At 42.4% G+C, this 576716-nt stretch overlaps 13 protein-coding genes and 2 non-coding genes across 30 annotated transcripts in view; 6 read left to right on the forward strand and 9 right to left on the reverse strand.

Moving 5' to 3' along the window:
* Positions 1–242: 242 nt before the first annotated feature.
* On the reverse strand, positions 243–131621 carry Ttbk2 (tau tubulin kinase 2). Its single transcript, XM_075961899.1, has 15 exons — positions 131249–131621; positions 92558–92693; positions 83605–83752; positions 59455–59528; positions 52726–52866; positions 50460–50564; positions 47776–47841; positions 45229–45321; positions 43892–44017; positions 29620–29777; positions 26305–26521; positions 22833–23044; positions 20638–21223; positions 12842–14109; positions 243–7337 (listed from the first exon to the last, which is right to left on the reverse strand). Exons 2-15 carry the CDS (start codon positions 92624–92626, stop codon positions 6875–6877), a joined length of 3726 nt encoding a protein of 1241 aa, XP_075818014.1. The 5' UTR covers positions 92627–92693; positions 131249–131621; the 3' UTR covers positions 243–6874.
* Positions 43218–43322, forward strand: LOC142845255 (U6 spliceosomal RNA). The gene has a single exon (XR_012909826.1). It is a non-coding gene; the product is annotated as a U6 spliceosomal RNA (small nuclear RNA).
* Positions 111473–111614, reverse strand: LOC142845303 (small nucleolar RNA SNORA48). The gene has a single exon (XR_012909863.1). It is a non-coding gene; the product is annotated as a small nucleolar RNA SNORA48 (small nucleolar RNA).
* A 13325-nt stretch (positions 131622–144946) lies between the features above and the next one.
* Ubr1 (ubiquitin protein ligase E3 component n-recognin 1) lies at positions 144947–274454 on the reverse strand. Its single transcript, XM_075961904.1, has 47 exons — positions 274248–274454; positions 260198–260454; positions 256659–256737; positions 247531–247641; positions 236505–236635; positions 231660–231798; positions 230435–230497; positions 230082–230205; positions 229646–229753; positions 228721–228809; positions 226569–226667; positions 224771–224928; positions 220157–220256; positions 218992–219120; positions 214434–214614; positions 213538–213599; positions 213167–213277; positions 208812–208877; positions 208473–208574; positions 206334–206397; positions 202458–202582; positions 201426–201478; positions 200262–200364; positions 199091–199139; positions 198589–198743; positions 196079–196178; positions 194612–194721; positions 192758–192844; positions 190892–191073; positions 187427–187632; positions 185483–185576; positions 184157–184306; positions 179586–179683; positions 177977–178070; positions 177040–177188; positions 176011–176066; positions 174202–174298; positions 168999–169066; positions 167913–168063; positions 164455–164542; positions 162702–162835; positions 160154–160262; positions 157816–157872; positions 154899–154976; positions 151826–151996; positions 150255–150356; positions 144947–147486 (listed from the first exon to the last, which is right to left on the reverse strand). Exons 1-47 carry the CDS (start codon positions 274326–274328, stop codon positions 147345–147347), a joined length of 5262 nt encoding a protein of 1753 aa, XP_075818019.1. The 5' UTR covers positions 274329–274454; the 3' UTR covers positions 144947–147344.
* A 4884-nt stretch (positions 274455–279338) lies between these two features.
* Positions 279339–311446, forward strand: Tmem62 (transmembrane protein 62). The gene is made up of 14 exons (XM_075961905.1): positions 279339–279871; positions 280098–280209; positions 281210–281347; positions 283114–283159; positions 285066–285207; positions 287243–287367; positions 287502–287624; positions 289793–289948; positions 292443–292602; positions 296016–296129; positions 298979–299063; positions 302222–302326; positions 304443–304561; positions 310610–311446. Exons 1-14 carry the CDS (start codon positions 279692–279694, stop codon positions 310934–310936), a joined length of 1932 nt encoding a protein of 643 aa, XP_075818020.1. The 5' UTR covers positions 279339–279691; the 3' UTR covers positions 310937–311446.
* A 1667-nt stretch (positions 311447–313113) lies between these two features.
* On the forward strand, positions 313114–322270 carry Ccndbp1 (cyclin D1 binding protein 1). The gene is made up of 11 exons (XM_075961906.1): positions 313114–313455; positions 313574–313633; positions 313923–314002; positions 315371–315452; positions 317557–317650; positions 317832–317905; positions 318504–318580; positions 318854–319131; positions 320040–320100; positions 321401–321447; positions 321755–322270. The coding sequence occupies exons 1-11, from the start codon at positions 313356–313358 to the stop codon at positions 321867–321869; spliced, it is 1068 nt and encodes a 355-aa protein (XP_075818021.1). The 5' UTR covers positions 313114–313355; the 3' UTR covers positions 321870–322270.
* A 7284-nt stretch (positions 322271–329554) lies between these two features.
* Positions 329555–355432, reverse strand: Epb42 (erythrocyte membrane protein band 4.2). The gene is made up of 14 exons (XM_075961907.1): positions 355322–355432; positions 354862–354972; positions 346777–346962; positions 345634–345867; positions 344036–344154; positions 342818–342922; positions 340975–341152; positions 340371–340509; positions 339778–339881; positions 338829–339071; positions 337592–337891; positions 334661–334821; positions 333195–333328; positions 329555–330581 (listed from the first exon to the last, which is right to left on the reverse strand). Exons 2-14 carry the CDS (start codon positions 354869–354871, stop codon positions 330419–330421), a joined length of 2076 nt encoding a protein of 691 aa, XP_075818022.1. The 5' UTR covers positions 354872–354972; positions 355322–355432; the 3' UTR covers positions 329555–330418.
* Positions 355433–362223: 6791 nt separating this feature from the next.
* On the reverse strand, positions 362224–395517 carry Tgm5 (transglutaminase 5). Of its 3 annotated transcripts, XM_075963788.1 has the most exons (13): positions 395508–395517; positions 387175–387354; positions 386382–386627; positions 384830–384948; positions 381605–381733; positions 381021–381198; positions 369518–369656; positions 368779–368882; positions 368434–368673; positions 364993–365358; positions 364331–364491; positions 362510–362643; positions 362224–362377 (listed from the first exon to the last, which is right to left on the reverse strand). In XM_075963788.1, exons 1-13 carry the CDS (start codon positions 395515–395517, stop codon positions 362224–362226), a joined length of 2160 nt encoding a protein of 719 aa, XP_075819903.1. The 3 variants fall into 3 exon arrangements, with proteins under 3 accessions (XP_075819903.1, XP_075819905.1, XP_075819906.1); XM_075963790.1 differs by lacking the exon at positions 386382–386627; XM_075963791.1 differs by lacking the exons at positions 381605–381733; positions 384830–384948; positions 386382–386627; positions 387175–387354; positions 395508–395517 and adding an exon at positions 380199–380205 and having other exon boundaries at positions 381021–381188.
* A 7087-nt stretch (positions 395518–402604) lies between these two features.
* Tgm7 (transglutaminase 7) lies at positions 402605–423621 on the reverse strand. Its single transcript, XM_075963792.1, has 13 exons — positions 423612–423621; positions 417096–417278; positions 416181–416426; positions 413535–413653; positions 410846–410974; positions 410585–410762; positions 408290–408428; positions 407834–407937; positions 407215–407457; positions 405354–405680; positions 404955–405115; positions 403005–403138; positions 402605–402764 (listed from the first exon to the last, which is right to left on the reverse strand). Exons 1-13 carry the CDS (start codon positions 423619–423621, stop codon positions 402605–402607), a joined length of 2133 nt encoding a protein of 710 aa, XP_075819907.1.
* A 25645-nt stretch (positions 423622–449266) lies between these two features.
* Positions 449267–451862, reverse strand: Lcmt2 (leucine carboxyl methyltransferase 2). Its single transcript, XM_075961953.1, has one exon. It carries the CDS (start codon positions 451860–451862, stop codon positions 449805–449807), a length of 2058 nt encoding a protein of 685 aa, XP_075818068.1. The 3' UTR covers positions 449267–449804.
* Positions 451694–470902, forward strand: Mapda (N6-Methyl-AMP deaminase). 6 transcript variants are annotated; one of them, XM_075961956.1, is made up of 11 exons: positions 451694–452202; positions 453864–454086; positions 454298–454428; positions 455467–455527; positions 457513–457600; positions 460463–460544; positions 462389–462515; positions 464090–464170; positions 465758–465896; positions 468604–468704; positions 469521–470902. In XM_075961956.1, the coding sequence occupies exons 2-11, from the start codon at positions 453997–453999 to the stop codon at positions 469713–469715; spliced, it is 1095 nt and encodes a 364-aa protein (XP_075818071.1). In that variant the 5' UTR covers positions 451694–452202; positions 453864–453996; the 3' UTR covers positions 469716–470902. The 6 variants fall into 6 exon arrangements, with proteins under 6 accessions (XP_075818071.1, XP_075818076.1, XP_075818073.1 ...); XM_075961961.1 differs by lacking the exon at positions 457513–457600 and having other exon boundaries at positions 451910–452202; XM_075961958.1 differs by lacking the exon at positions 454298–454428 and having other exon boundaries at positions 451910–452202.
* Positions 470903–474996: 4094 nt separating this feature from the next.
* Positions 474997–486452, reverse strand: Zscan29 (zinc finger and SCAN domain containing 29). 3 transcript variants are annotated; one of them, XM_075961949.1, is made up of 5 exons: positions 485080–485531; positions 484096–484276; positions 481647–482333; positions 479069–479527; positions 474997–475999 (listed from the first exon to the last, which is right to left on the reverse strand). In XM_075961949.1, exons 1-5 carry the CDS (start codon positions 485386–485388, stop codon positions 475131–475133), a joined length of 2505 nt encoding a protein of 834 aa, XP_075818064.1. In that variant the 5' UTR covers positions 485389–485531; the 3' UTR covers positions 474997–475130. The 3 variants fall into 3 exon arrangements, with proteins under 3 accessions (XP_075818064.1, XP_075818066.1, XP_075818067.1); XM_075961951.1 differs by lacking the exon at positions 484096–484276 and having other exon boundaries at positions 485080–486452; XM_075961952.1 differs by lacking the exon at positions 479069–479527.
* A 96-nt stretch (positions 486453–486548) lies between these two features.
* Tubgcp4 (tubulin gamma complex component 4) lies at positions 486549–523669 on the forward strand. Of its 2 annotated transcripts, none has more exons than XM_075961954.1 (18): positions 486549–486801; positions 489364–489492; positions 491338–491460; positions 491792–491845; positions 492357–492413; positions 496186–496265; positions 504663–504864; positions 507781–507946; positions 508274–508398; positions 513822–513872; positions 514185–514290; positions 515716–515823; positions 516996–517137; positions 518393–518570; positions 520012–520146; positions 521463–521579; positions 522130–522269; positions 522776–523669. In XM_075961954.1, the coding sequence occupies exons 1-18, from the start codon at positions 486727–486729 to the stop codon at positions 522786–522788; spliced, it is 2001 nt and encodes a 666-aa protein (XP_075818069.1). In that variant the 5' UTR covers positions 486549–486726; the 3' UTR covers positions 522789–523669. The 2 variants fall into 2 exon arrangements, with proteins under 2 accessions (XP_075818069.1, XP_075818070.1); XM_075961955.1 differs by having other exon boundaries at positions 516999–517137.
* Positions 523670–524129: 460 nt separating this feature from the next.
* The window catches only part of Tp53bp1 (tumor protein p53 binding protein 1), a 90150-nt gene continuing 37563 nt past the window's right edge, over positions 524130–576716 (reverse strand). For 2 of the 6 annotated variants that reach the window (XM_075961922.1, XM_075961921.1), the window contains exons 10-29: positions 575121–575247; positions 574361–574455; positions 569140–569345; positions 562275–563571; positions 556462–556581; positions 555564–555767; positions 549831–549888; positions 547407–547499; positions 540809–541298; positions 538831–538983; positions 534657–534928; positions 533941–534090; positions 533278–533708; positions 530565–530756; positions 529991–530206; positions 528119–528334; positions 526276–526370; positions 525601–525800; positions 524968–525113; positions 524130–524606 (exon numbers count right to left, since the gene is read on the reverse strand). In XM_075961922.1, the coding sequence (XP_075818037.1) occupies positions 524419–524606; positions 524968–525113; positions 525601–525800; positions 526276–526370; positions 528119–528334; positions 529991–530206; positions 530565–530756; positions 533278–533708; positions 533941–534090; positions 534657–534928; positions 538831–538983; positions 540809–541298; positions 547407–547499; positions 549831–549888; positions 555564–555767; positions 556462–556581; positions 562275–563571; positions 569140–569345; positions 574361–574455; positions 575121–575247 (4949 nt within the window). In that variant the 3' untranslated portion in view covers positions 524130–524418. The remainder of the gene's footprint in view (positions 524607–524967; positions 525114–525600; positions 525801–526275; positions 526371–528118; positions 528335–529990; positions 530207–530564; positions 530757–533277; positions 533709–533940; positions 534091–534656; positions 534929–538830; positions 538984–540808; positions 541299–547406; positions 547500–549830; positions 549889–555563; positions 555768–556461; positions 556582–562274; positions 563572–569139; positions 569346–574360; positions 574456–575120; positions 575248–576716) is intronic. The other 4 variants (XM_075961926.1, XM_075961925.1, XM_075961924.1 and 1 more) reach the window with 2 other exon arrangements.
* Serf2 (small EDRK-rich factor 2) overlaps positions 548937–576716 on the forward strand; it is a 233729-nt gene continuing 205949 nt past the window's right edge. The window contains exon 1 of the mRNA XM_075961964.1: positions 548937–548940. The gene's annotated coding sequence lies outside the window, so the exon portion shown is untranslated. The remainder of the gene's footprint in view (positions 548941–576716) is intronic.

Below are 576716 nucleotides of genomic sequence, written 5' to 3' on the forward strand. Positions count from 1 at the left end.
AAGGCAGCTTTTAAGGCTTACTTGTGTGCTGGGTTTCGTGCTTTTGGCAGTAGGCAGGAGAGAATCTCAGTTTCAAAGCCAGTTTGAACACATCCACATCCCCATCCATACCAGGGAAGCCCTGGTTTCACCCAGCTTGTATGCACTTAGCCCCAGATGTCCTTGTCAATTCTGCTGTACTGAATCTGTGACACTCTAGTAGATTAGGAAATGTTTCCACTTTTTGGAACCCAAACCATCACACGAACAAAACTAAAGTTTGCATGCGTACTGAATGTTTTATTACTAGATTATAAAAATAAAATACAAAATAATTTTAAAACAGAACTTAAAACACTGTACAAAGCTTTAATATGGTACAAATGGGAAAATTAAATAAATAATTACACTTTTATGTACAGATGGCCTATACAAAAGCACTCCATGTTTTTCTTTCAATGCTCTATGCCCTTGGTTGCCTGAGCAAAAACACATAAAGGGAAGACGTGTGGAGGGGAAAGGAATGCAGCACAATACATTTAAAAGAACTTCAAAGAGCAATTTCTCATCTAAGATGAGGATAGTAAAGCGGATTAAAGTAATTTAACTCATTTGTCTTATCCAATAAGAGAATCCCGGTTGTGACTAAATCTGATAGCATCTGCCATAATAGCTTATAAACTTAACATTTATATCTAACACAAAATCAGACATGCCTCCTTTGCATGAATTTGTGAATAAATTGTCTGATGAAGTAGGTGCTATTTTAAGAAAGGTGTCAAAGGGAAATGAGAACTGTAAATCAGAACAGCAAGGTGGCACAAGCAAGGATCATCAGATCTGTTCTTTGTACTCGACCTATCTAATTCAATCTCATCTAAGGTATTTGCTCTGCTGGGATGATAAACACAGACCACCAAGTGTAGGTAATCCGATTTCAAAGTCCTGAGTGGCCCAGTGCTACATTTCCTTTGTCTTAAAAGATGTTTCCTTTATTTTCCTGTATTTTAATTTCTGAAGTCTTTAACTTAGAGAACTAATTACACTAATTGATGAAGAGTTCAATTAAACTATTTTAGCCAGGCGTGGTGGTAATGCACACCTTTAATCCCAGCACTCTGATAGGCAGAGGCAGGCAGATCTCTGAGTTCAATGCCAGCCTGCTCTACAAAGCTAGCTTTAGGACACCCAAGGTGAAACAGAGAAACCTTGTCTTAAAAAACCAAGCCAAAACAAAAAGAACTGTTTTGAATAAAGTCTCAAAGCTTTCTTTTCATCAAACTCCCTAAAATAAATCATAGCCAAACTCTGTAGCCTTGTTTACTGCTGTAGATGAGCAAAAACGCCTGGCAGAGTCTTAACTTTGCTTGTGATACAAGTGAATTTTTGAGGACTTAAATCATGTTTTATGAGAGTTTTAAAAAAGCAAGGATAGTCTACATAAGACCTAGGTTTACTAATATCTTTAGTTGAACAATCATGTGTACAATACAAAACAATTTTAAATTATAGAGATATAAATCTATCCACTGTTAGTGCAAAACTATGTTATCAGCAAATTCTGTAATTCTATAGTCTCAAAGATTTCATCCTGATGTTGGTCTAGAAACTCTGGCTGAAGGTACCAGAGAGGTCAGCATCACTAGTCTACAGTGTGGATACTATCCCCCCCACTTAGAGCAGGCAGAAGCTTGTTACATTGTAAGGGCAATGGAAGAAATGCCACTTTACTTTTGCTACACGGTTTCTTAAAACCACAGTTTGAGTGTAGTATAGAAAGATAATCCCATTACCTCAAACATGCCTTGAGCAGCCTAGCTATTAGTTGTTATGTGGGAGAGCAAATCCAGAAGTCATTACTGAGTAAATCTTTGCCATTTAGCATCTTGAGATTGTGTGAAACCATAAGACAATCTTGTCTCTAATATTCTGATGCAAATCCTCTCACAAGAAGAAGACCTTAACTGAAAGCCTACATATTTTACCCAGATTCCCCTCTAAGTGAATAGGGGTTCTTGTCCCACCGTTAGGAGTTCCCTAGAAACTTTAGGGGTCCTTTTCCTGCAGTTCTGGCAAGCAATGTTGGGTAACAAGATTCTAAAGGCTCCAAAACTGTGTTAAATTTCTGGAGAAATGGCCAAAGTATGGCAAATCCTCAACAACGAGGAGTTTCCACTTTACTTCAACATTCTACACACTAGAGCTTTGTAAGGGTTTGCTGAGGATGGGAAGTGGGGTGTACCGATAAGCACTTGGTAATACCAGGCACCACAATTCCCACACTGTCCAAGCTGTGGAACTGCGTAAGTTTCCTTCCATAGTAAGTAAAGGTCTAAACATGCGCCAATGTGATTGCTGGACTTGGGTATATTTTGGCATGTAAGCACTACCACAGTAGCATAGATTACATGCTGCAATCCTATAACACATTTGGATTGAATCCTAAGTAGCTATTCTGCAAATATATTGTCTATAAAACCAAATTCAAGAAAGTTAAACAATCCAGTTTAACTCACCTATTATCTCAGTGGAAGAAGTGCTCAATGACCCTCTCCCCAGAAACAATAGCCCAACACAAAACAAGAAATAGGCTCATATTTTAAAAGGGAATGTGAACAGATTAATCCTTACATGAACATGACAGAAGAAATATTTAAGATATGACAGATACAAAAGAATGAGCGGGAGTATGCTCAATGCACAATATATATATATATATATGAAAACTTAAAAAAATTAGAATGTATTTTTGTTGTTTTTGAGACAAGTTCTCACACTCTAGCCCAGATGAACTTGAAATCCCTATGAAAGTTGAGGTTGGCTTTAGAGTCCCATCTTCCCACCTCAGCCCCTCAAGAACTGGGTTAGAAACATAAGCCACCATGCCTAGCTAACAAGTTTTTAAAACATGAAAAACTTTGATCTCCAAGGCTAAATCTAGATTATCTACAAATATATTTTAAGATAGCATTTTCAAGATGCATTTTTCCTTAAGCCACTAAATTGTGGATCCTGTCACCAATTCCTAATGTTAAGAGTAGAAATGTAAAATTTTCTGCCCTTGAAGAAAGGCACCTGTTTGTCATCAAGATTATTGGGTGTAGAAAATCTCACTGTGACTTAGTTAGCTATCTGGTCTAAGTTTATAAAACATGCAGCAATATATACTTTGTACAATTGATGCAATCATAGAAACAGTAGCCTAGGAATCTGTGGCTGGGAAGAAATTTCCGGTGCCAGCTGAAGCCCCTCAGTTCTCACAATGGGCCAGGAGTGAAACAGACAGACATACTGCACATGTAGAAGACCACGTCAACATACAGTGGTTTAGTATGCAAGAGCAAATAATGTAAAGTGGGTAATGTTGATAATGGGCCCTTGACCATTTTGCTACTTGTTTGTTTTTTAGGCCTTGATTAACTTGTAAGGCAACTTTTACCAAAAACATTCATTGCAAATCATGCAACTAAAAACCTGTGTACCAGGGCTGGAGATAAGTGCCTGGCTGCAGACAGCTTCATTGGAAGGTGACTTAAAACCTGGATCTTAATGTTGAATTGGACATGATCCAATTTCCTCCTCTGTTCAATATCCATTGAAGTCAAATGCATTTAGGCTACGCAAAATTACTAGGTATGATTTTAATACTTCGCGCAATTCACAAAGCCTAAAAGTCAGTAGTAAAATTTGGGGGCAACATTAGGAACTAAGCTATTTTTAGGAACTAAGTCCTTTTTTTTTTTTTTTTTTTTGGCGCCACTGAAATAATCCCAGGCCAGGGCAGGTGTGAGTGAATGTGTGCAGATGGAAGCCAGGAGGTACTTGTTTTCCAAAAGGTAATTTAACTTCAGCCTCACACTGCTTTCATTATAGTTTTGCTCATATTTCTCACCCTAAGTAAAATAGCCCAAACTGTTCATATTTATTTGGATGATCTGTGGCTGAAATTTCTCAAAATAATGAACTGACAAAGCCAAAACAAAACAAAAGCTTGATTCTCTGGATTATACTCTTGATCCAAAAGTGTGGCTTAAGGTTGCCAACTTCTATTTCTAACCTGAAAGAACTGTAACATCTAAAAGCACAAACTATGCTTATTAATCTCTTTTGTGTGTATATGTTGCGGGGGTGGAAAAAGGGTTTCTCTGTGTAGCTCCGGCTGTCCTGGAACACACTCTGTAGACCAGGCTGGTCTCAAACTCAAGAGATTTGCCTGCCTCTGCCTCCGCCTCCCAATTGCTGGGATTAGAGGCGTGCACCACCACCACCACCTGGTTCAGTTTTTTAATCACCCTATCAGAACAGCACTTAATAAATGGACCTACTGATACATAAAATATAATTAGTCCATTTCCTTTTCTTCGGAGCAAAAACATCTTTGGTTGGCTGTTTTCCCTACATTCAAAATAAAATATTCTCACATAATGAGGCCATTTGTTCTCTGGATTTTGATGAGTTTGTTAATGACATGTAGAAAAGGAAGCAACACATTAGAAGGTTGAAGAAAACAAACCAAAACAGAAAACATCCTCTGTCATGCTGCCATCACCCTGTCAGCAGAAAAATTCAGAAAAAAGTCTGGGCAGTATTAGCTTTCCCAGTGGTAACTGTTAGCACATTTCTGACTAGAGAGGTCAATATTAAAGCTGACTACTTTTAGCATCCTTTAGCTAATGTAACAAAAGAGAGATAATTTCTTAATTCTCCTACATCCCATCCCCACTCCCATTCAAAAGAGTGACATGAAAGAGGCAACTTTCAGGAAATGTTTTTAAAATCAACTGCTGCCAGATCCATAGTTATAATGCCCATCGGTCCATTCTAACCATATGGACAGAATAATTATAATGCCAGAATGATATGGTCAACAGGAATAATCTTTGAGCCTGTATTACAAGCATAACCTGTTTAAAATTTCACCTATTAAAATACTTTCTAAATGAAAATTAAGTATCTTATACCTTGGCTTGTTAAGGACTGCCAACTGTTGCACTATGCACCTGGAAGGCAAGAGGAATCTTAGGTGTCACATACCCAGAACATACTTTCAGACAATGAAGATAGGCAATGCCAAAGTGTACACGAGGCACACAATAGGAAAGGAATTTCATCATCTAGGAATTTGAAATTACAAATGCAGAATGAGAAAGAATGGATTTATATAAGCATATGTCTCTATATTTATAATATTTATATAATTTACCATGAAAGACATGCAAGTAGTATTGCAGCAACTGTTCTACAATATAATATACAAGGGTCAGTCTCCAGTTGTAACAGACAAACAGTAAATGTGCCTTATCTGCTGCACTGCTCTGAAATACTTGAATCTGGAAAGAAACTAGATTACACACTATGCCACATATCTCAAGGGAGACCTTATGTCTCAGTGTAGTGTCCCAATTTTGAAAATGCTCAATACAGAAAACCAGTGCAGCATCAGGGCAGCTGGGATGCAGCATTGAACATGCTCACTTAGTGAAGAAATACACTTCCATCTCCATCCACCCTTACCTCAAATTTGTTTTAGGTTTGGCAGCAACACAAGGTCAAAGAGAAAGTATATGTTTGTTAGAAGGCAGATTTCAACAGCAGGCAGATCAAGTTCCCATACCTCAATAAGGTTTTATCATACTAAACACTCAGAGGGCATCAACTAGCCCACTTAAAAAGCCTGGTTCTCTTTAATTTGCCTTAGTTTGCTAGAAGAGAGTGAGAACAGAACAAATACAATCACCCTTACAACTTTCAATTGGGATTATGTGGAGGTCAGGCTAAGAAGCCCAAGCATAGAATACAAGAACCGATTTATAAAAACACTGAAAGAAAACTATTTAACCTAAATTTATTTCCCCAGATATTCATTCCTTATTGGCTAAGTGTATATAACTAAATGTGTAAAATGTAAAATATGAAGATTATAAGCCTCAATAACATACTTCTTTCTAAATCTCTAAAAGCATAAGCCACATTCCAAAGTGTTGTGCTTTCCTAGTGCCATTTTGAAGGCTGGCACTAGAGAAACCGCAGGGAGGACATAAAGGGAGCTGTCTCCTCTGGTCAGCCTCCTTCTACAGGAGGAGATGTAGTTAGGTACGAGGGGATGCTCCGACCTTTAAGGACATTGTCCCACTCTCTGTCCCTCTCCAAACACACCTGCCCAAAACAGCTCTAGCTGGACATTGCTTTTTTTTTTTTTAGATAAAAATATGAGTTAAAAACTGTGGCTCAAAGGAAAATAGCAAGGTTTGACTAAATAAGGGCAAATGGGTTTTAAAGTGTTAGTGTGTGCTGCTGAAACCTTTATTAGGGTGAACTGTTAAAATAAGAGGAAAGGAACATTAATTTTAAAAAGTGTAAAACCTGGAAAAGATACTAGGAATGAATGGAAAGAAAAGTGTGGATTCACTAAATAAGCACACAGACCAAATATACCCAAATACTAGTTTCCTGGCAACAGGCTTCTTATATATTTGGATGTCAGCAAAATGACTCTCCAAGGTTAGGAAGTTGTAAAGAAAAATATCAAACACTTTTGCTATACTCTTTGAGTAGAGGGCTAACAAATTAGGCAAAATCACTTAAAATCCCATTCTATTTCCTATCCTCAATTTTCTGTTTCGAGGGCGGCTGTAACAAGAGCTCATGTAACAAGTTTCTTCCCCTTGGATTTTGCTGGACTGAAGCATTTGACTCCTGATCTGCTTCCTACCTTCCCTAGGTAATTCCTTAGTATGTACTTATGTCTTCTTATCAAATAACTGATCATGTTACTTTCTTTTGTAAGAGAAGATCAACACTGATTGTTTGAAACAGACAGTACAGGGACACACATGCATCAGGTCTAGGAGGAAGATCTCACACCTTTCCCAGAGATGCAGCCCACTTTCCTTCCTTATCTGCTGAGTTTACTGGCTGGCTTACTCTTCCCTGGGGGAGTTTTAGAGCTGGCTGAGTGGTGGTGGAGGCTGCCAGATCCTTTTGGGCCATTCTTGCTGGGTTTGCAATGCTCTTGTTGACAGGACCTCCTGGAAGATGATGATCCTGAGTGGCTGGGGGGTGACTTGCTTCTCCCCAGATGTGGGGACGAACTCCTCTGGTCATGGTGGGGTCGTCCAGCCCTAGATGGTGAGGAACTAGATGTTCGAGGCAAGGATGAGCTTCGAGGAGAGGCACTGGGACTCCTGCGAGGTACAACTGGACTCTTGGGTGGTGTTTTTGGATTGTGAGGAGATCCTGGGCTCTTGGATTGAGGAGTACTCCGGGGTTTCTGAGATCCATTTTGAAGAATTTGGGCCAGGCGAGAGAAAAGGTCTGAGTCAGAGTTACTACTCCCTAGAACTTTGTATCTGCGTAGCCTTAAAAGAATAGAGAAGAATTAATTATTTTGAATATGGGACCTCAAAAATTCATTATAAGTATGCCTAAAAGCCACAGTATCCCAAATCATAATTTTATGATGTATGTCAAAACCAGGAAATACACTAAACAGATACTTAGTTTCTTTTTCACATGTATACTGTATGTGACATTAGACAGATAACATCTGCTATGTCTCTTTTTCCTTTTGATTAATATTGTTTCCTTTGACAAGGTCTTCCTATATAGCCTACATTGGTCAGGAGCTCAGTATGTAACACCCAGGCCAAGCTGGCCTTAGCGTGACATTTTTCTGCCTCAGCTTCCCAGGTAGTAGGATTCTAGATATTTACCATCTCTTAGCTTTCCATCATTCCTAACCAAACATACCTTAGTTTGTATGGTTTTTAAAATCCCAATAGGGGCCAGGGGAATGACTTGGTAGGTAAAGGCTCTTGCCATGAAAGCCTGGTGACTTGAGTTTGATCCCTGGAACCAACATAAAGGTGGGAAGAGAGAACCAATTCCACAAGGTTGCCCTTATCACACATGCACATCCCCACACTAATTTTAAGTAAAGACTTTAATCTTTAAAGGGTTCTGTTATATAGTCAGGTTAACTACCTATTCTCTTGCTTCAGAATTTCCCGAGTGTCATCATTGCCCGCATGTCTAGCAGTAATCAAAATTTTTTGTTTTTATAATGGTTTTCTAAGACAGGCTCTCAAGTGATTGGGCCGAAACTTATTGTGTATTGCCTTGAACTTGTTCTGCCTTAGTCTCTCAAGTGTTGGCATCCATGTGTGCTATCACAGCCATCTTTATAATCAATTCATACGGAAGTATGGGTTGTCTCTGTACCATCTTTATTAGTTTAATCCTTAAGGTCTTACGCTACTGTTAATAACGAAGTGGAATGTTAATCTGACTGGCATTTAGAGGTAGGGCCTTTGGGAAGTGATTAGATTCCATGAGAGTAAAGGGAGACTCACATATGTAGAAATACACAAGTGTTCATATGTTGTGACTAAGGGGGTGGGACACTATTTAGAATTCCAGTGAACTTCTTTAGAATCTCATTCTCCTAAGTTAGCCTGTCTCTTGTAAATGATTATAAGAACAATAAGCTGAGTAGTATGTCAGGTTTTAAGTAGAGAATATATATATATATATATATATATATATATATATATGTATGGACATTTTTTTTGATGCCAGGAACCTCTCCCACCTAGAAAACAAATGCAGAGAAGAGTCTGTTGAATGAAGTTATTTTAGAAATCTGAAGTGAATTAAAAGCTTGCAATACACAGAGGAAAACTTGGATCATAATCTTCAGTTAACTTTGTCAATTTCAGATTTTAGCAAAGGTAGTAGCTACCCATCCCACCTTCAGCCCTGTGGCAGTAATAGTATCTAAAGCAGTTGGCATACAACTTGAAGGAATCAGACTAAGCAAACAAAACAGACAAAAACTATCCTTTGGCTGTAGATATAGCTCAGAAGCTAAGAGTACAATGCTTCCAAAGGATCAGCACCCACATTGGGCAACTCATGACCGCTTTTAACTCTAGCTACAGGGGATCCTACACCCTTTTCTGGCCTCTGAGGGCACCTGCCACATGCACACATACCCTCTCCTCCATTAAATATAAAATCTTTGGGGAAAAAAAGTCTGTTTGGAGGCTCTGTGTTCTAGTTGCTCTGTCCCCACCCCCGATGCCAGCACAGCTATGAATGAGGCCAACAACAATGACACTGCCAATGGTTGATGATCACGGTGCACAGCACCAGCATGAGCTTCAAAGTTTTGAATAATAAATTCTCAGTAAAAATAATCAACAAGTTGTTATTACTTATATCAATGCAAACTAGGAAAGATAATTTTCTCAGATGCCTTGGGAGTATTCAACATTCATTATAGTTTTATGAGAAATAAGTATAGGCTAACCTGCATACAATGCTGAACAGGAAAACGATCCAATAACAAAAGCTACAAATTAATTTGCATTCTGCTTCAGTAGTACTACTCCTCTAATTTCCCATTTCTTCTAAGTACATGAATTAATGCGTAATTTTCTCATTCTGCAAGTTCCAATGGTAATAATACAAACATTTTCTTGTTAGCGCTGAGAATTCTACAAGATCCTAACCCTTGTGTTTACTAACCAGATCAACTATCAAGAAATTTCCTAATGAGAATATGAGCAAAGGGGTCAAGACCATGATGGTTCACCCACAGAAACAGTTTACCTGAGCTATGGGAGCTCACCAACTCCAGCTGGACTGGGAAGGAACAAGCATAGAACCAAACTAGTCCCTCTGAATGAGGTTGACAGTTGCATGGCTGGGGCAGACTGAGGGGCCACTGGCAGTGGCACCAGGATTTATCCCTATTGCATGCACTGGCTTTTTGGGAACACATTCTCTTTGGATGGATACCTTGCTCAGCCTAGATATAGTAGGAAGGGCCTTGGACCTTCCACAAAGCAATGTGCCTTATCTTCTCTGAGGAATGGATGGGGGTGAGGTGGGAGGGTATGTGGAGGGAATGGAAGGAGAGGAGGGAGTGGGAACTTGAATTGGTATATATAATGAAAACAGTTTGTTTTCTTTTTTAAAATAAAAATAAATAATAAAAAAAGAAAAAAGAAATTGCCTAATGATACAAATGACTTATGCTATATTATTCAAAGTGATAGGATGGGACATTTCAGAGGCTGGCATATTTTTATTTTGTTTAGTTTTAATTTTAGGAGTTCGATCATATGGTGGTAACTTCAAAGATAATTGTCCCATTAGGCGGTGGTGGCGCATGCCTTTAATCCCAGCACTCGGGAGGCAGAGGCAGGTGAATCCCTGTGAGTCTGAGGCCAGCCTGGTCTACAAGAGCTAGTTCCAGGACAGCTAGGACTGTTACACAGGAAAACCCTGTATCTAAAAACCAAAAAAAAAAAAAAAAAAGGATAATTGTCCCATTGGTTGAAAATTCCTTTTATTCTGCTGGCTTAAGTCTGAAAAAAAAAATGGCATTAAACTTTATTTTACTGTGCTCTATCTAGTTTTTCGTTGCTGTTCTCATGATATGTAAGAGCGGCCGCCCACTACCTCTGCTTGTATCTCTGTCCATCACTGTAAGCCCCCTTTTCTGTGACTGAAATGATTTTCAGGGACACAAAGAACTAGTATTTTCTTACTCTACCTCTACTTTTCTCTCTTTTCCCTCTAAGAAATTAAATATTAAAGATTAGGGCAGGCTGGAGAGTTGACTCAGTGGGGAAAGATGCTTTGCCTCCAAGTTTGGTGACCTAAGGTCAACCCCCAGAACCTACATGATGGAAGAAAAGAACCAACTCCCTCCAGCTCATCTCTGGCTGCCACACAAGTGCGATGGTGTGTAAGCACATTTGAACAGTGAGAAGAAGAAAACGGTAAGATAGAAAAACAGATATTCTGGATTGCAGAAAGATAAAAGATTAAAGAAGAGAGTTAAGACTCTAACAAGTGGACTGATGGAGGTACCATAGGAGTTGCAGAAGGAAAAGAGAGAAAGAAGAGACTGCCTGAAGAACAGCAGGAGACTCCCAAGATAGAACACCCCGGAAGCTCAATGAACTCTGAGCAGGATAACCCCAAAGTTACCGAATCACTTATCATCAAACCAAGACACAGTCAAATTGTCAAAAGTCTTGGGAACAGCAAGACATAAACAGCTTGTTACATATAAGGAGTCTGCAAAGACTTTTCTCACCAGAACTTCTGGAGGTCAAAGGGCAATAGTCTGAGGTTTTTTAAGATTTATTATGTATATAGTGTCTGCCTGCATGTATACCTTCAGGCCAGAAGAGGGCACCAGATCTCAGAGATGGTTTTGAGCCCACCATGTGGTTGCTGGGAATTGAACTCTGGAAGAACAGCAAGAGCCCTTAACATCTGAGCTACCTCTCCAGCCCTGAGGACTGAGATTTTTAAAGTTCTAAGAAAAGAACTGTCAATCAAGAATCCCGTGTTGAGAAAGTATCCCTCAAAGATAAGGGAGAAATGATGATACTGTGGGTAAGAGCCGAGGTAGTGTCTTGGCAGTATAGCTGAGAGGCAGAGTATGTCCTTAGCATGCGTGAGACCCCGGGTTCAATACCTGTACTACATAACCACCGACAGTACCATCAGACCTGCATCTAGCAATGCAAGCTGAATGAAGTTACTGCAGTTTGAAATGAGGGTATACTAGAGAGTAACTTGAAGCCTACAGAGGATCAGGAGTTCAAGGCCAGTTTGAGCTATAAAAGCTCTTATTGCAAAAGCAAAACTAAACAATTATAAGCTTATGTTTGGGGATATAAAATGAAGATGTACTTTTATATCTGAACAAGTACAAGGTCTGGGGATGGAAACTTAAAGGAGCATTACACGGCTAAAAACCCAATTAGAATGCTGGAACTTCGGGACAGTCTGTGTACTCCATGTTGACCACAGTGAAACAGGCACAACATACACAATAGGAAAAATAAAGGAGTTTAAAGTTTCACCACACACATACACACACCAGTAGGAAAGAAAACAGACACAATAAACAAAGAACAAAATGCTTTAAGGCAGGGCCAGCAAATGGTTCAGCAGCAAAGGTGCTTGTCAGCCTGACAGTCTGAGTTGGATCCTGAGACCCACAAGGTAGAAGGAAAGAACCAAGACCCACAAGCTGTCCTTGATCTGTGTCTACAAAGGCACACTCAGGCGTGCGCACACACACAAATGTAAATAAACAAAACATTGTACAGCCACTATAAAACGAACACCAAAATTACTGGGTGGTAGTGATGCACACCTTTAATCCCAGCACTCAAGGAGGCAGGGGCAGGCAGATCTCTGTGAGTTTGAGGCCAACTCGATCTACAGAGTGAGTTCCAGGTCAGAGATATATAGGGAACCTTGTCTCAAAAACCTAAACCAAAACAAACCAACCAAACAAACAAACAAACAAAAAAACACCACCCACCAAAATGATAGAAGTTCCTTTCCTCCCAACCATCTTTAGAAGAAAGGAAATTCTGCTAGACACTAACATGAATGACCTAAAGCCTTTCTGCTAAGAAAAATAGGTCAGCTACAGAACAAATACTATAGATTCTACACTTACCAGAAGTGTTTATAATAACAAAAAACATAAAAAAAACAAAAAAAGATGAGTGTTGCTGGGACTGAGTTTCAATTTTATATGATGAAGAGAACCCAAGAAGTGGATGGTTGCATGGCAAAATTAACACAGTTAATGCCACTGAAAAGAACACTTAAAATGAGTAAGATGGTAAATTTTATGTTTGTTTTATTTTGCCACGGTGGAAGCAAAATGTATAGTCTCAGGTCAATCTATACTGTGCCCTAAGGCTTGTGAAAGGGAGAGAAGAAAACATGCTCAAAAGAAGTACTACCACTGATGTCATACAGTAAAGCACACTTGAAAACACCAATACATGATACACACACGGAAAGCATTAAGCCTTACCTGGCTTCTACTCCAGGCCTGATTGGTGGCCTTCCTGGTGGCGGCCGAGGCAAGAACTGAGGTGAAGCTGAGCTGTTAACTTGATCCGTGCTGACCCAGGAAACTGGCCTTGGTATCTTGCTCTTTCTAGACTGGGAGAGGATGGGTGACAGAAAGCCATCTTCAGCTGATCTACTCATGTGGGAATCTATGGCCAGACGGGAAAAGGGAGTGAAGACTTCCTCCTCAGAAAAGGGAACAGGAGCAGCAGCTAATTTCTCCTCTAGCAGCTTCTCAGAGGCACTTGAAAGGTCCCCCAAGAAAGACTTGAACTGCCTTTTTTCCACCAGAAGTTTGACAAGTTCTGGCTGGTAGGCTTTCTTCTGTAGAAGCTTTTCTTTTGCAGAGACTGCAGAGGATGATTCAAAAGCTGAGTCTATTTCTTGTGCTAAAACAGGAATCCGGCTGTGCCTGGTTACAAAGGATGCCCGAAGCATGTCCTTGCGGGTGGGAGGACCATGACTCTCTGAGACACAATGATACAGCTCTCCATTTCTAGGGACAACTTTATCTCTCTTTCCCTCTTGGTGTAAAAAAGTAGAGAGGTCCCCCTGATGTTCGGGCACATCTTCACTCCTAATGTCAGCACCCTTAAATAGCTTATTGTTTTGCATTGCTGCCACCTGGCCCATCTGCCCTTCAGCATGTGGGTCAATGACTTGTTGAGAAATTTCTGAAGTTCCAACTGCCAAAAGCTTCATTATCTCATGGTTTTTGTCTTGATTTGGCACCACACTAAAATTCTGTGTCTTTGATACATCAAGAAGTTCTGTGGTAGCTGACTGATCCCTTTCTGCAGTCACAAAATCTCCTGGGAGAGAGATTTCAAGGCAATGCTGTCCTTTAACTAACTTCTCATCTTCATTATCTGAGCCCAGAAGAATGCTTTTTTCCTCTGTTTCTCCCGGGAGATTTTCAAATTCTTTCACAACTAGTCTATTATGGTCAGGAAGGTCTTTTGGTCCCAAGTCCTGAGATGTATCGCCGTCTCTCACATTGGGTAATAAGTCATGGTCAACATGATCTATCTGAAGTCCCAAATCCATTCTGCTTCCTCCACTAGGAAGTTCGCCTTCTGTTACAACCAAGCATGAGAAGTTTTCCCTTGGAGAATAAAGTTCCACAGTGGGTTCCAGGGGCTGAAGATCTTTCTTCTCTGGTTGTAGACCACAGTGAAAGCTTCCTGAAGTTGACTGTGTTGATGCCACAGAAGGTCTAGGAATTGTAATCTGGAGAAGTGGGGAAAAACGTAAAGCATCTAATTATGTGGGGTATCAGTCAGATGCATGATTTGAGATATAATATAATTTGTAAGAGTAGCAAAGATGTTTTTAGGCTTGGGAGCAAGCACCTTATTCACGAGACAATCTTGCCTGTCAGTCTGTGTGTGTGTGTGTGTGTGGTGTGTTTTGCCGGGGGTCCTTCCACCATGTAAGTCCTAGGAATTAAACTCTGGTCATATCTCCTCAGTCTTTGCTGGCCCTCTAGTATATTTTTAAAATAATATTAAAATCTAAAATTCATAGTACATCACTTTTTTAAAATTCCTTTTTAAGACCCTACTGTGGAAATAGAAAAGTAGATGTGAAATGACATTGGGAGGTAAACATCTACATTCACAATAAACCGAGAGCAGTCGCCTCAGTAGTGTATGTAATTCCAATACTGATCCAAAACAAATGGAGCAATGTTTACAAGGGCAATGCTTCACTGGCCTTTTGGGACTGATGCCAGAAATAACTCCTACAGATCTGAGATTGAATCCTTTGATCATCTTATGACCTGTGTGTGCGTGTGCATGCATGACTAACAATCTTAAAAGGAAAATGTGTATGAACGGCGAGACAGAATTTAAGGCAATTATAACAAACTGTACGTGACTTACTCTCATGTAACAGTCTCATAGCCTTTTAAATTTTATAAAATATTCAAACTCATTTCTATAAATTCTATAACACTGCTATTTTTGTTTCCCCCAAATTTAATTGAATTCCATTATTAATATGAGTTCATAAATGAAGAAAAACAAAGCAAAAAAAAAGTCACAGACAGGACATGAGGGTCTGGAAAGCCACGCACACCACAGTCTACTACTGACACAGCCTCTGCTCTCAGTCTATAAAAACCCTGATGAGAAGAAAAGAGAAAACCCAGGGCCAAGAGAAAACTGATTCAAAGTGTAGCTGCAAATACTTCCCTTAACCTTGAAGTTCAAAGACAAAACACAATTCCTATACTTACAACATGCTACCTATAGACTAAACAGTAACCTCCCTATAAGCTGTTTGCACCTTTCATACCATGAACTTCTGTATTTCATAACGGTTAGACGATAACTTTTTTCTTTTAAGCCCAGGCTGACTTTCGGTTTAAACAATCTTCGTGCGTTAGTCTCTGGGATTAGAGGCATGAGCCACCATGCCCAGCAAAGGCACACTATTTCTATCGCTCTATTCTTGTCCTTGACTTGTGTCACCCATGCCTTTCTGCAGACTTACGACATCACCTTCATAGTCTCCGCTTCCTTCATGTTTCCATAGTTTTATTAATGCCCAATATTAAAGCCTACATACTAGTGAGTATAGAAGTCTTATTATTTATTTATTACAATCAAAGAAATCATCAAATGGAATTACTTTAATAGTTCAGGAAGAATAGCACTAATTTTTTAGTAACATGTTAAGAATTGGCTACACAGCAGGAGACCATATGAATCAACTACCCTATCCATTTTAACTTATGAATCACACTTTGTTCTTTCTCTTGCTCAAGGATAATAAAAACCTTGGAAAATTAAACACTTGCACCAAATAGCCTGGTTTTTTGTTTTGCTTTGATATAACATGGAAGGTATAACATCTATATCTCATATTGACCCATGGACAAGGACAATTTAGAAGTACAAGATACAAGTATTAGAATAATGTATTACTTATGACATTGCCCAAAATAATTAAATTACAAATTCCTGTCCTATCAAAAATTTACATTTTGGCGGGTGGTAGTGGCACACACCTTTAATCCCAGCACAGAGACAGGCATTATCTCTGTGTCTGAAACCAGCCTGGTCTATAGAGCGAGTTCCAGGACAGTCAAGACAGTCAAGGCTACACAAAGAAATCCTGTCTCAAAAAAACAAAAGCAAAAAATTACATTTTGGGGGTTAAAGAAATGGCTCAAGGGTTAAAAGTGCTTATTGTTCTTAAAAAGAATCTAAATTCAGTTCCCAGCACCCACAGAGCAGCTCACAGCTGTAACTCCAGTCAAGGGGTCAGACACCCTGGCCTCTGTGGGTACCATGCATGCACATAAGGCACAGGCGTATATGCAGGCAAAACACCCATACACATAAATTTAAACAAAACAAAAAATAGTATAGTCTGGGGCAAAGGTAGGGGATGTAGCGCACACACCTTTAATCTGCCCGCACTTGGGAAGAGGTGGATCTCTGGGGGTTCAAGGTCGAGACCAAGCCTGGTCTACTTAGTAAATTCCTTTATAGCTCAGGCTGGCTTGGAACACACAGCAATGCTCCTTTCTTGGTTTCCTGAGTATGGGGATTACAGGCATGAGCTTAAAAGTCCTAAACCACTCACAGGGTGGGGAAAATCCTAAACAAAACACAACTCAGGTTGGACTAGAAGTTAGTCCTAACTTATATAACTCTTGGGCTAGGCTTCTCTATGCCACAAACAATCTATAAAATTGTACAGAGAAGTCCTGGAGGGGACAGGAGGGAAGATCAATTAACTAAACTCTGATAGGAAAAGAAGTAAGAAGACATTTATTTCTTTATTTTGGAGCATTGACAAATTCTTACAGAAGTGTTCATAAAGAAAAAATTTCATCAGTATCTTTTCCAAGTGTTTTAAACCTGGTACATCAAAATGTGTTTTAACAAAAAAAAAATTTCAATTTGGGAAATGATGCTGAGACTATTACGTTAGAAAGGGAGGCTGTCTAATGACCACAAAACTTAAGGAAGTCTGGCACAGGCTACCTATGTCAGAACAAGTGTGCTGTGTTGCAGTCCTTACCGTCTGAAGCTGGCTTTTCTGGATTCCTCCAGCTCACAAAGCTTCAAAAAAGCAACTGTTTTTAATAGTGGCATGCTCAGGGCTGAGAACTGGCAGTACTGTTCCTCCAAAAGATTTCTTCCCAGAAAACTTGGTCACAACTGCCTTCAAACACTTCAAAATGAAGTTTATTCTACCCCTGACTTAGAAACGTGGAAGTTCTGAAAGCCAGACTTGAGATTCTGCATCCTACATAGTGGGCATCTCACAAGTAAGGGAAATGTAAAACATGAAAAATTTCTGGGTAGGGGGCTGGAGAGATGGCTCAGAGGTTAAGAGCATTGACTGCTCTTCCAAAGGTCCTGAGTTCAATTCCCAGCAACCACATGGTGGCTCACAACCATCTGTAATGAGATCTTATGCCCTCTTCTGGCCTGCAGGCATACACACAGACAGAATATTGTATACATAATAAATAAATATTTTAAAAAAAAAGAAAAATTTCTGGGTAGAGATTTCAAAAAAAGGCTTAGACCTGTTAACAGTATAAATGAACAAACTACAAATGGTTAAATGCACGCCTAGATTAGCAGACATAGAATGAAATTCTTCAATATGATAATGAAGAGTCCAAGAATAAGAAAATAAAAATGTAGATTCCAAAAATAAGAATGTAAAAATAAAGCCGGGCGGTGGTGGCGCACGCCTTTAATCCCAGCACTCGGGAGGCAGAGGCAGGCAGATCTCTGTGAGTTCGAGGCCAGCCTGATCTACAAGAGCTAGTGCCAAGACAGGCTCCAAAGCTACAGAGAAACCCTGTCTCGAAAAACTAAAAAAAAAAAAAATGTAAAAATAAGAAATATAGAGTTATAAGTCTAGGAGAATGAGAACAGACTGTCAGCAGCTTTCTCAGCAGATCAAGGGTCAGTCATTCACAGTGAGCTATTTTCTCAGATGATTGGGAAGCCTCCATCAGTTTAGGTCATTTCATTTTACAACTGGCTGTTTTATTTACAAGGCCAGGGCTTCTCCCTACAAATTGAGAGTAGTATCCTGGCCATCCCTGATAAACGACAGATGTGAACTGAGTTAACCTTTAGGAGACAGAGATATGTGACCTCTGGGTTAGGCACTGTCTCTGTTATAGGAAACAGGCGCCATCAAATGAGAGGCATGGGGCTCCAGTATACACTGCCTGGAGGTACCTGGAGACAGTGGACAAGGTACAAACACAATTTCCTCTATCTTCTAAGTTCTCAGCCTAAGAACCAGTTAATCCTAACTTATTAACCTCTAGTATTACTAGCAGTCCCTTTCTAACTGCTAAAGACATCTATCTGTTTCTTGCAATTAGTGACTTTCGTTGTAATCTCCTCTGAAAAATATTTCATGATGGCTGCCTAGTTACCCATAAACATTAGAACTCACTCCCCTCTTTAGGGTCTCCGCTGACTAACCGAAAGGTTAGCGCAAGGTTGTAAAAATTACTTTGCCCAGACCTAATGCTTGGCTCCTACTATAAAAAGTGGTTTCAGAAACCCGCCTTTTGCCACAGCCTAACAAACACCATCTCTGGCTGTGGTCTCAGCTAGCTGGTAAGTTTCTGTGCCCCGTGGTGTTTTTTTTGGTTTTTGTTTATTTTTTAATTTTTAAGTTTGTTTCTGGTTTTCCTAGGATCTGGTTTCTGGCATAAAGTTTGCTTCTGGTTTATTAGACTTGGTGGTATTCTCATCTTTGTGCAACCCCCCTGAACCCAACAATAAAAATTTTTACAATAATTTGTATACATACACACATAAACAGGCAGACCTTGTAGTCTAATTATAAATGTTGCAAAATTAAGTTATAATGCTAGTTCATGTATTAAGTTTAATGTAACAAAGAAAAGCTCACTTAAATTATTATTTTCTTTCTTCTTTTTTCCCCAAGACAGGGTCTCATAATATAGCTCCAGCTATCCTGAAGCTCACTCTGTAGACCAGGCTGGCCTTAAACTCAAAGAGATCCGGCTGCATCTGCCTCCCGAGTGCTGGGATTAAAGGCATGCGCCGCCACCACCACCTGGCTTTATTTTTTCCTTATTGCAGGTTGACTACAGAATTTTGCATAAAAACTATGTTTACATGTACCCATTTGCTAAACTTAAGCCTCTAATTATTGTCCAATCTTAACTGATCTACTAACCTACCTTCTCTTTTCTGCTTTTGTTTATTCATTTATTTTGACGTAAGGGTTTGGGTCTGTAGCCCAGGTTGCCTGGGGCTATGTATCCCAGACTAGCTTGACTTTACAGTGGTTCTCTCTCCTCTCTCTCTCTCTCTCTCTCTCTCTCTCTCTCTCTCTCTCTCTCTCTCTCTCTCTCTCTTTTTACAAATTCACAAAAAGGACTTTTAATGAAAGCAGCTGACTCCCTCTATTCTGTGGTAGGACTCTGGCACAGAACACAGGAAAGATGCCTTTATTGTTACACAGGAAAACGACTAGTTATTTCAATTCTTATCAAGATAAACAAAAGAACTGAAATAAAATATAAACATTTAAAAAAGTCAAAGTTTATTTTAATAAAGCCATGAACTTAAACAGTTATTGTGAGCTCAAACCTGGATAAGGAATAGTTTGTTCTTCAAAAGCATCTCATCTGCTCTCAGTTAACTTAATGCTTTTTTGTTTGTTTGTTTTTTGTTTTTCGAGACAGGGTCCCCATAGTTTTTAGAGCCTATCCTGGAACTAGCTCTTGTAGACCAGGCTGGCCTCAAACTCACAGAGATCCGCCTGTCTCTGCCTCCTGAGTGCTGGGATTAAAGGCGTGCACCACTACCGCTAGGCTAACTTAATGCTTTCTGAACTAAATCCCAAATCTAGGAGAGATGTGTGACCTGGGACAGCACAGCGACACTGAGACCACTCAGGTTCTGAACAGCCTGAGGTGCTGCTTCCACCACAAATGAGGAGTGGTGCTTGGAAAAAAGAGGTCTGAAGGAAAGACGAGAAGAATTACTGCAAAGATAGGTAAGGCCACAGTGAGCTCTGCCCTTGACCATACAGTGGTCCTCTTTCTATAGCTTTCTAAATTCTGGGGTTATAGCTGTGAACCACCATGCCACCTAACCTTTCTTTTAATTCTCTCTCTGTCTCTGTCTCTCTGTCTCCTCTCCTCTCCTCTCCTGTCCTGTCCTGTCCTGTCCTGTCCTCTCCCTTCCTCCCTCTCTGTCTCTCTCTGTGCATGTATGCATGTGGTTGTGTAAGAACGTGCTTGTATGTGTGGGACACACCTTATTTTTTGAGACAGGATCTCACTAGATCTGGAACTCAGTGATTTGGCTAGTAAGCTCCAGGGTCCCCTTTGTCTTTGTCCCCGACCCCCAGACCCACACATACTCTAACTTAGTGCTGAAGTTACAGATGTGTACTGCCATGCCTGGGTTTCATGTGGGTGCTGAGTATCTGAAGTCAGGTCCTCATATATGCACAACAAATAATTTACTGATTGAGTCATTTCCCTAGCTCCAGTCTTCTTTTTTTGTTGTTGTTATTTTGAGAAAAGGTCTCACTGTGTATCCCTGGCTGTCCTGGAACTCACTACGTAAAAGAATCTAGCCTCAAACTCAGAGATCAACCTACCTCTACTTTCTGAGTCCTGGGATTGAAAATGTGTATAACTACACCCAGTTCAGGCTTTTTTTTTTTTAATTTAGCACATTGAGCAGACAACACAAAATAACAACAAAAGCAGTTTCTTACCGCAGTCAGGGGTCCTTCTGCTTGTGCCTCCATTGGACTTGTGGGAGTAACTGTGATGAACTGACTAGCAGCTCCAGCCTGGAGGTCTAGCCTATCTGTGTACTGTTCTGAAGCAGCAGTGGCAGGACATTCTGCAGAAAGTGCTAAGACCACACCTGAGCTTTCCTTTAAGTGATGGTTGTCAGTCCAAGGACCTACTTGGATCTTTTCATCTTGAGGCGACCCTTCAAGGACCTGAAGCACTTCAGGCTCCTCATCTGAAGGGCTTCCAGTTGTTTTATGGCCTAACACCTCATTTGTCCTAAAGTCCTGAAGGTCTTGCTCCTTGTCCACAATCACCCATTCTTTGGAATCAACCTCCTGCTTGCAAGAGCTTAAATTAACAGCTATAAATCCATTGCTGCCACCACCATCTGCTTGCTCTGGTGTGCTGGCAGAGGCAGGTTTGGAGGCATCAGGAAGGTATTCTTCATCATAGTGCCAGACGTGGTCAGTGCGGGACACAACAGGAACGCAAGGCTTCTGAGGCAGAGCAGGGAGAACAGACTCCTTTCCTGCACTAGATTCTTTCTGCATTTTCTCCATGCTTAAGGAGAGAGAAAAACGTTACTCAGTTGTCCTTAGAGAAGCAATCATTAGATACTGATAAATTCTATGTGTGATGAGTCCGTATGAAAACAACCAAAGGGGATTTCATAAGGCTGAAGTTCTCTACCTGCCACCCCTGCTCTTCCCCCAACACTGTCCACTCTCAAAGTCAGCTGAAGTCCTTGCCAAACTAAGTTTTTACTCCTATTGCTCTCTTACATCTATTTCTCACTTAACTGTAATTCAAAATGGTTAAAGCATTGTTCAAGTCTAATCCATCCATTTGATCATGTCTGGATATATAATAATGGATAATCTTGCATTTCTGACCCTTCTGCCTCTACTTTCCTAGAACTGAGATTACAGGCATATACTTTTTTTTTCCTTTTTTTTTTTGTGATTCAACTTTGGATGTTCTGGAACTCTCTGTTCTCAAAGACAGAGATCTGCCTGCCTCTGCCTTCCCAAGTGCTGGGATTAAAGGTACAGTGTGACATAACCACCTGGCTTAAACTATTTTTTGTTTTTTTGAGACAGGGTTTCTCTGTGGCTTTTGGAGCCTGTCCTGGAACTAGCTTTTGTAGACCAGGTGGCCTCGAACTCTCGGAGATCCGCCTGCCTCTGCCTCCAGAGTGCTGGGATTAAAGGAGTGCGCCACCACCGCCCGGCTACAGGCACATACTAACTACAACACAAAGTTTATGTCTTTCTGGGGACTGAACACAGGGCCTCATATATGGTAGGCAGGCACTCTACCAACTGAATTAGACCCCCAGGCTAAACCATAGCCTCTCTTAACCTAACATTTCATTGCCAACAGTTCCACCACATACATCTTAATCCTCTTGAAGCCTTTTATTAATTGTAAATATACCTCAAATCTTACATTTTTATCTCCATCTTGTTACCAAAATTTGTTATACTGATCAAAAACAACAATTGTTAGGGTATTTATACATAGATCTCTAAAGTTTAGCCTTTCTTCTTTCCTGGGAGGTGTGAGTGCTACAGGGCACGGTGACAAACTTACTACTACGTATTTTGCCACCGCTTCTTTTCTCTGTGTGTGCCCCACATTCCTGTCTAGTGTGGTCTTCACCGTGCCCTTTCAACCTCTACACTGCTGCCTCAAAGAGTTCACTTTCTAACAAGGCCACAGAAAGTATGTTCATCTTATTACTGTATCTGGCTTTAGGAAATTCATCAGCACTCTCAAAGACAAAGACTTTGCTATAAAATTTGTAATGATATTAGACAAGTCAAATTAAGAATGATGATGATATATAACTATAATATAAATAGCCGGACGGTGGTGGCGCACACCTTTAATCCCAGCACGGGGGAGGCAGAGGCAGGCGGATCTCTGTGAGTTCGAGATCAGCCTGGTCTACAAGAGCTAGTTCCAGGACAGGCTCCAAAGCTACACAGAGAAACCAACCCTGTCTCGAAAAACCAAAACCAAACAAACAAACAAAAAAAACCCCTATGATATAAACAAGTGGAAACGTAATGGAGTCAGTAATATAAAAACATAAGAATTTCTTATTTGAAAGAATTTTCACAATGGATATAAAATATAATAGGAAAATAAAAAATATATTACATACCAGGTCTCAAGAAACTTGTCAGTATCTGGCTTTGGCTCCAGTGTCAGACGCTTTTCTAGCTCAAAGCTGTGAATGGAACGTAGCTTTCTTACTAACGGAACATCCCTATCTGGCTGCGTAATCTCTGATCGGACACGAACTGGCGAGCCAAGGCTTGGAGCATTGAGAACACCATTTACTTGACCATGGCTATTTTCTTCTTCAGTAGCAGCCTAGGAAAAAAATATAAAATAGAATCATGAAAAATAGTCCAGATATTATACATGGGAGAAATCACTGAAGCCTTTGAAATAATATCAACAAATGATTACATATGTTTTCAGAAAATTATTATTATTAATGTATTTGTTTATTTTGGTTGTTTTGAGACAGGGTTTCTCTCTGTAACAGCCCTATCTGTCCTGGAACTTTGTAGATCAGGCTGGCCTTGAACTCACAAAGTTCCACCTGCCTCCGCCTCCCAAGTGCTGGGATTAAAGGTGTGCACCACCTGGCTCTAAATTTTTTTTTTAATTTTAACTTTGAAAATTGCATCTATGTATTTGCTTATTTACTTACTGTATATCTATGGATATGTGTTGCAGATTATTTGTTTACATTGTAAAGATGTGTCTTTGCCAAGATGCTTTCTGATTGGTTTCATAAAGAGCTGAATGACCCAGTAGCTAGGCAGGAGATATAGGCAGGATTTCCGGGGAGAGATAGAAAGAGATGATAAATCAAAGTATGAGAGAGACACCATGGAGATACAGGGAGAATAAAAGGTAAAAAGTTATATAAAAAGCAGGTTAATGCTGGGTGGTGGTGGCGCACGCCTTTAATCCCAGCACTTGGGAGGCAGAGGCAGGTGGATCTCTGTGAGTTCGAGGCCGGCCTAGTTCCAGGACAAGTCCCAAAGCTACGGAGAAACCCTATCTTGAAAAACCTAAAAGAAAACAAGGTTAATTTAAGTTATAAAAGTTAGTTAGAAACAAGCCTAAGCTAAGGCTGAGCTTTCTTTTTCTCTTTTCTTTTCTTTCTTTCTAGACCAGGCTGGCCTTGAACTCACAGGGATTCACCTGCCTCTGCCTCCCGAGTGCTGGGATTAAAGGCATGCCCCACCACCTCCCGGCAGGCAATGATAGTTTTATTTAATTAAATTTCTGTTTATTAATCCTTTGTACTAAGTTTATACTAGGTTTATACTCAGTTTTAGTATTAATTAACTTATTTTAAAAGTATTTTTGGAGCCGGGCGGTGGTGACGCACTCCTTTAATCCCAGCACTCAGGATGCAGAGGCAGGCGGATCTCTGGGAGTTAGAGGCCAGCCTGGTCTACAAGAGCTAGTTCCGGGACAGGCACCAAAGCTACAGAGAAACCCTGTCTCGAAGAAAAAAGAAAAAGTATTTTTGGAGCTGGGGTGTGATAATGCATGCCTTTAATCCCAGAACTCAGAAGGCAGAAACAGGTGGATCTCTGTGAGTATAGCCTGGCCTATAGAGTGAGTTCAACGATACGTTCCAAAGTTAGACAGAGAAACCCTGTCATGAAAAAAAAGTATTTTCGGTACAAGAATAGTCTAAAACTGCTAAAGACCTTCACTTCTTACATTATATCTATCTAGATGCTTACAGAACCCTATTCTACTATACTAAAACTAAATCCTGGAAAGGATGTTGTCTTGGAGAAGAGTTAGGAGAGACTACTAAAATTCTTATACACCTTTCTCATTCCCTCTCTTAAAAGCAAATAGACAACAAAACCAATACCTGGGGCTAGAACAAGAAGCTGCCAGGGCAGAGTGGAAGGCCAGGCATGGAGTAAATAACACAAAGGGCTGAGTTACTACAGACTACATAGAGTCTGTCTCCAACCAACCAATCAACCAACGCCAACAATCCAGATCTCTCAGGCTGGAGAGATGGTTCAGCGGTTACTAGCACTTGCTGCTCATGCAGGGACTTGGGTTCACTTCCCAGCACCCACATGGTGGCTCACATCTTCTCTTAACTCCAGTTCCAGGGGCTATGACACCCTCTTCTGACCTCTGTGGGCACTAGACACACAGATATTCATTTAGGCAAAATATCTACATGCATAAAATAAAAATTGAAGAAGAAAAAATAAAAACCAAATCAAAATTCAGTCTTCTGATGCCATAAGGACCACCACAGTTGACATTACAAAAATCAGATTCCTAGGACCTGAGGTGTAGTCCACAGTAGTGTACTCAGCGTGACTGAGCTGAGTTTGCAGCAGCACACCTAACACTGACCCAGCCTTTTACTGTGAGTGGAGACAGTGCTAGTCCATAGCCGGACCACATTTCTGTATTAATGCTTTTACAGATGACTGAAAGCATATGCCTTATAGGCTACAATCTCAACTTCTATATTATCATACTCCAGTTCATATACTTAACTCCTAATTCCAAACAATGGTCTAAGAGATGGACTATGTGGGACGGGATGTGCTCATGGAGGCAGAGTGCTCACAAAATTGATAGAGGGCCCTAGAGTGACCCCAAAATCTGCCTTGATCTTGGACTTTCCAGAACCCAGAATTACACAAATACAGTTCTGTTGTTTACAAGGGACCTATTTTATGAAATTTTTATTATAGAAGCTCAAACATACTAAGCATATATTCTTAAAGATCTTTTCTTTTTTCAAAAAGATAACATTTCATTTTTTAAAAAAGATTACTTTTATTTCAAATTGCATGCACATGTGTATGTGTGAGGTGTGTGTATTGGTATATGCACAATGAATGTAGATGCCCTTAGAGTCCAAAGGCATCAGATCTCCTGCAGTCAACAGACACGGATGTTACAAACTGAACTCAAGTCCTTTTCAACAGCAGTATATGCTCTTAACTGCTAAGGCACCCACCCAGCCTTTCCTTAAGATGATCTTTTGGTTAGCATATAAAGAACTCAGTTTGTGATATTCTCATACATATATATCATTATGATTTGTTCTCATTTTAAACCACCATGTCACCCTACCCTCTTACATTGCTAAAGTCATATAACTTAATAAAGGTGTAGAGATAGGACAGATTCCTCAGAATAGTGAAGGGACTCTAGCCAGCTCCATCCAGCATGGCAAAGATGGCTCTGGCAGGCCTTGCTCTTCTTCCCATTTCCTTGCTGACTATCAGAGTCCAGCTATCAAAGTACTGAAGTCCAGCAATCAAAATCCGCTTTTTAGCTACCCTAATTAACATGTATAATCATTACATATGTATGTATATATCTTACTAAGTACATAAACCAACCCGCTCAGTTCATATGATGTTACCTGTTTGAGAGCCTGGTATTGGATAACTAGTCTGGGGGCTCTTTCCTGGTGCAGATAGGGAATGTTGAGATGGAGATGACCAAGGTTTGATCACACGTACACGCACATGTACACACACACTCTAAACTCTGTAGCAATAAGAAAAGTAAGTACATAGAAAGATATCACTTCCTATGCAAGAAATACACACCTTACAAATTCCAAGCTTTATCTTGTTCTTGTTGATATCCATCTCTTCCCAGACGTCCCTTTCCTGAGGGCGAGTGTGCCCCAGAGACCCAGGCAGTTTATCTGGGGACCCAGCAGCAGGGACACCGTTCTCCCCATCACTAAGCTGTTCATCTGGAAACACCTCATCTGTATTTTCTCGGAGCAAGTCTCCGGGGATGGGGGTGGCATTTGCAATTCTGAAATGTGAGGGTGGAAAACAGAAAACTTTAAAAGACCAGAATAAAAGTTAATATCAGACAGACTACTCTTGATTTTGTCTCTGGATTTAAGTTTATACACAATTAAGAGGTAAACAAAAGCTAAAACTTTTTTGTTGTTGTTTTGAGACAGGGTTTCTCTGTAGCTTTGGAGTCTGTCCTGGAACTCACTCTGTAGACAAGGTTGGCCTCGAACTCAGAGTGATCCTCCTGCCTCTGCCTCCCAAGTGCTGAGATTAAAGGCGTGTGCCCCCCCACCTGACAATCACTTTGAAAGTCAGAAACATCTGTTCTACTTTCTACGAAGCCTTCATCAATAAAATAAAACTATCTATTCTTTAACACTTTTGTAAATAATAAAAACAATTATACATAGTGAAGTACAAAGGGATAAGAGGAATAGGGTTAGATTATTTTTTAGTATGAACTGTACACTACCGTTTCCTTAACTTTTAATTTTTACTAAAATAAGCCTTTTTTCATTCAATATATTTTGATCATGTTTTTCACTTCCTGGAATTCGTTCTTACCCACCCAATTGTATCTTCTTTCACTCTTTAAAACAAATCAAGAAACAACAAAAAGAAAACCCAAAACCAAACCAAACTAAAAAACCCCACGGAAACAAAAGTCAAAACCAACTGGCAAAGGAGCGGTAAGACTGAAAAAGAAAGAAAAACAAGCTGGGCGATGGTGGCGCACGCCTTTAATCCCAGCACTCGGGAGGAAGAGGCAGGCAGATCTCTGTGAGTTCGAGACCAGCCTGGTCTACAAGAGCTAGTTCCAGGACAGGCTCCAAAGCCACAGAGAAACCCTGTCTCGAAAAACCAAAAAAAAAAAAAAGAAAGAAAGAAAGAAAGAAAAACAAAGTGAGACAAACACTGCACACTGTGTTCCCATCACAAAGCTCACTAATAGATCTACATGAGAAGAATAGAAAACATTTGTAAGTATTTGTCTATACATTTCTTTCTTACTTTTATCCTACACTGGCATTGAAAACGATCTTGACAGGAGTACATCATCAAGCTTGGCTATATAGATTTCTTGTGAATGAATTCCAGGCCCTATTTTACATAGTTGTCATCACTCTAGGTCCATGCTAGGCTTTTAGCTTTTATCCATCACTAACTCAAAAGGCCTCTATGTTGCTGGGTGGTAGTGGAGCACGCCTTTTAATCCCAGCACTTGGGAGGCAGACACAGGGGAATCTCTGTGAATTTGATGCCAGTATGGTTTACAAAGGAGTTCCAGGACAGCCAGAGCTAAACAGTGAAACCCAGTGAAACTCTGTCTCAAAGAACAAATAAATAAATAAAATAAAAATTTTTAAAATGTCATCTGTGCTCCATAAATACTGGTGGTGTTTTTTTTAAATTTATTTTTATTTTCTCTGGATTTAATTTCTTTTCTTTCTTTGTTTCTCTTTTCTTTTCTCTTTTTTGCCTGCATAATATATATCTATGTGAGGGTATCAGATCCCCTGGAACTGAAGTTTCAGACAGTTGTGGGCTGCCATGTGGGTGCTAAGGATTGAATCTGAGTCCTCTGGAACAGCCAGTGCTCTTAACTTCTGAGATATCTCTACAGCCACAATACTAAGGTTTTAAAAAAATATTTCTGATTGAGCACAAAATACAAAGAGATTTCTAACAAGTAACAATATCTAAACATAGGAAAATAAAACCCTTAATGGACTGTGTTGACATACGTCATTACTGTGAGCAGCAAAATACCCTTCCCAGGCATGGTGGCTCATACCTTTAGACCCTGCACTTGGAAGGCAGAGGCAGGTAGAACTCTGGGAGTTCGAGGACAGCCTGGTCTATAGAGCAAGCTCCCGGACAGCCAGACCTACAGAAAGGGACCCTGTCCCGAAAAACAAACAAAAAACTAAAGGTCACACATGTACCCTGGCACTTCATTTCCTTCTGAGACCAACAATGGTTTCCTAAGGGCTTGGTCTGATTCTCTGCCCTTCGCTTCTACCTCTGCCTAAGTTGGTCAATTTTAAGTGATCTCTGTATCAGTCTTGTAGGTAAACAACCTAGAAAATTGATTCCTTCTCCTAAACTCTCCTAAATCAAGAGTTTGACAAAAGGAGAGAAAATTCCTCACCTAAAGAATTATGGCTCAGGGATATGAAGATGAAAGGGGAGGTGGGGATGAGCTCAGTGCCGGCATACACCAAGGCCCTGGGCTCACCCCCAACACCTGTGCAAAGAAAAAGGGAAGGGAAGGATGAAAAGAAAAAGAAAAGAGAGAAAGTAGGGCCTGGAGAGATGGCTCAAAGGTTAAGAGTACTGGCTGATCTTGCTGAAGACCCAGGTTTGGTTCCCAGCACCTGCATGTTGGCTCATATCCATCTGTAACTCCAGTTCCAGGGGAAGAAGGAAGGTAGTGACGAGGGTAAACTGACCAGTCAGTATGAGGTTAGCATTAGCACATGCTGTGTCCAAAAGTAAAAAAAAAAAAAAAGAGCAAGGAGGCAAACACTTAGAATCCCAAGCTTGAAAGGCAAAGGATCCATAAGTTCAAGGTCAGTCTAGGCTACACAGTGAACTCAAAGCCAGAGAGAATATACAGTGAAACCCTGCCTTAAAAAATAAACAACTCAGCAGGTGGTGGTGGTGCATGCTTTTAATCCCAGCACTGCGGAGGCAAAGACAGGTGTTTCTCTGAGGTTGAGGCTAGTGAGTTTCAGGACAGCTAGGGCTACACAGAGAAACCCTGTCTAGAAAATAAATTAATAAAAAAATAATTATGACTCATTCTTTCAGGTTCCCATCCGCATTGTTGAGAAATACCAATAATGCTTCCTCTACTTTGAGAAAACCCACGGTACCTGCAACATCAACAAGTCACATTAGCTTTACGCGCCCATTCAACAGAATGAACCATCAGTATTTTCTAAATTAATAAATTCCAGAAACCTAAATATGAAAAAGATAACTCAAAGAAATGCTCAAGGCTTTCCCACATGTCTGAGCACTTCACAATGTGAGGGGTTCAGTATGGACTAACGGGAACACCTGCATTCAGAAATGGCGCCACGCACTGAACTGTGTAGGACATACCCAATTGCAGCAGGGGTCAAGCGGGTGTGCAACTGAGGGGTGGCAGAGGTGGTGGTGGTAGTTAGGGAGCCATCAGTTCCACTCTTCTCCCAGTCAAAAGGGTCACTCTCAATTACTCCAAAGGTCTTGATGCTATTGTCAAACACGGAAGTAAGAAGCTAAACCACAAAGAAAAAAACTACAGTGAGCCAACAGTAATATACTTAACATTCTTCTATAGCAGAAAGCATACCAGACCCACAAAAAAGATTTATAATTCCTTCAAAATTTATGGTTTAAAGAAGGAAACAAACTGGGACTGTGTGGATGACAATAAGAAATTAATGATCATTAATTAACTAATTTTGATTTTGGTACCAGTATATAGTTGTATGAAACATTTTGTTTATAGAAGACATATAATACAGTCTTTTATTTATAACCTACTCTCAGATAGCCTGGTAAAAGGAAGTATGGAATGTGATTTTATATAGCCATATATATATTTAGGTTAACCACTTATTTGGTTATTTATCTATTTGTAAAAAGGACATTTTTCTTTTAATTTTACTAATATTTATTGAGCTCTACATTTTTCTCTGCTCCCTCCCTGCCTCTCCTTCCCCCTTCAACCCTCCCCCAAGGTCCCCATGCTCCCAATTTACTCAGGAGATCTTGTCTTTTTCTACTTTCCACTTTCCATGAGATGAGATCTATGCAAGTCTCTCTTAGAGTCTGCATTGTTGTCTAAGTTCTCTGGGATTGTGGTTTGTAGGCTGGCTTTCTTTTCTTTATGTTTAAAAACCACCTATGAGTGAGTACATGTGATAATTGTCTTTCTGTGTCTGGGTTACCTCACTCAAAATAATGTTTTCTAGCTCCATCCATTTTCCTGCAAAATTCAAGCTGTAGTTATTTTTTCTGCTGTGTAGTACTCCATAGTGTAAATATACCACATTTTCCTTATCCATTCTTTGGTTGAGGGGCATTTAGGTTGTTTCCAGGTTCTGGCTATGACAAACAAAGCTGCTATGAACATAGTTGAGCATATGTCCTTGTGAAACGATTGAGCATCCTTTGGATAGATACCCAAAAGTGGTATTACTGGGTTTTGAGGAAGGTTGTTTCCTAATTTTCTGAGAAATCGCCACACTGACATCCAAAGGGGTTGTACCAGCTTGCATTCCCACCAGCAATGCAGAAAAGTTCCCTTTCCCCCACATCCTCTCCAGCATAAGTTGTCATCAGTGTTTTTGATCTTGGCTATTCTTACAGGTGTAAGATGGAATCTCAGAGTTTCTTGATTGGCATTTCTCTGATGACTAAGGATGTTGAACATTTCCTTAAGTGTCTTTCAGCCATTTTAGATTCCTCTGTTGAGAGTGTTCTGTTTATGTCTGTTCTCCATTGTTTTTTATTGGATTATGTGATCTTTTGGTGTCCAATTTCTCGAGTTCTTTGTATATTTTGGATATCTGACCTCTGTCTGATGTGGGGTTAGTGAAGATCTTTTCCCATTCTGTAGGCTGTCGTTTTGTCGTGTTGCTTTACAGAAGCTTTTCAGTTTCAGGAGGTCCCATTTATTTATTGTTTCTCTCAGTGTCTATGGTGCTGGGGTTCTATTTAGGAAGTAGTTCCCTGTGCCAATGCGTTCAAGTGTACTTCCCACTTTCTCTTCTGTAAGGTTCAGTGTGGCTGGCTTTATGTTGAGGTCTTTGATCCATATGGACATGAGTTTTGTGCATGGAGATAGATATGGGTCTATTTTCATTCTTCTACATGTTGATATCCAGTTATGCCAGCACCACTTGTTAAGTATGCTTTCTTTTTTCCATTTGATTTTTTTTTTGCTTCTTTATCAAAGATTAGGTGTTTGAAGATGTGTGGATTGATATCTGGGTCTTCTATTCAGTTCCATTGGTCCTCCTGTCTGTTCTTATGCCAATACCAGGCTGTTTTCAGTACTGTAGCTCTGTAGTAGAGTTTGAAGTCAGGGATTGTGATGTCTCCAGAAGTTCTTCTATTGCCCAGGATTGTTGTGGCTATCCTGGGTTTTTTGCTTTTCCAAATGAACTTGAATACCGTTCTTTCGAAGTTTTTGAAGAATTTTGCTGGGATTTTGATGGGCATTGCACTGAATCTGTCTCTGTTACTTCTAAATGTTTACGTATGGTTTTCTTTGTTGTTGTTTTTGACAGGGTTATTTTTTTTTTTTTGGTGGTGGTGGTTTTTTTTTTTTTTTTGAGACAGGATTCTCTGTAGCTTTGGAGACTGGAACTCGCTGTGTAGCTTAGGCTGGCCTCAAAATCAAAGAGATCTACCTGCCTCTGCCTCCCGAGTGTTGGGACTAAAGGCGTATGCCACCACTGTCCGGCCTATTATTATTTTTTTTTTTTGGTTTTTCGAGGCAGGGTTTCTATGTGGTTTTGGAGCCTGTCCTGGAACTAGCTCTTGTAGACCAGGCTGGTCTCGAACTCACAGAGATCCGCCTGCCTCTGCCTCCCAAGTGCTGGGATTAAAGGTATGCGCCAGCACCACTAGGCAATTTCTGAATTCTAATTGAATAAATGCAAACTAGTGGCTCAATAAAGCACTTACCCCCCAGAGAATACAATAGTGACTTGACTGACTCAAAGATCATTCAAAGCAAAAAAAAGTGCCTCACTTCAGTGACACAAAAGTAGGTGAAATATGTAAAGAAATGCACATAATTTTTCCTTCTTTGATATTTGGGGTATTTTGGCTATATGGGAACAAAACCCAAAACTTGTATTGCACTCTGGTGAACAGATCCAGCAGGACAGAGGAAAGAATTAAAATTAAAAGGATACACAGCATCAGCTGTTTTCAAGGTTTTGTTTTTAATTTTTTAAGTTTTTCCTTATTTTAAATTTTATGTGTATTAGAAATTGCCTGAATTTGTGTATGTATACCATGTGTGCCGGTATCCAAGGAGGCCAGAGGAGAGCATAAGATGCCCTGAAACTGGAGTTAGAGATGGATGTACCTCACAAAGGTGCTGGAGCACCTTTGTCCTCACCAGAGGGCACAACATGCAGCTTGGATGTGGCCTTTATCATAGGGCACAGCACTAGCTTGGATGTGGCTCTCTTTTATTAAGTTGGTATTCCACAGCACTAGCCTCTAAGCCAGAGAGCTGGCATCTTAACAACACCAGCAATGTCTGCTTAGAAATGCTCATAGCTGGGCTTGTTGACTGTTAAAGATCCTTCACAGAAGAATATCTAATATAATTCTGGACAATATCCCAGAATTACTGTTATGTTGTTGCAACTCCCACCTAGTTGTTTTTTTAAAAAAATATTTATTTATTTATTATGTATACAATATTCTGTCTGTGTGTATGCCCACAGGCCTCAGACCCCATTACAGATGGTTGTGAGCCACCATGTGGTTGCTGGGAATTGAACTCAGGATGTTTGGAAGAGCAGGCAATGCTCTTAACCTCTGAGCCATCTCTCCAGCCCCCACTCCCAGCTAGCTGTATGCAAATCTGTCCTAGCTGTATGAGGTCTTGAGGGGAAGAGATTGGATATATACACTGAGAAAAACTAGGGACAAGGAGGAGGCATTGTCCATATAGACTGAAGACTTTCTTTCCAGTCTAGCTGCTCTCAGGCCACCCACACTTCTGTGAGTAACTCCTCATTCATGTGCTGTAAGTAAGCCCAACAAAATAAATTTACTGGTCCCTCAGGTTGAACTCTGGTGAAACTGAGTTCTGATTGTCAATAGCATTGCTTAGTCTTTTCCCATGGAGAAAATTCTCAAAACAGGTGGGAAATTTGTTAGTTTTTATGATTCACGGTATAAGAAAGAAAGTCAGTAAATAGCAGAAAATGTTAGAAGAATGAAAAAATGGGGCCAGGTGATGGTGGCGCACACCTTTAAATCTATGCACTCGTGAGGCAGAGGCAGGCAAATCTGTGAGTTTGAGGCCAGTCTGGTCTACAGAATGAGTTCCAGGACAGGCACCAAAGTTACAGAGAAACCCTGTCTTAAAAAACAAACAAACAGGGCTGGAGAGATGGCTCAGAGGTTAAGAGCACTGACTGCTCTTCCAGAGGTCCTGAGTTCAATTCCTAGCAATCACATGGTGGCTCACAACAATCTGTAATGAGATCTGTGCCCTCTTCTGGCCTGAAGGCATACATGCAGGAAGAACACTGTATACATAATTAATAAATAAGTCTTTAAAAAAGGTATATGCTACCACCAGGCAGAGAGCATTTTCTTAATTAGTGATTGATGTGAGACTAAAACAGGATGTGAGACCAAAGCAGGTTAAGGGTTCTGTTCGCGGTTAGGAGTAAATTCCTTTTTGTCCTATGCTAAGTCCTTGTACTTGTAAGTTAAGGTTTGTATTTGTAATTAAGAACACGTTCTGGTCTCGAAAAACTAAAAAAAAAAAAAAAGGAATGCACTCATGCCAGGCAGTAGCAGTGCACGCCTTTACTTCCAACACTTGGAAGGCAGAGGCAGGTGGATCTCTGTGAGTATGAGAGCGGCCCGGTCTACCGAGTGAGTTCTGGGACATACAGGGCTACACAATGAGACCCTGTCTCTCAAAAACAGAACAAAAAGAAAGGACTCACACAGAAGCTCAAGAATAATTCAAGCTTAGAAGAAAACACCAGGGACGGGAGGTGGTAGCACACACCGTTAATCCCAGCTCTCGGGAGGCAGAGGCAGGCAGATCTCTGTGAGTTCGAGGTCAACCTGGTCTACAAGAGCTAGTTCCAGGACAGGCTCCAAAACCCCAGAGAAACCCTGTCTTAGAAGAAGAAGGAGGAGGAAGGAGAAGGAGGAAGGAGGAGGAGGTCGGACACATGCCTGGGAGAGAAGCTTTAGAGGTCGTCAGGAAGCCCAGAGCAACAGGAAAAAGCATAATTAGGCTCTGGACAGTATATGAAAAAAAGACAGAAGAAAAAGAAAAAGCCATGTCTTTAAAAAAAATAAACAAAAAAAAAAGAAAGAAAGGAAACTGGCAGATTTTTAGTCTAGCAGGACTTATGCATGAAGATTAAGATGGAAAGAAAGCAGAAAGGAGAAGGCCCCCGCGGGGTCTTCCCAGCCCAGATGACAGTGTGACTGAGGCTAAATGACTGTCGTGTTTCCCCAACAGTCCCAGACACAAGGTGCAAACCACAAGAGATGCTATTTTGACAACTATATTTCATTAGTGATTTTCTCTTCGACAAAAAATTGTTGCTCAGATAGAAAACTTCAGACCCTGGCTCACTGCTGCACCTACTTACAGCCTAGAGAGACAAGACCACTTTTATTTTAATCAGAAAATTAAGACAATGGCTAGATTTCTTTTCCTTTTCTCTTTCTAGAAGCAGTCTGGAAGGGACTTCACAGTGATTCTAGCCACTCCAACAACTACCAAAATGGCTGAAAGCAGATCCTGGGTGCAATGCTCTACAGACTAGCCTTGGAGTCCCAAGGAAAAACAAGAGACATCAATCAAAAGATCATCTTGTAAGCCCATCAAGAGATTATAATGGACTTTGATTTGGAAGTTCAAAAATATCCTCTGTTCTGGCTTCTTGGTTGCCAAACCACTTCCACACCTCTCCCTCCTGGCCTCAGTCAAGGACTTCCTTCCCCTCACAGGGAACTGTTGTGTGAAGTGGGGACTACCGATGTGCTCTTGGGGTCCTTTAGACAGACCCAGTGGAGGAGTCCCTGACTGATATACCCAAACCCCCACACAGCTGGAAGAAGCCAGATCAGACACTGCTCCAATACTACAGTAGCAGCTAGGATTACTGTGGGGGGGGGGTGAAAATAAGAGATACAATTTTAATGGCAAAAAATTTTAAAAAACTAACCTGGTTTTCTCTTGGATAAAAAGCCAGAAATGTTCCTGCATTTCTTGGCAGTCTCATCTTTGCCAGAGACCAAGGACACAAAAAGGGACTCTGATCTTTGATCTGGTTTCTAAATGATTCTAGGAAAACCTTCTCAGAACAAGAGAATGTTGAAGTAGAAGCTTGTTAAGCAAAAATTTCTGATTAAGAGAATAAAGTCCTAGCCTGCGTGGAACCTAATATTCCATTTGGGCTAGGTCGACTGCCTGGCCAAGGGACTACTCCTAGGAAGGCAGCATCACCTTCAGAAGCGCATAGAGACCATATTCACCAAACACTCTCTTGGTCACTTTAGAGAGTCTTTACAAAGTCAGCATGTGCTGGCTGAGTTTTAAGGGAAAAAATGAAAATTATAATAAAAAGGAGGAATAATAAATTTTTTCCCTCCTATCAAAGGAGGCTAGGCTGCCAAGGACCAATATTCCACAATCTTTCCCCACCCTGTAAAACTTTAAAAGAAATTTAAAATTTTTGTTGTTGTTTTGCTTTTGTTTATTGAGACAGTTTCTCACTGCGCAGTCCTGGATTGCCCAGAACTTGATATGTAGGCAAGGCTGGTTCTCAATCTACAGAGATTCACCTGCCTCTGCTCTCAAGTGTTGGGATTAAAGGAATGAACTAATGCATCATGCTAAGAATTCAAATATTTTAATCTCCCCTACTGGTAAAACTTCTGCTTACCCAAAGACCCTGCTGGGTTCCCATAACATAATGGCCCGTTTCTCCTTTCCTCTATGTCTTATGGGCTGCTTTCCAAATTAGCCAATCAGGAGTAAATGGTGATGCCGAACCTCAACCAATGAAAAATAGTCAACCACCCCCTTACATTAGTTTCGAATTAAAGACAGAGGCTATCTTGCTAGCCTGGTTTGGGTCATGGCATACCCTGTTTGCAAAAAGAAACTATGGGTTACTTCCATTTGGTTCATATATTTCTTTGTTCAACACCAAGAATGTATTTTCCTATCATTACTGTTTTAACTTCTTGCATGAACTGAGAAACATGCCCATGGTTCTCCGGAGCATATCTGGTAAGGTAACAAAACAAAGTACTGCCTTTCAAAGTTGAGCTCAAGCTGGGCACGATGGCACATACCTTCAATACTAGCACTTGGGAGAGGCACAGGCAGAGGCAAGGGAATCTATGTGAGTTTCCAGCCAGCCTGGTTCACAAGAGCTAATGCTAGGACAGGCTCCAAAGCTACACAGAGAAATCCTGTCTTGAAAAAAATATATTACTCCTATAGTAGGAAATGGAAGAGACTGTAGTTAACATCTGGGCTGAGTGATCAATTGAACATGAGCAAGATAAGTAATGTCAGGACACACAGACATTCCAGGGAGGACATCCTGGGGTAATGGCTGGGAGCCCTATCTGACCGCATCGGGAAGACCAATAGAGCCCAATCCTACAAGAACAATGACAAGGAAAGGAGGAAAGAAGGTTAGAAGAGCAGAGACAGAAATGGTGCATTCCTCTCCACTACCCACTAAAGTCAAGGCCATCCCTATCTCTATCCTCCTGGCTACAAAGAAGACTATCCTTCCACTTCACTGGAGTAGAATCTGACCAGTGTGACCAGTGCAGTCCTGGCTAGTAAGCCAAAGTGTTACAGATCATTCTCAGACCTGGACAAACATGCACACCTGTTCTTCCAAACTGCAAAAAGCCTGTGTGCACAAGAAACCATTTGAGAGTTGCCTAGCAAAGCCACAACAAACAGACTAGTGTGTTACACAATCAAGAAATCTACATGGTGTTTAGACAACCCATTTTCCCACTTTCTTTCCAAGGCACTGCCTCAATAACTTCCCAACTCAACTTTAAGTCTCCTTTGCTTCCAGAATGCATGCAGCTAAAAAAATCTATTCTCTTAAAACACAAACAGGGAGCTGGTAAAATGACACTTGCTGCCAAACCCAACAAGACTCCACATGGTGAAAGGGCTGATCCCATCTTCCTTTGATCTACACAGCACCCTGGTATGTGCACCTCCTTACATACAAATCTGTAAATGTAAATTACAAAATAAACACAAATAGGCTCTGATGCAGGATACTTGTTCACACTGCATGAAGATGTATCTATGTTTTGTCTCATCTGCCTAGGGCACCTGACTGATTTAATAAAGAGCTGAGTGGCCTATAGCTAGGCAGGACTTCGATTCTCAGGGTTAGAATCTGGCACAGCAGGAGATGCCAGCTAGACAAGGAGAGAGTTGGACTTACAGAAGAGGTAAAGAACGTGGCAGAACGTAGGTTAATAGAAACAGGTTAATTTAAGTTACAAGAACTAGTTGGAAACACACCTAAGATAAGGCCAAACTTTAATAATTAATAAGTCTCCATATCATTATTTGGGGGCTGGCGGTACAAAGAAGTCCTACTACAAGAATACCATATCCGGGTGTTTTTTTTTTTGGTTTGTTTTTGTTGTTGTTTTGTTTGTTTTCAAGGCTTCCTGTTCACTTAGAATAAAATTCAAACCTCTTAAAAAGACTTACAAAGCACTGCAGTATCTAGTCTCCTGTTCTTCAACCTCATCTCAAACTGTTTACTCCTTTTGTGATATGAAGCTCCCTTGTTTTATTTCAATTTCTTTCTTACCTCAGGATGTAGACATAAGCTCTTGCATCTGCTTATAACATTCTTTCTCTTAATTTTCTTCTTCATATGGCCAACATAGTTCAACATTTGGAGGCTTAGCTTGAATTGAGGAGGGGGTAGTTGCCCTAAAACACCTATATTATTCTTGTTATTCTCTAAACATTGCTTGAGTCAAATAGCCCTGCAATACCTTCTATACCTCAATTCGCATGTCATCAGGAAGTGGATTTAGAGAAGTAGCAGAGTGCTTACTTAGGAAAAACAAAGCTCTGTTTTGGCCCCAGAATCAGGAAGGATTAAAAAAAAAAACACACACACACAACAGAAAAAGAAAAGGAAAAACCACCACCACCACCAAAACCAACCAAATCACATGGAATAGGTGTTGTCAGAGGTAAGGCTACAATATTTTAGTATGCCCTCTATTTAAATAGTTCTATTTTGTAGGTAGGGTAGTGTACTCCTGTATCCCCAGAATTTGAGAAAAAAGGACAGGCAGAACTCTGTGAGGTCACCCTGGTCTACATAGTGAGACCCTGTCGCAAAAAGTAAAGCAAAATAAAACCAATGACGTTTATCCATTTATTTATGTAGGGGTACCTCTTAGATTTTTTCCTTGTATTTCCTAGTTCAAAGAATAATAGCAATAAACCCAACATAAGACACAATTCACTCAACATCTATTGAAAATGTGTGTGCTAGTATCAGATTTAAAGAGAAAATGTATGCTTGCACATCTATACAACATTCCACCCAAACAGAAAAGAATGTACCTTCTTCTCTGCAGCTCATGGAACTGTCTCAAAAATTGATCACATAATTGGTAACAAAGCAAACATCCATAGATACAAAGAAACTGTAGTAACCACCTGTGTACTATCAGATCACCATGGAAGAAAGTTAGAATTCAACAACAATTTCTACCCCCAGAAAGCCTACAAACTCATGGAAACTGAACAGTCAACTACTGAACTACCCCTGGGTCAAGGAAGAAATAAAGAAAGAAATTAAAGTTTTCCTTGAATTCAATAAAAATAAAGACACAACATACTCAAACCTATGGGACACGCTGAAAGCAGTGCTAAGAGGAAAGTTCATAGCACTAAGTGCTCACATTAAAAAAAAGGGTGGAGGGGAAGAAAACTCACATTAGAGACTTGACAGCACAGCTGAAAGCTCTAGAAAAACAAAAAAAGCAGACGCGCCCAGGAGGAGTAGAGGACTGGAAATAATCAAACTGAGGGCGGAAATCAACAAAAAAGAAACACAGAAAACAATCCAAAGAATCAATGAAACAAAAAGCTGGTTCTTGGAGAAAATCAACAAGATTGATAAACCCCTATCCAAATTAATCAAACGGCAGAGAGAGAACACGCAAATTAATAAGATCAGAAATGAAAAGGGAACATAACCACAGACACAGAGGAAATTCAGAGAATCATTAGATCTTACTACAAAAGCCTGTATGCCACAAAATTGGAAAATATAAAAGAAATGGACATTTTTTTAGATAAGTACCATATACCAAAATTAAATCAAGACCAAGTGAACAATTTAAATAGACCTGTAAGTAGCGAAGAATTAGAAGCTGTCATTAAAAACCACCCTACCAAAAAAAGCCCAGGATCAGATGGTTTTAATGCAGAATTCTACCAGAACTTCCAAGAAGACCTAATACCTATATTCCTTAATGTATTTCACAAAATAGAAACAGAAGAATCATTGCCAAACTCGTTTTATGAAGCTACAGTTACCCTGATACCAAAACCACATAAAGACTCAATGAAGAAAAAGAATAACAGGCCAATCTCACTCATGAACATTGAAGCAAAAATTCTCAATAAAATACTGGCAAACCGAATCCAAGAACACATCAAAAAAATTATACATTATGATCAAGTAGGCTTCATCCCAGAGATGCAGGGCTGGTTCAACATACGAAAATCTATCAATGTAATCCACCATATAAATAAACTGAAAGAAAAAAACCATATGATCATTTCATTAGATGCTGAAAAAGCATTTGACAAAATTCAACACCCCTTTATGATAAAAGTCTTGGAGAGATTAGGGATACAAGGTTCTTACCTAAATATAATAAAAGCTATATACAGCAAGCCGACAGCTAACATCAAATTAAATGGAGAGAAACTCAAAGCCATTCCACTAAAATCAGGAACAAGACAAGGCTGTCCACTCTCTCTATACCTCTTCAATATAGTGCTTGAAGTTCTAGCAATAGCAATAAGACAACATAAGGAGATCAAGGGGATTCAAATTGGAAAGAAAGAAGTCAAACTTTCGTTATTTGCAAATGATATGATAGAGTACATAAGTGACCCCAAAAACTCTACCAAAGAACTCCTACAACTGATAAACACCTTTAGTAATGTGGCAGAATACAAGATCAATTCCAAAAAATCAATTGCCCTCCTACACACAAAGGATAAAGAAGCAGAGAGGAAAATCAGAGAAGCATCACCTTTCACAATAGCAACAAATAGCATAAAATATCTTGGGGTAACTCTAACCAAGGAAGTGAAAGACCTATTTGACAAGAGCTTTAAGTCTTTGAAGAAAGAAATTGAAGAGGATACCAGAAAATGGAAGGATCTCCCATGCTCTTGGATTGGGAGGATTAACATAGTAAAAATGGCAATTCTACCAAAAGCAATCTATAGATTCAATGCAATCCCCATCAAAATCCCAACAAAATTCTTCACAGACCTTGAGAGAACAATATTCAACTTTATATGGAAAAACAAAAAATCCAGGATAGCTAAAACAATCCTATACAATAAAAGTACTTCCGGAGGCATTACCATCCCTGACTTCAAATTCTATTACAGAGCTACAGTAATGAAAACAGCTTGGTATTGGCATAAAAACAGAGATGTTGACCAATGGAATTGAATCGAAAACCCGGATATTAACCCACAAACCTATGAACACCTGATTTTCGATAAAGGAGCTAAAATTATACAATGGAAGAAAGAAAGCATCTTTAACAAATGGTGCTGGCATAACTGGATATCAACCTGTAGAAGAATGAAAATAGATCCATACCTATCACCATGCACAAAACTCAAGTCCAAATGGATTAAAGACCTCAATATAAATCTGACCACACTGAACCTGATAGAAGAGAAAGTGGGAAGTAGTCTGCAACACATGGGCACAGGAGACCACTTCCTAAGTATAACCCCAGCAGCACAGACATTAAGGGCAACATTGAATAAATGGGACCTCCTGAAACTGAGAAGCTTCTGTAATGCAAAGGACACTGTCACTAAGACAAAAAGGCAACCTACTGAATGGGAGAAGATCTTTACCAACCCCGCATCAGACAAAGGTCTGATCTCCAAAATATATAAAGAACTCAAGAAACTAGACATTAAAACTCTAATTAACCCAATTAAAATTGGGGTACTGAATTGAACAGAGAATTCTCAACAGAAGAAGTTCAAATGGCCAAAAGACACTTAAGGTCATGTTCAACTTCCTTAGCAATCAGGGAAATGCAAATCAAAACAACTTTGAGATACCATCTTACACCTGTCAGAATGGCTAAAATCAAAAACATCAATGATAGCCTTTGCTGGAGAGGTTGTGGAGTAAGAGGAACACTCATCCATTGTTGGTGGGAATGCAAACTTGTGCAACCACTTTGGAAATCAGTGTGACGGTTTCTCAGGAAACCAGGAGTCAACCTACCTCAGGATCCAGCAATTCCACTCTTGGGAATATACCCAAGAGAAGCCCAATCATACTACAAAAGCATTTGTTCAACTATGTTCATAGCAGCACTATTTTGTAATAGCCAGAACCTGGAAACAACCTAGGTGCCCCTCAGTAGAAGAATGAATGAAGAAGGTGAGGCACATATACACTTTAGAGTTCTTCTCAGCGGTAAAAAACAATGACATCTTGAATTTTGCATGCAAATGGATGGAAATAGAAAACACTTTACTGAGTGAGATAACCCAGACCCAAAAAGAGGAATATGGTATGTACTCACTTATAAGTGGATTCTAGCCATAAACAAAGGACATTGAGCCTATAGTTTGTGATCCTACAGAAGCTAAATAAGAAGGTGAACCCAAAGACAGACATATAGTTATCCTCCTGGCTATTGTAAGTAGACAAGATCGCTGGGCAAAAGTTGGGAGCAGCCGGGCTGTGGTGGCGCACGCCTTTAATCCCAGCACTTGGGAGGCAGAGGCAGGCGGATCTCTGTGAGTTCGAGACCAGCCTGGTCTACAAGAGCTAGTTCCAGGACAGGCTCCAAAACCACAGAGAAACCCTGTCTCGAAAAACCAAAAAAAAAAAAAAAAAAAAAGTTGGGAGCAGGGGGTGAGGGTGGGTTGGGGGGAAGGGGAGATGGGGAGAGAGAAGGGAGAAGGGGAGGACTGGGGAGAGTTTGGGGGAATGGGATAATTGAGATGGAGGAAGGGTGTCTTAACTAAGGGAGCCATTTTAGGGTTGGCTAGAGTCTTGGCTCTAGAGGGGTACCCATGTGTCCAAGGGGATTTCCCCAACTAGGTCCGTGGGCAGCAGATGAGAGGGTGCCTGAACTGGCCTTTTCCCATAGACACACTGATGATTATCTTGCATATCACGATAGAACCTTCATCTGGCGAGGGATGGAGATAGAGACAGAGACCCACATTGGAGGACTGGACTGAGCTCCCAAAGCCCAGACAAAGAGCAGAAGGAGGGAGAACATGAGCAAGGAAGTCAGGACCGCGAGGGGTGCGTCCACCCATGGAGACAGTGGGACTGATCTAATGGGAGCTCACCAAGGCCAGCTGAACTGGGTCTGAACGAGCATGGGATCAAACCAGACTCTCTGAATGTGGCTGACAATGAGGGCGGACTGAGAAGCCAATGATAATGACACTGGATTTTGATTCCACTGCATGTACTGGCTTTTTGGGAGCCTAGTCTGTTTGGATGCTCACCTTCCTAGGATGGAGGGGGGGGCTTGGACTTCCCACAAGGCAGGGCACCCTAACTTCTCTTAGGACTGGAGAGCGAGGGGGAGGTGGAGTGGGGGGAGTGGGAGGGAAATGGGAGGATGGGAGGAGGTGAAAATTTTAAATAAAAAAAAAATGTGTGCTTGCTTTGGTAACACATGTACTAAAATTGGAACAAAACAGAAGATTAGCATGGTCCCTGCACAAATATGACATGCAAATTCGTAAAGAGTTCCATATTTAAAAAAAAAAGACTTAGAAGAAATTTATCCAAGGAGATGGGTCAGTGGTTAGAGGGCTTGCCATACAGGTGTGAGGACTAGGGAACTCAGATCCCACATGCAAATGGCCCTTCAGTGATTCCAGTGCTAGGGGGTGGGACAAACTGGCTTACTAAACTAGCTTTATCAGTTAGTTCAACTAAGGACCCCTGCCTCAAACAATATGGTAAAAAGCAACCATTTACACCTGTATGAGAGATAGAAAATCTAGTTTTTCTACGGTTTAAAAACTAATAGGTGGTGGTGCACGCTTTTAATCCCAGCACTCAAGGGAGGTGGATCTCTGAGTTCTAGATCAGCCTGGTCTACAGAGTGAGTGCTAGGACAGCCAGGGCTGTTAGAGAAACCCTGTCTTGAAAAAACAAACACAAACAAATAAAACTAATAGGAATATAGACCTGGAACTAGCTCTTGTAGACCAGGCTGGCCTTGAACTCACAGAGATAATTCTGACATTCTTAAATCTATAAAAGTAAATGTAAAGCCTAAAAGAAAGGAAAATCAACATACAAGAACTCACAAAGATGGTTACCTGGTAGTCCGGTTTTGTAAAATAATCCAAAGAGGAAATATGATCAAGAAAGGTGCTGAATTCGGGAGGGAGGTGCTTCAGCATGAGCCGATGGTCATACCTCTCCTTAATGGAACCTACTTGCTCCTGGAAGAGAAAGAGAACAGGAACCAAAGTCAACATCTCCTGAAAGCTATGACTACAAGCACACAGCCAGCAATCTCAAGAGAATGTACCAGCCTGTGGAATGAAAGTGGTTTAAAGTACAAACAAGAATAAGTGCTCTTTAATGTTTACACACAGTGCTTTCGAGTGGGAAGGGAAGACTGTATAATGCAGAGCAGACAGTGATGTGGAATCTGTACCAGGGAACTAAGTTCCTTTAATGGGTTACTTTCCTTTACCAGCATAGCATTTATTTTCCAAACAAAATAATCTGATACTTGAAAACTAAAAGGTAAACTTCACATCAGAGAAATGTTGTTCTTATAAAATGTATCTATTCTCAGCAGACCCAGAAAAAAATAATAATATTAATTATCTAATAACAGCCCACAGAGAGGAAAAGACATATTGTGATGCAGTAAAACTGCTTATAGATTTTAAGTTTCATATACAAGTGAAACTTGTGCTCTTAGTGCTCTTAACCTCTGAGCCACCTCTCCTGCCCGTGAATTTTCTTCTTTAAAAATTTGAAATAGAGGGCTGGAGAGATGGCTTAGAGGTTAAGAACACTGACTGCTCTTCCAGAGGTCCTGAGTTCAATTCCCAGCATCCACATGGTGGCTCACAGCCATCTATAATGAGATCTGGTGCCCTCTTCTGGCCTGCAAGCATACATGGATGGACTGTTGTATACATAATAAATAAATCTAAAAAAAAAAATCTGAAATAGAGTTTACAACTAAACTGATACTCAAATGCAAAAATTATACACTCATGAGAGGGATTATGGATTTTTTTCGTTTTGTTTTTTTTCCACTATTGTTTGTAGTGCTAGGAATTGAGTCCAGGGACTGACAAATGCTCGGGATGCACTGTGCCACTGAATGATGTGCACACCTATTCCACATGATAACTCAGCACACAGAGATCTTATACTAAGTATATTTTCAACAAAAATGATTACTGAGAATTTTTATTTTGTTTTGTTGTTTTTCAAGACTGAGTTTCTTTGTGTAGTCCTGACTGTCCTGGACTGAACTCACTCTGTAGACCAGGCTGGCCTAAAACTCAGAGAGATCCACCTGCTTCTGCCTCCCAAGTGCTGGGATTAAAGTGTGTGTCACCACCGCCCAGCTTGAAGAGAAATTTTTATTCTTTTCCCAACCAAAACAAACATTACAATTCCAGATTACCTTGTCCTTTATTTTTCTCCAAGGCAGCTGGCCAACCACAAACTCTACCAACATGTAGAATAGAGACCAAAGGTCGTCATGTCTTCCCATTTCCTTGAGAAATAAGAAAATTCGGTCATGTGACATTACCAATTCTTCTGAGAGCATTCATTACATTGTTTAAAGTCCGCCCATTAATTTCCCATCATCTGATAAACATCTACATATCAAGTTACTTATCAATCCATACAAAGAATATATACACTAAGAAATATTTTGATATAAATAATACACTATTTGGAGATGTAGTTCAACAGTAGAGTAATTCACTGCACATGTGAAAGACCCTGGGTTATGGGCTGGAGCGATGGCTTAGCAGTTAAGAGCACTGGTCCTGAGTTCAATTCCCAGCAACCACATAGATGGCTCACAACCATCTGTAATGAGGTCTGGTGCCCTCTTCTGACCTGCAGGCAGAACACTGTATACATAATAAATAAGTGTTTTTCTTTTTCTTTTTTGAGACTGGGTTTCTCTGTGTAGCTTTGGAACTTGTCCTGGCACTCACTCTGTAGACCAGGTTGGCTTTGAACACAGAGATCCGCCTGCCACTGCCTCCCAAGTGCTGGGATTAAAGGCGCTTGCCATCAATGCCTGGCTAAATAAATAAATCTTAAAAAAAAATGACCCTGAGTTATATTCTTAACACCACAAAAAACATCCAACACCAAAAAGCAGAAACAGCACAGGGCTGAGGATACAGCTCAGTTGGCAGAGTAATTGCCTAGCATGCACATGACCCTGGGTCTGATACCCAGTACCACGTAACACTGGGTGCGGCAGTGCACGCCTGTAATCCCAGGACTCGGGAGGGAGAAACTGAGGGACCAGAAGTCAAGGCCATCCTTGCTACTTAGTGAGGGTGAAGCCAGCCTGGGACATAAGAAATCCTATCTAAAAATGAACCAATAAATAAAATAAGCCTCTAAAATCCACAAATGTTGAAAATACAACTAACAATTTACTAACTAATAAAGGCTTTAAGAAGTAAGAGATAGCCAGGCGTGGTGGCGCATGCCTGTAATCCCAGCAGTCGGGAGGCAGAGGCAGGCGGATCTCTGTGAGTTCGAGACCAGCCTGGTCTACAAGAGCTAGATCTAGGACAGGCTCCAAAACCACAGAGAAACCCTGTCTCGACAAAACAAAACAAAACAAAAAAAGAAGTAAGGATAATTAATAAGATTGTAGCTTAATGGTAGTCTGCTTAACTACTAGGGGAAAAAAACCCTAGATTTTATTGCCAGCACTGAAAAAAAAATTTTCATACATATACATACACACTCTGTTTTTTGTTATTTGTTGGTTTTTATATAGGATATCTCTGTGTTACAGCCATGATTATCCTGAAACTCATTCTGGAGGCAGAGAGGCAGGTCAATCTCTGTGAGTTCGAGGCCAGCCTGGTCTATAGAGAGAGTTCCAGGTCAGGCTCCAAAGCAACACAGAGAAACCCTGTCTCAAAAAATAAATAAATCAAAATAGGAAAACAAAAAGTAATTAATTCTAAAAGTATTTTTTTCTTTTAGTTAGAAACAAGAAAATTGCCAGGGTGGTGGTGGTGCATGCCTTTAAACCCAGCACTCATGAGGCAGAGGCAGGTGGATCTCTGTGAAGTCGAGGGTAGCCTGCTCTACAAGAGCTAGTTCCAGGACAGGTTCCAAAGCTACAGAAAAACTCTGTCTCGAAAAACCAAACCAATCAATCAATCAATCAATCAATCAATCAATCAATCAAGAAAATTGCTGTTTTAGCTTACGCTATTTATTGCTTTTGTTGCAATGTAGGGTTTTAATCAGGTCTTCCCACGCTAGTCAAGAGCTTTACCACTGAGCTACATCTCCATGCTCCTTGTTACAAAAACAAACAGCTTGATGTATAGAAGTTATTACATATTATAAAAAGTCTCTATATTTTGTCAGATATTGTTTTTTCATTTGTTTGGCGTGTCTATGTGTGTGTACATGTTTGTGTCCTCATTTGCTATGGTAAACGTGTAGAGAACAGAAGACAACTTGCCAGAGTTAGTTCTCTTCTTCCACTATGTGGGTTCCAAGGACACTTAGATTGTCAGGCTAGCTGGTTAAGTACCTTTACCTGCTGAGCCATTATGCTGGACCCAACCCACAAATAATTTCTTAGAAAAGAATCCAGATATTTTATTTCTTCAAACATCTATATTTAATTTTCAACACTAATACATGATTAAATAGACGCATTCCCAACAGACATACTTAGCTTTTGCCTTTTCTGATAAATACAACTACATTTTTTTCTGTAGCTGCCCATATCTGTCATCCACTATACATCTTACCATAAATTAGTATCATGAATTCCTTTACCATCATCATTACACAAAACAGTAAATTAAAATGACTATTCAGGTAGCTATAAAAGGGACCCTCAGCTCCTAAGCACTTTTCATATCTCTGAACTAAAATATGAAGATATCAGCCTGATGCAAGCTAGGAACACACAGTTATGACAACCCTGAATCAGACAGATACATACCCTGTTCCGATGAGCATTGATTGATGCATAACGAACTGTCCCTCGGAAGCCTGCTACAGCACGAGGCTACAATAAACCACACAATCGTAAGAAAATAAATAGTAAAAAAACACTACTTATAGTAATTTTTATAAAGAGATTATGGAAAACTAGAGAATGAATATTTCTAAACCACAACTTAACACACTGATGTTTTAATTATCTTGGACTTGTTTTCTTCTATCTGTTATTTCTATGTATTTATTAATTTCTCTCTCTCTCTTCATGTGTGTGTGATGTCAGGGTAGGGGATGATGAACCTGACAATGTGCAAGTGGATGACAGAGGACAAACTTTGGGAATTGATTCTTTTCTTCAACCACATGAGTTCTGAGGACTGAACTCAAGTCATCAAGCTTGGTGACAAGTGCCTTATCTGCTGAGCCATCTCACAGGCTCATCTATGTTTTAAAGTATGATAGCATAATATGGTCATTGGGCTTGGGAGATGTAACTCAGTGGCAGCACAATTGCCTACTACGTATAAGGCTTTGGGTTTGATACCAAGGAACAAACACACACACACACACCCCAAATGTTTTTATGAAATATACACAGCTCTGTAAATTAGAAGAATCAAATGTTTTCACTGACCCAGAATCATGCCAAGTACCAAAGCATCATAGTACATACATTAATGCTTATACTTTGGTTACAAATAAATGTAAGAACACAGAGAACCACTATATCATTTAAGGTGCCAATCTCACCATATTTTGTCTATTTTATTCAAACTTAATTTGAAAGAGGTTAGAACTATACTTACATGCCGGGTGGTGGTGGCGCACACCTTTAATTCCAGCACTCGGGAGGCAGAGGCAAGCGAATCTCTGTGAGTTCGAAGTCAGCCTGGTCTACAAGAGCTAGTTCCAGGACAGCTAGTTCTCCAAAGCTACAGAGAAACCCTGTCTTAAAAAAATATGTATGTATGTATGTACACACACACACACACACTTACATGCATAAACAATTTATGTTAAAATTTAAGTTTTGGATACTTAGTTATTCTAGGTAACAGAGATGAAGCCAAACATGATCATAGCCTCAGACAATAGAACACCACACGCTACTTGGTTTAAAAGACTTTCTATACCTTGCCTTCTCATCGTGAATCTACTATAGCTTCTTCTATCACCTTTTTTTTTTTTATCTAGTTCAAAACCAAGACTGCTCTCTCCTCTTGCCCAGCTTGACTAAAGCGGCTCCATTCCAAACTGCTGAAGTCAAGAACACATGGCTAGCCTCCCCAGCAGGGTCCACCAAGGGCTCTCTTTCTAGAAGGAGCTGACTGGAGCATTCCCACCTCGCCTTAGCAGCCTGCTGATGAAGGAACAGAGATGTACATGGTGCACTGCCTCTGACAGACTTTCTCCTGACATGACTCTAGCCAGACTCCCTGAAGTTTCTTCTAAAGTTGGCCTTGATTAGGGAACATCTTTGTTTGTCTTTGCTAGTCCAGTTTTGACAAAAATCTCTGAGTGTCAAATCCCCTGGAAATGGAGTTACAGACAGTTGTGAGCTGTCATGTGGGTGCTGGGAATTAAACCCAGGACCTTGGAAGAGCATTGGGTGCTCTTAACCACTGAGCCATCTCTCCAACCTCGGCAAAAACCGTAAGAGGTAAGTTTAATAAAAATCTGCTACCATGCCGGGCGGTGGTGGCGCAGGCCTTTAATCCCAGTACTCGGGAGGCAGAGGCAGGCGGATCTCTGTGAGTTCGAGGCCAGCCTGGTCTACAGAGCTAGTTCCAGGACAGGCTCTAAAACTACAGAGAAACCCTGTCTTGAAAAACCAAAAAACAAAACAAAACAAAACCCTCTACTTGGACATTTGATCAAATTCCTTATACCCATATCTCCCTAGCTCACCACTGTGGTGTGCCTTAGCATGACTACCTTCATATACAAATTCACCAGAGAAGAACTTTCTATGTATCACAAAGTTAGAACTCATGTTGAAGGGACTCTAGCCAGTCCAAGCATGGCAAACATAGCTCTGGCAGGCCTTACTTTTCTCCCTCATTCCCTCTGCCTTGCTAGCCCCCAAGGTTGGCCACATCCTCCTCCTAAGGCTGACTACCAAGGTCAAGCTATCAAAGTATTGAAGTTCAGCAATCAAAAACCCCTTTTAGCTACCCTAATTAACATGTCTAATCAAATTAAACACCTCATCCTAACATGGGGTTTCTGCTTGTACTTTTATAAAATACCATGTTCCTATGTGCCACATCTGTCTCCTTTTATCCAGAGGCGGTCGGTCCCTTGTCATCATGCCCATCTGTCCTTTGTGCTCCCCACTCCCTTGTTTCCTTCCCCTTCTCCCTTGCCCTCTATCTCCTGTCTTTGCCTCTAACCACTTGCCCTTTGTCACTCTGTGTTGAGAACTTGGTCTTGGGGTGTCTTGAGCCAATACTAATCCCTTTAACAACCCCTACTGATTATATGTAGCTAACTCTAGACACTAGTTTCTTAATCTTGTCAACTACTGATCTGACTTCAATAAAACAAACATCCATTTTTTAATTCACTGAGCTTCATCCCCCTCCTCCTAACATTAATTCTGATACCTAATTAGCATTTCTTTAAAGCGATAATAGAAATAATAGTTTAATTATCAAGTATTAAACAGTAATGAAAAAAACTTACTGGTCTGACGTCACCACAGGAATTGGTAAATTGTCGGGCCAAGCCAAAATCAAGCATGAAACATTTCCTACATGTACTGGGAAAGCGTCCCATTGCGAAGTTTGACTAGAAAAAAAATAAAGACGGAAAATACATTTTCTTATAATAGTCCCACCTGCATTTTATGCTGCATGAATTCTTCTAGTCTATATAGCACATTGCAGATACAGTACTGTAAGTTTATAGTTTTTACTAAGCACTAATATATAGTATAATTTAGTGGCTGATTCTACCTCTCAAGGGAAAATTAAAGCTTTTCATAGTGGAGTGTTCTTATAAATACTATTAGTGACTTGAGAAAGAGCTGTTAATGTCTCTACCACCAGGAACACTAAGCAAAAATAAATTTAAATGTTTGTACAGTTATATATAATAACAACCAAATTAAATTCAGAACTAGAATTCTTTGAAATTCTAGTTTAAGCTACTGCTTAAATGACAACCCAAGCTCCTAATTGAGGAAAGCTAGGGATGGGGTAAATACATATAACATAAAAGAATTTTTATTACTTCTCAACTTTTTAGTTAAGTATAAGGGCTGGTCATGGTGGCGCACACCTTTAAATCCAGTATGAAAGGCAGAGGCAGGCTGATCTCTGTAAGTTCAAGGTCAGACTGGTCAGCAAGTTCCAAGTTAACACTGTCTTAATAAACAAATAAATAAAAGAATTTCCTATACGTATCATAAAGCTGAATCTCACTAAAATTAAAAATACAATCCAGGAAAAACATTCCAAAACAATCCTAATGAGAAAATGCTTTACATTTTTTCTCTTTAAAAAAGAGAAATCAGTGTAGCCAGATATGATGGCATAGACTTTTAACTCCAGCATTCAGGAAAAAGGGACAAGACAATCAGTTTAAGGCCACCTGAACTACACAGCAAGATCTGTCTTGATATGTGAGACTCTGCCTTAAAACAAAACATAAAAGCCTCAAGCCTAATACTGTGTAATGTGTTGTGTCAAGTGACTTGAAGTTTGGAAAGTTAGATATGCAAATAAAAGAACTGCAATGGTAAAGTTCAAGCTACTGTTCACTTTTTAAAAAGTATTATTTTACTTAGGGGCTTTCTGATGAAAGGGAAAGTCGAGTTTCTCCAATGATGATAGAGAAAGGCGCAGAACAACAACAGATTCTGCAGTTTCAGCTGACTCCACAGTGCCTACCTGTGAACCTTTATAAATTCACTCTCTCCGTGCAATAACTGAACTAAAACAAATCACTTAGTCACACTGCCTTATTTAAATGTACTAATAACGGAAAGCCAGTTTCCAGCTTCACAGTGGTCCTCACTCTGGAAGAACCCACTCTGAAGAAACTTAGTTGCCATTTTCATGTAAACTAATTTTAGAAATGATGTAATAGCAGATGGCTATACTTTCAAATGCACCAATATCAATAAATATATAAATATGAGCTCAGAAATGGGTCATCTTTCCTTATGACAAATAAAATATCAGATAGAAAAGAAAGCACATTTCAATAACGGAAACAATGACTTCTATGAAAAACAAAACAGAACAAAAAAAGGAAAAATAAATTTTATTTCCAAAGTAGTTCTTAGGAGATTAAGGTCTTTCATAGTTGATTATTCTAGTGAATGCATTTGGTGACTTGAGAAAATGAACAACTGGTATCAGGAGACACACAATTCAAACTAATGATTTTTAAGTAGGGTTGAATAATTACCAATGCTAAAGTATCTAAAAATTGGCAGACACAAACTTGTCTGTGAGGTGCTTGTGGGGACCAGAGCACAGCCTCAGGTGTTGTTCCTCAAGCAGGCTGGGGTTCGCTGGCAGCGAGCCCTAGAGATTCTTCTATCTCACCTGTCCAGCCCTGGGATTACAAGCGTGTACCACCATACCCATTTTTCTTTTAACATAGGCTCCAGGGACCAAACGCAACACTCAAGTCCTCAAGTACTTTACTGACTGAGTCATCTTTCAGCCCCATGCATAGAATTTTTATTTAGCTGGCAAACAATATTTTATGGTATGAAAAAAAAGCTAATGAAAATAAGAAGTTTTCAATTACCACTTTAAAAACAAAATTAAAATAAAGGGTAAAATATTTTTGTTCTTAAGGCATTACAGAAATATAGACACTTTTTGTATTTAATGACAACAAATACAAAAAACCCTACATTCATCAAACATTCTGTCTTTGACATTAGAAGTACCAAACAATAGCCTTCTGTGCTTAGAACAGACAAGGCCCCTACCGGTTTGATGTCTCTGTGGAGGAATCCCACAGAATGGATGCTTTCAATAGACTCCAGAATCTGTTTCCCAAGCCGAAGAGTAGTGCTGATGGTGAATGTGCCCCGGGACTGGCTACGTCGAAGATCTGCCAGATTCCGACCCTATGGAATAGGATAATCACTTTAAAATACAGTACTAATATTGTGATAAGACTTGAAACATCCACTATATTACCATACTATAAAATGCTGTGCCTGAAATAGTAAGGCTCTTGCCTAAGTTGTGATCTTCTAACTCAAAGAATTATATGTATGTATTCCTCTTTGTGTACATGACTGTGGGTGCCCTCAGAAACCAGAAGAGAACAACTGATCACCTAGAACTGGAGTTAAAGATGGCTGTGAGTTGCTCAACAGGGGTGCTGCAATCTTAACTCCAGCCCTCTGGAAAAGTAGCAAGAGCTCTTAGACACTGAGTCAAGTCTCTTGAGTCCTAAGAATAAGCATGCTGTTAGTAATCATATATCTAAGTCATCATGTTTTGATTTACCCTTGCTATTCTAAAACATATAGATTTGACTTTTTCTTTCTTTCCTTTTCTTTTCCTTCCTTCCTTTTCTTTTTTCTCTGGGGGGGGGGGTCTCATGTACCCTAGGCTAACCTCAAACTCCCTTTGCAACCAAGGATGACAACAAACTGATCTTGCCTTCAACTACAATTTCTGAGATTACCAGTGTGCACCACCATGCCAAGCTAATGCTATGATGGGAAGTGAGTCCAGAGCAAGAGCTTCATGCATGCTACATCATCAGCCCCTTAGATGTGAGTATTTTAAAAAATATGAAATACAGATATCTCTTCTAGTTCCATTTATGTTACTATGATAAACCCCTTAACGGAAAGCAATGTAAGGGAAGAAATGATTTATATGGCTTACAATTTCAAGTTACAGTCCATCATTTTTGGGGAAAGTCAAGACAGCAACTCAAGCAGTTAATCACATTACATCTACAGTCAAGAGCAATATAAATACATTCTTGCTTGTTTGCCCTCAGCTAGCATTCTTTTCTTTTCCAGTGTTCAGAAGCAAAAGTCGGGATCTTCCTGTATCAACTAAAAATCAAGGCATTACCCCATTGCTGTACCTACCAGCTAACCAGATCTGGACAATTCCTTATTGAGTCCCCTTTGCAGGCAGTTCTAGGTTGTGTCGAATTAGAACCAACCAGCACAAATATCCATAGCACCATTCCTCATTACTAACCAACACCCCTCCCCACAAGTTACTTAGTTTTCCTACACCAGTTTTTTTAAAATAAAAAAACTAATCATAATTCATATAATTTTATGAATACTAAATAAAATCCATATGAAGTTTCTGGAATGCTGTCTTGTACTCAACAAATCCTAAGGACTGTTATTATTAGGAAATCTTATAGGAAACAGAAGACCATAAGGGCCAACAAAAGTTTAAACAGCTAGGTGATGGTGGATACCTAGCATAAGTCAGCTAAAACATGAACTATACATCCGGGGAGGTAGCTGGTACAGGGTATCTGAGCAACACAGAGTAAGTAGTGATGTAACTCTTATATAACTATTTCTGGCAAAATGCCATCTTTTTGTCTGATTTTTTTTTCTATCAATATGACCTTTAGTTTAGAGACAAGCATCCTTGCCATTGCCTTTCCCTGTGCAACCTGTGTGCTACGCCCCTTGCCTGTCAGCATCGGCCTGCTTGTCAGTCTGTGTGCTAGTGAATAATGCATGTTATACATGCTTAAAACTTCTCAGATTCTTTCAACTTCCTAGCCTCCTTCCGAGCCTCCCTGTCATTGGCATCACAGCTCAGGCCTCACGAATGAGAAGCACCAAACATTCAGCTATCAAAACAGCCAGCCTGGTCCCCAAAGCCGGCTGCCCTGGAGCAGTAAACGAACAAAACTACATCCTAGATAATACCAAGCTTTAATTTAAAGCAACCACTACTTTCATAAGAACAACTCAATTGGAATCAATTACCTTGATTAATGACATCAGAAATTACTTAAATGTCATAAAATGTAATTTTAATGTATCAACTGGTGTTTGGGGCATAATGTTTCATGTCTATAATTCTAGTAGTTTTTGTTATTGTTATTATTTTGAGACAAGCCTTATGTAGCCCACGCTAGAATGGATCTTGTTATGTAGCAGAGGGCTAACTTTAAATTCTTTTGTTCTTTTTATTTATTTGTTTGAGACAGGGTCTATGTAGCCCTTGTCTGTCCTGGAACTTGCCATACTGACTTTGACCCTCCTGCTTCTACTTCTTGAGTTTGAGAACTGCAAGCGTACACCATCACACAAAGCTAATCTCAACATTAGGGAGAAAGAAGAAGTTAAGGCCAGCCTGTACTACTAAGTAGGCTCCATGACAGCTGGGACTACAGAATGAGATCCCAATTCATAACAACACACACACACCAGGAAAGAACAACACACACACAAAAAAAAAGATCTAACAAAATCGAGGAAGAGAAATACAAGGCTGACACAAGAATAGCATGTAGGAGGTATAAGGGCAGATATTTTCATATAGTAAAACTCAAGCCGGGCGGTGGTGGTGCACGCCTGTAATCCCAGCACTCGGGAGGCAGAGGCAGGTGGATCTCTGTGAGTTCGAGGCCAGCCTGGTCTACAAAGGGAGTTCCAGGACAGGCTCCAAAGCTACAGAGAAACCTTGTCTCGAAAAACCAAAAAAAAAAAAAATTGTTGAGAGCTTATTTCTCCCAAGTAATTCTACAAAGTTAACAAGATCAAACTCCATCTGAGTTTTCTGAGTGACAAAAGTGCGTAAGGCCAGGAATGGCAACACACACCTGTAGCTCTGGTACCCCAAAGACACAGATAATTGCCAAAATTGAGGCTAACCTAGGCTACAGAGGGACTTCTAGGCCACATAGGACTACATAGAAAGATCCTGTCACACACACAAAATTAAAAAAAGAAATAAAGAGAAAGACAGAGAGGCAGACAGAGATGGATGTTGGGGAGGAAGAGGATGAGATCTAAAGTAGGGGAAAGGGAAAGAGATTGGGTAGCATACCTAAATGGAGAAAGACAGTGAACTCCTGGGCATAGCAGCTAATAATGATAATAAGCCCAAATGTGCTTGCTCAAACCTGTGATCTCAGCACTTGAGAGGTGAAAATTAGCATACCAAGGCAATTCTAAGGTATATACTAAGTGCAAGACCAGCCTAGGCTACATGAAATCCTGTCTTAAAAACCAAAACCCACACACACACACACAAAAAAAAACAAAATAAATATAAAAACAGAAAAAGTAACTATCACATCACTTCCAATTTATTTTCATAGATAAGATGCCTTCTCAAACATAATTCTCTCCCATTCTAAACATACTAGATTATTTTCATGTCAATTCCCATGCTATCATTTTCATTTATATATTAAAAAGTACATATGACCAAAGAAATAAAAATATAGACAGAAGTAATCAGAATGTCTACTATTATAAATTTGACATAGAAAAATCAATATGAACCACAATGTACTCTCTCTCTTAAAATTGGATTTTTTGTTTGTTTGTTTGTTTTCAAGACAGGGTTTCTCTGTGTAGCTCTGGATGTTCTGGAACTCACGTTGTAGACCAGGTTGGTCTTGAACTCAAAGATGAACCTGTCTCCCAAGTGCTGGAATTAGATGTGTGAACCACCACACCCTACTAAAATTGGATTTTTAAAAAAGACTTATTTATTTTTATGTACACAACATTCTGCCTCCATGTATGCCCACATGCCAGAGGAGGGCGCCAGATCTCATTACAGATGAGCCACCATGTGGTTGCTGGGAATTGAACTCAGGACCTCTGGAGGAGCAGCCAGTGCTCTTAACCTCTGAGCCATCTCTCAGACCTAAAATTGGATTTTTTTTTAATCCATTTTCTTAAAAAAAAAATCGGAGACAATGGCCAATCCTATTGCAATAGGTGCACATGACAGCTGAATTGTCTCTAAAGAGTACTTCCCATTAAAAGGAACCAGGGCTGATTGGAGGAACAGCAGAAGCATGAAATAGAGAGAATGAACACAATATACAATATTGTATCAGAAAATAAGGATGCTTTAAAAATAATACCTAATCTGGTCAAAGTGCAGCCCACAGAAAGTCCCACTAGCTAAGGCTCGAATTTACTGAACATTCAAAGCTGCAGGTTTGGCTTGATGGCACACTCAGACAATCCTTGATTGAAAGGCTCAGGCAGAAAGTTTGGAAACAGCCTGGGATGCATGGTGAGTAACACCCTTGTCTCAAACAAAAATAAACGTTGCAATGTCAGTTCCACGAGTGTGTAATTGTATTGAGGAGGGGAGGGAAGGGAGAGACTATGCAAGCACAAAGGAAAACAGGCGTTCCTGTCTCCTACAGCAGAGTACTACTGAGCCCACAGTTCTGAAGACGGATTAAAGGAAAGGAGTCTAATATTAACTCTGACTTCCCTATGTGAAAGGTGTACTTCAGGGAAACCCAATATTGCTTGAAATACTTTTATTTTATCTCAGTGGAGAAGAAATGATGCAATTAGAATAGTGTATTTGTAAATCTCGCTATGATCACAAGCAATGCGTACTAACGAACTGAAAAAAAGGAAAATAAGATACACTGCGAAAAATCACTTAAAACTTCAAAACAGGTGGACTAGGCTGCAGGGAGGTCAGACATTGGCCCTCCGAACACAGCTGGGAGTGTGTGTCTGACACCTCTCAAATACCCTTGCCAAGGAAGTGGAAATTAGAATCTAACCATCAGTTTATAAGAAATGGGTGGGGAGTGGAGCAGCATGTTAAATATCAACAAAGAGAAACAATCAGCAAAATCCAGAATAAGAGCATTACTTAAAACAACAAAGAAGGAAATCTTCAAGTAAATAAGATAGACGAACCTGCAGGTCAAAAAAGGGCTTAAGAAGTAAACAATGTATGGACACTATTTATAACCAGATTCAAGTAAGCCAAATGAAAAATAAATAATAGGAGAATTAAGAAAATCTGAAATCAGCCAAGTATGGTGGCATATTCCTTTAAGCCCAGCACTTGAGAGGCAGATGCAGATGGATCTCTGTTAATTCCAGCAAAACCAGGGCTACATAGGAAGACCCCGCCGAAAGAAAGAAAGAAAGAAAGAAAGAAAGAAGAAAAGAAAGAAAAAAACGAAAAGAAAATCTGAAAATGAATGTTTGATGTCACTTTTTTTCCTCAGGCAAAACTATATACTTCATGTTGTGGTCGATCTGAGAGAAAACAGGGAGCACATTAATGAACTGAAAAATATAAAAGTAATCACTTCAATAAATTATGCTAACTTGAGATGGTGGATCATGTAAATCTGAAAGACTTTAGGGCAAAGGCACTTGCTGCCTAGTCTGACACCTAAGTTCAAACCTGGGGACTCACACAGTAGGACAGACACACACACATATACACACACACCATGGCACACACCTCTAACCCATAATTTATTAATTTTAAAGACTAAGTCTACCATGGTAGCACACTATTATAATCTTTTTTTGTTTTTGTTTTTCGAGACAGGGTTTCTCTGTAGCTTTGGAGCCTGTCCTGGAACTAGCTCTTGTAGACCAGGCTGGCCTCGAACTCACAGAGATCCGCCTGCCTCTGCCTCCTGAGTGCTGGGATTAAAGGTGTGTGCCACTGCCCAGTCACAGCTATAATTCTAAAAACCAGGGGGTAAGATAGGGGGATCCTGAGGTTAAAGCCAGGCTTAGCTACATCATGATCATCTTGTGAGACCACACTTTAAAAAGACAAATAACAACAACAGCTACAGTTTACAGAAAGGGTGACATCTTTAGGTCAAAGTCAAATATTGAAGGATACTTGAGGAAAAAAAAAGCCTTCTGAAAAGAAGAAAACATTTAGGTCAATAACATACAAGGAAATAAAGAAACCAAATGTCCAAAATAAAGTCTGCTACAGATGAAACTGTTGAGAAGTGAAAATTAGGCAGTGAACCATGGTTTTCAGCTTCAAGGTGACTGTACTGTGGTGTTCATCCAGGAAGTAGATGGTGTCCTGACTCTCCCTTCTGTAACAGTTACTTCTGCATTTTATCAATTGCTACCTGGTCAGCCCAACTCTACTCCCAACTAGAAGAGAAGGAACAGTATGCTGACAGAAAGGGAAGAGGACAAGCATTCATCTTTTACTCCAACTAATGATTACAATCTAAACGTAGTGGCTGGTACTTGAGAGCACGAGAGGAGATTTGAAATGCTTGAGGTAGCAAACATGTAAAAAGAAAGGCAAGGATCACATTATGTTATACAATCTATTGTAAGGTTAACGCTATGGGAAAAAATGATAACCAACAAAGGTACAGAAAAACTAAAATAGATGAACATTTCATTTTTTGGAAAATCTATACCAAGTCTAAATAAATCTCCATGTACACAGTGTATAGCCATTGAACATAATAACAAGAATGCTGTCATTTTTATGCAGATTCACTGTAATTGAGTATTTTGATCAAAACTAAAAGATTTTTGTTTTTAAGACAAGGTTTCTCTGTGTAACAGTCTTTTCTGAAACTCCCTCTGTAGACCAGGCTGGCCTCAAACTCAGAGATCTGTCTGCCTCTGCCTCCTGAGTGCTGGGTTAAAGGTGTGTACCACCACTGCCTGGCTAAAACTAAAAGATTTTAAGACACACTTTTCAAAGTAACATACCTGCAATTGCATGACCACATAGTTGAAACGATCATTTCTCCCACAGCCAATAAATCTACAAACATGGTCTTTCCCTGGATGAAAAGAGAAAGAAAACAGTGGGAAAAGATGTCCTATGGTTTCTATTTTAAAAAGTTAACAAACTGGATTTCTGTATAGTACTTTATGACAATATAAACTATACAAAATGCATCTTGAGACCATAAGGAACAGAACATTTATATTTTTTATTTTTATCCACCCATTGCTAGGTCCCGCTCTACTCCTGCGTACTCAAATAAATGCTAAATGAGTACAGAAATACACAAGAGAGTAACTAAAGGTGACTTAGAAGAAAATATTTAAAAAGTGACTTAAGATTAACCTGAGCAGATCCAGTAAGAACTATGTTAGACATACAAACACGGAACTGTACACATATTCTGACATATACTATTTATATTACTGCAGCAAGTTACATGATTGTTCTTGGTCTCACTGATTTGGATCAGCCTTGTGCTTTTCAACACAATTTTAACACATGAAATTCAAGACTAGCTGGGATATACAGAAGGAATGAGAAAAACAGAAATCTGAGACTATGTCCTGATTCCTAAAACTATTACTACTGTCCCCCTGCCGCCCCCCCAAAAAAACAACCAAGCTCAGGAAATTACAGAAAAGACATTTGGCTTAACACAGAAAATAAGAGGGGAGGGCAGACAAGAGATGGTGCTGGAGAGGCAGGCAGGGACGAGATCAAGAATTGTGTGCTCCACGGCAAAGAATCTGAACCATATGTTTAGGTCAGTGGTTTCCACCTGTGGCTATCATCACAACCACCTGAAAACTTACAAGATTACTAAAATATCACAATCTTTAAGAGAAAGATACAACTTTGAAAAATTCTATAAATGAGCTGGAGATTGAGATGTCAGAGGCAAGAAAGTTTAAGGCCACCCTTCACTATATGAATTCAAGGCCAATCTGGGCTAAATGGTGAGACTATCTCAGAAGACAAAAATTAAAAAGCCCTGTGAAAGAAAGAAGAAACTTTAAAATCTACAACCTAAAATATAAATCAGCATGACCAAAATTAAGAGTTCTTCAAAAAAGAAAATACAGAACGCCCTGGCAGGAAGAAAATGACAAATTCCATGGAGAAGCTGACCCATGAGCTCGGAAGCCCTCAGTGAGAAGAGTGCTTGCTGTGCAGGCACAAGGAGGCAGAGACAGGATGACTGCTCACACTACCTGGTGGGATTCTGCTGGATTCTGCACAGTGAGCACGGTAGGCATGCACACACACATGCGTGCACTCACACACACAGACACAAAGCAAAGGCTGCCGTGGAAACAATTAGGCACTCATTAGGGATTGGAAAGGACAGAAACCTTTACAGAGGGTAAATGAAGAATGAGACAATGAGGGTAGACAATCTTTGAAGCTAGCTCGTAAAAATAAAACAGCAGGGACACATAGGATGCTAGAAATTGGACTGAAGAAAAAGTTTGAAACAAGTTTCCAAAGTAATTTGTCCACTTAAAATAAAAATGCAGTCAGGCCCCACTTTGGCTAAAAATTTAACATCTTTGTTTGGTTTGGGGAAACAAGGTTTTGTTGGGCCAGGATGGCCTTAAAATCTTCATTCTCCTGCCTCAGATTCTTGAGTGTTGGGATTACAGGCCCGTAATTTTTTTGTTTGCTTGTTTTCAATTTGAGTTATCAGTGAGGGTTACCACATTGACAATCAAATAACAACCATTTCCTCACCTCAGTCACAGAAAAAGTACAAGGCTTTAATTAATCAGTTTGTTGTCAATACCTCAAAGACCCCATTTCCACAGCTGAAAATACACCAAAGTGAGCATGGAACTTGCTAGTATGCATGAAGCTCGTGATTATATCCCTAACACCGTAAAAGAACAAAATTAACACGAAAAAGACTCATTGCCTATCACATTTTAAAGACAAGCTATCAATCCTGCCTCAGTCTCTAAACTGTGGGACTGCAGGTATGGACTACTGTGCCCAGCTTCTTGTAACATTTACATCACATCAAAGACATTTCAATCATATATAAACAAAAGATACTACTAGAATGCGCCTCTAAAATATCTGTATTATACTAGAACACTTTGTCCTTGCTCCCGAACTCATAGAGATCCATCTGCCTCTGCCTTCTGAGTGCTGGGATTCAACAGCATGCACCACCTCTGCCCAGGTTCACCCAATATTTTTTGTTTGTGTGTTTGTTCAGCAGTACTGGGGACTGAACCAACTAATCCTATACATGCTAGTCAAGTACTTTAGCACTAAGATAAATCCTCTCCAGCCTTTTATTTCACTTTCCAGGGCTGGAGAGATGGCTCAGAGGTTAAGAGCACTTTCCAACTTGAGGTAGTCTCAATGAGTTGCCTAAACTAGCCCTGAACTTCTGCCGCCAGAATGCCAGAGTTATAGGCTTGCATCACCACTTAGCCTGAATTACCCGGCTTTAAAAAAGAAAAGCAAACACAGGTTTGAATAAAATGTTGATTCTTTACTGAGCAATCAAAACATGGCCAGTGGAAAATTTTCCAGGATTTGTCAATGCATTTCTATCACTGTAGGTGATAAGTGATTGAGCTCATTTCTCATACTCTAGAGCAGTGTACTGTCTCTCTTTTATACTTACACAATTAATCAAACTATTTAATAAAGTTAACACAATAAAAATGTATGGGTTTGGGGCAACTTTGACTTAATGACAACAGTAATTCTTCACCACCACTAGAGCAACTGCTCAGATGGCGTCTGTGTACCCAGTAAATGCCGGGACTAGCTGAGGACTACAGGGAACACGCACTGTCCTGGTACCTTATGCAATGCCTAATAAACAATGAGACAGTATTTGCCAGTGAACAAATTAAGAGAAATAATAGTTAGTAAAATAAGCAGAATATGCAAGCATTATTCTGTTTTATGCATTTTCATGCATCGATTCTCAAAATAATTAAGTATCAGCATTTCCTTTGTTTTTCAGATACAGAAGTAGAGAATTGGTGAGGTTACTTAGTTCAAAATTATACAGCTAGACAATGATGGCGCAATTTGATTCCAAAACTTTTATTCTCTTTAAAAAATATATATTTATTTATTTACTTATTTATTAGAGGGGTATGTATGAGTATGCTAGAAACTCCTGTGGAAGTCAGAAGACAACTATGGTAGTCAGTTCTCTCTCAATCTTCCAGGCCTTTCTTTTTTGTTTAAACAGAAAAGGGGGAAATGATGGAGGTGGGTCTTGGATCTTATCTGTTGCTTTCATTGGTTCAAGGCCAGCCTGGTCTACAGAATGAGTTCCAGTCAGAGCTGTTACACAGAGAAACCCTGTGTGTGTGTGGGGGGGTGGATAAGAAGAAAGAAAAAGAAAAAAAATCTTACTCAAGAAGCTCACATGTAAGTCAAATTAGTAGATTTTAAATTTATGATAGCCAGGCGGTGGTGGCACACACCTTTAATCGCAGCACTCAGGAGGCAGAGGCAGGCAGATCTCTTTGAGTTTGAGACCAGACTGGTCTACAAGAGCTAGTTCCAGGACAGGCTCTAAAACTACAGGGAAACACTGTCTCGAAAACCAAAAATTAATTAATTAATGAATGAAAACATTTTAAGATAAGATTACACATGTAAAGAGTTCAATCAGCAGTCAATCAGCAGGGGCTGGAGAGACGGTTAAGAGCGCTGGCTGCTCTTCCAGAGGTCATGAGTTCCCAGCAACCACGTGGTGACTGATATCTACAATGGAATCTGATGCCCCCTTCTGGTTTAAAAGTTGTACAGGCAAGGCTGGAGAGATGGCTCAGTGGTTAAGAGCACTGACTGCTCCTCCAGAGAACCTGGTTTCAATTCCCAGCAACCACATGGCGGCTCACAGCTGTCTGTAACTCCAGTTCCAGAGAATCTGACATCGTTATACCAATGCACATGAAATAAAATTAAAGTTTTTTTTAAAAAAAGGTTGTACATGCAGAAAGAGCACTCAAGTACATAAAATAAATCTTTTTTTAAAAGTTTCAATTAGCCATAAAAAAGAAAGAAATGTGTCAGTTGCTGAAGAATGGAGCTTGCTTTACCTTTTTATTTAGTTCAGAACCTAAGCGCACGGAACGGTGTCACTCTTGCTAACACTGAATCTTCTTACCTCCGTTCTCCCTTACAGAAACAGACCCAGACATCTGTTTGTTACTTGATTCTAGTCCTGTCGAGTTGACAATCAGTATTAGCCACACACACATTAACCATGCTTCCACATGCACCCCACCACCACCATAAACACAGACAAATAACGTATGGATAAAATAGAAGGTGGAAGGTGATTATTTCAGACGACAAAAGGACTAACTAGAGGGGAGAGGGAGGACAGGAGTTTATGTTCCCAAAGTACCTTTTATACTTGAATGAAAATGCCATTACTTAATATCAATTTCTTAAAAGAATACATAACTGACAGGTAGATTATGGCAGAAGGCATGAAAATACGTGAAAAGTGGCCTGAAAGCCTCGACCGCTGTGATAGTTTATCTTCATTGTTAATTTTACCAAATTTAGAATTGCCCTCTATGAGGGCATTTCCAAAAGAGTAACAGACACAAAAAGGCTGCTTTCTGTCTGGTGACACTATTCCATGCTGTGGTGTGTTGAGAGGCAGGTGGGCTGCTGTGAAGCTCTGATCCACCACAGCCTCATGACACAATGGACGCCTTTAAGATCATGAGTCCAAGTAAATTTTTCCACCCTATGTTGATTGTTAGGTATAAGGTCAAAGAGAAAGAAAAGTAATTAAAATACATGCCAGTGTACGATGATATAAACTACGGGAGGTCCTCCATTCCCATGGGTGGTAGCTCCAGACTCTCCCACAGACACCAAGGTTTGAGGACAAGCAAGTCTTATATAAAATAGAATTGTATCTGCATATAACTATAATTTACATTTATCTTCATTGATTTTTATATTACTTAATTCAATGTAAAGTTAGATATATGGTTGTGATGTTGTTTGGGGATTAAAACAATAAAAATGTATATATATACATATATACATACATACACACACACATGCTTAGTTCTGATCTTTTTCTTATAATCTTTTTCTTTTCCTTCCCCCTCTTTTTTAAAGACAAGGTCTCATCATGCGATTCCAGAAGAGGTCCATCTGACTCTGCCTGAGTACCGGGATTAAAGATGTGCACACTTCGTTCTTTTTTATTCTTTTTTATAAAAGGTAGCCCAGGCTAGCCTTGAGCTAAAGAGCTGGAAGATGAGCTGGTTTACATAGTGCTGAGATCAAACTCAGCTCAGACTCTTGGTGAGCATTCTACCAACTAACTCAGTTATAGCTACAACTTCCAAGAATCTTTTCTGTTTGTTTGTTTTTGAGGTAGGGTCTTTCTTTGTAGTCCTGGCTATCCTGGAATTCACTGTGTAGAACAGACAGATCTCAAACTCACAGAGAACTGCCCACCAGGCCTCCTGAATGCTAGGATTAAAGGTATGGGCCATTAGCCCTGCAGCTTTCAAGAATGTTTAATCTCCAGTTGGTTGAATCCATACACGTAGAACTAACGGATAAGAAGGACAGATGATAATTTATTTTTGCCCTTATCTCAGTCACTTAATTCCTAAAACCTTTAGGATTTTCTAAGTGACTGAGGCTGTCTTTTGTTTAATAAAGGCCCCTAAAGACTTCAGAATGGCCCCAGTCATTGTAAAAATGAATTTATCAAAATATTTAGAATACAACTTTCAGCCCCATTGCTAACTTCCAGAGAAGTAGGCTAAGGGACAGGGATTAAGCTCTATAAACTCTTGAACAACACTTGAGGCCTTCTAGGATGCTGAACAAGTAGAGGTGTTGACCCTGTGTAAACTCAAAGAAGTCATGAGAGCTGTGCCCTCCGTTACCTAGCCCTAGTCACCTCTTAACTTACTTTTGCGTTTTTAACAATGCCCTTCTAATAAACCTGTAATGTTAAGTGCTCCTCCAAGTTCTACAAGTCAGCCTAGCAAATTAGTTGAACTCAAAGAAGGGGTAATGACAGCTCTAGTTTGTAGTCAGTCCATACAAAATATGACCTATTACTTGCAAAACTGTGTGCGCAGTAGAGCAACCTTGCAGAGCTCAGTCCTCAACTGTGGGAACTGACGCTATCTAACAAAACTGAGGGACAGTACAGTTTGGATCTATTAGAGAATTATTTGGTATATAGGGAAAATCTCCACAAACATGCGGACTGAGTGCCTTACGCTAAAGGTTAGAGTATAGCCAGGTAATGGTGGAACATGCCTTTAATCCCAGCACTCGGGAGGCAGAGGCAGGCAGATCTCTGTGAGTTTGAGGCCAGCCTGGTCTACAAGAGCTAGTTCCAGGACAGGCTCCAAAGCTACAGAGAAACCCTGTCTCAAAAAACCAAAAAAAAAAAAAAAAAAAAACAAAAACAAAAACAAAACAAAACCAAAAACAGAGACCAAAAACTGGTCAACATGCAGAGAATAAAATACTATAGAGTACTCAGTTCTAAATGGGATAACTGTAACACACACACACACACACACACGACTCAGGGATTATCTCAGGAAGAGGATTATAAGAGCCAGAGGGAGTGGATCTATAGAAAATTAGTATTTGCTACACATGACAGCCAGTTGCACACATGAATTTACAATGGCTAGGACTGCATGTGTAAGATTTGTACAACATCAAGCCAGCCAAATTCTCAGCATGGATGGGGGAGGAGCTTAAGAAGTCCCATCCCTATCTGAAGAGCTATTGGCAGCTGATGGCGACTAGGAATGGGAGAGTCACTTTGTCTTAGGGTACGGGCTTACAGAGGCTAACTATGCTCCAACTGACGGACGTATCCATATAGTATGTATATATGTGCAGCTCCAAATGGGTCCATGGGTATTACATTTTTGGGTTTTTTGTTTGTATTGAAAATAGATTTTTTTCAGACAATGCATTCTGATTAGTTTCCCCTCCCCAGCCTCTTCTAGATGCTCCCCACTTCACTATCCTTAATTTTTCGTTTGTTTTTGTTCTTTGAGACGGTGTTTCTCTATGTAACAGAGGCCTAGCTGTCCTGGAACTATCTGTAACTCCACTCCGAAGGGAATTCTCTGACCTTTTCTGGCTTCTGCAGGCACTCCTCACATACGGTACACAGACCTACACAAAGGCAAAATACAGAGAAAATAAAAATAAATCTGAAAAGAGAGAAAGAGAGTACATGAAGTTGTAGGGAAAAGTGCAGGGATAGGAGAGGAAGTAGAGAGGAGGGAATTGTGGGCTGATGGAATCTAAACACACCATGGTGTTTTTTCATGGCAACAAAAAATGAACTAAGACTGGATGTATGGATATTAAATAACAGTATTTATTTATACAGTGAAAATGTTCTGTTTTAGTCAACTCATCTTTGTCAAGGGTGTCAAAACATTTAGTGGTGAAAGCAGTGTTTTCTCCTAATTGGTGCCAGAAAAATTGGACTAGATAAACCCATGAAAAAGAATGAATCTGGACTCTGCTCACATAAAATAAAAATGTACTGAAATGGATTAGTACAAAATATAAGTGCCAACGTTATAAGTGCATAAAAGGCATGCAATTTTTTTTTTTTGGTCTTCAGTTAGGCAATGGTTCTGACATCACTGCCAACAAATTTTTTAAAATGATAAATAGGACCTCATCAGAATTTTAAAAAAACATTTTGTTATATTTGTCTTATGACGTTGGTCTGGCTAACCCAGGACTCACTATGTAGAGTTTCATGCTGTCCAAACTAGCTCCAACTCACTATGTGGCCAAGGTTGATCTTTAATCCTCAATCCTCCTGCTTACATCTCTTCAGTGCTGAGATTACTAGCATGTACTTGGCTGTAATTTTTTTTGACAATGCCTTGTACTTGTCATATTACAAGTCTTTTTAAAAATTTTGTTTGTGACAGGCTGGAGAGATGGCTTAGAGGTTAAGAACACTGACTGCTCTTCCAGAGGTCCTGAGTTCAATTCCCAGCAACCACACGGTGGCTCACAGCCATCTGTAATGAGATCTGGCGCCCTCTTCTGGCCTGCATGCATGGAAGGAATGTTGAAAAAAATTGTGTTTGTTTGTATATGTGTGTGGGTATTGAAGGTCAAAGGACAATTTGCAAGAGTTGATTCTTTCCTTGTACCATGTGGTCCCAGGGATGGAATGCAATCATCAGGCTTGGCAGTAGGTGCCTTTACACATTGCGCCATCTCACTGGTCCAATAGTACAAATTTGTAGACTTTCTGTTTGTTAGGTCTCAAACCAGGGACAAACTGCTAATGTACCTATTTAACATATTAAAGTGGACCTTGCTGCCAGGTTGTCCCTGCATCCCTCAGTCCCTACATTTTACAGGGTATGGCTGGCATACCCTACTCCCTACTCTAAACTTCTCTGGCACAGAGGCTGGGTTGCTCTTACCCCAGCTGCCTGCCCTTCCCTATATAACCCAGTCATTTTGATTAAATGCTCCTTTTTTATCTACCCTTAACCTCCTGGTCTCTTGGTCTGGCTGGCCCCCTTCCCTCCCCACTCTCCTCACATGGGCCAGTGCGGTCTGGTCATGTTCACTTTGGACTTCCCAGATGCCCCTGTCTCTAATTATGCTCCCACTTTTATACACAATAAACTTTCTCCTCTAACACACCTACGAGCACTCCTTTCCTTTTTCTTTTTTTCTTATTCACTGTTAAAATCAGATACCAAGCCTAAAGTCAACATTTTAGCTTTCCATCACACTAACACAATGGGGAATATTTGAGAGAAATGATCACCGATATGTCAAACAAAATAAGCACCTTTAATTCAGGCAGCTACAATACAGACTTTAGATAGGACAGCAGCATCCAATTATGATACAGATTTCAGTTGTGATAAGAAAAGCAATGCCCAAACTATATCATTGAAATAAGTGTAAGTAATAGTAATAAAATAAAAGTCTCTGGCTTTTTTTGTTGTTATTGTTTTAATTTTTAAAAATGTATTTATTTGGCGCTGGAGAGATGGCTCAGTGGTTAAGAGCACTGGCTGCTCTTCCAGAGGTCATGAGTTCAATTCCCAGCAACCACATGGTGGCTCACAACCATCTGTAATGAGGTCTGGCGCCCTCTTCTGGCATGTGGGCATACATGGAGGCAGAATATTGTATACATAATAAACAAATCTTTAAGAAATAGTATGTATTTATTTTTCATTTTATGAGTTTGGAGGCCAGAAGAGTGCTTGGATTCCCTGGGACCAGAGTCACAAATAGTTGTCTCTCCAGCCCCTCTCTGCATTTTTTATCTTTAAGACAGATTCACAAATACAGGTTGGCCTTGAGTTAATGATCCTCTTGTTTCCATCTCTCAAGTGATGAAGGAACTGACTCCTGGAAACTGTCCTCAGACCTCCACATACATGCTATGGCACATGCACATGTGCCCTTCCCACATATCTACAAAATAAGTAATAACTCTAATTGTTTTTGTTTAGTTTGTTTGTTTTTCAAGAAAGGGTTTCTCTATGTAGCCTTGGCTGTTCTGGAACTCACTCTGTAGACCAGGCTGGTCTGGAACCACTTGCCTCTGTGCTGGATTTAAAGGTATGTGCCACCATGTAGTTCCCAATGTTTTTTTTTTTGTTGTTTAAAGAAAGAGGGTGTTATCGATGGCTTACTGGGTGAAAGTGCTTGCTCTGCAAGCGGTAAGGGCCTAACACTCATATAGAAAAATCCAGGCACTAGGGAGCAGAGAGAGTAAATGAAGAGAGTGAAAGAGGAAGACATCCAGTGCCGGCCTTAATCCTTCACATGGGCTGACATAGGCATGAGCACTCAAAACACACATCTGCACACATATATTACCCCACACAAACACAATGAAGAAAAAATTCTGAAATCCAGTATTGGGAAAGCTCTGAGACTTAAGCAATAAATTCCAGGTCAACTAAAAGTCAGCAGAATCTGTAATTCTGTAAAACTGTTCTGCTGGAATGCCACATAAATAGCAAAAACAACACTATTTTTCCTGTCAATCTGGCATTTGCTCCCAACAAAAGAAACCAAACGAAAGACCTGCCATCCTAGTAAAAGTCCTTCAAGTATCTCTGCCACAGGAGAGAGAGGCATGGGTCCTATGGTCAAAGACTTTTGTTAATTTAAGCTATTCTAATGGTGTGCACCAGTATTCCACTGTGTTTCTTCTGTTTAGTCACATTAAACATCTTTTCCTACTCTAGATCGTTAAACTTACCTACTAATATCTATTAAATTTCTTAAGATATTTTCTTACTGTTGCATTTTCAGAACACTATATATTCAATCAGTCCTTTACAAATACATGATTTTCAAACACCTGTTCCCAGCCCATAACCTCTCTTTTCTTTCTCTTTTCAATTGAGACAGTGTCAGGGTCTCACTGTGCATGCATCTCAGGCTGGAATCCTCAAATGTATTACATAGCCCCAGCTTGCCTTGAAGGTTTGTTCCTCTTGCCTCAGCAACCAAAGTGCAGCGATTACAGGCATTTGCCAACATGCCACACTGCGGCTTCATCCTTAATGGTATCTTGCAAGCAAACTTAACAAAGTATAATTCATCATATTTTTCTCCTTTTATGAGTCATAATTTTGGTGTCATCCAACAAACTTCTTGGCAAAATCAGATCATAAAGTGTTTCTTCTGTTTTCTACAAAATGTTGTATAGCTTTTTTAAAAAAAAAAAAATTGATGACTCATCTTATTCTTATATAATGTGTGGGGGGTTAGGTTGAAGTTGTTATTTTGTACTTGATTGACTACAGTGCTGGACTGATCTCCGGGCTTTGCAATTCCTAGACAAGCTCTCTAGCCCTAAGTCCTACCACAGCTCCTGTGTGGGGTCTACCTCTAAAACCCCTTTTATTCTCCACTCATGTGGAATGTCTATCCTTTGCCAATACAATCTTGATTATGCTTCATACTGTTTTAAAAGTTTCTTCCTTTTTATGCTTACATATATTTTTTTGGTTTTTTGTTTGTTTGGTTGGTTCGTTTTGTTTTGTTTTTATTATGTATACAATATTCTGTCTCGATGTATGCCCGCACGCCAGAGGAGGGCGCCAGATCTCAGTACAGATGGTTGTGAGCCACCATGTGGTTGCTGGGAATTGAACTCAGGACCTCTGGAAGTGCAGCCAGTGCTCTTAACCTCTGAGCCATCTCTCCAGCCCTTGTTTGTTTTGTATTTTTTGAGACAGAGTTTTTCTGTAACAGTTCTGGCCATCCTAGAACTCGCTTCGTAGACCAAGCTGGTCTCAAACTCAAAAGTGATCTGACTTTCTCTGCTTCCTGAGTGCTGGGTTTAAAGGTATGTAGTACTGCCATGTCCAATTGGTTTTCTCCCCCATGGTTTTGTTACTCCAAACTCATTATATTCTTATCCTGAGTGTCTGGTGATACAAATACTAGACTTTTTAGTACTGTCATTTAGGTCAAAGAGGCTTATTTTATTTATTTTTTTATGTTTTTGGTTTTTGAGATAGGGTTTCTCTATGAAGCCCCAGCTGTCCTAGAACTCCAGAGAGCAGGCTGGCCTTGAACTCAAGAGATCTGCCTTCCTCTCTCCCAAGTGCTGGAGTAAAGATGTGTGCCACTACTTCCTGGCAAGGCTGTTCTTTTTTTGTTTGATTGTTTTTGTTTTTATTTTTCGAGACGGTTTCTCTGTAGCTTTGGAGCCTGTCCCGGCACTAGCTCTGTAGACCAGGCTGGCCTCAAACTGACAGAGATCCGCCTGCCTTTTCCTCCTGAGTGCTGGGATTAAAGGCATGCGCCACCAGCTCCCGGCTCAGGCTGTTCATTTTTTAAACCTCTTTTTCCTCTTGTTAATTTCTACAGATACATTTTCAAATTTGCAGACTCTCTCACTTGTCAAGTCCAATCTGTTACTGATTCCATCCACTGAGATTCTCATTTCCACAGTGCATTTCTCAATGTTACATATCTTACTTTACTCTTCTCTAGGTCTTCTGTCTCTTTGTAAACTTTCTACCAAGACCGTTGAGCAAGCAAGGCGAGCATTCTACTGAGATACAACCCAGCCCTACCAATAAATGGTTCTTGAATTTCTATTGTGAACATGATATATTCAGTCCAACATGTAAAAGAGGGTGTTGATTTTATGATACTAACCAATTTTGAGTCTGCTTCACACTGAAAAGAAAATCAACTGGCTATATAAAAACACACAGTATGGGGCAGCACAATCAATCTGTCAGAAACTGCTTCCAAAGTTCTCAACATCCCAGCTCCCCTTCTTCTTTCACTTACTTATTCCTTCTCTAAAGAAACAAAAACTAAGTTCTCAAAATTCTGAAAGTCAGAGTTTGTCTGGAGCTGGATGAGAGTTGACATTGGATATTAAAAGGTCCTTTCAGCACAGATTCTTTGTTCCTTCTGGCCATGGTGAGGTAAAATGAAAGAATAAGATTCCCAAACCCATTCCTGGGTTATAAAATATCAGATGAACATGCATAATGTCACAGAGCTGCTTTCTGCCGGGCTGCTATGTGCTGCTGCTCACAGCATGTGCCTGGAAGACCTCATTAAGAGAGGGTCTGGACAGGCAGGGCAATGCTAGCTCCAGATGACCTGTTGAAGACTGGTCCTGCATAAATAATTTTCTTTTCTACTTGTCTAATTTGGCCAAGATTGAAATTCTGCTTTTATTTTGAAAATCCAGATGCCAGGGGCCCAGGCCCCAAGAAACCTCACTGTTACTTGGGTAGAAGGTAGAAAAGAACTGACTCCACAAAAACTGTCCTCAGGACATCGCACTAACTCCTCATGAGTGTGCAGGCATACACAGCTATAATACAATAACATTTACTAGACTGAACAAATAAAGATCTCAGAGATCTGCTAATACTCTTCGACAGAATGAAGGGAATCAACAAGAGCACGTAAAAATAACGTTAAGAGTACGTTAACAATGTACGTCAAAAGAGCATATTATATTTTCATGAAAGATAAAGGCTACAGTGAGGTATGAGGTCCCTTTGGAACTTTCCTAGGCAGTCTTCTGCACTTATTAGATCAAGGGATTAATCCAGCTAGTACATATTTTGAATTATTTTAAAATTTTTATTTTATTTTATGTGTAAAGGCATTCTGCCTGTATGTATGTATATGTGTCACACCCATGCAGTGCCCACAGGGATCAAAAAAGGGTCTTGAGTTTCCTGGAACTGAGTTACAGATGATTGAGCCACCATGTAGAAGCTCGGTCCTCTGGAAGAGCAACCAGTACTCCTAATCCAGTCATTTCTCTAGCTGTTTTTTTCTATTCCTTTTAATTTTTAATAATTTATTTTTAGTTTATGTGCATTGGTGTGCATATATGCCTATGTGAGTGTGTTAGATCTTGGTGTTGCAGACCATGTGGGTGCCGGGAATAGAATTTGGGTCCTCTAGGAGAACAGCCAGCTCTTAACCACTAAGCCATCTCTCCAGCCCTGTTTTTTGTATTCTTAGGAATGGGAAACAGGAGTAGTCATACTCTGCAGTAGCAGTGGAGCAATAATGCAGCTGTTCTGCAACAGCAGTGTTCCTCCTCAACTATGTCAGTTTACACTCTGTAAAAATCAAAACTGTCATATCCACAATATCAAAGTTAAAGAAGAAAATCTCCCAAATCAAAACACAGTCATGTTTGTCTTTAAGGAAAATGCAGCTTTTCCCCAGGCTTACATGGGTAAGATAATTTCCAGTTGTTGCACCAAAGATTACAATTAGCTAGCAAACAAATGTATTTAGTCTGATGTTTCTTGATAGTGAGAGGATTGTTTCACAGGTGTGGAAGCACTCAGAATACAGAGGCAGGAGAATCACTACAGGCCTGAAGACAGCTTGGTTTACATACAAGTTGTGGGCCTGTCAGGAAAGCAGCAAGACCTATCAAAAGAAAGAATGAGCACAGGAATAAAGGAGAAAAGGGAGAGAACATAAAGGAGAAACTTTTCAGTAGTTAGTTATGGCCTCTTCAAAGGGAAAATACAAACAGAACAACCTCAGTTGTACTTAGGCCATGCAGACAGCTGACAACAGGTCATAGAGGACAGAAAGGTCCATTCACTGGGTTAAGGCAGAGCTTTTTTTTTTACTTTTATTTTATTTTCACTGGTGTTTTGCCTGCATGCATGGATCCCTTGGCACTGGAGTTATAGACACGTGAGAGCTGCCATGTGGATGCTGGGAATTGAATCTGGATCCTCTAGAAGAACAGCCAGTGCTCTTAACCGCTGATCCATCTCCCCAGACCCTAAAGCAGTGGCTTTTTGGGGGCAGGGGGATTCTGACACAGGGTTTCTCTGTGTAACAGTCCTGGCTGTCCTAGAACTCGCTCTGTCCGCCAGGCCAGCCCCAATCACTAAGATCCACCTGACTCTGCCTCCCAAGTGCTGGGATTAAAGGCAAGCACCACCCGGCTGGCAGTGACTTTTAAATAAATAAAATTACTTTGAAATTTTTATGAAAACACACAGATGAATTAGAAAATTTAGCTATACATTATATGTTCTTCTAGCCAGGCGGACAAAAAGATGTATTATGTAATTTTACAACATTCTAAATTTCCCAAATATCAGACCCTTTTATATGCCAAAATAAAAAAAAACTCAAATTACCAAATAAATAAAAACTATTGACAGGTGGTGGCAATGCATGTTTATAATCCCAGCAGTCAGGAGACAGAGCAGGTGGATCTCTGAGTTCAAGGCAGCCTGGTTTGTATAGCAATTTCCAAGCCACTCCACTCAGGGCTACATAAAGAAACCCTGTCTGAAAAAAGGAAGGAAGGAAGGAAGGAAGGAAGGAAGGAAGGAAGGAAGGAAGGAACTTGCAATATAGAAGAGCATACAGATGTATTTTCAAACAATCCCAGTTGGGCGGTGATGGCGCACACCTTTAATCTCAGCACTTGGGAGGCAGAGGCAGGCAGATCTCTGTGAATTTGCGGCCAGCCTTGGTCTACAGATCGAGTTTCAGGACAAGATCAAAAAAAGCTTGAGAGAAACTCTGTTACGAAAAACCAAAAACCAAACCAAACAAAAACAAAACAAAAAAAACAAAACATTCCAGCACTGGGAGGAAGAGGCAGACAGATCTCTAAGTTCTAGTCCAGCCTGGTTTACAAGAAGAGCTCCTGGTCTACATGAGACCATTTCTCAAGGAAACAAAACAAAAGAACCCACAAATGGGAAAGTGCCGCTGTAACCATCAAGAGACAAGGTCTGTAAAAGAACCTAGTGAACGAGGGGAGAAGCAGGCAGGAAAGCTGAGCATTCTAGCGGTGTGCTCACTGCTGGCAGAATCAAGTTGCCTGGGAGAGCAGTAGAACAGCTCTAAGGAAGAGCTGCTCCTCAACACACCTGACCTAAGGATCAGAAGAGCCACAAGAGCACAGGGGTGGGAGGGGACTACTAGGAAGGGACCTGCCCTCCCCCCACTCAAGAACCCCAAGAACCCCAAGGCCACAGAGACTGACAGCTCCTACTTGCCCCCTCCAGCATACAACACAATGTGGAACCTGTTAGAGACAGAGAGACCAGAGAACTTCACCTTTCAACTCAGTACAGCCATGTAGGAATTCATTGAAGTATTTTTATTTCTTATGTTCTATTACTTAAGTTCCACTCTTGCATGATGTGGGATTCCCCTCTATGTGCTATGAATATGTTTTATTAACATTGGTTAATGAAGAAGCTGCTTTGGCCTATATCGCAGGGCAGAATATAGCTAGGTGGGAAAACTAAACTGAACGCAAGGAAAAAGAAGGCGCAGTTAGGAAGCCACCATGTAGCTGCTGAAGGAAAAAGATGCCAGCTCCTTACCGGTAAACCATGACCCTCATTATAAAATCTAAAATAATAGAAATGGGTTAATTCAAGACATAAGAGCTAGTTAGGAATACGGCTGAGTTGTTGGCTAAACAATGTTGTAATTAATATAATTTTTGCAGGATTATTCGGGCCTAGGCAGCCAGAAAATGAAAAAACAGTCTCCGCTTACACCTGCATATGTATGTGGTTGTATGTTGCTCTGTTAGGCTCTCAGACGGTTGTTTATTCACTCAGTCTAAGGCATTCTTTACTGTATTGTACTCTTCAGTCACATCTCATATACCCTCCATTCTTCTTTACACACCCCATTTTTTCCAAATCCATTTAAAACTTAATCCTTAACTTCACCCACCCTATTTCATTCCCACTTCTAATCTTATTAACTAAAATGTGAGTATAATTCATACTATCCTTGGCTGTTTATCAACAGCTATTGAAGTCAAAGGGGCCACTATTAGTAACTGGCAAGCATGACATCTATACTGCACTTCTATCTAACAGCTATGGTGCCTCTCCCAGTTAGTTACTCAGAGACTGAGATCCTGGACTGAGGAACTACTTCCTGAACTATACATTCAATTCTATCACATCCAAATCCTATATGAACATTGCAAATACTCCAACTAAAATAATATAACTGATTTAAAACATTAAACCAGACAAATGCAGAACCGGAACAGGAGTTACACTGTTGTTAAGGAACCACATTGTTATACATTGTTACTGAGTCTCCATGCTTTACAAGAACAAGTTTCCTAAGCCTAATGTATTCTGTAAGCCAAGTTTTTCAACCTACGCTGAACCTGTGACCCCATTATGTATGCCCACCCCTCTGCCTTGCTAAACTCCTGAACCTGTGATACACTATTGCCCTTTTGCCTTACAAAAATGTGTCTTCCAAGACACTTTGATGACTCCCCTTCTACATGATGTATTCTTGTACATATCTACCCCACAGGCAGCCTTGAGGCCTGAGTCTCCCATTGTCTGCCCAGGTGCTAACAGTCAATTATCTTTCTATCAACCCTAACCCTGCCCCATAAAATGGACCTCAAAAGCCAGTGAGGGACTGCTCTCTGAAATCCTGACTTAGTGGGAGGCAGTAGTCTGGCCAGTCCCTTGTACACATCTAAATACAGCTTGCTTTAATCAGACAGTAGTGGAAATGTTTTTTTTCCTCAGGTCTAAAACAAAGAAATAACTTTAGATGTATAAAGTCCAATGAAGCAACATGAGGAGCAAGAAAAATAAAAACCCTACAGTGGTGGCATTTAATGAAAGTGACTTTTTGTTTGTTTGTTTTCAAGACAGGGTTTCTCTGTAGCTTTGCTGGAACTGGCTCTGTAGACCAGGCTGGCCTGGAACTCAGAGAGATCTGCCTATCTCTACCTCCCAAGTGCTGGGATTAAAGGTGTACACTATCACTGCCCAGTGAAAGTGACTTTTAAAATGTAGTCCCAAACTGATAGCTCAAAAGAGTAAGTATATTCAAAGAAGAAAAGAAGCTCCTGATTGAGAACACACATTGCTGAATTAAGTAAGGAAGGCAATGTAAGATAAGAAAGAGGAAATTAACAAAGGAAATGCTGATTTAAAAAATCTGATATAGAGGGAGCTGGAGAGATGGCTCAGCGGTTAAGAGCATCGCCTGCTCTTCCAAAGGTCCTGAGTTCAATTCCCAGCAACCACATGGTGGCTCATAACCATCTGTAATGAGGTCTGGTGCCCTCTTCTGGCCTGCAGGCATGCATACAGACAGAATATTGTATACATAATAAATAAATAAGTTTATTAAAAAAATCTGATATAGACAAATAAAGAACAGAAGTCAAATAAGATGCTCTGTAGATGAAGGAGAGGCCAGAATATGAGCCTGAAGACAAGGCAGAAGAACAGGACCGATCAAACAAGAACAACAATAAAAGAATCCGAAGCTTCCCGTGAAATCCCAGGACATGTGTGACAAGTATGAAAAGACAAGATCTGTAGATAAAAATCATAGCAGAATAATCAAGTCATAAAGGCATAGGAAATATGTTTTAAAATTTATTTCTAAGTGTTTTGCCTGTATGTATGTATGTGCACCATATATGTGGCCGGCACCTATGGAGGTCAGAAGGCATGAGGTCCCCTGGAACTGGAGTTATAGACAGTTATGAGCTGCCATAAGGGTGCTAGGAACCAAACTAGGGTCCTGGATTAGTTTGTTTTTAATAGCTGAGCCATTTCAAAAAATATTTTTAAAAGAATCATTTTTTTTTTAAATCCAAATGGCTGGAGAGACAGTTTGTTGGCTAAGGGTGTTTGCTAGTTTTGCTGAGCAGCAGCATTGGTTCCCAGCACCCATGGTGGTTCACAACCATCTGAAATTCCAGCTCCAACACTATCTAGCCTCTGCCAGCCCCTTCACAAAAACACATACATAAATGACATCAATCTTTTTAAAAGAACAGGAACATTTCCAGAGTTAGGAAAGGATATGCCAATTCATATGTGAATATGTGAAACATTTAGGACATCAGACAAAACCAAAACCTTACCTGTCATATTAAATTATAACCAAGAAAATATACTGAACACAGCAAGAGAGAAAACCAAGTCGTATATAAAGGCAGGTGACTAAGAGTTGTTTAACTGCAACTTTTTAAAAGTCAGGAGAACTACACAGACAGTATGTTTCTAGTTATTATTTCATCTTTTAAAAATTACATTTGTTTATTTAATGTGTGTGGTGACGGTGTGAGCACCCAGGCAGGTGTGGTGGCCAGAGGACAACTTGAAGAAGTCAGCTCTCTCTTTCCATTATGTGGGACTCTGGGATTGAACTCAGGTCATCAAGCTAGTAAAAGCCTTTATCCACTGAGCTATCTATTTTATTGGCCTTATTTCAAGTTCTGAAAGACAATTAATTACTGACAATCTAGACTACAACACCCAATAAAGATAACTGTTGTAACTAAAGGAGAAATACAGCTTCTATGATAAAAGTAGACTAAAGGAATTTATGACCCTTAGCCAGATCTACAAAAAATACTTGAAAAATCTTTTAAACTTAAAAGAAAAAACCATCTATGAAATAAATGACACTAGAATATCGGTTACACAAGAAATCAACAAAATGACAGCAATCACTACACGTTTCAACCAATAACTCCGAGCATTAGTGGTCTCCATCCCCCAGTCAAGACAGACAAGTAAACTGGATCAAATGCAGAAACCATGGACTTGCTGCCTCCAAGAAATATACCTCACACAATAGACAGACACTACCTTAGGGTAAAGAATGAAAAAAGGCGCCAGGTGGTTGTGGCGCACATCTTTAACCCCAGCACTCGGGAGGCAGAGGCAGGAGGATCTACAAAGGCCAGACTGATCTACAAAGCAAGTTCCAGGACTGCTACACAGAGAAATCCTGTCTCAAAAAACCAAAAACAAACAAACAAACAAATAAATAAATATGAAAAAAAAGTATTTCAATCAAATGAACTTAGGAAACAAGCAAGTGTTACTCTTCTCATATCTAACAAAATGGACTTCAAATCTAACTTAGGAAAGATAAAGATGCTGATTAGGGAAAAATCCATTAAGAAGACATACAATCCCAACGTATATGCCCTGAACACAAGTGTATCCAATTTCACAAGACAAAGCAACAGATTAACCCTAGCACAGCAGCAGTGGGTGACCTGAATACCCCACGCTCATCAACTAACTTGTCTTCCCCACAGAGACTAACAGAGAAATACGTGAATTAAATGACATTAAAGATCAAGTGGATTAACAGACCTCTACAAAACACTCTATCCACATGCTCTTGTCTGCAGCCCACGAAACGTTCTCTAAAATAGATCACACACTGGGACAAAAAGCAAGTCTCAACAAATTCAAAAAAAAACTGAATTTTTTGTTTTGTTTTGTTTTTCAAGACAGGGTTTTTCTCTGTTGTAGCTTTGGTGCCTGTCCTGGAACTAGTTCTCGTAGACCAGGTTGACCTTGAACTCACAGAGATCCACCTGCCTCAGCCTCCGGAGTGCTGGGATTAAAGGCATGTGCCACCACTGCCCGGTCCTGAAATAATTATTTGTATTGTACATCATGGAGTAAGACTACATGTCAACAAGAAAATCCCTAAAACACAAACTCATAGAGATTAAACAACACACTATTGAATAATGAAAACTAGAAATTAAAAATTCCTAATATCAAATAAAAATGAAAACACAACACACCAAAACTGTGGGATACAATGAAAGTAATCCTAAAAGACATTATGAAATCAGAGAACTCTCAAATAAATAATGATACACCTAAGGGACCTGGAAATAGAAGAACAAGTCAAATCTCAAATAAGTAGACAGACATCAATATAATCAGAAAAGAAATTAATGAAATTGAAACAAACAAAATACAATGACTTAATGAAACAAAAAGTTGGTTAACTGAAAAATAAACAAGATTGTTAATTCTTAGTCAAAATAATCAAATAAAGGTGTAAATTAATACAACTGGAGATGAAAGGTGAGTCATTGCAACAGATACCAATGAAATTCAGAATATCACTACATTTTCCCTTGAAATCATAATGTCAATAAATTGGAAAGTCTAAGAAAATTAATTTCTAGATGCATACTGTAGAACTCTAAAATAACTCTAAAGCCATTTCTGACAACTCTGAGGCCAATTTTGAGGCCTCTCAGCAGTAATGTTCCCCCTCCCCTGGGAACCAAGGACTAACAGCTACACATGCACGTACTGAGATGTTGGGAACTTTCCATCTCCCTGAATAGGGGCAAGATAACCCTTAGGTGTTGACTCAGTTCCTGGTGTTTTGACTCAGTCCCTGTGAAAGGGGCAAAGTGGCCCTCAGATGTTCCCCCTTACCTCATCTGATCTGGCAACTGTTCTCCAGCCAATTATTGGTAATAGCCCTTTTAAATAAGCCAATCATAATAGTTAAAGAACAACCCCCAGACACTCCCCTTGTTCCTGTGACTTTTTCCTTTAAAAATAGCCTGTACCAGCCATTCCGGGTCTTTCTGGCTCCTAGAATGCTGAAAGACCCTGTCATGACAGAATTATTAAAGTCCTCATGCTTTTACAGCAGCTGTGGTGTGAGAGATGGTCTCTTGGGGCGACTCTTCCTCAGTGATTGGACTCTAGGGTCCAAAAATAAGACATGCCAAATTAAATCAAAATGAGACAATCTAAACAAATATATAACAAACAGTGAGACTGAAATGATATTTTAAAACTCCCAACTAAAAAGGAGAAAAGATTCAGATAGTTTTACTGGTAAATTTTATCAGACCTTCAAAGAATACCAATGCTTCTTTTCAGGCGGTGGTGGCACACTACGTTAATCCCAGCACTGAGGAGGCAGAGGCAGGTAGATCTCTGAGGTCAAGGCCAGCCTGTCTATAGAGTAAGTTCCAGGACAGCCTGGAAACTCTACACAGAAAAATTCTGTCTCGAAAAACAAAAACCACAACTTATATGAGGCTTATGATGGTTGAAAGCTTTCTGCTCTTGCATCAGATTAGAATTCAGTTCCCAGAGCCCACATAAAGAGGCTTACAACTACCTATAACTCCAGTTCTAGGGAATCCAATGCCCTCTCCTGTCCTCCCCCGCTCTCTCTGGGTCTCACACATGCACACTAATCTTTTGTAAAAGTTTAAGTAATGTCAATGGAATAACAACCTCTCCTGTTTTGAGGGGATAGAGATGTTCTCAGAAACCATGATTATTAAATAAAAGTTCCAGTGTCAGGGATAGGCTACCTCCTGAAAAGTTGTTCGTCAAGGAGGATCCTGAAACCCCCAAAATAGTACAACTTATTGCTAGTGGTAGCTGCCCACTAGAACTAGATGGCAAACCCTTATTGTCGAAGATGTCACTAGCTTTGGGGACAAGATACAGAAAAAATCAAGCCAGACTGGGCTGGAAAGCTTCATCCCTGCTAGGTAGCCTTCACACTACCAGAAGGAGCCAGGTAGGCTGCCAGGAGAGAACTGTCATCCTCAGTCTTACTCAGAGGTGGACCCTGGGTGCAATATTACCAACTGGCCAGGCAAACTGAGACCACCACTGCAACACTGGCAAGTCTGTTACGAGGCTTCCTTTTTATAATTATTTTCTCAAGAACTGTGTTATGTAACAAACTTTAGACTGGAGTTAATGCCACTTACATCTGGTACTTTAGGTCAAAGCCTGTGGCTGGCTATGAAGGTGATAAACCTTAATGGGGAAGATACTCTTGTAGTTTTGCTAAATGGATATGATATGCCAATCTACCCTCTAAACAACTATGTTTGTGCCTACAGTTTAGGGCTGCTGTCAGCTCTAGCCAGAGATGCTTCTTTTATTTTATTTTATTTTTTTTTTGCCATGGTCAGCCAGGTATAGTAGCATTCATCTGTAATCTCATCACTTAGGAGGTGGGAAACAGGAAGATCAGAAGCTCTAGGCCATCCTTAGCAACCATAAGTCAGTCGGTCTGGGATACAGGAGACTAATCTCATAAGAAGTCAGCCTCCAGTTTTCTTACATACTGGAGTCACTCCGTGCCACCTCATGCCACCAGCAAAGTAAGAATAGCTCAGCACCACAAAAATGTCCCCAATGGTCCAGATGCCGAGCATTATCAACAACAACAACAAGGTGCTAAACAAAGTATGCAGGAGGCTTACATTAAGAAGCCAAAACAAGCCGGGAAGTGGTGGCGCGCGCCTTTAATCCCAGCACTCGGGAGGCAGAGGCAGGCGGATCTCTGGGAGTTCGAGGCCAGCCTGGTCTACAAGAGCTAGTTCCAGGACAGGCTCCAAAGCTACAGAGAAACCCTGTCTCGAAAAACCAAAAAAAGAAGCCAAAACAAGAGGGTCAAGGACGACCTCATTGAAATATAGACCAGAAAACTAAAAACCTATTCATTTGTGGAAAGTAAGAAGTTCTGAGGAACAGGGTTCATATAGGTCTGAGCAGACAAGAAAGACATTTAGACAGTAACTTTTAAATGACAAACTGAAAAGAAGAGTACAATGTCTAACAGTTTTACCTATAAAAGGTATTAGACTTATCTTTAAACTTTATCACACGCATCCTAAGCAAATCAAGGCCAAAGTAGCTAGGAGAAGCCCTGAAAGAGCTGAAGCTCACAGGACACGCCCTGGCGCCAAGGACAGAGGATGGTGAAGTGACACTGACCAGGAAGAGCTCTGCCAGTATCTGTGCCCCTGTGGGTGCAGCCAGTATTAGAGGAGACCACAGGCTCTGTGCAGCCCTGGGGAGGCAATCCCAGCAGCACTTCCCTATGGCTTCTACAATGACTTGAGAAAAAACGGGGGGGGGGGGGGATGGGAGGGGAGGAATGAAAGAGCCATCCTTTTCTGTTTTTCCTTTTCTGATTCTTTGTTTTTTAGCAGTGACAATTAGGGCTGAGTGATCTACTATCTTCCTAATGTACTGTGCCATGGGAAAGCTAAATCTGAGCTAAAATCAACTTCGAAAATTTATTTTATTAGCATGACATCACAATCCAATTAAACAACTGGTAGAGAAACTTGCACAACTGAAAATCTTAGAACAAAGAACAAATTAGTCATCAACCTTATGTATCTTTGATATTAGTAATACCATATTAAAGACAGAGATAATGAGACATTATCAACACATTCAGGGGTTTGCATGACTATTTGAAGTCAGAAAAAAATGATTTTTCATTATAGAAAAAATATAGGTACTTGAATAGTAGTAAGATGAACTTCAAATATGATAAGCTATGCTCTGAAACTAAAGTTAATGAGAACACACAAAGCCTTACTTAGCATTTTTAATCCATCCTGCAGTATGATTTGAAGATAGCTTCCATGATAAGATTCAAGAATGTTTAACATACAAAGGCAAATGAAGAAATGTCTCAGAGGTATTTTATGATTGGTTCAAAGGAAGATTCAAATGTTACCATAGCAGATTTAGAATAACATTTTCTAAAGTAGTGGGGTGACTCTAATTATCTATCTCTCATCCTTACCATGAAGAGGAATTAGCCCCAAACCCCAATTACTCTTAACAATCGCATATTTCTATTACATAACAAAGCTTTCAACACAAACATACTCAGCATGTTTATACCTCACTGACACCAGAGCAGTCCATTAGTATAGAGAATTTAACAAGGGAAGATTAGAGCAATTAAGACCGTCATACAAAACTTCTCTGCATGTCATTTGACAAGCTTACCTTGCAGTTTCTTTAACACGGCAACCTCCATCTTCAGGACTTGCTTTGGCTGCTGAGCTGACTCCACCTTCAGTGCCACATTTTCCCTGGTGAGCATGTCCAAGGCATCGTAAATTTCTCCAAAGCCCCCACCCCCAATCTTTCTTAACTGCGCAGAAAACAAAACAAGAACACATTCAAAATTATGCAAAGATTCTAATTGGAAGCCAACTCACGTTTACACTTAGAAAACATGTAATTTTACTAGTCCTATTTTATAATAAATGATTTCAATATTGTTAAATTATTTATACAGCAAGAGGAAAACAATTGCCTGGAGATAATATCAACATTTCCTAGATTTGTCTACAGAAATGATTAAATTATTTCAGTTGTAAACAATTATTAAAGGTCTACACCTAGCATCGAAATTGTCAAAAAGAAAAACCCCAGTATCCAAAAGAATCAACTCCTATAAATACCATTCAATAGCCATATTAGTCAAATCTAATTTCATTTGCAGACTTTTTAATCAATGAAATCTTTTTGCCATTTAATATCTTATATAGAACCAATCTGGTCTATAGGTAAGGAGGAAGGCTGAAGAATGGGATGAGTAGCTAGCATCCAGTTCATTCTCCTCTCTGAGGCAGGACTAACAGGATCCACACAACAAGCAAAGAGCGGTTCTACACGATCTCAGACAGCAAACACTACTATACATCTACACTTCAAATAATAAGCTGTAATCAACTTAATTGCTTTCATCAAACACTTTAAATGCTAACTTAATTGGAGAACATCAGAATATTTGAGTATCATAAACAGGTTCTGAAAGCTAGTCACAATTAGACCTGTAAAGGGCTCTGAAAATCTGGGGTGGGTGATATACTTTATGCAAGATGCAGCAAGAAACCAGTTCTCCACTTCCTGAAGCCATTTCTTCTTATAATATAAGCAAACATTTGGAACCTAATGCAAGGTAATGTAGGGAGTCATTACTAAACACATGAGGCCCCAAATCCTAAACCTTCCAAGAAGCCCATGCTCTTGTCATGCCCTGCTTACTCTCCACTGGCATTCTCACTGATGCCCTTATCTATGCTCTAGTCCTCCTTCCCTTTCTTCTTGTGGTGCACATCAGGTGCATAGCCTGGTCTGAATTACACGCCCAGCCCCTTAGGCCAATTTATCATCTGAATTTCTATGAAAATTATTTGTTTACTTTTTCAATTAACAATTTTATCCGGCCATACCTTAGCTTATCACTGACTTTTAAGTTTGTGGAGTAACTTTCTATTGTTCAGAGACAAAGTCTCTATTCTGCAGCCCTGGCTGTTCTGGAACTCACTATGTAGACCAGACTAGCCAAAAAGGCATCCCACACGATGCTGGGTAAACTGGATTTTCATCCAGGTTGGCCTCCAATAGTGATCTTGAACTCTTGATATTCCTGCCTGCACCACCCATGTGCTAGGACTACAGAAGTGCACACCAAATCCAATTTCGTGTTGCTTAACTTCCCACAGCTGCTGTCCTGTCTCACTCGACAGAAGGAGGCTTCTTCAAGGAGAGGTCACTTAACCTTCTTCTTTACACAGTGCTAAACAAAGTCCAAACTATATAATTACAGCTTATTTACAAAGGTTGTTTTGTGTGTTTAAGCCACAGTCATTTTAAATTTGTTTGGTGATAAGAAGGAGTAAGTTAAGGAACTACAGGGTGAGCATGGGATAGAACCAGGTGCCAGATCTATGCAGTGAAGTGTGCTGCTCTTTGTAGGGCTCTAGCTGGTACTTGTGATTCTTTGTATGTTATCCACTAAATAAAACCTAATGTAAGTTTAAAAACTAAAACCAGGCAGTGGTGGTTCATGCCTCTAATCCCAGCACCCCAGAGGCAGAGGCAAGCAGATCTCTGCGAGTTCAAGGCCAGCCTGGTCTACAGAGAGAGAGAGTTCCAGGACAGCCAGGGATACACAGAGAAACCCTGTCTCAAAAAACAAAACAAAGGGGCTGGAGAGATGGCTCAGTGGTTGGGAGCATTGCCTGCTCTTCCAAAGGTCATGAGTTCAATTCCCGGCAACCACATGGTGGCTCACAACCGTCTGTGACGAGGTCTGCTGTCCTCTTCTGGTCTGCAAACACACACAGATTGAATATTGTATACATAATAAATAAATATTTAGAAAAAAAAAAAACAAAGCCGGGCGATGGTGGCGCACGCCTTTAATCCCAGCACTCAGGAGGCAGAGGCAGGCGGATCTCTGTGAGTTCGAGACCAGCCTGGTCTACAGAGCTAGTTCCAGGACAGGCTCCAAAGCCACAGAGAAACCCTGTCTCGAAAAACTAAAAAAAAAAAAAAAAAAAAAAAAACTTGGCTGCTCTGAAAGAGAAAGCTGGGAGGGTACCTTAGCCTAGGTATTCAGGGACAAGCAGAACAACATAAGACTCTGCTTCAAAGCAAACAAACAAACAAAACATAGTAAGTACTAAGGGTATGTCTTTATTATTTTGATTGATGGCTTATTATTTGTTTTTTTTAATATTTATTTATTTATTTAGTATGTATACAATATTATGTCTGTGTATATGCCTGAAGGCCAGAAGAGGGCGCCAGACCTCTTTACAGATGGTTGTGAGCCACCATGTGGTTGCTGGGAATTGAACTCAGGACCTTTGGTAGAGCAGGCAATGCTCTTAACCACTGAGCCATCTCTCCAGCCCCCGATGGCTTATTATTTGATACACAAAATAATTTCAAATAAATGACAGAATTTTTTTTAAATCTATATTGGGTCCTTAGTAGAACAGTAATTTGTTTAACTTTGACAAAACCTTATAATATCTTCTTTAGTTCTGAGGTAAAAACAAAGTCACAAGTAATATAGTATGCTAAAGGCACATACATTAAATATATCCACTACATTCTCTCTCATCCTTCTGTTTTTAAAAAAGATTTATTTACTTTTTTATTTATTATGTATATATACATTATGCCTGCATGTATGCTTCCATGCTGGAAGAGGGTACCAGATCTCATTACAGATGGTTGTGAGCTATCATGTGGTTGCTGGGAACTCAGGACCTCTGGAAGAGCAACCAGTGCTCTTAACCTCTGAGCCATCTGTTCAGCACCTATCCTCCTCTTCTTTAATGTTAGGTACAGAAGACTTTCATAGTGAACAAGGAATTGTGACCCTGACACTCCCCTGTGAAAAGTTAGGGTCTGGTAATATAATTCAGTGGTAGAGGGTTTCTTGTCTAGGCATATATACAAAGCACTGTGTTCAATCTCCAGCACTGGCAAAAATTAAAAATAAAATTAAAGCTATAGGGTCTGTTTTCCCACCTTCTTAAATATATGTAGCTCTTAAGACCGATTAACCAACAGAAAAGAACAATGACAATATGCCTGCTCTGAAGAGAAACCTTAAGCAGCCTGGTAGATTCTATATCTTGTCTCTAAAAAAGCAAACCAAATATAGAAAGTGTGGTTATCTTCAGAAGTCATAGGCACAGGAGATTCCAAACAAAATGAGCTACCAAAGTGGGAGAATGGGAGTGCTAACAAGCCCAAGGCGTCAGGTCAGGGAGTAAAGAAGCCACACAGAAATAGTCTCTGGCACAACCAATCTTGCCAGAGCTAATGGCCAAGCCACCCAGGTAAACTTGTCCCTAGTGTGTGTGTGTGTGTGTGTGTGTGTGTGTGTGTGTGTGTGTGTGTACACTCATGCAAGTGAAAGTGTATGCAGGTTAATAAGCTTGTGATTTTTGAGACAGGGTCTCTCACTGGGGACAGGGTTCACTGGTCAGGCTAAGTTGACAGGCCAGTGAGCCCCACGGTGGCCTCCTGCCTCTGCCTCCACCTCTCAAGCACCACAGCACCCAGCAGGTCCTCTTTTGTGAGACAAGTACTTTAACAGCTGTAAATCTTCCCGGTCCAGTTTTTTTGTATGGATGCTGAAGATCACTCAGGGCCCTCAATTGTGTGGCAAGCACTTTACTGAATGAGCTTTCTCTTAAACCCTCATTCCTAATTCCTAATCTATAAAACTATAGGCAAAATAAGATGATTAACCTATGGCTGTGGATATTAACACACCATGCGTGTGTGTGTGCACATAGATGCCATCCTTAACAATTACGAATTCTAGCAGGGCAGTCATTCCAGCACTCAGGAGGCAGAGGCCAGCTGATTTCTGAGTTTGAAGATAGCCTGGTCTACAGAACTGTTCTGAGTTCCAGGACAGTCAGAGCTACACAGTGAAACCCTGTTTTGAAAAAACAAAACAAACAAAACAAAACAAAATAAAAACAATTTAAGAATCCTTACAAAATGCCATCCTCCTCCCAAATGTGGGGGACAAGTTCCACAACCCATCTGCTGTAGTTGTCAGGACAAAGGAGCCACCGAAAGCAGATCTTGTTTGGTATCCTCACCACAGAAGGCAGATCCTGTTTAGTATTCCTCACTGCTTTCTTTAAAAATTTATTTTGTGGGGCTGGAGAGATGGCTCAGTGGTTAAGAGCATTGCCTGCTCTTCCAAAGGTCCTGAGTTCAATTCCCAGCAACCACAGGGTGACTCACAACCATCTGTAATGAGGTCTGGTGCCCTCTTCTGGCCTGTAGGCATACATACAGATAGAATATTGCATATATAATAAATAAATAAATATTTTGAAAAAATTTATTTTGTGTCTATGTGTGCATGCAGCAGCCATGAAATATTTAGAGGTCAGAGGACAACCTGGAGAAGTTATCTCTGTTCTGTTCTGTCTATTTTCTCCCCTTCACTGTCAGGGCATCAGGAATAGAACTCAGGATTTCAGGCTTGACAGCACATACCCTTAACCATTGAACTATCTGTCAGGCATCTGAGCTACATTTCTTTCTTTTTCTTTTTAAGTACCTGCAGGGACAGTCGTGGATGCTGGGAACCGAACTCCTATTTTTGGCTGTGAGCCTAGCCTTTAACGGCCCTGAGCTACATTTCTAATCGTGTGTTTAGTTTTTAAAGAAAGGATCTCACTATGTAGCTCAGTCTGGTCTTTTTGTTTGTTTTCTGGGACAGAGTCTCTCTACATAGCCCTGGCTGTCCCAGAGCTCCCTATATAAACCAGGCTGGCCTCTAACGCACTGAGATCCTCCTGCCTCTGCCTCCCCAATGCTGGGATTAAAGGCGTGCACCACTACACCTGGCTGAGGCTGGTCTTGAACTCACAATACTCCTTCCCCAGGCTCCTGAGTGCTGATACTACTTGCGTGTGTCACCTCACCATGCTGTAACCTTATTTTATTGAAGAATAATCAATACTTATTGTAGTACTCTTTTTTTTTTTGAGACAGGGTTTCTCTGTGTCTCTGTGTAACAGTCGTGGCTGTTCTGGAACTCATTCTGTAAAACTAGGCTGGCCTCAAACTCACAGAGATTGTCTGCAGTGGTGTGGGAGAATTGTCTGTATTCTGTCAATCATGTTTTAAATAAATGCTGATTGGCCAGACAGGAAGTACAGGTAGGTCAACCAGAAGGAAGTAGAGGCAGGGCGACGAGAACAGGAATTTTCTGGGAAGAAGGAAGCTCGTCCTCGCAGTCTAGCCCAGACCACGGAAGAAGCAAGATGTGACCTGTCCCGCTGAGATAGGTACCAAACCATGTGGCTAACATAGATAAGAATAATGGGTTAATATAAACTACAAGAGCTAATAAGTAGCCTGAGCTAATGGGCCAATGAGTTTATAATCTAATGTAGACTCTGTGTGATTTTCTCTGGGCAGACAAAAACCCGGGCAAGCCCGGCCCTCATGTTACAAAATGGTGCCCAAAGCAAGCCCTAATGTTATACCTCTGTCTTCTGAGTGCTGGGATTAAAGGTGTGCGCCACCATGCTTGACTGCAATAAAAACATTTAAAGCCACTGAAAAACTTTTTTTTTCGGGGGCTGGAGAGATGGCTCAGTGGTTAAGAGCATTGCCTGCTCTCCCAAAGGTTCTGAGTTCAATTCCCAGCAACCACATGGTGGCTCACAACCATCTGTAATGAGGTCTGGTGCTTCTTCTGGCCTGTAGGCATACACACAGACAGAATATTGTATACATAATAAATAAATAAATAAATTTAAAAAAAATTAAAACAAAAAAACTTTTTTTCCCTAAAGAGTCTCCTATTAGTAGATTTAGAGAAATGCTAAAACAATTAAACCTGTTAGTCTAAGAAAACTTTAGTTGACAAAACACTGATTAACATTAAAGATAATTATTTTTAAAAAGTCCTTAATTAAGTTGTCAGAGGATATATTCCAGTTCTAGGACAAGAAAGACATTAAAGGACTGTTGGGGAGAAGCAGGGTCTGTATCTCAGTGAACGAGGGCTTGCCTAGCCAGTGGGAGGCCTAGGGCCCCCCCAGCACCAGAGGACTGCAAGGAGCTAGCGCACACCTAGAACTCCAGTATTTGGAAGGCTGCTGCTGAGACAGCAGGACTCAGCTGAAAGCCAGCTGGGCTACACAGTGAGATCTTATTTCAAAACACCAAACATTGACATAAAACAAACTAAAGGCCTATTAGAACCTATGGTGGTCTGAATAAGAATGGCCCCCAAAGGTTCATATATTTAAATGCTTGATTTCTAGTTGGTGGGAGTGTCTGGGAAAGATTAGGAGATAAGGCCTTGTTGGAGGAGGGGTGCCACAGGCACAGGCTTCAAGGCTTCAAAAAGATCCCATCATTCCCAGTGTGCACTCTTTGTCTCCTGCTTGTCAGTCTTGAGTGCTTGGTTTTTGGAATGGTAATGTATATTCTGTGCCACTGCATTTTCTAAGTATGTAATTTGCTTTTTGATTTTTTAAGATGTTAAGAGATTGCCTTGAGTCTCAGAAGAGATTTGGACTTCAGACTTTAAAATGGTATTGAGACTTTAAGAGAGTATGGGGATTTTTGAATTTGCATTTAGTTCAAATTCAAATGTGATAGTCTGAATGAGAATACTCTCCATAGGTTCACACTTTTGAATATCTGGTCTCTCTCTAGTTGGTGGAACTGTTTGAGAAGGATTTAGAGGTTTGGCCTTATTGAAGGAGGTGGGGTATTTTAAGGTTTCAAAAGGCTCAATACACTCTCAGTGTGCTTCTCGCTGCCTGCCTGTGTATCACACCAAGATATGGGATCTCAGCTGTCCTTGACACCACATTCTGTTGTGTCATCATGATCTCTAACCTTCTGAAACAGTAAGCCCAATTAAACGATTTCTTTTATAAGTTGCTTTGGTCATGGTGATTTATTTATCATACCAATAGAAAAGCAACTAAGACAGAATTCTGGAGGCTTCTTAATGGGTATCCCCTTAATCAGATGAAGACAATCTAAAAATCTCTAAGGATAATAACTACAATGGACTAAAACATATCACAATTTTTTATTAGTATGTCTGTGTGTGTCCACACAGGCATGCACTGGCTATGTGCAGGCCAAGGTGCACATGTGTTAGTCAAAAGACAACTTCCAGGAGTCAATTCTCTCCTTCCACCATGTGGGAATCCTGGGACAGAGCTCAGGTCGTCAAGCTTGGAGGCAAGTGCTTTTATTGACTGACTCATTTTGCTTCATTTACGTTTAGATGTTTATATTTTATGTGTATGGTGTTTTGTCTGCATGAATGTATATGTACCATGTGAGCATCAGAAGATGGCAGATGGCATCAGATCCTCTGGAACTAGAGTTACAGACACTTGTTAGTCACTATGTGGGTGCTGGGAACTGAACCTGGGTCCTCTGCAAGAGCAGCAAGAGCTGTTGCCCACCCTCCAGCACCTGCTCCCTTCTGTGAGACGGTTTCACACTGTGACCCAGGCTGACCTGGGACCTACCAACAGTTCAGGATAGCTTCAAATTCAGTCTCCTCAGTACTGGGACTACAGGCATAAGATACTACTTTGGACTAAATTCACACTTCCTTCTCTTTTTCTTCACTCTCTCTTTCTCTGTCTCTTTTCTCCTTCACCAACCTTTCCTCTACCCTTTTCCTTTCCAAAAGGTGCCTAACCACCCTGGTCTCTAAGTCTATGTAACAGAATCAATCACCTTGAATCTGATCCTGCTACTATCATAAAAAAAAGTAAAAACTTTTATAAGTGAATAATTTTGAAAAATAAGTCCTTATCTTTCTTTATAGATACACACTGATGTAAGAACTATTCAAAATACTCTAGGAGAAGAAACAAGATTATATATCCTAACCAGAAACTAAGTGTAGGCTAAGCACACAGCAATTTATCATATGTCTGTTTTTGTGTGTACTTAGAGGTTTTCTCTTTTCTTCTTTTCTTCCTCCTTTCCTCCTTGTTTTCTTTCTTTTTAAAGACAGGGTTTCTCAGTGTAGTTCTGGTTGGCCTGGAACTCACTCTGTAGACCATGCTGGCCTGGAACCCACAGAGATCCATCTGTCTGAGATTAAAGGTACGTGCTACCACAACCAAACTAGAAATTTTCTTAATAGTGTTGTAGAAGAAAAAGTGCAGTTTACTGCACTTTCAAATTCTTTTTAATTTGTTCTTTGCTCAAGCACTTTTATTTATAATATTAGCTACAGAAAGTTAGAAAAATTTAGAACTTATGAAGCAAACTTAAGAATTACAGCATAACCAAAACTTACTCATATGAACAAAAGTCAAGCCGGGCGGTGGTGGTGCACACCTTTAATCCCAGCACTCAGGAGGCAGAGGCAGGCGGGTCTCTGAATTTGAGGCAAACCTGGTCTACAAAGTGAGTTCCAGGGCAGCCAGGATTGTTACACACAAGAGAAACCCTGTTTCAAAAAAACAAAAAAATGAATAAAAATTAAAATACCTGTTTTAGGTGAATAAAAAACATAGGTATTAGTCCTTTAGAAATGTTACTTCTATCAGCATACCAAAACATACCACCCCATATGATTGCCCCTCCACCCCCCACTTTCCTGTCTCCATTCTATACTCACCACTTTCCATCGTTCTTTGACCAAGATTCCAACACTGAGGATGTCTGGCTGCTCTCCTCCCCCACTCATTGCAAAACACTGACGTGGTATAACAGCTACACAGGCATCTAGCTCCCAAGGGTGGTTTCCATTTAATCTAAAACAAAAGAAAAAAAAAGCAGCAGCAGAGCTAATTAACACACAAATAACATTCTCATCTCAAGAAGTCTATTGATCCTATACACTAATTATGTTGCTTCCTCAGAAGGGCAGGGGATCCCTATATCTACATTCCAAAAACTGTGTAACATACATGATCTTTCCAGTACAGTGGACCAGCCATCACAAAGACACAGTGCACATGGTTACATAACTGAAGGAGCATGACGGTCAGTGCTCACTGACCCAGACAGACCAGTACCCTGAGTACACACACTGCCAGAGAAAAAGACAAGGTAGCCATTTACAACACTTTACAGTTTTAAACCTAGGGCCCCGTGCATGTTAAACAAGGCCTTACCACTAAGCTATATCCTTAGCCTTCTTTTTACTTTTTTGAGACAGGGTCTCAAATTGTTCAGACCTGTGTTGAACTCACTCTGTAACCCAAGAAGGCTTGGAACTTGTGGTTCTCCTGCTCAGCCTCAACTGTATCACAGGCATATGCTACCAGACTTGGCAATAGCTTGCAGTTTAACAGATTTAGAATACAATTTAATATCATCAGAGCTAATTAACATTTAATATTTATTACATTCATTCATTTTACACTCATGTGTCTGTGTGTATGTGTGTGTGTGTGTGTGTGTGTGTGTGTGTGTGTGTGTGTGTGTGTGTGTGTTGATACATGTTCAAGTGAAGTTGATAACTTGCAATAGTGACTTCTGTGCTTTTACCATGTGGGTTCTGGTGACTGAACTCAAGTTGTCAGGACTGGCAGTTAGCAACTTTACCTGCTAAGAAATCTCACCGAGATCTAAACTTGAAGATGCACTTCAAATGCATAGAGATTCATTATGTAGGCAAAAAGGCTGTGACAAAATGCTATCATGATACTGTTTTTTAAAAGAAAAACAGTAAAAGAATAGTATACCTGTAGAAAATAAAGAGCATACTTACTCCATGAATAAGAGAGAAAAATATTAGAGTGACTTTTTAATGTGTTGCAGGCGTGGAGGCCAGAAAACAACCTTGGATGTCATCCTCAGTGTGCTGGCTAGTTTTTTGTCAACCTGACACAAGATAGAGTCATCAAAAAGGAAGAAGCCTCAGTTGAGAAAATGCCTCCATAAGACCCAGTTAGTTGTAGGCAAGCTTATAGGCATTTTCTTATTAGGTGATTGATGGGGGAGGGCCCAGACCATTGTGGGTGGTGCTATCCCTTGGCTGGTGGTCCTGGCTAAGAAAGCAGGCTGAGCAAACAATGAGGAGCATGAGGTAAGCAACACTCCTCCATGTCCTCTGTATCAACCCCTAGCTCTAGATTCCTGCCCTGCTTGAGTTGCTGCCTGACTTCCTCTGGTAATGAACAGTGATGTGGAAGCATAAACTAAATAAGCCCTGTCCTCCCCACATGGCTGTGGTCATGGTGTTTCATCACAGCAACAGTGACCCTAACTAAGACACTCAGGAACATTACCTTTGAGACAGTCTTCCACTGGCCTGGAACTCACTGATTAGGCTAGACTAGCTTGCCAGCAAGCCCCATTCTTGTTTCTGACTCCCCAGTGGTGGGGACACAAGGAAAGAACCATACGCCCAGCATTTTTATGTGAGGTCTGGTTATCAAACAAAGGACCTGTGTTTAAGAGGCAGTACTTTACCAGTTGAAATGTCTTCCTAATTCAAATACTGTTAACAGAAAGATTAGATAAAGAAACAAGTTTATAGTGTGCTGCCTTCTGTGTAAAAGGGAGGCAAATGTTGAGTAGATTAAACTAATTAATTTTATTTAAAAGAGAAAAGAAAATGGAAGTTAAGTCCAAAAGCAATGAAATGATTCTTCATAACTGTAGGCAGACTTTCAGTAAAGGGCCAGAAAGCAGACATATACTGTCAGTCACTCAACTCTGCCCAGACAACACCAAAGACAACCCTCGGCTACATATCAAGTGCAAGGCTAATGGCTACATGAGGATCTATCCAGACTCTGAAAGACAGTTTCTCTCATATGTGGTTTGATTTTTATTTATTTGTTTGTTTAGTGTGTGTGCGTGTGTTTTCATTTCCTAGCACCCAAATGGCAGCTAATAATCATCTGTAATTCCAGCTCCGGAGAATCTGATGCCCTCTTCTGGCCTCCAAAAGAAAAGTAAAGCTGGGCAGTAGGGGCGCACACCTTTAATTCCAGTACTTGGGAGGCAGAGGCTGGCGGATCTCTGTGAGTTCAAGGCCAGCATGGTTTACAGAGCTAGTTCCAGGACAGGCTCAAAGCTACAGAGAAACCCTGTCTTGAAAAACAAACAAACAAGAAAAAGAAAGTAAAAAGAACTTGGAGGTAATGAAGACCTTACAGGTTTTCCAAAAGATATCTGGTCAAAAACAATAATCGACTTGATCTTTGGGCCAACAAGATGACTTTGTAGTTACAGCCAGGCCCAATGACTTGAGCTGGATTGCCAGGACCGACGTGGTAGAAGGAGAAAACCGACTCCTGCCAGTTGTCCTCCGACTACCACACACGGACAGCAGCACATGCGCACATCCCACTAATAAATCAATGTAACTGAAAAAAATGTAACATCTATTTCTAGCAATCCCCTCTCAGGATTCCTAAGTATAAGCAATACCAACCTATTTCCTACTTCTCTTCTTAGCCAAGAGTGAGTCTCTTTCAATAGGCACTTGATCTTACTGGTTTTACAATTCTGAGAGAGGGAAAAAGATCCAGTTTGAGGTAAAAAGTTAATTAACAAATATACTTAACATTGAATTGTTTACTTCAAAATGCTTAAGGCAAATATGTATACTTTACCATAACAAAAAGTAAAGTTTAACTAGAGAATGGTGGTACACACCCATAATCCCTGAACTTGGAAGGCAGAGGACAACCTCTATATATATAAAAAAAAAGTCCACAAATTTACATTTTAAATGAGATTATTAGATAATACTATAGAGAACAATTTCTATTATCTCATGAAATAAAATGGTATTGCCAGCAGAGTTCTTCAGAACTTGGAAATTACTAATTATTTAAATTAATCTAAGAATACTCACGTACAAAAAAGCAGAAAACCTGGAATCCTTAAATGATAACCAAACCAAATGAAGCAGCTTTTTTGCTTGGCTTTTTTTGTTGTTGTTGTTTTGTTTGTTTGGTGTTTTTTTTTTTTTTTTTTTTTTGGTTTTTCGAGACAGGGTTTCTCTGTGGCTTTGGAGTCTGTCCTGGAACTAGCTCTGTAGACCAGGCTGGTCTCGAACTCACAGAGATCCGCCTGCCTCTGCCTCCCAAGTGCTGGGATTAAAAGCGTGCGCCACCACAGCCCGGCAAATGTGTAGCCCAGGCTGGCCTCGAACTCGTGATCCTCCTGCCTCTGCCTCCTTCAGCAAATCCTACCGGCGTGCGCCACCACAACCGGCTGCTTGTTTTTTCAAGACAGGGTTTCACCATCTAGTCCCTCTTGTCCTGGAACTCACTCTGTAGATCAGGCTGTCCTCAAAAACACAGAGATCTGCCTGTCTCACCTCCATGTGCTGGGATTAAAGGTGTGTGCCACCACGATCTGGCTGTGAAGAGACTTCTAAAATAGCTCCCAATTATCTCTACCTCCTGACTTTGGTCACTTTCCTCCCTTGAGGGCTTGGCTGGATCTAGTTTCTAGCCTCTAATTAAAAGAACGTAGCCAAAGTGAGGAAAGAGAATTGCTCGCTATCTCTCCCTGTTTGCTTGCCGCCATGCAGCATCCGCCTATAACTCCATGGGAAGGACCACCTGGCAGAGAATGAAAGCAGCTTCTGTAAAAAGCAGGTATCACTACTAGCAAGGAACTGTCGTGAGTTTAACAACTCACAAGAAAGAACCTTCTATCAGCCATCAGAACAAATTTGGATCCTTCCCCTGCCTTATCCCAAGATGGTTGCAGCCTACCCTGACTACCTCACATAACACATTCTGAATGTGTTGCCATTTGGATTATACTCAAAATGGTGACCCACAGACACTGTGAGATAAATGTTTTATTTGGTTTTGGTTTTTCGAGATAAATGGGTTGGTGTTTTTGTTTGTTTGTTTTTGATTTTCTTTTTTTTTTTTTTTTGGTTTTTCGAGACAGGGTTTCTTTGTGGTTTTGGAGCCTGTCCTGGAACTAGCTCTTGTAGACCAGGCTGGTCTCGAACTCACAGAGATCCGCCTGCCTCTGCCTCCCGAGTGCTGGGATTAAAGGTGTGCGCCACCACCGCCCGGCCTGTTTTTGATTTTTTTTTAAGACAGGTTTTCTCTGTAGCTTTGAAACATGCCTTGAACTAGTTCTTGTAGACCAGGCTGGCCTCGAACTCACAGAGACCCACCAGTCTCTGCCTCCTGAGTGCTGGGATTAAAGGTGTGTGTCATCACTGCCTGGCTGAGATAAATGTTTTAAAACACCAAATCCTGAAATGAGCACTATAACACACATCCGATGGCTGAGACAGGAGGACCTTGAAGGCCAACTTGGAATACAAAGCCAGACTATCTCCAGCAATCGGTGACAATCTGCCAAACTTCAATTATATATTTCTCAGAATGCATGATTACAGGTTCCTTTTCAATTCTACATCACAAATAGCTGAAAAACTATATAGCATGGCTATAAAACCAATGGTCAATAACTATGTAAGACTAACACCATGAAGACAAGTCAGAGCAATAGCACTATTTTCAAGAGAATTATTGAATAAATTCCTTTCTGGAAAAGTCTCTTGTTTGGTTTTTTTTGAGACAAGGTCCTGGAACTACATAGTCCTGGAACTCACTATACAACCCAGGTCGTCCAGGTACTCACAGAGACCCACCAGTCTGCCTCCTGAGTGCTGGGGTCAAAGGCATGCACCACTACCTCCAGCTCTGGCAGTAGTCTTAATGACCTAAAATAGCGAGCAAATCTCATGGTAATAAATTCTGACAGTAACGCTAAATCTGGACATGTTGACATAACAGACCCAAAGAGGATCAAAATATGAACAGAACATGCTAAATGAAGATCAACTTGTAAAAGAAAATGTGGTTTAAAAATCTTTTGAAACATTTGCTAGATAGCAAATGATTAAGGGCAATAGCAAATTAATAAGTAAATACTGACATTATCCATCCTAGACTGCAAAGTTCTTTCAGATTAAGGTCACATCACAGACCTCTCATCTTCTCAATAACCAAATCATGAACCTGCAGGGAAATCATAGGCACTTGGAGCTCAAAGTAAGACCTGCATGTGATTCTAGTCACACAGGTTCACCTATGTTACCTAAGAACAAGTAAAACAAAGAGGTGCAAAGGGGAAACATTCAGAAAAAAAAAAAACTAAGAATGTAAACAATCACCTGTTAATCCCAGTGTTGGGAGGGACATACAGATAATACCTGGAGCTCACTGGCCAGTCAACCTGGTCCACCAATGAGCGTCTCAGAACAAAGTGGAAGCTGGTGAACATACAGAGTAAGAGATTTGAGTCTTCGGCGCTAAATGGCATGTTCATATTATACCTCTCCCCTCAAGATCTAAGGATCTTGGAAGGGGGGCAGAAACTGTAGGAGCCAGAGGCGGTGGCATCTTCAAGGAAACTTTTTCTAGGCAAAACAGGACAGTTGCACATATGAACTCAGAGATTTTGACAGCATGTGCAAGACCTGCGTAAGCTAACACCAGACAAAATTCAGTCTGGAGGGGTACAGGAAGTCCCATCCAAGTTGAGAAGCTGTTGAAATCTGATGGCTTCTGGGAGAGGGAGAGTCAGTCAGTTTTCTTTAATGGTAGGACCCCTGATAAATCAACCACCTCCAGAGCAGGCCCCAACACCAAGAGCAGTCAGCCAACACAAACTGAACTCTGCAGATTTGAGAGAGAGAAAATGGGAGCAGGGAGAGAAAGGAAGGGAGGGAGAGAAAGAGAGAACATGAAGTTGGGTGGGTAGGTAGGTGGGAGAAATTGGGTGATATGATTAATATGATCAAAATATATTAAATTCTCAAAACTTATTAAGAACGTTATTTTAAAATACTAAGGTTGGGCCAAGCAGTGGTGGCGTACACCTTTAATCCCAGCACTTGGGAAGCAGGGGCAGGAGAATTTCTGTGAGTTTGAGGCAAGCCTGATCTACAGAGCAAGTTCTACAAAAGGCTCCAAAGCTACACAAAGAAACCCTGTCTCAGAAACAAAAACAAAAACAAAAACGAAACAAAACAAAAACCCATACAAACCCAAAAATATTAAGGCAGGAAACAATGTAAGACAACACTCAATGATGGCTTCCATACCCACATACATATACACGTATGTATACATGCATACACCCAAACAGACACATACATACTACACATATACAATCAAAAGAAAGGAGGAGGAGGGAGGGAAGAGGAGAGGAGGAGGAAAGAGAAGAAACAAAGTATAAATCAAGGTTAGGGATACAGTTCAGTGATACAGCTCATTTTCCCAGAATGTATAAAGCCCTCAGAAACACAAACTAAACCAAATAAAATGATGAAGAGTATCGTGGTTTGAATGTGAAATGTCATCACAGGTTCATGTCTCTTGGTACCCAGACGGTGATATTTTGAGAGGTTGTAGAACCCAATGAGAATGGGGCTCACTCAGTTCCAGGCTCTCTTTGGGCATGGTCCTTGATGTTTATGGCCTGGGGAAGCTTCTTATTTTTTACGATGCTGAGATGTAGGAAAGCAGCTGTCCCATGATCCAGTCCCACAAAGCCACCCCTCCAGGCTTTCCCCACCCTGGTGGACTGTCCCTTCAAATCATAAACCAAAATAAACCCCTTCCTCAAATTGCTTCTCATCAGGTGGTCACAGAACAAAAGAATGACTGACTAATACAGTTTCATCTAAGACAAAAATTTATCAGGGCAGTGAATCTACTGTCTCCTAACTCCAGGCATGCTCCATAAAATAGAGGCAGGCTAAAGCCAAACTACCTAGATTGTTGGATCCGTCATTTCTCAGTGCCTCATTTTCTTCATCTACTGAAAAAAGTAGTAGGTTGTTTTCGCATTACTGCTTAGACCATTGTACCATTACATTGTATTCTACAAATTTCACATTAATAATGGTATCTAAGGATTTAAGTGTTAATAAATAACGTGTAAAATGTTTACCTCTCGCAGAATCCAACACATTCTTCCTAATAATGTTGCAGTGACATGTAATATGTCATTTTGCAAGTTTCTTAACTTACAGGAAGAGTCACAGTCCCATTCACAAACAGTATTGACAAAATAGTCTCTGTATTGCATGATCACTAATAAAAGGAACCAATTGGGTTTGCATGGTGGTCCAAAACCTGAAACCTATTATATAACTAGTACTTACCGATTCACCATGAAACATTTTTTTTTTTTTTGGTTTTTCGAGACAGGGTTTCTCTGTGGCTTTGGAGCCTGTCCTGGAACTAGCTCTTATAGACCAGGCTGGTCTCGAACTCACAGAGATCCGCCTGCCTCTGCCTCCCGAGTGCTGGGATTAAAGGCGTGCGCCACCACCGCCCGGCACCATGAAACATTTTTATCAGAAGAAAATTAATTTTTATAATATGCTTACAACCTGAATTATAGCAATTACAATGTTATGTTTCTGTTGTAAAAATTTGTAGAAAAGGGGCTGGAGAAATGGCTCAGCGGTTAAGAACATTGCCTGCTCTTCCAAAGGTCGTGAGTTCAATTCCCAGCAACCACATGGTGGCTCACAGCCATCTGTAATGGGGTCTGGTGCCCTCTTCTGGCCTGTGGGCATACACACAGACAGAACATTGTATACATAATAAATAAATAAATATAAAAAAATTTGTAGAAAATTTAGTTGATAAAAGAAAATAAAGTCAGGTGTGATGGCACATACCTTTAATCCCATCACTCAAGAGGCAGAAGCAGGTGGATCTCTGTGAGTTACAGCCAGCAAATACTACACATTGAGACCCTGTCAAAAAGCCAAACAACAAAAGAAAAACAAGAGAGAACAGAAACAAACCAATGCCATCTACTACAGAAAAAGTATAAATTACTTTCCAAGTGTGTTTTCACCTGAAAGAAATCTTGAGTACTCCTCATAAAATAAAAAACAAAAGCATTATTTCAGCTGGCACCGAAGATATTTTTTGGAAAATGTTTTCTTATATTAGCATATTTTAATTAAACAAAGCAACCAGTTTCATTATGATATTTTCAATCATATTTAATGCATTTTTCTCATATACCTACCTCCAAAGATTCCCCCTACTGAAGTCACCTCACTATATAGCTCAGGCTGGCCTTGAACTCAGTGACTCTCCTTCCTCAGTCTCCTAAGTGTTGGGATGATAGGTATGCACCACCATGCCCAGCCCGAAAGACACAACAGTAAAGTGTGGGCTCTTGTACACTGCTAAATGTAACACCAGCGTTACAGCAGATGTGCTCCTCTGTGACATCCTAATGCCTTGCTTAGGTATGTGCCCCAGAAAAACTTGTGGTCACTAGGATACGGAATTGCACACAGTCATGCCCAGCACAGGGAGAATGGATGAATTCTAGCATATCCATATGGTAAACAGTCTTACTAGTTTCCTATTGGTGCCCTAATGAAGCTCCAAAAATGACCCAAATTTGTAATCTTACAGTTCTGAATGTCAGAAATCCAGAATTCCACTGTGAAAGCAAGGCTATGGTCCCTCTGGAAGCTCTATGGGAAAATTTTTCCCTTTCCATCTTCGAGATAGTGCTTGAACTCTTTGGCTCATGATGTCAATTTCATCTTCAAAGCCAGTGATGAGGCAGCACCCTGATAACTCAATCTCTTATATTCTCAAACTCTCTCTCTCTCTCCCTCTCCAGTCCGTCCCTCCTTCTCTATTGTTTCTCTCTGACAAAATATACATCCTTTCCAATTATAAGGACCCCTTGATTACACTGGACTCATGAAGACAGTCAAGGCCAATCCTCCCTGTCAAAGGCTTTAAAGGTTTAAATTTAATCACAGGTACAAAATACCTTCTGTGACCTAAGGTAACTTATTTATAGGATTCATGGATCAGAATGTGAATTATCTCGGAGAGGGGCAATATTTTATTTGCCACAAAGTCTAAGCTAAAATATAAATTAAAAACAACACTACTATACTGAATAATATGAGTAAGTCTCATAAATGTTTGAAAACAAGGCAAAAAATTCACATGAATCCTTTAATATAAAGTTCAAGAAGAAATAAACCTAATCTATGTGATGGTCATTGGCTAATAAAGGAACTGCCTTGGCCCATTTTATTTGTTAGAACATAGGTAGGTGGAGTAAACAGAACAGAACGCTGGGAGGAAGAGGAAGTGAGCTCAGACTCCACAGCTCTCCTCTCGGGAGCAGACGCCTCAGGGAAAATGCACGCAATGAAGCTCTGACCCAGGATGGACTTAGGCTAGAATCTTCTGGGTAAGCGCACCTAGCTGTGCTACATAGAATATTAGAAATGGGCTAGTCCAGGTGCGAGAGTTAGCCTAGAAGAGGCTAAATAGAAATGGGCCAAGCAGTGATTAAAAGAATACAGTGTCCGTGTAATTATTTCGGGGCATAAGCTAGCCGAGCAGGCGGCCGGGGTGCTGGGAACGCAGTCCCACCGCTCATATTACTACATCTATGTTACACACTTCCTGTTAACTTAGGTAATATTATATCCTTCTGGAGTCTTTGATGAAATTGAAAAATAGATAGTTATAGTTTTCCTTAGTTATGATAAAAGATAAAGTATATATAAATATTGTAACTGTAATTCTTGCTTGATACCTTTTTATATGTAATTTTACTATGTTAAAGTTAAAATTTTCCTTTTTATTTAAACAGAAAAGGGGAAATGGGAAGTTCTCTGTACATGTGTTGCTTTTTATTGGTTAATGAATAAGAAACTGCCTTGGCCTGTGATAGGACAGAGTAGAGCTAGGTGGGGAAACTAAACAGAATGCTGGGAGAAAGAAGGCGAAGTCAAGAGACACCATGTAGCCACCAGAGGGGAAAGACGTGAGTTGCCAGGTGGAACCTTGCCTGTAGGCCATGAACCTCATGGTAAAATATAAAATAATAAAAATGGGTTAATTTAAGATATAAGAGTAAGCCAGAAATACGCTTAAGACATTAGCCAAACAGTACTGCAAATAACATAGTTTCTGTGTGATTATTTCAGTTCCGGGCAGCTGGAAATGAACAAGCGGCCTCTGCCAACAGATATCCACCTTCCTTTGCCTCCCAAGTGCTGGGATTAAAGGCGTGCGCCACTACCACCCAAATGAGTTCATACTCCTTGATCTGAAACTATGCTGAAGAGCCATAATCACAAAGATATTATGCACTACAAAGACATGTAGACAATGGAACAGAGACTCCAGGAATACAGCCACACAGCTATGTCCACCTAATTTTTGACAAAGGTATAAAAATTATACATTGGAAAAAAGACAGCTTGTTCAATAAATGATGCTGGCAAAACTGGATAACCCCCTGCAGAAGAATGGAATGAGACCAGTATCCTCTCTCTCTCTGCACAAAAGTTAATTAAAAGTGGATCAAAGACCTTAACTTAAAACCTGAAGCACTCAAACTCCTAGGAGAGTTCAGGATATAGATATAAGCAAGAACTTTCTGAACAAAAGTCCAACGGCACAACAAATAGCCACAAGAATTGACAAAAAGTATTACATAAAATCAAAAAAGCTTCTACCCAGCCAAAGAAATCATCAACAGGATGAAAAGTCTATGGAATAGAAGGAAATCCTTGCCAGTTCTATTTTAGACAAGGAATTACTAGCTAGACTATGTAAAGAACTGCAAAAATTAAATTTAAAAAGTGCTCAGCAATTAAAAGTGTTTGCTGCTCTTCTAGAGAACCAACACCAACATCCAGCAACCCACAGCTCCAAGGGATTCAACACCTTCTTCTGGCCTCCAGTAGGTAACCATGTAAATGTGGTTCTCTCTCTCTCTCTCTCTCTCTCTCTCTCTCTCTCTCTCTCTCTCTCTCTCTCTCTCTCACACACACACACACACACACACACACACACACACACCCCTACCTTTTTTAAAAACTGACAATACCCAGGTACAGTGGCACGTGCCTTTTATCCCAGCACTTGGGAGGCAGAAGCAAGCCTGATCTACAAAGTGAGTTTCAAGACAGGCTCCAAAGCTACACAGAGAAGCACTGTCTTGAAAAACCAATATAAATAAATAACTAGATCTCACAGAAAGACACACATATGGCTAATGTGTGTATTTTAAAGTGTTCAGCATCCTTAGACATTAGGAAAGGCAAATTAAACTCCTCTGAGATTCTATCTCACCCCAGTCAGAAAACTACCAAGCCAACAAATGACAATAGATGTCAGAGAGTTTGTGAGAACAGGGGACCTTCATTCCCTGCTGCCAGTGTGTAAATATAAACTGACTGAAATATAAACTATTGAAACCAGTGTGGAGGTTTTACAGAAATCTGAAAATAGAATTCACACACCACCCAGTTAAACTACTTCAGGGCATATACTCTACTTGCACATCCATGTTTACTGCTGCTCTATTTACAATAGTAAGGAAATGGAGTCAGCCTAGATACACATCAAGAGATGAATGAGTAATAAAACATGGTACATAGACACAATGGAATTCCATTCATTCATAAAGAAAATAAATCATTAAATTTGTAGGACAACAGATGGACCTAGGAAATATTATATCCTCTCTTACATGTGGATCCTGGCTTTTAATGTTTACATGCATGTTCACGTAGGACTGAGCGTGTGTACAGACCAGTAAACCAGAAGAGCCCATGAAGACAAAAAAACGGAAGCTTTAAGGCAGTGAGTGGGAAAGGCAACAGGACAGGTGATATGAAGGTAAAAGGAAGAATGGAGGAAGGCTGTAGAAATGGAAACGGGAGACACGGAGATGGGGAGTAAGCAAGCATATGTGTGGGGTAAATCAACTATACACAAAAATGCCATTTTAACAAAAGTATCATTTTAGAGACTTAAACAATAAAACTAAAACTGAGAATGATGATTTATGTCTGTAAACCACACTCCAGAGTCTAAGTCATAAGGCAAGAGGATTATATAGAGTGAGATCCTATCACAAAAAGTTCCCTCTCCCATCAAAAGAAAATGGGCTAATTACATAGATTTCACTCTGTTTTGAGAAGGCTAGGGAGTATCCATCCATCTGTGAATGACGTCAGAGCAAGAACTCGGTTAGGAGACTATTATTATTTATACAGACTGAAGTGATAAATTTCTATACACTAGAATAAAGCAAAATAATTCACTAATTATACAGCATGATTTTATAAGAGTCTTATGTAATTTATATAAGACTTTACTCTTTAGCAGAAAAATATCAAAAACTTATTTTTAACTAATTTTAATGTCAATGAATATAATGTTAAATGATTCATTAGGAAAAGTCTATGATGCATTTAAAGATGAGGAAACATACTTAAAGCTATATTTGGGCATATACATAATTTATTTATTTCTAGTGTGAGTGGGAACTATGACTCCTCTTTGTTTGAAATTTAAATACACCCACCTTACCACTTCTAATCCTGGCCACAACAAACTAGAAGGAACCAGATTTACCTTACTAACCAACTATAAAAGCATACAGAATATATAAAATGGAGGGTTTCAGAAATAAGACAACAGGCAGCACAACAGAGATGTGGGAGAAAAGATGAGTCAGGGAAGGAAGCTCTCCCACCCCAGATCATGCCTGGTGAGCATTCTGAGTGAGCACGGGGATGGAGAGCACAACAGCGGCAGAGCTGCACAGACAGCAAGCTCGGAAGCTCTAGAGTCCCTCCGTGAGGCTGTGGCTGAATCAGTGCAGGTTATAATGTGAGTCTAAGGACAAACCCACTGGAAAGAGGCAGGCGGAATATCTCCACATCTCACGCAGGACAATGAATGAAAACTATTTTCTTTTTCTTTTTTTGGTTTCTCTCCCCCCCTTTCTTTTTCTTTTTCTTCTTTCTTTCTTTCTTCCTTTTTTTCTTTCTTTTTTTTTTTTTGGAGACAAGGTCTCTCTGTGTAACTTTGGCGCCTGTCCTGGAACTCACTCTGTAGACCAGGCTGGCTTCAAACTCACAAAGATCTACCTGCCTCTGCCTTCCGAGTGCTGGGATTAAAGGCGTGTGCCACCAACGCCTAGAGATGAAATTATTTTCAAACAACTGCATCCCAAAGGCCAGCTGGACTGTGACTGAAAAAGCATGGGTTAAAATTGGACTCTCTGAACATGGCGAACAATGAGGGCTGATGAGAAGCCAAGGACAATGGCACGGGGTTTTGATCCTACACAATGTGCTGGCTTTGTGGGAGCCTAGGCAGTTTGGATGTTCACCTTCCTAGATATGGACAGAGGGGGGAGGACCTAGGACTTACCACAGGGCAGAGAACCCTGACTGCTCTTTGGACTGGAGACGGAGGGGGAGAGGAGTGGGAGGAGGGGGAGAAGGGTGGGAGGAGGGGGAGGGAAATGGGAGGCTGGGAGGAGGTGGAAACTTGGGTTTTTTTTCTTTCTTTTCTCAATGAAAAAATAAATAAATAAAAAGAAAAAAATTTTGGAGCAGAAGACAGAATATAGCAACATAAAATCACAATGTCTGGTATTCACTCAAAAACTGCCAGGGATATAAACAAAAAGAAATACCAACCAAACTGAACAAGTACACATAAAATTGGTGGATAACAATTTTAAAACAGCTATTATAGATACATTGACTGTTTTACAAAATAAAGAAAAGCACAGGTATAAAAGACATGTAAATGGATGTATGAATGAATGAATGAATGTCTAGGGATAAAAGGTATATATCTGATATAATAAGCGTATCAGAAAGGCACCATCCTCATGCTCCCAAGCCTAGCTCTGGTCTACAGTTTCTGTACTAGCCCAGCATAGCAGGCGGAAGAAGGGAAGCTCACATGTTGTGGTCATACTAAAAAAAAAAAAAAAAAAAAAAAAAAAAAAAAAGCCAGGACAGTATGCCTCCCCCCAAATCCACTAATCTATAAAATGTTCTCCAATGAGAATCATCTAGATGAACCCCAGAACACAAAATTAAAAAAAAAACAATCATAGACTTGAAAGTAAAGTAGAGCACGGAACAACTCATGCACAGAATATGAGATAGAGGAGAGACAGAGACTCTGAGACTGACCCACAATGAAAGGAACATAAGGAACTTTGAGACACCATGAAAAGATCAGATCTTCAAATTAGAGGCATAGAAAGAGAAGAACCTGTGTAGATGGCACAGACAACATCATCAACAGGATCACAGAAGAAAACAAGTTAAGGGAAGACATCTCCATGCAGATACAAGGAGCAGGACCAGAAAATAAACTCCCCACAGCATATTATAATTAAACACTAACTATGCAGAACAAAGAGAAGGCACTGAAATCTACAAAAAATAAAATAAAATGAAATAACACAAGTCATATATAAAGGGAAACTCACCAGAATAACAGTTGAATTCTCAATGGAAACTTTAAAAGCCAGTTGATTCTGGAGCAATGTACTTGAAGTTCTATAAAACAATAGGTGCCAACCTCAGCTACTATACACAGCAAAACTATCTGCTATTGTTGGAGGAGAAAGAAAAACTCTTCATGGTATCAACAGGCTACAATCATTCATGTCCACCAAATCAGTCCTACAGAGACTCCCAGAAGCAATACCTCAGACTGAGAAGAAAAGCAAGCATAGCCAAGACTGTAGAAAGGAAACAAATAAAGCTATAGTCACTGGAACACAAATAGGACTAAGACCACAAATAGAAAAAAAAAACCATAAATGCCCCTCGACCGAAGAATGGATAACAAAAACATGGTACATTTACACAATGGAATACTACACAGCAGATAAAAATAATGACATCTTGAATTTTGCAGGAAAATGGATGGAGTTAGGAAACATTATTTTGAGTGAGGTAACCCAGACACAGAAGACAATTACCACATGTACTCACTCATAGGTGGTTTTTAAACATAAAGCAAAGAAAACAAGCCTACAAGCCACAATCCCAGAGAATTTAGACGACAATGAGGACCCTAAGAGAGATTTACATAGATCTAATCTACATGGGAAGTAGAAAAAGACAAGATCTCCTGAGTAAATTGGGAGCATGGGGAACTTGGGGAAGGGTTGAAGTGGGGAGGGGAGAGGCAAGGAGGGGAGCAGAGAAAACTGTGGAGCTCAATAAAAGTCAATAAAAAAAGAAAACACACAAAAAAGAAAAAAATAACAATGCTGGGCAGTGGTGGTGCACGCCTTTAATCCCAGCACTCAGGAGGCAGAGGCAGGCTGATCTCTGTGAGTTTGAGGCCAGTCTGGTCTTCAGAGTGAGTTCCAGGACAGGCCCCAAAGCCACAGAGAAACCCTCTCTCGAAAAGTCAATAAATAAATATTAAAAAAGAAAAAACAACAAACCAACAGCACACAGATTTCATAATTCATTAGTGGCCTCAATTCCCCTGCCTGGTCAAAAGACACAGGTTAATATGTATTAAGAAACAAAATCCATCTTTGTGTTGTCAACAAGAAACTCATCCTACTTTAAAAGACAGGTACCACCTTAAAAAGAAAGGATGGAGTCTTGATGGTGGTGATGCACACCTTTAATCCCAGCACTCAGGAGGCAGAGGCAGGGGGATCTGTATGAGTTTGAGGTCAGCCTGGTCTACAAGAGCTAGCTCCAGGACAGTTAGGGCTGTTACATAGAGAAACCCTGTCTCAAAAAATCAGAGAGAGAGAGTGTAGTAATAAGGGCAGCGGGGCTGCGTCCCCAGCACCCCGGCTGCCTGGCTAGCTTATGCCCGAAATAACAACACACAAACTGTATTCATTTAATCACTGCTTGGCCCATTTCTATCTAGCCTCTTCTAGGCTAATTCTCACATATTAATTTAGCCCATTTCTAATCATCTGTGTAGCGCCCCTAGGTGCGCTTACCGGGAAGATTCTAGCCTATGTCCATCCTGGGTCGTGCGTCTGCCTGGGAGCTGGGAGCATGGCGTCTCTCTGAGGCGTCTGCTCCAGAGAGGAGAGCTGTGGAGTCTGAGCTCACTTCCTCTTCCTCCCAGCATTCTGTTCTGTTTACTCATCCCACCTATCTTCTAATCAATGAGGGCCAAGCAGTTTCTTTTTATTTAACCAATGACCTTCCTCCATCAAGAGAGAGAGAGAGAGAGAGAGAGAGAGAGAGAGAGGGGATAGAAAACACATTCCAATGGGAGCAAGAACCAAGCAAGCGTCATAACTAAAACTAATCAGAAGAAATAAAGGACACTTCATTCTAATCAAAGAAACCAAGAAAAGATCACACCCCAAACATATATGTATCAAAATCTACCGCACTCAATTCCAATGAAAGCATACTACTGGACTTCAAGACACAGACTCCAAATAAAATGATAACAGGCGATTGCAATGCCTCACTTTCTCCAAAAGACAGATCAAATGAAAAATAGAGAAGCATCAGAACTGAATGACATCACACACCAAATGTACCTAACAAATTTATAGAATATCCCACCCCAAACCCAAAGAATGTATATTCTATTCAGCAGCCCATGAAAGTATCTCTAAAATAGACCAGTAGTGGGACACAAAACAAATCTTAACTCAGAAAACGGAAAGGACTCCATATCATGACTATAATGTAATAAAGCTCAAATCAACAATAAACAAACACAGAAACTCATGGAAATTAAACAATACAATACCAAATGATGAATGAGTCAAAGAAGAAATCAAGAAACCAATCAAATTTCTAGAATTAACTGAAAATGAAACCATACCAAAGAAATACCCCTCTGGGACACACTAAAAACAGTTCTAAGAAGGAAATTTAGAACTCTAATCTCTTACAATAGAAAGAAATACCCCTCTGGGACACACTAAAAACAGTTCTAAGAAGGAAATTTGGAGCTCTAATCTCTTACAATAGAAAGAAAGACAATGCAAATAAACAACTTAATGACGCAACTCACGAATTTGCCAAAACAAGAACAAACCAAACCCAAATCCAGTAGATGGCAAGAAACAACCAAAATTAAAGACAAAAATTAATGAAACAGAAACAAAAAAAAACAATATCAAGAATCAAGAAATATCACACGCCTTTAATCCCAGCATTCGGAAGGCAGAGGCAGGTGGATCTCTGTGAGTTTGAGGCCAGTCTGGTCTACAAGGCTAGTTCCAGGACAGGTCTCAAAGCTACAGAGAAACCCTGTCTAAACCCCTTTTTAGAATCAACAAACAAATCTCAGTTAGTTACTATAGTTGGTTACTATAGTTGGTTTTAATGTCAACTTGTCAGGCATTAGAAACATCTGTGTATGGAGTCTCACCTGACGAATAGTGAGCTTTAAGGGAAATGAATGTAGAAGTGGGGGCAAATGAAAAACATAGAGGAAAAAAATCAAATGAACAAAGCCTTAGTATGCTGGGGGTAACACTGAAGGGCTAACAATCTAATCATAACCCAGGAAAAACACTGAAGATCATTTATCCTTTATTTATTTCTGCAATTCCGTCTATTCCGTTTTCAGTTACTGGAAACTTAAGTTTCTTTCTCTTTCTCTCACTCTCTCTCACACACACTCTTGCTGTAGAATAATCCTCTTGTACACTGTAAAGATTGTCACTCGAATTGATTTAATAAAACACTGATTGTTCAGTAGCCAGGCAGGAAGAATAGGTGGGGTGACCAAGCTAGGAATAATGGGAAGGAGAAGATCAGAGTCAGGAGTTGCCAGCAGACAGAGAGAAGATGAGAATGCTGTACTGTAAAAAGGTACCAAGCCAAGTGGTTAATTTAGGTGTAAGAGTTAGCTGGTAACAAGCCTGAGCTATCACTCAAGCATTTATTACTTATAGTAAGCCCCTGAGTCAATTATTTGGGAAGTGGCTGCTAGGTATTTGGGAACAGGTGGGCAGGAAAGAAACTTCAACTACATTTTTTGTTTTTGACAGTTTCTTTGTGTTGCCCTGGAACTCACTCTGTAGACCAGGCTGTCCTCAAACTCACAGAGATGGCCTGCCCTTGCCTCCTGAGTACTGGTATTAAAGGCATGCTCCAGGGGCTGGAGAGATGGCTCAGTGGTTAAGAGCACCGGCTGCTCTTCCAGAGGTTCTGAATTCAATTCCCAGCAACCACATGGTGGCTCACAACCATCTGTAATGAGATCTGGCACCCTCTGGCGTGTGGACATACATGGAGGTAGAATGTTGTATACATAATAAATAAATAAATCTTTAAAAAAAAAAGGCATGCTCCACCACCACCAGCAATTTCTTTCCATTTTTTAATCATTAATTTTACCTCAATTGGGTCCAAAGAAATGGGGAGAGAGGATGAGAAGCAGAAGCAAATGTCTGAAAAAATTTCCAAATTTGATAAGAACTAACTATACCACTCATCACCTATTTTTTTGTTTGTTTGTTTTTTATTTTTTCATTTTATTTATTTATTTTTTTGTGACAGGGCTTCTCTGTAGCTTTGGAGCCTATCCTAAAACTAGCTCTTATAGACCAGGCTGGTATCGAACTCAGACATCTGCCTGCCTCTGCCTCTCGAGAACTGGTATTAAAGGCGTGTACTACCACCACCCGGCTTACATCACCTTTATTTTGTTTTTTGTTTTTTGAGACAGGGTTTCTTTTTTTTTCTTCCCCCCTTTTTATTTATTTATTCATTCATTCATTCATGCATTCATTCTTATGTGCCCTAGGCATGAAACAGCTTTGGCCACAAAGACAGGCATCAAGCTAGGATGAACAAAGGACTCCATCTGCTCTGTCCCTGGCTGATATAAGACAACATCACCACCAAGGTGTCTCTTTGCCCATTGCCAGGGACTCTGAGACAGGGTTTCTCCGTGTAGCTCTAGCTATTCTGGAACTAGTTCTGTAGACCATGCTGGCCTCAAACTCACAAAGATCCACCTGCCTCTCCTCCTGAGTGCTGGGATTAAAGTTGGGAGCCACCACTGACGGGATCACATCACCTATTATTACAGTATAAGACCCCACACCTTCCAGTTAGTCATGATATGTTGTAGTGAGAGATTCCACAGAGCCACTGCATCTGGCTTGAATTCTGGAGTGATAACACCTAGGCTTTTAACTACCCTTTGTTTAAAGTCAGTGATTCTTAGCTGAGTTCTTCTGAAGGAATTTCAGAGCCTTTGCAAAACTTAGTCTTAAAGAGACAAACCAGGAGTTCTCATGGCTGAGAACTGCTTAGGCAGTTTCTTCAAACAGTTCCCAATAAGAGGTTTTGGTACTCAGAAATTGGTTTGCTAAAGGTTTTTATTTTGTTGTGTGTGTGTGTGTGTGTGTGTGTGTGTGTGTGTGTGTGTGTGTGTGTGTAATAATAAAAGAGGCTTTTGCAAAACCATAGCTTTCAGTCCATCAGAGGCTTAACCTCTTTGGTACAGTGTGTCTAAAATTCATCTTGCAATGAACCTTTGCCTTCAATAGACCCCTGCAAAACAGAACACTGAAAATATGTTACAAAAGTTGAAGATTGCTTTGTGTGCATTGTGTGTTCAGGTGCACGTGTGTGCTCAAACATACTGAAGCCAGAGAACAAACTTGTGTGTCTCATCAGATGTTATCCACTTTATTTTATATATTTTGTCATGTGAGCCAGGCAACCTGAAGTCAATCCCTAGGACCCACAAAAGATAGGACAGTCAACTCCACAAAGTTGTCTTCTGACATTCATACTCTGTTGCATGAGCACCCCACACATAAAACAACTAAAAAAATAATAATTTCTAAATTGCTATGTAAAATGGAGCCCATTAGAGGGGAAAAAGAGGGATCAAGGAAGAGGGGCATAGGAGATAATAGAACACACATGATATGAAAGTAGAAGAGGAAACAGTGGAGGTGGAAGGGTGTAAATGTTCTGAAGTCACTGAAAAGATATTTTTTTCTAAAGCTGTTTCAAGATGTGCTGGCTAATTTTGTCTATTTGGTTGGATTAAGAAGCACCTAGGCAGTTAGCAGAGCACAACCGAGTGTGACTGTGACGGCATTTCCCAGCAGGATGGCGGGGGAATGTAGAGAACATTAACCCACTGGGGAGAACGTGGATGAAATAAAAGGGGAACCAAGAGCAAGTTCTCCAAAGTACAGGCATTATCTCTCTACTTCCTGGCCACCAGGATGTGAGCTCAGCACTATCAAATCTCTCTGCCATAATAACCATGGGGCAAAACAAGTCATTACTCCCTTAAGTTGTTTCTGTCAATTATTCTGCCACAACAATGAAATGTGTAGCGCTGAGAGCTGATAGCAGGGTTGTTCTTACTGACCGTACAGTTTTGAATCCTTTGGAACTGTTCTGTGGGGGAATCTGGAAAACCAGGCTAGAGAAGGCCAATAATGAATGCTTTAAGTAGAGCTTGATAGGTGGTTTTGATAGGTCACACCAGCATTCTAACAGGAATGGAGACAAAATAGACTATGGCAAAGGTTCTCAACCTGTGGGTCACGACTGTTATGATTTTAGCCAACCAACATGGCTGGCACTTCTGGGTTAAAGGGCCAGGCATGCACAGACAAGCCCTCAGGCAAAAATACTTAGCCACCCTGGGGACCTTAAAAGGCCCTACATGACCCAGTGCAGCGTGGTTGTATCACCTATGTATGACGAGGCTATGTAAGCCTTTGTGCGCATTTGTGAGCTCCATCATCCCCTTGTGTGCATGAGCTAGGCAGCCTTTAAAAGCTGGACATGCCATCTTCAGCCCTGTCTTTCTGCACACTGACTTCACCAGGCCTGTACAAGTCTCCTCTAAAAAACTCCAAAGCAGGTTTGTTGTGGAAGGGGGAGGGGTGGGCGGGGCTTGTCTCTTAAAGGGACAGGACAGACCATTACTAGAATCCCTTCAGGTCACACATATCAGATTTTTTTGTTTGTTTTTTCAAGACAGGGTTTTTCTGTGTAGCCCTGGCTGTCCTGAACTTGCTCTGTAGACCAGGCTGGCCTTGAACTCAAAGATCCATTTGCCTCAGCCTCTTGAGTGCTGGGATTAAAGGCTTGTGCCACCACTGCCCAGCACATATCAGACACTTACTTACATTATGATTCACAACGGTACCAAAATTGCACTATGAAGTAGCAATGAAATGTGTCTTAGGGTTTCTATTGCTGCGACAAAACAAACACCATGACCAAAAAACAAGTTGGGAAGGAAAGGGTTTATTTGGCTTACACTTCAGCATTGCTGTTCATCACCGAAGGAAGTCATTGCAAGAACTCAACAGGGCAGGATCTTGGAGGCCATAGAGGGGGTGGTGCTTACTGAGTTGCTTACATTTTCAGATGTTCTGTCTATTATCACCATGATGGGGAGCATGACGGCATGAAGACACACACGGTGCTGGTAGCTGACAGCCTTACATCTTGCAGACAACACGAAGTTGACTGATACACTGGGCAGTGTCCTGAGCATAGGAAATCTCAAAGCTTACCCCAACAGTGACACACTTCCTCCAACAAGGCCATAACCACTCTAACAAAGCCACACCTCCTAATAGTGTCACTCCCATTGAGATTAAGGAGGTCAATTACATTCAAACTATCACAGTCCATTCCCTGGCCCCCATATGCTTGTAGCCATATCATAATGCAAAATGCATAGAGTCCAACTTCAAAAGTCCCCATAGTCTTATCACATTCTCAACAATGTTTAAAAGTACAAAGTTCAGACTGAAGAGATGGGTCAGTGGTTAAGAGCACTGGCTGCTCTTCCAGAGGACCCAGGTTCAATTTCCAGCGCCCACACAGCAGCTCACAATTGTCTGTAACTCCAGTTCCAGGAAATCTGACACCTTCACACCAATGCACATAAAGTTAAATAAATTTTTAAAAAGTCCAAAGTTCAAAGTCTCTTCTGAGATCCATAAAATCTCTTAACTGTAATTCCCTATAAAATCAAAATTGAAAAAAAAAGCAGATCACATACTTCCAACAAGTAATGTAACAGGACAGATATACATTGCCATCCCAAAACTTAGGGAAGGAGCCATAGTGAGGAAATACTGGACCAAAAAGATCAAAAACCAGCTGGGCAAACTCCAAACTCTACATCTTCATGTCTGATGTCAAAGCATTCTTCAGATCTCACACTCTGTTCAGCTTTGTTGACTGCAATACACTTCTTTCTCTTGGGCTGGTTCTATTCCGTTAGCAGCTCTCCTCGGCAGCTATCCCACAACTCTGGCATCTCTAACATCTTGGATTCTCCAAGGCAACCCAGGCTTCAACTTCACAGCTTCATGCAATGACTTCTCTACTAGGCCTCCATTCAGGGACACCTCTAACACATGCCTGGTTTCAGTGGCTTTTTTCAGGCGTGGAGGCAAATTCTATAACCCATTTCTTCAATCCTTACTCTAATGTGGCTGAAGCTACCAAGTTCTGCTGCTTGCTGGGGCTGGAACATGGCCCTTTTATTCAATTATATCATCACCAGCTTTCTGTCCTTAACCACCTAAACTTGGCTGATCTTGAACTTGTTCTGTAGACCAGGTTGGCCTCAAAGTCAAAAGATCTGCCAGTCTCTGCCTTTCCAGTGCTGGGATTAAAGGTGTGCCCCACCTTTAATTTAGTTTAGTTCCTTTTCATAAATTGGAAGCTTAGCTGAGTGAGATCGTGCCCTGGGGTCATTATTCCCTTTATTCTGTTTCTTAATCTGTATCTCTTTGAACACAAAATTTAGCTCTATTCCATTTCCTGGTGCTCTTTTTCTCCTCAAATTTTTATATTGTGATTTACTTTGATCAGCTTGCTCCTTTTCATTTTAAATCTTCATTAGAGTTACCACTAAAAACCACACAACAGTCTGCAGTTACAAAGAAAGAATAAACCACTTAATTATGAAAGGTAATATTTTTTTAATTTATTTATTTATTAAAGATTTCTATCTCTTCCCCGCCACCGCCTCCCATTTCCCTCCCCATGAAAGGTAATCTTATAAGGAATTTTAAGGGAGTCACAAACGTAAACTTTTATGTACATAAAAAGACAGTCAGCTAAACTTTTAGTACTGTACAGGGTGCACAGCCATTCATCAATAACAAAAAGTTGAGGTCAGGAATTAGTGCAAGAAATTAATCATCACCTTGATTATTAACCAGACCTAGCAAGGGGAGCTAGAAACAATCAGGGCGTTCTATATTCTTGACCCTAGCCTAACGAGTCAGACAGCTCAACTATGAGTCCTTGTGGACTTTAGCTTGTTTTCTGGGGTTATTTATCTTAGCAAGGCTTCTGGTCTAACTTGAAGTTACTTTAAAGCTTTGTTTTAGCTAATGGCGCATGAGAGATTAGAGCAGCCTGGCCCCTCGACTCAGAAGCTTTCATTAACCTGAGCTGCTCCTAAGGTGGAACTCATAGACTTTAGATGTATCCTTATTTTTAATTTTATTCATCAAAACTCTGTATAGGCTACCATTATTATCATCAAATTAGACAGTACAGCTTCAGGAAGGGCCATCTTCTTGACAATCCACAAGTAAAAATGCTCAGGAGAACGGGATGTTTCCGAGATAAACACACCATATTACAGGCAGTGGAGATCTCCCCACATCCACTGACACCATGCTAGATACCAGAGAAATAGAGCTGCAGCGAACATGTTAAGGAACAGCAAAAGCAAAAGACGTTCAGGGGTCTGCAGTCCAGTGGCCTTGCCAAAAGGAGACTGGCCCATCAGAGAATTTCCTTCTGGTGGGCTGACACCTGGAACTTCAATTGATACTCGCTGCTCCTCTGGCATGGCCAATGGCACCACAGTTGATCAAATCACACTCAGCACCACGGTCTTCTGTGCTCCTACTGGTATGGCCCATTAAGCAGCACTTAAAACATTCAAATGCTTTTTAATCCATAGTTCCAAAGTCCATATTACTCCAAACGAAGTCAGGCTTATCCCACAGCAATACCCCAGTCCCTGATACCAACCCTCTGTCTTAGTCAAGGTTTTTATTGCTGTGAAGAGACACTATGACTACGGCAACTCTTAAAAAGAAAACATTTAATAGGGAGGGCTTGCTTACAGTTTTAGAGGTTCAGTTCATTACCATGACAAGGAGCATGGTGTCATGCAGGCAAATGTGGTGCTGGTAGCTGACAGTCCTACATCTTTCAGACAACACGAGTAGACTGACACACTGGGCAGTGTCCTGTGACTTTAACAAAGCCACACCTCCCAGTAGTGCCACGCCCTATGAGATTATGGAGGCCAATTATAGTCAAACTACCACAGGTAATTTTATGTTTGGGGGTGGGTCACTACAATAGGAGGAACTGCACTAAAGGGTCGCAGCATTAGGAAGGTTGAGAATCACAAGAGTATGGTCATGAGGCTTCAGACAGGAACAGAACCATACTGCTGAGGCTCTGCATGTAGAGTGTTATGTGGTCTGAATCAGTGTTGGAAACGAAATCTTGACTCAGTAGTCAAGTATCTTGACTCAGCAGTGTGCCTGATGTTGACTAACAGACACTCCTGTTATAGACCAAGCAGAAATGGAAGGAGAAACTCCAGTCTTTTGGAGATGTGTTGTGGATGCCAATCTCAAGTGTTCTCAACTTGGTTATTATATATATATATATATATATATATATATATATATATATATATATATATATGAGGGAAGAATTTCTACCGTGCTGATAGATTACTGTGCCCTAAGGGCTGGGGACCAAAAGAGCTAGCAAAATCTGAAAATTTTTCAGTCTGTCTAAAGATGATGCCTTTAAACAAAAAGAAGCCCAGGACCAAAGTCCCCAAGATTCAGTGTCTAGTTATTCCATGTGTCCTGCAAAACAATTGCCAATGTACTGCTCTAAAAAAACAACACACCAAGAAAAATAAAGAGGAGGCTGTAGAATATGCTAAACTTTTGGTCAGGAGAGTAAAAGAAGTCAGAGAAATATGCCAGAAACAGTCTGCCAGGAGATGTACGCTGTCCTCACTGGAGGTTTCTACTTATGAGTTCAGCAAAATTCAAGATTATTTAAGAATAACTAGTATAAATAAGCAATCAGACCTTAGGGGTGGAAGAATTTCAGAGCATATGTCATCCATTGCGGGCTGAATTTGTGTAAGTTTTTTTAAAATATTTATTTCTTCATTATGTATACAATATTCTGTCTACATGTACGCCTGCAGGCCAGAAGAGGGCACCAGACCTCATTACAGATGGTTGTGAGCCACCATGTGGTTGCTGGGAATTGAACTCAGGACTTTTGGAAAAGCAGGCAACACTCTTAACCACTGAGCCATCTCTCCAGCCCCTTGTGTAAGTTTTAATTCTGAACAACCTTGTTTTGAGAAGATAGCTCCCGAGTGCCTTGCTAGTGCAAGGTTAGTTTGACAAGTGCTTCCTTACATGCAGCTATACAGGCCACTTAAGAGACCACTGTCTATGCAGACATACCTATCACTGGAAGCAGCAACAGACCTTGTACTGTTCATCATATGATATATATTTCACAGACTAAAGGGGCTACAAAGTGACGGAGGCTTTCACTCCAACTTAAAGCAAGGTCAGTCTTCCTGCAGACAGCCCCTAAAGAGCAATGTATAAAACCATGAGAATGAAGCCAAAGATGCAATGGAGACCTGGAAAGTTGGATGTGTCAGGAACTTGGAATGTGCAAAGCAAAAAGACACAAGCTGCTACCAAGTAAAAGTAACCAAAGAAAAAGGCTATGTGAGCTGCAACCAGTAAGGTCTTAGAGGCAATGCTCATCTGGAGAACACATCACAAGTTCAGGCATGGAACTATGGGATTGGTTTCCCCTTTGAGGTTTCTGTCTTGCTTTGGTCCTAACCCCACCTTGCTACTTTTCTATTTCTTCCTTTGGGAATGAAATTGCTTACTCTGTACCATACTTCCTAAGTATATAATTTTCCTTCTGATTTTACAAGGAATCACAACTAAGTTTGCTTCCATCTCAACTATTTTAATCCCGGATTTTTGAACAATGTCAGAACTGTAAAGCCTGTGAGAACTCTGGAGGTGAACTGTATAATTGTAATTTCAGGAGGACATAAGTCTTATGGAGACCAGGGATGGAATTTCAAGGTTTTTTATTTTAATCTCTCTCTGTGTAGTGAGTTGTGTGTGTGCGTATCTATAGGCTCACATGTCACAGCATACATGTGAAGGGTTGTTTTTTGCTGTTTTCCTGAATATATCATATGTTAGCTTCCCAGGTTTCTCATCTCCACCTACCACCTCAGTACTGGTACAGAGAAGCACTTCCACATCTGGCTTCACAAGGCTTTTGGGGATTTGAATTCAGCTTCTCAGACTTGTGTGACAAGCACTTTTACCCACTGAGCTATCTTCCCAGTCCAAATGTGTGGCTTAAAGAGATGTGTTTGGGTGTCAAGTTAACAAGAGGTGACTTGTAAGGGTTAATCTTGATTGTCAACTTGATGGTTAGTAAAGTGCACCTGAGTATATCCATGAGGGCACGAGCATGGGTATTTTCTGTGCTTCCTCAGTGCAGTGAACTCAGCTGACCTGTTCCACCATGCCCTCCATGCCACAGTGGATAAAAACCTCAAAACTGTCAAACAAAATGTTTACTTCTTTATTTTTCTCCTGTTTATTGCAGATACACTGTAGGGATAAGTCCCGCCCCTTAGGGGGCGTGTTCGCCTCGGGCTAATGTCTGCCTATAAATTTGGCGAGCGTGCTCAGAGCTTCCTCTTCTACTCTCCTGGTCTCCGCGGGAACGGTGGTTCTGTAAGTCTATTTCTACATTAAAACTATATATATTTTTACAAACTGCCTGCATTCGTTTACGTCGCTACATTTTGGCGTCCAACGTCGGGCTATTTTGCCCTCGACTCAAGCGGGTAGCCCGCTAGCTAACACAGCACCCTCCTGGGTGCTGTTTTTCAGTTCGTGACTCCGGCCCCAGTGCCGAGTCCGAGACATACTCGGCCACACAGGCCCATTCTGCCTGCCTTGGCTAAGTTTGCAGCGGAACCCCACTGCCTGAATTAGCAGAAGCTCAAGTACCTGCGGTTTTGCAACAAAAGCTGCCACAGCGGCAGATTTGGTCTGACACAAAGTGACTTGGCAGGGCAGTGGTGGCGCACGCTTTTGATACCAGCACTTGGGAGGCAAGGGCAGGCGGATCTCTGTGAGTTTGAGGCCGGCCAGGCAGGTAGCACACGCCTTTGATCCCAGCGCTTGAGAGGCAGAGGCAGACAGATCTCTGTGAGTTTGAGGCCTGCCAGGCAGTGGTAGCACACGCCTTTAATCCCAGCACTTGGGAAGCAGAGGCAGACGGATCTCTGTGAGTTTGAGGCCTGCCAGGCCGTGGTAGTGCACGCCTTTAATCCCAGCACTTGGGAGGCAGAGACAGGCGGATCTCTGTGAGTTCGAGGCCAGCCTGGTCTACAAGAGCTAGTTCTAGGACAGGCTCCAAAAACACAGAGACCAACAACTGGCAGGAACCGATCATTGCAGGTAAAAAATTTTTTTTTCTTTTATAAATAAAATGTCTGAACACATTACTGTTCAAGAATTTAACAGTTTTTTTAATTGTACCATGTGGGAGATTTTACAAGAGGTGTCTATCACGCCACCTCTATGGATCCTTCTGGGATTCGTAGTTTTCATTGGCACCAAATGGTTTGATAATAGAAATATGATAAAGTCTTTACGAGATGAATCCAGGATTCTTAAGGCAGAAATAGAACGCTTAAAAACAATTGAGAATGATAACAATCTTCTCAAGAATCGGTTTGAAGTTCTCCAGACTGATAACAATCTTCTCAAGAATCAGTTTGAAGTTCTCCAGACTGATAACAATCTTCTCAAAAATCAGTTTGAAGTTCTCCAGACTGATAACAATCTTCTCAAGAATCAGTTTGGAGTTCTCCAGACTGATAACAATCTTCTCGAGAATCGGTTTGAAGTTCTCCAGGCTGATAACAATCTTCTCAAGAATCAGTTTGAGGCTCTCCAGGCTGATGTTAAGGAGAAATTCATTACTATGGAAGAGGGAACAGCTGATCTGGATCGTAAGGTTCAGTCCCTCTCTGTAGGAACTGAAACATTAGTGGCTGATATTAAGGAGAAATTCATTACTATGGAAGAGGGAACAGCTGATTTGGACAATAAGATTCAGTCCCTTTCTGTAGGAAATGAAACATTAACTGAGAGAATCAAAACTGCTGAATGTGACAATCGGATTTTGTCTAAAGCTTATGACAAATTGATGGAAAGAGTGTCAATACAAGAAGGCACAGTTTATGCCATAAAAATTATGTCCAAAGATAAGATGTTATCTCTAACGGACAAACTTCATACTTTAGAATCCTCAATGAAGGCTTTGGAACATAATTCTGGACAGGAGATTCAGACATTGCAGAAGGCAATAGTGAATAGAATTGAAAAGATTGAGGAATTTCTGAATTCTGATGAAGAAGAGCAAAGGGTAGAAGGGCAAATTTTAACTACATCTGTGGGTAAATCTCTCCGGGACAATTTCCACAAAGCTCTACCGACAGCTCTACCTGCCTTTCCAGTAATAACAACAGAGAAGGTGGTTGGTTCCAGAAACCCTAGGGTCATCAAGGAGGATACATGGGAGCCTGTCCGTATGAATGACCTCAAGGAAATTAAACAGGCTGTCATGACTTTTGGGATGCAAGCCTCTTTTGTTAAAGAGATGCTAAGATCTTGGGCCACGACAAACAGAGCAACCCCCTTGGACTGGCTCCAGCTGAGCTCTGCAGTACTTGAGAGTGGACCGCAATTGAAATGGCAATGCTTATTCAGGCAAGAGGCTAGACTCTTAGAACAGCAGGAAAAAGCAAAGGGAATTGACATTTCCCTAGATAAATTTCTAGGTGAAGGGCTCTTTTCCGACCCTCAGGAACAAGCTAATTTGGATGAAAACACACTCTCCATGTGTACTACAGCAGCCTTAAGGGCTTGGGACAGGGTACAAGACCCAGGACAGAGAATAGAATCATTTGTCAGAGTTAAACAGGGTCAGAGAGAACCCTTTAGTGACTTTTTACAAAGATTAACTAAGGCTGTACAAATAGGGATATCTGACCCAGAAGCAAGACGTATAATGATTGAGTCTTTGGCTTATGAAAATGCAAATGTGGAATGCAAAAGGATTTTGGGGCCTTTAAAGCTCAGATCAGCGCCTTTGGAAGAATGGGTCTTGCATACACTCAATGTTGATACATTTGATTATGGCACTGAAGCATGGGTAGAAGAAGCAATTTCCAATGGTAAAAGGAGACACCAGAATACCAAATGTTTTAATTGTGGCAAAATGGGTCATATGAAAAGGAATTGTAGACAACGGATTTTCAGAAATAATAATAATAATAATGCATCTTTCAGAAATAATAATAATAATGCATCTTCTAGAAATAACAGAAATAGGAGGACTCGGCCTTCAGGTTTATGTAGAAGATGTGGAAAAGGCAGACATTGGACGAATGAATGCAGGTCTACAAGAGATAGACAAGGCAACCTGATACAGTCGGGAAACGTGAGAGGGGGGGCCTCACAGGCCCCCATGGCAAACATGGTTCAGTCATATCCAGTTTCTGCAGAGAACGTGCCTCATCAGGACAATTAGGAAGCCCCATGCCTACTGTTACAAGCAATAATGATCAGAAAGATAAGTTACGTGTGTTTTGGCAAACTTCTATAAATGATCAAAGACCTAAACTGAGAGTGTGTGTAAATGGCATTTTTATTACTGGCCTGCTGGACACAGGTGCTGATGTAAGTATCATTACCCCAGAATCTTGGCATCCGTATTGGCCTCTTCAGAATGTAAATGTTCAGCTCCTGGGAATTGGAACCCTATCTCGAGTAAGGCAGAGCACGAGATGGGTTGAATGTATAGGGCCAGAGGGACAAATAGGAAAATTAAAGCCATATGTAGCCAATATCGCAATGAATTTATGGGGTCGTGACCTATTACAACAATGGAATACCGAAATTAACATTCCTGCTACTTCTAGAGCCTATAGTTCTGAGAATAATATTAAAAGATATTACAAACGGAGAAAACCGGCCATTCGGGCTGTACAAGAACAAGCAATTAATGTCCCTTCAGAGATACCAACAGCCTTGCCTCTAAAATGGTTGACTGAGAAACCAATATGGACAAAGCAATGGCCTTTAGCTGAGGAAAAGTTACAGGCTTTAGAACAGCTGGTACAAGAGCAACTAGATGCTGGACATATAGAAGAATCTACCAGCCCTTGGAATTCTCCTGTATTTGTGGTTAAGAAAAAATCAGGTAAATGGAGAATGGTGACAGATCTCAGGGCCATCAACAAGGTTATTCAACCTATGGGCCCTCTGCAATCTGGAATTCCTTTGCCCTCTTTATTACCAAAAGGATGGCCTCTCATAGTTATTGATTTAAAGGATTGTTTTTTCACTATACCTTTGCAAAAAGAAGATAGAGAAAACTTTGCCTTCACAGTGCCTACTTATAACAATTCTCAACCTTCGAGGAGGTACCACTGGACCGTTCTCCCCCAGGGTATGTTAAATAGCCCCTCCCTGTGCCAATATTTTGTGAACCAACCATTGCAAATAATACGCAAGAAATTTCCCAAATCTATAGTATACCATTACATGGACGACATCTTGTTATCCGATTCAAACATGGATACCTTGAACAGACTGTTTGAAGAAATAAAGATACTTTTACCTAAATGGGGATTGCAAATCGCTCCTGAAAAGATTCAGAAGGGAGATTCTGTTAATTATTTAGGTTATAAAATAGGTTTGCAAAAAATTAAGACACAAAAAGCACAAATTAGGAGAGATCGCCTACGGACTCTTAATGACTTTCAAAGACTGTTAGGAGACATTTCCAGTCTACGACCAGCTATTGGAATAACACCTGATCTAATAATTCATTTGAACAAAACCTTGGATGGTGATAAAGATTTAAACAGTCCCAGAGAATTAACAGCTGAAGCAGAAAAGGAACTGACAATGATTGAGGAAAAATTACAACAGGCACATGTGGACAGGGTGAATCCAGAGCTCGATTGTATTCTTGTCATACTACCATCAAAAATTTCTCCTACAGGAATTTTAATGCAGAGAGATGATATTATTTTGGAATGGATCTTTTTACCACATAAACCAAGTAAGAAACTGAAAACTTATGTGGAAAAAGTCTCTGAGTTAATCATAAAAGGCAAGCTGAGACTTCGTCAACTAGCAGGCATAGACCCAGCAGAAATTATAGTGCCCTTCACTGCTGATGAACTAAAGAAATTATGGGAAGATAATGAACCATGGCAAAGAGCTTGTGCTAATTTTTTGGGAGACATTAATAACAACTATCCAAAAAGCAAGCGGCTTAACTTCATAAAGAGAACTTCTTGGATTCTTCCTCGAATCGTCCGTGATGCTCCAATAACTGGAGCCCGTACATTCTATACTGATGCCAATAAATCAGGGAAGGCAGGTTACAAATCAGAAGACTTGGATAAGGTGGAACAAAGTCCGTATAATTCTGTCCAGAAGGCAGAATTATATGCCATTCTTATGGTGCTAAGGGATTTTAAAGAACCTATTAATATAGTTACAGATTCACAATACGCAGAAAGAGTTATTTTACATATTGAAACTGCTGAATTTATACCTGATGATACTGAACTAACCTCATTGTTTCTCCAGGTTCAAGATTTGATCAGGAACAGGCTTTGCCCTATGTACATAACACACATCCGATCCCATACGGGTCTGCCAGGTCCTCTAGCACAAGGTAATGCAGAAATTGATCAATTACTGATTGGTAGTGTGCTACAAGCCTCTGAATTTCATAAAAAACATCATGTTAATAGCAAAGGTTTGAAGAAAGAGTTTTCAATTACATGGCAACAAGCTAAGGAGATTGTAAAGAAATGCCCTACTTGCTCTTTCTATAACCAAACGCCACTGCCTGCAGGGGCTAATCCAAAGGGCACCCAAAGGAATGAAATCTGGCAGATGGATGTGTTCCACTTTGCAGAATTTGGCAAATTAAAATATGTTCATCACACCATTGACACTTATTCAGGCTTTCAGTGGGCAACTGCTTTAAGTTCAGAAAAAGCTGATTCAGTAATCACTCATTTATTAGAAGTCATGGCTATCATGGGTATACCTACACAAATAAAAACGGACAATGGTCCTGCTTATGTTTCTAGGAAAATGAAACGGTTTTTTGATTATTACAATATCAAGCATGTTACAGGTATACCATACAATCCTACAGGTCAAGCAGTCATAGAAAGATCAAATCGAACTATAAAAGATATGTTGAACAAACAGAAAGGGGTGGAAAACACCCCTAGAAATAGGCTACATAATGCTTTGTTAACCTTGAATTTTCTCAACGCTAATGAGAAGGGAACAACGGCTGCAGAAAGACATTGGATAATGGAAAAGTCTACTGAACTAAATCAACCAGTTTATTTCAAGGATGTGCTGATCTCACAATGGAAGCCAGGATATGTGCTACGTTGGGGAAGGGGTTTTGCTCTTATCTCCACAGGTGAGGAAAAATTGTGGATACCATCAAAATTAATAAAGGTTCGGTTTGAAGAAGAGAAGCCACTTGGAAAAGATAAATAACAATTCTTTCATAAGGATGGCGAACATACTGATGGTAAGAAATACAGATAGGTTTGGAGGCGGGGTTCTTTTCTTATCTCCACAGGAAAACACTCATCTTCAAAGAAATTAAGGAACCCTGAATATTTAATTACTGATGGATGGACACATTTTGTAAGTATTAATTTTTATTTATATATCTTATTAAACATTTCTTTATAAATATATAGAGCTGGTTTTGAAGTTGGACTCTGGCTCAGTCCTTCTCCAATTCCAAGCCTGTTAGTAAGAGAAAAACCCAGAGTTTCTGGAGTTTCTGTCTCATGTCAAGAGCCATGATATGGGACAGAAAGAAATATGAGTTTAGAAAACATCCTTGCTTTTCTTCATATCTATCATACTTTTCATTGAATATATATATCATGCCTTTTATTGAATATATATATGTATGTATATATATGTCTATACGATTAATGTTTAAGTTTTTCACAATGAACAATGAGTTTTTCCCGAAGTGACATTTGAAGTTTCCAGGAAGAAGATGGGGCCCCACAACAACAACTCTACCTGGTTGAGATGACGTCATGATACTGATAGCGCTACTACAAGACCTGTTTTGGATACCAGCTGCACAAGACGATCCCAACTTGGTTAGCTGAAATGGTGCACATCTTGTACAACATTCTGGCCAGACCTCCACAAAATACTCAGAGACTATTTGCAATTTTAAAAGACATTGATCTTGAAATTTAACCATCATTTTACTTTCACAGGATCCCCCAGAAAGAACGTCGCCCCCATGACAGCTGGAAGTAATTCTAGAGGACGACGTCCCCTCTCCCAGTAAAGTTTACCCCTGGGTTTAGGGACATCATTTAGGGGTTGGGAGGTTGGGGGAGGAATTTTATAAGCTCAGGGATCATTTTGAAAAAAAAAAAAAAGAGAGGGAATGATGGGATTATAGATTTATAATTGTGAGTTACTGCTTTTAGACAAATATATTGGTATCAATTCTTGTATATTGAAACAAAGTTAAATTATATTGACTATTGTATGCATGCATGTTTCTATGTCTGTTTAAAACATTTTTATGTATTGACATATATTGTATTGATATATATATTGTATACATTTACCATATTGCAATGTACATTTCTACCTCTGATTAAGATACTTATATAATGTTTGTGCATTGATATATATTTACCATATTGCAATGTATATTTTTACAGTGTTTATATTTGGAGGTCATTATCCTCATTTGTTACACAGTTGTTTATTGTCTTAGTCTTTAAGTTAGATAGATATTGAGAATTATATAGATAAATAGTCATCTAAGTTTGTCATTTATAATCAGACTAATCAGGTTCTTTAGATATATAGAGATTATACTCAGTATAGATAGATAATCTTCAACCTCTTCAAAGAGCTGTAGAAAATGGCCTTTAATCTAACTCAGAGTTTCGTGATAGTGAGACACAATTGCTCCTGGCAACACCACTCCATTCCCGAGAGAATGTTGAGCACCAAAGACACTCCACCTGGAGCCTTTCTATTTGGCAGAACTGGCCTTTGGGCAAAGAAATGCCTATACCTCAACCACTGACACAGATACAGAGCGTGCATCAATGGATAAAACAGGACTGTCATATCCTGCCAAGACAGGGTAAGATAGTTTTGAAAAGTTCCTTGCCTTTAATAATGGTATGTCAGTTAGGTTAGGCCTTAGCCAAAATTGGTTGACTCAACATTGCAAACGAGACTTTGGGTGATTGCCCAGGTAGTCAGTTGTCTCTGTCAATTGTTGCACATTTTGGATATATCTCGTTTGTTGAGTAGTGTTTATTCCCTTCTCAGATCTTTGACAGAGTTGAAGATTATATAATTGTAGTTACTCTTTACATTATTTGGACTCCTTGAGATAGAATGTTTAGCAAAGCTTTTGTTCTCAATATTGTTTGTTATATTTATTATTTGTTGTTATTGTATGTAGTTGTATTTGGTTTAGTTCTGTCTTATTTAGACAAAAAGGGGAGATGTAGGGATAAGTCCCGCCCCTTAGGGGGCGTGTTCGCCTCGGGCTAATGTCTGCCTATAAATTTGGCGAGCGTGCTCAGAGCTTCCTCTTCTACTCTCCTGGTCTCCGCGGGAACGGTGGTTCTGTAAGTCTATTTCTACATTAAAACTATATATATTTTTACAAACTGCCTGCATTCGTTTACGTCGCTACAATACACAATGTCTGTATAACACACAGGGTAATATGCACATTAACTTTTATTACTTTTTTCATTTAGAATATTTATTTTTGTTCCAAAGCCACAGAGAAACCCTGTCTCGAAAAACCAAAAAAAAAGAGTATTTATTTTTAATTATTTAATTAGAGTGAAATATTTCCACTGACCTCTGAAGCTAATAGAGAACACAGAATTAGTTAGGGTTAATAAAACAGCAACTTCTCTTGAAACTACCTGCTCATGTTTATACGTTCTCTTCATAATACTTGAAACTTGCATAAGTATCTGTTTCTACAGGTTTCTGCTTCTACTACATGGTAAACTTAAAAGTGAAGAGATATTTCTCTTTTGTCTACTGCTGATTTTTTTTTTTAAGACACGGTTTCTTTGGGTAGCCTGGGCTGTCTTAGAACTAGCTCTGTAGACCAGGCTGGCCTTAGATCCAACTGTCTCTGCCTCCCAAGTGCTGGGGTTAAAGGTGTACAAGAACCACCACCCAGAGCTGCTACTGAATCTTTAACCCATGACAGTTTAACATGGGAAATGCTTAGCAAGTACTGAAAGAGCATATACAGCTGTTACAATAACTTACCATTCAAAGATTCCAAGAGATTGTTTTGAATAATTTATTACATGTATGATTGGTTTGCCAGCATTTATGAGTCTAGTGTCCTTGGAGGTCAGAAGGCGGCACTGGGTCCCCTGGAACTGCAGTCACGAATGGTAGTGAGCCGCCATGTGGGTGCTGAGAACTAAACTTTAGGTCTTCAGCAAGTGCTCTTAAACACCGAGCCATTTCTCCACTTCAACAGCCCTAAATATGTTGAGTTTATTAAATGTCATGGAAGTTCAAAAGAAAGGAAGTCCTAATCCAGTTTACCATGTAATTCTGCACCCAGGTGATTTTTGAATCAAACATCATTATCAGTATGTATCACACTTTTCTCTTCGGCTTTTCGTTTTCTTACTTTTCTTCCCTCATCTCTGCCTTACTAGTCATTGAAAAATGTTAATAAAACCATTTTTAGATATTATATAAGCTAAAATCTTAGTGGACCAAGAAAAAAGAAAATTTATAAACGTACTCTATAACATAAAACACAAGCAGAAAGCTGCAAAGATTAACAAAAATAGAGTATTGAGATGATCATATGATTAGATAAGGGAAACAATGCAACCTCATCTTTTAAAGCAAGTGTTTTGAAATGGGAGAAAGTAAAATAAAAGGAAGTGTAAGGAGGTAAATGAGGGCTCTAGATGGGTCAGTGGTTACAGCACTGTCTGCTCTTCCAAAGGACCCAGGTTCAGTTCCCGTCACCCACGTGGCAGCTCACACTATTAGTAACTCAAGTTCCAAGGGATCTAGCACCTTCTTCTGATTTCCATGGGCACCAGACACGTAGACAGTCAGTAAACTATATACATGAAGACAAAACAAACATACACACAAAATTTAATTTTTTTAACAGACTAATGAACTGGATGTGGTTGTACATGCTTGCAAACCTAGTTATTCTGTTGACAAACACAGGCAGATCATAAGACCCAGGCCAGCCTGAGCAATCTAGGAAAACCCTCTTTCAAAATAAAATAAAAAATTGGGGATGTAGCTCAGTTGGTAGGGTGCTTGCCTAGAATACATGAAGCCCTGGATTTGAACCCTAGTATGGTATAAAAATGGTGGTTGACACCTGTAATTCTAGCACCTTGGAGGCTGAGGAAGAAGGATTACTGGGACTTCAAGAGCAGCCTGAATTACAGAGTAAGTCTGCCTCTGGACAACAAAGCAATGTCATCCATATGTATTCTTTATAAAGCTGTGTAGTTCACAAAAAAGGTCCTGCTCAGCACCTAAATGAAACTTAAAACTCCATGATCAGAACTAACTCAGCCGTGCAACACCTACATACTTTGAAAAACCAATAGTTTATCACGGCACACACATTTAGGCAAAATACACACAAAAATAAGTATACTTAAAAATGTTTAAACAACCCATGACTGTCACATTTTAATGCAGCTTTATGTATAAACTGCTCCCTAAAATTGTCTAAATTATACAACTTTCACTACTAGCATGACATTTAAAGATATATAAAGTCCTACATAATTGAGCTCAATTTGCTCAGCTTTCCTGAGGTATTAAAATAGCCACTACTTAACAATAAAAATCTAAAGTCATAAACAATACAGAATTCACTCAATGATATATATATATGAATATACGTTCTCTAAGCTAGCTCCCTACTCATGATCAATCTGTTTCAATTCCAAATTACAAAATTAATAAAGTTATGTATGAGCCTCAATGTCTTCTATGTGTCCAAAACTGAAAGAGAGAAGTCAGTTTCTATCATTCCATTATAAAGTTAAACTATTAGAGAAATTTCCTCTGCAATCATGCTTCAACCATCCCTTTTGGTGTCTTCCTAAAAATTCATCATACAGGAAATACTAACTTCTGTACTAAAGATTTTTTTCATTATGCTTTAATGTTTAATAGACCACAATCCAAATCGGGATAGATTCTCCAAGACGTCATATTGTTATATCTGTCACTATCACAGCTTCCTTAAAGAGGCAAGACACAAAGTATTCAACCCACTCAATACTTTTAAAATCCTCATTTTGTTAATCCCTTAATGAATGTTATTCTAGTCCACTTAGTTAAAAGAAAATAGATACCTCTTTGCAGTCTATCCTCAAGTCCATGTTTAATGTCAAGGCAACTGTTAATGGCTCAAAACCAAACACTGTTAACAAAACACAGCCGGAATCCTCCTTGTATTTGAGAGTCTGAGTACAAACATATGCCCATTCATAATATACTCTCTCACGCAATTCAATTCTACTAAATAACCATTTCCCATCATACGTAGGTTAAGATAAGATTCTCCTCTTTAATGGTCAAAGGACAGCTTCCAAAGCCTGAGCAGAGAAGCCTATCAACTTTAATCTAAAGCAAAGTACAACTCAATGTCATTTTTACCTCTAAGGCAGCGCCACAACGGAAACAAAATGAACTTCACTGGAAGATCAAGTATCCTAGCACCCCCATGATTATTTACTTCTCTGACTCGACAGTACGTATACGTAGGCTCTTTTGTCCCTCTTTCGGCATCCCAGCGTATCAACAGCATCATCTTTGTCAAAGCCAATCCCTCCAGTCATTACTTCAGTACTACAAAGTCCTGGCCTTCCTTATTACCCCAGAGAGAGACTCCGTAGCTCCGTCCCTCTTCCATTACAGCGAGGAAAAAATAAAGGTAAAACGAAACGCTCATAATTTTAAAGCATCCTCTCTGTTCGATCCTGGTAACCAGAAGAGTCATGAGTACAAGTGATATATGGGTCATCCACAGAACAGATGAAGCAGCTTCGTGACCCTCCAAGTTCAGGGAAGGCACCCAAAGCCTCCGGGGAAATGGGGCAGAACCAGAACGGTCTCGGGGATGAGGACCAATTTGGGTCTGGCACCAGCCCAGGGTATGGGCAGAGACCCAAGGGTCTCGGGGAGCCTCTCCTCCAAGCCTCGGTAGGGCTGGGCTAGGGGTCCGGCGGGCGCAGAGCGGCTACTTGGAGACGCCCCGGGGCTCGGGGGTGTGTCCTACCTGGGCCGCGGCGGACGCAGGATCTCCGGCGGAGGACTGGGGACCAGCTCAGGGCTCGCACCGGCAGAAGTCACCGCTCAGCAGGCTGGCCCGCCGCCGCCTGCCCATCCCCCGCCGCCCACTGCGGCGGGACCCGAGCGCGGCTTAGACGGCCGGCGGTCCCCTCCGGTGCCGTCCGCGTCTAAAGGCGGCGGCGGCGGCTGCGGGTGTTGCTGCGGGCCTCCCCGGGCCGCTGCTCTCGTGCCAGCCCCTGCACCTCCTCCTGCCGCCGCCGCCGCCGCCTCGTCCCCACCGCTCCCATAGCCGCTGCGGCGACTACTGCAGCGCCCGCTGACCCGGCCCGACGTTACTCTCCCCCCGCAAGCCGCACAGCCTAGCCCACCTGCCCTGCCAGCGCGCACCGCCCACCTTTCCGCCGCGGGTGCTGATTGGAGAGCACGTTCCCAGCCCGTGGCGTCGGTTGGCTAGTCCCATTGCCTATCAGGGAGGGGGCGGAGAATTGGGCCGAGAGCGTCTCCGCCCCCCACCGGAGAATTGCCGCTATCTTCAGGTTTGCCTGAGAGGGCGAGTTACCGGGAAAGAAGCATCACAATGACAGTGCGCGTGCGTGTGTGCGCGGGGATTCTGGGACTTGTAGTTCCAGTGTCCGCCGCAACGGCCGGCCTGTCCTGAGTAGAGAGATGTAGGGCACAGAGCTTCTGAGAGCAGACTTGAGTAGGTATTCTAGTTCAGCGTTCTTGTGGCCACAGAGTTGAGCCCTTTGGAAGAAAAAATACTTTGTCACTGAGGCAGTCGCGACGAGAATCGCAAGGCCGGGTGGTGGCTTAAGGTCTACTCGCCTGCTCAGACCTAAAGCCGCCAGGATCTGAGGAATGGGCGCTGTCCCCACAATCTTAACCTAAGCTCCTGGCCAGGGCCAGGAAACCCGAAGGTGTGAGGAGCAAAAGAAGGCATTACAGAGATGTCAGCCTGGAGAAGGGAGTGCCCCCTCGCAACCTACGGAAAAAGATTGCACTGCTGTTTTGATAAAGACAATGAACAACCTTCGTGTGGACCAATCTGGGACTCTAAGCTGGAGTTTGCATGAGTGGCTGACTAGGAAGGGTGGAGCATTAAGGCTGTGTGGGAGACATTTATATTTCGTGTTGAATGGGTGCCAAACTCTTTGGTGAAAAACAAAACAAAAAACTACGAGTAAGTCTCCCTCCCATCTTTACTGACCATTATATAGACATTAAAAACTGAGTTAACTTTACCAAGATCACGCTAGTGTCAAAACCAAACCTCGGGTCTGTTTAAATATCGCATGTCCAATGCTCTTTCTCCTTCACAGTTCCAATGACTGCCGCGTGTTTGCCATGGACAGAAAGGATGAATTTTAACTCTTCGTTTTTAATTGTTTTCTTAAGGGAGGGGAATATTCTTCCTGTTGAGGAAATACCAGTCAGTTTCTTTATGTTCTTTTATGGACAGGAGACAGCTTCCTGCCTATCATTTTCAGATTCTTGGACAAAAGGCAGAACAAAATGTACATTCAAAGACAACTGATGATGAAGTCATCTTGCTCTGTTCAACATAAAAAAGTTGCCAAATTGTTTTGTTTTTGATGAAAGCAGAAGAGTGTTTTTTTCCATTATTTAGTATAAATGTGCCATCACACCAGGTAGAATTTAAAAAAAAGGTTAATTTAAAAATGGGTTTCACTGTGGGATCTTCTTGGGGGGGGGGGGCTTGAGACAGGGTTTTTCTGTAGCTTTGGAGCCTGTCCTGGAACTAGCTCTTGTAGACCAGGCTGGCTTTGAACTCACAGAGATCTGCCTGCCTCTGCCTCCCAAGTGCTGGGATTAAAGGCGTGGTCACCACCACCAGGTGTGGGATCTTCATTGTTTTGTTTTTAAGATAGAATGTAGCCCCTGTGTACCCAGGATAACCTCAAACTTCTGATCTTCCTGCCTCAGCCTTGGGCATGCTGGAATTACAGCTTCCAGCTAGCATCTTGACAACCAACTTATAAAATAAGCAAGCCAGAATCAGCTGAGAGCCACTCCCCAAATTCAGCCCCACAAAACCAATGTGATATAATAAATCCCCAACATCAAAAATAAATGTTTACTATTGCCTTAAACACTGATTGAGTGTGTGGTGACAGATAACTAATAAGTAATATTTGGGAAAATAAAGATGACTGGCTCAAGTCTTGGGTTATGCAAAGGAATGAAACTTGGATTTATAAAGAATCTTACATACTATTCTAGGATAGTAAAATTCCGTTTTAAACTGGGAAGTCTCCATACAAGACATAATGCTCCTTACAATTTTTTTTTAATTTTGTTCTAGTAAGAAATAACACATTGAATAATCTTTTCTTTCCCTGTGCCACTCTACCACATTTGGTACCATTTTGTAACCTCCCCTGATCTCAACAGGAAATGACCTACATGGCTCTTTTATAGCATATGGTTACCAGGACAACATCACAATGTTTTGTTTGTTTGTTGTGCCCCCCAGGGCACACTACTCCAGAACTACTCCAGAACCACATCCCCAGCCCCAACGCCACAGTATGAATCAGGGTGAAGACCAAGATGCTTGCCATTCATTCTTTCCTCCCTTTTCTTTAAAAAATTCTGCTGGGCTAGAGGTGAGGAATGTATTGAATTCAGTCCCCTGTGCTATGATGGTTGATATCACTTGTCAACTTGACAGGGTCTAGAATCACCAGAGAGAAGTTCTTTGCCTCATCTCTGAGGGATTATCTAGGTTAGTTGAGGTGGGGAAACCCACCCTGAATTCAGGCAGCACTGTAGGGAACAGTGGAAGCCCCATCGAAGCCTCGAGCGAATGTGTACCGCCAACACAAACATGGCCTTGGTCCATGGGAAGGGCAAGGCACCCCTACCCTGATCTGAGTGCAAGCAATGACCGTGAGTGCAGAAAATCAAGGTAAGGCCGGGTGGTGGTGGCGCACGCCTTTAATCCCAGCACTCAGGAGGCAGAGGCAGGTGGATCTCTGTGAGTTCGAGACCAGCCTGGTCTACAAGAGCTAGTTCCAGGACAGGCTCCAAAACCACAGAGAAACCCTGTCTCGAAAAACCACAAAAAAGAAAGAAAGAAAGAAAGAAAGAAAGAAAGAAAGAAAGAAAGAAAGAAAGAAAGAAAGAAAGAAAATCAAGGTAAGAAAGCAATTCAACAGCATTTCGTCTGTCTCTGCTTCCCTGACTACCGACGCAGGCTGACCAGAAACCTCAGCTCCAAGCCTGCCCCTCCACGATGGACTGGACCTTTGAACTATGAACCAAACAAACCCTTAAGCTGTTTTCGTCAGGTGGTTGTCAACAGGCAAGAGAAGTAACTAAGACAGCACCAGAAAAGCAAAAACGGAATCTCCAGGAGCTAAGAATGAAACGCTCTGGTAGAGAACAGGTTGATCATGTGCAATGTTTTGAGTCCATTCTCTGGGGTCAAAGAAGAGCAAAAACAAAACCTCTTGGGCCTCAGAATTACACACTAATAATTATGCTTTAATTATATCTCATTACAACTGTCAAGCTGTTTCTCAAACTGAGTACACAGTGCTTTGAAACATGAAACGCGATGGTGGTGCGGACAAACGCTTCTGCAAAGCACCAAACAGTCTCTGCCTTGAAATTCTTCATCAAACTAGTTTCTATTTAAACATTACTCAGCCCATAAGATCTCTGTAAACAATTTTTTCATAGGGCGGACTACTTTGCTAGGTACTGGAAATACAAAACTTAGTTCAGAGTTTTGCAATGTACTTAGCAAATCTGCAAATCCCACAGAACAGTGTAGTAACTGCTCCTTTGGAGGTTTGTAGCTTAGACTCTAGAACAGGAGTCGCTGAACAATACAGGGCGCCAGATGCCTGGGATCATCTGAGAGCGTCTGCTGCATTGCTCTTAACAGAATAGCTTTCACATCAATTCTATGAACCACCCGAAATATTGGTGCTCTGGTTTCGTTTCTGTGAATTTTTGGAACTTAATCGCTTAGTGGTGGTAAGTTTATTTCAAACTTTAAAAATCCAAAGAAAACAAGATGAGAGGAAAATGTTGGACAGCTAGGCAAGGTAACCATAATTTGGGGGATTCAAATATATGAGTATTAACTCGGGTTTGACAGCGATTAAAATCAACTATACTATAAGGGAGTATTGGGACGACAAAAACAGTAAAGCTAGGGCTGGAGAGATGGCTCAGTGGTTAAGAGCACTGCCTGCTCTTCCAGAGGTCCTGAGTTCAATTCCCAGCAACCACATGGTGGCCCACAACCATCTGTAATGAGATCTGATGCCCTCTTCTAGCCTGCAGGCATACATGCAGACAGAATATTGTGTACATAATAAATAAATAAATATTTTAAAAAAAACAAAAAAAAACAGTAAAGCTAAAAGAGAGTGTACATTCATGAAGTAATTCTAGGGTGTGCTCAATGATGGACCATTTAACTCACATGCCTGCGGGCCCTGGCTGTGATCCCAAGTACTGCAAAAGGAAAGGAAGGAAAGACTATTCTGATTCAAGTTATTTCTCTTTTTTTAACATTTATTTATTTATTTCTATTATGTTCTGCCTTTATATATTCCTGCATGTCAGAAGAGGGGCACCAGATCTCATTACAGATGGCTGTGAGCCCATCATGTGGGTGCTGGGAACTGAACTCAGAACCTTTGGAAGAGCAGTCAGTGCTCTTAACCTCTGAGCTGTCTCTCCAGCCAGCCCCTGAAGTTATTTCTTAATCGGGTTGCCATTTTTCCTTAACTTCTGTGAAACTCAGATTAATGATATCATTAAAGCTTTTTCTTTTTTCTGGTTAAGTCCTAGGTATTGAACCTAGAGCTACACAGGCAAGCACTTTCTCACTGAGCTGTAGCCTCAGGGCAGCAGTTAAGTCTTTACAATAACGATTCTACATTTGCTCGGTTTTGTTGTTTATGTGGGTACTGGGAAGTGACTGCTCAGGGTTTGGTTTTGGTTTTGGTTTTTTTTTTGAGACAAAGTCCCACCACTACCACAGGTTAACCTCAAACATCCCCGTCGTGCACGTCCATTTCCAGGTGCTGGGATGTGGCTCGTGCCCACTGTGCCAGGCTGTGTACTCCCAGTTTTAAAGTGAGAATGGTGAGGTGGTGCTGTGATTGCTGACGATGGGTGCCTCTCAGAGGTCAAGAAGAGGTTCTGGGCCTTCTCGGGTGGTTTGGAGTTAGCTCTTCACTCCACATGGTGAACACTGCGGTGACCTTTAGACGCGACTGTCTGGCTGGCAGCGCTAATAGCATCCCACGGAGATCAGAGTCTACCATTGCGAGCAGCACTCAATTTCCTCCTAATTAGAGGTTTTTAGTTTTTAAATTTGTTTTTAAAATAACTTTTTGAGATAGGATGATTAATCATCTTGATAATTTTTTTTTCAAGACAGGGTTTCTCTGTAGCTTTGGATTCTGTCCTGGAACAAGTTCTTGAAGACCAGGCCGGCCTTTAATTCAAAGAGATCCGCCTGCCTCTGCCTCCCCAGTGCTGGGATTAAAGGTGTGCACCACCACCATCTTGCCTTATAAATATTATTGTAACATATTTTCATTTTCTAGTAGTGTTATTTGGGTATAGCATATGCTTTATTTTAAGATTTATTTATTTAAGCTGGGCGGTGGTGGCGCACGCCTTTAATCCCAGCACTTGGGAGGCAGAGGCAGGCAGATCTCTGTGAGTTCGAGGCTAGCCTGGTCTACAAGAGCTAGTTCCAGGACAGGAACCAAAAGCTACGGAGAAACCCTGTCTCGAAAAATCAAAAAAAAATTATTTATTTATTATGTATACAGTGTTTTATCTACATGTCTGCCTGCACGCCAGAAAAGGGTGCCAGATCACATTACAGATGGTTGTGAGCCACCATGTGATTGCTGGGAATTGAACTCAGGACCTCAGAAGAGCAAGCAGTCAGTGTTCTTAACCTCTGAGCCATCTCTCCAGCCCATGGGCATAGTATATTCTACATGATAAAAATATTTGTAAACGACAGATAAAATTTCCAGAAATTTTACTGTAATATACTTACATCAAGGTTGCTGTATAACATCAACCAATATGAAGAATTAAGTGAATATAAAATGTGGATCCCATATTTTTCTATTGTTCTATTTTAAATTTAAGTTTTGTACACATATCTACTATTATGAGCTATGTGTAATCCTTCATACTTCCTACTCCCTTTTAATATTTAAACACTCAATTGTTAAACCAAAACAACAAAACAAAACAAAAAACAAACAAAAAAAAACCAGTTGGTCCGAGAGTAGTGATTACAGCCTTAAAAAAAAAAAACCAACTCAAACAACAACAACAAATAAACCTAGTTTTGCAGAACTTAATGCTTGGAGTGGAGTTGGGCTATAGCGCAACACTTGAGCACTTGCCTAGTACGCTTAAAGCCCTGGGTTTGATCCCCAGCACTGCAAATTGATTAATGAAAAAAAGTTAAATACACATGTTCTTATCCTTCATATCAACGTACAAACACATGCTCTAAGGACTTCTATCTTTGTCTTTTTTTTTTTTTTTTTTTTTTTGGTTTTTCGAGACAGGGTTTCTCTGTGGCTTTGGAGCCTGTCCTGGAACTAGCTCTGTAGATCAGGCTGGTCTCGAACTCACAGAGATCCGCCTGCCTCTGCCTCCCGAGTGCTGGGATTAAAGGCGTGCGCCACCATCGCCTGGCTATCTTTGTCTTAAAAAACATTTTACTTTTAATTTATGTGTAACGTGGGGGCTGCGCATGCATGCATGTGCATTTGTGTGTGCACATGTAGTTGTATGCATATCCATGCAGAAGTCCTGATGTAGGTGCTGAAAATCAAATGCTCTTACCCGCTGAGTCATCTTTCCAACCTGGGTTTTTTGTTTTGTTTTGTTTTTAAGATGGATATATATTGCTTTATTGATTTCTTGAAGGCCTACCCAGAAACATGATCAGGGTTAACTGTTTAAAAACAAAGTGTCAAGCCAGGTGGTGCACACCTTTAACTCCAGCATTAGGGAGGCAGAGGCAGGTGGATCTCTGAGTTTGAGTTCAGCCTGGTCTACAGAGCAAGTTCCAGGACAACCAGGGCTACACAGAGAAACCCTGTATTGAACAGCAAACAAATGCCAGGCAGTGGTGGTGCGTGCCTTTTATCCCAGCAGTTGGGAGGCAGAGGCAGAAGAATCTGAGTTCTGAGTTTGAGGCTAGCCTGGTCTGCAGAGCAAGTTCCAGGACTCGCTCCAAAACTACACAGAGAAATCCTGTTTCCAAAAACCAACAAAACAAAAACAACAAAAATTCCAAACAAAAAAACAAACCAAACCAACAAAAAATCCCAAAGTGTCAAGATCTCAGAAGAGAGAGGAAAGAACACAGCTCTTTTCATTTGTTTGTTTACCATTTATTTTGTCCTGGAACTCTCTATATAGACTAGGCTGGTATTGAACTCACAGAGGTCTGCTGGTCTCTGCCTCTAAGATTAAAGGTGTGTGCCATCTCTCCCGGCTCCTGGTAAATTTACTTTAGCACTGGTAAAAGCATGGGAGCAGAGCCGGGCGGTGGTGGCGCACGCCTTTAATCCCAGCACTCGGGAGGCAGAGGCAAGCAGATCTCTGTGAGTTCGAGGCCAGCCTGGTCTACAAGAGCTAGTGCCAGGATAGGCTCCAAAAGCTATAGAGAAACTCTGTCTCGAAAAACAAAAACAAACAAACAAACAAACAAAAAGCATGGGAGCAGAATTTGACTTCCTGGTTACAGGACTGCATTGCAAGGGAGTTACATTCTATTGTGTGAGCTATTATATTTCCTCTTAAAAATCGAGATGAGATGTCACCAGTGGACCAAAGCCAGGATGGCTCTTGAAAGGCTTTGACCCTGGGTCCGGTTTGCATTCTCATTTTATATTCTAAAACCACAAGGTGGGGTGGGCAAGCGAGCAAGATTTCACAGAAATGTATGCGGCAGTCAGCAGGTTAAGGGCAATGACCCACGGCTTCAGCTCTTTCTCCAGGTCATTCTGTTTCAGGTAGCAAGTGAAGTCATGCTTGGCAAGCGGGCAGTATGAGAAGTGCTTTAAGTAAATCCCTAAGTCAGCATCTAGTAATCGGTCTTTCCTACCTTCTCCCCCGCTGCCATGTGGGTTGGGAATGGAACTCAGATTGTCAGGCTTGGTGGCAAGTGCCTTTACTGACCCAACCATCGCCCTGGTCCCCTTAGAGTTTTCTTGTAGGCAACATAACTTGGGCATAGTTTTTTTTTTTCATTTAATTTAATCACTGTGTGTCTTACAATTGTAGAATTCATTTCATTCAAGTTAGCTATAAGAAGGTAAGATCTTACTACAGCAATTACGAAACTTACCTTCTAGTTTTGAGTTCCTTTCCTTCTCCCTATCTTAGACTTCCTTTCGGCTAAATGATTTACTCCAGCTTTGATTCCTTACTATTTCCTGGTTGCCTACTTTAGATATTTGTTTTGCGGTTACTATGAAATTGCGATTTCTTTTACTGTTTTAAGATTCCAGTTAACACTATGAGGTTTAACAAAAAGCCTTCAGTTTGATTAGAACACGATGCTCCTAATGATAGCAGCATAACCTGAGGAAAACACACTGAAACAGTTAACCCTACACTTGCGTGCCGTTCCTCCTCACTCTGAACTTGGAATGTTTCGTGTTCCATCTTTCCATATTGCTTGTTTGTGAGGTTGTCAGCTTGATGAGATCTAGAATCACCTGGGAGATGAGCCTCTGGGCTTGATTAGCTTAGTGAAACAGGTAGACTTGCCTATGTGGACGGCACTGTTACCTAAGGTTGAGATACAAGCCTGTATAAAAATGGCAAAGCTGAGCACAAGAATTGGTAGCTCCATCCTTCCTGAAGATACAATATGCCCAACTATTTAAACTTTTGCTGTCCTTAACTGTGAGCCAAAATAAACTATTCCTTTTTTTTTTTTTTTTGGTTTTTCGAGACAGGGTTTCTCTGTGACTTTGGAGCCTGACCTGGAACTAGCTCTGTAGCCCAGGCTGGTCTCGAACTCACAGAGATCCGCCTGCCTCTGCCTCCCGAGTGCTGGGATTAAAGGCGTGCGCCACTATTCCTAAAGTTGTTTTTGTCAGTATATTTTATCAGCAATAGAAAAGTAAGACATTATTTCTTAATACTTAATGTTATTCTTTTCAGAAATATGGCTATTCCCCAAACCTCTAGGGTCAAGTAATCCTCCTGCCTCTGACTCCTGAGTAGCTGGAGCTGCCAGGCACAAACCACTATCCTCCGCTTGTAGGTTTTTTTTAATCTTATGTTTCACATAATTAGAACATTCTGAATTTATCTGTACAGTCACTCTTGCCTGTGAGTGAATAGTTTTTTCCTTTTTTGATGCTAGGAATCAGCCAAATCTAGGGTTTGCACATACTAGGCAAGATGTGTACCTGAGCCATACTCTCATCCCCAAAGTTTTCTGTCCCATGAGTGCCCTTTAGCATTTCTTGTAGGACAGCTCTGGTAGAGATATATTCTCTTAGTTCTTATTTGGAAATGTCTTTTTCTCTTTCAGTCCTGAAGGACAGTTTTACTAGGTATCGTATTCTTGATTGTTTTTTCTGTCAATACAGGGTACATCTTATGCCACTTTCTCTTTGTTTGCAAGATTTCTGCTGAGGAGACTCGACAGCTCTCCTCTCGGGGGAAGACGCCTCAGACAGAGACGCTATGCTCCGCTCTCCCGAGCAGACGCAATTCAGCTCCAACCCAGGATGGATGTAGGCTAGAATCTTCCCGGCAAGTGCACCTTGGGGTGCAACACAGATGATTAGAAATGGGCTAAATTAATATGTGAGAATTAGCCTAGAAAAGGCTAAATAGAAATGGGCCAAGCAGTGTTTAAATGAATACAGTTTGTGTGTTGTTATTTCGGGCATAAGCTAGCAGGCGGCTGGGGTGCTGGGGATGCAGCCCCGCCGCTCCTATCACTACAAAATGGCGCCCAGATGTGTGGAAAACTGAATCCACAGAAAGCCTGAGAAAGCTTGGAAAAGAATAGAGTAAAGCATGTTTCTTGTGGCAATTTCTTGGGTCTACTCTGCTTGCCAGAGGCAAGCAAGCGCTCTCATCTAAGAGAGGCTTCCTGACTCAGCTTTAGCTGCAAAGCTTGCAGCTCTTTTAAGAGGTCCTGCCACGAAACACTTAAACAGTGTTGATGAAAAGCTGAACGCATGCTTTTTGGTTTTCAGCCGTAGCAGGAAAAAAGCTGCGCCGTTTAAAAATGCCAGCTTTCTGGGCTGTCCTGCCAGGGCAAACTCTGACTCTTCTATGCAGGCGGTTCATGCGGTTTGCAAGCACAGGCTGCTGAAGCTCGCTTGCTGGCAGGGACCTTGAAATGCCATAGAGTTGTGGCTATAAACATGGCTACAGCCAGTACCTCAACCATGAGGCTGGAAAACTAAGGAATGGGCTGCATCTAGCCGGCAAAGCCACGGCTTTAGTCCTACTGATATTGCTTGGTACATTAAAGACTCATGTGATCAGAAAAACAGAGATACAGTAAAGAGAGCGTCAAAGACAAAGAAAAATTTTAAATGATTTACAGTGTTAAAATATATGCAGACTAAAAGTTAAAATTCTTAAAGTAAAAAACAAAAATAAGGAAGAAAGAGAGTAGTTGGGTGTGGTAGTACACACCTTTAATCCCAACACTTGGGAGGCAGAGGGAGATTGACCTCTGTGACTTCAAGGTGTGGTAGCACGCGCCTTTAATCCCAATGCCTGGGAGGCAGAGACAGGCAGATCTCTGAGAGTTCAAGGACACCCTGGTCTACAGAGTTACTTCAGGTCAAAGATACAGAGAACCTATCTCAAAAAGCAAAAAGTTAAAAGTAAAAATAAACAAAATAGAGTTAAAATAAAGCCATACAAAGATGAAAAATACACAGAGAATTTTGATACTGTATGCTATTATGCTCTCTTTGAATTGTTTGAATGCTGAGGAAGAAGCAACAGATGCCAAAAGATATTTGTTTATAAATGCCGCTGAACTAATCCAACATAGATATTTTGAAAATACCTTGAATTTGAAATTTGGATCTAAGGACATAATGCTTTGGAAAGGAGTTTCTTATTTTGTTTTCACAGAGAATGAGACCATGTTCATTTCTTCTATTCCGATATGGTATGATGGACCACGTCCTCCTGAAGGATTGCTGTGAACTGATGTGGGAGTGTCATATATCAATCTGTTGATTTCATTGGTTAAGCAATAAAGAAACTGCTTGGCCCTCATAGGTTAAAACATAGGTGGGAGGAGTAAACAGAACAGAAGGCTGGGAGAAAGAAGCTGAGTCAGGGAGTCGCCATTTATTTCCCACTCCAGGCAGACGCAGGTTAAGATCATTCCTGGTAAGCTGCTCGTGGGCTACACAGATTATAAGAAATGGGCTAGTCCAGGTGCGAGAGTTAGCCGAGAAAAGGCTAGATCTAATGGGCCAAGCGGTGTTTAAAAGAATACAGTTTCCGTGTAATTATTTCGGGGCATAAGCTAGAGCTAGCCATGTGGGCGGCCGGGTGCTGGGGACGCAGCCCTGCTCCTCCTACTACAACAGTGAACATATTCAGAAAATTGCTTCGCTCAACTGCCAACTGAGATGAAACTAGCACACAGGTAATACCATGAAAGACCTAATTAACGACGTCCCCATTCAGCAGGAAGCAGTTTGGAGAGAAAAAACTGCGCCCATGTTCTCAAATATGGTTTATAAACATTCTTTAACATTTAAAGGGGGATATGATATAGATATGAATAATTTGTATTAGTATAGATTTTGCTTTATTGATAGAGATTTAAGGTCAATTTTGTTATATGTATATGCATATTTCTGCTATTAAGATATTGTGATTGTGTAGTTCATTAAAAAATGTAATATATAATTAAGAAATAGGTTAATGGATAATCATCAGTAATGGTCAAACTTGTAGTCATGTTAGCTAGATTTTCTAGAGATATATAGAGATACATTTCAGTTAGATAGACATTCTTCATATCTTTCAAAGACTGCAGAATATAGCATTTAATGTTTTAATAACTTAGGACTTTTCATGACAATGAGACACTCTGCTCCTGGCAGCACCAATCTACTTCAAGAAGAAGATGGGCAGTGAAGAGGATCCTTATTGAGTCTGATAGCCATTTGGGCAAGAAACTGTTCTTGCCTGGACTATTGCATAAACTGGACACAGAGAACCCACAGAGAGAGGACTACTGAACTTGCCTAAAGGTGAGATGATCTTTCGGGGTTCCTGATTCATGAAAGAGTCTATGAGACATTCTGCAGGACACAACAGATAATGACTGAACTGACTTTGAAATGTTCTGCTTCATGGAAATGTCTCTGGATACCATGGGCCTGTAGGCCGAAGATGGATGCCCCAAGGGTACAGAGGAACTTTGGGTGACTGTACAGGCAGCGAGATGTCTCTGTCATTTCTAGAGTTTTAAAAGTTGCTTACTTTTTGTTTGCTTAGGTAATATTGGAGTCTTTGGAGTTGAAGAATAGATAGATAGTTATAGTTATAGTTTTTCATTGTTATGATAAAAGATAAGGTAGATATAAATATTGTAACTGTAATTCTTGCTTAATAACTGTTTTGTTATATGTAATTTTGCTATGTTAAAGTTAAAGCCTTTTTTTTTGTTTAAACAGAAAAAGGGGAAATGATGGACGAAGGTCATTGGTTAAAAAAATAAAGAAACTGCTTGGCTGGCCCTCATAGGTTAAAACATAGGTGGGAGGAGTAAACAGAACAGAATGCTGGGAGGAAGAGGAAGTGAGCTCAGACTCAACAGCTCTCCTCTCGGGGGAAGACGCCTCAGACAGAGACGCCATGTTCCGCTCTCCCGAGCAGACGCGATTCAGCTCCGACCCAGGATGGACGTAGGCTAGAATCTTCCCGGTAAGGGCACCTTGGGGTGCAACACAGATGATTAGAAATGGGCTAAATTAATATGTAAGAATTAGCCTAAAAGAGGCTAGATAGAAATGGGCCAAGCAGTGTTTAAATGAAAAAAAAAAAGGATTTCTGCTGAGAAGCTTCGTGTAAACCGAGACACTCTCCTGCTTGTTTCTTTTCTCTTGCAGCTTTGAGAATCTGTTTTATGCCTTGGAGAGTGTGATTATAATGGGGTAAACTGATGACTTCTGTTTTCTGTGCTATGCTAGAAAATGTGCTTAACATATGCAAGGAATACTACATGAAAATTATTATTGTGGCCAGGCAGGGGTAGCACTTGGGAAGCAGAGGCAGGACGGGCACTATAGAGAAACTGTCTCAAAAAAAGCAAAATCATGTATAAATCCGTATGTGGTGATGATGAAATATACAGTCAAAAAGTTTGAAGCCCCATTAACCCTAAAAATCTGTGCCTTGAAAAAAATTTAACCTAGATATGGTGGCATATGCCTATATAATTCCAGTACTTGGGAGGTGGAGGCAAGAGGATCAGGAGTTCAAGGCTACATCATAAGTTTGAGCCCAGCTTGAGACACAGTGACTCTGTCTAAAGCAAACAAACAAGCAAACATGCTGAGTTGACATACTTTTAACTAGAGCTCCTTTCTAGGTAAGATTTTTATACTTCAAACCCAAATCCCCAAACATGAGAAGTCCCTTTTTTAAATATACACATATAAGGTATTTTATTTCAAAAAGCACAGGAACATTATACAAGTTTTTAATTTACATTTTTGCAATAAAAGATATCAATATATGCATCATTTGTTTAACTTCATCATGAATGGAATTTGAATCAGTGGTATAAACATGTTGCAGTCACTAAATAGAGATCATCATCACAGTGAACCAAAATGCATAGTTGTTATGAAATGACAAATGACCACTAAAAGGTGAACTCACAGCCCATACACTAACATAATAAATTAATTATACAGATATATGTTTTTCTTTACTGTATCATTAAAATCCTTGCCAGCCCCTCACCAATATTAGAAACTCAGAGTCGGAGCCATCCTACTGAACCAATTCTTTCATATATTACACTAAATAAAGTGACTTGGTTGCTTACGTAAACTTGATAAGCAGGCTTAAATCATTTGTCATGATATTATCATTAGAAATCCCTTGGGCTGGGCAGCACTGTGGCATATGTTCACCTCCAGTGCAGAACTCAGTAATAAATTAGGTTCTTTGGCAGTAAAGGTCAGCTGGCCAGTGCCTGCTAGTTCTCCTGCAGCTTGATAGCTTAGCTCCGCGGTTTACAAATTGAATCTAAGAAGGCTAAAAATAAAGTCTTTATCCTTGCCAAATGGGGGCCAGAAAACAAAGGCAGAAATGAGCATCTTCTGCTGCCTGCTCTGGTCCAGATTTCAGAACTAAACAACCCCTTCAAAAAGTTATATAAAAAACAAAGGGTAATGTTCAAATCACTTAATCATATTGGCAAATCACACAAGCAAAATACTGAATTTTCTGATCTTCATCTCCCATAAATTGCTGTGAACTGTACATTATAGTTGTATCTAGTTCCTGATTTCATCTGACTAGTAATTATCTAAGTAGGAAATCATGATTGTGATTCTGGTGCCTGCTTATATGAATTTCTTACTGCAAAACACACTTTTCCATAAAATGGGCAATAAATCTAGCCCCAAATGCGTATCACTCATCACTCAGCAAAATTTCCTTTTCATTTTCTTGCCTTCACTTGACAGAGGTGGCAGAAATACACTTGCACACATACATGGCAGCAGCAGCCAAGGGCAAAAGAAAATATATCTTCAAATACACCTTGCAACTGCTAATATTATCCAATATCACAGAAGCTAAAACAAGTTATCAGCTGCTCTTCTCTCTGCAGTTAATTCACAACTTCTTGATATAAAAGGTTAAAACCAAGAACCAAGAAGTTATGCACAGACTCGAGAGCTGTATCAGTTTTAAGCGAGATGGCTCAACTATAGCAGGTTATAATAGGACACAGGCCTGATGATTACAAGGCCTTTTTTTTGGCTATTTTTATCAGTCATAAACCATAGTTTATGAAAAGATTTCACATAGACAGGCATCAAATCTAAGATCTGTTTCTTAGAAGCCATAGAAGGCCGCAGAACTGGCTTAAATATGGCTGCTCAAATTTCAGCTTAAATGACCCTTCACAGGGCATTTCTGATTCTTATTCTACAGAGAGTTTGCTTCAGAACACCAAAAGTTTTCTGAGAGTCAAATAGGATGGGGCCACTCAAGTAAGCGCTCATGATCTCGCTGCAGAAACCTGCTTTTGGAAAGCGGAACGGACCACCTGTGACTCCACCGAGCTGTCTAGAGCCAGGTGAGGACAAGAGGCTTCTGTATACGGAATGCACAGTGAGCACATCATCCTGACTCTTCTCGAGGTCTACCTGGAAGGACGCTTTCCAGACTCGCACCACTCACAGTTCACAGACAGACTTAGATCTGCTGCTGGCTCAAGCCGTGGGTGGTACAGTAAGGATATTTCCTTAAATAAGAAAATTGTTTACATTTTTAAAACCTTTTTCAGTTGAAAGATACTGCATAGTTCTGCAGTTCCTCTTTAGACCAGCACAGGTGACCAGCATCTTGTAGCGATCTAATGCAAGCTGAATCACACTCAGGAAAATGCCAAGTACGAAAGTGCAGAGAAGTCAACCAGATGTGAAAACGTCCACAAATGCTTGATGTGGTTTCATTTACCAGGTGGATGATAAGAAATGAAATAGGACAGTTATGAAAGGGAATGAGTTTTCTGGAAATATTTGCAGAAATAGACACTTGGGTGAACAAGCATTTCTTTAGTGTTTTAGAACACAAAACTATGTCTGTTTTTAATCTATGTCCTGTTTTTCCCTTGAAGTTTATGTTTACTAACTGAAAGCAATATCCCATTAAGGAATATTTTATTAATGTATGTGAATCTGGACATGGATCAAAAGACCCTCCAATACTTTCCTGTCCACAGAAAGTTCTCTGGAATTTTAAATCAGTCTTTATTATTGATGCCACTCATGATTGTCTTGAGGCAGAGTTGGAGCTCAGAGTAACTGCCAGTTGAATCCAAATAGCATCTGATTAGTCTCCTGGCTCCGAGCAATCTCTTCAATAATGCAGTGCTGTTGCCAGACCAGATGCAGCTTCCGATATCGCTCCCGAGATAAGTGAAGTGGGTTTCCCCTCCTTCAGGGAAAAAAAAAAAGTCAAAGCTTGAATCAAATAACCGTGATATCTCTATAGTCTTAAGTCAGTATATACGCCCAAGATATTCCTGACTCTAAGAACTGGGCACATCACTTAGTTAAGGAAGCAGAAAATTAGTCCTTGACTATTTAGAAATTAGGTCATGTATATGATGAACACAATGAGACCTCATTAAAACAATTTACTTAGTGTCTTTGAAGGTGTCTAATTTGAAATAGCTCTAGTCTTGTCTGGTGATTCTAATAGCTTTCTCTCTGTCCTCAAAATTTACCCAGTTTCAATTTATGGTTTTGCATAGGAGATTAGGTACAAGAAGCCCTTAATTTAAAAAAGCTGCTCAGAACGAGCAAGGAACTCAGGACCGCAAGGGGTGCACCCACACACTGAGACAATGGGGATGTTCTACTGGGAACTCACCAAGGCCAGCTGGCCTGGGTCTGGAAAAGCCTGGGATAAAACCGGACTCTCTGAATATAGCGGACAGTGAGGACTACTGAGAACTCAAGAACAATGGCAACGGGTTTCTGATCCTACTGCACGCACTGGCTTTGTGGGAGCCTAGGCAGTTTGGATGCTCAACTTGCTAGACCTGGATGGAGGTGGGGGTTCCTTGGACTTCCCACAGGACAGGGAACCCTGATTGCTTAATTGGGGGAGGGGGAGGGAAATGGGAGGCGGTGGCGGGGAAGAGACAGAAATCTTTAATAAATAAATAAATTAAAAAAAAGATATGACATTAGTCAAACTGATGTCTTCTGATTGTTACACAAAGGATAAATAAAAATTGTTACAAAAAAAAAGCTGCTCAGAACTATTTTGTTTTATAACCATCCCTATGATTCATCTTACTAATGCTTAGCAAACAATTTCTCCTTTGCTTATTTTTTCACTTGGGGAAGAGGAGTCTTGTTACGGTGTCCAGGCTGGGTTGGAACTGTTTTACTCCAACAACCTTTCAGCTTTACATTCCCAAGTAGCTGGGACTATACCCAGGTGTGCGTCATTATACCTGCCTTAACAAATATTTAAGTAACTACAGTTCTAGTCTAGCATGACACAGTTTGCAACACTGTGCCTACTAATCTAAAAGCCTGAGGTCTGTTGAGTGCTGTGATGGAGGGAGCAGGCATCTTAGCCCCTGGAATACCAAGTGTACGTGTCAAGTTTTACACCGTTTATCATGAATTTAAAAATTCCCTATTTTTCTACTTTTCTAGAACAACTTGACATTACCCTTTTTTTTTAAGTCATTAAAAGTTTGTTTAATTTATGATTTTTATAGCCCTAGAAACTTGACCCTAATGCAGGCAGGAAAGTGGTTTTTTTTTTCTCTCATTGACACCCTTGCCATCATTATGGCACGAGTATGTCTTTTTTTTTTATTGATAAAAAGACAATAAAGAAAGAAAAAAACAAATTTCCACCTCCTCCCACTCTTCTCCCCCTCCTCCCACTCTTCTCCCCCTCCTCCCACCCCTCTCCCCTTCCCCCCACTCCTCTCCCCCTCCCTCTCCAGTCCAAAGAGCAGTCAGGGTTCCCTGTCCTGTGGTAAGTCCTAGGTCCTCCCCCCTCCGTCCATATCTAGGAAGGTGAACATCCAAACTGGCTAGGCTCCCACCAAGCCAAGCTGAGGTCCCCAGTTAGTTCCTTGGGCAGCTGAGGATAGGGAACCTGAAATGACCCTATCCTAGAGCAATACTGATGAATATCTTGCATATCATCCTAGAACTTTCATCTGGCGACGGATGGAGATAGAGACAGAGACCCACACTGGAGCACTGGACTGAGCTCCCAAGGTCCCAATGAGGAGCAGAAGGAGGGAGAACATGAGCAAAGGAGTCGGGACCACTAGGGGTGCACCCACCCACTGAGACAGTGGAGCTGATCTACTGGGAGCTCACCAAGGCCAGCTGGACTGCTACCAAAAAAGCATGGGATAAAACTGGACTCTCTGAACATGGCGAACAATGAGGACTGATGAGACGCCAAAGACAATGGCACGTGGTTTTGATCCTACGCAATCTGCTGGCTTGGTGGGAGCCTAGCCAGTTTGGACATTACCCTTGATTATTAACTACTTTGGTGTTGCTGCTGTTGGCTTTGCTTTTGAGACAGGCTCTCACTTTGTAGCCCTGGCTGGACTGGAACTCACTGTTCAGGTCCACCTAACCTTAAATTCACAGAAACCCACCTGCCCTTGCCTCCTGTGGACTGGCATTAAAGGTGACTTCCATCCTGACCAGTGTTAACTACTTTTACTACTCAGTATCTTCTCCCTTAAACTTAAAGACAGGCCAAATGCTGTTTCAATAAAAACAAATCTCTATATGATCCAACAGATCCCAAGCACTATGCAGTGAATCTATTCATTTTGAATGATATTTTAAAATAATAATAAAAAGTTTTGGGAGTTAGCTCAGTCAGTAAGGTACTTGCTGTACAAACATGAGGACCTGAGTTCAAGGCCCAGCACCCACATCAAAAGCTAAGTGTGATAATGTATAACCATAATCCAGTGCTGAGGAGGCGAAGACAGGAAAGTTCCTGCCACTATAATCAGTGGGCCTGTCTCAAACAACAGGGCCAGTCAGAGGACCTAGTCAGTTCCCAGCACTCAGATGGAACTCACAACCCCAGCAACTCCAGTTCCAGGCTTTTATGTTTAAAGCACTATTACTGTACATGTCTAAGAAAGTGAATAAAATGTAAGACAACTAATTAAAATCTTCCATTAAAGAAAATCTTACTTTAGCCCAGGGTCTGTTTCTCCATATTCATCCAAGTAAGGGGCTGGATAAGCACAGCCTCTGGCTTTCCCTTCCACAAGGACCACTCTGCATTCTCTGATTCTGAAGGACAAGAGAAAGGAAGGAAACCCTGTTAGAGACATATGTGCAGATGACAGACTGAATCAAAGGCAAGCTAAAGAAAAGACATGGCCAATATCCATTAAATATCCAATAAGAAGGCAATAAATACAGTCATGAATGAATACAATAAACTGTGGGGTTTGTTTTTTGAGACAAGTTCTCTCTGTCACCTTGGCTGCTCTGGAACTCACTCTGCAGCTTGAACTCAGAGATGCCCCTGCCTCTGCCTCCTGTGTGCTGGGATTAGAGGCGAGCACCACCTGACACTAAACTGTGTTTTGTCTGAGTAAAGGAAAAAAAAAACCACTGCTGTTTTTCTTGATGCAACAGGAAAGGATCCATGGATCTAGAGAAATGGGAAATCAGTAATTCTGTCTGGATATTCAGAAAAAGGAGGCTGTCCTAAGTGAGCCACAGGAGCCTGGAGAACTGTGGCTGAAGCCATTTCTGCCTTTTTCTAACTTCCCACCTATGCAGAAGGACAGAGCATTCTCCAGTCTAGTACTATCAACCAGGCAAGTGTTACAAAATTTTCTGGTTCAGGCAGTCTCCAATAGTACTTTGAGGGCATTTGGGAATATTACAAAGATAAATTATAAAATTAACACGTTGGGATAGGTAAATACATAGATGGGATAGGTAGACTTATGGCACTATAGAAGCAAACAGGTGTTTGAGTTTGGCTTCTAGCCATTCTTTTCTCTTGTTTCAAAGGTTGTCTTTAAGCAGTAATAATATATGTCACAGTTAGTAAGATTTTGGGTTTATATAAATAAAAATTGAATTTTACCCAGAGAATGGAAAGAAAAAGCACAGAAATCAACTCTGAATTGTACTTCTCTCAGGCAATCTATATTCTTTCACAAACATTTACCACTATTGCCCTACTCTGAATCCTCTGTTCAAAGAAGAAAATAGAAAAAATTCAAAAGACAATCTTGTGCCAGGAGGCACTCGGGAGGTAGGATCTCTGTGAGTTCAAGGCCAACCTTGTCTATAGATCAAGAATCTGTCTCAAAAATAAATAAATGACTGGATTTCATGGTTCATGTCTGCACTCAGGAGAACGAGGCAGGCAGATCTACAAGAGTTCAAGGCCAGCCTGGTCTACAAAGCAAGTTCCAGAATAGCTAGAGGTAATTAGAGAAACTCTGTCTTGGAAAATCTAGATAGGTAGGTAGGTTGGTAGATAAAGAGAGTTTAAAGTTAATAATCTATACATATTTTATAAGTGTAAATTTTAAGACTTCAAGCTTTTCCATTACATTTGAATATTACACAGTACTGCAAAATCTATACAATTTAAGATTTTTTTAAACATTAGACAATGAAAGAAATGTAAACAGCATCCTATTTTTTTTAAGGACTACTTATTCTACTGGCATACTGACTGGATATACATTTTCAACTAGGATTCTTAATAAGCTTCCAAACGACTCTATACTCACTTTAGGAAAATGCAGACTCCAGCGCCACAATGAAGTGCATGAAAAATGCAAGCTCCAACCTCTTCCCCATTCACTATTTCTTGGCAACAAATGTTCTGAGAACACAGGATGGCTCCACAGAAAAGACAGAGGGCAGGATGCTTTCGCTCATCATCTGCGGAGCGTGGACACCTCAAAAGGGAGGACACATTCAGTGTGTTGGAAAAACATGGCACAGATCATAATCTACTTAGCAGTAAAGCATGTTTCCACCATTCTACTCAGCAAAGAAAGCTACTCAAATTACAAGGATATTTAATTAGATGACTGCTCATTTATATTACTTGAAGGGGACTTAAGGAGCTTGGGAGCTGGCTCCAGAGAACCTGAATTCATCTTAACCTACCTCCCAATTGCCTGTAATTACAACTCCAGAGGATCTGAGGCCCTCTTCTGGCCTCCATGGACATTTGCATACACGTGGCATAAACACACACACATAAACATAAATAAACATAAACTTAAATAATAACGCTTCAAAAAAAATCTTGATTTAGCCCCACATAGAACAGATCTATGCCACCAGGGACTCAGTACAGCTCCCTGAACGAGGCTTGCCTATGCTACAGATTGCCCAGGAATTTTCCTCTAGAAGTTCAACCTGTAAGGCCTCCTGTACCAAGTGATGGGCCCAAGTGTCCCCTGGTTAAGCTTGTAATCTGGAATTTCCCTCTGTATGTTTGAATACCATTAATGAATAAAGAAACTGCCTTGGCCTGTTGATAGGGCAGAACTTAGGTAGGCAGGGAAAACTAGACTGAATGCTGGGAGAAAGAAAGTAGAGAGAGGGATACCAAGGAGCTGCCAGCGGAGATAAACGTGCTGAAATTTTTCTGGTAGGCCACGACCTCATGGTGATATACAGATTACTAGAAATAGGTTAAATTAATATGTAAGAGTTAGTCAATAAGAAGCTAGAGCTAATGGGCTAGTCAAGCAGTGTTTTAATTAATACAGTTTCTGTGTGATTATTTTGGGTCTAAGCTAGCTGGGCAGCTGGGACAAACAAGCGGCCTTCTCCAACGAGCTGCCTATGATTGGGACCCTCCAATGCCAGACTTGTACTGCTTCTTATCTTGGTCAGAGAAGTTTCTTATTGCAGTGGGCAGCTGCTAATACACAGACTCTTCTGTTCAATGTGGTGAGAATAAGCAACTGAGATTGTCCAGTCACAGATAGGGCATGTATACATCCTTCCCCAACAAGTGCTGTGAAATGCTGTCTTCTGATCTTGGCATGGCTGTTGTATATGTAAACTCAGTAGCTGCCGTTACTGCACAAGACCAAGCCAGTTAAAAATTCCAGCATGGGGCTGGAAAGTTGGCTCAGTGGTTAAAAGCATTTATTGCTATTGCAGAAAGGACCCAGGTTCAATTTCTAGCACCCACATAGTGGCTCACAACCATCTGTGACCCCAGTTCCAGGGATCCAGTGCGATTTCTGGGTATCCATGGGCACCAGGCATATATGGTGAACATATATACATGCAGGCAAAAGACTCATACACATAATTTAAAAAATTTAAAAAATCTAAAAAGAATATCACATCCAGCATGGAGTCTATTGGAAGCTGATGGCTATAGCAGCGAGGGGTCACTTTTCTTGGTAGGCTAGGGTGGAGTCACTAGCAAGTTGGTTATCCCCCACATCTATATTCCTGTGGACAGCATTAATAGGACTCCATTGGCTATAAAATGAGAGAATGTCAGGTTTAGAGGGAGATGTGTTCAGAGACCTGGAGGGAACTGGAGGAGGATGGTAGAGGAGAGTGGATATGACCAGAACACATTGTACAGATGCAGGAAGGTTTCTTTTCTTTAGAACATATCCCCCCGCCCCCCTGAGACAGGGTTTCTCTGTATAGCCCTGGATATCCTAAAATTCATTCTGTAGACCCGACTGGCCTCAAATTCATATAGGTCTGCCTGCCTCTGCCTCCTGAGTGCTGAGATTAAAGGTGTGTGCCACCACTGCCTGGTAAGATGCATGAAATTTCCAAAGAATAAATAGTAGGAGGTAATGATTAAGACGCAAAATTGTAAAAAAAAAATCTTGATTGATCTTGGATCCAGCTTAATGACAGAGTGTATGTTTAGCATGTGTAAAGCCTTTGGCTTAAGCTCCAGCACCACAAACAAACAAAAACCATAGCAAGAAAATCCACTACTAAATAAATTTGTATAAATTTGCTCGAAGGCTCATATTTATGCTGAGATTCAGTCATAGATCCAGCCTTCATCTGATGTAAACAATTAACAGCTGCTGCTGTAATGGGTTAGTCAAGTAAGTTTACGATGTTGGGGTAATATGGCTTTGGAAGTGTGCAATGTTTAAAACATGCTATAACGGTTCAACCACAATCTCTATGATATTTCTTCAAGATTGAAACAAGAGTCTCAAGACAGCTACAACTTGGATAAATCATGAAAACATACTGAATGAAAGAAATTATAGATTCCCTTTCTATGAGATATATCCTCACAGTTAAATCCAGAGAAACAGAAAGCAGATTATCAGGGAGGAGAAAATATAAAACCAGGGAGCATAAATGAATTAGTGGTTACAGATCTTTTGGAGTAGTGAAAAGTTTGGCTACTAGAGAGTAGTAAGTAGCACCATCTGCAATAGTCGTGCAACATTATGAACGATGGATTGTGTGCTCTAGTGTGCTTTGAAAGAAATCTAGCACAGTGGGAACATAGCAGTCACTTCTCAAATAAGTAAGCTCTACCAGAAGTATGCTTGCACATGTGTGGGGCTCTGAAGACAACTTAGGAGACCATTCTCTCCTTCATGTGTGTCTCAAAGACCAAACATGAGTCAACAGCCTTGGTGGCAAGCACCCTAACCAGCTGGACTATCTCACTAGCCCCTCATTGGTTACTTTTTCAAAGTTAAATTCGCTGGTTACAAGGTACACCAAATGAAAGTTCAGGAAAAGATATTGTGTGTTCCCTCCCTCCCTCCCTCCCTCCCTCCCTCCTTCCTTCCCTCCCTCCCCTTCTCTCTCTCACTCACACACCCTTTTTCTTACCTAAAATGAGAAGCTTGATTTAGAAGACAGCTGTAGTCATCGGGAAGCTCTATCAAACTATTTCTTTTTCTTGGGTACCTAGAAGCATAGTTTAAAAGGCAGTTTTATATATATGACTGAACAGATAAAAGCTGAAGAATGCTTCTGGGCATGGTGCATTTTCTTATCTAAAAACTAGGGTTGAGTCGGGCACCTTTAATCCCAGCATTTGGGAGGCAGAGGCAGGCAAAACTCTGTGACTTTGAGGCCAGCCTGGCCTACAGAGTGAGTTCCAGGACCGTCAGGACCACACAGAGAAACCCTGTCTTGAAAACAAAACAGAACAGAACAACATCATAACAACAACAACAAAACCTCAAAAACAAATAATGGGAAGGAATATGAAGGTATATGTAAGGGCAGCCTACTCTACAGAGCGAGTTCCTGGACAGGCTCCAAAGCGACAGAGAAACCCTGTCTCGAAAAATAAATAAAAGGGGGTAAACTAGGGTTAAATATATTCTAACCATGGGCATATCATCAATTTAATATTTTCAGAAAAAATAAAAAGAGAAACATTAAATGAACTATGTTAAGACTCAACGGTTTTAAGAGATGTTAAATATAAGTATCAAGGAGCTGAGCATAGTGTTGCACGCCTTTAATCCCAGCACTCAGGTTTCTGAGTTCAAAGACAGTCTGATCTAGGCAACTGTGTGTGTGTGTGTGTGTGTGTGTGTGTGTGTGTGTGTGTGTGTGTGTGTGAAGGAAACTCCCAAAACTCTTGGAGACTAAATGAGATACTGAAGTTAAGCAGAACATGATTAGCACTTGATACATTGTGGCAAATGTTAGCATCTATTCACTTTATGTTAGAGAGGGTAATATGTAGCCCAAGGAAGGTCATCTGAATAATATGGGATTCTCTTCCTAGATATCAATCAATTTACATTTTATAATGTTTTAGAATATCTAGAAAATATTTATTTCTGTATACAGGTGTTTTGCCTGCATCTATGTCTGTACACCATGTCCATGCCTCCTGCCCAACTTGATAAGAAGAGAGCATCAGAGCCCCTGGAGCTAGAATCATAGATGTTTGTGAGCTGGAAGAGTATCTCTCCAGCCCCTCATTTTATAATTATTGATTCAGCTACAAATAACCCTTCTCTAAGACTAAGCCTGCCTCATTAGGAATCTTTTCATCAGGCATGGGCACATGCTTATAACTCCAGCACAAAGGAAACTGAGGCAAGCAGATTTTTCAGTTTGAGGCCAACTTGGGCTATGTGCTTTGTAACAGTTCTGGGCTAGCTGGGGTTACACAGTAAGACATAGTCTCAAAAACACAAGGCAAACAAACAAAAGAATCTTTTCTTCTTCAAGTTTCCTTTTTCTTTTAGCTTTCTAAAGATGAGGTCCCATTCTGTAGCCCAGGTTGATCTCAAAGTCAATGTGTAGCCCAGACTGACCTCAAATAAATGGCAATCCTAAATCCATGCCCCAAGTGTTAGGATTGCAGGCACAAATCATCATGCCCTGTTTCTTCTTTATCTCTCTTTAAGGAATTAATGGTATATTCTATATATCATATTTTATGCTATAATATTTTTAGTTTTATGTATATAACTAAGACTGAGTGTTACTCATAATCAAAGACAGTATGTATGTGTTATCTCTTAAATTTCTCAGAATATTTCAGAATCCTACTGTAGAAAGGTATTTAAAAGGCATACCATGACATGAAATAAAGAAAAAAACTGGCCTTAGATGGTGATACATGCCTTTAATCCCACCACTCATGAGGCAGGCACAGGTGGACTTGCCTCTGAGGGAAATGTAGACTTAGAACTATAACTCAGAAGAGAAGAGGGCCAACAAGCTTCTTGTTCGTTTGGAGACAGTCTCATCTCATTAAGCAGCCCAGACTGGCCTGCAACTCTTGCTAACCTTCCTGCTTCAGCCTCCTGAGTACTTGTATCATAGGTACGTGAGATCATGTCTAGCTTCTCAGGTTGGAGAGGTGGCTCAGAGGTTAAGAGCAGTGGCTCCTCTTCCCGAGGACCTGAGTTCAATTGCCAGCACCCACATGGTGGTTCATAACCATGTCTAACTCTAATTCTGGGAGATAAAACACCCTCTTCTGGCATCCACAGGCACCAGGCATGCACATGAAGCACAGAAACACAAAAATACACATAAGCCGGGCGGTGGTGGCACACGCCTTTAATCCCAGCACTTGGGAGGCAGAGGCGGGCGGATCTCTGTGAGTTCGAGACCAGCCTGGTCTACAAGAGCTAGTTCCAGGACAGGCTCCAAACCACAGAGAAACGCTGTCTCGAAAAACCCAATAAATAAATAAATAAATAAATAAATAAATAAATAAATAGTTTCTCTCCTGACAGTGGTGGCACATGCCTTTAATCCCAGCATTCAGGAGGCAGAAGCAGACAAATCTCTGTAAGCAGCCTTACAGAATGAATTCCAGGACAGCTAGGGCTACACAGAGAAACTGCCTTGAAAAAACAAACAAACACACAAAAAAGCTTCTCTTTTTTTATTTGTGGGGTTAGCTTCTAAGAAGGGGGAAGTCTAGCCACTGTATTTATCTTTATTCTGGGGGGGCTAGTTTGTATGAACACTATCTTTAGTGTACTAGTAGCCCCCAGACACAAGCTCCTTCGCCTTTTGACAGGCAGGTACCAGTTTAAGGAAGATTCTTCCAGTGGAGCTGGTGGCTTCCGACAATTCAGAAGGAAAGGATAGCCATTTCAAGAAAAATTGTGCAGCAAGAACCTGATGTCTGGCAAAGACCAACAGATACACAGGAAACAATGAGCTGAGAATAAAGGGGACAGACCAGAAATTAAGACAAACCAACCAAGCACTTCAGAAACACAGTAGGATGTGGCAAAAAGGCTTAGATAGTGAAACCAACCTGACCACAGCACTTTTCTGCTTCAGAGAGCTGAGCACGGCAGGATCTGCACACCACCTGCAAGTGAGGCCGAGAGTGAAGGAGGGTCGACCAGGAGCACCACAGACGTTCTCTCCAATTCTGTAGCTTCATGGTCCCTCTCTGTCTTTAAGTTTACATCTTATCCCTTCCTCTCCCCTGTCCTGACTCTCAGACCCCTTCTACATTCCTTTCCAAGGGTTTTCTCAATTACAGTCTTGAGACCAGAAACCATCTACAAATTTAAATGAGAGAATTTAATACCAGAAGTAGCCATACACATGACAGCTCGGTGTGGTGCACTTGCCTGGTTCAGGGTCCTAGATTCGATCCTCAGACTAGAGAAGAGGTGGAGGATAAGGGTATAAGGCAACCTTGAGACAAAAAGGCAAGAAAACCTTAATACTGCCCCAGTGCTGGGAGAGTGGGAGGAAAAGGGCATCACTGTTGCCCTGGGTAGGGATCACAGCAGGCCTTTCTGGAGACAACCGGAGCCACGGAAGAACCACTGAAGATGCCCCCGAGGCCTACCTCCTAACTTATGTCCAGCCCTGCTGCTGCCTCCCACTGGCTAAACCTACACTGAAGCCAAGGAGATGCTGCCTGCAGCGCTCTACAGAGCAGGGCGGACACCAGGCAAGCAGGATCAGGGATAGCACAAATGGTAGGAACTTTTTTTTTCAATAATTTTTAATATTTAAAGTAAAACAGCACATCTAAAACTTACTTCCAGGAATATAAAAGTAAAATTTGTAAAATCTTTTGTAATTGTACTAAAAAAAATGTGACATTAATCCTAAAAACAATTCATTTTAGCTGGGTGGTGGTGGCACACACCTTTAATCCCGGCACTCAGGAGGCACAGGCAGGCAAATTTGAGTTTGAGGCTAGCCTGGTTTACAGAGCGAGTTCTAGGACAGGCTCCAAAGCTACAGAAAAACCCTGTCTCAAAAATATAAAAGAAACAAAAAAAACAAAACAAAAACAAACTAAACAGCAACAAAAAGAAATTAAGAGCCGGGCGGTGGTGGCGCACGCCTTTAATCCCAGCACTTGGGAGGCAGAGGCAGGTGGATCTCTGTGAGTTCGAGACCAGCCTGGTCTACAAGAGCTAGTTCCAGGACAGGAACCAAAACTACAGAGAAACCCTGTCTCGGAAAACAAAAAACAACAACAACAAAAAAAAAAAAATTAAGAAATTAAGAAGCAAAACAAAACAAAACAAAGATAAAAACTGACCCAGAGAACCTAGGACATGAGACTAATAGCAGGAACAGGCTAGCGTTCACCCGTTTCCCACCCAGGCACGAGAAAGAAAAAGTAAGGAGGATAAAGAAAATCATGGAACAAGGAGAGTTAAAAGTAGTATTGTGAAACTGACTCTAAAACTGTGCAGGGGCAGGAGGAGTGGAGGTTGTGAGGTGACGTGAACAAGAAGCACACATGTCTCTAGGACGTTTCAGTGCTAGTCTCTGCTCTACAGATGCCTGTCTATCTCCCGGCCAGGCTTCTGACATGAGCCCTACCACACGCATAGTTTTGTACGCAGTCTGGATTCTACAAAGTCTCATGTACTAAGAACTGGATTTGAACTTGTTACATGATCAAAGATGACCCTGAACTTCTAAATCTCTTGCCTCACCTCTAAAATCCTGGGGTGTGGTGTGCCACCATGCCTGGTTTAAACGGTGCATGGGGCTGAATAGAGAGGACTTTGTGCATGCTAGGCCAGAACTCTACAAATTGCGTAATATCACAAGCTCAAATTTGAACTTCTTTGATTTTTTTTGTTTTTGAGATGGGGTCTCACTATGTAGCCTTGGATGGTTAGACACTTACAGAGATCTGCCTGCCTTCCTCTCAGGTACACCAAGCCCAAGCATCTTTTGATTCTTAATTATGCCTACTCCTTAAGCATGTGGAGTAAGAATGGCTGTACGTTTTTACCTCTGCAATCAATGCTAATCAATTGAAAAGTGTAGTAAATAATTGTAATTTAAAATGTTTTCAAATTAAAAGAAAGGCATTATGGTCCCCATTTGTAACTCCAGCATTTGTAAGACAGATGCAAGAGAATCAGGAATTCAAGGCCATCCTCAGCTACAATAGTGAGTCTTAGACCAGCCTGGGCTATATTAGACCCTGTCTCAAAAACATAAAACAAACATTTCGAATTAAGTCCTAGAGGAATCTGAGGAAGAATAGAGTTTGAGGTAAACACAGCAAAATTCTGTCTCAATAACCAATCAAAAAGAAAAATAAACATAAAAAATTTTCAAACTAGATAGAAACCCATCAGTCACATTTCCCCCCACAGTACCTCTGCAGTAAAGGCCTTATGGTATCCCAATATTCCTGGAAAAGCAGGAATAAATTTGTGGGCAAAGATAGATAGCTACAGAGTGCAGTGTACTCTCCTTCAGCAGAATCTGCAAGAAAATAACAAGATATATTTAATAAGCACACTATCTTGATCTACTCAGTGTTAACAGAGCCCCTCCTGCTTACGCTCATTCCTATCATCTGCTGGACAAAACAGTGGGTGGCAAACGAGCCACAGTGATTCTTTTACAGCAGAATCTGAGTCTCCCTGATCTATGGCTTCCATGACTAACCACTATATTCAGTATACAATACAAAGTCTTTTCTTCTGGGGGTGTGCTGAGGATAGAACCCAGGGACTGGGGGCGGGTTATACCACTGAGCTATACCCTAGCCCACAAAGCCTTTATTGTGGCTTAAAGACCCAGGTGAGATGCATACATCTGGCTACCTCCTGGACCTCCCAGTCCATTAGGCTTCCAGCCAGAATCATATCTTCACCGTTCTCCTACTCTGCCAAGCAATACCTCTGCATTGATTTTCTCTTAAATAGAAACATTCTTCAACTATCCAGCTCAATCCCATATGCAGTTCTTTGTTTAATGTCTCCTTGGAGAAATGTCTTCCTTTGACTACCTATGTCCAAGGGTTCTGACCCAGGCCACGATCAGTTTTACTTTTCTTTGCAGGACTCAGCCCATTTGGTATTATATCATGCATATTTATGCTTCTTTATATTTGGCTCCATCCCAAACGAAAGAAAATACTTTATTTTTATTATGGATAATAAAACATTTTGTGCATGCAAGCAAGAGAGCTGTATTGGAAATTACTTGGAAAGTAACATCTTATTTTTTAGAGAACCTTGACAAAGTTTGATCACATCTCACCTATTGAAGAGTTCACGATAAAGAGGCTAACATCTAGAAAAGACGACCTCATCGTTGTACTCTCTGAGGATAAAATGATTCTCTAGACAATTCTGGTCACTTTTAAAATTCTGGCTCTCACCAATAGAACACAGGAAGGATACTTCCTCTACTTCATTTAGATTTAGAAATGAGTAAAAGAAAAAGAAAGAGATGCTGTTAGTAAATATTTATGGTTTCTGTTGCTCAGAAGGCCTTTTGGATCACTATTTTAATTCTTAAATATAGCTATATGTTCCAAACCCAACCCAAATAAAGGTATATAATTAAGTCATCTTCCTGCCTGGACAAACAGTTCTTTTCCATAGAGGTAACAAATATCTTTAATTTCCTGTATATCCTACAGTTATATTCTCTATACGGGTATTTTATTTTAATATCTCACTTGATAGCTTTAGAAGGCCTGGAACCAGGCTGCCTTCAAGCTAACAGAAATCTGCCTGTCTCTGCCTTTCCAATGCTGGGATTAAAGTATGTGCCACCACATCCAGCATGCACACGGGCATTTTATTTTTTAAAGCTGTGCACATGCCTGTACATGCTCACATGCTCATCAGCCTTGCTGTCATGTGGAGGCCAGAGGACAACTTTCAGGAGTCGTTCTTTCTGCTTTGTTAAAGCCAGATCTGTCTTGTTTCTGCTGCTACACTGGGAATTCCAAGTCAGCTGGCCTGTAGACTTCAGGGTGAATCTCCTGTCTCTGCTTCTGTTTCTTCATAGAAGTGTGGGGATTACAACTACTTGCCACTGCACTTAGATTTTAGAATCATATATATATATATATATATATAGTTTTTTGAAACACGATTTCTCTGTAGCTTTGGAGCCTGTCCTGGAATACGTTTTGTAGACCAGGCTGGCCTCTAACTCAGAGATCCACCTGCCCTCTGCCTCCTGAGTGCTAGGATGAAAGGCGCGTGCCACCACCACCCTTAAAATCTTATTTACTTTTTATATTTATTTATTTACTGGTGGGGGTGGGGAGAGGCATGACTATACCACAGTGTGCATATTGGGGGTCTGGGACAAGTTGTGGGAGCTCGTCTCCTTCCACTAAGTGGGTTCCAGGGATTGAATTTATGCAGTCAGGCTTGGCAACAAGTCCTTTACCTGCTGAGCAATCATGCAGTCCTGTATTCGGCTTCTAACTTGAAATGCGAGGACTGAACTTGGCATCAAGCTTGCACAGCTGTCAGTGTCACCGCTGCATGCTCTCTCCAGCTCTTTGCATACAAGTTTGTTTGTTTGTTTTCTTTTTAATTTTTGAGACAGGGTTTCTCTGTGTAGCCCTGGCTGTCCTGGAACTCACACTGTAGACAAGGCTGGCCTCAAACTCACAGAGATCTGCCTGCCTCTGCCTCCCAAGTGCTGGGATTAAAGGCGTGCGCCACAATTGCCTGGCACACACAGGTATTTTAATAACTCAAGGACTTTATACACACACAGGAACCGAGAGCAGGATTTGCAGAATATGAAACTCCGCTGGATTTTGGCCTCACTTTTAACTACACCTGGGCAGGGGCAGAAGCGGTTTCACTTGCCCTGTCTGTCTTATGCTGAAGACAAGAACAGTGAGGACGAGCCTCCACTCCCTGCTGAGTTCGGTCTCCCACTTACTGGCAAACAGTTCTTCAGGGGGAGTCACCCCAAGTAAGTAGTGGAAAAATAATGCGGCACAGCGAAGATAAGGGGTGATGCCATTCTTCAGTGAGACCCACAGGGACCAGCCAGAAGGGCCACAGCCAATGAAGCTAGAACACAATAAACCCAGAACAGAGTGTTTACCAGATTGCAAACACAAGCCCTGTTAAAATCACATTTAGTGACTTAATTTCTAAGCATTTTTTAAAAAGTATTTAGTTAGCTAATAGCCTTGGTGTATACATTTTCTAAAGGAAACATCAACTTTTATAATATTCACTTTTCTATTTTCTATTTGGATTGCTAGGCATTGGAACTGGAGCTCAGTGGACATTAGGCAAACACTGCCAAGGGCTAAGCCCCAACTCTACCAGAGACTCTTAGCATATCAGTACTCCCTCTTCCTTAGGTGAAGGTAAAAACAAAGCAAAACAAAAAGAGAAAGTCAATTTTAAAAAAGAATTTTAGAGTATCTTGACTCTCACAAGGTTCTCCCTGCAATGTGAACTTATCATTTTTTTCCCCCGTTGTTACAGTGATAAAAGAAAAAAAAAATCCAGGGCTGGAGAGATGGCTCAGAGGTTAAGAGCACTGCCTGCTCTTCCAAAGGTCCTGAGTTCAATTCCCACAACCACATGGTGGCTCACAACCATCTGTAATGAGGTCTGGTGCCCTCTTCTGGCCTGCAGGCATGTACACAGACAGAATATTGTATACATAATAAATCAGAATATTGTATACATAATAAATAAATAAATATTTAAAAAAAATCCACCCTTGCTATGAAATAAAGGGAAGAAAAACTTAGTGAAAAATGACTGGAGGGGACTGGAGAGATGGCTTAGTGGTGAAGAGCACTGACTGTTCTTCCAGAGGGCTCGGGTTCAATTCCCAGCACCCACATGGCAGCTAACAGCTGCCTGTAACTCCTAGATCTGACACCCTTACACAGAGATACATGCAGGCAAAATACCAACATACGTAAAAACAAACAAACAAACAAATAAATAAAAGTGACTGGATTTGCTAAAAAATGAATACATTCCTAGTGCCTATATCAAAACTGGTTGATGATCTGTAGAGAAACAAAAACACTGCATATAATACTGCAACGGTGCAATTCAAAGTGAGTCCTAGTGTAAAATTATGGACTATAATTAATAACAACATGTCAACATTATCAAATCTAACAAATCTACTACCATAATATAAAATGTGTGTAGGGGGATAAAAGTGAACACTTTTATTCTCTGTTCAATTTTCTGGTAAACTTGAATTGGCTGCATAAATTATGTATGGTACAGTATATGCACATTAAAACATACATGCAGCTACTAACAAAGAGATCAGAAGCTTTTAACTGTTAACAAGTACATTCACTGAATAGTCACCGTAACAAGGAAACTTATTTTCTACTTTTATTTAAGTTCTCAATACTGCCAATTGTTAAACTGTTTTCATTCATGCCTGTGTTCCAAAAACAGCTTAAAAGTCAAAATGCTGTCAACCTCATTCGAGTCTCAAATACAACAAAGAGTTTTCTAGTCTACTACATTTTATTTCAAGGTAAAAATTGAAGTAAATTTTCTTTACTATATGCCCATCCTGTAAACAAAATTACAAAACTATAAAAGGCCTTATCTGATTTTAAGGCAAGAAAATGGCTGAAAGGTACACCGCCCAACTCCTCAGGACACCTAGGCGGCCTGGCCAGTGGACTGCTACTCACCCGTCCGTGTGCTGTGAGACCTCCGCAAAGAAAGCAGCTGCACATCGAGCCTCCTCACAGTCCTCTTCACCCTGAGCAAGGGAGAGCCCTGAGAGAGATGTGCAGGCGGATTTTAAGAATCTGCTCTCCAATCAGCATGTTTAACCTCAAGTACGTGATTCCAGAACATCCTGGAGCCCCTTTATCCCTTCCATTAAGCCCCTCAGCGCCAGTTTTACTGTATAGAAATGGAGATAAAAATGCCTACCTTGCAGGACCCTATGACAGATTGTTATGGCACATTTGAGCAGTCATAAAGTTACTCTGAGAGAATTGACATCATATTGCTAGTTCTTTTTAATTTCCATATAAAGAAAAGTTGCCAATAGGGTTGATAACACGGTTCAGTGGGCAAAGATACTTACTACCAACTCTGACAATCTGAGTTTTATACCCAGGACCCATACAGTAGGAGAGAACTGACTCCTGTAAGTTGGCCTGACCTCCACATGTGTGTGATGGCACACAGGCATCCCTTCCTTCACAAATAAACAAGTGAGTATAATCTATTTAAGTTAGAAACATATAGTAAGTTTGTAGTGATTTTTTTCATTCAAGTTAAAAGAAGAAGGTAAGTGCTACTTACTGGTAGAATCATGCTTACACGTCCTAGACCCTGGGTTCAGTCCCCAGTAGCGCACATACATACAAAAAGCACAATAATTTTTAAAGTATGTATATGTATGTCTGCATGTGGGTTTGTGTACATGAATATGTGGAGGAAGTAAAGTGAATTTTACATGAGTGAAATGAATTCAAGCAAGCCATTTAATGAGTTTGACAAATGCACACATGTAATGAGATTATTGATTTGTTTATCAATGAACCGAGTTGGGAAGAAGAAAAAGCACCTGCTATTTAAGCAGATAACTTGTCTTCTGATTCCCAGCACCCATTTAAAATCTGGGCTCTGGCTACATATGTCTATGACCCTAGAGCTGGGGTTGAGCAGGAACAGGCAAATCCTAGGAGCTTATTGTCTCCCCAACCAGCCTGATCGATGAGCTCCCAGTTCATTGAGAAACCAGCCTCGAAACTAAGGTAGAGAGTGCTTAGACACACCTAACATTGACCTGTAGCCTCCACAGGCAGGCACACACACACACACACACACACACACACACACACACACACACACACGTGAACTTAATTGCTATTGAACAGTTTTGGGTTCACAGCAAAACTGAGCAAAAAATATAGAATTCTATATATTTCTGGTCGCACACATGGACTATTTCTACTATCAATATCCAGCACTGTTCATTATAAGTATATTAGTAACAGTTATTTTGACCAAAAGTCCATACTTACAAACTGATTCTAAAGTTTAAGCCTAATGTCATGTCCCATGTCTGTAGCCCTATCACCTAGAGGTAAACCAAGAGGACAGGACTGCCAAGAGTTTAAGGCCAGCCTTGGGCTACATAATGAGTTCAAGGACAGCCTGACCTAGGGTGAAACCCTGTTTTTAAAAAGTAGTAAGCCAACGGACAGTAGGAGAGCGCACCAATCTTCCAGAGGACCTGGATCCAGTTTCCAGCAGCCACTTCAGATGACCTACTACAGCCCTATACTACAGCCTCAGAGGATCTGATGCTGCTAGCCTATGCAGGCACCTGCATTCAGCACGCAAACCCACACGCAGATACACATTACATAATTAAAAATAATAAAAATAAATCTTTGAAAAGAGATTATGCAAAGAAGCAAAAAGTCCTAAAAGAGCCAGTTTAGTATTGAAGAGTAGAATAGGGCTGGAAGGCTAACTTCACCTGACTCAAGACTATTTCCCAAGTTTACATTAAGGTTCACTCATGATGTTCCACATCCCATGGGTTTGGGGAAGTATATACATATATTATACAGACTAGCCTCACTGTCTCTGTGCCTTTCTACATTCATGGAAATCACATTTCCATGGAAAACCCAGTTCTGCCTTCTCTAGAATGTCTTGTAGTTGGACCCATAAAGCACCTTTCACTCTGGCTTCTTCAACTTCATATATACATATATGCATTTTCAAGACTGGATAGTTCATTTCTTTATAGAGCTGAATTATGATATTCCACTGTCTGGATGTACTACAAATTATTTATCAATCATGTAATGTCTATCCTGGTTGCTTCCAAGTTTTCCCTATCAGCATATGATAAAATTATATTTGGTTTTTGTTGATTAATATTCTCTCTCTTCAAAAATGAACCCCACGTATGTAGTGCCCATGGTGGTCAGAAGAGGGAGTTGAATGCCCCAGAACTGAAGTTGCAGACAGTTGAGAGCTACCGTATGGGTACTGAGAATGGAACCCAGAAGAGCACCAGTGATGTTGACCACTGAGCTATCTTTCCAGGTCCCTCTAAGATGATTTTTTTTTTAAATCTGCATTTTCTTTAAATTACTTGAATTTTCAGTAGGTTTTATTGGCCACTGTTATCTAGAACCAAGCTTCATGTATTTTTTTATAGTTTGTTGGTTTTTACATTACATATGTGATATATGGTATGCATGTGTTTGTTGCGTCCACTTGCACATGCATGTACAGGTATGCACACAACAGGAAGCCCAAAGCTGATATTGAATGTCTTCCTTTATCACGTTCCACTTTATTTATTTATAGGGGCAGGGTTCCTCACCAAAGCCGGAGCTTGCCAATTCAGCTAGTTTAGCTATTCTGTTTTTTCCATGGATCCCTTGTCTCTGCCTCCTAAGTGTGGTACCACCCCATCTGCCTAGCTTCTGTATGGGTTCTGGTCCTCATGCTTAGACTTTATCCACTGAGCCATCACTCAGAACTTCATTTGCTATTCATGACTTGACTCTTAAAGGACACTTAGAACTTGAAAATGTTATATTATATTCATGTGACTGGAGTCATAATTCAAAAAGCATTCAACGAGTACTTATCAGAGAGAACAAGGTTGCCAGATACTTGAGGCTAAGAGAAGTGGTTTTAAAATATGATTGTTCTCTGTAATCAGGTAACACATGTGAGGGAGGAATGGAAAGAAAGGAGAAGTGGGGTGAGGAGTGGAATTAGCTACAAATAACTGAAATAAAGTAACCATAGCCATGTTACAAGGTAAGCAACATACTATCCTTGTAGCTGAAAGAATGGGTTCCTGGAAGTCTTGATGAAGGCAGAACCTGTGTGGGTAGGAATAAACTTGGAGAGACATTGACAATGAGAATTTGGAAGAAAAGAAGAAAAACAGGTCCTAACAGTCCCTCCACACATCTGAAGAGTAGCTGGAAATTAGATGATCAAGTATCTTAAGCTAATTATAATTAGCCTCTCATAACTTACCCTGCCTTGACCCGTTTAAATATATACCATGATTAACACAAGCGTAATTCATTCTGTCAATAAAGCACGGGTAAATGTTACTTAGAGTCAACACAAACTGAGAAGGGAGTCTTACCTGTGTCTGCTGTAAGAAGTATTTGAAGCATGTGTGCCATGGTGATCAAATGGAAGAGATAAAGGTGGTTATATGAAGAACTAACGGATGAAGGCTGCAGGTCAACGGTGTCATCCCAGTACAAGGATGGGAATGCTAACACAGCACCTACCTATGAAAAGAAAAGGGACATCAGCAGGATAACAATGAAAGGCCAAGACAAACCAATCTCCTAAAAATAATCATCATAATTTTCCCAGTTATATTCAACAGAATATCTTAGAATATAATTATAATATACCATTAATGGTAGAGAAAGGCCATCACCAAGCCAGTTAACCCTTTGCTGAGTCTACTTATTGTAGGCCAGATAGTCATTCTCTCCTTCAGAACAGTCATTCTGAAGATTCTTTATTACAAACACTTAGAAGCTCTTAAAAAATACTGATACACAGGCTTCATCCCAACCCAACAAAACCAAACTCTGACGTAAAGTCCAATTGCTAGGATTCTTTTTAAAACTCCCCAGGAGGTTCCAAAAGAGTCAGCGTGGACAGCTACTGAAAACAGGCTTAGATTATGAAGTACAAATGAGTGGTTGGGATTGGTTAACCCAATACCCACAAAATCCATGGTTTCAATTTTACTACTATTTTCTTCACTGGCAGGCTTAAAAAAATAAGATTATTGCAAGGATAGGAAAATTCTTCATAAAACTCACAAGAGTTGCTACCTGTCCATGGGTATTTTAAGGAAGCCTGCATGTACTATCACTAAATAACTAATGGCTACAGCTTACATGGTAATACATGACATAAGATATAAATAGTTAGAAAAAGGGAGTGGTAAGGAGCCATAACAGATTGTTAACAAATATAATCAACTGCAAGATCAATTAAAAATTTAAAAAGAAAATGTGTTTTCTTTTTTAAAAATAATTTTGATGTCTTGGTGAAATCTGTAGTATTTTCAGAAAGAAAGGATAAGACACTAAAAACGGCTTGGCAAATAAAATTTTACTATTGTGAACAGCAAGCATGAATTTAAATAAGAAAAACATGAAATTATAAACTTGATGACTTCAAAATAATTTTATTGAACACTTACCAAAACATGAAATAGATCTACAGATAGAAGGCATGGTGTATCTTCTGACTGTAGGTTAGGAAAAACAACTGAAACAGAAGTTAATGTAATTCAGTCAGTAAGGCAAAAATGTACTTGAATAAAATGCAAATTGGAAACATTGAATGAAAATACAATGTGGCTAGAGAGACCAGAGAAACTAGTATATCACACTTCTAAGACATGGCTGTCATAAGAAAAAGGAAACTGAACAGGACAAAAGACTACCAGCTTAAGAGTTGAACAAGAAAACTTAGGAGGAAGCAGGGTAGTGATGGTACATGCCTTTAATAAACAAGCAAAAAAAATGAATAAATAAAATAATATTTAGAAGGGAAACTGAAATAGTGATTGCTCAAGAAACAGTTGTGGAAACAACAATGCATGCTTATCAGGTGTAGGGCCAAGGCTCACTTCCTAGCAGCCCTACCTTTTGAAATGCTAAATGACTAAGGCTTGGCTTGTGCACCCATGATTGAAGCCTTGTGCTTGCTATGCCAGAGCTGATCTGACCGACCCCGTGCCCCAGAAGAAAGGCTTTTATAAAAACATTCTATCACTTTCCCACCGACTGAACATTTTTAAACGTTGTGTGACATACAGTATGTGAACAGATTTAGGATGATGAGCAGGGAGAGCTTGCAAAGGAAATGAGGACACAGAAAATCTTCCTGAGGCTGGAGGGATGGCTCAGCGGTTAAGAGCACTGCTGCTTATCCAGAGGACGGGGGCTTCAATTCCCAACACCCCCATGGCAGCCCACAACTGTCTGTAACTCCAGTTCCAGGGGACCTGACACCCTCACACAGACATACAAGCAGGCAAAATACCAATGTATATTAAAACAAACAAACAAACAAACAAACAAACAAGAAAAATTAAAAAAGAAAAGAAACAAAATCCATTAACAACAACAAAAAGAAAAGACGACCTTCCTGTACAGAATTAGATAACACATTATAGACAGCCTGGATGTAATATATTTTTATGAAAATATCTCGGAGCTGGAGAGATGGGCTCAGCGGTTAAGAGCACTAATTGTTCTTCCAGAGGTCCTGAATTCAATTCCCAGCAACAACATGGTGGCTCACAACCACCTATAATAAAATCTGGTGCCAACTTCTGGCCTGCAGGGATACATGTAGGCAGAACGTTGTATATATAACAAATAAATCTTTTTTTAAAAAAGAAAAAAGAAAATATCTCTGATGGAGGAAGGTCATTGGTTAAATAAAAAGAAACTGCTTGGTCCTCATTGGTTAGAAGATAGGTGGGAGGAGTAAACAGAACAGAACGCTGGGAGGAAGAGGAAGTGAGCTCAGACTCCACAGCTCTCCTCTCGGGAACAGACGCCTCAGAGAGACGCCATGCCCCAGCTCTGACCCAGGATGGACTTAGGCTAGAATCTTCCTGGTAAGACTGGTGCTCACAGATTATTAGAGATGGGTTGATCGGGATATCAGAATTAGCCAGTAAGGGCTAGAGCTAAAGGGCCAAGCAGTGTTTAAACGAATACAGTTTGTGTGTTGTTATTTTGGGGCAAAAGCTAGCCGAGCAGGCGGCTGGGGTGTTGGGGATGCAGCCCTGCCGCCCATATTACTACATATCTCTTACACTCAAAAGGTACTAGAACACATAATTGAGTTAATAATATGCCTTGGATTCACTTAGGACTTGCCTTTTTATCTTCCCTGTTTATTTAGCCTACCTTTAAGAGAACAATATAACAACCAACAATAAATGCCTTAGGTTCCCTCAGTATCCAGCTTTTACAACCAAAACTAATACATTATGTAACTTCCATGCCCCTGACCCAGAGAGCGATACAAGTGTGTAAATATGTGTGTTATGGCAATCATTCAAAAACAGCAAACATGTTGAAAGTGATCTTATACAACAAATACCTCCCATATATACTGGAAACAGCACATGGATATTGCTTAATAACACTATGTTTGCAGTACTGAGTGCTTTGGGGTCATTTGGAATCAGTTGCACAAATATCCCTTGTAAAGCTCTGTTTTTTTTTTTTGAAATAATTAACTTTATTTTATGTGCATTGGTGTAAAGGTGTCAGACTCCCTGAAACTGGGGTTACAGACAGTTGTGAGCTGCCATGTGGGTGCTGGGAATTGAACTCAGGCCCTTTGGAAGAGCAGCCAGTGCTCTTGACCACCGAGCCATCTCTCCAGTCCCAAAGCTCTGTTAAAGATGTAAAGTATCCCTTATTTCTTCCCCATGTATTCTGGCCTGTTCAACAAACACAGAATGCAGCCCTTTATTAGGAACAAGACATATAGCAAGAGAGCCAGACATTATTAGGTAGGTATAGACAGACAAGTCAGGAATTATAAGCTACGGACAAATGGAAGACACGGGGAGAAAAGCAGAAAATTCAATTTTAGGCTTATAATCCTGGCATAGGAGAAGAGAAAAGCATCCTTGGGGCTCACTGGCCAGACTGATTAGCTTAACTGATTAGCTTCAGGCAAATGTGAGACCCTGTCTCAAAGAAGATCACCTTTCTAAGGATGACATTCTAAGGTTGCTGTCTCACACCCATTCACACATGTGTATATGTACATACACACACAAACACACTTCAAAAATAATCACTTTACACCAATACAGGTCTATATACTAGAATTCTACATTTCTCTCAAGTTTTCTGTCAGTCATTTCAGTTCAAACCTTGTCCTTGCCCAAACCAGACAAATTCCCTCCTTAGTTCTGCTGTTGCATCTGATGCATGGATTGTCTCTAATTTTAACTTCCTCTAATTTAAACCTCTGTAATTAGTTCAGAACATCATTACCCAAAACTTTTCAAACATTCCCAATAACTAAAAAAACAGACCCTGTATTCTGGGGCCTTGAGAGATGGCTTGGTCTAACCAAGTACTTGCTAAACAAGCAGTTTGAGCTCCAGGATTTACATCCAAAAGCTATGTGGGGTAGAGTGTATTTGTCCCCAGTGCTGACAAGGATGGAGATCACTGTGGCTTGCTGGGCAGTTAGCCTAGCCTATGTGGCAAGTTCCAGCCACCAGGAGACAAAGATGAAGATGAAGAAGACGAGGAGGAGGAGGAAGAGGAGGACGAGGAGGAGAAAGAGGAGGAGGAGGAAGAATAAGAGGAGGAGGAGGAGGAAGAGGAGGAGGAGGAAGAGGAGGAAGAGGAGGAGGAGGAGAAAGAGGAGGAGGAGGAAGAAGAGGAGGAGGAGGAGGAAGAAGAAGAAGAAGAAAGGTAAACAGAGCCCGAGGAAGAACATCCCCTAAGAAGCTGACCTCTAGCCTCCATACTTCTGTGCACACATACCCCACCCCTTATAAGCACCAGCACACATACAGACACACACCTATGTACATACATATACATAAAATAAAAAATATAAAATAATAAGCTAGACATGGTAGCACACATCAGAAACCCCGGCACTAGGAAATCAGAGGCAGAGGACCAGGAGTTCAAGACAAAAAACATCAGAATAATATTACGCCTTTTATCAGTATAAAACCCAGGAAAGAAAGGAATGGTGTCTTTCAAGCCCGGGAGGTAAGTAACTAACTGTAAACTAAACATTGCTATTCTCAGCAAAGACATCTCTTTAAGTTGATGGAGAAAGAAAAACATTTCAAGACACAAATGCAAACAATTGATGACAACTGAGCTAGCACTGCAGAAAGTGCTAAAGGAATACTATACCTATGAAAAGAAGAAAGACAGTTTTACCCAAAAGAACACGGGAAACAATACATTCTATGGGAGGAAAATAAACCCAGAGCTGAGAGAATCAAGGAGAACCAACACAGGAAATCAGCAAACCCCAAATACTAACAGAGGAGAAGAGAACTATCAGTAATTCAGTCAACCAGAAATTTAACTAAAAAAATTACAGAACATATGATTTTTCTCAAAATTTCTTCAAAATTCCTCTCAAAATAACTTTAAATAGAAAGCTCTCCATTAGTCAATTAAAAGACACAGATAAACTGACTAGTTTGTAAAACCAAAGTCCAATTATCTATCTCTTCTTGCACTATTCCTACACTATTCATATAAGTAGGAAAGACACTAAGAGAACCGAGCCAAAGGACGGACCCAGTGTACTAGTGGAAGCCGTAAACATGCTGGCCTAGCAACTCTTACATCTGATAGAGCAGCCTTCACCCCATAGCCAGGCAGAAGAGACAAACAGGGCCCTACATATTAATATTATCAAGAAGATGTCTAATGATATAAACAAAATAATCCTAACCCTACTGCCTACTATACACTGACGCATTATATACTTTATCAACTATTTACAATACATTTTTTTTTCGAGACAGGGTCTCTCTTTATGTATTTCTGGCTGGCCTTGAACTCACAGATCTTTTTGTCTCTTCCTCCCAAGTGCTGGAGTTACAGGTGGGCACTGCCATGCCTGGGTATAATATTCTTTTTTTGTTTGTTTGTTTGTTTCAAGACAGGGTTTCTCTGTAGCTTTGGTGCCTGTCCTGGAACTAGCTCTTGTAGACCAGCCTGGAACTCACAGAGATCCGCCTTCCTCTGCCTCCCGAGTGCTGGGATTAAAGGCCACCACTGCCTGGCTAATATTCTTAATACATAAAAAATGTTTTATGATCTCACTATACTTAGGATATTTTCATTAAAAAGAAATGTTAGTCATGATCATTTCAGTTCTCAGTTTTGTTCTAGAAGTTGCTCTATAGATAAGGCTAGCCTCAAACTCACAAAGATTCACCTGCCTCTGCCTCTTAAGTACTGGGATTAAAAGGGTGTGCTACCATGCCCAGCTCCAAAAGTATAAATTATTTTTTCTTTCTTTCATTTTCTTTTTGTTTTTTTCAAGACAGGGTTTCTCTGTGTAGCCTTGGTGCCTGTCCTGGAACTCGCTCTGTAGACCAAACAGGCCTCAAACTCACAATTTCCTCTGTCTTTTGAGTATTGGGATAAAAGGTATGCACCACCATTGCCCAGCTTCAAAAGTATAAATTTTAAAATAATATTGCAATCATTACGGGGTAATTGTGAATCCACTCATTGGTGCAAGTGTGCTGCAGGCAGCTGGATTTCATTATTGAGCATTCAAAATCAGTACAGTATGTCATTTCCTAATAAATATACTGCATAAATGCAGAAAAATACATATACATGCTATCATAATAATTGACAAGTCCCTACCTGACAGGAGACGAACCAGATGTTTCTGTATCAGGACCTGAGGACAGGTAACCCTCTGTGCAACCGCAAACTGCATTAATGCTTTCAGACCGTTATGCTAGATTGTGAGAGAGGTAAGATAAAATGATGAGGGAAGAGCACAGAGTTAGATCAGGACAATAAACAACCAATCCTAGCCTACTATACACCGATGCACACTTGATCAACTATTTACAATACTCTATTTTTCTCTTTCTCTCTCTCTCTCTCTTTCTTTTTTTTTTGAGACAGGGTCTATGTATGTATTCTTGGCTGGCCTTGAACTCAGAAATCTTTTTATCTCTGCTTCCTAAGTGCTGTAGTTAAAGGTGGGCACCACCATTCCTGGCTACAATATTCCCAATACAAAAAAATGTTTTATGATCTCACTATACTTCTCATTTTTCCATTAAAAAGAAAGAAATGTTAGCCATGGTAAGAAAACATGGAACAACTGAAAACACCTTCTGCTTTCAAGAAGCAGGATGTGACCTACAGGGACATGCACTGTGGACTGTCAGAAAACCAGGAGGGAAAGGCAGTGTCCAGTCAGAGGCGGCAGTCTAGGGAATATCAACAGGTGTCCATCTTGCTTTCGCAGGGCTAGGAGCACACTTTGCAAAACAAAAAGCCAACAACATAGCTATCAAGGTGTATTTCATGATTCTTCAGGGATATTGGCAAGAACTGAAGAGACAGGCAAGAATCATTATCATTATTATTGTGTTGTTGTTATTATTATTGGTGATGAAAGTTTCATTAAGAATCTCATGTATGCTAGGCAAGCATTAAACACACTTCTTGAATATTTACTAGTTACCAGGGCTGCCTGTTTTTTAATTTAAAAAATATTATTTATTTATTTTGTGTGTATGTACACACATTTGTGGAGGTCAAAGGATAACTTGTAGGAGTAGGTTCGTCCTTCCAGGTGTGTCCAGGGTACTGAACTCAGATCACCAAGCTCAGTGACAAACAAGTTCTTTTACCCACTGAGCATTTCACAGACCCCAGGGCTGCCTTGTGTGTGTGTGTGTGTACCTGTATGCCCATGTGCAGATTATTTTGATCAATTTGTGACAAGCTAGGGTCACTGGGGAAGAGGAAACCTAAGTTGAGAAAATGTCCCCATTAAATTGACCTGTGGGCAAGCATGTGAGACATTTTCTTGATTAATGATTCCTACAGCAGGTAGTGCTACTCCTGGGCAGGTTGGTGGTCCTGAGGTAAGTAAGAAAGCAAACTGAGCAAGCCATGGGTAACAATCCATTTTGGTCAAAGCAATATAAACCTAGCGAACAAAGTGTGTATATGTTGGAGCACATGCAGAGGTCAGAGACAAGTTGGGTAAATTTGCATCCCCTTTCACCATGTCTACTCTGGGGATCAAATTCGGTTTGTCAGGCTTGGTGGAAAGTGTCTTTACTCACTGAGACATCTACGCTGTCCTGCATGTCTGGTCATTAACTCAGTATGATTATCTGTCTCGAGCAGAATCCATTAATATTCAGTGGTATATGACGGTGAAGCATCAATGAGGGGGAGATACAGGATGTGTCTGGTTTTACGGCAGGAAAGCAGCCAACTTGCCTGGAATCTAGGTGAATTACATTTAATTATGAAACTGAAAAACCTGACCATGTTTCCTGACACGGCAGTATGCCCCACGCCCCAGCTCTGCTGTTCTTTACAGAAGAGAGATTACATGTGCTGCAGTGATGAACAATCTACGGAATCCCCTTTCTAAAAAAGTATCCCAGAAACTGCTGAATTCTATTGGAATATACATACCTGCCTATTTTGAAGTGCTCCAAATAGAGGTTTTCCTTCATCTCCCAATAGGTTTTCTTTAAAAAAAAAATAACAAATCCAAAAATATTACAAAATTCTATATTTTGCGTGTGGGTTTTCTTTTTGAGACAGCGTTTCACTATGCAACCATGCTGGCCTTACCCTGAGTAAATACACATCAATGCACTGTCCTATACTCAGGATTTAAGTCTAATAGTTTGTGAGCAACTCCTAAGATCTATCCTGGGACTGAGGCAAGAACGTTTTGGAGAAGAAAGTGTGTGTATGTTACTCAAGGCAAATTATGGCATACTGAATTGGTACAAAAGGAATTTAGTGATGAAAATGTACATCATTAAAAACTGTGACCAACGTGGAGAGAGAATGGGAGGAGAGAAGGGAGCAGAAACTTCAGTCAGAATGTTTAAAAACAAAAACAAAAAGCAAAAACTGTGACTAAGAAAATGTATTGAAGAAGAGAAATGTAACCTGGCCTGGATAAAGATGATGTGAAAGAGACATTCTACATCTTCCGTGACACCTCGCTCACTTACAACCTCAGGGCTTGCTTCCCTCTGCCGCCCTCTGGGAAATTTCCAAAGCAGCAAAGCATTTGACAAGTTACTATTTGGACCTGGTTTTGATATCTGTCTCTCCTGACCACCTCGTACGTCCTCGTCCAATAATTTTTTGTTTGTTTGTTTGTGACTCTGGTCCTACTTTCTTCTTCTCTCAAAGTACAGAACAGCATTCTGAGAAGTCCTGAGCTGACTGTGTTCATATGCATTTGTTCTAGATATAGCGTTGTCATGTCCACAAGGTTTGACTAGAGTGCTTAATGCTATCCTTCAAAATATTGGTTAGTCACACAGGGTTACTGTGATAAGTAAAAAGACAAAACTATAAAACATTCCCAGAACCACACTAATACACTAAAATACTAGTGGTCCTCAAATACAGCAACCTCTCCCAAGGCATCATCAATGTAAGTTTGTTCCACTTTTTATTTTACTTTTAAGTAGGCTTTACCGATGGCCTGGACAGTGAAAGCACATGTGCTCCAGGTCATCATGGGCACTCGCGGGTCCAGTTCATCAGGAGGCACTTTCAGTCCAATTCTGTAAATCGTTGTGGCAAAGAGAATGACCATTTCCTTGATACTATTAGAATATTTCACCCTAAAAACAAAACAAAAAGAAATTTGTACAGTATTTTAGAAAAAAGGGCTGCTTCCCGAGACACCCCATTAAATCCAAAAGCAACAGAAACAATTTATTCCTTCAGACATTATGTGCACTCGTTACTTTCATCACTGCTGTAACCAAATAGCTGACAGAAAGCAATACAGGGAAGGAAGAACTTATTTCGGCTCACAGTGTCAGGAGATACCAGTTCATTGTGGTGGGAAGGCATGTAGTGGAAGCATGGCTTCGGCGGGAGGAGTGTGGTGTTGCCTATGCACATGTGAGCAGGGCAGGAAAGAGAAAGAAGAATGCCACCATGTGGCCAGCTTCCTCCTTTTCCCCTTGTTACTCAGTGTCACCCAGCCATGGGATGCCAACGTCCACATGCAGTTGTGGTCCCTCTCCTCAATTAGTCCTCTCAAGAAAAGCCCTCACTGGGGTGGGAGAGATGGCTCAGAGGGTAAGAAGCACGGGCTGTTCTACCAGAGGACCCAAATTTGAATCCGAGCACCCATATGGAGGCTCACAACCCTCTCTAACTCCAGGCCAGGGGATCAAATGTCCTCTTCTGGTCTCCACAGGCATCAGGCACACATGTTATACACAGTCATACATAAAGTAAAAAAAAGCCAACAGATCCAAGAGTGTGCCTCATTAATGTCATAGGTGGTTCTTAATCCAGTTAACTATCAAACTAAACATCAAAAGCTAGGCAGTGGAGGAACACTCGGGAGGCAGAGGTGTGCCATGGCACCCACTTCACACACTCTTTAGATACTTACGAAGACTGAACTCCAAAACTCAGGATGGAATGAAACTCAAAAGTCGAATCTCCCATTCCTTGATTAAACAATACAGGAACTGCCGGAGCCTCTCCTTATACATTAAGAGGAAAAGAATAAAAATCATGACTAAGTTAGTCTAACACTATCTAGCTGTTTAAGCCATACACGATCCCTTAGAAATGCAAGTAAGCAGTGAATAATCTCTCCTAACCCTCTACATACATACCATTGAGGCGATGTTCCTTCTACATATAAATGCCACACACTTTTCCCTTTAAAGGCATCATACGGCGCTGCTCTCTGCATTTTACTTTCTTACCTAATAGGTAATGAGTATTTTGCCTTATGGGTAACTTTCCTTATTTCATTTTTTTAAAAATAATTTTAAAAACTGCATTTGTAGGCAGATCTCTGGGAGTGTGAGGCCAGCTGGTCTACAAAGAGAGAGCTAGTTGAAGGACAGTCAAGGCTACCAAGAAACCATGTCTCAAAAAACCAAAACTGCATTCGTAGTTAATTTAGTGTATAGTATATGTATGTTTCTGTTCATGCGCACGTATGGCACGTATGTGGTACATGTGCAGTCCAGAGGACAACTTGTGGGACTTAGTTCTCTCCTGCCACCAAGGAAGGTCGTCAAATAAAATTTTAAAGCAGGATGTGGTGGTGGCTGTACACATCCAGTACAGACAGATTTCCATAAAGAGGATAAGACAGAATGGCTTCAGGCCAGGAGCTAGACAAGATTGCAAGAACCCTTCTTGAACACACAAAACCAAACAATACAAACTGAACTTTGCCTTCATTTATTGATTTATAAGCTAATAAAAAATTTCTGCACTAAATACTGTATGCACATGGTAGGATATATATGATTGCTTTTATATGTATGTATACAAGGCTCATGAACCCATGTATGCGCATGAGGAGGCCAGAGAACAGAAAGCATCTGCCTCTATGACTTTCCACCTTATATTTAGAAACAGGATCTCTCACCTTTTTGGCCTTCAGCCTCCTAGGCCACTGCTCCCTTCCCTACAGCACCAAATGTAGATGCAGAGCAGACATTTCACTCACCAAGTCACCTCCCTAACCCTCCTCAGCAAGCTCTTTAGTGATCTTTCAATTATGTTCTTAAGCATTTCTTATAGCAATACCTGTCACTCAGCTGTAAAACATAAGTACATAAGGTAACAGCTTTAATATATTTTTGTTGTTAATATTAAGGCAGAATATTTAATAATATTCTGTTTCCCAGTTGAAAAATGATTAAACTTAGTAAATTGAGAGCCAAAAAGCCTTAATGCAAAATCTCTATTCCCTGATAGCCAACAAAAAAACTTGGGAGGCAGAGGCAGGTGGATCGCTGTGAGTTCGAGGCCAGCCTGGTCTTCAAGAGCTAGTTCCAGGACAGGTTCCAAAACTACAGAGAAATCCTGTCTCGAAAAAAAAAAAAAACAAAAAAACACATTTTAGCCTCTGAGAGCACCAGACTCACTGTGGTGCACAGACACACATATAGGCAAAAGTTACAAATATAAATATAAAAAAATTAAACATTTAGAAACAATTTCCACACATCTAGTACAAACAGATTTCTACAAACCTTTACTGTGCTTCATTTTATAACCTGATATCCTGGCAAGAACAGTCTGTATCCACCGTGCCAAGGTCAAGAGCTGAGCAAGGGCCTCTGCATTCTCACTAGAAAAAAAAAGACATTTAGAAATGATCAGTTTAAAGTCAATCTGCAGGGCTAAACTTGTAGAGTCTTTCCTTTAATAGATGGGTATATTAAAAACATCAAATTCTGTGGGCATAGTGACATAATCTTTAATCCTAGCACTCAGAAGGGAGAGGCAGGCAGATCCCTATGAGTTCAAAACCAGCCTGTTCTACATAGTGAGTTCAGGCCAGCAAGAGATAATGAGACCTCATCTCAAAAAAATAAATGAGTAAAATTAAATACATCTATGGCTGAGGAGAAATAAAATACCAGTAAACTGAAAATATCACTGTGGTTACTCATCAATGTGATGTCATCGACAACCTGATTCCTCCACACTCAATCTACAGGACTCAGGTTCTTCTTTTTTTACCCCCCTTGGTTTTTCGAGACAGGGTTTCTCTGTAGCTTTGGTGCCTGTCCTGGAACTAGCTCTTGTAGACCAGGCTGGTCTCGAACTCACAGAGATCCACCCACCTCTGCCACCCGAGTGCTGGGATTAAAGGCGTGCACCACCAACGCCCGGCACAGGACCCAGGTTCTAATATCCCAAGTTGGTCACTTCTTTCCACCTCCATCCACTACTCTCCTGGAAGTCCTACTGCCTCTCACATGAACCACTTCAGTGGCTTCTTAATAGTTCTTTTCCGGTTTTCACTGGATTATTTGGTATTTTGATGTCTAGTTTCCGAGTTTTGTTTTTTTTTTTGTTTGTTTGTTTTTTGTTTTCCGAGACAGGGTTTCTCTGTAGCTTTGGAGTCTGTCCTGGAACTAGCTCTGTAGACCAGGCTGGTCTCGAACTCACAGAGATCCGCCTGCCTCTGCCTCCCGAGTGCTGGGATTAAAGGCGTGCGCCACCATCGCCTGGCTTCCGAGTTTTTTTAATTGTCACTATAGAAACTCCATCCAGCAACTGATGGAAGCAGATGGAGAGATCCACAGTTGAGCACTGGGCTGAGCTCCAGAGTCCAGTCGAAGAGGGAGGAGTGATATAATATGAATAAAGGGGTCAAGACCATGATAGGGATACCCACAGAAACAGCTGACCTGAGCTAGTGGGAGCTCACTGATCCAGACTGACAGCAACCTCTGTCCTCTGAATGTGGGTGTCAGTTGTGTGGTTTAGGCAGTCTGTGGGGCCACTGGCAATGGGACCAGGATTTATTCATAGTGCTTGTACTGGCTTTCTGGAGCCCATTCTCTTTGGAATGATACCTTGCTCAGCTTAGATATAGCAGGGAGATCGTTGGTCCTGCCACAAAATGATGTGCCAGACTCTCTTGACTTCCCACAGGAAGCTTTACACTCTCTGAGGAGTGGGTAGGGTGTGGGATGGGGAAAGGTGGAGGGAGCGGGCAGAGGGGAGAGAGTGGGAACTGGGATTGGTATGTAAAAATGAGAAAAGATTGTTTTTTAAAAAAATTAAAAAATATTTTTAAAAGAAGAATTCTTTTCCCTTATACTTTTCTTTAAAAAAATTAATTGTTTTTGTTTGTTTGTTGATTGGTTTTGGTTTTTCAAGAGAGGATTACTCTATGTAGCCCTGGATGTCCTGAAACACATATGTAGAGCAGGCTGCCCTCGAACTCAGAGATCTGCCTGACTCTGTCTCCACAGTGCTGGAACTAAAGGTGTAAACCACCATTACAGACAAATTTTTGCCTTATATTTCCCCCAGAGCTGAAGACCAAACCCAGGGCTTACCATTGATTACATTCCCATTAGGGGCCTGTGCTTTTGATTCTAAACCAAGCTTCCTCTGGAGAAAAACAACTGTTCATCCCTCACTTGGATCTGAAAGACGAGCTGCCTGAAAACTCTGTATTTAGTGTCAGGCACTGCCAGACTCTGGATTTCTTTGGTATGACTCACAGTTCAGCAACTCATACTATGTCATTGTAAGCTTCTCCTTCATGGAATGCATATTCCATAAAAATAAGACATTAAATAATAATTCATTAAAAAATGGTCTTGTTTTAAAGAAGTATGTATGTATGCATGCATGCATGTATATATGTATGTATGCATGTATACGGATGTTTTGTCTGCATGTACATCTGCACAGCAGACGAGGGCATTGGATCCCCTGGGAACTACAGTTGTAGCTGATTGTGAGCTGCCATGTGGATGCTGGGAATTGAACACAAGACCCAGCCAAAGTTCTTAATCAATGAGCCTTAATCTCTCCAGCCTCTGAAAGGGCAGATTTGAAGGAAGTAAAATATAAAATGAAGTGTGCTGTATTTGAATACCTACCATAAATTTGACCTAAGAAATCTTTTTGGTTCTCAAAAGTGAAAGTGTATTATGACTGGTGATGACTTAAAAAACAAACAAACAATTAACATGAGTTTTAGGAAAAAAACTTGTGTGTACATGATGTGTATGTCTAAGTATTTATGTGTGTAAGTGCAGGTGTGAGCATGCCACAATACATGTGCAGACAACAGAAGACAACCCTTTGTTGTTCGCTGGTGCACACACTGGGCTAGACATAGACTTGCACACGTTCTCCTACTCCAGGTCCCATCTCCGCATAGGAGGCTGGATTGACAGACAAATACTAAAAAGACTAGCTTTTACATGAATTCTAAAGATTTGAACTCACATCCTTCTACTTTCACACTACGATAAATCTATTGTAAATGTTTTATATCAAAATGTTAGTTTTGGTGCTAGAGATGGCTCAGCAGTTAAGAGCACCTACTGCTGTTGCAGAGGACCTGAGTGTAGTTCTTGGTACCCATAGTTCATAACAGCTGTAACACCAGCTCCAGGGGCTATGACAGCCTCTTCACTCACACATGCACATACCCCCACACATATACACATAACTGATAATAAAAACATACATATATGAAGCTTAGTTAAGAAAGTTGAGGAAGTCAGTTGCTGAGCATTCCTTTAAAATTTTAGAGAGCAATGAGATATGTATCTTTATTTTGGGGAATTACCCTGTTTAAAAAGCTTGTGTAACCTAACAAGAAGTTGGAAGAGGCTGGGCATGGTGAGAGATGCCTGTAATCTCAGCACTCAGGAAGCTGAGGTAAGCTCAAGCTAGCCTAGACTGCACAGCAAAGCCTTGTCTCAAAAAACAAACAAACAAACAGCTCTCGTGCCCTCAGAAGTTAGAAGTGAGGTCTGGGTTCAAATTCTAAATCTCTTGGAACAAACAAAAACCACTCATAGTCTCTATCCAATTATTTTATTTATGTTTAAATGGAAATAATAGCGCCAACTTCAGTAGATTACTGAGAGAATTAAATAAGACATGGCAAGTGCATGGTACATTGTCTAGAGCTTGTCCAATACACGAAGAACAAATCTTTCTGACGCTTCTTTGTCCCCATAAGGTGACATAACATGTCCAAATATGATGAATAAAAATAATTCCAAACTGGGTTTTCCAATGACACAAAACAGCAGAGGTAAAGGGATCACTTCTTGACTCTGCTAAACACACCACTTTTCTATATCTTTGCTGTGAAGAACATGATGAACTCATGCTGTTGTTCTCTGGTGCCTCATACGTGTATCAGCACTGAGTGATATCTCTAGCCAAAGGCACACTTTCAAAATGTAAAACCATTTTCTTTGGAAGACTGAATTATTACAAATTTACTGATTTTTAAATAATTTAAGAATAACTTAGCCGGGCGGTGGTGGTGCACGCCTCTAATCCCAGCACTCGGGAGGCAGAGGCAGGCAGTTCTCTGTGAGTTCGAGACCAACCTGGTCTACAAGAGCTAGTTCCAGGACAGGCTCCAAAACCACAGAGAAACCCTGTCTCGAAAAACGAAAAAAAAAAAAAAAAGAATAACTTATATGTTCTGAGACAGCGTCTCAGGATCTAACCTTAGCTAGCCTATAACTTGCTACATAGACTAAGTTGGCCTCAAACTCAGAGATCTTTTGCCTCAGTCTACTGAATACTGGCATTAAAGGCGTGTACTACCATGCCTGTCTAAGATAACAATTTTGTTATCATCAGTAGAACAGTAAGAATATGGAAGTAGATAATGAAATGTTCTAACAATTATTAAAAACTAGTGATATCTGTTAAATTGCATTTTCAGACAATCAGAAAGAATATAAACTAATTTAAATTTTAAAGGCTCACACATTAGTCAAAGACATGATTCATATAATGCTGTTATTTATTTTTATCATTAACTTTTGGTACAGATCTCCAATAGAACTTGTATCTTTGAGGTTTTGCAGCTTTGACTGTAGAAAGACAAGTGCATAACACACTGCTTTAAGTAAATGAACATGCTAGTTCTCTTTGATGCCAAAACCTGAGCTTTTGATCTTATTTGCAAGCATAGTGCAAGCTATGGAATGAGAATCATACTAGTTCCTATAAGACACAGTAATCTGGCAAAAAAGCAAGTTAAAAGCCAAGGACAGTTTAAAAACAAGTACCTGAACAAAGGGTAAAACGAACGCACCTGTTGATCTTCTGAGGCTGCACGGGAATGATGGGGATGACAGTGTTGCACAGAGACTTGCAGAGTGGGCACAGGTACTCTCCACTCTCCAAGTCAAACAGGTCAACATGAATGCGCTGCTGAGAACTTAGTTGTACAGCTTCAAAATACCTACAAAATTCAAGATGCAGGTCCATTTAGAACAAGTCACATGGCTTTGATCTACTCTAAATAAAAATGGTTAGAATTTTGAACTTAATAAGTATCTTTAGAACTTATATGCAAATGTACATGTTATAATTCTAGAAGAAACAGAATTCCCTTTGGGGTATGGATAAACTAGAAACTACATTACAGCAGATACAAATTTGAAAACTCTGCTGAATCTTAACTTGTTCCCCATCTTAACAGCAAGAGGACATAACTAGAGACTCTCAATGGTTATCTATATCACTAAGGGCTTTCAATAGAAAATGATGTTTTGAATCTGATGGCAAATGAGTAAATAATATAAAAAATTATCAGAAATTACATTTTGAAATTTTTACCTTTTCTCAAGATAAAACCAAAACTTTTTCACATTATCAAGATACTTATTATTTTTGTTTGGTTGGTTTATTTCAATACAAACATGTTGTATTTTCTGTGTAGCTCTGGCTTTCCTGGAACTGGCTCTGTAGACCAGGCTGGCCTTGAACTCAAGAGGTCCATTTGCCTCTGCCTCCCCAGTGCTGGAACTAAAGGCATGCATCACTATTACCTGGCTGCAAAGATACTTTTTAGTGTTTAAAAAAATTTTTTTTTCCTTTTTGGTTTTTTAAGACAGGGTTTCTCTGTGTAATAGCACTGGCTGTCTTGGTACTCACTTTGCAGAACAGGCTGGCCTCAAAATTCAGAGATCCACCTGCCTCTGCCTCCTAAGTGCTGGTATCAGAGCCATGCACCATCACCACCTTGGCCTGAGTTTTGATATTTTTAAAATAAATATTACGGCTTCTCTTGCATGACTAGCAGCAAACAGTGTTAATACTATTTAGTTTGTGGGAAGCAAATGCATGTTCAGTGCTAGGAGCTGACCAGGGCAGCACACTGTGCATGCTAAGTGCATGCTATATTAACAAGCTACACTCCCAATCCCTGAAAACACCAAGATGGGAACTTTATACATCAATTTCTAAGATTTACAATAAATAAACATATAATATGCAAAAAGGATTAGTAATTAAAATTGTTTTAATTATTCTAGTAAGAAAAATAGAAGACATGAGAAAACATGCCTTTTTGTGGTGTGTAGCGAACATCAATGTTCCTAGTCTCTTTCAAGAATATGTCAGAGGGACAACTTACTTCTGCCAGCACACTGCATGCATTACATGACCACAGCTTCCTGTATAAGTTCCATGTGCCAGGTCTGGATCCATGAAAAGAGGGTCCAGGATTTCTGGTTCAGAAAGACACAAATAAGAGATATGTACTTATGTTTTCTTGAGTTAAGGAGGTGAGAGTGGAGAAAAAGAGTTTTCAAATCTAAAATTTCTAATCACAAAATTGTATTTCTTAAGAAGGACTTGCTGAACATAGTGGACAATGAGGACTACTGAGAACTCAAGAACAATGGCAATGGGTTTTTGATCCTACTGCACGTACTGGCTTTGTGGGAGCCTAGGCAGTTTGGATGCTCACCTTACTAGACCTGGATGGAAGTGGGTGGTCCTTGGACTTCCCACAGGGCAGGGAACCCTGATTGCTCTTTGGGCTGACAAGGGAGGGGGACTTGATCGGAGGAGGGGGAGGGAAATGGGAGGCGGTGGCAGGGAGGAGGCAGAAATCTTTAATAAATAAATAAATTTTAAAAAAAAGAACGTCCAAGTATAGCAGTGATAGTAATATGCAATACACATTTTCCTAATAGTGTGAAAAAAGGAGGAAAGCAGCTAGGCCTTACAAATTCTAAAATTTGTATGGATTAAACAACTCTATATCCATTTATGTTATAAGTCAGAACAATAGGTTCAAGCTGATTGGTGGCTGAAGTGCTTTTTTATGCTTCAAGAACAAATTTACCTTTGCACTTTTAATGATAATTTGAATACACAACTACTTATAAAAATTCATTTTTATATGTGTGTTTGCCTGCATGTATGTCTGCAGCATGTGTATGCCTGGTTCCCAAGAGGCCAGAAGAGGGCACTGGACCCTCTGGAACTAGAGTTGCAGACAGTTGTGAGCCATCACAGAGAACCCAGGTCCTCTGCAAGGGCAGAAGTATTCTAAACTGCTGAGTCATCTCTCCAACCCCTATAAGACAATGAATGTTAAGAGGCCAGTTAACACCTCTGTGTCTCAGCCTTTCATTTATAAGGAGGTAGTAATGCACAAGGTTGTTGTGAGATATAGTAGGCAAACAGACACAGGATTTAATCATGTCAAATATTAATAAACGTCAGTTTATAATCATCATTACTTCAAGGGAATTTAAAACATAAAGCAGACAACTTCTGGTAAGTATGATGTGTTACCTAATTAAAATTTTATGAAGTAAATGTTTAATATAAATCTAATCATAAGGCAGAGAGATAAATGCACAATGTGAGACATTAGATAAAATTATTAGCCTGCATTTATCAAAAATAGTTATTAACATGAAAAAGGGGGCAAGAAAATAGTCTACATTAAACCAACTAAAATACACTTTTACTTTGCTTTGCTTTGAGACATTATCTCATTGTGTAGCTTAGACTGGCCTTGAACTCACTATGTAGGCCAGGTTCACCTCCATCTAATGTAAAACTTCCTGCCTTACTTTTCCATGTGCTGGGATTACAGGCATGAGCTACCATGCCCAGTTAAAAAAATATGCCTCCCCACTGAAGACAGATATAGGAACAAAAATTACATATGATATTCCTTCCTTCAGTATGGTAATGGTGTGGTAAGTATATAATAAACTGTCTGCAGTTTTGGGAAATGCATTCAGAAATACCTAGATATGAACTGTTATGAGGCCAGCAATCTACTTTCAAATGGTTCAGTGAGATAAAATAAAATCAAAAAAGATGATTGAACAATGTGACTAAGAACTAACAAAAATCAAAACTAATAAAAAAGCCAAGTAGTCAACATGGCAAGTAAGAACCTAATCTATGTCACATACAAATATGTGATATAACCAAGCAGAATTTACACACAATCTCACTGCTGAACCTCTTTCAACATTTATTTTTATTCTAATTACATAGAATTAGGCATGAAAAAAAATGGCTGAAAGTAGATTAAATAAGCAATACATACCCCCTGAGAGGTCTATGGGTTTCCCCCTGTGCTGGGTTAAGGCAGTGGATTTCTGGACACAGGCTGATAATACCATGGCATTGTTTTCTAGTTTCACCTCTTGTTCTTCTTGGCAGAGGATGCATGTCAGCACCTCCCTTTCAGTAACAGCTGGACCCCGCTTAGGACCCAAAGCAATTCTAGAGTAGTCACTGACCGCTGGAGTGCTACCAAAAGGAACAACCAGAAATTAGGACATATGTTTCGGTTATTGTCTTTACATTTTGGAAGATTTCAAGTAAATAAATAAAAATTATACTCAGCAATATTACCTTTAGAAATCAACCCTGAATTTTTTGGCTTTAAGCACTTAATTTCTAACTAGAAAGTTCAGTTTGTTCTAAGTGCACAGAGAAATACATTACAGAATAGTATGTATATCAAGAGAATTGGGGCCATTTCTTTTTTAATAATAAATATGTAGTACACATATCAAAGAAATTCTGTAAAATATAGAAAAATATAAAAAAGCATTGTATTGACAATGTACTCACTAATAATCTTGTTTATTTCTTCTTAGTTTACTTTCTATTTACAATACACATTTTGTATAAATATATACAGATTTATTCAAATAAATGTTGCTTGTGTCATGTATTAAGGTTTACTCAGAAACATTTTAAACAGCTGCGTAGAGCTACTCTTGCTACTGTAGAACCATAATGCTTTTGTCTAATCCCTCTCCTTAGACATTTAGGCTTCTATTTTAGTAGCTATTAAGACTACAAAAATTTAAACTTTTAATAAATCTTAATGATGCAGCAATCTTTATGAGCTACAGATATCCCTGATAATAACAAAATCAAATAAAAGCAAGTATTTATAATGGTTTGTTATGCTAGACACTGTTTCACATATTTTATGGTTTTTTTTCACTTTAATTCTTACAATAAACATAAGGCAGGTACTGTAATTACCTCCATTTGCACAGAGGGAGAAACTGAGCCTAAAGATACTAAGAGGCAGACCTAGGAACTCATCATCAGTAAGTAACACCACCAAGATTTAACTAACCCAGGTAACTTGGCCTCAGAGGTTTGCAAAACTGTACAAGAGGCTCCCTAAAATATGGTGTATCACACAGTGAACTATAAATAACCCAAATGCTCATCAGTATAAGTGAATTAGCATAATGTAAAGCATTACATAGCTTTCTAGGGTACTGCTCAGCAGTAACATGTAGCCCACATCCTTAGAGATAATAATTAAGTACATATCATTTATGCAAACAAAAGGTTGAATAACATAAAACCATACAATTATATCATGACTACAGATATTTGCATGTAATAGTATAATAAAAAATTCTGACATATATACATAAAACCTGTTTCGTTTTTGAGATGAAGTCTCACTTATGTGTAGCTCAGACTAGCCTTGAACTTTCAACCTTTCTAACCTCTTCAATGCAGGGTTATGCATATAAAACTTAACCACAGAGGGCAGAAAGGGAAATAGGATTTGATCAAGTATCCAAAGGAACTTTAGATTTATCCCTACCATTTGATTTTCCAATTGAAAATATAGCAATATAGCTATAATTAAGATAGTAAAAGAAAAGGAATTAAGACAAAAAAATTAAACTTAAGAGATTGATAAATGTGCCTTCATCAACACTGAGAATGTCTTTTGATTTTCAAATTATTTGTTTGTTGAGCGAGTTTCATAGGGTTTTACTATGCAGACAGACTGATATGAAACTTACTGTATAATTCAGACTGGCCTTGTACTTGTGGCAGCCCTGCCTCTGCCTCCCAAGTGTTGAGATTAAAGGAATGCACCATCATGCCTGGCTTCACTGAGAACTTCTTTATGGCTAACCCTTATATGTTAAAGAAATAAGGAAAAAATATGGGAAATAATGTTTAAAGGAGAATAAGAAGGAGCAAAGGCCTCCACAGAAATCGGCAAAAGAGAGTAACAGGCATTGGCAGAAGACAAAATGCAAAAAGTCAGTAAACAACTTTCTGAGCGGTCACCCTTGGACTAACTGGTTTACTTTTCAGTCTGTGGTGCCAGGGAACTGAACCAAGCCAGCACTCTACTACTGAGCTTCACTCCTAGCCACAAGCTTTACTTGGTGATAATGAGGCATGTTCATACACTAGCAGGGGTAGAAGCTGACAGTCACCTGCAAAGACAATGTGTAGTATCTGCCAATGTTTCAACCTAGCCAGGCGTGCTGGTGCACAACTTTAATCCCAGCACCTGAGAAGCAGAAGCAGTGGGAGGTCAGTCTGTAGACCTCCAGGACAGAGTTCCAGGACAGCTAGGCTACACAGTGAGACCTTACCTCAGAAATAAATAGGTTAATTAAATTAAAGTTTGTTAAGTTCTGTCCTGTTAGAACCATGGGCACAACTACAGAAGAACCTATGACAACGCTCTGACAAAGTAATAAGGGAAAACAGGAAGCCTCTTAAACCTCACAAATCAGAGAGAACACTGTAAACTCACACCATAAAAGAACATAAAGGAGGCCGGGCGGTGGTGACGCACGCCTTTAATCCCAGCACTCGGGAGGCAGAGGCAGGCGGATCTCTATGAGTTCGAGACCAGCCTGGTCTACAAGAGCTAGTTCCAGGACAGGCTCCAAAATCACAGAGAAACCCTGTCTCGAAAATCTAAAAAAAAAAAGAAAAAAAAAAAAAAAGGAGGGCTGGAAGTCAAAGGGTGCATATTCACAGGTGTGCAGAGGGAGTAAACCTACAGATTTTATGGGTAGCATAAGGACTACAGCTGTGGACTATATGAGGATGTATCACTGTGATTGGTTTAATAAAGAGCTGAGTGGCCAATAACTAAGCAGGAAGAGACTAGATGGACCTTCTGGGACAGAGAGGTCTTGGGGCAAAAGAAAGGCGGAGTTGCCAAACAGAAACAGAGAAAGCAGGACGGGCAATACACAGTAAAGGTCAATGAGCCTCGTAAAAGAATGTAGATTTAAAAATACGGGTTAAAAGTTATAAGAGTCTGATGACCTGAGTTAACCCTGGGACCCACATGATTCAAGGAGTAATATGGCTCCTACAAGTTGTCCTCTGATTTCCATATATATACACACACAATAAATTTTTTTAAAAGTGTGCAAAAAAATATGTGCACCTTAAATATGCAGTATTTAAAAATATTTAAAAACTTGAAATTTAAAAAAAATGATGCAGTCTATACCATAGATCTACGTGTGCTAACGTAAAAAAAAGTGTGCAAAGAGAAAACAAGATATAGAACTAAATATATGGGGGCTGGAGAGATGGCTCAGCGGTGAAAACCACTTTAATTCCCAGCACCCACATGGCAGCTCACAGTCATCTACAATTCTAATACCAATGAAGAGAAAATAATGGGATGGTTTCTATTTTTGTTGTTCCCATTTTAATATATTTAGGAAAACCTGATTTCAGAAGAATGTTTGTTTTGTTTTACCTCTCTTCCTCCATAATGGAGTCTTCCTTTCCTGGCATTTCTGATGTATTGTCATACATGAGTTTGTGAGTCTCAATGAAGTTTTTCTGTAAGGCGGACATCTGGGCCATGATCTTCTGGCGGTGAAGCCTAGCAGCTTCAGCTTTTCTCTTCCGTTCTGCTTTTTCTTTATCATGAGTAGTCTGAATATTAAGTAACACCAAAATTAGATAAAAGCTTCTATTAAAAATTCAAGTCCAGATTGAATATCCCTTATTTGATGCAGCAGTTATCATATCTGATAAGGCAGACTTTAAATAAAAAGCAATTAGGAGAGATAAACAGGGCTACTACATATTATTAATAAAAGAACAAACCATTAGCACTCAGATGCAGAGGCAGGCAGATCTTGGTGAGTTCAAAGCCAGCCTTGTTTACAAGTGAGTTTCAGGACAGACTCCAAAACTACATAGAGAAATTTTGTCTCCAAAAAAAAAAAAAAAAAAAAAGGAGGAAGAAGAGGAAGAAGGGAAAGAAGAGGAAGGAAGAAGGGGAAGAAGAGGAAGAAGAGGAAGAAGAAGAAGAAGAAGAAGAAGAAGAAGAAGAAGAAGAAGAAGAAGAAGAAGAAGAAGAAGAAGAAAGAACAATCCATCAAGAAGATTTAACAATTATAAACACTTATTAGAGCCCTTAACTTTGTAAAAGAAATACCAAAAAGCATAAAAGAATGTATGGGTCCGCCCATACAATTGTAAGTATCACTGATAAATCCTTAGCCAATGTGACATAAAGAAAGAATGTGAAGACAAAATTACAATGAAAGGGTGTTATTTTAACGGACTCAATAATATCCACAACATTATTAAAGCATAATTTGGAAACTTATTTGCCAAAAAGCTAGAAAACATAGAAGAAATGATCAAATTCTATATGTATATGACTTAACAAAATTAAAACCAGAAGATTGAAATAACTTAGAGACCTACTACAAGTACTGAAAATTTAACCCAGGCTTTTTCACATGTTAGGCAAATGCTCCACTATATACTAACTTATGTACAGTGTATTTTCTTTTAAGAAAAATAGCTAATATCTCAACTAAGAATATCTAATAATTAAGATGTATGTGGTGGTGCATACCTTTAATTGCAGCACTTGGGAGGCAGAGGCAGGTGGATCTCTGTGGGTTTGAAGCCAACCTGGTTTACACAGAGAGTTCTAGAACAGCCAGGGCTACATAGAGAGATCCTGTTTCAAAAAAATAAAAAAACAGCCAGGCAGTACTGGTGCATGCCTTTAAACCCAGCACTTGGGAGAAGAGGCAGGCGGGTATCAGTGAGTTCGAGACAAGCCTGGCCTACAGAGAGAGTTCCAAGACAGCCAGGGGCAGTTACACAGAGAAATCCTGTCTTGAAAATCACACAAACAAATTTAAAAAACCAAAAAGAATATTCTAATAGTTAAATGTTATTTAATTAATTCAATATTAGCAAAATATGATTCAAAACATGGAAAATCATGACCTACACATCTAATTTCACGGAATCTAAGATGTACCATTATTTTATACTTCCTAATAGATGAACACTGTTGACTAAATTATGAACTGCCATTGACTGAGACATACCCTATTTTTTTAATGTTTTAAATTTTATTTTAATGTTTTTAAATTAATATAATAGGGTATTTCTAAGAGTCCCACTGTACATCAAGGTCCTTTAATTTGTAAAATATACCCATCCTACTGAGCATAGTAAGTGCAGTACAAAGCAGAGGACTAAAAGGGACAGAACTCACATATTTTACCACCAACAGTTTCTCCTAAAGAAGAAAGTGACTCTTTATTCAAAGACAGAGATAAATGTAACATTGTCACAGTGCTGTTACCTCATCACTCTTAATGGATTCCAAGCCTGAAGTGGTTGCCACAACTAAAGAAGATTTTTCTCTTAATCGCTTCACTGTGTCAAACATCTGTGAAAATAGATGAAACATTAAGTGGCTGGACTGACCAGGAAGACAAATCACTAATCTGATTCACGCATTCAGAGATAAGCCATCTTATCTCTGAGGTAAGCTATACAGATACGTATTTTAAAACAATTGCAAAAGTGACCCTGGTTTGTGAGCCATCAGCTGAGTGAGTGCAGTCTGCTGTTTGTCTGGGATGGGTGTAGCAAAGATTTACTTGTAAATTTTGATAGGAACTCTAACTCCTGAGCTCAAGTGATTTTTCTAACTTAACCTTCTAAATAACAGGGATTACATAGCATACCAACAAACTCAGTTTAAAGGAATATTTTTATTAATGTCCTCAATATGAAGATACACCACTTTATTCTGACCTATGAAGTGAACACAATCTAGCCCCTGTTGCCCCTCCAACATTGCTGCCTCTCTTTATGTACAGTCCTACTGGACTTACTTTGGACTGCTTCTGAGCTCTTGCACTGGCCCCTTTTCTAAAATACTCCTTGGAGTCTTAGAACACTGGCTCTAGAACGATCCAGGTCTCAGCTCTAACTAACTTCACCTTCTGACAAAGACCTCTCATTATTCAAGGGAATCTTCTCTCATTCTACTGGATTATCTTTTTTTTTTTTTGGTTTTTCGAGACAGGGTTTCTCTGTGGTTTTGGAGCCTGTCCTGGAACTAGCTCTGTAGACCAGGCTGGTCTCGAACTCCCAGAGATCCGCCTGCCTCTGCCTCCCAAGTGCTGGGATTAAAGGCGTGCGCCACCACCGCCCGGCCTCTACTGGATTATCTTGATGATTGTTTTCAAATTATCTGTACTTCAACCATGGTATATGCACCATGAAAGAAAGCTCTTCGTGCTGCTTGGGGTCTTGAATTCAGCACGGCATACTGTAATCACTCAATGCATGCAGCTGATAATGACATAATTGAGAATATCTTTCATTACTAAAAGTAACCCCAGAGAAACAGAAAAAAAAATTATTATAAGCATAAAAAAACACAGTTGTGATATAACTGACAGTAAATGGCTTTACAAATGAAAAGAGAACACAGGACATAAATTTTATCAGCAAATAGAAGATTTTATATATGGTCACATGTAGCATGGAATTACACAGTTATGTATAGTGAATAATTTTCAATAATGAAAATAAAGGAATGTCACTTTTTAGACTTTATTTTTTTTATTTTTTTTGAAATTGTATTACAATTAAATTGTTTCTCCTTTCATACCTCCAAACCTTCCTAAATACTCCTCCCTTGATCTTTTTCATACTGATGGCTCTTTTTTTGCATTAATTGTTATATGTGTATATGTGTGTGTGTGTGTGTATTTCTAAATATAACCTGCACAGTCTCAGATTACTTATATGTACTTTTTATGTGCTCACTGTATCATACTGTAAATTTTATTTATTTATGGTTTTGAGGGTTGAATCAGGGACTCACACATGTTAAAAACACATTCACCACTGATCTCTACTTTCCGCCCTTACAATGTTGTCTTCATTATAATCTGATTATGTTCTTTCTACTGACAAAGGTAAAACAGTGTGCAAAGTTATACCAGTAGCGGCCTCACACACCTTATATTTTTACTGACTGTATCAAGGCCACATCAAGCAACAAACTATTTAGGGGTGCATAAGTACATTCTGTGGTATTCAAGTAAGGATGAAGAGCTAAATAATGCATTTATCAAAATGTGTTCTTGTCATTAAGCAACACATAACTATATTAAATCAGTTTACTTTTGCAGCATACCTGGAGTATCCATGCAATCATGTCCTTCTGGCCTTCTAATTGGGGGATTCCTTTGAGCTTCTCCAAAAGCATTTGTATATTCTGAGCATTCAGGGCTGAACTTCCCAATCCTTTTTTAAAATACAAAAGTATATTTAGAGAATTAAAATTCATAATTTTGTACTAATTATAATTCTTAGTGCCTATCATTCACACGAAAATTGAGGTTTGCCAGCCAGTCCCTTTGCTACCTTAGTTTTTATTTATTTAATTTTTGTTTTGTTCTATCTTTTCAGACAGGGTCTCTCTGTGTAGCCTTGGCTGTCCTGGAACTTCCTCTGGCCTCAAATTCAGTGATACACCTGCCTCTGTCTCCCAGGTGCTGGGATTAAAGGCACGTACCACCACTGCTCAGCATTTAATTTTTTAAAAGAATCTGTGATGACATGACTAAACAACAGAATGAGAAAGACTCCCTCTGCATCACCCACTGGTACTGCTAAGGGATACCATTCATAGTCTGCTCCTGCCTTTCCTCTGTGCTCACTGTCTACACAAAGCCCATGATGAGAACAACTGCAGAGATACTCAAGGGAAAGCTATTATATTCATATGCAAAGAAGGCTAACAAGTTATAATAAAAAGTGAATTAGGTATAAGACTTTGGACTCACCAAGATAGAATAGATAATTCTCTGAACTTTTCAAATACAAATGAACTAGACATTGTTGATGTATTTATTGCCTGTATGTATTGTATATAGTTATTATACTTATTGTATATAGTTTTTCTTATATTAGTTATAGTCTTCTTTTTTATTTTAGACAAAAGGGGGAAATGTTGTGGCATTTCACTTGTATTTTACTTGTAAGTAAAACTTTCCTGCGGATCAGAAAAGTAAAACAGCCACACTGGCCAGCCTTATAGACCAGGCAGCAATATCACACACCTTTAATTTCAGTGGCTACACGAGCTTGCCATAGAAACCAGGCAGTAGTGGTGGATGCCTTTAATCCTAGAGAGGATTATAGACTGGGAAGAGATGGCTCTCAGACACAGTCTCATTCTGAGATTCTTGGAGGCAGGATCACTTTTTCGGACTGAGGTTGAGGTAGGAGACAAAGCTGGCTGCTTTGCTTTCTGGCCTTCAGGTTGAACCCCTATATCAGTCTCCGAGCTTTTATTAATCATGTTTTAATTGGCACTCACGTATATAGAAAATGTGGTTACTTTGCTTATAAGTATTGGTTTTATAATCAATGCTTCAGAAATGCTCTTTGAACAAAACTATCTTAACATAATAGCATTTTAATCTAAACCTATGCTAGTCTTCAAGATTAAAAAAGAAACATTTTCATACTCACTTCACTCCTGACATACTACAACCATGCATACAGTAAAAACACCTGCGATAGGGAATCTTTATAACTTTAATTTACAAACTGGCAATTAGCTAGACGTTTGTTGGGAAATGACGCTGTAGCATACTTGAAGCCTTATGGTAGAAGTCAAACATCACTTCTTCTTCGGGAGCTTTCTGAAGCTGCTGCTTCTCTTCCAGCAAGCCCAGCGCCAATATGTGAAATGCCTGGAGGAAGAAAACAGGGTCTCTGAAGGGCTCCTTCTTTAACTGGCAATACTGATATAAATAACCCAAAGAGGAAGAGAACAATAAACAAACACAGACAAAACTTATACAATGGTTAAGAGAAAGAGAAATCATGAATACTATGAAAAATGCCTCTGATTAAGGAGACATAGCTTAAAGTATCACTTAAAAAGTGTTAAAAGTCTCACCAGGGTGGTGGCGCATGCCTTTAATTCCAGTGCTCAAGAAGCAGAGGCAGGTGGATCTCTGTGAGTTTGAGGCCAGTTTGGCCTACAAAGTGAGTTCTAGGACAACAAGGACTGTTACACAGAGAACCCTGTCTCAGAAAAAAAACAAAAAACAACTAAACAGGTCGGGGGATGTGAAGTTTAGTATAAACCACACAGCTGCCAGAGTGTGTGGAAGCAGTCAGCTGTGACAGTGCACTGGTGATAGTTAAAATCACGGTGACAACATCAGTTAAAAATGTAAAGGAACAGACTGTGTACTCAGAATTGGTATAGTAAATATACTCATTTATGTATGTAAAATTATTTATACAAGGATGCTCACTGTAAACTAGGGGTGGTGCACACCTGTAATCTCATGTACTTGGAAGGCTGAGGTGGAAGGATCACCTGAGTTCACAAAATTAAGACCAGCCTGAACAACATAAACAGAAGCCATCACAAGCAAAAAAGCAAACTGACCATAAACAATGCTCATCTTAATAGGCTTTGTTGTAATAAAACTCCCAATCCAAACCCGATGTCCATTAATAAGAGAAAACTTAAATGCACAACAGTATACCTATATAATGAGATGTTCATGCAATCAGGAATGACAAATACCTTTATGTGCTTATGTTGGGATAGTTTCCAGAATATATGAAATATTAACAGTGTTTATCTCCTGAGGAGGACACTGGGAGATGGGGAAATTTAAATAAAGTTTAAATAAAGCTCTACAATACTGAATCTAGTACTGCAGATATTTATCACTGTTATAAGCACAGAGATACAAATGGAGCATTAGCCTACAGACCAATAATAACCAGAAGGGGATGGGGTAGAGAAAACTGAGTAGGTATCAAATAAATATAGTTACCATCAAGTAGCAGGATTAAGAAATTTATTAATTAGCAGTTCCAAGAAGTCAGGTATGATGCCTCATAAGTATAATCTCAGCCCTCAGGATACTGAGGCAGGAGAATTGACACAAGATTAAAGCTAGCCTAGGCATAAGGAGTTTTAGTCCACCCTGTGCTACTTAGAGGTCTTGTCTAGCATATTCATGATCCTGGGATCATTTCCCAGTACCACCATAACCAAAGCAAACAAAATAAACAAATAGATGCCTATAAAAAGTATGATGCGCTAGGCATTGGTGATGCACTCCTTTAATCCCAGCACTCAGGAGGTAGAGGTAGGAGAATCTGAGTTTGAGGCTAGCCTGGTCAACAGTGTGTTCCAGGACAGCCTCTGTGACACAGGAAAACTCTGTCTAGGAAAAAACAAAATAAAAACTTGAAAAAAAAAGCCGGGCGGTGGTGGTGCATGCCTTTGATCCCAGCACTCGGGAGGCAGAGGCAGGCAGATCTCTGTGAGTTCGAGACCAGCCTGGTCTACAAGAGCTAGTTCCAGGACAGGCTCCAAAACCACAGAGAAACCCTGTCTCGAAAAACCAAAAAAAAAGGGGGCTGGAGAGATGGCTCAGCGGTTAAGAGCATTGCGTGCTCTTCCAAAGGACCCGAGTTCGATTCCCAGCAACCACATGGTGGCTCACAACCATCTGTAATGAGGTCTAGTGTCTTCTTCTAGCAGGCATATATGCAAACAGAATATTGTATCCATAATAAAGAAAGAAAGAAAGAAAGAAAGAAAGAAAGACCAAAAAAAAAAAAACTTGAAAAAAAAAGAAGAAAACACATGATGCAATGGGATATGGATTTATTACTAACATGATGAGATGTCTTTTTTTCCCAGTAACTCAAAAGAAGAAGCTTTATTTGAATAGAGTTGGAGATAGTACCTAAGATAACACAGGAAAAAATTATGTTCCAAAAGAACGCACAACTAAATGGATTCTACTTCCCAGCAGCTTTGCAGGGGAGGGCACAGCAAAGGGCAGGGAGTGGAAGGTTAATTGCCCCTAGCACAACACAGCTGTTGTACAGAAAGTAATCATAGAGCATCAGAGGGCATCTGAGAGAGACAGAGAGAGAAAGACAGAAAAAGAGAGAAAGAGAGAGAGATCTTTGAAAATATGTTAGGGATAATAAAAACATGAGAATGTATCAACATAGAAACGTAGGCCATAGTTCAACCACTTTAATGATTCCTAAATAGCATGTGTTTCCAATAGGGTTCGATTGACATTAACCCAGGAATTGTTTTTCAGATAAACATACCAGTTGGAGCATCCCTTCTGTCCACAAATTAGAATCTGTGTCTACTGCCCGCTCAAATATGGTCCTGAGAATGTACATCATGACATCACAGTTGAGAAGGTTGATTACTTTGCTGAAAGCAGGGCAGAACTCAGGAGGAGGTGGCGGTGGCAATGCTATTAGGGAAGCAGAATAAATGGGGAAGAGAGACAAACAGGTATTTTTATTTGAGCTACCCTAACATACATAATTGCAAATATAAAAATTAATAGCTTAAATGCAAAATAACGTGATTTATTCTACTATAAAGCACTGAAAACATCAATATCAAAGGAAATGTAAACTGTTCTACTAGTCTCTGAAAATAAATTTGACTTGCTTACAATTTAAAACACTTTCATTTATGTTGGCGACATCTTAATATGTAAACACAAAGAAGCTCTTTAGTTGTTCCCCTCAAATCAACAAAATAAAACACCCACAGAAAACAGCCAAATGTATCTGTTCAGAATCTCGATTTTACCTTCATCTTTATTTTCTTGTTTTCTCCTTTTCTTCTGCATATGTTCAGCCTATTAAAGCAAAGGTAACAACTATCATTACATACACTGTTTAGCAAGCACAAAATGAAAGGAATACTGCTTGAAAACAAATAGATTGATCTATCCACTAAAGTACTTTATACTAATTTAAAATGTATTCAAAATATTATCTTGACTAGAAACCAAAAAATTGTCCTAGGGAAGGACACTGTAAGATGAGTAAGGTATGATCCTCATTAAGAACCTAGCTAGTGTCCCAAGTTGTGAGATGGCTCAGCCAGTAAAGGGTCCCTGCAACCTAGTAAGACTTGGGTCAAGACCCAAGTGATGGAAGTAGTAACAGACTTCTGGATGTATACACATACCCCAGTAAATAGTAAATAAATGTAATAAAAACTTAAAAAGATAAATAAGAAAGAACTTAGCCCCGTTCTTTTGGTCAGAAAGGCTTCCTAGTTTCTGTTCTGTACAAGAACCCACATGACGGTATGTAACTTCTATCTTTACTCATATTCATATGTAATTATTTTATTAAATGAAAGCTTCTGTATTAGACTCCACTGCTGTGAGAGAGTACCAGACGGTATGACTTAAAGGGCACAGCATCTTGCCCAGTTCATGCCTGGCTTCAGGTGATCACGGAGAGGAAGCCATGGTAGAGTATCCTTTCTCACAATGCCAGCAAACAAGCAAGACAATGCTGAGAGCATCCAGCTTTCTCCTTCTCCCACTTTGTTAAAAATTACTCAATTTAAGAAACGTCAACAAAACGAGCCATCACCTAAACCAATCTATCCTTCTAAGAACAGCAGAAATTATGTGCCAATCCTCTGTAGAATAGTCACTGCTGAGGTAGGGAGGGAAGGAGGGAGGGAGGGAGGGAGGGAGGGAGAGAAGGAGGGAGGGAGGACTGTTCTAAAGAAAAGGGACACATGTGACTCAAATGAAAGGTGTGCTGTTGAGCTATTCTCTCCTGTAACAACTATAAATTTTAGGACATTTTTGGTATAGTCAAGAAAACCTAAATATTGTTGACACACTATATTGCTGATTTTCTTGGATGAGTTACCACCCTCTCTACTAACAGGAACCACCATGAAACTCCTTTTCTAGATTCAGAAAAACATACAGGCCTTCAGGCTTATTTCTTACCTTGCTGTGCTGTGTTTTAGAGTAATGGTAAAAGTACGTATTGAAGTCTTTCAGTGATTCGTCTTTCAATTCATAGACTCCATGGCCTGATACACCCGGTTTCCTAAAGCAACAGAAAACACAGAAATGAACAGCAGGTTTTGATTTTGTTTTGTTTTCACAATATTGAAAACAAAGTAAGAATCTAAAGTCTGAAATAAAATTCAAGATTCCTAAAAAATTATATCTCAGAAATGATCAATTTAGTTGCTATGGTAACACAAAAACCATACACTGAGTGCAAAGTCTTGACAACAGTGACATTGTACTCTCAATAGTTATAAAATTCAAACAAATCTGGGAAAGTTTATTTTCTGCTACCCGAGCCTGATAGTGTGCCCCACTTAGATTTCCATCCTTCTTTTAAAGTCTCTGGGTATAAAGGTGCCTATTAAACTACAGTACACAACATAATTTAGGATCAAATCTCAAATGGTAGAGAAACAAATCATTAATAGCAAATAGTTTTAACAATAGTGTGAAATCCTCTATTGAGCACAGTAGTAGAAAAAGCACCATGCCTAAAAGAGCACACCATACTTAACATCTTTGAGTTTCTATCCAGTTCTTCAGTTAAAAATATTATTAACCACTGCTAAAGGAGAAAAAAGTCACACGCTATTTTATAAGTTATTTAGAACTAGTAACATCACTCTAAACATAATATCATCACAACTCAAAATATATTAATATTTTTGAGTATAAATTTTCCAAATCTGAAGAATTAATCCAACTAACATTTTCACTTTAGACATGACAAAGCGTGTAAGGATTATAAAGTACAGTTAGCATATACAATAAAAACTTATAAAGCAATGAAGTTATAGCTTCAAATGATTGGGAAAGAGTTATCAGATAGTCTTACTAGTTTACTGTCTAAATCACCTACTACCACTAGACAAATTTCTCATTTACCAAACTTAGAACCTCGTTTCATTAATAGACACTTTTAATTATTTCATCATTAAATACAGTTAGTTAGTGCCTGGGGCACCCCTCATTTTCTTTCCTCGATTCCACATTGCATTCTTATTCCTATGAGCTCTATAGAAAAGTTCAGATCTTCTACAAAGTATCAGGTATAAAAATAAAGACCAGTTTATCTCTCAGATATTAAACACTTACTTAAATGTGGCCACTTTGTTTATGACATTCTCTAAGCCAGTTTCGTTATTTTCCTGTTGAAACAACATTTTTGACATTGTTACCTTCAGGTAATGAATTTTTGTTTCTTACTGGGAACACAAACACATTTTAAACTTCATCTCTAAAGTACTGAAGTACTGTGAAGTACTTTATACATGATAAAGTAAAAGATTAACTGCACTATTTATTAAAACTACATATGGAGCCAATATGTTGTAGGGAATTGATTTATTAAGATATAGAATCTTATGTATCACAAGAAATTAGCTCTCTGAGTTTACCTTCATATGTATATGTATGTACACACACACACACACAATCTTTAGCTCCCATCCTCCTTCCCTTTCTTCTTCATTTTTGCTCTTTTGTTTTGTTTTTTAATTTAACCCAGGGCCTTATGGCAAGCACTCTACAATTTAGCTATATACACAGTGTTTAAAAAGAAGCCAAATGTGGTAATATATTATATATTCATAAACAACATTAGGTGCATGTCCATGCTTTACTAATCCGTGAAAGCAAAGAAAACAGAATAAATAGCCTCCAACCAGAAACACATGGCAGGAGCACTTCCCTGGAACTAAAGTTTATATGACTAAAAACTGAAAAGTAATTGCTTTACAACTCTAAGATAAAAATATGGGTCATTTTGTTTAGCAAATTTTCCTGAAATTTGAAGTCAACTTCCAATTAAAAAAAGAAATAAGGAAGGAAGAAAAAAACAGAAAACAAACAAACCAATCACACCAATAACAACAAAAACTGAGTGGTTAGAGAGAAGGCTCAGTGGTTAAGGGCAGTGGCTGCCCTTACAGGAGTCCCGGGGTCAGGACCTAGTTCCCATACATTGGCTCACAACTGCCTATGCTACAGTTCCAAGGGATCCAACACCCTCTAAGAACACCAAATTTGAATGTGGAACACTTAGAAACATGTAGGCAAAAGGCCCATACACATATAATTAAAATTTTTAAATAAAAATTGTTTTAAAGGAAAGGAGAGTAGACTTACATTCTCAGGTAGGTTTCGGGCAATGGCGCTGTGTGGCATCGGCTCAATGCAGAGCAAGTGAGTGATCTCCCTCATTATGACTTCCTCCTTGGTGACATTCCCCACTCCAGGTACATAACGCTCCCCTAATACCATGAGAAACAAAAACAGAAAGCTTCATTGGTTTCTATTTAAGTTTTGTTCTAACAAATGCACTTATACCAAGAACACTGCATTAGATTGAGTCTATAACAGACAAATCAAAATTATTTCAATATTTCCCCAAAATAAGACAAAGAACTATCTATTGAAGGAGACAGCATTGAGAATTCAGCCCTGATTTTAACTGTAGTACCGGCCCTGGGAAGCTGAGACAGGAGGATGACCAACTGAAAGGCTATCTTGGGTCACAGAATAAGACCAGGTTTCAAAAATCAAATCAATAGGTGGGAAAGGTGGTTGAAGCCAGGCAGTGGTGGCTCACGCCTTTAATCCCAGCACTCGGGAGGCAGAGGTAGGCGGATCTTTGTGAGTTCGAGGCCAGCCTGGTCTACAAGAGCTAGTTCCAGAACAGGAACCAAAAAGCTACAGAGAAACCCTGTCTCAAAAATCCAAAAAAAAAAAAAAAAGGAAAGGTGGTTGAATAGGTGGTTGCAGAGGAGCCAAGTTCTATTCCTAGAAGCTGTATCAGGACACTCACAACTACCTGCTAATCCAGCTCCATGGGATCCAATACTGCTGGACTCAAAGGGCACCTATACTCACATACACACACCACACCTACACTAAAAATAATAAATAAAAATAGTAATAAATCATTAAGATCAGGAATGTCGAGATACACCTTTAACACCCGCAAGTACGAGACAGAGGCAGGCAAATCTGTATGAGCTGGAGGCAAGCCTGGCCTACATAATGAGTTCCAGGTCAGTCAGAGTTGAATAGTGAGACCCTGTCTTAAAAAGAAAAAAGAGCAAAAAATAAAATAAAAACAAACTGGGAAACAAAACAAAACACCCCCCCCCCCCAAAAAAAAACAAAAAAACAGGGGCAGAAAAACTGGCCCAGAGGTTAAGAGCTTTTCTTGTACAATAATGAGTTTGGATCCCACTATCTGTGTAACAAGGTAGGTGGCTCAAAAGCACCAGCTCTAAGGAACTGATACCCTCTTCTGTCTTCCACATATATGCATAAATATACACACACACAGACACACGTGCCCATACACTCACTCAGACATACAGACAAGCAGCATTCTCTCTCTCTCTCTCTCTCTCTCTCTCTCTCTCTCTCTCTCTCTCTCTCTCTGTGTGTGTGTGTGTGTGTCTCTCTCACACACACACACACGGGCAGAGAAAGAAAGACACAGACAGAAAAATAAATAAATACATAAAAGAACAAAATGAAAACTGAAAAATAAAATTAATGGCTTACATGATAAAAATTGTATTTATTTTTATCAAGTCCAGTACTTATACATGCTAGGCACATACTCTACCACTGAGATACATTCCCAGGCCCAGGTTACAAATACATAAACAAAACGCCCTATCAATTAGAGATTAGAAACTGCTATATTAACTACAGAAATGTTGCTGGTGTCAATAATATCTAATGCCCACTGCTTTAAGACTTAAAACATATGTTTTCTCTTACTATATTTAATGTATATTTGTATAAAAATTTATATATATATATGTATAAAATTTATATATATATATATATGTATGTTTAGGTATGTGAATGTGGGGAGACAGAAATCAGTATCAGGGGTCTTCACTGGGGGCCTTGCTCTTTGCCTTATTCCTAAGATAGGATGGCTCACTGCATCTGGAGCTCATTGATATAGTCCAACCTGCTGGCAAACCTGCTCATTAGGGACCCTGCTATCCTAATCTCCTCGGTTCTGGGATTACAGGTGTGTGCTGCCTCCCTCTCTAGCTTTTATAGGCATATTGGAAAGTGAATTCAGGTCCTCGTGCCTGCGCAGTAGACACTTTACCAATTTGAGTCACTTCTCTGGTCCTACTGAAACTTTCATTGACATACATTCATTAAACAGAGCACTGGGTTTCATAAGGACAGTTTCTTTCACTGTATCAGGGACTTTGACTGTATCCATCTCCCATACTATCCCATGTCCCTTCCACTAGTCTCCTTTCTTTACCCTCCTCCACTCTGCCTTCATGACCTGCTTTCACCACTAGTTCTCAACACTGTAACATCTATACAAAGATCTATGATATCCATAAGAGATCATATTAGATATTCTTTAAATCATATTTCATAAAGAATTTGTTAAATGATTTGTTTATAATAACTCATTTTCACATTTGTAAATTTTATAATTTTCAAATACACATATATATATATATTTACCAAAGGGGTCTCCCCCAGGATCACAGTCTCAGAAGCAACCTTAGAGTAGGTTCCTTTTACACTGTATGGATTAGGAATCTGAAACTCAAAGATTATATAGCAAGTTCTTAATAACCGTTGAAATAGGAGCAGCGGGGCTGCGTCCCTGGCACCCGGCCGCCCACATGGCTAGCTCTAGCTTATGCCCCGAAATAATTACACGGAAACTGTATTCTTTTAAACACCGCTTGGCCCATTATATCTAGCCTTTTCTTGGCTAACTCTCGCACCTGGACTAGCCCATTTCTTATAATCTGTGTAGCCCACAAGCTGGCTTACCAGCGTCTGCCTAGAGTGGGAGAATCATGCCTAGAGTGGGAGAATCATGGCGACTCCTTGACTCAGCTTCTTTCTCCCAGCATTCTGTTCTGTTTACTCCGCCTACCTAAGGGTTGGCCTATCAAATGGGTCTAGGCAGTTTCTTTATTAATAAGAAATCACTCCCACATCAAATAACTGAAAGCAAGGCCAAGACTTCATTATCTAACTCCTAGCCCAAACATTTCTACTTATTTATATCATCCCGTTGTAAGCCAGAAATGGGGCTTGAAAGGTGGTTCATTAGCTAAGAGCACTGGGCTGCTCTTGCAGAGGAGCCAAGTTTTGTTCCCAGCACCCACACAGGAAGCTCACACCATCCTTCTCACTCTACTATTTACACAAAGTAACTTGCAAGGATAGCATGATTAAAACATTTAACTTGGACCCAGGATATATTTAAATTTCATGTACACACGTAAATGTTAGCACTAAATAAGTAGATTAATAACCTAGGCCCATAGGGGCTCACAGAGACTGAACCGACAACCAGGGAGTCTGCACGGGAGTGACCTAAGCCGTCTGCACATATGCTACGGTTGTATAGCTTGTCATCTGTGTGACTCTAGCAATGGCAGCATTGTCTTTGACTCTTTTTCTGGCTTTGGGACCCTATTCCTCATATTAGGTCGCCTTGCCTGGCCTTAATACAAGAGGAGGTACTTAGTCTTACTGCAGCTTAATATGCTATATTTTGTTGATAACCATGGGAGGCCTGCCCTTTTCTGAATAGAAAAGGAGGAGGAGAGGATGGGGAGGCAGGGTGACTTGGAGGAGGGAAGGAAAACTGCAGTCAGAATGTAAAGTAAGTAAATTAAAAAAAAAAACAAACATTTCTAGTCAGGATACTTGTACCTAGACCTTCAAAGCCCAACAATAAAAGTCAAGTATAAAAATTAAGAGGTTACCGGGGATGTAGTTTAGCTTAGTGGTAGAGCACTTGCCTAACATGCGGAAGGCCCTGGGTTTGATCTCCAATACTGAGAAAAAAATATGCAAGGTTCATGTTTTAGAGAACTTTGTAAATCTATCCATCACACTGGTCACATTAATCTCTGATATTTTATGTAGATGTACAACAGAAGACAACTGCCCATTATATTTTATTTAACATTCTCTAAAAGGTAAATCATGTTCCATTTCAAAACATTTTAATCTTACCCACAATATAGATGAGGACCTGAAGCATTTCTTCTATTAATGTATTATACTGTTTAATCAAATCCTATAGAATTAAAAAAAAATAGTTACATAAGAACCACAAAACTTCAAGTCTGCATTTCTTTCTCTTTTTTCTTTCTTTCTTCTTTCTTTCTTTCTTTCTTTCTTTCTTTCTTTCTTTCTTTCTTTCTTTCTTTCTTTCGATTTTTGAGACAGGATTTCTCCGTAGCTTTTGGTTCCTGTCCTGGAACTAGCTCTTATAGTCCAGGCTGGCCTCAAACTCACAGAGATCCGCCTGCCTCTGCCTCCCGAGTGCTGGGATTAAAGGCGTGCACCACCACCGCCTGGCCAAATCTGCATTTCTTAATTCAACTCACGGCCCATCTAGACTAGAGCTTTCTTCAGAGCACAGCAATAAGTAGGTGCCAAAGCTTGCATCTGACACATAAAGTATTCAATAACAGCTCTTAAACTGTAACTTTCTTCATTATCTCCACATTGTTATTTGTACTAAATCAAACAAATTCTAATCTTTTCCTTTCTCTACTATCAGCTTCTGTCTTACTGGGAGAGTGAGAAAGTGGCTTAGAGTAGGCGTCCTAGGTGATAAAACTACCCGTCCCTAAAACATAAACGAGTTCTACTGATAAAATCAGTTATTTTTCATGAAGTATAAAGTGACTAAAAATTAATTTCCTTTCTTTAGTTTATTCTTTGGGCATTTGTAAGTGACTTCTAAGTTAGAAGAATAAAGCAAAGAATTTAATAAATTTAAGACAGTCAGTTTTGCTAGGTGGTGGTGCATACTTTAATCCCAGCCACTTGTGAAGCACAGGCAAGTGGATTTCTGAGTTCAAGGCTAGCCTAATCTACAGGGTGAGTTCCAGGACAGTCAGGGACACAGAGAAACCCTGTCTTAAAAAACAAACAAACAAAAAGGCAGAGTTACTTTATAAGCTAGTACTTCAACTATGAAAACAATGCAGAGGTGACAATGAAACCCTCACGCTGTCAGAAGTGTGCAGGCACTGATCTGTCAATACTTACTAAGAACCTAAAGAAAAATCAAGCAGTTTTATTCATCAAATTTACATACAAAATGCATCTTAAAACAATTAGACGTGTGTATTTAATACTTCTGTTACAGACGTTTGCAATATCAAAACTAGGAAAACTTTAGTAATAAGAGGAAAGTATAATGCTTGGGATGGACAGTGGTAATGTACAATTTAATCTCAGCACTCAGGAGGCAGAGGCAGGGGGATTTCTGTGAGTCAGCCTGATCTACAGAGTGAGTTTCAGGACAGGCTCCAAAGCTAGAGAGAGAAACTCAGTCTTGAAAAACAAAACAAAGCAAAAAGCATAATGCTTTCTACACGCAATGGAACTGCTATATAGCCATTAAAAAAGATATGTAAAAATGATAAATAGGGTGGTAGTGCATACCATTAATTCCAGCACTTGAGAGGCAGATGCAGGCAGATCTCTGAGTTTGAGCATGGATTTTATTCAGTTACAAGAAAAACAATCCTACCATAATATTTTGTTAAGCACAGGCTACAAAGTATAAAATGGTACACACAGAATAAAGCTTTTGCTTTAAAAACAAATTACTGGCACTTTATTTTCTGGAGGAAATATGTTAAAAGACATTTTTTTCTTTGTTGATCTATAGAGAACCTAGGTTTTCTAGAGTGAAAACGAGTACATATGTTTGTGTATTTGTGCATTCTATGTGCACATATGATGTTTGGAAGTATAGTTGTTCCAGAGTATGAGATACACCATGGTTCCTAGACATCTAGGACATTCCAAACAAGACACCAAAATCCAAGGATGCTCAAGTCCATTGTAAAATGATATAGTATCCATGTATGACCTATACACTTATAATACCTAATACAAATGTAAATGTCATCTAAATAGTGGCTGTATAGCACTGTTTGAGGAAAAAGCTTATATATTAGTAGAGATACAATTTAAAAAATATCTGATCCCTAGTATGATGTATCTGTAGATGCAGAATCCAGATATGGAAGGCTAACTAAATATGCAAAAAAGATGCTTTTAAAATATAACTAAATTGTGACAACGATATTTCCTTTGGAGTTAATTCACATACCAATCTCCATTGCTTACCTGGTCTTTCGTGGATATGGTCTTGTTAAAAGCATCGACTAGTTCATACCTCTGAAGTACCAGTAACAAGAACTTGTTGGGATCCATTATAGAAGCACCAATCTGTAAAAGAAATTGAAAGTCTCATTTCTATGTATTAAGTGGAAGAACACTTGTCTCTAATAATCCCTTCAGAAAACTACACAGTAATTTTGAAGATGATAATAGATTGCCCATTCTATTTCTATGTTCAGTTAAAGGTGAGACAAACTGAACTTACAAACAGTATTTCTTCTTATTTTAAGAAATACAAGAAACATATGAAAAATAAAAAATATAAAAAGGAAATGAAAATCTAACCTGAAGCATGATGATATCTTTATCATACATTTCTTCCCTGCATTTAACATCCTGGTAATAAAAAACCTGTAAAAGAAATGGCAGACAGACGCTAAAGGGATTTATTGGAAACAAAAATCTTCTTTCTCCATGTACTGCATCTGTTTTTATGTAGAAGGATGGGTGTGTGGACCAGATGTTAACATCAGCTGTCTTCCTCAGTGGCTTTCACTTTGTATAGAGTCAGGATCTCTCAAATAAGAACCAGTGCTCCCTGATCTGGTTACTCTAGCTAGCCGGTTTGCTGTGAGGATTCCGACTCAGCCTCCTACAGCTAGGATAACGGGCTGTCGAGTCCACCTGACTTATGTGGATGCTAGACCCCAAGCTCTGGTCCTCCCCCATGCTTGTGCAAAAAGTGATTTACCCACAGACATATCTTTAGTCGGATGGCTCAACAGATGAAGATGCTGCCAAGCCTACACCCTGTGTTAAATCCCTAGACCCAGATGGCGGAAGGAGAAGAGCAATTCCTTTAAGCTGCCTTCTGAGAAAAGTTTTCTTTTTCCTAGCCCCAAGACAGAGTTTCTCTATGTAGCTCTGGCTGTTGTGGAGCTCACTCTGTAGACCAGACTGGCCCCAAATTCAAAGATCCACCTTACTCTACCTTCTGAGTGCTGGGATTAAAGTTGTGTGCCACCATACCCAGCAGATGTCTCTAATACATAAATCCCTAGGTGCAGCCAAGCGGTGGAGGCGCACACCTTTAATCCCAGCACTTGGGAGGCAGAGATAGGAGGATCTCTCTGAGTTCGAGAGCAGCCTGGTCTACAGCGCAAGTTCCAGGACAGGTTCCAAAGTTACAGAGAAACCCTGTCTCAGAAAAAGAAAAAAAAATCCGTCGGTGTAGTAAGAGCTGTGGGCCTCTTCCTACTACCCAGCTCCCGGCCGCCTGGCTAGCTTATGCCCCAAAATAACGACACACAAACTGTATTTATATAAACACTGCTTGGCCCATTTGTTCTAGCCTCTTAATGGCTAATTCCACATCTTGCCTAACCCATATTTAATAATCTGTGTAGCACCAGTCTTACCGGGAAAGATTCAGCATGTCTGACCTGGTGGCTTGCTTCATCGCGTCTGCCCGGGAGAGGGGAGCATGGCGTCTGAGCTCACTTGCTCTTCCTCCCAGCATTCTGTTCTGTTTACTCCACCCACCTATGTTCTAATCTATCAGGGCCAAGCAGTTTCTTTATTAATTAACCAATGACCTTCCTCCATCACGTCGGTGCAGCAGTTCACATATGTAATATCAGCACATGGGAGGCTGAGACAGGACTGCCATATGTTTGAGGTCAGCCTGGACTGCAAACACCCTGTCCCAAAACAATAGTAACAATAAAAGAAAGAGGAGATGGGTGGTAGGCTGTTTGCCTACCATGTACAAGGCAGTGAATTTAATCTGTATTACCAAAAAAAGAGAGAGAGAAAGAAGAAAATCATAACACCACTTTTCTTCTAAGTGATACCTTTAAAAGTTTGTTGCCGGCCATGCAGCTCTGGCAGGCAAAACACTCACAAGGTAGCCCCAGTCCAGGCTCCTGAAGGCATCCACAGCCTGTCTGATGCCATGAGGCTTAGATGAGAAAAAGATACCCACCAGACAGCCTGTGTCCTCAGAGTCAAGGCTGTCTGAGGGGTGGGCCGGTGGGTGCTATGATGATGAACAAATACACGGTGGAGAAGTGGGAGAGAGAGGGGCAGAACGGTTTGTATGCTGTGGTAAGAGGCAGACTTGAAGAGGCAAGGGCAGTGAGGAATGTGTTGATGCTGGCTAGCCTGCTTGCAACCCGGAACCAGGGTGACAAGTGGGCCATGATTCTGCCATAGCAGGAGTCTACGGTGACATCTACGATCCATGTTGAGACCAAGGCTGTAGGGATGTCCAGGGTCTAGGCCGATACATGTGGCCATTTTGGTGTTCAAGAGCCGTGTTGCCATCAGGGGACATGATGGAGGGGGGAAAATGACAGGCTATGTCTGGGTTCATGGTCCTGCAACACCCAGGGCCTATGTTGGTGTCCATGGCTTCAGTAACCATTGAAGGTGGTGCAGATAACTGGGGTCTGATCAAACGGCTGATGTTGGTATCTAAGGGCCACACTGACACTGGGGCCAGGCTAATCTGGATGACCTGTGCTGCCACCCAGAGCCATATTAAGGCGCAGTGTGGGGCCATGTCTAGGTCCACGTCCTTACTGCAGCCAGGGTCTGCATTGATATCTGTGGCTCCCAATACCAGCAAAGGCTGTGAAAATACCTGGGTCAGGTGGGGATCTGAGGGTGATGCTGCAGCTAGGACCATGCTGATCTGAGTGGCCTGTGCTGACACCTGGGGACAGGATGACATTCAAGTTCAGGCTGCTAATGAGGACCGTGTCTGGGGCCATGGTCCTACCATAGTCAGAGTCTGTGTTGATATTTGTGGCCTGTGGTGCCACCAAGGTCACATGGATGTCCAGAGTCTAGGCCAAAATCTGTGGCCATGTTGGTGTCTGAGGGTCATGCTGCCATTGGGGACAAAATGATTTGGGTGGCCTGCACTGCCACATGGAGCCATGGTATTGTCTGGGCCCAAGCTGCTGCCTAGGGCTATGCCTCGGTCCATGGTCCAGCAGCAGCTAGGGTCCGAGTTGATGTACCACTAACAGCTGTAAGGATGACCAGGGTCTGGACAGTCACCTGAGATCAAGTTGGTGCCAGAGGGCCTTGCTGCTACAGGAGCCATAGTGATATGGGTGGCCTGGGCTGCTACTGGGGCCATAGTGATGCTCAGGCCATGCCTGGGTCTGTGGTCCTGCTGCAACTGGATTCTGTGATGATGCCCATGGCCTGTGTTACCACAGGAGTCATAGGAACCAAGCATGTTGAAATTTGAAGGCCATGCTGAGCTTGCTGTGCCTCTCACTGGCCCAGGGATAGCTGGCCCTGCCCATCACTGGTCACTGCAGGAGATCTGCTCCATTCCCTCCCTACTTAGGAAAGACAGCCCCACTCCTCCCCATGGGGGTGGGAGAGCTGGCCCCTGTGCCTTGCCTGAGGGAGGCGGTCCCAGTGGCCCAGAAAGACCCACATCATAAGCCTTGGGGTTAGCTCACCCTAACACTATCCCATCTATGACCTACTGGAGGAAGTGAAGGGACTGTCCTGCAGAACTATAACTACAGGATCCCCATTACTCGGGGCAACAGCAGGGTATCCAAGAGGTGTTTTGGTGAGGATCCAGTGACAGTGATGGTGTGCCAGAGGCCTTGAACTAGCCCAATGACTCACTGCAATGAACATTTTTCAGATAGGCCTGACTAGACAAAAGGGTTTACCGTGTGATACACCACAGCACCCAATGCCACTAGAATGAAGGAAGGGGTGTTGAAAAGATGGAGAAGCGAGGCGGTTTTTTGCTTGTTTTGTTTTTAATTGATTTTGGGGAGTCTTTTTGGGGGGGATGTGTAGGGGTGAGGGGAGGATATGGAGGAGATGGGAGTGAGTAAGATTGGGGTACATGATGTGAAAGTCCCAAAGAATCAATAACAAATTATGGTTTTTTTTAATCTGTTTCTTAATCTTTTAGGAAAAGCACTTCTCCCTGTTTCCCTAAAATAGAAAGAAATATAATTAAAGTAGCCATTGTAATTTTTAAATGGTGCTGAGGGCTGAACTCAGAGCTGCACAAAGGGATTTTAGCACTGAGTCATACTCTTAAGCTATAGGGTACCCTTTGGGCAGATGGTGAGTGCTTACCTCTTACCTCTAATATTCAATAACCACCACAGAAACAAAACAAAAACAACAGCAAAGAAGACAAATGAGAGCTGGAGAGATGGCTCCGGGAGTAAGAGCTTTGGCTGCCCTACCAGAGGACCTGGCTTTGACCTCCAACAACCAAAATGGAGGCTCGCAACCATCTCTAACTCTAGTCCCAGGGGATATGATGCCCTCTTCTGATCGCCAATGGAAACTGACATACATGGTGCTCAGAAACACAAGAAGGCAAAACACTCGCGCACACACATACAAATTAAAATGAAAACACGACAGATGGTGGGAAGACTCAATGTCTCAAACTGAGATAAACCTTGGAAAAGGATAAGTTAATGGAGACTGTGTACTGCTGGCTTTCACCTATCTACACAAGCATCCTAGCTTCTTATAATTCAGATGGGATAAATAGTAAATAGGAAAAAGGAGGAATACTTATAGGAGCCTCAGAATTTTCATATCTAAGAGATGACACAAGAGAATAAAAATAAATATTTGGCAAACTCGATGGACAAATCACTTAAAAAAAAATTCATTCACAGGTGTGTGTGCCATACCTGACTAATGAGAGACAGCCCATTTCTTCGCCACATCTCAGCAACAACCTGGGCAACCAGCACCAGACAGCGCAAAGGGTACTCCACTAGGACGTCTACGTGCAAGCCCTCCTGGAACACAGCGAGGTCGAGCACATTATTTCTCATACTATACATGCCTCAAATTAAGCAAGAAATCTGTAAAATGGAAGAGCTTCCCCTCAATGCCTTTCAAGTCTTTTTGTTATTCAGATCGCTACATGATATATTCAGCTGTGAAGTGACTAAATGTGACTATTCAGAGGGGTTAAAAATATGATTTTCTTTCCCACCCACCAATGGAGATGACCAGAAATGGGACATAAACAACTCAATACTTAAGAGTCACTTACAAAAGGCACAAATTCATGCAGTCTTGAAACAGCACCTAGTCTGCTTAAACGTACATGAAGACCTAAATCATGTTTAAAAGAAAACAGGAAAGCAATTAAACCCTATTAGTGTATTTTTAGTTAACTCATCAAGATTGGAAAGTTGGATTATTGAAATGTATTTTCACTAGAGTTGAGGACTTGTCTTAGTCACAGAGTGCATGCTTAGTGTGCAGGAAGCCTTTGGTTCAGTCTCCACACTCCAAGCCCCAACACACACACATGCTTACTAAGCTTACAAGTGATACTCCAAAATGGAAACAATTAACTTCTAATTTTGAAATACAGTATTACCAAAAACTTACATTGTATATATGTCATATAAAACTAAAAGTCCGCCTCTCCAAATATTTATTCTACTCTTAAAGAAATATGGCTCAGTGAGTAAAGGTGTTTGTTGTCAAGCCCAGTGACCGGAGTTGAATCTCCAGAGCTCACATGGTGGCAGAAGAAAACAAACCCCCATAAGAAGAAAACTTAATCTTCTGATCACCATACACATTCACCATGGTACATTGTCCCCATCCATAACAGAAATAAATACACAAATGTAATGTAAAAGATAAAAAAGAAATACCAAAAGAATTTAAATTTAATCTCAATTTTGGTATAAAGTGATATAAAATCAACATTTATAAATATTTAAAATTTGGGTAGTTGATAGACTACCAAGTTTATACTTAGATGAATATTTATACTTAGTTACTGTGGTGACAGCTCTCAAAGGATAGAAATAATGACAGTCTTTAATGCCAGTACCTAATGGGACTATATGGAACAAAGGAAAAAGTAAAGTACTGCTACTCAGAGTATCTACAAAATGTATCACAGATAAATAAAAGGCAAGAAATACTCACCAGCAAGCGTTCTAGAGAGTGGTAGATGTATGCTTACAAGATCCTCAGACACTTTGTAGGACTTGGTTTCCAAAACATGACCACACAATTGTACTACTGTCTTGGTACTAGACATGAAATTTGTACTGCATCTCATTACAGCTTTGTGACATTCTTTATAAGCCACTAGTAAGAGATCTTCCTAAGGGAAAAGAAAAATACAAATATATTGACAAGTTAGCTACTTTGTCACCTACTATCTCAATAAATATTTATTAAATATAAGTACAAAACTGTTTTATGTAGTCCCAGGGCTATCTCCATAGGATGTAAAACCAGAGGAAATATAAAATATAAATATTTATAATCAGAGTAAAAATTGTAGGCACCACTTAAATGGTATAAATTCAATATGTTAAAAAGAAAAAGTGTAAATTGGGAAGACATACTTTTGAAAGCAGCTTTTCAATGGGTTCTAAAAACCCCACAGTATTTGTCTAGGGATGCAGCTTTGACGTACTATGTTTGAGTCCTCAGCAATGCTGAAGGGAGAGGAAATACACATACACATGTGCATGTGCAAGCACATGAGGGTGGGGTGGGGTTTTCTAAGGGAATAGAAAAGTAACTGGCAGAACATATGTTTCTTTCTTCTTTTCTTTTCTTTTTCTGGTTTTCAAGATAGGATTTCTCTGTGTAACAGTCCTGGATATCCTGGAACTCACTCTTTAGACCAGGCTGGCCTTGAACTCACAGAGATTCACCTTTCTCTGCCTCCCAAGTGCTGGGTTTAAAGGCATGTGCCAACACATCCAGATGTTTCTAATACAAAAATCCCTAGGTTTGAATCCTCATATCACACATACATACATACAAAAAGAATTTAAGCAAGAGAAAAATGAGGAGGCATTCTAAGGAGATATCTTTTAAAAAGGAAAAGAAAAATAAGGGAATCAAAGGTTTGATGGATGGAGTTACTGAACTTTACACTGGAAATACTGCAATATGTAAATATATTGACAATGTGAGAAGAGTAATGGAATCGATTTTTCAAGAATTAATGTGGGTCACCAAAGGTGAAGAAAGAAAAGGATAAAGTGAGGAGCCACAACCACTACCAGGAAGATGATACACATTTGGGATGCAGAAGAATCAAATCTAAGTAAGTCTGGTGGAAAAGAGAAGCTCAGTCATTCAGGTTACTTAATACAGTGCTTCCCACACTAGCTTTATCTTTAAGAAAAAAAACTCCATAGTCATACATTTTGGGAACACTCTTCTTAGGTATCAGTATATTGATTAACAAACACACAGAATATGTAGGCTCTGAAATTTCTTGTATGGAAGAACAACAATAAAACAAGGGGAGTCGGGATAAGCAAATATAACTTCGAAACTGAAGGAAGTGATAAATCAATTTAAGATATTCTGAGTTTGAAATATAAAAATATATTAATTTAAGTACAACCATTTGGCACAACAACTGAAGTGAGACTACAGTTTGGGTAACTTATCGCTTTAATTAATTAATTTAATTAAGTAGAAGGCACGAAAGACCTTTATAAAGGGAATATTTGGGAATCTCTTTTGGCAAGAAGGAAGAATTGGAAGAAAGGTGACCACTAGGTGGAGCTGATAACTGACAAACTATTAGGATTGTGTAGGTCTCTGAAAACCAGAGGGGGGAAAAATTCAAGATGATCTAAGAATTTAACTCAAGTCAACACTACAGAAAAAAAAAAAACCCAAGGAATATGAAAACCAAGAAAAGACTTTTAAATATGCTTATTAAATGAGTTACTTATTTTTTTTCTAAAAATACTTCTAATCCATTGATAGGAAGAGAATCAAACTCTAAAGAAATATTGAGACCTAATGTGTAAAGATAGTATTTTATATATTCTATATACATACACGCATGTTATATTTATTATAGCTATAAAGATGATAGATAAATAGATAGACAGACAGATAGATAGATAATAGGAGGGAGACAGACAGACAGATGACTTCAGAAGATGGAGGCAATGTGGTGATGACCAACACCCCTGGACAAAATCTCCTGGCTGCATGATGTTTCCTGGGGATGAGGAGCCAAAGGATATGTTCGGTTAGTTGTTGGCCAAGACTCCTGTCCTGTTTTATAAAGCTACCACACTAAATTAAGTTTATTGTATTTGAGAGACTGTCACATTGAACCTGTGACTTCTGCTGGTCACAGAAGGAAAAAGAAAAATAAAGAAGAATGTAGTGTAAGGAGGCGACAAAAGCAAGTAAGGGAGTCCTTTGTGCCCACAGGCACTAGAGTAAGTAGGGGAGAAAAAACAAATGGAGACAACCAAGGAGACGAATTCCAGGAAGAGCACCATAACTGGAACCAAGAGCCTTGAGAAAGGCACTGATTTTAGATAAAAGAAGGAAAAGGTGGAGACACAGTGATGACACAGAGCCCTGGTCAGAACATGAGGACTATACAGAAAACTGGAGGAAATGGTGGAACTGACTCAGAAAATGTCAAATTTCTCAGTAAAAATAAAAGAGTATCTGCTACAAAGATGGCTTGCTGTGTGAAGAATCCAAGTTTGGATCTCAAGTACCAAATAAAAGCTGGGTGGTGGTAGTATATGCCTTTAATCCCAACACCCTGGATCTCTGTGAATTTGAGACTATTCTGATCTACAGGACAGCCAAAGCTGTTACACAGAGAAACACTGTCTCAAAAAACCAAAAAGAAAAAAAAAAGCTGAATCTGGTAGCTACCTATAACCACAGTGCTGGGGAGCAGAGACAAGAGATTCCAGAGGGCTTGCTGGCCAGCCAGTCTAGCTGAAATGGTAAGGCCCGGATTCAGTGAAAGACACTGCCTGAATAAGACAGACACCCAATGTCAACATCTAGTCTCTACACATGTACAAATGGGCACACACGAATGAGTGAACGAATGAATGAATAAAGTCATATTCTCTTGCAGGGGGGATCTTTGGGGATTTTTGTGTGTGTGTGCGTGTGTGTGTGAGTAATGTGTACATGCATATGCCTATGGATGCAGAGGTAACCTTGGGCGTTATCCCTCAGGAACATCCACCCTGTTTTTCACTGGAACCCGGACTTATCTATTAGTTAGTATGGTTGGCCAGAGAGCCCCAGGGAACCTCATGTCTCTACCCCATCTCCCATTGCTAGAATTACAAGCACACAACACTTTGGCTGTCTTTTTATGTGGATGCTGGAGCTCAATAGAACTCAGGTCCTTATGCTTTCGTGGCAAGCATTTTACTGACTAAGCTACCTCCCTAGACTAGGATTGAATCTCTATAGACAAAGGGTTATGGTCTAAAATTGTTGGTTAAGAAATACATTTATTTCATAAATTAAAGTCATTTTTAAGTGGATTAATATAATATGTAAGAAACTTTGTGATTAAATAAATATTCATTCCTCTCTATTCTTGAAATATTTTAAAATTTTCATGATGCAAGTTATCATACTATTAATCATTTTTTAAAATAAATTCATAAATATATATGAGAAAATTTGGGATAGATAGGTTTCAAAGGAGTCTTTGATATATAGTTCTGGCTGGCCTTGAAGTTCAGAGCAATCCTCTTACCTTAGCCTCCCAAGTGCTAAGATTATAGGTATATACCACCACACCTAAGACATACAATTTTTAAAAAGATTCATTTTTACATTAATTGTGTGTGTGTGTGTGTGTGTGTGTGTGTGTGTGTGTATAGTATGTGCATATATGTACAGTTGCCCCAGAAGGCCAGGGGTGTGAGAGTCCCCTGCAAATGCAGCTATAGGTGGTTGTCAGATGCACGATGTGTGTGCTGGGAAACAAATGTGGGTCCTGTGCAAGAGCACCATGCACTCCTAGCCACTGAAACATCTTTCCAGTGGTCCCAACATACATTTAAAAACTACTTTATTATTTTTATGCGTATGGCTGTTTCATCATTCATCTGTGTATCATGTATGTACACTACCTGTGGAGGCCAGAAGAGGGTGTCAGATCCCATGGATGGAATTACAGATGGTTATGAGCCACCAGATGAATGTTGGGAATTGAAGCCAGGTCCTCTGGAAAGTCATTAAGTACTCTGAACAGATTAACCCTTTCTCTAGCCCCAAGGCAGATACTTTTAAACTTTGTAATTCTCCTAAATAAGTGAACTACTCTAGGATACATTTTCTTTTTTTTTTCCAAATATTTATTTTTATTTATTATGTATACAATATTCTGTCTGTGTGTATGTCTGCAGGCCAGAAGAGGGCACCAGACCTCATTACAGATGGTTGTGAGCCACCATGTGGTTGCCGGGAATTGAACTCAGGACCTTTGGAAGAGCAGGCAATGCTCTTAACCACTGAGCCATCTCTCCAGCCCCGGGGATACATTTTCTAAACAAATACAGAAGAATAAATTTTCTTTCCATACAATAATATAATTTTAAGTATCTAAGGCTGTCACATTATAAACTTTTACATCAACGAAGCTATAGCACAAAACTGTGCTACTAATAACTATTAGAGCACTTACAAAGGTACTAATCCTACTACCAAATCTTTGACTTACATCACAAGCACACCACTCTTGGAACATGAGCAAAATATTCTTAAGCTGCATTTGTATAGCAATGGCAGCCTCCCAGTCAGGGTCTACTTCAATGTGCTGCCCAACTTGTCTTCTGATTTCTTCCATTCCCTGGAAGGAAAGAGTTGTCAGTCCATGGCCCTTTTTTGTCGCTGTTCCCTTATGGGAAAATATAAATATACAAGGATTTATATTCATAAGTGCACAGTAACTTAACATGGCTGGTAAACTACAGAATATATGAGTTAGAATACGAGGTTTCAGGAGTAGACAGTTCATGGGTATCTGACCACAAATACCAGCAGTGAGAAGTTCCCATTACCTCATGTGTAAAACAAGAATCATAATAGCAAAATAAAACTATAAGCTGCAGATAATATGTAGTCTTACATATATTTATTGTGTGGTAAGCATTCAATGAGCATTAATAGTAGCAGCAGTAACTAATTACACACATGAGTATCTATAAAAGCAAGGACAAGTTAGTGTTTATATCCTATGTCTACTACATTAGAGAAACTGTCTATGAAAACCACTATTAACTTCTTTTGAAAAATGAGAAAATGGGGCTGGAGAGATGGCTCAGAGGTTAAGAGCACCGGCTGCTCTTCAAGAGGACCTGAGTTCATTTCCCAGCAACCACATGGCTGCTCACAACCATCTATTATGAGATCTAGTGCTGTCTTCTGGTGTGCAGGCAGAACACTGTATACAAAAAAGAAAGAAAAAAAAGAAAAGAAAAGAAAGAAGGAAGAAAGAGAAAAAAAGGAAAGAAGAAGGGAGGGAGGGAGGGAGGGAGGGAGGGAGGGAGGGAGGGAGGGAGGGAGGGAGGGAAGGAAGGAAAAAAGCTAGAGAGATAAGTCAGTGGTTTAAGAGAACAGACTGTTCTTCTAGAGGACTCGGGTTTGATTTCCAGCACCCTCATGCTGGTTTACAACAATCTGAAATTCCAGTGACTTCCAGAGAATTCAACACTCTCTTCTGGCACACAAACATCAGGCATGCACAGGGTACACAAATACATATTCAGTCAAGACACCCAAACAAACAAACAAACAAACAAACAAAATCTCAAAATAGTAGAAAAAATGGGGGGAGGGTGTTAAAGTTAATTTTCTTTTATTGGTACACCAAAGAATTATCATACCTGCATACAGGTAAGAATCTTCAAGAAAGACCGGAAACCTTCAAGGAATTGCACTCTTAACCTTTCTGTCCATATTAGAGGCTTGCTAATCAGGATGTATCTGTCATTTCAGGAGAAAAAGAAATAGGTCAGATGATTCGAAGGTTCTCAGGGTTACAGACAATACTGATTCATCAACACTGTGAATTTTAATTTCCTACAGTAATTAGGGCCTCTGGGGCAGAACTAGAGTTATTTATTTCGCTTTATTTATATAAAACTAGTAAACTAAGGGAATCATCTTCAGGAGAGAGGCATCAAAGCTAAGCATGGCTTCCTAAGCTGTTTCAGAATGATGAAGGGAACAGCTTAGCTGTCACAGGACAGGCCTGACACAGACTCCTGTAGGTAAATACAGGACGAGACTCCACAGATTTATCATAACTGTCACCCAAAGGGCCAAGTCAAATCCTTTGAGGCACAGCTGATTTAAAAAAGACTTCTACCTCCAGGTTTTCAGAACTCAGAGTCCACAAGGATGTAAACCTGTGTCACCATGCCTTGCACATTAGATGTACAAATCTGGAGAGATGAGCAGGCCTACAACTATGTTAGTATACAATTCACCAAATGAATATTTCTTTTGGCTGAAAAGACAATAATTAGTTTCAGTGGGAACAAAATTTACCATGAATAAGTTCTCAGGATACAATAAACTATTAAAAATTACTTTGCACTCAATGAAACAAAATACATTCCTGTGTGTGTGTGTCATTTATATATATATATATATGGGACTCGGAACATGAACATGAATAAGATGGCAGTAAGGAGATGTTAATTCTCCCTCTCCCCTGTGTTTGATTGAAAGTGAGATCCCAGCCCTCTAACACCCCTATATCCAAGGAGTCTGGGATGATTGGAGGCATCACCCCAGCCCATGTCACCCATCCTTGGAATGCCAATGGAGCAGGAAGCTCCATTTCAAGCCCCCTCCCCTGGGAGTTGCCTTGGTCTGGACTCCACCTCCAAGAAAGCCCGCCAAGCAGTGACCGCTCCCACAGGCTATTTAGGATGCCACCTAGAAAAGGAACATGTGGTCTCCGGGTATTGCATGGTCTTGCCTGCTCTCTTCCCCTCACCATGCTTTCCCGGGCCAGCCGGGAGTGCTGCATTAAATGTTGACATCTTTTATTCAGTCTAATTTGGTCTGACTGGAATTATTTGTGTCAGCAGAGAGGATCGTCTTAAAAAAAATATTCCTAACACCCCATCCCTTTTACTTTACTGGGTTGACCAGTTGGTATTCATTTCTCGACACACAAATGGCACTCACTCAACAGGAACAGGTTCAGCAGAGAGGAACATTAATTTAGAAAAGACTTGGCAGATATAATTGCTGTCCTTACGAAGTGACTTATTTTTTTCTAAATGGACAAAAGGACCAGAACCAAACAAGGAAAAAGCCACAAAAGGAACGAAAGTTCAAGAAACATTTTTTTTTTTTTTTTTTTTAGTTTTTCGAGACAGGGTTTCTCTGTAGCTTTGGAGCCTGTCCTGGAACTAGCTCTTGTAGACCAGGCTGGCCTCGAACTCACAGAGATCTGCCTGCCTCTGCCTCCCGAGTGCTGAGATTAAAGGCGTGCGCCACCACTGCCCGGCTCAAGAAACTTTTTAATGCTTGGAAAGGCTACTCAAAGTTGGAATTCACTGCTTGTGGAGAACTAAAATTTCTGTAGGGAATATGAACAGAGTACCCACTCACACCAAGGGTTTATTTTATGTTTAGGTAATCAGGAAATAGAGTGCATGGCTGGACTGCAGAGAACAAATTCTAAAAGAACTTAGAGATACTTAAACATTTGTAGTAATTACTGTTTTAAAAGCAACTTTCAGGGAAAATTAAGCAGATAACGTAGCAGAAAACAGGACTTAATGACAATTTCCTAAACAAGGACATTTCTGAACGTGTTTTCGTAAGGTTTCAGAACAGCTTTCATTGTCAATGTCTATACACTATGAGGATACATGATGCTGTAAAAGAAATTTGAGCAGTACAGACAGTCAGGTCTAAAATCCCAGTTCCACACGTAATATCATTGTGACCTAGGCAAATAATTATAACCTACAAGCCAAGATTACACCAACTACTTTGTAAGAATGTTGCAATATTAAAATGAAGTTGGTATAAGCAAAGTTCCTTACCACATGAGAACTACTAACAAATTTCACAGGACCCTTTTGAGAGTGAATTGTTGAGTAGGTTACTTCAATTATGTTAGCTTTCTCTAAAATAACTCAGTTGTGAGAATATGGCACAGTAGACCATGGCTCATTGATGAATTAACAAGTCACTTCAAGCACAGCCATTAGGAAGTTGTATTTTGCATGATTTATTATGCATAATTTGCTAAGAAACAAATCTGAGTGGCAATGGATACATGCTAATCACTGTGGTGGTTTGAAAGAAAATGGCCCCCATAGTGAGTGGCATTATTAGGAGGTGTGGCCTTGTTAGAGGAAGTGTGCCTTGTTGGAGGAAGTGTGTCACTATGGAGGTGGGCTTCGAGGTCTCCTATGTTCGAGCTATGACCAGTGCCACAGTAGCTTCTGCTGCCTGCAGATCAAGATGCAGAACTCTCAACTCCTTCTCTAGCACCATATCTGCCTGTACACCACCATGATGATAATGGACTAAACCTCTGAAACTATAAGTCAACCCCAATTAAATGTCCCTTTAAAAGAGTTGCCATGGTCATCGTGTCTCTTCACAGCAATAGAAACCCGAACTAAGACATCCACCACCAATACTTATACTAGAGGTGTGATGACAGAGCAATTTACTAAACTCTAAAGAAAAAATTTATATGCCACAATGACATAATAATAAAATAAGATAATGAGAAAATCTTGAATTTCTCTTGGTAAAATCAACAATTCACTGTAGAGTTTTCAGATACCTGTCATTTATTTATTTTTTTTCAGGGCTGGGGATCAAATCTAGGGCTTTGGATATTCCAGGCAAACACTAACTATTGAGCTGAATTCTTAAACCTACGTTTTAAACAGACTAAACTATTTTTAAATTGTACTAGAAGCCCATTTGTTTGCCGTCCTTATACCCCATAGTCATTAGAAGTACATAAAACTTTTTCCCAATCGTGTGTGTGTGTATGCAGTGACTGTGTGTGTGTGTGTGTGTGTATGCGTGCGTGTGTGTGCATGGTTATATGCATGAGTGCAGATGCCTGTGGAAGCTCCAGATTCCCTGGAGCTGGAGTTAGAGGCAGTCATGAGCTTCATGATATAAGTACTAGGATCCAAACTTGGGTTCTCTGAAAGAAAAGCAAACGTCCTTAACTGCCAATCTCTCCAGTCCCGCCTTAGAGCTTTTTTGAAAACAGCAAACTACGTACATATTTTATTCTAACATATACTAAAAAATTTTTTTAAAAGTTCATGATTTATTAAATAGTTGATCTACCAGAATTCTTACAACATTCAACATTTCTAAACTAAATGGAAATTTATTTTAATCATATGTTCTATCATGTGATTCTAATTTTAGTTTAAGACTTAAAATGTTTTTCAATTATGTGTATGTGGGGTGCATGTGTGTACAGTATCTGTAAGTACCTGCAAAGATGAGATTAACAGCAAGATTCCCCTGGAGCTGGAGTTAGAGGTGGTTTTGAGCGACCTGATGTAGGTACTAGGAAATGAATCCTGGTCCTCTCCTAGAGTAGTATGCCCTTAAACACTGAATGATTTCTGTAGTTCCCCAATTTTAGTGTGAAAATAAATGTTTAGTTCTCTCAAGGGAGAAAAAATTTAATTAGGGAATAAATATCAGTAGGCTGGTATATATGCAAAAAAGGAATCAAAAAGAAAAATACACAGATTATTGGAAACTGAGAGAACATAAGAGGAACAAAACCATGAAGTGTATGAGCAGAAGAGTGGAAATTACAATGGATAGTCATTTGATAGCCCAGGTACACTGACAGGCCTGTCCTCAGCACCTTCTTCATTCAGCTGGTTTTAAACTCAGTAAGACTTTGCTGAAGACATTTACAGAAGTCTTGTGTTACTAGTTGGGGACTGATTCCAGAACCCCACTTCCAAAATATATAAAATGATAAAGTATTTGAAAGCAACCTACATACATCACAGAAAACTTAATACCTATACAAAGCATTTTTTTCCCCGAGACAAGGTTTCTCTGTATTTTTGGAGCCTGTGTTGGAACTAGCTCTTGTAGATCAGGTTGGCCTCGAACTCACAGAGATCCCCCTGCCTCTGCCTCCCGAGTGATGGGATTAAAGGCATGCGCCTAAATCAAATGTTCTATAAACGCTTGTTATACTACAGTGTTCTGAATAAAAACAAGAAAATAAATCTGTACATGTTCAGTACAGAATCAATCTTCTTGTTATTTACTTTCAGGTTGTTGGGTGGATCCACAGATGTGGAGGCCAATTGTATTAGCACGAGACAGTCAAATTTCTTTGTGCTTGCCATGATGGTAATGAGAATCCTAGATAACCAAGAGGAGCAAATGTTTACTTGTATGACAGAGCAAGTAAGTACATTGTGTTTAACAGATGCCCTCACCTTTGGACTCCAACCACTTACTTTAGGTCACATATTACTGCATATACTCTTCCCAGTTTGTCCTGGCTATAGCCCTGGAAGTTGAATTTATTGTTCCTGTCCAAGTACTCAGGTAAAACTTCTAGCAGAGTTTCAGTAATGACAGAAATAACATTCTGTTCTTCAATAAGATGTCGGGCCTGCAGAATATTTCAAGAATATCGTCTTAGCATTAACTCATCATAGTAATGGACTTAATTTATTCATTCATTTGGTTGACCAGTATTTCATTTTGTTTTTTAAACTGCCATCTCACTATGTGCCTAGACTGGCTTCAAACTTAAAATTTTCTGCCTCAGTTGAAGAATGCATGCCCATTAAGTAAATCTGTTTGTTTCTTTACTTTGGAGACAGGGTCTCTCTATTTTAGTCCTGAATATCCTAAAATTTGCTATATAGACCAGGCGGGCGTTGAGCTCACAGAAATTCTCCTGCTTCCTCCCATGTGTCAGGATTAAAGGCGTTTGTCACCATGCCAGGTCAGAAATAAATAATTTTTAACAAATGCTAAATTACATTTTCTTTCTTTCTTTTTATTTGTTTGTTTGTCTAGAGGCAGGTCTCACTATGCAGCCTTGGCTGGCCTGGTGCTCACTATGTAGACCAGATTGACCATGACTCTATATTGATCTACCTGCCTCTGCATCCTGAATGGTGGAACTAAAAGCATGAGCTACCGTGGTCAGCTTAATAAATGTTTATTGAACATTAAAACCAATCCCTAGTTTTTAAAGAACAGCAGCTACTTCAGAAGTTAATTTCTAGGGTTTAGGTTTTGCTTTTATGCTCAGTTTTGGAGATCAAATACTGAGCCTTGTATATGTCAGGCAAGTGTTATACCACTGAGTTATACTCGTAGCGAGGAAATTAGTATCTAAAGTAAAACTCCTCTTTTCTCAGTAGCTAGAAAATACCTATGTAGGAATGGCAAGCCTCTTCCACCGATTGTCTAACAAACATTTATCACCTGTAATCATACCATGAGCAATGAAAAACAAAGACACCTTTTACAACCTCTATCATATTGTTATCTATTATGGTACTTCTCTATCACTCCAATTCAATTTTCTTCCCTATCCTTTCCTTTGGCCCTTTGAAATGGGAAAATAGGAATAGCTAATCAGACTTTCAAGAAGAAAGAAGAAAATAGCATAAAAGGAAAGTAGAATCCTCTTTCCTCCCAGACCAGCACCACCTCACAGCAGGGACTGCTGGGCACACTCTCCCTTCTCAGTTCTTACCTTAATGCATCTATCCACCAAAAAACAATAACTAAAGAACAAAAGAAAGGCAAAATTTAAAACTGCAAGATTTTGGTGTTGAAATAACAACACTCCAGAGAGTGAGAAATCACCTTTGAACGTCACTCGTAAAGATCAGACCATTTGGACAAGGGTAGTTTCCGGTTATTTTGTCCCTGGGTACCACTAGAGTTATTACACAGATAGATACCACAGAAGTATTAAATTTTCCAAATGAAAGTAGCAAAATTTTGTGATTGGGCTGGAGAAATGGCTCAGAGGTTAAGAACACTGACTGCTCTTCCAGAGGTCCTGAGTTCAATTCCCAGTAACCACATGGTGGCTCACAACCATCTATAATGAGATCTGGTGCCCTCTACTGACCTGCAGCATACATGCAGACAGCATACGGTATAATTAATATATAAGCAAATCTTTAAAAAAAACTTTGTGATTATCACACCGTTTCAATTTGATATCACATCAAGTAAAAGTCTTGAAAAGCAGAGCAAGTTTTACTCAGAAAATCTCATACATACCAGGGTCGGGACAGTGAACATCTGAACAGACAGTGCGGTTATCGAGATGCTCCTGTCATGATCATCGCTGATATATTCCTTCTGCAGTTGTTTATAGTACTGAAAGTGATGGAAGAGGAGAGCTGATTTGGATCACAGATGAAACCTTTACATTCTAAGTTTTAATAACTGTCTCAAGTGTGACATAGTTCATAAGATGATGAGTTAATATAATTCTGTTTATCATTATCATAGTCAACAAAAATGTAGACAGCAAGAAACAGAAGAATACTAAAATATGAATTAAATGACTGTGATCTAACAGAGTTAGAAAGATTATTTACTTTAAAAACAAAATACACAGGTGAAAATCATGGCAGAGTGTAATAGTGCAGTTTTCCCTTTCTTAAAACAAAACAAACAACAAAAAAGAAAAGAAAAGCCCTATGGCAATGTTTGACAGTTTCTACTTAACAGTATAGAGCTGGATATATTAAAAGTATTTGGCAACTTATATAAAGCAGGAAGCCAAACACTCATATTCAGTCAATCCTCAAGCAGAGTGGGCTTAATATTTTTTTGTGCACAGTGGTGAAAACCAGCCCTGCTGTGTTAGATCAAAGGCAGCACCACACCTACCAAGTATCAAGCATCATTTATATATAAACAGAGTTGCAAACAATTTACCTATTTAATTTTTCTCACCAGAATCCTAGCGTTTAAGAGGAAACCATGCTGTACAAAAACTGTATTTCATCTAAGTAAGCTTAGCTTTTCTATAATAGAATAAAATTTCATTTCAGATTAGATATTCAGTCTATGTAGGCCCAGTAAACTTATCTCTAAAATGTTTAGAAAATATTTGCATCTTCAGCTATCATCACTTCCAAAGAAGACATGCATATACTTTTTAAATACTAGTTATCATTTTATGTGCTATGGGTGTTTTGCCTATCTAGGAGTGTCTGTGGTGGCCAGAAGAGAACATCAGATCCCCCAGAACTGGAGTGAGCTGCCATGTTGGTGCTAGGAATTAAACCCAGGTCCTCTAGAAGAACAAATGCTCTTAAGCCATCTCTCTGGCCCCTAAATGTTAGTTTTTAAATATCTACTTATAAAATCTAAAGAAGGTTGCCATTGTCCCTCTCTGCTTTCAGCTCTAGTTTTGGTTCTACTTTTATCCTGTCCTAAGTCTCTCAGAACTGTTTGAAAATTAAAATCAGAAGGAGTTGTCAGACAGTGGTGGTGCACACCTTTAATCCCCAGCACTCAGGAAACAGAGGGAGGCGGATCTCTGTGAGTTTAAGGCTAGCCAGGATGCCAAAGTGAGGCCCTGTCCCCAAAGGGTAAGGAGGGCTAGAGAGATAGCTCAGTGGTTAAGAGCACTGGTTGTTTTTCCAAAGGACTCAGGTTCCATTCCCAGAAGCCACAAAGTGGCTCAAAGTCATCTATAACTCAAATTCCATGAGATTTAACACCCACTTCTGGCTTCTGTGGGCAGCAGGCACATATTACACAGACATACAGGTTAAAGAGGTTAAATACCCATATACACAAAATGAAAGAAAGTAAATCTTCAAAAAAATCAAAAGGAGTCAATAAATACTTATGGTATATTTTTAAGTAAGGCAAAATAAAAAAACTCCCCATTCTGCGTATCCTTGCAATGTTACATGGATGATAAGCAAAAAGACATAACAATGTATGGCACCTGGAACAGATCAATAAAGCAACATAAGAGAGTTTTAATTTCATCTATGTGTTTTTAATCGCAGTTAAATTACTGGTCTGGTACTTCCTGCTTCTGTCACATGCACATCAGCTCCTTTTTCCTGCTCTTCCCTTAAGCAGTCACTTCTATTTTTGTAGTAATTTTACCATCAGGCAAATAAATGATCAAAAAGGACAAGTGAAAAAAAAAAGACAAAGAAGGATGAATGCATGTATGAATGTAATAACCTGCCTTTGCGTGGCCCTGGGAAACTGTCTTTCTCTAAAACTGCTGTCGGCGTTGTACCAACCATCATTTGTAAAAGTACTTATGTAATATAAAATAATATATTTTTAGTGAAGAAATTAATAAAAATGTTTTAGATGAGTTCCATTTAAAACTGTGCTTCCATTACTTCATTTGTAAAAATTATATTTACTGGTATTTATAAACAGCAATTACCTTCACAAATTCCATAGCAAAGAGTTTTTTGTATTCCATCTCCATAAAAAAACTACTAAAGATCAGTTCATGAAGGATCTTACGGGCTCCTGTAGATCATCAGGGAACAGAGGTGAGGGCATTACCAGGACAGACAAATTATTACAGGCATTAGAAATAATAGAGGTGGTTTGTTTTTATTACCATGCTAATAGCTTCAAATATGCAGTAATATTTAATATCATGAATTAAAAACACAATTTTTAATTCTAAATTTAATTTTAAAAACCATCAATCTCTTTTCTGTACCTCTCTCATCACTCCATCTTACCTTTTATTCTTTCCAAACCATTTTTTTCAATCACATTTTAAGACTTATTTTATTCTTAATTATGTGTAGGTGGCAGGGGGTATGTATACAGAGGCTAGAAAAAGAAGTCAGATCTCCTGGAGCTGTAGTTACAGGCAGTTGTGAGTCACCTAAGTTTGGTACAGAGTACGGAACTTGGGTCCTCTGCAAGATCAGTGGCCCCTCTTAATCTCTGAGCCACTTCTGCCCTCATTTCACCAGTTTTTACTGCTCCTCTCAGAACTGCTTTGCACTGTACCTTTTCCACACCTTTATTTAGACTCTCGTCTTTTACTTACTTTCTAGTTCCCATTTGTATTTTTATAGTGAAAACATAGCTTTCCTAAAAGCATTGTTACATGAATCTTATTAATTATACTTTAACTGGCTCTGTCTAAATGAAAAGCACTATTATTAAAAGACAGTATTTCTGAATTTTAACCAAGAAAAATGAAATTGGTTAACCTTGCCTTCACATATAACATTAATCAAGATTGTGATCAGTAACTGACTTCATACAGGGAAAACCTGGATCCTGTGATGAAGCCATAATCTCCCCCTTGATTCCTGATGTACTACAAGTAGAGGTCTACCTACCTTTATAAAGTTTTGCATCCCAGAGCATTAGTCTGCTTATAAAACAGGGATTTTCAGAGCCAGGTTCTTCTACAAGGCAGGCCTGGCAAAAGATCTGCCTAAAGTCACCTACAAATAAAGGAAAACAAGTTATTTTTCTTCATATGATATTCTCCTAAAAGTGTTCAAATAATAATATGTGAAAAGATTAAAATTAACCTTGCTATGTTTGATGTCAAGAATAATCATGTCATCAAAGACTCAAGAGCCAATAAAGGATGTTATTAGACACTATTCATTTGAAAACAAACTTGTATTATACATTTGAAATGTAATCCTGAAAAAAATCAATCAAAATGGATACTTGACCAAGAAAGAAGAAATCTCAAAGATATTTACATATTTTTATAAAATGCAATAGTTAATTAGAAATCAGATAAATAGTGTATATGCTTACTTGAATAGCTCATAATTTTGTTCATCCAAGAGCCAAGGCGCAAAGCAAATTTCTGGTGAGCCATAACCACAGAGTGCAGCACTTCCACGTGGAGCGGGTGCTGAGAGACATTTTCTGAATGACTCTACAAACAACAGGAGGAGTGAAAAGAAGCATTTAAACTGTGCTTTAAGTAACCTATACTTCATAAAAGAGCCGCATAGCCCACAAGTTCCAAGTTCCCAGACCTATTTATTTTTACTCATGACACCAACCATGGCGATAATAAAATCTTTTATCTTTCTACTTAGGCTCCTAGAAATAAATCTACATTGCCTTTTGAAATTCTCTTTGTAGATAATTCAGAAAGTTACCTTTATGTCCTCTTTTGCTTCCTGGCAAGCAGCATAAACGCCTGCTTTGACAGCCCGGCGACCCTAGTTGTAGGTGGAAATGAGAATGGGATAGTGGGATGGTAACACAATCAGCAAGTAACACACTAAAGAACGGCCAAGTAGGAATCATTTGTTGTCTACAAGTTTTAAATGCTAGAATAAAATCAAGGTATGATGTCATTAGACTCCAACAACCAGGAGGAAGGAAGACCTCAAATTGAAAGGAAATCCTGAGCTACATAATGAGACTCAAAAAGGGCTAAACCAGGTAGACATGGTGTTACACTCCTTTAATTTCAGCACTTGGGAGGCAGAGGCAAGTAGATGTCTATGATTTTTTAGGCTAACTTGATCTTTATAGTGAGGTATAGTATAGCCAGAGCTACACAGTGAAACCCTGTCTCAAAAAGAAAATAAAGGCACAGGTGTGTGTGTTTAAACCAGTAAGGCTGCCACATTCCTCTTACTCCCAGAACTCAGGAAATGAAAGCAGGAGGATCAGGAGTTCAAGATTGTTTTCAGCTACACATCAAGCTTAAGGTTGGCTGGGCTTAAGGTCGGCTGAGCAACTCTGTCTCAAAACAAAACACCTCCCAGGACAAAGAATGTAGTTCAATGAAAGAACATTTATCAGGCTAGCATAGGGGATGACAGATCCTATGGCCAGACAGAATTTTTTTTTAATTTAAAAAACTTTGACAATTTCATGTATATAATGAATTTGCGTCACTTCAATACCGTTATCTTTTCTCACCCCCCTCCCTCTCGTACTAAAACCCTTCTTCCAAACAAATCCTTCCTACTTTTGTGTCTTTCTATTTGGTAACTCACTGGAGTTTAATTATAGCTGCTTGAATGATGGAGGATAGGGAGTTATTTACTGGACTATGGACAACTTACTAGTGACAATATCACTGGAAAAAATGATAGCCCTTCCCTCAGCAACCATTAACTGGCAATAGTCCTCAGGGAGGAATGAGGCTCACACTCTCCTCCCCTATCCATGATGCTACATTGAAAGACCTAATCCAGTTCAGGTAATCAGTTCCTGTGAGTTCAGGACGGTAACAGTTAATTCATGCCCAGAAGTCAGCTACCAACTTTAAGTCTATAATAAACCAACCACCTTTTAAAAAAGCAGTTAGCACCTGAATGCCAGAAATGGATGTAAGACAGCAACATAATTCACGTGGTGATCACGAACCTCTTTGTCTATGGCAGTGGTGTGCAACTGTGCCTCTGCGAGCTCACAGTCAAGAGCTCTTTGTAGACTGTATATCACATGATCGTATGAATGGTGCTCATCGTTGAAAAGGACACAATAGTATCTTTCATTTTTCTCCCTATTAGAAAAAAACATATATTCAGACAGTAAAGCAAACAAAATGCCCTGTATTCTAAAGCAGCACCATGCGATTTCCTATCTATAGGGAAATAACATGAATATTGATACATGATATGATTTTAAATAGTACAGTGCTATGGAATTAAAAAAGAATCCCAGCAAGAAATGCAGGTACACAGGTACTTGAAAGGCTCAGGCAAAAAAACTAGTTGTGTCCACAAGCTTGAGACACGGCTAGATAACACTCTGTGATGCCTTGTCTCCAAAAACTGAAACAAAATCACTAAGTATTACTTCCTCAGTGTTTTTCTTTTCTCCAACTTTCTGAAGTCTCATCTTATCGGCAGCTGGTCCTAAATACCACTCTAAACTTTTGCTTGACTCACACACTGACAAAGGGAGAAACGTGCTTGGAGTCTTTAAATAGGCAATGATAGATAACCAGATTTTATTTTTGTATTCATTTTCTATTTAAGTGATACTAGACCTGATGCTCTGGGCTGGAGAAATGGCTCAGCAGTTAAGAACAAATACTGCTCTTGTAGAGGACCCGAGTTTGTTGGGAGCTGCAGATCCCTGGTCCCTCGACTTTCTTTGCTTCCTTTAGACCCTTTGCCTACTGGAGTGAACTGAGCAAAACACCTGTGCCTGCATCTGCTCTGAGCATGAGACCTTGTTGGCAGGCTGATGAAGTCTGCCAGCTGAAAGATCCCGAGAGCTGGGCGTGGATAAGGATCCATATAAGCTGCCCCTGAGCACAATAAAGTGGGCATTGGCATTCTTGTATCAAGGATGACCCGTGTCCGTGTCTCTCTCTCTCTGTCTCTCTGTGTGTTTTTAAGTCTCTCAGCCCAGTTCCCAGGAAGCATACCGTCTTGTAGTAACATGGGCACTATCTATAGGGAAATAACATTCGATTTTCTACATGAGTTCAGTTCCCAGCATCTCCTATAAAATCCTCTGGCTTCTGTGGGCACACACATGGTGCACTCATACAGGCAGACATCTAAATAAAAAGCCAATCTTAAGAGATACTGGCATTATAGTTTCATGAGGGAAAGGTGGATTGGTTGGCTTGTTTTTTCCAGTGTGTAAAATGTCAGCACCCCCACTTTGACTCTGGGATCTCAGACAGGCCTCTGACTTCAGATTTGCGACAGAACAGTGCCTATTCTAACTCTAGGAAGAGAATAATGTCTAACATTCCAGAGTTTTGTGAGAATCTCATGCAATCTGTAAAAACGGTGGCTATCGATTATATATCATCAACTTTAAATCTCCTATAATATGGCTTTCAAAAATCCTATTGACCCTCTAAGGGGAAGATTCTTTCACTGCCCTTACAGTTTGGAAGCAGAGTTTCAGGTGGGCTAGAGGGGTGCACATGGTCACAACACAAATAAGCAGTGAGGGGCTAGAAGGCCAATCTGTGTTTCTCACCCATAGATGACAATCAAGCACAGCTGTTGTGTTAGGAAGTGCTTATATTATATTTACTGATAGAAAATTTCTTAAAAGGTTTCAGCTGCCATTATCATTTATTTGAAATTCAAGTACCTACAGATAAAACTTTTCAATACTTTTATTTCCTCAAGAAGTTTGTGGCCGGGCCATGGTGACGCACGCCTTTAATCCCAGCACTCTGGAGGCAGAGGCAGGCAGATCTTTGTGAGTCCGAGGCCAGCCTGGTCTACAAGAGCTAGTTCCAGGACAGGCTCCAAAGCTACAGAGAAACCCTGTCTCGAAATCCCACCCCCTCCCCCAAAAAAGAAGAAGAAGTTTATGGACCAATACTGACATACTGACTTTTAAAAAAAAGCACATTTATGTCACCAAAATTATTAATTTTTTTCTTTTTTCCTTTTTTTTTTGGTTTTTTTAAGACGGGTTTCTTAAATTAAAGGTGTGCACAACCATTATTCGACGTAAAATTCTTTTTTGTCACTAAAATTCCTAATTATTTATCTCTTCTTATATAATTAACTCCCTGAAAAAAATCTCTCCTCACAAAATTTGTGCATGGATTTGTGCTGTAGTTTTGTAAATCTTTAAGTACTATACAAGTAGAAATAGTCCCACAAGGCCTGAACTACATTTTCATATTCAGAATTCCCTTTTTATTGTTTTGTGCTAGGTCTCACCATGTAACTCTGCCCGGCCTAGACCTTGCTATGTAGAGCAGGCTGGCCTTGAATTCAGATATCCACCTGCCTCTGCCTCCTCCTTTTTCTATTAAGTTAAAAGCAACTATGGCAATGCAAATTAGAATTGCTGTTAGATAGAAGTTGCTGAGTTTTTTTTTTTAAATCTAAATACAAGTTAAATCTTGATGCAATAATCCTAGCATACTATTTCCAAAGCATAAGGGAAAAAGCTATTGTAACATCTCTCATTAAACTTGTCTTGATCAGGGATGAGCTAAATATCCAGGCTAAATGAAGTTTATTCTGAGGTTCTGCTGTTCACAAATATCTTTGAGAAGCCAGACCTTGATCCAGGCCAAAATCAAAATAGGGCAACTTACTTATGCACCAGCATTAGCAGCTGTAAATAGGACAAACCTTATAAATACAACAAGCCCTGAAAATGTTGGCTTTTTTCTTCTTATAGATTTAAAATTACTTTTCTTTGACTTAACTCCTGCATAGTATCTAAGTATTTCAAGTAAAAATACTTTGAAAATATTCCCAAGAGAGACAATCTCTGTACATATTTCTTTTTTTTAATATTTATTTATTATGTATACAATATTCTGTCTGTGTGTATACCTGCAGGCCAGAAGAGGGCACCAGACCCCATTACAGATGGTTGTGAGCCACCATGTGGTTGCTGAGAATTGAACTCAGGACCTTTGGAAGAGCAGGCAATGCTCTTAACTGCTGAGCCATCTCTCCAGCCCCTCTGTACATTTTTCAAGGTGATAATAAATTTAGATGACTCCATGCTGAGCCGCCCACACCCACTCCAATCTTGGCATCAAAATGACTCTGAGATACCACCTTACACCAGTCAGAATGGTTAAGATCAAAAACACTAATAATAGCTTATGTTGCAGAGGATGCAGAGTAAGGGGAACATTCCTCCATTGCTGATGGGAATGCAAACTTGTACAACCACTCTGGAAATCAGTATGACACTTTCTCTGAAAACTGGGAATCAACCTATCTCAGGAGCCAAAAATATCACTCTTGGGCATATATCCAAAGGATGCACACTCATACTACAAGGACATTTGTTCAGCTATGTTCATAGCAGCATTATTTGTAATAGCCAGAAGCTGGAAACAACCTAGATGCCCCTCAGCCAAAGAACAGATAAAGAAAATGTGGTACATGTATATAATGGAATACTATACAGCGGTAAAAAAAAAATGACATCTTGAAATTTGCATGAAAATGGATGGAACTAAAAAAAAATCCTGAGTGAGATAACCCAGAAAGAGAAACATAGTATGCACTCACTCATAAGTGGATACTAGCTGTAAAGCAAAGGATAACAAGCCTATAGTCCACAACCCAAGAGAAGCTAAGTAACAAGGTGAACCCTTAGAGAAACATACATAGATCCCCCTGGGAAGGGAAAATAGATAACATCTCCTGACAAAATTGGGACCATACAAGTAGGGGGAGAAGGGAGAGTGGAAGGGGAGGAGGAGGGGAGAAGGGGTGAGAACTTGAGGAAACTGGATAGTAGAGATGGAGGAAGGACAGAGATGGAGAGCAAGAAAAGAGATATTTTGATTGAGGGAGCCATTGTGGGACTAGCAAGAAACATGGCACTAGAAAATTTCCCAGAAATCCATACAAGGATGACCCCAGCTAAGACCCTAAGCAATAGTGGAAAGGGTGCCTGAACTAGCCTTGCCCTGTAGTCAGACTGATGAATATGTCTTAAATGTCACCATAGAAACTTCATCCAGCAACTAAAGGAAAACAGAGGCCGAGACCCGCAGCAGAGCACTAAGCTGAGCTCTCAAAGTCCAGTTGAAGGGTGGGAGGAGTTAGAGTATGAGCAAAGAGGTCCAGACCATGATGGCTACACCCACTGAAACAGTCTACCTGAGCTAATGGGAGCTCACCAACTACGGCCAGACAGGGAAGGAACCAGCATAGGACCAAACTAGTCCCTCTGAATGTGGGTGAAAGCTGTAGGCTGGTGCAGATTGTGGAGCCACCGGCAGTGGCACCAGGATTTATTCCTATTGCTTGTACTGGCTTTTTAGAACCCATTCTCTTTGGATGGATAACTTGCTCAGCCTAGAAACAGCAGGAAGGGCCTTGGTCCTTCCTCAAAGCCTTACCAGCTCATGGGGAGGTAAGATGGGGAGTGGGTGGGGGGGGTAGGAAGGTAGAGGGAATGAGAGGATGGGAGGAAATGGGAACTGAGATTGGTTTGTAAAATGAAAAAAGATTGTTTTCTTTTTTAAAAAAATAAAGTGAAAAAAAGAAAAAACTATTCTAAAAAATAGTTGTGCTTATATCTATTCCAAAATAATAATAAGTTCTAACATAAAGGAGAAAGGGAGAGAGGGAGGGAAGAGGGGAAGAAGAAAGGGAAGAGAGGGCGGGCGGGAGGAAGGGGGTCTTCTTAGGAGGTGACTCAACAGTGTGCACTTGCCTTGTATGTACAAGCCCTAGTACAGGAAGGAAGGGCTACAGATACAGAGAGCCACCACTAAAGCCTGTGGCTTCTGACAGCTCCCACCTTATCTGTAGTTCAGGTGGCAGTTCCTTTTCTTCTTCCCATATAGTCATTTCTACAAAGTATTTTATCACTGAAGGGAATATTTTCCTGGCTTGAGCAATCACCTCTTCATTCAATGGGCAATTCAAGGTCTGTGAGGAAACAAAATAAAATATACTGAGATTGTATCCAAATAAATGGATAAGGAAGATAATGTTAAGTATTTAAAATAATCATTCAGTGAGTTCATTACAATATCCGCTAGGAATCAATTCAAGTTGAATTCATAGGCTCTTGGTAGAGTTACAGATGACAGAAGGAAACACACAGACTGTGGAGTACCTTTTATCAATACTTTCCCCTGTGAATACTCTTCATTGTCTTTATGAATAGCTTCATTATAATAATACTATGCAACAACTGTCTATTCTTTATAATTTATAAGAACTGTTCTTGAGCCAGGCAGTGGTGGTGCACGCCTTTAATCTCAGCACTCGGGAGGCAGAGACAGGTAGTTCGCTGTAAGTTTGAGGCCAGCCTGGTCTACAAGAGCTAGTTCCAGGACAGACAGAGCTACACAGAGAAACCCTGTCTCAAAAAACCAAAACCAAAACAAACAAAACTATTCTTATGGGCTGGGGAAATGGCTCAGCAGTTAAAGGCTAAGCTCATAACTAAAAATAAAAGAGTTTGGTTGCCAGTATCCACAGCTGTCTCTCTAGACACATAAAAACAACTCTCATAGTAGCTTTGGAAGTAGTCACAGGAAGCAGTGATGACAAAGGATAAGAAATGGGGCCGAGGTGAAGTTCAGTGGTAATCTTTTGCCTATTGTGAGCCAAGTTTGATCCTCAGCACCATAAAACAAGACAAGAAAAATGACAACTTAGCCAACCACAAAAGAACCATTTTTTTGTGATTTGCCCAGTATGTACAGTAGCACAACTGCGGAACAGAGAGTAGAAAGTCGACTGCTGAGGACTGGGAAAAGAGGGACTCAGTGTTTACTGGGTACAGAGATTTAGTATTGTAAGGGGGCAAAAAAGCTTGAATTCTATTACATAACAGTGTGAGTATAATTATATACAGCTAAAGCGTATTCTTAGTATGGTTAAGATGGATAATTGGCCAAACCACCGACCTACTCTCTTTTTTTAACACCTACTTTGTCTTCTCACCAATGCGCTATAATTTTAGTTTTAACCCCTCTTCAACATGTCACCTTTTCTGTCCAGACGTCTTTGTTAAAGAGGTAATGTCAACAGTACTGGTATCAGTATTAGAAGACAACATTCCCACTCACCTTTTCTCCCCTCAACATTTTCTTCCAACCATTCATACAAGTGTTCTTAGGTGAAGAGTTGAAAGAAAGAAACTCTTGCTTCCAGCATGCATCAGAAACTGAGTTCATGGACAATATCTGATGCTTATGAAGGAATGTTTCAAGAAAAGCATTTGCAACTTAGAAATAAACTCAACTGGAACAAAAGAACCAGAAGCTAATGAAAACAACCAACTACTAAAACAAGAAAATTAACAATTAACCAGAAATATGAAAGAAACTACTTTTACATGCATAGCAAAGAGCCTCTCTTTAAAGGCTACACAACTAGCTACCAGTATTATTAGTCCAGCATGGGTAAGCTTGGTGATTCTCCATTAAGCTTGGCAAAATTCCATGTAGCTGGTAGAGTATGAACATTACATTCATCAAAGCAGAGAGAATTCAATACTGAATACACGATGTTTCAGGAGTTGATGTGCTACTCAAAGCATCCTTCCCTCACCCCAGATAAACAGTTTCAGAATATTTATTTCTTTTTCAACCTAATTTTAAAGCCAAAATTTTCAAGGTCAGATTATTTGGGACCGGATTCAGTTTTTTTAAAAATAAAGCTACCTTTCTGGACGTGGTGAGACACATCTTTAATCCTAGTACTTAGGAGGCAGAGTCAAGCTGATCTCTCTGAGTTCAAGGCCAGCCTAGTCTATACAGTGAGTTCCAGGCCAGGCAGGTCTATACAAGAGTGGCTCATAAACAAATAACAAATGAACAAGTAAATGAATAAATCTAGCACAATTATTTTCCCCTCCCCTCTTACCTACAAATTATATTTTTTTCTATCATAATGAATTGAATATCTTCTGTTACATTTCCTAAAAGGTATTGTTTATATGGCCATTCATAAATATTTGTCAAATATATTAAATAGAAAAGCAGGCAATTTGTTGTAGCTTGTTCATTTCAGTGTACATGGTAGTAACCAGCTACAATCCCAGTGACTAGAAGGCCATGCTTGGAAGGATTTAAGTTTCAGGCCAGCCTGGACTAGACAAACTCTTTATCTCAAAGAACAACAGCATACTAACAAACAAAACCTAGAGATCTTTGTAAAGTCTACTGTAGGTTCTCATTACTTTTTGGTTAATTTTCTTGAGGTTTTTTTTCCCCCGCTTACAATCATAACTATTCCCCCTTATCCTTTGCAATATTTACATTTCTGAGCTTAGCCTAGTTTTGATCTGATTGGGAGTTCTTCCAGAACAGGTTCAATAGCAGCAACAATGGATCTCTTGTCTCTTACTTCTGAAACACTGGTGCTCCAACATTAAATGTAATTTGTATGGCTTTTGATTTAAGGTCAATATCCCTGAAAGAAATTGAAAATGCTTTCCAAGAAAACTTTCTCCATATGTGCTAAGATACAAGCACCTTCACAGGAGAGTTCCAAGAAGGGGTTTCTTCAGCAATGTGAAAATGGTTGTGTTGCAGACCCAGAGAGACTAAGTAACAAGGAAGGTTCATGGGGGGGGGGGGAACACCCAGATCTCCCTGGGAAGGGGAAATAGAAGAGATTTTGTGAGTGGATTACGGGCAGGTGGGATGAGAACATAAGCAATCATGTAGTGGGGGAACGGAGGGGAGAGTGCTGAGGGGCACTGCTTGGGTGGAAATTTCAGGGTTAGCAATAGTAAAGTAGCCTGAACTGGCTATCTCCTGTGACCGGATTGGTGCCTGGCCCAACTGTCATCAAGAGGCATCATTCAGCAACTGATGGAGGCAGATGCAGAGACCCACAGCCAAACAATAGGTGAAGTTTGAGAACCCTGAGGAGAACAAAGGTGTGTAGGAACCAGAGGGGTCAAGAACACTATGAACTACAGAGAAACCCTCTGTGTGTGTGTGTGTGTGTGTGTGTGTGTGTGTGTGTGTGTGTGTGTAGGGGGTGGGGAGAAGAACACCTTGGGAAGGCTCATAATCAACTAACCTGAGCTCATAGGGGTTTGCAGAGACTGAACCAACAACCAGGAAGCCTGCATAGGACTGACCTAGGTCCTCTGCATATTTGTTACAGTTGTGTAGCTTGGTCCTCTTTGGGAATCCTAACTCCAGGAACAGAGGCTGTCTCCTACCCTTTTACTGGCTTTTGGGTCCCTACTCCTAATACTGACTTACCTTGCCCAGACTACAAGGGGAGATACTTAGTCTTACTGCAAATTAATGTGTCATGTTTTATTGATACTCAAAGAAGACTTGCCCTTTCCTGGATGGAGACGGAAGAGGAAGGGATGGGGGAGGGGAATAGTTGGGAGATTGGAAGGGGAGGACGGGGTGAGGCTGCATCAGGGATGTAAAATAAAGATGAATAATAAAAAACAAACAAAAAAAAACCCAAAACCATGAATCCACCTAGGAAGGAGAAAAAGACAAGATCTCCAGAGTAAATTGGGAGCATGGGGGGCAAGGGGGAAGGGGAGAGGGGAGGAAAAAAGAGGAGTGAGGGAAAATACATAGCTCAATTAAAAACAAAGTATTAAAAAAAACCTGTTGTGTTGTATCCTAACATGTATGAATTCACCTGTTAATGCTATATTAGGATCTCAGCGTGAAACTGTTAATAAGACTGATCTAGAACACCTACATCTTGTTAGATCCGACATCAGTGTTTTCTGGCTTCCTAGAACAAATGTACAAAGCCTCCCTTCTTTTTTCCCATGCTCTGGAGCAATTTATAAACTTTTACTTCTTTAGTGTTCATCAATTTAGTAAATTAAAAAAAAAATTACCAGTAAAAAATTTAAGCAGAGGGCTGGAGAGATGGCTCAGTGGTTACGGGCACTGACTGCTTTTCCAGAGGACCTGGGTTCGGTTCCCAGTAACCACATGGCAGCTCACAACTGTCTGTGGCTCAAGTTCCAGAGGATTTGACACCCATTGCAAAACACCAATGTACATAAAATAAAAATAAAAAAGGAACTGTCAATAGTTTAAAAAAAATTTTAAGCAGAAAAACAGACCCTTTAAATACCCCTTAATTTAAACTTAATAGTGCAACATTTTCCCACATGTTTTATTTATTCTTGTTCAAATATTTTAAGGTAAAATACAGTCATCATGACTTTCATACTCCGTCACATTGTTTTTTAGGTTTTTTTTATTTTTTGCTTTTTGAAACAGGGTTTTTCTGTGTACCCCTGGCTACCCTAGAACTCACTCTATTAGGCTATCCTTGAACTCAGAGATTCACCTGCCTCTACCATCCAAGTGCTGAAATCAAAGGCATATGCCACCATGCCTGATATAGTACTTTGATATGCATCTTTTTTTAATTAAACTTTTTTCATTTATTTTACATACTGACCACAGTTTCTCCTCCTTCCTCTCCTCTGGTTGCCACCCTACACCCCCCTTCTACCTGCCCCTTCCACTCCTCCTCTGTCTCCATTCAGAAAGGGGCAGGCCACCCACAGGAGTCAACAAAACATGGTACATCAAGTTGAAGCAGGACCAAGTTCCTCCATCTACATCAAGGTTGGGTGAAGCAACCCAGCATGAGAAATGGGTTCCCAAAAGCTTGTTCAAGTACTTGGGACAGGTATTGATTCTACTGTCAGGAGCCCCACAAACAGATCAAGCTACACAACTATCACACACATGCAGAGGGCCTAGGTTGGTTCCAATGGTATGTAACTTTTAATAAGAAAGAATATCATAACACCATTATTTTATCTAAAAACATATATGATTAAATATTATCTAACAGAACTTATTCAATTTTCCTAATCATTCTTCCTCCCTTTTTAAAGGAATTTACTTTTTATTTTCTTTTTTAAAAGATTTATTAGCCAGGCGGTAGTAATGTACTTCTTTAATCCCAGGACTGCTGGAGCAGAGGCAGACAAATATGAGTTCAAGGCTAGCCTGGTTTACAAAGCAAGTTCCAGGACAGCCAGGGCTAGAAAGAGAAACTCTGTCTCTAAAAGCCAGAAAAAAATTATTATTTATTTTTATGTGTAAGAATGTTTTGCCTGCACGTTTGTAGCACACATGTGCCCTTGGAGAACAGAAGAGGGTGCCAGATCCTCTGGAACCAGTCCCCTATTTAGTTAGTTAGTTAGTTTGTGTGTGCGCGTGTGCGTGGGTGTGTTTCCATGCATCGTCTACAGAGGACAGTCATGTCAGATCCTCTTGGAACTGCCTGATGTGAGTGCTGGGAACTGAACTTCTGCAAGAGCAGTACATGATCTCAAGCACTGAGCCATCTCCCCAGCTCCATTCCTCTTAGCGTCTATAAATGTTTCTTGAGACCAAGATCCACAGACTGCATTTGGTTGTTGTGACTCTCAAGTGCTGGACATCCACATCTAACTTAATCTCCCATCCCAAGCGCTCCTCCCCCATCTTTTTTTCTTCATGAAGACAACCAGTTTTTCTGCTAAAAGACAAAACAAACAAAACCAAACACCTATATTCTATATTTTTTCCTGGTATCGTTGTTTGTTGTTATAAACTAGAAGGTACTGTGAAGGTTTGGTGATGTCCAGATTAAGTATTTTAACTCGGACTTTCATAAGTGAGCTGCTAATAACAACTTTATTGTGACATAAGCAGTATCACTACAATTTACTCATTTAAGTGTACAATTTGAGCTGTACATGGTGGTTCATGCTTAATCTCAGCATATGGGAGACTGAGCCAGAAGGGTGGCCATGAGCTCAGTGACAACACTATTTATGGAGTAAGACCCTATCTCACACACAAAAAAAGTAAACTGCCTACTAATCCTCATGTTTATACACATATGCTAGTGTTCTCTGTCCTCAAAGAAGAGCCCGATAGCTGTAGGGACAGTTAATGCAGAGGCTCAAAGTGCCAACAGGAAGTGATAGGTGATGGAGTGCTAAGGCCTAATTGAGGCATTGGTTGGCACCCTCCAAGGCTCAGAGAACACACGGCTGAAAACGGGGGAGCAGAATTCTGGGTAAGAGCAAAAGAATAGGTGCTATGTGTAGTAGGAATAGGGGATGGTAAAAAGATGTCCCAGGACATGACACAGCCACTGCCTGCCTCATGCATTCTTAGCAGCTGTGGTTACATACACAAAACTTACACAAGATTGGGCTTAGTATTTTCTCATAGAGAGGGCACCTGAGGCCCCATCCTATCTTGACTGACAGCTGGCGGTTAATGGTTGCTGTGGGTGGGGGTATCATTTTATAGGGTATACCTGCTAAAAAGTAGCTCAGACTCTAGTAAATAATTTCCCTGCAGTCTGGCATGTTCCCTCAGTTGCAACATTCTCAATGAATTGAAACCTTTGCTCCTGGGTTTCAGGTGGTAAACAGACAACCATTAAATGGTACACGCCCGCAATCCCAACACTTGGTAGGCTGAGGCAGGATGATCAGTAGAGTTAGGGGCTGGCTGGCCTAGGCTACTCAGCAAGTTTCAGGCCAGCTTAGGCTATACTTACTGTGGAGCTTGTATCAAACAAGGAAACAAATACAAACAAAACAGCAGACAAGGAAAGGCTTTCAGTACATTCACAGATATGTACAAACACAGTCAGTAACAGATTATTTTCTCTACACCTAACAGACAATTGTTCTTGCGTCTCATCCCTCTAGCCCAAATACCTTGCTTATTCTTACTTCCTCTCCTATCCCCTTTCCCCTATTCCCTCTTCACTTCCTGACTTACTGATACCCTTAGCCCCGAAACCAAAAAACAACTACATAGTGTGTTTCTCCAATCAGCACCTTAGTGCTGCTGTCTCACAGCCAGGCTGGGGTCTAAGGTGAAGCACAGGAACATTTCCTGCAGCTCATACTGGGACTGTTGTCAAGCCATCCTTCAGTCAGCTTTCCCCAAACGAACATAAAGACAAAGCACCAGGAGGGCTCCCATAAAACAAAACAAATCAAATCAACAAAACCGAGAGAAAAAGGAGAACCAAAACCAGAGGCCACTTAACTCCCAATACATGCACAAAGCACAACAAAAGATACAATAAATACAGCATTACACTACACTTCCACAAACTCACGACTTTTTTTTTCTTATTGAGCTTATATTTTTCTCCACTCCGCTGCTACCTCTCCCCTCCCCTTTTACCCTCTCCCGTGGTCCCCATGCTCCCAATTTACTCAAGAGATCTTGTCTTTTCCTACGTCCCATGTAGTTTAGAACCATGTATGTCTCTTAGGGTCCTCATTGCTGTCTAGGTTCTCTGGGATTGTAGACTGTAGGCTGATTTTAATTTGCTTTATGTCTAAAAGCCACTTATGAGTGACTACATTTGATAATTGTCTTTCTGGGTCTAGGTTACATCACTCAAAATGATGTTTTCTAGCTCCATCCATTTGCCTGCAAATTTTAAGATGTCATTTTTTTTTCTGCTCTGCAGTACTCTATTGTGTAAATGTACCACATTTTCCTTATCCATTCTTCCTTCGAGGGTCATTTAATTTAGGTTGTTTCCAGGTTCTGGCTATGACAAACAATGCTGCTATAAACATAGTCGAGCACTTGTCCTTGTGGTACGATTGAGCATCCTTTGGATATATACCCAAAAGTGGTATTGCTGGATCTTGAGGTAGGTTGTTTCCTAATTTTCTGAGAAATCACCACACTGACATTCAAAGGGGCTGTACCAGCTTACACTTCCACCAGCAATGCAGGAGTGTTCCCTTTACCCCACATCCTCTCCAACATAAGCTGTTATCAGTGTTTTTGATCTTGGCCATTCTTACAGAACTCACAACTTTTAAATACCAGAACAAAGGTAATGAGATAGCTAAAATGCTTAAGAGAGTTCAAAGATTATTTCTTTAAAAAGGATCAGCGACCATATAGAGGACTTCCATAAATGGTCAAGAAATCAATTAAGATCCACACAAGAAAGATACAAACAGATGAAAAGTATCAGTAATTTTGAGACAAAGAAAACAAAAGAAACAAACAAAGAAAAACCATAGCAGATCAAGACCAAGGATTAAGGACAAACTTCAGAGATAAAGCCCAGGTCAAAACAGTAACACATACAGGTATACATAAAGGAAAAATAAATTATGCAGATAACCAAAACTTGTAAGCAATCTCAGATACATTTAAGAGACCTAACCTATATATTCATAGCCTAGCAGGAGTTATGGCAAATTACATAAAGAAGCTTAGACAATCTACTTTTAAAAATTATAATCAAGAATTTCTTAAATATGTCCAGGGGAGAACCTCTCCATGGCATATATCTAAATTTAAATGAAACAGAGAATACTAACATCTGTAAAAGAAAACACCAACTCACATTCAGAGGCAGAAAGATGAGAACAACATTAACCTTTCCCCAGCAACATTCAAAGCCAGAAAATGTGTGATGTAATATAGTGCGAGCCCTGAAACGGTCAAACCACACTGCTATCCCTTGGAAAGTTACCAAGTAAAGGTGACACAGACATGAGTGTTCAAGATGAGTACATGTGAAGGCAATTCATGACAACTAGATCAGCACTTGAGAAAGCACTTCACCAGAAGAAAGTCAGCTTTATCCGCAAGAACACAGAAAGCATACATGGTACAAGAAGACAGAGAAATGTGAAGGACCAGTCGTATCCAACATGGCAAGTCAACAAACCTCTGACAACTATCAGGAGACCAGAAATGAACTCCCAATGACTAGAAGCCAACAAAGCCATCAGTAATAGTAAATCTTGAACAATAACCTCAATAATAACCTTGAATACAAATTCCCTTGACCTTTCAATTTAAAACTAAAATTGAATTAAAAAACAAGGTCCAACTATCTGCTATCACCAAGAAATTCACATAATTGGCAAAGACATCCAAAAACTGGGAGTCAAAGGTCAGAAACCAACCTCCCAAACAGAGGGAAGCTGAAAACAAGCTGGCATAGCAATTCCTCAAGACTCAAACCAAAGGGAATTAGAAGAGATGAATCACCACATAGTAATAAAAGGAACAATCAAGAGGATATAGCTATTGTAGGTATCTATGCACTAAGTCTGGGGGCCACCAATTTCATAAAACAAATGTTAAAAGGCCACACAGGTCCATCCACAATAAGCGGAATACTTCAATACCCAACTCTAATACCTAGGGAGATATTCAAACAAAAGTCAGCAAAGAGCATCATCTGGCCCTCAGATGTGTTCACTGCTTATATGGAGATCCAGAATAGTTGAAAGGGCATAAAAAGTATATAATCCTTGAAATTTTCAAGGATTTATCTATGAAACCTTGTGAGCATGGTGTTTGGAGGGAAATGCTACATGGTGGCAATTCTGCCAAGTATTTCAATGGTTACCTACCAAGTAGTCCCTTGGCTTTTGAATGGTACCTTGCACTGTCTAATAAAACAATTCATTTTTATAGCTCAGTGCAGTGTTCCCAGTACTTGGGAGGCAGAGGCAGGAGATCTCTGTGAGTTTGAGGCCAGCCTAGTCTACATAGCAAGTTCCAGGACAACCAGGATTATGTAATGAGACCCTGCCTCAAAAGAACAAAACCAACAATTGACTTTTAGACATATTACCTGAGAATCCTTCAGCAGTCTTTTGTGGGTCCCATACTTCACCTGTATCTGTGGTCCTTTAGCTCTCTCCCACCTCCTATCTAAGTGTCTATATCCAGACTTGCTCAATTTTTCCTTGACTAAACTGTATTCATCCACTGGCTGGGCAGTGGTGGTACACGCCTTTAATCCCAGCACTCGGGAGGCAGAGGCAGGTGGATCTCTATGAGTTCCTGACAGCCTGGTCTACAGAGTGAGTTCCAGGAGGGGCTGTGGAACTACACAGAGAAACCCTGTCTCGAAAAACCAAAAAAAAAAAAATGTATCCACTGAGTCATTTTGTTTTTTATCTTTTTCACTTCAAGAAAAGCAATTACTGAATTTATGTGCTCACTTTGTTTTCATATCCATTATATTCTGTTCTTATCTATTAACAATTTCATTTTGTTCTTTTTTTTAAATTTATTTTATTGTGTATACAACATTCTGCCTCCATGTATGTCCATACGCCAGAAGAGGGCACCAGATCTCATTACAGATGATGGTGAGCAACCATGTGGTTGCTGGGAATTGAACTCACGATGATGGTGAGCAACCATGTGGTTGCTGGGAATTGAACTCACGACCTCTGGAAGAGCAGCCAGTGCTCTTAACCACTGAGCTATCTCTCCAGCACCCTCATTTTGTTCTTTTGGGGCTATACATTATCCTTATTGTTCACATTGACTAACAAAAAGTATTTTGAGGGCTGGAGAGATGGCTCAGTGGTTAAGAATTCCCAGCACCCACATGGTGGCTCACACCCATCTGTAATGAGATCTGATACCCTCTTCTGGCCTGCAGGCATACATGCAGAGGAACACTGTATACATAATAAATAAATAAGTAAATAAATAAATAAATCATTGGGGGGAAGGCCTAAAAATCAAGTTAAATTTGGTTTTGATGTGCTGCTCGATGATACACAAGATGATGTATATTTAAAACTCATTCCATATTTGAGAAATAAAATCACATACTATACACAAAAAAAGTATTTTGAATTCATTTTGGGCATGTGTGTATTCATTCCCTCTGGAGAAAATTTTATTTAGAGTAGAAAACAAAATGTTCTTATAATTAACTTTTAGAATAAAAATATTGGATTCTAAATGGAATTCATCCTAACTCATATATTTATAACATTTATTCTCATCAAATTTCAGAAAATTTCAAATGGCAATTAAGCTTCTTACCTCTTTTGTAGTGCCTGCTCTTCCAGGTTCATGATCCATACAGAAGGGGCCGGTTTTCCAGGCTTCTGTGTCTCCACAGTCACAGAACCCTCCTCCAGTAGAAGTATGCATCTAAAAAACGAAAAATGAGTTGCCAAACTTTCTTATAAAGCAATGAAAAGTAAGAAGTTTGATTCAAATAATAAATATCCACCAACACGCCAATCTTAATTGTATTTGATATAAAAGAATCAGGATAGAACAAAAATCATTTTAGTTACCAAAGAAAACACCAACTACCTGAATATTTCAACATAACAAAAATGGACTTTCTAAATGTAGAAGTTTTTGAAATATGACTTTACACTTTAAAAATAATAGCTTTTTGATTAAGTGTGAATTAATGGAGAATGAAAAGTAAAAGAAAAAATCTTTATAATCTAAAATGCTTGAGTATGAATTTTCTTTTTTTATTACATAATTTCTTTTTTGTTTTTTTGGGGTTTTTTTTGTTTTGTTTTTTTGAGACAGGGTTTCTCTGTGTAACTTTGGAGCCTGTCCTGGAACTTGCTCTGTAGAACAGGCTGGCCTTGAACTCACATAGTTCCACCTGTCTCTGCCTCCGAGTGCTGGAATCAAAAAGCATGCACCACCACCCCTTGGCTTTTTTTTCATTTATCTATTTTAGCTCTTCAAAACCAATATAATGATACACAGTAATTAAAAAATATTTAATACAGTATCTTCATTTACATTAATTTCCTATAGCAACTAAAATCATTTTTCTTTCAGTGTTCCTAGGGGTTAAAAAAAAACCTAAAATACACTAACTCAGGTAGAGGATAAGAACAATGTGATCTAGACTTTTTCTTAGGAATTCCCCTTCAAACACACAGTGAGGGAGCACAGACCACCTGTGAGCCACACTTTCAGCAGCTAACAATACAGAAGCCTTTCTTAGCTTGCGATCCACACAAACACTCAAGCCAGATTTTACTCAGGCTGCGGTTTATTGACCCTGTACTAGAGAAGGAGCTTCATTCATCTGAGAGGCCTTTCGGGAAACTTCAGAAAATGGGGGTCATAATTCTAAAACAGTTAACTTCAGAGCTAAGAACAGATCACAATAGGAATCTGGTAGAGGAATGGAAACACTGTATTGCCTGAGCTTCAGAAAGTCAGCAACTGTGAAAGCAGTAGGAGAATCAGCTATTACCTGGGTAACAGGAAGGACTCACAGGACACTGAGACTAAAACTGGACAGACTCACACACGTTTGTAATCCCAGCATGTAAGTAGTGAAAGCGGGAGATGGGTCAGTCTCAGCTACAGAGAGAGTTCCACTGCTCTTGGGGGAAACTCAAAACAAAACAAACTAAAACACTTGAGTCTAGATAAAAGGTCAACAACGAGAAAAATAAGATAGAGGCCTTAATAATGGGGCCACCATTGGAGAAGTAACAAATAAGACATATATATATATGAAATTTTATAAGATTTGATAAAGATATCAAAATATGTGAATTTGAAAAAAATAAATGTGTATTTTATATAAAAGCAAATATAAGTAGAATAGGTAGTATCACAAAAACAAAGCACAAAATCTAGGAACAAAATTTAGCAAATTTGCCAGGCATGTGGTTGTATACCTTTAATCTCAGCTATCAGGAGGCAGGTGGGTCTCTGAATTTGAGGCCAGAGTGGTTTCCATAGTAAGTTCCAGGTCAACCAAGAATATACAGTGAGACCACGTCTCAAAATATAAATAAAGTCAAGAATACCATTTTTAGCCAGGCGATGGTGGCGCACGCCTTTAATCCCAGCACTCGGGAGGCAGAGGCAGGCGGATCTCTGTGAGTTCGAGACCAGCCTGGTCTACAGAGCTAGTTCCAGGACAGGAACCAAAGCCACAGGGAAACCCTGTCTCAAAAAACCAAAAAAAAAAAAAGAATAACATTTTTTTAAAGTCAATAAAATAAATGGCAGCATAAATCAAATTTAAAAGACAGAAAAGTCTGCCAGTCTAGTCTACAGAGCAAGTTCCAGGGCAGTCAGGGCTACACAGAGAAACCAAAAAACAAACAAACAAAAAAGCCCAGATGAAAAATCTTTAGCCATCCATTACGATCCAGAATTCTTACAGTGAGAAATGAAAACTTAGATCTATACAAAGACTTGTACTTGAACATAAAAAAGTAAGTGATATATAATAATAGCAAAGCAGCTCTTTTCAAAAGCCAAAAGCAGAGCTAGGGAAATGGCTCAACAGTTAAGAGCACTTGGCTGGTCCTGCAAGAGTGGGGTTCAGTTCCCAGCATCCACACGGCAGCTCACACCCATCAATGACTTCAGTTCTAACATCCTCTACTGGCCCCAGAAACACCAGACATGCATATGATCCACGTACATACATATACATGCAGTGAAAACACTCATACACGTGAAATAAAAAATACATTTTTAAAAAAATATCTGGAAACATTCCAAATGCCCACCAACTAGTGATTGAATAAATGAACCAGCACATGAATACAACGGCACACTACTAACTGCTGGCCCAGGACTTCAAAGGCAGATGTACATGAAAAAAAGCCAGAATTGAAGATTAATATGTAAGATAATAAAATAATAAAATTAATATGAAAGATAATAAAAGAATTTTGAAAAGGCTTAAATATAGGGAAAGAAAACAGATCCATAGATGCCAGAAGCTAGGGCACCACACAATTTTTTCTATGGATGTTTCTAGTTTAATACTAGTAACTATTACTAATATAATCACACACATGTATACATTCACTAAATTTAACAAAACAGGACACTTAAAAGAGTAGACGTTAGTGTATATAATTTACACATCAATAAGCCTAACTAAATACTTGAAAAAAGTTAAGACATAGTGATACATGCTTTTAATCCCAGCACTTGGGAAACAGAGGCAGGCGGACCTCTCTGAGTTCAAGACCAGTTTGTTCTACATAGTGAGTTCCACACCATCCAAGGCTAGTGAGACTCAGTCTCAAAAATAAAATAATTAAAAACTTAAAATACAAACATATTCAGAGGAAAGGCAAGAGAAAATGAAAAAGGATAGAAACAAATAATACATAAAAGAAACAAGGGATAGGGTAGTAGCTCAAATGCCCAAGTACTGATATAATATCTAAGAAGCACAAGCACAGGGTTCAAACCCCATAACCAACTAAACAAAACAAAGCAACGACAACAATAAAAAAAAACCCTGTACAATTAAACTATAAAAAAAGTTAATAAAAAGGCAAATTAGAACAATGAAACTATTTAACGATTGATAATTTGGAGACAGTTATAAGAATATCTCTGCATCTCTTCTGTTGTTGAGACCTTGAGTTTTTAATCATGCCTCAACCTCCTTGGTACTAGAATTACGAGTATGTGCCATGGTGCTCAGCTCTCATACCCTTCTTGTTTTTATTTCTTTTCAGAGTTATTATTTCATGTGTGGGAGTATTTTTTGCCTACGTGCAATTTTGTGTGCCTGTGAAGGTCAGAAGATGGCAGCGGATCCCCTGGGACTGGAGTTACAGATGGTTGTGGGCTACCGGGTGCTGGAAAATGAACTTGGGTCCTCTGCAAGAGCAGCCAGTGAGTGCTCTTAAACACTAAACAAGCTCTAGCCTTGGCCCGTGTCCTTTTAATGAGTGTTTAAAATTGGCACAGCAACACAAGAAAAAGACCTGACCTGAATCTACCAAAATTGTGTTAAAACAATCTGAGTTTATTAATAGATACACAGATAATCAAAATGTGCTATATAGTGGACTACTATTCAAACTTAAAAACGGAGGAAATTTTGGTATATACTACATTTAAACCTTGAGAACTTTATGTTAAATCAAGCCAGTCACAAAAGACATACGTTGCATGATTTCATTAATATGAGGCACTTACAAAAGTCACATTCACAGAGACAGAATGTAGGATAATGGTTACCAGGGGGAAAGCAAGAAATGGAAAGCTACTGTTTAATGTGTTTGTGTTTTACAAAGTGAAATTAATTATGGAGATGAATGCAATAGGAACACAGTATGAGTTTAAAATACTTAATGCTACCAAGCTGCACACACACTTAAAAATGGTTCAGATAGTAAATTTTATAAGCATTTTATAATAACAAAATTGAGAAACAAATTTTTCAAAATTAAAAGCACAGATCTGATGGAGGAAGGTCATTGGTTAAGTAATAAAGAAACTGCTTGGCCTCATAGGTTAAAACACAGGTGGGAGGAGTAAACAGAAGAGAATGCTGGGAGGAAGAGGAAGTGAGCTCAGACTCAACAGTTCTGCTCTCTGGAGCAGAGGTGCCATGCTCCGCTCTCCTGGACAGACGCACACAATGAAGCAAGCCGCCAGGTCAGACATGCTGAATCTTTCCCGGTAAGACCAGAGCTACACAGTTTATTAGAGATGGGTTGATCGGGATATCAGAATTAGCCAGTGAGGGCTAGAGCTAATGGGCCAAGCAGAATGGGCCAAGCAGTGTTTAAATGAATACAGTTTGTGTGTTGTTATTTCAGGCATAAGCTAGCAGGCGGCCGGGGTGCTGGGGATGCAGCCCCAACGCTCCTATTACTACAACACAGATCCTTCCTCTCAAACAATCTACCTTTCTGTACCAAGTCTCAAGTGTGTTTTAATATATCTAATATTAATTTAATATATATACTTTTTCATATAAAAATAAAAGCTTTGGCTGATGGCACAGCTCACAAAGCAAAGATGAGGCAAGCCTGCTACCAGCCTGAAGGCCTGAGCTTAATCTCTAGAACCCACACAGTGGGAGAGCAGAACTGATTCCTACACGTCGACCCCTGATCTCCACATGTATGCACATGAATACACACACACACAAGTAAATAAGTAAGAGAAATGTAAAAGTGGCATGAAACTGAGAAAGGTGGCTCACACCTGTAACTCTAGCACCTGGGAAGCTGAAGCAGGAGAACTGACATGAGTTCAAGATTGGGCTGAGCACACAGACAACTCCAGATTGTGCTGGGCTACAGTGTAAAAACTCTGTCTTAAAAACAGGGGAGGGCCAGGCGGTGGTGCACACCTTTAATCCCAGCACTTGGGAGGCAGAGGCAGGTGGATCTCTGTGAGTCTGAGGCCAGCCTGGTCTACAGAGCTCCAGGACAGCTAGGGTTGCTATACAGAGAAACCCTGTCTCAAAAAGCAAGCAAACACAATAAACAAACAAACAAACCAGGGGAGGGAGGCTGGACTACACGCCAAGGCCCTGGGTTCTACTCTCAGCATCATATGATGTTTGTCTAAAGTAGTGGTTCTCAATCTCCCTAATGCTGAGCCCTTTAATATGCTTCCTAATGTTATGGTGACTTCCAATCATGAAATTATTTTTGTTGCTACTTAATAATTGTAATTTTGCTACTGTTATGAATCAAAATGGAAATGTCTGTGTTTTCTGATGGCCTTCAGTAACCCTCAAAAGGGGTTGCAACCCACAGGTTGAGAACTGCTGGTCTACAGCAACATAGTATTGAACATGAAAAGTATATAAAGAACAGAAGACCAAGAAAAACCTTCAGTGCCAAAAGAGTCCAAGACAGTATTTGAGAACAACAAAGAAACAAAATTAGAGCCACATTTAACAGCATATTTTCTGCTACTCACTTTACTATTGTCCCTTCAGAGGTGACCAATTATTTGATTTGATATGTAAGTTAATTCTAAGAGTCAAAGATCAGCATAACACAACTTGATCAAATAGAATGAAAGTTGTGGCCACATTCACCTTTTTTTGTTTGTTTGTTTGTTTTTGTTTGTTTCTTAAAACAGCGTTTTTCTGTAGCTCTGGAGTCTGTCCAGGAAGTCACTCTGCAGACCAGACTGGCCTTGAACTTACAGAGATCTGCCTGCCTCTTCCTCCCAAGTGCTGGGATTAATGACAGGTGCCACCACCGCCCAGCTCCACATTCACTTGAGTCTTCTGGCATCTAGAAGCTGATACCAAGAATCAGGCCCACTTTAGTTGATAGTCTTTTACTGAACACATCCCAAAGCCAATTAGAACATACCCAGAGAGGAAAACAAAACCACCCGCAATCTCCTTTTCTCCGTCACTTTCCTATTCATATCTCTGTCTGATCTGTGTGTCGTGTATCCCCACTTGGCTATATACCTTCTGTGGATGCAGGTCAGACCTTGTATAGTTCTTACTTTCTATGTCTCTCATAGTGTTAGGACATAGAAACTTTTAATAACATTTCTTAAAAATGAATTCGGCTGTTAAAATCAAAAGAACCGAACAAGCAAAGCTGGGAGCTAAGATTTAATTATAAAAATAACTATTAGTGTCAGGTATGGTAGCATACACCTCTAATCCTGGCCCTTAAGAGGCAGAGACTAGTAGATCTCTGAATTCAAGACCAGCCTGGGCTACACACCTGTCTATAAAACAAAAACAAAGACAAAACATCTATTAGGGTGCATTTTAGAATCAGCAGACTTTATATATTCTAGAATTCTGTTCTGCATGATGCATATATATTTGCATTTTGTCTTCAAATCTGAGAGGATGAAACAGGATTACTGCCAGCTTAAGGCCAACCTGTAGTAAATAGTAAGTTGAAGGACTGTCTGTGCTAAAAGTGAGTTCTAGGCTAGCCAGGGCTACAGAGTAACAGCCTGTCTCGGAAATACGCAAAACATACACACAAATATTATAGCATTAGAAAATTACTAGAGCTGGGAATATAGCTCAGTGGTAGAGCACTTGCCTAGCACATATGAAATCTAAATTCATTTCTCGCTACCTTCACCTCAAAAAACCTATTAGGTTGGACTATAGCTTCACGAGAGAGCTCTTGCCTGACGTGTGTACAAAGAACGCTGGATTCAATCTCTGGCACTGCCAAGATCGACAAATAAGGACTGGGAATCTAGCTCTGTGATAAAGTGCTTGCCTATCTTGTGTAAGGCTCTAAGTTCAACACAAAGACTCAAACTCAAACAAAATCACATATTTACCTAGGCAATATACTGAAAATTATGTGGGAAAACTTTGAATAGTATAGAAGAATATAAATAAAAATTACAGTTGCCTTTTTGCCCGACCATCTGGAGATGGAGTCTGCTCTTGCCCTTACATACACCTTCACAGTTATTCCCAATGTTTGTTTTTGGGGTTCTTGTTCTGTTCTGTTCTGTTCTGTTCTGTTCTGTTTGCAAGACAGGGTTTCTCTGTGTGGTCCTGGCTGTCCTGGAACTCGCTCTGTAGATCAGGTTGGCCTTGAACTCACAGAGATCTACCTGCCTCTGCCTCCCGAATGCTGGGATTAAAGGCATGCACCACTATCACAGGCTATATTTCTTTCTTTTATTAGGGATTTCTTGCCAAAAGAATCTACACAAGGTACAGATAATATACAAAGTTTAACAATGAAGTTAACACTGCTAACTTTGAGTCCAGACTGAGGGAATTTCAATACCATCAAAGTTCTCTGTGTGATCAACTATAAAAATGGTCCATTTTCCATGAACTCCTTTGAAGAGTAATTTCTTTTTTATGTTTTTTTTTTTTTTTGAGACAGGATTTCTTTGTATAGCTTTTGAGCCTGTCCTAGAACTTGCTCTGTAGACCAGGCAGGCCTCAAACTCACAGAGATCCACCTGCCTCTGACTCCCAAGTGCTAGGATTAAAGGTGTGTGCCACCCCCACCCCCCGGCTGAAGAGTAATTTCTTTAAGCTTGTGGACATAATATTTTTGTATTTGTTTTTCAAAAGCCTGTCTTTCTATGTAGTCCAGGCTGGCCTAGAAGTTTTAATAAAGATAAGGATAATGTATCTTCAAAATGTTATTTACATTTTACACAGTACTTGAGGCATGATATGTATATATGTATATTATATGTGTATATCATATATATAAATTAAAGAGAAATATCAATTATCATGTCTGTTTGATCCCAGAATATAGAACCACACTACTATTTGAGAAATACGGAGGTCCTGAGAATCACTAACTTTAAAACAACTCACAGGGCCAATCATCTGAGGATGTGGGAACTTGGAACTCACACATAAGGCTTAAGACTCTGTAACTGATGCAATCTCTTCATACATTATCCAAGTATGGCTAAAGATCTATATGCCCTATAACAACAATTCTTTTCTAGATATATAACCTAGAGAAATCCTCTATATGTACCAAACATGTTCACAGCAGAATTAACAGTACCAAGGTGGAACAATCCACATATCCACATGCAGCATAGTGAGTAAAGACACTATAGTTTATCAAGACCAACAAACTACAGCTACATATATAAGGTTATTCAACAAGAACTATGTACCATATGAATCCATCTATATAAAGTTCAAAATAGATAAAACTTTCCACTATGATTTAAGGGATATATTGGAACGAGAAAAAGTCAAAGACACCACTACCATCGAGCAGAGTGAGAGTGTTCTCAGGAAGGGTAAAGTGACTGAGGTCCAGAAGGGACAAAGGCAGAGCTCCCGAAACCTGCCTTGTCCCAGTCCTTGACTTGGCAGTAGTTACATAGGTTTGGGGCTTTATTTGTTTATTTATTTGCTTACTTATTTTTAAGGTTTATTTTTATTTAATTTAACTTATTCATTTATTTTTGGTTTTTTGGGACAGGGTTTCTCTGTGTAAACCAGGCTGACCTGGAACTCACAGATATCTGCCTGCCTCTGCCTCCTGTGTTGGAATCAAAGGCGTGCGCTACCAGTGCCTGGCAGTTTTTATTTACTCTTTAAGTGATTTATATGCTTTATCCTGTCTCGTTAATGTCACAACAAAATGTTGTAAGGAGAGACTTCTTGAGATAGCATGGGACCGATTTAACTACACATCAGTGCTATTTAGCAGGAAATGAGACATTGCTTAAAAATTTGGACTAGAGCCGGGCGGTGGTGGCGCACGCCTTTAATCCCAGCACTCGGGAGGCAGAGGCAGGCGGATCTCTGTGAGTTCGAGGCCAGCCTGGTCTACAAGAGCTAGTTCCAGGACAGGCTCCAAAACCATAGAGAAACCCTGTCTCGAAAAAAACCAAAAAAAAAAAATTGGACTGATAGTCATCAGATTCCTTCCTATATAATTTTATGATTTTTTTCATACCTTGTAACGATGGTTTTTATGAACACTACTCTGGAAGCAGTCCATACAGAGAACACATGTTGGATCAATTGCACAGTCCCTGAAAAAGATAAAGAATTAGATTCTGAAAACCAATGTGCACTGATACTTAAGGTATTATTAAATGAGTGAGCTTCGTATGTGTTGACAAAATGAACACAAAAATGCCCCAAATCCTCAGTTCTAAGAACACTTTGACCCAGCACTCAGGAGACAGAGGCAGACAGATCTCTGTGAGTTCAAGGCTGGCCTGGTCTACATAGTAAGTTCCAGGGCAGAAAGGGCTACAAAGAGAAACCCTGTCTTGAAAAATAAAACAAAAGAACACTTTGAAACACAGACAACACTGTTGTCATAATTTCAGTCTCATTTCTAAAACATTCAAGAGCACAGTATGTTTATTTTATAATTTTTAGTGTTACCTCGCTTCGAACTGTTAATTATTTGAAAAATTATATGAGAATTGCATAGAAAACTGTTTTTCTTCATTATCTGCCATGAAGAAAATTGCCACATTTTATAAACACTGTGCACTATAACTCAGGTTTCAATACAGACGAAATTTATTAGAATATAAGCATTACAATGGAAGGATCTTTCTTTTCTATAGTGATGGATCCCAAACACCTAGAACAGCACCTGGCACATAAGAAGCAACCTCTGCGTCAACAAAAATCTCTCCTCACTTTTTCCTTACAAATGTTTACAGTACACGATTCTATTTCATATTTTCAGAGAAACATAAGTTACTATAAGGTACAGAATTCAAGTTTTTAAAAATAAATTTTAGAGTTGGGTGTTGTGGCACACATCTGCACTCTCTGCACTCTGGAGCCAAGGCAGGAGAACTGAAAGACAACCTGAGCTACAAAGTGAGGTTAAGGTTAGTTTGGGCTACATACATACCTGTCCCAAAAATACATACACAAAAGGAATTTTAGGACCGAAGGAAGGAGCAAAGGGGGAGGGGAAAAGGGTGAATTTTAAACAGCTGATAGGACATAAAGGTTGCCAAAATTCTTAAAATTCTCTGTAAAAATATATATTCTAATCTGTTTAGAGTAGTTTCCAATTTAAATTTTGAGAATTCCATATGAACACTGTGTTTCACATAATCTCTATGCCTCCCTCTTTGTTCTGTGTTCTCTTCTACTTCCTCTCAAACTCATGACCTCTTCATTACACACACACATACACGTATGCGAACGTGCACGTGCATACACCCTACTGAGTCCATTTAGTGTTGCTCATGTGTAGATGTGTTTGGGGCTGCCCACTGTGACTGGAGCACCTACAGGGAGCTTGTCCCTGGAGAAAACAGACTTTCCCTCTCTCAGCAGTCACTGGTTGCCAGCAGCACTTGGTCTATGGTCAGACCTTGCTGGCATGTCAACTGGTGCTATCATAAAGCAGATCTTATTTAGGACACTGGAATGCTGAGCTTTCATGGGTGCAGCTTCCCTGTCGTGTTTAGAAAGACAGTATCTAGTATCAGGTGCCCTGGTCTTCTGACTCTTAAAATCCCCTCACCTCCATCCCCGCCTTTTCTAGACTGTTCTATAGGTATAAGGGTTGTATTGCAGATGTATTGGGCTGTGTACCCCACAGTTACTTATTTATTTTGACAACTTGCAGATCTCTATAATAATTTCCCTTGGCACTACTAACACTTTTGAATTAATTAGTAATGTCTTTTCTTGGGGTAGAGGGAACTATCCTAGACATTGTGGCCTGTTTAACTGCAACCATAGTTTCTACACACTAACCTGTCACAATGTTTCCAAGAAATTTTGGCAAGATGATGGCTACAAATGTTTATATGATGTAGTTGAAACTGTGCTTTGGTTTAAAATTTCTAAGAGAAAAACTAAATTGTTATACAATATAGAAAATATAATACAAATGCAAGAGTTTAACTATTTTTTTTCCTGAGAAAGTAACAAAATAAAAAAAAAACTGTTTTTGTAAACTTAACTAAGGGCTGAAGTGATGGCTCAGTGATTAAAAGCACTACCTGGATTCGATTCTCAGCACCCATAAGGCAGTTCACAACTGCCTGTAACTCCAGTTCCAGAGGGCCCCTTGTCTGAATTCTGTGGTACTAGGCACAGACACGCATTGATAAAATAAAAACATTGTAGGACACACAAAACTATTAACTATACATACTCAGTGAAGCCTAAAATGACAATCAAGCATAAACCATGAAACTCTGCTGATAAAGTCTAAAAAGGCATAGTTATAACCTAAATGACCGCAAGTAAACAAAGAAGAAAAACAAAAAGTGGTGCTAACATCTAAAGTCAAAAATTTCCACTGGGCATGGAGGTGCACACCTTTTAAGTCCCAAGTAGATCTCTGACTTTGAGGCCATCCTGATCTATATCGGGAGTTCTTGGCCAGATAAGGCTACATAATATGTTTCTGTCTCAATAAATAAATAAAAATTAAAAGTATAAAAAAATCAAAAATTTCAAGCAGGAATGTCGAGTAAGAAACTTCTCTAATATACAATGATATTTAAGACAATTCCTTTGCCCAAAACAAAAGGCCTACACCTGCCAGACAACTGACCTCTTACACTAACCTATATTCTAGCTGTTCCCACACAACCCTTGACCTACAAGTTCTAAAAAACAAAACTTCTGGAAGGTTTTGTTACTTTGTGGGTTTGAACCAAATTTCAGTTAGTGGTGAAAAGCAAAACAAAGCAAGCAAACAAATGTGCACAAGCGTAAGTTTTAACACATGTACAAAATCTGGATATTGGGGCTCAGGCTGTAATTTCATAGTGAGGTCTAGGCCAGCAAAGGCAACAGAATGAAACTCTATCTAAAAGATAATTAAGTGTATACACACACACACATATATGTATGTATGTGCATGTGTGTGTGTTTGGCATGACATGTGACCACAGGCTCTCTGTTACTCATGAGTATATCTTTATGAATACTCATAGATCTCTTACAAAAATCTTACTGTTTGATTACAAGGTCTTAAGATGTTGTTGAAGAAGTAGTCAGAATTCTGAAATATACCTTATATCAAAAGTTTCAGATAAAGTATGCTGACTACATTACATGTACACAATGCAAAAATCTATTTCTTAAATACTTTTGAAGAACAGAAAAAAGAGTGAGAGAAGTGTTTAATAAGAAATCATAGATTGTGCCAGGCGGTGGTGGCTCACACCTTTAATCCCAGCACTTGGGAGGCAAAGACGGGCGAATCTCTGTGAATTCGAGGCCAACCTGGCCTACAAGAACTAGTTCCAGGACAGGCTCCAAAGCTACAGAGAAACCCTGTCTCAAAAAACTAAAAAAAGAAAAAAAAGATAAAGATAAAAGAAAGAAATCATGTATTAAAAAGCAAACTCTATGAGCAAAAGTGGATTTAAAGCTTAAGGTAAAAGGAACTTAAGAGTAAATATACTATAGACAAATCAGGAAAAAGACATTGTGAGGCATGATGCAAACTATAACCCATAAATTATAACCAATCCTCTACCGTCTGAGGCTTACCTACAAGAATATGTTGTTTCTCCACTTTTGAAAACCTTCCCACACAACTGAAATGCTCCACTGTGTTTTAATTTCTCTAAGCAAATATCCGGATCCTCTCCAAATAAGTACCATTCCAATGGAGTGAATATTGATGTCTGTACATTCTCTTCCTGCTTTTCCAAATCTGGGTCCATCTCAGCAAAATAAATTGCTGGCACTAATTGTGCCAAATGGTGTAAGAAAGCAGTATAAAAATCAACTTGTTGATCCCACCACTGAAAAGAAGAAAAGATGACAATTAGACTTTCTTTTACTTTTACAAGTCCTTTTTTATATTATCCTTTGAGACATACACAACGATACTGATCATATTCACGACCACCCTCCCCCATCTGCACCCCCTGCTTCCCCATCCCCTCCTAACTCTGTGCCCTTTTCCTTTATGTACGAATCTCTAACCCATTAAATCCAATTTGTGCTGTCCATACACTGTAGCATGACAGGCCTGCCAGGGGACACAACCTTAAAGCCAGGTCCCCCCCCCCCCCCCGACGCACAGGGTTTCTCTGTGTAAAAATACTTGTTGTCGCCACACCCTTAAAGCCAAGTCGTCTCCCCCAACCCCCTCCCACCTCCAGACAGTACTCGTTGTCTTGGAACTCACTCTATAGAGCAGGGTGGCTTTGAATGCAGAGATTCACCTGCCTCTGCCTCCTGCGTGCTGGGAGTAAAAGTGTGTACCACCACACCCAGATACCAAGTACATTTTTAATGATCAAGGAGTACAAATAATGGCATAATTCTGTTCTTTCGAAGCAATTTGCAATATTTTATCTTTCATCAATACAAAATAAGAGGTGAATCAACTGGACCAGCAAGATGGCTTATCAAGTAAAAATGCTTGCCATCACACCTGATGACTTGCACTAACACGGTCTCAGAAAAGAACTGATACTTGCAAGCTGTGCTCTGATCTCTACATGTACAGTGTGGCACTTGTGTACCCCCCACACACTCACTAGATAAATGAATAAATAAAAAATAAATGCATAGATTAAACTTTCAAGTGTTTTTAAGGAATTGAATTACTTGTGGGTTTGCCATATATGCAACACAGCTAGAGAGTATAAGATATATGTCCTAATGTATAATATTCTTCAAGTTATACTGTTAAATAAAAGACAAAAGACCAGGCAGCTACACAGAGAAACCCTGTCTTAGGGCGGGGGGACTAACAAACTAAAGAAACAGCAAAAGGCACAGATTAGTGAGTCCATGTGCTACTGTTTATACAGAGGAGGAAAGAAGACATGTTGTATATGCTTATATTTAAACAGAAGATCTCTGGGGAAAGGGTTGGTACGGCTAAGGTAGAAAACTGCTTGTCTAGCATACAGGAAGTCTTGGCTTCCACCTGGCATCGTGACACACAACTGTAACACAGCACTTTGGAGGTAGGAGCAAAAGGATCAGAAATTCAAGATCATCCTCAACTACATACCAAGTTCAAGGCCTGAGTTATATGAGACCTGTCTCTTAAAAGGGGGGGGGATCTTCAAAATAAACTAACATTGCAAAGAGCCCTGGGAAGGATTTAGATTTCACTGTCTGCCTTCACTGTGTGATTTTGTGGAGGCCCAAAAATGTGAGCCTATTTCCACCTTGTCTGAAGGTTAGAGAGTTTCAGTTTGCTTAAAGTTAACAAGTATGGCTACACACACTCACCTAGGGCCTGGTTTGGACGTTAAATGGCCCACACAGGTATATCCACTCCACCCTGACCACAGGTCAGAGAATTCTTCTGTTCCTTCTTTTGAATTAAGAGGCTTGACCTAGGGAGTGGCTGCCTTCAGGGTACTAGGTCTAGAGTGGGTTCACTACACAAACAGAATGCTTTTCTCAAAAATTAATGACTTGATGTCTCAAGTATTGAAGCCAGTAACTGTTCTAGCTGTCCTTTGTATCATGTTAAAGCAGTCTTTCGCCTTCTCCTCCCTCTTGTATTGGGGTATAAAAGTGTATGGAAAATTGATCGCAGGCAAATTTCAGTATTCACTGGAATTCCTTCCCAGTACTATCCTCTGTTTCTGTTTTATTATTTTCACTTGTGTCTTTGTTCTCTTTACTAACTTTTCTAATCCTCATGTCCTTAGCCAGGTAGGTCGAAGCTGGCCTCCAAAAGTTTTGAATACCCAATGTCTGTCCCCCAACCTAACGCAGGCTCATGTGTTTAAACAGTTGGTCCCCAGCTGGGGGTGCTACTTTGGGAGGCTATGGAGCCTGAAGAGGTAGAACCTCACTGGAGGCAGCAGGGAGCCAAGGGACTGGCTCTGCCAGTCACAGCCAGCCTTTAGCACCCTTTGCCCAATCTCTGTTTCCTAGTCAGTCACAGAAGTGTGAGTAAGCTACCTCAGGTTCCTGTCACCAGATAGCATGCTTTCCTGACCATGGAACTAGGAGCCAAAAAACCAGTCTTCCCCTATACTGCCTCTGCCAGATGCTTTGTCCCAGCAAAGAGAAAAAACTAATTTAAACACTGTGTAAACTTTTATTTGTTTGTTTGGGGCTTTTGTTTGTTTGTTTGTTTGTTTGTTTGTTTGTTTGTTTCAAGACAAGGTTTCTCTATAGCTTTGGTGCCTGTCCTGGAGCTAGCCCTGATAGACTAGGCTGGCCTCAAACTCAGAGAACCGCCTGCCTCTGCCTCCCGAGTGCTGGGATTAAAGGCGTGGGTCACCACTGCCCGGCTGTAAACTCTTATTTGTATATGTGTGTGTGTGTGTGTGTGTGTGTGTGTGTGTGTGTGTGTGTGTGTAGTGTGTGTGCATGCACTCATGCATGTGTGCAGGTTCTATCTACAAAAATAATTCTAAAGCTTATTTAATCCCATATATCTCGGGTACAAAATTATTTTAAAAGTAAAACATTGAAACCTCAATGCCCATCAATGGAAGAACAAAAAAGAAATTGTAAAATCTATAATTTGTTCATTGTTCAAGTGTGCAAAAATACCAGTTATATTCACTAAAATACTTGTAACTGAAAAAGCTGAAGTCTGCTTAAATGTCTACAGATAAAAGTTTACCCATCCAGGCAGAACATATGACTCCTTGTCCTTCAGGTTTTAGGAGACAGGGTCTCACTTTGTAGCCCTGGCTGGCTTGAAACTCCACTATGTAGACCAGGGTGGTCTAGAGCAGAGATCCAATGATTCTGCTTCTGACTGCCAGATTAAAGGGATACACTGCCATGCCCAGCAGAGCATACCATTCTAGCCAGGCAGTACCAGCACTCAGGAGGCAGAGGCAGCCTGGTCTACAGACCAAGTTCCAGGACAGACTCCATACAAGAAACCCTGTCTCAAAAAACAAACAAACAAACAAAAAACCAAAACAAATAAACAAAACATATCATTGTATGTATATGTGTGTATATATGTATGTATATAATATATATATCCATAAAATACTGCCTAGTAGAAAAGGCAAATTTTGATTAATACAATCTTATGTTTACAAAAACAAATTCTAATTACATAAACTTTAAAATTTTCTACATATGTTGCTAGGAGTCTAACTATGTGGTAGTAATTTGTGTAACATATACAAGGCACTGGGTTTGATCTGCACCACAAAAAAATAGGTGTCCCAACTCCTGGAGCTCAACGCTTATTCTGCTAAAGCAAATGTAAGTAGACAGGTCTTTTAACTTTACTCTTCTTGATTTGTGTGATTTCACATTAAACTACAACAAAACCATAAAGGGAGAGTTCCAGGACAGCCAGGACTACTCAAGAAGCCCTGTCTTTAATCTTCCTTTTAATTTCTCTTGGGTTGAATGGAGCCTCTGAGCTAACAACTGTCTAAAGTCTTGAGTACTACTGTCAGGAGCCATTTCCCCCAAAAAGTATTGCAGGGACCATTGTCCTCCATTTCCCCCAAAAAGTATTGCAGGGACCATTGTCCTCCATTTCCCCCCAAAAAGTATTGCAGGGACCATTGTCCTGGGAATGTTTGCAGAGAGCCCCACACCCTAACTGTATTGAGAACTGTTTGTTGGCAGAGCCCACCCCACACCCAACTATCTTGAGAACCATCTGTTAGCAGAACCTGCCCCGCATTCCAACTATCTAGAGAACTGTTTGTGGTTGGAATCACAAAAGGAAAGATTCCGCTTGCATAGAGAACACTAGGTGTGTTGACTCACGACCAAGTGTCAACTTGTGACCATTGCTGCCCCCTGCCCCCATCCCAAGCCAAATTCCTCATCCAAGGGCTATATAAGCTGCTGCCATTACGCTAATAAACGGAGGCTTTGACAACAGATCTTGCTTGGCCTCCTTCCTCTCACTTGCCCATGTCTTTTTCAGATAGCGCCTCTTCGGGACCCTGGAATAACTGACCTGCCAGGTGGGTTACAATCCTAGACTAACTGACCCGCTGGGCGGTTACATACTACTAAATATTCTTATGCCTTAACACACACATACACAATTCATGTTTATAAACAATGTATTTACACCTGAATGTGGATGCCAGCAGTGCCCTTTCACGGATCTAATTACTAGCTCTCATTCCTCTGCTCTCCCCCTTATCTCTTCTTCAAAGCTCTGGTCGAGGCCTATCTTAATCATTTTTCACTGATTAAGCCAGAAAATTTCTCTCTAGTTAATTTTTTTGTTTGTTTGTTTTTAGATTTTCAAGACAGGGTTTCTCTGTAGCTTTTTGGTTCCTGTCCTGGAACTAGCTCTTGTAGACCAGGCTGGCTCGAACTCACAGAGATCTGCCTGCCTCCCGAGTGCTGGGATTAAAGGCGTGCGCCAACACCACCTGGCTCTCCAGTTAATTTCAATACAGCACTTAAACAGAAGACATTCACTCTGTACCCATATCTGATGTTCTAAATTACAAATATTCATTCATTTACATAGCATCCTGGGAGCCTAATCCAGGGCCCGCTGCATGCTAACAAATATGTTTTTGTTGTTGTTGTCTCTGTTGGGGACAAGGTCTCACTATGTAGCCCTGTCTATCCTGAACTCATTTTTGTAGCTGGCCTCAAATTCTCAGAGATCTGACTGCCTCTATCGCTGGAATGCTGGGATTAAAGGCGTGTATCACCACACCTAGCCATTAAATTGGTAAACTTAACATTTGCGTCTAGCCCTTTCAAGTAGACTGGAAGCTCCTGAGGAAAGGAACTGCCTTTCAAAACCCTTCGTACCCACAGGCACAGCACAAATACACAACCTAAGTTCTTGTTATCACTATATTAAGTACTTATTGCTAGAAATAACAAGGCAAATTATGACATTAAGCCTTCGTAACTCTGTTCCTAGAACCATTACAGTAGATACAGTACAACTAGACTCTTTTTGCAGTTTCCACTACTGTCACAACTACAGAATTTGCTTTTAATTTTTTTTTATTCTTTTGAGATTTATATGTTTTGATCATATTCAGCTCCCCTCCCCCAACTCTTTCCAGATCCATCTCTCCCCGCTTTCCTACCAACCTAACTTTGTGTCCTTTTTTTTCCTTTAAACCCATCAAGATCAATTTGTGCTGCCCAAATATTCTTGGATGTGTGGTCTTCCTCTAGAGCTGGCTTAACCAGGGACACTCTTTAAGATATAATAGTCTCCTTCTCCAGAAGCTAACATCGCCAATGGCTCCATGGCTAGGTTGGGGTTTCATGTCCACCTCCCAACTTCATGCTATGATTCAGTCTGGCTTGGGTTTGTTGACAAAACCACTGTAAGTTCATATGTGCAGCTTCCCTGCTCTGTTCCTTACAGTTACCCACATAGTCCATTGCCTCTACCTTTCTTTTCCAGTCCCCTTCCCATTAGAATCCCTGAACCGTAGGGGGATAGGAGTTCTTTTTTTTTTTTTTTTTTTTTTGGTTTTTCGAGACAGGGTTTCTCTGTGGCTTTGGAGCCTGTCCTGGAACTAGCTCTGTAGACCAGGTTGGTCTCGAACTCACAGAGATCCGCCTGCCTCTGCCTCCCGAGTGCTGGGATTAAAGGCGTGCGCCACCATCGCCCAGCTAGGAGTTCTATTATCATTATTATTATTGAAATATATTAATAAGTTTCTCTTGATAGCCCAGGCTGACCTGAAAATTACTACACAGGCTCTGAGTGGCCTTGAACTCATGGCAATTCTTCTGCTTTTCCCTCCCAAATTCGAGGATCACAAGTTTGAGTCACTATAACCAACTTGGAAATTGCTTTTCTTTTTTTTTTTTTTTTTTTTTTTTTTTTTTTTTTTTTTTTTTTGGTTTTTCGAGACAGGGTTTCTCTGTGGCTTTGGAGCCTGTCCTGGAACTAGCTCTGTAGACCAGGTTGGTCTCGAACTCACAGAGATCCGCCTGCCTCTGCCTCCCGAGTGCTGGGATTAAAGGCGTGCGCCACCATCGCCCAGCTAGGAGTTCTATTATCATTATTATTATTGAAATATATTAATAAGTTTCTCTTGATAGCCCAGGCTGACCTGAAAATTACTACACAGGCTCTGAGTGGCCTTGAACTCATGGCAATTCTTCTGCTTTTCCCTCCCAAATTCGAGGATCACAAGTTTGAGTCACTATAACCAACTTGGAAATTGCTTTTCTTTTTTTTTTTTTTTTTTTTTTTTTTTTGGTTTTTCGAGACAGGGTTTCTCTGTAGCTTTGGAGCCTGTCCTGAAACTCCCTTTGTAGACCAGGCTGGCCTCGAACTCACAGAGATCCGCCTGCCTCTGCCTCCCGAGTGCTGGGATTAAAGGCGTGTGCCACCACCGCCCGGCAGAAATTGCTTTCCAATTAAAATTTCTGTAATCCCTTTCGAGATTAAAACACACACACACACAAAGGCCAATAAGATGCTGGAGCCATGATGACCTAAATTTAATCCTGGATCCCACATGGTAGCAGGAGAAAACTGACTGCTTAGAGTTGTCCTCTGACATCTACACATTCACTAAAGTATGTGAACATTCATACATACAAACACACAGACACACATGCTAAGTAAAGAATTTTAAATTATACAATATGTATTTTACTGAGTAAACAAAGTTACTCAGGAATTATTATTGGTAAATGTTTCATGTTTTCTCCCTTTTGGTTGTTTTTTAGTGATTTTTCCATATGCAACAGGAATTAAATGTTTAAATTGAAAGACCAGAAAAACAAACAAAAAAATAACATTTTCTCTACAACATTTGGAATTAAGGGAACGTTTTCCTAATTGACTGTACCATAAAAACAAGTTCTCACAACAATTAAAATCCCAGACATTCCGAACATTTTCCTTGTCCCAATGGAGAGACTAAAAGATAAGTTTGCAACTCTAAAATCTGCAGCTACAGATGCCCCTGTGGGAACATCATTATGAAAAAGGAACTTTGTTAGATTTTTGTTCAAACCACAACTTACCCCTCCAAAGTCAACTACTAATCATCCACAGTCTTCAGAGGCCTGTCAGTTCTAAATTTCCTTTCTTAAATTTTACTTATCTGTTTGTTTTTTGGAGCCAGAGTCTCACCATGCTGCCCCGAACAACCTGGAACTTGCTATGTAACCTAGGCTTGCCTTGAACTTGGGAGATTTGCCTGCCCCAGTCTCCCAAATGCTGGAATTAAAAGTGTGAGCCACAAAGGTCTTTTTTCTTTTAATCTTTATTTATTCTTATTTTATGTGCATTGGTGTTTTGACTGTATGTATATCCGTGTGAGGGTGTCAGAGCTCCTGGAATTGGAGTTACAGATGGTTGTGAGCTGCCATATAGGGGCAGGGAATTGAACTCAGGACCTCTGGAAGAGCAGCCAATGCTATTAACTGCTGAGCCATCTCTCCAGCCCCGTCCCCCTTCTTTGGAGAGGCTCTGGGACTTTTTTTTCATAGGTAGTACTGAATTAGCAATGAGACAACATTTTGAGACATCAAGAAATCCTTGGGTATATGGGTATACTAAGCTTCCTTGTACTACTATTTGACAGGTTAATTTTTCTTTTTCTTTATTTGTTCCTGAGACAGGATTTCTCTGTATAACCCAGGATGGCCTGGAACTCACAGAGATCAACCTGTCTCTGCCTCCTGAGTGCTGAGATTAAAGGTGTGCGCCACCCCCACCGGAAGACAAGTTCATATTTTAAAAACAGACAACAAGGCTAAAGTTCAAGCATGAGACCTCAGACACAACCCCCCCTTTCAAAGAGCACATTCTTGGCAGCTGTGTCACACCTCCAACTTGGAGAGTGTGGTGACTAACGCCCGAGGTCAGTCACACAGACACCTGGTCCTACGGACATGCAAACCTAGTTTAAAGGGCTTCATTTCTTTTCTATTAGGTTTCATATTGTCAGTCTTAATCTGATGCTTGGTCACTTTTTCCTACATTTCATTATTCCTGCTAGCCTTGTGCTGTCTGTAAACATGTTTCCCATATATTTATGGCATTAATAATATAAGCAAGGCCCCCCTCTCTCTTTCATCTTGTGAAAAGGAGTAAGTATGCTGCCAGAATCTGGTTTTTATAAGCATCCTGCCTCTTGGCCACTGTCTTCCTTTTTCATCTGTGACCACACTTTTCTTTGAAGTTTTTAAATGAATGCAATATTTTCCTATAGCCTTTTCTGCTGTATGGACTACACATTTGCAAAACAACTCAAGTATTTTCTTAGATTTCAAAGTAAAGCATGTGAGCATTGAAAATGAATAAATGAAAAGACATACTCCTTGTGGCTAATATCATTTCTAGGCTTACTCATAAAAACAGCTGAAAGGCTTTTTCAAAAGTTTGTCCATAAAAAAACACATTAAGTGGTTAGGGTCTCACTCTACTAAGTCAAGGAGACCTTGTTTTGAAGAACAGCATTAAGTCATCTACAAGAAGGAATACTTGAGAAGAACTGTGGACTTGGCTCTGGTCAGGGCCCTAACTGTTTCTGGGTAACAAGTGGGTGCTTATGGAAGCACAGTAACTCTTCCACAGCCTTTCAGTGCTGTTTACTTAGTAGAACCTATTTCCACAAACACTCCACTTGTTACGGGGACGTAACACTTTTTTAAAGACTGTAGAATGCTATGTGTAATGGGGCACACATTCTGGAAGAAAAGATTGTGAGTTACAGGGCAGGCTGAGCTATATAAGAAGATCCTATCTCAAAAAAGAAAAGAAAAAAGGCCAAACTTATCAGCCAAAATAAAAATAGCTATTGTTTCTTTTACAAGTGCCATGTTAACTCACATACAAGAGTTCATAGTAAGTCACCAGGGAGTAATGAAGTCTTAATTTAATATTTTGTCTTAAGCCACCTGAGACAATGGGTTAAAGCTTAAAGGCAATTCTTTCATTAGACTACAGCACAGGATCAACATCTTTAGAGAAACTAGATGATGGGATGGCAAGAGAAATTTGAAACAGCCTCTAAAGGCAGCACCTAAAGTGGCAAAGACACCTTGCCATGGTTCACTGACTTACATGCCGATCCGATCTTTCCAGACAGACGCTCTATGAAGTACTGAAGAGACTGACACAGAACTGATTGTTCTTAAAGACTACACTGGTGGCTCTGTAGAGAATGAACTGAACGAAAGGCCTCATCCAGCATGACTGCAGGGACTTGTCCTGACTAGGGGAGGCAAAGGAAAGAAATAACACATACGCAGAGAAAAAAAGAAATAACACATACACAGTGGGCCCTGGGTTCGGCTCCCAGGATGTTATGTAAATGAATGAATATTTGTAATTTAGAACATCAGATATAGGTACAGTCTTCTGTTTAAGTGCTGTATTGAAATTAACTGGAGAGCCGGGTGGTGGTGGCGCATGCCTTTAATCCCAGCACTCAGGAGGCAGAGGCAGGCGGATCTCTGTGAGTTCGAGACCAGTCTGGACTCTCGGATGGCGAAACCTCAGAACTGCAGCTCAGTGTGTTTATTACACACAGCACAGACAGGCAGGGTTACTGCAGACAGATAAACAAAGAAGCAGGGTTTGTGGTATAAGTTAACTTCAATAGGAGCATTCTCTGTAGGGAGCACTCTTCAGGCCATAAATGACTCAGGGGAAGAGGAAGAAGAGTTATGGAGGACATTTTCTATACACACTATCAATACATGCACATGGGCCTGAAGAAGGCTTTGACATCCCTCTGTGCTTTGAGCATCACTTTGGGAGCAGTGGTGGAAAAGGGAGGCTTTGCCATTGTCCCATGAGTCTGAGGCCATGTTCCTTGACAAACCTTTGTCTATGTCAACAGCACACATTCACTCAGGGCTTTCTCCGATCCCATTACTGTAAGATGGCAAAGGTAGAAGGAAAGAGACCAGTTAAGAAGCTACAGTTATCTAGGCAACAATTCTAGTCCAGTGGCTTAGATTACAAAGACGACTGGAAAGACAGAGAGATAGTTGTATTCAAGAGCTAATGCAGAGGTGTACTGTACTAAGACAACGATAACAAAACTGTTTTGATTTGCCTTCCTGTGGTCTGTTCCTAAAATCTACCATAAATGCTTAGATCAAAAACGAGGTACAGATGTCATCTGTTTTTTTTACCTTAAACTTAATAAGCAAGTGTCTTTGCTTCTATCACATTTTTTAAACCTTCCTCAAATTGATATACACTGACTTCCTGTAATAATTTTCAAATGTAAGCTATATCTCAGGTTACTACAGCTAATTCCTATCTGCTCTCTCTTTTTGAACAGATATCAGATATTCTAGTGGAGACAAGCAAGCAATTGAGTTCATGACTCTGAAGCTCAGAAGTGAGATGACCTAGAGCACATATAGTTTGTAAAGCTGCAGAGCTGGATGACATCACCTATACAGTGTGATATAGGACAAAGATCACAGCATCACACCAAGTGACAGCTTTGAAGATGGAGAAAAAGGATCACACCACCACACCGAGTGACATCTTCGAAAATGGGATTTCGGAGGGAATTCAGTCAAAGAAAGTAGGTGTTCTGGCAGACCATCGCAAAGCCCTCTGGATTTCCAATTTTCTCAGTCCTTGTCATGGATCCAATAAATTACCCTTTCCTAAAAGCTACTACATTCCACGGCACTGACCTACTCTTATTTCCTAGGCTGTTTGATTCCTGGGTATATGTATGTGCATGCGTACACGCACACAACCTGACCTTAAAGATATTGTTCATTGGGCTAGAGAGATGATTCAATGTTTAAGAGCACTGACTGTTCTTCCAGAGGACCCAGGTTCAAATCTCAGCACCCACATGGCAGCTCACAACTGTCTGTAACTCCAAGATCTGATAGCCTTACACAGACATACACACAGGCAAAACACCAAAGCACATAAAATAAAACACCAAAGCAGTAAATAAATTTTTTTTAAATATATTGTTTGTTCCTTTTGATGCTTCAACCATCAATTCTAAACTAGTAACTTCCAAATGGGTAGCTTGCTAGGGCATACTTATGAATATGTATTTTCTTGAACCTTTTAAGATACAAGAATTGGCCAGACGGTGGTAGTGCATGCCTTTAATTCCAGCATTTAGGAGGCAGAGGCAGGTGGATCTTTGTGAGTTCGAGGCCAGCTTGGCCTACAGAGTGAATTCCAGGATGCCAAGGCTACACAGAGAAACCTAGTCTCAAAACCAAAGATCCAAGAATCAATTTTCTTGGTGAAGTTTTTTAACTCAAATTAGTTTTTTAATTTTTATCTCTTAGTGAATATTATAATGGCTTTTATAAAAGTCCAATGACCCTCACCTATTATTTAACTCTAATTTTTTAAAAAGTATTATTATTATTATTACTATTACTATTATTGTGTGGGGGCAGGTGGGTACATGCGCCACAGCATGAAGGTCAGAGGGCAACTTTGTAGAGTTGGTTCTTTCCTTCCACATTTACTTTGGTTCTAATGATCAAATTAGGTGTCCAAGCTTGTGCAGTAAGTACCTCTGAACCATCTTTATGACAGACAGTGCTCACAGCAATGTTAATAAAATGATCCTGTATCTAAAAAGGAAATTTGGTTTAAGGAAATCAACAACTATAACTAAAAAAGCACTCTAAGGAGATGGAGATCTTTATTAAAGCTCTGTAGCTATGCTATATTTGCTATTTTGTTTCTATCAGCCCCAGCAGCGATTTGTGATACAAATTAATCAAATGGGGGTTAGGTGCTGAGGACTCAAGCTGAACAACTTTGGCTTAAACAACAGATGTCAGTAGGGAGAACAAGATGGAAAACAGCGGTTAAAAAAAAAGACAGGAAGTAGGATGATCTCTGGGGTCAAGTAGAAAGATTCAAGCCAAAAAAAAAAAAAAACCAACCAAACCAAACACCCAAAGGGGCTATCAGGCTTCAGTCATAGGTCTGTATCCGCTTATGCTACCCTGTCTTGAATCTAAATTCTTTGCTCATTTATATCAATCACTAGACTGTGTGTGAGTGCGAGTGCCCTGAGGCTGCAGGACACCTCTCCTTGCTACTCTGTAAAGCTTAAAATGCCTTGCCCAGAGAAGTATATTACTCTTTGAAGAAGTTGCTACAGATTCCTGTTCAATTTCTCTACCATTATCTCCGATTCCAAATTAATGGATGTTCTATGGTTTTTTATTAATGGGGTTTTACAGTGCTGGTGGGAAAGAACTAATATGGCGAAGCTTTAAATAAACTTTACTCATCTTTGACGATAAGAAACTACAATTCTTCTGACTACAACATAATTACGATAGATGACAATAAAAAAGCACATTCTATGAATCTTTTTCCTACTTATGTTTTTAGATGGGGCTTCACTGTCTGGCGCAGGGCTTGCCTAGAACTCCTAAATTTAAGTGATCCTTCAGCCTTAGCTAAGATGTTGCAGGGATGGCACTATAGCCACCAGAGCCCTCGCCTAGCACGCATAAAGCCTTGTGTTTGTCCCCTGGCACTCAGAAAACGGTTTCCCTTAGAAACATTTCTAGCTTCTCATCCCTTTTTATCTCTACAGTTGTTTTCATCTGAACCTCACTACTAGGGTGAAATGAGTTTCAACTACTTTTTGGGATGGAGGAGGAAGAATGCCAAGTGCTGACATAGTACATATCCTTATTCCAACTCTGTCCCTATCAGGTTGTTATCTTACCGACATTCTCTCCAGTCCCTGTGGTTGATTCACTTCTGAGTCACTCTCGTCTCATAAAACAATGTTTGATGGGGTAAAGTAAGTCAAGGATGAGTTTATTAAAACTATAAAACAACTGCACTAACAAATATGAATATATATGTGTATATAATGCATTAGTGTGTGTATCTATATCCCACACTTTTCCATATGCAGCTATACACAAACTGATTAAAACATGCCATGATCAGTAGTGAATACTTCTTAAGTATCTCTCCCCACTAGTTCGTTGTCTGAAGGGACCACATCGGAACATTTGCTAATATGACCCCACCATTAAGACTACTCTGTGAGTATTCTCCCTACAATCAGACTATTTGACTTAAATGTGTTCACTAGCTCTGCTTTCTCATTCTTTCAAAACCCAAGAGCCAAGTATAGATTCCAGTATTCGTTGACGGTTATTTCTCTCGCTTCTTCACATTTAAAAAGGCAGTGACAAATGACAGCACTCCCTCACTGTGGGCCAGACCTGGGGTTCTCAAGATGCTACTTTAATGGACACCTGAACATGACAGCTGCAACACTCGCTGTCATTCTCAAGTCCAACCACCTATGCGATATCACACCAGGTGCTGCGTCCGGAATTCCTACCCACAAGAGGGGTCAGCAATGCGTCTACCGAAAAATGGCCTTCTCCAACCTCAGCTCAGCTCCTACAGCAAAGAGCACGAATTCTTTCTACTTCAAAACAGAGACGTGCGTGTCTAAGCACGTTGAGACTAATAGATGACAGTCATTACACTCCGTAGACTTGGCAGGCAGGAATGTGTGTAGGTGGCCACTAACTTTATGGCGGGAGGGGGGGGTCCTTCAATCCTAGGACTCCCCTTCCCCAGCAACGCCAAGGAAAGCAGAGCCCCACACCCTCCGAGGCGCGGCGGGAGACTCTTGGGGGAGAGGACAAAAGACGCTAGCGGGTGAAGGCTCACCGAGGTCGGCGGCTGAGGGGCCAGGGAAGGCTCGGGGCTGACGTCCATCCTCTCGCCGCTGTCTGTCTCATCGTCCGCCATCTTAAGGGAAACGAATGCCCGCAGTTCTCGACCCCCGGCCGCGGGCGAGCGGAAACCTGTGGCCAGCCCGACGCGCCGGAGACGACACTTTTACGACGGCCCCTGAAGTCAGTTTTGTCGCAGCACCCGGAGCGGCTTCCGGTCGGCTTCCCGGAAGCAGGCTCCCGACCCGCCAGGGGCAGGTTTCCACCCCCTGGTGTTCAGTTCTGGTTTTCTCCCAGGCTGAGTCCCTAGGGAAGACCTTACTGTTGTGTCTTGAGATGACAAAACCGGGAGACCGAGTCCATTTGTCGGTAGAGGAAGACAAACTGGATACTACGCCCTTATGGAAAACAACGTGAAAAGAAGAAACGCCTAGAAACATTGAGGGGAAAAAAGTTGATGTTGGGTCCAGGGGGGTCGTGCAAAGATGGGGACAGACCTCCAAAGTCTAATAAACCAGAAGCAAACTTTATTCCAGAAACCAGGTTCCAGGAAAAACAGAAGCAAACTTAAAAATAAAAGATAAAAAAACCGCTGGGCACAGAAGCTTATCAGCTAGCTGAGACCACAGCCAGAGGTGGTGTTTGTTAGGCTGTGGCAAAAGGCGGGTTTCTGAACCCATCTTTTTATAGGAGGTACACCAAGCATTAGGTCTGAGCAAAGGAATTTTTACGATCTTGCCCCAACCAGTGGGCCAGTCAATGAGACCCTAAGCGAGGTGGGGGTGGGGGGGCGTGGGCTCTAATGTCAATGGGTAACTAGGCAGCTATCGTGAAATATGTTTCAGAGATTACAGTGAAAGTCACTAATTGCAAGAAAACAGATGTCTTTAGTAATTAGAAAACGGGACTGCTAGCAATATCAGAAAATTAATAGAATAATTGGTTCCTAGGCTGGGAACTTAGAAGACAGCAGGAAGTTCTTCACACTAACTCAAGGTACAACTCAGATATAGACTACCATACTTTATAACCTACATTATCAGAGCTCATCAGTCAACCTGTGTTTGTACCTTATCCACTGTCTCCTGGTACCTCCAGGCAGTGTATACTGGAGCCCCATTCCTCCCCTTTGATGGCGCCAGTTTCCTATAACAGAGACAGTGCCTAACCCAGAGGTTACATATCTCTGTCTCCTAAAGGTTAACTCAGTTCATATCTGTTGTTTATCAGGGATAGCCAGGATACTACTCTGAGTATGTAGAGAGAAGCGCTGACATTTTAAATAAAACAGCCAGTTGTAAAATGAAATGTCCTAAACTGATGGAGGCTTCTTAAGCCTCAGAGAAAATAGCTCACTGTGAATGATTGATCCTTGATCTGCTGAGAAAGCTGCTGACAGTCTGTTCTCATTCTCCTAGACTTATAACTCTATATTTCTTTATTTCTACATTCTTATTTCTGGAATTTACATTTTTATTTTTTTTTAATTCTTGGACTCTTCAGTTGACACAAACTGCCTATGTATACACTCATGCATCTAGATAGAAAGTATTCCAGGAAGAATCTAGGTTCTGAACCAGGAGGACGCACCCAAGGCCAAGACCAGGGTTGGAGGACAAAGATGATCAAGACCTAATTTGACATCATCTGGGTTTTTTTTCTTTTTTTTTTTTATATTTATTTATTATGTATACAATATTCTGTCTGAAGGCCAGAAGAGGGCACCAGACCTCATTCCAGATGGTTGTGAGCCACCATGTGGTTGCTGGGAATTGAACTCAGGACCTTTGGAAGAGCAGGCAATGCTCTTAACCACTGAGCCATCTCTCCAGCCCGTTTTTTTTTTTTCTTTTACAAAATGAATGACTCAGCTCGGCCTCTAATTCCACCTCGGCATTCCAACTGACAAATGTCAGTCACCTGACACCTTTTTAAATTAAAAAAAATTAATTTTACTGACTTAATTGTGTGTATGTATGTGGTGCATGCATGTGCCGTGAAACATATTTGGAGGTCAGAGGACAGTTTTCAGGGATTCGTATTCTGCCATCTCGCCTGCCATAAAATTTAAAAGTATTTTTTTTTAAAACAGGAATCCATATTAGGTCGAGTTTTCTTCATATACTCCAACCAAAACAACACATTACTATAAATAGAGACAGAACTAAATCACAGCTATCATCTATTAAACTAGAACTTAAGAAATTTGCAAAAATTAATCATTCCAATATTTGGGGTTTTGTTTACAGAGTTATTTTCTTCTTAAATGCAGTTTACTCCTGGTGTAATGGCACACACCTTTACACACTCTGAACTCAAGGCCAGCCAGGTCTACTCAGAGAGTTCTGCAGTTGGATATACGCAGTGAGACATTGTCTCAAGAAAAGAAAAAGGAGCCTAGCGGTGGTGGCGCATGCCTTTAATCCCAGCACTTGGGAGGCAGAGGCAGGCATATTGCTGTGAGTTTGAGGCCAGCCTGGTCTACAAGAGCTAGTTCCAAGACAGGCTCCAAAGCCACAGAGAAACCCTGTCTCGAAAAAAAAGAAAGAAAAGAAAAGAAAAAGAAAAGAAGAAAAAGGAAGAAAAAAGAAAAGAAAGAAAAGAAACGAAAAAGGGGAAAAAGAAATGAAAAATAAAAATATTGCTTATATAAATAATATTGGTTATTATGTTTAAATGGTTGTAAACCAGGCATGGTGGTTTACAACTATAGTGCTAGCTAGCATTTGAGAGGCCACATTAGGAAGATTGTTACAAGTTGGAGACCAGCAAAACTACAAAGTTCCAAGTCTAGCTGCAAAGTGAGGCCCTGTACCCCCAAAAAAAAAAAAAGCAGAACACATACTGGTTTACATAAAGCCCTGTATAAAAATATTTTAAACTAATTACCTGGGTGATGGTGGTACACATCTTTAATCCCAGGCCTGGGGATGGGAGCGGGTGTCGAGGCAGGTGGATCTCTGAGTTAAGGCCAGCCTGATCTCCAGAGGGAGTTCCAGGATAGTCTCCAAAGCTACAGAGAAACCCTGTCTCAAAAAACAAAACAAAAACAACATCAAAAATATAAACTGATTAAAAAGTTTCTCCTCTGCCTCTATTCTAATGCAGGGAAAAAGGCACACAACACCATGACCAGATTTTTAAAAATAATTGCTGAATTTTAATTGAGATTATTATTATATATAAAAAAGTGGGGTGTTCTTTTGTTAGCTTTTGTTTGTTTCTTTATCTCACTGTCTCCCTCTGGCCTGGAACTTGCTCTCTGCCACCATGCCCCGTTGAGTGTTTATGCTTTCTATAGAGCTCTCTCATGTTGGGTAAATTATTCATCCCTGGCAGAGATTCATCCTAGCTATAATGTAACTTTTCTCTCATAATTTTGTTTTGTTTTGTTTTTTGAAACAGAGTGTTTCTGTGTAACAGCTCTAATTGCCCCGGAACTCACTCTGTAGCCCAGGCTGGCCTCAAACTCACAGAGATCCGCCTGCCTCTGCCTCCCAAGTGCTGGGATTAAAGGTGTGCGCTACCACTGCTCAACTTATAACATTTTTCAAAAACTTGTGTCTTTTATTTCTACTCATAAACAAAATTAATTTATGTCATATGTCTTATATACTTTATAGACATAGCATGGATAATTTTGTCCATAAAACAAAGTTTCATGAATGAAAGTTTCTACTTGTTGGGGTGCATAGCCCAAGCAGGCCTTGAACTCCTGACCCTCATGTCTCTTACTTGCAAGTCAGATCATGTCTCTAATTTGCAAGTTATCTCCAGAATTTTACACACACACACACACACACACACACACACACACACACACACCCTGCAGATTGTTTGTAATATTTTTCTTTTGCTTTTTTTTTTTAAAAAAAAAAAAACAAAACATTTTTATAGGGCTGGAGAGATGGCTCAGGAGTTAAGAGAACTGTGGCTCTTCCAGGGGACATGAGTTCAATTCCCAGCAACCACAACCATCTGTAATGAGATCTGGTGCCCTCTTCTGGCCCGCAGGGATACACACAGGCAGAACACTGTACATAATAAATAAATGAATCTTAAAAACAAAAAAAGAGAAAAAATAAATCAACAGTCTGTAGTTGTTATTTTGTTTTTGGTTTTGTTTTTTGTTTTTTTTTTTTTTGAAACAGTGTTTCTCTTTATAACCCTGGAACTCATTCTGTAGACCATACCTCCTGAGCGCTAGAATTAAAGGTGTTCATCACTACCGCCTTGCTAAACATTTTATTTTTAGCACCTGAAGAGATGCCTCAGTGGTTAGGGGTTAAGATCCTTGCATAGGATCGGGATTCAGCTCTAAGCACCTACAGTCACAGCAATCTGTAACTCCAGTTCTAGGGGATGCAATGCTCTCTTCTGGCCTCCATGGGCACTGCACACTCGTAGTACACAGACATACAAGCAGGCAAAACATTGATACATAAAATAAAAACAAACGTTTTAAAAGATATTTTTGGTTTATTTATTTACTTTAATACACTGTTCTGCCTGCATGTATGCCTGCTGCCAGAAGAGGGCACCAGGTCTCATTATAGAAGGTTGTGAGCTGCCATGTGGTTGCTGGGAATTGAATTCAGCACCTCTGGAAGAGCAGCTAGTGCCCTTAATTTCTGAGCTATTTCTCCAGCCCAAAGCACTATTTGTATAAAAATATTTTTTTCAGGAGAGATGGCTTAGAGGTTAAGAGCACTAACTGCTCTTCCAGAGGACCCACGTTCAGTTCCCAGTACCCACATGGCAGCTCACAATAGTCCAGGGAACCCAACGCCCATGACAAACCACCAATGCAGATAAAAATACATTTTTTTTTAAAAAAAAAGCGCACTAAAAAGGAATTAAAAAATATTTTTTTTCTGAATACCAATACATAATAGAGTAGGTTAGATAAATTAAGGCCGGAACCAGAATCTAATTATCCTGCCCTCGGTCTATAGGAAATATTGGCAGGCGTACCACAGTGCTACAATATCATATAAATGAGTACACATAAAAGCAGGATAAGGAAAAAGATAATTTTCACAAGACATGAAATCCTGTGGGGGTTATGTTATTTCAGAAGGGGCCAGAGTGAGCCTCCGGTCGCTTTTGTATTTTAAGAGGCGTCCTCATACACACTTTGATTCTCACAAGCATGCTGCACGCACGGAAGGTATCTTTAACTTCGCTTTACAGGTGCCGAGGCCGCACCACGGAGGTCAGGGATGCCTGGCCCCGGAGGAGCCAGGTGACGCGCTGCCTCCCGGCCACCCCCTCGCTTGGCTCTTCCTGGGTCCTCACTACTTTGGCAAACGCCGGGGAGCGGGCGGCGGGGCCGCGGAGGCCGGGGCTGAGGCGACGAGCAGCCGTGGAGGTGGCGGCGGCCGGCAGGCGGCCTTAGAGGCCGGAAGTGCGGCCGGAGCGCACCGGGGCCGCGCCGCGATGGCGGGAGTGCTGGCCCTCCGGGTGGTGGCGGGGCTGGCGGCGGCGGCGCTGGCAGCCCTGCTGTTGGAGCACTACGGCCTGGCCGGACCCCCCTCGCCGCTGCCGAAGTCCCGAGACGCCCAGAGGCCGCACCCCGCCCCGGGATCCGGAGCCCACAACGTCTTCTGGGGTCTGCAGGTGACGCGGCGGGAGGCAAGGGACGGCGCGGGGGTGGGCAGCCCAGCCCAGCCCAGCAGGGGGCCTCGGTCGCGTGCCGACTGCTGGGTCAGCGCCCCGCTCGCTCCTTCCCTGGGGTTCCGTGGCGCATCTTTTTCTTTCCCTTTCCGCGCCCGAGAGCTGCTGGGCCACCCCTGTCGTTCCTGACTCAGATTGTGTGTCTCTGTCCAATGCCTGCTTTTGACAGATATCCGACATTCACCTGAGCAGGTTTCAAGATCCCGGCAGAGCATTGGACTTAGAGAAGTTCTGTTCGGAAACCATTGACATCATTCAACCAGCTCTTGTCCTGGCCACTGGTAGGGGGGATTCCTGTGTTGTGCTGTGCTGTGCTATGCTGTGCTGTGCTGTGGTGGTGATGTACTGTAGTTCTTGATGGTAGAATGGGCCGCAACTGTTGGCTTGAGGATGTTAGGAACAGGAACTCTGTGGACGCAGCTGACAGGAAGCCCTTTGAGCTACAGGCAAGGGGACTTTGTAATTGCCTTTACCAGTTGATACTAGAGTCAGGATTCAGGCTAATGCTTTGCCATCTCAAGGTTTTCTCAAAGCAGTAGGTATAAGGTGTGTGATGTGTTTATGACTAGGTGTTGTCTGCAATATATGTATCGCGCGCGCGTGTGTGTTGAGTGTGTGTGTATGTTGAGTGTGTGTGTATGTGTGTTGAGTGTGTGTTGATGGTGATGATGTACTGGCTGATGTCCCACTGAATTTGAGAATTAGGAAAAGCCCTTTAACCAGGAATCAAAAGTTCTCCTTTGTTGACTTAACGTTTTCTGTACAAAGAGGTTAACCTTATGTTTTCAGTTACTTTAAGGATTCAAGTTACTTCATCCCTTGGTAGTTTTCTAACTGCATTTCCTATACTCTTCCAGTCTATGCACAAGTGCTCCCAAAGTTTGGGGCAGAGAAAAAGGTCCAAGGTGTATTTGTGTTTTTTTATTGGATGGTTCAGTTGTCACTCTACTGAAACACGTCCACTGTTAAGATGAGGTATCAGTCCTCAGTAAGCCCCTGCTTCAGGTGTTCTGTTTGCTTTCAAAGAAATTTTGGCTTTTTTATAAATCATTTCTAATATCATAATAACCACATAAACACTTGTTAACTTATGATAATACAGCCCTTGCTGAGACAATCATATTGGTTTAAATGGCTCGCTTTGGGCATATGTGGACTCATAACTGATTTTATGTATGTGTGCTGAGTAGCTGAAGAATTTGTATTCCTTCGGGTGTGTGTTTGTCTGAGCCCCCCCGGAGTTTATTTTACAATGCAGTTCAATTCTGTGTAAACCCACAGGAGACCTGACAGATGCCAAAACAAAGGAACACTTGGGATCCAGACAACATGAGGTAGAATGGCAAACTTACCAGAGAATCCTGAAGAAGACCAGAGTCTTGGAAAAAACCAAGTGGCTAGATATCAAAGGAAATCATGGTAAAAGCCAAGAGCCAAATAAAATTGCACACACACACACACACACACACACACACTCCCTTCAGAAACATAGATTTTACTAGTTTAGATTATAAAGTTATAAAATGGGAACTAATAACGTAAAGTTAGATATAATGAAGGCCACATTTTTTTGTTTGTTTTTGGGTTTTTTGTTGTTGTTGTTCTGTTTTGTCTTTTGAGACAAGATTTCTCTAGAGCTTTATCCTGTCCTGGAACTTACTCTGTAGAACAGGCTGGCCTCGAACCCACAGAGATCCACCTGTCTCTGCCTCCCAAGGGCTGGGGTTAAAGGCATGCACCACCACCACCCAGCTAAAGACCACATCTCTTATACACAGCTGTAACATATGATATTAAAACTTCAGAGGCAAGTAGAACTCTGTGAGTTTGAGGCCAGCATAGTTTATATAGCAAATTGTAGGTCGGTCAGGCTCCATAGCAAGATCTTGTCTCAAAAGATAAAAAGACAAAAGAAAGAAAAGAAACAAAAAAAGGAAATCCAGAGGCAAAGGTAAGTGTATCTCTGTAAGTCTGAGGCCAGCTTGAGCTACAGAGCAAGTTTTAGGACAGGCTCCAAAGCCACGGAGAAATCCTGCCTTGAAAAACCAAAAAGAGAATTTAAAACATGTGAAAGTTAGTATGATGTTTTCCTCTTTACGAAGGAGAAAGAGTTCTTCAGAAATTATGGCTTATGCTGGATGGTGGTGGCCCACACCTTTTTAATCCCAGCACTCAGAAGGCAGAGGCAGGTGGTAGATCTCTATGAGTTCGAGACTAGTCTGATCTACAAGAGCTAGTTCCAGGATAGGCTCCAAAGCTACAGAGAAACCTTGTCTTGAAAAAAAAACTCAAAAAAATGTGTTTTTAAAAAATCCTACATTTTGTTAAGTGAAAAGAAACTAAATCTACATCTTCGTACTGTATGATTCCATTTATATGACATCTAGAAGATAAAACTATAAGCAGATGACAGATTGTAGTTGCCAGAGGTAGGGGTAGAAAGAGAAACTGACTTTAAAGACATTAAGAAAATTTGGGGTATGATTAAACTGCTTTATAGTTTGATTGTGGTCTTGGATATACCACTGTGTATTTGTCAAAATCCATAGACCTGAGATTGAGAAGCTAGCTCAACTAGTTGGCTCAACTAGTTGGTAGAGTGTTTGCCTTGTACGTGTGAGGCACTTGCTTTGATCCCCCGAACTGTGTACTGGGTGTGGCAACATTCCTGAGGTAGAGGTAAGAGCCTCACAACAGATTCCAGGTCATTCTCTCTAGAATAGGGAGTTCCGGACCAGCCTGGACTAAACAGACACTGTTAGAAGCACTTGTTATGAATGTGTAGAATTCATTTCCTTCTGCCTCTGTAACCCCATGATGAAAACAGAACAAGATGGGTAGAGTAGCACGTGCCTGTCATCCCAGCATAAGGAAGGCTGAAGCCGGATGAATGAGAGTTTGAGACCAACATGAGCTAGTTCCAGACAAGCAGCAACAGCAGTGTAGACTTAGAATTTTGAAACTGACTTGTTCTAAACAAAATTACAAAATACTATTTCTTCAGTATATTAGGTGCCTTAAAAGCTTCCAGGTAATCTGAGTTTGGTGAAGTTACTGTTCTTAAAATGTCCAGTTGAGCGACACTCTGCCATTTAAAGGGTTACAGAAAGTGTTGTGTTCTTATGTCATTGACATGTTTACATTTTTCTATTTTGCATAGGTGAATGTTTGCTTTTTTTTTTTAGATGCATATAACATTCCAAGCCTGGAGAGCATCACGAATTATTACAGGTACCTGAACTATCACAGTGCAGACTACTAAGTAGGATCTGTCAGAAGGAGGGTCAGTCCAGTCAATGAATGAGTGGAATCTTTGTTTCCAAGACAGGCTTTCTCTGTAGCTTTGTTGCCTCTCCTGGAACTCACTCTGTAGATCAGACTGGCCTTGAACTCACAGAAATCTGCCTGCTTCTGCCTCCTGAGTGCTGGGATTAAAGGCTTGCACTACCACTGCCCAGCGAATGAAATCATTTTTAAAAGATGAAATTTCTGTTTAAAGAATTTTTGATAATTTAGAAAATGAGCTATCATGTATGTGTGTGTACATGTGCATGCGTGCACACGAGCACATATCTGCATGTGTGTTACAATCAGTCCGTTTTTAAAAATATTTTTCTCTGCTTTGATTCTTTTTAGATCTCGCCATGTTCCCCATGTTAGTCTGAACTTCTAATTCTCCTTCCAGCCTCTCATGCTAAAAGTATGAGCCACCACGCTTGGCTCTCTCTTTTCCTTTCTCTCTCTTTCTCTCTGTTTCTTTTTTTGTTTCTTACTAAGTAGATCAGGCTGGTTTGGAACTCACCTCCACCTCTTCCAGCCTCCACCTCAGAAATGCTGGGATTAGGGGCGTGAGCCGCCACACCCAGCTTCCTTTAATTTCTTTGGTTACAACTGGGACAAAGTAGAAGTCCTTTGGAGGAGTGTTAGTAGGTGGACTGCTGAGGTCAGTGGGATTTCAGAAAACTGAGATACTGTCAACCTCTGGAGTGGCCAGAAAGACCACCGGTCACCCATGACTGCTTTATCCTTTCCTCTGATTAATATCAACATTACATTTTCTTCATATGTCATGAGTGTGACTTCACCTGGGAACCTCTGTGTTAGAAGCAGTCCCTACGTTTCAGTGTGCTGGGATACTTCTTTTGGTCACAATTTCACTTTCAGTTCCGGCTATTGAGGAGATTTATTGTGCTTTGTCATTTAATCGAGCACTAGGTGTTCTTCAAGAGCTCTTCACTAGCTGTGTGGTCTCAGGGATAGAAGAGCTATCAGGGCCCCTGCCTCCAAGGAACTTATGTTCTGGTAATACTAAAAGGAAGGAAGATGTGTCAGGACAGCATTAGAAAAGAATGTGAAGGGATGGCTGATGAAATGCTGCCTTGCTTCACGTGCGAATCATTACAGGAAGTGAGGAAAGGTAGAGGTCGTCACAGGGTGGACACAGCGAAGGCCTTGAAAAGGGAGTGAAATGTTCTTAAGAGATGGGTTGTGGCTGCAGGTCTGTTCCATTGCTTTTCAAACGTGAGTGTGCAGAATAGCTGCCAGGTTAGACTTTTAATAAAGAGTCCCTTGTTTTTCTCCAGGTGTTTGTTGTAGTGGATATTGACCCCACGGCCTTGTGCAAGCTGGGCACGATAGCACACACCTTAAATCCCAGCTCTCAAGAGGTAGAGGCAGGCAGATTTCTTTGAGTTTGAGGCCAACCTGATCTACATAGTGAGTTCCAGGACAGCTAGGGCTACACAGTGAGACTCAGTCTCCACACATTCACACACACAAAAAGAAGAAGAAGAAGAAGAGGAGGAGGAGGAGGAGGAGGAGGAGGAGGAGGAGGAGGAGGAGGAGGAGGAGGAGGAGAAGAGAATAAAGAAAAAAACCCCACCAAAACCCAGTAAATTAATTAATGAAAAAGAAAGTCATATTTCTTTAGCATGGCTTAAAGTGATTCTGCCATCCTAGGGGTGATCTCTTGGTCAGGTGATTGGCCTAGTCCAGTTGGAATGTTAGGTCTCTGTCCAGACCAGAGATTGTATTATTTTGACTAGAAGTCTTTTCTTGACGCGCTTTTATTACAATTCTAACATGAAGCCCACTCTTTCTATCATTGCACTAAAGCCTTTCTGTCTGTATCTTTTAGGAAATATTCTGCTGTGCGGAAGGACGGCTCTTTCCATTATGTGCACAGTACTCCCTTTGGCAACTATTCTTTCATCTCTGTGGATGCCACCCAAAGGCCAGGGCCTAAGAGACCCTATAATTTCTTTGGAATTTTAGATGAGGTATGAGTTGAAAAAATTCACTTCCCTTTTTAGCTTACCTGTTTTTGTTTTTTCTTGAATATATTTGGACCGTTTAGTTACCTGAAGTAAACATGTTCTTATCTAGATATGTTCCAGAAAAATTTTACTGCTATTACAGATATGTCTAGGAGCTACTAGCTGCTTCAGAATTGTTACTGCTGTCTCTATTCTTACCCGAAAGTTGGGAAGGGAGCACCATACTCTTTATATTTATCTATCAAGTGTTTTTTGAATATGTATTAAGTATAGGCTATATTCAGCAAGCTACAGGGCCTATAGCTTAGTATATTATATGTTATATTGTTGCCAATATTATTTAGTAGTCTATATTTTTTTATAATAAGAGAACAACTTAAACATTTTGGCAAGGCTAAGAACCTGAGAATCTGAGAAGCTCTTGCTATGTCTTAGCACAACAAATGCCAGTTTCTTATTTGATGAGCACATGCTCTTACATGAGACACATGCACCTGCTTAGAAGAGTAAAAGGAGCTAAGATCAAGTAAGTTCCTGGGTGTGTCATCTAGTATCAGAGCATGTGACCAGTTCAGAAAACTGTAGCAAGTGCAGAGTTCGTCAGGCACTGAAAGAGCTAAAAGAGGTTCAGAGTTATGTGAAGGTTCTAGAAGTAAAGAATACAGGATACAGTTATATTTCATTTCCTAGTCACCAAGTGCCTTTAGTGAGCTGGTGAACTAGTATTTTTTCTTAGAATAGAGTTTTAAATATACAATGCACAGATCAAGTACATAAAAATCAATTGTGGTGTTACCTAATGCAGAATGCCTGGTCTTCTCTTAATTTAGATTTTTTTAATTTTGTCTTATTTGTATGAGTGTTTTGCCTACATATATGTCTGTATACCGTGTGCATGCAGTGCCCATGGGAATCAGAAGCGGGCACGAGATCTTCTGGAACAGGAGTTACAAATGGTTGTGGTCCATCATGTGGGTGCTAGGAACTGAACTCAGTTCCTCTTCAAGAGCAGCCAGTGCTCTTAACCACTGAGCCATCTCTCCAGCCCCTGAGTCTCCCTAGACTTACCCCAATTTTACCAAATTAGAAAGGGTAAGGGCCCAGAAATTCATTTCTGTATGCATGTTATAGATATTATAAGTACATATTCTGTATGTGCAAATTATGTTTTGAAATCAGTGTCATGAGATGTTTTAAATACAATGAAATATACTAATTTTAAGTGTTTGAAGAATTTACAAATGTATATGCTGTTTTAACTTTCTCTCAGTCAAGATTTAGGACCTGTCTACCACCCTAGAAAGTTTTCTTGTAGAATCTGTCTTTATTCTGATGGTACAAGTGATTGATTTTCTATCAGCATGGTTTTATTTATTCTAAATTTTTAGGTAAATGTGATCCTACAGTATGCATTCTTGGGTTTGGCTTCTAATTCTCAGTGTGATGCTTCTGAGATGTGTGTCTGTGGTTGTGGCCATCCGTAGCTTTTCCCTTTTTACTGCTGAGTATTCCATTATGTGGGTATTTTATTTTGTTGGAGTTTCTAGTATTTGACTATATTGAATAGAGACATTAAGACATTTAGGTTTGTCGGTGGACATATAACATGTGTATGTTTTAGACTTTTGGCTTAGTGTTTCTTTTAGAAATTGTGATATAGCAGTACACAAAACTAAAAAGATTAGTTGTCTCATTAAGGGGAAAATTATTCTCCCCCATTCCTGACACTGGGGATTGAACCCAGGACCTCGTGCTTGCTGCTAGGAAAAAGCTCTACCCCTGAGCCACACTCCTAACCCTGCAAACAGTGACTAACTTATTCTTCAGTTTCATATGCATCAAATGCAGATGGTGCTTGCTCTGCTCACTGCAGTCATCTCAGAATGGAGTATAATGTGAATGAACACGGTTCAAACTGATAGAGATCTATTCAGGTCATGACCTACTAGAATTGGGCCACATAGACAATGTGATTATTGTTATAAACTTTAGGGGAAATGTTTGACCTGTCTGGCATTGGATTTTTCTCCCATTTCAGAAACAGATGGAGGAACTCTTATCGTTCTCCAAAAAAAGTAGTCAGAGCAACCAGACAATTTGGTTTGGACACTTTACAACATCTACTATCCTTTCTCCGTCCCCGGGGATCCGGACAGTAATGAGGTAAGGCAGGTTCTAGAATCTGAACTGGTCATTTCCAATTGCTGAATCCACTTGCTTTTCTGAAGAGACTCTCTTACTGATTTGGCAAACAGGTTGTCTTTGTTCATTCATTCTGTTTATTTTTCATTGTTTAGTTCGGCCACAGCTTATTTGTGTGGGCACCTCCACACTCTTGGTGGACTGATGCCTGTTTTACATACTCGTCACTTTACGGGCACTTTGGAACTTGAGGTGGGAGACTGGAAAGACAATAGAAGGTAAGGAAGCCTCCCTGCAAATGAAGTTTACACACATTTGCTAAAACAGTGACACTTTATTTGTTGGGTTATCCCAGGAAAAACTTATGATAATTCTGTTGTTTTGGTTTGTTATTTTGTTTTTTTTTTAAGATTTATTTATTTATTTATTATGTATACAACATTCTGCCTCGATGTATGCCCGCAGGCCAGAGGAGGGCGCCAGATCTCAGTACAGATGGTTGTGAGCCCCCATGTGGTTGCTGGGAATTGAACTCAGGACCTCTGGAAGAGCAGCCAGTGCTCTTAACCTCTGAGCCATCTCTCTAGCCCCCTTGGTTTGTTATTTTGAAGAATAGTTCTAACTATGTAGCCTAGGCTAACCTTTAATCCTTCTGCCTCTGTCTCCTGAGTGCTAGAATTAAAGGCGTGTGCCACCACCAGGCTAATAAATTCACACACGTCTCAATTTCTTTGCTTGTTGCTGTGATAACACTCTGATGAAGCTACTTAGGGGAGAAAGTTGATTCTGGCTCAAAGTGACAGTCCACCCTGCTGAGGAAATCAAGGCAGTAGGAGTCAGAAGTAGCTGATTACATCGTGTCCACAGTCAGGAAAAGAGCAGAATGCTCAGCTCCCTTCACTTACGTCATCCCTGAACCAGTCAGGAAATGGCACCCACAATGGGGTGGGAGTGGGAGTTCTTCCCTCTTTATTTAACAAAATCAAGTTATTCCCCCCCAGATGCCCAGAAACCCATCTCAGGTGACTCCAGGTCTTGTCAAGCTGTCGGTTAATGTGTCTCTAGCAATCTTTTCCATTATGTAAAACCTTGTTACAACAGTGATTTTTTTTTAATTAATTACTTTATTTTTTATTAGAAATATTCATTTTATTTTATGTGGGTGTTTTGCCTGCATGTGTGTATGTGCACCATGTGCATGCATGGTGCCTGCAGAGGTCAGAAGGGGAACAGATCTCCTGGAACTGGAGTTAGGGATGGTTGTGAACCACCATGTGGGTGCTGGGAACTGAACCCAGGTCCTCTGCAAGAGTAGCAAGTGCACTTAACCACTGAGCCATCTCTCCAGCCCCTCAAGCACTGATGTTTACCATCATTATGCCATGTAAACTTTAAGAGATGTCTATTAGAATGAGGCACATAGCCCCTAACTGGCCTGATACTGGCTGTGTATGTATACTAGGCCAATGTAGAAATACTTGTGCTTCCTGAGTGCCGGGACCAAGACATACACAACCATGTGTGTTTTTTTTTTCTTTTTCTATCTTTTTTTTTTTTTTTGAAAGCATGGTTCAGGCTAGCCTAAAACTTACTCTTTAGCCTAGACTGGCCTCACCATCCTTTTGACTAATCCTTTCAAGGATTGGGTCTACAGATAAGAGCCGCCACATTTGGGTTACTATGTAGTTTTAAACTCCATTGTTCATAAGAATTGTGGGGGAAAAAAGAATTGTGAAAGAGTTTAACGGTGTCCAAATCTCACCATTAAAAACGTTATCGGTGTGGGCTGGTCTGTGGACCAAACTCTCAGGTGCACTGGAACTAGATTTTTTTTCCCTTGAATTTTGTGCCTGACCTTCTAGTTATTGCTGTCATAGCAATTTAAATTCTTCAACTAAATGAGAGTTCATACTTGATATAGCATTGTTGGTGGAATGAAGAATACCTGATCTTGGGCTTATGATGTTTGAACCCTAGGTTCAAAACAACAGTGTAATAGTGCTGTCTAGAATAAAGTGAACCGAGTTAAAAAGCTTTAAAATCAAAGAGTACAGGCCTTGTTCTGGGACATTTTAGAGTCATTAGCTCAGTGAGAGGCCTGCTGACCCGCCGGTGGGAAAGACAAAGCTGCGGGAAAGAGGGAAGAGCCTGGACAACCCCACCCTGCACCAGTGGTTTCTACATTTGTTCTGTGTTTATCCTCAAGTCTCTCCCTCTCTTTTTGAGACAGGGTCTCCTGTATCCCAGGCTAGCCTTGTAGCTCACTAGCTATCCCAGGATGACCACAAACGTCTGATCCTCCTGCCTCTACCTCCTGAGTGTCACACGTGGGTTTGGACCCCAGAGCTCCCTGTACGCTAGGCAAGTGCTCCACCACTACATCCTTAGCCCACTCAAGCTCAGAATGAGAAGTAACTAAACTCCCTTACTCTCCTCTGGCCTCCAGGTACCGGATCTTTGCCTTTGATCACGACCTTTTTAGCTTTGCAGACGTAACCTTTGACAAGTGGCCCGTGGTTCTTATCACCAACCCTAAATCACTCCTCTATAGTTGTGCCAAACATGAACCACTAGAAAGGCTCTTCCATTCAACACACATCAGGTATGTTTCAGTGTTTCAGAATTTACTTTCACTTTGAGATGGGTGAAGAATAAGTCATTGTGATTCTATTCCCATGTAAAAGCTAGGGGATGTCCCACTTCTGTTTTTTTCAACAGCTACACATGTAAACTGTGTTCACTGTTTCATCCCATTCAATATATATATATATATATATATATATAATATACACATATATACATACATACATATATAAATAAATAATTTGGGAGTTGGGACTTGAACCGGGGCCTCACGCATATCAGGCATATGTTCTACCACTATTTCTAATCCCCTAAAATGTAATTTTTAAAAAAGATGATAAAATCTTTTAAAATCATCCAGAAACTCTTAAGCCAATCATTATGAAAGACCCCCGGAGTGGGGAGACTCTCACTCAAGTCTTGGGATAACATAACCCCCCAGAAACTCACGAGAGACCGTCCTTGCTGCAATCATACGAGCATTTATTGACAGGACAGGAACCAGTGCACTGGGGCCCCAAACTCATTTCCCACGCAGGAGTAGAGTTGGACCCAAATAGCAGGGAGAAGGGGTATTTAGGGGAAGAAATCACTACCCAAAGGGGGTAGGGAGGGCGTCATTGGAAAATTTCGAAAATACCAGTGATCATTACAATGGGGCAACTCCCCGTTTCTCAAGATTATTCTCAAGATTATAATCTAACTTTATGGTCAGCTAGTTCCTGGAACAGAGTCGCTGAACCTGCTAACCTAGATTTTTGGTTCTTCTCTCCCTGCTAGATTTTTTTGGTTCTATTTTTCCAGCTAGATTTTTTTTGGCTCTATTCTTTCTGCTAAAGGGGTCTGGATTTATTCGGGTCTTTTAATTATTTTTTGTATATTTTATTCCAGTCTTTCTATTCGCGTGTTTACATTGCTACAACCATAACATATTAACTTATAATCTATACTTATTTATTCATTTTTATTAATTATTTGCAGGGCTGGGGATCAAATTAAGGCCTTATATGTTATAATCCACAGCAGAAAGTTGCAGTCCACCACAAATGTAAGGACAAATGAGAGCCCTTTCTTTAAGCCTTAGACCAAGGCTTTTGCTATGAAGAATGCTAGGAGAGTAGGGTTTATAAGTCAAAACCACAATTGTACCCTAGCAGAGGCAAGCAGGGGGTCAAATGTTGCAAAGCCTTCAGTTCCCTTTATTAAAACAACACTGTGGCTGCCTGGGATTAGTCTGCTCAGTGGGATGTGCTTGGTGGGGGTTGGGGAGCTGGGTGTGTGTGGGGTGAAGCACAGGAGGGAGCTAACTGAAAAAGGACAGAGCTACTTTGGGGCATTTCAGTATTCCAATGAGGCAGCTGCTCTGCCACAAAACTATGCCTCAGCCCCACATATTCTACTTTTAGACATTTGTATTATACATCAGGGTTCCTCCACCCCCTGTTTTGCTAAATAACCTGCCAAAAGAATAGGTTGTATAATCCTGATGAAATTCAAAATATAGTTTATGTATGACTTTGGTAATGTTTGTTAAAAGAATTCTAATGAGACATTATTTTTGGGAAACATCTTTCAAACGTAAGATCACTTTTAAAAAATTTTTTTAAATTTTATTTTGAAAAGTAATCCAAGCCAGGTATGGTGACATCATCTGAGAGGCTGAGGCAGACAGACAAGCAGTGCAGCGTCACAGCTCTGGGAGAGCAGCGTCGTGGAGGAGACGCGTGCTTGCCCGTTTCTAAAGGGCTACTGTTAGCACCTCTGAGAGTTCCTTCACAAGCAGTCTCCAGAGAGACAGGTTCTCATATCATTCTCACCGTAAGGCACAGACTAAGCAAAGTCCTGTCTTCTCTGTGCACAGAAAGCACACCCCGATTTAACTACTCAATCGTATTTTTAATGGCATCTGGATATCGGCACTAGGTGTTATCCGAAAAGTTCTGGTTATAACTTGTGTTTTCTGGTTAGTACATCAGGAACCAAATGAATGAATTATAGGCTTGACATAGGATTAATAGGCATTCTCTTCCTAAGAGTAAAACCAGGAATTCAGGAATTTCTTCAGAAAGGATTTTTAGTCTATTCTAGGTAGATTTCTCAGAAGAAACTGGTTTGCTTTCTGAAAAAGAATAGTTTCTGGGGTAGAACACTTGCCTAGCATGTCCTTAACACTACAAAAGAAAGAAAAAACAATAGTCTCAATTTCTTTCTTTTTTTTTTTTTGGTTTTGTTTTTTGAGACAGGGTTTCTCTGTAGCTATGGAGTCTGTTCTGGAACTAGCTCTTGTAGAACAGGCTGGCCTGGAACTCACAAAGATCCACCTGCCTCTGCCTTCTGTGCACCACCTCCGCTCAGCTAATTTCTTAGCAGTTCATTGCCAAGTTGAACAAGGTCTTTGCAGTTGTACAGTGTGGCCCTACCTGCACTCTATGTCCTCAGGTTACAGTAGTGTTGTTCTCTAAGAACAATGTCCTAGACTGAAATCATGCACCTTCTACATGCTCTCATTCCAGAGTGCTGGCCTTTTCCTCATCCCCCATCACTTCTGTCGCTGTTAAGATTGATGGAGCTAATGTAGGCCAGGCTGCTCACGTGTCTGGTCCTATCTTCATACTGAAGTGGAACCCTAAAAACTACAGTAACGGGACACACACCATAGAAGTATCCGTCCAGGTAAATTGTCGTTTTTAGTTTGTTCTGTTATTGCATGGGCTCTTGCCACAGTGAACTCTGATTTGGGTTTTATTGCTAGTCAGTCAGTAGTAAACAAATTTAATAAGCAGTAAATAAAGTTTGAACACAGGATATTTAGCATGTTCTTTTGGAAGTTACATTTTATGTATTTATTTTCTGTGTCCGGGCAGGGAGAACCACAGGCACCATGATGCAAGTGTGGAGGTTAGAGGACAGTGTGGAGGGGTGGGGTCTGTTCTCCTTTAAATACACCATACAGTCATGGGAATTTACCTCAGGCTTAGGCTTGGTGGCAAGCGCCTTTACCCATTGAGCCATCTCATTGGCCCCGAGTTTTCTTGTCCTTTGTGATCTGCCTTTATCCCTAGGCAATCATGGATATCTGTTTTCAATCTTACATGCATGACTTTAAAAAATTAATCTGCTAAAGCCTAGTTAGGTGGCACATATATAATTCTAACTACTCAGGAGACTGAGGGAAGAGGACCATGAGTTTGAGATCAGCCCAGGTAATATGGTAAGTGTTATGCCCAGATCCACAAAGTCCCCCAGAAACCAACAAAGAATCTGAATGCCGTATGTAAAAGCAATGAGCCTTTATTTTATACAAGTTTGCAAACTCAGTCTCTCTGTATGTCCAACATATTGGAATAATCAGAGAGCCCCGAGGTCAGTTAGAGTTGGGTATTTATAGTAGTAAGAGTGGGGGTGAGGGACTTCTAAGGTTCAGGACCCCTGATTGGCTGACATTTGTCTAGGGGTGTCCTGGTGAGTGTGTGCTGGCGGGTGATCCTATCTACAAGGGTTGGAACGTTAGGCATTTCGTTTGGATGGTCTGTTCTTGGGTGGTGCTTGGGTAATCTCAGTTTGTGGTTCTTCCTGCAACCAGGTATTGCCTCAGGGTAAACTACTGAGACTCAGGCCTCCTTTAAACTTGGCTAGGTCTTACACTGGCAGGTGATAATGGTTGGGTAAAGAACTTTCTTTGGGTGGTCTGTTTCTATTAAGCTTATCATGGCTGGCTCCTACAGTGAGATGCTATCTCAAAAGAATTCAATCTACTGATTGATTATTAAACAGGTAGCTTGTTTCTTCCACTCATTAATGGTAAAGTTCTGTCCAATTTAAATACATCACATTAGATAGGTATGGTTGTATGAACACACGTGTGCATACATGTTTGTTTGCGTGTGTGCGTGTATGTGTGCACATATGTGTACACACATATGCATTTGGTTGATTCAAATCAGAATCCAAACAAGGCCTACATAACAATTAGCTCTGGCTGTCCCGGAACTCTCTCTGTAGATCAGGCTGGCCTCAAACTCAGCCACCTGCCCCTGTCCTGACTGCTGGGATTAAAGGTGTATAATACCACCACCTGGCAATATCTTCCATTTCTTTTACCATGTAGACCCTCTCCCCACCTCTGCTTTATTGTCCTTTTCATCTTATTTTGTAAATTCTCTCCCATTTATATATATATATATATATATATATATATATATATATATATATATATGATCTGTATGTGTGTATGCAGTATGTATGTGTGTTTATGCATGTCTGTGGATGTGGTTACAGGAACTCATGCATATAGGTGTGCATGCATGTGAAGGCCCTTGGTTGATGCTGGGAATCATCCTTATTAGCTCTTCCATTGAAGCGTTAATCTAATTAATCTTTATCAATTAAAAAAAATGGGGGTCAAATATTGGGGTAAGAAACTGAAAGTTCAGAGCACTGGGAGCAGCCACCAGTTGCTTCCTGCATCTTTGATTCTACAGTCCAAAGGACTGAGATCCCCCTCAGCCCTGTCTTGTCTGTCTACAGTTCTCCAAACCTCTATGGTCAACTAGAGGGCTAGCTCTGCCCTCTGACTCCAAGCAAGCTTTGTCAGAACACAATCAAAATATCATGCAATATTCCATATTATTCACTGAGGCAGGGTCTCATAATCAAAGCCAGAGCATGCAGATATGGCTGGTCTGTAGGCGGTTTTTTCTGTCCTGCCTGCCAGCTCCCAAATCATTATGTGGAGACTTATTATTAATTATGAGAGCTTAGCTGATAGCTTAGATTTGCTATTATAACTTAACTAGCTCTTATAACTTAAATTAACCCATATCTTTTCATCTATATTCTTATATGTGGCTCTGTTACCTTTATTCTGTACTGCCCATGCTGCTTGCTTTGTGTCTCCTGGCATCTCTTCTTGACTCCACCTTCATCTTCTCAGCATTCACTCTGCCATGAAAATACTGCCTAGCTATTAAACCAATCACAGTGACATATGTTCACACAGTGAAAAAGAATAGTCCACAACACTGGTCTCGCTAGCCAGCTTGAGGATCCCACTTAAAACTTCTGAGTGTGGAGTTAGAAGCAGGCAGGCCACCATACCCACTTAATTTATATGAGTTTTTGGTATTGGAACTCTTATTTATTTATTTAGTAGTGTTCTGCCTGCATGTATCCCTGCAGGCCAGAAGAGGGCACCAGATCTCATTACAAAAGAGCAGCCAGTGCTCTTAACCTCTGAGCCACCTCTCCAGCCCTGTATCTGAACTCTTGTCTTCATACTTGTGCACAAGAACTTCAATCACTGAAGTACACTTCCCCAGCCTCTACTTTATCTTTGGAGGCAGGGTCTCTCACTGAACTGATATGACTAAACTGGCCAGCCAGTGAATTCTGGGACTCAATCTCTCTTCCTCCTTCCCCTAGGACTGGGGTAATATATATATGTATTTGTTTATATGTCTGTATGTCTGTATGTGTACCTGTATATTTACAGAAGCTAGAAGAAGGTGTGTCATTTTCCTCAGAGCTGGTGTTAAAAGGCATTTGCAGGACACCAAGCTTGTTATGTGTGGTAGCGTCCAAACCCTATTCTTCCTGATTATGTCATCTCTACGGCCCATTTCTGGTTTTTCGCATGGATTCCGGGGATTGAATTTGGGGATTGCTTCAGCAGCAAGCATTTTACCAACTGAGCCATTATTCTCTTTCTCCCCCTCTTTCTTTTCTTTTCCTCCTTCTTTTTTAACATAGGCTCTCACTAAATAGGTTCTGACTGGAATTCACTATGTAGACCAGGCTGGCCTCAAACTCAGAGATCCACCTGCTTCTGCTTCCCAAGTTCTGGGATTAAAGGTGTGCGCCACCCTCTTGCTCTTCTCATTTCTGTCTGAGCTCCACCACTGCTTCTCCTCAGTGCAGCCCCTCAACCCCACCTCCTTCAGATTCAGCCTTCAGGTTTAGTGTGGGAAGACAAAGTGGTCCTCAAGCCCAGGAAACCTTTGTTTTTGAGAAACTGTAAATAGGTGTACAATCAGAACCTGCACATACTGTATGCCTGTAAGTTGCTTCTTGGCTGTGTTTGTAACTAGGATTCTGCTGGAAGAAGTAAGAGTGTTCACCACATATTTTCTGCTAAAGAGAATACGCATCTCAAATTTGATCCTTGGGCATCATTTATTCTCCTCACTGACCACTACATTGTGGTAAGTAAAGTCAATAAAATGTTACTTGTGTGTGAGTGTTTGTTTTCACTGGAAATGGTAAATGCAAGGTTCTAAATAATACAGTTTTAAGCCTTATAAAACAAAGTTTACTGTTTATCTCTAAGAATACAATGTTTTGTGTGTATATGATAGGGATGTATGTACCATGGCATGTGTGTGGAGGTCAAAGGACAGCCCGCTGGAGTTGGTTCTCTCCTTCCACCACATGGACCATCCCAAGGACTGAATTCAGGTCATCAAGCTTGTTGGGAAGTGACTGTACTGCTGAGCCATCTCACCAAGATCTCACCAAGCCAGGCGTTTCTTTTCTTTTCTTTCTTTTGATAAAGATTTACCTATTTTTTTATGTGTATGAGTATTTTGTCTACATGTATGTTTGTGTACCAAATGCATGCCTGGTTTCCTTGGAGGTCAGAAGAGGGCATCAGATCCTCTGGAACTGGCATTTTGGATGGTTGTAATGCTGGGAATCAAACCTGGATCCTATGGAAGAACAGCCAGTGAGTGCTCTTAACTGCTGAGACATCTCTCTAGCCCTCAAGAACTTCTTGTGGTTATTTTTTTTATATTAGTTTGTGTGTATGTGTGTGCATATTTATTCTTTATTGATTTTTAAGGCAAAGTATTACTGTGTTTTTCAGGGTAGCCTTGGATATTTGAGATCAAGCAATCCTCCTGCCTCAGCTTCCTGAGTACTTGGATTATACAAGTGCACATCACTGTGGCTGACTATTATTTCACAGTCCATGAAATCTTCCTTGTCATGAACATTAACACAACACACACATACACAATAATACAGAGTAAACTAGGGTTTTTTTGTTTGTTTGTTTTTTGTTTTGTTTTGTTTTTTTGATTTTTCGAGACAGGGTTTCTCCGTAGCTTTTGGTTCCTGTCCTGGAACTAGCTCTTGTAGACCAGGCTGGCCTAGAATTTACAGAGATCCGCCTGTCTCTGCCTCCCGAGTGCTGGGATTAAAGGCGTGCGCCACCACCACCTGGCTACAGAGTAAACTGTTGAGGATAATTGAAACCTTCCTTAATTTTACTTCCCCCAAATAGCTTAGGGTATACACTTACATGCATAATATTTAAATAATTTGCTTTTTTCAATTTGCTTTCATTACATGCATAATTATGCTTTTTGAAAAAAATGAATAATGGGTATTTCATTTCATCATTACAATTTTTGGATGGTGGTTTCTTCATTAATTTAAAGTTTTTGTTTTATATTCTTTTTGCTTTTTCGAGATAGGGTTTCTCTGTGTAGCCCTGGCTGTCCTGGAACTCACTTTGTACATCATCACTTTGAATTCAGAGATCCATCTGCCTTTGCCTCCCTAGTGCTGGGATCAAAGGCATGTGGGGCCACTGTCTTCACCGCCCCAACTAATCTTAAATTTTATTTGGGAGATTTTCTTTCTTTCTTTTGTTTTTTCAAGACGGTTTCAGCCGGGCAGTGGTGGTACATGCCTTTAATCCTAGCACTCGGGAGGCAGAGACAGGCAGATCTCTGTGAGTTTGAGGCCAGCCTGGTCTACAAGAGCTAGTTCCAGGACAGGCTCCAAAGCTACAGAGAAACCCTGTCTCGAAAAATGAAGAGAGACAGAGAGAGAGAGAGAGAGAGAGAGAGAGAGAGAGAGAGAGAGAGAGAGCATTCTTTGCTTATTTAGCCCTGTGGTATACGATTTACCCCTGCCCCATATTCAACTTTAAATAAACAAATTACCCTTCGGATATAATGAACCTCTAATATTGGTTCAAGTAAATTGGGAAAAAGCAATACTAAGCAGTTCATGATATTCATGATATTATCAGTTAATCGGATATTTATTTAGTTCTCTTTAGCCACATTTTTTTTTTACAGAGTATTTTGTTGTTGATGTTAAAAACAAAACCCTGTTTCCCCTTCTTCACACACTTCCAATACCAAATGTGTGGGGCTTTCTGGTTTAAATAGTTCCCTAGTTCTCCATAGATACTGATTGGGGTGTTCTAGAATTTAACTCAATTCTCATAACGACTGCCAAGAAATAATGTAGATCCCACAGGCCAAGGGATCAGCCCTCCTCCCTCCCTCCCTCCTCACAGCAGTCGGGTCCAGAATGTCCCGTGCTTCAGATGGACTAGCTGTACATTGGAGGTTCCTAAGACTTCCTTTCTTGGGATTAGTAGTTTTCTAGAATGGCTCACAGAACTCAGGAAGACAGTTTCCTTCCTATTACTTAAGGATAAACTCAGTATCAGCCAGATAGAAGAGAGGCAGGGAAGAGGCTTGAACGTCAATGTCCCCGTCCTTCAAGGCACATGCCATTCCTTGTCCCAGCACTGCTGCTATTCACTAGAGTCGCCTCTGGAACCCTCCAGCCAGGGTTTCTATGCAAGTTTCACTGTGTAGGCCTGGTTGGTTAAATTATTGGCCCTTAGTGATGAATTCAACGCCCTTTCCCCTGGAGAACAAAGGGGGATGGTGTAAGGACACAGTGCCAGCCCTCGACGCTTAGCTGATCCGTCTAGCAACTAGCCCCTATCCTTGGTGGCTTTCTAAAGCTTCTTATTAATCACAGGTGACATTCCTTCTGCTCGTCACCCCAGAGCTGTCTGAGGAACCTGGGGCTACAACCAAGTATTTTATGAGGAAGTATTCTACTATTTCCTGTTATCATTTATAAAATTATAAAGGTCTTAGGAGTTATTGGCAAGAAATTTATAGATTAAAGTACGTATTTCTTATTATGTCACTTACATTTTGTTAATGAAGCCAGTTTCAAAGCCTTGCCTGGAGTTGCGCCAGCATATCTGTTCACATCAATGTCTCTTTCTCTGCAGGCCCGGGTCCTGTTTGTGTTGATTGTGCTGACCCAGCTCGCCATTCTGATTACGTTTAGATATCTAGCATACCCAGAGCTGAAAGGTCAGTAGTTGTGATTCCCTTTGTTCTCAGAGGACTTGAAACCCCCATAACACCCTCATCGTTAGCAAAGATACAAAGCAGTGTGAACTGTCTTCGTTGCACTCTGTGAGGTGCATTCTTTAGATGACCATTAGTTTTTCTGTAATATTTATCTTGAAAAATAATTCTTTTCATCCCCAGTATATGGCAATAAAATGTGATTTAATCAAAATATGTCAAATTCACAATATAACTCAAAACGGCCAACTTTTAATTTAAGTAATTGTTTTTCTATAAATAGCTATTTAATGTAAGTTTATGTTTGAAATACCTTTGAATAGAAAAAAATTAATTCAAATAATTAAAAATAAGGCACTAATACAACCTGGAAGAATTTGGCTGGGCATAGTACACATGCTTTTAATCCCAGAACTCAGGAGACAGAGGCATTATGAATCTCCATGAGTTCAAGGCCAGCTGGTTTGCATAGGGAATTCCAGGCCAGCTGGGGCCACACAGTGACATTCTGTCTCAAATTGGAGAGGGGTAAAATTTAAGTGGGGCATGTGTAATCCTGAATATACTCTGAGCAGGCTATGGGGTCGCTATGAGGTGGTGCCTGTGGTGCTCACTACCTCTTCTGAGAGATGTCTTTCCCTGTGCTGTCTCTGTAATACAGTGATAAATAATGGGAATTAATTGATCATTATTAATACAGTTAGAGGAAGGTGAATATTCAAATGATGACAGTGAGCAAGAAAGTCCCACATCCTCACCAGATTTTTTCCCCCTTCTCTCCTTAGCCATTTCCTCCCTGTTGAGAGCCTATGACTGGAGGAAGTGGTCTGGTGTTATAATTGTCTCATCTCAGACTTGTTAAGGGTGATTACCTGTGTCTGTCGTTTTTAACACCCATCCTAAATAACACGTATGCTAACACCTACCTTGATGCCTTGAGCATAGCAGGTGCATGTCATCCTTGTTAAGGAAATCATGGAGATTCAACATGCCACCAGGCTGTGTGTCACGTGCATAGAATCCCAGCACAAGAGAGATGACGACAGGAGGATCTAGAGTTAGAGGCCAGTCTCAAGACAGGAGAAAGATTTTGTGTGCCTCCTTGGTACCTGCCATAATTGTTGCTTACTTCTTCCTACTTGCTTACTTCTGCTGTCAGTAGAGCTGGGCAACGGCACTCTTGGAAGCGTCCCAGGAGTGTGTTTAAACGGAGTCACTTGTGTTTCCACTCTTGCTTTTCCTGGTGAAACTGTTTATAAACATGTTCCTATCAAAGCCCTAACGCTGGTTATTGGTTTACAGAGCTGAAACATGGAGCTGCAGCTAGCTAACCTTTCCCCCAGTTTCCAACTGTTTCCATCCTTTACTGCGATCTTACTTGGTCCTGTCCTGCTTCTGCTTAGGCTGTACTGAGAGGGTGGAGGGCAGCAGTACTTTTGTCCTCCTTGCATTTTTGATGACTTAGTCTGGCCCAAAAGGTGTGCTGTGGCTCATGCCTGTCATCCTACCACCCAAGAGGCTAAGACAGGAAGATTGCCATGAACACAAGGATGTCCTGGGCTACATAGTGAGTTTGGGGCCAGACGGCAATACAGAGTAAGAATCTCAAAACAAAACAACAACAACAACAACAAAACAAAAAAATGAAAGGAAAGGAAAAAAAGAATCACTTAAGGACATTAAAAATAGAGATTCCTAGGTCAATTTAACTGGATTGGAGTATAAGAGCAGCAGCATGGGAATCCACTCCTAAGTGTTTAGGTGATTCTGAAGCAGCCAGGCTTAGAGAGTACTATTTTATGTCACATCCAAAAGAGAGAAGCAAGAGCTGGCCTTTGGACTGGCATTCATAGAGCTTTTCTGTTAACATTTAAATCTTGGAGGGTTAAGGTTGCGTTACTAATTTTTTTAAAATATTTATTTATTTATTATGTATACAATATTCTGTCTGTGTGTATATCTGCAGGTCAGAAGAGGGCACCAGACCTCATTTCAGATGGTTGTGAGCCACCATGTGGTTGCTGGGAATTGAACTCAGGACCTTTGGAAGAGCAGGCAATGCTCTTAACCACTTGAGCCATCTCTCCAGCCCCCTTGCGTTACTAATTTTAAAATAGCATTAAAATTACATATCAGCATATTCTTCCTGACTGATTGATTACCTTAATAGCTACAACCTACCTTTATGTTCCTTTAAAGATACAAGGGATCTATGAGTATAGTGGAATATCATTAGGAATTATTTCATTATTTTTTTTTTCTACCAGTTGTGTTTGGTTCTATTCTAGGTCTCAGGGATATCCAACCTCTGGTTACTGGCCATCCAGGGAGGGGAGGTGGTGGTGGGGGAACTGGGAGGAGTAGAGAGAGGGGAAAATGCAGTCAGGATGTAATATATGAATAATATATGACTAATTATATATGAATAAAAAAGATACAAAGAATCTAGTTTCAAAGGATTTGGACAGAACTATCACCACATTTTTAAAGTAAAGATGTATATTAGTTTGTTAGGCCCTAAATAACAGCATACCATAGTTGGCCCAAACCACAGCAAAATCGTTTTCTCAAAATTCTAAAAGTCCAAGACCAAGACTCCCCACCCTGGGAGGGAAGGCTTTTCTTCTTGCCTTGCGAACGGCTGCCTTCTTCCCTCTGTGTCCTTCCATGAGTCGTCCCTAGGTCTGTATTGTCTGTCCACTGATGGGGAGGGCTCTGTAAAGTGAGAACGCATCACATACAGGGAAAATACTTATATTTGATATAGCTTTTAGAAGTCTGTGCACTGCTTAAATACCGAATCCTATGGAAAAGAGTCATGGCTTGATTGATCATCCTCTGAACATGGCAAAATCTTTCAGATCTACCTGAGGATAAAAGAGTGTAGTGTAGACCTCTGGCAAGTGTGTCTGTCATTTAAACTCATAATCTATCTGAGAATTCAATCTATTATAGTATATATAATTAGGTATTCCTCTCTGTGTGTCTGTCTGACCTACAACAAAGCCACATTAAAGCTCTGCCGTCTGAGATTCTGTGTATGTTGGCTCCCCAGGGTTCTGAGTTTCAGAAAATCTAAAGAAGGAAATCTTCTAGAAAAGGTTTAGAGAAATTAACTTTGCATGTGTTTACCAGGTTTTTAATTCTTTTCTTCTTTTTAGAACCTCCGGGATTTGCAAATATGACCGCATTTTCCCTTCATATCTTGGGCAAAACTAACATCTTCTACTACTCTGTATTGTTGCTGACTTTATACACAGTGCTTGGTAAGTAAAGGATAAACTCCAAGATTGTAGAGAATTCTGCTAAAGAATATATTGAGAATTTTGTCAACAAAATAATTTATATTCCAGGTATAACAAATGGCATATGAGTTCCTCATAAATCATTTTCTGGGACTAAACCTCTGAAACTGTAAACTACCCCATTAAATGTTTTCCTTTATAAAAATTGCTCTTATAAAGGTGTTTCTTCACAGTAATAGAAGCCCCAACTAAGACATAAAGAAATATAAATGAAATTTAAAGCAAAAAAAATAAATAAAAACCAGCTATTTTCTCTACACTTTTCTGGATTATGAAATCCTATCAGTCTATGATATACTTGAAATAGGCATGTGGCTTGTAAATTCTGGAAAGACTATCATGCTCATAAGGTTTTTTACATTCTGTTGTCTAAGTTTGGCTGTCCTTGAACTCACTCTGTAGAACAGACTGGCCCCAAACCCAGAGATCTGCCAGCCTCTGCCTCCCAAGTGCTGGGATTAAAGGAGTGCACCACGTCAGGCTCTAAGCTTTTCTTTAATTCCTTTTCACAAATTGGAAATTTAGCTGGGTGGGAATTTGCTCTGAGGTCACCACTCCCTTTATTCCATTTCTTAATCCATTTATCTCCTTAAACACAGGATTTAGCTCTATTCCACATCCTGGTGTCAATCTGTGTGTTTTGTATTTTTATTTGCTCAGCTTGCTCCTTTTCATTATAACTTTTCATTATAACTTTATCAGAGTTAACACTAATAACCACATGACAGAGTCTATACTAGATTGTTTTGAGATTTCCCTCTGCCAAAGGAATTAATCCAAAACTCTTGCCTCAGGCAGATTTTCCAGACAAAGGCAAAGAGCAGCCACATTCTTTACCCAAATATCACAAGAACAATCTCTAGGCTACATATTAACAATCTTCTCCTCTGAAACCTCTTGATCCAGGCACCCACAGTTCAAAACACACTCAAGCCAAGCGATGGTGGCACACATCTTTAATCCCAGCACTCGGGAGGCAGAGGCAGGCGGATCTCTGTGAGTTCGAGACCAGCCTGGTCTACAGAGCTAGTTCCAGGACAGGCTCCAAAGCCACAGAGAAACCCTGTCTCGAAAAACCAAAAAAAAAAAAAAAAAAAAACCCCCAAAAAAACCCAAAAAAAACCAAAGAAACAAAACAAAAAGAAAAAACAAACCCCACACACTCAGCACCACTGTCTTCCATATTCCTACTAGGATGGCCCATTAAACAGCCTTTAAAGCATTCTGCTTTCCTAACCCAAATTCCCAAAGTCCATATTCCTCTAAACAAAACCATGGCTAGGCCTATCACAGCAGTACTCCACTCCTGGTGCCTACTTCTGTCTTAGTTAGGGTTTCTGTTGCTGTGAAGAGACACCAGGACCACAGCAATTCTTTTAAAGGAAAACATTTAATGGGGAGGCTTACAGTTCCAGAGGATTAGTCCATTATCATCATGGTGCAACATGGCAGTGTGCAGGCAGACATGGTGCTGGAGCTGAGAGTCCTACATCTTGATCAGCAGACAACAGGAAGTGGTCTGCGTCACTGGGCATGGCTTGAGCATATACAAGTACTCAAAGCCCACCTCCACGGTGACACACTTTTTTCAACAAAACCATATCTACCTACCTAACAAGGCCATACCTCCTAATAGTGCCATTTCCTTGAAAGGCCATTTTCTCTCAAACCATCACATTTTGTTTTCTATGCATGTTTGTATGTGTGGGCACATGTGCCACAGTGTGGATTTAGCAGTCAGAGAATAACTTGCAAGAGTCAGTTCTCTCCTTCCACTATGTGGGTCACAGAAACTGAACTCAGGTGGTCAGGCTTAGTGACAGGTGCCCTAACCCACTAAGCGGCCACACTGGCCTAGACCCATCGGTTTGTTTATTTGTTTGTTTGTTTATTTCATTTTTCAAGACAGGGTTTCTCTGTATAGCCCTGAATGTCCTGGAACTCACTTTGTAGACCAGGCTGTCCTCAAACTCACAGAGATCTGTCTCCTAAATTCTGGGATTAAAGCATATACCACCATGCCTGGAAAGACTCATAGTTTTTTAATCTCCTGCTTTTCTGCCCATTCCTCTGTCAGGACCATGGTTTGTTGGTGAAATAATTGATGGCAAATTGGGTTGCTGCTTTTCGTTTGGGATATTTGTTGATGGACATTTCCTGCAAGGTGGTCTAACATTTATAAGTGGAATTATGCAGGTAAGAAATTCCTAGAACATCCTGGCCTTGCTGAACTGTCTGTCAGGGATCTCCGATTACCATGGGTCATTGCTCCTACTTTCCAGCAGGGCAGTCTAATCGCGGACGCTTTGCTCACTTTCTGTTTTCTCCCTCTTTTATAATATCTACATTTGCTTTTAGACAAAAAGCCTCGAGGTAGCTGTAAACATTTAGAATACATTCTGCCCATTCAGGGTTCTTCTTATTTGTTTCATTGTGCTTTCTTTTGTGGGGCTAGGCTGAGTAAAGGTCTCTCCATAGTCCTGGCTGTCCTGGAACTTGCTTTGTAGAGCAGGCTACCTTGAATTTACAGAGATCCACCTGCCTCTGCCTCCCAAGTGCTGGGATTAAAGGTGCACACCACTATGGCCAGTTTTATCATACTTTTTTTATTGATGAAAATGAAATAAGAGACTTATGGCAGAAGAAATTTTACATTTTCAAGTTTTAAAAACTGATTATGGTAAGGAAAATGTTTCAAAACTGATTGTGGTAAGGAAAAATGTTTCAGAGGGATGAAAAAATAGATACATAAGGAAAGTGAATGTTATTTAAGGAAAACTTCACTGTACAAAAAACAGCGCTGGGCTTCCAAGTCTTAGCAAAGAACACAGTGGATAGGCAGCTCTATGTCTCCATGGGACAGGCATGAGTCTGGGACCTCAGAGAGAGTAGGCCTGAGCCAGGACCTCTGTGGGCTTGAGCATTGGTCTGGGACATCAAACGGAATAGGCAGGAACCTGGAACCCCTGTGGGTCCGAGTGTGAGTCTGGGACCTCTGAGGAAGTGAGCAGGTCCTCTGCGGGTTTGGGCACACCTGAGCCTGTGACCTCCAAGGCAGTAGACTGGAACCAGAACCCTTTCCAAGTCCAACTCCAACCCAGGGACTTCTTCTTCTTCTTCTTCTTCTTCTTCTTCTTCTTCTTCTTCTTCTTCTTCTTCTTCTTCTTCTTCTTCTTCTTCTTCTTCTTCTTCTTTTTTGGTTTTTTGAGACAGGGTTTCTCTGTAGCTTTGGAGTCTGTCCTGGAACTAGCTCTTGTAGACCAGGCTGACCTCGAACTCACAGAGATCCACCTACCTCTGCCTCCTGAGTGCTGGGATTAAAGGCGGGCACCACCACTGCCTGGCCAACCCAGGGACTTCTACAGGAAGGAATCCAGACCAGGATTTACAGAAACAGATAAAAGCCAGCAACCTAGGCCAAAGTAGGCCTAAGACAGCAAACTCCAAGGGAGCAGAGCAAAGCACAGGTGCACTGAGCTATCTCCAGGAACAGGAGTGACCAACGGGGTAACTAGAACTGACTGTACCATGAGGAACAACCATCTGAGCTTTGGATTCACTGGCACCTAGAAGATTATTCAAGAGAATCTCAGACAGCCCCAACCACACCTATCAGAGGAAAAGTGGAAAAGGTAAGATCACACACTACACCACAAAGAACAACACAACACCAGTAAAACCTAAAAACCCTACAACAGCAAGACCTGAACAACCAAATATGGATGAACCAGAAGAAAATGATCTAAAAAATAACTTCAAGAGAATGTTTGAAGTTCTTAAAGATGAAATGAGACATTTCCTTAAATGGAGGAAAAGACAAATAAAAAATTGGAAGATATCAGCAAATCACTTAAAGAAAACCAAGAAAAAGAAATCAAATATATAAAAGAAACTATTCAGGACTTGAAAACTGAAATAGAAACAATAAAGAAAACACAAGCTGAAGGAATTACAGAAACAGAAATCATGAGAAAAAGATCAGGGAACCACAAATGCAAGCATGACCAGCAGAATACAAGAAATGGAAGAAAGAATCCTAAGTAATGAAGATACAATAGAGGAAGTAGACTCATAAGTTAAAGAAAACATTAAATCTAACAAAGGCTTAACCCAAAATATCCATGAAATATGGGACACCATGAAAAGACCAAATTTTAGAATAATAGGTATAGAAGAAAAAGAAGTTCAACTCAAAGGCACAGAAAATTAATTTAACAAAATCATAGAAGAAAACTTTCTCTACCTAAAGAAAGATATGCCTATGAAGATACAAGAAGCTTACAGAACACCAAATAGACTGGATCAAAAAAAAAAAAGTCCTCTCACCACATAATAATCAAAACACTAAACATACAGAGTAAAGAAAGAATATTAAGAGCTGCAAAGGAAAAAGGCCAAGTAACATAAAGGTAGACCTATCAAAATTACACCTGACTTCTCATTGGAGATAATGAAAGCCAGAAGGTCATGGTCAAACATTATGCAGACATTAAGAGTCCACAGATACCAGCCCAGACTACTATACCCAGCAAAACTGTTGATCACCATAGAAGGACAAAACAAGATATTCCATGGCAAATTTAGATTTCACCAATACCTAGCCACAAACCCAGCCCTATACAAAATACTAGAAGGAAAACTCCAATCCAAGGAAGATGGCTACACCAACAAAAACAGACAATTGATGATCTCATAACAGCAAATCCCGAAGAAGAAAAAAATGCATAAATTAACATCACCAACGATGAAAACTAAATTAACAGGAGATAGCAACCACTGGTCATTAATATCCCTTAATGTAAATGGACTCAACTCACCTATAAAAAGACATAGACTAACAGATTGGATATGAAAACAGAATCCATCCTTCTTCTGCATACAAGAAATACATCTCAAACTCAAAGACAGACACCGTCTCAGAGTAAAGGGTTGGCAAAAAATATACCAATCAAATGGACCTAAGAAACAAGTGGGTGTAGCTATATCCTAATATCTAACAAAATAGACTTCAAGCTAAAATCAGTCAAAAGAGACAAAGAAGGACATTACATATTAGTCACAGGAAAAATCCATCAAGAGGAAATTTCAACGTTGAACATCTATGCCCCAAATACAAGGGCACCCTCATTATGTCAAAGAAACACTACTAAAGCTTAAATCATATATTAATCCCCACACACTAATAGTGGGAGACTTCAACACTCCCCTCTCACCACTGGACAGGTCAATCAGACAAAAAATGAGCAGAGAAATAAGAGCACTAGCCGATGTTAAGACTCAAATGGACTTAACAAGCCGGGCGGTGGTGGCGCACGCCTTTAATCCCAGCACTCGGGAGGCAGAGGCAGGCGGATCTCTGTGAGTTCGAGACCAGCCTGGTCTACAAGAGCTAGTTCCAGGACAGGCTCCAAAGCCACAGAGAAACCCTGTCTCGAAAAACAAACAAACAAAAAAAATCAAATGGACTTAACAGACATCTATAGAATATTCCATCCAAACAGAAAAGAATATACCTTCTTTTCAGCACCTCATGGAACCTTCTCAAAAGTTGACCACACTTGGTAACAAAACAAACCTCAACAAATACAAAAAAATTGGAATAACCCAATGTACCTTATCAGATCACCGCGGTTTAAAACTAGAAGTCAACAGCAATACTAATTCCAGAAAACCCACAAACACATGGAAATTAAACAATGCTTACCTGAATCATCAATAGGTCAAGGAATAAATAAAGGGAGAAATTAAAAGCTTCCTAAAATTCAATGAAAATGACCATGCAACATACCCAAATTTATGGAACACAATGAAAGCAGTGATTTGAGGCAAGTTCATAGCACTAAATGTCTACATAAAGAAGCTGGAAAAATCCCACACTAGTGAATTAACAAAACATTTGAAAACTTTAGAACAAAAAGAAGCAAACTCATCTCAGATAACTAGATGGCAGGAAATAATCAAATTGAGAGCTGAAATCAACAAAATAGAAATAAAGAAAAAATACAAAGAATCAATGAGACAAAGAGTTGGTTCGTCAAGAAAATCAACAAAATAGACAAACCTTTATCTTAACTAACCAAAAGGCAGAGAGAGAATATCCAAATTAACAAAATTAGAAATGAAAAGGGGAACATAACAACAGACATGGAGGAAATACAGAGGATTATCAGGTCATATTTTGAAAACCTGTACTCCACAAAATTGGAAAACTTAGAGGAAATGGACAACTTTCTGGATAAATATCACTTACCAAATTAAATCAAGATCTGATAAGCAAATTAAATAGACCTATAACTGCTGAAGAAATAGAAACAATCATCAAATGTCTCCCAACCAAAAAAAGCCCAGGACCACATAGTTTCAGCTCAGAATTCTACAAAACTTTCAAAGAAGAACTAATACCAATACTCCTCAAATTATTCCACACAATAGAAACAGAGGGAATATTGCCAAACTCTTTATGAGGCTACAATTACCCTGATACCCAAACCACAGAAAGACATTACTAAGAAAAAGAATTACAGACCAATCTCACTCATGAACATTGATGCAAAAATACTAATTAAAATACTGGCAAATCGAATCCAAGAACACATCAGAACCATCATCCACCATGATCAAGTTGAATTCATCCCATAGATGCAGGGATGGTTCAACATATGAAAATCTGTCAACGTAATCCACCATATAAACAAACTGAAAAGTAAAAACCACATGATCATCTCATTAGATGCCAAAAAAGCTTTTGACAAAATACAACATTCCTTCATGATAAAGGTCTTGGAGAGAGCAGGGATACAAGGAACATACCTAAACATAATTAAGGCAATATACAGCAAGCCAACAGCCAACATCAAACTAAATGGAAAGAAACTCCCAGTGATTCCACTGAAATCAGGAACAAGACTCAATATAGTTCTTGAGGTCCTAGCTAGAGCAATAAGGCACCAAAGGGAGATCAAGGGGATACAAATTGGAAAAGAAGAAGTCAAACTCTCACTGTTTGCTGATGATATGATAGTTTACAGAAGTAATCCCAAAAATTCTACCAAAGAACTTCTACAACTCATAAATACTTTCAACCGTGTAGCAGGATACAATTTTAAGCCAAAGAAATCAGTAGCCCTCCTTTACACAGATGATAAAAGGGCTGGAGAAGAAATCAGAGAATCAATACCCTTCACAATAACCACAAATAGCATAAAATATCTCGGAGTAACTCTAACCAAACAAGTGGGAGACTTGTATGACAAGAACTTTAAATCTTTGAAGAAAGAAATTGAAGAAGACACCAAAAAGTGGAAAGATATCCTATTCTCCCGGGTAGGCAGAATTAACATAGCAAAAATGGCAATCTTACCAAAAACAGTCTACAGATTCAATGCAATGCCCATCAAAATCCCAGCAAAATTCTTCAAAGACCTTGAAAGAACAGTATTCAACTTCATATGGAAAAGCAAAAAGCCAGGATAGCCAAAACAATCCTGTACAATAAAAGAACTTCTGTACTCAGAATGCAACCTCAATACTGATCCCTAAGTCCTCCTTTCATGCTGCCAACATAGAGTATACACTCTGCTGTGTGCCTGTGCAGAATACTCAGTTCAGTTCCAATGTAAACACTATTGTGTGTGTGTGTATACACATAGCGTATACACTCTGTTGTGTGCCTGTGCAGACTACTCAGTTCAGTTCCAATGTAAACACTATTGTGTGTGTGTATACACATAGAGTATATGCTCTGTTGTGTGCCTGTGCAGACTACGCAGTTCAGTTCCAATGTAAACACTATTGTGTGTGTGTATACACATAGAGTATACGCTCTGCTGTGTGCCTGTGCAGACTACTCAGTTCAGTTCCAATGTAGGCACTATTGTGTATCTACTCGTGGTATATATCTATATCACAGTATATCTGTATTACAATAGGAGCGTCAACATAAGTGATACCTTTAATTAAACAAGATGACTGGCAAATACACAGTTAGCTAAAGGTCAGCTGTTCTCTTACAAGCAGATACGATCAGTGCATTAAAAATCAGACATATAAGAGCTGGGACATAGCTCAGGAATAGAGTGCTTGCCTAGTGTTTGCAAGTCCCCGAGTTCCATCCCCATCACCCTATCCTCCAAGAAAAGGCAGTTGGACACCTAACTAAAGATCTATTAGTAGAAGCTACTATACTGAGACTAGACCCCTCCTAGGGCGTGGTGGTAAGCTAATGTTCTGTCTCTTTTTCTCTAGCTGGTCTTTTTTAACATCCCCTTGATGGCTTACATATGTTGGAGCTTGCTGCAGCGGTGCTTTGGTTACAGCTTCAGGTCTCATCTCCACCAAGGGAAATGTTGGAAAATTATATCCATTTACCTGCTTATGCTTCTCCTGTACACGTGGCAGGTTTATTCTTGCTACTTTCTTCATGTGACTTACGGCACTCTAGCCTTTTTCTTCTCCCCTCTGCGGACCTGGCTGACATTGCTGACACCTGTACTCATTCGTTATGTGTGGACACTGAACTCCACTGGACTTGGAATATTCATGGTGCAATTAAAAAGCCATCTGAGCTCCTGAAGTCCATGGCTTACAGCTGGCAGCCTGGCAGAAGTTCAGTCTTCCCATTTGTAGCCCAGATCTCTGCCCCAGTGGCAGACGGAAAGCTGGTGTCAGCACGTGAGCGTCAGGAAGCTGTCAGTCCTTAACATCTGGATGGTGGAGGCGTTAACTACTGATCCGTGCAGTGTGGACTGCAGAAACACCTAACAGTTGATTCTTTCTTCCTCGGGAGGCAAAGAGCCCTGATCAAGGAGATTCCCAGAGTGGGGGTCTCTGTTACTCGAGTACCTCAGCACTACTGTATTTGTTAGGATCATCCTGTGAAAAGCATCCAGCCCACGCCTGGAATTCAGCAGCTGTCCAGGGTGCCATTTTACAACTAGCGAACCTGTGGAGACTTGGGCTGGATCTTGACTACTCTTGAAATTTTACTTCCCAGCCTGTTTTCCCATGGATTATGGGCTTTCTGCTTCCTTAGTCGGGGCCGTTTTCAACTAATCGAATAAATGAATGAATGATAAATATCACAAATGTCTGGTTGAAAAAAAAATAGCTCAATGGTTAAAAGCATGTACTTCACTTTTAGAGGACCTGAGTTCGATTCCCAGAAACTATGTCAAGTGACTCATAACTCCCTATAACTCTAATTCCAGGACAGAGCCTCTGTAGGTACCTGGATTCATTTGTGCACAGATATACACATAATTTAAAAATAATAAAAGATAATTTTTTTCAAGACAAGGTTTCTTTGGTGCCTGTCCTGGATCTAGCTCTTGTAGACCAGGCTGGCCTCAAACTCACAGAGATCTGCCTGCTTCTGCCTCCCAAGTGCTGGGATTAAAGGCATGCACGACCACCGCCCGGCCAAAAGGATAAATATTAAAAGAAAGAAATATCGAGGCTGGAAAAATAGCTCAGTGATTAAGAGAATTGGCTGCTCTTCCAGAGGCCCCAGGTTCAATTCCTAGCACCCAAATGGCAACTCACAACTATCTGTAACTCTAGTTCCAGGGGACCTGACACCTTCACACAGACACACTTACAGACAAAACACCAATGCACATAAAAAAAATTAAAAAGAAATGTCACAAACGGACCTTCATTGAGAACCAGAGGCCTGGTGTCTGGGGCTTGGAGAGTCACCACGGGGCTGCCATAGACATACTTTGCAGGCAAAACCCTCAAGACACATGGGGAAAAAAAAGAACAGGTATCTAGTAGGTCAGAAGATGCAAGGCTGGGACTTTAGGAGGTGGGGCGATGGAGTGGGTCAGAGCCGGGCACCTGGCTGGGAATTCAAGTCTGGAAGTCCACTGGCCAGCAGAAGCCAGGCGAAGGAGGCGTGACTCGGTCTCCAGGAGGGATAGGGAGGCGGGCTGCGGAGATGTGGGCGGGTCTCTAGGAGAGGGAGGCGGGCTGCGGAGCTGTGGGCGGGTCTCCAGGAGGGGGAGGGAGGCGGGTTGCGGAGATGTGGGCGGGTCTCTAGGAGAGGGAGGCGGGCTGCGGAGCTGTGGGCGGGTCTCCAGGAGGGGGCGGGAGGCGGGCTGCGGAGCTGTGGGCGGGTCTCCAGGAGGGGGCGGGAGGCGGGCTGCGGAGCTGTGGGCGGGTCTCCAGGAGGGGGAGGGAGGCGGACTGCGGAGCTGTGGGCGGGTCTCTAGGAGAGGGAGGCGGGCTGCGGAGATGTGGGCGGGTCTCCAGGAGGGGGAGGGAGGCGGGCTGAGGAGCTGTGGGCGGGTCTCCAGGAGGGGGGAGGGAGGCGGGCTGCGGAGCTGTGGGCGGGTCTCTAGGAGAGGGAGGCGGGCTACGGAGCTGTGGGCGGGTCTCCGGGAGGGGGGAGGTGGCTGCGGAACTGTGGGCGGGTCTCCGGGAGGGGGGAGGGAGGCGGGCTGCGGAGCTGTGGGCGGGTCTCCAGGAGGGGGAGGGAGGCGGGCTGCGGAGCTGTGGGCGGGTCTCTAGGAGAGGGAGGCGGGCTACGGAGCTGTGGGCGGGTCTCTAGGAGAGGGAGGCGGGCTACGGAGCTGTGGGCGGGTCTCCGGGAGGGGGAGGGAGGCGGGCTGCGGAGCTGTGGGCGGGCCTCCAGGAGGGGGAGGGAGGCGGGCTGCGGAGCTGTGGGCGGGTCTCCAGGAGGGGGAGGGAGGTGGCTGCGGAGCTGTGGGCGTGTCTCCAGGAGGGGGAGGGAGGCGGGCTGCGGAGCTGTGGGCGGGTCTCCAGGAGGGAGAAGAGACGCGGCCTGATCGCTAGGTCGCGGAGGGGTAGGCGGGTCTCTAGTCAGGCGGAGGCGTAAACTGGTGGCTCGCTTGTCCGGGAAGGCGGGGTCGCGTCACTGGAGAGGAAGAGGCGGGGCGCGATATGTGTTGCCGGAAGCGAGAGGTGTTTTCTGCACCGGAAGTACAGCGACGAGGCTTAAGCGTCCGGGTAGTACCTGTGACAGGCTGTGATGGCGAGCTCGGCAGCCGCAGTCCCTTTCCTTGCTCCTCCTCTGGAGCAGCTCCGGCACTTAGCAGCGGAGCTGCGGTCGCTTCTGCCTCAAGTGCGGGGTGAGTTGTGGGAATCTGAGGCCCGGGGCTCCTGAGGGCGGTCGGGCGTCAAGTCAGGGCTCCGCTCATCTGTGTTTTGCTTTCCGGGTGGTCCGGCCTCCCACGCTACACCCTCAAGTCGGCGAAGCCCAGGAGACAACCGAGGAATTTAATCGAGAGATGTTTTGGAGAAGACTTAGTGAGTGTCTCTGCCTCTGCAGACTCTTTCCCATCGCTCCCTGCATCCCCTCTCCCCTCTCCTGTCCCCAGAGGAGATGACAGTCCTCCCGCCCCTCATCCCTTCTGCTACTCATCCTTGGCACTTGAGGCTGAAATATAAAACGATTTCTGGAGTTGTTTTGGAGCTGTTTATGATGATAAGGGTGGCGAAGGGACGCGTTAAAAAAAGTCTCTAAAAGTCCGTGTAGCAGTTGCAGCTTTAACCTTTTAACACTAACTTTGGCATCCGCCGCCTCTGCCACCCCCAGATGAGGCAGCAGTGAACCTGTCAGAGGAAGCCAAGATTCTGACCATACTGTTTTCCCGACTTCCACTGCCATCTCCACGGGTGAGCTTTATTTCCTGGAATTTTTGTGCTGCTTCTAGTTTTCCTCTCTCCTTCTACACTCAACTCACATTTATTTTCTCCATTTATCAAATGAGATTATAGTTCTTACCACACGGGATAATTGTGAAGATCAGATAGCCAAGTGCGTAGTAGGGTAGAAAGGTCTAAATGCAGCCTGAAACTCAGTCAGGTTAGTTCCTCGTAATTTTAAAAGCCCTTTTTTGATTTATAGCTATTTCTCATACACAGTCCCCATCTGACAGATGAGCAAGCAGGTTTAGAGAGTCGGGTCAAGATTAATAAATGAAGGAGGTGGAGTCAAAAGTCTATGAAGCAGCTGGGCGGTGGTGGCGCACGCCTTTACTCCCAGCACTCGGGAGGCAGAGGCAGGCGAATCTCTGTGAGTTCGAGGCCAGCCTGGTCTACAAGAGCTAGTTCCAGGACAGGCTCCAAAGCTACAGAGGAACCCTGTCTCGGAAAAGCAAAACAAACAAAAAATCTACAAAGTATCCAACCAATACCTGTTACATAAAACCCTTTGGTATTAAATAGTTTGTTTACCTATTTATTTTATTTAATTACTAATATGTGGTTATTATAAATTTCAAAAGATAACCAAAGTGCACTGAAATGCATATCTTCCCACCTCAGTCCATCCTTCTGTCTCATTCCCATTTCTTTCTGTATTATACTTTTGTGCATAGATACATCTGTGTGTGTGTTTCTTTTCACACAATGCAATGATTAGATACTATAAACATTGTTCTATACCTTTTTCCAAAATTAGTGTAACTTAGAAGTTGATTCTTAGTGGCACATAAAATATTGCCCGGTTTTGTAATGCTTGATATGAAGTAGAGTGAGTATAGCCGTAGCGTAAACAGTATTTGGGGGGCGACTTTTAAACTGCTCCCCACTTGCACCTATTGTAAGTGGCTCTGTAAAATTGTCAGATGTAACCTTTGTGTACACGTGTGTTGATAGAAGAAAACTCCAGAGGTGAAATTACAAAAACAAAGAATGAATGCATTTTAAATAATCCTTTATTATGTGACTAAAAGTAAAGCTAGTTATTAGCTGTTATCAAGAATGTCCTGTGCCACGTTTTCCTAGAGCTACGTGAACTCCAGAGTAGGTTGTCTTTTTTAAGTTTTTATTTTTATTTCATGTCTAGGAGTATTTTGCCTGTATGTATGTGTACATGAATTGTATGCTTGGTGCCAGTAGAGGGCAGAACAAGGCACTGGATCTCCCGGAAGACATTTGATCATACTTTATAGATGTTTGATTTCGTCCTCAGTGAATGGGCTGGCACATTGGTATTGAGCATTTGCTTTATTCATTCTGAATTCGTCCATCACCTCCTAGGAAACCCAGAGGATCTGTGAGCAAATCCATGTTGTCATCGAGGAAATTATTGCAGTATATTATTCACTTCCTAAGGATCAGGGTAAGTCACCGTGTGCACAGCAGTGTTGCATTTATAGGCTAGGCCTTTAAGGTAGTAGACTATATCCTGGTGTTACATGTTAATTTGTAAACTGTATTTATCAATATGTAAGCGTTATTATACATGTTTATCTTTAATGTAATATTGTTATATATTTATGTGTAAGCATATTGTACATGCCTATATTTCTTCAATTTTGAGCATGTGGCTCAAAGGAAATTTTATAATGTGAGTGACTTTTGTAGCGCTCCATGTGCTACAGTACAGATACCCATGTAATTTTCCATTGCTACTGCCTTGCCTGATTCTTTAGAAAGTATGCGTGTGTGCATGTGTGTGTGTAGAAACACATGGGGATGTGCTCTCTCATTCTATTGTGAGTTCCTGGGTGTGTGTGTGTGTGTAGAAACACATGGGGATGTGCTCTCTCATTCTATTGTGAGTTCCTGGGTGTGTGTGTGTGTGTGTGTGTGTGTGTGTGTGTGTGTGTGTTTGTGTGTGTGCATGTGTGTGTGTAGAAACACATGGGGATGTGCTCTCTCATTCTATTGTGAGTTCCTGGGTGTGTGTGTGTGTGTGTGTGTGTGCATGTGTGTGTGTAGAAACACATGGGGATGTGCTCTCTCATTCTATTGTGAGTTCCTGGGGGTGTGTGTGTGTGTGTGTGTGCATGTGTGTGTGTAGAAACACATGGGGATGTGCTCTCTCATTCTATTGTGAGTTCCTGGGTGTGTGTATGTGTGTGTGTGTGTGTGTGTATAGAAACACATGGGGATGTGCTCTCTCATTCTATTGTGAGTTCCTGGGTGTGTGTGTGTGTGTGTGTGTGTGTGTGTGTGTGTGTGTGTGTGTGTAGAAACACATAGGGATGTGCTCTCTCATTCTATTGTGACTTCCTGGGTGTGTGTGTGTATGTGTGTGTGTGTGTGTGTGTGTGTGTAGAAACACATGGGGATGTGCTCTCTCATTCTATTGTGAGTTCCTGGGTGTGTGTGTGTGTGTGTGTGTGTAGAAACACATAGAGATGTACTCTCTCATTCTATTGTGATTTCCTGGGATTAAACTCAGATCATCAGGCTTGTGCAGTAAGTTCTTTTACCTACTGAGCCACCTCAACCAGTTTTTTAAAAAGTTATTTATTTGATGGGTATGGGTGTTTTGCCTGCATGTATATCTGTGTATGTCTGTGTAGCACTTCATGTCTGGTCCCTGCTGAGGTCAGAAGAGGGTGTTGGATCCCCTGGAACTGAAGTTACAGACAGTGTGAGCTGCCATGTGGGTTTGGAAATTGAGCCTGGTCCTACAGGAGAGCAGCCAGTGCTTCTTTCCTACATGCTGAACCATGTCTTCAGCCCTCAACTGACCCCTTATAAAAAGGATTCATTATTTCTGTCTGTGCATACATAGGTGCATGCATGTGTATATGGGTACATGTGGAGGCCAGCACCTTGTGTTTTTGAGAGAGTCTTCATTGGAGCTCTCTGATTTCCCAGAGAGCCTCCTACCCCTGCTTTGTCAGCACTGGCATTATAGGAACACTTCTCATGTAGGTTCTGGGAATTAAACTCAAGTGTCACTTTCTCAAATAGGCTGCCTTCTCAGCCCCTAATTCACTTTCTTTCCAGTCCATTCTGACAGTTACATATGCTTGCTGAATCTCAGCTCCATACCCATGCCAAGGCCATCCCCCACCTAGCCTTACACCATACCGTTTGCAGACCTTCACAAGTCACATGCACACAAGCCTGACCTGCAGGTTTATACCTTCATTGAAGCTGTGCTGAAAACATGTCATAGTTCATCGGGGTTACTTACAAATGTTTTAAACTTCCCGTGTTTTGTCCACAACTATCAAAGGGCCAGTGTCCTTAATGAAAGAATACACATAGGAAAACTCCAAAACTGTTGGAGAACGGCTCTAAGGAATGGCAAGAGGGGTAATAAAATGATGTAAGAATTCAAGTAAGACTTGAGTCTTGATCTGGTGTGTGATGTGAAGCATGTAGGTGTCTGTTACCTCATAGCTCTGTAATGCTAGGAATCCAGAAAGCAGGTGGTGACTTAGGAAATGACCAGGCTACTTACTGTTTGGGTTTTGCCACAGGAATCACCCTGAGAAAGCTGGTGCGGAGTGCTACTCTGGACATTGTGGATGGCATGGCCCAGCTCCTGCAAGTGCTTGTCTCTCCATCTCCAAGGTAGCCGTGCCAGCGTGGGAAGACAGCTTATGGACTTCCTTGACTCGGGGAGGAAAAACTGACCTCAATAACAAAGTCAAATATTGTCCCTCATGGAGGACAGTATATAAACAGGAAGGAGTGTTTTAGGAGATATAGGAATCTTGGTTATTGATATGTCCTTATTACTTCCTCTTTTCAGCACTGAGAACAGTGACCTTATTTCCTGCAATAGTGTCTCGGTAGCATGCCAACAGGTGCCTAAGATTCCAAAAGGTAGGTAGAAGTGAGCTATTAGCTGCTGGCCAAAGTAGAGAGGCCTCTCACGTCCAGCATCCAGCTTTGCCTTACATAAGTAATTTAATTTCTATGAAGGTTTAAGTGAAATAATATGTAGTTTATTATCATAGATATTAATTGACTTTAGTACCTTTTGCCATCCCTAGTACTGATTTTTGCTTTGGTTTGGTTTTGGCAGTGCTGGGGTTTGGGCCCAGGGCATGCCAGCTAAGTGCTCTACTTCTGAGCACTACCCCTTACATTCAGAGTCCTCCTCCTGCTGTGGCTCTGCCTCCTGTTGAACACACACAGTTTGCTCTCCTACTGCCCCAGGAGCAGCATCGGGGAGCACACAGGAAGAGTTAAAAAGCAGAGTCAGGCAGACTAAGAGTGGTTATCAAGCTTGGAGTGGTTTGATAACCAACACCATGAGACAGTTTTATTTCTTCTGGTGGTGAAATTAAAAAGTCTTATTAACCCTCTGTCCACGCAAAGGACGTAGTAAGAAAAGCTTGACTCTAAAGTTTGTTGGTTGCCCTTAAGAGAAAGGCTAGGTTTCTTCTCTGATTCTAGTGCTTCTGATCTTCACCCCTAGATAACAAAGCCGCAGCCCTGCTAACGCTGACAGAGAGTGTGGGTTTTGTGAAAGACGCACTTGAAGAAATGGAACAGGTGAGGGCATGCTCCTCTCTTTTCTGGTCACTGGAGCAGTAAATGAAAACTGATCGTGAAGACAGGCAGCTCCCCACAGTCTCGCTCCTGTCTTCCACCTCCCCCTGCTTCTGGCTTGTGTCTAATCTTAGTACCACCCCTCTGTTCCTCGCTGGACAAGGAGAAGGAGAGTGTGCTTTACAAGTTCATTCAGTTTTGTAGCTTATAGCAAGCAAAGCAGGTGACTGGTGGTGGCAGCGTGTTCGCATTTGCATATATGATGATGTGTCTTAGGCTGTAGAAGAATGTGACCCCTACTGTGGCCTCCTGAATGATTCTGAGGACAACTCTGACAGCCACAATGATGAGGATGGTGTAGTAGGGCTTCCAAGCAACCAGGACTCCTACTGGTCAAAGGAAGATCAGGAGCTCGTAGCCCCGTGCCTTGCATTGGTGAAAGCATCCAGAGCTTCTCTCAGAAAAATCCGGATCTTAGTGGCTGAGAATGGGAAGAAGGATCAGGTGGCCCAGCTGGATGACATCGTGGATATTTGTAATGAGATCAGCCCCAGGTAAGCATGTGTCACGCTTGAAAACAGGCCCACTGTGGTCCAAGCTGCCATTGCTCCAAGTTTCCTTCAGCTTTTTATATTTTGAAAATTTTCAAGCCTAAAAAAAGTTGAAAAAGTACTTCAGTAACTAGCACTATATCCTATTTTTGAATTCTCCTAGTCACCTATTTCTCCTATATGTTTAATTTCTCCATAAATAGGTACAATATGTTTTTCCTAAATCATTTAGGACAGAAATAACTTTCACCCCTAAATATTTTATCAGCAACCTAAGAACATATATTTTAGAGTTACATCAAGATATTTAAGATTTGATGTAATAATAATACCTAATACTTAGATTTCTCTATTTGTCTCGTGCTGCATTTGGCATGTTTAGTTCTTGCAATCTAGAATAGTTTCCGTCCCATCTAGTCTGACTTGACATTGGCATTTCAGAACTACATATTGTAAATACACAAATAAATTTGGATTAATAAGCTTATTTTCTCATAGTAGTAATAAAGTTAAACTTTGGGTCAAATATATGAGAGTGTTTTGTACTTCCCTCTATCTCCTGTCGGGGAGCAAATTATATTGGTTTTTCTTCTTGTGGTACTAAAGGTGGTCACATGGTTAAAGTAGTGGCCTCTTTAGAAGAGTACCTTTATCTAACGTGCTCAGCTTCCATTGATGAACTCTGCCAGTATCACCTAGTTTTCTTTGACTCAGCTAATCATTCCTCATCCTGTGAGACCCCAGCTTCCTAAATAGGATGTGTTTGTTTCAGTAAACGTTGGCTGAACTGCTTCTCATTGCAAACCTGCTTACTCAAATTAAGGAACTGGGTTGGTTGTGTACTAAAAACAACCACACTGAGATCTGAACCCCCTTTTTGGTTAATGATTATATTTTCCTTCTGCTCTTAGTGTGGATAATTTGGTTCTGAGCATATATCCACCTGTGTGTCACCTCACTGTGCGGATCAATGTAAGTACTAGCTTTGAATTGGTAGAATTTTTTTAGTCTCTGGTATTCCCTATAAGCTATAGAGCATTTATATCTTTGCCAAACTTGTATATAGATATAATAGTTTCCCAATTCTTATATATATTTGTGCTGATTTTGAGTTATAATAACCATCTGCTTTGGTTTTTTGGGTTTTTTTTGCTGGTGGTACACGCCTTCAGTCCCAGCATTTGGGAGGCAGAGAGAGGTGGATCTCAGTGAGTTCGAGGTCAGCCTGGTCTACAAAGCTAGTTCCAGGAGAGCCAGGGCTACACAGGGAAACCCTGTCTTGAAAAACCAAAACAAAAAATAAAATTTTTAAGCCTTTTGTTGTGGTTGTGGTGCTAGGGATTCAAAGTAGGCTACACTAGGCAAGGGCTCTGCTGCTGAGCTACAGCCCCAGGTCTTGAGCTCCAGTTTTACTGCCTTGGGCTTCTTAAATTCTAAACAGGAACATCTGCTAGTTCTGCATCGGCCAGAACTATCCCAAACTCTGTTAAAAGTCTTTTTTTTCTCTCTTTTGGAACAGTCTTTTTATGTGTAATCCAGGCTGCCTTAAAACTCACTATTCTCCTACGAGGTTGAGATTATCCTTTTTTTTGTTGTTGTTGCAAATTAAAAAAATACTAAAAATGAGCCAGGTGCAGTGGTGCAGAAGGTAGAATTCTGTGAGTTCAAGACCAGCCTGGTCTACAGAGTGAATTCCAGGACTACATAGAGAAACCTTGTCTCAAACACCAAGCAAACAAAAATTAATTAATTAAAAATAAGATTTTCTTAAGTAGAAAAGGATCCATAATGTACTAGCCTAACCTAATTCATTCATTCATTCATTCATTCATTTATTTATTTATTGTGTGTGCACACACATGTCACAATTGGATGACTGTGAGAGTCCTTCCTAGGAATCATATTTGGGTTGTCAAATGGCAGCAAGTGTGCTTACCCACGATCCATCTCATTGGCCCTAATCAGCATTTTGGTTGTTGAATATTTTATCTTCAAGGTTCCTTCCTTCCTTCCTTCCTTCCTTCCTTCCTTCCTTCCTTTCTTCCTTCCTTCCTTTCTCCCTCCCTCCCTCCCTCCCTCCCCTTCTTCGCTTTCTTTCTTTGGTTCTGGGAGTTCAAACTCGTGTCTTCATAAGTGCACAGCACCAAGCCACTTCTCCTGCCCCTTTAAGGCTCGTTTTAAATGATTCTCTTATTATTATGTGTATCTTCAGGTTCTCCTTTCTTTGGGTGCCAGAGCTCACCCAAAGCTCTCTCTCTCTTTTTTTTTCTAGTCTGCAAAACTGGTGTCTGTTTTAATAAAGGCGCTTGAAATTACAAAGTAAGTCTGAAGGCTTCTCCCTATGCCGCTTGAGAGTAAACTTGTCAGCCCAGCTCCGTGTGTGTGTGTGTGTGTGTGTGTGTGTGTGTGTGTGTGTGTGAGAGAGAGAGAGAGAGAGAGAGAGAGAGAGAGAGAGAGAGAGAGAAAGAGAGAGAGAGAGAGAGAGAGAGTGTGAGTGTTGGAGAGGGTCTGTGGTGCGGTGGGACAGCCATTTGTGACGAGGAATACCTTCTTACTGTGGTTTGCGCCTCCTGGGCATGGCTTTGCCCTTCATACTATGTTAACATTCTTTCTGTTTTATTCCCAGAGCCAGTCATGTGACCCCCCAGCCAGAAGACAGCTGGATCCCTTTACTCATTAATGCCATTGATCATTGCATGAACAGAGTTAAGGAGCTCACTCAGCATGCAGCTGAGTTATGAGCTGCCAGGCCGTTCTTACTCCTCTTTCTCCTGTTTCTCCTCTCACTCATAGCCAAGCTCCAGTGTCTGCTTTTATTTATTTATTTATTTTTTCCTGGTGTCTGCTTTTAGAAGTGGAGCTATGACAGGGTGGGTGCTTGCTGGATAGAAAGGGAGCTCCTGTCTGTATTTCACAAGAGATTGTTATCAAGATTGTAGGCTAGGACAGATTGGCAGTTATCTATAAGTCATAGGAATGTGATATGCTTCTGTGCTAGACACAAAAGGAATTTCTATAAATTTGTGATCTGAGCTGTTTCTTGGAGATTAAGGAAGTTGTCCTATTCTCTATTTTACAGTAAAGTATATTGTTTTATTAAGATTTTGATGATCTCAATAAAATGCTTACCTCTGTCATTAAATGTTTCATTTAATGTGTCTTCCAAAGTGTTATTTAAAATCTTTTATTGTAGCCAGGCATGTTGGCATAATTCTAGTGCTTGGAAGGCAGAGACAGGTGGATCTCTGAATTAGATGCCAGCTTGGTCTATATAGTATATTCCAGTACAGCCAGAGAGCTACAGACTTAGTCTCAGAAAGAATAAGAACAAAGAAAAAAAAAAAACAGACTAGAGACATTGCACAGTGGTTAGTACTGCATATGGTGGTAGGTTAGTGTCTCAGTTAGGGTTTCTATTGCTGTAAAGAGACGCCATCAACACAGGATTTCTCTGTGTAATAATAGCTCTGGCTGTCCTAGAACTCATTCTGTAGACCAGGCTAGTCTTGAGCTCACAGAGATCTGCCTGCTTCTGGAATGCTGGAATTAAAGGTGTGTGCCACCACACCTGGCCCAAACAATTGGGTCTGGAGAGAGAGCAGAGAGTTCTGCATCTAGATCCATAGGCCAGAGGAAGTGAATGTGACACTAGATGTTACACTAGACCTGACTTGAGCATTAGAGAATTCAAAGTCTGCTCCCTTGTGAAGCACTTCCTACAACAAGGCTACACCTACTCTAACAAGACCACACCTCCTAATAGTGCTGCTCCCTACTAGCCTATGGTGCCATTTTCATTCAAACCACCACAGTTGTGTGGATATGAATGGAGAAGAGAAGAAAAAGGCTAGCTGGGCCTTGGTGCCACACGCCTTTTATCCAGCACTCAGGGAGGCAGAGGCAGGTGGATCTCTTGAGTTTGAGGCCAGCCAGATCTACAAAGTGAGTTCTAGAACAGAGATACACAGAGAAACCCTACCTCAAAGAGGAGGAGGAAGAAGGCGGTGGCTAAGACTAAGATTAGTATTGGGTAGATTGGGTACTGTAGGAACATAAATGGTTGGGGAAGGGAATTTTGGCTGAAGGTAGACTGAAAAGACAGGTAAAGATATATACACTCACACAATATAGAACAGTTTCCTCTCTTAGGACACTGGGCAATAGAGACCCTGCAAATCAGTTCAATCTGCTTTGGGGGAAGAAAATAAAAAAGGAAAGAGTGAGGAGGAGGAAAAAGTGACTCAGGGCAATAACAGAAGAGAAGCAAGTTGGCATGCTAAATTGACATTCAGTATTAAATAGAAGAAGAATAGATGCAGGGAGGAGAGAGGTCTGGGTGTTAATATAAGCTATGAGAACTGTCCTGACTGATAACTAGACTCAGTTTCATCTCTTGGTGTCCTTTCCCCCAGTTACAAGAAGCCTGTCTTGGCCCTGGGAGTTCCTCCATTTGAGTCTTGTTCTCTCCCAGTCTGACTGGATACCTCAATTACAAATGCTGATCCAGTCTGTGCTTAGGGGTGGAGTCTCAGATGCTGGCACACCTCTGTGCCTTTCTTCAGGGTTCTGGTTGCAAACGCTGGCCCTTCCCTCTGCTGTCTCCACAGGCCATGCAGTTTGGGGTGTGTTGCTCAAATCCTGATGTTACGTCATGACCACATTCTGCCACACACATTTCCTAGTGTTTCAGGAGTCCCTGGCTTTACGGAATAATAGAAGGGGGCAGAGGATGGCGAGTGTTGTAGCTTTCTCAAGTTTAAGGTCCCCTACCCCTTCTCTAGAGCTCTGTCTATGGGTTGTGGTGCTGTCCTCTGTTGGTAGGTTCAGGCAGCATGTGTTGAGCCTCTTCCAAGCTTTCCTCCTTATTCTGCATCCATTTGCTTGATCCTCTTGGCAATGGCAGTGAAGGGGGATTGTGGAAATCTTGGCTTCACACCCCTGTAATCATCATACATGTCTAGCTTGCTGTAGCTAAAATTTTCCTTCAGTCTGAGATCAGTAGTGGGACTCCATGGGCTGAGAGACCCTCGGGGCATTTTCCTGGTGCGGTTTACTCATCGATAGGCTTCACAGAAAAAAAAATCCTAGCCTTATTTCTGCATTCTGCAGTCCTTTCTCTGGTCTCTGTGACTCTACTGTCTTGAGTTTCTTCTACCTCTCCTGGTCACCCAAATGCAGTTTCTGACCAATTCCTAAGTTTTGTTCTACCAGAAATGCAGTCTGTTGAGACCAGAATGTTGTTTTCATTTAGGTTGATAGACCTGAAGGTCTGCGTCTGCTCTGAAGTGCATTTAAAATGAAAATACCAGGTTTTACATACATAGAGATGACCACAAAGCCCTGTTAGGTTCTTTTATTTACCAGTAAGTCCTGAATGTTTTTCTGGTTACTCTATGCCTCAAAAGATTTTGGTATTGAGCGCTGTCTTAGTTACTGTTCTATTGCTGTGAAGAGACACCAACACCAAGGCAGCTTATAGAAGGGGGCTTACAGCTTCAGAGGGGATATTAGTTAGGGTTTCCTTTTGCTATGATGAAACACTGTGACCAAAAGCAAGTTGAGGAGGAAAGGTTTTATTTGGCTTATACTTCCACCAGAGAAGGAAGTCAGAATAGGAACTCACACAGGACAGGAACCTGGAGGCAGGAGCTGATGCAAAGGCCATTGAGGGGTGCTGTTACTGGCTTGTTTGTCATGGCTTGGTCAGCCTGCCTTCTTATATAATCCAGGACCATCATCTCAAGGATGGTACCATTCACCATGGACTGAGTTTCCTCCCAATAAATCACTAATTAAGAATGTCCTATAGCCAAATCTTATGAAGGCGTTTTCTTAGTTGAGGTTCCTCTATTCAGATAACTCTAGCTTCTGTCAAGTTGACATGAAACTAGCTAGAACACTTGATCTCTTATCAACTTGAGACACAAACACATCACTGTTAAGCCATAACCTTTCCATTTTTTTACTCATTCCCAAGAGATGAGATTAATGAATATCACGGTGGTGGTTTGAATGAAAATAACTGCCATAAGATTATAGGTAGTGGCCCTATTAGGAGGAGTGGCCTTGTTGGAGGAAGTGTGTCACTGGGGGTGGGCTTTGAGGTTTCAGATGCTCAAACCAGGCCCAGCACCACTCCCTCTGTTGCTGATAGATCCAGACATAGACCTCTCAGCCACTTTTCCAGCATGTCTGCCTGCATGGCACCATGCTTCCCCTCCATGATGATAATGGACCAACCCTCTGAGCCTGTAAGCCAGCCCCAATGAAGTGCTTTCCTTATAAGAGTTATAATCAAGGCTGGAGAGATGGCTAAGTGGTTAAGAACACTGGCTGCTCTTCCAAAGGGTCCAGGTTCAATTTCCAGCAGCCACATGGCAGCTTACTTCAGTTCCAGAGGATCTGATACATTCACACCAGTGCACATAAAAAAGTTAAATTAAAAAAATGAACAAAACCAAACAAAAAAGAGTCGTCATGATCATGGTGTCTCTTTACAGCAATAGAACACTGACTAAGGCAATCACAAATATAAGACATATCGGACCAGGCTTCTATTGTCTGCCAAGCTCCTGCAGAACAGCCCACTGAGCTCTCAACACGCAATGACTTTTCTAGCCCAAAGTTCCAAAGTCCTTCCACAGTCCTCAAAACAACAGGGTCTGGTCTGTCACAGAAACCTCATCTCAGTTAGTGTTTGATTGCTTAAAGAATCTCAGTTCTGTTGTGGAATATTATTTTAACTATGTAAAGGTGTGGTACATTTGTTCCTGCTGCTTTTGTTAACAATGCAAAGGCGTTACATATGTTTGATTAAGTAAAATTAATCTGGGGTCAGGAAGCTGAGTCAGCAACTAGCTGACAGGACATGGTAGGAAAAAACCATGTGTAGCAAGTGTTCTTTAATGTGGATTGAGCAGGACAGCTCTTTCCCCTCCTCCTCCAAGACACGAGCAATGAACGGTTAGCTACTTATTTTATTATTATTATTTATTTATTAAAGATTTCTGCCTCCTCCCTGCCATTGCCTCCCATTTCCCTCCCCCTTCCCCGATCAAGTACCCCTCCCTTGTCCACCCAAAGAGCAATCAGGGTTCCCTGCCCCGTGGGAAGTCCAAGGACCACCCACCTCCATCCAGGTCTAGTAAAGTGAGCATCCAAACTGCCTAGGCTCCCACAAAGCCAGTACATGCAGTAGGATCAAAAACCCATTGCCATTGTTCTTGAGTTCTCAGTAGTCCTCATTGTCCGCTATGTTCAGCGAGTCCGGTTTTATCCCATGCTTTTTCAGACCCAGGCCAGCTGGCCTTGGTGAGTTCCCGATAGAACATCTCCATTGCCTCAGTGTGTGGGTGCACCCCTCGTGAGTTCCTTGCTCATGCTCTCTCTCCTGCTCCTGATTTGGACCTTGAGATTTCAGTCCGGTGCTCCAATGTGGGTCTCTGTCTCTGTCTCCTTTCCTCGCCTGATGAAGGTTAATATTCAGAAGGATGCCTATATGTTTTTCTTTGGGTTCTCCTTCTTATTTAGCTTCTCTAGGATCACGAATTATAGGCTCAATGTCCTTTATTTATGGCTAGAAACCAAATATGAGTGAGTACATCCCATGTTCCTCTTTTTGCGTCTGGTTTACCTCACTCAGGATAGTGTTTTCTATTTCCATCCATTTGCATGCAAAATTCAAGAAGTCCTTATTTTTTACTGCTGAGTAGTATTCTAATATGTATATATTCCATACTTTCTTCATCCATTCTTCCATTGAAGGGCATCTAGGTTGTTTCCAGGTTCTGGCTATTACAAACAATGCTGCTATGAACATTGTTGAGCATATACTTTTGTTGTATGATAGGGCATCTCTTGGATATATTCCCAAGAGTGGTATTGCTGGGTCCAGGGGTAGGTTGATCCCAAATTTCCTGAGAAACCGCCACACTGCTTTCCAAAGTGGTTGCACCAGTTTGCATCCCCACCAGCAATGGATGAGGGTACCCCTTTCTCCACAGCCTCTCCAGCAAAGGCTATCATTGTTGTTTTTTATTTTTAGTTACTTATTATTCAGCCAGAGCTAGCAGGATTTCACCTCAACCTTTGAATCCTGAGTTCTACAGAAGGATGGAGATTTAGATACAGTTTTCTTTAGCGCACACCTTTAATCCCAGCACTCGGGAGGCAGAGACAGAGGTGGATCTTTGTGAGTTCGAAGCCAACCTGGTCTACAGAGTGAGTTCCAGGACAGGTTTCAAAGCTACAGAGAAACCCTGTCTTGAACCCCCTCCCCTCGCCACACAAACATACACACACACACAGAGTTTCCTTTAGCAGTCATGATAGAGCCGGTCCCGAGGGAACAGAATTCCTGCCTGGCAGTGGCCTGTGCAGCTGAAATGCTGCTGATAGCTGCAGAGTTGCAATTGCCAGTTGGGACAGCAGTTGCTTAAGGTTAAGCTGAATGCAAACAACACAATTTCAAATTGAAATAGACTAAAACCTCAGTAACTGCCATTGCTGATTACCCCAGAAACAATCACAATGGCAGGCAGGGAGGTATAGGCACAGAAGGAGGAACACTGGACTCAGAGGTGGTAGAGACCTGTGTTGTATGTGGGGACCCTAATTCAGGTTACACACCACACCCCACTGCAGCTTTACCCTGCTTTCCAATACGTGATCTTCCTAATGCTGTGACCCTTTAATACAGCTGCCCATGTTGTGGTGACCTCCAACCATAAAAGTATTTTGTTGCTAGTTCATAACTGTCATTTTGGTACTGTTATGAATCATAATGTAAATACCTGATATGCAATCTGATGTGCCATGGCCATGGAAACTTTTTTTCTTTCAAGACAGGGTTTCTCAGTGTAGCCTTGGCACTCCTGGTACTCACTCTGTAGACCAGGCGGGCCTCAAACTCACAGAGATTTGCCTGCTTCTGCCTCCCGAGTGCTGGGATTAAAGGCGTGCACCATCTTTGCCCACCACCATGGAAATTCTTATAAAGGAAAGCACTTAATTGGCGCTTGCTTACAGTTTCAGAGGTGGTGTGGGAAGTCCTTCTGTCTATGTGTTGCTTTTATTGGTCAATGAATAAAGAATCTGCATTGGCCTGTACAGGGCAGATTAGAGTTACGTGGGGAAAAATAAACTGGATGCTGGGAGAAAGAAGGCAGAATTGGAAGAAGCCATATAGCCCCCATCAGAGAGTGATGCTGGATGGAACCTTGCTGGCGATACACAGATGAATAGAAATGGGTTAAATTAAGATGTAAGAGCTAGCCAATAAGAAGCTAGAGCTAATAGGCCAAGCAATGATTTAATTAATACAGTTTCTCTGTGGTTATTTCAGGGCTGAGCAGCTGGGAACAAATAAGCAGCCTCTAACAACACAGAGGTTTAGTCCATTGTCATGATGGCAGGGAGCATAGCAGCAGGCAGGCAGACATGTTGCTGGAGAAGTAGCTATGAGTTCTACATCTGGGTTCACAGACTGCAGGAAGAGAGAGCTCTGGGAGTGTCTTGGGTTTGAAACTTCAAAGTCCACTCCCCAGTGACACACTTCCTCCAACAAGGCCATACTTCCCAATCCTTCCCAAACAGTTCTACTAACAAAGGACCAAACATTTTAATATATGAACCTATGAGAGCCATTCTCATTTAAACCACCACAAACTCATTTGTTAGTTTGGTCTACTTTATTAAAAAGACCCGCTTCCTTTATACATACCTATATTGTCATTCTGTTTCATATAACATGTGTACCCAATTGCAAACACCACTTTTTTATAAAGCAAAAAATAATAATTATGCATAAGAGAGTTTTTATAATTTAAATAGACATTTTGATACCTTGGTTTCAACTACATTGTCATATAATTGTATGTTGTGTGCATTTAGAACAGGAATTCTCAACCTGTGGGCTCTAATCCCTTTGGGAGTCACATACCAGATATTCTGCATATCAGATATTTACATTATGATTCATAACAGTACCAAAATGACAGTTATGAACTAGCAACAAAATACTTTTATGGTTGGAGGTCACCACAACATGAGCAGCTGTATTAAAGGGTCACAGCATTAGGAAGATCACGTATTGGAAAGCAGGGTAAAGCTGCAGTGGGGTGTGGTATGTAACCTGAATCAGGGTCCCCACATACCACAGATCTCCACCACCTCTGAGTCCAGTGTTCCTCCTTCTCTGCCTACACCTTCCTGCCTGCTGCTGTGATTATTTCCAGGGTAATCAGCAATGACAGTTACTGAGGTTTTAGAGTATTTCAACTTGGAATTGAGATTCTTTAAGTCAAATGAGCATCAACCTACTTAAATGGTTTTTTGGTTTGTTGTTGTACTTTTAACAAGTGCTATGGAAGGCTAAAACTGAGAGGGTAAGTAAACTAATAAGATACAGTGAACAAAGACAAATCCAAACGTTCTACAAGTGTTCTTTAATTCTTCATTTTTGTAGAGTGTCTTTTTCTATGTACTTAATTTTCATACTTATCTATTGGGCCAAGTCCATATTATTTCCATCAGACTTGAGCTGTGGGATATTTATTGGGTATAGAACTCATAAAAGACCTCACTATAGCTAAATTTAGATTATTCTTTCAGGTTGTATGCTATGTGTTTTAATAGTTCTATTTAGTCATATTTGGATCTTTCATGATAATGGCCAGGGATAGTATTAATCAATGTAATTTTTGAATTACCTAAAAATTCTATTTCTAGCCGATATTGTAAACCAGAAATAGAGTGGTTTAAATATTAGGGTCTTTCATTCCTGTAAGTTAATGGATACATTAATGAGCAACAAAACGATGTGAAACTTATGACCCCCCTCCCCCAAATCTGAGTTGCTCCGGAAAGGCACTCAAAACATCTGATTGCACTTTGAAAAGTTATCTGAGCCAGTTGGTGGTGGCGCACGCCTTTAATCCCAGCCCTTGGGAAGCAGAGGAAGGTGAATCTCTGTGAGTTCGAGGCCAGCCTGGTCTACAGAGCAAGTGCCAGGACAGACAGGCCCCAAAGCTATAGAGAATCTCTTTTTCAAAAAACAAAAATAAACAAACAAAAACAAAAAAAAGGAAGAAAACTCATCTGAGAATCCTTTCAAAGCCTGTTTTGTCACTAATGCACAGCAATTATTCTAAGACTGTTTCTGGCTGCCTTGGGTTGGCATAGCAAAAATAGATTTTGGTTTCTGTGAGTCTAACTTGGTTTTTGGTGCCCATTTGTCTGACAGGCAGAGTTTCCCTCCAGAGCATGTCTGGCTTAGAAGGTAGTTTGGGGTTTAAACAGACACTTGGGGAGCCACCACCAGGACACTTCCGTAGCCTGTCAGGTTCTGGAACACGTCACAGTCTACTTCCACAGTGAGTCTCTGGAGCCCCAGATGCGTCGGTGTGAACTGGAACTGAGTACACAGGGAGCTCCCTGGCCACACGGAACCCAACCTGAAGGGAAAGTAGAGAAAGGTGTTAATTCTCTTCTAGGGTCATGGCTCTGCTGGCTTCCATGAGCCATGATTTGAAGATGTGGGGCGTGAGGATATGGAAATCTCAGTACATCGCTGGGGAGCCGGAAGTGATCATAAGCGATAGGGGAGCTTCTCTAGACAGAGCTACCGCGTGCCTCAGGACGGAAGTGTGCTGAGGCCTGTCATCTGCATCCGCTGCTCCTTTCTGTGTCTGTGATTTAATCTGGCTCACTTTTTGGTAATAATGCTGGCAGTGTGTTTGCCAAAGCTGTAGCTTTAAATTTCTTCCTGGCATAGTCGGTGCTACCGGCATAGTGAGAGCCTGCCAAAGTGTCAGCAAGCTGATGCCCGACCTTCCTGGTCTTCTGCAAATCTTTCAGTAACGAAGGGAATGTTTGGGATTTTTTTTTTTTTTTGAGAAACTTTGCTTCACAACTGGTCTGGAAGATCATAAAGTATAGTTAAACTCTCATTCTATCGGCAAGAATGACTGAGTTTCATGTACCAGTGACTGAATAGTTGGACCAGGGAACCTCAGTGCTGACTTTAAACTGTGTGCAGCTAGGGGTGCAGTTGGCAAAATGAGAGAGGATTCTTGCCACGCCTAGAACCACCTAGAGGAATCCAGAATATCCAGGAACTCCTAAAAACAGTTGAATAAGAGGGTCGTGTTTCAGCCCCAGCAAGTAGCAGAACTCAGCTTCAGTCACATGGCTCTGGCTTTAGAGTCAAGGATACAGGAAAGGGGTTATGGAATCTTTCTCCACAACTAGAATGCTACTGAGGCCAGGTGTGTGGCAGGGTGTCCCTGCATGGCAGACTAGAGAGGCCATTGTATGAAGCTGAGAAGTTGAAACTTGGATGGCTTTGGAGACCCCAAGATGTTGGAGAAGCCAGAGCCGCAATACCTACTGAGGAGAGCTGCTAACAGGGAGTGGAACCGGCCCAAGAGAAAGAAGTGTGTTGCTGTCAACAAAGCGGAACAGAATTGGAGATGTGAAGAGAGCTCTGACATCAGACATCAGCTGCAGAGTCTGGAGTTTGCCTGGCCGGTTTTCAGTCTTGTTTTGGTCCAGTATTTCCTCCCTATGCTTGCTTCCCTATGTCTTGGAATGATAATATATATCCTGTGCCAGTATATGTTGGAAATATGTGATCTGTTTTTTGATTTTGATTTTATAGGCGATCACAGTTAAGAGATTGCATGACTCTTGGAAGAGACTTTGAGCTATGAACTTTTAAACATTATTAAGATTTTAATAGACTATGGGGACTTTTGGACTAAATACATTTTGTATTATGAAAATTTTCCAAAGTTATAGGGGCCAGAGAGTGACATGTGGTGGTTTGGATGTAACAGATCCCATAAACTCATAGAGTAGGGTACTACTCAGAGGCCTCATTGAAGTAGGTGTGGCCTTGTTTGAGGAAGTGTGTCACTGTGGGCGTGGGCTTTGAGGTCACTTTCTTTTGCCTACATAAGATGTAGAACTCTCAGTTGCTGCTCTAGCACCATGTCTGCCTGCACACCACCATACCCCACCATGATGATAATGGACTGAACTTCTGAAACTGTAAGCCACCCCAATCAAATGGCAAATGGTTTTCTTTAGAAGAGTTGCTATGGTCATGGTGTCTCTTTGCAGCAATAGAAACCCTAATTAAGGGAGACAGAGGTATTCGTTGCCTGTCATCATGGAGCAGTAGGAAGTGGTAGATGCTCACAATGGAGTATTATGTAGCTGAAGAAATAGACTTTACAAATAAATGAGAAGAGCAATTAGACATAACAGCTATATAAGTTAATGAAGCAACAGTAGACATTGCACATTGCTAAAGATCCATACACAAAAGGACATGGAGGGCGGTGAAAGTAATAGAAATGAAAGGAATTAAATCAAATTATATGTTGTGGTGGAGATTAGCAGAGTATAATTCTTTGTTACATTGAGAGACAGTATGTCTTATCTGTGTACTCTCTGGTACCGGATCTATCCTTCCTTCTTCACCAGTAATCCCCAGGCTCTTTCTGACTATCAGGACAGGTAAGGTGGTGGGGGTTATGTGGTGCCCTCACAATCTCCAAAATATCCCCTCATTCTGTTGATTTGGTGGTTCTAGAATGAGATAGGCCATTTGGTAGCTTTAATTCAACTTCCAGGGATATTTGCTCTGTCTTCAGAGATATGGCAAAATGATAGATTATTGTTTTTAAGTTAGTGAGTTCAAACCAGTTGAGATCTTTCAGTGGGGTAAGAAGCTTACTGTTGTGGGATCTTTGTACACTGTATGAAGATATATTGTTGTGATTGGTTTAATAAGGAGTTGAATAACCAATAGTTAGGCAGGACGTATAGGTGGGACTTCCAGGCAGAGAGAGAAGTAGAAGAAGATAATTGAGGCACAGATGAGATGCCAATGAGACATGGAGGGAGTTGGACATACAGAATGAAAGAAAGGTAATAATAAGAGCTAGTGAGACAAGTCTAAGATAATTAATTAACTTATAATAAATAAGAAGTCTTGGTGGTGTTGTTTGGGTCCTGGGGGCAGGACAGAAAAAGACTGGCTACCGCTTACAATCTCTTACCTATATCGCTTCTCTCTATGAATGAGTCCCCTTCCAAGGATGGAGATGATGCAGTTCTCCATGGGACAGTCTAAGGAGTTCTTCATACTGACTGTGACAGTCAGAGGCTGGTACTGTTCTGCTTTCTCTGGCATCTGTAGGAAGACACAACATGTGGAGAAAGACCAAGGATGCAGAGCCACAGACATGCCTTCCTCTGCTGTGCATGCCCTCAAACCCCTCTCGTCTCTGCCACCCTGAGCCAGCCTGCTCAGGAGGCTTCTTTGCTCTTCCTCCAATATTTCTGCAAGTGCACTCTCTAGTGCCACACCACGCGTGGTTTCTGTGGCTCCTTTCTTTGTTTCGGAGTCTTGGAGACATTTGCATCGTCTTTGGAAGTCAGTTTAGACTGGTTCCTGTAGTGTCTGTCCCCTGTCCACTTCTCTAACCTCATCCGTCCTTGACTAAATGACACCCCTAGGACTTTTTGTTCCTGCTTCGTCAGTCTTTAATGACCTTCCCCAAATGTATAACTAAAAGTGAACCCATTTTTCAAGATTCAGCATGAGTGTTATTTCTTTCATGAAGCTGTGCCCAAACCCAACAGTTGAAATCAAGTGTTTTTTCTTCCTACTCTTACACAGAAGACAAATGCTGTATCTACTTTATCTAATTAGAGCTTCTTGAAAGTGAAGACCAGGTCTTACTCACTTCAGCTTTGGTAGACTTGTAAAAAAGAAGGGCGATAACATTTTAGGACTGTGCTTTATGATATTGGGTATGTTGCTCTCCAGGAATCCGTTATCTGAGTCACAAGTACAGTTTCACCTCATGAACATTGTACTGCGATAAAGGGCACAAGGCAAAGCTTCCATTGTCCTGCCAACACTGTCAAAACAGTGCAGGGACTCACGGCTGTCAAGGTGTTAGGAATAAGTGATGGTTGAATGTTTGGCCCTATGCAGGACATTTATACCACCTGCTCTAAGGTTCAAAGGACCTTACAGAAGAGGGGATGAAAGGAATGTAAGAGCTGAAAGCTAAGGAAATTGGCTGGGAAATGATATCTTCAGGACACAAGACAGCTGCAGGACACAAGACAGGACACAGTCACCTGCATTGACATTGCACAAGACTGGGCTTGCCAGCAGCCAAACATGGAGCCGGAAGAGGCTCATCAGACACTACCTATCCTGCTGAACTACTGGTTACTGATAGATTCTGCAGAAGGGACAGTCGTTTTCAGTTGTCTACCACCGGTGAGCCCACCAGGCACCAATGGATAGTTTGAAATACATGGCCACATAAATGGTCCTCGTTATAAATCAATGGGTCACAATACAAAAGAGTGAGACTGTGATGGGCCCATCCCTAGTGACACACCTTCTCTAACAAGGCCACGCCTCCTAACCCTTCCCCTAACTTCTCCACACAGCTAAGAGAATTGGCAGCAGCTAAGAGTAATTGAGTGAAGGAGGAGTGCCCACCTTGATGATAAGATTTGGTCTGCCAATGGCTACATCTTCCTGAGCAAAGCAGCTGAGGCTGGCGTGAGAGTGTGTTGCCATGGCTGTGACTCTGATGAAGCTGTTCTCCGGTGGGTCTTGCTCAAAATTGGAGAAGGACAGGTTGGTGGATATTTTCAGCACTGCAACATACAACAGGCAAGTCAGTACAAAGCACAAAGTGCATGCACGCCGGAATCAAATCATAGTTCCACGAATGACAGAGGACTTAGAGTCTCACTGAGGTCAGAACGATGCTGCATTTCCTACGGCTACCCCACACTTATCCAAGATCCCTGTCCCATGCCCATCTCTGCCAACGCTCCCAGCAGACTGCCTCACTGGGGTCGTAGAAAAGCTCCTGTGAAGTAGAACGAGCCATGGCATCGTGCCTAAAAATGGTGGGGTGACTTGTGTTATGCGGCACACTTTGACTGAAGTGCCCATCTCAAAATTCACCACACAGTAGTTGCTGAAAAGATGCTTACACGGTTCCCGCCCCTTCTCCCCTTCCCCTGCCTTTTTCACAGAAACATTAACAAATGGGACTCTCTCAAGCTCTAGTTCCCATTCTCAACCAGCAAACAGACCTCCCCCCAGGGGCTGTGCTATCCCTTTGTCCATGATGAGTCCTATGCTTTTTAAATATGTGTTCCACCATCATCCCCTGCTAATGAGCTGTATAACCTCAGGCAAATCGTTTAACTTCTCTGTGTCTCAGTTTCCTCTGCTGACTAAGAATGATAAAATTGTGAGAATAATGAGATTAAGCATATAATGCGTTCATCACCATCTCTGGCAAATATTAAGTACTCAGTAAATTTTGAATTATAGTCATTCCGATTGGCTATTTGCCCAGAGTCTGTGCTGTCATCTTTAACCCACCTCTCCCAATGTTTCAGCTTTTGTGCTATTTACCTCAGCATCTGAGCAGATCCATCTTCAAAACAAAGCAAAGAATCACACTGCCCTCTCTCTACCAGCTGTCCCTGGTGACTCTCCACTTAGTCTCTCCTATCCCCATCGTGCTTTAGGAAGAACTGCACTGTGTCACTTCTGAGTTCAATTCATCTGAACCCCTGGAAGCCAGCCTTCATCATTGTCTCTCAGCCAGGTCATTTTCCCAGCCCATGGTCTTCAACCTGGACGTCTCGTGACCTCTCTGCCAGCCTTGCTGAGTGTTCCTGTCCCCTCAGACTCAGAATTCTGTCTCCTTCATTCCATCCCTCCCCCTCGAAGTGTTCCACACCTTATGAGGTGCTGATGTAACGGTGGCTCTATCCTTACCCTCTCCTCTTACAGGCTCTGGGTTTTGGGGCACTCCCTCTGTCCTAGGATTTCTATGCCTGCTCTCCAAAATGGACTAAATCTTGAACTCTGTGTTTAAGTTCTCTGATGCCTGCTGGCTGTCGGAATACTTGGATGTCTCAAGGGCTTTTAACAAAACATGCGATAACTCGATTCATCTTTCTCCCAAGAGTTGCATTTTTCCTCTCCTGGTGACTCACCCCAAGCACAGGCAGACATCCACATTCTCAAGTCCTATTTCTCCTACCCACTTGGTGTCTTATTTCGGAGTGCTGCCAGGTTAGCCTGGCTTTAGTTTCTGGATTTCAACTGCTACTAAGCCTCCTCCCACCCCACTTTTACCTACTGGTTCTCTATGTTGGCTGCAGGTAAGAATCCTTTGTAATGCAGTTCTAAACCCAGGCCACACCCCAAGGCAATTAGCTCAGAGGCTGGCAACAAGGCTCAGCTGTAGGATTATCCCCCAGGTGCTTTAGTGTGCAGCCAAGGTTAAGAAAACTGCTCGGCTGTGACCCCCTCTATTCCGTGTTGCCTAAAGGTCCTTCTTTTTAAAATGGGTTTCTAATTACACTGATGCCACTGATGAAAACTTTTTACTAGCTCCCTGTTTCCTAGACAACAAAACTCAGGCTCCTGAGTGTGATGCACAGGACTGTTCACAATCCGAGTCATGACTAGCTCTTATGCTAACTCGTGCTAGGCTTAGTCAAGGCACCGTGATGGGAAGACTGGAGACCCAGGACAGGCAGAAGGCTGCTGCAGTCCTGCAGATGAGCTCTCTCCTTGCTCCTGAAGTTTGCCTTTGCAGAGAGATTGCTTTAGGAGTTGTTTGTTTGTTTGGTTTTTTGAGACAGGGTTTCTCTGTGGAATAGCCCTAGCTGTCCTGGAACTAGCTCTTGTAGACCAGGCTGGCCTCGAACTCACAAAGATCCACCTGCCTCTGCCTCCCGAGTGCTGGGATTAATGGCATGTGTCACCACGGCCTGGATCTTCAGGAGTTTTGTAAATCCTGATTGTGTCTACTGTGAAGTTATTATTTTTCCCTAATTGCCTGGGGTGTAGCACAGGCATAGAGCTTCCCCAGGTGACTCCAGTGTGTGACCAAATTTAAGAGTGACTTTAGGGAATCTTAACCCTAAAATGCATAGCATTTCTGAAAAATCCCCGTGCTGACCTCATTTCAGGCCAATTAAACAAGTATCTAAGGAAGGGAAGGAACCCTTGTACGTCTTCCCTCTGTCTGGAATGTCTTGTGTGTTTTTCTGTCCGGCTTGTCTGTCATTCTTCAAAAGAGCCTGCTATGAATCATCTGGGAAGAGACTGCCCCAGGTGAGTGAGTACTTTCCTGTCCTGAGTTCTGCTGGCCTCCTCATTCCTGTCCTGAGTTCTGCTGGCCTCCTCAAATCTCCTTGACGGAATGGGTTGGTTTACTTATCTGATTGGAATTGTGGGCCTCTCGCCTTTGTCAGGCCAAGTGACAATTACAAATGTGTTGAATGAATGAATGAGAGAGTGTGAGTACTAATGGGCTAAAAGCCATCTCTAGAGACCTGTGGGTGGAGCCCAAGATAAAACCAGGGGTGTACAGGAGTCAGTGACAGTTACCTTGGTTGGTTCTAAGCCTGAAGGACTGCTTCTGCCTCCAGAGATCAGTAGCAAAGATTCCATTGTAGTACACAGCCTGGGCCCTAATCACCAGGTGAACCTCCTTCTCCTGGTCGGTGGGGTTAATCAGGGTCACTAAGACTTGGCCATTCCCTCTCAAAGGGAGAGAGCTAGGTGTGTCCAAGAACAGGTACAGAGGGTCAGCAGGCTCAGGACTCGGAGGACGCATGCCTTTGTCTTTCCAGCGTTTCCTTCTTTCTTTCTGGACTCTTTCCAGGACCGCTTTTTCTTCAGGGGACCCTGAAGAATAGAAGAGACAAAACAGACTTCTAATCCAGCAGGTACAGATCTTTCTGGTAAATGTGTAGGATTAAAATTTTATATACCTCTTCTTCCCAGATACTAAGATCCTAAATGACTTTGCAAATGTCTCGGGCTTTGAATTTACCTTTGCATAAGGAAAACAAGTCTTTCGACAAGTCAATGTTGTTGCTGGAGACATTTTTGCAAGAAATTGACTTTTCATGTGTGAAGGGACATGAGGACCTAAGGGACTTAGGGCAAAGGCGCCATAGGATATTCTTGAGTTTGGAGACAAGGACATTCATGTCTTGGAATGTTCATTCTCGGAACTGAAGTAGAAAAGGGACCTGTGATGGAGAGACCAGAGCTGGGGAGTTGCCATCCTATAGGCAGGAGGTAAGGAAGCCCCTTAATTAACGAGGTCGTGGGAAAGAATGCAGAAGACAGAGTCAGGCAAGGACAGTGTTGTGAAGGGGAAGGCTCCAGGGAGTTACAGGCCTTCAGATTTGGACTGACAGACAAAAAGGCTAATAGAGAGAAATAGTTGGGGAATCTTGGAAGGGAGGAAGAGAGGAGTAACATCCTCTCCGTAGGTCCTGAAAGTCTTCAGACAGGGATTAGCTCAGTGTAGTGCTTTGTTTCATAACAACAGTCTCTACTGGGGGTAATTTTCACACACACACACCCCAGAGGACATTTGAAAATAAATGAAGACAGTTTTGGCTATCAGAATGGCTGGGATTAGGGACTGATATCTCATGAACAAAAGCCAAGAACACTGTCGTTCATCCAACACCTCAGCCTCCTACAGGGCAGAACCGACTGATCCAAACTGGCAGTTGCGTCAGCAAGGGCTGAAAAACCTCCTTTTATTTGATAGACTCTTTCTGGCCTGCATCTGTCTGAGTAGGCCCTTCCCTCTGCTGGTCAGTACCTTCAGGATACTTGTAGTTCTGGGTGACATCTTCGCAGCGGTCACTGCCCACGACCTTGGTGCTGATGCTGTCACCCATGTTCTTTTTGCTGGACTGGGTCAGTTCCAGGGTCCCATCTTCACAGCTCTTCCAGACCACACACCTGGCATTTACCGCAGCAAAAAGATCTAATACCGCTGGATCCAGCTGCAGTTCCCCCTCCTTGACTGCCCTGACTGGGACCAGACTGCAGGATCCTAGGGCTGAGGGAGAGAAAGGCAGATGAACAGAAAAACCACTGAGACTCCTGCTCCGTTTAGAGTTCATTGTGTGGTTCCTTTTCCCATACATTATTTTTTCTTTGTCCAGGATCAAGGTCAGAGGTAGGAAATAGACAGGTTTTCTGAGAAAGTATCACAGATGAACCAATTATACAGTGAAAATACTCTTAGGTTCTAACCTGTACCAGAGACTGGACAGGAAGGACCTCAGAGGAACATAATTGGTGCACAGCCATAATACTAATTGGCTTTGAGCAGGCTGCCTTCTTGATTGCTTTCTACATGCCGGGCTCTGACTGTTTCATTCCAGGGCAAGGAGGCACCATTCTTTGGCTGTTTTGAAGTTTCCCTCTCTAGGCTTGTTCTTACTGTGTGGCCCCTTTCAATCATACACAGACAAATCTCACCCTGCCATGCCCTACTCCAGAATACCCATAGCTATCTTAAGACCCTTTTCTCTTCATTGCCCATGGCTTGGAGTGGGCCTAGTGTTCATGCAGCCTGTGATGGGGTAGTGGACATCTTTACCCCCTTGATCCTGTTGGCATCATCTGGCCATCATCATGACTTGTCTTGCTTTAGAGGATGAAGACCCTCTTTGGACCACATGCTGATCCTAGATCCTGTTCAAGGGACCTCTTCAGCTCTTGCAGCCCTGGTTGGTCCTGGGCCCACCCTTGGGCTTTACCTCCAACTCCGTTAGGAGCTCTTGGGTGCAGAATCTGCCATCCGTCATAACCCTGGGAAAAATCAGGTCTGTTCATCCAGCATTCTATAGAAGTTTGGAAGATCCTAAAAGTAGCAAAGACAAAACAACAACAAAAACTTCAAAAAAATGGCATATGGAAGAGAATCTAGAAACATGACTTTAGGGAGTCATTGCCATAGGGACGGGAGGGCACTGCGTAGAAAGAAATATGATTTTCGGGCTGGAGAGATGGCTCAGAGGTTAAGAGCACTGACTGCTCTTCCGGAGGTCCTGAGTTCAATTCCCAGCAACCACATGGTGGCTCACAACCATCTGTACTGAGATCTGGCGCCCTCCTCTGGCGTGTGGGCATACATCGAGGCAGAATGTTGTATACATAATAAATAAATAAATCTTTAAAAAAAAAAAAGAAATATGATTTTCCTAGAAGGAGTACACCCCATCACTGACCCTCAGCATCCTATAAGAATCCTGAACCTATGCTCTGCTGTTAGCTCAGGGCTCTGCAAGCAAGCGGCTCCACATGGAACTTGGTTGGCACTTTGGAACCCTTTCTCCTTTAGGCTTCTCACCAGATACGGCCCATCTGTCCTTCTCCATTCAGGAGCCCCTCCTCATTGTAGTATTCATCCACCAGCACGTTCCCACGGGTACCCTGGGCTGAAGGAAATGTGGTAACGACGCGTGCTGGGATTCCCAGGCAACGTAGCACTGCATGGAAGAGGCATAAACTATCAGGGACCGAGGGGCAGAAAAGTCCAAGGCTGGACAGGACCTGCCTTAAATGTCAGGTTGGACACTGTGGGACGAGGAGAAGTCTGAACCGCATGGATGAAGGCTGGTAAATGGCACACAAATTACACAGCACAGGAATATAGAGCCGGCGGGGGGTGGGGGAGACTCAGGAGCACCGAGGCTTGCTCTGTGAGGGACAGGTGAGGGTGTTTTAGGGGGAGAAAGTAAGTTTGGAGCAGAGTTTGAAAATGAGCTCCGATTTGCTGAGGGAAAAGAGAAGACGCAGCTGGTGGGGAAACAGGTAGGGGAAGGCTGTGGATAGGAGGCAGTGCCTGCTTTAGGAGCTGTCCTCCTCACATGGGAGGCCAAGAGACATCTCAAGATGTAGGCCAGACACTGCAGCAGCCCGGAAGACTGACCTGTGTGTTACCTGCCCTGTACCTGTGCAAGCAACCGCAGTGAACACCCAGGCCTGACTCTCATCCACAGGTCGTCCTTGGCCAGTGAGCCACTGCCGCAGTATGGGCACACTGCCCCGTCGCTTGTACAGTAAGGTCCCTTCCTGGGCAGCGTGGGTCTGTGAGATAGGCAGGACACTCTTCTTCCTGAGAGCATGCAGCTGGTGGGGCAGATGTGTGGTTGTTAGTGGGAGTCCTGGGGCTGGACGGCTTCCAGGAGCCAGCAAGGAGTGTTCATTGGCTTGCCAAGCATGTGACTCAATCCCTGGAGCCTGTCAAACCAGCACGCTGGAGGCTCCAGCCTATACCCTCACCCGTTTATAATCTCAGAGCCAGACCCAGGCCTAGTTGTCTTTCTCCAGCTTCAGCCACGGGGTGGAGCATGAGAGCTGGGTCTGCTGGTCCTCAGCTTCCTCTGCCCCAGTTCAATGCTGTTTGCTTGGGTCCTGGAGGCCATTATCTCAAGCCTCTTCCTTCTCACAGAATAGACTTGACCCACATCCTGCCTTTCAGAAGGAGATTGAGAGATATGAGAGGAAATGGAGAATGTATTACTTCTCGGAGAGAATTTTAAGGGTGTGGAGTACTGGATAGTTTTATGTTAACTTTGATATAAGCTAGGGTCATCTCAGAGAAGAGAACTCCAGTTAAGAAAATATCTCCATAAGATTTGACTGTAGGGGGCTGGAGAGATGGCTCAGTGGTTAAGAGTATTGCCTGTTCTTCCAAAGGTCCTGAGTTCAATTCCCAGCAACCACATAGTGGCTCACAACCATCTGTAAAAAGGTCTGGCGCCCTCTTCTGGCCTTCAGGCATACAGACAAAATATTGTATACATAATAAATAAATAAATTATACATAATAAATAAATATTTTAAAAAAAAAAAAAAAAAAAAAAAGATTTGACTGTAGGCAAGCCTGTAGGGCATGTTCTTTCTCTTTTTTAACAAAAGACTTTTATTGATTATGTATATAGTGTTCTGTCTGCATGTATGCCTACAGGCCAGAAGAGAGCACCAGATCTCATTACAGATGGTTGTGAGCCACCATGTTGTTGCTGGAAATTGAACTCAGAACCTCTGGAAGAATAGCCAGTGCTCTTAACCATTGAGACATCTCTCCAGCAGCCCGCAGGGCATGTTCATAATCAGTGATTGATTGATGAAGGAGGGACCAGCCCATGGTGAGTGGTGCCATCCCTGGGCTGATGGTCCTGAGTTCTATAAGAAAGCAGACCATGCAAGCCATGTAAAGAGAACCCCTCCATGGCCTCTGCATCAGCTCCTGCCTCCATGTTCCTGTTCTCTGAGTTTCTGCCTTGGCTCGCCTTTGTGGACTGTAACTCGGGATATGTATGCCATAATAAAGCCTTTCCTCCCCAACTTACTTAGTCATTAGTCATAATGTCTCATAACAGCAATATTAGCCCTAACCAAGACATATGGGAAACACCAAGCCTCCTCTATGGTCTGCATATTCTTAGGATCACTTAGAAGTAAAACAAGACCCTTAGATCACCATAGCAGCAAACCCTGAGAAGGACAGGGCACATCTTCCTTCCTAGGACTCTCCCTTCAGGGCAGGGCTAGGAGTGAGAGCGGTCGGACTGAAGCCAGGCCAGTCTCCCCCTCCTGGCTTTTCTCTTTGGTGAACCTATCTCTCACTCTCTTGCCTTATCCTTCTCTTCTCTGAGGACTGTCTCCCACACCCTGGAAGAGGGGAACTATTTGTGCTCTGAGAGCTTCCAGAGCCACGAAGGTGAGCCCCTCCATTCGAGTATTCTAGTCCCATCTCCTCTCCCTCTGGTCCCCCAGCCTCATACTCACCAAGGTGCCCACCACACAGGCCACATGTGCAGGCTGACTCCACTTCTCCACGTGCTTGTCCATGCTCAGCAAGTCCAGGCTGAGGTCCATGACATCACTCTCAAACTGTAGGACAATGTGGGATGAGATGAAGGGTTCCCAGGCCAGGCATGATCTCACAGAACAGTTCTGTTACCTTGTTCCTCTCCTAAACCTGGGTCTTAGGTTTCACTCACCTGCCTCAACACCCACTGTGGTGTTCTGGTTCTCCCATCTTCTCCCTGGAATACCCAGTGTGTCCCCAACACCTGCTCTTTTGATCTATGACCTTAATTTCCTACTAGGGTGTGATCTCATAAAGATTGGTATTGGGCCATTTTATTTACTTATTTTTCTTGAAAGAGTGTCTAACTGTGTAGACCAAACTAACTTTGAACTCACAGAAGTCTGTCTGCCTATGCCTTCCAAGTGCTGGGATTTAAGGCATGTGCCACTATCAGTATTGTGTCATTTCAATTCATTGAATTTCATTGGTTTCTACTGAGTGAATATTAATATTTGTACAGGCACTGAGACAGGTGTGGAAGACTCCAGGTAGCTCCCACTCTGGAGGAGCCCCTGGTTGGGATATGGCACCTCAGGTAACATAGCAATGTAACTTAGACTCTAGGAGAGGCAGCAGATGGCACGGTGGAACAACTCCTCTGCCTTTAAGGACTTGGGGAATCTTCCAGAAGGTTGTAAGACTGGGGAAGTAATATTCTAAGGGAAAAGAGAAGGAAGCTAGTCCAAGCAAGGGAGTTACTCAGCTTACATGTCCTTGGAGTCAGAACATGGGGTGGCTGCTGGGAAGGAAAGTGGTGGCCTGGCTGCCTGGTTGTCAGGCCAGGGCACGGGTCTCTTGGGCAGAGGTGCTTTAACAGAATGCTCTAGAGAGTAGTGTAATGTGGTCCAAAACAAACAGAGGCACCACAAAACTGAAATGGGCTAAAGAAACGATTTTCTCTGTAGCTTTAGAGCTTGTCTTAGAACTCACTCTGTAGACCAAGCTGGCCTCAAACTCACAGATATCCACCTGCCTCTGCCTCCTGAGTGCTGAGATTAAAGGTGTGTACCATCACCATCCAGCAAGAAATGATTCTTGCTGAAGGACTTTTGCACCTACTAGCCTTGTTCAGCCTTAATGTTGAAGGTGTGAGACAGGCAGAGTTCCTCTTATCGTCTAGAGGTTCCTATTACCTGACCAAAGTCCCAGGGCTCCTCTTGAATGCAGTCAGCGGTGCCCAGGTAGATAAAGCCATTTTGGTTCAGTAAGTATTCAATGCGTTGAGCCTCATTCTGAAGAAACACAGCGTCATCTGGCAAGAAAAAGAGTTAGCGAGAAGAAGTTGAGGGCCTGAGGGTGCCAGGTCTGTCCTGCATGCCTAGGCTTCTGCCCTCCCAGCTCAGGTTGGGTTTGATTTTAGCCTTTTCTTGTGTCTCTGGGACCAATGAAGACTCAGGAGGGTCCTTCTCACTGCTTTCTCAGGAGCTGGCCCAGACACCCTATGTCAGTCAAGGTGTGGTCAGGAACAAGACAACTTTCAAAAGCCTAGTGGTTCCCAGAAGATTATAAACAAGAGCCCTACTGGCTCAAAAGAAATCAGGACCATCCTTGGGAGCTTCCCAGTGCCTGTTGAGTCTTTCCTAGAAGACTTGTAACAACAAAAGGATGCGGCAGGGGAAAAAAGCAAAATAAACACAGCAGTTAAACACAGGTTAAGCAGAGTGATCACAGGGGACAGGGTGGGGAGGAGCATGGGGATTCTGTGGGGAAATGTCCTCTGGGCCCAGGGCGACCACAGTCCCTTCCTAGTGCCTCTTCCATCTCCCTTATCCAAGGGTGAGGCTGTGTGTCATGAAGAGACCATAGGTCAGAGAACAACTTTGGAGTGTCAATTCCAGATATCCACCTTGTTGAGAAAGGGTCTCTTCTGCACTGTGTAAGGCAGGCTAACTGACCTACAAGCTTCTGGAAATTCTCCTTTCTCTGGCTCTGGTCTTCCTATAAGCACATTGCATTGGGTTTTCCCTTGGATTCTGGGGTGCAAACTCAAATCATCAGGCTTGTTCAGCAATTGCTTTTATTCACTGAGCCTTTGCTCAAAGATATCCTAGATATCTTTTAGAAACCGTTGTTCACTTTAGGGAGTTGGAGACAGCATGGGGTTCTGAGAAGACCATCAAGAGAGCTTCTAGGTTACAAAAACACTAAGCAATAGAGAGTTGCCTAGGCTCCCAATTCTTTCTTTGCTTCCTGTGTACTGGGATTAAAGACATGTGCTACTATACCTGGTCCATCTGAACCTCTCTTGATCATCTCTCAGACGAGCAGAGCCAATGGCTCTCCAATGTATGATGTCTGAGTTTACATACACAAGGATGCTCTGGTGCCTGTGTGTTCAGAGGCCAGAAGAGCACATTGGATCTCTTAGATATGGCTTTACAGGCACTTGTTGGACATGCGGCTTATTATGTATGATCTGGGACCAAGCCTTCATTCTCATGATTGTGCAACAAGTACTCTTAACGACTGAGCTGCTACAGTAAAGGGTAGAACTTTGATTTCAATGAATCCAAAATAGCCTGAACTGGCTCCCGAGTTTGGTAGTAAGACAAGAGTATATTTCTAACATGAAGTCCCGGAGATAGCAAGACAGGACCCTAACGAGGCACCTGCTGGAATTAATGCTGGTGTTGCCCACAGAACCTGGGGCAGGTGCTCCCTGTTAGAGCTATAGCCTAGCTCCGCTTCCCTCCACCCTTTGCAGTTCAGTCTAGCTGAGGTCCAAGTTTACCTCTATTCCAGGGATTAAAGAGCAGTGTGAACTGGCCCAGAGGGTATTGCTTCCTGCCTAAAACCTGAAGCAGGAGTGAGTAGTGGCCAATGACAGCATCCACGGGCGTGGTCACGGAGATGGTCCACTTCTGGGCACTTCTTTCTTCCACTGCCGCACTCCAGCCTTTTCGGTCCCCCAAAGAGGAAATCGGGAATATGGCTTGAGTCTTGTTGGCCTTGGAAGGCTGCTCTCCTAAAATTGCACAGTAATAAGTTGGTCATTTGGACTTTCAGGCCACAGCTCAGAGTAATAAGTCAAGGTATTACAAAGACGGAGGAGACACCAATTAGTTTTGGAGAAGGAAAGAGGTCCTCTTATAATGAGGAGCTGCGGAGGATGATGGGGGAACACAGGCTCTTGGTGCTTATAGAGCTATATCTATGAAAGGGTCACAGTTTACCAAATAGGTGTAATAATGATACTACCATCCCTCCGATCCAGGGGTATTGGTTCCAGGACCTCCAGTAATACCAAAATCCAAGGATGTCTATGTCTCTTTATATAAATTACCACAGCTTTGCATTTTCTTATATACTTTAAATAATCTTTTGATTACTCATGAATCCTTATACAACATGAATGCTGTGTAAATGATCCCTGTGCTGTATGTTTTAAGAGTTGATGATACAAGGGAAAGACTACTTGACAGTCTTTGCCCAGGTATGTCCCATCACGGTTGGCTGATTCTGAGGAAGCAGAACCTGTGGACCTGGAGGGCCTGTGAAGGGACCAAATTAGATACTGCACATGAAGTTCTTGATTCGATTGCTGATGCATAATACAGATTTCAACGATTAGCACAGACTAGATGCTATATGTAGCCAGAGTTAGACCCCATCAGCCTTTCCCTACAGCTCTTAGTGGTACTGCTGCTGAGCACTTTGGAATTATAGTAACAGAATTCCTCATGTACATCATTGTGTACATCCTCACAACAGCCCCCTCTGCTGAGCAGGGCAGCTTGAGGCCCAGCTGCAGCATGGACCACCCGCACCTTGGTGTTCTGAGAGGCTGGTGGGGGAGGGACTCCCTCCACATCCCCAAGTCTGCTCCACTGGTGGGAAGAGAATCCCTCCACATCCCCGAGTCGGCTCCACATACCGGTTTGTGCCACGAGAGCCACCTTCTTCAGGGCACTCAGAAATTTCTGGACTGGAGCACGGAAGTTCAAGGTGATAGTGAAGGACTGTCCCCTCCTCAAAACCAGGTGCCGGGAGCTGAGGGCTTTGGTGTGGTGCTCCTCATTGTTTTCTGCTGCCTTTAAGTCACAGCTCTTGATACCCAGAGCTGTTGTGGAAAAAAAGGGAAGTCATACATGTGAGATACATGCAACTACACGAATCAAAAGCCCCTTCCAAGAGTGGGGCTCAGATTTCTTTTTCTTTCTTTCTTTCTTTCTTTCTTTCTTTCTTTCTTTCTTTCTTTCTTTTTTTTTGATCTTTATTGAGCTCTACATTTTTCTTTGCTCCCCTTCCTGCCTCTCCCCTCCCCGCTTCAATCTTCCTACAAGGTCCCCATGCTCCCAATTTACTAAGGAGATCTTGTCTTTTTCTACTTCCCATGTAGATTAGATCTATGTAAGTCTCTCTTAGTGTCCTCATTGTTGTCTAAGTTCTCTGGGATTGTGGTTTGTAGGCTGGCTTTCTTTGCTTTATGTTTAAAAACCACCTATGAGTAAGTACATGTGATAATTGTCTTTCTGTGTCTGGGTTACCTCACTCAAAATAATGTTTTCTAGTTCCATCCATTGGGGCTCAGATTTCTTGTCAGCTGTGCAACCTCAAGCAAGCAACTTTCCTGAACTTCAGTTTTCTTCTCAGACTAATCCTCCCTCTTTGCAGAGTTATGGGAAATGAATGATGTTATACACATACATACCTAACTGTTTGTATTATTTTACATTAGCCTAATGTCAAACACTTATTAAGGCCCATTAAATGTTAACATTAGTTTCTGGTTCCAAATCCAAACAATGAATAAAATCCAGACTTTTGCACATTACTCAGGCTCCCTTTTTGGAGACAGGGCCTGGTGTATCCCAGGCTGGTCTCGAACTTGCTGTGCAGCTGAGGATGGCCTTAAATCTGTGATCCTCCTGCATGCACCTTCCAAGTGCTGGGATTACATGTGTGTTTTACGCAGTGCTGGGATTGTACATGGAGTCTGTGCCTACTAGGCCAGCACTCTACCAACTGAGCTACATTTCTAGTGCTTCTTCTTCTTCTTCTTCTTCTTCTTCTTCTTCTTCTTCTTCTTCTTCTTCTTCTTCTTCTTCTTCTTCTTCTTCTTCTTCTTCTTCTTAAGATAATGTGTATTCTCACTGTCTCATGCCACTTGGAAGGCGGTGGCCTCAGTTACCATGACAGACTCTCAATCTTTATTTTACACAGAGAGCAAAAAACTAGAAACAAGGAATTTTGTTTAATGCTCAATAGGGGCTAGAGAGATGGCTCAGTGACTGAGACCACTGACTGTACTTCCGGAGGACCTGGGTTTGATTACAATATCCACATGGCAACTTACAACTGTCTATAGCTCCAGGTCCAGAATGGTCAATGCTCTCTTCTGGTCTCCAGAGGTACCAGGTACACACATGGGATACATGCATACATACAGGCAAAATACTCATATACATAAAATATAAACAAATAAAATGTTTTGGAAAATCATAAATGCTTAGCAATCCTAAAAGAAGGAACAAGACCAAAAAAATTAAAGTTTAATTATTCATGTATACATGAATCTCCACGGGGAGCTGCCACAGCAAAAAAATGGTTTGTAGAGTTTGCATGGGCTCAGCTGCTGGGAGGGAGGAGCTGTGGCCTTTGCTTGCAAGTATGGACTAAGATTTGATCTGCTTCAAAGAATGATCTGAACAGGTATGGAGAGAGTGGATATCCTTGTCGTGTTCCTGATTTTAGTGGGATGGCTTTGAGTTTTTCTCCGTTTAATTTAATGTTAGCTGTCGGCTTGCTGTAAATAGCTTTTATTATATTTAGGTATGACCATTGTATCCCTAATCTCTCCAAGACCTTTATCATAAAGGGGTGTTGAATTTTGTCGAATGCTTTTTCAGCATCTAATGAAATGATCATATGGTTTTTTTCTTTCAGTTTATTTATATGGTGGATTACATTGATAGATTTGCGTATGTTGAACCAGCCCTGCATCTCTGGGATGAAGCCTACTTGATCATAATGGATAATTTTTCTAATGTGTTCTTGAATTCGGTTTGCCAGTATTTTATTGAGAATTTTTGCGTCGATATTCATGAATGAGATAGGCCTGTAATTCTCTTTCTTGGTTGGGTCTTTGTGTGGTTTTGGTATCAGGGTAACTGTAGCTTCATAAAATGAGTTTGGCAATGACTCTTCTGTTTCTATATTGTGAAATACCTTAAGGAGTGTAGGTATTAGCTCTTCTTGGAAGTTCTGGTAGAATTATGCATTGAAACCAACTGGTCCTGGACTTTTTTTGGAAGGGAGATTTTTGATAACAGTTTCTAGTTCTTCGCGACTAACAGGTCTATTTAGATCGTTCACCTGGTCTTGGTTTAGCTTTAGTATATGGTACTTATCTAAAAAAATGTCCATTTCTTTTGCATTTTCGAGTTTTGTGTTATACAGGCTTTTGTAGTAAGATCTAATGAGTCTCTGAATTTCCTCTGTGTCTGTGGTTATGTCCCCCTTTTCATTTCTGATCTTATTTATTTGCGTGTTCTCTCTCTGTTGTTTGATTAGTTTGGATAGGGGTTTGTCAGTCTTGTTGATTTTCTCCAAGAACCAACTTTTTGTTTCATTGATTCTTTGGACTGTTTTCTGTGTTTCTATTTTGTTGATTTCCGTCCTCAGTTTGATTATTTCCAGTCTCCTACTCCTCCTGGGCGCGTCTGCTTCTTTTTTTTCTAAAGCTTTCAGGTGTGCTGTTAAGTCTCCAATGTGTGCTTTCTCCGTTTTCTTTAAGTGGGCACTTAGTGCTATGAACTTTCCTCTTAGCACTGCTTTCAGCGTGTCCCATAGGTTTGAGTATGTTGTCTCTTTATTTTCATTAAATTCAAGGAAGACTTTAATTTCTTTCTTAATTTCTTCCTTGACCCAGGTGTGGTTCAGTATAGTTGACTGTTCAATTTCCATGAGTTTGTCGGCTTTCTGTGGGTAGCATTGTTGCCTTCTAATTTTAATCCGTGGTGATCTGATAAGACAACAGGTGGACACTGATAATTTTTTGTATCTGTGGAGGTTTCCTTTGTTTCTGAGTATGTGGTCAATTTTCGAGAAGGTTCCATGAGCTGCAGAGAAGAAGGTATATTCTTTCCTATTTGGGTGGAGTGTTCTATAGATGTCTGTTAAGTCCATTTGCTTCATTACCTCCAATAATTTTCTTAATTCTCTATTAGGTTTCTGTCTGATTGACCTCTTAGATTAAAAAAAAAAGCCATCCCACTAAAATCAGGAACATGGCAAGGATGTCCACTCTCTCCATACCTCTTCAATATAGTACTGGAAGTTCTAGCAATAGCAATAAGACAACATAAGGGGATCAAGGGGATTCGTATTGGAAAGGAAGAAGTTAAGCTCTCATTATTTTCAGATGATATGATAGTATACATAAGTGACCCCAAAAACTCTACCAAAGAACTCCTACAGCTGATAAACACCTTTAGTAACATGGCAGGATACAAGATCAACTCCAAAAAATCAGTTGCCTTTCTATACACTAAGGATAAGGAAACAGAGAAGGAAATCAGAGAAGCATCACCTTTCACGTTAGCCACAAATAGCAAAAAATATCTTGGGGTAACTCTGACCAAGGAAGTGAAAGATCTATTTGACAAGAACTTTAAGTCTTTGAAGAAAGAAATTGAAGAGGACACCAGAAAATGGAAGGATCTCCCTTGCTCTTGGATTGGGAGGATTAACATAGTAAAAATGGCAATACTACCAAAAGCAATCTATAGATTCAATGCAATCCCCATCAAAATCCCATCAAAATTCTTCACAGATCTGGAGAAGACAATAATCAACTTTATATAGAAAAACAAAAAACCCAGGATAGCCAAAACAATCTTATACAATAAAGGATCGTCTGGAGGCATTACCATCCCTGACTTCAAACTCTATTACAGAGCTACAGTATTGACAACAGCTTGGTATTGGCATAAAAACAGAGAAGTTGACCAATGGAATTGAATAGAAGACCCTGACTTTAACCCACAAACCTATGAACACCTGATTTTCGATAAAGGTGCTAAAAGTATACAATGGAAAAAAAGAGAGCATCTTCAACAAATTGTGCTGGCAAAACTGGATAGGGGAGCACGGAACCACAATTCTTAGTTAAGGGACCCACTTTAGGGTGGGCAGGAGAATTGACCCTAGAGGGGCTCCCAGGTGCCCAAGCTGAGGTCCCCAGTTAGTTCCTTGGGCAGCTGAGGATAGGGAACCTGAAATGACCCCATCCTAGCGCAATACTGATGAATATCTTGCATATCATCCTAGAACTTTCATCTGTCAATCTGTAGAAGAATGAAAATAGATCCATATCTATCACCATGCACAAAACTCAAGTCCAAATGGATTAAAGACCTCAATATCAGTCTGAACACACTGAACCTGATAGAAGAGAAAGTGGGAAGTACTCTACAACACATGGGCACAGGAGACCACTTCCTACGTATAACCCCAGCAGCACAGACCCCAAAATAAATTGAATAAATGGGACCTCCTGAGACTGAGAAGCTTCTGTAAAGCAAAGGACACTGTCACTAAGACAAAAAGGCAACCCACTGACTGGGAGAAGATCTTCACCAACCCCGCAACTGACAAAGGTCTGATCTCCAAAATATATAAAGAACTCAAGAAACTAGACCGTAAAAGGCTAATCAACCCAATTATAAAATGGGGCACTGATCTGAACAGAGAATTCTCAACAGAAGAAGTTCAAATGGCCAAAAGACACTTAAGGTCATGCTCAACTTCCTTAGTGATCAGGGAAATGCAAATCAAGACAACTTTAAGATACCATCTTACACCTGTCAGAATGGCTAAAATAAAAAACACCAATGATAGCCTTTTGCTGGAGAGATTGTGGAGAAAGGGGTACACTCATCCATTGCTGGTGGGAATGCAAACTTGTGCAACCACTTTGGAAAGCAGTGTGGTGGTTTCTCAGGAAATTCGGGATCAACCTACCCCTGGACCCAGCAATACCACTCTTGGGAATATACCCAAGAGATGCCCTATCATACAACAAAAGTATATGCTCAACTATGTTCATAGCAGCATTGTTTGTAATAGCCAGAACCTGGAAACAACCTAGATGCCCTTCAATGGAAGAATGGATGAAGAAAGTATGGAATATATACATATTAGAGTACTACTCAGCAGTAAAAAACAAGGACTTCTTGAATTTTGCATGCAAATGGATGGAAATAGAAAACACTATCCTGAGTGAGGTAAGCCAGACCCAAAAAGAGGAACATGGGATGTACTCACTCATATTTGGTTTCTAGCCATAAATAAAGGACATTGAGCCTATAATTCGTGATCCTAAAGAAGCTAAATAAGAAGGAGAACCCAAAGAAAAACATATAGGCATCCTCCTGAATATTAACCTTCATCAGGCGAGGAAAGGAGACAGAGACAGAGACCCACATTGGAGCACCGGACTGAAATCTCAAGGTCCAAATCAGGAGCAGAAGGAGAGAGAGCATGAGCAAGGAACTCAGGACCGCGAGGGGTGCACCCACACACTGAGGCAGTGGAGATGTTCTATCGGGAACTCACCAAGGCCAGCTGGCCTGGGTCTGAAAAAGCCTGGGATAAAACCGGACTCGCTGAACATAGCGGACAACGAGGACTACCGAGAACTCAAGAACAATGGCAATGGGTTTTTGATCCTACTGCACGTACTGGCTTTGGGGGAGCCTAGGCAGTTTGGATGCTCACTTTACTAGACCTGGATGGAGGTGGGTGGTCCTTGGACTTCCCACAGGGCAGGGAACCCTGATTGCTCTTTGGGCTGACGAGGGAGGGGGACTTGATTAGGGGAGGGGGAGGGAAATGGAAGGCGGTGGGGGGGAAGAGACAGAAATCTTTAATAAATTAATTAATTAATTAATTAAAAAAGAGAATGATCTGATCTTGACACTCAGTTCTTTGAGCTCCAGGACATGTATTGACAAGTGCCAGAGACTCCCACTTCAGTCACCGAACTTCTTGGCTAAGGGCTCAAGAGCAGAGGGAACAGTGGGGAAAGAGCTTGTGTTCCCAACGGCTCCTGTCATAGTGAAGGCGTAGATATATGATGATGTACAATGACATAATACTGAGGGAAGGAACTGGCACATTGACTCTGAAGATGTAAAACCTTCCTGCACCGCTTGTCCTGGTACCCCCCTGGTGCCCTTTTGCATTGTGTCTCTCTCTCACCTACTAGTGAGGTGTTCAGGTCATGCCAGTAGAGAAAAATAGCTTCAGCTAGGCTGGGAATTGTAAAGCGAACAACAGCCGTGGCGGAAGTCAGCACTGACTCCTCTCTGCACACTGGTTCTGGGGCCTGGACTGAGCCCATCCTCTATGGGATGGTTGACTTGGACTGGGTGGTGGAAGGGTGGGCTGCCACACGATTTGAGCCCAGGTACACTGGGCCTACCTAATAACCACAGAATCCTGGCAAGAGCCATCCTTCAGAATCCTCTGAACTCTGGTTCTATCTATCTTCCTGGCTTCTTTTTACCTGAAAGGTGCGTCCTCCCCTTTCAATACATAAAGGCATGGCCTCTAAAGCCTTGGCCGACTTCTCCAGCGGGAGCTCGGTCTGCAGCTTCCACAGTACTCTGTTTCCCTAAATAACTCACCCCATTTTATAGGCATCACCCACAGTTCTCGGCCCACACACCTGCTGGGAGCCTGCTAAGGGACTGTGCCTATTCTAGTTCTGCGTCTTCCGCCCAGCAGGATGTGGAACACAGTTCATTTCCTAGTTAATGTGTGCTCCCTCGATGGCAGGACAAGAGCATGCGATCAGCCCTAAGAAGGGTTTTTCAGAGGTGCTCAGGGCTCAGGCTTCATCTATGCAGACACTCACCACAGAAGCCCCCGGATTTTCTACACCCCCTTAGTCTGTTTGATTGCTTCATAATTCTCTCTTCTCATTGTACTGTTCAGTGACTCCTACCACCCCTTCTCTCCTCTTAGACTTGGATATATGACAGCCTCCAGATTTCCTAGGCATCTTTATTTTATTTCCTATTGTGTGTTGGGAAAGAAAGGGCTTATTTCATCTTACAGTGTGTAGTCCATCATCCAGAGAAGTCAGGAGGCAGGAACTGAAGCAGAAGCTGTGGAGGAGTGCCAGTTACTGGCTTGCTCAGCCTACCTTATACTATTCGGGACCATCTGCCTAGGGATAGCGCAACCCACAGTGGGTCGGGCCCTCCCACATCAATCATCAATTGAGAAAATGGACCACATGCCTGCCCACCAGCCAATCTGGTGGGGATATTTTTTCAGTTGAAGTTTCTTCTTCCAAAATGGCTCTAGCCTGTGCCGAGCTTGTTTGGTTGGAAGCATCACCCCAGCCCCAGTCCCTAGCATCCTTCTCTAAAAAGGTTTGGGATGTTTGGTTGGAAATGTCACCCCAGCCCCTGACATCCATTTTGGAATGTTTGAGTCCAGACTCCACCTCTGAGAAAGCCCACCAAAACACATAGAGGGTCAAGATACCCCCACAGGCCATTTAAACTGCCCCCAGAGAACAAACATGTGGTCTCTCCGGTTCTCCTTCCTGGAAGCGCTGGCTTTTTCTAATTCGGTTTGATTTGGTCTGATTTGGATAATTGCATCGGTGGAGAGGCTTGTTGGGCCGGAAAAACTTTACAGAGCTGACATGAAAACTGGCCAGCTTACCAGGTGTATCTCATTTGTATCACAGCCTAGAGAGTGGTAACCATTTACATTATGTTGGTCTTGGGCTATGAATATAAATTCGTGATAATCACCCTCACCATTCCACTATCATCATTATAATTAAAATTACCATACAACCACCCACTTCCTATTCACACCACCACCTCCCCCCCCCAATCCTTACACACGCTACTGTCACATCCATCACCAAGCTTATTTCCTTTAATAAAACACGTCTTGATGACCACCCTAACAGCCAGGAACTGGCTTAGCATACCTTGTCCCATGGCCACAGGCTACTCGGATCCCCTTGCACACCACGCAGGAAATGTTGGCCTTGACTTGTTGCCTCTGGGCTCTGGGCTCTCTCTCCAAATCTCTCTTCACACTGAAAAGATGGAACACTTCCGTTGGTTTGTAAAAAGCAAATTCTCTCGCTCCTCTGTGAGCCTCCGGACAGGTTTCTTGTCTGCTACTCCCTTTTTGCTGCTATCTCCCAGACCAGCTGCTGGGAGTGACCCCGTTTCCCCCACGATCGCTCTTAGCCAGAAGGCCTAGGCAGGGTTTTGTCTGCCAGGCTGGAGTGAGAGTTTCTGGGGGAGACCCCGATTCTTCAACGACCTCAAGACCCCCTGGAGATGTCATCTGACTGATTCTAGAAGCAGTCTCAAGCTGTGGGTCTGCATCCTCCCCTCTGAATATCTCTGGCCCTAAGAAAATTCTGAGCAGCCACTTACTGCGTGAATGTCTGTAACCCATCTGTTTGGAAGAGATAAGGAAATAGTGTGTTGAAAAAGAAAATGCAGGAGCCAGGGACCTGGCTCGTTCAAGACGACCTGGTCGGGAACAGCCAACCAGAGGTTTAGAATGGTTTGGGCCTCAGCTCTAGCCTTTCCACTTCCTCCTTGTTTAGTCATTAAGGATAACAACACAGGAGAGGATGGCCTGTCTGCCTCCTTGGCTTTCTGGCCCTTCTCCTGGGCTTCCCAGTGTGTGTTCAAGGGCACACTTAGGGGCACCTGGTGTGTCAGATGCCTGTGCCTGTGGAAGGACACAGAACAGACTGAATAAGCTCTGGTTCCTGTGGACTGGGAAGCCGGGGTGGGACAGGAAGATGCTTCTGCTGTTCACACTTTTAAAACGTTTAACTGTTATCTGCTTGAAGAATATTATGATGCAAAATAAATAAATAAAATAAAAAAGGAAGAAGAAACTGCTGCCACCCACCCCCAAGAAATACTTTCCCCTAAGAACTGAAGAAGTTAATTTATCATTATTTAATTTTTACCTAGAAAACACAAATCTAAAGATGATGATAAAAATTGGCTAGGATCTGGCTAGAACCAGCATTATTAAAGTCAATGCAGTAATTTCCATACCTGTAGTCAGTAAGCAGTTGTGAACATAATTAAAGCCCTAACTTACAGTTCTTAACAACAATGAAAGATGAAATATTCAGAAATAAACCTGAAGAATCTGTAAAGGCTGTGAGAGAAACTATTGAAGAATGAAAAGAAGATTTGAACAGATAAAAGTGTAGGTCACACTCTTAGATAGGAGGCCTCAGGACTTCCTAGACTGAGCTTAAGGTTAATGCAGCCCCAGCAAGAACATCAAAACAATTTTCCTTTGAAACTAGGTAAACTGACTCCAAGTTTTAAAAGAAAACTTGTAAAGCAGTAATGACCTATGATCAGGGTTCCCAGCTTTTAAAACGTGATATTCTTATAACTTAGAAATGTACTCATTAAATGTACTAAATGTTGTACTTTGAATTGATGAAGGAAAAAAGATAGATTCATTAGCACTAATGTCCCCCTGGTTTGGGGACATTAGTTTGCCATAAACTTGACTTCCTGTTAGACCACATAAATGAATTACAGATGGATCCAAACTATAACTGTAGGGGCTGGAGTGGTGGCTCCGTGGTTTAGAGCACTGAATGCTCTCCCAGAGGACTCAAGTTCAATTCCCAACACACACATGGTGGCCTACAATTGCCTATAATTCTAGTCTCAGGAGATTCTATGCCCTTGACTGGCCTCTGCAGGCACCAGGCATACACACAGCACACAGACATACATACATTCAGGCAAAATACCCATACATAAAATAACAATTAAAAACATATTTTTTAAAAATGATTGTGTGTGTATGTGTGTATTCCTGAGTGTATGTAGGTATACCACATGTATGCAAGAACCTGAAAAGGTTAGAAGAGGATCTTGGATGCCCTGGAACTGGGTTATAAGTTATAAGCCACCAAGTGGGTACTGGGAACTGAACCTGGGTCTTCTGTAAGAGTGACAAGTGCATTTAACCTCTAGCCATCTCTCTGGTTCCATTAAAGTTAAAGTCCTTTGATTTAGCTGCTCCAATTGAACAAAATGAGTTTATACAATTATAGTCAATGCACTGATACTTTAAAAAGCAAAAGATGGACAGTAACCTAAACATCCACAAGTAAGGTATAAATATACCTTAACATTTATTAATAATTAATGTTTGTTTATATTAATTAATGTAATTAATATTAATAATTAATAATCAATGATGCATGAATTCAGTGGAACACAAGTGTGAAGGAAGGCAATTGCTGTCTATAAACAGATATGGAGCAATTTTCAAGCATTATTATTAATTTAAAAAAACGAGTCATGGAACAATGAGCAGTTTGTGCTGCTTCTGTGTAAAGGCTGCCTGTGAGTTTGCTCGTATTTACCCAGAGCATTTCTGGAAAGCTCCGGTGTCTGCACAAGGAAATTCAGTGCCCAGCAGTAAGACTTTCTTCATCCTTTTGTACCCTGTACCATGAGTATGTATTTATAAATTAGTATTAAAAATAGTGAAAACTTGCAAGGGAAAGGAAGGTTTTATTAAACAACCCTGTTTGCTGAGGTTTACTTGGGTGGGCAATGGACAAAGTTGTGGGCTTGCTCCATTTTGGGAGAGTTTCTTCTCCATTTCAAACCATCAACCAAAGACACTCTCCTCTGTCATGGCGGAATTCCCATGAGACCTTTGCGATATCCAGTCTCTGGCAGTTTCCGTGTGGGCACTTTGGAGGAGTCTGGAACAAGACAGACACCGCTGTGGTTTGGTTTAGCCAAGGACAGATGTGGAGAGGAAGAAGACTGACTCCAAGTATCAGTCATCCGGCTCCCTGCAGCACCCACACCTCTGCAGAACTCCAGCTTCTGACTGGTGTGTCCCAAAGAAGGACTTGTGTATTCAACTATGGCCAAAAAGCTAAATAAAAAGTTAAAAACACCTGACTGAAGGCATCATGCTAACAAGGAGTGGGAGGGCCAAGATTTTGGAGGGACAGTGTGCACAGTGTGATCTTGACCCCAGCTGCTACTTCATAGCATACTCCTTCATCTGCTGAGTCCTAGGTGGCAGACGAGACTGTAAGAATCCAAGAGCTTCTGGCAGCCTCACAAAATTGGAGTTCCCGGCTCTCCATGGATGAAGGGTCCCAGCAAATAACTCAGGCTTTTGACTAGGACCCCAAAAGGGGCTCCAAGAGAAAACATAGCAAATAGGAAATAGAAACCCATTTTGTTTTTATTATTTTTAGATTTATTTCATTTTAATGAATTAAATTGTTTTATAGGTGGGTGTTTGCCTGCAAGTACAATCTGAGCACCATGCATGGTGCGATGCCCATGGAGGTCAGAAGAGGGAGTCAGATCCCGTGGAACTGGAGGTACAGGCAGTCGTGAGCTGCCACGTGGGTCCTGGGAACTGAATCCAGATTGTCTGCAAGAGCAGCCAGTGCTCTTAACTGAGCCATCTCTCCAGGTCCAGAAACCAGCTTTCTATCAGTCTCAGCTGCAATGCTTTACCCTCATCCAAGCTGGCGAGAGAATTTCTCTGTAGGAAATTAGCATCATCTAGAGCATGATGACGAAGAATAGAGAACTCTCACAGATTCCCACAGATTCCCTCACGTTCCCAGTTCTCACAGATCCTGAACACCCTGGTAGTTCGGGCTCGTAGTTCCATGCTCTCCTACAGCCAAAGCCAAGCCTCACCCTGGTGGAAGCAGAGGGGCTCCACTCTCTGATATTGACACTCCGCAGTCGGGTACCTTTTCTATGTGCTTAGGGAAGAGCGGCCAGGCCCTAACCGGCACTGGTGCTTCCCAGATACTAGAAAGTAAGGCTTCAGGAGTAGGTTCAGAGGAGCGACTTATGCATGAGCATGTTTGTCTGCTGGTCAGTGGGAAGATGGGGATAGAGAAAGGCTGAGCAATGGGGGACCAGAAATCAGAGAGCTGCAGAGCCGAGGCAACAAGATGCCTGCCCTTCCCATATAGCCAGTCCCATACTCTCTAGCTGTTCATGAGGTGTGGGAGAATGAGGGCCTCTACTTCCCTGAACTCCAGGCTGGCTCATGGCACTAGCACAGGCATCTTTGGGACCAACGGGTGAACTCCAGGAACACTGGGATGGCACAGTGGGCATCTGGAGTCAGACTTGTTTGAGGGTGAATTAAAGGAGTCACCTAGCCAATCTCTGGACTTCAAGCAACCAAAACCATTTTCTGACAATGTAGCCAAAAAATGACAGAGGCTGAGGGATATCCTTGACTGTGAGGTGAAAGGAGAATCAGGCTCAGAACCAGGAGAGGGCAGAAGCCGGGGCGGCTGAGGGGTCCTGGCAGCAGTGAGCAGTGATACACACTCTCCCCTTTGCTGTTGAGAAGCATGGGCTGTGGACGGGGTCCTCTCTTCTCTGCCTTATTGTTCTGCATTAAAGCCTTCGGAGAACAGTGACCTGTCCTGCGTAAGTCACAAGCCCACTTGGGCTGTGAAAAAGCAGAGTGTCTCAGCTGAGGGGGGCACCAACTCAGAGCCACACACCCCAGCAGGAGCAATCCCTCACAGTCTCGTCCCACCTGAAGCTCATTGAGCACTGAAAGAAGTTGTACTGAGTCCCTTTGGAGTCAGCAGTGAGGGGCGGGTGGGGAGGACCGCATTTGCTTTCTTCATTGCTTTATTCCCACTTGACACAGATACTCAATAAACGTGAAATGAACTAGTGAAAAGACAGCCTTTGTGGTTAGGGAAGGCCTTGGCTCGAATGAACGACTGTGGTGAGGACCGTCAGCTACCACAGCTGACCAGGGTGGAGACCTCATCCATAGTATGGACTCACGTGGAGTCTGCTCAGTGCTGCGAAACAGAATCTGTTCCGTGCCGTGATGCAACAGGCAGGAACTGGGCTCCAGGATGGGGAGAAACATGTCAACACTAGTGACCCCAGTTCCTACTGGCTTCCTGAGGAGCTCCGTCTTCATCACCTACTAAGAGCCTCATATTTGTCCGTCTGCCTGTATCCTCCTGCTTTGACCTCCAACCACCCAAATGATTTGCAGCTCTTGGCTGCTTCACTCAACTCCATTGCTTTCCAACCCTGAGTCCATTTTTTTTATAACCATCTCCTACTATTTTAGGTCCTAATAATTGTTACTTCCTCCAGGAAGCTTTCCTCAATCCACAGTTTGAACCAAACTGGTTCACCCTCTTTGTGCTCCAAAACACTCTGGCTACCTCAATAGCGGTCCTCGGCTTGCTTTCTCAAAAATCTCCTTGGTAGGCGAGAGGACTCAGCAGGCAAGTGCTCTTGCTGCTAAGCCTGCCGACCTGAGCTCCAGACCTTGAACAGAAGCAGAAAACCAGCTTCCTCAAATTGTCCTCTGACCATCACGTGCATGCTTGACAATCAGGTGCTCACACGCATTCTTGCGCGCGCGCACACACACACACACACACACAAATGTAAAAATTAATTACTTAATTAATTTAAAGTCTTTTAAAATCTCTCATGTAGTTTAGATTCTCCAAATGCTCAGCTTGAGCTCCCGGAGCGCTGGCCTGGCCCTTCGCATATACTCAGTGCCAGCCTGCCTGAGGGCCTCGGGCCTGGAAGAAACTCAGTAGCCATTTGTTGAGCGAGCTGATGAGTGTGGTGTTGACAAGACTCACGCACGAGTCTGAGGCTGCGCAGCTAAAACTTCCCAAGTTCTTCAGAGGTCACCCTCTCTGTCTGAGGCGCCTCTCCGCGGTGTTTTCCTTAAACGATTTCTTGTTGTTGCCATGCAGTAATTATAGGCTAAGATAATTGTAGGTTCCTTCCAGCTGTGCCACCAGCTTCTCAGCTGACTCTCCCACAGCGCAATCAGCTTACTGGTAATTCCCACCACACCCCTTCTCTCCCTCTGATTAACGACATTGACCCTTTTGTTTACGTGTAATGGAAGTCGTTAACTTCTTTATTTAATGTCTGTGTATTTACTAGGACACCTGTCTTAGCCAGGTCGCCGGTGCCTGGAGGGCAGGAGCATCGTGCCCGTCTCTGGCAGCAGACTGGGAAAGGCGCTGCAGAGCTGTTTTGTGTTCAGTGGTGCAGACAGGGCAGGGTGTGCGTGAGCGTCAACATGAGCTGCAGCAGGTATGAAGCCCTGAGTTGTGTCAGTGCCCCCCAAATGCCCACCCCTTTGTACTAGCAGTTGGCTTTTCCTTCCTGACTGCCAGCCAACAGCAGGCCTCCAGGAGCACAAACGCACTGGTGGCATCGGATGGAGAGGCGAGGACTGTGTGTATTGAAGAATGGCTTCAGGGTCACATGGGGGCATATCTAAGGAAGGGCCAGGGCAAGAGATAACCTGGGCCTTTTCTCGCTCCTTGTGACAAGAAATTGAGACAGAACCTGGTATCTTAATACACTTTGGGACTTTTGCTCTTCGACCTGGATTGTGACAGGCACCTACTTAGTGTCTGTCTTCCATGTTCCCACCGGAATGTAGGCTCCACAATGCCAGGGCCTCTGCTTTATTTGCTATCTCATCTCTTACACTCGGAGCGGTATTTGCACTGGACACTCAGTAAATCCTTCTTGAATGAGTGAATGGGCTCAGACACTGAGGCAGCAGGAAGCTCCTAGCCACTGAAGGGCCGGGGGAGCTCTGCAGAGAAAGTGATGATTACTCTCGGTGGAGCAGATGACCGAAAGGAACGAAGCTTATTGATACTGTTTGGTCATCACACCGACAAAGCGACAGTGAGCTGCTAAAGCTTGTCTTCCCTTGACCTCTGTGCCAAATCGCACTTCTGTAGGATGCCATAGAGTCCTGGCCAGTTTCATGCTATCTCTGGCATGTCCATCGCTGTCCGAGTCTGTGAAGCCTTGAGTTTAAAATCCACGCTACTACCGTAGCTCAGAGTTTGTTTTATTTTTCTTTAAAAAATTTACATTTAAACTGGGTTGTGGTGGTGCACGCCTTTAAGCCCAGCACTTGGGAGGCAGAGGCGGGCAGATCTCTGTGAGTTCAAGGCCAGCCTGGTCTACAGAGTGAGTTCCAGGACAGGCTCCAAAGCTACAGAGAAACCCTGTCTCAAAAAAACAAACAAAAAAAAAGAAGAAAGAAAGAAAAAGAAAAAAATTTACATTTATTTGTCTTTACTGCATGTGTATGAATTTTTTTTCTGCATGCGTTTTGGTTGGGTCCCTGCAGCTGGGGTCACAGATGATCATGAGTCACCATGTGAGGGCTGGGAAATCTAACCCGAGTTCTTTGCAAAAGCAGCCCATGCTCTCCTTGCTGAGCTGTCTCTCCAGCCCCACCTCAGGGTTTATACACCGGTGTCAACGTATACATTCTTGTAACCCTTGATGTCTTTAAACTTATTGCTCCTCAGATTAGCTTGGATCTGCCTTTGGCCACTCTTGAAAGGCACCGTCTTCAGAGTGATGCTGGCTTTGTGATGGGGTTTGAGGACTCCGATGCTGCAACAGAGAACAAAGAATGTCAGCAAACTCTTTCCTCCTGGCTTCTTGCACTCTGCTCTCCCCTGTCCTGAGTCCACCCTTGGGCAGCAGGATGCCATGGGAGGGAAGCCTGGGTGCTCCTGCACTTACAGAACCCTCTGCTGCTTCTTAAAGAGACCGCTTCCTTCCAAGGTCAGCACACAGTCCTCGACTGGCTCTGAGAGTGGGTTTGAAAAGACCACCTGGACGGTGAGTGGCTGATTCACAAGGGCTGCTCCTAGCACCTAAACAGAGACCCCGGCCAGAAAGAGGCAGTTAGTCGTCACCCGCCAGTTCACCAAATGTTAAGGAGCTGTTTAGGCTTGTAGCTGTCAGAATGCGCCATCCCCAAATGTGCCATCCCCAAATGCGCCACTCTGGCCTCGGGATTATTTTGAGTTGAATCAATAAGAAGGAACAAAAAATGCTTTCTGGTTTCTATCCTAAAGGTATACATTTACAAAGGTGTCTCCCTTCTCCTTCCTTTTGCCCGGAAGGTCAAAGTTCATCACTGAGACATGGATCTCTGTGCTGGTTGGGTTTTTGTCAATTTGATAAAAACTAGAGTTTCTGAGGAGTTGCTTTTATCATATTGGCCTGTGAGCAAGTCTGTGGTGGCGTTTTCTTGGTCAATGTGGGAGGGTTTAGCTCACGGTGAGAGGTACCATTCTTAGGCAGGTGCTCCTGGTTGTATAAGAAAGCAAGATGAGCAAGCTGTGGGTGGCAAGCCAGTAAGCAACACCCCTTCTTGGTTCCTGATTCTATGTGAGTTCCTTCCCTGAGTTCTCTCAATGACCAGTACACCCTTTCTTCCCCAGGTTGGTGTTGGCCAGTGTTTGAGTCCAGCAACAGAGAAGCACACTGATGACGAGTCCCTCATCAGCCCAGAGATAGCACTGAAGAATCTCCATGACACGATTGCCCCCCATGCCCTTCTTCCCTTGGGTTCCCATACATTTGCCTTCTTGTATTCTGTTACCCCTAGAAACTCAAGGCCCCTCCCATCTCTTCTTGCTTCTCTCAAAATGTATTGCTCCTTCACTAAGATACTGTTTACATCTGCTGGAGACTTTGAAGTGCTGTCAATAGGGCCTCATAGCCTCTCTTGGTGGAGATCCAGGAGATGGGTTAGACCCCGGAGACGGCCTTGCAGAAAAAGAACTCCCAATCTCTTTTCCTCTCAGAAAGGCCACAGAGCGCCAGAGGCCCTGTCATCTACTTTTCTCTTTCAACACTTCAGGCAGAAGCCCAGTGGATTTGCTCAAGGACACACAGCCAGAAAATATCAAGTCAAATGGCCTTGAGGTGGGCTTCACTGAGCCACTGGCTTCTGGACTGCTGCCATGTTTGCCCCTGGAAGGTCAACACAGGAAGCAGCACAAGAAAAGTTCTCTGAGTCTATGGCCTGAACTCAAGGATCCACACTATAGTAGTTTAACTGTAATTGGCCCCAATAAGATCATAGGGAGAGGCACTGTTAGGAGGTGTGGCTTTGCTGGAGAAGGTGTGGCCTTGTTGGAGGAAGCCAGTCACTGTGGAGACCAGCTTTGAGGCCTCATGTGTACTTGAGTCATGCCCAGTGAGACAGACCACTTCTTGTTGCCTGAGCAAGATGCAGAAATCTCGGCTACTGTTCCAGCACCGTGTCTGCCTGCACGCCGCCATGTCCCACCGTGATGATGATGGACTGAACCTCTAAACTGTAAGCCACTCAGTTAAATGTCCTTTATAAGAGTTGCCGTGGTCATGGTTTCTCTCCACAGCAGTAGAAACCTAACTAAGACATACACAAAAGGCTTCTAATAGTACCAGGAAATGAAGACCCCTCAATAAGCTGCTCCCTTCTGGGGGTCCCAGAATGAGTTAAGAAGGGATGTCCTCCCGAACAGGCCTGCTGCCCCAGGACCATTTTAAGGGCCCCCTTTTGCCTACATTAATCATGATGCCCGGGAAGGTCAGGGTGATGATCTTGTTCACCAGGATTTTCTCAGGACTGCTTTTCTCTTCACCTAGGGCGCTGATGCGGATTAGCTTGTCCGTTGACAGATACTGGCTGTACTGGGAGTAGAGGATTTTGCAAGGGTAGGTCTTTTCTAGGGAGAAAAGACAAGAAGGAAGAGGTAAGCATGGCTGAGAAAGCCAGATGGGCCACAGCTGGATCTGATGGTTCTATGGAGAAGAGGGAGCCAGGGTTCACCCAGTTTTGCTGAAGCAGAAACTAACCTTTCAGATGGGAAACCTGCAGTTAAGAAAGGCAGTATAAACCGGGCGGTGGGAGTGCACACCTTTAATCCCAGCACTTGAGAGGCAGAAGCAAGTGGATCTCTGAGAGTTCAAGGACAGCCTAGTCTACAAAGGGAATTCCAGAACCTCCAGAGCTACAAAGAGAAACCCTATCTTGAAACCACTTCTCCCCCAAAGCCAATATAGGTTGCCAAGAATCATTCCTAGGTCCAAAGTCTAGATGACTCCAAAGCTCAGGGTTTCACCAACAGATGGGCTGCTTTCCTCAGGGGTCAGCAGGAGGAAGGAAGGAGGGGAGAGAAGAAGGAAAAGAGGGAAGAGAAAGGGGGGCAGGAGAACTATGCATGTACCTTCTTCAGGGAACAGTGTAATGAATGCGACATCCTGCCAGAATGGGGCCAGGGGACTGCCATCGTGCAACAGAGACTGGGCACTCAAATTGAGCTTGAGATCCTTGAACTGAGGTGACAGGTTGACAGCCAACAGGACAAAGTTTATGTCTTGGCCCATGTTGGGTGGGTCAAGCAGCTCAAACTTCAGAGAGACCTGGATGACATCGCTGGGTCGAAGGGAAGGTGTATCCAGGCTCCTAGGACTATCTTGCCTTCGTGACGTGGAGCTGAAGGAATTTGAGTCTCCTTGATGGGGTCCTGGAGCCCTTCCAGCCTTTAGCTTCTGTAGAGCCTTTAGAAACACCTGTCTCTCTTGAAGGGAACCTAGAAGGGTAGATGGGAAACAGTATCAGCATGGCCAGGCTGACCCAGGAGGTAAGCCTTAGCTGAACATTCTGCCCTCAGCACCTCCACCAACAAGACTAAAGATGCAAAATCAGTGGAGCACAACCACCTGTAGCTCCGGCTCTAAGGGATCGAACGCTTTCTTCTGGCCTTTGAGAGTACCCACCCACCCACGCACATACGTACACATAAATAAACAGAAAACAAATCTTTATAAAATCAATAGTGAATTATCAGAACAGAAATTAAGAAAGCAATCTAATTTTTATTTAGCCTTTCAAGAAATAACAATACTTAGGAATAAATTTAATCAAATAGGTAAAAGATCTCTATAATGAAAATTATAAAATATTGATGAAAGAAATTGAAGATAGTAGAAAAAAGTGGGAGGGTATCTCATGTTATGGGCTGGAAGAACAGTATTATTTAAAAAGTCCATACTAAGACCCCTTCAGAGACTGTGGAGTTCGACCAGATTCACTCAGAAGTCATGGGAATGACCATCAACAACACTAGGAGCATCCTAATGTCCTCTGATCGTGTGGCTCTTACATTTAATGACATGAAGAACATGCAAGAGGCCTTCAAAGGGACCAAGAAAGGCACTATCTGCCTTATCCCTTAATGGTCATCTTTCTGTCTAATGGGAAGAAGGAAATCCTTCGTGATGAAGGTAGTCCTTGGTGATGAAGGACCATGAGATCAAGCAGCCAGTGTTCCATGCAGACTTCATTAAGAGAATAGCGATGAAGCAGGAGGCGGCTGGAAGACTCTCCTTCCTATATGTCGACCTCCATAGTGTGGCATGCCATTGAGTTTGGAGGGTAGATACTTAGGTGGCATCTTAAGTCTCCAGAGGTGAAGACCCCAAATGGAGCCTATGGGTACTCTAACTATGCCTTCCCCCATACTGGTAGTCAATGGAATGTACCCCTGGCTATCCACCACTTCTACTTGAGTTATATCCAGTCTCTCCCTTGATGGATGGAATCATGGATGTGTAAAACCCCTGTTACCACCCTAACCTTGGCGCATGGTACCTCCAATCTGAGGCTCCAACATCCCCTTTGCTCCTGTAGTTGAGGCCAAGGTCACAGAAATAGCTGCTAGTGCCTATTACAACTCAGGCAACCCACATAATGGCTACATGAACAGCCTCCATCACCACCCTACTACCCCGCAGAAGACAAGAATACCCAGTAGACCCTGTCCAACTCCCTGCCTCCTTCTCCCATGATCTTTCCTGGGTTTTCCACGGGTCTGCACCTGGGACTCAGGGAGTCCAGGGAGAGCCATGTCCTCCCCAAGTTCTGATTATAAACAGTTACCTCTGGTATGCTTGCTGATGGAAGGGCAGGCTCCAGGCTCCTGGCCTCTGAGAAACACCTCCCAGATGCCCAAGCTAGCCCAGCCCATGGTGCTGAGTTCCCTTCACAGAGTCCACTCCTTCCCCATATCAGTCCCTCGGTCTGGTGGATTTGCACTGTACCTCGTGGGCTCATTAGACTAGTCACATGTCCAGGGCCCAGTCTGGCCATATTGCCATTCACCCCTGCTGTGTGTGGCCCTGGAAGGCCACTGACCCAGCAGGCTATCAGTCAGGCTCTGGCCTCTCATACTTACCCAGATACCCTTGTCCTTCCTTGTTCCTTCCTTAGCCTCCAGCTTTGGGAGTTGTACCCTGAGATCCCAGGGGTTGGTAGCATCAGAGGAAAGGCCACTGTGGCTAGGAGTCCTGCTATTTTCTAGAAATTATTTCCCTGCTCCACTCTCTTTTATAAGGGCCTTCTCCTAGAGAGTGGCAGAATGCGTGTTTGTCCTATTGGGCCCTATGGTCAATGGTGTGTGACTGTAACCTGCCACCTACCCCACCCCTGGATGCTTCATGCTCCTGGTCGCATGAAGATTCACCATTGCTTGTTCCTGTATGAATAGAATTCCCTACTCATTTGAAAAAATCCAGTTAATGTAAAATAAACCCTGTTTGTACCGTGATGTGTTTGCTGCAACTGTGAAATGGTAAAAATGAAGTAAGTGGTCAACAATGTCCGTATAACCCAGAATGATCTATGTAGTCAATGGAATTCCTATCAAAGCACTCCTTTAATCCCAACACTCAGGAGGCAGAGGCAGGCAGCTCTCTGTAAGTTCAAGGCCAGCCTGGTCCACAGAGTGAGTTCCAGTACAGGCCCAAAAGATACAGAAAAATGCTGTCTTGACAAACAAAACAAAACAAAAAAAGACCAAAAAAACAAAAGCAAAGTAAAAGGTATTACACTCCCTGGCTTCAAAATGTATCAGTGAGTCACAGTGAAGACCCCGATTCTGGTCCTCAGGGATGTGAATCTTTGCTTGACTTCCCAGAAGTTCATCTGGCAGGTGGCTGTCCAGGACTTCCCACCTGGTAACATGGTCTCTCCTTTGGCCTTTCTGACTTGGATGAGAAGCCCCTGACAGGACTATCACCTCGGCATCACCATTTGGTCCTGCTGGTCCCATGTGTATGAGGGTGAATGCTGATCTTCGGAAGTGTGAATGCTGGCTGGTGATCTAGCCTGTCTCTTAAACACTCAACCAAACACAATTAACTAAACGTTAAGTTAAATGAACGAAATCTACCAATAGTTTACTAAGTCGACCACCATCTTGGGTAGAAAGCTGAGCTTTGAGAAGCTGGGAGAACTCATGTTGTGTTGGCGGATGTCTATACATGGCTGATTTGTTGGTCTAGGACATATTGTAGATACGAACATACTGGAGGGAGGTCTCTGGCTGAGCTTTGAGAAGCTGGGAAAACTCATGTTGTGTTGGCAGATGTCTATATATGGCTGACTAGTAGATATGAACATACTGGAGGGAGGTCTCTGGCCTGTGGGACATGAGGTGATGGTGGATAGAAGTAAGGCAGTGGGAACACCCTGACAGGATCCGTGCAACTGAATGACTAAGGAGGAAAACCTGGGTCTTGCCCTGTGTCATGGCCTCTGACTTCCCGGGTTACGGCAGGGGATGGTACCCTGAACTCAGGCTCTCAGGGAGGCTGCTCGACGGTACCTTCTTCATACTTGTAGCTCTCTGTGACATCATCACGCTCATCACTCTGGATGCTCTTAGTACTGATAAAGTTCCCAACAGTGGCCGTGTCCCGGTGAAGTTTCTGCTCCTTCCCTCCATAGACAAGCCAAGACATGCAGTCAGCATTCACCATAGAAAACGCAAACGGTGTGTCATAGTTTAGATCCACTTCCCCCTCTTTGATGGCTTTGACAGAAGCTGGGCCACAGCAGTAGAGACCTGAAGGAAAATGGGGAGGAAGGTTCTGGTAGATAGTATGTGGTGGACCAGACACTGGGGCAGGTCTGTGAGGGTGGGTCCTGACTCCTGTCTAGAGAGCCTCACCATTGCTGGTTTCCTGCGGTGTCGCATCCAGCACTTGCCAGCCTCCGTATCCAGGAGGCAGGTCCTTCCGTGCCATCCAGCACTCATCCCACACGTGGAAATTCCTAAGGAAGAGGCCAGGGGAGTTGGTGTTAAATACACCTAAGACAGGGCTATCTTGCTTGCTTCCTTTCTAGACCGACAAGGATAAGCAGGTGAACTGGCTACAGAAAGACAGACTCGCAGGGCTTAAGTGTCTTTGGGGAAGGAAAGACAGATCTTCCTCTTGTGAGCCTTTGTCTGCAAAGCATCTCTCTGCTGACTGTGTGAACAGTGAACGCTTCCAGTTTACTAAAGTTACAATTCCTCTAGGATCTCTCACAGGGTGCCTCGTGGCTCCTTTCCTCTGTCTCTGTCTCTCTCTCTCTCTCTGCCTCTGTCGCTCTGTCTGTCTCTCTCTATGTGTGTACCACAGAGGCAGCCTTAGTCTTTGCCACATCCACAAGTGATATGTCAGGCTTCTGTGGTCAACCCTTAGGCTATGAGAAGAAAGAGGAAAAGGGGGACCTCAACTCCCATCTAACAGCATTGGTGATGTGAGGATTCTAAACCCTTAGTTGTTTTCTATTCTGCTGTCTCTCAGCCCTGGGAAGCAGGAGGATGTGGGGGCATAGGCTGAGCACAGTCCTGCCCTATTTCCTGCTTGTGCTTTTGGCTCAGATCTGTGGCTCAAGAAATAGGCGGAGAGGTTGTCTCTCACCAGACGGTATCCTTCTTCATATTCTCCAAAATCCTGCCTGTGTTATCATAATACTCATCGATGATCAGGTTCCGATCCGTGTCATGGCCGGAGTCAAAGTTGGTGATCACACGGGTGGGGATCCCCAGGCACCTCATCACTGCAGAAAGACAGAGAAAGCACCAGTGTGCTGTAGATCCTAGATCTAGCAAAAGCATCCATCTGGGATCTGCAAGAGCAGACAGGGACCATCTGAGACGCTACACTGAGGGCAATTCCCTCTCTCTTCTCATGGGACGACTGTTGCAAAGGTTATGTTGGGCTGATCTGACAGGCTTTGCTGGAGCTGAGAGAGTCTAGCAAGTTGTCCTATCTGCTGTTTGTGCCAGCAGGGTGGGGCAGCCACACCTCTCTGTTGGCAAGTCTTGGAGACTTGACTCAGCCTCACTCCTGGCCTGGCCTCAAGTCTCCCATCTTCAAACAAAAGAGTGGGATTCTGTTTCTTCCTGTCGTTAGGATTATTGCTGAGACCGTCGGATCGTCAGGCAAAGGTTTCTGCAGCTTGGAATTCCCTTTATTCTTGGCGATACTCTGTCAGAAAGCTCTCTAGGAAAAGGAGGACAACTTGTGACACAAGCTCAGAAAAGTGAGTGTGTCCCTGGTAAAAAGAATTCCTGGAAAGAGGTAGAATGTTGTCCTTATTCCCCAGGGATGTCCGTTTCCTTGGCCAGCTAACTTCTTTTCTTGTTTTCTGCTGCGACCCCCATTCTGTGCTCTTTCAAGTGAGGGACCCCTCATCCCAGCTCCCAGCTCACCACTAATTCACTCCGAGGACGGCTGTCCCCTGGTGCCCAGCGGTGTTGACCTGCCTAGCTCAAGACTAATAATTGCTAGGATCCAGCAGCAAGGCTCTGGGCTGCCTGTTTCAGCTCCACTCTTCTCAAGAGAGCTCTGGTTAGGATCTGCTATTGTGATTACTTCCATTCTAATGACAGAGACGAAGAACAATGAGCAGCCTCGACCAGAAGTCACCCAGCTCGCCAGACACAGGCTCTCACTCAAGCTGTGGCTTCACTGCCAGGCTTGTGCTCATCGGTAGCATACTGAGTTCAAACAATCCAGTGTTCCCCACATCTCACAGCCTTCCCTGCTACTTTATACCCGCCGCGTTTCTATATTATATTTCTAGTGGTGCATATTCTCCGAAATTTAGTGGACTTCCAGTATTTCTCCTATTGTAAATAATGGTGATGGATGTATTTGCAGATCAATCCCTTCTTATTCCTTGGGACTGACTCTAAGAAGCCAATGACTGAGTAAAAATACATACATACATACACATATATATATTCTGAATATTTAATTTAAAAATAGTTTTTAGTTTACATTTTCTTTTTTTAGACATGATCTCATCACATCGCCCAGGCTAGCCTTGAGTTTATGGATATGTGTCACCAACCCCAACCTTCTTTTTTTATTATTATTTAAAAAAAAAAACTACCTTTTTTCATTTTACATACCAATCCCAGTTCCCATTCCCTCCCTAACCCCAATCTTCTGTTTTGTGGTACCGAGGACTGAACTCAGGGTCTCGCTTTTGTTAGGCGAATATTTTATCAGGCGCTACAGCCTGGCTTCTGTTTTAAATCTTGAGGCAGTGTCTCGTCAAGTTACTCAAGTTGACCTTGAACTCACGCTGTAGCCCAGGCAAGCTTCGAACTTGTGATCTCCCTGCTTCAGCCTCTGAAGTAACTGAGATTACAGGTCTGAGCCAATAGTCCTGGCTAGGCTCCTTAGTAGTTTGAGACATGACTCTCTAGTCAGGGAAGGGGGACACCCCTGGAGGTGACCTTGTCTGGGGAGGAGAGAAGCCCAAAAGGAAGTCTTGAATTCTCCCTTGAGTGGTATATCTGAACACAGCCAAAATAAACTAGGACAAGCAGTGGGCAGTCCCGATAAGTGTGTAGAAGGTGGGGGTTACACAGGACACCTTCAGAGAAGAACATGACGTAGAAATGTGGCAAGAACGGAGTTCTGTGTGGGCACACTTATGCTAAAAGTGTGGTCAGGAAGGCGGATGCCACTCACAGCAGCAAGAGAGCGTGCCAAGGCAGGACAGCAGGCAGAGAACAGAGAGCAGCCTCCTCCCTTTTCCACTCTGACCAGGGCCCCTCAAAGTGTCAGTGCTGGCGCCGACTCCTGATAGCTGTGGCCTGATAGGCCTTTTCCCACCCTAACACATGGTTCGTAATTGTTTGTTTATGAGTCTGCCTTCCTAAGGGCAAAGAGTATGTTACTCATCTTTACTATTGCACAGCCATTAATAACATAGGGCAAGGCCTAACGTGCAGATACTTGCTGCATGGATGGATGGATGGATGGATGGGTGGATGGGTGGATGGGTGGATGGATGGATGGATGGATGGGTGGATGGATGGGTGGATGGATGGATGGATGGGTGGATGATGCCTGCTCTAATGATTTCTGATTTCAGCACACACTGTCATAATGGCTGTGTATACCCTGGGCACCAAACTCGCCAGGCTCTAGAGCACAGTGGTGGATTTATACTGATCTACTCTTGCCTGACTTATCCTTATGAGAGGACTGAGGAGGGCTACATTATTGCAGCGGGACAGAATGAAGCCAAATAAACGCAAATAGTTTCTCTTCCTCTCCTTGAGTTAAATACCAAATGTTTGTAAAGGCTGCTGTCATCTAAGAAAGGCTCACACTACAGTCTGGATCTTTTATTGCCTACAGAGTTTAGTTCAGACTCTTTAGACTGGCCTTAGGCTCACAGGTACCTATCACCAAATCCAGTCACACTGGAGACAAACCCAGGGCCGTCCTCCTTCTGGGCAAGGACTTCTTCCTCTTCTTCCTGTGGGTTAGGGATTGAACCTGGGGCTTTACCCATACTACACAAGTGTTCTACCACTAAGCTTCAGCATAATCTCACTTTCTAACCCAGGCTGGCCTTTCGCCTCTAGATATTCTCCTGCCTCAGCCTCCTAACTGCTGATTATAGCTGGAGCCACTACGCTGGCCGGAAGGGTTGCTCACATAGAGTGTGGCATGCAAGGCGACACACCTGAAGCTGGAGAGGTGGAGTCAGGAGGAGGAGTCGGGTCAGGATTCAGGCTCATGGTTCTCTAATCCCTTCCTTGCTCTAACTACGAGCTCCACCCTTGCCACTTGACTGGGCATCCTAACCACCTGTGATCTCAATGTACCTTCGCCTTTGAAGTTTCTCTGACTGCTCTAGGTCACGTTAGCCTCCCACTTACGCTGTCAACACAGTTCCAATCAACCTACACGCTTTAGCACCAGATTAAGCGCTCTGTAATTTGACATCTCTATCTTATCTCGTTGGCCAGATTACAAGTAACCTCAAAGTGAGGCTTCCATCAGATACGTCACTTGTCTTTCTTCATTCCTAGCACAGTGCCGGGAAGAGAACAGACTCATTCACTTCCTGTTAAATAAATTGCCTTCAGCTTGAGAACGAGGTTGTCTACTGACTATCAGTTCTGGCAACTCTCAATCTGACATGACATTGAGGAGACTCTTCCAGTGACAAATTTGTGGGGTTTGAATCTCATGAAAGAGAGACCTATGTGGGCATTTTGTGTGCGTACACACACATGTCTTCATACTCAGACAATGGCAATTGGGCAAAGATAGAGTTTCAGTTAGGAAGAGACTTCAGAGTTCCCAAAGTATATTACAGCACACTCCGTGCCTGATACTGAGAGCTACGATCAACGCTTCTACGCAGTTAAAGTGATTACATTTAAATGTGATGATCTCTGCCACCTTTTCATTTATGTCTGGATGCTTTCAGTTTCCAAATGATAAAAATATGACTCCCAGCTCCCCCTCTCATATAGTCAAGTGTCCTTTATAAACACCATGATGGTAACGCTTTGCCCTTTCAGACAGCTTCATCATAAGGTCATCGTTCAACTATTCTCTTACACCAATAATAGTAACAGAAGAAAATCATGTTTGTTTCCTCATTTATACTAGATTCTTGGGTAACATTTTTGTTATTTTGTTGCTTTGCTTGGGCTTTTGTTTGTTTCATTGTTTGCTTTGTTGTCACCGAGTCTGTAGTCTGACTGGTTGCCAACTCGTGGGCTCAAGTGATCCTCCTGTGTTAGCCTCTCGAGGAACGGAGACTACCGTGTTCTTAACTCTTCGTGGTATCTGTTACACATACAGGCATGTAATCCAGTTTTTACGTTAATACCATAGCCTTCTAGCCTTATATTAGGGCCACGCCCTACCAAAAAACCAACGTTTCTATTTTCTTGTTTACTTACTTGAATGTGTGGTGTACGTCTGTATGTGTGTAGGTTCATGTGTTACCATATGCACACCTGTACACATGTGGAGGCTAGAAAGGGTGTCGGGTGTCCTCTTCTGCCACTCTCTGCCTATTCTGAGGCAGGGTATCTCCCTGACCCCTGGGATCATGTTTTCTCAGCGAGACTGCAAGCTAGCAAGCCCCAGTGACCCTTCTCTCTTAATCTTGCTCAAATCCGGGCTTCCAGCAGTACACAGGGCACATCTGGGTTCTAATGTGGGCACTGGGAGGCACGCTCTGGTCCTCAGGGCTGTACAGGAAGCATTTTTAACTGGGGCACTATTTCTCCAGCTTCCCACATAATTTTTTTTCAGATTTAAGAACTTAATTTTTAAGAAGTTTTATGTGTGTCACTGTTTACCTGCATGTGTGTATCATAGCATGTGTGTGTCTGGTACCCAAGGGGTCAGAAGAACACTCTGGATCCCCTGGAACTGGAGTTACAAATGATTATGACTCGACATGTGGGGATAAGAATGAAACCCTGCAAGAGCAGTAAGTGCTCTTAAACCTGAGCCACCTCTCCAGCCCCCACTTCTATTTTTTGATAGGAAGATGGGCAATTTCAAACTAAATCATGGTCACTAAGATCCATCTGCTGTTCAAGAAACACAGGTGGACACTATTTATAAGAAAGCAGAACATGAACTCAAGAACTCAGGGAAGAGAAGGGGGCTATAACTTGTAGAGTAGCATAGGACAGAAGAGGGACAGAGCTGAAGAGAGCTCTCTCAAGTTCTGCAGAGGAGTCCCCTCAGTATGGGAACAAAGTTCCAGAAAGCCAGAAGAAGCGACAGAATAGAGGCCTCACATTATATAGGGTGTTTAGGAGCATGCTCAGAAGGGCCATAACCAAGTAGCATGAGCTAAAACTAAAGACCTAAAGACTGTTCAGGACCCATCAAAGCAAAGCTAAAAGCAAACTTCCAAAGGCTCAAATTAATATGCAAAACCTTATTGGTGTACCACAGCAAAGACCTTTATTAGATAAAACAACGTTCAGTTGAACACTAAAATCCAGTGCCCAGGGTGGATTAAAAACAATGAAGCAAACAGAAAGAAAGAGAAAACATGAACACAATGAAGGGAAACAGAAGTAGAAGAAAAGGCCCACTGACATTTCTAAAGCAAAATACAACACGGGACACAAAAACTGTATTAAATAAAAGTTGAACATGGACGGGGTCTGGGAAGACAGCTCAGTGGTTAAGAACACTTGCTGCTCTTGCATAAGATCTGGGTTCAGTTCCTAGTACCCGTATGGTGGCTCACAACCATTGTAACTCCAGTTCCAAGGAAGCTGACACCCTTTAGACTTCTGCAGGCACTAGGCATGCACACAGTGCACAAACATACATGCAGGCAACACACACAAAATGAAATCTAAAATGTTTTAAGAAAGAAATGCACATGGATCATAATACATCTCTTGTGAGAGCATTTCCCACTCCAGTGCTACATGTCAAACACATTGGTGTGTTGTGGGTAGGTACATGTCAAACACATTTGTGTTTTGAGGGTGGTTACATATCAAACACATTGGTGTGTTGTGGGTAGGTACATGTCAAACACATTTGTGTTTTGAGGGTGGTTACATGTCAAACACATTGGTGTGTTGTGGGTAGGTACATGTCAAACACATTCATGTTTTGAGGGTAGGTACTCAATGGAAGTGAGTTATTGGATAAAAGAAGAGAAGTAATAGGTAGTTTTTAGATGGAAGAAGACCAATTTTGATAATACTGCAAAGTTAGAGTTGTGATCACTGGTAACCCTAAATATTTCAAGAAAGAGAGGAAGCGTAAAGTCGGGGAGAGTGATGGAGAGGATATGGGACTGATGTTTGGGAAAAGGGCGGAGAGATATTTCAACCAGACTCAGCCAAACCACTGGAGCCTAGGAAACAAAGCTTAAAGCAGTATGCCAATTACGACAGCTAGTGCTGGTGTAAAGCTGTGTGCTAGACCTCTTTCCAAATAGGTGTCAAATGTTAACCAAGAACCCTATGAAGGAACATTCCATACAATCTCCATGCTCGTAAATCAATGGAAAATAGCGGTAGATAAATCTTCCAGCCAGGGCATTGTGCAAGTTTGGACTGAGATCCAAGGAAAGGTTGGGGAAAAATAAAGCATCAGACCCTTGGATGAGGCTCCTTCTTGGAGACCCAGAGCTGAGCAGAAAGAATGAGAAGCGAGTTGTATTGAAATTAACGATGAGATACTTCATAGAGATCCATGCACGATTAAGTTAGAACACATCTTAAAAAGCTTTAAATAGAAGACACTACTATAAATCTTCTCAAGGTGGAATATAGTCAATGAAAGACATACAAACGGGGTTGCTGTGGTTGAAGAGGGGAGGACCCAGCCCAAATGTCTCCCATCAGTTCCTGACTCAGCTTCTCAATAAGGCTACCAAGGCTTAAGGCTCCATTTTCTATAGGAAGGGATGAGCTCCACAGACCAGTTCCACATCAGTGCCTTTCTGCCTGTGCCACTGCTGCCCCATCCACTCCAAGTTCATACGGGTATGGGAAAACGCGGGGCAGGCTATTTCCAGGATGCTTGGATTTTTCTCAAGTAGCTGTCTTAAGGTATAACTCAGATACTACCTAGCACCTTTTGTCAAATGTACAGTTCACGAGTTTGTGCTATTTGGACAAATAGTGCAAAACTCTAAGTGATTTGATTCTGGAACATTTTATCGTCACCGCAGAAAGAAAGCCTGCTGGAGCTAAGCACGGCAACATCTATGTAATCCTAGCACTTGGGAGGCTGAGGGAGGAGGAGCTCGGGGAATGCCTGGGCTACAGAGTGAGTCTCAAAAGAACAATAGCAGCACAAAACAAAACATGTCTACCCACTAGCAGGCATAGTATGGAGACACGTAACCACCTGGCTTCTGGGGGACCCTACTGTCCCTTCTGGTCCCCTACTACAGTGCAAAGCATCCAGGCTACTTTCCAGACCCCACACAAGGGCTGAGGGTTCCAATCTTAGCGAGAATCCAATGCCCTAGAGCTCTCTGGAGCTGGCCCTGAGCTCAGAAGGGAGAGCCAGGAACTTCTCCTTAATTACCAAGTAACTACCTACAAACGGATGCCAAAGAAAACTCTCTGTACACTATATATATTTACCTTTGAGGAAAACAAAGCCTCCTTTTGTAAACTTTCTACAGGCAATTAAAGTCATCATGTTTGACAGTCAGAAAGACAACCCTGGGCCAGAGGGCTGTAGATGGGAGAGTGTACTCTTTGGTACTGTCAATCAAGCTAGGGCTTCAAACATGCTACACTAAGATTCTACCAAGGAGCTACATCCCCAGCTTAAGAATGAATTTTTAGGCCTGGCGTGGTGGTGCACACCTTTAATCTTAGCACTTGAGAGGCAGAGACAGGCATATCTCCTTGAGGTCGAGGCCAGCCTGGTATCCATAGCAAGTTCCAAGACAGCCAGCGCCACATAAAGACACCCTGTCTCAATAGAAACAAAAGAAAGTTTTGTTTTCTCATTCATGAGTCGTGTGGTCACAAGCTGCCATGATATCTACTTCAAAGGTGGTGGGGAGAATTGGAAACATTGCAAGGTGTCCAGTGTTGAGTGGGAAGCACAAAGGCTGCTGGGCAAAGGGCAGCTGCTAGCCATGCTCCTGGGCAGGGCAGCCTAGAGTGAGATCATGGCCTACAGTGCCTGCGCACTGGAGGGGGAGTCAAGCTTGGACACTCCATTTCATTTGGCAGATGGAGAAGATGGAGAAAAAAACACCCTAAGTCTTTTGGTGGATCAACCGAGACACTCCTAGCTAAGACTGAACACTCTCTAGATAGTCACTGTTCATGGTGGACTCACACGATCCTTTCAGTAACCCTTGGCAGATAAAGAACTGGTGTTTGGGGGCAAATGGACAGAACTGGAAATAAGCTAGCTCCAGGAAGACAAATATCATATGCTTTCTCTGAGCTTAGCACAGACACTCACATGCGGGCGTGCACACAAGCACACACACACGTAAACCCACCAGCACACAGCAGGAAAACAGAAGGGTGACTGTCTGGGAAGAGGAAGGGGCAGCAGGAAGGAAGAACGGGGCAGTAAGGAGCATGACTATAGTTAAGTACATGGTATACTCCGTGCTTCAGATACACACAGATCAGAAACTAAAAGGAACAAAATAAATAGCCCCGGTCAATGGAAAGGATAGATGCGATGATTAAACATGAAGCCTTTCTGGGACTCTCATGTGATAATTTGCATAATTTCTTAGAGAATGTCTTATTATCTAATTTCTAAAATAGCATCAATGGAGTATAAGCTTAGGTCTCAGAACTACTAATTTCTGCACCACATATCTGGGTAAACTAAGTCATAAGTGACTTGCCACAGAGAGTTGATAGCAGTGTTAGTATTTATACCCATGGTTCAATTATTGAATATGTATATATATATCATATACAATACATATATGAATATATATTCAATAATATCTATTTCAATTTCTGTGTTCCCAGTTACTTCCAGTCAATCACAAAACAAAATTATTAAATGGAAACTGCAGAAATAAACCTTTCTTCTTGAAGGTTTGAAATCCTGTATTGTTTTGAGCATATGACGGGTTCTCAGCTGTCCTGCCCACAGCATGAACTGTCCCTCCATCCAGAGTGTCCATGCTATATACACCACCTGCCTGTCAGACACTTCTAGGTGACCAGATCACCTGCTGTGCTGCTGCAGTGCTAGGTTCAAGCAGCTCACATTTTATTTAATAATTGCCCAAAAGTTCAAGAGGAAGAGTGCTGGAAATTTTATGATAGTATAATATTCTAAGCATCCAGAGTTATTTTAGTTATCATTATCAATGACTTCCCGTGCCTAATTAATAAACTAAACTTTACCATTGGTAAATATTTATAAGAAAACACACAGTATACAAAGATGGCTTTGGGATTAGCAGAGTTTCGGGCACCTTTGGGGGTCTTGGGCTGTAATCTCTATGGATAAAGGGGACTGCAGAAACCCCAAGGAGTCTGCTTCCAGAGTCCACATGCTTCTCTGTTACGCTCCTTTGCCAAGATTTTAACACAGTGCCTGGCACAAAGGAAATACCCGTTATCACTATAACAGCCATGGAATAATAATGGTATAATTGTTTAAGATGTGAGTGGTAGCTGTGTCGGCATAATTAGTTTGGCTCAACCTTTATCTTTCACTTTGGTGAGGAACAAAAGTGACTGGGTCTTTTCCATCTTTGTAGCCAAGAGAATAGGTGGAAGACAGCACTCAGCACAGAAGAACTCTTCAGACTGCATACGTACTAACGTATGACAAGGTGGCCCTTTGGGGGAAAGCTAATTGGGCTATAGCCGGAGAGGGCCACAGTTGATCATTGCTTAACTCTTTGTTTCAAGGTCACTGAAGGGCCACGATTCTTACAAACATTTTAATTGCCCTGCTGTCATTGCTTAACCTCCATCCGCTGTCTCCACCTCTTCCATCACCCACTCCAGACAGCCACTCCCAAAGCCAGCTCTCGCCCTCTACACGCGAACTCAGTTTTTCCACACTGGAAGGCTCCCCCTTTATCTCACACAAGATCCGTTCTGCCCTTCCATCTTGTGTGTGTGTTGGGGGTGCCGGAGTCACTCGATCCGTAGTCCAGGCCGGCCTAGAACTCCTTATACAGCCCAGGCTGAACTTGAATACATAGTGATCCTCCTGCCTCATCCTAAGTGCTGGGATTGGAGTTTTAAGTTCCTGCCCAGTTTTCTGCCTTGTCTTGTACCTGCCTTCTGGATGATTCAGATCCCCTACGTCACCCTAATTTCCTCATCTTTTAGCACCAAAGCTGTTGAATTATTTATGTCTTATCACCGGGCCATCAAAGCATCCAACAGAAGATCAGGATCTGAAGCAGCAGAAGAGGCAGGCACTAAGAAAGGGCTTCAGCAGCCGCCCACCCTAAAGATACCGTCAAGCTCTGTCAGTGTTGACAGAGATCTCCTCATGCCCTTGGACTGAGGCCTGGTGCTGCATTCATCACCTGTCCCACGCCTGTCCCAGGGAATGTCTACACAGAAGGCCTAAACCTTCGATAAATACCAAGTTAGGGGCAACTCTGGTCTCCCTGCATCCTACTGGAGTCCTGTGAGGAAAAGTCTGACCTGGCCTAGCTCCCTAGATGACAGGAATGATGACTAACTGACTGAGACCAACTCAGAGACATGGGCATGCATAGCAAGAGGCTGAGAGTGGGCAGAGCGAGGGTGGGGATAAGAGCAAGAGAGTGGCCATGGGCAAGGCGGAGACCTCCCCTCACCACCCTCACCACCACCTCCAACCTCTCTCTCTTTTCTTTCTTTCTTTTCTTTTTCCTTTTGTCCTTTTGAGAAAGGTTTCTCTGATTAACAGCCCTAGCTCTAGCTGTCCTAGAACTTGCTTTGTAGACCACGATGGCCTCGAACTCATAGAGATCCATTTGCCTCTGCCTCCTGAGTGTTGGGATTAAAGACGTGCACCACCACCACCCAGCCCAGATGTTAACTTCTTCTAAAATTTCCTCCCCTTCTATCTCTACTTTTCCCTCTTGCCACACACAAGACAGTCTTCCTTCTTCACCTTATTCTTCTAGGTTTCTCTTCTGTCACTGTGATCTCCAGTTCCTTTCTTAAAAATGGCCTTCTATTTTTTCCCATTCCCTAACTCCCTTTCCCAAATCAGATCCCCTAATTTCCTCTGAGCGTATGGCAACACCAAAATCAAGGTCATTCTACTTGGGTTGCCTAAAGGTCAGGGGCTCATTTTTGTCTGTGTGCATGTCTTCATTAAGCCAGAAATGACCCAATTTGTTTTTTGTGCTATATAATCATTTAGTGTTTCATCTCAAGTCTCTCTTGGACCATTCTCATTCTTGTGGAAACATGTTGTTAGGCTGCATGACCTCAGAGGGCAGGGTAAGTTTTGATGTGTGTGATTTCTACTTTAGAACCAGTATCTGGTTTAAGCTCAGACTGGTGAGGTCAGTGACGAGATCTTTCTACAGGAAACAACTGTCTTCCAAACGTCCCTTGGTGGGAACTGTGAGACTAAGATAGAAATGGTCCAGAGCTCTGACACAGCTGCTCTAACATCCCCTAGGGCCTGGGTCATCTCTTACCTGTGCACATGACGGCGGCAAAGACCCAGCACTGCCCGTAGCGCACCGGTTGGCAGCCCATGGCATGCCACTGCTTGAGGATGGCCACGCTGCCCGTCCACTCTGCAGGGTTGACACCGTCCACGTAATTCTCACTCCAGTTACCATTGAGCACCCCATTGTCATCATTGCTGTTTATCTGAAGAGAAGCCATGTACAGAAGCATTAGAAACACGTGTCCCTCCCCGGGACGTGACGTGGGGGGTGCTGACAGGAAGGACAACCAGGCTGAGACTTATATCAATTCACCATTCCATTTTAATGCTCTGCAAAGCAGGAGCTTGTCTCTGAGCAGAGTAAGAACACATTGGAAATCCAGAAGCATCGAGATCATTCTCAAACTCAATGACGTTCAGCTTTCCCCCCCCCCCAAACAAAACATGTAATTTGGGTTAATAGAGGCAATGGCCCCCACCAGCTATTTCAGGGTTTAGTTGAGATAACTCATTTCCCATAACCTGCTCTCAGTCTCATTCAAAATGGTTTTGTTCTCAGAGAGTCCCTGCTTCTGAACTCCTCATTCTCCTATTGTTGGGACACCTTACCATGGCGCACACAACTCTGCTGATGTAGACGGGGCTTCCCCGCAGGGCACAGTCTGTGGATGGGTCGATCTGGAAATTCAGACTCTTCTCGAGCAGCTCCAGGCAGATGTCTATGACATTCTCTTCAAACTGCAGGGTATAAAGGAAAGGAAGCACCACATACTTGGTGTGTGTGGACAAATAAAGAAATATACAATCCATACCACTCGGCTCCCCAGCAGAGTGTGTGTGTGGAACACAATCCATTTGCAACGTAGCCGTCAATCGAAACAGCCTCCCAGGAAGAGGCATGGTTTCAAAGCTATGGTGTCACAGCCCGCTTGGCACATATGTCCTGCAAGCCAAATGTCTCACCATTCATTTGAAGTGACTGTTGCTACTGAGGGTTTTTCCCCCAATGAAATGCCTCATTGGAAAGTCTATTCCATCTCCACAATCCTGGGGACTCTAAGATGTTCTTAACAAAGCCATGTTTCCTTTCCTTCCACAATTACATAATGACCCAACTTTGAAACTCAAAGCTGTAGGACTCTGGACTGACCAATCACGTGTGAGTTCTGGAACACTTTCCCTCTCCATGGGTGTGTCCCCTCTGGTTGTCAAACTTAGTTATACAGTGGACTTGAGGCCTGTCTTTCCTGCCTGAGTGTATGATCTGTCAATCCAGTTCTCTTTATAACACTCGACCCTGGCATGGAGCTGGGGTCATAGAGACTTCACGTATCTCTGTCAAATGAATATAATGAACCCACTTATTCTCATGGAACAATTGTCATCAAGTATAATTAGGCTTCCCTGGCCTACTTGATTTAGGGAAGTCACTTTCTAGTTTACAATGTTCAAAGGGCCCTATAGCTTAAAGAATCAAGGCCAAAATCTCCTTGAGATGCCCTTCAAATCCCTCTCAGATCTGGCTCTGTTGTATAGCTGTTTCTTCTGAGATTAAAACCTTAACCTTCCATCACAAAAGGAAGCTTGATATGACACAGGATGTTAAATGGGAAGAGAAACATTAGACCCCAAAGAGAAGCTTAGAAAGTAAACCACTCAAATGTTTCAGGAAGTCCCTGAAACTGAGCAGATTCATTGGTCCCTCCCTCCCTAAGCCTATATAAGAAATAGGGACTACCCATAGACACTCTTCTACCAGCTGAACTGCCTAGAAAGAGACAGATTAGTCAAACTGCCTGGAAGAGGTTCAGACCAACAAAGCTACCTGGAAAGACTCTAACCTGTCCAGCTACCTGCAGGTTGTGCATCAAGCTCCAGCTTTCCAGCTTTTGTGAGCGGTCACCCATACTGCGGTGATCTTTTGGTAATACTGTGGTCTTTTAGTCATGTCTGCTTCTATAAGTAATTTGTCACTCATAAGTAACCCAACAAAACTCTTTGATCTCCTGAGTTAGACTCTTTGGTTCCCCATCTGAGATGAGTAGACATGTACTTGTTCTCATCTCCCCATCAACACTGTCTCTGGCCTCTTACCTTGACAGACTCCCCATCCATAGCATTTTGCTCCAGCTACACTGAATTCCCTGTAGTCTCTGCAATGACGGAAAACTTCCTGGCCCGTCCACCTTTGCACATGCCTGCCCTTGGTCTTCACTTGACTAACACAACTCAAGCACAGCACCTTATCTTCTAGGAGGCTTTGGGATTTCTTGCCAAACCAGGAGCCTTCCTCAGGGTTCCCAGAACTCTCTGCCCTGTCTCTCAGGCTCACAATCCAGCTGTATGATAAGCACTGTTTATGTGTTCCGCGGGGACAGTGCTCCCTTCTTTCTGTATCTCTAACACTCACCTCTGCCCAGTACTGAACAGAGTGCTTACTGAAGGAGAGAGCCAGAAAGGGAGGGAGCCAGAGCCCCCAGAACAGCAACACCCACTTCTGCTTCTCACTGAAGACAACTCCCCTAAATACTCACACTGAGTGAGGAGTTGGGACCAGTTGAGACTGCTCTATTCTCTCTGGGCTGCAGCTACCTTGGCCGTGAGTGAGCCTAAAAGGTCATGTGCATTTGGAGCTCTATTTGGATAAGACCTGGTGAGGAGATTTTATCCAAGTGATCCAAGGCTCCGCAAGGACCCCCATATTGTCCTGGCTGTTGCCTCTTCTGAGTGGCCAAAGGCTGATCTTCTCCCTCCCCCAGTACTCCTAACACTGAGTTTATCTTAGAGAAGCTTCTCCCCCAACCCCACTCCTAATCTTGAACTTCCAGGAGCACCCTCTGGGGCTAAACTTTGACCAAGAGGTAGGTTTTCAGATAGACAAAGGTTTTCATGCATTGCAATGAGTTTAGATGTTTTACATACAAAGTCATTAGGCGATGTGTAGAAAACAAGAGGAAATCAAGCTGGTAGCAGCGCTTACAGATAACCTTCCTGTTCTGGGCGTCCATTTTCGGAATTTTTTTTTTTGCAAAGGTTTTATAATCCTTTTTATTTATTTATTTATTTGGTTTGGGTGTTTTTCAGCCAGGATCTCCTGTAGCCTAGTGTATGTAGCCAAGAATGACCCCGAACTTTTGATCCTCCTGCCTCTACCTTTTGAGTTCTGGGATTACAGGGGTATCCCACAATGCCCTGTTTATGTGGCACTGGGGATCCAACCCAGAGCGTTGTACATGTCAAGTAAATACTCTACCAACTGAGATGCAATCTGAGCTCTATTTCCTGAAAGGTTTTTCTTTATATTCCAGGCTGACTTCAAACTTCAAATCCTCTTGCCTCAGCTTCTCAATCACTGGTGCTACAGGCATGCGCCATCACACACACCTTTGCAAAGCTTTTTTCAGACAATGAAAATGCATCGGCATGGAGTCAGGAAAGATACATAGTTGTTTCTAGGAGAGCTGTCCAGGGGCTCATACGTTCTGTGTATGTGTCAGCATGACAGATCTGATGTCAAGGTTCAGCACCAGGGGTTGTCAGGACGAAGTGAGAGAGTAAGGTGAGACCTCACTGCAAACCCAGCTTAAAGCGCAAAATGTCAGGTGCAAATATCTCCATTGTGATGGTGTGCCCCCCCCCATCCTCAGTCAAATCTGTGGCTGGGCTGCCTTTAGCTGCTCTTTCCCTTAAATCCCATTCAAGTCAGATGTGGCCAGCAGAGAACACTCGCTCCTCCTTCCCACGGCTGCTTCCCTAGCAAACCAAGATGCTTCACACAGCAGTTTGGGCTTCCCTTTCCATATGAGTTTGGGGCTCGTATGGTCTGGAACTCACCTGCCCATAGTTCCAGGGACATGGGCGGATCCAGCTCTTGCTCCCTTGGTAAATGAAGCCATAATCGTTCATAACATACTCCTGTCTCTGGGGCTCACTCTCCAAGTAGACTGCATCCCCTGGGAGTCAAAGTGAGAGAAAACAAAACAGAAGTCACCCTGGCCATTCCTAGCCCCACAGTTCTATAGAATCTAAGATCTGGAGACAGTACCTAGATTCGTTCTGAAGGGCACTGAGTCTTGGGACACCACACTCTCAAAACCGCTCAATGTGAACATGATGTAAAACAATATACATTTACCTATGGTGAGTATATGTTATTATAAAGTTACCCAGATGGTTGGGCCCGTGTTAAAGTCAGGGAAATGAGCTCAGAGTGGAAGCTGCTTTGCAGGCCAAGTTTAATTACAGTTCTAAAATTTGCACACAGAGTCCAGCAACTCCCTAGTCGGAGCTTTCTGCCTCACCCAACTAGTCCAGGGGCAAAAGAGCAAATCGGAGTGTGAGGTTGGCAGTGACCTTATCATCCTCGTTCTCGGGATCTCAGCTAAGCCTTTCCAGTGGTGCGCAAAGTTTCAGACTGTAAACTGCTCGTCTGAGCACTGTGTTCGTGGTGGAGATGACCAACGAGCCGTTTGAGAGGACTGGCTTACAGCTGCAGGGTGTCTCCAGCAGGGATTTCGGTACAGTGTTAACGTAAGGTGGCAAACTGTATGGATGTACATGGACCTCTACACGGGACATGAAAGTTCAAACACACTGTAAAGTGATGAGTAAAGCATGAACTAATGTCTGTTAATAACAGATTGTGTATGAGTAGAGGATCCTGAAGCTTTTCCGATAGTGACTGCTCATGCAGGTCTCAGCCAGTAGCTAAGTCTGTATGGAACTCACTATGTGGTCCAGGCTGGCCTCAAACTCACAGTGATCCTCTTGCTTCCGCCTCCCAACTACTGGCACAGGTGTGTGTTTCAGAGAGAAATGTAAATTGGAGACTGGTGTGTATAATCACACTCTGATATAAGTCATAGAATCAACAACACGTAGTTATATACAAATGTGCGCGAATTCAATCATAATTTAGCTCTGTAACAGAACACAGAGAGCAGTAGTATGGTTTCCACTGAGAAAATGGAACGTGGTGATTGGCAGCTCTTATGCCGCCTAGCACTTTTCCCTCCCTGCCCCTCCTTCTCTTCTCCCTCTACCTCTCATTTTTTCACTTTTATCATTTGCTTCTTTCCTCAAATACTGAAAACTGTGCATTTATTACTTTTTAAATGAAAAAGTCCAGACTAACTTAAAAGCAGATCATGAAGGTAGATGTTAATGATGATCAAACTTAATGGTAGTTTTCTATTTAAGTTCAGACATAATTTCAAAATCCCAAATAAGCAAATAAACACCAAGGTCTCTCCACCTTGGTTGTTGGAGGTCAGGTACTAAATTCAAGGGATTCGGGGACTTGTGATGGCCAGGGATCAGGGGTTGGAAACCTTTGAGCTGGGACCTCTGACAGAAGTAGAGGATCCTGGGTGGGTGCCCGCCTCACCTGGGCACCAGGGGTTAAAGAGCAGGATGAACTCCCCGAGCTGGTAGGCCGTGACAGGACCCTGGTAGGAGTCAATGTGAATTTTCAGGAGGTATCGCCCCACGGCTGCCATGGGAGGAGCGCACAGACTCACGTCCAGGGAGGTGGCTCTATTGGCCTCCAGGGAAGCAATCCAGGGGCTTGGGCCACCACTGCCTGTGAGGCTAAACACCGCCCGTGTCCCTTTGGCCAGGTCTGGCAAGGGTCCTAGGAGGAAAGAATAAGTAAGGCTCCTTATGGTGGTCTTCCATTCCTCTAAGATCCTGCTCAAAGAACATGCATGCACACACACGCTCCACTTCACACATACATGTACACATGTTCCACTTCACATCACACATCCATACACATGTGCCACGCAACACACACATACATGCACAAATATGTACCATACATCCACATGCGCTGTTCCACATCACACACACATACATACATACACACACACACATGTGCCACACAATATATACATGCTCTACTTCACGTACACATACACACACATGCAGCACACACAATGCTCCCCTTCATCCTTCACATACACATATATACTCATGCGCCACGTTCAACACATACACATACTTTCCTTCATATGTACATACATACATATATACACGCATGTACCACACACACTGCTCCACTTTACACATTACCACACACATCACACCCTATACACACACACACACACATACACACACACACACACACACACACACACACACACACACACACACACACACCCTGTGGGCCAGTTCCTCACCAGTCTCAGTCACAAAGGTGATACTGTCCATGCCTGGTTGGAAGCCCCGGTTCTTAAAGTACAGGGTGATGCTGAAGGCCTGGCCACGGCGGACAACAAGGCGGTCAACACTGATCTCCTCTGTGCGGTGGCGCACGTTGTTCCGGGAGCTCTGGAGGTCTGTGAGGGCCACTTCTAGCCCTGTAAAGGGGCAGCCTGAGACAGACAAAAACCAGGGTTGTAAAGCCTAGTCCAGTTTTGTTCATCGCTTACCAGCTCTGTAAACTCAAGGAAGTAGTTTGGCGATTGCACTTAGGTTTCCGTGCTGGTTGAATGGAGTCTGTAACATTGTAAATCTGGTTTAAGGATTAGATGAGATACCACGCACCCACATTCCTCTTTCCTTCCTCCCCTACTTCCTCCCCCTCTATCACCTTCTTCCCTGCACACTTCTGGAGGTACATGGTTTTTCTGACTGGCTTCTTGTGCAGACCTCTCCAGGTTGGATGCTCCCTTCAGCCTAGCCTGCCTTCAGATACATCCTGATCCTCACTTTATTTGGGTTATTTTTGTTTTTGTTTTGTTTTCTTAGTCTCTTGAGACAGGGTTTCTCCGTATAGCTGTGGCTGTCCTAAAACTCATTCTGTAGACCAGGGTGGCCTTGAACTCACAGAGATCCTGCCTCTGTCTCCCAAGTGCTGGGGTTAAAGGCATGCACCACCACTGCCTGGCCGATTATTCCTTTCTAAGTGCCTATAATTTTCTACTCTCCTTGTTTCACCCTTCATGACTGTCTACAGTCTATGGTATTTGGTATGCAGAACACTCATTTGCAGACATATGGCCCTCCCTATGCAGCGTTAACTTCTGAGAGCGTTCTCATTTCCCACCAACCCAGGCGTCATCCTTTACTCAAGGCAGTCTGTCTGCAGGTTTGCTTTCTGCTACAGCCTCAATTCAGAACACTCCTGTCATAGTTTTCAACTTGACACAAACCTAGACATACCTGGGAAGTGGAAATCTTAACTGAGGAATTGCCTCCATCATATTGGCCTGTGGACATGTCTATGGGGGCATTTTCTTGATTGCTGATTGAGGCAGAAGGGCCCAGCCCACCATGGATGGTACCATCTCTTGGCAGATGGTCCTAGGTGGTATAAAAAAGCAGGCTGAGCAAGCCAGGGGAAGCCAGGCGGCAAGCAGACTCCTCCATGGCCTCTGCTTCAGCGCCAGCCTCGCTGACAGTCTTGCCTTGACTTTCCTCAGGGAAGGACTATAATTCGCTAAGTCAAATAAAACCTGTCCTCCTCTAAATTGCTTTTGGTCAGTGATTTATCAGAGCAACGGAGAACAAACTAGATTATCTTGCATTACTTAGCCAAAGCTTACCTGTTGTGGGATCTTTGTACACTGTGTAAAAACGTATTGCTGTGATTGGTATAAGGAAATCTGAATGGCTGATAGCTAGGCAGGAGGTATAGGTGGGACTTCTGGGCAGAGGGAACTCTGGGAAGAAGAAGGCAGGGTCGCCAGCTAGATGTAGAAATGAGGTAATGTGCCGTGTGACACAAATGTAGATTAAAATAAATGGCTTAAGCTGTGGGAGCTAGTGGGACAAGCCTACACGAGGGCTAAGCTTTCATAGTTAACAACGAGTCTCCGTGTCGTTATTTGGGAGCTGGAGGTACAGGGAAAGACTTGCTACACCTACCGGTCCTCTGAGACCGCCCTCCCTCATGAAACTGGCCCCAGCTGGCCACCCTTCTTCCCATCTCCTGCTGCTCTACAGCCTTGAATTGAATCACTCTTAATCCTTATTGCTCACACTGACCAGTTAATGCTTGTGTCCTTCTCACACGCTCATCTGTGTCAACGCATTAACCTGGGGTCTTACTCTTCTCTGCCTCAGCACAGGAACCCATTCTTTGTTATTTCTTGTTGTGTCTCTTTCTGTAGCTCAGGCTGGTTGCAGACTCAGTCCCTGGAGTTCTGGGATGCAAGGTATGTACCACCATACCCAGCTCTTAGCTACTTTTTTGTCTATGTTCCAACACTCGCTGTAAGTTGAGAAGGATGGAAACCTACCTGCTTTGTTTTGGCTGTGCTTTGATTAAAAAAATAAATTAACCAGATCATTTGGCACAATCTAACACCCTTTCATGTTAAAAAAATATTCAACAGACTAAGGAGTCCCTTATCATGATAAATACTGTCTGTAAAAACCCACAGCTAATCCTGTTTAATAGTGAAACACTGGATGCTTCCCTGTTAAGATAAGGAGCAAATTAAGACGCGTGTTCTTGCCCGCGCTTGTCTTGCTAAAGGCAGAGTGTACTGGAAGATCTAGCCAGGGCCATTGGCAAGGAAAAGAGATTAAAGCCATTCAGATTGGAAATAAGTAAAGTCATCTTTAGTCACACATGACATAAGAATAATAACACTCTCAAACTAGAATTAACAATCACAAAAAGATGTCAGGATGGATGCAATACCAATATGCAAACCCAACTGTATTTTCATACACCACAATGAATAATCTGAGAAAAATGTAAAAGTAACTCCATTTATAGTAGCAAGAGACTAAAGTAATTAGTAACACATTCACAACAGAATTAAAAACTCTTACCACAAAATATCGTTTAAAGAAATTCAATCAAATAATGGAAGCTCTCCCATATTCATGGGTTAGAGGATGGTATCATTCCAATGACAATTAACAACACAACTATTCTAATGGCTCCAGATTCAACACAATACTGACCAAAACCCGAACTGCACACGTCATTTGGTACCTCTACAATGCATCTCCTACCATCTCCTGCCTCTGGCTCCCAAGTGCAGGAATTAAAGGTGTGTGCCACCACTGCCTGGCGAATATCAATTTTCTTTAGAGATGAGCTTCCTGATTGCTCAGCCAATACCAAGTGGTCAACCCTAAAGACATGTATATACAAGCAACACTAAATGGATTCAGAAGGTTTTATACATATGTTTATGTGTACGTGACAATAACAATTAAAGAAGAGGTCATGGATTTGAGAGGGATAAGGGGCATGGGAGGAACTGGAGGGGGATAAAATTCTCAAAAAATTTTAACCAAAACTTTTAAGCACAACTGTCATTTTGTAGAAACTGACAAGTGGATCATTAAATTAACAGGGGAAAAGAACGGATCCGTAGTGATCAAAGCAATCTTTTTATTTCTTTTTTGAGTATCTTGCTATGTAGCCCAGAACTCATGGCAGTCCTACTGCCTCAGCCTTCAATGTGTTGGGATTACAGGCATGCTCCATATTCGGCTCTAAAGCAATCTTAAAACAGAGGGCTTGCACTTCTATTATTTAAGTTTTACTATAAAGCTAGTAATTAAGGCAGTTTTGGGGTGGCATTAGCACAGACACAGGTCAGTGAGCTAGACCTGAGAGTCTTAGAAAAGAGGTCCCACATTGTATACGGAGCAGTGCTAAATTCACTCAGTAGGTTTTATACTTGTGTGTTTAACAGTAATAACATTGACAAGGCCATGAATTTGAGAGGGATGTAACAACACTAGATGTAAGCTAAGGACAGAGAACTACCTACTTTGTCTTGGTTATGTTCCAATTAAAGAAGAAGGAGAAGGAAGGAGGAAGAAGACAAGAAGGAGGAGGAGAAGGGGAAGGAAGAAAAGGAGAAGGAGGTGGAAGAGGAGGAGAAGGAGGTGGAGGAGGAGGAGGAGGTGGAGGAGGAGGAGGAGGAGGAGGAGGAGGAAGAAGAAGAAGAAGAAGAAGAAGAAGAAGAAGAAGAAGAAGAAGAAGAAGAAGAAGAAGAAGAAGAAGAAGAAGAAGTGTACCAAATAATTTGGTAAAATATAATACTCTTGATCTTTAACCAAAATGTCAAGACAATCAAATATAGAAAAATTCTCTTCAAAAAAATGGTGCTGGGATAAATAGATATATCCACATGTAAAAAATAAAGTATCTGGACTGGAGCAATGGCTCAGCAGATAAGGGCACAGGCAGCTCTTGCAGAGAACCCAAGTTCAGTGCCCAGAACCTGCATTGCTGCTCACAACTGCCTCTAAGTCCAGGTCCAGGAGACCTGGCACTCTCTTCTGACTTCTGTGGGCACCAAGCATGCACATGGTACTGCTGTGGAATAATCCTCTTGTACCCTGTAAAGATTTGTCACTCAAATTTGTTTAATAGAAAGCTGACTGGCCAGTGGCCAGGCAGGAAGTATAAGAACTAAGGATGATAAGGAGAGGGCAGAGTCAGGAGTCACCAGCCAGATGCAGAGGGAGCAGGAGATAAACGTGCCATGCTAATAAAGGTACCACTACATGGCAAAGTGTAAATAAGGAATATGGGTTAAACTTAAAATGTAAGAGTTAGTTAGTAATAAATCTGAGCTATTGACCAAGCTTTTATGATTAATATAAGCTTTGGTGTGGTAATTTGGGAAGTGGCTGCTGGGTATTTGGGAACAGGCAGCCAGAACAAGAAACTTCCACTAAATGGTGCACATACAAATATGCAGGCAAAGTACAGATACATATAAAATAAATACTAAGAAGTTAATAAAAAGGAAAGAAGTTGGTTGCCTACTTCACATGATATGCAAAAATTAACTCAAAATGGATCAAAGATTTGAATATGAGAGCTAAAACTATAAAACGCAGAAGAAAACAGGTAGGTACACATTTCTCATCTTGAAATAGACAGTGGTCTCTTAGATATGACAGAAGAAGTAGAATCAGTGGGGAAACTCAAGTAAATTGGGCCTCATCAAAATGGCATTTCTGCTTCAAGAACATGATGAAGAATGTGGAAATATAATCCAAAGAATGTGAGGATGTATTTGTAAATCATATATCTAATAAGGTATTTGTAACCAGATGGATGGATTAACCCTACAACACAAAAACAAGGAGCCAAATGAAAAATTGGGTAACTGGAGCTACCGAGATGGCTCAGTAGTAGGCAAAGCACTTGTTGCATAAGTCTGAAAGCCCAAGTTTACTCCCTGGGACCCGTGAGGTAGAAGGCAAGAACCAACCCCACAAGACTGTCCTATGACTCCTACGTGATCATCATGGCATGTCTCCCACAATGTGGGTAACTGTTTTGAACGGGTCTTTCTCTAAACAGGACAAGAAAAAGACAATAAACACATGGAAGGTCATCAGGTAAATACACATGAACTGTTTCTTCACACCCATGAAGATGCTATAAGAAAACAGACACTAGCAAGTGTTGGTAGGGTGTAGCACTATGGGGCACTCGGACCTTGCTGGTGAGTTTATAAAATGGTTCAGCACTTTGGAGAACGCTAGAGGCTCCTTAGAATGTTGAACACAGAGTTATCATGGGATTCAATCCCTTATGGTACATCACCAAACAGTGAATGTGTATACTCACACCAAGCCCACATGTGGGATGCTGATACAACATTATACAGAAATAACTAAAATAACTAAAAAGTCCAAATGGCACAAGTACCTACCAGCTGATGAACAGAAAAGATGTAGCATATCAAAATAATGGACTTGTATAAACTGAGCACATTACAACACGAATGGACCTTGAAAAATTAGTTAGTAAAAGGAGCCAGATGCAAGAGGACACATCTTATATGATGCCATTTCTATGAAATATCCAGAATAGTCAAGTCCATAGAGATTGGAAGTAGATTTGGCATTGCCAGGGGCTAGAGAAAGGTGGAAAGGATGCTGAATGCTTCTTCTCCTTCTCCTACTTCTCCTTCTTCTCCTCTTCCTCCTCCTCTTCCTCTTCTTCTTCACATAGCTACATAGCCCTAGTTGTCTTGGAATTCACTCTGTAGACCAGGCTGGCTTCAAACTCACAGGGATGCTCCTGCCTCTGCTTCCTGAATGCTGGGATTAAGGGTGTGCACCGCTGCCCCTGGCTCTGACTGCTTGTTTTTGAGGTGATGAGAGTGTTTTGGGACTAGATAGTAGCGACACTTTCAAAACTGTATGAATACACCTAACTGAATACTTCAAATGGATGGCCTTTATTATGTTCAATAAAATGCTAGAAACAAATGAGACTCAAATAAACTGTGTAAAGGTATAAACAATAAATATTAATCTTTATCTTTTGTTTTAAGGAGTCAGACCACAGTCATACAGGATTACAATCACGCAGGTTTGCCTGAAACCCACCAGGCTAGCCTGGAACTCATGTGCACCTCAGCCTCCCAAGTTGCTAGTGTTACAGACACGTGCCACTACATCCATCCCCCGCTTTATCGTCTACACTTCTGAGGCTATTTGCTCACTGTTAACACATCTTTTTCATTGGTGAGCTGTGCATTGTTGTTACTGTTTTTAAGGAAGCGTAAGATGTTTGCTATTCGAAGAGTTCTCTATCTTATGCAAAATCACTTGCATTTATTTCAAGTTTTGGATTCTCTCAGCACTTTATTGAGATCATACTATTAAACTTTTATCACAACCTTGGATAGATGAAATATCATGTCATCTACACATAGGGGGTGAAGAACAGACCTTCTGATAGATGGAGGATTTTGTCTCATGTTAAACTCAGATTGGTGACTCCAATCAGGAGTTTTTTCTCTACCCAACAGCTGCTAGCCATTGCTGGCTTTCACTCATGTTCAGAAAGGACATTCCAGCCCGCCACTTGAGAAAGAACTTGACTTTTTCCTAATAATGAAAAAAGGAGGGTGGTAGTGGCACTTGCAGAGGCAGGCGGATCTCTGTGAGTTCAAGACCAGCCTGGATACCCAGAGAAACCCTGTCTCAAAAAACCAAAAGATGCCGGGCGGTGGTGGCACACGCCTTTAATCCCAGCACTCGGGAGGCAGAGGCAGGCGGATCTCTGGGAGTTCGAGGCCAGCCTGGTCTACAAGAGCTAGTTCCAGGACAGGAACCAAAAGCTACAGAGAAACCCTGTCTCGAAAAATCAAAAAAAACAAAAAAAAAACCAAAAGAAGCAGCATATCCTTTAGGAGACCAGTTGACTGGGCAGAGAGCACAGACTGGCTCAGGTCTGTGCGTGACTAAGGCTACCCAACAGGCGGAACAACACCTGCCTGACAGGAAACACTTCAAATATATCCTATCCTCCAGAGACACCATGGGCTGTGTCAGTCTCTTCCTATGACACACAGATGCTTCTGCAACAAGCACCATGCTTAGCTTTCCTTCTCATGACCATTTCCTTTCTTGAGATACGGTATTTCACTCATCTATATTCAAATAGGATATTCATTTTCAGTTAGAGTGTTTTTTCTTGAAGTAAGGAGAGAATGAGGGAACTAGCAAGGGGATGGTTGAAGAACTTAGAAAATAAGTGATCTCAATGTCTGTCCTGGAGAGACACTCCTTCATGAGTAGCCAGAAGCATGCATAAGAATGCTGGCTGTAAGATTGCTTGTCTATCTGTAAAATGGGAAAGACTTAACTGTCCATTAGAAGAGGACCAGGTGAATGAATCATACACTGTAGAATACCATACAAGATGAAAAATATTGAAGTAGGTCTATACACACTACTGGCCTGGAGAGAGCTCCAAGACATGAAGTGAGTGAAAAAATATTAAGTTGATATCTGTAGATTGATAGTATCTAGATTTTTAGCAATACATGTTGATCCAATCGATTATATTCAGCATATATATGAATACTAATGTCTAGACTGGAAACAATGGTTACTCAAAATGAGATTGGGGTACTTAGAGTTTTATCTGCAATTATTGCTTTATTTTACTCCAACTAGATCTTCATTTCCTTCCTTTGTAATTAAAAATTATACACATTTTACATAAAACTTAAGAAAATAGTAAAATACTTATTATATTACTTATAGTAAATAAAGGTAGAGATGTCATGTGTGTAGAGTAAGCTAAATCCCATCCCTTGTAGGTGGTATGTCATCTAATCGTTTCATCTCCAGAGAAGAGAGGATGAAGTCTGCAGAAGATGACAATGATGACTTCGGAAGTTAGAGTATATGAAGATTCAGAGAACTTCCACACTGTAAAGAACCTCCAAGACTGTGCTTCACACCCTTCTGGTTTTCAGGCATGAGAGGCAGAAACTAGAGAAGTAAGTTGGCCAGTGTGAAGAATTTGGCGGGTGACAGAGGACAGAAATCCCGGTGCCCTAATCACTTGCTCTGCCCATCCCACCCTGTTGTCATGGTAGCATGGCACCTCCACCCTGCCTGCTGGTCCTCGGGGGACCAATGGCTCCTGAGGGCTCTTGGCTTCCTTCCTAGATCAGTTCTCTACTTGCTCCTTTCTCCTTCTGAGCCCCCCTCCTGCCTTCGATGTCTCTGGGTCTTCATTGTCCCCAGTTTCTAGCCGTTTCCTGGATTTCCCTACCTTGGGCCATGGTGGTTGCTTCTGGCTCCAGGGCTGCTCCCCCACAGGCAGCTGGATGGGCTGGAGATTCAGGAAACAGATCCTGGAGAGCCTGCTTCCCCTTCCATCCCAAGGCTCGACACTGGAGGTGGGGCCAGCTGCCGCACTGCCACCTCTGCCCGGGCAGCTCACAACTGGTTCTCTCACTTGCCCTCTGGTTTTTCTTGGCAGTGTTGCTCAGTTGAGAGGAGGTGTGGAGGCTGTGGAACCATCAGGGCCTTTGTGCTATTGGGCCGTTGACAGCTCTTAGGCAATAGGGCTGTGGTAAAGGAGCCAGAAGAAACTGGTGAGCGGATGGGGGCCTCCACAGGGATGAGGGAACTGTGCTTCTGCAGGAAGGGCTGTCCGGGTCCTAGACTTTCGCTCACAACTAAGAGAGCCTCAGTGGGTTCTAGCACTTGAGACCTCTCTTTCTGGAGTTTAAGTGCAAATGGTACTTATGCTGGATCATCCTTAATATGACTTTTATTTTTCTGGCCATGGCACTGTTTTAAGTGAGACCTTCCAGGCCTATAGTGATTCTCAAATAAAATTATCAGATGTGGGGCTGGAGAGAAGGTCCAGAGGTTAAGAACAGGGGTTACTCTTCTAAAGGACCTGGGTTTGAGTCCCAGTACCTACATGGAAGATCCACAACTGTCTTTAATGCCATTTTCAGGTGGTGCACGCCTTTAATCCCAGCACTCGGGAGGCAGAGGCAGGTGGATCTCTGTGAGTTCAAGGACAGCCTGGGCTACAAGAGCTAGTTCCAGGGCAGGCTCCAAAGCTACAGAGAAATCCTATCTCAAAAAATAAACAAAAAGAAAGAAAGAAAGAAAAAGAAAAGAAAGGGGAGGAAAGGCAAGATGATAATGTAGCTTCATGGTAGAACAATTGCCCAACAATACCCAAGGTTCTCCAGAGAGAAAGAAAGACCAGGCTGGGGGAGGGAGGGAGAAAACTGGAGAAGGATCCTGTGTGAAGACTGACTGGGAAACTCACCCACTCTCTTCCCCCGCTGTGAGTCACTTCTTCCTGTATCCCCAATTTCTAGGTCCTCTGAGGAACCCAGCAATTCGTATCTTCTTCTCTCTTGGTTTCAATTCTCTGATAGCTTCCATAGTGTACAGACACACAAATACAGTTCTCTGGGGCTCTTGGTTTGTTGCTGCACTGAGGAATGAACCCAGGGCCTCGGCCTTGAAAAGCCAGCACCCTACCACCAAGGCACACCTAGCGCCCCAACACACTAACATATCTGTGTTCACATCCAATCCTCAACTCCATTAACCCATTGACTCTGCAGCTCTGACCTTTCCTACCAGTTCCATCAATCCTCCAGTCTACTGCCTTGTTCCTCACCCACTCTTCCCCTCCCTTCCACCTACTTTCCCTCCCCAGGCTCCCTGACACCTTCTCATCTACTCCCTCTGAAGGCCAGGGACCCTTTCCTGCTCTTATTTTGAGGGTCCTTCTGCAATTCTGAGTGTGCATGCGGGCCCTTCTCTCTTGTTTAATAAATTTCCCTCTCCCTCTCTCCACCCTCTGACTCTCTCCTGCTCTCCTTCCCCTCTCTCATCTCTCTTCGCATTCACCTACCACCCCATCCAGTTCGTCATTTTCTTCTCAGACCCACTTGCAGGCTCCCTTCACTCCCATGCCGGTGCTTTCCAGGGACGTCCCGGGGGTTCACCTATTCTCACTCCACTCACCCCCTCATGGACTTAGGTGATCCCCAGAACTGTGGCCTGCAGGCCCCTCTTCTTGGCCAGCTTTTGACACTTTACCACACCCAGTGTGCCCAAATGATTCCTTCTCCCCTACCTCCCAACTTATCTGCCTTTCTCCCTGTGTCTCTGGTCTTGGTGAGTGAGGATATGGCACCCTGGAAATGAAGGTCAAATCAGGAGCATCTCTCCTCTTCTTAACACATCAGTCCAGTTCAACTCCTGACTAGCACCTAAAACTGGCCCTTCCTCCCTGTCCCTCGGGTCTACCTTCCCTGAAACACCAGCCTGTCTAGAAACAACTCCTAACCAAATTCACACCCTTTCTCCAAATTCAGCACTACTGATTTTCAACATATTTTAAAATTATAATTTCATTATCTCCTCTCTCTAACCCTTCCCATATATTTCTTTGTCCCAGCTTGCTCTATCCCAAATCCAGGGCCTTTATGTCTTACCATTGATCTTTCTGAAGAGGCAATTCAAGCACATAGTTTCTCCGCTCAGGATCCAACAGTTTATGAAGGCCGAACTTCTCAACATCACCCTAAAGGCCTTAGAGAATCATCTTTCTCTTCCCACCTAGAAGCCAGGTACGCCAAACCCCTTCAGTTCACTGATGGAGACCGCTCCTTTGCATCTCTGTGTGGGTGTTCTCTCTCTCTCTCTCTCTCTCTTTCTTTCTCTCTCTCTCTCTCTCTCTCTCTCTCTCTCTCTCTCTTTCTCCTGAATGATCTCTTTTTCTGAAGTGTTTGTTCTCTGTCTATTTGTCTCCAGGTTAGAGCATCACCCTGCTAGGAAGCCTTCTCAACATTCTCTATCACACTGGGAGTTAGGGGCTTATTCCCCTTGTCATCTCTGTTAACCAAAACACTTCTCCATATCATAATCATAACACCAGTGCCAGTGGTCAATCATGACAGTAGACAATAGAAGCACTACTACCACCAATACAATCATTTTTGGTGCTAGATATTATTTTAAATTCTTTTGTGCATTATCCTTCTTAGTCTCACATCTCTATGAATCAGGAGGGTTTTTTTTTAGATTGATTTATTTATTGGTTGGTTGATTGATTGATTGATTGACTTGAGACAAGGTCCCACTATTTAGCCCTGGCTGACCCTTTACTATACAGATCAGGCTGGCCTCAAACTCATAGAGATACTCCTACCTCTGCCTCCCAAGCTGGAATTAAAGACAGGACATATGCCACTATGTCCACTCCAAAGATATATCCATTTTTATGTGCATGAATGTTTTGCCTATAGGCATATCTGTGTATCACATGTATGAAGCATCTTTGCTGACCAAAAGAGGGTTTCAGATCCCCTGAATCTGGAGTTACAGCCGGTTATGAGCCACCATGTGGGTGCTGGGAACTAAACCTGGGTCCTCCGGGATAGTAGCAAGTGATCTTAACTGTTGCGACACCTCTCAGTCCCCTGAGGTGGGGGATTTCTGCTGGTCTTATATAACAGGTGAGGAAATCAAAACATTTGTTTTCCCAAAACTCCTCGCAAAGAACTACTAGGCTAGCCTTGGAATTCAGCAGAAGTCTAGAGCTTTGTAACTCTAAATGTTTAATGCCGCATCCAAAACTTGCATGTATGTTTTCAGCACTCACCGATTGGTATTAGATAACCAATTGCTGTGCTCTTCCCTGGGGAAGACTGTTTCTTCCACCTTCAACATTCCTGAGTCGCTCTTTGTATAGGGCTGAGACCCGTGAGCCTGTGCCCGGCCTCCTCACTCTGCTACGCTTCCCCTCCACTTTGGCTGTCTCTTGTTGCCTTGCTCGGTTGACGTCTTAAAGTAAGTATGTATGCATAGCTAAGCAGTCCCAGGCAGGCGTGGTCCCATTGTCTCTACTCCAAGCCTCTCCAGCAGGTTGTTAGAACTGTGTGAAATCTCTTTCCTCAGCGACTGGTGCCAGGATTCTACCTTTTCTTTCTCCCAGCATAAAATTCCTGGAGAAAGTCCAATTCCTTGGAACCATTGTTTCAAAACTCTGATAACCAAAGGGAGGGGCACAAGTGCCTTTTAGAATATCTTCATTTCTGCTGGGCAGTTACAGTCCCTGAAGCAGAGGACAGGGCATCTGCAGGCTCCTGGCCATGGTTAGGAGGCACTCTAGGCTGGTGTACAGTAGCCACTGGACAAGAGAGAGAGGTGGAAGTAGAGCAGCTCTTCTTCAGGACTCTTCCTTCCCTGCTGCAGAGAGATGCTCCTTTGCTTCTCAATCAATTTTGCTATGTGCCCTTCTAAAAAAGAAAAAAAAATCAACAAAAGATAAAGAGGGGGAGGCTGGGAAGGCTGGGGAGGCTGGGGAGGCTGGGGAGGCTGGGGAGGCTGGGGAGGCTGGGGAGGTGGGGAGGCTGGGGAGGCTGGGAGGCTGGGGAGGCTGGGGAGGTGGGCGATTAAGGAGCACGTGCTGCTCTTCTAGAGTAGCCAGGTTTGGTTCCCAGCACCCACATGGTGCCTCACAACCCTCTGTAACACCAGTTCCCGGAGAGCTGATGCTCTCTTCTGGCCTCTGCAGGCACTAGGCACACACACAGCACACAGACATACATGCAGGCAACACCCCCTTACACATACATCTATGTGTTATTTTTATTTTTAAAAATAAAAATAAAAGAAGGAAGGAAGGAAAGAAAGCAAGAAAACAAGATAGCAAGGAAGAAAGGAAAGAAGGAAGGAAGGAAGGAAGGAAGGAAGGAAGGAAGGAAGGAAGGAAGGAAGAAAACAGAACCATTAGAACACAAAGCCCATTTGGAACCAGAAAACCAAGAGGGACTCTTCTGCCTGGACCTTAGTGTCTGAATAAGACCTGGGCTCTGAGCCCAAGGAGGCAACTTACAGGTTTGGCCTTCCATTGAAATCCTGCAGACCATTAGTCACGGGGTGTGGGGGAAGTATGGGGAGGCAGGGACGTAGCTGTGATCACAACAGGATGCCCCTTGTTCAGAGAAGCTGGGCGAGATCTATGAACATCATCTTACTTTCCTATCTGGACCGAAGCAGGGCTGGGACCTAGGAGAGGGGCATTTGAGTAGATTACTCGCCTGTCCTTGCCAAGGAATAGGCCAGCTCAAGCAAGGTGATACTGGGGAAGCTCCAGACCTTTCTAAGACCCACAGAGACGTGGCAGCTGACTCCAGCTCTGCCAGGAAGCTCTGGCACATCCCAAGAAAGTTCTGGTCTCCTTGTCTGTGGCTCCTGGTGTGACACGCTGGTCTCCAGTCTAGGGAGATGGTGCTGAGGGTCCCACAAACACCACAAAGGTCTGCCAGAACCAGAAGATCCAAGTGGAGCTTTCTGCTCCCTCCCCTGCCTCCCCTAAGAAATGGAGGCACCAAGAAAGTAAAGGGATGAGGTGCCTCACACTTTACAAAATATGACTGAATCCCCTTTCCCATTTGACCTTCACCGTGCCCTGTGGTTGTCATTGTCACTTCACATCCTGGGCATCTAAGGTCTCTCCATGGAATCAAGAGCAAGCGCTTGGGTTTGTTTGACACATCGCTGCCAGGTGTCATGGACCCCAAACCTCTTGGTCCAAATGTCTTGAGTATGACACTCTATGCACCTTGTAGGGACAGGAAGAGCAGAGTCTAGAGCTGTGCTACTGCCCTGACGTGTGCCAACCCCTTGCTCCACTGTCTGGGCATTTCTTTTGCCACCTTTTCCCCCAGGGGTCCTGCCTGGCTTCCTTAGTTGGCTCCACTGGGTTCTGTGAAGTAAGGAGATGAACTCTGGAGACGCTAATCTCGGGGTACACCTCACAATGGGATGAACCTCAATTGCTGGGATCTAGGGGATGGCCCACCGGAAATGAGCTTTGAGATGACCTAGCTCACAGGACCAAGGAGAGGAAACAAAACCAGAGGGTTCGTAAACAAACAAACAAGCAAAAAGAGAAAAACAAACAAACAAAAATCTCCAAAACACGCCATGGAGTATGACTTTGAAAGCCACTTTCTAGGTGAGAAGGAAGTCCCCTGAGAGGCAGCCCATGAAGACAGAAATGACTAGGACACATGGCAGGATGGAAGCCTGACTATACCAGTGATGCAGCCAGGAGAGAAGCAACCACACCGAGAAGGACATTTGGAAGAGAAGCAAAGTGAAACATTTCTGAACGAGTCAGGGCAGGTGACCCTGTCCAGAGGGTAGGAACCGTCATGAACTCAGCTGTCATGAAATAGTGACAGAAATGCCCAGGGATGCTCCTGGGGACAGGTACAGCTGGCACAAGGGTGGAGCAGGGCATGCAGGCTCCTACTCTTGCACCAAGCAGCTGGGTGTGGACAGGACTGGGGAGGCACAGGCCTGGGGGCCAGCCTGGGATAGAAAATACCACAATGACTAAGGCAAGCAAATCAGCAAAGGAACTGGATGGGGAGGACGTCGGTGAGAGGAGCCAAACGAGGGCAGGGCCCGGATTCCTGGATGTTCAGAAATGAAAATGCCTACTAGGGAGATAATAGCATGTAAAGAGTGTGTGTGGGGAAAGAGAGAGAGAGAGACAGAGAGACAGACAGAGAGAGAGAGAGAGACAGAGAGAGACAGAGAGACAGAGAGACAGAGAGGATTAGAGAGAGCCAGAAAGGTCTATTGTAAAATGCTAGCAGAGATCCTCCCCTGAGATGGGGAAGCTGCTTCTTTAGTTTCCTTTCTACTTTTCTGCTCTTTCCACATTATCAAGAATAAACATGGGTGATTTTAATAACTACATTGGCAAAACGCTGGCTCCCTCTGTCCTAAAAATAACAAAGATGTAAAAGAAGAGGCTGTGGAGTTGTAGGGTAGCAAGAAGGAATAGAAGATGGTCATGTTTGCAGAGCACCTTCCTGCTCACAAGGGGCTCCCTGCCATGCTGGGGGCTCTCAGGACAGCAGCAGGGAAATTCTGCCCAGCAGCTGCTGGTGATTGGCTCTGTATCTGCTACCTTCTCAGGCTCCCCTCTCCCACCTCTGCCTCTAGGCTCTCTTAAGGGCATATAAGTAGAAAGACCTGACATTAGAAAGGATCTTGGCTGACTTAGTTTGTGGATGAAGCCTGTAGCCGAATCAAGAGAAGATGGGAGAGCAGAGAGGACCCCCTCTCCAGCCACATAGTGGGCAGTCAGGTCAACAGGAACAATAAGGGGCTTCTTAGCACAGGAGGGAGCTAATGCATCTTTATTGTTTCTTCCCGCGATGCACCACGGTTCTACAGAGTTTCATTTTTCCCCACTCCAGAGGTTGAACAAAGACAACACCTTGAGAAGTAGAAAGCAGGCTATGCTGGGGATGGGAATGGGGGTTGAGACTGGTACAGGGGGAGGGGGCATCAGGAAGGCCAGGCTCAGGAGGCTGGAGCTGCAGCAATGACGATGTCCTTGTAACCTTTGATCTCCTTGACCTCGCTACTGCTGATGAGGACTTGTAGCTGGTGGGGCCCAGCTTTGATGGGGTAGAGCTCCAGCTGAATTTGGATGGTGTGTCCGGCCATCAGAGTTCCAAGGCTGAAAGTCAAAAGCAGCCTGTTGGAGCCTGGAGGATTGGTTGCTTGGATGGGCAATGGGGCAGGGAACCCTGCTTAGTGAGGGTTCCCCAATACCACCAACCTCCCAGCTTTCCTGAGGTTAGCGGGGAAGGGACCAGAAGGTGACATCTGAAGACTGAGAAGGAACCCATGGGGCACAGCTCCTCAGAGACCAGCACCAGAGGAAGATTGGCAAGAGGTCAAAGGTCGCACTACTCACTCCTTTGTTATCTGCCCATTGATGAGGCCGCTTCCCTCCAGAACCATGGTGCAGTTATTCAGAGCCACCATCAGGGTGTTGGTGAGGGTGATGTAGATGTTCAGGGCTTTGCCCACCTCGGCTCTTTCAAATACCTGTGTGGGGAGAAGAGAGAGGTGCCCTAGGCCCCTGGCCTCACTGCCACACTCCACTCAGTCAACTCCTCCCTTGACCACCAGGGACTACTTAGAGCTTAGGTACCCCTAGTGGTGGAGACAGCTATAAATAGGGCTACCTCAAAGTAACACATGTGGCAACCTGCTTTAGAAGCTCAGGACACTCTAGCAAGCTGCCACCTATTAGGAATGGGCATAGAGTTTCGCTTCCCACCGTCTGTTTGAAGATGCTTGCTGGATTTAATTAGTGAGTTAGCAGTGTTGACCATGGGTTAAGTAGGATCCCAAGCACAACTCCAGTCAGCTATGATTGATTAGTAGTGTCTAACCCATGCAGAGGACTAGGGAGGGGGGTCATGTGTGCCACCTATGTGCCATCGGTGATATCATTCCACCAAAGAAGAATGATGAAGCCAAGATGCCGTGATGGATTCATGACAGTCAGGACCTAACCAAGGGGTCTTAGCTCCTAGCCCAGGACCTTTCCCCCATCCTGCTGTATCTTCTCAGATATCAGCGGGACATACTCATTTCCCACCCATCTGTGTTCAGTGCTTCACTCTTGAGCTTTGTGTCATAGGGCAGCACAGCCTCTGCCTGGAGTGGGAGACAGCGATTCTGTCCTTACCCCTGAAGCCTAGGACGCTGCCGTCTGGGTGATGGGCATCAGTATTGAACCCAAACGCGCCCTGTCCATCCAGATCACAACTGGGAGAATGTTCTAGCTTGGCCAGAGGAGGAAGGACACACCCTAACTTGGAACTCAAACAAAAGAACCAAGAGGGTGCCAAAGTCAAATGGGTGAAGATAACTCTGGAACCCAGCAGTGACACTAATCACCCACAGGCCTTACAGCCGTGGGGACCATCCACAGCCTCCTTGACACGTGCTATGTTGTTTTGGGAACCATCCACAGCCTCCTTGACACGTGCTATGTTGTTTTGGGATCTCCTCGGGTAACAAGAGGGTTCCTGGCTCAGCACCAAGCTTGTGTCTACGCTTGCAACTCTGTTTGCCCCACACAGAAGGCATCCAGGATCACCTGGCCTGACAACCTGAGAGTATGCCCAAGTGAAAACCACAGCTGACGTGTGATCCAATATGGAATCATCCAACCATTGTTCTGCTGGCTAGCATCAGGCATGCTGTTAGCCAGGCTTCCGGGCACAGAGCTGGACTTGGGGTAGGCAGTGGAAAAGTCTTTGGGAGAGGAATGGAAAGGTGGGGAAGAAGGCTTTGGGGAAGGACAACTCAGGTGACAGGAGATGGGGAGAACACGTGCCCTCCTCTGTGGAGCTTCCTTAATGCTTTTCTTCCGTAACAGCCATCAAACCTCTCTGGCACTGGGCCTTGAAGTCTGAAATTTATTTCTTGTTCCTATTTCCCATGGCACCCACATCTTATCAGTGGTCACCTTTTGAATTTGACCGTATGGTCTGTCTTAAATTTGTCTCCTCTACTCAACATCCCAAATCATTGCCTTTTTATCTCAACCTTTGTGAAGAGATCTCCTTACTTAATACAGCTTCACAGTAATATGCCTCCATCCGTTCTTGACAGAGTACCTTCCTCAGCGTCCTCTGTAAAACGTGACTTCCGTGAGATGCCTCCATGCCCCACCCTTTGTTTATGGAGAGCACCAGCGCCCACTGGTTGGCTATGGTCGAGAATAAAGCCTCTGAGACTGTAGTATGCTGTACTATCATCATGTATGGCAGGATAAGGTACCCCCCTCCAAGCCCATGAGGAGGCCATCTAAGAACCTTGGGTCTCCATCTCTCTCCAGACACCTCACCTCAATAGACAAGTGGGGAGGCTCCAGAGAGAAATCTTTCAGGACCAGCATGAACTGCCCCGTCTCTTCAACCTCAGCGATGCCAGACATGTGGATCAGCTTTTCATCTGTCAGCTTGCTCCTGTAATTGCTGTAGGGCAGCAAGAGTGGCCACTGGAGCTCTGAACATAGGCAAAGACATCATCTTGAGTCCGAGGGATGGGTTATAAAGGAATACTGCACTCAGAGGTCATTGTTGTCTGACATGTTAGGATGATGCCCCAAGCACCGCACTGGCTGGGAAGACACCGTGTGTCCTGGAAGAGGTCCTCGGTGATTTGGCTAGAGTTGGCCAGCCTGGTTCACAGCCCCCAAACCTCCCTCTCTAAAGGTGTCTTCTCATGCCTGCTACAGACTCACCCTTCTCAAAATCCACACTCAAGTGCACCGCGTGTCTCCAAAAGGGCTCCCGAGTGCTGCCCCCATGCAGCAGGGCCTGTGCACAAAAGTGGACCATCAGTCCAATGGGGCCCCGACTCTGGGCTTGGTCGGGCACCCTCTGGACATGCAGTGTGAGCAGCAGGTCCTGGCCCCACATGGGTGCCCTAGCCAGGCGGAGTTGCAGCTGCACAGGCTTATCCTTAAAGGCCTCTGACCCTAGGAGATCCAGGAGGGATGAAGAGTCCCTTCTTGGTTCCAGCATTTTCCGGGAAGCCTTAATGAAAACAGACCGCTCCTCAGAGGATCCTGGCAGAACAGACCCACACAGAACAAAGCGTCAGTGGGGCAGGGCAGAGAGGACCAGTGAGGCAGGGCAGAGAGGACCGATGACCTTCCTGGGAAGACAAGTGGCTGTGCTCTCTGCTGCCAGCCAGAAGCCCTGACCATGTGATACACAGTGAAGAGACACAGAGGGAGGCGTGCAGTATCAGATGGAGCCGGTGCTGCTCAGTGCACAGTCTCTTCATCTCTCAGTGTTCATTTCTCTTACGAAACCCAAGGATGATACTAGGTTGCCCGGAGTTGCTGAAAAGTTAGGTCATGTAACTGCTGAGTGTAAGATTCAGTGTGGTTCTTTACTGTTACCATCAGGATTCTCACCAACGTATCTCCATTATCACTACCACCACCATCCTCATCACCATCATGACTATCACCACCACCATCATCATCATCATCACTATCATCAAACCCAGAGGCTCTTCTTCCCTGCCGCATGCTCTCTCCTAAAATACATATTTAAGTCCTTTAGATGGAACTTCACCTCTTTCCCTTAGGAATAACTCAACATCTGGGCTCAAAACTCAAACTTGCTCCAGACTGTGGACGCCTCTGGAGCACTCACTATGCCCCTAGTGTGTTTTGCACACCAGCTCATTTAACCCTTTCAGGAGAGTTGTCTCATTTCACTGATAAGGAAACAGAGGCAAGGGAAGGTGGTCCAGGTTCACCCACCTACAGCACATCAGAGCCTTGCTTGGTTCTCAGGTGGCCAGAGTCCACCAAAGCTCTCGATAGCAATGTCTGCTTCCTTCCACAGGCCCAGAGCCCTCTCCCTCCTGAGTGTCCATCCATCTCTCCCCTTGCTGCTACCCCCACTGCGAGAGACATAGGTGGACAGATGTGTGGCCCTGGCAGAGTTAATAGATAAATCGCAGGACCACTATTAAATTTGAAATCAAGATAAGCAAATAATCTTTTTTTGTAAATTACTTGCAACATTCCGGGCACACGTACACTAAAAACTATACCCAGTTAATTTGAATTTTAGATAAGTAGTGAATTATTTTTATCAGAAACATGTCACACTCCGGGCTGCACAGTGGCTTAGTGAAAAAGGCATCTGCTGTCAGGCTTGACAACATGAATTCAATATCCCTGTGAGGGAAGGGGAAAGCCAGCTCCTGTAAGTTGTTCTCGGACACACACACACACACGCGCACAGACACTATAGGACAATGTTCCTACATACATACATGCACATGCATACACACATACATACAGTAAATAAATGTAATAGAAAAAAATTAAAGATGTCACATGTACCATTTGGGACTTATTTATAATAATGTATTTGTCTGTCTTAATTTATCTGGAATTCAAATTTAACTGAACATCCTATGTTCTTATTTGCTAAATCTAGGCAAATCTATTCCAGGATCAGGTGCCCAGGACCTAAAATCGTCCCCTGGGAGTTTGTCATAAGGGGGAGGTGGTGTTGTGTTAACCTGGGCCATCCAATGGTGACACCCACTCCCTCCCAAACCCAAGGCCCAGGTACCTTCTGGGTACTTGTAGGAAGTGGTGATGTCCAGGCGCTCATCTGACCCTACCATCTTGGTGCTGATCGCCTTCCCAATGTAACTGGTATTATGGGCCAGGATTTCCTGGACCTGGCCACCCTCAAAAAGCCAAATGACCTCATCAGCATTCACCTCCGCAAACACAAAAGGGGTATCATAGGGCAGGTGGACATCCCCTTCTTTGATGGCTTTCACAGAAGCCGGACCACAGCAGAACAACCCTGTGGACAAAGCAGGAATTACGGGATGAGGGGCGGCAGCAACGACACCCACACACCCAGGCCTTCTCCAGTTTACCAAGTGCAGTGATGTGCACCGATTTGTCTGATCCTCACAGTCACAAGTCACCCCATTAGTGTAGCTGTTGCCAGTGCCACCTCCCTGACTTTACAGAAAGAACAGAGAAACTCACTGCTCCTCCAGGGGACCCCACTGTCAGTGGAAGTTATACCCGAGAACTGACATTGTCTAGACTACAGTCCTGGAAGGGGGGGGCAGGGAGTAGGAAACTGCTGCACCTCTCTGGCTGGCTATGTGGGTGCTCATCCTCATTGGTCCCCCAGAGAGCCTGGCCCCTGCCACGTGAGCCCCACGCACCACTGCTGGTTTGCTGGGGCGTGGGGTCCAGAACCTGCCAGCCATTGTACCCTGGAGGAAGGTCTTTCCGGATCATCCAGCACTCGTTCCAGACGTGAAAGTTCCTGCAGAAGGGACTTTTTTCAGGCACCAGACATGAAGGGTTTTATAATTATATTTATAATTCTATTTTTATAGCTATATTTATCATTTTATTTTCCTCTAATTTGTATTAGAAAGTAATTATAATAAAGAAAGCTATCAAGGAGCTGGCCAGGGTGGTACATACATTTAATCCCAGCACTTCAGAAGCAAAGGAAGGCAGGTCTCTGTGAGTTGGAGGCCAGCTTTGTCTACATAGAGAGCTCCAGAACAGCCAGGACTGCATAGAGAGGCCTTGCCTGACTCAGTCCCAGCTATCACAGTTCATCCCATACCCGGGACAGTGCTGAGTTTTTGCAGACAAAAATCTCTTACCAGATTTTGTCTGGTTTCTGAGTTGGCAGCATCCCTGCAGTGCGGTCATAGTAGGTGTCAATGGTCAAGTTCCCGTCTGTGTTGTGTGCAGAATGGAAATTGGAAACGACTCGAGTTGGAACGCCTAAGCACCTCATTACTAGAGAGGGGAGATGACTAAGGTCATTTCAAGCAGAATTATTACTTTCCATGCATCGTCTTTAACCTTCAGCAACTTTTTTTCAGCAACTCTTTTATTCCCAAAGGGCAGCACCCAGAGAAGCTTCTGTCCACCTGCCCAGCAGTGGTATCCATTCACAAAGAGGAAGAAGTCATTTGTGAGCCACTTAAAACAAGAAAACAATAATAGGCTTGTCATTTCTGGCATTTTTTTTTTCTCCAGGTTAAAAGAAAAGAGACTGAACACTAAAACACGTGAGAATTCCAAAAGCAGGGGCGGGATGTGTGGCCAGTTTCAAAAGAGAAAGTGTGTGACCAGAGGTAAGAGGCTTAACTTCCCTGGATTAGTCTCCTTGTAAGTAAGGAACTGGATGGTTTTCCGTTCTAAAATTCTGATTCTGCCATTCTACTTAAAGACACAAGTTGAGAGAAAGAAGAACATTAGAGAACTGGGGATGTAGCTCAGTGGTGAAATGCTTGCCCGGGACATACACGATTCTGAGTTCATTCCTCAGCATTGCAACATATACTAACAACTAAAGAAACAAACAAGAGGAAGATTCCATTGTAGACATCAGAGATTAAAAACTACTTACCATCTTTGATAAGCCAGCAGCGCCCTCTTGTGGATCCTCAGGACAGTATGTAACGCTAAGATTTCACAGGCACATTTACTCAAAACAGACATTATCCCACGCTGACACACACACACACACACACACACACACACAAACTAACTGCCCACAGTCGGGTGTAATCAAGAGCCAGGCGTGTCCTGGGACTAGGTCCTCACCTCTGCCAGTGAGTTCAGAAGAGGTCTCTCCCACCTACTCTTCCTAGGAGGGTTGACAGAGTCTACAGAGGCTGCTGGGAAGGTCACAATGTTTTTAAAAGTAAAAAGAGTAAGAGTCCTCCTGTCTCGATGCGCTGAAAAAGCCTCCAGCAGGGCCACAGGTTGGCAGTTAGCTGTCTACTCCAGAACTGCCCCTAGGCTTTCTACACATCTGCAGGGGACATGGGACTCAGGCCTGGGCTACAGGTGACCAAAAGCAGCTCAGAAGTCAGCCACCATACTCTGTGAAGATGGAAGGGCTTGGAGAAGGGGTCAAGCCATGGATCTAGTCATCCTAGGATCTGAAGGTCCAAGGTGATCTCCATCATGCCCACCTGGCTACCACTGGAGACTTTCCAGGCCAAGGCAGAACAGGGGCTACCGGAGGCCACAGTAGCCACAGCCCCACCTCATAAGGAAGCTAACGAGGTCATTTTGTGTACTCGGATTTAAATCTCTGCACCTGAGGGCCCTGAACATAACAGTAAGACTATGCTTCCCCTCGGTGAATCGAAAACAGAAGCCTGTTCTCATCCTATGCGACACCCCCTGCTCCAATGGAATCCACCTGTTACTTCCACAGACACCTAGTGTGCAGTGTGACTAGACAGCCCAGCAGAAGGAGCTCTTTGCAGGAGGGAGACAGGTAACACCTCAGTGCCCTAGGTTCTTCAGCTTCCCAGACACTTGGGCCAAGAATTTGGCGCTGCACTGTAAACAGTTGAGTATGCACTCCTTTGAGTTAAGTATCCGTTCTCCTCAAGGGTATTCAGCAGGGTAGCAAAGCTCTAATTGTAAATCAGGTGTCTTGGGGAGCTCTATGTGTGAGGTCAGGCCATCCAAGACTGTCGACTTATACTTCAGCTTCCGCCTCTCGGTCCACTGCAGTAGATGGGAAGACGTGCTCTGCCTTTTGTGGGGACTTCAAGTTGCTCTATCTAAATGGCCACCTTTCTGTCTGTCTGTCTTTCTGTCTCTTGAGACAAGATCTCATCTAGTGCTGGTTAGCCTAAACTCCCGACCTAACTGCCTCCACCTCTCAATTTAGAGGTGTGCCCCACCTTGTCCAGTTCAGGTGCCCACTACTAACACTCTTCATCAAAGAAACTCTGGGAAGACTGCAAAGATCACCTTCTGGAGACTTAACAGTGTGCAGGTTAAGAACTCGTGTGCACACAGCCCCTAGTCACGGGCCACTGAAGCTCTGAGCCCTTCAAGAGCCGCAGCAGACTCTGACAGTGGGGATTATCATGGCCTGACATGAAGGGGAAACCAGAAAGAGTCAAGGGATAAGACTCACTTACCCGTGCACATAACACAGGCAAAGACCCAGCACTGTCCATATTTCACAGGCTGCCCACCCCTGGCCGACCACTGCCGCAAGATGGCCACACTGCCGTTCCATTCCAGAGGGCTGATGCCCTGGGAGTAGTCCTCTCCCCAGTTCCCCTGAAGCACACCACTGTCGTCATTGCTGTTGATCTGCAGAGAGCAGACAGGGAGGTTTCCACAGCGTCCTGGAGATGCCCGGGCTGTCCTCGGGCAGGGGAAGCTGTGGCTCTTACCATGGCACTCACCACCCTGCATACGTACACCACGCTGCCCCTCTGAGAGTGGTCTTTGGACGGGTTCTTCAGAAAGTAGAGGCTCTTGTTCAGGATCTCAAAGCAGATATCAATGATGTCCTCTTCGAACTTATAAGGCATTTGAAGGGGGAAATCAGAGAAAAGCAAAAATGTGTGGAGTCCAGAAACTTGGGCATGACAAGCTTTTCAGGGGTGATATGTTTATGAGAGGAAGGTAGTGGGGTTCAGCCACAAGACAAAATCCTACAGTGATGGAAATCAAGTCAGAAATGTGTTGGGAATCAGAACTCTTTACAAAACTCAACTATGTAATTCTTGACAGAAAGTGCAAATGATTTAAGAGAATGGGAGAGAAGGTTTTGAAATTCCAAATTTAAAATGATAAGACACACAGGAAGAGGAACATGGAGACATTTCTCTGAGGTATTTTAACATGATGGGTCCCAAGGACCTAGATCATCTATCTGTTGGACTTGTAGAAACAGGAAAAGACCATATGGATGGGTATAGTGCCAGCATTTGAGAGGAAGGAGAAGGTCGCAGAGGGTATTGGAGTCAGGGCTAATGTGGCTTTGGAAAAGCCAGGGTAGGCTGGTGAGATTTGCTTACAATATGTGTTTGTGACAAATGTCGCCCCTTTGGCTGTCAAGTGCACCATTTTCCCTCTGAGTTTCAAAACACATCGCAAATTGCAGGCGATGGGGGACGGGAGAGTGTGACCTTCCAAACACCTCCCACCCCCTAGAATAACAGGGAGAGGACACACGGACCATGATTGGTGGCTGAGAGTGGAGATGTCATCCACAGCCCAAGTCCCCGGACCGCCACCTGCTGCACGCAGTAACTGGTATTTGATATTACTAGAGAGCTGCTGTTCTCTTTTTCAGTGCGATCATGAGTTGTGGCTGTTTTTTCAGAAAGAATCATTATCCTCTGTGACTATATTGTGATGTTCTCAGATTAAATGATACAGACACTATCTGTAATTTCCTCCCAAAAGTCCAGTGCTGAGACGGGGAATGGAGACATCTAGAGCAAGACTGGTTACACCGCTCTGTAAAGGGCCAATGGCAGGCAGCCCCCCCCCACCTTGCAGCCCAGAGGCCCTCTCTCAACTCACTTCTGCCATTAAGCATAAAAAGCCTTAGACACAGCTACATGAAGGAGCATGCCTAAGTCCTTCCCAGTGAGGTGCTATTTGTAGAAACTGAAGTTTAAACTGTCAAAAGTCTCAAAATAGTATTCCTTTAAAATTCTTCCCAACTGTTTCAAGGCATGAAAAGTATCTTTCATGGTGACTCATACAAAACCAGTATTGTTGCAGCACAGAGGCAGGGGGATTTCAAGTTTAAGGCCAGGCTGAGCTACATAGGAAATTTAAAGACTATCCTGAGAAATCAAGTCAGTGAGAACGTGCCCTAAAAAACATAAAAAAAAAAAACCCACACCAGGGTGGAGGGAAAGGGCTTCCCACAAAACGGGATGACAGGCGTGTAATTCCAGGGTCACTTGGTGGATGGAGGGAAATGACTCCCTGGCTTCTGCATGTGCCATGGCATGCATGCGCCAATACACATGCCCACACATGAATAAGTAAAATTAATTAATTTAATTTTTAAAAATTATAGCATTAGGAGAGAGACTGGAGAGATGGCCCCACAGTTAGGAGTACTGCCTGCTCTTCCAGGGAACCTGAGTTTGATTTCCAGCACCCACATGGTAACTCACAACCTCTGTAACTCAGGGAATGTATCACCCTCTTCCGGCTTTCTTGGGCACTAGGCACACATGTGGTACACAGATATATGCTCATATACACGATTTTTTTTCAAGTATGATAGGAGACATGGACTGTTGCTTTCAAATTATAGAAGAATGAAAGGTTTGTCATAAACCAGTCCCTAGTAGGGCTGGTAACTGAACATAGAATGATGTGGGATTCCCCTTGGTATGCTGTGAATACGTATTATTACCATTAGTTAATAAAGAAGCTGCTATGGGCCTCTAACAGCACAGATCAGAGCAAGGTGGGAATTCCAAGCAGAGATAGAGGAAAAGAAGGCAGAGTCAGAGACACCATGTAGCCACCAAAGGAGACAAACACCAGACAGAACCTTACGGGTAGGCCACAGTCACATGGTGATACACAGATTAATAGAAATGGGTTGATTTAAGATGTAAGAGTTAGTTAATAAGAATCCTGAGCTAATAGGCCGAGCAGGTACAGTATCTGTGCAATTATTTCGGGTCAGGGCAGCCAGGGGAAAATGAGAAGCCTCTGTCAAGAAAGGAGGTTGTTACAGTTGTGGGCAGACTTTCCTCAGGCTGTACTCTTTTGCTTGTGTTTTGGGGTTTTGTTTATTTGTTTGTTTTTTGAGACAGGGTTCCTCTGTAGCTTTGGAGCCTGTCCTGGAACTAGTTCTTGTAGATCAGGCTGGCCTCGAACTTACAGAGATCCACCTGCCTCTTCCTCCTGAGTGCTGGGATTAAAGCATGAGCCACCACCACCCGGTTTCTACTCTTTTCTTAATAAAGCACAAAAACGATGAAAAGAAAGCCATATTTTCTTTGCTTGCCCCTTTCATTGGATGGGCACACTGTGCCCTTTGTTGCCTAGCAGCCCCCAAGGAGCCCATGCCAGGCTCACACGTCCAGGAGGTGGGGTTACCTGTCCATAGTTCCAAGGCCTGGAGGTAATGGAATTTTCTTGACCCTTGTAGACAAAGCCATAGTCACTCATTACGTACTCCTGCAGCAGTGTTTCGCTTGGCAGGTAGACATCATCATCTGAGCAGTCAAGGGTAATGGAGAGAAAAAGAAAATCACAAGGAACAAGCAGGAAATTAAAAAAAAAACAGCATAAAAGTAACAACGTCTTTCTGGAAACAGGAAGACAGTCAATGGATGACCAGAACAACAAAAATTAAGACTGGACCCTCTTAAAAGCCAGCCGCGTACTTCTCCAGAGGCCAGCAACAAAATCTATGCTATTAAAAACTATAGCTTATAAAACTTTGTGGCAGAATGTCCCAGCGGCCTGGCGCCCGAGGGATAGCAAGCAACCTCTACTAGTCATGAAACCCCGCTGGGTTATACCTGGTCTGGCTCCAGAGTTTTCACAAAGACCCTGGGCCTTCCTTTGAGTTACAAACACTTTTTGTTGTTTTATGTGAATCTTGACTGAGAGTTTCCCATGGATACAAAGCCTATGCAAAACTTGGTTCAGGGGAAACCGTGGTACCTCATGAATCAGGTATTTGCACCTGGCATTATATTGTCGGAAACTCTTCCAGTTTGTTTTGAGATATGGAAATCTACTAGCTAAAGTATAAATATAGGAAAAATAAAGATGCTGGGAGGTGAAGGCAAGGAGCATCAATTCATGGAGACTGAGCCCCCTGCAGGCACAGAGGCTGAGTTCATTCTCAATGTGACTCTGAGTCTCCATTTCTCTGACACTTGTGAACCCACACACTCTATGACAAAATATTTGTGACAAAATTATAAGATTATTTTGGAAAATACAGAAAAAAATCACTCTACACACTACTCAGAAATACCTACCACAACATTGTCTTTTTGCTGTATGCGTATGCATAATTAGTTAGAATCAAATTGAATTCTACTTGCTAAGTTATCTCACTTAGCATCACTAGGATATTTTCATCATGTCGTTAAAAATTCTTTGTGGGGGTTGTAGAGATGGCTTGGTGGTTGGGAGCACTGACTGCTCTTCCAGGGGACCTGGGTTCAATTTCCAGCACCCAAATGGCAGCTCACATCTGTAACTCCATGATGTGGGAGTGTCATATATCAATCTGTTGATTTCATTGGTTAAGTAATAAAGAAACTGCTTGGCCCTGATAGGTTAATACATAGGTGGGTGGAATAAACGGAACAGAATGCTGGGAGGAAGAGGAAGTGAGATCAGAGGCCATGCTCCCCTCTCCCGGGCAGACGCGATCGATGAAGCTCCGACCCAGGATGGACGTAGGCTAGAATCTTCCCGGTAAGCGCACCTAGGGGTGCTACACACATTATTAGAAATGGGATAGTCCAGGTGCGAGAGTTAGCCGAGAAGAGGATAGATATAATGGGCCAAGCAGTGTTTAAAAGAATACAGTGTCCATGTAATTATTTCGGGGCATAAGCTAGCAGGTGGCTGGGGTGCTGGGGACACAGCCCCGCCGCTCTTATTACAACAACTCCAATTCCAGGAGATCTGACACCCTCATACAGACAAGCATGCAGGCAAAGCACCAAGCTATGTAAAATAAAAATAACTAAATCATTTTTTTAAAAAAATTCTTTGTGGGACCAGGTGTGATGCCGCACACTTTCATTCCAGCACTCGGGAGGCGGAGGCAGGTGGATCTCTGTGAGTTTGAAGTCAACCTGGTCCACATAACGAGTTCTAGGCCAGCAGTGCTCCATAATCAGAGCCCATCTCAAAACAACAAAACCAAAATGAAACACTTTATAAAAGCGAATTTTGCAGCTGAGTATAGTAATGGATGCCCATAATCCTAATATTCAGGAGGCTGAGATAGAAGATCATGAATTCAAGACCAGCTTGGACAACACAAGACCCCATCTCACAAAAGGAAAAAAAATACATTTAAGACTGTTGAGGGGCTGGAGAGATGGTTCAGGGGTTGAGACAGCACTGGCTGCTCTTCCAGAGGTCCTCAATTCAGTTCCCGGCAACCATATGGTGGCTCACAACCATCTGTGGTTTGATCTGGTTCCCTCTTCTGGCATGCAGACCGAACACTGTGTAATGATAAATAAATACTTTAAAAAAAATAAATAAATAAAGAAAGAAAGAAAGAAAGAAAGAAAGAAAGAAAGAAAGAAAGACTGGTGAGAAGGGGGCTGGAGAGATGGCTCAGTGGTTAAGGCATTGCCTGCTCTTCCAAAGGTCTTGAGTTCAATTCCCAGCAACCACATGGTGGTTTACAACCATCTGTAATGAGGTCTGGTGCCCTCTTCTGGCCTGCAGGCATACACATAGACAGAATATTGTATACATAATAAATAAATAAATATTTTTAAATAAAGACTGGTGAGAAGATTGGGTAGGTAAAGGCGCTTACTGTTAAGCCTGGTAACCCAAGGTCTATTCCTGGGACCCACATGCTGGAAGGAGAGAACCAACCCCACAAGATGACTTTTATATATGTAGGTGAACACACACACGCACACAAAGAAGTTTTTTTGCTATTGTTGTTTCAGCACACAGTAATATGTCTCACAGATATGCAATGATTTTCTGATCACCACCTTATCACCACAAGCTGGGAGCAAGTCCTACCTGTACTCCATGGGTTAAAAAGCAAGATGAAATTCCCCAGGGGGTAAGTCACACCAGGACCCTGGTCCTGAGAAATCTCCAACTGCAGTGTGTAGTGGCCAATGACTGCACTGGCTGGGCTGAAAATCGAGACTTGAAGAGAGTTACTGTCAGCAGTGAAGTCGGAAGCACTCCAGACATTCCCATTCTGGGTCTGCGTGAGCAAGAAAGTGGCTCGGGTCCCTAGAAGCTCTGAGGGCTCTGGTCCTGAGGAAGAGAGAAAGAAGATCCCAGGGGAAGTCTCAGAACTCTATGTGATGAGGCTGGAGGCATGATGGCTCAGTGGTTAATCGTGAATACTGCTCTCACAGAGGACTGGAATTTGGTTCCCAGAACTCAAGTAAGGCAGCTCAAAATTATCTGTAACTTCAGCTCCAGGGATCTGATGCTCACTTCCAGGCTCTCAGTATGTGTGTGCACGCACACACACACATTTAAAAGTAATAAAAATAAAGTAAAATCAACGTGATATATGACTCCCTGTGGCCTGCCATATTCCCTTCCTTCTCCCAACATTCACTAAAGCCTTTTGCTTTAAGGCCTTTACTGACTTTTAAGTTCTTTGGGCCTCTGATTTTTTTCCATTTCCAATCTGTAAAATGAGAGTATGGTACCAACTTAAAGTCTTCCATAAGAATTAAAAGGAGGTCATATCTGTGATGTTTTATGGCCGTGCCTGTGTACTCATAGGCTCACTGTCGTGGCTAAAAGATCACAGTTAACAGGGCCAACAGTTCCGATGTGAGAGTCCGTGGGGTCCCAGAGGAAAGGAGAGGGCACCTCAGAGATAGGTGGCAAGAGCCCTTCCCCCAGGAAAACCTTACTAACTTTCTGTTTTGAGGGAACCAGAGGAACCCGAGGGTAGAGCCAACTCACCTGTCTCAACCACAAAGGTGAGGTGGTCCTTCTGGGGTTGGAAGGGTCGGTTGAAAGTCAACGTTAAGCTGAAATGCTGGCCCCGGCGCAGAATGAGCTTGGTTGAGCCCATCTCCTGAGTGTGGTGGTCCTTGTTGTTCCTGGGGATCTGCCGTTCCACAGACTTGAGCTCCAAGGCTGCCACTTTGGGAGGGAGGACAGGTCACTGTCCAGCTGAGACTTGGAATCATTTCTGTGAAACCTGACTGGCGTTAGCCTTTCTGTCTCTCTCCCTTCTAATGTCATGACAATCTCCAAGGGCAACTGAGCAGCTCCTAGCCAGGGATGGGGAAGACTATCAGTCCTAGAGGCATCAGAGCTGGAGGACTGGTGTCCCAGAGAGCAAAACAAATCCTAGGAATGGAAATCACTCATCTATCGTCCTGCTGGTCTAGGAAAAAACACGCTGGAATTGTGTATGGATGAAGCTGAGCTGTCTGGAGACTGCTCATCTGCTCTAAGACAAGTCCCGACTTCAGGTAGGGGAGTGGGGCTCAGGATTACTTGGGCTTACTTCCTGATCCTCCGTTTTGTTTCAGGTCTATGCAAAGGTATCGTGGGTACACACCTAGTGCGTGGCTGTAAGGTTCTCCTAGCACAGTAGACAAGGATATAAAGCTTCTGGAGCGACTCGGCCCCAGGTCATCACCTTGGCAAGTCGCTTCGGAGACCTTGAACAAGTCATCTAATAGTCCCAGACATTACTGTGTTCGTCTAAATAGCAGGGAGACGATCATGTTCCTGCTTCATAGGGTTTACGTGGGTCTTCAGTAAGGAGGCATGTGTGAGAACCTCTGCACCAGGCCACACACAGAGACAGCGCCTGCTGATTCTCAGTTACTCCGAATAGCAGCCATTATGCAGCTCACTTTGAATTTGCTTTGCTGTTCCTGCTGACAATGCTCATTTTGCATTTATCAACAAAAATTCATTGGGTTTTTCTCTAACAAGTCCAGCCTATTGGTAGGTTGTGAGCAGCTACCCTCTAAGCCAAACAACCACCAACCAGGGGCAGTCAGTCGGGTCTGCTGACAAAAGGGTCACTCCAGGCGGGCTTTGTGGACTGTTTACCCATAGGGACCAGTGAGTAAGGTCATGACCCTTATCTGGATCTCCAACCAATCCACAGCACCTGTTGGGCACTTCTATCTCACTACACACGGCCCCCTGGAAGAGTCACATGTCTAAGTGAAGGAAGACTGGCGGCAAGGCTCCATTTACGCAGCCAAGGGCAAGGCCCTGCTTGGTAAAGGCTTTAGCAGGTGCAGTCAGCTCAAGGAGGAACACCCAACCCCTGCAATGCCCCTCCCCTGTGCCCTTAAGGAAGCCCAATAAACGCATTGATTCCCCAGAGTACACTCTGTCAGGACCCTTTCTGTTTGCCATTGGGACTTCAGTTTTAGGAGAAGGAGTGGATGTTGCTATGTCTTCCCCTGGGAAGAAACCTTAGCAGCATAGGTTAGGGGGTCAATGTTTAGCTGGAAGCTCCCCTTCGGTCTTCCTCTCTCCCGTTCCAAACCACACCCCCTCGCAGAAAGCCCACCAAGAGGCAGCTCCTCCCCCAGAGCTGCTCAAGGCTGCTACAGGATACTTAAGCTTTGGTCCACATACCTGCCACGTGATTTATCCTCTCATCACCCCCCATTCCCCACCCCAACCCCACTCCCACCCCACTCCCGCCCCCAGATCACCCAAAAGTGCTTCGCTTAAATTAGACCTGGTCCTCTACTTTTAGTTAGGCTCAGTTTGGCTGTCAGAGGAGAAACCTCTGCATCAGCGGAGAAACTTAGTATAGGGTTTCAAAGTACCTATCAGTCAACTGTAAGGAAGATGAAAAGGCTTAAGAGACTGTTGGTCATCCAGGTAAGATCCCAGGAACCTACATACTGGAAGGAGAAAACTGTCTCCCTAAAAGCTGTCCTCTGACCCTGATATGTGTGCTTAATATTAAAGTGGCACACACAAATATAATATGTAATATATTTTAAAAGATAGGTGACCAATAAGAAAAACGGGATAGGGGCTGGAGAGATGGCTCAGTGGTTAAGAGTACTGCCCTACCCTTCCAAAGGTCCTGAGTTCAATTCCCAGCAACCACATGGTGGCTCACAACCATCTGTAATGGGACCTGGTGCTCTCTTCTGGCCTGCAGGCATACATGCAGGCAGAATACCGAGAATACTGTGTACATAATAAATAAATAAATTTAAAAAAAAGAAGAAAAACAGGATAGACAATGTCATAAAGCATGGTAAAAATGTCCGGCAGAAATGAGGAGAGAACACGAGACACGAACGAACCCACATGTACAAGTTTATTAAGAAAATTATGTGCACGAGCTCGGTGAAAACGGTGTGGACAGAATGGGGAGAAGAGAGAGCGTGAGAATGGCCCGTTTAGCTTTTAAAGGCTCCCCAGCACAAGCGCACAACGGGGAAAGACGTGCCCACGTCAGACACTGATGACGGTCGACACTACGCCCTGCGCCTGTGTTTGGGGGCTTTTGCGTCAGACGCTGGTGACGCAAATGGGGGGCGACCCACGCATGTGCACAGGGGGTACATGCTCCTGCTTCAGAACCCAGAAATACAGCCTTACGGATAGCTAAAGGAAGTACACATGGAATTCTAGAAAAGCAAGGACAACTTATGTAAATGAGTCATGGTGTGAATTATGGGTCATAGTGAAAAGTTTGAAAGCAGCTGACCTAGATCCTGTTGAAAGCTGAGTATAGCTCATATTCTTGAGGGGCCTGAAATGTCCCACCAAGACCACTGAGTTAGCTGGAAAGGTGCTCCACCCTAAACGTGCCTTCCAGAGGCCTACCTTGAAAGCTCATGTATGTACCCCGAAGACGAATGAAGGGCACGGGGAGCCCTCACATGTGCTGCACAGGAGAAAGCAGAGCGGAGGCTGGCTTTCCTGTCCACTGCTGGAGTGCAGCTGGCTCCCTTTCCCCAGGCCAGTTTGGGAAGCAAAGGAGAGAGGGGCGGGCTGTCGCCCTGTTGCCGGCTCTCAAGTCTCCACCAGACACTTGGGCTTTCTTTTCATTCCACTTAATATAATGACGTGTTGGATCGCCCAAGGGCTTTTCGTGTCAAGGAGACATGACTTAGAACAAAAGGAAAGACTTCCAGTGAAGCCAGGAAGGGAAGCTGAGAGAATCAGGAAGGAGCTCAACAATGCTGGAAATCCAGTAGAGTCAATTAGGAAAACACGTCAGCACCCACAAGACCTGACTTGGATGTGTCCCAGTGGCAGTAATGGTGTTAGTAAGAGGAGAGGCGAGCCTCAGACACAAGACGCCTGGCGCTTACTTGATTAACTCAATGACAGGGGCATAAAAGGATGAAATTATATCCGGATATATTACCAGCCTTTAGAAAGGGGTGGGAGGAGACATTAAAATCGTCGTCTGCCTAGGAGGAATCCGCAGAGAAACCAAAGCCTGAGACAGCCTTGCTCTCAGGTGGGGCTCCATCCCCCCCACTTGGGTCTTGAGAATCACAGTCATGCGAGGGCTTTCTTTAGCCACTGAAGAGGCCCCACCCCATGATGGCTTGCCTTCACAACACCTTTGTTTTCTGCAGAGAATTGAATAGCATCTGGAATTAGCCCCACAAAAGCAGAGACCTTGGTCATCTCGAACCTGGATCCTTCATGTCCAGAACGAAGCATTTTAGAAAATCATGCTTGTTTTCAGAGAACTACTACAATCCAGTCTATTATCCATATCCAAAATCTTTTATATTCTCACAAATACTCTGTATTGGTGTGTTAGTATTGTTCCTGACACGAAGGAGGGTCCTGGTCAGAACTGGAATTCAAGCCTAAGCAGGCTGGCTCCAGAGTCTGTCCCTTAATCTTCACCATCTCCTGCCTTCCCCAGTGGGCAGGTGCTAACTGATGTTTACTGAATGGACAGGGTGCGTGTGTGCTCAAACTTCAAGAATGGGGCATCAGAAGGGCAGTCAAGGTAGTCACAGTAGTTCAAAACATAAAAGTGGCTATAAAACAAGACTATATAAAATTAAGAGCCGGGCAGTGGTGGTACATGCCTTTAATCCCAGCACTAGGGAGGCAGAGGCAGGTGAATCTCTGAGTTTTGAGGCCATCTTGGTCTACAGAGTGAGTTCCAGGATAGCTAGGGCTACACAGAGAAACCGTGTCTCAAAAAAAAAAACAAAAGCAAAACAAAACGAAAAATAAAAAAATCTTACTCAGATCACAATTAAATACAACGTAAAACAATAATGAAATCCATATTTGATCTATTAAAATATTGAAATAATTAGCAGTACTCTATTTGTTGAAGGCATGTGGAAGTAGATCACCTCATATACGACAATGGGAGTATAAAATCCACACAGACACAGACCTTCAGAGACAGGATCCTTGGAACAAGCTGGCTAGCCAGGCTAGCTGAGTCAGCAAGTTCTAGGGTCCATGAGAGAGCCTGCCTTAACATTCTTGGGGGAGACTGATCAACAAAAACACCCAATGTCACGTTCACAGACATGAGCGCAAATGTGTGTGCTATGTACACACCCATGCACATACACACACACACACACACACACACACACACACAATCAAAGAATAAGGAGAAATCATCCTCTAGATGCCAAAGGTAAAACAAAAGGTATTGACAATTATAGGAAAGGTTTCATTACTTCAAGTTTTTTAGATTATCAAGCCTTTGTTTTAAACAGACGTTTCTTTTCTGTACTGGGGAAGTGATACTTTGATTAAAGATGAGTTTTTGAGCAGGAGTGGCTCATCAAAGCTGTCTTTGAGATTAATTTAGCTGTGGCGTTTAGTTCAGACCAGAGGGAGAGAAAGCCAAGGGTGGAGAAGGCAGTGGCATTTCTGTTGCAATGATTGCAATCAAAGGCTAATGGGAACTTAATTAAATACAGGTGATGGGAAGAGCCTGCGAGGGACCAGCCATGTGTACCAGAGACTGGCCTCTATGGGCATGTGGCAGTTAAGACATATGTGTTGCAATACTATGACTTGCAGGGCTTCCTCGGGCCACTGCAGGTGTAGGTGAAGATCAGGGCCAGAAGAGGAATCCATTGCCAAGACGGTGACACTTTATGTAAAGACACCAAAGGTAAGTTTTTGGAGTAAAGAAATGGCCAAACCTAAGAGGAGTTGCTCTGCTAGAAGAACTGGGGAGTCATCCTCTAGACCAGGCTTCTCTATAGGACCCAAGCGGGGCAAACAACAATGAAAAGCCACAGCTCTGTTTCCACTCCGTCATGCAAAGGTACCGCAGGGTGCAGAAGCTGGGGCATCAGATGAGGCTCAGCTGATAGAGCATCTGCCTTAGGGTGCACAAAGCCCTAGATTTAGTTCCTGGCACCACTGGGAGATGGTGGTTTGCACCTGTAATCCTAGCACTTCAGAGGTGTAAGCAATGAGGTCAGGAGTTCGAGCTCAGCCTTAGATACATTGTAAATTTGAAGTCAGCCTGAACTAAGACCCTGTCTCAAATGATCAATAAGACAAAAACAAAGTACAGAAGCCCTCAGGTAGCTTAGGAGGTTAGAACAGAACCAGCCCCAGGACCCACCTGATTGCTTTCCATATTCTGCAATTCCTTAGACTCAGACCACCTATTTTTCCCTTACTGCCAACTATACTGCCTCCTTGAAATGTTTTTGCTCAAAGGTGTCTATGTGACTAATTAATTGTTTACTCCCCAAGCCCAGTAGTTTCCATAGCTGCTATTGAGCAGAAAGCAGTTCCTGGGTTGGCTGCACAGGTTAAATCATTAAGTCTCTTGGCTCGTGTATAAAAGTAGCTATAAATATTAAAGAGTCAGCTTGTCATAATCATAAAATGCTAACTAAAACCATAATGAGATTCATCTTCGGCCTATTGAAAATGCTTGAAATAACAATAACCTCTTTTGTTCAGAGCATATGGAAATTCGATGCCTCATAAAGAGAATATGGGATTATATGCTCGCTCAGACTTAAAGCCAGCTGATGCCTACCAAAATATAAAGCGGATATTGCCCTTGCTCCAACGTTTATTCTTTTAGAAATTTTGCATATAAAATACTTCTGAACATCTCTGCAAAGTTCCACCAACAGGGGCATCCACTGCAGCATGATTTGTAAGCATGAATACTAAAAGATAAATGACCATCAGTAAGAGATGGTAACTGATTAACATGTTTATTATTAATAAACTATGCCCATATGTCCTACTTGGACTTCCCAAGGCCATTCCAGCTCTGAGTTTTAAAGGCCGGATGGTCTACAGCTTCAGGAAAGAAAATTGAGGACTGTATGATATGTGCTCCAAGATCCAAATGCAGGTGGAGAAACAGGAAGAAGGAGACAGATGGGACAGTGAACCATCCACTGGTGGCCTCTCCAGTCTTCTCTGCACTCCTCCCTTCCAGGCTTACTCCTTCCCCAGACTTAACACCTCATAAAAGTTCAAGAGATTGCCAGTACTCACCGGGATCCATCTCCCTGAGGTCAGTCAAGGCCCTTCAAGTGGCCAGCATTAGGGTTCTGGTCCTGGAGCCTCTCTGAGTGTTAAAAGCCCAAAGCCTCTCTGAGTGTTAAGAGCCCGTCCTTCCATCATGGAGTCGGGTGTGGCTGCCACTTCCTCCTCCTCCCATCTCTTCCCTGAAATTTCCCGTTGTTCCAGGTGCCTTCTAGCTTAAGGAAAGAAGCCCGGCTTTAAGCCTTTCAAACGCTTGCTGAGGACCTTCTGTTAAGCTGTGGAGTGCCAGGTGACATGGAAGGCAAGGCTCCAGTCTCTTCTGTCACGCCAGGACTCAGGATCACATTCCTTCTGCACCCTCTAGACTGGCATCACCCATTAGTGTCGGTGCTGGGACAGGAATGACTGGAAAGCTAAGTGGCCCGAGGAATGGAAGACAGATGGTCACAGAAAGGGATGGTGCAGCCCACAAGGACTCAGACTGAACTTTGCATACTGAAGAAAAACAAGGCATAGTAAACAGCCAATTGCCCAGTAAATTAAAGTGAAACTCATGACGTTTCCAGCGACAGGGAGCAATTGTCTCTGATAATTAACTTATAGAATATAAAAATGATGTCTTTTAGCTGTTTACACAGATATGCCCATTTTAAAATGATGGAATAGAGGAAACAGAATATCCAACCATAGTTACAATCTTCTTTTTTATATTTCACTGAGTAAAAAATCTATAGTCAGTACTTAAGATGCTTTAGTTAAGAAGCCTCGGTCAATGAGATGGCTCAGGAGGTGAGAGTTGAGTTTAATCCCCAGGACCCACGTGGTGAAAGGATAGAACTAACTCCTGTAGGTCACCCTGTGTCCCCCATGCGCACCAGATAAATAAATCTGAAAAAATTTAAAAACAAGTAAATAAGGGGCCATCAAGATAGCTTAGTAGGTAAAAGCCCCTGCGGACAAACCTCACAACCTGAGTTAGATCCCAAGACCCACACGGCATGAAGATAATCAGCTCTCACGAGTTGTCCTCTGACCTCCTCCTGCAATGGCACCCACAGGCCTCCGTTCACGCGACCACACATCAAATGAATGAGTGAGGAAAAGAAGAGGAAACAATAACTTCAAACCAAAATAGGTAAGAAGGCCATGGCAGGTGGTCTGTGTGTGTGTGTGCGTGTGTGCGTGCGTGTGTGTGTGCATTTCTGCGTGTGTGCGTGCTTGCATGCACATACCAGACTGACGGTTTTTAAAAAAAGCAAACTCTCCATTAGCCGCTCCTGGGGAGTAATTTAAATTGATCAAAGAACAAGCATTGTGAGAAAACAAAGACTTCACACATTTACTCATTATCGTCCAACGTGCCTAAGAGGCTAATCTGTGTGACTCACGGAAAAGCTCCACGCCTATTGTAATCAGCTTTCTGGCTCATTCCTTGCCTGTTTTAATGTGTAAAGTGTATTGAGAGAATAGCCACAATCAGACATGTTAAAATCATTCACTACCAGCCAGGCAGTGATGGCACACGCCTTTAATCCCAGCACTCGGGAGCCAGATACAGGTGGATCTCTGTGAGTTCAAGGCCAGCCTGGTCTACAGAGTGACTGCCTGGAGAGGCTCCAAAGCTACACACAGAAACCCTGTCTCAAAAAACCAAAAACAAAAAAATAAAAATCTGCTCACTACCAACTGTTTTCTGAGCATCCATAGGCTTTATTTTGTCAAAAATGCTCTACTTTGGCTTAAAAGAATAACTAGTTACTGGTGTCAAGAATATCTTTTTCTTTTACTTTTTCCCTTGGAGGAGGGGTACGGATGGATTCTGAAACTCACTGTGTAGCCCAGGCTAACCTCAAACTCACACTCCCTGTGTCTCAACTTCCAAGTCTTGGGAATTGAAGGATATACCACTTTAAGATCTCCCACCTGGGGCTGGAGAGATGGCTCAGTGGTTAAAAGCACTGACTGCTCTTACAAATGTCCTGAGTTCAATTCCCAGTAACCATATGGTGGCTCACAGTCATCTGTAATGAGATCTGGTGTTCTCTTCTGGTCTGCAAGCATACATGCAACCAGAACACAGTATACATAATAAATAAAAAGTTAAAAAAATCTTTTAAAAAAGAGAGAGACAGATGCTCCCAACTTTAAGAATATTTTCAGCCAGGTGGTGGTGACACATGCCTTAATCCCAACACTTGGGAAGCAGAGGCAGGTGGATCTCTGTGAGTTCAAAACCAGCCACAATGTACAGATGAGTTCCAGGACTACAAAGAATATATATTTTGAGAAAAATAGAACTTTTATATATAATTTTGTAATAAAATTCTAAATTCATAGTAGAGATGTTGTTGGATGTGTGTGTACATGATCGTGTGTGCACACAGTGTGTGCATGTACGTGGAGGGTCACCTAATCAATGAGCTGCACGCATGGGTTATCTCTGAATGGCTCTCTTCAGTTTGAGTGTGTCTCTTTCAACATGTGAGTCTCTGCACCACCTCGGGACTCTGCCTAATGCCCACCGCAGGAAGACCCTCACCAGGCACAGACCTCAACCCTGCTGGAAATGAAAGCTGAATAAACCTTTCTCTTTCGTAAATTTCTGCAGTTCAGTTACCGCAGCAAAATTTGCAGTGAGACAAAGAGGAAAAGAGGTTTCTCGGCGTCTAAATTAAAGAAAACACAGCATCATTGTCTGGATTAGTTGGAGAATTTCCATTTGTTCTACCCTAGAGGTCCCATTATAAGACCGAATGTCTCAATCTCCATGGTTATAGGGCCTGCAGATCCTACCACCCTGGACTCAGCCGGATGCAGATGAGAAAGATGCTGGAGTCCTGGCAGGAGCACCTGGAAGGTGCCGCTGACTGTAGCGAGGCACTGGGACAGGGGTGGAGAGAACCTTGGAGAAGAGACGTGGAGTGGGAAAGGTCTTCCAGGCCAGAGGTGCAGTGTGAGCAAGGTCAGAAAAGTCCTAACAGCTCGGGCTAGTTTTGAACCCAGCCTAGGATAGGCCGCAGCAACCAACACTCACTTCAGGCAGCCAGTGTTTCAGTAGGCAAAGAGAGACAGTGTCCGAAGCTTGAGAGCCGCAGACTGCAAAGTCGGAGCTATCGTCCCTGCTCTGTTTAGACGTCAGAGCTCTATACCTGCGGATGGCGAAGGAAATCCAGCTTTTGCAACCTTTAGACGGGGGCAGGGGCCACCAGCCTGCACTAATGCCTTCCATGTCAGTCTGCTCTACCTGGCACACCAGATAGTCAGTTACATAGGAAAACTACTTTTTAATTAAGTTGGGATCAACTAATTAAATTATGCTCAATAACCATGGCAGTACAGATCCTGTTTTCTGTTTTTAGTGCTAAAGGTTGAACCCTCATGCATGCTGGGTAAGCCACACCCCCAGCCCCTGAAATCCTGCTCTTTAACCTCTCATGTCATTTTCAGTTTGCCCTATCTATTTCCCCCCTAAGACAACACATGCGGGGGGCGGGGGTGGGAGGGGGTGGAGAGGTGGCCCAGTGGTTAGAGCGTCTGCTCTTCTTGCTAAGGTTGTTCCCAGCACCCACATGGTGGCTCACAGTCCCCTGTAACTCCAATTCCAAGCTGATCTGGTATGCTCTTCTGGCCTCTTTGGGTACTGACTGCATGCACACGGTTCATTCACATGCATGCCTGGAAAAATAAATACACACAGAAGTAAATAACTCTTTTTTTTAAAAAATGCCCATTCGATTGTCTTTTTAAAATTAGCTTCCAGATGAAAAGGGCCATCCAGTACAGAATCATCATGATGTTGGTAGTGTTCCTCTCTGCTAGGTCAAGTAATCCACTCGGCTTTCCACAAAACAAGACAGCCTGCTCTGTTTTGCACAGATACACAGAAATCCTTCTCCAGCTCCACACCCGGACACCTGTGCTGTGTCTCTTCACTTGAAGGCCCCACAGTCACTTCCAATCCAGAAAGTTCACAATCAACCTCGGTAGTTCTGCGCACTAACCCATTTATATTTATCCCTTACCTCTGTAAATCTTATTATAGAAGTCCATTGGTTGAGTGGAACCTACTATTTGAGGGTGATGTTACCAGAGGAACGGAGCAGAAGTTTGTGAGTTAGAGAACCTGGTTCAGGATCTTTCTCTGGTCTGTCTATCTGAGTGAGCTAAAGTATTTAATTGATCTTAAGCATGTTAGTCTCACCAAGTTTCTCTTTACCATATAAAATGAAGCTGATACCAATGACGTGTTCAGGGGGTTGCTTTCAACATCAAATAATGTCAGAGCCCTGAAGTGTTATCTGGACACTAAGCACTTCCATTGGGAATAAAGGCCAGATTTGGGACTGGAAAAATGACTCAGTCGTTAAGAGCATATACTCTTGGCAGAAGACCCAACCATCAAATGGTTCCAAACTGCCTGTACCTCCAGTTCCAGATCTGATGCCTCTGGCTTGAACTTATTGCACATACCCTATTCACATATGTAGTTAAAAAACAAAAATAAATAATAACAGCAAGGTTTATGATCCTTGGCATTGTGAAATTCATATTGTATTAGATCACACATCAAGAGTTGTTGTTAGCTGCCCTCAAAGACATTCCTATCCAAGGAGAATTTGATATAGTTCAGACAGTCCAGCCTCCTCTTTATTTTTTATTCATTGTTTTCAGGAAATTGACAATATCATATTCAACGTAAACCTGTGCACTAACAGCCCAGCTCCCGACACTGCACTACTCCAGTGTCCAGCGTAACCCAGCCCGCAGGCTCTGCGGCCTTGCCTAACCCCGACCGCATCTCTAGCCACATCAGTCTGGATTTTATCTCGCATTAGCTCGCTGATCTCTGTTAAGCTTCAGAGTCTCTCCTGAGCCATTCCCTTCCCTGATCACTCTTGTCTTCTCCCAGCTGTTCTAAGATGCCTGCTCCTCACAGATGCACCTCTGGCGCCCAGGTGCCCATATTTCCTTTCTTGGAGCAACACCGTCCTTCCTGTCGGGCTCTGAAGAGCCTCCATTCATACAGTTTGTCTTCCCCTCCGACCACCAGGCTTCTATATGTTCATTCAGCTGTTCTCACCCAGCTGAGCTCTCTACAAAATAGAGCCAAGTTTCTGTGCATCTGAATTATAACACTACCAATCTTTCTCCTGTAGAACTAGCTAGAAGTCAGTTATTCCCCGGGGTTCCTTCTGGGAGTCCCAGAGAGGCCCGTAGCTGCTTACTTTTGTTTGCTGCTCCGTCTTGTTTTCAAAACAGCTCAACTCCACGCTTCAACGATGAGTTAGCTGGTTCTAGTAGGCTGGTTCCCAGCCAAGTCCACGATCCTGGGAGCTTTACAGTTATATAGACTGGAGAGCAAGCAGGAGGAGCGTTCAAATGAAACCAGCCACACCCTCTACCTAAGATGAGCTCCTGTCCCCCTGTAGTTGACTCTTGGGTTCTATTCCAGAAGATTCTTTCCTCATACAGGCCTGTACCTATCCTGTCTTTGCCTCCCTGGTGTCAATTTGGACCACCCTAGGTCTTTAAAGCTTGTTTTACTTACAAGTACCGAAGAACAATAGCTGTGGTCCATCCCCATTATCCTCTTTGCTATTGTCTCTTCTACCGGAAGATTTTAAAGGCATACTCTCTTTGTATCCAGGTTGGCCTCCAACTCATAAATCATAAATTCAATCCTTTCAATACTGAGATTGTAAATGCTGACCCTGCTAAGGGTGTTGCTTTGCCCTTTGAAAACGATGGAGGAAGAGTGGTGGAATTTTTTTCCAGTTTCTACATCTAAATCCTAAGATAGAACCCAGTTCCTTCTTTTGCCACCAACAACCGGATGAGCTTGCCTTGACAAGTATTCTACTCCCCATGCATTTCGTCCACTGACTCCGCAAACAGTGCGTACCAGTCATGCACCAGGCGCTGTTCCAGGCTCTTCAGATACAAGTAAGCATGGAAGGCTACTTCCAGTTAGAGAGGTGTATTTGGGACCGTGGAATGGGAAACGTGGTTTACATGGTTTGCCTAGAATTCTGTCTTTGCGAATGCCCTTGGAGAACATCTCAAAGAGAGAGACAACCACAGCCAGAACATTGAAGACGGCAGTGTGCAGCCTCAGGAGAAGAGAGATGACCTACGAGCTACAATGGGCTAGAGACAAGTGCAGCTTGGGGCTCTCACTACTGTGTCCTTATTTGAGACCCCTCTGCTCATATCCCCAGAACTAAATATCGTAAAGATTCTTTAGTAGCAGTAGTGACGCCGCTGTTCTCAGGGGCTAACCCCTGCTACGCTTGGGAGTTCCTGGAGCGACCTAGTTCCTAACGAGGCCCCCCCCGGAAAGCCTTTCATGTAAACATTCAACCACTGTTTTTATCAACTCTTCCCAGAGGCTGGGCTCTGAAGGAGTCAGTAAATAACAGGTGGGATTCCTGCTTAGGGAGCTGGCATTCTACCAAGGCAGATGGGTATCTCACAGTTAATTCCCTTCCCACTGAGTAAGTACAGAGTGACTTGAAACTAAGTGTTTCAAGGCCCAGTGAACTCTGGGGGTGGAGGATGGAGATAAGAGGCCTCTTGGAACAAATGTTTTGAAAGATGATTGGGGATCCTGAGAATGGGAAATTGATGCTCATGTAACCAAGAAAAGAGCTGCACAAACAAACCAGAGTACAAAGCCGTGGCCCTGTTAGCACCTGGGAGAGGAAGATAGCTGAACTGACATAGGTACACCTCAGATTTCATTTTAGGTTTTTTTTTCTAAGAGCAATGGGAAACCCCTACAGATTTTTAAATACTTTAAAAGACGTATTTATATTATTTTATGTGTGTGTGTTGCCCACTAGTATGAATTTCAGCACCAAATGAGGGTGTCTGATACCCTGGAGCTGGAGTTATGGATGTTTATAAGCCATCATGGGGGTCTGGGAACTGAACCAGGGTCCCCTGCAAGAGCAGCCAGGGCTCTTACTCTTCAAGCCAACGCTCCAGTCCCAGTAAGCGTTTTAAGCGGGATCATAAAGTGAGTTTTGTTTTTAAGAGATCATCCTGGCACTAATGTGGAGGATGGATGGGAAGACAGGCAATGCGGGGAAGAGATGCCCTGGAGATTCCAAAGTAATCCAGGGAGACTTGGACGAGGGCGGCAGCTTTAGAGACATTCTCAGTGAGGGATTCTAGAAGCGTTTGTAAGGAAAATTGTCAAGTCATGGTGATTGGTTGGATGTCTGATTAGGGAGAAGTTAGTCCTGAGGTACCTGGTCCCCTGCTTTGTTTTGTGGAGCTGGAGAGTCAGGTGTTGGTTAAGGACAGGATATGTGATTTAGTTTGAGACATTTAATGGATTGATGGACGTGGTGCTTAGAAGAAGACTTGGTGAAAGAAACCGGTCATCTTTGGTGTCAGAGGACAGCACCAGGGCATGGGTGTGGAGTGAGAAGACTGCCCGGGACAGAGCCTTAATGGAGCGAGTATGTAAGATGTCGATTAGATGATGGGGGCTGAGTAGAGCCACAGACACAGGAGGAAAAGCTGGGGAAGTTAGTCCAGGTCAGAGAAACAGAAGAGCAGTTCAGGAAGCAGTGATGCTATTGACATGAAGTGCAACAAAACAAACAAGTCATAGAATCCGAGATGCATCCATGAGCTTGAGGCACGGAGACCATTGGTACCCTAGTGAAAGAGATTTTGATGGTTTGATAGTGGAACGGAAAAGCTATAGAGAGAATTAAGGACTACATAGGAAATTAAGACAATGAATTAAGACAAAATCGAGCACTGATTCTTTTTACTAGATTTTGTTTTCATTCTTTAAAAAAAATCATCAAAGGGGAATTTTCAGGACATCAAAAGGTAGAGAGACCGGTTGAAAAAAAAAGGCGATGGGACATTTCATAGTTCAGAATGATCTCTGATAGTCATACTTTGCATTGTGAATGAGTGTATTTACTAGGTATATAACAAGTCAAGATAAAAGAATAAAACAACAAGGAAAGGAAGCCAGCAGAGGGTCAGATCACACACTTGTGTCGTCCAGGAGAAATCCACTGGAGAGACCCTTGGGATCCAGACAGTCAGCTGGAGATTTGAGCGACAAAGAAGGTCCCAAAAGAAACAATCTTTTTGAGATTGAGTCAAGTATCATCAAATCGTAGCCTACAAACCTAGCAGAAACCAGCTGGGGAAGCCCTGTGATGACAGCCAGCTGGAGTTCCCAATCAACAGAGTCATAGGCAGAGTGTCCCCTCCAGTGAGACTTCCAAGCAAAAGGACAGATAGTAACAGAGATAACATCATCAAATCAGATCTTACGACATCCGCTAGAAACTGCCCAGGGATGTTGAAGCAGTCAGTTAGAGGTTGGAGCCCCTGGATGAACACCTTCTGTGGGTGGATTTCCATCTTCTCTTTCCCACTGTAGGCATTTTTATATCACGGGACAAACAATAGTCATCTCTCCTGGACAGTTTATCCTCTAGCTGGTTTCAAGGACATGATGTTTTTTTACCCTTGTCTGTCTTTCTTTTCTTCTTCCCTCCCTGTCACAGAGTTAGGGGTCCATCCCATCCCCAGACAAGGGGCCTTGGAGACGGCGTGCTTGGCTCTAAATGTTGGTGTAGGAAACCCCAATTCTAGAGTTAGCTTCTTGGTGAGCTCAAACAACACATGGCAAAAAAATAATGGACATTACAAAATGATTTTCTTATTGTCCCTTTATTTTCTACTAAAAACAAATATTCAGTACTGGATGTGTAGCTTAGTAACAGAACAATTGCCTAGCAGATCTGAGGCCCTGGGTTCAATCCCCAGCGCTACAAAATCAAAAGAAAGCAAAGAACAGAGATTTAGCCACCACCTGCCTTTGTTTCAACCTTCTGTGAATGAAATACCTGGGTCTTCCTGCTCGCCTGTCCTTCCTTTCTCGCTTCTTTCCTTCCATATTTCTCGTTCTCTCTTTTCTTCTTTCTTTCCGAATGTCCATGTCAACATGGGTCTCTTTATAGAAGAAAAGACACTCAGGGTTTCTCACACGAGGTGATTCAGTCAAAGAAAAACTGAAGGTCTAGTGGTCTGTAGCCATAGCGCTAGATCTGAGCACCGTGTCCTTCCTGTGGGCAGGCCTTTCCGCGTCTTAAATCTCTAACGTGTGAGAACAAGTCGGCACGATTCTGACAGAACTTTCTCGTTCAAATTCTGAAGTATTCCATGTGTTGGAACAAAAGAAATAGCCTCTGAGAAAATGTGGTGTGGTAGATAATTTATTATTGTTTCTTCTATGTTTTCCCCAAAGAAATAGGAAAAAAGACTTCTTCCCTAGATGATAAATATCAGGAGAACTTCAGGCATGTAAAAAAGAATTAGCCCAATCAACAGCTCTTTCAAGTTTGGTTGAAGGAAGGATAGCACCTAAAGAATGCAAAGGAGGGATTTTTCCCTAGTGGCTCATGACGACCTGCTGATAGGAAAAAATGAGCGGAGGAATAATCCGCGGACCTCAAACTCCAATGTCCAACGGAGCAGCCAGGTAACAATGGAGCAGGAGACTGGGAGCCCAGTCTCAAGGTGAGGGGAGTCCTGGGAGTGTGGATCGTGGTATTAGCCAACAATTATAGAATTATACACCATTCTAGTGAATTTTACCTGTGAAGAAGATAAGAAGCAGGGTATCCAGGCCTCCTGAGAGAGGTGCCTCTCAGGGAGGGATGGAAAACAAATCCTCTGTGTGGTAGGAGAAAAAGTGATGGCGAGTGCCGGATGGAGGGGCCAGTGGCAGGGATTATGGGATTTCTGACTTGATAACTTCTGGGTTAGCGTCAACACAGAAGAGCGGGCAATCTTCTGACTTTTGTAAGTGCAGATAATTGAGGAGAATGATGGAAATTGGACAGAATTACAGAAGAGAATGCACAGATAAATCAGTGCAAGAAAGGCATCAGGATCCTAAGTAGTCTTCCAGGCACTTAAGCTCAGCCATTCTGCTGATTGGGAGTCAGTTCAGGTGCATACAACAGAAAACAAAACAGGTAGCAGTGAATAGCATGTATATGACTTTCACATACAAGGACTCTGGAAATCAGAGGGGCTGGCATTTGACTATACCAAAGTTCAAAGTTTCTTCCTGTTCCAGAACGTTTTCCTATGACTTACATCTCCCAAGATCTTGTCATGGCTCCAGATGACCTCGTGACTCCAGGTGGCCTCCAAGATGCTATACCAACAAGAGCCAAATCAACAGAAAGTCAACTGCCGTGCCAATTTTCTTTCAGAAACCCTTCAGCCATCTTCTCCATTTGGTTAAGCTTCGTCATGTCACGCCTGCAGATACATTTGTAGCCTTTCACTCTTGCAACAATGTAGCCAGACAGACAGAAAGATCCTGGAGTTAGAGAAAGCACTAGAGGATGGAGCAGGTGCTGGTCGCCTCTACCACAGTGTGCTGCCCTGTGCAGTGGGTCTCATCTCAGTACCTGACGGTAGAGAAACCTGAGAGTTAACTCCATCAGGGGCTGAGGGACTCATGGGCAAGAGCCTTAGAACTAGCTTGAGGGAGAGATTAAAAGCAAACAGATTTAAAAGGAAACCAATTCTAAACTGGATTTGGGAGAAAAGTGGGGACAGCATGAAAGCTGCCAGATAGAGACAAAGCGGGGCTGTCGATTACCCAGACATCTAATGCAGCAGAAGCAAAGTTTCCGGTAGAGAAAACTGAGTGGTGTTTTCTACAGTGGAGACGACAGTCTGTGATAATCATACTTTTGGTTTTGAGTGAGTTTATTGAATATATAGCAAGAAAAAAAATTAAAGAACAAATAGTGAATAGAAACAGCACGTGGACAGTAAAAATTTCAATAGTCAGGAGTTTACAACACTCAGCAGAGATTACTGGAGTGTCCTGGTTGAGAGATACAACAAAGGTGGCATCTTGGGATATCAAGCGGAAACCAAATGGAGAAACTGAAGAACTCATCTAGAGTTCCCAACTGAACTTCCTCTCCATTGGCAAGCTTCTTGTGGCTGAACTTCTGGCTTCTCTTTCCCACTGCAGACTCTTCTATATTGTGGGTAAGCAGTAATAACCTCTGTTGGAAATGCTTTATAAGCTAGATGTTTTTGAAGACACCATGTTTTCAACGTTAGGCTCTGTCTTAGTTGGTGTTTCTATTGCTGTGAAGAGACACCACGTCCACGGCAACTCTTACAAGGAAAGCATTTAATGGGATGGCTTGCTTACAGTTTCAGAGGGTTAGTCCATTATCATCATGGGGAACATGGCAGCAGGCAGGCAGATGTGGTGCTGGAGAAGGTTCTGAGAGTAGAGAAGGAGCTACATCCTGATCCAAAAGCAACAGGAAGTGAACTGAGACACTGGACATGGCTCGAACATATATGAAACCTCAAAGCCCACCTTCACAGTGACACCCTTCCTCCAACAAGGTCCCACCTACTCCAACAAAGCCACACCTCCTAATAGTGCCATTCCCTTTGGGGGCTGTTTTCTTTCAAACCACCACATGCATATTGCAGGTAAGAAAATTTGAGCAACTTGACATCGTGATAAAGGGCAAGAGAACAGACTTTAGATAAAGCTGCTTTAAAAGGTGCCAGGTAATGGCCCTTGAACTCACGTGAACATCAGGGAGTGACAACCACTTACCTTCTTTCCTGTTCTCTCCCTCCCACATCCTTCCTAGTCTATGTATCTGTTCCCATAGGATTTGGAGAAGAGGATGTGATGTGTCTGACCTTTCTCCTGCCCTCATGACAGCTGTGACCTGACAGTGAACTTTCCTCAGGAATATCTCATGCTCTTCTCCAGGACTCCAGCCTGTTAAGCATTCACACAGTTCAGTCTTAGAAAGGAGAAGATACTGGTAGAGCCCACTCCTGAACTCCCTGCTGTACGGAGGTGGAGGCAGGGGGATTGAGAATTCAAGGTCAGGATGGGCTATATAGGAAGATCCTGTTCTCCCCTGAGAATCCTCCCCCCCAAAAAAGTAAAAGAAATTGACACACACACCTATGAACAAACCTTAACCACTGGCATGTAAGACTTGTTGATAAATACTCTGCTGGCCTCCTTTATGAAAACCATTCTCAAATATGTTTTACCTGGCTCCTCAAGGAGTCTCAGGGGACTGAACTCATAGGCCCATAGCAGTGACCAGCTTGAGGACACATTTGTTATGCTAACATGTAGCATAAAATTTATCTTTTTTTTTTTGAGACAGGGTTTCTCTGTAGCTTTGGAGCCTGTCCTGAAACTCACTCTCTAGATGGGGTTGGCCTCGAACTCACAGAGATCCTCCTGTCTCTGTCTCCCAAGTGCTGGGATTAAAGGTGTGCATCACCACCACCTGGCTAAAATTTATCTTAATAAACCACTAATCTGTTGCCTGCGAATTTATGGTTTTGACACTAAAACAAATGGAATCACATAACATAAACATAAAGCTTTAGTCCATCATGAAGGGAAGTCCCATCAGGCCCTCAAGGCAGGACCTGGAGGTGGAAACTGAAGCAGAGGCCATGGAGAACTGCTGCTTACCAGCTTGCTCCCCACGGCTTGCGCAGCACCTCTACTCATATATCCCAGGACCACTTGCCCAAGGGTGGCCCTGCCCACATTGGACTGAACTCTCCCACATTAATCATTAACTAAGAAAATACTCTACACACTTGCCTTCAGGCCAACCTGATAGAGACATTTTCTCAAGTGAAGATCCCTCTTTCCACATGAACCTAGCTTGTGTCGAGTTGACAAAAAAAAGTCATACCCATTTTTCAAATTAAAAAAAAAACTATCCTTGGATTGTGTGAGTTCTCTCCAGTCACACAGGTAGGCCCGGGTTCTTGAATATATTGTCTTTTTGTCTGCCATGCGACTGCCTTGAAGAGTCTTACCCCTTCTTCCCAAGAGATATGGTTCTCTGATCTCCCTGTATGACATTACTAAAGCAATAGCTCCCAGCTGCCTTCGAAGTACTCGTGCTTAAACCCCTAAGTGCAGCTCTCACCCCTCCTAGAGAAGCTTCCCTTTGTAGCAGAGATAAGAGCGATCCACAACTGTTTACAAATGCAGAGGATGAGCGACCCTGGGGCTCCCAGGTCCACGTGGGACATCTGTAACACATCTAAGGCCCAGGGAACATCATGGAAATGGGGGGGGGGGGTAAAAGACTGAGGACCAGCACTGAGCAATGATCCTGTCTTCTGGACAAAGGATTCTGTTCCCACGAACTTGCAACAATCTGGCTGCCTATGTGAGACCTGCAGAGAACACACCAGCTCACCTGCCGGACGTGAGTGGAGGAAAATTCCACAAGCCTCGGGCAGCCGGTGACTGCTGAGAGAGGGAGAACCAGGGTTTTGTTTGTTTGTTGTTTGTTGTGCTGCGGTCTCAATCCTAAGTGGTTATCTGTACATCCGTGCCAGTAAGACTGACAACTGAGGAGACTCAGTGACTTGTGTATATGGGACAAAACTAAATCAGAAGAAAGGATTTCAAAGTCAGAGGGGTGGTTAGCCAAGGGGCAGAAGAACTGAACAGGGGAGAGGAGGATAAAAATTATTCAAATATGGTTTATTCATGTATGAAATCCTCAAATTATAAAAAAGAAAAATTAATAAAGCGATGTATAGGGAAAAGAGAAGCACGACTCTCTGGTCATCTTATTGGTTTCCACATATATCCTCTCACTGAAGAAAGACGATAGTGCACAGGGTATTTCTGCGATTTTTGTCTGGGACCAAAGTTCCTTCTGATTCCCTTGGCAGACAAATGGAATTTCCTTCCCTGACTCCCATCCCACGGCTCCAGGTCCTAAATCCTTGTCACCGGCCCTGAGACTCTACCGGCGTCGGATAATTCCCAGCCCATTGTCTGAAGATGGTTCGGCTCACCTGAGGAATGAACCCAAGCAACTCCCAGAACAACTTTTAAGCCAGAAGAAAAGCGTTCAGACTAGGTGATGGAAAGTTTATTCAGAGCCTGACAAGAAATCAGGTTGAGATCATTATGAGTCAGTTTTCAACATTGTTAATGATTATTCTGGCTGGGGTTTCTGTTGGTCGGAAGAGACTATGCAAAAATCATTAAGGGAAGGTGTGGCTGTTTGCTGACCTGGGCTAACAAAAGCCCTGTCCTAGGCAAGAGGCCAGAGCAGCACTTACAGAGGGATACATGGCCCTGCCACTGTTTCAACACTTCCCCAGAGCTCCAAGTGAGCGATGGCTTTATCCCTGTCATCTGGAGTGCAGAAAAAGAACTTCACAACTTCTGCAAACAGCCTGGCCTGGTTTTGATCCTCCCTCTTTCCCTCTGACCCTTCATGTCCCCATAAATAATTACAAATCAATGAGTCAAGTGGAACTTCCATAAAGGAAAAAAGTCAAGAGATTTTAAAAGATTGGCTTTTATTATTTTTAATTATCTGTAGATGTGTGAGGGCCTGTGAGTACTAGTGAGGCAGGGAACCTTTCTGGAGCTAAAGTTATGGACAGTTATGAGCCTCATGTTAGGAACCGAACTCTGGAAGAGCAGCAAGTGCTTAACCGTTTTCCATCATGAAAGTCCAGATTTGTGACAGAGGGAAGGGAATGAGAAATCTCATTTCGTTGTCAACAGCATCCTGAAAGGAAACCGGACAGCTGTGGTGGGTGGCATTTATGTGATGCTAAGAACATCCTGGGACGGTTTCAGCAATGCTTCAAGCCCGAGTGGTAACCAGGTGCTTGTCCCTATTAGCAGCATTAAACAAGCTTAAAGCTTCCGAACAGCAGCTGCTCTGCTCCGTCCCAGGCTGGAAATTTACTCAGCTCCTCCAAAACTGATGCTCTTGTCTTGAGTTGTAAAACACTTCTCGGAGTTTCACTACTGAGACAGATGTCAGTTCTTCTGTGTGGATGGTCACCTCAGGATCTGAAAGCCAGGGCCCGTTCTTCACTTCTGACCTATAGCAAATGAAGCTATCGACGTAAGAGAGAAGCCCAAGGAGTCTGGATCCTGGTAAAATTAAAAAATTTCTCATCTAGGGGGCTGGAGAAATGTCTCAGTGGTTAAGAGCACTGACTGCTCTTCCAGAGGTCCTGAGTTCAATTCCCAGCAACCACATGGTGGCTCGCAGCCATCTATAATGAGACCCGGCGCCCCCTTCTGGCCTGCAGGCACACATGGAAGGAATGCTGTACACATAATAAATAAATAAATAAATAAATAAATAAATCTTTAAAAAAAAATTCTCATCTGGCATGTCCAGATGAGAATAACACTCATGCTAACTCATTTCTCAATTCAAAATCTTTAAAGTTCATTAGTTTCTCTCTCAGTCTCTGTGTGTGTGTGTGTGTGTGTGTGCACACGTGCACACAGTGTGAAGATGTGTGTGTGTGTGTGTATGTGTACACATGTGGAGGGGAGAGACTGGGATCTAGAATCTTCATTGATGGCCCTCCATTTTATTCCTTGAGGCAGCGTCTCTCAGTTGAACCCCTGTCTGCCTTCTGAGCACTGGGATTGGGAACCACGTTCACACAGCACCTTCTTAGGTCTATCTGCCTTCTGAGCACTGGGATTGTGAACCACGTTCACACAGCACCTTCTTAGGTCTGGAGATCTGAACTCTGCGTCTCACACTCGGCAGCAAGCACATATATGCACAGAACCATCTATCCACCCAACCCTACCCCATTATTTTTTAAGTTAAGATACAGGCAAGGCACCCAGGGTTACGCCAACCCCAAGAAACCCTACAAATTTCTACCATAGTTCTATCCTTAGGTGGCTGTTCTGAACAGAAGAACAATAGTTCTCTCGGATGGCCATGAGACAGACACTGTTATAACAGAAACCAGTGCCTTGATTATTTGATCTTAGTGTAGCATGACCTTACGGCTGTATAGAACAGGAGAAGCAATAAAGGGTTATGCAAGGTTAGTTCTCAAAGTCAACAGAAGTGGGTTTCAGGTTGCTGGATTGAAGGAGTCTGGGCTTTTCAAGGGCAGGGTCGATGCTGCCTGTATCGCTAGTCTGACCAGCAGCACATTCCAGAGGTGCTTCTCCTCAAGTGCCTGCTTGACTCCTCCAGCCTGTGAAATGTAGCAGCCGCTGCCCTTATAGAAAGACCTAGTGTGTTTGGGCTGGATCCACAGCTCAGAAGCTGTTGAGGAATACACTTTAACCATGTCAAGGTGTGTTCCATTTGTTTATGTTGCATTTAACGATGTAAAGATGTTGCTTTGTCTGCCTGAGGCACCTGATCTAATTAAAAAAACTGAATGGTCAATAGCCAGGTGGAGGAGGAATATGAAGGGCTGGTGGACAGAGAATAAATAGGAAGAGGAATCTAGGGTAGAGAGAGAGAAGAGAGATAGAGAGTGAAAGAGAGGGAGATGCCTGGAGCCAGGCAGGCAGGCAACAGCCAGACCAGTGCGGAGGAAGCAGAAAAAACAGGTCAAACAGAAGGAAGGACAGGTAAAAAGCCCTGAAGCAAAACATAGATGAAGAGAAACAAGTTAAATTAAGTTGTAAAGGGCCGGAGAGATGGCTCATAGATTAAAAGCACTAACTGTTCTTCCAGAGGTCCTGAGTTCAATTCCCAGCAACCACATGAGGCTCACAGCCGTCTGTAATGAGACCTGGTGCCCTCTTCTGGCCTGCAGCATACATTTAGACAGAACACTGTGTACATAATTAATGAATCTTTTTTAAAAATTAAGTTATAAGAGCTAGTGGGAGCCGGGCGGTGGTGGCGCACGCCTGTAATCCCAGCACTCAGGAGGCAGAGGCAGGCGGATCTCTGGGAGTTCGAGGCCAGCCTGGTCTACAAGAGCTAGTTCCGGGACAGGAACCAAAAGCTATGGAGAATCCCTTTCTCGAAAAACAAAACAAAAAAAGAGCTAGTGGGACAAGCATAAAATAAGGCTGAGCATTCATAATTGATAATAGGTCTCCGTGTCATGACTTGGAAGTTGGTTGATGGCCCAAAGAAAGCCTGCTCCACAGGGTTGTCTTGCTATTGGATGATGGCAGCATTCTCAATCCTGAATTCGAATCCTGTCTTTGTAATTGACCTGTGTTCACAAATGACCTTCTGTGTAAACCTTAGCACCTGCTCCTGCTGTTTGTTCAGACAGGATTTCTCTGTGTAACAGCTCTGGATGTCCTGGAACTCACTTCATAGACCAGGCTGGCCTTGAGCTCAGAGATCGACTTACCTCTACCTCCCAATGCCGGGATTAAAAGCGTGTGCAACCACCACCTGGCACTTTCCTCTTTTTTAAAGAGGATATGGTCACAGTGCCTCTTTAAAGTGTTGTGAGGTTTACAGGAAATGCCACACAAAAGCACTTGGACAACTTCTAGGTCCAGAGACAATAAACACAAGTGATTATGACTAAAAATCATGCGTTGGACTAGAGAAATGGCTGCTCAGAGATTCAGAGTGCTTCCTGCTCTTGCAGAGGACCCAAGTTCAGTGCCCAGCACCCATATCAGGGTGTTCACAGCTGCCAGTGATACCCAGCTCCAGAGGATCTGATACCTTCTTCTAGTCTCTGGGAACCTGCACACATGCATGCACGCAGAGACACACATGCACATAAATAAGAAAACTTTTAATTCATTTATGTTTTATTCTCTCATATATTACATACTGATTAAAGTTTCGCCTCCCTCCTCTCCTTCCAGCCTCCCCCACCCCTACCCCTATTCCCTTTTCCCCCAGATTCATTTCTCTGCTTCCCTTCAGAAAAGAGCAATCCTCCTAGGGACATCAACCCAACATGGCATAACAAGTTACAATTAGACAAGGCACATACTCATGTCAAGGCTGGATGACTCAACTCCGTAGAAGAAATAAATCTTTTTTAGACTCACACTGCCCTGGCTTTGCTCTCCCCTCCTTATTTTTGCAGAAGGAGCCCCTGGTGAGGCCTCCAGAGGCTGCTCCTCGGGCCTGTATTTTCTACCATTGCCCCATCCCGTTGCTAGGGGGTCCACCTTCTGTCCTGAGGCAGTTCCTACCAGGGACCCTCTCAGCAAACACCTCGTTTACTTTGTGGCAGCGAAGAGACAGAGCTGCGCATTGCTGACCCTATATTTGAGATGAGGAATAAGAGCAGAGGTGTCTGCTGAGCAACCACAGGCCTCGGTTCTAGCTTCTAGAAAGAGAGGAGCCTCACAAAGGGCCCCCTCACCCGGAAGCTGACAGCATATGCTCTGCTTTAGACTCCTGAATCCCCTGGTCATCTGGTAGATCACTGACATCATAGAGAGAAAGTGTGCTATGATTTTTTTATGACACAATAGAGAACTTGAGCTAACAAAAATAATGTGTCTTTCAAAAAAATGAAGATTAATTTTACTGTCTCCTGTGCACTGACTTCCAAAGCTCCCATGTCCCATTAAGGTCTATCCCAGCTCTTGGAAATTATATATGCTATATTGATGTATTCAGAATATCCCAAGCTAAATTCACTTCTACAAGGTCATTTTCTCTTATACTGTCTCTTTTCTAACTTTCCATCAGCAGCAATCTCTGTTTCTCATGTGTGGGGGGATGGTGAGGGGTGCTAAAAGAACAACCTCGGTGTCAACCACAGTTTTGTTTTTTGAGGCAAGTTTTCTCACTGGCCTGGAACTTGCCAAGTAGGCCAGACTGTCTGGCCAGTGGACCCCAAAGACCTGCCCCTCCCCAGTGCTGGAATGACAAGGGCACACCTCCATACCCAGTACCGGGATACAAGGGCACACTTCTATACCAGCTTCTTAGATGTGACTTCTGGAGCTCGAACTCAGACCTCAGTGCTTGCAAAGCAAGCACTTTATCCACTGAGCCATCTGCCCAGTGCCAGCATTACCATTTCCTAATCGCACATGTTTGACATGCTCTCTGAGCCTTCCAGCCTCCTTCCCAGTGGTGAGGAATCACCCTCTCCTGTTGATACACCGTGGTCAAGGAGCCTGGTAAAACCCTGGACTCCATTATCAGACATACTGAGTTGATGTGTTATTCCTCCCCTTGCAGTCACGTGGTCATGCTTAACCTCCACGCCAGTGCATTTCCTCATGCAGAACAGGGAAAATACCAGAGTTAAGATTGCAAACCAAGGAAGGGCTGGAGAGATGGCTCAGAGGTTAAGAGCACTGGCTGCTGTTCCAGAGGCCCTGAGTTCAATTCCCAGCAACCATATGGTGGCTCACAACCATCTGTAATTTGATCTGGCTCCCTCTTCTGGCCTGCAGACTGAACACTGTGTAATAATAAATAAATATTAAAAAAAATTACAAACCAAAAGAACCCTGGCCGGGATAATCAAGTGAGATGGTGTCTAGCACGGGGCTAGCACGTACTTAGTCCTGGGTGCAGTATTGATGGTTTTCTTATTACAAAGGCCTGGAATATGTTCCTTCCTTTGTTCTTCATTGCCACAGCTTGACTTTCAGCTCTTACTTTTAGCCTGGGTTACGTACACTGCTACTTAACATTTTGTTCTGTTTTTTGACTCTCCTCATCCTGTCCTGAACTGTCCTTCCTAACACACCACAGATGTCTCCAGATCAGAGTCCACAATGGTTCCCTCCTTACATCTATGGCTTCTAACCTGCATTTTCCAAGCTCTTGAGAATTCACCTTGCCCAGCATCTGTCTGAGTGTGGTGTAGTGATGGAAGACACAGGCTCCAGGACTCTGTTTGCTAGCTATGTAAACGTTGTGTCTGTCACCGTATGCCTTTGGTTAGTTCACAAACTCTATCCAGGATACTTCTCTACTTTCGAGACATTTCCACTCATTGCTGTCTTCCTAATATGGGTTTTGAGCATAGAGAGAGCTTACACAATCTCACATGCATAGGAATATAGTTCTCTGGCTCCTATTTGGTCTTGGATATCACGTGTCTGGTTTGATCCTGCCATGTCCTGTGTTGGTTTCTGCTGAGGCTTGTTTTGTTCCCATTTTGTTCTGTGAACATTGTGACTGGATCCCTCGTTCTTCCACCAAAGCCTAGGATCCCCCTCTGTGTCTTCCCTTGGCCTGATTCCAGGCCTCTTCTGGTCCACATACCTGATATCTCAGTACTTTTGTGATGTTCTCCTTTATTAAGAAACTTCTGTTTCCTGCCATATACTGGCTGTGCAGAACCATGGTGCTAGTTCATATCTTTATGTCCTTAGCAGCTTCTATTAGACTCTATCTTGGGCAGGAAAGATGAATTCAGTAGGTAAAAGGGCTTGCTGCACAACCCTGATGACCTGAGTTCAATCCCCACAGCTAATACTGGAAGGCCAGAACTAAAGTTGTTTTCTGACTTCCACATACTTGTGGCACACGTGTGTGTGCGCACACACACACACAATACACACATGCACACGTGCAAACACACATACACATCAAATACACACAATAATGATTTTTTTGAACCCCTGATTTCTTCTAAGACCATCTGTCCATACCAGCTGTTCCTGTTACCTCAGGGCATTGATCTTTGCTAGACTGTGAGCTTCGTGTGTTCTTGTGGGTAGAGATCATACTTCCCCCACAGATCTAACACAATATTAGACAGTCACTAAGTACTGTATTGACTGGTTACACTTTGGGAACAAAGGACTTGAGTGAGGTTGCAGACCAACCCCACATTGTGCTGAATACTGTATTCACACTCTCTTATACAGTTCTCTCGTCAGTTTGTAATTTGTGCTATTATTGTGTCCCACTGGCAAAGTTAGGAACTGTGAACTAAAGCGATTAAGTAATTTCTCCAAGAATCAAGTAGGAATCCAAGCTTGGTCTGTCTGACTCCAAGCCCCATGACTATAAACTACTCCTTTCGCAGCTACCATGGTCTCAGCTCTCAGAGTGAGGTTTTCAGTTCTTTTCAGTTAGATCTTCAAGCTGCACAAACCAGCTTGGTTGAGGCTGTCAGTGACTCCAGCTCATCCACGCTGCTCAAGTTTGTAATTCCCTTCTCTTCTGCCCAGAGTAGCTGTATTTCATCCCTCGCCCATGACTAGGCACGGACGCACAGTTCACAAGTGGAGGCCAACTGTCTGTGGGAGTGGGTTCCCAGCCTCTACCATGTGAATACCAGGGATCACACAGCCTAGTCCAAGCTGGGGCTGAACTCTCTATCCTCCTGCTTTAGGTTCCTAAAGGAGCCTAAACAAACAAATGAAAACCTAACAACAACAAAAGAGAGAGCCATTTCTCCAAGAAAGAGGAGAATTACAATCTAAATGATCAGGGCCTCCAGGAAGACTCAGTTGAATAAATGTGCTTGCCCCCAAAGCATCTCCAGGACCTACACAATTAAAACAAAGAACTGACTCCCACAAGTTGTCCCCTCAGTTCTACATGTGTTGTGTCTTGTGTACAAACTTGTACACACACACATACACATGCACGCACGCACCACACAAACATATATACATACACACGCACACTCTCTTAAAATGAAACGTGGGAAAATTACCACCTGAAAATAAGAAATATAGCGACCAAATTCACTCTATGGCAGAGCTTGACTTCTAAGTTCTGATCTGCCTCTACCTTCACTGCCTACATTGCCGGAATTACAGATGCATACCACCACGCCTGGGTCTTACGTGGTGCTGAAAATAGGATCCAGGCTTTGTACATGCTAGGCAAGCAATCTACCAACTGATCTACATGCCCAGCCCAAGAGTCTTTTTTGTTACTGTTTTGTTTTAAAATGAAGTCTGCACAGTTTCCCAGATTGATCTCAAATTTATAATTCTTCTGCCTCAGTTTAGGGTTATAGCATGTACAACCCTATATATCATGCCCAGATATAATCTCTGCTTTAAACATTATAATTTACTACTAATTCATTACTGATTTTAGCTTAACTAAACCACATTAACTATTCATGTGATTAAAATTTAGCACAGAGCTGGAGAGATGGCTCAGTGATTAAGAGAGGTCAATTTTTTTTTTTTTTTTTTTGCTCTTTCAAAGGTCCTGAGTTCAATTCCCAGCAACCACGTGGTGGCTCACAACCATCTGTAATGAGATCTGGCGCCCTCTTCTGGTGTGTGGGCATACATAGAGGCAGAATGTTGTATACATAATAAATAAATAAACAAATCTTTTAAAAAAATTTAGCACAATTATTGGGCTACGCTCTAGTAACAAAAAAGCTGTGTTTGTAAATGTAAATTTTATAAATTGGGTTATAGACTCTACCTTTTTTTTTTTTTTGGTTTTTCGAGACAGGGTTTCTTTGTGTAGTCTTGGTTGTCCTGGAACTCTCTCCATAAACCAAACTGGCCTCAAACTCATAGAGATCCACCTGACTCTGTCTCCTGAGTGCTGGGATCAAAGGTGAAGCACCACCATTGCCCAGATGGACTTTACTTTTTTAATTGGGTATTTGAGGGAGGGAAGAAAGGAGTTGACTCATTTCTTTCTTATTATAAACTAAGTCTCTAATTTATTAATAAACAAGAAGGGTCATCTTGGCTAACTTTCTCTGAGGTGGTAGATATAAATCCAAGATTAGGGCTCTGATGGAAGCCTAAAGAAGTGAATAAACCAGGAAACGAGAGAGGCAGAGGGTTGTGTAATATCTCAAAACCATTCCCATTGCATCTTATTTCATAGCTTTAACCTTCCGGTTAGGTAGCAAACAACTTGACACATAGAAATAAGGACAAGTCTTTCTTCTATTAAATTTATGTTGAGAGTTACATACCAGGTCATGCCCGGTGAAGCACCACAGCATTCTGGGAAGCTCCTGCGTGTGCTCACGGGCATCTTTAATTGCATGTTCCTGGTTTCAGATCAGTTTGTGGCCAACTTAACTCATTCAATCTCTAAAGGACATGGGGTAACCAGGGACTATTGTCAAGCAAAGGAGGCTGAGGATCAGCTGGAATCTGGAATCTGCTGGAAATTGGACCCACTTCATAAAGCTAGGAGTGGTAGGTGCGGGTAAAGGCATTTGTTGCCAAGCCTGATGACCTATTCTGCCCTTGGAACCCATATGGTAGGAGAAAACCGATTGTTGCAAGTCGTTCTCTGGCCCCCACATTATTGCACTCCCATATGTGGACACACACACACACACACACACCACACACAAACAGACAAACAAATAAAGCTAGGAGTGACATCAGGAAGTCTAGCCCTGATGCAGGCTAAGGAAGCTGACTGTAAAAGATTTGGGGCTGGGGCTTGGGGAGATGTGCAGAGGGCAAAGTAGATGAAAACCCTCCCTGGCCTGGGAGTGCACAGCTCTAGTCCCAGGGCCCTGATAGTAGGATGGGAGGCGAAGGCAGAAGACCCCCCAGAGGTTCATGGCTTGCTAGCCTGACATACCCAGCAGCGAACAGAAAAGAGACTGTCTCTAACTGGAAAGTGAGGCGATGATTTCCTTGGGTGGCTGCTTTGGGGTCACCTGTGCTCTGTAAGTAAGCCCCACGAACTCATTGGTTTCGCCAGGGTGGACTCTGGGCTTGTACTTTGACTTATCATTGGAACCTTAGGAGGAGGGTGAAAACATTGTTTACAACTCCCCCAGGGAAGCAGTTGTGTAAACGCTAAGGTTTATACTTGTTGTTTGTCTGTTTTGAGACTGGGGTTTCAGTGTGTAACTGCCTCGTCTAGAACTTGTCACAATCCACCCGTCTCAGTCTCCCAACTGCCTGGATTACAGGCATGTACCATCACACCCACCAAGCTTGCTGTAGCCTTGATGTCAAACTGGACATTACTGGATAATGCCTGTGATTAGGAATCCACCCTAGAAACTAGTTCTCAGATCCATCAAATCTCCACAAATATACAAGGAGAGATTGGTTACAATTGGGGGTTCCTCATGGAATGAGCTTGAGAGTAAGCTCTGGAGGTGTTGGGCGTGTTGGGGGTTGGGTTTGTGACCACAAAATGCACAGATAACAAATGAGGACTTCGGGGTCTGAAAAAAGATTACCAAAGAAATACCCAGGCACTGTAGCAGATGCCCTGCTCCGCAGTCATGGAGCAAACGCTCTGGCAAAATTACCAAGTGCGCTAATTACAAAGAGTTTAGGAGATAAATAATTTAGCTAAGCATGTTGAAAAAAAAAATAGGGTTGACGTTGGAAGGCATGCCAAATCTTATAATTACTTCCAGAAAACACAGGTTGGTTCCCTTGAGGGAACGAGCCCAAGCCCAATTACTCATAATGAGCTACCTGGCAGTGTTCAGGAGACTAGGCTCCGCTGCACTGCTTCGGTTCTGGCACACACCGGCATCCTCTTGATCTCCCCGTTCCTGTTTATACCCCTAGTAATGAGATTATAGTGATTGATGATGACACACCAGCCGAATGAAGTGGGTTTATAGCCGGGGTTCTGGTACTATCTCCTACACAGCTGAGGACACTAATTTCATAACATTCTCCTTTGACTTGCTCCCGAAAGCTGGAGGTAGGCCGTGGTAAACTTAGCGCACCAATCACGCTGCTGTCAATCATCTAGCACTTGGCCCTCTGAGAGCCTTGCCAGATGCAGCCCTGTATTCCAAGGCTCGTGCCTGGCCATAACCAAAGACTTTTCCAGAGAGGTCCATTAGAAAGTCTCATGTTAAATTACAACCATGCTCAGTTTTACAATAACTACCCTTCACATCCCTTTTATGTGCAAAGTCAACCAAACACGTTTGGAGAAAAGTGACTCCATGTTAAGACTAAGTTGGACACTTACAGACTCTCAAGACACTACCATATCCAGGATGGCGCTAGTCTAACAGTTCTAGAAAGACACTACTTCATGTTACATACATGACAGATTAAGTCTAAGACTTTAAGAAATGTCATTAGTTTCTCTAATAGAAACAGACTTACCCATCACTTAAGACATAACTGAAGGGAGTTTAAAGACTGCAGATCATAAGGTATACTACAGTCCCGATAGTTAATGGTTTTAGATTGTCACAAGTTGCTAATTGCTACTTGTGGTGGTCTGAATGACAACAGACTAATGAATTTGAACACTTGGTTCCCAGATGGTGGCGCTACTTGGGGTGTTTATGAGGTGCGTCTTTGCTAAAGGAAATACGGCGTGGGGTGGGATGGGTGACGTGGCAGCGGGGACTGTCTGAGGCCTTAGGGCTGCTCCCTATTTGCAGGTTGTGCTCTGTGCTGATGAAGGATGTGCTTTCTCAGCATCCCTGCATCCAGACACCACACCGGGATGGACGCTTATCTCCGGAACCAAAAACCCAAGTAAACCTTCCTTCTGCAAGCTGCCTTGCTCATGGTGTTTCTTCACTGCAAAAGGAAGGAAAGTAACAAGTATAATACTACACTGGGTAAGGCAGCTCAGCTCTGACAAGGAGCCAGCACAGCTCCTAGGTCTGAAGAGGTTAAGGAAAAGGCACAATTCCTGTAACCTGAAGCAATGCAGCATCAGTGTCTGCCCTCCTGTGCAGGTGACATGACGGCAGCTATGACCGCGACAGAAAGCACCACCGCGTCAACGAGCAGGCTGGCAGAGGAAGAGCTGCCACTACTGGGGCTCATTTCCTGCTCCCCCTCCACCAGAAACTAGAAAAGAGCTGGCTGATGCCAGCTGTCAATCTAAGCTGCTTGCAGGCTCAGATCAGTGATGGCTGGCAGTGAGAGGCGGAGGAAGATCTGGGACATTCATTATACCGGGTACAAAACTGACTAAGGAATTAAATGTCCGGTTTATTAGCACTTGCAAAATATTAGCAAAATAAAGTGATGAAAAGAACGATTTTAAAGTTGTACTTTTCAATGTTAAAGCCAGTCTTGTGTTCAAGCTAAGTCTTTAAACTACAGTGCTCGTCTCCGATTTTACACACAAAGCAGCAGGTCAATACTGTATTCCTGATCCATATTCAATCTTGTATTCTTACCAAGGATCTGTGTGAAACTTTCTCCAAAATATAATTTAGGCCCCAGACCCGGTTTGGGAAACTTCTTACTTAGGCTAAGAGTTGTTGTTGGAAGTGGCTAAGATTTGAAAATCGGTAGAAACCCAATAAACTGGGCACATGATGCTGAGACCCCTAGGATGCATGGACACTCCTTTAAAGTGTTTGATTTCCGTACCATCTTATTGTTGGTGTTTTACGCTTGTTTTCACATTCAATAGTGTGGGTAAGAAAGGTGTGTGTTGGGGTGTGTGGCAATATTTACAATCATATCCATTCTTGGGTCCTGAACCTATCAAGAGTCGGTCTTTATTGGCCTGTACTTAAGGAAGAAAGATCTAATGCCACTGGGTGGGGATTGAAATAAGTGCCGAAGGAAAAGCAGTTCCCTCCCCCTCCCGTCAGCAGGATCTGCTGCTCTTCGGGGAGGAGGACACTGCTGTGGCTGTGCACCATGACCGGCCAGGGCACAGATGTCGTGTCGAGCTGATACTCAGAGCTCGACCCTGAAGTCAAGTCAATAACAGTCACTCCAGGAACGGAGGAGGAATGAATCCAGACCCCTCCAACCAGAAGCAGCCTCCCATGAAATACATGAGCAGTGTGAGAGTATCTTGGGGTAATGGGGGGCTGGATATCTATTGATTCCCAGAGGAATCCAGAGGACTTTGGTCTAAGAAACAGTACAGAGCTCAAAGGTTCTTCAGAAGCCCCAAGGCCTCCGGCGATAAGCGCTCCTCCTTGCCAACCGCAGGCACTATGGGAATGCCGACCCTCAGGGGCTGCCCCTTCTACTGGGATTGGGGCCCAAGCCATTGTCTCTACATGTAGGAAACGACAGTCACTTAGTACAGGTTCCACCACACTTCGGCCACCATACACAAATAAGTATCTTTGATTTTGGTAGTATACTTCCGTTGTTGAATGCCGCCAACAAGACAACACGGGACCTTCTTCCATGGCAGCCTCTGTTACTGTTACAGTCTGACTCTCGGGGCAATCAGCCTCGCTTCTGTATAATTCAAGTCGGAGAGCCCCGGAAGCTGGAGTAACTGGGGACAGTCTCCCTCCAAGAACCAGAACTTGAGTATCTGAAAGCCTTGTCATGGTGTGATAAAGGCGTCCATCCCACTGGCCTCCAGTCCCCAAAGTACTTATTTGGCTGCTTTTCCATTCCGAGTCACGGGATCTCCAGAGCAAGTGAAACGTGCTCACTCGGCAGTGTCGCCCCTCTTCTTCTCCAAAGCCTCCTGCACTGAAAATAATGCCAGGGCTCAAGAGGACAGAGGCGTGGCCATATCTCTTCAGGCTGGAGTGCTGGTCACTAGTGACTGCTCTGGCAGAAAGAAAACCTGAAGGCAAAGCAGGATCTACCCAAAAAGATGTCTCTGGAGGTGGCAACACCGGAGTTCCCGATAGCGTGTCTCCCCTTGATGCTGCCAGGATGAAATAGTGGGCACACTTCAGATGCCACTCCTCAAACTCATCAAAGGGTTCGAGCGTCTCGATCCGCCGACGCTCGTCTGCGGGGAGAAGGCGGCGGTAGAACTCGTTCAGGTCCAGGGCGCTGCAGGCAGTCCAGCCAGCTTGAAGGAAGCGCCGTACCTGGGCCTCCACGTCGGGAAAGAGCTCCAGGCCGTGCAGGGGAGAATGCAGTCGCCGAAAGTGCTGCAGCATGATTTGCCCAAAGGCGTCTCGCGGCTTCATCTGCTCATAGATTACGAAAAGGGCGTCGGGGAAACGCTGGGCGGCCCAGGCGATGAGGGCCTCGGCATCGGCGGGCTCAAGGTAGGTGAGCACCGCCTCGGCCAGGAGCAGCGTGGGTGCGGTGGCGTCTAGGCCCGCGCAGTCCAGGGCCTCGCCTAACTTCGGGAGCTCACGCAGGTCCGCGCCCAGGATGCGGTAGTCCGAGCTCTCGAAGCACAGAGCGGAGGACGAGTCCCCGAGCTGGAAAGGGCCGGTCAGAGAGCACAGCTCCGGGATCTCCCTGATCCTCTCCGCCTTGCTCCGAGACACGTCTGGGAAGTCCACCTCCCAAACGGCAGTCCGGGCCAGGAGGCCCGCAGCCTTCAGGCGAAAGTACAGAGAGTCGGAGCCTGCACCCAAAGACAGAACCTGCGCCCGGGTCGGGGCCGGGAGCGCGCCAGTGCGCTGGAGGAAGGCGCGCACGCAGTGACGCACGGCGCGCGCGCGCACGTAATAGCCGCGGTGGATCAGTGGCGTGCGCCGCACGGGTCCTGGGACCAGCAGCGCCGCGAAGGCGTCGCGCACGTATCCGTGTGCGGCCAGCGACCGCTTGCTGAGGGCGCTGCTGTCGTTGGTGCTCTGCACGGTTCCCGCCCGGCGCCCGCGGCTTTGCGGACCCATGACCCGAAGACGCTCCGCAGTCCTCCACGCGAAACACTCACAGCGCTGGTGTCGTTCGCTTCCGGGTGCGGTGTGCGTCACTTCCGAGCAGAGCGCGCTTTGCCAAAAACCGCGAGAGACCATTTGATTATTTTTTTTTTCCGAATTACGTTTTCCCGCTAAAGCGCCCTCTGCTCAGATGACAGCTAGACTGGGGGGAGCTCGTCACCACTTTTCTACAGACGTTTCGGCGTGAAGGGAAAAAGTCCTGTAGGTCTTCGTATTTTAGAACATTTTTAATCGAATCGGGGGCTGACGACCCGACTTCCTGCAAAGGACCGGCACCGCGAATCTTTAGCAGGCAAGAATAGATTGTTCCTTGCGCGAAAGTCATAATTTCTTTCCGGGAAGTGGTGGCGCACGCCTGTAATCCCAGCACTCAGGAGGCAGAGGCAGGCGGATCTCTGTGAGTTCGAGGTCAGCCTGGTCTACAGAGCAAGTTCTAGGACAGCTGGGGCTACGCAGAGAAACCCTGTTTTGAGCCCTCCCACCTAAAGAAGTAACAGTTTCTCCTTTATTGAATGTTTTCGTTGCAAGGGAGAAGTCATTTAAATCTTAAATTAGGCCAGATGGAAGTGAAGAAAGAGACCTTTACAGATAATTACCGTCTGATGGAAGCTGATTTGAACAAACAAACAAACAAACAGATAATTACCCGGTAATTTAGTCCCCTGCACACATACATTCTATTGGCTGTCATGTATTCAGAGCTCTATGCCAGGCCTATAGTGAATAAAGTATTCACCCTCTCTTCAGCTATAAAATGGCACTCTCCTCCACTTCCAGAATTCTGTGATTCTTCTGTAGTGTTGAGGATGTCTGCTGAAAATAGCTGTGAAAGATGTAATTATTCCGGGGGGCATGTTGAGTCCTCCATCTCCCTTTTTAAAGATTGCAACTCAGGGGGGCTGGACAGATGACTCAGAGGTTAAGAGCGCACTGGATGTTTTTCCAGAGGTCCTGGGTTCAATTCCCAGCAACCACAGGGTGACTCACAAGCATCTATAGTAGGATCTGGTGCCCTCTTCTGGTGTGCAGGCATACAAGCAGACAGAACACATACAGAATGAATAAATAAATCTTTAAGAGACACACACAGAGAGAGAGAGAGAGAGAGAGAGAGAGAGAGAGAGAGAGAGAGAGAGAGAGAGAGAGAGAGAACAACTCAGGTTGGGATTTAAAATGAAGTTCCTGCATTGGATGCTTAGGAGTTACCAGTAAGAACGCATTCCCAGAGGTGTAGAAACGTTATCATTTATTGATTTTGTGCCTGGCTGGATTAGGAAAGGAGATGAGGATGATTGATTGATAGAATGGTTGATTCAGAGCAGTGGTGTGTAGCAGCTATGAGGAGGAGTGTTTGAGTCCAGCTGATGAAAAATTGTCGAGTTCTGGTTCTCAGGAGCTCATTAGGGTATCAGGGGAGCAGTTTCTGTGACAGAATGACTCAGGGAGTGCAAGATCTATTCCTGGAGGCCTCTAGTCCACCCAGAGGACAGGAGACAGTGAGTTCAAGCCTCCATCTAGAGCCAAATACAGTCTGGGGTCAAATACAGCCAGGTCAGTCCCAGCCCATTTAAGGAAAGTGTTGGTGCAGCATGATTGTGAAATAGTGTTTCCTTATGGAAGCAAATACGTAAGTGCTACATGTGTGTTAACCTGACATTACCCAGTAAACACAAAGTTAAAGGCATGTACAAACAAACAGGTAAGTGACACCCTGACCTTTGACTAACCTGGAGTTTTAATACTTTTTCTTATGTTTTGTTCATAGCTTTACTAGTCATTTCCCACTGCAGAAACACCTAAGATTAGCCGTGTGTGTGTGTGTGTGTGTGTGTGTGTGTGTGTGTGTGTGTGTGTGTAGTGGGGCAGGGGAGGGGCGGTCTGTGAAAGGAAATAGCAGTGGTGTTTCTTTGTTTCTGTGTTAACATCTGAAATTATTTGCATTTGTGAATACAGGTGAAATTCAACTCAAAGCTACACACAAGCAAGTCTTACTGAAGTACGTGTAAGTAAAGCCATTGAAGAAAGGCCAGGACCTCCGAAGTGCTGACTTGATTATGTTGTATCGTCCAAGCCAGAGTCAGAGTGCATGAAATCTTTGCCTCCGCCTAGAAGGATGGAGGCAGAAGGGCAGCAGTGTCCACGGAAGACAGATTTTTACGTGGAATTGCCAAAAGTGGTAAGAATTACCAACAGATTCTGTTGCACAACGACTCTTACGTTGTTTTACACAAAAGAAAAGTAAGTTTTGTGGGTAGAATTTGTAGAAAGGGTATAGCTAAATCAAGTAGTTTGTCTGGTGCAAACTGCAAACAACCAGCACGTGGTGTGGGACCAGGAACCTAGTGGATCCTTGGTACATTTTTACTGATTGCATTCTCTTGTTTTAGGAGCTTCATGCCCACTTGAATGGCTCCATTAGTTCCAGTACCATGAAGAAACTGATAGCCAAGAAGCCACATCTTAAAGTTCATGATCACATGACCATGATTGACAAGGGAAAGAAAAGAACTTTAGAAGAGTAAGTTTGGGGAGATTGTAGGAATTTCTTTGTCTGTCAATATTTTGAGATTGAGATAGATAAGAATCAGATTTTGATACTTAAATAAATAGATATCTGGCTGGGCAGTGATGGCGCATGCCTTTAATCTCAGCATTCAGGGGGCAGAGGCAGGCGGACCTCTGTGAGTTCAAGGTCAGCCTGTTTGTCTACATAGCAAGTTCCAGAACAGCCAGGGCTGTTACATAGAGAAACCCTGTCTTGAAAAACCTAAAATAAAAAAGTAAAAAGACATCTGGCATGGAAAATATAACCTAACATACAACATTTTCCCAACTGTCAGACTACTGATAGTATTTGTTTTTTTTTTTTAATAGAGTTCTGCCTGCACATAAGCCTGCAAGCCAGAAGAAGGCACCAAATCTCATGATAGATGGTTGTGAGCCACCATATGGTTGCTGGGAATTGAACTCAGGACCTTTGGAAGAATAGGCAGTGCTCTTAACTGCTGAGCCATCTCTCCAGCCCCTACTGATAGTATTTGTAATAATTTATGTTTGTGAAATTATACTATATTGATACCAGGTGATGGTGGTGCATTACTTTAATCCCAGCACTTGGGAGGCAGAGGCAGGTGGATTTTTGTGAGTTCAAGGCCAGCTGGTCTGCAGAGCAAGTTCCAGGATAAGTTCCAAAGCTACAGAGAATCCCTGTCTTGAAAAACAAAATACAAACAAAAAAATTATACTAAATTGAGTTGCTTCTTAGATTTGAAAATAATGGAATGTGGATTTTTCTCTATTTGCTTTTGCTAGAGGATTAGAGAATGGAATTATTTCATACTTTAAAATATAAATAAATCATATCTTATTTTTAGCCATTAAGTTGACTTTCTAGATTATTGCAGCTTTTAAAAAGATTATCTTGTGGTTCTTTGTAAATCTAAATATTTACTTACTATTAACCTAAAATTTATTAATTAATTCCACTTAGGGAGTTTTTCTTGAGTAACAAGTTTTTGTTGACTAAAGTGTATTAAAACATTTTGTTCATTTGTAGATGCTTCCAGATGTTCCAAGTTATCCACCAGCTTACTACTAGTGCTGAGGATATTCTGATGGTGAGACACGGAAGGAGTTTAGAATGTTGAATTTTGAAGCAATGAATGTCTCTCATTTCATATGACCTTTTGCTTTCATTAGGGCCCAATGAAAATGTTTTCTTTTTTCCTTCTCAGTTTCTTTTTCCATTGATTTTTAATTTTTTTGTAATGACAACTCTTTTAAAAATTGTTGTAAGACATTGGCATAAGCTAGCCTGAAGTCTGTTATTGTTAAAGAAATGAGGAAGAGGAAAAGGAAGACGTGGGAAAGAACCAAGATCCGCATCCTCTATTGGGTAGGGAATAATAATGACAGGAAAGCCTGATCCTGCTTCCAAGTATGGCACGTCATTAGAAACATGGTAGCTTAGTGCCTGTGCATACTTCCCAGCATCCTTCACCAAAAAAAGCAAGAAGACAGAAATGAAATGTAGCTTACCTAAAGTCACACACAGGAAGTGAGAGTAGTGATTCTTCCAGAGTCCGTATACTTTCCTGTTGAGGATTTAACTGATTGGACTGTTTTCTGTCTGAATAAGAATGGGAATAGATGAGAGAGCCAGCCCCTAACATAGCAGCTCTCAACATCTGGTTTCTCTTTTGGTCTCAGTGGAATAGGGTTAGTTGGCCCTTCCTGGTTGTAGTTCTGAGATCCAGGTTTCTCAGCCTGCATCAGTGAGGCCATACTTTGTTATAGCAGTGACAGCAAGTTGGTGTTCTTGGGAGTAGTCCTCAAAGGGTCCAGTGCCAACAGGGCTGGAAGCTCCAGGTTCCTACTCTGGTGAGGCAACAATGTATCTTGTGATGTCTATGAGTGACTTGATTTTGAAGGCTATAGTGTTGCCTTGAGCAGGACAGTCCCTGTCTGATTTTCTAGCCTGTATCGTGAACTTGAACTATCCATTCTATTATTTAAAATTCCTTTTCAGGCCGGGTGGTGGTGGCACCTGCCTTTAACCTAGCACTTGGGAGGTAGAGGCAGAACAAGTTCCATGATAGCCAGGGCTATACAGAGAAACCCTGTCTTAAAAAACAAAAAATTCTTCTTGACTCTTGAGGGCAAAAAAGTGGGTGCAGACATTGTATTGCTATGAATTCACAAAGTGCCATCCTGTTAGGTTGTCTGCAGAGCCAGCCAACACTTGTTCTTTTGTTAAGACGTTGTCCTTGCAGGTTTGTGTGCACACAAAGAAGATTAAGATTAGTTTAACAACCGAAGGGCCAACTAGGGCAGATTTGTGGGATCTTCAATCTGGTCCCTTTCCCCATCTAAGTTTGGTGTTTCTTAGGATTGATGGCAGAAAGGAAGAATGTCCCTTCAGCAATTTTTAGATTGTTAGACTTGTACTGTATTAGATAGTTTGACTTTATTTATCACACATTTTCTTTGCCTAAGGGGAATTTTCCCAAGTACCTCAGAGAAAAAGTTGGCCCTGATAAAATTTGGTGAAAAATACAAGGCATTCCTCTATAACTTGCTAAGAACCCTAAGCCATGACCTTAGCTAACACGCAAGTAATGTCTAATTGTCGTCAGTAGAGCCGTTTACGTCTTTGTGCATTTCCCAACACCATGCAAACACTGAGGGACTACAGTGACTTTGACTCATTTCTCTGTTTTCTCTGCCATTATAAACACTAGAAAGTCAAGGAGAAAAAAAGCCAGGTTTGCCACTAGGCAGACAGAGGCAGGAGAATCAAATGAGTTGAAGGCTCACCTAGACTACCTGTCTCAAAAATTAAAAAAAGAAAAGAAAGGAAGAAGCATGGCTAATCTTCAGACTTAGTTTTCCCATGGGAGCAGGGTCATGTGAACTGCTGCTGAACTGACATGTCTGCCTTAGGGATGGACAGAGCAGGCCATCCCTACTACCTGGGAGAGAGATTCCCTACTTCCTTTGCCAGTCAAATTTAATAAATGAAATGAAACGGAAGCACTTGGCCCTTGCATTGGGCACCGTCCTCCGGCACGGCCAACACTGTGTGCACTGCTTTTATTACCAGGTCACAAAGGATGTCATTAAGGAATTTGCAGACGATGGTGTCAAGTACCTGGAGCTGAGGAGCACACCCAGAGGAGACGGTGCCACTGGTAGGGTTGAACTCCTTCTCAGTGGATGTGCTGTTCTGTGGCCATGGGTTCTGATCACACAAGGTTCCTGTTTGCTTCCATCGCTCAACAGTGTACACTAGTGATGCTTAAAATGGCATTTAAAAAATATACGTGGTGGTGTTTCAGGTCCAGTGCCTCACATTGCAGGCGAGTGACCTACTCCTGAGCCACAGTGATGCTCGTGGTTCATAAGTTGTTCTTAAACGAAAAGTAGAAAACCCACTTGGTCACTCTTGGATAAAGAAGGGGAAATCGCATTTAGGGTTTTGTTTTCTTCAAGAAAAGGACACAGCATGTGAGGAGACAGCTCAGTCAGAAAGTTCTTGTTCTGCAAGCATGAGGGTCTGAGTTCAAGATCCAGAACCCATATAAAAGGCTGGGCACAGTGCTCTGCTAACACAGCCCTGGGCAGGTGGAGCCAGTCAGCAGGTAAGCCCTGTGCTAGTGAGAGTCTGCCTCAGAAAACGGTGAATGACACCCGAGGAGGATATCTAGGGCTGTCCTCTGGCCTCCACACAGATTTGCACATCCACACAAACACACTCTTGAACATGCAGCCACACACACGTACACACAAAGAACATTGTCTCCAGTAGAGGCTGTTCTTGCTCTGCACTTGGGAAGTAATGTCACTAAGTGGTTATAGAATGCCATTTTATGGCCGTCACTGAAGTGTCAGATATTCATTGACTCCTTAGAGAATGGTTAGGAGCAAGTTGTAAAGTGTTCAACCCTCTGGGGACAGAGTTGAGCTGGATGTGGTTTAGCAATTTCATAGAAACTTCCATAAGAGCTGTCTGGCCAGGCTTAGTGCCTCACACCTGTGTCACTCTGAAGGCAGAAGTGAGAGAAGAGTGGCTCTGCCTGCCCTTGCCTACATGGCCAGACTCTCAGGGACAGGGGGAGGTTGTTTTGTTTTGTAATGAGGAGACATTATATATTATCATTGAGTCCCTCTTGACCTGAAGAGACATAGGTTATCTTACACCAAAGCATGTGTAGCCAGTGAAGAACTATTTGAAGCTGTTAAAGTAAATGTCAAATGGGAAACAGAGATTCTTAATCTCAGTTTTAAATTGTAGAATCAGTTTCAAGTTATACAATGTGGTATGTGCATGCCCATGTGTGGGAATATACACACAAAACATGAATAAATAAACTAAGAAAAATATATTTGCAGCCAGATGTGGTGGTACACACCTTTAATTCCAGCACTTGGGAGGTGGAGACAGGCGGATCTCTGTGAGTTTGAGGCCAGCCCATTCTATATAGGGAGTTACAGGCCAGCCAGAGCAACATAGTGAAACCCTATCTCAAAAAAAAAAAAGTTGTTGCAAAGACACTTCTAGGCTCCCAATCACTGAATCTGTAAAGCTAATGGTGTTTCGTCTGCTAACACACGCATGTGTGCACAGTTGTAAATAAGATGTAGTTATCTGTCGGTAGTGGGATGGTGGTTACTTTTTATTCTTTATAATTTTCTGTTATACTGAAAGTTTTCTGTCAAAAAAAAAGCATTTATGACCAGTAAAAACAGGCTTTTCTGGAACAGTCTTATGAGGCACCCCAGAGAAGACATGAGCACTCTAAACTTGGATTGACATCTCTGAGGCCGTGAATGAGAGGCACACCCTGAGCAGGGCTGAGGGAAAGGAACATGGGATTTGCTTTTTTGTTTTGTTTTGATTTTTGTTTTTTCCCCCTCCAGTGGAAGAAAAGCATCCTGCTAAAGGAGAAATTTTTTTTATTTATTTATTTGATTATTTTGAAACAGTGTCTTTGTAGACCAGGCTGCCCTAAAACTTCAGATCTTCCTACCTCAGAACCCCAGATGCCAAGATTAAGGTACCGCCACCATGACTGGCTCTTAATAACTTTTTTTTCTTTATTTATTATGTAGACAGTATTCTGTCTGCATGTATGCCTGCAGGTCAGAAGAGGGCGCCAAATCTCATTACAGATGGTTGTGAGCCACCATATGGTTGCTGGGAATTGAACTCAGGACCTCTGGAAGAATAGCCAGTGTTCTTAACCTCTGTGCTATCTCTCCAGCCCTAATTACTTTGTTTTTTAAGTTAAAAAGTTACTGTTTTTGTATAAGGAACATGCCATAGCACATATGTGGAAAAAGAGGACAAAGATTAATTTTCAGTTAGGCTTGTATTGCTTGTCATTTTCTATTTTCTGTCTTTTATTACTTATATGTTTGTTTATGAACATTTTTATAAAGCACTTATTATTCCTAACATTGGTTTTGGTTTTTTCACTTTCGGAACATTGTCTTTTCAGTGTTGCTGAAGTCCAGTCATTAGCTGAAATGACCTGTTATGATAGCACTTGTAATGGTGGGGAATTCTGAAGAGGTGAAGGTGTATGAGGATTGTGAGTGAAGTCAGCCTGGGCCACATCGTTCAGGCATAAGAATGCCACTCAGTGGTAGAGCACTTGCCTCGCACACGTGATGTCTTAGGTTCAGACTCCAGGTCCATGGACAGACAAAGAATGCTATAGTTAAGTTTCCCCTTGGGGCCAGAGAGATGGCTCAGCATTTAAGAGCCCTTCTGCTCTTTCAGAGGACCAGTTTGGTACTCACACCCGTATCAGGTGGGTTTACCACAATCTGTAATCCGCCCCAGGAGATCTGATGCCCTCTTCTGGCCTCTTTGGGTACTCATACACATGTGTGTATATGCGCACACACAAGATAAAATATTTTTTAAAAAAGTTTCCCAAAAGCCTATGATTCACCTTTAGCCAGGCCCTGGCACAGCAGAGTGATGCTGTCTGAAGGATGAAGTAGGTGGTAAAGTCTTTACATATGTTGCTCTGCACTCTTTCCAGGAATGACAAAGAAGACTTACGTGGAATCCATACTTGAAGGCATAAAACAGTGCAAACAAGAAAACTTAGATATCGATGTTAGGTAAGAAGATGGTGCATTAATAATACCCTTTAAAAAAAACAGAATATGATGTTTTACTGTCTCATAAAGGTGATGGATTTTTTTAAAAAATCAACTATTATCTATTTTTACCTAAAATAGAAAAAATAGAATCAAGAACCCTGTCGCTAAGATGAGAATACAATTCTGAATTTCGTCATCTGGCAGTTAAATTCTAGTATTTTTACTCAAGTCGAGTATGGCCTCTCATTGCTGCTGTGCTGAAGTGGGCTTCCTATAGCCACCCGATCTGGCTGTCTGGTCTCTCTCCAGTAGGCGCAGACTATCCTCAGTGCCTTGCACTCTCTGGCACTTCTGCCTTCCATCATGTCCTTACACACCCACCTTCTCATTATTCGGCTCTCAATTTGGCTGTTATTCCTTAGAGCGGCCAGTCTGTCCGGCATGCTCCTGGCCCCCAAGTCCCTCCTCTCCCATGTTCCTCTTTGGCATTAATGTGTATTGTCATGGAGTATACAAGCCCTTTGACTGGAGTGTAAGTCCAGGGAAGCCCGAGTCTTTGTCGTTGATTTACTACTACATCCAGTACTTTGAACAAAGCCAGAAGATGGTGAAATAGAAGGTGAAGACAGGCAGATCCCTGGAAGTTCACAGGTCAGCTAGCTTTGGCCTACATGGGGATGTTCCAGGCCAATGGGAGACTCTGTCTCAGACAAAAGGTAGGTGCTTGGACCCACACCGATTGCCCTCTGACCGCCACATGCCCAATATCCTGCCTGTACTTGCGTCCCTTACAAATGGTCACACTGCTGGGCGGTGGTGGCACATGCCTTTAATCCAGCACTTGGGAGGCAGAGGCAAGCAAATCTCTGGGAGTTTTGAAGCCAGCCTGGTATACAAGAGCAAGTTCCAGATAACTAGGACTGTTACACAGAGAAACCCTGACTCAAAAAACCAAAAAAACCAAATGATAATGCACACACCCATGCGAGATAAGAGATACAGTGCCTGACAAAAACTGCAGATTTAGATCCTGAGTAAAACTAAAAACAAAACCCCCAAGAGGCAGGTGGATCTTTGTGAGTTCGAGACCAGCCTGGTCTACAAGAGCTAGTTCCAGGACAGGCTCCAAAACCACAGAGAAACCCTGTCTCGAAAAACAAAAACAAAAACAAAAAAAAAAAAAAAAAAAAAAACCCCAAAGATATAAACAGAAAGGTGAGATTATTGGAAATTGGAATAGACTAGATACTGATACTACTTAGACATTCATGTCTCATTCTGTGTATACAGTGTCTTGTTTAGACTCACTGCCTTTCAGAGTAAGCTATATTCCAACTAGCCAGCCACTTTTTATGGCAATATTTAGAATTGTCTTTTTTATATGCATCATAGTTTTTCAAATGGTGATTTTTGGTTGTTTTTTTTTTTTCATTTTGTTTGATACAAGGTCTAGACATGGTCTATTGTGGCCCAGGCTGGCCTCAAACTCCATCCATTCTCAGATATTTTGTGGTTATAAGTTGCTTTATACTAAGCACTGTCAATGAGGTGGCGAAGTTCATAGGAAAAGGCATATGACTATAGGTAGCCCTCTCCGGGCATAGTTGATTTTAGATTGGTGGAATATTTTTGTTTTAGTTTTTTGTTGTTGTGTTTTGTTTGTTTGTTTGTGTTAGAGACGGGTCTCGTGCATCCCAGACTGGCCTTAAACTGACTTGTTAGCCCACCATGACCTTCCTGCCTCCACCTTCCAGACACTTTGATCACAGCCACATATACACCCATGCCTGACTTCAACTGGGATTTTCTTGTCATAAGACCTTCCTGCCAGGTTAGTATCAATGTGTTATCTTATATTCCAGGTATTTGATGGCAATTGACAGAAGAGGTGGCCTAACGGTAGCCAAGGAGACTGTTGAACTTGCTAAAGAGTTCTTCCTCTCTACTGAGGATACAGTTCTTGGCCTTGACCTCAGTGGAGACCCTACTGTAAGTTACTATATTTTATCTCTCAGTGCAGAATCAGTTAGTGGGGTGAGGCTTAGTTTGGAGCATCACACATTAGGGGCCAGCATGTTGGAGCCCACAAGACCATACGGTAAATGTGCAGCTGACAGATTCATACACAAGTGGACAACTTATGGGGCACCCATTCTGCAGAGCTGCGGGGACACTTGTCTTTTGGAAAAGTCACTGTCATATCTGTGGGAACCTTGTGAAGCCACGATTCTTCCCTTCAAAATGGGATTCATTCTCATTTTGAAGAACCTCAAAATGTAACCTCAGCATGGACAATGGATTGACCTTGCTTCATTCCTCCACACCACAAGGCCTTAGAGCGATAACATTCACTCTTTGTTCTGACAGTCAAATTTACAGAGTCAGTGCCCCAGAATTACCTGCTAACAGACCACATAGTAATTTCTATAGAAGACAGGACTGAGCAGGAAGGCAGCATGCCCCACCTTTGCTAACAAACAAATCTGGGTGTCCCCGAAGCTGGTTATCACCACAGAGATTAGATGAGGAGAATGAGTGGACCAGGATGCAGAGACGTTTAGTAACTAGTGGTTTGGGATGTCAGGTACTTCCCCTTGAATGCTGGCTCTTTCCTGGGTGGTGTCATCTCTTCCAGGGTACAGTTTTGTTAGGTTCTACCTGCCCTTTTTGTGATTTTGATATGCATATTATCAGTATCTTTACCTTTGGAATTTTCCAACTATGTCTGTAAAAGCTAGAAACCTCCTGGAGATGTCCCTTATTCTTCTCCTTCTTTTCCTTATTCTTCCCCTTATTCTTCCTCTCCTCCGTCCCCCTTTCTCCCATCACATGAAAAATAAAGCAGATGCAGATATAACATGCTTGCGTTAATTTTTTTACCCTCAGATCCTCGCCTGCCATAGGCATCCAGTTTCTGAGCCCTGAGGCTGGTACTCAAGGCCCCCATACCAGCAGACACCTAACGGAGCCCTGTTCTGCCTAGATCGGCAGAATGTATAGCATAGCATTTCTTAAGGGTTCTTGAAAGAAATACTGTAAAATTACATTACAGATATATTATATGATATATCTATAAGTAAATATATAAATAAATTATAGATATTATTAGATGTGACCACCCTGTCCATTCTTCTAAAGATAGTATACAACTAGTACAGGCTTTGTACCCAGAAGTTAATTCCATCATGTATGATGGATAGATAAGGGTGTTAAGAGTGTCACACGTGTGTGGTTGCACATTTGTGTACTTGTGTGTGTTGTTGTCGTTTTTAATCATGAAAGCTTCCTAAATCAAATGAGTTCCCCATAATACTACATATCTGTGTGAAATAAGAATTTTGGCCCATCATACCCAACTTGCTTATTGACCTGAGTTCACTGGTACTGGTCTCAAGAGTAGCCTTTCTATGGTGTATTCCCTAAAGGGTCTAGCACATTAAAGGCTCTCTATACGCAAGAGGTTCAAATGAACCAATCTGCCATCATTTTATCCCTTATTGGGGTAGAACACCAGATGCCCCAGTTTGCTTGGTAGTCTCATGCACCCTTCTTTTATCTTCAAGATAGGACAAGCAAAAGACTTCTTGGAACCTCTTTTAGAAGCTAAAAGAGCAGGTCTGAAGTTGGCATTGCATCTTGCAGAGGTAAATAATATTGTCATAGAATGGAGAGGGCAGATTATAATTTAAAAAGTAAAGTTGTTTGTAAATAACTACAGAAATAGGCTTATTTTGGGGAAAACATTTTTGTTTTGTTTTGTTTCTCTATTTCTCTTTTTCTTTCTCTTTCTCTCTCTCCTTTTCTCTCTCTTTCTCTTTGTTCTCTTTCTTTTTCTTTCTCTCCTCTCTCCTCTCTCTCTCTCTCTCTCTCTCTCTCTCTCTCTCTCTCTCTCTCTCTCTCTCTCTCTCTCTCTTATTTTTGAGAGACAGGGTCTCATGTAACCCAGACTGGCCTGGAATTAACTTTATAGCTGAGGATATAGGGGGCTGGAGAGATGGCTCAATGGTTAAGAGCATTGCCTGCTCTTCCAAAGGTCCTGAGTTCAATTCCCAGCAACCACATGGTGGCTCACAACCATTTGTAATGGGGTCTGGTGCCCTCTTCTGGCCTTTAGGCATACACACAAGACAGAATATTGTATACATAATAAATAAATAAATATAGCTGAGGATGTCCTTGAACTTCTGATCCTTCTGCCCCCTCTCAAGTGCTAGGGTTGTAGGCATATATCACTGTGCTGTTTAGAAGAACATTTAAAAAGGGGAATTAGAAGTATTTTTAAATGTTAATTAAAACATTAAGGCATGATTTGCTTTAATGTTACTGTTTTTAAGTTTTTGTGGTTCCCATTACATTGTGACCAGTTATTTCTGGCCTGTGCTTTGGGTTAGAACTTGCTAGGTATCTTAATTTCTTATTTGCTGCATTGAATATGAGATAGTTTATTTAAAACTATTAGGGTCATTTGCCTTCTAGTCCATCTAGGAGAAAGAGAGCATAACTGGACATTTTCCTAATTGTGGTCTGTTCACAGACAGCCTTGTCAAAGGGAATGCGAGCACAGGGAGGGCAGTGTGTGGCCTTGCAGTCTAGTGGGTTAAATTTTCTCCTTATCCCACCACCTCACATTGTGAACAGTGTCTTCAGAATATTTTGTTTTGACTGAAAGTTTTCTATACCTGAAGAAATTTCAAGTGTTAGGGATTATAGTATCAAAGGAAAAGGCTGTAAAATCCTGCTAAGAGGTGGTATTAAATTAGGTGTATATATTTCTCTACTTTTTTCCTAATACATGTGAACACATATACACACACACATACAGAAGTAAGGGGGCTTGTTTTGTTTGTGGAAATTCATTTTTCTTAGCTTTTACTTTTTTTTTTAATTTTTCATGACAGATTTTCTCTATATAGTCCTGGCTATCCTGGAACTCACTCTGTAGACTAGGCTGGACTTGAACTCATAGAGCTCAGCCTGCCTTTGCCTTCTGAGTGCTGAGATTAAAGGGTTATGCCACCATAGTCTGGCTAGTTTTTACTTCTTTATGTTTATACTTCATGAGATTATTATTAGGCGGTAGAAGATTGATAGAGCTGAGGAGGCTTGAGGAGGTTTAAAAAATTCTGATTTTTAAAAACATTGGCGTTCACTACTCAGAAGGCAGAATAAAATATTATTATAATATTATTACTGGCAGAGGCCATTGATCCCCTCTTATCACTTTTCTGAAGATTCCAGATAAGAAAAAAGAAACACAAATGCTGCTGGATTTGCTTCCTGACAGAATCGGGCACGGAACGTTCCTCAACTCTGCCGAGGGAGGCGCCATGAGTCATGTGGATTTTGTGAGGCAACACCGGATACCTCTGGGTAAAACAGTTTCATGTCGCCCTGACAACCCTCTTGTCCTGCTTCCTCCAGGCCCCAGATTACAAGATTTATGTGGGAAAGTACTGTACTAAGATGCAGATATTTACAAATTAAGTGTGTACATGCTTTCTGGGTCTTATTGACGTGCTGAAAGTTTTAGCTTTTATTTGAAGTTTCCTGATGGCAGGGCTCTCTCTCTCTCTGTCTCTTACCCTGGCTGTTTTCATCTTTACTGACTGCTACAATCCCTAGTGCTGGGAACTAAGTCTTTTGCTGTTTTTGTTTTGTTTGTTTAAGAAATAAAGGTCATAGACTGGACAGTGGTATATCGTATGCCTTTAATCCCTAGTATTCTGGAGGCAGAGGCAAGTGGATCTCTGTGAGTTTGAAGCCAGCCTGGTCTACAGAGCTAGTTCCAGGACAGGTTCCAAAGCTACACAGAGAAATCCTGTCTTGGAAAAAAAAAAACAAAAAACAAAATAAGCAAGCAAACAAATAAAAGTAATAAAGATCATTTAGAATTTTGAAGATGATTATAATAAAATTAACACATGGGTCCAATGATGGAGATGTATACTGCCAACCATGATGACCTACCTGAGTTCTGTCTGGGTGACTTACAGGATCCTCTGATTCTCTCTCTCCCTCTCTCCCTCTCTCCCTCTGTTCCTCCCTCCCTCCATCCCTCCTTCCCTTCCTCCCTCCCTCCCTCTCTAAATAGATGTTAAAAAAAATAAAATTAATGTTATGGAAATGTGTAACATTTACTTAAAAATTAAGTATTACAGGACTGGAGAGATAGCTCAGAAGTTAAGAGCACTGGCTGCTCTTCCAGAGGTCCTGAGTTTAATTCCCAGCAACCACATGCTGGCTCACAACCATCTATAATGAGATCTGGTGCCCTCTTATTGTGTGCATGCAGAACACTATATACATAACAAACAAATCATAAAAAGAAGAAAGAATTACAGCCAGGCTTGGTGGCACAGGCCTATATTCCTACCTTTTGGGAGGCGGAGGCAGTAGGATTACTAGTTTGAGACTGGCCTAGATTACTCAGGAAAACCTGTCTCAAAAATTAGGGAAGTGGGGTTAGAGAGATTGCTCAGCAGTTAGGAGCAATGGGTTTTCTTCCAGAGGACCTGGGTTCGATACCTAGAAACCACATGGGTGCTCACAACTGTGTCTCACTTAAGTTCCAGCGGATCTGACACTCTTCTGGCCTCCCTCCTCAGGCTCTGGGCATACTGTAGTTCTTTTGTTTGTTTGCTCTCTGGGCGCCCACTACCCAGCTCCTAAATAAATAAATGGAGACTTATTCTTACTTAGGAATGCCTGACTTCAGCTTGGCTTGTTTCTAACCATCTTTTCTAACTTCAACTATCCTGATTCTCTAACTACATTAAGGCTTTTTAACCTTCCTTTATTCTATATATCTTTCTTTCCTCTCACTCCTTGGCTGGGTTGTGGCTAGGTGACTGGCCCCCAGCATCCTCCTCTCCTATTTGTTCTCTCTGCCTGTCATCCCCACCTATTTCTCTCTTCTGCCTTGCTATTGGCTGTTCAGCTCTTTATTAGACCAATCAGGTGTTTTAGGCAGGCAAAGTAACACAGCTTTTCAGAGTTAAACAAATGCAACATAAAAGAATACAACATATCTTTACATCATTAAACAAATATTCCACAGCATAAATAAATGTAAAACATCTTCAACTAATATTTCACAACAGTGTACTAGCAGCACATAGACATACACAGGTAAAACATCCATACACATAAAATAAAAATTTTAAGACATGTTAGAAATCAGGGAAACTGTAAACCTGTTTTTTATATCCCGATTGACCATTGCACATGTGATTGTGAATATGCTTAGTGGCTGTTTTTATATCCTGACTGACCATTGCACACGCAATTTTAAATATGGTTGGTGACTGTTTTTATATCCTGACTGACCATTGCACACGCGATTATGAATGTGCTTGGTGATTGTTTTTATATCCTGACTGACCATTGCACACATGATTGTGAATATGGTTAGTGACTGTTTTTAGATCCTGACTGACCATTGCACACGCGATTGTGAATATGCTGTGAGTGACTACGTTGCTGTTGTCATTACACCATTTGCTGAGAGTAGAGCCGTAAAGAAAGACATTTTCTTCCTGTAAAAACATCCCCAAAAAATCAGTTATAGGCCAGATGTGATAGCATATTCCTTTAATCCCAGCACTTGGGAGGCAGAGGATGGTGGATCTCTGTGAGTTCAAGGCTAGCCTGGTCTACATAGTGAGTTCCAGGCCAAACATAGTGAGACCCTGTGTTCAAACAGCAGTGGATGTGACGCTCTGTGAGGGAGTGTGACAGGCTGTGGTCTTCCATCACCTTGAAGAGAACAGTAACTCCCTGCCCGGTACAGCTGCTGTCACAGCGATAACAGGTATCTCTGTACAAGTATCTCTGTGTTTGTATGCAGTGGTGGAGGACAGTGCAGAGACTTGCCCATGAGACAGACACTCCTCTGCTAAGCTACACCCCAAACGGGAACTACAGTTTCCTATTACACGTAATGAGCAGTACATTTTGTGGAATAATGAAACTGATTAAATCAGCAGAGTTTGCAAAGTTTTTCTGAGAGTCTTCCTGGTGCTCACTGAATGAGTTCACTTACTCGCCTTTAATAGAAGAATTTTCCCCTTTCGTCTAGAACTTTGTTTGACCTCAAACATCAAAAGCCAGACAGTTCCATCTTATGACCAGCATCACTTTGGATTCTGGTACAGCATTGCTCATCCTTCTGTGATCTGTGTAAGAAGTATTCTATTCTCACTCCTACTCGGTTGCTACATGAAGTCATATGTTTATTATCTTGCTGATTACCTTGAGTTCCTGAAGGAAATGCCCAGCAAGGGAGCAGAGAGGGATGAGGAAGCTGCAAAGGGCTCGGGTGATAACGGGTTTGGTTCTCAGAGCAGTAAAGCAGTATCTGGTGAAACCTTAAAAAAAAAAAGTAGGCTAGCCTTGTCTACAAAGTGAGTTTCAGGGCCGGGCAGTGGTGGCGCACGCCTTTAACCCCAGCACTTGGGAGGCAGAGGCAGGCGGATCTCTGTGAGTTCGAGACCAGCCTGGTCTACAAGAGCTAGTTCCAGGACAGGCTGCAAAACCACATAGAAACCCTGCCTCGAAAAACCAAAAAAAAAAAAAAAAAGTGAGTTTCAGGATAGGATAGCCAAGACTGTTACACAGAGAAGCCTGTCTCGAAAGAAAGAAAGAAAGAAAGAAAGAAAGAAAGAAAGAAAGAAAGAAAGAAAGAGAAACAAAAGAGAAAAGAGAGAAAAGAAAAAGTGCAGGTGCCTAGTACCTATCCAATAGGCCCTGCTTTTTTGATCTGGGATGAGTCCTGGGCTTAGATAAGCTTTAAAAGCTCTTTCTTTGTTTGTAATATGCAGCCAGGGTTAAAATACTCTGGTCTTTTTTTAAGTATAAACAAGTTTGTTACAGATGAGCATTTATAAGTTCCTTTTTAGACTATTGAAAGAAGCATGGGAAAATAGATTCTGCACAAAAAAAGGTTAGTTTTTACAAAGCACTTCTTTATGTTGAACTGTTCTTGTTTATTGGCAGACCGATGACAAGGGTGTCTTTTCGACAAACCTTTCTCAAGAATACCAACTGGCAGCAGAAACATTTAATTTGACCCCGTCTCAAGTGTGGGATCTGTCTTATGAATCCATCAGCTACATCTTCGCTTCTGACAACATCAGATCTGAACTGAGAAGTCGGTGGAATCACCTGAAGCCCAAGGTGTTCCACTTTTAAGCTGGGATGAGGTGAACTACTTCCAACAATATGTTGTAGCCAAGATCTGCCACATCCACTCAGTGAACTATCCACTACTTCCCTTGAAGCCAGGACCAAGTCTGTGTCGGGTCTTGACACCAGTAAGTGCTCAGTAATATCTTAGACTAAGAGCCCCGAGGCTTTGCATGCTTCACCACCATGCTGATTGCTGGAGGACTGGAGGGTCGTTAAATCCCTCATCCACTAGTAACTTTCTTTTTCAATTAGCACTCTCTTCCCATTACTGATTGTTCGTCTTCAGGAAGACCTCTGTATTTTGTTAGCTTTAATCAGACCCTCGCCACCTCTTCTAACCCTTTCAGGTATTATTCCTCAAGACAGTTGATGCCAGGCCACATTGCACACCACAGCCATTCGTGTGGGTGCCTTTTGTCAGGTGACCCTGTAGTGACAGAGCTAGAATCTGGATTTGCCCTTCTCATAATATCTTTAGAAATATATAAAGGGGATTGAAGTAATTACTTCAGTTTAAGAAAAGGAAAGAATTGCTGGCTCAAAGTGAGAAAGACATAAGGCTGGGGCTTCACTTTTAAAATCAGCTTCTATTCAGCTTTCATTGTGGAAGCTGCCAGGACTTTCACAGTGCCAGGACTCGCTGAAAAGATCTTTCTAGTAATAGTAGCATTGTGGCTTCTAGGGTTCTTAGATCTCCTATAACCCCATGCCCACAGGCATAGGCTTACATACATACATATATACCATGACCACTTTAGCCAAAGACAAGGGACAACTAAGATTTGCTCTGCATGGTAAGAAAAAACTTTAACAGATAACAGATGTCCTGGTTAGTTTTTTTGTTTGTTTTTTTAACTTGACACAAGCTAGAATCATTTGGGAAGAAGAACCCTAAACTGAGAAAATGCTCCCACCAGATTGGCCTAATCAGTGCTTAATCAGTTGGTTGGCCCATCCCACAGAGGGTGATGCCACCCCAGGCAGGTGATTCTGGATGGAATAAGAAAGGAAACTGAGCAGGCGACAAGGAGCAGGCCAGTAGGCAGCACTCTTCCGTTGCTCCAGCTCCAGTTTCTGCCTCCACTTTCTAGGACAATGGACTACAAATTATAAGAAGAAATAACCCCTTCTTCCTCACGTTGCTTTTACTCATAGTGTTTTAACACAGCATTAAAAGCCCTGAAACAGTGCTTGACTTGCTCTCCTTCTTAGAATGCCTGTTTTTCCTGACCTCAGAGAAGCCTGATGGCACCCTTAATTCAGTTACTAAGATTGAGACTTTGGTGTGTCTTTCTGTTAGGGTGCACAGTAGAAGGAGGTACTTTCAAGTTCACAGATATGTGTTTTATAACCTTACATTTCTAACTATATCCATTTATACAGGTTTTTTTTTTTATTTACACTTTTTTTTTTTTGGTTTTTCGAGGCAGGGTTTCTATGTGGTTTTGGAGCCTGTCCTGGAACTAGCTCTTGTAGACCAGGCTGGTCTCGAACTCACAGAGATCCGCCTGCCTCTGCCTCCCAAGTGCTGGGATTAAAGGCGTGCGCCACCACCGCCTGGCTCAGGTTTTTTTTTTTTGAGACAGGGTTTCCCTGTGTAACAGTCCTAGCTGTCCTGGAACTAGCTCTTGTAGACCAGGCTGGCCTCAAACTCACAGAGATCCGCCTGCCTCTGCCTCCTGAGTGCTGGAATTAAAGGCGTGTGCCACCACCGCCCGGTTTATACAGATTTTTTAAAAATCCATAAAATGTCATCCTTTTCCCACCAACATATATATATATTGGTTTTTCGAGACAGGGTTTCTCTGTGGTTTTAGAGCCTGTCCTGGAACTAGCTCTTGTAGACCAGGCTGGTCTCGAACCACCAACATATTTTTACTGATTATTTGGGAGTTTCACATACTGTACCTTGATCCCATTAATCTCCCTGTCTTCCTAGGTCCACTCCACCTCCCTTTTGACCACCATCGCCCGACCTCCATGTACCCTTTAAAAGTGTTTTAGAAGCTGAGCAGTGGTGGCGCACACCTTTAATCCCAGCACTTAGGAGGCAGAGGCAGGTGCATCTTTGTGAGTTCAAGGCCAGCCTGGTCTACAAGAGCTAGTTCCAGGGCAGACTCCAAAGCTACAACAAAACCCTGTCTCGAAAAACAAAAAACAACAAAAAGTGTTACAGAATAAAAATTGACACAAAATTAGTGTGTATAATATATTCAATGAGAAAATATAGGAAAGTAGTTAACAGTGTTAAGGAAACATGGTGAAAGCAGGTCATGTCATTTCTACCAATACACATTTCTGTGCATGCCTCTTCCACAAAGACTGTAGACGGAAGGGTTAGAGGCCTAAACCTCTTGCTCCCCTTAGTGCTTTCTTAGGCTTACTTTTTCTTCTCTCCACCCTCAGCAATGGCAGACTGGGCAGTATTTGTGAGGTAGTTTGAGATGACCTGGATCTTCCTCTAGTGATGAGAGTTCACCCTGTTCGTTATATACAGCCTCCTCATTTGGAAGTTGAAGGGTCCTGTGTAATTTAAAACCTGATTCATTTTCCTTCCCCAGGTATCTTGATGTGATTGTAATTTATTCCTTTGCCTTCAATGTAAAACTTCAGGCAGGTCACTAATAATAACAAGAAGGGGGAAAAACAGAGAATTTTTTCCTACCGTCCACAATTTAATCAAAAGAATTTATGATTAAGCTAATAATTCTATATAATTTGCATATATAAAATGTACACTGGAACACCTGAGAAACACAGAGCACTTTATAGACATAACTTTTATTAACATGATATCCCTGAGAGGCAGATGTGCTGTAAACATTATTCTGCTTTACAGGAAGAGAAACAGAATCAGTTAAACACACACAAGACATTTGGAACCATCTGTTTGCTAATACCTTTATGCCTTTTCCACAGTATTATACATAGATTTATACTAAAAATAATAATCCCATTTTCCTTGACATTGCAGTTCACTTCCAAAGCCGTCTTAGATCCTGAGGCCTTGCTTTAGACAGGGTTTTTTGTACCTTCCTGCTTGCTTTGGTAGCACAATTGAGATACCATTTTTCCTTAGTTCTTTTTTTCTTTTAAAATATTTATTTATTTATTTATGATATACACAATATTCTGCCTACATGTATCCCTGTGGACCAGAAGAGGGCACCAGATCTCATTACAGATGGTTATGAGCCACCATATGGTTGCTGGGAATTGAACTCAGGACCTCTGGAAGAGCAGCAAGTGCTCTTAACCTCTGAGCCATCTCACCAGCCCCTCTTTTTTTTTTTGGTTTTCCGAGACAGGGTTTTATAGCTTTGTGCCTATCCTAGAACTAGCTCTTGTAGACCAGGCTGGCCTCAAACTCACAGAGATCTATCTGCCTCTGACTCCTGAGTGCTGGGATAAAAGGTATGTGCCACCACCACCCAGCTCTAACTAACTATTAATTAATAGTTAACTATTAATTGTTAATTAACTAACATTAATTGTTAATGTTAGTTCTCTGTTTAGAATTCCTTAATACCAGAACCCTAATTAATTACTCATCCTAATAAATTTTAGAACAGTCTTTTCTCCTCATTACTACCTCAGATCTTAATCTAGCCATGGGTATCTAATAAGAGTGAAAATGTGAAAGTTGGTTATTCCAGGTCTTGACCATCTTTTCTGACCTGCTCATCAAATATCTTCAATAGATGGTAATTTCTGATATTTCTCTCAAAAGAGCTAATCTCCTAAAACTCATTTTTCCCTGAGTCAAGCTGCCATCCCGTTGTCAGTAAGCTTAGCACAGTGCATCTGAGGGTCTCCCTCCTCCACTACCTTCTCCGTTGAGTCTCAGCCTACTGTACACCTATCATACATTCATTAGGTTTTTCCTGCTTCTTTAGTGAACTTCATACCTTTTGTCCTGTGCTTCAATGTTTTCTCACTTTTTACCCACCTAGCACCGATTTTATAACTAGTTTTAAAAAGTCTATCTCACTATAACTTATCTAGTTACTTTTCTTCCTTTGAATGCTTGCTGTTTCCTGAAAAAATACTTTCCAGATTTTTCTCAGAGCAAGCTAGCTATATTAAAACTTACGTCTAGTATAGTAACACTACTTAGCTTCCTAAATTTCTTTAAAATGGTTGCAGCCTGTCGTGGTGATGCATATCTTTAATCCTAGGACTTTGAAGACTGAGGCAGTGAGATCTTGTGAGTTCAAGGCCAGTGAGTTCCAGGTCAGCCAATGCTACCTAGTGAAACCTGTCTTTAAAAAATAATAAATATTACTACTATATGTTTAGGCTTTCTGTATGTATTATCTGTTTTCCTGTATAAAGACAAGGGTAAGGACTGTTTACTTGTACAGGGATTATCATAAGTCTATGAATATGTGGGAATTAATTCAATACCACCTAATTTTGAGCCCATAATTACTTTTGTGTTCAAGTAAATACTTTCATTTGTATAGCTGGGTGTGTACAGATTGGTAGCTCCACCATCCTCCCTGTCATTTAAGGTAAGTATATTTTACCTGTACATGGGGATATGGCAGTGGTTCTGCTCCTTGCAATTAGTACTGAGCACACACAGGCTGCTCAATATAAATATATAATATATATATGTGTATATATATATATATATAAATATGTATGTGGAGTGTAGGAAAAATAGATGACTCCTATTGATAGCTTTAAATGCTTTTTGTGTGACTATATCGATCTAGTTTGCTCTTTTGGCTTTTAGTCCACAAGGGAAAGATGAAATTTAGATGAAGGTGAGGAGGAAAGGAGAGAAAAGGGGAAAAAAAATCAAAGAAGATGATATATATATATATATATATAAAATTATTTTACCCTTTGTAGAATCTAGAAGAAACTAGTGTTTATAGAAGGCTTACATTTTCCCCCTAACTTACCGTCTCTCTGTCTCTGTGTTACTCAGGATTGGACCCAGGTCCCTGTGCATAAGTGCTCTACTACTGAGCTACATCCCCAGCCCAGATTCTTGGGAAAAAAAGAAAAAAGACTTTCCTTAAAGATAAATGAAGAGTATACACAGGTTTAAGTGAGCAAGATGGCCCAACTAATGAGTAGTCTCACAACTTCTTTGAAAAACTGCTGAGATGGGTTTTTCGTTTGAGGTGCACAGGGTGAGTGGAAGGCATACATGAGATCCACAGGATATACCACCATATCCTCTCGAGGGGAACAACACAGGCACCGAGAGGGAAGACATTGTACTGTATCATTTCAGACCAAATCTACTTTTCATCTTAAAACCAGACATTTCAGTCGGCTAGATTTGGGAAGCATAAGGAACAAACAATGGCAAAGATCCTAAGGAGTGCTTCCTAAGCCAGCTGGGCACACACAGGAGAGGACTTCCAAACAATACATTTGCTGAGGCCCTTCCTTGGGAGCTTACTTAGACATGGACTGTGACAGCAGCTGTTCTCGGGTATGGATCTCTCGGTGTTTATTAAGGGCAGAGGTCTTACTGAAGCACTTGCCACAGTCGTGGCACCCGTAAGGTTTCTCTCCTGTGTGGGTCCTGCGATGCGCACGCAAGTCAGAACTCTTGCTAAAACTCTTCCTGCAGTCAGGACACACGTGGGGCCTCTCTCCCGTGTGTATCCTCCTATGTGCATTGAAATGAGAACTGTTATTGAAGCTTTTCCCACATTCCCCACACTGGTACGGCTTTTCTCCTGTGTGGGTTCTCTGGTGAATTATAAGGCTTGAGCTCTGATTGAAGCGTTTTCCACATTCCCCACACTGGTAAGGCTTTTCTCCTGTGTGGATTCTCCGGTGGGTGATGAAATTGGAACTGTCACGGAAACCTTTCCCACAGTCCATGCATTGATAAGGTTTCTCTCCAGTGTGGATCCTCTGATGTCTGATGAGGCGTGCGCTTCGACTGAAGCTTTTCCCACAGTCAGCACATTTATATGGATTCTCTACCTGATGGGAGACCCGATACATGAGATGGGAGTTTGGGTCAAATCTTTTGCCATATCTGAGATATTTGTAGGATCTGTCTCCCAAGCCTGGTCTCTGACAAGTCGGGACTGTACTGGTACTCTTCTCTGGGAATGCCAGTTTTCTTTTCTTCTCTCTCTGAGTCTTTTCCCACTGGCTTTCTGATGAACACTCATTCTTAATAGCTTTACCTTGATTCATGTGACAGGGAATTTTCCTTTCAGCCCTTGCAAGTAATGTCCTATGCAGCTGTACTTCCTCAGAAATATCTCGTTTAAGATTCTGTTCGTTATCAAATCCAGCCTCAAAACCTAATACAAGAACACAATTCAAAAAGTCATTCATTTCCTTAATGTACCACAACAAAGCAAACCTGGGAGAAACAAGTATTACATTAGATGATTACAAATAAGTGGTCACTAAGTTCCACATTTTGAATTTATGAAAGGTGTGTGGTGGGAGCACATGGCTTAGCAGGTAAAGGTACTGGCTGCTCAACCTGATGAACTGAGTTCAATTCCTGGAACCCACATAGGGGAACGAGAACCAACTCCATGAATTGTCCTCTGATCTCCAAACGTGTACCATGGTGTATGTGCCCCTAAGTAAATAAAGAAAAGTAAACACATGGAGTACTAGAGAAGGTTCTGAAGTCAAGGGCAGGCACTCCTTTTGTAGAGGACCTGAGTGTAGTTCCCAGCACCAGTACCAGGTAGGTTCACAATACCTGTAACTCCAGCTCTAAGGGAACCTGATGCCTCTGGTCGCCTTGGACACCTGTACTCAGTCAGATGTGCATAGCCAACACATGGACAGACATAATTATTTGAAGTATTTTAAAATATTTTTAAATTTGGGTATGGTAGTGTACACCTTTAACTAGTACTTGGGGAGGATGAGACAGACAGATCTCTATGAGTTTAAAGCCAGCCTGGCCTATAAAGCAAGTTTCAGGCCAGCCAGGGCTACATAGTGAGACCTTGTCTCAAACAATAATAATAATAAAGTAGTAAGGCTTCTGTCCAAAAATTACTATATTAAGATTATTAAAATTCTAGTGTTTTTCTTCCCTATAGCACCTGTCACATGCCTTTCATCTACATAATCTACACTGGAGCTGTTTGGTCTTTCTGAATTCCCAGTACCTGTAAAGAAACTCAGAACAGCAAGAAGTCACTGGGTTTTAAAGAGGGCAATTTCTGTGTTTACAGACAAACACTCTCCACACTGTCATTCTGCCACCTCGGGGTCATATTGTGCCAGTGATTAAAGGGCTAAGGAGGAAATGCCCAGGAACACTTCCTGGGAAATTTCTGTAACCAGAAATAGTTTTGATGAGTCCCCTCCCCCTCACATTCCAATCTCTGTTAGAAAAAGCAAAGCAAAAAAACAACAGGGAAGAAAAAACATGTAGCAGTGTTCAAAAAATAAAGGCTCTCAACAGAGAAAAGCTTCACTAGAAATTCTCTCCAAAACCTAAATGTTGCAAAAACATTGTAATTGAGCCCAAGTGGGAAACTTTTTAACATCCTAAAAAGAAAATGCCGGCCTTTAAGCCTAGGCTATGAGAATTTGCACTTATTCACACTTTCGTGTTAACTCTGGATCCTGAATTCCCTGGAATACTGAGTGTAAGTCTGTATGTATTCTATGTATTCCCTAGAAGCTTTTACTTGGAAACTGATCCATAAAATAAGAGATTTGCTAGATTGACTGAGATCTTAGAGTCTTTAAAATGTGTATTGTGCACCTCCAAGAGGGCTGTTTAGTATTTTCCAAACTCAGAAGTCAACTTTTTTTTGTAAAATATTGATGTTCAATGCAACATCAGAATGCTGATCTAAAAGTCTTACAAAGTGAAAACTATTGTTTATTGAATATCTACTATGTGCCTAGCACTGTGGTGGGTGCTTCATATAGTATCTCAGTTACATCAACCTTCATTTCATTTTCAATGAGTGATTAACCCAGAGCTTGGGGCATGTTCAAGCAAGCACTCTATCATTAAACTACACGCCCAGCCCAAGATCTTTATGCATATGCAAATTTAGGGGGTAAGTAACTTGCACTAAATCACTTGGCTAATATTGGAGATTGTCATACATACGACTAAATATGTATGACTCCAAAATTAGAACTCTTGTTCCTACAATGAGGGAAACTATATTGAAATATTTTTTTTTTCTTATACAGCAGCTAAGATTTTAGTTAGTTCCCACAGAAACCTGCAGATAAAAAATTCTCTGAAGGGGTTGGAGACAGACACGTCTCAGTGGTGCTCTTACAGAGAACCTGGGTTTGGTGCCTACACTGGGCAGATCACAATTGTCTATAACTCCAGTTCCAATAGACACAACACACTCCTCTGGCCTTGAAGGGCACTGCACACTTGCTACACGTGCATCCACTCAGGTCCACATACATAAACATAAGATAAAATGTATCTGAGCCAGGAAGTGGTGCACGCCTTTAATCCCAATACCTGGGAGGCAGAGGCAGGTGGATCTCTGAGTTCGAGGCTAGCCTGGTCTACAAGAGCTAGTGCCAGGACAGGCTCCAAAGCTACAGCAAAGCCCTGTCTCGAAAAACCAAAATAAATAAATAAATAAATGTATCTGAAGAAAAGGCTTGTCAGGCTTCTACATAGCCCACCCTGACATGCTAAAACTAGAAGAAAAACATAGTATGATTTGTAAAAATAAATTTCATTCTGCAGAATATGTGACATGCTACTTGGGAAATGTCCCCATTCCGATTAGCTGCCGTGCAAACTGGAAGCCTAGCAGCACATGAAAGTAATAGCAAATCTATAAAATTTGCAAGCAGGTGAAGCTGTCGTGTGCTGAAGGAAGCCACATTAATAATTTGCAGCTTTTCACTGAGCTGTTTTAATAGATAAGAAACATGGGGAAGAAGGGGTTGGAGAGATGGCCCAGTGGTTAAGAGCACTGACTGCTCTTCTAGAGGAACTGGGTTCAATTCCCAGCACCTACATGGCAGCTCACAACTGTTTGAAGATCCAATTGCAGGGGATCTGACACCCTCACACCAATGCACATAAAATAAAGTTAAATAAAACCATAAAAAATAAAGAAAAGAAACATGGGGAAGAAAGAGAAGAGCTCAGGAAAGCTGGATATAGAGCTCAGCTCTCCATCCCATGGTTTTTCTCCTAAATTCTATAGCCTCCCTTTTGCTATTTACACCATCAGAACTGAAAGAATCTTAGCCAGGCATGGAGGCACACACCTGTAATACCACCACTTAGGAAGTAGAGACAGGAGGATCAGGAGTTTAAGGGCATCCTTAGCTCTGCAGTGAGCTCAAGGCCAATCTCGGCTACATGAACCATCTCAAAAAGTAAAAGTAAAGAACCTTACCACTGGGGCTCTGGAATAAGACTGGGGCTCGGGTTGTAACAGCCCCTGGGGGTATCTCAGTATCATCTTCATCATCTGAATCTTCCTCCTCTGTGTCCTCGGCTTGCTTCTCAGCTTCAGCCTCACTGGTTCCCTGGAGGTAGCAAGAAGCTGTTTCTTTTTCCTGGTCATCACTAGGCAGGGCAGGAACTCGGGCACTCACCAAAGCATCCATTTCTTCAAAGAAGGGACAGGTTTCTGGTGCTTGGCCATTCTTGACTTTCTGGTAGCTGGTTTTTAGGCTTTTAAACTTGGTCCGACATTGCTCTGGGGTCCTAAAGAAGCCATATTCCCATAATCTCTCAGCAACTGCGTCATATAACTGGCTGTTGCGGTGACAGTTCTGGAGGGCTTTGTAGAACTGAGTCTCACTCAGAATTGCAAGGTAAGTCTTGGTTTCTTCATAGCCCCAGTGTACACCTGCACCAGAAGAGAGTTTTCAGCATCACTTAACCCAGAGCTTAGAGCCTTAGCTCTTCAGTCTCATTGCCTGCTTCAAGGAAAACCACTTACACTGGAGACATTAGCTCAGAGTGTACTAAGCATGCATGAGGCCTTGGGTTCAGTTTATAAGCAAAGGAGAGAGGGAGGGAGGCCACCTAAGCTCAGGTTCCTAGATTTAAAAGGTTCATGTTTCCCAAACCTATCCATGCATTGTTTCTATATCCTTGAGCAATTTCAGAGAACTTTATTAGGAACATTTAGCCATTTAAAGTCTTCAGTGAGACTGAAGATCTAAGGCTCTAAAGCTCGGGGTTAAGGGATGCTGAAATCTCTCCTCTGGTGCAGCTGTGCACTGGGGCTTTGAAGAAACCAAGCCTTTTCCAAATGAGTAAGGCAACACTCATATGCACTGTGATGGTTAATCTTCATCTACTGGGCATGTCTGTGGGGGTGTTTCCAGAAAGGGCTAGCTAAGGAAAAACCTATCTTGAATATGGGTGACACCATCCCGTGGGCTGGGGTCCCATGCTGAATTAAAAGGTAGGAAAGCGAAAAGCAAACTGAGCACCAGCGTGCATCACTCTTTTGTTTCCTGACTACAGATAGAGCAAGCAGCACTAGCTACTTCCTGCTCCACTGCCACACTGGGAGCACCACGTCCTCCCCAGCATGATGGACATACTCAAACTGAGCCAAAGCAGATCCTTCCTTCCTTAAGCTGCCATTGTCTGGTATCTTGTCAGTAACAAGAACAGTTAGCATAGACTAAAGTGTGTGCAGAGGGCATTTCTCTTCCCGTTTACTAATCTTCCTGAAATTTTAGTCCCAACTAGAAAAATCACTCCTCAGGAAAAAAAGACCCACAATTGCTGTCAATCACAATGCATCATCCCTAACCTCTCTGATAAATTTTCTCCATAACTATTTTCTTCCTAGAGAATTATTTAATATTTGATAGTCAAAGTGTAAAATCCAATGTAAAGTTTCATAGCTTCAGAATCAATATTCAAAGTAGTCTGGTTAATTTTCGCATTTTTTTAATTAACAAGTTTTTCAAATAAAAATTTAAATAATAATAATAATAAAAGAATCACTTAAAACTCCAAGGAGCTGCCTCGTTCAGAATCATACTACTACCAAATTCCTATCTTGGCCTATTTTCATCTGTTACTATCTCCATTAAGCAACCCCAGCAAGAGCCAATACCTGAAGGGTCCTACAGTCTGTACTCTATCTTTGGGTGGAGTACTGCAGAGGGCAGAGCAAGGCAAGAAGCAAGAGCACATGCTACACTGTAGGTCTCAGTGCCCTCAGGCAAGAGCAATCTCCTGTCTGAGGTACCCACAGAGCCAGGGGAGGTTCCACACACCCCCTTCCACTATTTTCTACTTACTGGGAGTAAAGGAGAAGAGAAAAGATCCAACTATGGGGGAAAGTGGAGAGGCATGAAAAGATGAGAGGAACAAAGATTATGAAAAGCTTTTGCTTCAGTCATGTTTTAGCTACATTTTTTTTAAAATCACTGTTTAAAAAGTAATAATGGGGCTGGAGAGATGGCTCAGCAGTTAAGAGCACTGGCTGTTCTTTCAGAGGTCCTGAGTTCAATTCCCAGCAACCACATGGTGGCTCAAACCATCTGTGATAAGATCTGGTGCCCTCTTCTGGCCTGTAGGCAGAACACTGTAAACATAATAAATAATTAAACAAACCTTTTTTTAAAAAAGCAATAAAAACAACAAAGTATCATTTTTTTTCAGTGAATCTGCTTTATAAACAGGAAAAGTATTTTAATAAAAAAAAATTAACCCCTTTGAAGACAGTTGGATTGTTTGGGTATATGTCTTTGAAAAATCTAAGTCTGAAGTTTGAGATGTAGCTCAGTAGTGTAGTGTTTGCCTAGTATGTGTTTAAGGCCCCAGGTTCAATTTTAGGCACTTAAAAAAACATCTCTTTTACTATTATCTCATTATTTGCTCACAGAAGTACCTCTGCTCCCTATTAAAGTGGCCAAGCTGGCTGGTAACAATGCCTGGCTCCACACCTGGTTTCACTGTTCCTTAAACCTAATCCCAAAAGCCCTAGAATAGCTTCTTACCGCTCTGGCTTCGGAAGGGGACAGATGCAGGTGGGTTGTCATGGTCCTGGGGGACTGCCTCCAGGTCATCACTGTCAGACCCTTCAGCCACAGCCTCTTCTCCATCCTCAGGCTTCCAGGCCCTCTGTGCCGGCTCCTTGGTCTCAGTCTCCGTGCCTGCCTGGCCAGAATGGGAAGCGGCCTCTTCCAGGCCATTAATGGGCAGTGCAATGACCTGGGCACTCATCAGAGCTTCCATCTCTTCAAAGAAAGGGCAGGTATCAGGTGAATGACCACTCATGACCTTCCTGTATCTCTTCCGAAGACCTTTGAACTTGGTCCGGCACTGTTCCAGGGTTCGGAGGAAGCCATACTCACGCAGCTTCTCAGCTACAGCCCCATACACTTGGCTGTTCCTATGACAGTTTCGTAGAGCTTCATAAAATTCAGTCTGACTGAGAATTGCAAGGAGTGTTCTAGTCTCTCTGTAGCCCCAGTGCACACCCACCACCTTCTCATCATCAAAACCCCAGTGATCCTGTTCCACCCAGCTACTTCTCTCTCTCTGGGATAGGAATGGATCAGTATAGACTTGTTTTTCTTCTGTGCTGTTGCCTTTTGGGACATCTTTCTCCTTGGAGCTGAGCTCTGGGGTCCATGGCTCTCCTTGATTCAACCTGGAGACCACATCGGGTTTAGGAACTGACCCTGTTTGCAGGGAAGAAACCAAAGTGTCATAGTTTGGACTGATCATAAAAACAATAAAACTTTCAAATCAGCCCTGCCTTTTTCATCGAAGGAATTCTATCTTTGTTTGAAATGGGGTCCCGTATAGCTCATGAACTTCTGCTCTTTCTGCCACTGCCTAAGTGCTGGGTTACAAGTGTGCACACCATGCTGAGTTTGATGGAGCGCTGGGGTCAAATAAGGTCTTGTGCACACTGCACTCTACCAACTGAGCCACATTCGTGGCCTCTAAAAATTATAAAGGAGATGCTTTCACAAAGATCAATGAGTTGAAGAAACCTCAGAGGATGAAAAAGAATTTGATTTCTGTTCTAGAGCAGAACAAGAAGAGAAGAAACTATTTTACTGTGTGTTTAGAGCAGGTATTTCCATTCCAAGCTGCTCCCTGGCCTCCACACTGCTTGTGTACAGGTGGTAGCAAATCTCCATTAGTCACTCCTGGCTCCTATTTTGTTCACGTGAGTCCTGAGAATTAGATTCAGTGATTTCAAGAGGCTGGGGGTGACGGTAAACCTGTCTTCAACTTGACTCTGTTTCACACTCAGTCACCAAATTCTAAGTGTTTCTCTCAGCACCTCCTCCCCTCCATCCAAGTGCAGACCCTTAATCCTCCCACAGCAGGCCACAGCGGTCACTGTCCTGCTGAACCTTAACTTTGGTGTCTAGAAAGTTCATCAATTCTTGTTCTCTTCAGAGTGTGGTACTTTTATTCACCTGACTTAAGCAAGTCCTTAACACTGTTTTCAGACAGTTAAGTGCATTGTTATGTTCTTATCTCTTTGATAACAGGTACTTTAAAAACTTTCATTGTGTGTGCATGATATATGTGGGGTGCATGTGCTATAGTCACTGGAGGTTAAGGACTATATGGAATTGCTTCTACCCAGGTCACCAGACTTGTGCAGCAAGGACCATTATCAGCTGAGTCAGCTTACTGGCCAACAGGTACCTTTCTTACTGCACTGCATGTACCCTGCAGCACATGGTAGGTGTTTAAACTAAAACCTGATTATTCTGCAGGTCCCTATGTTGAGGCTGAGGTATCTGCAATGGATGGCTAAAGACCATTATCACACTAACCAAGAATGTTATTACTATCATCTTGGATGATAAGATCAGAATTCAAAACAACTTCAACAAGTTTTAAATAATAAACACAAAATGTAGTTCAAAAGAGCACAAAGAATAAAAACAAGTTCTAAAACATCAAGTAGAAGTGACAGGGTACAAAGGCACCAGAGCCCAGGAACCCCTGGTTACATATGTGGGCTGTACTGGAAGAAGACATTGCAAATTTGGAAGTAACATTCTTACTGTTTTTACATAACAGACCTCCCAGGAATAATGCAGATGTAATTTCATTCTCCACAACTAAGGTATTTAGAGAACTTCCGCACAGAGAATAAGAACTTAGGTCTAAAGAATGGAGACAATTAAAGAAGAGAAACAACTATAAGAAAGGTATCTTGAGTATAGGAAAGAATATATCTAGAAAATAAGCATCTATCACCAAGGCATAAGATTATTCTAATTATACTAAAAACTAGGCAGCTGTTCTCTGGAAGAAATCTAAGAATACTCACTGTACTAGAGGGTTGAACTACCTGAATTCAGAAGGCCCCAACAACCACAAAGTCGACAGTTTCCACTATTTCAGAGCCCCTTTCCCACTCCCTGCTTCCCAGCGTAGAATGGCTCTGTCTTCTCACAAGTCACTCCTCACCGCTCCTTTGGCAAGCTCTGAGAGTCTCCAGGTTCTTCTGCTTCTGTGGTCCCGGGGCTAGGCCTCTTGCCCGCTCTCTCTTGGATACACCCCTGGGCTGGGGTTCCACTGACTCCTGAAGAACACCTAAGAACTCCTGTGATGATTTCAGGGGTGTCCTCTTCTCTGAGGAGACTGTGACCTGAAAACAATCCCCATTCCCGGGGAGATTATTTAATATCCCCAAAGAGACCATGCTTCTGAGGCAAGAACAGAATGTTAGGTAGGGGTGGGGCGATTAGGACAAAGACGTGTTTACTCCATTATCATTAGTTTACAGTGGCTTGAACTCCAGAAAGAAAATAGAAACCCAATTACCAGCTGGGGGAAACAAAAAAGAAAGAAAAAAAAACCTTTACATTTCTTCTCTATTAAGAAATTAAACTGAGCAGTGGTGGCGCACGCCTTAAAAATCCCAGCACTTGGGAGGCAGAGGCAGGCGGATCTCTATAGTTTCGAGGCCAGCCTGGGCTACATGAGCTAGTACCAGGACAGGTTCCAAAGCTACAGAGAAACCCTATCTCGAAAAAAAAAAAAAGAAGAAAAAGAAAAGAGAAAGGAAAAGGGGAAAAAGAAATTAAGAAATCGAACTGAGCTGGGCGATGGTGACGTACACCTTTATTCCCAGCACTCTGGAGGCAGAAGCAGGCAGATCTCTGTGAGTTCAAGGCCAGTCTGGTATAAGGAGTGAGTTCTAGGACAGCCATGGCTGTTACACAAAGAAATCCTGTCTAAAAATACAGAAGACAACAACAAAAATCGAAGTGAGAGATGCACTGTAATAGAGTGGGCAGAAGTATACCCAGCTGGCATCTCCAGACAAGACCTCCTGAAGAAGTAACCCTTCCCGACGAGAGTAGAAAAATCACCAAACCTCTTTCTGCCCGTCTGATCTTTTAACTGGCCCTCCCAGCCACAGACTTCTGAATTCCCCCTTCTTCTCACCGAATGCCCAGGTCGCCCAGACTCTAAGCCTTCCACCAGCGTCACGGCCTCCTCTCCGTTCTCCGGACATTGCTTTTGTACCCAGTTCTGGATTTCCCCAGGCAGCACAGTCAGGAACTGCTCCAGCACCAACAGTTCCACAATCTGCTCCTTGGTGCGCACCTCTGGCCTCAGCCACCGACAGCAAAGTTCCCAAAGTTGGCAGAAGGCCTCGCGGGGCCCAGCCACCTCCTGGTAATGGAATCTCCTGAAGCGCTGTCTTAAGCATTCAGAGTTAGTGCCGTTTCCTCGCAGAGTGGGTTTGGCCATCCTTCGCCACAGAGAACAGTTTCCTCTTTGCTTCTGGGTTCCAGACTTAGTTCACGATCTCCCCATGTCCCCGCAGAAACAGCTGCAGCTGAGTCTCTCTGTAAAAAGGACTTTCTTCCTATCAGAGGAATATCTCCACATGTTTAAAGTCTTGCCAGAGTCGGCCTGACTTTCCGTATGCTCCAAATGGTCTTTGGAGGTAGTGCCATTTCAGGACAGCAAGTCAAGAGCCAGGCGAAAATGATCTTTCAAAAGCTGTAGTTCTGGGTGCCGACTAGGGCATTCCTTGGAAGTGGCAGAGAACAGAAAAGCCCGTCTACTTTACTCTAACCTCACCTAAGTCTGATCGCGTGTAGCGCACTTGACTTAGATCAGAGCTGTAAAGTCAACTCGAACTGCACGGGACCCCAGGCGGACGGTAGCAGCAGGGCGATACTTGGCTGACAACAAAAGCCTCTGTCCAGCGTGGGGCAGCTAATCTTCCCCGAACCTCCACGGTCCTCCCGGAAGCCCCAGGCGTCCGCCCCGCCCCCTTGGACGCCAAACTACGAATTTCCAGCCCGAACCAAAGTCAAGTGCGGAACATTGGGTCTCTCGTTTACTCCTCCCTGCCGAAATAAGAACTCAGCAAGAGTAAGGGAGCGGCAGATGGGCAAGCTCACGCATCGGGGAAGCTGACTTGGGCTTCTACACTCAGGTGGCCTTGGGGAAGGGTCACAGGAGTTGGTGAAGCGAGGCGGCCCGAGAGGAGGCAGTAGTGGGTCTCCCGAGAACGAAGCCGGGGCTGGCCAGTGCTGCGAGCCCGTGGGCTCCGAGCGCTGCCCCACAGCGGCGGCTGTCAGGTTCCGGCCTCTTTGTCTTCCGCCCTCTGGCCGGGTCAGTCGGTCAAAATGCCACAGACCCTGCCGAGGCGTCCCGAGCACTCCCTCCGGTCCAGCGTCGGCCTCTTCTCTCAGCCTGCCTGTCAGCTCACTAGCATCCCTCTCCCTGGGCCGGCCTCAACCACTCCGGTCGGGCTAAGACCAGCCGTGCCCGCCAGCAGCCCCAGTACGGCTCTCAAGCCGGAAGTCCGAGCGAGCCACTCCGGGCTCCCCAGACGCATGCGCGACGGCACCTCCGGCGCCTCCACCGCGCTCCGTGGCGGGAGCGAGCGGGTGGGCGCCCCCGAGCCGCGCGCACTTCCGGGACGCGGCGCGCAGCCCGGTGACTGCTCGGCGGGCGCGCGGTGGTTTGCGGGGTGTATGGGCGAGCGAGTGGCTCGGCTGGGTGTGAGTGGGCGCCCGCAGAGGCGCTGAGAGAGAAGGCGGTAAATCTCGGGACTCCGAGGCCGCCCCAGAAATGATTCACGAACTGCTCTTGGCGCTGAGTGGGTACGCAGGGTCCATTTTCACCTGGAAGCGGAGTGGCCTGCAGGTACGGAGAGGGGGGGCAGAGGCTGGGACGCTGCAGTGCAGCGGGTGCCACGGGGGGCGGGACACCGGGAACGCCGGCTGACCGTGCCCGCGAGTCGTGAGAAACCGGAGCCATCCTGACACAGCTCCGCCTTTGGCGGGGAAGCCGGCCCTGCGGTCCCTGATTCCTGGCAAGGGAACCACTAGAGGTAGAACTGTCCTTTTTTCTGCATGTAAACTTACTGTTAAACCGAATCCCTGAATGTGTATCTGGAATTAGAAGATGGTTTATTATTAAAAAGGGAGTAGGGTGCCCCCGTATATTCAAGCTTGCATTGTTTCAAACAGTTTTGAGAATAGTGGAAACACACACACAGCTCAAGGCGCTGTAAACACAAAGTACGTTGTGTTGGGTGAAAAAATGAATTTGTAAGGGTATGGCGTTTCCCTCCTTTCTTCGGAAGTTTCCGTACCAGGTGAAGAACTAGAAAGAGCTTTTCCTGTATTCAGAAAAGTGTAAGAGGAATGTGTTGATTAGTTCGCTCTGCCTCTCTTCTCTTTTCCTTCTCCTTCCTTCCTTCCTTCCTTCCTTCCTTCCTTCCTTCCTTCCCTCCCTCCCTCCCTCCTTCCTTCCTTCCTTCCTTCCTTCCATCCAGCTTGACACAAGCTAGAGTTATCTGAGAAGAGGGAAACTGCCTTGAGAAAATGCCCATCGTGTTTGCCTATGGGCAAGCCTGCGCTGCATTTTCTTTATCCAAGGCAGCTGTAGACGCCCAGTGCGCTGGGGGAGGTGGGAGTCCCTCAGCAGGTGGCCTCGGGGGCGGTTGAGAAAGCCCGCTGTGCATGCCAGGTGGAGCCGGCCGGTAAGCAGCATTCCTCCATGCTCTCTGCTTCTGTTTCTGCTCTGTTTTCCCTAACTGAAGGACTGTAAGCTGAACTATAAACACTTTCTTTTGTCACAGCAATAGACTCCTAACTAGGACCGGGAGACTGAATATAGGGCAGTGTGCATTGTCTCATGGCAGCATACAGCCATCTAGTGCGGAACGCTAACTCCCAGGGTCACATTGGTTAGTCTAGCGTAGTCTTGAACAGAGGTTTGTCTGGCTCCACTCTTGGAACTGTTAGCATATTCTGCTTCCATTACTGATGCCTGGTGCTCTCAATAACCGAGTAACTTAAGTATTGCTTGTTCCAGCTTGTGAATGCATAAATCTGAAGCTTGGATAGCTATATGCTGACTAGTTGTGTCAGTTCTAGAAATTAAGATGTATACGGTGTTCTGTCTGCATGTGTGCCTGCACACCAGAAGAGGGAATCAGATCTCATTACTGATGGTTGTGAGTCACCATATGGTTGCTGGGAATCGAACTCAGGACCTGTGGAAGAACAGCCAGTGTGCTCTTAACCTCTGAGCCATCTCTTCAGCCCTGGTTTTTGTTTTTGAGGCAGGGTTTCTCTGTAGCTTTGGAGTCTGCCCTGGAACTAGCTCTTGTAGATCAGGCTGGCCTCGACCTCCCAGAGATCAGCCTGCCTCTGCCTCCTGTGCTGGGGTTAAAGGCGTGCGCCACCACCGCCCAGCATGGAATTCTTTTTTTAACTAGTGTATGTGTGCATGATATGCAAGGGTGGGCATACATGTCCCAAAGTGTATGTAGAGGTCAGCTGTGGAATCAGTTCTTTCCCTCTACTATTCTGTGGGTTCCAGGGATTGATTTAGGTCTTCAGGTTTGTGTAGCAGATACCTGATCCTCTGAGCCCTCTCACTGGCCCTAAACCTAGACCTTTTCTAAAACTGCCAACAAGAAGTATTCAGAGATATCATTTGATAACTGTGTAGAAATGTCTTGTTAGTAATAAAAAACAAATATCTGTAGTGAGCACTTTTTTTTTTCTTTTTCTTTTTTTGGTTTTTCGAGACAGAGTTTCTCTGGCTTTGGAGCCTGTCCTGGAACTAGGTCTGTAGACCAGGCTGGTCTCGAACTCACAGAGATCTGTCTACCTCTGCCTCCCGAGTGCTGGGATTAAAGGCATGTGCTACCACCGCCCGGCTAGTGAGCACTTTCTATGTGATTAACACATGTGCTTTATATGATTTAATTATCACTTTACATATGAAAACTAAGACATTGAGAGGTACCATAGCTTGCCTAAGCTTTCAAGCAAGACATACTTTGAGAATACAAGCCAAGGGAGTCTCTGTCTCTTTCTCCCCGCCCCCCCCCCCATGTGTAGGTAGGTCAGGGGACAACTTGGAAGAATATCCTACTATCCTGGAACTCAAACTCAGGTTGTCAGGTGGCAAGCATCGTTACACATTGAGCCGTCTTTCCAGCCCTTAGCATGGGAATTCTTTACTATATGATACCTATTTGAAGAACAAGCAGTCACATCTGGATAAGGAACTCTACCTTGTTTAACTGTTTTGTTACCAGAATTACCAGCCTGGTGACAGGGAGCGTTAAAGTAAAACCATGATACCTTAGGAAAGGAAATGGAAGAAAGAACGTGAAGCATTTTAAGCCCCACAGAATCTGGCTGGCGACTAGCCAGCTTTTCTTTATGACTGTCCCTCTTCTTGCAGGTTTCCCAGGACTTCCCATTTCTTCACCCCAGTGAAACTAGTGTCCTGAATCGACTCTGCCGGCTTGGTACAGACTACATTCGATTCACAGAGTTCATTGAACAGTACACAGGCCATGTGCAGCAACAGGTGGGATGCTGTTCTCTGGATATGTGCTTCTACAGGGCAAGGGTGTGAATTCACTCAAAGTAGGAATTAAGAATTTGTGGAATACATGTGAGTTTATCAATCACTGGAAATGCTCAAGAGAAGGCAAGATTTCTCATTGCTTTATTCCTGGGTAAGAACAACAAAAATTCTGTCCTTTATCTTACATGACATGAGAATTCCTACTTCTCCAGTTCTAAAGGAAGTCCTAATAGTGCTTTTTTAAAAAAAAGTGAAATAACAGCCACACCAAAACCCTTTCTTTTCATTTTGTGATAGCTGAAGACTCAGTTTTCTGTACTACCATAAGATCAGAACAAAATGGACTGGTTGTAAACCGTCTGCTTGTGTCCATGCTATAAACATTTATCTTTAGGAACATCAGGATCCTTCAACTAGCACCTTCTGGCTGGTGACTCTGTGCTTTCTAACCCCTGACCCCAAGCTGCTTTAGCACATCTGATGCTAAATTCTGTACTCTTGCCTACCACTCTCAAACCTGGTTACCCAGATCTTTACCTAGCAAGAGGGGCTGAGCATCCTTCATAGACTCCAGCTAACTTTAACTGGATTCCTCATATAAAACTATATGAGAAGTTTTATATGAAACTGACCAAATTCCCTAGACCCCTCCCTCCAAAGAATAAGTGATAAAGAGTACTGAGAGTCACTTGCAGACAAGCCCAGCTGCCTGGAAATCAGCAGGGACCGGCCACACAACTTGAAGAGTTCCTGAAAGACAAGTCATATTGTATATAATGCTTCAGTGAGAATCTCACAACCCCCAGATTGGCTTTCAGACTCACAAGATACTGGGCTTTTTGTTTTTTAAGATTTACTTTTAGTCAGCAGTGGTGGGAAATGCCTTAAATACTAGCACTTGGAAGCTAGAGGCAGGTGAATCTTTGTGAGTTAGAGGCCCACTTGGTCCAGAGTGAGTTCCAAGACAGCCAGAGGTACACACAGAAACCCTGTCTCAAAAAACAAGACAAAAAAAACCTATTCCGTGTGTATGAGTTCTGCTTGCTGCACATATGTGTACCATGTGCATGCCTTAAGCCTGCCCATGCCGGGAGGTATTGGTACCCCAGGAATACAATTTAAACGTAGTTATGAGCTACCATGGGAGGAATCACCTTAAGACAGGAAGTCGGTAACTCAGAATAGCTTCAGGAAGTCCCTGAAGCCGGATTCACTAGGCCCCTTCCTCTGAAGCAGCCAGAAAGAAGCAGGAAACAGCTGAGCTGCCTAGAAGAGGTTCAGATCAACCGAGCTACGTGGACAAAACAGTCCAACCTGTTAAGCTGCCTAAAAGCTGCAGAGTGTGCTCCAGGTTCTCAGCTTTTTGTCACCCATGGTAGTGTGGGGTTTGGTGATACAGCTATCTTTGACATTTCTGCTCCTGTAAGTAATATCTCACTCATATTTCTGTCAATAACCCCATGAAACTGATTGGTTAACCAAGTCAGATGTCGGTAGTATCTGTACTTTGTTCTGTCATAGGCTCCCTATCCGGGGTGAGTAGGTGTGTGTGTGTGTGTGGTGTGTGTGTTGCATCTCCTCAGGAAAAGTCTTGTCACACAACAGATGCTGGGAACCAAACCCTACAGTAAAATCTTCTCCATACCATGGGGCCAGTCATGTTGGCGTTTCTTTACTGCACCCCTTAGCATATGCTTATCTTCAGTTGTTTTTCCATTTTCTTTTGCTAAAACACGGCTTTGATACAGGATTATTTAAGTAAACACAAGTACTGCTAATTAAAGAGTGTCTTCCTCAGGTTCAGGGTCTGAGCTGAAAAGTTGACTTCTCTTTGTTTATTGGCAGGATCACCATCCATCCCAGCAGGGCCAAGGCGGGCTCCATGGAATCTACCTGAGGGCCTTCTGCACGGGGCTGGATTCAGTTTTGCAGCCTTATCGCCAAGCCCTGCTTGACCTGGAACAAGAGGTGAGAAGGAGGTAATATAGGAAACAGTATCTTCGGGGGATTGTAGAGAAGAGCATATTCCTGCTCTGAAGTGGCCTTTGATGAGGTCAGGTAGTTAAGAGTGAACAATTTCCTATGTGACTGAAGGGTGCAGTATTCAAAGTGGCTCCAGAGTGGATTTGTGAGAGCCTTAGTTTTGGATTATTATCTAAAAAGTAAATCTATAATCTATTAGTTCTTCAGAGCTCAAAATGAACATTGAGCTCATTGTCACATTGTCTTCTAATTTATATAGAGCAAATTAATTCAAGTTATTTTGTGTGGAATTCTGATGACTGTGCTTTTATTACAGTTCCTGGCTGACCCACATCTCTCCGTATCACATGTCAATTACTCTTTAGATCAGGTATGCATCAGAATGCTAAAATGCTTTGGAGTCTGTTGCTCTCCCAATTTGTGGAACTATATTAAATGTTTTTTTCCTGAAGGTATCAGAGCCAAAAAATATATTTTGCATGTTTTATTGCTAGATGAGAACTGCTTTAAGAGTGTGGTGTACGTGGCATGTACATGTCATCTCTGCTCAGGAAGAAAGGGCTAACCTGGTGTACAAGTTTGCTTCAGTGAGCTCTGGGCCAGCTAAAGGAAAAACCCAAACAACAAAGAGTTTCACATTTAATTACTTCTTAATGTAATGTGAATATTCTCCCATTGACATGAATATTGACAGTGGCACCAGACTCAAAAGTAAAAAATTTCTTCTGTCCTCCATATCTGTAGCCAATCCTGATGTCAGATTGCCTTAGGGTACTGGATCTTGATACTGCCGTATATCTCGGAAACAGAAGTGTTTCTTGAGTTGGTATTTTTTTTAATCCTGTATTTGATTCATACCCTTAAATTTTTCTACTTTGCAGTTCCAACTCCTTTTCCCCTCTGTGATGGTTGTAGTGGAACAGATTAAAAGCCAAAAGGTAAGAACTTTTCTTCTGTGATAAGCTCCAAAGGAAAACTAATAATGCTGTTTTACAGTCTTTCTTAGAAGACACTTGCTCTTAATATTTTTTTATTTATTTAGTCAGCATTATCCCTTTGCTTATCATATGAGATGTCAGAAACTCAAGAACTTAAGACATTATTCTTTCTTTAAACACCTTGTGATTAATAAAGCAGAATATCCAGGTGGTGGTGGCACATTCCTGTAATCCCAGCGCTTGGGAGGCCAGCCTAGTCTACATAGTGAGTTCCAGGGCTACACAGAGAAACCCTGTCTCAAAAGGCCAACAACAGAAAAGCAGAGTATGTGGATCTACCTAAGAATGTTGCTGAGGTTAGAGAAAATACTCTGGTTTTGTGGAGGTGAGAGCTGGCTGCACTAATGGTTTGGAACCACTGGCTTTGGATTAGGATAGGAAATTTACTTCTTACAAAAGAAAGAAGGTGGTTTCCTGAGTGTAAATAGAGATGGCACTTTCGTTTCCTGACACCCAGCCTTAAATAATCACACAGAAACTATTATTAATTACAACACTGTTTGGGCAATGGCTCACATGTATTTCTAGCTAGTTCTTACATCTTAGATTAACCCATTTCTATTATTTTATATTTTACCACTAGACTTGTGGTTTACCACTAAGGTTCTGACGTCTTTCTCCTTTGGCACCTACATGGCGTCTCCTTGACTCTGCCTATTCTCTCTATATATCTCTGTTCAGATTTCCCACCTGGTTTTCCTCTGCTCAGCCATTGGCCAAAACAGCTTTATTCATCAATCAATAAAAGCAACACATATACAGAAGAACATCTCACATCATTTCCCTTTTCTGTCTAATTAAAAGGGAAGGCTTTAACTTTAGCATAGTAAAATGACATATACAAAACAGTTATTAAGCAAGGATTATAGCTAGGATATTTAGTCTATTTACATATGGCAAATTAAGGAAAATATCTATCATCTTTGTGAGCCTAAAGTTTTATATCTAATTTATCTTTTATCATAACTAATGAAAGCTATAATTATAACTATCTAGTCTTCAATTCCATCAACAACCCCAGAAGGATATAATATTACCTAAGTAAGCAGGAAGTATATTGTAAACAACTTCCAGAACTCTAGAATTGGCAATCTCACTGCCTGGACAGTCACACAAAGTTTTTCTGTAACATGGGGGCATTCATCTTCAATAGTAACCAGCAGACTTTTCCCTGAAGCAGGAAATTTGAAAGACTGTTTGCTTATATTGGCAGTTTGTCAGTCACTTTCTTCTGTATCCTGCAGAATGTCTGGCAGTTTCCTCTGTGAAGCAGGCATCCTGACGGACCATCACATCTTTTGGAAAGTTTAGCAGTTTTCTTTGGGTCCTGCATGTCCTGTTCATACAGCATACCATCAAGCAGTCCAGGCAAGAGCAGTTTCTTGTCCAAATGACTAGCCTTGTCACATTGAAGGAAAATTCTATAATGAGTTTATGTCCATCAATTGTTGCTGCCAGAAACAGACATGACTCACTGTCAAGAAAAGTCTAAGTTCTTAAAATCCTTTAAATGCCACATTCTGTAGGTCTTTGAAGTGTTGAAAGTTATCTGACTGAAGTATATCTAGAAAACCTAACGTAATTAAAAGTTTGATTATTATAGATGACTGTCTATATAAATCTATATTTCTTAACTATACATTACATTTTAAATGAGCTGCACAAGCAATACCTTAAACAAGAGCAGAAATACATATACAAGTATAACAAAATTGACCTTAAATTTATATCAGTAGACCAAGATCCATACCAATGCAAAGTATTCATCTCTCTGAGAGTTCAGAACTACTGGGCAAAATCCAGCTTGTTGTTTTCATTTAGGAAATCGTCACAAGTTTCATCACATATTGAACTCCCCCATGTCAGAAGATTGTCTTTTCTGGGTGGAATTAGCATCTATGAAGAAAAAAATGCTTTAGAGATTTTATACTGTAAGAATTATTTTCTTTTGTTTACCCATTATTGGACTAAGTAGACAAATGAATTAAGCATTCTCAGCTCCATGGATTTTGGCCATTGTATCTGTGCCTTAGGTTATTATTTGGTGAGTATAGCTGGCCAGCTGGCTTACCCTGTAGTTGTCGTGCTTTTTCAGTGAGTGCAGAAATTTAAAGCTCTGCTACGTTGATTCTCTGCTGCCAAAGTCAGTAGGAAAGTACTTCAGAGCTGACCGTCCTCGTTAAAGTACATTATTTTTGCTTTGTCCCATACACTGTGTTAAGGGTTTTACATATGTGATTACGTAGGCTCAGGGTCACAGACAGCAAAGTAAATAGCAAAGTTTGTGTAACTCAAAGACCATGTTCATAACCAATACATTAAATTCACAAAATAGGAGGGAACCTTCTACATGAATGGAGTTAATAGTGAGGGTACAGAATTCCATGCCTAGCCGTACATCTCAGTTTACTTTCAGCCTCCTTTGACTACAGGAAGAATGGGGGACAGATAGAAGGACTTAGATAAGGGAACTTTCCTTTCCAGCCAGGTAGTGATGGAGGAACTAGCTCCACAGTTAAAAACTAAGGTGGTCGAGAGCATGGGCTGAGGGGGAGGATAGGGACGGATTGCAAATAGGCTCACCTAAGGGATTGGGGTTTTTGTTTTTGTTTATTGAGACAGGGTTTCTCTGTGTAGTCCAAGCCATCCTGGAACTCACTCTGTAGACCATACTGGTCTCGAACTCAAATCTCCCTGCCTCTGCCTCCTGAATGCTGGGATTAAAGGCATGTGCCAACACCACCCAGTTTGGGGAATGTTTTAAAATGGAATATTATAAAACTGTTATAGTGATGATTATATAATACTGTAAAATTATTATAAATGATTAAATAGTACACTTAAGCTACACATAAATTTAGAGCATACAAACCAGGTGGTGGTTGCGCATGCCTTTAATTCCAGCATTCAGGAGGCAGAGACAGGTGGATCTCTGTGAGTTCAAGGCCAACCTGGTCCGCTGAGTGAGTTCCAGGACAGGCTTCAAAGCTACAGAGAAACCCTGTCTCAAAAAAAGGGGGGGGGGTTTGAAAAATTCCATGAGATTACTTGTAGGTAATCTATAGTGCATTTTCTTGGTTATTGATTGATGTGTGAGGGCCCAGCTCACTGCAAGTAGTACAAACCTTGGCAAGTGGCCTTAGATGACAAAGCAGGCCAACCAAGCCATGGAGGTGGGCAGTAAGCAACATTCCTGCATGGTTTTTGCTTCAATTCCTGCCTTAAGTTCCTGCCCATACTTGCCTTCATGAAGACCTATAAACTATAAGCTGAAATAAACCCTTTCCCCAACAAATTGATTTTAATCATTGTGTTTTATCATAGCTTTAGACCTAACTAAAGGTTTGGAGGGATGGCTCAGAAGTTAAGAGAACTGGCTGCTCTTCCAGAGGTCCTGAGTTCAGTTCCCAGCAACCACATGGTGGCTCACAACCATCTGTGATGAGATCTGATGCCTTCTGACTTGCAGGCACAAATGCAGGCAGAACATTGTATATATAATAAATAAATCTTTACAAAAATAACAAACCAAGAAACCTAACTAAGACAACCAGTAACACTGATGATGGGGAGGGGAGGGGAGCCTGTCTTTGTATAAGTATATAGAAATCTTGTGAGAGACCATATCAGCCTTCTCTACTGGACTGTGCTTTCTTGGTTGGTATAGAGGGAGTTTATGTAACCTAGAGTGACAAGGCTCTATTTTTCACAGATTCATGGCTGTCAGATCCTGGAAACAGTTTACAAGCATAGCTGTGGGGGTTTGCCTCCAGTTAGAAGTGCATTGGAAAAGTAAGTCATGGCTTTCACCAGTCTTGGGGTAGAGGAGGGAGTCGAGTGATTTGACTTGTCACGTTTTATTTCCAGGTCATTTCTGGTTTTCCTGTGGGAAATCTTTAACTAGGATAGAAAAACCTCAGGGTTGGGGAGATCGGTAAATAAGTAAACTTGCTGTGCAAGTATGAAGACTTCAATGAATCCCTAGAACCCACTTAAAAAGCCAGGTGTGGTGACTTGGGTCTGTAGTTCCAGCACTGGGAAAGAGGGAACGGGATCCCTGGGGACTTGCTGGCTGCCAGACTATCTGAATTGCCAAGCTTCAAGTGCGGTGAAAGATGTTTCAAAAAAATAAGGTATAGAATTACTGAGGAAGAGTCCCAGCATCAACCTTTGGGCTCCACATGCACATACACACACGTACCCCATATATATATGTACACATATACCCTGTATATACACACATGCCATGCACACACACCATATATACACACATGTGCATACACACATGCCGTACACATACTCCATATATACACACATGCACATACACACATGTACCCCATATATATATGTACACATATACCCTGTATATACACACATGTGCATACACACACGTACCCCATATATATATGTACACATATACCCTGTATATACATACACGTGCATACACACATGCCGTACACACACTCCATATATACACACATGTGCATACACACATGCCATACACATACTCCATATATACACACTTGTGCATACACACACGTACCCCATATATCTATGTACACATATACCCTGTATATACACACGTGCCATGCACACACACCATATATCCACACATGTACATGCACACATAGCTCATATGTAGACACAGAAGAGCCCTAGGAGTCACCAGGCGTAGTGGTATATGCCTATAATCCTAGTACTTGAAAGGTAGAAGCAGGAAGATTAGGAGCTCAAGATCATTCTCAGGTATGTGGAAAGTTTAAAGAGGCCTGGGTTGAAAGCTAAGAAGGTAAAAGAGAGGGGGAAGGAAGGGAAGAGGAAAGAAGGGGGAGGGCCAGGTAAAGTGGTGGTGTGGGGAAGAAGAGTAGCCAGTATTTTTCACATCAAAATCCTTAAAATTTTTATACTTTATATCCTGTACTATCACACACTTCAAAATTTTATTATAAGAAAAGTTATATTTAGTCTCTGGATTTATATACATGTGTATGCAGGTACATGTGCCCTAAGAGGCCATTGGAGAATATCTAGTGTCCAGCTCTCACTGTCCAATTTATTCCCTTAAAACAGGTTTTCTCACTGAGCCTGACTAGCCAATGGACTCACAGAATCTGCCTATCTCTGTACCCCAATGTTGGGGTATAGTCATGCACAGCTTGTATATAGGTGTAGGGAATTAAAACTCTCAAATCCTGTGCTTGCCTAGTAAGTGCTCTTACCCACTGAGCTATCTCCCCAGCCCAGTAGGGAAATTATGTAAAACAAGAAAATTATTTATACTCACTGCTGTATTGTTCATCAGGGAATTAGAAAATTTTTCAGGGGTATAAGGAAACGTAGGGCTGTTAGATAGCTCTTCTGATAAAAGTGTTGACTGCCAAGCCTGACAACCTGTCACTGGAACTCATATGATAGAGGAAGGGAACCACTGCAGATTGTGCTCTGACCTCCTCATAGGTACAAGATAAAGGCATGCCGCACACATGTACACACACACATACAAATACAAATACATAAATGTAATTAAAAATTTTAAGCTAAGCATGGTGGCACACGCCTTTAATCCCAGCACTTGGGAGGCAGAGGCAGGAGGATCTCTGTGAGTTCGAGGCCAGCCTGGTCTACAGAGCTAGTTCCAGGACAGGAACCAAAAGCCACAGAGAACCCTGTCTCGAAAAATCAAAAAATCAAAAAAAAAATTCACTCAAAAGACTATAAAGTTATTAAAATTATAAATGCCAAAATAATATATAAAATATCTTATAATGATGAAAAATGATGTAAGATTGTATTTGTCTTATGATTATAACTGTCTAAAAATATAAAAAGGGGTTTGGGATATGTAATTTAGTAGTAAAATGCCTGTCTATCATGGGCCCTGGGTTCCATTGTCATCCTTTCAAGAAAAAGGTAGAGTCTGATCAAAGACTGCCCATATACTATTTCATTTTCCTCATGATTAAAAAAGCAAGTATAGCTTTTTTATGGTGGTTTGAAAGAAAATGACCCTCAAAGAGAGTGGCACTATTAGGAGGTGTGGCCTTGTTGGAGGAAGTGTGTCACTGTGGAGGTGGGCTTTGAGGTCTTATATATGCTCAAGCCATGCCCAGTGTCTCAGTTCACTTCCTGTTGCCTGCAAAATGAAGGACTCTCAACTACTTCTCCAGCATCATTTCTTCCTGCATGCTGCCATAATTCACCATAATAATGAACTGAACCTCTGAACTGTAAGCCACCCAATTAAATGTTTTGCTTTGTAAAAGTCAACATGACTGGACGATGGTGGCACATGCCTTAATCCCAGCACTCTGGAGGCAGAGGCAGGTGGATCCCTGAATTCAAGGACAGACTGGTCTACAGAGTGAGTTCCAAGACAGGTTCCAAAGCTACACAGAGAAACCCTGTCTCAAAAACAAAAACAAAAAAACCCAACCAAACAAAAAGAGTTGCCATGGTCATGGTGTCTCTTTATATCCATAGACAAGCATTTTTTACAAAATTGTGGTAGATGGACTCTGAGGCCTTTCACACCCCCTTCCCTTTCTTCTTTATGTAGGCACCAGCTTGACTTCTACATCTTCAGTGGGTTGTAAAGGTGTTGTCTTCAGCAATAGAGACTTGCTGTCAATTTGTAGTGAGCAACCTATAGTCTTGGCAACAACCTGGGTTGTTTGGGGATTCCCATGGGACCCTTTTGGCAAATGACTCAATTAGATGTAACCCAGTCCTAGTACTGAAAGCTTTATTTGGTGACAAGAGATGTCTCTCCCTCCCAATATATAACAATTTCATTTAGATCTCCTTCATATGTGTATGTGTATATGTATGTGTATGTGTGTGTGTATTCACACACATATTTTAATGTATTCTACCTAATACAGTAGAAACTTCTTTATGGGGGGGGGGTGTTCTTCATATATTTTGGATGTTAGTTCTCTATCAGATGTATAGTTGGTAAAAATCTTTTCCCATTCCATAGTCTACTACTTTGTCCAAATAATGCTATCCTTTGCCATGTGTTAAGTTTCTTATTGATCTTAGTGCCTGTGCTAACAGTGTTCTGTTCAGAAAGTCTTCCTGTGCTACTGAGTTCAAGGCTGTTCCCCACTTTACTGTCACGTTCACTGTATCTGGTTTTCTTTTGAGTCTGTGATCCACTTGGACTTGAGTTTTGTACAGGGTGAAGTATGGGAATTTGGATCCTGTTACAGTATGAAGCCATCCAGTTTGACCAGCAGTATTTGTTGAAGGTGCTGTCTTGTTTTTTGTTTGTTTGTTTGCTTGTTTGTTTTGTCAAAAGCCAGGTGTCCAACGGTACAGAGATTTATTTATGTCTTGGTCTTTAAGTCATACCATTGATCATTGTGTCTGTCTTTGTGCCAATACGAGACTGTTTTTATTACTATATCTCTGTAGTACAATTTAAAAATGGGATAGTGATAGCTCTATTCAGGATTGTTTTAGCTATCCTGGGTTTTTTTGTTTATTTGCTTGTTTTTGTATATGAAATCAAATGTTGTTCTTTCAAGGTGTGTGAAGAACTGTGCTGGAATTTTGATAGGAATTGCATTGAATATGATTGCTTTTGGTAGGAAAACCAGTTTTACTATATTAATATTACTTTAATGGGCATGAGATATCTTTCCATCTCCTGATATCTTCTTCAGTTTCTTTCTTCAATGTCTTAAAGTTTTTATCATATAATGCTTGGTTAGAATTACTGAAGATATTTTATATTATTTGATATATTATATTTTATATTATTTATATTTTTTATATTATTATATAAATAATATATTATTATATATTATATATTTTATATTATTTATATTATTTTTATATAATTTAATATATTATATTATTGTGAGAGGTGATGTTTTCCTGGCTTCATTCTCAGTCTGTTTGTCATTTGTATATAGGAGGGTTACAGATTGTTGTGAGTTAATTTTGTATCCAGCTACTTTGCTTCACGTGTTTATCAGCTCTAAGAGTTTCCCTGTAAAATTTTTAGGGTTATTTATGCATGCAATCATATTATGTAAAAATAGGGATACTTCGACCTCTCTTTTTCCAGTTGATCTCCTTCAGTTGTCTTACTGCTCTGGTGTGGCTCTGCTTCTTCCTCCTTTGGATTGTTAGCTGCATTGGCCCACGAGGGTGAAGGAAACAGTGTAGCGGCGTAAACGAATGCAGACAGATTGTAAAAAAATATATAGTTTTAATGTAGAAATAGACTTACAGAACCACCGTTCCTGCGGAGACCAGGAAAGCAGAAGCGACAGCCAAATTTATAGGCAGACATTAGCCCGAGGCGAACACGCCCCCTAAGGGGCGGGACTTATCCCTACAAAACAGAGTAGGGAACAGGGTTTAAGATGGTTGTAGGTATGAATGGAAGCAGCCCTCCAGGAGATAGACTATGATGAATCAGCTCAACTTTATTCCAAAGTATAAGGAATATAAAGGATAGAGAAGCCTAGGCACAAACCCTAATTTGCACTAAGTGGCACGCTCCTATCACGAGGCTTTTAGTACATGGCAGTAGGGTCCTATCAAAATGGCTTGAGCACTTGTCTAACTACCATGTGGGTGATCAGTGGGAAGAGCGTTTGCAGGGAGCTCTGTGTGGGGGTGAGGTGGAGGGTTGCTCCATGTTGCTGAACTTAGAGACAGCTGCCAGGCTATGGTAGACTGCAGCATCCGATCAGCAGGGCCTCCCAGCACTCTAGCTGAGATTTCGGGTACAATAATGAATACGTATGCAAAGTGGACAGCCATGTCTTTTTTTGATTTTAGGGGAATTGCTTTGAATTTCTCTCCATTTAAGTTGATGTTGGCTATGGGTTTGCTGTAAACTGCCTTTTATGTTGAGTATGTCCCTTACATTCCTTTTCTCTCCAGTTTTATCATGAAGGGGTGTTGGATTTTGTCAAAGGCCTTTTCTGCACCTAATGAGATGATCATGTGGTTTTTGTCTTTTAGTTTGTTTATTTAGTGGCTACATTTATCAATTTATGTATGTTAAACCATCTCTGGGATGAAGCCTACTTGATCATGGTGGATAATCTTTTTAATGTGATCTTGGATTCTTTTTTCAAGTATTTCATTGAGAATTTTAAAATCTATATAACGGAAAATGATCTGTAATTCTCTTTCTTTGTTGGGTCTTTATGTGATTTGGATATCAGTTAAATATGGCCTGCTAAAACAATTTTGGCAGTATTCCTTCTATTTCTTTTTTGTGGAATAATTTGAAGATTGCTGACATGAACTCTTCTTTGAAAGTCTGGTAGAATTGTTCACTAAAATCATCTTTCTCTAGGCTGTTTTTTATTTGGGAGAATTTTAATAATTGTTCTATTTCATTAGGGGTTATTAGCATTGATTTCATCCTGGGTATGATTATTTCTTGCTGTCTACTTTTTTTTTTTTTGATTTTTCGAGACAGGGTTTCTCCGTAGCTTTTTGGTTCCTGTCCTGGAACTAGCTCTTGTAGACCAGGCTGGCCTCGAACTCACAGAGATCCGCCTGCCTCTGCCTCCCGAGTGCTGGGATTAAAGGCGTGCGCCACCACCGCCCAGCCTTGCTGTCTACTTTTAAATGTAGTTTCTTATTTTTGTTTTAGAGTAGTGGTTTTCAACCTGACAGTCACAACCCCTTTGGGAGTTCAAATAACCCTTTTATAGGAGTCACATGTCAGATGTCCTGCATATCAGATATTGTAGTGTAGAGATACACTACAATTCATAACAGTAGCAAAATTAATTATGAAGTAGCAACAAAAATAATGGTTTGGAGTCACCACAACATAAGGAACTGTATTAAAGGGTCTCAGAATTAGGAAGGGTGAGAACCACTGCTCTAGAGCTTTCAGCTGTGCCATTACTGATCTCTCCAGTTCTTAGTGTTATGAACTTGCCTATTAGAACCACCTTGTGTCCCATAAGTTTGGATGTGTTGTGTATTCATTTTCATTTCAATTCTAGAAAATCTCTAATTTCTTTCTTAACCCATTTTTCATTCACTAGTGAGTTGTTCAGTTTCTATGAGTTAATAAGCTTTCTGTTGTTTATGTTGTTGTTTATATCCAGTTTTAATCTGTAGCGGTCAGATAGGATGCAGGGTTTTCTTACAATTATTGACTAGTGTGAGGTATTGAAGTTTTACTCTATTGGGGTGTGAGGGGTCAATATGTGACTTAAGCCATAGTATTCTTTTATGAACTTGGGTGCCCTTGTGTTTGGTTCATAGATGTTAAGAATTGCAGTGTTTTCTTGGTAGAATTATCATTTGATGAGTACTTTGTGTCCTTTCCCTATCTCTTCTGATAAGTTTTGGTTTGAAGTCTATTTTGTCAGGTATTAAAATGGCCACACCAGCTTGCTTCTTAGGTCTACTTGCTTGGAATAGCTTTTCTTATCCTTTTACCCTTAGGTGATGTCTGTCCTTGATGTTAAGATGTGTTTCTTGGGTACAGTAGAAGGATTGATCCTGTTTGCACTTCTGTTCTGGTAATCTATCTTTGAGGAATTGAGACCACTGATGTTGAGAAATTATCAATGAATAGAGTTTGCTGATTCATGGTGGTGGGTGTGGGGAGGTGTTTCCCCTCTTTCAATTTGTTGTCTGGAATTATTTATTCCTTGTGTCTTCTTGGATGTAGTTAACCTCTAGGTTGGAGTTTTTCCTCCTAGCTCCATCTATAAGAGAGGAATTGTAGGTAGATATTGTTTAAATTGGCAAGTTTTTTTTCCCTGTATCTATGGTGATTGAATGTTTTGCTTGGTACAGTAGTCTGGGCTGGCATCTGTGGTTTCTTTGGATCTATACAAATCTTCCCAGGCCCTTCTGCCTTTTAGAGTCTCCTTTGAGAAGTCAGGTGAAATTCTAACAGGTCTGCCTTTATAAGTTACTTGTTCTGTTTCTCTTGTAGCTTTTAATATTTCTTTGTTCTGTATGTTTAGTGTTTTGATTATTGTGTGCTGAACTTTAGTTTCTGCTTTAGTCTATTTGGTGTTCTGTATACTTCTTTTCTGTTGTTGTTGTTGCTTATATTTTTTCTTGTTGTTATTTTGAGACAGGGTTTCTCTGTGTCAACATGGCTGTCCTGGAACTCACTCTGTAGACCAGACTGGCCACAAACTCAACAGAGATTCACCTGCTTCTACCTCATGGGTGCTGGGATTAATGGCATGAGCCTGTTGTCTGTATAATTCTTGTACCTTGATGGGCACCTCTTTCTTTAGGTTAGGGAAATTTTCTTCTATATTTTTGTTGAAAATATATTTTTGTGCCTTTGACCTGGATTACTTTCCCTTCCTCTGTTTCTGTTATTCTTAGATTTGATCTCTTCATGGTTTCCCAGATTGCTGGGTGTTTTATGCTAGGAGTTTTTAGATTTAACATTTTCTTTGACCAAGGTATTTATTTCTTCTCTCATGTCTTCAGTGCCTGAGATTCTGTCTTCCATCTCTTGTATTCAGTTGCTGAGGCTTGTCTCTAAGGTTCCTGTTTGAGTTCATAAAATTTTCATTTCTAGATTTACCTCAGTTTATTGATTCTATCCACCTTCTTGTCTTGCATGGTTTTATTCGTTTCCTTCCGCGGTATGTTCGTGTTTTCATAGATACCATACTCATAAAGGCCGTTTTGAGGTCCTGCTCTTGTGTGTCACTTATGCTGCAGTGTCAGGGCCTGCTGTGGTGGGCTCTTCTGGAGATACACTGTTCCTGCCGCTGCCCGGCAAACCTCTCAGTATCCGTTCCCAACTGTCTTCCTGCATTTTATTTTGATTTCTGCATTTTATTGAGTTATAATACATTATTCTATCAACTTGGTACTCACATATTGAATCTTTTTCCTTATAATGTTCCAAGAAGAATATAAATTCAAGGCTGTTTTAAGCAAAAGGTGACTCCATTACATCCACTTCTATAAGACTCATCAGTTTTGAAACTTTCACAAAAAATGAAATTTTTGTTCTAAAAGAACATTTCCTGATAATCAGTCTGTCTGTTAGCAATTAAAATTAGCACAGTTATTTTTACCTTGTTTCCCCCATGACTCACCACACTCTCAAGCTTTTGTCTGTCCTCTCAGAATTTCAAGCATAATCTCTGGCAGTGGTGAGTCTTGGTATTCTCTTAAGTGGACTGGTAACAGTAAGCTCTTGCTTCCTTCTCTCCTCAGAATCCTGGCTGTCTGCCATGGAGTCATGTATAAACAGCTCTCAGCCTGGATGCTACATGGACTTCTTTTGGACCAGCATGAAGAGTTCTTTATAAAACAGGGTCCGTCTTCTGGTAATATCAGTGCCCAGGCGGAAGAGGATGAAGAGGATCTGGGTATTGGAGGACTGACGGGAAAACAGTTGCGAGAACTGCAGGACCTGGTGAGGGCAGAGCAGGAAGCCCAGGGCAGGCCCTGGTTAGAGACACTTGCTGACTGCCTTCCATGAATGGATCACTTAGAATCACTGGGTTTTCTCTTAGAGACTACAAAATAGAAAGTGATTTTGAAATCCTTTTTTTTTTCTTTTCTACATTACGTGCATTTGCAAGTATAGTGATAAGTTTATCTCTGCAAACATGAACCACCCTGTAGCTTTTCGTGTGGTGTGGAGTTACAGACTCCTCAGAGTCTTGTATGTCCATATTCATTTGTTCATCTGTTGGCTCATTTCCCTTGTTAGATTCACTGAATGTCTGTTATGTGCCCAACTACAGAGACAAATGTAGTTCTTATCCTTAAGAAGTGTATAATTGATGGGAAATAGAGAAAAGTGAGCAGTTACATTACAGTTACCACAAGCTCTGCCAAAGAGTGTAGCTATTCTTCCAAGATCTTGAAGTAAGGTTTTAAAACTAGAGAGAACTTTTCAGTATTTCTAAATTGCAGTTTGGTAAAACAGGTCACAACATGTCCAGGGATTGTGTATAATGGTAAAGGCTATTAAGAACAAGGCTCATTGGAAGAACCATGTGAATCGCAGGTAAAGCTCACATATTTGGTGTGTATGGTAGAGGATTAAGGGAGATGGCAGTAGATGAAGGTGCTGAGTGAATCAGTAACAAAATCCCGAGAGTCCTTGTGCACAGAGAGTTCAGACTGAATGTGAAGAGTGCTAAGTATGAGCAGTTGGATAACTTCAGGAAAAGAGTGACAGACTGATGTGTCATTTTAGGTGCGATGTGGGAACCGGTTCTTAAAGACTAAGATCAGAAGCTGAGCATGGAGGTGCATATCAGTTCCTTATAGGACAGGCTAGAGCAGAGGGAGCACCATTAGTTTAAGGCCAGCCTGGCTGACAGAGTGAGTGAGACCCTCTCTCTCCCTGCTCCAAATAACAACAAAAAGATGGATGTGGTATTGCATAGCAGTAATCTCAGCATCCAAGATCGGAGGCAGAAGAATTACCCCAGTCTACATAGGGATTTCTAAATCAGTCTGAGTTACAGAGTGAGACCCTGTCTCCAAAACAAAAACAAAAACCAAGAGCAGAGGCAAATAGACTAGTTAATAGAGGCTTGGGATTCTTAGGTAAAAAAACAATCATTCCAAGCATGGACACAGTGAATGTGGAGGCAGACAGAAGCCTGAGAGGTGATTAGAAAATGGAATCCATAGCCCTTTAGAGACTGGCCGTGAGTCAAGAGAGAAGTTTAGCCTTTAGCAGTTAGGCGCTAAGTGAATAGTGATGACAGGCAGTGCGTATTGCTGGTGTTTGTTTTTGTGTGGCTCAAACCTGAGGCCAGGCAAGTACTCTGCCTTCGAGCTATATTCCCAGCTCAAGGACTAATATGAGATGTATTGAGTTTAGGAAGCCTGTGGGAAATGTCCAGTGGGCTTAGCCTGGAAGAGTAGTATAGCTTGCTCTGAAGCTAAGCACGGAGTGATCAGCAGCAGCCCACTGGAAGCTGCAAGAGGTTCTCTGTACAATGTCTAGTAGAAGGTCCACAGCATTGATAGTTTCAGGCCTATTAAAACAACCTGCTAAGATGCCCAGTGAAGCCACATAAGATGCTTCTCTGAAAAATGTAGATCAAGAGAGAAGAGTCTGAGATAGGTCTTGACAGCGAACACACACACATGAGGCCTGGAGAATTACAACCAATTCATGGAATTGTGCAAATGAGGAAACTAAGCATCTGCCCACCTGACACAGTAGTAAAGCCTTATATTTAAAAACAGTGCTAAGCTGAGGATTTACTCCATAGGTCAGAGTGCTTCTGCAAGTGTGAGGACCTGGGTTCAACCCATGTTAAAGCCAGATGCTATAGTGTGAACACCTGTAATCTCAGTGCTCCTGCAGTGAGATGGAAGGCAGAAACAGAAGTCTGGAAGTCTGAAGGCTAGCTAGTTTGGCATCACAGCAGAACAAGGAGATCTTGGTCTCAAGAAAGGAGGTGTCCTCTGACCTCCACACATACGCTCTGGCCCATGTGTGCCCACACTGACACGCATTGTGTATACAAAAGTAAATTAAAAACAAAATAAAAAGAACCAAAACTCTGTTGAAATAAGAGCAGCTGGGCTGCGTTCCTGGCACCCGGCTGCCCACATGGCTAGCTCTAGTTTATGCCCCGAAATAATTACACAGAAACTGTATTCATTTAAACACCGCTTGGCCCATTATATCTAGCCTTTTCTCGGCTAACTCTTGCACTCGGACTAGCCCATTTCTTATAATCTGTGTAGCCCATGAGCTGGCCTACAAGAGCTAGTTCCAGGACACAGGCTCCAAAAAACCACAGAGAAACCCTGTCTCGAAAAACCAAAAAAAAAAACAGGAATGATCTTAACCTGCGTCTGCCTGGAGCGGGAGAATCATGGCGACTCCTGACTCAGCTTCTTTCTCCCAGCATTCTGTTCTCTTTACTCCTCCCACCTATGTTTTAACCTATGAGGGCCAAGCAGTTTCTTTACTGCTTAACCAATGAAATGAACAGGTTGATATATGACACTCCCACATCAAAACTCAGTGCTTTCCATCATGCCACTGTTCTCCATGAAAACGGAGTACGTTTCCAGCGCTGTGATTTAAGAATTGTACAACTGCTGGTTTGTTTATTTATTTATTTATTTTTTTGGTTTTTCGAGACAGGGTTTCTCTGTGGTTTTGGAGCCTGTCCTGGAACTAGCTCTTGTAGACCAGGCTGGTCTCGAACTCACAGAGATCCACCTGCCTCTGCCTCACAAGTGCTGACAACTTCTGATTTAAACCCTGCTTGCCAGTAACATAGATCATGGGTTAGAGGAGCTAAGACCTATCGTCATACTTCATGTGACAGGTTATTTCCTTGACTAGCGCCTAATTGAGGAAGAGAACATGCTGGCCCCGTCCCTGAAGCAGTTTTCCCTGCGGATGGAGATTTTACCGTCCTACATTCCAGTGAGGGTTGCTGAAAAAATCCTCTTTGTTGGAGAATCTGTTCAGATGTTTGAGAATCAAAATGTGAACCTGACGAGGAAAGGTAAGAATCCCCTGTGGGGCTGGAGAGATAGCTCAGTGGTTCAGAGCACTGGTTGGTCTTTCAGGGGACCCAGGTTCAATTCCCAGCACCCACATGGTAGCTCACAACTGTCTGTAACTCTAGGATCCAACACCCTCACGCTTATGAGCTTATGATGTATGTATACATGCATACAAGCAAAACACTAATAAAAAAATGAAAGAACACCTTAAAAAAAGAATCCTCTTGTTCTGTTGGCACTGACCCAAAGCATGTTGGGTTAGAGTGACTGTCATGGCAGCCTGTCTAATGGCTCCTGTCTGACAGTAGCACCTTTGTACTCCACAGGCTCCATCTTGAAGAACCAGGAGGACACTTTTGCTGCAGAACTGCATCGGCTCAAGCAGCAGCCACTCTTCAGCCTTGTGGACTTTGAGCAGGTGGTGGATCGAATTCGCAGCACTGTGGCTGAGGTATGTCTTCTAATATTGTTCTAGAAGAAATGAGTTTAGAGAGAAGTAAAGGGCAAGAAGTAGAAAAAAGAGAAAGAGCTCTCTGTGGGGCTGCAGAAATGGCTCAGTGGTTAAGAGCACTGGATTCGACTCAGGTTTGATTCCCAGGACCCACATAGTATAGCTCACAACCATCTGTAATTCCAGTTCCAGGGGATCCAGTGCTCTCTTCTGACCCCCACAGGCACTAGGCAGACATATTGTATACAGATACACATGTAGGCAAACACCCTTACACAGAAAATAAATAAAAACTCCCTTTTTTTTAAAAAATAGAAGTAGAATTCAACCTTCTACAGATTTGTTTCAATTACTAATTTAATTGACTAACAGGGAAACTTTAGTTATAATTTCTAACATTCATGAGTTTGGGTGATGAAAAGTGTGTATGTGTTGTGTTTTAGTATCAACCACGTATTTCATTTGTATACAAGAATTTTAGAATAGCCAAGCAGACACAGTGATGGTCCAGCCCTTGAGACAAGTGGGAAGGGATGAATGAGTAGGGCTTCTAGGTGCTAGTACTTCCTGAACTGAGGGCACTTACATTGGTGTGTTGATTATGAACTTCAAGATGAAAACTTATGATGTATGTACTTAACTATATATGTTACTATTTTCACAATAAGGATTTTTAATTTGTGTGTATGTAAGAGTCTTAGTTATATCTTCAGATTGTTGTTTATTTAGAGAAATAGCAGTGCTGATTTATTGATGGTAATCTTACAGATTCTCAACTTGGCTGTAGTTGCCAATTAGCTTCCAGAAAAGACACAGAAACTTATTATTAATTATGAATGCTTGGTCTTAGCTTAGGCTTGTCCCATTCGCTCTTTTAACTTAATTTAACCTGTTTCTAGTCAACTGTGTTTTGCCTCAGGGCTTTTTTTACTTTTCTTTCATTCTGTATGTCTTACTTTCCTGCTTCCTCCATGTCTGGGTGACTGGCCCCTGGGGTCTCCCTGGTATCTCTTTTTTTCTTGCCTCATCCTACATTCCTCTTCCTTACTCTCCCTGCACGGAAGTTCTGCCTGTACCTCTTCCCTCATTATTCGCTATTCAGCTTTTTATTATACTAGTCAGGTGCCTCAGACAGGCAAGGTAAAATAGCAACACATATGTAACTGAACAAATGCAAGCATCTTTACATAGTTAAACAAATATTCCGCAACATGAAGGGTGTTAATAGTTTGGTTTTTGTTTTGGTTTTTGTTTTGTTTTTTTGTTTGTTTGGTTGGTTGGTTTTTTGAGACAGGGTTTCTCTCTGTAGCCCTGGCTATACTTGAATTCACTCTGTAGACCAAGCTGGCTTCAAACTCACAGCAAGCCACCTGTCTCTGCCTCCCAAGTGCTGGAATTAAAGGCATGTGCCAACACTGCCTGGCAGTCTATAACTTTTTAAAAAAAAAAAAAGATTTATTTATTTATTTATTTTGTATACAGAGTTCTGTCTGCGTGTATGCCTACATGCCAGAAGGCAGCACCAGATCTCATTATAGATGATTGTGAGACACCATGTGGTTGCTGGGAATTGAACTCATAACCTCTGGAAGAGTGGCCAGTACTCTTAACCTCTGAGCTATCTCTCCAGCCCAATATTTTTAAAATGTATTAAAGATGACATCATCTGAAAGTAATGTTTTATAATAATTCCTCCAGTGTTTAAACCTTTTCCCTCTACACTGTTGCTTCTTTTCATCTAGAATTTTTAATGATGCATTAGTCAGCTTGGCTTTGTTTGTATAAATCGTGTCAAACAATAGAGTGATAATGGATGTCTCTGATTACTTGACTTTAGAGATTATACAGCTAGTTACTGCATTGCTATGACATTTACTGTAGGCTTTTAGAACAGAAGTTTATTAAAGAATTCTCTTCCTACTTGACGGAGTTTTTATCTTAAGGGATGTTCAGTTTTATCAGCTGCAGACTATTATCTGTCTTGTTCCTTTGTTGTTGTTGTTAAAAAGTTAATATTAGGAATTGTTACTGAAAGTGTGAACCTCTCTAAAAAGTGATCTAAGCCAGGCTTTCTTCAGGAAGAAAAACTTTACCAGTTGAGTAGGTTTGAAACTAAATTTACCATAAAATTTCTTCTTTCAACTTTGGGAGCCCATATGAAGGGACCAACAGGCAGCACTGGGACTCTGAAACATGGCTGGGCTGGGTGGTTGGCAAAGCCATGTCTGAGTGAGCCTTGGAGACTCATGCTGCTGTTGAGCATAGCCTCTGCGGTCACCACATCCCTCAGCATCTATAGTTGTGTGAAGGCTCTCACTGGGAAGTGTTCTGGTACTTACAGTGACAGGATGGATTTTTCCAAGCACTGCTGCTGAAGCAGATTAATCATTTAAGCACCACCCTTAGAAAGAATTGAGACACAGAATTGTTAGTAAAGTTAGGTTAAAGTGTGTTCGTTAGTGGCTTTGTGATGGAAAAATCTTGGGGAACAACTTAAAATTTAGAAAGGCACATAGTTGAGCGAGGAACTCGTTGAGGTCAAGAAACAAGAACAATGACAGCCTGGCTATTTGCTGACAAACCTTTCCTGCTAGCATGGGTTGGTGATCAAAAGTGTTGATTAATTCCTTGTACCCATTTCTACCCAGAGCTGCTTGATACAAAAACTGTTGATGAGTGGGTCTGCACCCTGAAGATTTAAAGTAGAGATGACTGATTACTTTTCATATATTAAAGCTTAGATTTGTAGCCAGGCGGTGGAGGCGCACACCTTTAATCCCAGCACATGGGAGGCAGAGGCAGGCTGATCTCTGTGAGTTCAAGGCAAGCCTGGTCTACAACAGCTAGTTTAGTTCCAGGACAGACTTCCTGTCTCGAGAAACCAAAAAAAAAAAAAAAAAAAAAGTTTAGATTTGTAATTCTTTAAAGATTTCTTGGTTGATTCTTTTTTTAAAATGCAGCCTGCCAGTGAAAGAACTAGCTGAGAAAAATACTTTGCTTGCTTACATGTTAATCTATAATAAGTTGGTTCAGTATAAATGTATGTGGGTTCTTAAAACAACTTGTAAAGTGTAAAATGTTCACTCATGTAAGAGATATAGAAAACATTGTTTTTCACTTGTATTTATTGTAATCATTCACTTGAAAATAGAATGTAACCACATTGTAATTTTTATATTGCTTGAAAGATTTTGCTGGGGAAGAGAAGCTGAAGGGAGAAAATAAAGACATGAGAGAAGGAAAACACCAGGAAAGATGTAGAAGGAAGTAGCTAGGAGGAAGACATCTAGAGAGACAGAAGGGAAATACCAGGAAAGATGTAGAAGGAAGTAGCTAGGAGGAAGACATCTAGAGAGACGGAAGGAAACACCAGGGCAGAAGAACAGAACAGAAAGAGTAGAGTAGAACAAGCAACAAAAAAAATAATAAAATAAGAACTCATCCTTGGCCGTCAGAAAAGTCCTCGTGTGTCTGTCTGTCTGTCCAGTAGTTCTGCTCTGCATCCTTTCAGTTTCTCAGACGTGCTGAAGGCTTGCCATTCCTCAGCACCCTGGGTGAGATCCGGGTGTGTTTAGATTTTCCTCCCGCAGATAGAAAAGTCAGGTTGACTCCGTGGACTTCAGTCCCTGGGCCTCTGAAGGCTGGTGCTCACACAGCAGTGTGTAACAATGTTGATATTCTGCAGCACTTAACTATCTCAGGTAGATTTAATTTTAAAAATACTTACTTGTCTGAACTATGTTTTGTTTATTTAAATTTTGTCTTTTAAAAATTATTTTGTGTGTTTGTGGTATATGTATTTATGTTGCCTGTGTGTGCACACACACATGCACCCCAGAGGTCAGCCTCCAATGTCTTCTGTTTTCACTCTCCACCTTACTTTTTAGGACAGCGTCTCCCACAAAACCAAGGGTTCTTCTCCAGTGAGTCCCCAGGCCCTACTGTGAGCTGTTTCCCAGCATCTGCTGTAGGCATGAGCACTCTACCCAGCTTTTGCTTGCGGACCTGAGACCTGAACTCTGGTCCCTGTGCTTGCTTAGCTTGCTTTCTTCACTGAGCCATCTCACTAGCCCCCATTTTCCTCATTATTGTTTCATCTTTTTAGGCTTTTATTAAGATTAAGAAACTAAGCCGGGCGGTGGTGGCGCACACACCTTTAATCCCAGCACTTGGGAGGCAGAGGCAGGCGTATCTCTGTGAGTTCGAGCCCAGCCTGGTCTACAAAGGGAGTTCCAGGACAGGCTCCAAAGCTACAGAGAAACCCTGTCTCGAAAAAACCAAAAAAAAAAAAAAAAAAGATTAATAAACTAATTAGAGCTAGCTTTTGTTTCTTATTTTCCCTTAATTTATAAGTTCTTTAGGTCATTTTTACTTGTCTTTCTCTTTTTCTTCTTATTTAAATATTAAGATACTAACTTGAACACTAAACAAATTATGTATATGTGGAAAATTATGTAGTATTCAGGACTTTTGTTTATTTATTTTTATTTTATGTGCAATGGTGTTTTCTCACGGGTGCCAGAATTACAAACAGTTGTAAGCTGTCAGGTGGGTGCTGGGAATTAAACCTGGGTCAGTGTTTTTAACTACTGAGCCGCTCTCTCTCCAGCCTCTCATGTAGTATTTCAATGCATGTATGAGTTGTATGATTTTTTTTTCTTACATATTTGGGTGTTACGCCTGCATGTATATCTGCATCACATGCCCGCCCGCCTGGTGTCCTCGGAGGCCAGACAAGGGTACTAGAGTCCCTGGAACTGGGGTTGTGGATGGTTGTGAGCCACCTTGTGGTTGCTGGGAATCAAACCCATATCCACTGGAAGACCAGCAGTACTCTTAACTGCTAATCTATCTCTCCAGTCCTTTAAAAAAAAAAGGGGGGGGGGGGGAATTTTGCTCCATAAACAAGATTGGCCTGGAACTTGGTGAACATTTTCCTGCTACAGCCTCCCAGTTCTGGAATGACAAGCAGGTCTTTTTTTTTTTACTTTTTTACTTTTCATAAATCGTGATCAAGAAGGGCAGGTGGTGGTAATGCGCGCCTTTAAGCCTTTAATCCAAGCACCCTCGAGGCAGAGGCAGGTAGGTCTCTGAGTTCAAAGCCAGTCTGGTCTATAGAGCAAGTTCCAGGACAGCTAGGACTACACAGAGAAACCCTGTCTCAAAACAAAACAAAAAGTTGATACAAAATTCACACAAACAGCATTGTAGATATTTTTAAATGATATCCAATCCAGTGGTTTTTAATTTCACAGTTGTATATGCAGCTGTTACCATTAATTTCAGCACAGTTTTATCTTACATAGGTTTTTGTTTTGTTTCTCTCTGTTTAACTATCTGTTCATTCCTAGGGTTAACTGAACTCGGGTTCACTGTAATGAACTTAAGTGTTTTTGTTTGTTTTTGTTCTAATCTCATCACAGCACCTCTGGAAGCTAATGGTCGAGGAGTCAGACTTACTGGGTCAGCTGAAGGTAATAACTCTTGAGGTGATTGTGAAAAGCACTCTTGCCTAGACTTCTGTGGTAGGCTCACTTGTTTACGCAGGTGAGAAATCATATGTGATGCCACAGAGCTTCTGTACTCCATAAACATTCACGTTCACTTGCCTCTGTTGTGCTCTGAATGCCATCAAACACAGAGTCCTCCCGCAAGGCTGCCTGTATGCTTCTTTCTAAATACCAAGCCTGTGTCCTTCAGACTGATAGCGTCTGTCTGATTCTTTCGGGTAGTAAGGGCCTCTGGGCTCTGATTTACTCAGTTGTATATTGAAATTCTTTCCTCAGATCATTAAAGACTTTTACCTTCTGGGACGAGGAGAACTGTTCCAGGCCTTCATTGACACAGCTCAACACATGTTAAAAACACCACCCACTGCAGTGACAGAGCATGGTAATTGTCCCGTGGCCCTGAGAATAACAGCTTGCTCAAGTTACAGGGTGTTTCTTGGCTGATGTTGTGTGCTGTATGTTTGCCTGCACGGGCCAGAAGAGCAGGAACTTGAGTCACAAGCATTTGTGAGCTACATGTGGGCGTGTGGAAGAGAACCTGGGTCCTCTGCAGAAGCAGCCAGTGCTCTTAACTGCCAGTGCTCTAGCCACCTCAACCTAACCTGGGAAAGTCTAGTTAGAGCTAAAGCTCCCTTGTGCTTGTGTTGTACTGGGTCTCAGAACAACGGTCTTCAGTACTGTTAAGACTTTGCTCCTGGGGCTGGAGAAATGGCTCAGAGGTTAAGAGCATTGCCTGCTCTTCCAAAAGTCCTGAGTTCAATTCCCAGCAACCACATGGTGGCTCACTACCATCTGTAATGGGGTTTGTGCCCTCTTCTGGCCTACAGGCAGACACACAGACAGAATATTGTATACACAATAAATAAATATTTTTTTTTAAAAAAAGAAAAAAGACTTTGCTCCTTACCTTTGTTGAACACCCCCACCCCCATCTGTAACAGCCCAGCCTGGTCTGTAGCAGCAAATTAAAGAGGTCTAGTGAAGTGCTATATTTTAAGTGGCCCTCCCCGGGTCACATGGCGATCATTGTAACAATGAAGAAGTGAGGCCTTAGTTAATGGCTGCCTCCTTCCAGACACAAGAAGAGAATGTAGGAAGAATCCAAGCCAAGAAAAAGGAAATAGGAGGGAAAATGGAGACTGGTGTTTTATAGTTTAATGAGACAATAGATATCTACTGTACCTTTTGTTACAGATAGCAGAAAAGCCAGTTCAGACTCATTTAAGCAAATAAAAAGGATAGAAATTATTGATTCTCATACTATCTCAAAGATAATTAGGTAAAATTTTGTCTTCTTGGCCAGCAGAACAGGCTCCAGCCCATTGGTCCTCAACCTTCCTAACCCTGTGACTCGTTAATACAGTTGTTCATGTCGTGGTGACACCCAGCCATAAAATTATTTTTGTTGCTACTTCATAACTAATTTTGCTACTATTACGAATCATAATGTCAGTATTCGATATGCAGGAATCAGATTTGGAACCCCCGTGAAAGGGTCATTCAACCAACTGCTGCTCTTGCCATATTTAAATATTACTCAAACTGATCTGAAAAGAGCTGCATTCTTCTAGAGTCTGAAGAGAGCCTCTGGGTTGGCTTGGATCAGATCAAGTCTATAAAATGTTACCTGTCAAGATCCATTTGATCATGCTGCCTCCCCAAAAACTGGATGTTGCCAACCCCGCTGACACTACAGGAACTGTACTAAGCAGGAGTGATTCTCAGGATTGTTATAACAAGGACAAGGAGACATTAATGCTGGTCAGACAGAAACCACAGATGTTGCTTTCCTATGTCTTTGTTGCAGATGTAAACGTGGCCTTTCAACAGTCAGCACACAAGGTGCTGCTAGATGACGACAACCTTCTCCCTCTGTTACACTTGACAATCGAGTATCATGGGAAGGACCATAAAGGTTTGTTATTCTCCACTTGCCTCCTCTCTGCATCTTCTAGTTCTGGACCTTAGGATCACTTAGTCTAGTTATCTAATTTTGTATAAGAACAAACATAATTCCAGAAAGGTTCAGCTCCTCTGTCCATAGGTTGTAGCATGAATAATAAAAACCCAGAGACAGATACTGGGGTTCAACCTGAAGATCAGAAAAGCAGAGCAACCAGCCGCTGGCTCTTACTTCTACCTCAGACCGAAATGGTGATCCTACCTCCAGGAATCTCAGAATGAGAATGAGCTGAGACTTGTCTCCTCCAGTCTTATATTTGTCTCTAGTGCTGGGGTTAAAGGCGTGCACCACTACTACCAGGCTTCTGTGGCAAACTAGTGTGGCTACTGAGATTAAAGGTGTGTGCCACCACTGCCTGGTCTGTATGGCTGACCAGCATGGCTGTCTTACTCTCTGATCTTCAGGCAAGTTTTATTTATTAAATACAAATGAAATATCACTTACAATAGGTTTTTTTTAATTTTTTTTTATTGATAAAAGGAGAATAAAGAAAAGAAAGAAAAAAAAATTTCCACCTCCTCCCAGCCTCCCATTTCCCTCCCCCTCCTCCCATTCTTCTCCCCCTCCTCCCACCCCTCTCCCTTCCCCCCCACTTTTCTCCCCCTCCCTCTCCAGTCCAAAGAGCAGTCAGGGTTCCCTGCCCTGTGGTAAGTCCTAGGTCCTCCCCCCTCCGTCCATATCTAGGAAGGTGAACATCCAAACTGGCTAGGCTCCCACCAAGCCAGTACATTGCGTTGGATCAAAACCGCGTGCCATTGTCCTTGGCGTCTCATCAGCCCTCATTGTTCGTCATGTTCAGAGAGTCCAGTTTTATCCCAAGCTTTTTTTGGTAACAGTCCAGCTGGCCTTGGTGAGCTCCCAGTAGATCAGCTCCACTGTCTCAGTGAGTGGGTGCACCCCTCGTGGTCCCGACTTACAATAGGTTTTTGAGATTGCATCTATATTTTTGTCTAAAACACATCTCAGAAAAGCCCTCACAGAAGCTTCCTCCCCTCTACCTTTGTTGCCTCTATAAGTCCTGCTGCTATTTAACACCACTGAGGCCTCATTTTATGTGTGCAGTTCATCTTGGTCTCTCTGGTTTTAATTAACCAAGGTATTTTTCATTATCTTCTTAACTTTAGCAGATGCCACCCAGCCAAAAGAAGGGCATTCTCGGGAAACTTCCCCACGGGAAGCCCCTGCTTCCGGCTGGGCAGCTCTAGGTCTCTCCTACAAAGTACAGTGGCCACTACATATTCTCTTCACCCCAGCCGTCTTAGAAAAGTAAGTATTTCTGAGTTTTTCCCAAGTAAATATTTCCCACCTTATATCCAAGGGAAGAAGTAAGTGTGAACAGGAGTAAGAGGGGTAGAAGTGAGCCAGTCGTCCAGCTGGTTTCTACACTAGTGAGCCAGAGGTGCACACTTGCCTGTCTTCAGGAGCTAGACAGGTTCTAGTTTTTTGTTGTTATGAAAAAGACAAGATAAAAAACAACTTGGGAGGAAAGGACTTATTTGGTGTGTATGTCTAGATAACAGTTCTTCATTGAGGGATGTCACCCTAAGGAATTCATGGAGGAACAGAGGCAGAAACCACAGAGGGGTGCTTCTTATTAGCTTGCTCCTCAGTTTGCTCAATTTACTTTGTTATACATCCCAGACCCACCTGGTCAGGTGTGGTACCACAGTGCACTGGGCCCTTCCACATCAATCATGAACACAAGAACACACCCCACAGATTTGCCCACAGCCCAGTCTGATTAAAGCAGTCCTTAACTGAAGGTCCCTGTTCTAGGTAACTCCAGCTTCTGTCAAGTTGACTAAAACAACAAACAGCATCTCACATTAATAAGTGAGGTAACAGCCCTGAAACTATAGTTCTTGGGAGGAGCACTGCCCGTACACAGTGGGACCCAAGATCCCCAGGAAGGAGATGAGAAAAGCACACTGCACTCTGAGAAAGGATGAGGAGCCCCATGCTCTGTGGTTACAGGAATGAGGAAGACATCTCTCTTCAGTCTTCCCCCGTCTAGCTTGTTCTCCACAACATGCCTACTGTTTTACAATAATGAGAAATTGGGCAGACTGGGCATAAGTAGGAAATGGTGAGGCTGTTGGAGGATTCTGCAACAGGTTCAGAGCTCATCAGGTGTACAGGCCTTATCCAGAGACTCAAAGACTTAACAGCTCACAGATGCCCACAGTCCTGGTTTAAGACAGGGTGTGTGTGTGTGTGTGTGTTTATAAAATTTAATGTTTTTAATATAAAATAAAAGTATTTTAATATTTAAACTTTAAGGTATTTGGTTTTTAATATTTAATAAATATTTTAATGTCTTTTTAATAAGTATGTCTATGGGGTATGTGTGATGTGAATGACTGCAGGATCAAAAGAGGACACTGGCTCTCTTACTGAGGCTTAGTTATTGTGTTGTATAGCTGAAATTCATTTCACTTTCTCACCACTCTTCTAGCCTGCCTGTCTTTGTGTGAAGGGATGTTAGATTGAGGTTCATATCTCAGTGATGCTTCTGTCATAGGTACAATGTTGTTTTCAAGTACTTACTGAGTGTGCGCCGTGTCCAGGCTGAACTACAGCACTGCTGGGCTCTTCAGATGCAGCGCAAGCACCTCAAATCTAACCAGACAGATGCAGTCAAGTGGCGCCTAAGAAATCACATGGCCTTCTTAGTAGATAATCTTCAGTACTATCTCCAGGTATGTTCTGAGCGGTTTATGGAAGAGGTGGGAAAGGAGCCTAGAGAACACTGAGATGGAGCAGTTCTGTATCTGGTAAAATGCTGCAGTTGGAGAAAATTTAGGAGTTACATCACTAGGTATGTTTCTTGGCATTTTAAGGGGAAGTGGATATCCATAGATAAAGGGATTTAGGCTTCAAGATACTTGTTTGCCAGATATTTTGGAATTCTCACGCATGTCCAGTCTTTTGACATTGTAACATGACATCATTTACAGAGTTCACACCCAAAAACCATGCAACAGTTACCACGCCCCTTCCCTCCCAAAAGAATCTCATTTTAGAATTTTGTGCTGCCCCTTGACTGCATGTAGTCCATACCTGTCCTTGGCTACATGTTGGACAAGCTTCTTGTTGCTGACCATTTCAGTCAGTGGAAGAGATGAGGCATGAGTGGATTAGGCCGGGGTAGGGGAGAGTGGTCTGCAAAGACATTTGAAGCTATTAAAAATTACACACCATGGAGCTGGAAAGATGGCTTAGCAGTTAAGAATGCTAACCACATGTGCAGAGGACCCAGGTTGGGTTCTTAACACCCACATGGTAGCTGACAACATCAGTAGCTCTAATCCAATAACTGTAGTCCCAGAGGATCTGACACCCTCTTCTGACCTCCGTGGGCACCAGGTATACATGTGATATACATACACACATGCAAACAAAACGTGTAATTTATATATATATATATATATATATATATATATATATATATATATATATATTTGCACAACCATGACTGGGAATATAGCTCAATTGGTAGAATACTTACATAGCATACAGGAAGAGTATGATGGTACCAGTCTATAATCCCAACACTTGAGAGGTAGAAGCAAGAGGATCAGAAGTTCAAGGTCATCCTTAGCTATACAGTGAGTTTGAGGCTAGCCTGGCCTACATAAGACCCTGTCTCAAAAACAGAAATTATACAATCAATCAGACCTGTTGACATACAACTATAACATCCACACTGGGAAGTGTCAGGAAGGAGAATCATAAAGTCTGGGCTACAGCAAGACCCTATGTCAAAAGAAACAGATGACAGGGTATGAGGCTCAGTGCTACAGCTTCTTCTTGCATACACAAGGCCCCAGCAACACACACACTTTACAAGGCTCAGCAATTGAAGTATGTCTTTGGTCAGCCTAAAGTGGCTAGAAGGAAGATGAGGGCTGGTGAGATGATTGAGTGGTGAAGGCTAGAGCCACCAAGCCTGATGACTTGGGACCTACATGGTAGAAGGAGACTGAACAGACCCTGGAAAACTGTCCTTTGCCCTTCACATGTATCCTGCAGCATGAACAATTCACACACACACTCATACTCATACTAAAAGGTGAGAAGAACCATAAAATAGAGCACTCAGGATGTGCCAGGTGCTAAAACAAATTATCTGTCTGTCAGGTAGATGTGCTGGAGTCTCAGTTCTCACAGCTTCTTCATCAGATCAATTCTACGCGGGACTTTGAGAGCATCCGATTGGCACACGATCACTTCCTAAGCAATCTTTTGGCACAGTCCTTTATTTTGCTGAAACCTGTAAGTAAGAGCGGTGGGTTCCGGAGAGCACTTCTAGCATATTCCTTCAGGCTCTTGGAATTGACAAAATAGGAAACTATTAAGTCCTTGTTCAATTCCATTTTTACAAAATAAAGAGGCAGCAGTAAAAGGGAACTGAAATGTTGTTCCATAGGGTGTGGTGAGCAGGTGTAGATAAAGAACTGGGTATTTAATCCCCAGGAGAAATGAGTGTTACAGGAGTCTGCCTGACTCTACAGCACCAGGATCAACCAATAAATTGAAAGTTTTCTTCATAGGCACATAGTGTCTTATCATTCTGACTGTGTGTCCCATCTGCAAGTACACACATTTAGCACTTTTGTGGAAGCTCTCCTCGAGTCATCTGTGACCTTGTGACCACCTAAGGCCAAAGGACATCTAAGTCAAACATGTAGATTGGGGTCCAGGCATAAGTAATTTTTAAAGCACACAGCTAGTTCCAATCCTAAAATGAAAAGTGAGAAACTGAAATAATCCCTATAGTGTTTATACTTGAATGTCTGGGTGAACAAGTTGTACTGCTCAGGACGCCAACCATAAATGGTATTGGCTTCTTTTTGCTCTGGTATTTGGGGCTGTTACTTGCCAAATAAGGGAAGAATAACTAAAGTAGTCAGTATTTCAAAGGGTTCTGTGAGCTAAAAAAAAAAAAAAAAAAACCACAGCAGTGATAGGCACTGTTCTTACATGGCATGGGTGTATCCTGAGGAAAAGCAGAACGTCAGAACAGGTCATCATAATGAAGTCTTTATTGAGTGCTTACTGTATGCAAGGCACTGGGGATACAAAGAGGTATAAGTCATGGCTCTGCCCTTAAGGAGCTCACAATCTAGTTGGAAAAACAAGATGTACATACAAAAGTCAGCAACAGCACACGTGACCTGGACAACTGCCAGTAAACAACACAGATACTACAACAGAGAAAGGCGGAGTTCACTAGAGGCTGCAGTGGGGAAGGACCATTTCACAGAATGGGACTTGACTGGTACTAAAGAGAAAAGAAATCCCAGGGAACAGTGCTCATAGCTCAAAGGCAAGAGCACGCGCAGTGTGTCTGATGAAGGATGGCGAGCTACTGGCGAGTAGAGTGGAGGCTTTGTGCAGGGGGACAAAGAATGCAGCTGTCCCAGGAAGGGATGTTAACTTGCATGTTGTTTGGGAGGGCTAGACAACTTGAGGGTGGGTAGTGTCTGGAGTTCAGACAGGGGAGGTCAGCTATTAGACTATTTTCCCAAACCCTGCATTTTCAGAAGTTTCTTCCTTCATTTCCTAACAACAACTATATTTTTGGGTAGGTGTTTCACTGCCTGAATGAAATCCTAGATCTCTGTCACAGTTTTTGTTCACTGGTCAGTCAGAACCTGGGTCCACTGGATGAACGGGGGGCTGCCCAGCTGAGCATTCTTGTGAAGGTGAGTCTGCCTGGCCACTGGCTACATGCTCCTACCCCCACCCCGCTGAGCAAACCGCCTTTGCTCTGGCCCAGTAAAGCCTATCCCAGAACAGACAAAGAAATGACAAGATAAAAAGATAAAAGCGTTGCTATCAGTGGATATTGAAGATGATTAATGTACTGCCTCACAGTGTTCAGAAATAGTTCAGCCCTGAATAGGTTCAGCCCACCAAGTATGCATTGGCTTTGTGCTCATTTTCTCACATCCCACTTCCTTCCCTGAACCAGCCTCCCAGCTCACTTGTAATTATAATCTGAGACTATATTTATCTCCTGTAACAAAGCAAGCTCAGTTGCAATCCCGGTATGTGATAGAATATATTAATCTGAAATGAGCTTCAAATTCTTACTAATGAGAAAGTACTTTCATGGAAATCATGTATTTCACGGACATGGCATTAAGAAGTCAGAGTCGTTTTAGGAGCTGACAGAAATGGGGATGTGACCCTGAGAGGACCCCAGGCGCCTAGCACTCTGCATGGGTAGTGACAGCTTGGGTCTCTCAACAGGGCTTTAGTCGCCAGTCTTCACTCCTCTTCAAGATTCTCTCCAGTGTTCGGAATCACCAGATCAATTCAGATTTGGCTCAGTTACTGCTCCGGCTAGATTATAACAAGTATTATACCCAGGCTGGTGGGACTCTGGGCAGGTAAGAATAATCCTTGGGGAACTCATTAGGTTTGGGGAAGGAAGTTAATGAGTTGTAAAAGTCCAAAATGGAACTTTAACCTTCATCTACAAACGCCCTCATTTTATAAGCAAGGCTCAGAGATAGAGGAAGTGGGGGGAGGGGAGTTATTTCATAATTTTTCTGGAGATTATGTAAAAATCATCAGCATGGTGAAATACTACAGCTGAGGGTGAATTCTGTGTTAATTATGTATGTTCTAAGGGGCAGTGTGGCTTGCACAATCTGCTCTGACACGTACTAGCAGTGCAGCTGTGGCACCATGCTTCACTGGCCACTGCCTCTTCTAGACTTTAAATCTAATAATGACATCCAGTGGTAGCTGGCTCCTCAGCGGTGTCATTCTTTCTAGTTTTAGCAGAAGCCAGACATCTTTTGGAGTATCAAGGTAACATCAGCTGTACCTCAGATGACCATGCTTCTTGGGAAAGCATAGCATTTAATGAAACTTTTTTTCTTTTTTATAGTTTCGGGATGTGAAAACTGGTTCTTAAAATGAAGTAACCATCAGTCCTACCACGCTCTGATTTCTGTGATAAGCCTCCCCAGGCATCACAAGATGCCTGCAGACTGGTGAAAGGATGCTACCTTTTCTTCTAGAAGCAGTCCAGAGGTCCTCCCTACCATTCCTGTAGGGGAACTAGGGCCAGCTATCTCTCGACCACTCAAAGGCTTTGTTCCTTTACACTAAGACATCTGCTGGGTGGGTTCACTTGTGCAACAGCGGTGTATTGAGCATTTACTATGTACCTATGGACTCTTCAAGGTATGGAAGATACCACAGAGAACAATGGGAACCAATAAAATGTTTAGGATTGGTTCACATGTAAAAAAGAAATTCTTATGTAAAGGTCAGCATCTAGTTGTTACCACCAACTTAGAAAAGACTTTCCCTCCTCTGTACCACATAATTTATAACTATACAGATTGCCTTTAGTTTTCAGAAATTTAAGATTTAAGAGCCTCCTTTAAGGATATTCAAAACCTGACCTCAACAATTCAGCCAGTAGGTTCTCTAATTCTTTCAGACTGGTAATAGGGGGTAGTTCTAGCTAAAGATGACAGTGGTCAAATTGTTCAGATGTTAGACAGTGAAAATTGCAAACTTCTCCCTATGCTCAGATAGTGAAGTCACTAATGTTCCTATCAGCATAAACAAAGGAAATACTCCATAATGGACAAGAGTGCAGTCTTTGGGCCTGTCTGTAGTCCCTGATTGTTCTCTTGTTTACCACCCACTGTGAAAGCCTGTACTTGTCAACTACAGAGGATCCCTTCCATTGTTACCTCTAGAAGCAAAGCATGGCAGACAATGGCCTACTGCTTGTTTTTATAAATAAAGTATTATTCAAACAATCACACATACTCATTTACCTAATGTCTATGATTGATTTCATCTCACAGCAAAAGACAAGAAATTGTGACAGACGAAATGACTGTAAAGCCTAAAGTATTTACTGTTTGGCTCTTTATAGAGAGCATAAAGACTAGTAAGTAGCCTTGATTTAGAGAGTGACAGGTTGTTTGTTAATGGGGACAATGTTGAGTGCCAGGAAGGAATGGCTTCCAGCAGTTGTGACAGTTAACGCTTGCTTTACAGAAAATTGTCAAGTTCATTGTCACTGTCCATTCATACCAGTTGGTCATCTTCCCTTTCAGCTCTGAGTACCACAGATCAGCTGTTAATAAGCTCAGGTCTTAATGGTCTTGATACCCAGAGTGTCCTCGACCCCGTTCAGCTTTGGCACTGTTTATCTAGGCCCTCTTGTACTCTAAGCAGAACATTTTAGATGGCCTGGGATAACCTTGTGACTTTGACGGATCTTCCTTTGTTTGCTGTACTGCTAAAGTGATGATTAAGCCTGCTGGGAAACTTAAGAGAAGATCCTATAGTACCATGTTCTGAGATTAAGCTCAAAGAAACAGATGAAGAAATCTCAAGTTACTACAACCAAAGAGAGTCAACATTTATTTTATCATAAAAGTTCAGCAAATAAAACTATGTACAAGATTCATGCAAAGAATACAATTCCACACAAGACACACTTAAAACCTGATTAAAACACAATCTCCACAATAGCAGGGATAAAACCAGTAAGACCAAGTATCTTCAGTGAGAAACATAATCATGTTTATATTTTGGATGCTGTTTGAATCCAATTCTCTCCCCAACAATGAGGCACTGGATCACCCACTCTTGTGACACCACAGGCAGCTGCAAGGCTTCAGCACACTTGAGCACCGAGGCTGGGCATGAGGGGTCTGTCACCACCACATCAAATACCCCTAAAGCAATGTCTGCAAGAAGTAGGGGGAAGTGAATGAGGAAAGAACACTCAGTTTAGCTCTTATTAAAAGAACAGGTGCCTTCTAGCCAGTATTCCTACTCTGCCAACCAAAGCCCTCTTACAGATACTGTATATTCATAGCCTAAAATAAAAGTTGTCATCACCACTTGCTAACCTTGTAGACCTAATAAACAGAAATGCCACTGGAGACATAAAAGCAGGAACAGCTTTGTCCTTCTCTTACACTAACCCATCCTTTTGAAGATGGGACTTCTCTTAAAAATAATGACTGAGACTTGGACCACACAGGCTAACAGCTGTGAGTCTATGAACATCCCTGGAATGACAGCGAACACACACTTTCCAGGTACCTTTGTTATGGGCACTTGAATGGTGCTGCTTCACGGAGGCTGCCCCTCCAGTCATGAGGATCTCAGACCAGAGCTCCAGGAAATTCTGTTGTTGATCTGACACCAAGAGTACCTTCAGATTCTGGAAAGGGTTTTCGCGGGGTTGCCTATGAAGGAGTTGGAGATGCAGTGTTTGGAAACTGGAAAGAACCTTAGTATGACCCATCATAACTAACGATTAGCTCATCTAGCTCATCTGCAAAGGCACTCACTCCTGCACATCCGAATGCTTCCCTAACTAGGTCACGTAGTGGACTAAGTCCTGCCTCTCTTCTGATGAGGTATGCACTCTGGGATCCTAGACTTTATTAATAAGCCAATCAAGTTATGCTTCTGAGTTCCCTCCCGTTTAAGTTTAATGATTGAAACTTAATCCTAATCTCAGTGCTTCCACTAATAGGGGATACTGGACCTAATCTTCCCACATCTTCGGAAGGTTCCCAGCCAATGTAGAATGAGACGCTAGCAATAAAGTAGTTGACTACAGACATTCCAGTTTCTAGTTAACACTGTTTTCCCAACTAGATTACTAGACTTTCCTTAAAAGCTAGTCTTCCTATTGTCTCGGCTCTAGACGGGCTCCCAAACACTCACCAATCCAGAACTCTCTGCTCCTCAAGGCTATACCCAGCAGGCAGCAGGTAATTACGGTAGTTTTGGAGCTGGTTGGCATGGCAACTGTCATGGACCCAGACATGAGACACACAAGGAATTCCACTGGCAAGGCACAGGAAGTACTTCCGGGTTCGGCAATGCTGATCCGCAATTAGGAGACACTGGTAGGCTGTGTTACACTGGAAGAAAAAGAACCCAGCTGACAGGTCTGGTGGTGTCTAGGGAAACCTTTCCTGACTGCACCTGATATATACCCTTGAGAGCCAATATGAAGAATTCTAGTTGGTATCAAAAATACCATTTAATCTGTGTTCGTACCTAAGGCTGTGTTGTTCACTGAGAAGCCCAAACTGCTTTCTGAAACATTTACCCTATCACACCTATGGCTTTTGGAAGACCTAAATCTCAAGGGTCAACCATACCAGGTACCCACCCAACCTTCCAGGCTAGAGAATCAGCAAAACAATAGCTCTATTGCTCTCTCAACACCACTACCACCTCACCCCGGGTTCTAGCTTCTCTTCCTGTACAATGAAAATGCTGGGCTGAGGTGGCAGAATGGCACAGCACTCTGAAATTCAGCCAACTTCCCAAACCCCTCTTGGCCCTTTTCTCAATACAGAAAGTGAGTAGCCAAAAAAAAAACTGCCTCACCTGGGCTTCATTGAAGTCTTCAAGGATATACCCAGCTCCTGCTCGAAGCTGGCATTCTGTATACTGCTTGTTGAAAGGAGGAATTTCTAAAAATTCTATATATACATAGAAAAAAATAACCAAATTATTTTTAATAATAATGGTTGGTTTCCTAGGTGCTACTTTAATGCCTATTTGTAACTGCTGCTTCCTTTTCTATTCTGCAGTTATCTGTAAAGGCTTAGACAGACACACAGATTTATTAATTTGAGGGACTCCCATTATTCAGTCAGCTTTCTGAGCTATACAGCACCAAGCAACACACGCTTATATGGAACTGCTGTGTGAAGTCTGGTTTCAAGGGCTAGGTTGTTATAGCAACACTGGAAAAACAAGGCTGCAAACCATCTTTAACATAATGCCAGGCAGCTGCAGCGACTCCTAACACTGAGATCGGGCTAGGTCACTGAGTGCATACTTTTTCCTCCACAGTACCTATCTGAATTGTGTGACACAAACTACCTCTGCTCTCATAGCCCAGCTGCCCATCACCAGAGCATCTCTACTCAGATTTTTCATATGCAGCTTCCAAACCATAGAAATCTTAAATGTAGCTCCACTGATCTCTTCCCATGCCCTGTGCCGTATGTTTCTGAGGCTAGAACTGGCGAGTAGTTAGGAATAATTAAAGTCATAACACATCTTCAGTTGTACCATTTTATATCAATCATATTCCTTCATTTTGATTCCTTTCTTGTAAGACTCGACATTAGTCGAAACTCTACCTGGTTTTTTTATTTTATTTATTTATTTTCTTTTTTCAAGACAGAGTTTCTCTGTTGTAGCCTGGCTGTCCTGGAACTCACTGAAATCCGCCTGCCTCTGCCTCCCTGATTGCTGGGATTAAAGACGTACACCACCACAGCCACTGGCTTAACTCTAACTTATAAACAACATTCTATCTAGTTCTTAGCTTGGACAGACATCTGGAGATTTCTGTCACTCACTATATTTGATCTACACATTGTCTCCTACACCACACACGTGTCAGACCTCTGAGATACATGTCAGTCCACTGGACTACAGATTCCACATAGACACAGAGTGAGAGATGCCACATAAATGACATAATTATTTTAAGGTTAATGAGAGGTCCAAGAATTGAAAGGGCCTAGAAGCTAATTTCCTAGAGCACTGGGGACACCACAATCTCTTCTATTCAGAATAAAACTCATCCTCCACATGGGTTTTCTTAAGTAGGTGCTAGAGCGTAAATGGAAAAGGTAGCAAGTCATCAGAAACATGGTTGACTTGTATGGTTCTAGGAAGGTAAAGCCAGCACCGTGTTCTAATCCCATCTGCCATTATTGTTGAAAAAAAAGCAATTTAACTTTGATGGATTTTTATCATTCATTTTCTATATGAAGAATGAGACTCCCTAGGCCAGGAAGATAACTCAGCAGGCAAAGGCACCACCAAGCCTGGAAACTTGAGTTTGACTCCCTGGGACCCATTAAGGTAGGAGGAAAGAGAACTGATTCTTCCAAGTTGCCCTTGGGTAACAAATATACCCATGTATAAATCTATAAGTATATATCTGAGTGTGTACCTATATCTATGTAGTATGTAAATTAACAAAACAAAAAAATCTGTCTCCCAGCTGCTTACCAAGACTTATCTTGAGAATCACTCACTGAGAATTTTGTGAAAATCTACAGATCAGAAGTAGGGCACAAGTTAATTTTACTTAGTTGACCAGAATCACGGTAAACACTGACCCACTCCCCTGCCTTAACAAAAAGAACCACTGCCTCACAAAGGAAATGGAAAGGCAGTGCATGGATCAGAGCCCCTGGGAACTTACCCTCCTCTTCTTCGCTGCTTCCTGTAGGCCCATCTAGTAGTTTAGAGCGGCTGGTCAGCTTGTCACTAGTTGTGGCCATGGTGAGGAGAAAGGCATAGCCCAGAAACAAGGTCTTGTTGAGGGGCAGGGGCCCTCTTGGCTCTTCCAGGACAGAAGGTTCACCTGTGTTGTCTGCGCTCTCACAGGGGCTCACAAATTCTCCTGCCCCCACTGTACCTAGGAAGGACAAGCACAGCTACTGAAATGATACACAGACCACTGCCTGGACAAAGGCCATGTCCTAATGAGCTTGTCTATGCTATGACCCAAAGACCATTAATAAAACCAATCACTCTAAGTGGCCAACAACCTAGGACCAAATTTACAATGAAGACAAAACATTTAAACCTAAAATGACCATTAGAGTGGGCAGTCGGCTGTTTTCATGTATGGAAATCAACTGGTACTATTTCTGTAACATCAAATACTTCTAAGGCCACTTGAACAGGAAAAAGTACAGTATTTGGAAGCCTTCAATCCACTTTTCACTGCCCATGTTTCTAATTTCCCCAGAATATATGATGTTTCGAAGCAACCTTTAAAGGACAAACAAAAACTTTTCATTACTGCCAAGAACTGTCCCATTCCATTGTAGACTCTCACCAGAATAGTGCAGCGAGTACTGAGTGCTAAAGTGTCTTTACATGGAGGTGAATCCACATCAAATACCCTTCGCCAACACCTAGGAAGGGAAGTGAGCCACCATTCTAGAACACCCATGCTAAGATGTGCCCCAGTAAGTCCTCCAGAAGGAAACGATACCTACTGAAGAAGCCGAATCAGGTTCACTAGGAGGCTAAGATGACAGCGGGTCATGCATGCCTCCCTGAAATAAAACCAACATCAGAAACAGTCTCAGAGAAGCAGGGCAGTGGTGGCGCACGCCTTTAATCCCAGCACTCGGGAGGCAGAGGCAGGCGGATCTCTGTGAGTTTGAGGCCAGCCTGGTCTACAAGAGCTAGTGCCAGGACAGGCTCCAAAGCTACAGAGAAACCCTGTCCCGGAAAACCAAAAAAAAAAAAAAAAAGTCTCAGAGGCAGGGATGCTATGTCTATGCACTGTATGCACTGGACTTTAGAGTCAAACCTGCCTAGGTTTGAGATCTGGCTTATTCTACCACATTGAGAAAGTTACCTAAATTTTCTTACATTCCCAAAAATATGGAAAATGAATTCTAAGGGATTATATTGGCATATGAAGGAAACACTTGGGCCCCATGCCTCACCCAGTCAATATTTAACAAAGGTTAGCTTTTACTGTCTTTAAATACCTGAAATATACAGCAGTGGTACTGGGTGGGTAAGCAGATAACACAACTCAAAGGGGTAAAAAATATGGTGCTAGGGCAAGGGAACATGGAAATGAATGTGCCAGCCTGAGAAAGCCCTACCCAACAACGGCAGGACTTTACCTCTACCTACAGAAGCCACGACAGCCAGGTCTAGGTCATGGCAGACAATGAACACATGGCTGAATTTTCTTCATACTGAAAGGGAGTGACTTAGAAGGGGTGGGTGGAGGAGAGTGGAGGTTCAGGCTGATGTACAACCTTTCAATAGGAAACTTGAGACAGCCTGAACACAAGATAGTGGAAGAGGGCACAGACAGAGCGCAAGATCTAAGGACGAGGAATTTCACCCATTTTGAGTCTGCTTAAACTACCATACTTGTATTCCCCCAAAGAGCCCACACAGGAATGTTTGTGATCGAGTTTTGTCCTCCTGTCTACACTGCTGGGCTCTGAACAGAGGTAAAGAATGTAGTATCACCTGTCGGCTTGTGGATGCCAGTCTGACCATCAGAGAACATCCATGCACTGTGCTCCCATCTTACCAGGTTTCACAGTGGCAGACTTGCGACCTCGCTTAGCAGGGGACCGTTCCTCTTCTGAAGTGATGAGTTTCCTTTTGCCTGACTGAGCTCCCGTGGAAGCACGGGGACTCTCTGTGGTTTTACGGGTGGGCGTTGTGCTGCTGCTGCTGGAGGCAGTAGGGGTGGCTGGAGAGCTGATGTTACTGCGCCGTTTCCGCTTTCCTTCCACCAAATTGTCTGATGAATAAGCCAAAGGTTGGTAAGAACCCATGGTCTCAACTCAAATCTGACATAGATAGCACTGTGCTCTTTGCCTCCTCCCACAGTCAGGAAGCCTCTTTTATGTTCCAATCCCTGCCATAAGTAAGATATGTCTGCTCCCCTGTAGAACTAGGAAGGCCAGAAAAGCCCTAGGGACTTCTCATCTGGCACTTGGAAGGAAACAAATGTAGCAATAGTTCTAGAAAATGACAACCATCATCATCCAATAAACCACAAGGATAGGCCAGGCAACCGTTCCTGACTACTCTAGAAACTGTTCTCCCTTCTCTAAGCCAAGTATGGCCCAGCTGGCAGCTGCTCGGGAAGGTCTTACCTAAGCTGATATCTGCTGCCTTCGTGAGGGGTGTGACGGCTTCATACGGGCCAAGACCATATTGCTCTCTTAGTCTGTTTCCTTGCTCCAAGGACAGGATGACTGCCATTCGCTTATACCACTTCCTTTGGCCTTCTTTTTCAATGCTGTAGTACAGCTCCCCAGACTCCTTCCTGTGTCCTTTGACCACTCCTGGGGATGACATAAAAGATACCATAATTGTAGACTGCTTAGCACCCTCTCAAAAGGGCTCTACAAAAGCAGATCTGAGGTAGGGGATGCAGAGAGCCAACAACAGTGGACTGAACCAGGCTTTTACGGAGTCTTAGCTGTTCATCCCAAATGGTTTACGACACTTGGTAGCTACTACACAGGATTAGACAAGGTTTTCTGAGAGAAAGCAGTCTTTAGTTACATACTAAAGATTCCCAGTGCTGGACTTAGGGTTGTTGGTGGCTCAAATGAAACCCCTGAAGTGAATGGCATGGTTTCTTAACAATCTTGTAGCAACTTCTAAGCTTCCCATTGTGAAAAATGACAGTTTTTTTTTAAAGATTTATTTATTTATTATGTATACAACATTCTGCCTCAATGTATGCCCGCGCGCCTGAGGAGGGTGCCAGATCTCAGTACAGATGGTTGTGAGCCACCATGTGGTTGCTGGGAATTGAACTCAGGACCTCTGAAAGCGTAGCCAGTGCTCTTAACCTCTGAGCCATCTCTCCAGCCCCGAAAAATGACAGTTCTGAGAGACCATATATACAGGCTTCTCTACTGTGCAAAAGAGCCAGGAAAGAAAGAGAACAAAGAAAGGAGAAAATAAACTGTGCCCCATCTGACCTCCCTGCTCCTGCACTGATTCACAACTGTGCATGCCTGTTAGGAGCAGGGTGCAGGGCATACAAGGAAGCGGAGTTAGAACTCAACCTGAGCTTAGGACTAGGTCTGTTATATGATAACTGGGCGAGAGCTATTTCCAATTCTATTAAAAAACAAACAAAACACCCCTTCCTCTCTATCAACTAATAAACAACATATATTATCTCACACACAACATAAAAACAGTGCATTACTCTTGATCCTTTTCATTCATGAACAAAAAGGTGCACCTTACTCTCCATTAGCTTGTCTTGCATAAAGGGCTAAGGAATCTAGCTTCCTACCAGGGAAAAGCAGGGAAGAGGAGCAGGTCCTAGTTCTACTGTGCCACAGAATCACTTCCTATGCTCGTCTCCTAGGTTAAATCTATCACCAAACTAAATCAGGAAGACCACCTAAAATTGGCAAAAGCCCAAGGCCAAAAAGCCTGAGGAAGAGCTCCTGCAACTGGGAGCTGTGTGGTGCCAACACTGGGGACAGACAGACAGACAGAGAGACAGCCTCCGTGAGTGGGGTGCCGAATCCCCATTCCTAATGTATATTTACTACTGAGACAAAGCTACCTTGAAAGGGCCACATGCGAGCCTCCACTACGATGGCTTTAGACTCAAAGCCAGATGCAGTTGAACATACGGCTATAACTATGAGCTATCAGTCCGTGCGCTACTCCTAACTGCCATACAACTTGGTGTTATCTAGTGTTAAAGGGAAAGTGGTTCCACAAACACTGAAACAAGGGGGCCTGGAGATTCGAACAGAAAAGCATTCTATCCCAACTCATGGTCAACACAATATCCAGAAAGGATCTTTCTAAATAACAGTCAACACAATAGGAATCCTTAAAATTAGTTAAGGATGGACTATATTCTCAGAATTAAAAGAAGTACACACAAACCCCTAACCATTACCAACACTGGCTACTAAAAAAGGCAGTGACGTGACAGAAGACCATCTTCTGGTAACAGACACACAGGATGCTGAGCTACATCTTCCTGCTGAACTATCTCAGTGGAGTGGCACAGTCCCAGCTGAATTCTTTCCAATGCAGGCAGTGAACTGAAACGCTGGGAGTGAAAGGAGACCGAATACTGAAAGGGGAAAGCACTAATGTTGGTGTGGCGAGACCTGGGAAGCACCACCTTATCGCGTCACTAGTGATGGGAGGTGACGTCACATACCTCCCTCTGCCCCACAGATAGCAGGGGCATTTCACCTCTATGACATTCCTTACGGTAAAATAAAAACAAAATCAGAACTCCAGTCTAATGAGAAAACATCAGATCTGACTTAAGAGACACTCTATAAAATACCCATTATTCCTCAAAACTGTCAAGGTCATGGAAAAATAAAAGACAGAAATTGCCACAAACCAGGAGACCAAAGGAAACATGGTGACTAAATGTAATGTGGTGTCCTCGACTGGATCCTGAGACAGAAAAGGACATCATAGAGAAGATGGCGACACCTAAAGTCTGGAGTTTAGTCAATGGTACGGAATCAAGACTGACTTCTTGGCTCTGACACACAGACTAATTTTGAAAACTTTGGAAAGGGAACACTGGGTGTGGAGGATACAGGAATCCTCCTCCCTAACATCATCTGTACTTGGGAAATTTTTCTTTCATTCTATAATTATTCAAAATATTTTACTGAAAACCAAGCTATGAACAAAAAAGTCAATAGCAAAGGTAACCGATGTTACAGGGTGGAATCTCTGACTTGAGAGATCCAGAAAAACAGCAAGGCTGGGGAGGAATGTCTGGGTAACTGCTGACAGGGTGGACAATAGGCAACAGGCACAGTACATCCATAGGGACTCTGCTTGCTTTATTACCTGCACTGAAATACTCATCTTCTGAGAGGGCTGTCACTTCAGTGTCCAGGGGTATGGGGTCACACAGGAGAATGTCTTTGCCCAGCACATCACATTCATACCCATCATCAAAGAGCAGCTTGTACTTCCCAGCGCCAACATCTCGTGTGATTTTCCCAGAGTAAAAGTAGCCATTGGATGACCACTTGGCCACAACGCGGAGCCCTACAAAGCTGTTTCCTGGAGATGAGGCATCCAAGCCATCAGAAGAAGCAGTAGCAGCCTGAAAAGGAATCTCTGGAGAATCACTCCGGCGCGAAGCACCAGAACCTGTATCCATTCGTTTGGCAGAATCTGGCACACGGGGCATAATTCGGGTGAAGGACTTGTCATCTGGTGACATGTTAGGTGAAATGTCTTCTATGCCCAAAGGACCAGACACAACTGTTTCTCTAAAGACAGATAAGAGAAGTAAGTGAGACCAAGAAAGAACCTGTCTACCAAACCCACTTTTTCCCTATAGGTCTCTTCAACCCGTTTTTTATTAATCCTATCGCAGGCACGAGCCCAATCTCAGGGACCTCACGTAGTCAGTGTGAGCCCTTCCTCTCCCTCTGGAACCCCATGTACTCTCTAGTCTCCTCTTCTCTCTACTCCCCCTTATTTTCAGCACTACCCAGGTACCTGGTTCCAGTGGTCCGAGAAGGTGGGCGGCCCCTTCGACCACGCCCACGAGGCGTGACTGGAGCCTTCCCTCCCTGTCTGATGCCAAGGCCTGCATCACCATCTTCCTCACACACTGGTGCCCCTGTCTGACTGATCCCTTTTCTAGGACTAGAGAATGAACACAGGTTAGTTCGACAGCAGCTGCTAAGGAATGCATCCCTTACCATCTCCCCAGGACCTTCCAACTATATGCCAGGCCACGTGTGCAACTCCTCCAGGGCAAAACCAATCAGCAAACCTCAGCCAGGGAGCAAGGGGGACGGGAGAAAAGGACCCCTTCCTGTATAAAAGTCTATTCCCTCCTGACATAGTTTCCTGCTGCTGCTATTTAAGATGCCACACCCATTTCTGCCCTGCCTTCTCCTCTACTGCAGGCTCTGGATACCCATAGAGCAGACCAAAAACCAAGGAGATACAGCACAATGGGGGCCCGTTCCAAACATCCTATATTCCCAACCAAAATAGGGATAAGTTGCAGAATATAGGAATGGCAGGAACATGTATCCAGCATTCCCAACATCCCCTAAGGGGCTTCTCTGCTCACGCGGCTCCTCTCCCAGCAGCCCCAGACAGGAAGGAAGAGGCATGGATTTATCCCATTTCTTCTTCTGCTGTGATATTCAAAGGTTAGTAACCCTGCCCCTGCGGGGTCTCTCTGCAGACCCTGTATGCACCTCAGTTTTCCTGGCCCTCCTCGGGAACTGGGTAAGGCAAAATCGGCAGCTTCTGTCGCGCTGTTCTTCCCTTTGAGTGGCCCGGCTCCTCGCCCTGAGCTGCCACTGCTGTGCATGGCTGAGAGGCTTGTCCCGCTTGATGTGTGGTGGGAGCTGGAGGCCTTGGAGGAAAAGGAGCTGATGTCCCCCAAGTCCCCAGAGGACCCTCCCGTCTGGGAAGGGGAAACTTCTGTCTCACACTCCTGACATTCCACAATTGGTTCTTCAGTCTCCTGCAGGGAAGAAGCAGACAGGGAAGCTAGAAGAAGCCACACTAACACAAAGCTAAGTGATGGCTGAGAAATCCTAGAGACTGCAGGGAACCTCACTTCAGCCAGGTGTCTGTGTTGAGTCATGGCTACATAAAAATTTTCAAAGCATAGCCAGGTATGGCGCACACACCTTTAATCCTAGTACTTGAAAGGAGAGGCAGGGGGGCTGTGAGACTGAGACCAGCTGGTCTACAGAGCAAATTTCAGGCCAGCTAGGCCTACACAGTGAGACCCTGTCTCAAAATTAATTAAGTAGGGGCTGGAGAGATGGCTCAAAGGTTAAGAGCATTGCCTGCCCTTCCAAAGGTCCTGAGTTCAATTCCCAGCAACCACATGGTGGCTCACAACCATCTGTAATGGGGTCTGGTGCCCTCTTCTGGCCTGCAGGCATACACACAGAATATTGTATACATAATAAATAAATATTTTTTAAAAAATTAATTAAGTAAATAATTTTTAAAAAAACTTGTCCAAAGCTACTGAACTAAACATTTAACATCCATTACATGTAGCAAAAAAAAAAAAAAAAATTAAGGAGAAAGAAACCTTTATACGGCGTGTGAAGGTAAAGTCTTTTCATCGAGCAAGCTCACAAGTGTTGACTACTATAGCAAGGGTTTTAACCCAGGGACAGAAGCCATTTCCCTGTCAGAGAGCTAAGGAGGACAGTGAAAAGGAGTGGTCAGGAGCTGTTCTGGGGGCATCATTAACAACAGTTCTTTATAATAATAAATATAATATAGTAAATATTATGTTTACTTATATAATAAATATAATAATAAAATAAATATAATTTATATTTATATAAAATAAATATATTTATAATAAATAATAAAAATAAATATAATAATAAGTGACCAAGCAGCCAGGTGGTGCTGGCACACACCTTTAATCCCCACAATTGAGAGACAGAGACAAGAGGATCTCTGAGTTCAGTGCTAACCTGGTCTACAGAGTGAGTTCCAGGACATCCAAGGCTACACAGATAGATCCTGTATATCAAAAAACCAAACAAAGAAAAAAAAAGTGACCAGGGAAACAAAATTATTTGCAAAAATAGACAAAAATTAGTATTAGTGTTTGGAAAAATGAAGACAGAAAACATTATTGGAGCTGTGGGTGCAGCTCAGTGGTAAAGTCAAATTTCCAAACTGAGGGACTCTTGGTAGCCCCAACGTGGTAAACAGGCTCTGGCAGCCTTGCCCTTCCCCCCATCACCTCTGCCTTGTTAAAAACAGATTACATTGTGAAAGCTAGCCACCAAGGCCGATTCCTTTTTGGCCACTTCTTTCTCCTGAGGCTGATGACCAAGGTCCAGCTATCAAAAGCCTCCTTTGGTTGTCCTAACTAACCCGCCCAATCAAAATTAAACACCTCATCCTAATACGGGGTTTCTCCTTTTTTTTTCTTTACCTTTAAAAACCGTCATGAAGCCAGGCGATGGTGGCGCACGCCTTTAATCCCAGCACTTGGGAGGCAGAGGCAGGCGGATCTCTGTGAGTTCAAGACCAGCCTGGTCTACAAGAGCTAGTTCCAGGACAGGCTCCAAAACCACAGAGAAACCCTGTCTCGAAAAACAAATAAATAAATAAATAAACAAACAAACAAACAAACAAACTGTCATGTGCCTATGGGTCTTGGCTTTCTCCTCTCTATTCAAAGGAATCCTTTGTCCTGCAGGACAGTTATCCCTTCCCCCTTTCCCTTGGTCCTTTTCCTTCTATCTCCTCTCTCTGTCTCTTATTCCTTGGCTTTGTCCCTCTGGGCAAATCTCCTTTGTGCCAAGAACTTGGTCTTGGGGTCCCTTCACAGTCTGTGCTCATCCCACATGGGGAGAGGGCACACATTCTCATGGAAGTACATGCTGAGTGTGGTGCCGCACACCTTTAATTCCAGCACCAAGAAGCAGAGGCACATGGATCGCTGTGAGTTCAAAGCCAGCCTGGTCTACATGCTAAGTTCCAAAACAGTAAAAGCTATATAATGAAAACCTGTTTCCAAAAAATTAATAATAAAGAATTTTCAATACGTACAAACCACAAGAACGTGAAACCGGCTTCAACTTATACGTGCACTCGGGCGGCAACTAGTGAGACCTGGAGCATGGGAAGGAAAGGGATCTGGGGCTAAGACAACACCCTGACAGGCACAACATAGGGAAATGGGCATACATGATCCAGAAGTTTACACAGGTAAACATTCCAACTGTGCCAACTGTGCTAACTGACGCAGCATGGAGAAGGAAGGCTCCTCTCAGCCAAGTCCAGTCTCTCCACAATGACAACCATCACACAGTTATGTAAGGTAAGCAAATAGCACACTTCTATTTCTCCCTTCTGGAAAATTTCTCCTTTAAGAATCCATGGTTGGGGGCTGGAGAGATGGCTCAGTGGTTAAGAGCATTGCCTGCTCTTCCAAAGGTCCTGAGTTCAATTCCCGGCAACCACATGGTGGCTCACAACCACCTGTAATGAGGTCTGGTGCCCTCTTCTGGCCTGCAGACATACACACAGACAGAATATTGTATACATACCAAATAAATAAATATAAAAAAAAAAAAAACCTAATTTAAAAAAAAAAAAAAAAAAAAAAAAAAAAAAAAAAGAATCCATGGTTGGGGAGAGGGCAAGGAGAGATAGCAAGATGGCTCCTCAGATGCCTAATGACCAAGAACCACATGAAGAAAGCTGATAAAGCTGTCCTCTGATCCACACATGGGCGACTTTACACACACCCCCACAAATACACACACTACATACATGTTAAAATGAAAAGAATCCAAGGTGTAGTTCAGCTGGTAGCCTGCTCCCCTCACGCACAGGTGGCCCTATATTTGTCATTAATACAAACTAAGATGGAGACAGAAACATCCAAGTTCAAGACCAGCTACATAGGAAGTTAAGAGATTTGAGCTACACAAGCAAAACCTTTTCTAAAGAAAGAAACAAACCAGGTAGGCAGTGGTGGCGCACACCTTTAATCCCAGCACTCGGGCAGAAGCAGGCAGATCTCCTGAGTCCAAGGCCAGCCTGGTCTACAGAGGAAGTTTCAGGATAGCAAGTCAGGGATATACATACAGAAGAACCCTGTCTCAAAAAACAACCCAAAAACAAACACAGAAACGGAGGGAGGGAGGGAAGGAGGGAGGGAAGGAGGGAGGGAGGGAGGGAGGGAGGGAGGGAGGGAGGGAGGGAGGGAGGAAAAAAGAGTCTTGGGGAGATAGTAGCTCATGCCTTTAAGAAGCAGGTGGATCTCTGTGAGTGTGAAGCCAGCCTGGCCTACATAGGGAGTTTCATGACGCTTGGATTATGTAAAAAGACCCCATCTCAAAAGCAAAAAAATAAATAAAAAGAAAGAATTGAAGGAAAACAATGTCAGTGCCTAGCTGTAGCACAATTAATAAAAAAACCCAGAGACAGAAATTGGGGTTCAACCCGAAGGTCAGAAAAGCAAAACAGCCAGCCACTGGTTCTCACCTCTCTACCTCAGTCTGAAATGGCAATCCTGCCAGGATCTCAGAATAAGACTGAGCTGAGACCTGTCTCCTCCCGTTTTATATTCCTCTCTAGTGCTGGCGTGTACCACTACTGCCCAGTTTCTATGGCAGTGTGGCTACTGGGACTAAAGTGTGTGTCACCACTGCCTGTCTGTGAGGCTGGTCAGTGCAGCTGTTTAACTCTCTGAACTTCAGGAAAGCTTCATTTATTAAAATACCAATGAAATGTCACTACACCTGGCAGCACAGGAAAGGAGTGACAGGCTGAGAAAGGGAAAAGGGAGGGGAAAAGAAGAAGGGGAGAGAAGGGAAAGAAGGGTGGGCAAAGGGGACTGGAGGAGGAGGAAAAGGTAGGCCCAGGTGTTACCTCGGTGACTTTCCTTTCCACTTCTGTCCCGTCCACGTAGTAAACATCTGTGATGACACGGGTGACAAGCGTGCGGACTTCACGGATTGTCCTCATGTGACGATGTAAGACATGGCCGTGTGGAGGCTGGGGCATTTCAAATTCTTCTTCTCCCTACAACAAAAGAGAGGGCACAGTAAGAAGAGAACCAACAGAGCAGTCATAGCTCTTAAGCTAAACTGTCGGATGAACGCTGTTCAGAGAGCTCATGAACCGGACATACTACTTATTCCATTTATTTCAGTAAGACTGAGGCTGGAGAAGTCTGTGGCAGTCTGGCTTGATCCATACTATAAAGCTCAGTCACAGTATCGAACACATTATTTTTAGATTTTTCATCTATCTATCATTTAGATTTTCTGTTGTTTCTTTGTATAGTTCAGACTTACCTTCAACTATGTACCCCAAGCTGCTTTCTCCAACTCCTGATCCTCCTGCCTCAGCCTCTGATAAGTATATTCCACCACACCCAGCTAATCCGTCTAATTCTCATGACAATAGTGCTTGACCTAAAAAGCAGGTGCTCTTTAATCTTTAGAGAAGACCAGAATCACCTATTAACCCATCAGTGAAAACCAGTTCATTAACAGAAAAATCACATTGCTTCTCCAGAGATTAAATACAAAACGCTTTCTTGTTTTGTTTTTTTGAGACGGGTTTCTCTGTGTAATAGTCCTAGCTGTCCTAGAACTCTCTCTGGTCTTGAATTCAGAGATCCGCCTACCTCTGCCTCTCAAGTAAGTGCTGGGATTAAAGGCATGTGCTACCATTGCCCAGTGAAATCCTGGTCTACAGAGAGAATTCCAGGACAGTGAAACTCTTAATCTGTTCCCATGAATAGATTGGGGTTTTGTTACTTTGTTTAGACATGCGGTTTCCCTATGCAAACAGGCTGGGCTCACTCCCAGAGATCCACTTGCCTTTGCCTCCTCACCAATATGTACTGCCTGGTTTTAAATCAACTTAACACAAGCTAGAGTCATCTGGCAGAAAGGATCCTCAGTTAATAAAATGCCTCCATAGAGCTAGGCGGTGGTGGCGCATGCCTTTAATCCCAGCAGTGAGGCAGAGGCAGGCGGATCTCTGTGAGTTCAAGAACAGCCTGACCCACAAGAGCTAGTCCCAGGACAGCTAGGGCTGTTACACAAAGAAATGCTATCTTGGAGGGAGAGGGGAATTCTATAAATAAGATCTGGCTCTAGGACATTTTCTTAGTGATTGATAAGGAAAGGCTCAGCCCATTGCGGGTGGTGACTCCCCCGGGCTGGTAGTGTGATTCTCTAAGAAAGGTTAAGCTAGACATCATGAGCAAGTCAGTGGTGAGCTGCCCAGCATGGATGCTGAGACCTGAACCCAATCAGGTCCTCTGTAAGAGCAATAAGCAGCTCCCAACCTGCTGGGCCATCTCTCCAGCCCCTAACACCTTTTTTAGCAGGAGAAACTATTTCTTAAATGCATTTTTTCATTCTGTATTACACGATAGTAACAGTTATCAAAGGTGGTTGCTGAAAACACCCAGAACAACCACTAGGTAGGAGCTAGAGAGATGGCTCAGTGGTGAAGAGAACCAGAGTTCAGTTCCCAACACCCACACTGGGAGACTCAGAAATGCCCTAAGTCATTGGATACAGCACCCTTTGTGGGACTCTGTCACTTGCACTAATGTCACATTCTCTCTCTCTCTCTCTCTCTCTCTCTCTCTCTCTCTCTCTCTCTCTCTCTCTCTCTCGTTCTCTTGCAGAGAAGGTAGGTTTGACTCCCAGCACTCCCATGGTAGCTCCAGTTCCAGAGGATCCGACATCTTATTCTGTCCTCATGGGCACCTGCACTCACATGGCATCCAACACAGTAACACACATGCTCACACGCACACACACCCACACCCATAAGATTGTTACTGGAGTCTGCGGCTGGCTCCGGAGCCCCGCTGTGTGCGCACCTGGCTGTGGAGGGACTCGGTATCGTCCACAGGAGCGCCGCTCTGTTTCTCCCCACTGCCCCGCTCGGTCTGCACAGTGGCATCTTGTTTCCCAGAGTTCTGGTCCACGGTACTGGTGCCCTGCTCACATACACTCTTCACAGTCTGGGTTGCTGCTGAAACAGTTTCTGGGGCACACAGGGAATGGTCCATGGTCTGGATTCCTACGTTACTCTGGGCAGGCCTTTCCAACAAGACCTTACACGGTGTTTCCTGGTGAGCACTCAGTCCTCCTAGCAGGTCTGTTTCCATAACTTCTCCTTGAGGGCTGAATGACCCCTGGGTGGCTCTCTGCTGGGAAATAGGCGACACAGAGTCCTCCGAAGCAGCAGCATCCTGGACTGGCCCAGTGGGCCTCACAGGCTGCTCACTCTGCCTGAGCTTAGAGGCACCATCCAGTTTTTCTTTGTCCTCTTCTTGAACACTTGGAAAATGGAGCATTTCATTTGTCCTGAAAATGAAACAAGGACATTCTGTAGCATGGTCTGGATGCAGCTTATTCCTCTGAGCAGTACGATGGTACTACACCTCTATCATCCCAGCACCCAGCAGGCTGAGCATCATCGGACAACTAGGGAGGTCTACAATGCAATACTCTCTCAAACATAAAACGATAAAAATGAAGTAACTCCCATACATGAGATAAAAAATAAAAGCTAAGTTCAATTGTGTACAGTATTCTAGAGGTGGACCTCTGGGAGGGCATTGAGATCTGACAAGGTCAGCCTGGAGAGATGGCTTGGAGGCTAAGAACACTGGCTGCGCTTCTAGAGGTCCTGAGTTCAATTCCCAGCACCCACATGGTAGCTCACAACCACCTGTAATGAGATCTGGTGCCCTCTTCTGATGTGCCGGCGTACATGCAGTCAGAACACTGAATACATAATAAATAAATAAAAACCTTTAAAAAAAAAGATCTGACAAGGTCACAAGGTAGGGCACTAATGAATGAACACTGGCAGCTTCGTAAAAAAGGCAGATCTGCGGGCACGGTGGCACGTGCCTTTAATTCCAGCAGCCAGGAGCAAAAGCAGATGGAGCTCTAGGGTTTCAAGGCCACCCTAATTGACTAGAGAATCTCAGGCCAGTCAGGGCTGCATAGTAAGAACCTGTCTCAAAAGAAAGAGACACATGGCCTCCCTCTTATTCCGTATGTCCTGTAGTATCTTGGAAGTCCAGCACTGAGAAAGTCATCACTGGATGCAGTCCCTTAATCTTTTTTTCTTTTTCTTTTTTTTTTTTTTTGAAACAGGGTTTCTCTGTGTAACCCTGGCTGTCCTGAAATTCACTCTGTAGACCAGGCTGGCCACCTTCCTCTGCCTCCAGAGTGTTGGGATTAGAGGTGTGTGCCACCACCACCTGGCGCTTAATCTTTAAAAGCACAACTGTGGGTCAAAATGAACCTCCTTTCCTCAGTTTCTTCCAGCTGTGGTCTCATCAACAACAGGAAAACGAGCCAAGTAAACTAAAAAACACACAAGAAAACGAGGCTGGTAACAAGATACAAAATTCTTACAAAGCCCCAGGAAGGACATTTAATCGCTCCACTCAGGATTCAGAGGCAGGCAGATCACTGTGAGTTACAACCCAGCCTGGTCTACATCACAAGTTCCAAGACAGCCAGGGATATGTAATGAGACTGTAAAGAAAGAAAAGAAAAGAAAGGAAATGAAAGGAAAGGAAAGGAAAGGAGAAAGGAAAGGAAAAAGGAAAGGAAAGGAGGAAGGAAAAGAAAGGAAAGGAGGAAGGAAAGGAAAGGAAAAAGGAAAGGAAAAGGGGAAAAGGAAAGGAAAGGAAAGGAGGAAGGAAAGGAAAGGAGAAAGGAAAGAAAAGGAAAGGAAAGGAAAGAAAAGGAAAGGAAAGGAAAGGAAAAAGAAAGGAAAAAGAAAGGAAAAAGAAAGGAAAAAGGAAAGGAAAAAGGAAAGGAAAGGAAAGGAAAGGAAGCAATTTGTCCTGAAGTCTCATTTGGATTGATGAATGGTTCTAACATTCTTTACTAACTCCTACAACGATGTATGTTTAGAAGGAATACAATCTTCACGACCATGTATGAGGTCTGCCCTCTGCTGAATTTAGAAGAAATACAATCTCCAAAGAAAGGTTGCAGGTAACAGTCTGGTCTTCCCAGGTCAAAGGTCATTTGGTGGTCACATGTTCAGTACTTCAGTGCTGGGCTCCCTATCAATACATCTATACCTGACCACTTCAGCATAACTGTAAGGGAGTGCTTAAGATATGGCCCAGCCCTTCATTATTAGTCTTTTCATTTGGGAGCCTGTGTGTCTTTTTTCTTTATTTTTTTAAGATTTATCTACTAGTTATGTATACAGTATTCTGCATGTGCGGCCTACAGGCCAGAAGAGGGCACCAGATTTCATTACAGATGGCACCATGGGGTTGCTGCGAATTGAACTCAGGACCTCTGGAAGAACAGTCAGTGCTCTTAACCTCTCTGAGCCACCACTCCAGCCCCAGAACCAGTGTGTCTTAATTAGGCTTCTATTGTCGTGACAAAGACCATGACCAAAGCAACTGGGGGAGGAGAAAGTTTATGTGGCCTACAAGCTACCATCCATCTTCAAGGGAAGCCAGGACAGGAACGCAGAGCAGAAACCTGGGAAGAGGAACCAAAGCCGAGATCAAAGAAGAAACGCTGCTTACGGGCTTGCTTCCTATGTCTGGTTTCTTGTAGACCCAAGACCTCCTGTTCAGGAGTGGCGGCACCGACCACAGCGAGTGAGCCTTCCACATAAATCACTAACCAAGAAAATGCTGCCACAGACATGCCCACGGGCTCTCTCAGTGAGTCCCTCTTCACAGACGTCTAGATTTCTGTGAAACTGACAAACAATAACCAGCACACTGACTGACTGACGTATCCTTTCCGCATCACCCGCATGTTGCCTATAAGCCAAATACCACAGTACCCAAAGCGACTGGAGATCTTAAATGCTAACAGTTCTCTCGAGTAAGAAACCACGCTAAAGCTGGTGGTGGTGCACATCTTTAATCCCAGCACTCAGAAGGCACGGGGATCTCTGAGTTTGAGGCCTGCCTGGTCTACAGAGTGAGTTCCAGGATAGCCAGGGCTACACAGAGAAACCTTTCAAAAAGAAAGAAACAAACAGACCCAGGCTAGCCCTAAGCAGGCTGCACATAACCTGTCGTATCTGGATATCTGAATGCTAACCCTCAAGCTCCACAGGAGACAGGCTGTCTTAGCTCAGCCTCTGTGGCTGTGACAAAACAGACCAAAAGCAACTTGGGGGAAGGAAGGGATTTATCTGGCTTACAGATTCAGTCCGTCTCAAGGGAAGCCAGGCTAGGGACTCACGGCAGGACCTGGAGGCAGGAACTGAAGCAGAGACCGGGGGAGTGCTTGCTTCTTACTGGCTCGGCTTCCTCTGGAGCGCTCAGTCACCTTCCTTATACCACCCAGGCCCACCTGCCTAGAGATGTAAGCACCCACAGTGAGCAGGACCATTTAAGCACAATTAAGAAAAGGCCTCACAGACGTGGCCACAGGCCAGTTTAATCAGGAAAGTCCTTCAGCTGAGGCTTCCCCTTCCCAGGTGACACAGGTCTGTGTTAGGCTGACATCTGAAGCTAACTATGACAAAGGCTAACTCTGAACAAGAATGGATATTCTATAAATCAATAAACTACAAAAATCAGGAAGCTACTGCCGTATTACGTAAACATAAATGGAAGTATTTTCAGGCTTCATCACATGTAAGTAGTCAGAACAAAGGAGAAATAATCCACCAAGTGTGGCGGCCATGGCTGTAATTCCTGCTCTCAGGAAGCTTGAGGCAGGAGGATTGTTCCGACTTTAAGGCCTTCCTGGGCTACACGGCTGAGTTTTAGGTTGGCTTGAAACTTTCTAAAGTCTATTTTCTTAAAAAAAAAAAAAAAAAAAGCCACTCTGAACCAACAGTGCCCCAGTTCTTGAAGGTTACATCACAGGTATCAGAGACTTGGAAACCAGGCTTTATTCTTACCACGAGTTTCAGCCAGAGAAAAACAAAGCTTGGCGCTCTCATTCACAGCAGCTGAGTCTGCCTAGGTGGCCATGAGCTTGCTGGGCAGCCCCTCCCGGGTCACGAGTAAAGAACAGAGGTTTCACAGGTTTCTGTCACCCAGCACCATGTACTACCAGGCGATGGACCTAACAGCCTTCTACCTAAGAGGGGCATCTTGGTTAATAGAGCCTGCGCCCTATTTGTCAGGAGCACTGGCTGGGTGAGGATACAGGGTCCGCTGAGGAAGAGGACAGAAAACACCACAAGGAAACACATGAGGAACAGTTACATCTTCCTGAGATTTATGGGTGATCATAAAATGTCAAGGTGCTGAGCATAGCGGACTAACACACAGCAGTGGCAGAAAACAAAGCAATGAAACAGCTGACCTTCACATTCATGGTTAACCTTTAAGAGGACAAACACACAAGTAAACAAGCTGCCACTGCTTCCCACCCTAAAACAAGCTTGTACATTTTACCTCACACGATGACAGAAGGAATCCCAGACCCCAGCCTCCCAGGAGATGGCACAGAGAGGAACGGCCTTTGGGAACTATCCCATCATGAAGGTGGAGGAACGGCCTTTGGGAACTATCCCATCATGAAGGTGGAGGAGCGGCCTTTGGGAACTATCCCATCATGAAGGTGGAGGAGCGGCCTTTGGGAACTATCCCATCATGAAGGTGGAGGAACGGCCTTTGGGAACTATCCCATCATGAAGGTGGAGGAGAGGCCTTTGGGAACTATCCCATCATGAAGGTAGGACGGCCCTGAAGCTGTGAGTGTGCCTGTGGAAACTCAACCCCAGGACCTCCCTTGCAGGAAACGGCCTTCTCCACACAACAGCCTACCAGCTTTTATCTAAAATTATGGGATGGCCCTGACCCCACGAACATTAAGAAATTTCTGTGGTTCATAAGCTCCCCAGACTGCAACAGTGGTAGAAAACTGAGACACCCCAGAAACTATGTACTCAGGGCAGAGACTCTGAACAGGATTTGACTTCCAAAGCAATATTTTGTTTGGAAATTGTTTTTTCTGCCTCTTGAGTGCTGGGATTAAATGCGTGCACCACTATGCCCAGCCAGAACTGCTGATTTTGTTTTCTGTTTATCAAGACAGGGTTTCTCTGAAACAATTCGGTTGTCCTGGAACTCACTCTATAGAACTCTATCAAACTCACAGAAATCCGCCTGCCTCTGCCTCCCGAGTGCTAGGATTAAAAGCGTGCGCCACCACCACCAGGCTAGAACTGCTGATCCTTTAAAGACCAAAAGTGATGGGCCAGGCATGGTGGGGTATACCTTCAGTCCCGCAGGGACAGATGAATCTATGTGAGCTTGAGACCAGCATGGTCTACGGAGTCTACATAGCGAGTTCCAGGCCAGCCAAGGCTACACAATGAGACACCCTGTCTCAAAAAAACAAGTCAAGCGGTAGGGGTGGGAGTGGAGGATAAGTCATTACAGTAATAGCAGTATCGGATATTTGGTATTTCTCACTCTCCTAGGAGCACAAGACAAATGAGTAATGCTAAAATTGTAGTCATAAACACTTCGTTTTGGTTGACAAGCCTGTGTCACTAATCCCTGCACTTAGGGAAGGGAACTGATGGAAATATGAAGATCCCTGAGCTCAATGGTCAGCAAGTCCAGCCAATCTGTGAACTCCAGGTTCAGTGAGAGGCACGGTCTGGAAAGAATAGGAGGGGACTCGGAGATGACACACGGGTTAAGGGTGAGACGCTGCTCCTGGAGAGGATCCAAGTTTAGCACCCTCCTCCTCAGTCAGCTCACAGCCACCTGAGCTCCAGCGACACTCAGTACCTTGGCCCTCCATGAGCACTGCACCCTCGGACACATGCATACATTAAAAATAAAAGAAAGAGGCCAGGCTTGGTGGTACACACCTTTATTCCAGCACTGAGGAGACAGAGGCAGAAGATCTCTATGAGTTCAATGACAGCCTGGTCTACATAGCAAGTTCCAGATCAGTGATGGCTACATATGAATAATTATTAAAATAATTAAAATTTTTTAAAATAATAAAAGAAAAAATAGGAAAGTGACTAAGACACGCATGCATGCACACACACGCATGTGTGTGCACAAACTCAAATAAACACACAGGAATCAATATTTATCTTTAAAAAAATAAAAAATTTGGTGTGAGGTGCAGTGTCATGCACCTGCAGGCCCCACCTACTCAGGAAGCTGAAGCAAGAGCAATGCTTAAACCCAGAAGCCTGAGACCACCCTGGGCCAAACAACATAAAACAATACAATCTAGTCATAAATAAACAAACAAGCAAATAAAAATACAACAATATAACCTGGCCATAAATAAATAAATAGCCAACTTCACAAAACAGTGGCAATTAATACCATGAAGTGGAATTAATTACATCAATCAATGCAGCTGAAACTAAGTCATGCGTGGTCAGGATGCAGAGGCAGGCGGGTCTCTTCAAGATCAAATACAGCCAGGACTATGCAAAGAAACCTTGTCTCAGAAAAGGAGAAAGAAAATGTTTACCTGATGGGTGCAGAGGGAGGATCCTCACTCAGGGCCTCACTCTCTTGCCCAGCATCACAGATACAGCTAAACACAGGCATGGTCTTCTGGGGACTAAAATTACAAATTAAAGCAATACAGTTTGCTAGTTTCACATGGAAAGTAGCTCTGGAGGTCACCCTCTTTAGACAGAGAGTTCCTCTACATCCCAACCTCCAATCCATTATTACCCCCCCAAAACCAACTCTTGATATGCTCAAGTTAACACAGTAAGAAACTTTTAAGTGCAGGGACTAAAGAGATGTCTCTGCAGTTTGCTCCTCTAGAGGACCCCAGTGGAAGCTCACACTATCCCTAACTCCAGTTCCAGGGGCTCTGACGCCCTCTGCTGGCCTCCAGGGGGGCCAGGTGCACATGTGGTGCATAGACAAAACACCAATACACATAAAAACCTTCAACGAGGTCACTGGAGGAAGAGTAGAAAGAAACTTATTAAATACTAAAAGGATGTAAAGAGGAAAATCCAAATGTAGAAATCAATAGGACAAACTGGTTCCTTGAGGAGAGAATTTAGAAAAGGAACAAAAAAGAACAGATGCTGTGATTTCAAAAACAAACAAAACTAAATGTATCGGGTGTGATTCATAGACTGGGATCCTGATTCTAACTAGAAAATATTACAAAGCAGGGGAACGGAAACACCAAATACTTTATGGCACTAAGGAATCACTACCTGGTTTCAAAAGTATGGTAACAGTATGGTTAATTATAAAATAAGAATCCTAATCTTTTAGAGTTAGCATCGAAATAGTTATATAAAATGATATAAAGCTGGAATCATCTTCAAAATAACCCACTGGTAGAAGGCAGTAAGTACTCCAAGATTTTATAATCAATGAAGACTGGCCACTTAAGTACTGTTGTCCATATCACGCTACTCTCTGACCCGGTCTCCCCTCTAGTCTTCCTTCCCACAGCCAAACAATTAAAAACTAAGTACTCTGAACGGAGATGTAACAATCATTTACAAAACAAATCTTATTTTAACAACTTCTCTTTTTAACATTTGTTTTTATTTAGTTTTAGCATTTAGTCTACGTGGGTGTTTTGCCTGATTGTGTGTCTGTGCACCATGCGCATGTCTGGTAGTCAGAGAGGCCAGAAGAGGACTAGAGTTACAGATATTTGTAAGCTGCCATGAGGGCTGGGAATCGAACCCAAGTTCTCTCAAAGAGTATACAATGCTCTTGACCACTGAGCTAAGTCTCCATTGCCTATAATGACTTTTTAAAGAAAAGATTTATTTATTATGTCTACAATGTTCTGTCTGCATGCATGCCTGCAGGCCAGAAGAGGGCACCACATCTCATTACAGATGGTTGTGAGCCACCATGTGTTGCTGGACCTCTGAGCCATCTCTCCAGCCCCCTTAAATGACTTTGTATGATGAACCCAAGGTGAAAAATTTTAACACGCGGATTTCTTCAGCACAGATATTTGCACAGAAATAGTGCTTCATGGCAACACCAACAACTTCCGTTCTTTTCCATGACCCACAAACCTTTGCCATCATCCTCCCTCCCTATATCCCCCAAAGTTCAGAAACCCATAAAGGGTCAAATTTAGTCAGCAGGCACTTTACCTTTTTAAAAACTTAAAAATTCCCTTCAATTTATGAAAGATTTGGCAATACTCAGCTTGAATTCTTTTTTCATTTATCATAGTACAGGATTAAATAAAGGCCCCCACACTCAGACAAGCCCAGCAAGCTCACTCAAAAATGACAGCCACTGGCAAGGCAGAACCCACTTAAGTGGGACACACACCCAGCTGTCTCTGTCAGCCCTCAGCATCCTGGCACCCAGGCGGCTTACTCACAGAGCCTGCCTGAGCTGACTTGAGATCTTCACCTGTTCTCTCACTAGCTGCTCGCTAGGGCTTCATGCTGGGATGACTCACGCCAGAGGCAAATCAAACAATCCTATTCTCACAGCCACCAGATGGCAAAGCTTCACACCAACACCTATGCATCCCAGCATACTCTACTGAGAGCATTGCAGCAACCGTGACAAAGCAAAAACAGCTCAACATAGTAGTTAATTTGGCAAGGAAAGGCACAATGTCCTGAGCTGTAGCCGAATACAGAACACAGAAGAACAATGTGTCTAGAGCCATCTCCTTTGTCCTCTGTCTTCTCACGTCTGCTATCCACAAAAAATCAAAAGGCCACTCACATGAGTGGTGGGAAAACTACCAGATAGTTTTAACATTAAGGATAGCAAGTTTTGTTAGACTTAAAATGACTATCAAAACCTACAATTCAACGCATTGCTGACTCCTTCATGCTGGGTTTTGAGTGTTTTCATGTGTTGCTAAATCATCTTCCTCTCTTTAAGCCGGACCTTTGTATTTAAAGGCCTCTAAATAACAACGAGCCCTGGTTACCTGGCAACAGGCTCAGCAACAGCAGTAGATCCATTTTTTCTCTCAGCAGTAGCAGGCTCTGGACAAAAACAAAAGCAAGGAGAGAAAGGAAAGAGAAGCAGAATTCAGTTAGTGCCGAATCTAAAGCCTCTCTCACTGCATCAGCGACAAAGAGAAACAGGACAAAGGAAGCCTGCGATCAGCAGAGAGGACCTGCTTTCTCATCTCCACCATTTCATTTCCCTTCAGACTTCCTGTAGAAAACATGGCTGCTTGGCCAGAACTGCAATCTATAATGTCTTAAGTGCAAATTAAACCACCTGAATCACAACTCACCTCCCCATACAAGAAATTTAAAATTCACGTGAGAAAATACAAAAGGAAACCTAAGAACATATCTAAAAAAAGTTAGGTGGAATTAAAGGTGTGTGCCACCAAGCAGTGCTAAAACTTTATTTCAAAAAGAAACAAAACAAAACAAAAAACCCTGAGTAAACTACGTGACAAGCCAAGTGTAGCACGACACATTCTTGTAATGTCAACATTGAGGAGGTTCAAGCAGAAAGATCTCAAGTTCAAGGCCAGCCTGGACTACACAGTAATTCCAGGCCAGCCTGGACTACATGGTAATTCTAGGACAGTAATTCTAGGACAGCCTGGGCTACACAGTAATTGCAGGCCAGCCTGGGCTACACAGTAATTGCAGGCCAGCCTGGACTACATGGTAATTCTAGGACAGCCTGGATTATACAGTAATACTAGGCCAGCCTGTGCTACACAGTAATTCTAGGACAGCCTGGACTACACAGTAAAACTCTATCTCTCAATAAATAATAAATAACAAAATGTATAGAAAAATATTTAAGTTAATGTATAAATTCAACAGTTCATTTTAGAAACACTCACATGTACCAAGGTACCCAAGACCTTGCTGAAAGGCTTTAAGAACACTGGCTGTTCCTGCAGAACTGGGTTCAGTTCCCAGCACCCACATGGTAGTTCACAACCACCTATCACTCTGTCAGGAGCCATTTCCCCCAAAAAATATTGCAGGGACCATTGTCCTGGGGAGTTTGCAGAGAGCCCCACACCCCAATGGTATTTAGAGCTGTTTTGTTGGCAGAGCCTACCCCACACCCAACTATCTTGAGAGCTATCTGTTAGCAGAACCTGCCCCACATTCCAACTATCTAGAGAACTAGGTGTGTCAACTCGTGACTTCCTGACCGAGGAATCGTGACCCGACCAATCGACTTCGCAAGGGGTCGCTGCAAGATTCCTCCCTATCCATGCCCCTGCCCCCAATCCCAACCCAAATTCCTCATCCAGGGGCTATATAAGCTGCAACCATGACGCTAATAAACGGAGGCTTTGACAAGAGAATTTTGCTTGGCCTCCTTCCTCTCTCCAGCCCATGTCTTTTCAGATAGCGCCTCTCCAGGACCCTGGAATAACTGACCTGCCAGGCGGGTTACAACCCCTAGACTAACTGGCCTGCCAGGGTGGTCTACATCACTCCAGCCTCTGATGTCCTCTTCTGACCTTCACAGGCTCCAGGCAAAAACATGGCATGGTGCACGTGCATACAAAATACTCATGTACATAAAATAAGTTAAAAAATGTTTTTTCAGGACAGAACAAAAGAGCCAGCAGAGGACACAGTTTTCTCTTAAGGGGCCGCTGTCAAAGGGTTAAACTCAGAGGAGCACGGTATTCTCTTAGGGGTCACCACTGTCAAAGGGTTAAACTCAGAGGAGCACGGTATTCTCTTAGGGGTCACCACTGTCAGAGGAGCACGGTATTCTCTTAGGGGTCACCACTGTCAAAGGGTTAAACTCAGAGGAGCACGGTATTCTCTTAGGGGTCACTGTCAAAGGACTGAAATATGCTCTCTTCATTTGCAACTTATTCCAGTCCCAGAAAAAAAATAACTTTTAAATGTTTTCAAATATTTGCAAATACTCGTTCAACAGTCTGTCAAGTTCAATAGTCAGAGCCTTCTTCAGGAAAAGAAAGGCAGTTAGAGCCAGGCTCCTAAGCCTGGGCAGCTGAGGAGTAAAATGCTTTGTCATTCTGAATCACAGTTTCCTCAGCTGTAGCAGAAAAGGCAAGACCAACTTGACAAGCTGCTGCAAGATGAAATGTCACTGACTGTAACCAGGGCCTGCCACCACCTTGCTGGTAGGCACAAAAGAAAAGGGAAGTGCTACTCACCGACCAGCTGATCAACCTTACTTTTAGCTCCATCTCGGTCCTCCCAGTTACAAATCAGGGCTAACATGTTCCCATGCATCCTCTCCTCCTCCCTCCCCCACCTTCTCAGCTCAATCTTCCTGTTCCAGTATCCCGAATGCCACTGTCAGCATCTCTCTTGATAAATCCTTATTTAATCTCAGAGACAACAATGAGGGTGAAATCATGTAATACTTTAATTCCCATTGACAGCCTTAAGTTCAAATCCATAAGCCCTGTGTTCTGTCTGGTCTGGAGATAGTCTGGTCTATGAGTAAGTTTATTAAAGATACAGCAAGCAAAATAAAAACAGTGAACAGCAGCAGACAGAAAAACATCATCCAATCAAGTGCTGAAAGCATCCAGCAGAAATGGACCGGGGCAGTCCTGCTGGGCAGCTAGCGAGGGGCCCCACCGAGAGCGCTCTGGGCAGAGCACACACCCTCTCCATAAAGAGCTTGCCTCTTCTCCTCCCCACTGGGGCACTTTTATACCCTGGGGTAAGCAATGGCACACTCGCCTTCCAGCTCTTCCTAGGCTACAATTTTTTCCGTTCCCCGTTACAGACTTAGGGTGCCCGCCTGCCCCGGGACTGGGGTTGGATCTGCACTGGGGGAGGGGTGGCTCCATTTCCAGAAACAGCTTCCCAGTGAGCTCAAACAGCATCCGACAGTCTACTAATACAATGCACATTACACCCTGAGCAACAAAACAGAATTACAGTTTTAGAACCAGAATGCCAGCATCTAGTTCCAGACTACCGTGTTCGTGCGACTGTGAAACTGATGGCGCTCAATGCCAGTGTTTCCTCACCTGCAAAGTAAGACTGCACAGGTGTGCTTGTACAGATGCGCTCAGATTCACTAGCTGAAACTGGTCTCACGAAGGCCCCCTAACACAGCCCAAACCTATCAGGTCTTTAAACTGCCCTTCCCAACTCCTTCAGGACCTTCATCTTCTTTACCCCATCCCTCTTTTTGCTGTTGTTGCTGCTGTTTTTCAAGACAGGGTTTATCTGGGTAGCCCTTGGCTGTCCTGTTTCTTACTCTGTAGATGGAGCTGGCCTCGAACTCGGAAATGTGCCTGCCTCTGCCTGAGTGCTGGGAGTAAAGGTGTGTACCACTACTACCCAGCTTCTATCCCTCACTTTTAAAAAGCAAATTAACTACATTTTTATGTCGTCATGTCACAGCATGAGTGTGGCAGTCAAGAGGACAACTCTGGAGTCCGTTCTGTCCACATGGGTCCCAGTGACGGAACTCAGGTTGTCAGGGTTGGCGACAGGTGCCTTTATCTGCGGCCATCTCACTGGACCTCCCTGTCAGTATATAACTTCCCCAGGCCTCTCCAGCCTAAAATAACAAATCTTTCAGCAGTCCTTCGTTTTCTCTGGCTTGCCGTAATTTGTTCTCCTTTCCTATACACTTTCCAACAGTCGAGTGTCTGCTGTCTCCACTTGGCCCCATTCCCCCTCAGTTACCTCCAGTATAGTTCCCACCCCACCCACTACACGGAAATGGGTCTTACTACATGGATACGAATTTGTACAATCCCATTGATCTATTTTGTTTTTCTCTCAGGATACTTTGTTACCTGTTAGCATCTCACAGACCAAACATTAAGTCAGCACTACACTCTAGGAAGCAGGCAATGGTCGGACCATGGGGTGGGAGTGTTACTCATCTGTGTCACGGTTGTCTCCTTTCCCTAGGCCACGTGAGTTGTTTCTGCACAGGCTGGAGCTCTAGCCTATGCTCATTAATCTCATCCTTGTGCTGCTTCAAGGCTGCCAGTTGTCTTCACTCTTTCTCTGGTCCAATGTCTGCATGACTCCCACTCCCGGGCACCAACCCACGGCCCTCAAACCAACATTTTCTGACATATCCCTCTGGACCTCAGCTCCTGACACCCAACACTGTTATTTTCTTGTAACTTTTCTCCTCACAGGCTTCCACAGCTTAATCCTACTGTCAAAGCTTCCCTCCCTGTTTCTTTACGAACTCTTTTATAAGAATTCTATTGGGGTGGGGAGTGAAGATCTCAGATGTTAAGAGCACTTGTTCTTTCAGAGGACCCAAATTTGACTCCCAGCACCCACATGGCAGCTCACAATCATCTCTAATACAAACTCCAGGGATCCAATGCCATCTTTTTCCTCTAACCACACTGAACAACTTGCATGTGTAGGCTCATATTTCTGTATGTAAAAGCCATAGGCCAGGTCTGAGCTGATCACATAGCTCTGCAGACAAGCTGTCTCTGTTTAACAATAGCCAGGATGTGCTGCTCCTAGTTTCTTTTGTTATAAATGTAGATCACCTGAGAAGAGAAGTTAGTTGGCTGAAGCTGATGACTTAAGAGTTAGGAGGTTTGGTCCTTCCTCCCTTTGTAATTTGGAGGATGTCTTATAGAGATGCTAATTCATGGCCTACGGGACTGCTAGCAAACAGGTAGATGTGGACATGACAAAAGCCCATTCACCTGGTTGCCTAGGAGACAGCCTAATGTGCTTTCCCCCCCCACTCAATTTATGTGATGATATATAAGGTGTTTGGAGAATAAACGAGATCTTTGAGAGAGATCTTGCCCTTGAAGGATGACCGTGTAAGCTGTGTCTGATTACTCCTCGCGACTCCGTTCCAGTCCAGTTAGGGAATCTGTGTTGGACCCACATGGGCTTCAACAGCATGTCATTTGGAAAAGTGTCAGCAGTAATGTATGACGTAAATCCATGATCCTACACTTCTTACCTTCAACTTTTATTTAAATCACTTACATATATGGAGATGTGATGTGTACAGCTGTGAGCACAGGTGGAGCAGAGGCCAGAGGTGTCAGATCCTGGGGGTCTGGAATTGCAGGTGTTTCTGAGACCCTAAGGTGTCAGATCCTGGGGATCTGGAATTGCAGGTGTTTCTGAGACCCTAAGGTGTCAAGATCATGGGGGTCTGGAATTGCAGGTGTTTCTGAGACCCTAAGGTGTCAGATCCTGGGGATCTGGAATTGCAGGTGTTTCTGAGACCCTGACATGGGTGCCCTCTGGAAAAGTAATACATGCTCTTAATGACTGAGCCCTTTCTGAAGCCTTCCACTCTTCCTGAATGTGAGAAACAATGACTCAATATGAGAAAGTACGAGCAACAACCACTATAAAATAGAATACCTCATCTTCAGCAACATGACAGGGACTCGCCAAAAGCAAAAAGTCAAAAATGAAATCTGAGAACAAGGCTTTACAAAGACAGAAGTATCCATCATTAGAAACAGAAGATAAGGCCGGGCGGTGGTGGCGCACGCCTTTAATCCCAGCACTCGGGAGGCAGAGACAGGCGGATCTCTGTGAGTTCGAGACCAGCCTGGTCTACAAGAGCTAGTTCCAGGACAGGCTCCAAAACCACAGAGAAACCCTGTCTCGAAAAACCAAAAAAAAAAAAAAAAAAAAAAAGAAACAGAAGATAATTGGTACTTCCTAGATAAGTTGAAGAAACTAATTACCCAATAACACCACACAATAAAACTTACTTTCCAGGCTAAACTGCAGGGATTCTTCGCTGGCCTCTGTCTCGGGACTAACCAGTTTCATTTTCAGGTACAGTTTTCCGTCCGTTTCTGGGGCAGACTCGGAGTCTCCTTTTTCACTCCCAAGTAGAGGATCATTGATCTCCATCGTGCTTTCAGACATGACATCACTGGTTGCTATGGTGCTTTCTGGATAGCTGCAAATCCCTGAAAGAAGGGGGACAGGGAGGAAGAAAGAAAGAGCACTAAAATACAAACACAAGAAACAGTCATTCGAAAAGATCAATTTGCCTGTTTGGCTCCACCACTCTGCAGGATCAGAGGGTCCCTAGGATAGATCCTGTTACATTATCAACAACTACCAACTAGGATTGACACCTGGTCTTAAGAGGAGCAACAGGATTCAGTTCCACTTCTGCATCTGGACAAAGGATGCTGCATGAGCCCTCAGCCAACCCACATCTGCCAGCATCAGGCATAGGTAGCAGGAGACTCCAGGCGGCATGACTGGAGAAAACAAACAGGTTAATGCAGAAATCTGCCCGCTGCTCCACGGTAGAGGATCTAAGTTTCTTGCCCTGTCGAGCGGCAGACTGATGAGCCAGTGCACTGAGCACTTCTCCGCACTTCTGTCTCTTCCCTGCACAACAGTTCCATAGCCCAGCTAGCTCTGCAGTTCTATCAGCGATGTGACAAAGCTTTACTCTTCCCTCCTTCCCTCGACCCTCTCTGTCCTCTCATCTCCTGGCAGTAAAATCACACCCTGCTCCTCCAAACCAGACATCGGCCTTCGCATTCAGGCCAACTCCTCAGATCTAAAAGTATCACTTGCATAAAGAAAAGGCCTTTAAAGTGGCTTTTATTTTAATGCCTTAAATATCTTTTTTTACAAATCACTCACCAATAGGAGTACTATGTCTGTTGCGATCCAATTTTAGGTGCCCAATATGAGGTGGGGTTGTGCCAGTCAAGGGTGGGATAATATCACCTTCTTTAGGCAAAGTGAAATGGAATGGGGTTTCTGAAATAAACAAAAATGAAAACACAATAATGGAGAAGAAAAAAAGCCACACTAAAGTATAAATTATACAAAAATGAGAAACTACCCCCAAAAATTTCAGTTGTTCTTTTCCCAAATTTTTATTCCTATCACCTTCAGCAGCCATCCAAACAAATTCCCTACTGCAAGAAAACAGCAGGCTCCACAGATACCAACAGCCCTGATGACAAGACACCAGAGGACAAGCAAAGAAAAAGAAGCTAGCCTGAGCAACACTGGGTCATCATCTACTTCCAAACACTGTATCTAGACAACTTAGCAACACGGATCTGGATACTTTTGAACCTAGATGGTATAATTTAGTAAATGCAACCTAGGAGTTCCTTTTTTAGCTATGCATTCTACAGGACTTCCAAAGCAAAGTCTGATGTTACAGTCTGTAACACGAATTCTAATTGGTCTTAATAAAACCCAGAGTCAGATAATAGGGGGTGAAAGTTGAGAGATCAGAGAAGCAAAGAAGCCAGTCACTAGGTTGTCATTCACCTCTACCAATGCGCAGACCAAAGGGGCGATCCTGTCTATGCTGACTCTCAGACTGCATCTGCCTCCACCAAACCTCAGACTGCAGACTCCTGCCTCCTCCTGCCTTATATTCCTCTCTCTGCCCAGCTACTACTGTCTCCACCTCCCTAGGGCTAGAATCATAGGTGTTTGGCTTCCAAGTACTAGGATTAAAGGTGTGAGCCACCACTGCCTGGCACTGTTTCTCTTTGAGACTGGATCAATTTAGAGTAGCCCAGTGTGGCCTTGAACTCACCGAGATCCATCTGCCTCTGTCTCCCAAGTGCTGGGATTAAAGGTGTGAGCCACCACTGCCTGGCCTCTATGGCTAACTAGTGGCTTCGCTCTGCTCTCTGATCTTCAGGCAAGCTTTATTAGCTAGATTACAAACAAAATATCACTACAACAGTCTGCTCTGGAAGGTGACAAAGGATCTCATGGAACAAAAAAAGACTTCAGATTAGCCACTAGTTCTAACAATCAAATCTGAGGCTTTCCTTCAACTGTTCTCAACAGCACTCATTCTAGGATGCTAAAAATAGAGAAATATCCAAAACTCAATTCCTGCATCAGGGTAAATCCCGTAAGAAGCATCCCCGTGCATATTTAGTTGGTTGCTACGAAGTTATTACAAACATTAAAAACTTCTGAAGACATAAAAGTGCTTTTTGGCCAGGTGTGGCAGCGCACACTTTCGCTCCCAGCACTCAAACAAAGGCAGGGGCAGGCAGGCACAAACACTCACTTAACAGAAAGTGCCTTACTGTGGAAACTGTGTCTTGGTATAAGATTCCTTTGCACAATTCTAGGTACAACTTACTAAAAATAATTTAAGACCATCTCATTTCATCAATATAACTGAGACCTGAAATGTTTTCAGGCCCTAGGGCAGCACTGCCGCTACCTTCATCTGGATAGCACAGCCTACCAATCATTTTCTCTACCTAGATCAGCCCTCTTTCCCCAACTCCAGTTCTTTCTACAGTGTAACCAGAGATAAGCTGGATATCGTGGCTCTCAGCAAACTGGCTTCTGGCCAAAATCCTTTGAGGCTTTCAATACAAGGAAAATCCCTAACTCTCTGGGTTAGAGAGAGGCAGTTCAAGCAGTTAAGAGCACCTTGCAGAAGAACCAACATGGTAGCTAGCGCACAACCATCCACGGCTCCAGCTGCAGGGATCTGATGCCCTCTGCGACTGCTGGATCAAGCATGCACATGTTGTACATGCAGACACACAGGCCCAACATTCAGACACATGAAATCAGTTGAAAAGTATCTTAAATCCTAACTTTCTAGTCAGCACACAGTTAACTGGGGGCAGCCAAGTCTCCAGTCTTTCTTAATTATTCACGTTCGGTCCTCCAAATGCTCTTGTATTTCTCTGTACTTATCCAGCCACCTGAAAACTGTCATTAATAGTCAGATTACTACCAAATTCTACAAAATAACTTGTCTATTTCGTCCTTTTAGCTGGAATTTTCCACATTTCAGTTCTTTCCTGTTGAGCCCATTATTTAAACTATCAAATCTTTTCTTCCGTACCAGACTATCATAGGCTCTCCTACTGCCTGTCAGCGCATCAACAAGTGAAGATACAATAAAGGCAAAGGAAACCACACCAACTGTCAAGTCACCTGTGTGGAGAGTTTGGTCTCATTTCTGAGAAATCCACAGAATTCATCACTTCAAAGCAATACTTAAACCTCTGTATAGTGGGGGGAAGGGCTGAGATAGGGTCTCAATGGGTAGTCTAAACAACTGTTTCTATGCTATTGTTTGTTTTGCAATAAGGGGATCAAACCTAGGGCCTGAGAAAATCAAGGCAAGGTCTCTACCAACGAGCTACACCCCCAGCTCACCCACAAGCTAAATGTCAAACATACAACGGCTTTTCTATCTCTTCTGCATCAGAAGCTATTATTCCTTCATGCTCTAATTTCTAAATAAAACTTTTCCTTTCTTTTTTTAAATATTTATTTTTAACTCTTATCCCCAGACACAGGTGTAGACTCCAGCTGTCCTGAGGATGGTGGTGTCATTGTTTCCTTAGAGCTGGGTACTGGGCAAGCTTAGTCCCCAGAGGCTTTTTCATACATGATCTATGGCATAAACTAAATCAGGCCTATCGCTACCTAAAATTCCTAAGCTTTTTTTTAGTATTTATTTATTTATGTTTTGTGTATGGGTGTTATGCCTCATATATGTCTTTGCACCATGTGTGGGGTCTGGTATCCGCAGAGGCCAGAAAAGGGTAGCAGATCCCCTGAAGCTAGAGTCATAGGGATTTGTAGATACGGGAAACCAAACTCTGGTCCTCTAGAAGAGCAGTAAGCATCCTCAACCAGTGGGCCATCTCCCCAGCTCCAACTTTTAAGTTCTTAACCTTCCATAAATAAAATTGCTATGGGATAATGCTCTTGTACAGTGTAAAGATTTGTCACTCATATTGGTTTAATAAAATGTTGATTGGCAGTAGCCAGGCAGGAAGTATAGGCGGGGTGACCAGACGAGGAGAATTCTGGGAAGAGGAAAGGCAGAAATGCAATTACCAGCCAGATGCAGAGGAAGTAAGATGGAGAATGCCTAACTGAGAAACAGTATCAAGCCACATGGCTAAACATAGATAAGAATTATGGGTTAATTTAAGTTATAAGAGCTAGTTAATAATAAGCCTGAGCTAATAAACCAAACAGTTTATAATTAATATAAGCCTCTGTGTGTTTCTTTGGGACTGAACAGATGCGGGACTGGGTAAGATAGAAATTTCCTCTACATACAATTAACTATTATTTTCATTACTTTTTCCTATTCAATAAATTGGTGCATGGATGTGGAACAAGTGCATATATGCAGGCAAAACACCCATACAAATACAGCTTTTTTGAACACAGCTAAATTGTTTTCATTTTCCTTCCCTACCCTCCACTGCTGGACACTGATTTCAAGGTCTACCACCAAGCTACATTCCCCAACCCTCAAGAAGAAGAAGAGGGAGGCACCCACTTTCAGGGCTCTCTCTACATGGAGCAGTTACTGTATTTCTTAGCTAAATGGAAGAGGGAGAAAGGGAGAGGAAATGAAAGAGGAAGGGAAGAGAGGAGAAAGGAAGGAGAAGGGACAGATGTGGGGAGGGAAAGAGGAAGTCAAAAGGAGGAGGAAGGGAGGAGGAGGAAAGAGGAAAGGGAGGGGGAGGAGTTAAGAGAAAGGGTAAGGAGGGAAGTGGAAGGGAGCAGGATGAGTTAGGAGAGGAAGGAAAAGGGGCAGAGGGGTGAAGGGAGAGACAAGGAGGAGAGAAACAAATAATTTTCCACCATCTTCAATAATCCAAACTAATATTAGTAAAATATATATATATTTTAATATTTATTTATTATGTATACAATATTCTGTCTGTGTGTATGCCTGAAGGCCAGAAGAGGGCGCCAGACCTCTTTACAGATGGTTATGAGCCACCATGTGGTTGCTGGGAATTGAACTCAGGACCTTTGGAAGAGCAGGCAATGCTCTTAACCACTGAGCCATCTCTCCAGCTCCCAGTAAAATATATTTTAATAAGGCAGTGTCTATGACAAAAAAAATAACTCATCGTTCAGTATCTTAGAATATTCTAAAAGGTACTCTTGGCAGGCTAGAGAGATGGCTCGGAGGTTAAAAGCACTGTCTGCTCTTTTAGAGATCCCATGTTCAATTCCTAGCAACCACATGGTGGCTCACAACCATTTGTAGTGGGATCTGATGCCTTCTTCTGCCATAAAGGCATACATATAGATAGAGTACTCATATTCATAATTCTAAAAAAAAAAGGTATTTCTGACAGACAATGTGGCACACAGCTGTAACCCCAGCACCTGAGACATGGAAACAGGAAATAAAACATTTGAAGGCATGGTACTATAAACCTTGTCAAAAGCCCCTGACTAGGGAGAGCACAGGCCACAGCTGGGACACACAGTCATGTTAGACGTCAAGCTGTCAATCTGCCTTCTATATATTTATGCCTATACCTATAGGTGTACATTGCTCTCAACTGTGGTCAGAAAAGCTGCTTTTGTGCAGTGGGCAACAGCTACTGCAGAGACTCCTGTCTAGTCCAGGTTTCAGGCAGACCTGACCACAAGTGCTCACCTGGAATGATCTCCATTAACCTCCCCATCCAAGGCTTTGCAGAAGGACAGGAGAAAGAAGGTAAGAGCTGGTGGATGAGGAGAGAGCTGGGAAATGCTGACTTCTGGACATGACGTGGCTGTTACACACATCAACTCTTGACACCTACAGTTACCTGTACTGGGCCTGCGCAAGATCAAGCCAGTGGAAACTCCAGTGCGAAGGGGAAAGAGGCTACTGGCAGCTGATGGCTGCTGAGGGAGGGCTTGCCTTTACGGATACAGTCGCTGGTGGGGCACACATGCCCAGTGGATGGCCTCACAACCATGCACATACGGGTAATACTGACTGGACTCGGGGGGGAGGGGGCGGGAGGGGCTAATAATATACCAGTAAAAGAAAGACATGAAGTTGGGAGGGTAATAAGGTCAGGGGCACCAGGAGTTTGGAGGAAGGTAATGGTGGATGGATATAATCAAAATACATTGTACAAATCTATAAAATTTCCAAATAATAACTTTGTTTTAAAATGAAATTATTAAATATCAGGAAAAAAGAAAATGTGAAGCCAGTCTGGACTGTAAAAATAAAGCCTTGAATCAAAAAAGACAAAGACAGACAGATAGACAGACAGAGACAAACAGATAGAGACAGGATAAGATAGAAAAAGAAAGGACTCACTGCACCTGTGGAATCATAAAAATATGTTAGGGATGGAAGTATAGCTCACTGTGGCACCTGCGTAGCTCACATGAGGTTAACCATGAGGTGGCAGGAGAGCCTCAAGGGCAGGACCTAAGTAGACAAAAATAAACTGGTACGATTCCTAACTACACACATTAACTACTCCTGAATTATGGTGTTGATAAATCTCCAATGTTCTCTGGTCATAAAAATAATTACAACTATGAAAGAAAACTACAATCACTAATCTCAAAATTATTCTCTCACGCTAATACTCATTTCTGACAATGTGTGAGCTCTCTTACTTCCTTTCCAAAGGAGGCCTGGCCAGACAGCTCAAAATGAATCTGTCATCACTCACCGCTAGAACTTTCACAGAAACTCTGCGAGGCGCAGGCAGGGGCCTTCGCAAGCTGCTGGGACGTTCCCTCTGCCCCCAGCTGCTTGGCTTCGGCCACTTTGGCATCTATGGTCACTGAGCTGTCTTTCTCTTGAAGCTGGGGCTGGGGCATCTCCTGGTCGGGTGTGGGAGGCTGCGGAGAGTCTTCCTCGACAGCGTCCTTTGCTGTGGTCTCTGCTTTCACATCTCCATCACACTCGGCATCCTTTTCCTCCAGAGTGTTCACTCTATTCTCAGCACACGGTTCCACCTCTGGAGCCATATCCTCCCAGGACTGTGAATCTGAGCACTTCTCCACTCCCTCAAAAGGTTCACTGGGAAAATCATCTCTTAGTGAGGGCTCCTTCATTTCAACGATAACAACACTGGAGTCCTCGGACGTGGCTTCCTCCCAGGTTTCTGGCTCCTTATGCTCTAACTCCTGGTGGAGCATTGCTGGCAGCTTCTGGGGGGAGTCAACACTAATCATACTGGTTTCAACTTCCATAGCTTCTGGACATTCTTCTTTGGGAGGTTCCTTCTGAAGACACAATGCCTGGGACTGAGTCTCAGTCAGAGACAGGTGCAGCGGGATACTCTCCATCGTTTCTTCCTTGGGCTCTTCTCTGTGACTTCCACAGGGAGTCTCAGGGACTTCTTCTACCTCAGATCCCGAAAACCCCTCCTCTGGATGCTGTTCTTTCATTTCCACAGCTTCCTCCTGATCTAAGACACTAGAAAGGGCCTCGGACCGAGTAGCAGGAGATGGAACAGCCTGGCTCCCGGAATCACAAGTGAGATCGATGCAAACATCTTCAGTGGCAGTCTCTTCTCCGCCTTTCCTACCAGCAGCTAAAACATCAGCGTCACCTCTGTTCTCTGCGTCACCCGCTTCTGTTTGGCCATCATTCTGACTCAGTTCTTCTAGCTGGCCGTCTTGTGCTGGATTCATCAGGATATTATCACCTTCGGCAGGCAGTTCAGAATTGGTAACTGGAGACAGTGGCTCGGTATCGTCAATCTGTGTGTTCTCTCCATCTCCCTCGATCCTAGGAGAGCCCAAGCCCTCCATCCTTGAGGACTGGCTACACTCACTTGTAGAAAGTATCAGTTTGCAAGAGTCCCCTGTCAGGGAGAGCCCAAGGTCGGCAGTGAAATTCTTTGGTTCACTCTCTGAAGTCTTGGAACACTCAACAGTCAGAGATGAGCTGTGCAGATTGCCGTCCTTCTTCTCATCGCTTGACCGCTCTTCCAGACTTGGTGAGGGAATGAAAATGTCCTGAGGAAGGATCAAAACGTCAAGCCATCAGTGGTCCATAGCGTGTTTCTTTTATATCTAACCTTTAGATTCACCTACATTTCTAAATCAATTATTCAGAAAGTAAAGACCTCTAGCTAGGGCTGTAATTCCAGAACTTCAAACCCTACAACCTGTCTTTCAACTACATGAGTCATTCTGTTCGGTGTCTTGTAAAATCTCTGGCAAAAATAAGCATAATCTAAACAAAAGCCGAAAAGTACTAGTTTATTAAGCACAAGAATATTCAAACTTAATTTCACCATCAAGCTGCCAAAGTCATGTTATTCACACGGAATGGGTCCCAGTATGTTTACAGAAACATCTTCAATCTCATGAAGTAGGACCTGATACTCATTCTGCTTCATGGGGCCACTATGGACAGTCATAAGGCAGGTGTTAAAGTGTAAAGACACAAGAGCATTGTAATCAGACACGGAGAAACAGAACTAAAGCTACAATGAAATGCCACCAGAGCCACAAAAATGGCTAAGTTCTAAAACCTCACAAACCAAGTACCAACATCTCCGTGGAACAACTGTAGATCCTCGCGCATGGCTGGCAAGAAAGCAAGACAGCACAGACACGGTAGCACAGCCCTTCTAAAGTTAAACACACACTTACACACGACTCCAAATTCCTTGTGTGGGCTGTGATGTTGACTAGCTCAGTTGGCGGAGTGCTTGTCCAACATACTACACAAAGACGGCCCACGCCTTTAATGCCAGCCCTCTCCAGGTAGAGGCAGGAGAATCTCTGTGAGTTTTGAGGTCTACATAGGAAGTTCCAGAACAGCCAGGACTAGATAGAGAAACCCTATCTCATTAAAAAAACAAAACAAAACAACAACAACAAAAAAAGTAAAACCTAGACAAAGCGTAGGCACCATGAACATGTGGTGATCCCAGAGGTTGGGAGGCAGAGATGAGAACACTGCTGTAAATTCTAGGCCAGCTTATCTATGCAGTGAGTTCCACGCCATCCAGGGCTACAAAGTGGCCCCAATATGCACAGGCACACAGTAGCCTGAGGCATGCACCTTTAATCTCAGCGCAGGAAAAGACAACTGGATCTCAATGAGTTCAAGGCCAGCCTACTCTACATAGTAAGATCCAGGCCAGTCAAGACCACATAGTAAGAACTTGTCTCAAAAAATAAAAAAAATTGTGTGTGTGTGTGTGCGTGTGTGTGCGTGTGCGTGTGCGCGTGCGTGTGTGCATGTGCGTGTGCGTGTGTGTGTGTGTGTGTGTACACGCATGCACAGAGCACTCTTCTAACATAAACACTATCTGGAGGCCAGAGGATGACTTTGAGAATCAAGTCTCTCTTTCCACTGCTGTTCCTTAGTTCTGCTGATCAACTCAGGTTCTCAGGCTTTTGGAGCAAATACCCACCAACCCCCAAGCATCCTGCTGCCCCAATGCTGTTTTTCTTTTTCTTTCTTTAAGGGGTGGGGGTAGGGTGAGGGTTAAAACAGGAACTCATATGGCCAGGCTGACCTTGAATGCCTGCTCTTCCTGCCTTTACCACCCATGTGCTGTAATTATGGGTATGTGCCTTCATGCTTGCTTTACATTAACCCATTTCTTTCTCTTCCTTTCTTTCTTCCTTCCTTCCTCCTTCCTTTCATTTTTCCAGACAGAGTTTCTCTGTAACAGCCCTAGTTGTCCTGGAACTCACTCTATAGACCAGGCTGGCCTCAAACTTACAGAAACCGCCTTGCCTCTGCCTGAACACATAGTATTGAGCACGGGTACCACATCACAGCTCTCATGAGTCAACGCTGTCTTTCTACCTTTAAGAATGGCATAGGAATTAGATACATAATAAAAAAAAAAAAGGAGGTAACATTTAAATTAGAACGGTAAATTCAACATTCATTTTAATTCTTTCTGAAACCCAGCTAAGCAATGGTAAAAGCATGTTTTTCCCTAACATGCACAATTCTCAAGGAAAAGGACTACACACACACACACACACACACACACACGCACGCACACGCACGCGTATACTCTGAAAGAATGGCAAGGAAAGGTTACAAGGCCAAATAAAAGAAAGGCAAAAGGTTACCAGGGTAATACAACACACGGCGCCATGCCCCACCCTGAAAAGGACTTACTGGACTTGGCAGTAGCACCAGATAATCCTAAGAGTGATGGTAAGGGAGCTGCTAGAACAGGACGACCGCCTGGAAGTCTGTGTAAGAAGCAGTTCAACTCCCATATCCTCTTCCCTGCCCCCTCAACCCTGAGAAAATGAACACAATGCCCGGGAACTGGAGGACAGGAAGCCCAGGCGTGAGAGCCCCATCCTGAAGACAGAGGGGTTGCAGGACTCTGCAGACTAAGTGGAACCTCTCGCATCACCTTCACCCCAAACCGTCCTCCTCTAAAGACCCGCTATATGACAATAGACCCTGTACCCAGCAGGCAGCGGGTTAGACTTTTCTGGGGAATGGGATCACCCCACGACGGTCAGGATCCCTACACTGGGATACTCCTGACAGAGCATCCCAGCAGATTACACGCAGTGAGGACCAGAAGTCCCAGCTATCACCTCAGGACTACTAATCCCGAGTTCTGGCTTTTCACTCTTAAATAGCAGAAAATGAGGAAAAGCTCTTATTTAAAAGATAGCAAGGGTCAGAGATGGAGAGATGGCTCAGCAGTGAAGAGCACTGCCTAAAACCAGGCAGTGCTGGTGCACACCTTTAATCCCAGCACTTGGGAGGCAGAGGCAGGCAGATCTCTGTGAGTTTGAGGCCAGCATGGTCTACAGAGCTAGTTCCAGGACAGGCTCCAAAGCTACAAAGAAACCCTGTCTCGAAAAAAAAAATCAGAAAAACAAACAAACAAAACCAAGTTATGGATATAGTTCAGTTGGGAGAGTTCGTGTCTAGCATGCACATAATACACAGAGTCCTGGGTTCCAACCCTATTATTAACAAAACTACTCAACAAGCTGGGTGTTCGTGGCAGATGCTTTCAATCCCAGCACTCAAGAGGCAGAGACAGGTTAGAGTTTGAGGCCAGTCTGGACTACATAGTGAGTTCCAGGACAGCCAGAGTTACATAGTGAGACCCTGTCTCAAAACAAGCAAACAATGAAAAAAACCACTCCACAAAACCATGTGACAGGACACTGCCCGAAATCCCTCCACTCAGGTGGTGGAGGCAGGAAGGTCCGAGCTCCATGTCGTCCTCGTTACACAGTGAGTAGTTTGTGATACCACGTGACCCCGCCTCAAAAACATGTGATACCACGTGACCCCGCCTCAAAAACATGAAAAAAGGAAACAGAATTGGTCTTTGAGATAACCTATTAGTAAACACACACATTTCATTCGGGCCTACAGTCTGGTTCCCCAACACTAAACAAGCATGGCATGGTGACACATCTTTCAAAGGCTAGTAGACCAAGGCTAGGACGAGTACAAGGCTAGCCTGGGTTACAAAGCAGACTCTGTCTCAAAACGAAATAACTAAGAACAGAAGAAATAGTTTGCACAGTGTGCTCGAGGCCGTGGGCTCGGCCCTAGGACCACATAAATAAACACATTATCAAAGCCTACTTAGAACAGTGACACTTCTGGAGAAGAAAACTTTCAAAATGATTATTATCATTAAAGAGAAATACATACATAAACAAGACAAAAATATTCAGAGGGAAAAAAAGACTGCAAGAATTAAAAACAAAAGCATAGAAATTAGTAATCCGAAGATTAAAATAGACGACGCCAGCAACTACACCCACAGTTTACATAAGAGAAATAAAATATATCCTCACACAAGTGTGTACATCAGCCTTCAGAGCAGCATGATTCACAGAGATAAAAAGAGAAAAACCCCAGTGTTTGTCAACTGAACTAAAAAGTAAACGTCATACACACACAACAGGACCAGGCCCAAGAGATGGACTGAAGGTCTGCTCCATGCAGGGACATCATGCTATCACAGTTAGCTTCAGCTGTCAACCTGATACAACCCAGAGACGTCTAGGGTGGGGAGTACAGACACAGGGACTGCAGGATCACAATTCAAAAAAAAGGTCACAAGGTCCAAAGCAAAATCAATTGGCCTTACACTACTCAATAAAAGCACCAGAAACACAAAATCAGGAGTGCAATGCCTTAAAATCGCCAAGTATCAGCAATCATTTATAACTCCACAGCCTACAAACTATGAAATAAATAAGAGAGTAGATAAAAGGCTCTAAGAAAATGTCCCCAACCAGCATGAGGAACTAGACCAGCAGTTCTCAACCTGTGGGTCACGGCCCCTTTGGAGGGGGTCACACAACCCTTTCACATGGCCCCATAACCGATACTCTGTACATCATATATTTACATTATGATTTATAACAATAACAAAATTACAACTGGTTTTTGTTTTGTTTTCCAAGACAGAATTTCTTTTTATAGCCTTGGCTGTCCTGTAACTCTGTAGATCTGGCTGGCCTCAAACTCAGAGATCTGTCTGCCTCTGCATCCTGAGTGCTGAATTAAAGGCGTGCGCCACCACCCCAAGCACAAAATTACAATTACTAATTAGCAACAAAAATAATTTTATGGTTGGAGGTCAGCACAACATGATGTTGTACTACAGTGTCACAGCACTAGGAAGGCTGAAAACCGCTGAACTTGACCAAAGAAGCCAGCAAGCAAAGATGGGGAGCAGACAAACTGTCAAAATGATGCCCGAAGTCACCCTCTGACCTCCACACACACATGCAATAACATGCATGCCACATATACATGCGCACACAATAACGTACTTTTTGTTTTTCAAAACATAGTTTCTCTGTAGCTCTGGCTGTCCTGGAACTCACTCTGTAGACCAGGCTGCTCTCGAACTCACAGAGATCCGCCTGCCTCTGCCTCCCAAGTGCTGGGATTAAAGGCGTGCGCCACCACTGGATGGCTCAGCCATTAAAGGATAGATTTACAACCAAAAAATAGAATACTTTCTTTAAAGATTGGTCTAGATATGTTGCTCAGTGACAAGGCACTTGCCTGGAGTCTGCATGTGGTGTTCTGACTAGGAAGGAATGGGCCCCACAGACTCTGTGTTTGAATGCTTGGACCATAGGGAGTTACAATATTAACAGGTGTGGCCTTGTTAGCGGAAGTGTGTCACTGTGGAGACGGGCTTTGAGGTCTCCCATATCATGCCCAGTGTCAGTCTCCCTCTGCTGCAGATTAAGACGTAGTGCTCTCAGCTCCCTCGGCACCATGTCTGCCTGCACACCTCCATGTCCCAACGCGATGAACAAATCCTCTGAACTGTAAGCCAGCCCATTAAGTATTTTCCATAGTCATGGTGTCTCTTCACAGCCATAGCAGCCCTAAGAACTGTGCACCCTTAGGTTCAAATCCCTGAACCACAAAGTAAGGAGGAGGGAAGCTCTGAGTTCGAGGCCAGTCTGGTCTACAAAGCAAGTTCCAGGAAGCCAGGGCTATCACACAGAAAAACCCTGCCTCGAAGAGAAAAAAAAAAAGTAAGGAGGGAAGCAAAAGTGTGAGGAGAAGGAACCTCTGCCTACAACACTCACGTGAGAGAACTCCGGCTGTGACGGAATGGGCAGCGAGCCCGGAGTACAGACAGGCGTGCTCTGAGACACTGGGGTTGACACGTGGGGTGACGCAGCGGGCGGACATGGGAGAAGCGGTTTTTCTATCTCCAATGCTTCCTCATCCTGAAGCTTCTGCAAAGTCTCCCCTCCTTCTTCAGGCATCACTGATATATCCATGGGCTCATCTGATTCCACACAGGAAAAATGATTAAGAAATTATCACTCACCAATACCAACAGCAATTATGCTACAGAAACTTCAATTCCTAAAGCACAGTGTCCTAATTTTCAAAAACTGACCTGACAATGGGTTGTGTCCCACCAATTCTGCCCTGTGCACATGCATGTGCACACATATGGAGCTCAGCAGACAACTTTCAGGAGCTGGGTCTCTCCCCCCACTATGGGCTCCAGGGACAACACTCAGACTGTTGGGCTTTCCGGTCAAGCATTTTTAATCACCTCACCAAGACACATCTATTTTCAAATACAGACTAAAATGGTGTTTCATCTGAGGGTACCCACCCCACTGTAGCACGAATTCTAATTGGTCTTAATAAATAAAACCTGGAATCAGAAGAGCTAAAAGATCAGGGAGGCAGAGCAGTTCTTACTAGAACTAGAGTTCTTACTTCTACCAATGCTCAAACCAAAGGTGATCCTGTCTCCACCAACCTTCAGACTGCTGCTGTCTCTACAAAACCCCAGACTGCATTTGCACTCCTGTCTCCACCGCCCTAGTGTTGGGATTAAAGGCGTGTGATTCCAAGTGCTGAGATCACCTTTGTGTGAGCTGTTTCTCTTTTAGACAGATTCACTCTCATGTAGCACACAGTGGCTTTGAACTCAGAGAGATCCATCTGCCTCTGTCTCCCGAATGCTGGAATTAAAGGTGTGTGCCACCACTGCCTGGTCTCTCTGGCTAACTAGTGGTTTAGCCCTGCAGGCTGATCTTCATGCAAACTTTGTTAGATTACAAACAAAGCATCACTACACCTGACCCATACGAAATGGAAATCAGATCGTCTCCTCTAAACCTTCCCAGCATATTGTAACTCATTCTCACGCCTGTAGGAATAGTCAGATTAATATTTTCATGTGTTTGTATATGTGGTGTGCATGTGTATGAATGTCTACATGTGTGTGGGTACAAACACGTGTGCACAAGTTGGGGGGTGTCTGTGGAGGCCCAAGGTTGATGTCAAAATCTTACTTGACTTTGCCTAGTGTTGCTAACCAGCTTAGTCCCGTGGGTCCCATCTCCACCTTCTGAAGTTAGATTAACGAGCCATGCTCTCCCAGCCATCTACATGGGTTCCAATGATCCCACCAACTCCACCAAGCACTTTGACTGCTGAGCCACCTCCCCAGCACTTAATGCCACCTAATTTAACTATTACACAGTGTGCCCCAGGCCCAGAAAGGAATGAACGTGTTCATCACTCTGAGTCAGTTATCTAATGTATGAACTTGTAGCTCCAGTACGTACTAAGTGCAGAGACTGACACCAGAACAAATTCAGAGTTACCCACGCCAATCAACACTGATTTAGCTCAGAACCAAGACACCGATTCCAACACAAACTGCTCAGGGGAAACACACAGAGAGAACACAAAACACTGTTTCTGGGGCTGGAAAGATGATTCAAAGGTTAAGAGCACAGGTTACTGTTCTTCCAAAGGACCTAGGTTCGAGTCCCACCCAGCACTCACAGTCATCTGCAACTCCAATTCCAGGGGATCCAACACACTATCCTGGCCTTGGGGTGCCAGGCATACAAGTGGTTCACAAACATACATGCAGGCAAAACACCCATATACATATAGAATCTAAAAAACACGATTTCTGCATAATATTCTACCTACCTTAAGGCTACCCAGCCCATCGTCAGAACCGGCCTGTTTAGTTCATCAGGCTTCTGACCCTGAACCGACAACTTGACCCCAACCACACCAGCCATAAGCTACTTTCTCCATTGAGTCTGCCCCAGTTTACAATCACACACACAATCCAAATTCAGTGCCACCTGGCTGCTTGCTCACCATTACATGCCCGTCTCGTGAGATTTTAGGGTCCGGTGCTACAAACTTTGATTTAGATAACAAAACAAACAAATCCAAAGAGCATTGGAAACTTCACAAACATGTATGCACATGTTAAGCAAATGTGTTCAATACAGTTGACGCAATGTTACACGGAAAAGAAAAAAGAAAACTAAATCAGATATATAATGATGCCAACTGCATGAAAATACTTTTTCGTATGCACAGAAAAATCTTTGAAAAACACATCCGAATACTAACTATAATTAAATCTGGACTGTGGACCCTCAGATGATTCTTTCATTTTCTTCACTTTAATATACTTTTCCAAATCTTCTACAGTGAGCACTGATTAAACATCTGGAGAAGATTTTTATACAATCCTTTTTCATATGTTCACATTACAGATAGAAGAAATTAAGACACTAACCTAATAATCTAAGTAGGGTTTTGTAGAAAGGAATCTCATCCCCACCAATGACACAAACAGTCAGAATGCTGTTGGTCTGCCCGGGTCCCACCAATGACACAAACAGTCAGAATGCTATTGGTCTGCCCGGGTTCCACCAATGACACAAACAGTCAGAATGCTGTTGGTCTGCCCGGGTTCCACCAATGACACAAACAGTCAGAATGCTGTTGGTCTGCCCGGGTTCCACCAATGACACAAACTGTCAGAATGCTGTTGGTCTGCCCGGGTTCCACCAATGACACAAACAGTCAGAATGCTGTTGGTCTGCCCGGGTTCCACCAATGACACAGTCAGAATGCTGTTGGTCTGCCCGGGTTCCACCAATGACACAAACAGTCAGAATGCTGTTGGTCTGCCCAGGTTTCACCAATGACACAAACAATCAGAATGCTGTTGGTCTGCCCGGGTTTCACCAATGACACAGTCAGAATGCTGTTGGTCTGCCCGGGTTCCACCAATGACACAAACAGTCAGAATGCTGTTGGTCTGCCCGGGTTCCACCAATGACACAAACAGTCAGAATGCTGTTGGTCTGCCCGGGTTCCACCAATGACACAAACAGTCAGAATGCTGTTGCTCTGCCCGGGTTCCACCAATGACACAGTCAGAATGCTGTTGGTCTGCCCGGGTTCCACCAATGACACAGTCAGAATGCTGTTGCTCTGCCCGGGTTCCACCAATGACACAGTCAGAATGCTATTGCTCTGCCCGGGTTCCACCAATGACACAGTCAGAATGCTATTGCTCTGCCCGGGTTCCACCAATGACACAAACAGTCAGAATGCTGTTGGTCTGCCCGGGTTTCACCAATGACACAGTCAGAATGCTGTTGGTCTGCCCGGGTTCCACCAATGACACAAACAGTCAGAATGCTGTTGGTCTGCCCGGGTTTCACCAATGACACAGTCAGAATGCTGTTGGTCTGCCCGGGTTCCACCAATGACACAGTCAGAATGCTGTTGGTCTGCCCGGGTTCCACCTATGACACAGTCAGAATGCTGTTGGTCTGCCCGGGTTCCACCAATGACACAAACAGTCAGAATGCTGTTGGTCTGCCCGGGTTTCACCAATGACACAGTCAGAATGCTGTTGGTCTGCCCGGGTTCCACCAATGACACAGTCAGAATGCTGTTGGTCTGCCCGGGTTCCACCTATGACACAAACAGTCAGAATGCTGTTGGTCTGCCCGGGTTTCACCAATGACACAGTCAGAATGCTGTTGGTCTGCCCGGGTTCCACCAATGACACAGTCAGAATGCTGTTGGTCTGCCCGGGTTCCACCTATGACACAGTCAGAATGCTGTTGGTCTGCCCGGGTTCCACCAATGACACAAACAGTCAGAATGCTGTTGGTCTGCCCGGGTTCCACCAATGACACAGTCAGAATGCTGTTGGTCTGCCCGGGTTCCACCAATGACACAGTCAGAATGCTGTTGGTCTGCCCGGGTTCCACCTATGACACAGTCAGAATGCTGTTGGTCTGCCCGGGTTCCTACAACTGAGAAAACAGACAAGCAGAGAAGGAAGGAACAGAGGCTAAGCCACCCATGGAGTACTTCTCAGTACTCACGGATCAGCAGCACGGACAGCAGGCCGTCACAGGAGAACATATGTCAGGTAAAAACAAAAGCTTCAGAGGCAAGTGCCTGAGTTCAGACCCTAACTCCATCACTAGTTATGAAGTCTGTGACTCCATGTTCTCAAGTACAACATGGAGATAAAAGCAACTGCTACTTTGAATTTTTATGCAGATCCTTGGGGGAAGGCAGAAATATCTGGAGTAAATGATAGTATCTGGCATAAGCTAAGTGTTTAATTAATAATATGAGCCTCTACAGCCTTATCCGTGTGTGAATAAAAAAGAGCACCAAGTACGGTGTTACAAAGTTGAGTCTAGCACTCAGGAGGGGAAGGAGAGGATCTCTACCCGAAGGGCAGACTGGGCCACATAGCAAGACCTCTATCTCAAATGCAAAACAAAACAGAGGAAAAGAAGAAACAGAATTAACAGACATTTAGCCAATAAGTGGGCTGGGGATCTAGGCTGAGGACAGAGTGCTTGCCTACCATGCTCGAAGCCCAAGATCAGATACCCAGCGCCACCCAAATCACAGCATGGCAGCACGCATCTACAATTCCAACACTCAGGAGGTGAAAGCAGGTGATTCAAAGTGCAAGGGCATGCTCAGCGACAGAGGGATTTGAGGAGAGCCTGGGATACGTGAGACCATCTCTGGGGATGGGGAATGCTAAGTCCTCAAAAGGAAAAGCAAGTCAAAACTGTCAGCACCTCCTTCAAGCCACCCTTTGATTATTTTAATCAAAGCAAAATTAAAAAGCCCAAGAAACAACTGTTGGTTTTTCTCTCACTAGGAACAGGTTAGCATGTTACTGGAAGGTACCAGATAATTAATTAATAACCAATCCAGTATTTCCCCACACTTTCTTATTGGGTTCAATTTTAAAAACATAAAAATTCTTACCACTTATCAAAATAGTGGAAAAATCTTAGAAGAATCTATGCTTAAAAAGCAAAGAGCTAAAAGCGGTTTATCCTAGGCCATGTCCCGGGAAACTAGGGACAGAGTCTCAGGAACAGTGTGGCAAAGGACAAAGCAGCGTGCACTGGGGAGGCGGGACACTGCCCCTCTCCTGGGCTGAGATGAACACACATCACAACAGCTCACCTTTTCTCCCTCCTTGCTCTGTGGGACTGCTAGGAACGATAAAAGGGGTAGGTCGGAAAGCATCAGGGGAAGGAGCAACAAGATCTGAGGAATTCCTTTATATAAAGAGAGAATCACAGGTTATTTGACTGCGACCAAGCATTTGACATTTGCTTCAACTTTTTAACAAAAATATCCAGCTCACATATTTAACAGCAATATATACTTAATAAAATAGCATTTCTCCTGACCAGCAACCTAAGACTCAGACAGTTCTCAAACACTAAGTTCTTTCAAGAGCAAGGGCAAAATGGACATCTAGACACAAGGACATCATGATTTAAGAAACAGGACAACCAAAAGCTGAAACTAATTCACAGAACTGAGACATAAAAATCTCTACTTCATTTTAACACAATATGAAGAGTGTGCACATTTTTATTTAAAACCAAAAGCAAGCACAAAAAACAAAAAGCAAACCTCTTTTCCCTAGCTACTGCTGACTGTAACAGCCTACTCTCTCTTCTCTACTGCTAAGTGACAGAAATACTAGCAATTGGAGGCACGAATGATTGCCCTGAATGACAAGGCATTTCATTGCCTAGCGAAACCTTCGCCATCCACAATAAAGCCTCCAACAGCAGAACGTATGTACATACTTTAAGAGTTCACTAAGTTCTTGCCCCAAAACTCCTAAGGCCTGGATTCTAGCTTTTAGCTTTGAAAGGAATTCTGGTCTGAGAGGTACCCTGGCTCTCCAGGTCGTTTCAGGTTTACTTACGTGGAAAGACTGTCCTGAACAAGGGGCCTCTGACCAGACAGCTGCAGGAGCTGCAGGGTGGTGGCGGGTGTAGAAACCGGAGAACACCCACCTTCCTCCCTTGAAGGAGTAGAACAACCATCAGAAGCTAGTGGGGGAGAAAAGTTAGAGTTGTGTTTACTTCTCAGACTGACATCACTGAGTGGGGGACCTACTGAGTGCTACAAAAACAGCAATACCCAGTTTGTTACACTTCAGGGGACAGAAGTCCTTTTGGGTGGCAGCCCAACTCAATGGGACATCACCAGAACGCAAATCGGGAGTCAAAAGACACCCCACCCCACACCCCATTTCAGATTTCCTTAATAAAGAATTGGTTAACAGAGCTCCTGGTCTTTTCTACCATAATCTAAGCTTAGAGACGGTGATGGTTAGAAACACACTTCTGCGCATGTCTGAGAATTATGTATCAAACATTCTATCATTATCAGGAGAAAAATAATCCTAAAAACTGGTACCAAGAATTGGGGCCTAGCCTGTCATGAACCTGGCTTGTGGATTCCAGGCCTTTGGAGGTGGTTTGTACGAGAAATGTGTAAGAGTTTGCAGATGTAGAGCCCTGGGAGCTGTGCTTAGCAGGCCATTCCTGGGGAGAGTCTAAGATGCAGAAAAAAGGTGAAGACAGGAGAAGCCTGGCCCTCAAAGTTAGGGGAACAAGGACTCTACTGGGAAATGGAGTCACCAGTGATATTTTCTAGAACTCAACTATGAACCACTTGTGACATATTCCAGAGCTCAACTATAAGCCTGCAGTGACATATTCTGGCAAAGATCTGGCTGCACTGTACCAATGTCCTAAGAACTTGAGGCTGAATTCATAAGTAATGGAATAGCTGGATGTCGTGGGCACACGCCTTTACTCTCAGCACTTGAGAGGCAGAGGCAGGTGGATCTCTGTAAATTCAAGGCCTGCCTGGTCTACAGTGTTAGTTCCAGGGAAGCCAGAGCTACAATGTTAAGAACCTGACTCTAGGAAAGTAAAAAAATGTAACGAATAGACTAATTTGCCTGACAGAAGAAACTGCACTGCACTCAGGAAAGCTCTCTGCTCACGGTCCCCATTCAGTAAGAGAACAAAGACGTGAAAAAGTACAAGGATTCAAAGTTGTAGACAGAGTACAGGGAAAGTATCTGTAACATTTAAATCATGCCATTAAAGAGAAACCTCTTCGTGTTTTCAATGAGGACAACAAAAGGTAAAACCCCACCCACTCATTTGAAAGGAAAAGTCTGAACTGACAATGCCACCACGTGGGTTCTCTGCGGCAAAACAGCTGCCTAGGGAAATGTTTTTCCAAGGGCACCCTCAAAGACACAGGGTTTCTGCAACTGTGATCCAAGAGGTTGCTGCAACTGTGCTACATCTGAAGCTGGCAGAACTGGGAGTATCGTCCACATGGTACTGTTTTTGTAGGCATGAAAGATGGAGAAGCAAGAGAGTCACTGAATCTAGCACCAAAGTTTCAGAAAGCTGCTAAGTCCAGGCAATGTGTGGAAGGGTTAAGATTCCCTGCAACAAGGCTCTCCAAGACCATGCATGAAGCTGGGAAGGAGAAA

Source organism: Microtus pennsylvanicus, chromosome 2, assembly GCF_037038515.1.
Source record: "Microtus pennsylvanicus isolate mMicPen1 chromosome 2, mMicPen1.hap1, whole genome shotgun sequence".
NCBI classification, from domain to species: Eukaryota; Metazoa; Chordata; class Mammalia; order Rodentia; family Cricetidae; genus Microtus; species Microtus pennsylvanicus.

Bases quoted from the DNA above. Each gene is read 5' to 3' on its own strand.
- Ttbk2 (XM_075961899.1), bottom strand. From the start codon at position 92,626: ATGAGTGGGGGAGGAGAGCAGCCAGACATCCTCAGTGTTGGAATCTTG. The intron at 83,753-92,557 runs GTGAGTATAGAA...TTTTCTGCGCAG, and splicing joins TCAAAGAACGATGGAAAGTG to TTAAGAAAGATTGGGGGTGG. The intron at 26,522-29,619 runs GTATGTCCTACA...CTCACATTTCAG, and splicing joins TTGACCCCTGCTGCAATTGG to AATTGCAAATGCCACCCCCA.
- Ubr1 (XM_075961904.1), bottom strand. From the start codon at position 274,328: ATGGCGGACGATGAGACAGACAGCGGCGAGAGGATGGACGTCAGCCCC. The intron at 184,307-185,482 runs GTAAGTTGTCCC...TGAATTTTGTAG, and splicing joins CATGCAGTGTGCTGGCAGAA to GTATTTTGAAGCTGTACAAC. The intron at 150,357-151,825 runs GTGAGTATAGAG...CTTGTCCTTCAG, and splicing joins GGAGTCTGCATTTTCCTAAA to AATCAGAGAATGCAGAGTGG.
- Tmem62 (XM_075961905.1), top strand. From the start codon at position 279,692: ATGGCGGGAGTGCTGGCCCTCCGGGTGGTGGCGGGGCTGGCGGCGGCG. The intron at 285,208-287,242 runs GTATGAGTTGAA...CTCCCATTTCAG, and splicing joins TCTTTGGAATTTTAGATGAG to AAACAGATGGAGGAACTCTT. The intron at 304,562-310,609 runs GTAAGAAATTCC...CTTTTTCTCTAG, and splicing joins TTATAAGTGGAATTATGCAG to CTGGTCTTTTTTAACATCCC.
- Ccndbp1 (XM_075961906.1), top strand. From the start codon at position 313,356: ATGGCGAGCTCGGCAGCCGCAGTCCCTTTCCTTGCTCCTCCTCTGGAG. The intron at 317,906-318,503 runs GTAGGTAGAAGT...CTTCACCCCTAG, and splicing joins GGTGCCTAAGATTCCAAAAG to ATAACAAAGCCGCAGCCCTG. The intron at 320,101-321,400 runs GTAAGTACTAGC...TTTTTTTTCTAG, and splicing joins ACCTCACTGTGCGGATCAAT to TCTGCAAAACTGGTGTCTGT.
- Epb42 (XM_075961907.1), bottom strand. The intron at 345,868-346,776 runs GTATGTGGAGCC...GTGCAATTTTAG, and splicing joins GGCTCTCGTGGCACAAACCG to GAGAGCAGCCTTCCAAGGCC. The intron at 344,155-345,633 runs GTAAACTTGGAC...TTTTCTTGCCAG, and splicing joins CTTTAATCCCTGGAATAGAG to ATGACGCTGTGTTTCTTCAG.
- Tgm5 (XM_075963788.1), bottom strand. The intron at 368,674-368,778 runs GTGAGGCTCTCT...ATTTTCCTTCAG, and splicing joins ACCGCAGGAAACCAGCAATG to GTCTCTACTGCTGTGGCCCA. The intron at 364,492-364,992 runs GTACATGCATAG...TTTTCTCCCTAG, and splicing joins TACACTGTTCCCTGAAGAAG to AAAAGACCTACCCTTGCAAA.
- Tgm7 (XM_075963792.1), bottom strand. The intron at 416,427-417,095 runs GTGAGTTGGCTC...TCTCTTCCTCAG, and splicing joins CACCTTTGTGGTTGAGACAG to GACCAGAGCCCTCAGAGCTT. The intron at 408,429-410,584 runs GTAAGTGAGTCT...TCCCCTCTCTAG, and splicing joins TGCCTGTGTTATGTGCACGG to TAATGAGGTGCTTAGGCGTT.
- Lcmt2 (XM_075961953.1), bottom strand. From the start codon at position 451,862: ATGGGTCCGCAAAGCCGCGGGCGCCGGGCGGGAACCGTGCAGAGCACC.
- Mapda (XM_075961956.1), top strand. From the start codon at position 453,997: ATGAAATCTTTGCCTCCGCCTAGAAGGATGGAGGCAGAAGGGCAGCAG. The intron at 460,545-462,388 runs GTAAGAAGATGG...CTTATATTCCAG, and splicing joins AACTTAGATATCGATGTTAG to GTATTTGATGGCAATTGACA. The intron at 465,897-468,603 runs GTAAAACAGTTT...CCTTTCGTCTAG, and splicing joins GCAACACCGGATACCTCTGG to AACTTTGTTTGACCTCAAAC.
- Zscan29 (XM_075961949.1), bottom strand. From the start codon at position 485,388: ATGGCCAAACCCACTCTGCGAGGAAACGGCACTAACTCTGAATGCTTA. The intron at 484,277-485,079 runs GTGAGAAGAAGG...GATTGTTTTCAG, and splicing joins CTGGGCGACCTGGGCATTCG to GTCACAGTCTCCTCAGAGAA. The intron at 476,000-479,068 runs GTAAGGTTCTTT...TTCTTGTATTAG, and splicing joins CTTATTCCAGAGCCCCAGTG to GTTTTGAGGCTGGATTTGAT.
- Tubgcp4 (XM_075961954.1), top strand. From the start codon at position 486,727: ATGATTCACGAACTGCTCTTGGCGCTGAGTGGGTACGCAGGGTCCATT. The intron at 489,493-491,337 runs GTGGGATGCTGT...GTTTATTGGCAG, and splicing joins CAGGCCATGTGCAGCAACAG to GATCACCATCCATCCCAGCA. The intron at 520,147-521,462 runs GTAAGTAAGAGC...ATTTTTGGGTAG, and splicing joins CCTTTATTTTGCTGAAACCT to GTGTTTCACTGCCTGAATGA.